At 47.4% G+C, this 544,804-nt stretch overlaps 9 protein-coding genes, 1 long non-coding RNA gene, 1 other non-coding gene and 1 pseudogene across 25 annotated transcripts; 7 read left to right on the plus strand and 5 right to left on the minus strand.

The window, feature by feature from the left end:
• Window positions 1-326, plus strand: part of LOC120839962 — a 686-nt pseudogene extending 360 nt beyond the window's left edge.
• Window positions 327-18,878: 18,552 nt separating this feature from the next.
• LOC8034142 (protein HEXIM1) lies at window positions 18,879-22,409 on the plus strand. The gene has a single exon (XM_002407966.5). The coding sequence runs from the start codon at window positions 21,252-21,254 to the stop codon at window positions 22,083-22,085; it is 834 nt and encodes a 277-aa protein (XP_002408010.2). The 5' UTR covers window positions 18,879-21,251; the 3' UTR covers window positions 22,086-22,409.
• Window positions 22,410-115,709: 93,300 nt separating this feature from the next.
• On the minus strand, window positions 115,710-117,617 carry LOC121838408 (the record flags this gene model as incomplete). The annotated part of the gene is made up of 1 exon (XM_042294655.1): window positions 115,710-117,617. A coding segment is annotated over exon 1 (1,908 nt), but the record flags the coding sequence as incomplete, so codon positions are not given.
• Window positions 117,618-134,873: 17,256 nt separating this feature from the next.
• Window positions 134,874-247,443, plus strand: LOC8031822 (cAMP-regulated phosphoprotein 21). 3 transcript variants are annotated; one of them, XM_040210372.2, is made up of 20 exons: window positions 134,874-135,137; window positions 142,707-142,798; window positions 144,900-144,972; window positions 148,737-149,074; window positions 149,903-150,016; window positions 153,544-153,652; window positions 154,759-154,900; window positions 157,580-157,826; window positions 160,275-160,376; window positions 171,269-171,434; window positions 192,819-192,997; window positions 213,596-213,758; window positions 214,883-215,163; window positions 220,288-220,408; window positions 222,693-222,960; window positions 228,187-228,418; window positions 231,348-231,567; window positions 239,875-240,006; window positions 240,806-241,045; window positions 245,093-247,443. In XM_040210372.2, exons 3-20 carry the CDS (start codon window positions 144,957-144,959, stop codon window positions 245,347-245,349), a joined length of 3,327 nt encoding a protein of 1,108 aa, XP_040066306.2. In that variant the 5' UTR covers window positions 134,874-135,137; window positions 142,707-142,798; window positions 144,900-144,956; the 3' UTR covers window positions 245,350-247,443. The 3 variants fall into 3 exon arrangements, with proteins under 3 accessions (XP_040066306.2, XP_040066308.2, XP_040066307.2); XM_040210374.2 differs by lacking the exon at window positions 239,875-240,006; XM_040210373.3 differs by lacking the exon at window positions 149,903-150,016.
• A 4,071-nt stretch (window positions 247,444-251,514) lies between these two features.
• Trnat-agu lies at window positions 251,515-251,588 on the minus strand. The gene has a single exon. It is a non-coding gene; the product is annotated as a tRNA-Thr (tRNA).
• Window positions 251,589-251,784: 196 nt separating this feature from the next.
• Window positions 251,785-312,658, plus strand: LOC8031820 (bifunctional purine biosynthesis protein ATIC). Of its 2 annotated transcripts, XR_003917328.4 has the most exons (20): window positions 251,793-251,922; window positions 259,940-260,066; window positions 261,222-261,298; window positions 261,808-261,874; window positions 267,358-267,446; window positions 274,215-274,293; window positions 276,600-276,672; window positions 280,504-280,660; window positions 282,761-282,886; window positions 285,531-285,638; window positions 288,890-288,975; window positions 294,486-294,575; window positions 295,315-295,443; window positions 297,173-297,265; window positions 301,907-301,980; window positions 306,682-306,790; window positions 308,357-308,416; window positions 309,027-309,122; window positions 312,129-312,307; window positions 312,405-312,658. XR_003917328.4 is itself a non-coding variant. In XM_029972314.4 (19 exons), the coding sequence occupies exons 1-19, from the start codon at window positions 251,901-251,903 to the stop codon at window positions 312,246-312,248; spliced, it is 1,782 nt and encodes a 593-aa protein (XP_029828174.3). In that variant the 5' UTR covers window positions 251,785-251,900; the 3' UTR covers window positions 312,249-312,658. The 2 variants fall into 2 exon arrangements, 1 of the variants encoding a protein (XP_029828174.3); XM_029972314.4 differs by having other exon boundaries at window positions 251,785-251,922; window positions 312,129-312,658.
• Window positions 312,659-315,704: 3,046 nt separating this feature from the next.
• On the minus strand, window positions 315,705-323,358 carry LOC115313366. 3 transcript variants are annotated; one of them, XM_042291159.1, is made up of 4 exons: window positions 323,320-323,358; window positions 320,687-320,723; window positions 317,372-317,558; window positions 315,705-316,063 (listed from the first exon to the last, which is right to left on the minus strand). In XM_042291159.1, exons 3-4 carry the CDS (start codon window positions 317,550-317,552, stop codon window positions 315,888-315,890), a joined length of 357 nt encoding a protein of 118 aa, XP_042147093.1. In that variant the 5' UTR covers window positions 317,553-317,558; window positions 320,687-320,723; window positions 323,320-323,358; the 3' UTR covers window positions 315,705-315,887. The 3 variants fall into 3 exon arrangements, with proteins under 3 accessions (XP_042147093.1, XP_042147092.1, XP_042147091.1); XM_042291158.1 differs by lacking the exons at window positions 320,687-320,723; window positions 323,320-323,358 and adding an exon at window positions 318,031-318,151 and having other exon boundaries at window positions 317,372-317,624; XM_042291157.1 differs by lacking the exons at window positions 320,687-320,723; window positions 323,320-323,358 and adding an exon at window positions 318,031-318,149.
• Window positions 323,359-331,174: 7,816 nt separating this feature from the next.
• Window positions 331,175-395,137, plus strand: LOC8031815 (CDC42 small effector protein 2). The gene is made up of 5 exons (XM_040210370.2): window positions 331,175-331,484; window positions 390,479-390,591; window positions 390,691-390,783; window positions 391,812-391,915; window positions 394,350-395,137. The coding sequence occupies exons 1-4, from the start codon at window positions 331,472-331,474 to the stop codon at window positions 391,905-391,907; spliced, it is 315 nt and encodes a 104-aa protein (XP_040066304.1). The 5' UTR covers window positions 331,175-331,471; the 3' UTR covers window positions 391,908-391,915; window positions 394,350-395,137.
• LOC8031823 (RNA polymerase-associated protein LEO1) lies at window positions 395,102-431,392 on the minus strand. Its single transcript, XM_029969838.4, has 12 exons — window positions 431,165-431,392; window positions 429,445-430,086; window positions 421,317-421,481; window positions 416,501-416,790; window positions 415,682-415,812; window positions 411,447-411,531; window positions 402,790-402,884; window positions 402,314-402,451; window positions 401,642-401,777; window positions 397,727-397,904; window positions 396,231-396,346; window positions 395,102-395,286 (listed from the first exon to the last, which is right to left on the minus strand). Exons 1-12 carry the CDS (start codon window positions 431,211-431,213, stop codon window positions 395,212-395,214), a joined length of 2,100 nt encoding a protein of 699 aa, XP_029825698.1. The 5' UTR covers window positions 431,214-431,392; the 3' UTR covers window positions 395,102-395,211.
• Window positions 431,393-432,579: 1,187 nt separating this feature from the next.
• LOC121836299 lies at window positions 432,580-441,048 on the plus strand. Of its 6 annotated transcripts, XR_006077868.1 has the most exons (6): window positions 432,589-432,873; window positions 433,387-433,487; window positions 433,661-433,828; window positions 434,080-434,177; window positions 435,841-436,034; window positions 440,743-441,046. XR_006077868.1 is itself a non-coding variant. In XM_042291164.1 (5 exons), exons 1-5 carry the CDS (start codon window positions 432,783-432,785, stop codon window positions 441,013-441,015), a joined length of 834 nt encoding a protein of 277 aa, XP_042147098.1. In that variant the 5' UTR covers window positions 432,587-432,782; the 3' UTR covers window positions 441,016-441,044. The 6 variants fall into 6 exon arrangements, 3 of the variants coding, with proteins under 3 accessions (XP_042147098.1, XP_042147099.1, XP_042147100.1); XR_006077865.1 differs by having other exon boundaries at window positions 432,580-432,873; window positions 433,661-434,177; window positions 440,743-441,047; XM_042291164.1 differs by lacking the exon at window positions 434,080-434,177 and having other exon boundaries at window positions 432,587-432,873; window positions 433,654-433,828; window positions 440,743-441,044.
• A 272-nt stretch (window positions 441,049-441,320) lies between these two features.
• On the plus strand, window positions 441,321-444,118 carry LOC121836315. The gene is made up of 3 exons (XR_006077878.1): window positions 441,321-441,469; window positions 441,671-442,339; window positions 443,433-444,118. It is a non-coding gene; the product is annotated as an uncharacterized LOC121836315 (long non-coding RNA).
• A 3,519-nt stretch (window positions 444,119-447,637) lies between these two features.
• On the minus strand, window positions 447,638-454,468 carry LOC115314204. Of its 5 annotated transcripts, XR_006077876.1 has the most exons (5): window positions 454,145-454,467; window positions 453,533-453,633; window positions 453,192-453,359; window positions 452,843-452,940; window positions 447,638-451,185 (listed from the first exon to the last, which is right to left on the minus strand). XR_006077876.1 is itself a non-coding variant. In XM_042291169.1 (4 exons), the coding sequence occupies exons 1-4, from the start codon at window positions 454,233-454,235 to the stop codon at window positions 450,827-450,829; spliced, it is 726 nt and encodes a 241-aa protein (XP_042147103.1). In that variant the 5' UTR covers window positions 454,236-454,464; the 3' UTR covers window positions 447,638-450,826. The 5 variants fall into 5 exon arrangements, 1 of the variants encoding a protein (XP_042147103.1); XR_006077877.1 differs by having other exon boundaries at window positions 452,843-453,366; window positions 454,145-454,468; XR_006077874.1 differs by having other exon boundaries at window positions 452,843-453,359; window positions 454,145-454,465.
• Between the last annotated feature and the right edge of the window lie 90,336 nt (window positions 454,469-544,804).

The raw sequence follows: 544,804 nt of genomic DNA on the forward strand, positions 1-544,804 counted from the left end.
GGTACAGCATGAAGTTTCTAGACACACCGGAAAAGCAACAAAGCAGATGTTACGAGCTCCTGACCCTGATCGGTTTGGAACTCGCGTACTGATCACACCTTGGTACGAGAACGAGGGAAGTGTGCGTGGCGCCACTTCTTAGAGGGATTTCACTACACGTCATCCATCATAAAAGAAACTTCGTTCAAGGAGACGGAACACTGGGAGAGGTTCAGGACCCTTTTAAAGCTATAAGGTCCCGAAGGTATTGCACTCTTTGGAAAGGTGTGGCTACGCAGACCAACGCGACAAACAGCGTCACGCTGAAAATGTGCGCACAATTGTGAGAGGTGTGTCAGAAGTGCTGACCCTTTAGGTTGTAAATAGCAAAATGTTTTTAAACAAATAAAAGCCAACTGGGCAAAAACAAAAAAGTAGCTGAGTGGGAAAGACGTCTGCTTTACACGCCGTAGGATCGGGTTCGATCCCCCGTGAAACTTTTTTTTTTTCATATGTTTTTCGATGTCTACATTTCTTTTCTTTTTTTACAATTATCACTGAAGAAACAAAACAAAAAAATAATAAACAAATGTTGTGGACGACACGTCGCTGAATAAATGGTATGAGATTTCCTTTTTGACACCTGCGAACTCAATGTAATCACTTTCCACAAAATGCAAGGAGCATATAAATCAGGTAGCGTCCGCTTTCCGAGGTGCCCGTAAATGGTCTACAGGAATTGCAGCCAGCCATTGGTCCCGATCCGGTTGATCTTTCGGAAACTCTGTCGCACAATGCCACTTCTGTTTCGGACGCGGGACATGTGAGCCAGCTCTTCACGCAACATCTTGGGTGTATTCTTTTCGGAGCCGATCAAAATTCACCACGGGCACTCACTACTCATCTCCAACTCCTCAATATACAAAACAACTCATCTTGGAGTACAGAACAACGAGCGGAACATACATAACTGCAAAAGAATCCCACGGCGAACAGTTCCCGTACGCCGCATGTCGTCTGCTACCGGGAAGGACAAAAAAAAAAAAAAAAAAAAGAAAACACACGGTCGGGTGTAGCCACGTGACTTCCGCCACTCGCTCTCTTCTCTCCACTTCATCGACCTCCGTCGGGTTTCGGTTTCGGTTTCGAGCAGTTGCGTCTTTTGGCTTTATTAAAAAAAGACGCTACTCTGTGGCAAAATATTAATTGGGTAGTCCTCCGACATCATAATAAAGTGCCTGGCAAAAAATTAAAAAAAAAAAATTTGGGGGGTGTCAGTGTCCCTGGGTACCGGTCAATGGGTACCGGCGGACGCCCCGCTTCTCTCGCTTCCCGCTACGTGGCGCCGCAACCCGACCACACATCGCTCCCCCAGTGACTGGGGCGAATGGGAGAGGGTAACAGGAAAGGGCATGATTCAGGGAGAAGCGCTCAATTGGCTCAAGTGACAGGAGCGCGAAACACATGTACGACGAAACCGTCCGATCCGACGTCCGACCGCGCAATACGACGGTCGGAGGCGAGGGTTTTCAACGCTCTCCGATGCTACGAAAACCCTCGCCCCCCAAGGTCATTCCGGCAGTCCGCACGTCGGATCTGACGGTTTCGTCGTACATGTGTCTGGCCCTTAAAGGAGGCGTTGTTTATGGTTATGCAGTCATATGTACGGGAGCGCGTGCTTGAAAGCCGATTATACCTGTGCACGCGACCTCCTGTCGAAAACGCCACTGAACGTCGCCACTGAACGTCGCCCCTGGGCAGTGGCGTAGCCAGGATTTTATTTCGGGAGAGGTTCACCGGCATTATTAAACCTCCCCCGCCCCCCGAAATGACGAAGCAGGGTGAACTCGGCGGTACGGACGCTTACTCAAAGATTAGAGAGGCGCTGTTAAGATAAAAAGGGTAAAGCGAAATTGTCAGCTTTGAAAACGAAGCAGGCCTCATTTACAGGAATACGGCCTGGTGGCTCACTGTCCTACTGTAGTTGTAGTTGCGGCCCACCAACTTTAAAACCTTCCTCATAGCACACAACTGCCTCCGCTTTTTGAGGTACCAGTGCATTACCACCGCGTGCCGGCCATACAAAACAAAAGGATAGCCAAACTGTCATAAAAAAATTAAACAGCAACGCAAGAAAACAAAGAAAAATTAGAGCAAGGTTCATGCACAAACACTTAATTGGCAATATTCCAAGCCGCCATTAAAATGGCCGAGACCGCGGAAGTGTAAATTTAGATATTGCGAGTAACAAGTCGGCAACGACACCGCTTTAACATTCCCGCTGAAAGCTGGAAGAGCATTTTAAGCGTTCCGCGTTCCTTTATCTCATGGATTACCTGATCACACAAACGGGAGATATAAAAAGCACCGGCGTACGTTGCAATTACTTTCGTCGCTTCTGCCTACAAAGATCTTAGAAAGCGGGGCAGGTCTCGGCGCGGAAAAGTTCTTGGAGCTCTGTTCAAGCCTGGTTTCAATCCCTGAACTCTCATGTGAGTTGCTCATATGGGCTGCCAAATGCAAGAGGGAGGAACTGGAAATGCCCGTTACGTGTGCGGTACAGACGGTCGCTTCCTGTCCGAAGGCCCTATTCCCAAACGTGTGCGCTACAGGATCTTCACACAGCTTCACCTTACTACAGATAGGGCAACTATTTTAATGGTGGACTTTAACTGTGCCTTGTCTTCGCGTGATAGGTCTAGTGAGGGAGCCTACCGCAAAGCAAGTGCCGACGTATTAACAGAAGTACTTAGCGACAGTAACATTGTAGATGTACAGGAATGCCTAGAAGGAGCACTGGAAGTGCAGTACACCCATTTTCAGAGTAGTAAAACGGTCATGCCCGATTGGATCGGATTTATCTTTCTTTCGATCTAATAGGAGAATGTGAAAATTACTCCGTTAAGCCTGTCTCTTTTTCCGATCACTGTCTCGTCCAGTGTACAATAGGAAGGGCAAAACGGACCGGTTTTACATGGCAGTTGTGGAAATTAAACTCAAAGTTATTGAAAGATGACATGTTTACTGCAGCGGTTACCGACAATATCAAAGAAAGAGAGGGAGACCAAATTGAATTAGGGGGTAAATGGGAATTATGTAAACAAGACATCAAATTGGAAGCAATAGAAAGGTCGCGTCGCTTAAAGTATGAGCAAGGAATTGGAGAAGACTTTAAAAAATAACTTGGAAAAATTGATAGAGCTAGAGAACAAAAAGCCAGGGGTTTTTAAGGACGACATTCAGTAACTAAAGCAACGCCTAGAAGTCATAGACCAGGACCGCTACCGCGGGGCAATCGTGCGGGCAAGGGAGGAACTGGCGGTTGGGGAGATGCCCACAAAACGTATGCTAGGGGGCGAAAAGACGAACGCCCGCCGAAATCAGATACATGAGGTCGAATGCAAAGGTGCTCTATCAGATGAGAAAGAGAACATTGAGCGGGCTTTCTTCGAATATCATCAGGCCTTGTTTTCCTGCCGGGGGGTACAGTGGGAAAAATTCAAAAAGGGATTTATCGGAGCAATGCCGAGACTGGACGACGAGGACAAAGAAAGGCTACAACAGCCCATATCGGACGATGAACTGCAAGCTGCTATTTTGAATTTAAAACCAGGGAAGGCTCCGGGTCCGGACGGGTTAAGCGCGGCCTTTTATAAAGAATTTAAACATGAATTGTCACCCCTTTTAACCTCTGTACGTGTTTAACGAAGCCCTTGACCTTAAAGCGTTGCCCCCATCTTTTGCGGAGGCGCATACCATTTTAATACCAAAAACTGATAACAGGGAAAACCTTAAACAGGTAACATCGTACAGGCAAATTTCATTAACTAATATAGATTATAAAATTTTCATGAAGGTGTTAGGCCACAGATTGCAGTCGGTCATTCAAGAAATAGTTGGCCCTCATCAGACGTCCGGCATAAAAGGACGCGCGATATTTACCAACATACACAAGGCGAGGTGTGTCTTGGAGTGTTGCGACGCCTTGGATGCTCGGGTAGCCGTCCTACAGCTCGACCTCGACAAGGCATTTGACTGTGTGGCGCATGAAATTCTGTTTGCGATTTTGGACCATGTGAATGTGGGTGAAGTAATTCGCGAGGGCGTGGCTCTGGCGTACCGAAATTGTACTACGAGGCTGACTATAAATAAGAGTCTGGGGGTCCCCATTAAAGTACAACGTTCGGTGCGCCAGGGCTGCCCCCTCAGCCCTCTTTTGTAGAGTATCTATAAAGAAGCGCTATGTTTAAGGATTCAGTATTGTGGGGGATTCAAGGTTTTCAACTGGGTAGATCAAAAGTTAGGCTTATGGCCTACGCTGATGACATTGCTGTTTTTTGTACCAACAAAGAAAGTGTCGAACGAGTAGTGAAGGAAATTAAGGAGTATTCTGCAACCACTGGGAGTAATGTAAACTGGGATAAAAGTATTCGATTTTGGCATGGGGATTGGACTTCAAGCCCAAGTTTTTCCGCAAATGTTAGGTGGGAAACAATCCCCGTCAAGTACTTGGGAGTGCCGCTCGAGTGGTATAACAGCAGCGAGGAATATTGGAGTGCGCGAGCGAAAGAAACTCAAGCTCAAGTGGAAAAATCGAAAGGAGCACATCTCTCCATGTTTGCCAGAGTCACAGTGTGCAATTTATTTTTAATGTCGAAAGTATGGTTTGTGATGCAAGCGTTGTATTGTTCACGACTTAACGTTCAGAAACTCCATAGTGTGTTCGCTGTTTTTATTTGGGGGTCACCCTGGGAACGGTGTGCGGGGGACAATTTGTTCGGACGAGTCCGGGACGGGGGACTCGGATTGACCCACCCGTTTCTCCGACAGGTAGGGAATAGGTTTTTGTTTTTTCGCGACACTTCTGACCCATTCCCGAGAACAGTGTGTCAGCTGAGGTTGGCGCGTGCGCTGCCTCAGCTGATAGTGTCGTCCACAAAGTGCGTACCCGGCTCTGTTCGCGGTTATTTTCGAGAAATTGTACGCTCATTTCAGTTTCTGGAGACGGGTTTTTCTATAGATTATTTAAGTACTGTCACACGTAAAAAACTATCTAAAGATATAAGCAGTGATGTGATTGACCTAAGCCATTTTGGAGCACCTTATGGAGCAGCCAAAACAGTGTTTTGGAGCAGCAAATGTGGACTTTGGAGCAGCCAAGACAGTGTTTTGGAGCAGCAAAAGTGGCTTTTGGAGCATATATTCTTAGAAACATTAATATTAGTTTTAAGTGCTGGACAAACGAAGGCTACTTTGTGTTGTGTTGTGATGTGACGTGTTGGGGCGGAACTCGCTGCTTGTGTTTGTGGTGCTGAGACATCCCACAAGTATACAAAGCTGTAAGCGTTGCCAAAAAATTAAAGAAAAAAAAAAACACTTGCTATCGTTTTACTGGTTCCCGACGTGGCCGATTTTTATAAAAAGTAAGCAAACCTAAAACAATGAATTGCAAGCGTCCCGGCTGGTGCCTCTCGTGCAATAATGTTCACATGCACGTGAGGGCAACTTCGGCAGGCTTGCAGTTACACGTGATTCGCCGCGCGAGAGGAGACAACGGCTGGTCGACCGAAACCGAAACCATGCCACCAACTGGTTCCCAAAATAGTATGCAAAATGTAACTGTCCAGCATACGACAATAAAAAGACCAGCGGCGCGTGCTTGCCAGGCCAGCGGGCGAGGTACAGGCTAAACACACAGGAAAATAGAACCTGAGAGTATCGATGCAAGACATTACGAATCAAGGTCAAAAAGTTTTTGGAGCGCTTTGTGCAACGACTGAACTCGAGACAAACAAGCGCGCTGTGCGGGTTCAGCGTGCAGACATTGCCTTCGATGCTTCAGCTCGCTTCTCGTCATCAACTTTCTTTCGCGGCAGATTTTTCACGTACCGGGGTCCCTCTCGAAAGAAAGCCCACCGAGAGAAACCTAGGTAATCAAAACTTCGCGAAGCATTAATTGAGTTAAAGAGGGATTTTTATAGCAACGTATGATTTAAACAAGAGCAGAAATGTCGATGCATTTCAGTTTAGAAAGCGCCATATCTGCAGCGACGTGGGGACGGCAACACCCGACGTCGCGCGACCACGGCGACTGTTGTCGCGCGAGCGCTTCAGCACACAAAGTAACACTCGCCACGCAAAAGCGTGGTTTTGTTTCACAGCATGACGGCATGGCTGGAACCCGGCACACTAACGTCGGAGCATCCGCGCACGCCCACCGTCTATCGCTAAAAAAAAAACAAAAAAAAAACGAAAAAGGCACGAGACGAGATTTTCGAGACGACGAGAGCGCTAAACGCAAGATGACGGGAAAAATCATGCAAGACCGAATAGACGATTGATGCAGGGTACTTTGTGTCGGGCGGCGTCTTGTGCCACCTAGCTCTTGCATGCGCAATTACGGTTCTTAGTTTCGTTTTCGAAAGGCTACCAAAATTGGTCCTTTGGCGCAGGCTTGGCGCAGATTAGCCATATTTCGGTGAAATGTAGCAGGATGTAGCAGGGTTAGCCCCTTGGCGCAGTTTGGCGCAATAGACCCATCAGAGAAAAAAGCGCCACCTGTCGTACGCAACAGCAACTAGTGGCAGCCGCCATGCTGCAGGATAGTGCGCGCCGCTGCATACGCTGCGTTGGCCGTAGACGCTAGTCAATTCCTGACCACGATGCCAACGTACTGCTGCGTACCCCTCTGTAAGCAGAATGGGGTATCTGAACAAGTCTGGCATTAAGGTACGTATTCGGAAATGTACTCGTTATCGGTTGACGGCGGCGTAGCCGCGCAAACGTTTCCCAGCTGAAGTGCAAAAACGGAACACGAACCGTTTTCACGCTACGCTTCCTTGGGTGTTTGAGTCAGGTGTTTTTAATCTCACTTTGTTGCGTTTGGAGGTAGAGTTTTCAAGTTTCAGCTAGCTTGAAGAAATCATGCAAGGCGTCAAATACAAATATAATGTTGCTCGTGGTATCGCTTGTGGACATGACAGCTTCGCGAGCGCCTAGCTTCAGGTATGCACGAGCTCGCGGTGCTTCAAACTTGCGCGTGTAAATTATATGTTAGGTACGCATGAAGCCATACGACCTGAAGCTTTAAGCTGCCTGTAGCGCAGACATCTGTGCAGCACGTGCTTTATGCAAAGCAACATGCACGCGCTTGCAACTTCTGCTTCACTGCAAAATTTGCTGCTCTACATTTCCCAACTCTAAAATCCCCCTCAAGAAAAAGGGACTCGACGTATCGAGTAGGAACTTGTGTCGAATACGTCCTTTACTGGTTAACTTGCGCATTGAAATTTTAGGTCTTAATTCCAAGTAAAAAAACGCGATTGGACGAGCGACGAGTCAAGCGACGGCACAAGCGACGAAAGTCGGCTACGAGCGACGAAAATGTTTCACTGTCGCTTGTCGCGTCGCTTGGTTTGGGATTTCTAGAAAACGGCGCTCATCGCCTTGGTCGATCGCTCGTCGCTTTTATGCGGTGTGCTTCATCGCGCGACTGTCCGAGCAACAGCGAAGCGGGACCCCTGCGCCTGTTTTGTCGCACATCCGGAGAGTACTGGCGACTTCTAACTACAGCCCGTAAATTATAACCGGTTCCTATCATTTTTTGATGACATGTTTGATGTCGTAACTACAAAGATCTTAGTAATTACCGTTTTCTTGCGTAGTTGGCCTTTATAGATGCGGCGACCACGAACCCCTCAACGAGAAAGTTGTAACTTCTGTCGAATTGTCGTTCCGAGTCCGATCGGCTCTTGAAGAAGTGATATACCTCATCATCTTTAACGGCTGGGAGCTGGGAAAGGTCGTTTACCCAACCCGTGATCGGGAAAACGCTACCTGCAGCCATACAGAAGCGAAGGGATCGACGAAAGAAGAACGCTACAGTCAAAACAACCATGCCGGCCGCAACAGGGTCCTTCCCAATGGCGCCGGCCGCCCAATGTTGTTGGACTCGTTCAGCGGATTTTCGCTGTTGCCAGATTTTTTGAAAGGGGTCTATTGGCGCAGCAATCACATCACTGTATAAGAGACAGCGTATTTTGTGTACCCAGGTATAGAGCCATATATTCTGAAGGCCCAGGGCAGGATGTTTTGAAAAGAGTGAAGAGGATGCCAGTTAAACCGGCGGTTAAGACTTTCTTTTTTAAACTTCATACAGGTACGTTATCAGTTAGAACATGTTTAGAAAGAGTAGATAGTTTTGTACCTTGAGGAACAAACTGTTACCTTTGCAAAGTCCCGGAGACAATTGAACATGTTTTTTTTGCATTGCTGGGAGGGGGTCTTCTTTTGGGATGTGCTTCAAAGAACTCTACACAAACATTTTCCTTTAGATCAACATGGAATTCGCTTTTTGGCAATAGATAATGACGAGGGGGTGCCTTTTGATTTGCTAATGCTCCTGGGCCCGTTTTCTCGAACGCGAAACGTGGGTTAAAGTTAACTACTGTCCCTAGAAGGGGGAATTCTGGGTCACGTGACTGGGAGAGCAGGGGCGCCGAGCGAGGAGCAGTACCTACAAGCAAAATGGCCGCGACGTCGCTTAATGAGGGCTAATAGTTCTGCTTGGTTCTGCTGAACATTCATTTCGATCCGGCTGTTATATTAATGACGCACCATCAACCTATTAGCACGTCAAGCAAAGCGGTAGTTCTGAAGGACTACTAAACTAACCGACGGCAGCATTCTGCGAACGCATCACTCTTCAGCAGTTCGGAGTCCAAGACATATGACGGTACATAAGCCTTGCAAGTGTTTTTATGGGGAGTAAAAAAATGTTTTGGGAACGAGTGTTGGTATATATTTATACTAACACGTTTAATTTGTTACACTATGCACGCCAACTCGTGAGCTGCGATTACTTTGCGGAGAAAGGGGGTTATCCTCGATAAAGTCTTCGTTCTGGGTGAACAGCTGCGACATTATACTGTTTTTTTGTTCGCAGTGCGCCGACAGTATGCCGACAGCATCGAGGTTTCTACATATCCCCGGTGGCCAGCAATTCAACGATGACGACAAGCTTAGCTTCTCGTCACCGGTGGATCGGTTGGGCAAACGGAAGAGAGGGTAAACAGTTGAGATAAGCAGGAATCGCAGAAACGTGCGTCGCAAGGAACAAAAACGAAAATACAGCACCGGCGTTGCCAGACTGGAAGGCACACGGGAAAGTTATGCGTTGTTTATGGCGAAAGATATTGAAGGAAATGTTTCTTACATTTTCGAATATTCGACGACAAACTCTATCATAGTAGCTAAACTTTCTTCGTACCATCTGAAGCAAATAAATTGGTCTTCAAGTACAACATTACTATATTTTGACTTAAGATACCATACTAGATCGATAACAACCAGCGGAAAAAGAGAATAAACAAAATGACTGGCTTGTTTCGCCGAAAGATGGCGCACCTTACTGCCTAATCAAGAATAATTATTGTTGTTCTATATCCAGCCGTTTATTACAGTACCTAGGTACTTTCCCCTTCCTAGGCACCGTGGTTTACCAAAATGTGTTTACCATCGCTTCGAGAAAACCGGCCCTGGGCCTTCACAGTCTATGGCTCTCCCGCTCAGCGAGACTCCACAATGACGCCGATGCCCAACCGGCCAGGATGTATTTTTGTTAAAGAGTGGTGGCGTACGTCGAATACGTGAAAACACAAACTACCGTACCTGATTGGTTATCAAGAATTGAACCGTTAGAAATGTTAAAAGAGTTTTGATGTGTTAACGTCAGCCACTGAAGAGGTGACGATTTCATATTTCTTCCGCATTTGTATATACCTGTCATGTAACCATGTGTATGTAATGTAAATATATGTGTTTGTGTGTGTTGGTTTGAAAAATCAGGTAATAAAAAAAAGAAAAGGATCGGTGGCTGAGTGGGCTAAAGCGCACACCCAGCTTTACGCGCGTGGAGCGAAAGCTTGCGCTGCAGAACCCAGGGATGCTGGGTTCGAGCCCCACCCCTGCCCGTTTAGATCTGGATGAGCATCGTACCGCCGTGCATGCGGTCGTGTACCACTACTGCGTGGTGCGCGTTAAAGACCCCAGGCTAGCGGTTGTACCGTACGGGCTAAATCGCTCATCTACAGCTGAGACACCACACGCCCATTGAGGCAGACTAACTTCCGGCTGTATAAACATACACACAAATTTTCTTTTGCGGTCGCCCCCTGTCCGGAGGCCCTGTTCCCAAACGTCCATCGTCTTCTCGGCGGAAGCTGAGAGCTCGTTCGCTTCACTACGACGGTTGAAAGCATACCCGAGAGCGTCCACTTCGAATGAGCGACTGCTCGGTCTAGCGCTTTTGAATGTTCACCGCGACATGGAAGTTCAAGCGGAGGACGTCCTGGATATTCTTTGCCGCGAACGCAGGTGGCTGCGGCTTAGTGTGTAGGCACTTGGCATAAGTGAGAGGATCAAGATAGCCTGTAAATTGCTTTCTGAAATAACTAGTCACAGTTACTTTTTTATTCGCGGTAATTTACGGCGTGCTAAAGAACGCTACTACTTCAATCTGTTCAAGGCAACAAAGGGGTGAACGGACGTCACGTGAAAGAAGTTAAACTCTCTTTTAAATATAAACCGTTCATCTATTTCAATTAATAATATAGTGTGTAACGGTGTTGAAGGAACCGGATGTTCTTTGGCGAACGCTTTTAACGAGCATTTTGTGAATATTGGAAGCGGGATTTACTGTAAAGTCTTGTGTTTTTGGTGATGATACAAACAGCAGCTCGATTTTTTTAGAACCGGTTGTAGAACCTGGAGGTCATTTATGTGATTTTAAAACTTAACAATAGTGGGGCTTGTGACGTGGTAGTTTACAAATTTGGCCTGTTAAATATGTTGTTCATTTATTAGTGGCAGTGCTAACGCATATATTTAATGTTTCTTCGGTTGCTGGTGTTTTTCTTAAACGAATGCAAATAGCCAAAGATACAGTACTACACAAAAAGGGGAGTGTAAACGATATGGGTAATGACAGACCGATTTCTATATTGCCGCCAGTATTTTCTAAACCATTTGAAAAGGAACTTCGTACACGTCGACAAATTTTTCAACTAAGCATAACTTAATAACTGCTTCGCAGTTTGGTTTTTTTAAAGCATAAATTTACCGAGGCTGCCCTACTCGTCCAGGAAGGATTCATCTTGCGAAATCTTGAAGAAAAAAAAAATTGGTCTTGGAGCATTCACGGACTTCACAAAGGCTTTTGATTGCCTCAATTATGAAATTTGACTAGCAAAATTGGATACACATGAGAATCGAGGGTATGCTTTGCAGTTAGTGAATTGTCTTACCTATGGCATCGAATGCAATTAGTTTATATTGATGGATATTCGTCAAGTTTGAAGCGTATACTTACTAGTGTTCCACAGGGATGTATATTAGGTCCTTTCTTTTCAATACCGTTAATGATATTGTGAATATTAACTCTGATGCAACATTTATCAACTATGCTGACGACACTAGTTTGCTTTTTTCAGTTGAAAATTTCGATGTGCTATTAGACATGCCAAATTAGGCGTTATCTGTATTAGCTTTGGAGTCGTATTAATTCACTACAAATCAACGTCGAAAAACAAAAGCAGTGCTTTTTCGCCCAAAACAAAAGCAAGTCACAATTACAAGATATCGTTTTGAACTCCTCCAAAATAGAGATTGTAAACTCTTTTAAGCTATTAAGGTCAATTTTTACCGAGAAGATGTCATGGGATAGTCATCTCAACTACCTTATTTCCAAGCTGTCATAAGTAGTAGGTGTGATAAACCGGTACATGTCACCAGCAAAGGTGAGATTATTAATATACAATTCGATATCTTACTCCCACATTAACTATTGTAATTTACTCTGGGGTACTACAACGTCAATAAATCAAGAACAAATGCATTTGTTACAACAACAAAAAAGCATTAAGGGCTAGAGAAGACGTTCCATTTGACTTCCACACAACTAGTTTATTTAAGAAGTTTTGCGTTATCAATATACATGCTCTATTTAGCTATAAACTTGTCACTAGTCTAAAACTAGAACAAATTAGGGGTACAAAGTTTTTGATAAACCTTGGACAGCTCTCTGAAAATATCAATGTGTGTTCTACCCGTCGTGCGGAATGCTGGGAGGTGGTCACTGCAAGAACGAACTATGGCACACAAAGGCTTAAACATACTACCCCCAAAATACTTAATCTACTTGAAGATAAAAGATTGGAATTCAGTGCATTGTCTCTTAGAGATATTCCCCTAATTTTTCTACAAATGAATCTGTGTATGAACTAAACTTTTGGGGTCTCATAAGTTCTGTCTGCAAGTAGATCACTTTCCTGTTATAGCTGATGTTTCGTTAAATTGTGATAATCAAGACCTGTGATTTTTTTTCTCATTCACTTGTCAAGTCCTTGTCAAGCGGTGCCATACAGCTTTGTTTCTTGATCGCCACCATCAACTTACGATGGATATGAATAATTAATAATTTTAGTCGAAAGCACGTTATTCTGATCAATACAAGCAACGGTTGGAGCTGCGTTAGCGCACCTCCAACCGTTGCTTACAGTGCAGTTTTTAGAATTTATTTAATATTCCTTAAATCACTGACATTGTTTTATATTATCACCATGTGTTCATCTTATTATGTTCGCTTTGGTTTGATTAACTGTGTATTTTAGTGAGGATAGCTTGTTATGCTTGGCCTTGAAATTGCCACTCTTCACCCCACGAGTGTTTCGAAATATCCGTTTTCTCTCTATATCTGAGATCAAGTTCCGCATCCCATCAAATAAACATGAATGAAAGAATATTGCCTATTTTATCTATTTGAGCATTTTTTTTACCCCACAAACTAACTTTTCCCGAAAGCATACAAGCTGGAGATAGTCCGCGCTCCCCCTTTGCTCCATGCCCGAGCAAAACCAACTGCGTGTGCAGGGAGCCACCAGGGGGGGGGTGTTCAACCCCCTAAACCCCCCCTCTGCCTAGGCCACTGGCCCTGGGCGAGGGCGAGTGGGCTCAGAGGAGAAGCTAGTGACCCCAATGTTCTAACGGCAGAACCAATCAAGGCGTGGTCAAACGAGCGCGATACACTTGCAGCCGAAAGCACCCCGAACGCCGCTCCTCGCTTCATTGTCGACGCTATCGCAGACCGGAACCGGCTGACCGGAGACAGAGTGTGTTCTCGTCCGCTCGACGTTCGTCGCCCTCCGAGGGGACGCCGTGGGGCCGTGCCGGTTAACCCTCGGAAACCACAAACAGGGGATCGGATGGTTGGTGCACAAGACTCGGTCACGTCGTCTGTCCGAGAGCAGTCCGAGGTACCGACACGCGCAACAACGCATATTAAAAGGGCGAGTCACTGGGCCTTCCATTAACGACGATAGAAGGCGTGCAGAAAGGTTACGTGACGTTGGGGGTGGGTATCGTCGGCTGCGCTCGTATTTTAGGTGAAACCAAGTAGAGGGAAGTGTGAAACTAGGTTCAAAATTGGTGGGTTGAATAGAAGGTTTAGCGAAAGACGCGGGTGGAAGAAGAATGGGTGCTTCTATATAGGACGATATATCCCAGCCAATCCAGCCTTGCACCACGTGACTACGCGTCGCTGCGTCCCTCCGAAGAAATCACGCGTGGCATTGCTTCCATTTCTCGGCCGATTTGGTGCATCGAAAGCCTCCGTGCCTTGATCCGACAGCGATGAAACGACTTGCCGCGCACCTCTCGGCTTTGATGAGACGCTCGCAGAACCGCTTCCTGCAGCTCGCCAGACCGTGCCAGCGCGCTCACGTGATCGCGCCGTCACGGCTCTTTTCGTTCATTGCGTGTCGCGACTCGCTCGGGATAATACCACGTGACGACAAGCGGCGTGAACGAAGCCTTGCTGTTTACTCGTATTTTATCGTCCACAAACGAAGCACTTTCACATTGGGACACGCTGGTGATCGTGATATTTGTTTCGGCTCGGGAGAGCCGCAGCGCCTCACAAAGGCAAATCGCCCCCAGCGTGAAGGCCCGCGCTGCCGCGCCCAACGATGATCGGATGGTGTTCGACGGACGAATCAAAGTGACTCGTGAGGGCCGATTTGAGCAGCGCCCTCGCGTTAACCCCCGCTGGCAACCACCGAAGCACTCGGAGGGCGGCTGTGAGGAATCACTGCCACCACGAGTACGGCTGGCGCGGGAGGTGTCGGTTTGTTCCACCATTACGCGAGCCGTTGAGCGGCGTGTCGTCGGCATGGGCCTTTCGAAGAGCGAGCTACGACGCTGTTTCCGAACCCAAGTTTGACGGTTCCAGTCATTTCCCCCCCCCCCCCCCCCCCCCCCTTTACGGGGGCGTAAACTCCCCGCGTTTGTTTTTACCAAGGCACCCTTAATTCACAACGACTCCTCTATTCTCAATGCCGCCCCCTCAATTTCAAATCTCGGGGAAACTCCTGGACGGTTCCAAATGCGGCTTCCAGGTCTCCGGCGCCGCTCCTCGAACACGGGAGTCGTTCTGCTCCATTCAAACGGCGAGTGCAGCGTTTCGGTGGGTCCAAAGAGCGCTCGATCCTTTCCTCTCGCGAAGCGTACACGGATATCGGGCGGCGCGGCGAAAGGAGCGTCCGCCAGTGAGCAGCGTCGCCGCTGCACATGTGGCAGCGGCGACGCGACTGCGTCGAGAGCGCTCCGTTGAACGCAGCTGCTCCCGCACGCTGGGTTTCAGCAGCCTCGCTCTCCACACTGGCGAGCACGCTGCCGTTCCAGGTGCTTCCGCAGTGTCGACGATAGAGAGCTCGCCACGGAACTGGACGAGGCGTTCAACCCAACTTCCTTTTAACCCATGTCCATGCGGCGTGGTTAGCATCTAAACGTGCAACTCAGGTCACGCTCACTACGCTGGAAACCAAGACGCGCGTTTTCCGTCCGATTGATCGCGAGATAGTGCGACTGGTGGCCTTTAGTGGCGCAGCTAGAAGTTCTAATATCGGAAATCCCGGAAAGTGGGGCAGGAGGTGGAAAAAAGAAGGGGGGGGGGGGGGGCGATGTCTGTACGCCATATATTGTAGGGTCCTGCATCTTAGGTTCAATCCGATGAAATCTGGACGAAAGAATAAGTGATTGCGAGTAGAAGCCATTCCTACAACATCGAAGAGAACGACTGTTTAAAGAAGTGAATACAAGTCAGTCACCCGCACTCTACACAAGGGGGCGAATAAAGCGTCTCACTCTGCCCCCTTCACCCCGTGAGCTACAAACTTCCCAAGGGGACCGGGCTCTTTCAAGGCCTGTTCCGCTCGACAACAGATTCGACGAGAACGGTTAACATTTCGACAAGACAGACTAGAACCAGGGGCGGATTTAGAGGGGGGGTCCGGATGTCCTGACCCCCCTCTTGATTTCTGTATGTGTAAAATTTAGGGCGTGAAACGAGGAAGAGGGGGAGGGGGTTCCTAAACAAATGGTACACTGAACAACACCTGACCCCCCCTCAGAAAATTCCTGCATCCGCCCCTGACTAGAACATGTTACCTTTGGTAATAAAAATAGGGAGGGCGCAGAATAAACATTGAGCCTTTCTTTTTAGAATGAAGGCTCCGCTGAGAGTAAGTTCCCTTTTCAATGGGTATTAAAAAAAATTTAAAAATGAATCATAGTCCAACACTTCAGTTGGGATGAAATCTCTCTTTCTCCTCCAACTTTTACACCCGATAGTTTATTTGGCCTGCAAATTTAATTTCTGTACAATGGCAACAAAAAAAAAATATTATATGTGTATATACTAGTGCTAACCTCTACACCACTCCACACACAGGTGGAGTGGTGTAGAGGTTAGCACACTCGACCGGACATTGGGAAGCCCAGAGTTCAAATCCTGGCTCCGCCGTTATTTTGGCTTTCGGCGGGTTCCTGAAAACTTTGATTCTTTGGATTAAGTACGGTTTATTCATCCGCATATGTTCGTTTATATCCTCTTCGGAGACCACGTACGATGGTGTGAAGTGCCCGTGCCCGTATATATAACGGGCACCTCACACTATATATATATATGTATATAACGGGGATGGTGGCGGGAAGCCGAAGGCGTGGGTATGACTGAGAAGAAAACCCTCGGTGAAAACAGCAACAAAGGACGGTTTATTCTTCGACGTCTCAGCCGGAGTCCGGCCTTCGTCATATATATATATATCCGCTACCATGTTTATTAAAAAAAAATGATTAATGTCAAGTTTTACGAACCTACCAAACTCCACACTCTAGTACAAGTATCATAAACTACTGGAACAACTCACAAATATATTATGGAAGCCTACACTTGTACTTTAAAGGTGAAAGTTCCCTTCAGCGCCGTTGGAACCAGAGTGAAGTCAAGGTTCACTGCTCTTTCGATGGACAGCTGCACGGGAACCACCTTGACCGTATTCATTCGAATTCAGACCCGCGTTTCTCTTTCTCGGTGCAGCCTTTCATAGTTCGGGATCAGCCCATGACCAAAAACAAAGAACCCGTCAGTGCGCCGAGCCTAGTTTCCGAGCCTATCGCGCTAACCCAGCCGCTCGCCCATGTCACCTAATGTCAGCCGCTGCTCGGGGGCATCTGGCAGAGATGATAAACAAGTGATCTCACCACGAGTACAAGATCCTGGTTCCAAAGCAGCCGCCATCCTACTATTTTGCAATGTTTCCTGGCGACTTTTAGCTCCTGGCATCGCCCGAAAATTGGAACAATGTCGGCGATCAACCCGCCAGCGGCTCAATCAGCTAGCACGGTTGACGAGCAATCTCTATACTTGGTTTCACCTGAATATAAAGCTAGCCCACGCTACGAGCCAATCGGCGCGTTCAGTAGCGGCACCGGAATCAAGGAGTCACGGACTCCTTCCACTGGACGGCCAAAAGTCACTTCCGGTGCACGTAACTCCGGGACTTCGGACTCGGAGTCAAGCTCCGGCCGAAGCACCAAGTCCAGAGACGGTACACGTAGAGCACTATATAGCTCCTACGGAGCAGAGTAGCGCAATCCTTTGAACCCCGTGTCTTGCCGACAACATGGCCGACAGAGCGGCTCGGCGCGAGTCACGTGGTACTCAGGGTTCCAGGAGGCGGCCCGCCCTATGGGAGAATACATGGAGATCGACATAACACGGCTGATTAAAAAACTAACGGCGAGTTAACACTTTTCAAAACTAGTCTGTCGTGAAGTTAGTAAAGCGCTAAACACTTTATCGAAGTTTTAATAATATCGGATGCGTGTGCAAATTTTGAGAAGGCAATTTCCAAGGCAATGGCGTTTGAAGCAGACGATTTTTGCTCGCAGCGGAGATGGGTTGGCCGGAGCGGGTCACGTGAATGGTGTGACGTCGCCGTGTCGTCTGCTGCATGATGCCGCTCCGGCAATTTTTTAAAAAAAGTTACGTCCTTGTATGGCACAAACCTTATCGCATATTATTCTAAAATGTTTCATTATTATGTCAAAAATGATTTCCATTCCGCACATCCCCACAAAACTGAAGAAACAACGATTTTCTCACGTTCTCCATGCATTTCTGACCGCAGTTGGAACCTCCGGGCGTTCGCCGCTAGTCGCCGAGAGACGGCGTTCTAGATTGCGCTACTCTGCTCCGAAGGAGCTATATAGTGCTCTAGGTACACGTAGAGTCAAAGGAGCTAAAGATGACGTCATTTCCTGACTGGTGACAATTTCCGGCGCTAAAAGAGAAAAAAAAAAAATGGCGGGATAAGCTGCTTTGGTTCTGTCGCGGGTGTGCGATTTACTCGCGTTTGTTCATGAAAAGTATTCAAGGTAAGACGAATAACGCGTTCCAATTTCTTTTTGAGGTAAGGCTCTTTCGGAAAATGCGTTTGACCGTATTTTGTTTGGTTTGAACATGCTAATAAACAACGTAAACGTTCATTCGACGCCGTGTCTTGATCGCCGTTGCACGGAAACTCGCTAATATTGACGATAGTCCTGTCCGCGCTCAACAGAGCAAGGCAGGGTATAAACGCTACTTTGGAAGCCGGTTGGACACTCACGCAGAGCATGATACCGATTAATGTTTTGTTTGCGTAGCTAAATCGGGGTGCACGTTGGCTGACGCTCGCTTCGGCCGACAAAACCCTGATCACCGAGCGCGACCGAATTTCCCGCGTGTATACGAATACATTTTATAGGAGTTTCGTTACGAAGGGCAGGACAAACGTATGGCCGTAAAAAAGTATCACGACCGGCGGCGTAAATTCGCCAAGCTCTGTATTTTTCGTGTGCTGACGACGTTTTTTGTCGGCTTTTATAACAGAAGCAACCTTTGCACCGCCAAGCGAAGGGCTCGATCGCGTTGCATCGCTTCGAACAGCAGCGCTGATGTGTACAATCACCCGCTTTTTCTTCAACGACCTTGTAAAGACTTCTTCGATACCGGCGTCAAATAAAAGCGATCGTGCTCGCCATCGTCTGCTTCCAGTTTATTCGGAGACCGTCTGGCACAGCGGAGGAAGCGGAAATTGCGTAGAGGCAGGTTTGGACCCGCGGTTTTTTTTGCCGTTCAGTCGGCGCTCCGAGGGCTCCGACTCGAGGCACTCCTTTCGGAGGCAAGGGAGGTGCTACGGAACGCGCCCAATGGGACAAACCAAATGGGGTGAAAGTCCGACATCGTGGCATACGTGCTCTTTCATCGAGTACAGCAATCCAATGCAGCGAATGTCTCCCCCTCTTAGTACGCGTGTTCGAGCCTTCGACTGTGCTCCAAGATGAAACTAACCGCACGGTGACGAGGCACACCGTGAAATACATATTCGTACCGTTTTCCTTTCCTCCTACTTGTCCGAATATTAAGATTGACCAACATTAAAATACTTATATTTCTCGCTCCGCTCAAGGCCATCCGACGCAAGTGTGGCGCAACTCTTAGCCAAAATGGCGTTATTTTTTATTATTTATGTTTTAGTACTTTGATTTTATCTGCTTTCTCCCTCCATTTTTTTCTGTTTACTTTTTCCTCTTCTTATAATTTTCGCATTCCTTCGTTTCACAATGTAGCAAACCAGCACTAGGAGCTGGTTGACATCATCGTTTTAATAAACGCCTACCTCGCATATAACATTTTGGCGCAAGATGTGGCAGACTTTTGTTCACGGCGTAGTTTGGCGCAGCGATTGCGAGCTTAGCCCGCACTGCAAGCACACGTTCATCCGAACAATTGCTCCCAGTGAGCAGAGACGAGGGAATCCCGAAGCTCGGTCTCGTAGCCTCGCTCGCACTCAAACGGAACGTGCTCTTCCCAAACTGTCGACTCCCACGATCGGCCCAGCCAGCCGGAGAGGTACGCGGGGCGGAGCGCGTGAAGCCTTCCGGACCGGAGGCCAACTCCCCTCAAGAACGGCGCAGCGCGTATTATGGTCGCTCATTTGAGGCCTGCGGTGACCGAACCGAGAGCTGCTCGCGGAGGAACGCGAGGAGACGCCCCGAATCTCCTAATGCTCCCGGCGGAGAATCAATACTGGGCGACATTCAGCCTGACCGGGGAACTGCTCGCACCGTTACCTCGTCCGATGGCCCCGCCCTCGAGCCCGACCAACGCAAAATGCACGAGCGCTGGCGGACCAGACTGCGCCGAAAGTCCAACTCGGCCCACTGGGCGCTCGCTTGACTCGAGCTCGGCGCAGGACTACCGGCGTCCACGAGGCAGTCGGCGTCGGCAGGTTCAAGGGCGCCCGAAAAAGGGAACGCCGAGAGAGAACACTTCAGTTCCCGACGCGAACCCCCGACGCGCAACTGCGACGCACCGACGATAGGCAGCGAAGGACGAGATGCCCGACACGCAAAAGACAATGCGACATCTGGTACGGAGGAGAGGACAAACCTCTCTCTCCGTCTTCACCAACCTTCACTCGGCGATTGGTGGAGAAGGGAAACACAACAAAACAGACGCCGATAGTTTATTCTGGTTTCGGAGAAAAATAGACGCTCTCCCGAGCCGTTTGTTTTTTGTTTCATTGTTCGTTTATTAGCGGGTTCGCTTCCAGGTCGCCGAGGACGACGGCGGCTCCACGCATGGCTTCCTGATACGCAGCGCATGCTGGTGAAAATGAGATGAAACACCATTTCACGCTTCCCTCCTTTACCCTTCGCAACAACAACGACTAAACAAACCCAAATAAAAGATGGCTGGGCACTTTGAGCGTGACCAGAAAAACAGATGACGTGAAAACGACCTTCCCCTCTCCACATCGAGGGAGAACCACTAACACCCGATGACCCGGTCGAGGACCGTTACGACACCCAGAACATCTTCACACAGCACACTCCAGACCTCACACTGGACCACACTCAACCCCGACAAACACTAGCTTAGTTGAAACTAGCTATCGTCTACGTTAGGTACTGCACAAGTGGCGTAATTGTTCTCCCTCCCTCCTTCCCCCTTTACCTTCCCCCTCCGCCACTGCCGCCCAACAACAGCGTCCGGGCCTAACGACGCAGCCCCAGAAACCGCAGTGCAGCACTATCTCCGAGGTTCGAAAGCAAGGTTAGCACCCCGAGTCTGACTGCGAAACGACAAACGCGGCACTTGTAAAGACGGAAGAGCTTATCTGATCGAAAATTCGACCGTCGCCATCGAAGCCTCCGTCTCCGCAAAAATGTCGGCCATGTTGGCGTCGTCCGCCTCGGGAGGGGGTCGTGCGGATGGGCGAACCCGGCGCACCCAGGCGTTCGTATCCAGAGCCGCACCACCGTCCCGAACAACTCGCGGGCGCCGTCCCATTGTCAGAGAAACGGTCCAGACACTTCTTACCGCTCGCTGACTGCGATGGACGACGCAAACGTCGCGAAAATACAACGCAAAACTCGGATCGCGGCCGGCCACCATCGAAGCACTCCGAACGTCCCCGGCGCGCTGCACGACGCTCGGGCACTTTGTGTTCTTGCGCCATTAAAATTTAAGTTAATCGCCTCCTCGCTTCTCGTAAAACCGATAAAAGGGTGTACGTGCGACAGAGATCATAGAGGTAATTCGAATATACGCGAACAAAGACCGAAAAAGAGTCGAAACGGTAGCTTCTCGTATCGGGACTACTTTCTGGAGCGCGCGCAGCGGCGGTGACAAAACCCACCAAACTGGCCGACGAACGGGGAGCGAGCGTATTTCTGCGTTGCATGCCCGTGTGTGCGCATGGTGACGTGATCGTTGTTCGGGCGTCTCTATTTGCTCCATTTTGTCCGCATTTATTTCACATGTCCGCTCGTGTCCGACGACCTCGCCGCTGGACTGGGACACATTCACCGTGAGTTGGGATCGTGTCATGGGCGAAGTGGAAGTGTTGAACCCGAGCCTCGCCGTTGTTGGGGGCGCTCCGTCGACGGGCGAGGAGCAGACAACCGGAAGTGCGCCGGCCGCCGGAAGTGCCCCGAGGAGCGTCGCAGCGCCGCCCAGCGAGGGATCGGGTAACTGCGTTGGCGACCGGGACCAGCTGATCGCCGAGAACCCCGATGAAACCCGGGCCCGTTCGGGCTCGACGGGCAAGAAGAAGAAGAACCGCCGCGGCAAGAGCAAGAAGCGCAAGTGGAAGCCGTACTACAAGCTGTCCTGGGAAGAGCGGCGTGAGCTGGAGGAGCGCGAGTCCCGACGGGCGAACCGGCTGCGCCAGCAGATGTTCGCGCACGGGCAGCCCGTGGCGCCGTACAACACCACGCAGTTCCTGATGGAGGACCACTGCGTGCAGGAGCCTGACTTCGAGAGCCGCAACGGGCACCACCGGCACCGCGAGGACAGCGTGAACAGCGTCGACTCCTCGGACGAGTTCTACAGCTCGCCCGAGGACGAGGACGACTTCCTGCAGAAGCAGTTCTCCGAGGCGTACGACGACGTGCACGCGGAGCGGCTCAGCTCCATGAGCAAGGCGGAGCTGGTGCAGGAGTACCTGCTGCTCGAAGACCGCGTCGAGGACCTGGAGCAGAAGCTGCGTGCGGCCAGGGCGGCCCGCGTCGACGCGCACACGCAGACGGCGCCGGACCCCGAACAGGCCCAGAAGCTGGCCGTCTTCCGCGACGAGATACGCAAGTTGGCCGACGAGAACGCCCTGGTGCGCGCCCAAAACCGGGCGCTGCGCGAGGCCCTCGACCCGGGCCCGTCGTGAGCGCCGCCCCCGTTCCATTGTACATAGGTCCATCGCGAACCCCATCATCATCTCCGCCGCATGAAGTGGGTCAGTCGCATCCTCCCTCGTCGGACTAGTGGTCGGGCTCTCCCCGCCGCCGTGTATTTCGGGGGAATGATGTCATGCGCTTTTATTTCTGCCTCTTGGAAACAACCCCTCTGTTTTTCTTTTTTGTGCGCGCACGAGCAGTTTGCGCCTGGGGAGAAAATAAAAGAAGACAAATGGGCGTCTATTTATAAAGCTGGGACGCGGAGAAGAGCGATATTCTATTACCAATATTAAAGGTTGTATTGTTTTTCCCGAGTGCTTTCCTGTGGTTCCTGCCTGTTCTCTGCCCGGTCTTCCCATATGCGCCGCTTCCTGGGCGCGACCAAATTTCCTCTGCGGCTCGGAAGAAACGAACCCTTCGAAGTAAGTAGCCCTCCCCTGTTGGTCCGTCGCGCGTAGAAAGATGAAAAGAGGAAGAAACATCTCGGCGCGTAGTGGCGCGAGGCCGAGGGATTGCGCAACTTCGTTGTTTACCGGAGTTTCTCCGCGGCGTCCAAGTGTGTTCAGTGGGCGCGTATTGTGTACCACCAAACATTTCAGACCCCCCCTCCACCCCCTACGCAGGAGCGGGCCCCGCGCTCGTGCCTATTGGGGTGGAGTGCGTCGACGTGCGTCGTTGGCGTGGGCCTCGCTTTCTCGGCTCGGTGCGGCCGTTCGTCGAACAATGCGATGGGACGGACAACACCGAGTCCCGCTATCGGTTACGCGACGGGCGCCGTTTTTGTTGCGTGGCGTCCCTGCGTCCATCTGCCCTTGTTTTCCTCTTGTCCATTATCTCGGCATCGCCCATTTCCTGCAAAAACGTAGTGCTTGGCGGGTGCCGAGTGGGATTAATCGTGTTCCCGGAAATTTGACGAAAGAAAGAATCGCCCGACCAGACCCTAACTGCCGGGGAGCCCAGTATATCGTCACCAACTTCTCCGTGCTATAATTTCAAGCAGACAAACTTTTGTCGAATTGCATGTGCCAGTTTGTACTGCGTCGGGGAGTCGTTCTTTGTGGACGCTACCCTCTCACACGTTCGTTATTTCCTCCGCAGATGGTGACCAGCCTGCGCCAGCGGCAGCGTCGATAAAGTGCGCCGTTTGCGCACAGTCTCACTGGTCTCGCCCACCGAGACTACGACACGTTCGATGCTGTGGGCAACCGACGTTGCGCCGCAGAAAGCCACGTTCGGGTTCACGTGTCCGCGTTGAAGCATCTTTGGTCCAAACGTGAACTAGCCCCAAAGGCTACGAGCGGATAGCCTCCAGACGATGGAGGCTACGAGCCAATCCCTGGGTGTCACGCGACTTTCGGGAGGGAATCCGCGCTGCATTGGGTCGTCTAAAGTTTTCGATCCTAAGGCGGCGTTCGTGAGAGGGTTCGTAGCCTTTGCAGTCGGTGCGCGCTCAAAGGTGGGTCGGCGCTTCGTATCGATCGGGAGGGCAGGACGCTGCAGTCGGCCGCATTTCAATCTCCTCGCGGTGGCCACGCGCTTCTTTGGACCGTATCCGCCTTTCCGCCTGGCCCCTTTCGGACAGCCTGGCGCCTTTCACGCGAGCCTTTGCTCCGATTTCTTTGCGTAGGGCCCGAGTTTCAGTTTTCTTTGGTATTTTTAGCGTTTAACTCGGCGTTTGCTCACCGCTCGTTCGATGAACCGTTTCCTGGCTCTCTGGTTACGTCTTGCCCTCAAAATAAAAGGCATTTAGCGCGACACAACTAAAGTAAAAAAAGAAATAACAAACGTTCTCGTTTTTTTTTTTTTTTTTCTTTGTTAGGATCGAAAGGCTGTCATCAAAATTATTGCTGAGGTGCCAACGTGTGCGTGCCAAGGACTCCTTGAGATTACTAAGCCAAATGGTACATTTCGGGGCGCACTCTTGTCTCGTTGGGTTCGAGCGCACTGTGAAGAAGTGCGCGGGCGCAGGAGAGCCAAATGAGCGCGTGCGAGAGATTTCCGACAACTGCGCAGCGCTCGGGAGGAAGCCGTTCGAGCTGCGAATGAAATACCACGTTCATGTCACCGCCGTTCCCCACCCCCCGAAAACAAATCGTACATAATAGCTAGTTTTTATCAAATTTAAAGCAATAACGATAGACAAGGAAAAAAAAAAGAATGCGAACAGTGTTTCCCTTGTCCTGTTCGCCTTCCTTTTTTGTCCAGCTGGTCCCCGAAAATGTTATCTAGAGAGCGCGGTAGCATTCGAGACTTGAAACCGGCAAGGGACGAAGGACCAGACGAACAAAGACACAGCGCCACTATTATTTAACGTGATCGATATTAACGAGGTGCGAAACTAAAGGGGCCATGATACAAGTTTTCAACTTCTTCCTCCTCAGCAAGCGCGTTACGACCAATCACGTGGTCGTAACGCGCTTGAGCACCGGTGCCATGACTCCGAGCCCATGGAACTTGTCCTTCGCAAGTGACGATCAGCTCCGTCAAGGCACTCATTGGCCACGAACGCGCATCGAAATATTCGTCAACGGATTGAGACGTCCTGTCCACCCTTTGTAGCCTCCGTCTTGGTTTCACATATGTTTAACTTTAAAGGGATACTTCAACGAAATTTGAACTATACCCCTCGTGTTCAGAAATGGGCTAAATATGATCCACAATGTCCGTAAATGACAATCGCACGTTTGAATTTTGAGCCTGGTGGCTGCATTTTTCGTTATAAACGGCCCACTCTGGCAAGTGCTCGGAGAGCAGCCAGCGGAGAGCACGTGACATCAGACGCAATCGTGACGTAGTTCGTCTCGGGACGAGCAAAGTTGCGGCGAGGCTGACGTCGAGTGTATGTCCTAGTCGTTCCAGCCACCGAAGCGGCTGCTTTTGTACGAATTTTGAGTGAAAGATTAATTTACTATACTCTTGTAGAGGGACAATAGCGATTTCTGAGATACACAAAAGGGAATCTAGGGTAGAGGGGAGTTCCTCCTTCGGCTCTTCTCTCGTCGTGGCTGGAGGTGAGACAGTTACCGTCAATAGGGAGCCTTCATGCGCGCTTTGCTAAGGTGATGCCACCCTTTGTAATTCCACTCGCCGACGAACCAGCAGCTGTTTTGGTTGTCGGCGATAATCCGTGGGGCTTATAATCCTCCCAACAAGCACCTTATCTCACAAGTTGGGAGCATCGTTGTAGTATCCCTTTAACCTCTTAGAAGCCTGCCTTATCTTCAATCCCGGATCGTTTGTTGACTAGTGCGTACGTCCGAGTGACGCAGCGTCCGTGTCCAATGAGGAAGCCACGGGGTACCCTGACGTGCTTTGGGTACCGCAGATATATCGCTGTGAAAAGCCAAAAAGTCTTCGAAGGAAAGGAGGCACGGAATATTCCGGTGTATTTTCAAATTTTAGTACCGATATGCGGGCTTTGGTTTTTCTGCTCTCTCTCTTTTGTCCCATTAAACGATATGCGATTAGTAAAGTCTAAATCTAAAATCACTTATCCTAGCCAAAATTCATTTCATGACCCCTTTAAGGGAAAGGGGGGGGGGGGGGGGCATTGTTTCCCAAACACTCAGTCACCCCATTTATTTATATATATATATAATATATGTATAGATATATATATTTATTTAGCTCTTTTTTTTTTTTTGCAACAAGAAGTTATGATTAGAATGCAATTCATTGCAGTTACGAGTTGCCGACCGCTCATTCTCCACCCATATGAAGCCCCAGCGGTCCGAACCGAATGTCAAAGTTTTAAAAGTAACCGCTATCTTAATTCTTATTCAAAATTTATAAGCGATTTTCTGAAATATTCAATGGGAAAAGGGCGGCCGTTGGAGCTCTCAAGTACAACCCCCCCTCCCCCTTCGCTCAAGCTTGACCCATAATCAAGGCCCAGCACTCCCACGACCGCTGAGAAGCGGCCAGAAACTCCCAAACCAGCCAAGATGTCCCTTTTTGGGGTGTTTTGCTGGAAGGTAAAGTTTGGGAGGAAATCGGAGTAAGCTTGCCCCCCCCCAACCTGGGGGGAACAAACCGTCGATTGCTTTTTTTTTCGTTCGCGGAGTGGGCGAACATGAGATCACCGGCGGGCATGAGTGGTTGACAGCGTAGACGTACACTGCTGCACAACGCCGTTTACTGGCGCTTGGAAAAGCGGCCGCGCTGTGACGCAGGCGCTGCTGACTCGATTGGCATCGATTGGAGCCTGCTGGGCGGGCTCGATAGCCCGAGCCACTTTGCGTCGTCGCGCTCGTCTCCGAACAACGCGGAGTCGGACCTGCAGGGCCCAGGCGTACAGCGAACCTTCCTCGGAGTCACTGGGATCGAGCTGCTCGGCGATCGCGCTGTTTTCTTTCTTTCTGAACCGAAAGAACCACCCGATTGTGCTTGGCTTCGTTCCGCTTAGGAGAAAATACTCGGCTAGCCGAGGGCCGGATAAGAAAACAACAATGCTACGTGGCGTATTACGCGCAAGGCCAGACGCTCAGAATGACGCCTTTACAGGGCTTTTATCCGCAGAAATCAGGGTGATACTAACATACTCAACTTTCTCGGTGTTGGTTTAAAAATGTGCTCGCTGCAACCTTCCCCCGTGCTTCCTTACCTCGTCGTTCGCAACAAATCATGCGATCGCAATTTGTGACGTCGCGGCGTGATAAGTACGGGTCGTGAAGTCGCGGCAACAAAGCGAGAGAGGACGCCACCCTAAACATCTCGGGAGAGAGAGAGATGTCACGCGTTTCCGCGTAACGTTGCCAAAACATTTTTTGACGTTCGGGAGACGTTTCTCGCAACGTTGGGCAAGCGTTTTTCGACTATACGTTCAGAAGACGTTTCGATGACGTTGGACAAACGTATCTACGTTAAGCAAACGTTGCGTGACCGTTCTTTTTTTTTTTTTTTTGGCGAGTTGTGGACGGTATGTTGTTCGCCGTCAGACAGCCATCGGATCCCGAAGGGGCATCGCTGAAACGATTTGCGGCACTGTTGCGGTGGGGCGTTCTTGCCGAACCCCGAGAAGCGACGGCCGGGGTATCGCAGGGCGCGTGCGCCCCGATAGCGGCGCTGTTCAGCTCGCCTTCCGCGCTGCGTGTGCGTCGGGCACCGACGAGCTTGTTCTCCTCCCGAGTCTTGCAGTCCGACGAGGGAGCCGGTAGCTCGCTGTTTCTCTGGGACATGGCGCGCCTCCAGCCGCCCGTCTCGATGGGTTTCGGACTTTCTCCGGCGATTTCTGAAGCGGCATCGAGGGCACTTGAGCATCTCACAAACCTCATGCGGCAATTGTGAAGGGAGTAAACGGTCCCGTGATTGTGTTTCTCGGTCTCCTTCCTGCTCTTTTCCGAACTGCCTCCAATGCGATGTCCGAACGTATCCTTCGCTCCTTTCTCCCGTAGTGGGCACCGAAGATAGAAATACGAGGCACGGCGTGCGTCTAAAGAACAAAACAAAAGGATTGTCTGAGCAAGTACTTTCGCAGCTGATCTTTTTCTTCTTTTTTTTTTTCTTTTCGAAGTGCCTATGACGACAGTGTCTCGTAACTTATAATGCTAGTTAACTTTTTTTTTTCTTTCTTCAGTGTAATTTTTTGTCACTTTTCGTTTGGAATGAAATGTAATGTGGGAGAAAGGGGAAAAAAATGATGTGGAGTGTAATGCGGAAACTTAATCATTTATTTGTTTATTAAACGGGTTGATTTAACTCTGGGGAGAAGAGAAACACTAAAAGGGTGGAAGGAACAGAACATGGTTAATCTCCACCAGCTCGCTACCCTTATTCTAGATTTATTAGCGCAACTATTTTAACCTTTGCTTTGCTTGGAAGCTAACGACGTTGGAAACTAGTTGCCTAAAACTCGTTACCTCGTTTAATGTTATTCTTTATTGGCACGTTCGTCAAAATAAGCCCGCTTGGTGCTGTTCGGTCTTGACATCGGGCTGTTCTTTTTACCGAAACCGAGACGTAAACGTCTCGCTCACATCACCGTCGCATGCACTCGTTTGTTCGTGGGATTCACCAGGGTGGAAACAGACATCTACCAATTCGTTTTCCATGCGAAGAAGGCACCCCAGTAGCACCAAATGGCACCCTAGTACCATTTACTACAAGTTTACTACATTTACTACAACATGAAACGTTTGGGCACATTCGGGTACGTTATTGAAATACTCGGAAAATAACTCGAGAGAATCGTTTTTCTGGTGACATTGTGTAATTACACAGACAAATCTCCCAGAAACTTTGAACACGGAATACTTAAGCCACGTTCAGAAATAGCCTCCTGGGCCCGTTTGCTCGAAACACTAACCGCGGCTATAGTTAGCCGCAGTACCTAGGAGAGGGATTTTGAGATCACGTGACTGGGCTCGGTAGGGATGCGGGGAAACATGGCGGTGCCCCGGTGAGTGAGCGCCGCTCGCTTTGGAACTAATATGTCGTTGTGGTTGCAATATCGGGCGCGTTAGTCTGCAACGAATGGTGCAGGAGGCTTTCGCTTTGCACTACCTCACTTAAACCGCAAAGCATGGGCAATGACATCGCCGCATTTTTTAGATAGTGTTTCGATTCTGGGTACTCCTAAGCCTAAATGAACGCGATAATTGTCGGCATAGAAACGTCTTTGAAAAGCGGATTGTTGACAGCACACAAAAGCAGACGGCGTCCCAACAGACCTTTGTTCTAAATTATCCAAGCACCGAGGTGCATGCTACGACTGTAGTTGCACGCGTCGCACGTGCTGGCGTCTGCAGTCGTAACCGTTCTAAAGCAAAAAGTATAAACAAATTTTGCCTTGCACGTTAAAGCCTTATTATGATTTTTTGCTTCAAATCTTTTATAAGAGGAAGGCTAGCGCGCGTGAACCGTAGACACTTCCAGCGTTCTCCTCGCGATGCTTGGATAATTCAGAAAAAAGTCTGTCGGGACGCTGTCTGCTTTTGTGTGCTATCAACAACCCGCTTTCCAAAGATGTTGCCATGCCGACAATTATCGCGTTCATTTAGGCTTAGGAATGCCCAGAATCGAAACACTATCTAAAAAATGCGGCGATGTCATTGCCTATGCTTTGCGGTTTAAGTGAGGTAAGGCAAAGCGAAAGCCTCCTGCATTATTTGTTGCTGACTAACGGGCCCGATATTGCAACCACAACGACATATTAGTTCCAAAGCGAGCGGCGCTCACTCACCACCACCATGTTTCCCCGCATCCCTACCGAGCCAGTCACGTGATCTCAAATTCCCTCTCCTAGGTACTGCGGCTAACTTTAGCCGCGGTTAGCGCTTCGAGCAAACGGGCCCTGGTAGCGTTTCCGCCACGACATTGTATCAGTGTTTGGCAGCAATGTTGCCCTAATGGGACGAAACGTGACACATTGAAATTGTTGAACCAAATGCGACCGTCACATAAATTAATCCGCTTTTCGTAGGCCCGCTTCAGACTGGGCAATTTCGCCCAGCAACTTGATGTAGCAACTCCAGCAACATGGGCCGCCCGCGTTCACACGCAGCAACCGAATTGCTCCGACTTGCTATCATCATCATGAGATTTGATTTTTCTTACACTATTTAGACGCACAGCTACGCGCTAAAAAGGTGTTTTTATATCTTTGAATGGTGTTGAGAATACTAACTCATCTTTCTGAAAAGGTTTATTTTCAAAAACAATCCATTTCAAACCAGAACCAAGTTTATAGCTGTCATCATCACCACCACAGGGGTGTCACGTGAAAATATCGCGTCCCTGATTGGCTGCAGCCGTTTCAAACGTCTTCGAATTGCTCCGAGTTGCTCGCTCGTTCGAGTCGGACCCGATCTCAGCAATTCGTGTCGATCTAGGGAAAGCTAGGGAACAACCCGCCAGCAACCCCGGAATTGCTGGAAAAGTTGCCCCGTCTGAAGCGGGCCTTATGAGCCTTTTGAACAAGTGTTTTGTTGGGTAGTTCTCTATTTTTTAGATTAAATTCAGAAGACGTTTGAAACATGCTGGTTACTATAAACATTAGAACTTTCTCTCTGTTTGCATAACAAGAAAACTGTTTCCGCAAGGAAATCAACATTGAATTATTCCAAGTTCTGTTATCCCCATGTTTCTAAATGGTACTTTGTGTATTTACGAACTACGTGTGTCGCACACAATTTCTGAATACACATCAGACATCACACGGGAACTGTGTATGTTACACAGTTCCTGTGCGCTGTCTGTGTGACTTACAGGAAAGTGAAAACATGTTCCTGCGAGGCGCAAATGCCCGTGATGGCACAGGAAGACCAAGAAAGAAGAAAAAGAAGACCTGAAAAGACAGCCACACCGGCAGAAGAAGAAGCGGAGGATCAATAAATAGCTGGTAGTCCCAACGATTGCATGTCTTTTCTCCTATCTCTCCTCACATTTTTTATGCGGGTTCGGCTGGTCCCACAATCTGAAAAGAAATTGTTCTCCCGTCTGCCGGAGGAATAGGCACTACTTTTTTTGTTTTTGTTTAGTGGTAATCCCCGGAGAAGGGGACAAAGGACAAACTCAAATCTCCAGATTGTTTGTTCCCGGTCGGGGTTTTTTATTCTAAATTTGCACATACCGTTCAGAGTTGAATGACGAATTTCACCACCCGGGGTTGGGACCGCACATTACTTATTGAAAAATTATTAATATGACGACGTGCCGGCCGTCACTTCTATATATCCATTTAGTTGTTGTTTTTTGCCATCGAGTGCCCCGGGGTGATAATTTTTTAGTGTAGCCATTGTTGAATCTCCATTGATCTGTATGCTATGATTATAATGCAGTTAAATGCAAAGGTGCAATGCTGGCTGAACGTGGGTGAGAATTGAGGGATAGTTAGGTTGAAAAACACTTGATTTTCGTCTTCAGGATTTTTTCTGTTTAAAAAGAAGGGGATGCAGGTGCATAGTGAATTTGATCGTTCGACTCTGCTGGCGATCCATTCTTTCGATGAGCCAGCTGAGCGAGGATTACACCACACACAAAAAACACCATTCACCAGCAGTGCGAATGGTGATTTTTGTCTGCTGTGTAATCTTAGCTCAGCTGGCCCAGCGAAAGCAATGAACCAACTAGCGCAGCTTAAGCCCGTGACATGGAGATGGCTAATGAATTTGAAAAGACACCAACAACACTGATGGATTGATTGGAAGAGAAAAAAAACAATTTCAAGGCAAGTTTTCAGCTTATATCCGAACCCTAGATATATTCTACATAACATAATATATATATATATATATATATATATATATATATATATATATATATATATATATATATATATATATATTATGTAGAATATATCTAGGGTTCGGAGTTTTCGGTTTAAACCGAAAAAGGTCAGTTTTCAGGTTTGGCGTTTTCGGTTTAAACCGATAAAAGTAAGCCGAGTCCATTCTCTAAAATTTTGTTATAACAGCAAATGGTCAGTTTTTAGGGTCGCCTCGAGATGGGCGGGGGAAGGGTGGGGGGAGGGGGGTGGCGGGAGGGCAGAGGGAAAGAGGGCATTGCAAGGTTCGACACTGTGTGCCCTCTTCGTGATTGCCCTCTTCCTAGGTTCAACGTGCAACAAAAGAGGTCTTGGGTTGTCCTTCGCGGGACATCTGTGTCCTTTTTGTGATCGGGCTTAGTGTGTCAAGTTCCTGGTCCAAAAGAAAGAAGAGTTCGGGTGTGGGCTAGTTTAACGTTGTTAGCTTCATGCAAGATCTGCAGCCAGAGTTTAATGAGTACACGAAATATGTTGTGCTTCAAAGCGTCGCACCGTGTCTCTTTCGGTAGTCACATTTGGTTGATTGGCCAATTTTGGACCAGGCAGCAACCAGTGTCCATTGTGTTAACGTTGATTGGGCATTCTCGAAGCCCAGGGTCATTAACAGGAACGAATGAGCGTGGATTAACGAGGAGAACCTGGGAAAGTACATATGTGTATACTATGATAAGATGACGTAATCATGATATAGAGAAGGTGAACTTCCATGTTTTTTTGGGCACTGATTTGTTTGTACTTTTGTGGTTTTTTTTACAGTTGCACGCACACGTTTGCCAAATAAAGTGTCGATGTTTTTTTTTTGTTTTATCTTCAACATATCTGTGCCGTTATTCCTCGAGGGATCACAAATATCAGAGTTACAAGGAACATCTGATCCGGTGTCCGATAGTTTTCTTTCATATCCACCGAAAAAGAAATGGTAAACTTTTGTAAGCCTAAATAATAAATATACACCGAAAAAAAAAACGAAAATTGAATCTTAAAATAAACACCGAAAAAAGTACGCCGAATTTTGAAAAAATAAAAACCGAAAACGCAGAACCCTAAATATATCCCAGCCAGGCTTTCTTTGCACTGCAAATTTTTGGAAAAGAAAATAGTTGTTTATTACGATAAATCAGCAAGCTAAAAGCGACGAAGGACAGAAAGAGTATACAGACGCGGCGCTCCGTTTGAGCTCTTCTCTGCCCTTCGTCGTTTTTATCGCACTGTCTTGTCGTAACCATACATAACAAACTTGTCCAATATTTTACTGTGCTAGTTCATATTTCACTTACTTTTGCTAGTACATGTTATGGCAGATGTCTCAGAAAGCTCTGTTGGATTATTTTTTTTAGAAAAGTTATTTGTCATTGTTAAGTCAGATGATTGAGTGACATCCACTCTTGGCCCAAGGACAGGGACGCCAAACCGCTTCACAAAATCCGCATCTGGAAAATCCGAGACCGAGGTACAGAAAAGGTGACGAGACACACAGAAGTTTGTTTCCTTCTTTGCGTCCCTTGGTTTCGGGTTTTCAAGATGTAGAAAGTTCACCAGCTTGCCTGCGTGTTCTGTGGTTTTTGTCGAATCCGGTTTGCAGCCAACATCTTAACTGCCACGGTTCCAGTGAATATTTCCTAATAAATGTTTCCATGGTGCTCATTTGCGAATGATCACATTCACGCTATTATTATATTTATTAGGTTTGTTATGGAGCACAAAAAAAAAACCCCGTGAACAAGTGTTTTTTTTTTTCAAATGTCATACATATGTAATATTTGCATTAGGCATTTCGTTTGCCTTCATGAGCTTTTCTTTTTATGTTGATTTGGGTGCCATACGTTTTGTGAGGCCCTACTAAAAGTTCAATTCTCGCTTTCTTTCCAGATGTTTGTGCCACGCTATGCCTCCCGCAAGCCCAAGCGCCTAAATGTTAACAAGGAGCTTGCTGCGAAGGTGACATGGCTTCACCATTGCCAGTGTTTTTGTTCCTGACACGAGGGGGCTAGTCACTGTACAACACTCCAGTGGTTTATAAGGAGACAAACGGCTGACGCATATGCAAGTTTAATTCGGGAGAAAACATCGGTTTTTAGAAAAAAAAAAAAGAGCAGAAAAATGTATATTTCTTAAGGTTCTCATACTTGAATAGCCTTAAGTACACACCTGAGGATTGTTCGTCCCATTGGACGTTCATGCTACAACAAATTTGACAACGATTAAACAAGAAACAAGGTTGCAAGCAAGCTTGAGTAGGCTAAACAGAGCTAATTTACGTGACTCTAGGGTTTCCTAAAGGACGACATAATGCCCGAGTTTCACTAGAGCGACAAACAGAAACGAAAGACAGCTGCAAGCCTAAAAAAAATTGCATCATGCTCGCGATGGTACCTTTGACAGGCGTTTAGTCGTTCGGTGCTCGTAAAGTAAGCACGAGTGACTGCAAGCCTGTTAAGCCTCGCGTGCTGGATGCTCGTCTTTGAGCATCCTCCTTTATTCTATAAAGTCTGTCAAATCACGAAAGATTCTGGTTTGAGGTCTGCCGCTGTCGTTTGTTTCTGCTTGTCGCTCTAGTGGGACTCGGGCATAACACATTTGAACGACATTACATTCCAATATTCTTGTGTTCGTACAGCCTAAACGTTGAAGGAATGTCCCACAAATTATTTTGTTATCGTTGTTTTCTTTTCAGAAGCGTGCCCGCTCACGGCCGAGCATTTCAGCAGAAATGTACCTAATATGTCCAATAAAAGAACCTGAGAAACATCTGTAGAATATTCTGGCATTTTCACCGAATGTTCTGCAGTCCTCCGGGGTGGTTTGTCACGTAGCGTTGCCAACGGCTGCTAATTCTGCTTGTCAGTAACGTTACTGGGGTTACTGAAACATTTTGATATGATATCAAAATGTTTCAGTAACCCCAGACAACACGAGTGCACCCGGGGGCCATCCCTGAGGAATCTCATTTTTATATGGCATACCTGAGGGACGTGTACCAATATGTGCCAGATATTCCGGAGACATCCTTAAAATGTATCCAGCCTACTTTGAGTTTATCCCGGGAATTCCTGGGATAAACTAAAAGTAGCCAGTTGCACATCCTAAGGATGTCCCCAGAATTTCTGGCGTATATTGGTACACGGCCCTCGGATATTGCAATATCACAATGAGATTTTCCCAGGGATGTCCCTTGGATGTACTTGTGTTGTCTGTGGTTACTGCAACATTTTGGTGTAATGTTACTGGAACGTAGAACAGGCGGCAGTTAGCAATGTTTGGCAACGTTAGCTAACTACATTCCACTAACATCGTGTAGGTGAATCCCGGAGAAAAGCTCACCGGAGAAAAGCTCGCCGGAGAAAAGCTCACCGGAGATAAGCTCACCGGAGAAAAGCTCACCGCAAACCCAGCGGATGCGGAGAAAAGCTCACCGATTTTTTTTCTTCTCTTCATATGGAGGCTGTTGGATCATGCGTAACATATATCAATTTATTATCATTAAAATTCGTCAGCTTTATAAGAAAGAAAGTGTCTTTTTGTATTATTTGTTAAGCGTATTGAATAACATTGCTCCTAAATTAATAATTGCGGGCGAGTGTTTTCTGTGGCTTACTCTCTAGGCAACGAAAGCCCAACTCAAAAGCTTAAAGGAAAGTTCGAAAATTTAATAATATCTGCATAAAGCCTAAAAAGCAAAACTGTCAATGGCGAACATCCGAAAGCGCATGCGCAACAACGCGGTACCTGAATTCCTCTTTGAACCTTTTGTTAACCTTTCAAAACAGGATAGAACGGTCAGTAGAATATTGAAGTTTCTTTCTTTCCAGACATGCACGTTTTGTAGCCGTTCGTGCTGGTGTTTCCAGGCGTTCCCTTCGTGTGATAGTGCCCTTCTACGGCGAGTTACCCATGACTTTCAGAGATGCACACTGGCACCGTTGTTACGACGTGACCTATATAAGAAGTAGTCTTCTGTAAGATATCGAATAGGGCGAGTTGGTAAACGTCATACACGATGAAAATCGCTCAAACAATGATGACGGAGTGAAGACAACAAACACGACAGGACGAATCTGTTCTCGCAACTAAAGTTTTGTTAGTGAAATTAACAGAAAGAAAACAGCGTAGCCGATACTGATTACATCAACAAACACTTACTTACCTATTAGGCACTACACAATATTTGGAACTGAAACGGTTCACACACCGCTATTCCTATTAGCTGGCAAGGAACAAACCTCTTTATTTGACAGAACTACCGACGGCACACGGCCAGTTGTCAATAAATTGTTGTCCTTTTTGCCGGTGTATGATGTTCTGATTTTGTACTTGCGGCTTCATTAATATACAGAATGGGTTATTACTAAATTTTGATGAATCAGTAAATATGCCCAATGAACTTAAAGAGTATTACAAAAAATTGACATATTTTTAGTTAAGTGACGAATGCGAATTATGTTAAATGGCAACGTTTAAAGCAAAATCCGCTGAGTAAAAAAAAAAAAAAAAAAATCGGTGAGCTTTTTTTTTGCATTTGCCGGTTTTGCGGTGAGCTTTTCTCCGGTGAGCTTATCTCCGGTGAGCTTTTCTCCGGTGAGCTTTTCTCCGGTGAGCTTTTCTCCACCGCCCCGTGTAGGTAACGTCCAGGTAACGGATGCAGTTACGTAACTACGACATTGTGGTGTAACGTTACCGGATTGCAGAATCCACGGTCGTTAGCAACGTTTCCCAACGTTAGCTGATAACGTTCCAGTAACAGTGTGGGTACGTGTTGTGCCATATGGGCAGATGACGGAGTTACTGCGATATAAAGAGAGGCAGTTCATAGACCACCGCTGTATTCGAGAAGAACAGACCCTTTTGCTCTTTACAAACACGAACTGCGTCTTGAGTCCAAAGCAACTTCCGGTCGCTCCGTCTTTGCAAACCTGTCGAGCTTGATTGCACCAGTGCTAGAAAACATAAATGCTACATGGACAAAAACGTTGGAGATTTAACGAGGGTCTTCGGTTGTAGAATATAACGTCTTGGTGGAGGCAAGTTGGCTTAGGATAATATTCGAAAAACATGTCCCAGATCTTGCGCTTGTGAAGAAAGGTAAAAAACGCAGGCGAGCTGGTGAATGACATCCATAATAGAAACAAAAAGAAAAAATACAAAAAATACAAAAAAATAACGTACAGAACAACGAAGCCTCTAAAGATTTCGTTGTTCTGTCCGTTTTTTTTTTTTTTTTCTTAAATTGTTTTTACGTTTTAGGATTGCTTGGGATGTCTTGCGCTTCTTCCTGTCGCCGTTCACCCGAAGAAGTGGTGGTTAAACGTTTCATCAACATTTCAAGCAGCGGTGTTAAGGTGGGCTTTGTTTAATCTTTTGGTGAACCGGAAGCTGTCTGGAACGGCTGTAGGACTATTCGTGGAAAGACAATTCGTAGCAGGACAACTCGTAGCAGGGCAATTCGTCGCATAGGGCAATTCGTCATAGGGCCATTCTTAATAGGGCAATTCGTCCAGATGACGATTCGTCACCCCATTAAAAGCTTCATATATGCTTAATTTTCACGGTCTATCGAGTATTCTTATTCAAAATGATTAATTACGAACGAAGGTTCTCTCTCATTTGGTACTTTGCTTTATGGCGGAATATTTAAGATTTGGCTTAAATGCTCTACTTTCGCAGTAGACGCTGTCTACTTCTGTGGGTGTACGCCACAGACAAGTCATAAATATGTTTCAGTAATTTTGATAGGATAACCACAATCTGATAGGATAATCACGAAAAGTTTTATTTGCATCGCTTGCTGAACCACTCATATTGTTGGTCTTGAGTGATAAGATTGGCCCGGCGAACACACAGCCTCCCGTGCACTGTCAGCTTAAGGGTGAATAGAATTTTCGAAGGCGGAAGTTTAAAGATGGCGAAAGAGACAGGGATTGATTCTCCAGGATTTCTCGTGCACCTGCTCTCTTTTCTCTGTTTCTCCGTTCGTCCGCGAGAGGGCGAGCGGCGGGCTGGAGTTGCGAACAGAAACCGCCCAAAAGATTGTGAACTATCCAAACAGGGTAGAACGTACAGCATGCATGGTTAGAAGAAAAGCCTCCGACCTTTCCGAAACTCCCAAAGAACATGGACAACAAGGCGGTGTTAAAACTTTTCTAGGAAGGCTTCCGAACTTTAACTGTATACATACACGTTTCATCCCCTTTCCCTCCCCTCCCCTTCCCGAATTCCCGTAATCTGTAGTCATTGAAAAGTTTGTTCTAAACTTTCTTAGGAAAAAAAAAAAAAGATAAACTGAAAAAAAAAATGTTTTTTTTTTTTTATTAGATGCTTTATTGACGAATAGCCCTATTGCCCTGTCACGAATCGTCTTTCGACGAACGGCCCGTAGCCCGTCTGTGACGTCAAAGACTGGAGCACCGCCTGGTGGAGTTTGCCACGAAATCCTCGGGAACGCTCGGGCGCCGCCGGAGCGTGGCCCGAAGGGTGGCCGGCCGGTCAGCCAATCAGCGCGTTGGAGCGAGGCACGTGGCACCGCACCGTTGGAGTGCGCTCCTCCTGCGGAGAGCTGTCACGTGCTTCGCTCCGATTGGCTCCAGGGGGCGCTCTTTGCCAACCCAACTCAGAGACGGCTCTGACCCAGCTGAAAGCGCTCGCTTCGCAGGGAGTGGAGCCTCATACCGTCAAGCTTCGTTTTCGGTCCGTTTCATTTCCATTCAATGTTGCGTTGCAACTTTCCTAGTAAGCGTGGCATCGACGTACAACACACGCTGTAACCTATGAAATTTGATCCTTTCCCAAGGAACAAAGGCAGCGTAGATCAAAGCCTGACCCGTTGCGAGAGCCCTTGCAGCCCGGCACCGCCGGAGCAATATAGAGCAGTGGTTCCCAACCACTGGTGTTTCGCGGACCCCTTGTTGCCCGGCGGAGATGATGGAGGACCCCAGGCGCGGTGGAGGCAAGGGAAAGGTATAGTTGAATTATGATGTTGATTGAATAAATTACTAAAGGGTGTGTGAAGTAGGCTTATCTCATTGGCATACACACGAGCAAACTCACCCGAAAATTAAAACGTTCCTCCTCAATCTGAAAAAAAAAAAAAATATATAGCGGGCTTGACTGATGAGGCGAGGAGGGCTTGGCGGACCCCCGAGATGTCCTCGCGGACCCCCCTTTGAGAACTACTGATCTAGAGTACAAAATAGTTTCTGTACACCGTTTGAATGTTTACAACTGCACAGCACACACGCGTTAGTTGCTTCGGGAAGGCGTCCCAAAGTCAGCTAGAAAACAAGGCCGCTGACAGAATGGGAAGGGTGTGCGTTTGGAACGTCTGGCCTTCCACCGCGCTTTTCACGAGACGCTGAAGCGTCGTTGAAGGTAGCTGGAGGCGGGACGGGAGGACAGAATGAAAACGCCCTTCTCATTTTGTTTCTGGGACTATAGCAAGCCACACCATACAAGCGCCCGCCATACTCATTCTTTGCATCGTGGTTTTTGCTCTGTGTTGAAGGCGTGGGGTCAGGAAATGAATGACGGGCTGGGATAAATTAGATTAAAATTTTACTGATGGCATGTCGTTTAGTGGGCCAAAAGAAAGAAGAAAAGAAAGGCGACAACAGTTTTTCTTTTATAAATATCCGAGGGGACGGTTTCACGGAAGTCGCAAAAAGTGCGCGTACAGCGACTTTGTGATTTTTGTTCCTCGAGAGAAATTTTATTTTCCGCAAGAAAAAAAACTTCGAATATGTTTTTGCGGTTACACAAGTAAACTATACTCTTTAGTAAAACTAAGAAAAAAAAATGTCGACCGGACATGGTCTTCCGTACTTATCTGAAAATGCCCAATACAGACCATCTCAGTCAATCGGAATTCTTTTTTTTTTTTTCTTGAAGTATCTTTACTTTTTACGCGTTGCGCGGCGGCGGATCTAATAGGGAGTTTTCGTAGATCGTTTTCGCCGTCCCGCGAGGCCCTCCGCAACCCGCTACGATAGCGGGAACTTCACAGTCAAGGCTATCGGCGCGCAGGCGCAGTAGCAACGTCTTCGTTGCGGAACGCTTAGCGGAAGGGCCAACGCGGTCTACGAAAACTCCCAATTAGCGCTCCCAGGCGGCGCAGGTTCAGGTTCTGCCGCGCCCCACTTCCCATATCATGTTACCGCCAAGGTTGTGGGCTCATCTGTTTGCAAAGGCTCTCCGGTTGCTTCCTTTACGTCGCGTAGACGGAGACACGGCGGCTGTTCAAACAGGCACCGCGAAGGACGTTACAGGGTGGCGCCTCCCGATCGCTCCGGCCCATGGGCATTTTTGGGTCGGTTGTACGAAAATGTATCAGAAATTTTTCATTCACAACTACCCTCCACCTCTACGCTGTCAATTTGTCGTTTCCTGACCACCCCGTAGCATTTTTACGCTTTTTAATAATATTGAAATTGTAAAGAACGGGTGTGTGCACGCCCCATTTATGGCAACCGCTTTATAACTTAAAAGCCTCGCAAATATTGCATCATGTTTTTTTGCAGACTGTGTTAGTACATATTATAAACGTTAATTTCAGAGAGATTGAAGAATATTAAAGATGGCCTCTTTTTTTTACTATTTTCAAGATAATGCATTTTTAGTGAGCAATTCTCGTAAATTTCTCCCGCTAACCAGAACAACTATATTTCACGCAAATATTAACTGTATAGAGGGAAACAGACTGGAAGGGTTTGAAGACCTTATCTTTTATAGATACGGAGAAAAATATTCTTTAATCCAGAGCGATATTGCGCAATGTGCCGCGTTTGCGATTTTTGTTCTCAAAATAACGACCCTGACACTCGGTGATTAACACTTTTCGTCAGTGCTTCCTATGCCTAATTTGTCAGTGAATATTTCTAGACCCGTAACCAGAACAATTTTTGGGGGGGAAGCCGCCCGAAACGCCAACATCGCGCCATACGCAAAACACGCACGTGACTGAGAGGGTGCTCAGAATTTTTTTTCGCAAATACATTTTTTTTTAAAAACAAGGATAGCTTTTATTTTTTTATTTATTTTTTTTTTTTGGGGGGGGGGGGGGGCATGAACCCAGCAAAATATATTTCTTTCATCACCACCGATACTTTGTTAGATCGGCAGCCGATTAAAGGGGAGCTGAAGAGGTCCTTGAATTTCAACAAACATTAAAAGTTGTAATGTAGACACCTTACATTTTTTTTTTTTTTAATTTCAATCTTAGGAGTAGGAATGTTGTAAAAGCCAAATAAAATGTCGACGTAGTCCCGCTTGTTGCGGCGCGCCGACGGTATGAATGCGCGAGAGCGGAGCAAAAAACGTCATGAGCGGGTGTATACTTTGTCTCACTTTAGCATGGACTAACTGCCGAGGCTGTGCAAGCGCGAGCTGATAGCCTTGACTTCCTTGACTGTAGCACTCGCTGCACGAGTGCTCGTGCAGCGGACGAGGCTTCATTGAAAGCAACTAGCTCGCGCTTCTAGCATGCGCGGCTAACAATAGTCCATGCTAAGGTGAGACAAAGTATAGTTGTCTGGTCTACCGCTCGCGTCAATGACGTCACTACTCCCTGGACAGATAGCAGGCGGCAGAAAGGATCGCCGCATGGGCGGCGGCGGCAATCGCTGCGCATATTTATCAGAATATAATCGGCTTCCGTTTACTTCTGCCCAAGAAAAGAGCGCCAACTGAATTCACGGGACAAAAGACAAAAGAGTCTGTCCCTAAAGCGCGAAACACATGTACGAGTACGACGAAACCTTCCGATCCGACGTGCGGACTGCCGGAATGACCTTGGGGGGCGAGGGTTTTCGTAGCATCGGAGAGCGTTGAAAACCCTCGCCTCCGACCGTCGTATTGCGCGGTCGGACGTCGGATCGGACGGTTTCGTCGTACATGTGTTTCGCGCTTAACTCAGATTTCTTCAAAAGTGCTTCAGCATTCGAACTCTATCGATGAGACTTCGAGATAAGACGATGTTCTCCTTATTTCTACTCAAAAAGAGGCCCCGTGAAACGAGAGCGAACAGCGTAATCTAAACCTTGAGACGAGAGAGAATAAGCATTCTTTATCGGGCCAAGTTGGCCAAGTCCACCACGCTACCTGACACGAGGAAGATAAAATAACGGACAACACGACACACTACTGAGATAGTTACTGTATTTTCCATGATGGCTCCCTGACCAGCTCGCCTGTATAGCTTCTATTTGTTTATTTCCTTTTGGGGTGAAGGGAAAGGGGGTAAGCCAGAACGGGACTTTCCCTTCCTGGGAAGAAAGAACAGGTGCTAAACTTAGCGTTGCCGCAACGCGCGGCGCAAGTGGGGAAGGTGTGCGGCGGTTTTAAAAAAATAACCTTCTTAGTCGTTAATTAGGGAGTTTCACTACAAAGTTCCGGTGACTCCGATAACGATTCCCGACACTCCGCCGACGCCTTTGCGCATGCATCGTATTGGTTTAGCTATTGGTACGATCTACTAAAACTCTCTAATAGGAAAAAGAGATCGGTAGAAATGAGCTAAGCAGTCATTTGCGTGTACAGCGCCAATGCAGGACGCCGAGATTGACGGCACTTTCCGTATTTATTTTCAAGTGTGGGGTTTATTGCTTTTTTTCTTATCTTGAAAACTTGACCAAACGCGGATCTATCATCAGGATGTGATGCACAATTTTCTGGATCGCTTCTTATTTCCGTACTAATTATGCATTTCACTCTCTTTCTCATAACCTGCCTATAGTGCTTAACAACTTCGTTACCGGGCCTATTAGTATTCATTGCTTAACTAAGCACAGAGTGTGTACATTGTATGTAGGTAAATTGTGTTTGTGTGTTTTTCATCTGGGTACTATGTTTTGTATACGTGCAGAGGCACCGGACACATTGGAGGCTTTTTTTCCGGTGTCCTCTGCATAAATATGCTCTTATAAAGTTTAAAAGATCGCGATGACGCGTCGTCCTACTAAACCTGTTGCGGTTCCAATTATTCTTCGAACATTCGCACCACACGCCTCCATTGTGCGGGAGTAGTCCACGCGAGCTACTTGTCTCTCAATGTATTTATTATGTATCCTAAGGACCCGTTTCTTCGTGGTATCTAACTATAGCGGCAGTAAACAGTACAACCTTACAAAAAATTAAACGAGTCTTAATTCAAAGTGTAAGGATTCACTCAATTGAAACTCAATTGAGTGAAACTCAATTGAGTGTTGAGTCTCAGTTGAGACTCAGGTGCTGTTTTTTTTTTCTTGTAAGTTTTTACTGAATCGTTGCATAATATTGGCCTCCAAGTTTCAGTTAAATTTGTATCAACTGCATTTCAATATAATGTTTGGCAATAGTGTTTCAATATAATTTTTGCAACTGAATTTGAATTGAAATTTCGCGACTGTGTCTCAATATAAGCTTTTGCAACTTGCGTCAAAAAAAAAAAAAAATCCTGCGACTTGTTGGATATTTTCATCTTATAATTCCTTAAAGAATGGAACATGGAGGAAACGAAGCACATAAAGGAAACGAACACAAGTATCATAAAGCACCCATAACACACTTTTCATTTTTTAAATAAGAACACTTATTTAAAATTTTTTTACAGAGCAGCATCACGGAAGAAAGCTCTATACCATGAACAAGGCCCGCTCATTACAACCTCTTTTTGAGAGCTAGGCGGCAGCTTCCGTCGCGATTGCCTCGCGAGGACGGAAGAAACCTCTCGGACACGCGTGCTGAGATATTATATAAGGAGACAGCAGCAGCCATCCGGCATTTTGAAAGCGGATTCTCGGGGGAGTGTCCGCACAAGGACAAAAGGAAAACACTGCACTGGGACACCCTCCACTTTACCAGTCATGTGTGGGAGACACAGCAGGTTCGACGGACGTGTTTCACCGGGTCCGCAAATATCCCGTGAAAATCGCGATGAAAAATTTCTTTGTTCGTTTTCATTTTGAGGTGTTGCCCGTAAAAACTTAACTAATAAAAAAGTTTTTTTTGTTTAGTCATGGTCAACCAACGAACTGTGCTCTCTGTCCGTTCCCCGAAACATTGATAATGTTTTTTATACTGCACGAATGCCGAGTTGTTTTGGGCTGAGCTGCGAGCGGAATTGTGCATTGAATTATATGTGGGTTGAAAACAAGCGAAATTCCTAGAGTTCGAGATGTGTCCTTCGGTCAGGGCGTGGGAGATAAGTACTCTGTCAGGACTATGGGCTCTTTGGCGGTCAAGGACGGACCAGAGGGTGGCAAACCAGCCTGGCGTCATTTTGTGAAGGGTTTTGACTATATGACCTCGCTGACAAAGGAGGCAGCCCAGCCAGGACTGGCACTCACAACACACTAATCACACTCGCCTTGACTTTTAACTTAAAACTTTAAAAAGTTTTAAATTCCATTTCTTGCACCAATGAATCTGAGCGACAAAAAACTACTCATGGTTATTTGCGGCTCGGCCCTTGCAGGGTTCCTCAACAGCAGAGGGCGCAAAGCAGCTAATGTCAACTACTCAATGCCAAATCTCGGTTGAATCTCTATGAGGAGACAACGAAATGTCTGTAAAGTAATAAAACTCGAGTGCATGTTCAGCACTGGCGTGGACAAGGGGGGGGGGGGGGGGGGGGGGGGCTGCTCGCTCCCCTGCTTACGGAGTCCGTTTCGCACGGGGCATGGAGCAAAGGGGGAGCGCGGACTACCTCGAACTTATATGCTTTCGGGAAAAGTTAGTTTGTGAGGTAGAACATGCTCAAATAAATAAAATAAGCAATATTTCTTCATTCATGTTTATTTGATGGGATGCGGAACTTGATGTCAAACATATAGAGAAAACGGATATTTCGAAACATTTGTGGGGTGAAGGATGGCAATTTCAGGGCCAAGTATAACAAACTGTCCTCACTAAAATACATAGTTCATTTAAACTAAAGTGGACATAATAAAACGCAGAAGTGGCGATAATATAAAACAATGTCAGTGATGCAAGTGACATTAAATGATTTGCAAAAGCAACTGCACTGTAAGCAACGCTTTCTGACTAACAGAGTACTGGTCAGAATTACGTGCTTTCGACTAGAAATTACCACGAATAAAAAAGTAACTGGTGACTAGTTTTTTCAGAGAGCAATTTAAAGGCTCTCTTGATCATCTCATTTATGCCAAGCGCCTACACATTAAGATGTAGCCGCCCGCGCTCTCGGCAAAGAATATCCAGGATGATCCACCGCTTAAACTTCAATGTCGCGGTGAACATTCAAAAGCGCTAGACCGAGTAGTCTCTTATTCGAAGTGGACGCTCTCAGGAAGGTATGTTTTCAACCGTCGTAGTGATGAGAACGAGCGCTCAGCTTCCGCCGTTGTCACGCGCATAGTTCCTAGGATCTTGTGGTGACGATGGACGTTCGGGAAGAGGTCCTCCGGACAGAGGGCGACCGCCTGTAGCGCACACGTGACGGGCGTTTCTCGTTCCTCCCTCTTGCATTTGGCAGCCAATATGAGCAGCTCACATTGGAGTTCAGGAAACGAAACCAGGCCGGAATGGAGCTCCAAAAACTCTTCAGCGCCGCGAGCTGCCCGCTTTTTAAGATCTTTGCAGGCAGAAGCGACGAAAGTAACTGCAACGTACGCCGGTGCTTTTGAAATCTCGCATCTAACTGCGTGATCAAGTAATCCATGAAAGGAAAGAACACGGATCGCTTAAGTCACCTTCCGTGCTTCCAGCGAGAACGTTAGAGCGGTGACGTTGCCCACTTGTTACTCGCGGCATATGAATTTCGGCTTCCGCTGTCTCGGCCCTTTTAAAGGCGGCTTGGAATATTGCCTAGTGTTTGTGGGTGGATGTTTACACAAATTTTTCAGCGTCGAGATTTTTTTTTGTTTGTTGCTGTTTAATTTTTTTGTGACAGTGGCTGGCACGCGCTGGTAATGCAGCGGTACCTCAAAAAGGGGAGGGACTTGTGTGCTGTGAGCAGTGCGTAAATCGCGGGGGGGTCAGGGGGGTCCCGACCCCCTTGTGCTTAGACTGGGGTACGCCCCTTGCAAGTGCCCCCCCCCCCCCCTCCCCGAGATTTTGCATTCAAACAGCCTTTATTTCGACCTGCTTCAAATTTAATGTCAACAGGCGCCGTTCCGAAATCAACTCGAAGTTCCAAGTCCTCACAGACACAACGAAAACAAAAAGGCGTCCATTTGATCGATTTGAACAGATCACTACAGCCACGAGGTTAGGAAGAATAAGCGATAATGCAAGCGACTCAAAATGCCTCTTCGCCTTCACTGTGTCTTTCAAAAAGGGAGGCAACGTATCTACGACCAGTTTCTGACCTTTACGAGAGCCCCGCGAGCTTTGGGTACCACTTGAGTGCTTACCAGGCGGACTCACTTTTAGGGGCGAAGCTCCTTAGGGTCTAGCCTTGTCCGGCGTCCGTGCTCACATCGATTGCCATCCCATCTGTCTTCTTAAAATAAGAAAAAATGTTTGCGCAGTCGACAGGATTCGAACCTGTGCGGGGAGACCCCAATGGATTTCTAGTCCATCGCCACGACTGCGGGACGGGCAAGGGGCTCTGAGATGTGGTAGCAACTCAAGAGCTGGGGATGTCATGAATGAAACGTTGCATGTAGCCGCTCAACGTCTATACAGGAGAGGGCGCTGCGGTCAAATGCGTATATAATCGCGTTAAACTTTGCGTGCATTGGCTCAGCGTTTATAGACGAGTGGGCGCTGCGGTCAAATGCTCAACTGCGTATATAACCACGTTCCATACCACACATTCTCTTTCTGACATGAACCGTTGATTTAAGAGAGATGCGTTCCCACGGGTTCTAGCGGATCCAAATTGATCCGCTAGAAGAACCACTGGCTCTCCATTTCACCGACCATAAAGCAGTAATAATGAAGTCGAAACGCAACCTGGAACTCAGCACTACTTATGAGCAATAAAAAAATTCAGCACCATCAGCACTATCTATGAACAATAAAATCAGTATCATCAGCACCACCTGAGCTTCGCCCGAATCAACATCGTTCACCACGTGGAGATGCGGTCATTTTTTTGTCGGCTTTTCACCTTTCCTTCGTCGCCTTTTGACTCTCTCTGCCTTCTCGCTCTCCCACTTTCCTTTTCTGAATCTTCTTAGCTTATGGTGAATTCCACTCGTAGATCCTCCTAAAATAGGCACTTGAACTGGGCCCAGTGTGTATGGATTATGGAATGAATGAGGTAGTAAAAATGTCGTTCTTCGTTTGCCGAGTCTTTCCGGCTCTGGGGACACCGATGGAACCGAGCACGGTACGCGGCTGAGTCGCAGGCACTCTCGACGAAAATAAAACGAAGGCGCCCCAGGGTCTGTCGGGTTTCAAATTAAACCGCTAGAAGAGGATTCACTTATGCTCTGTGTCTCTATGGCGGCGGGTGTTTGGCTACAGAAAGGCTTTCCAAATGCAACGCAGCTGTCCCACGCGCCTTCTAAATACTGATAAGCCTCCACGTTTTTTTTTTTTTTTTTTTTTGCCTTTTTTTTGTTGTGCAGACGATTTGCAGTGTGGTACTCAATATTTGACCCTTTCGTCTGCTTCCGCTGCAAAGAGAGGCGCACGGGATGACCGTCTTTCCCCGCCTTTGGATTCATTCGTGCTCTTTCAAGTTTCGGTCCCCGGTACCGTTTTAGTCATGTGACGTCATATCAAACAAGTTGGCCCTACAGTTTGTTTACTTACACGGTTGTGACGAACTTCTGAGCACGAACGTTCATACCTGTTATGTATTCTCTTGTATGGCTCCTGACGCCACCTACATTGTCGCTTTTATCTCCAATAAAAGGCCAGCTCCATAAGAGCAGCCATGCGGCCACGCCAGACGCTTACTTTCGCAACCGACATGTCTTTGTGACATTCCTAGTAGAACACAACATATCATGGTGTCAGGAGTGGCCCCCGTGACCTAAAATCATGGCTGGTGCGTTTATTCAACCTCCGGCGCACTTCGAGCCAGGCGATGACCCCAAAACAGCGTGGGAAGAATGTCGAGAATCCTTCAAGATGTACGAGGCTGCCTGCGAAATTGTGTGCGAATACACAGCTAAGCCTAAACGAGCACGGAAGGCTTCGCTGCTCCATGTCGTCGGCCCACAAGCACGACGCATCGCGACTACGTTTCCCCCGCAATCAGTGGGAGCGACGGCGCAAGACACCGGAGATCCAGTCGCGTACATACTGGACAACTTTGACGAGCTCTACCAACCCTACAAGAACGTCATCCAAGCGGCGGCACTCTTCAACTCGATGGTTCAGGCGCAGGGCCAGACGATTGACGACTTCGTGACCGAGCTTCGTCGTCAGGCACAGAGGTGCGATTTCGCTGACAAATGCGATCGACTCGTATACGCGACCACATAGTTGTCGGAATTCGTGACGCAGCTCTGAGGAAGCGCCTGTTTCGGGAGTGAAATCTCTCGTTGGACAATATGACTTCTGTGTGCAAGACAGCGGAAATTTCTCAGAAGCACGTGAAAGAGCTTACACCGAGAGATCCGGAACCAGAAGGGAATGCCATTCACAAACACAGTCAGGAAACGCCAAGGCAACTTGGGCGTCCACAAGATGTCAAGAGGACTCCCCAAGCTCACCAAGCAACCAAAATGCCTCAACGCAAATGTTTACGCTGCGGGACGACACATTCCCCCCGACAGTGCCCAGCTTACGGGCGGAACTGTCACAGCTGCGGCAAATTTGGTTACTTTGCAGCCGTTTGCAAGCAACAGCGGCGACCGAACGCAACACCTCCTCCACGAGTTGGACTGCTGCAAGAGGATCCACGACAAGACTCTCATGAAGAGTTCTTCCTCGGCAGCATATATGTCTCCAGTCCCGGCGCACACTCGACAAAGTGGGACGAAGCAGTTGACGATGTAAACATAAACTTACTTTCAAGCTTGACACGGGCTCTGATGCAAATATTGTTATGGACGTGACCAAACATTGGTCGAACAAACCAGACTGCAAACGAACGACTGCAAGGGTTGCGACATACAGTGGACAACAACTTCCAATAGACTAGTGAATGTGACCTCCACTGCACGGTGAACAACAAGGAGTGCAACCTGAGGTTCCTTCTTGTTAACAAACCGTTGAAACCAATTTTGGGAGCTTATGCGTGCACAACACTCAAACTAATTTGTTGAGTGAAGCACCTTGAAGAAACCTCACGAGCAACTGGAGCAACACAGCCAAAACAGTATGAAGAGGTACTGAAAGACTTCCCGGACCTATTCACAGGTATAGGTGTTTGAAGGCCAAGTCATCGTCAAACCATACTTTGAGGACATTCTGGTAGCATCCAAGACCCAAGAAGAACATAAGGACCACCTGAGACAGGTCACTACAGGCAGAGAGCACAACCTAAAACTCAACAAAGCCAAGCTCAGGCTAGAACTTTCAGCCATAACATACCCTGGGGCACCAGGTCTCGTCTGAAGGTTTGACTCCAGATCCAGCCAAAATGAGGGCAGTCGAAGCCATCTCAATTCCCACTAACGAAGCCGAACTCAAGAGGTTGTTGGGGATGGTAACCTACCTGAAAAAGTTAATTCCCAACTTCTCCGCCACCATAACATAAAGGGGATATAGCATGGCACTGGACAACCCATCACACAGAAACTTTCAAGTTAATCAAGACCAAACTGGGTGCTGCACCTGTGCTTCGCTACTTTGATCAGGCAAAGCCAATCACAATCTCAACTAATGCCAGTTCCTACGGCATGGGGTCGGTTTTGCTACAAGGGGGCAGACCGATAGCCTATGCGTCAGTAGCCCTAACTTCAGCTCAGCAGCGTTACGCTCATATAGAAGAACTCCTGGCTGTGGTGTTCGCATGTGAACGATTTCACTACTACACATTTGGTCGATCTGTGACGATTGAAACAGACCACGAACCACTAGTGGGATTGTGGAGCAAAGACCCGACCAAAATGTCTCCAAGGCTACAGTTTCGGGCGGACCAGTGAGATCACGAGAGAGAGTCGGGCCTGCCCTCCAAGTGGACGGCCGTGTGGTTAGGAGTCCTGGATTGCATGGACTCCGGACGAAGGGTCGAGTCGCGGCGTACGAGCTCGTCCGACCGGCGATAATTCGACGCTAGCGTTTCCCCTGGCTCGGACAGCCGGCGTCCCCTCCCCCTAGTGGACGTCCGTCTGCCGAGAGCCCTGGCCCCGAACTCTTGCAACGACGGGCAGCGGCGTGAGCTCGGCCCACCGGCGATGACTCCGCTCGCAATTACCCCTTTGGCTCTCAGGTCGGCGGGCGCTGCGGGCACACTGTGTCCACGGCTCGCTTGACCGCAGTGTCTTGTTGGGGACCCCTGGTACTCAATAAACGCTGCTGGATACCGGGATCATCGTTGTTGGCATGGCGTTGGCGAACCCGGCGCGGCGACCGCCCACGCCGGTAGCCGTCGGCCGCGCGGTGGGACGGGCATTGAATTTCCCCTTTGAGCACTTTACCGGTCCCCGGACGCAAAAGGTACGTAATCTGAGCCCTTTTCCCCACAGGTTCTAAACCGGGAAACTTAGGGACCTATTACGAATCCATATCTCAGAGTACTGGTTGTCACTCGCAAGCAATAATAACTAGAAAATTTCTCTTCACGCACTGCTGTTTTGTGATGATTGTGTTTTGTTTCGTATACATTATTATTTTGGAGTAAATTCGTGTAACTCCTCTTATGTTTTATGTTTTCTTGCCGCCGCTGCCAATAGGATGGCATGGTCCTGTCGGGCACTTCTGCCTTTAGCCATGTACCCTGAGACCATTTCTGTACACTTCTGTCTCAAATAAAGGTATAAACAAACAAAATAAACAAACAAACAAGTTTTAATGACCAGAACGTGAGGGCGCAAGCGAGCTGGTGTATATCAAACATTTTAGTGAAAAACCAGAGCTGTGTTTGAGACGTTCTTCTTCTCTTCCTTGTCGTGTGTCAGTACCTCAGTCTCGGGTTTTTCACTAAAATGTTGAACAAGTTTCTTTTTTTCTTACACTGTTTTTCTACGTTTGTCTTGTTTCTCGTGTTTACACCTCATCGTGTCTTTTTTTTTTTTTTAATGTAATTTCTATATAATTATATAACAGCTCCCTTGAGCCAATAAAGATTATTATTAATATTATTGAGTTCGGAACGTTGTTCGAACAGATTAAGTAGTTGTGCACTCTAAATCATTAGCGATATTACAGTAACGCTAGATGTGAACATGTGTGTTTGTTCTTTTTGTTTGTTTTTTCTTAGTGTACAGTTTTGGTTTGTGTGTAAAATAAAAATTCGTATTTCCAATAATCAAAATGGGTGCCATAGCAAAGTGCGTCACCCCCCCCCTTAACACTTTTCTGGATAAACGCCACTGGTCAGCAGCTTTCCCTCGTCGGAAAACAACGTTGGCACGTGCCTCGCTCGGATATAGCCTGGATAGGCTCGCTAGTCGCAGCCTTCGCGTGCCCAGTCCTGTGAGCGCGGAAACTCCACGGCGGGCGCCACCGACAGTGCGTTCGGCGAGGTAGCGCAGTAAGGCCTAGAGGAGCTACAGTCGGCACTAAAACAGATTCGATGGACAGTCGGAGCGGGCAAATAGCTTCACGCGGTGGTGTCACGAAGACGCCGAGAGTGAGCGTCGGGCGACCTACTGGCCAGCCCTTCCAACATTTCGCATTTGCGCGAACGTAGCGCCAAGAGCCTTTCGGCGGACGAGCAATCGCTCGTTCGCGCCAATCGCGTGGTACTCTAAACACAGACAGACAACCTAAACGCGCGAGGTCGCGGTGTATCCGTAACGTTCGATTGGTCTATAGCCTATCGGTGCAGACGCGGAACAAGATGACGAATTCCCTAACGTTGCACTTTCGGCTCTCCTTGATTGGCATCATCGGCTCGAGGCGAAATCGGAGTTGGGGGGGTTCGAGCCTGGCCCCCGTGGCTTTGGAGGGGGTGTGCGGCAGGGCCCTTCCGCCGCTCGCATCCAGGCCACGGCGCTCTTACGAAAGGGGTGAACGACCTGCCCGCGCACAGGCGTCCCCCCTGCTCGGCCGCCGGCCGCGTGACGCCGTCGCACACGCTGCACGCGCCGAGGGAACGCCGGATCGCCGCGCTCGCACGACCGTGGAGTCGGCCGCGCGCTCCGCCGCTTGTGGCCACTCTTTCGATCAGCACCTTCGCGCTGCCGTCTTTGTCCACTGGGCCGTAGGAGGCGTTCTGAGCATGCGCACTAGCTCTCTTCCGCGCAAAGTCAGGCGCCGCGCACGCGTACACAGCCCTATTTTCCGCCGGGGTGATAAGCGCTGGATCGTAGGGGACCAGTCCAGCTGTCGTCCCCGAAGAGGGACCGACTGCTCACCGACCGCAGGGACACGTTCCGTACTGCGACTTGGAAGCTCTCATCCATACCTCGCTAGATTACTTAGGAAACGTAATTTCATTACTGTGAGGACTGCCAACTCTATGGCCTCTCCTCACACGACACGCCGAGGATGTACCCGGACAGGAGTGGTAGCGCGGTGCTGGGCGCAATAAAGATGTCTGATTCTCTCTCTCCAAAGTTAATCGCGGTTAGAACTCACGAACAGAAATATAATTATTTAAAATTACGAGTTCCTCTCAGGCAGTGCTGCCTTTATATTTTATATATCTGCGGAAGCTACGGGACTCGAATGATGTTGATATATGCTAGCATTTTTAGGCTGTAAGATTTATTTGCCTATTACTTCTTTGACCGCTGAGGATTAGTTTTATGACATTTTACGACTTTCACGTTTCGCGCCTTTGTTTCACTTTCTTCGTGGCGGTTTCATTTTAATTCGACCAAAATTGTCAAGGGGCATCTTTGGATCTAAAAAAAAGAAAATAAATATATGTAATAGTTGATGTCTTGCAATAAACGAAATTGCGCTTAAAAGTAAAAAAAATTAAAAAAAAACTCAAAAGTTCTATAGATTTTTTTAACGTGCCGTTTGATGGAGTGCCTAAAAAATCTCGATTTCGTTTTATTAAAAATTTGGACGCTTTTTACACGCTGTTGAGTTCCTTCACACTGCTAATATATATATATATATATATATATATATATATATATATATATATATATATATTAAATGCTACCCCGTTTAATTTCGCCTAAAATTCAGATTGTCGTAGCGACTGAACCGGTAAGGACTGTGATATGAGCGACCATTACTGTGTAGCTTCAAACATAGGCTATCGAAGAAATATTGTTCGTGTCGGTGAGCTATATATAATTATTTAATCTGGCTCCAAACTTGGCAAAAATATAAAATTGTGACTTTTTTGTAGTAGACCTTTTCAAAAAGGCTATTGTTATTCTTTTTAAGTTTTTTTTTTGTGTGTACGTTGCCCATAACGTTAACGTTAAGCGGATATAAATAATGGTCGACGTTTTTTGTAGTATTTTTGAGCCAACCAGTTCAATAGGCTTCTTTCTTCTTCAAATTTCTTAAGAACCTACAATTTTAAAATATTTAAAATGGAATATCTAAAAACAAAAATAGATTTTTTTTCAAATTTGTTGTGGATTGCCCATCAGAGACGGAGTCACTGAATATAAATATTGGTTGACGTTTTTTTGTTGTGTTCTCGGGACAAGTTAAATAAGCCGTCTTTTCACTAGACCTTCGGCTCGGGTATGCTGGCTTCACCGCAACGTTCTTGGTGGCCTCAATATCTAAAAATGTTGCGAAAAATAAAAAAAAAAAACTCTTTTATTCTGATGCAATCTCTATTATATCTTTCTCACAACATCAGGAGTAACCCCAACACATCAGCCCAGCTAAAATGAAGCACTTCGCCTCAATTAACTTGCCTCCAATCACAGACCGTGACAAGTCAGTCTTCATGCTTATAACTCGGGCAGGAGAGTCTGTTTTCTTCTTTTTTTTATTATCAGAATAATCGTTGAAGTGCTACGTGACAACTAAAAATGCATACAATACAGTAAACACTAATGAATCAACTACACGATACAGCAGGTTAGCACACGTGACATGGCTGCGCGCTATTTGCACTCCTCGGATTGAGCTTGAAAAAGCATGATAACCTGATTCTCGAGATGATTGACATCACATTTAAAGCATATTTGGTAGGCCGTTAGAAAGAAAAAAAAAAAACATTCTCCTTAGTTTCGTAGGACGTGCATCCGAGAGATTCGTTTTACATTTTAATGGCTAGAGAAAACTACACAGTAAGTACCAGGCACGTAGCCAGGATTTTGATTTGGGGGGGAAGGGGGGGGGGGGGGGAGGAGAGCAGGTTTCAGCAAAATAGAAGATTTCGGAGGGGAAGGGCCCCCCCCCCCCCCCCCTCTTCCTTCCTCGATACGTGCCTGCTGAGCACCATGCCATCAAGCACATCGTTGCCTCTAAATGAAAGCTATTTGACAGAAATGTAAATAAATTTAAAATATTTACAGGCTGTTCAATCTTAATTCAAACAGATGTACTATACCAAAAATCTGCGAAAGGTACACTAGACAGCTTGATTTGTGTAATATGTAACCTGCGAATCAAGGTTCACGTTTTTGAGCAGGTTTTTCAAGCAGACGAGTAATGCATTTATTTATTTATTTATTTATTAAAAACACCCTCAAGGCAATCGGCATTACAGAGGGGAGTGGGAGTTAGTGGCGTACACTTTGCAGCTCGATCTGAGCTGTATATATATATTTATGGCAGTTCGAAATAAGTGGTCAGGAACAATTGTTGCGATGGATGCCGGAAGGTGGTTCCAGTCCACTGAAGGTTTCGAAATGAATGACTCTCGAAGTGCATTAGTGTTACATTTTAGAATGTCTACTTTATACATATGATCAATGCGTGGCGAAATATAAGACGGATGATTCAGCAGTCGGTTGTGAAGTAATGAGTCAGTACGGCATATCTTATGAAAGAGACATAAGCGAGCGATTTTGCGACGTAGAGTGAGGTTAGGCAACGATAGGCTAGTTTTCATGGAGCTCACGCTTGCGGTGCGATGAAAGCTATTAAGAATAAAACGAGCAGAGCGATTCTGATCTAATTCCAGGGCGTTAGTTAGTTTGGAATGACCGGAGTCCCAGATAGAAGAATCATATTGTAATTTAGAGCGTACAAAAATTTTGTACAGGGTTAGTTTCAGAGATTAAAGGGCAATTAAGTGAAAAGTTTCGTTCTAGATAGTCCAGCATTTGATTAGGGTTATTATTAACATACTCAACATGCATTTGCTAGCAAATATTTGAAGTTATATACACACCTAAGTATTTTTTAAGAAGAGACAGAAAGTAAGGGGACATTTTCGAGAAATTAATTGCAATAAAGTTTTTATCGAACCAGTTCATTATATGCGCCACATCATATTACAATAACTGTACAGCATGCTCGTAATTCAGATGACAAGCACGGTATCGTCTGCATACTGAAAAATTGTGCATTTGGATACTCTGGTTGAATTATCGTTTACATATAGATTGTAAAGTGGTAGTGACAGTTCGGATTCCTAAGGAACACCTGCTTTCGATGCGCGCGGACTCCTAAAATTTCCGACAGACACGATATGCGAACGATCAAAAAAGAAATTTTTATGAAGAACATGAAACAGATCACGGAAGCCAGAATTGTATAGTTTGCTAAGGAGCACTTTATGAGCTGTGACTGACCGTGTTACACTCTTTCAAGACGTCACCCCCCCCCCCCCCCCCCCCGAAAAAAAAAGAAAAAAGAAAAGAAAAGAAGAGCACACGGGAATTGATTTTTCATAAAATGGGGTGCGCATTAGATCGGTAAAGTCCTCAAGGAATATCCGAGAACCTCGACCAGGCACGAAGCCGTATTGGTTATGTTACAGAATATTGGAGCTGTCAGTAAAGTTGACGTCACCATGTATATATGCTTCTCCTGTACCTCCCCATTACATAGCAAAATTGAGACTGGACACTAGTATTCATGCTTTTCTGGCCTACCTCCCTTAAGAAGTGGTTTCCCACTCGCAGTCTTCAGGTTAGGGGGAATAGCGGTAACATAAATTCATTTATCATCCTAAAAAGGACATCTTTGATAACGTCTAGGTTGCGACGTAGGTCACCAACGCGGATGACGTCAATTCCAGGTGCTTCCTTTAACTGAACAAAATGGACCGCAGTGTGCTTAAATCAAAAGGTGGTAAAAATGCCGAGGCAGATATACCCCGAAATTATATACCCTTTGCTGTTTACAAACAAGAACTGCCGCTTGCGTCCCAAGCGACTTCCGGTCGCTCCGTCTTTGCAAGCCTGTCGAGCTTGCTTGTGTCACCAGTGCTAGAAAGCATAAATGCTACACGGACAACAAAGATGGAGATTTAACGAGGGCCTTAGGCTGTACAATATTACATCTTGGAGGAGGCAACTTGGTTCAGAAGAATGCTCGAAACATTTCGACGGATCTCGGCTTCTTCGTTCTTTTGGCGTTCACCTAAATAATTGGTGGTTAGACGTTTCATCGACATTTCAAGCAGGGGTGTTAACTTGTTAAGGCGGGCTTTGTTCATTCTTTTTATGACCCGGAAGTTCTCTGAGACGTTAAAGACTGGAGCACTGCGTGGTGGCATTTGCCAAGAAAAAAGGTCTTTAGAATGGACCAGAATTTTCACGTCGGTCCTGGCATGGACTGACTAATGTATCTCTATGGTCTTTTGCAATCCCTGGAGAAGTGGCAAACATTTCGTTAAAGTCATTGAAAGTGGATTGCAGGTGTGCTCCAAAATGTCTTTGTAGAGAGTCACTTATTAGTTTTCGAGGTGTTTTCCCTCTAAATGTGTTTATTAGCTCCCATGTTTCTTAGGGATTGGACTGTAGAAAATAGATCAAACTGGTCGAGCACCAGCGAAGAAGAGTTTGATCAGCAGAATGGCAAGCCTGCAAACGAGATCGGGGCCTGCGCTCGTGGACGGCGAGCGTGGAGCTCGATTCCTTTTTTGATTACATTTCTTTTAGGCCGAGGCTACATCCACGCGCGGGGACGTAGCCAAGTCGGGGGGAGATAAGGCTCCATTCACGCAAATTTGTTTTAGGGGCGAAGCACCTTAAGGTCTAGCCTTGTCCGTCCGGCGTCCGTGATCACATCGATTGCCATTCCATCTGTCTTCTTAAAAAAATAAAAAATGTTTGCGCAGTCGACAGGATTCGAACCTGTGCGTGGAGACCCCAATGGATTTCTAGTCTATCGCCTTAACCACTCGGCCACGACTGCGGGACGAGTTGGAGGCTCTGAAATGTGGTAGTAACTCAAGAGCTGGGGATGTCATGGATGAAACGTTGCATGTAGCCGCTCAACGTCTATACAGGGGAGGGCACTGCGGTCAAATGCGTATATAATCGCGTTAAACTTTGCATGCATTCGCTCAACGTTTATAGACGAGAGGGCGCTGCGGTCAAATGCTCAAATCCGTATATAACCACGTTCCATACCACACATTCTCTTTCTGACGTGGATGGAAACGATGAGAAAGGGTGAGAAGAACCACTGGCTCTGCATTTCACCGATCATAAAGCTGTAATAATGAAGTAGAAACGCAACCCGGAACTCAGCACTACCTATGAGCATTAAAAAAAAAAATCAGCACCATCAGCACTACCTATGAACAAAATCAGTACCATCAGCACCAGCAGAGTTTGGCCCCAATCAACATCATTCACCACGTGGAGATGCGGTCATTTTTATGTACATATTATGCTTTCTTATAAGTAAATATAGGATATAAAAATAGTGAGGTTACATTTTATTGTTGTTTTAAAGTTAATATGTCACGTGACCTTAGAAATTCTTGGACAATTTATCAATTGTTTACTGTTTTGTAAGATTAATAGCAAATATCATGCGTCATAAAAATTATATCGATAGATATTTTTACAGTTATGTTGTCCAGGAGTCACACACACGTGTGGGCGGGTGCGTGCAACTATGTGGTGCAGGCTTGGTTGGCTTGGTGCGTGTGCGGCCTCCGGGGCTTTTGCTTCTGTATGCATCGCTGATAAAGCGAGGCGGTGAGGCCTCGTCGTGTGTGTGGTTGGCTTGCTTCGAGGCGTTTTAGTGTGAGCTTATGTGCACCGAAAGGGACATGAGCGAGCCCACCACTCCGTATATGTTCTTGACTTGCGTGCACGCTCGCAATTTCACAAAAATTGTGAGAGAAGGGAAAACATGCATTAGTCCTAGTAATAACAAACATACTGAGAGCATACAATCGAGAAAATTATGTAAAATAATCCAGAAACAGTTTCTTTCATGACAAATAAAACAGTAGCCGATGCACAGATGCCACTCGTCCACGAGATCAGCAATGAACACGAAGCCCTTCTTGCGGCAGAACTCCTGCAGGAGCCAGTTCACGTCTCTGTGTCGATCATTCAAAGCCTGGATCTCGGCACTCTGACTACGCTGACACTCCAACGAAGAGAACCTGTTCTCCCGCCTCGGAGGGACGGGAGAAAAGGCGATCTTCATGGTCGGATTGCGTTCGAAGATCTGACTCTGAGCGGCCAGCCGACGGTTCTTGTCAACGCACCCGCTGGCACAAACGCTGGTGTTGTTTGTGCCTAAGTCGAGCAGGGCGTCAGACAGAGTCAGACATATTGGAAAACTAAGCCTCGATCCTAATGCCACTAAACGCCCGCATTTTGACAGCCACTCGTTCATTCGATGGGAATACTGGGACAAGTATTTCACCTTCATATCCCCGGCAACCAAAACTCGAGGCATATCAGGAGCGCGACTGTGCTAATACACAAAGGGCCAAACTTCTTGAACAAGGAAACAAGAAAAAAAAAAAAAAAAAACGCTTCAGAGAAAGTCAAACCCGCTTGCGGAAGACCAGGCAGAAACAGCAGTCCGCGCACGGCAGGAACGCAAGGAGCAAGGGCCGGCGACAGTGTTGCCAGACGGAGAAAAAAGAAAGTCAGCAGATTGATCTCCAAAAAGTCAGTAGACTTGCACAAAAATCAGTAGATTCTACGAAATCTGTGTTTTGCCATGTTTTGCCATTTACATTAAACCATTTTTCGAAGAAATACTATAGAGCAACGAATAACATGGTAATTAACACAAATGAAATACGAAAAAAAAATCAAAAACAAGACCAGTTCTCGAGTAATTCTTTATGAAAAACAAAGTAAAATGGCACCGTGAATATATATATATATATATATATATATATATATATATATATATATATATATATATATAAACGAAATGGTGCAGATGAATGAACCGTACTTAATCCAATGAATTAAAGAATCCAAGTTTCCAGGAACCCGCCGAAAGCCAAAAAACGGCGGAGCCAGGATTTGAACTCTGGGCCTCCCAACTCTGGCACACCCGACGTCCGGTCGGGTGTGCCAGAGTTCAAATCCTGGCTCCGCCGTTTTTTGGCTTTCGGCGGGTTCCTGGAAACTTGGATTCTTTAATTCATTGGATTAAGTACGGTTCATTCATCTGCACCATTTCGTTTATATCCTCCTCGGAGACCACGTACGATGGTGTGAGGTGCCCGTATATATATATATATATATATATATATATATATATATATATTATATATATATATATATATATATATATATATATATATATATATATATATATATATATATATATATATATATATATATAAAATCAGCATTAACTATAAATAGTGTTGCGATTTCGAGAGTTATTCTTTGAAATCGAGACTGAGCCACTTTTGGGATCAACCGATGAGGGCGACAGTGGGGCATCCACCTGTGGCTATTATTGAAACGAAACTAAAACAAGACGTTCCAGCAAGTGCGCGCGTGCATGTCCATCTTATGACCTCCGCAAGCTGTCATCTTTCGCAACACTGTCGGCGCGGAGCACTGTCGAGGCTATGCGTCGTCTGCTGCGGGCTTATTTCTTTTTCGCCTGACTCAAAGCTTGCGTTCGAACGTGGAGAAACGTAATTCGTTAGCTTTTTAAGCCACCGAGGAATAACATTGTATTATTTTCTTGCCAAACCTGCCAAATAAAAGTTAAGAACCGAAATTTGGATGTCGATCCCATGCATTCCGCCGGGCGAATGAATGAAAATGGCGGCCCTCCCCGCTCAGCTGGGAGCAGCCGAGATTGAACACGCATGCGCTCACGTCTGTCGCTCTGCGCCGCAGGCTGATTGGCTCACTCGGTATGGAGACGTTACGGCGGCGAGATCCATAGACTGGCCAAACTCTCCCCATATATGGCCCGGATGTCACCGTCGAACCCAACGTTGGTCGAACCTGCTCTGGGTGAATAGATATGAATATTAAGTCGCTCAAATAGGTTGGGTTTCTGGGCCGTCTAGCCAGTGCTTCGTTTTTAATTCTGGGAGAATGTGAGTTTTCTTTGATGGGCCACCCTGGGAACTGAAGAGGCAATTTAATATGTTTGCTAAAGGAAAGTCACTAGATGTTCTTTTTCAGTGAATCAGTAGACCCGGAACAAAATCAGTAGATCTACTGATAAATCAGTAGACCTGGCAACACTGGCCGGCGAGCACATGGCAAAACAATGGGAGGCAAGACCGGAAGTTCGGAGGCAATACCGTAAGTTGATTCCTGCGTGTTTGGAGAGAAGACGGGAGAACTGCCTCCGTCCGCACAGGAAGTGACGTAGCGCGCCGGAAGTGACGTAGTGCGTGGGTGGCGCCTTATCTCCTCCCGACGTGGCTACATCCCCGCGCGTAGATGTAAACACTCCCAATTTTTATCGCATCGAACGCACGTCGGGAATAAAAGCTCTTCAGTTTTGTGAAGCTGCCGCTGTTCCTGGGTCTTCATATCAACAGGACTTTGTCTCAAAGCCCTTTGTCTGAAAATATCGTCGTTTTGCTGTCCGTCCGATAATCGCATGTACTCGGTTCCTTGCAACCATAAATTCAGCTCTTAATCCTAACATGTTAGGCGCACGACCGAGAACGTACCCATAACTTCTCTGTAGCCGTAATGGCTGCTATAATCGGCGTCCGAAGGGTGCACCCCCCGCATTGGAATTCCGGGGTTATTGACGACGAGGATTTTCGGTGGCGTTCTCCTAAGGCGGGGTCCCACTGCCCATACATCATACAAAAAACAGTCCGCAAACACGAGTCACCCCAATATCCGTGGTTCGAATTCTGCGTGCCAAGTTTTCTCCTTGAACTCATTGCCATGCGGCATTCGAAGCACAGATCTCGAGGTGACTCGACTCCGTATGTAGACTGTCTTTTGCATGATGTATAGGCGGTGTGAACCCGGCTTTAGGAATACATCAAAGGCAGTCTACAACATTCTCTTCCTTGGATGACATACTGTCTGCCGACATAACATGCTTCGAAGATGCTCGACTTGTGTCCGCATCCACCACCATGTCTGCAGACCGTGTCTTTTGTATAGTGGGGGACTGCGGCTTCATCGCCCCATACGGAGGAATATTTGACGTCAAGCTGAATCGATGGGGTACGCTGGAAGCTTCAAGCCAACAACCTCAAAATTGACAGTCTGACGTATTTCCGTCAATGAAAGCACGGCGAAGGATTCCGATCCTAGGAAAACATTATATTGTCACGAATGACAATTGACGAGGCGACGAAAACTGAAGCGTAGTAAACGTTTAATGGGGCGAACTTGTGCCCAAAACAAAATAGAAAGGAAGGCTAGCGTCGCAGGCGTCGATGGCGGCGAAACAGCAGGATCGAACGGGGGCGAGACCGACTCCGGCTCGAACCTCGGCTTTTCGCGCGGGAGCCAAGCTGGCCGCAAGCACGATAACCGCTAGGCCACAGGTACACCGTGGCCACGGGCCCGCTGCCTACTTGGCCAGCTGCGCGGCAAGAGACAGTTTTAGTGGACCGTACGCGATAGCTTTGCGTACTTTAAGAAAATTGCGGGTCTTGAGTGCGCATGTGCAGAACGCAATAGAAGGACTAGCGTATTGCGTACGCACGCAACGCTGGGGATTTTGCGTCGCGGGCTAGCGGGCTTTGCGGGATGCTCTCGAGAAATCTCGGGCCCAACGAGAGCGCCAGTTTCAAGATGGCGGTTATCACGACTGGCGCAGCAGGGGCGACGTAGTGTTCTTAATGTTCTGCGTTACGTGATATTGCGTGGTGTTCAGCTCGGCAATGCTTTCTGGGACCTACCGCCATCAAATCAGATCGCCATGTAGCTGAAGGAGTGCACAGTGAAAATGTTCACCGCTCCGAATGTACGTCGACGCTGCGATCTGCACAACGCTAAGCCTATTCGCACAGTTCATCGCCGACGGACGAACGACTCTAAAAGAAATTGCCGACAAAATAGCTCTTCAGCCACTCCTATAATGAGCTGCACACACCGTAGGTGGAAAGCTTGGACAAAGCATCATGTGATTAACAACATCAAAAGCCTTACTCAGGTCAAAGTAAATAACGTCGAGCTGACCCCCGTTACAAACCACAATAATAATAATAATAATAATAATAATAATAATAATAATAATAATAATAATAATAATAATATTTATTGCAGGTGCTTTAGGTACATCAGTGCATGATAGCGGGACCATCAAAGCCATAAAGGACTAGTCCCTAAAATATTAAATCCAATACACACCTAGATCAATATAAGAAAAGGCCGAGAGCCGGAACGCCTGACAAAAGAGAATTTGTACAGGCAGAGCGCCACGGCAGAATGCACAGAGTTCACGGAAAGTGAAAAGAGCAACATAAAAGTGTATTGGCACATAAATACAACATTACACGCCTGAACAAGAAGCCTTCAGTTGACGCTTCGAAGCTCCTTGAGGTGTGACATCAATTAGCGCAGAGGGAAGGTTATCAAAAATGTGAGGTACATAATCTAGGCGAATGCATTTCCCAAAAGGTGTGTTCATGCGCATCGGTGGCAAATGAACGGTGTCGGATCTCGAAGGGCCCGACATACATTGTGGGGGATTTTAAAAGTGTTATCCCAATAGTGTCTGATTATTACAGTTTGCCAAAATAGTGCTCGAAATGTTGGTAGAGAGAGGTCATTAAACAGGTTATCAGATAGTTGGAGACTCAAGCCATATGCCACGCTTCGCAAAATGCCTCTAAGTAAAGAGTTCACATTGGAGTCCAATCGGTCCGTACACTGTCCGAACACAGTTATCCCATGCCGAAGTAGGCTATACACGAGCCCGTGCACCAAAAGTCTTCTCGTTGACATCGGAAGAAATACGCGCAGGTTGTAGAGGGTGCAGGAAGCGGTTTGTAACGTTTTAAAGATGTAGCGAAGGTGAGAGTTCCATGATAGATCACAATCAAAATGGATTCCTAAATATTTTGTGGTGTTGACATAGTCGATTGGCACGCAGTTGCAAGATATGCAGTTTGACCCGTGCATAAGAAGTGGCTTGTCCAAGAGAATCGATTTCAGCGGACTACAAAAACATATCAGCTGCGTTTTTTTTTTTTTTTTTGCATTGCTCCGAATGACATTTTCCGAAAACCAATCCATCACCCGTATTACACCTAATTGGAGCAAACCAAGGGCATCACGGTAACGTATTTTTCGCCGTTTCGACTTGCCAAGTGCTGTCCCACAAGCGTCCTGTGGCTTGAACAGACCCTTATTTGTATTGTGTCATTTAATACATGTGGAATAAAATAATAATAACAGTAATAATAATTTTATCCCACATGTATTAAATGACGCAATACAAATACGGGTCTGTCCAAGCCACAGGAGGCTTGTGGGACAGCACTTGGCAAGTCGAAACGGCGAAAGTATACAAAGAGTAAGGTCAACTCAAATAAGATAAGAACTACGCAGAAGATATGTAAAACGGAACAACGGAGGGTTACTACAAGCTTAAATTGGTCAGCATTCTTTTCAGTTTTCTCTTTGCTGTGCCCTCAAATTATTGAGGGCACAGAAAATCTGGCAAATTATTGAACATGGAGGGCACATAATACGAGCGAACTTTTTTCCCCTTAGCGCGTGGTACAACGTAGTATAAGAATGCTAATAATAATAATATAGAATATATAGGCGAGTGTTTCAGTCTCATTCGATGTTCGGGCCTGGCCAAAGACTTCTAGGGCGTGTGTGGCAAGATCCAGGAATAATAAGAAGTCGATTAAAAATATTCGCACATAACCACGTGCACGCGTACTACGAACACACACATGCGCAGAAATTACGGAGAAAAAATGCAGACTTATTAGAACAGACTTGATCACACTTCTGGCAGATTTGAAGACTTCCAGAATAGTGACGGGCACTTCCAAGGGGAAAAACAACCGCACATGTACACGTACGCATAGCTCGTCAAGAATAATAATAATAATAATAATAATAATAAAAATAATAATAAAACGTCACTAATAACAATAACATAAACGTACACTCCTGAGCCCCCCCCCCCCCCCCCCCCCCCCCCCGAAAAAAAGAAGAAGTGTTTAGCGTTTCTACTTTAGACGTAAATGAAAGAAATGTCCTCCCATCGATCCGTCAGGCTAATAGACGTCGTATATGTTTGAAAGAGCGAAAAGTCCGCGGGTGACAACCCTGCTAGCGCCATAGGACCGAAGCGCTCAAGTTTCGCCGCTGACTACAGCGCCATTCCAGCCCCTGGCGGGACGCCCGAATCCGAGTGGCTCGTTCTTTTTCGCCTCGCTTCTCCGTCGAAGGCGGTCGGATATAACATTCATTGCGATAGAGACGATATAAAAGCCCGGCTAGCACAAATATTTCGTTGTTGATCGCAGCAACAACCTCGGATATTGTTGTCGTCAATCCTTAAAATTCTACCGCTCCCCTGAAAAGCCGTGCGAGACTCGAACGGCGCCAAGCCTGGACTACGCGTCGGTGCTCCGCCAAAAGTAAGTTTCTCGTTCGTTGGAAGATCAGTTTTGCTAAATACGCGGGAAAAACTAAATGGAATTGGTTTAAGAATAGAAACAGAATGACTGCCGAACGCGGGAAAGTCAGTTGGCAGTGCCTGCGTGACGGAATATTTGATTTTCGTGCGCATCTGTCGCTTCCCTCGAGGTGTTTGACGAGGCTTCGGTCGCGATGTTGGATCCCTTTGGCACGAATATTTCAACTATAATCACTGGCAGGGTGAGAACGGCAGGGAGAAGCTTCAGTTCCTCCAGCACTAGCTTCCAACCTTCGACAGGGTTTCTATCTCGCGACCGTCGAGCGTTCGCGTGCAGCCACATCGCAGCGGAGGGCAACGAATACGTGCGGGAGCTCGGCCGTTCACAAGAGACGCCCTGCCTGCCTTTCTGACATCGTCGGCATACTTCTAGCTAGGGGAGGGGCTTTTGGGTGTTGTGAGTGCAGCTTTCTTCTGCCGTGTGTGTTTCTTAATCGTGCTGTTCCCGTTTTTTGAGCTGTTTATAGCCATCATGTACGACGCTATAATATGCACATGCATCCCCCCCCCCCTCCCAAACAACACACACAAGGAATGCACTTCCAAACTGCCTCAACCAGCCAGCCCCCCCCCCCCCCCCCTTTTTTTTAAAATAAAATGAAAGCCTGATTATGTTTTTACTTGCTAGAGACAAAAATAGTTTATATTATTTTGTGTCGATTTTCCGCTGATCGCACCAGAGATCTTATATTATTGATTTATTTTTCAGTGGGGGCGGTTCAGTTTTGATACCGCCAACATCAGCGAGGATATGCAGCGTGCACTTCGTGAACACCTGCAAGGACAACGCTGAGGCTCATCCTGCAACCAGTTACTAGACAAGGTGCCAGCTGAGGTGTTTAATAAAGACTAATTGCAGGGAACCTACCAACCCTGTAATTGCTCGTGAAAGATTCTTAGTTAATTTAAATTAATTTTCACTCCCTCGCTCGAAGATACAGGTGACCTTTCTTCATCTATTTTGCATTCTCTATATCAAATGAAATCAAGTTTTATTTTTATGTGCCCGGTTCTTAGCCAGTTAAAAGTATCGTTAGTTAATTGGCAACTTCTGTAGTCTCCTTCGTCTTCGAGTTGCACGTTTTGGTTTAGTCTGTACCCCAAGATTCAATATAGCTTGGCTAAAGATGGATAAGCTTAGGTGACAACTGCTTTCTCACGAGCTGGGAGACATCTTTCGTGAGATCTGGAATATGAGCAGCTGATCTGCCGTGCAAGATCTCTGAAATAGTCGGGGTTCTCGGCCCTACAATTTATTGGACAGTCCTTGATCTCGAGATGTGTACAACGTCTGCAAGTGTCCAGCCAGCCACACTTTGAGTCTGCGCCAATGTCACCGTGTTAAGAGCATGAGAAGAATTTTTATATTGTCACAAGGTTGTGTGTTTACCTACCCGTAGTTGTGACAAAACTCAATAACTGTCAACAAAACATTTCTGAAAGCATTGCATTATGCTGCTGTACCATATTTTCCAGACTATAGTCCACAGGGGCAAATTTGGGGTAAAAAAATAGATTTTGCTTAGATTGTACACATACGGTGTCCGCACCTGGTGCTTAGTCGTCACGAATATCCTCTCGTAGACAGCACACCTTGAAGGATGTCTGCTTTCTTAGCTCACAAAGAAGCTAGTATTATACATAAATTATCATTAACATACTCTTTCATTCACAAAATCCGTCTCCTCTCGTCATAATCAACGATATTGAAAAACAAAAATTTCGCATAGTCCGCACAGCCTAAAATTTCAACTTTTAAAAGTATAGCCTGGAAAATATGGTACATTCCTGGAAACCCTCGAAAACATGCCAACATGCCACGAAAGAAACTTTATTCAGTGAAGCAGCAAATAAACACTGACAGGCATAGGTTATTTTTCCAGAAAATAAAAATTGTTCTACTATATGACAACCTATCATGTGTCACTGGTGTTTTCTTTGCTACGCAACATTTTCCTCCAAAAATGTCCCACACATGAAAGTATGAATCAAGCCCCTGCCCAATATTTGAAAATCTTGCATGTGGACTGGACAACTTGAACCTGAAAGAGAAATTAAGTTTTTTTATAAATCCATCCAACTGAACTTTGTCATGACAATTCGACTAAAATTATGTGCAGTCATATGCATAGCAGACATTTATGCAGGAGATTTAGTCTAGGCTAGCCTCTTGGTTTTCAACTGTTTTGCCCCTTTCTGACAGAATCTTGCGGCACATTATTGTTAAAACTCGCAGAAAAAGTACCATTAATCAGCAGGAGCAGGTCCCAGTAACTGCAACCTACTGCCTCAGTGAAGTGGGACAAAAATACCTGGTAATAAATCTACGAGGCCTTTGTTCAGGTCGTGCCCTGGCGGTTTAGTTCCCTACTGCTGAGGCAGGCTGATGCAGGAAGAGTTTTCAACAATACTAATAAAATTACGAGCGTCGGCACAATGCTCGCACCGGTCCGCGACTCCAGCCCAGCGAGGACCTGTACGCGGGGGACTTATCTCTTCCCGGAATTATTACCCTATGCCCGCACGATCCCCGACACGTTAATATTTCTTGGACGTGTGTGAGCCCGAAAAGCTATCCCACTCGTAGCCTCTAGTGCGAGAACGTAGTCTGCCGGTGGTTCAGCGACCGAAAAATAGTATTCCGACGTCGTCTAACAGGACACACGAGAACAGTGGTTCATTGTGATTAGTAATCTTAAAGGCACGATGTTATTACAGCTCAAAATTTAAACAAGGGACGCTCACCTGTAACGTTATCTCGTAGACGCCGCACGGCCGGCACGGCCGTACTTGCGAGGCGGACCCGACTCGTTGGCGGGGAAATCAACCGCTTTCTCGGTGGAAGATGCGTGTTATTGAAGCTTCTCCATCGTTTCTTGACTCACCATGAGAAATAATTCTCGCACGCTTTTTATCCTTTTTTAAATCTTCACTGTACGCTCGAAACGCCTGCGACGCCAATGCAACGCTACGAACACGACCAACGCGACACGACCATGTGTTGTACTGCGGTGGCGCTACCATCGCAATTTCGAAGCGCCCCCTGGTCGGGCGAATCGATTCTATGGGGCCAGTCGACGGCTCGCTCCGGCCTGTCTGCGGTGGACTGCTCCAATAATCCGAGCGTCTCTCGAGCGGTCTTCCTCCGCTTCGTAGCCGTCCTAATAACGGTCCTCCGCCTTGGTTCCCCCGCGTTGACCGTTCGCCTGGAAGGTCCTCCTTGCTCGTCCCAGATGAATGTCCGTCCCCCCCTCGCGGCTCTCCCCAGCTCCTTCCGAGGCGACGTCCGAGGTTCGCGAACACCTCCCGCCCGGAGACGGTGCTGGAAGAGATCGTCCGCCTCGGCCGCCGAGCAACGGTGTTCCGGCGTCGCTGCTCGGCGGCGCCAAGAACGGCCGCTCCGGCAACCGGTTTGGGCGCGCAGACGCAACCGCAACGAGAGAAAAACGGAAGCACAAAGAAAGGGCCGCGAGCAGCGGCACCGAAGCTCCAACGCGGAAAGGTACGGGCCACCAGCATCACAGTGGACCGCTACTAAGTGCCCACGGGGCATCGAGCGCGGGGCGAGCCGAGGCCCCAGAAAGCTTCTTCGCCCCAACGGGTCCGATCTGCTGCTCGTTTTAGTTCGACGAAGGGAATCCCAACCATTCTGTCTAACGCCCGAGCCTGGGGCGAGGACAGAAACGAAGAATCTTTCAAATCGCAGTAAAAGGCCCAGGAGGAGAAACGTCTCGAAGTTCGACCGATTTAATTTCTCTCGCTCTTTATGCACGCACGATGCTGTCGCCACCGACCTTCACGGACACACCCCTTGTTACCAGAACAACAGAATGAACGTCTAAGCCAGGCCCTGAGACCGGCAGGCACTTTCATCTAGGGTGACCACCCGTCCCGCGACTCGCGGGGCTGTCCCGCATGCAGGGCTCGTGTCCCGCGAGAAATACACAAAATCTTCGAAATTGTCCGGCATTTCACACTCTCGTAAAATTCGCTACGCGACTGATGGCGCTGCCGAAGAACGGGGCACAGGCAAGCGCGCAGCTGCTGGTAATCGTTCTGAATCGCGACCGGGCATGACATTTTCTATCCAAGCATTGCGGGAAGCGACTGTCCTTCTCGAAGGATGCGCGGTTGTGCCTACCCCCTTGGAGGCAAAATATTGCCACAGAAAATTACTCGCCGAAAGTTGAAATATAAATTATTGTAATTAACTCATTCTTTGCCAACGCAAGCACGTTGATGTAAAAAGTGTTCTTTTATATATATATATAGAAGACACTTACATGGAGGCAAAAAGCCTGCAACTCACAACGGTCGGAAAAGAACGTAAGATTCATAATGTGTGTAGGAGGTAAAAGTAAGCATCGACAACAAACAATAACCTCAAAAATAGATTTACTCTTTCTTATTTTCATTTAATGCATCAAAGTCTGCTGCAGTCGATTTCTGTTTTCTACTTAGACACATTTAATAACATATTGGGTATAACTGGGAGTGAAAATTATTTGAGCTTAATTGCTCAATACAATTTCCATGCTTATAATATGCTTTCAGACAGCGCAGGATATTAATTAAAAAGCGAGCGTGTTGGTAAGGCCCAATTTTACGCACAAAATAATAAACAAATAGGACGGAGCACAGAATATGACATCTTTCAACTCGCAACACCAAGAATGCATTCTTGTTGTTGCTGTTGAAAAATGTCATATCCTGTGCTTCGTTCTATTTGTTTATTCCTTCGTGTATAAAAAAAAAAATATGTTAAATGGGTTAGCAGTTTCGTGGTGCGCGTGTTGAAAAATTTCCTCTGTCTTTAATATATATATATATATATATATATATTTTAGTTGTGGCATTTGTAATGATACTGCCCTTCTCTAACACCACCCCTCTCAGCGTGTCTCGCATTGTGCTAGCAGGAGGTATGGCCCCGTCTCACAACGGTTATGAACTTGAGACAGATCAAACGTCTTTCACATAAAAAAAAATAGAATCAGGTTCAAGATTTTAATATAGTACAGACATAAACTACACGCACTGCCACCAAGACAGGCATTGTTCACAAAGAAATAAAAGTTCATTCTAAAACACAAACACACAAAATGATTGACTATGGTTAACTTTCCCCATCCCACCTACACACTCACTGTCTTTCCGTTAACCTATCCCAAACACCACCTACCACACACATACAAAAAAAAATAATAATAAAGACGTGGGATTGAACAAGAGTCGAGCGGTATGTTGACGAAAAGGGTGGCCCTTTCCTGCGGAAAATAAGCCCCTCATTTGCCATATCGCTTTGCCGCCGTGCTCATTTGTTCATTCTGCCATTGCGCTGTCGGTCTCCCCAAAAAAAGAAAAAAAAAAAAAGAAAAACGCGCAAGGGGGCACAATATTGCTTCGACACCACTGGCGCCATCCTTCGTGAGGAAGTCGTACCATCATCGGCGTCGTCTGCTCTCGCAGGTCAAGATGCGTGCGTGGCTAACACCTTCCACCTCGAGTAAGAAAACGATAATAATAAAAACAAAATATTGAGTCTTGCCTTATGATAACAAGACTAAGCGTAACCTTACGCCCGCGACAAGGCAAGAGCATGAAAACCTTCAATGTGCAAGTGCGGTAATTTCGCGGCGTGCGCTTCCAAGGAGACGAAACTATATTCTTATTCATCATTGCTTGATAATTCACAAATTTTCTCGCTAAGTGCCAGAAAAACACTTCCGCCCGCGTGGACTCGTGCTTTCATGTAGTCAAACAGTCAAATCAAATCAAATCATTCTATTTTGGCACGAACTGTACAATCGTGACAAGGGCGTTGGAAGAAAAAGCTGCACGTTTGCAGTTTGACAGGTTCCAATGTCCCCATCATGCTAGAGCGGAGGAGGTATAAAATTAATACACATATACACATTCACATACCTATGAGCAAAACCAAATAATCGGTGCTTAAAATACAATATATGCATATATACTAATATAAGTACATGCGGCGAAGATTAAACAAACACTCTGAAGTTTATTCAAAGTAGCTTGCGTCTGAGTCTTTCAAAACCAAACTTTGTTCTGGAATGGGAAACGCGCCTGGGGTGCCACTGACGCGATGGATATTCTGATTGGTTTCTTCCTAATTTTGCAACATCAAGAATAATTCTAACGTTTTCTTTTACCGATCATTTATAAGTTGCAATTACTCTATTTGAATGCACCTCGAATACATACATGATTTTATGTTTTTTTTTAAAAAAAGGGGCAGATGTTGGTGATCCCGAGAAACGTTTTCAATTATCCTGACAGTTTTTTCTTTGCAACAACCACAACTTGCTTATATTTATTTTTGTAGTCGTATTTTATATACATGGGAGTAGCAGAGGGTCAAATGGAATCACAAGTGAATTGTAATTCTATTCGTTGAAGTGAATTGTACACGATATTTTTAATGTTAACTGGAAGTAGATGCCTGTGCTTATTCACTATGACCACAACTCTGGAAAGTTAACACAATTTACATGTACATTCGACGACATATGTTCAGAAAACATTACGCCAAGAGTCTTCATATTCTGAACACACTTTATTGTGCTGAACCCCAAAAGTAAATTTGTAGTCAAACTAACTCGAGACCCAGGACATTGGAAGAAATCTGCCTTTGTTTTTGCCGTGTTAATAACCAGTGAGCTAGTATCTGTCCAAATTTTTAATTTATCTAGAAAATTATTTAAAAAAAAAATGCTGGTCTCATCAACGGACATAATAAATTTGGTCGAAGATTCAATGTTTAAATTATCATTAACGCATATAAGGAAGAACAAAGGGCCCAGGAAGAACAAAGGGCCTGTGGATGGAACACCCGAAAAAATGCTCCGCGTAGTGAATATGTAGTCGCTCATTTGAACATACTGGGACCGCTGCTGTAAATAGGATGTGATAAGTGATAATTCAGTACCTCGAATACCATAACGATATAACTTACGTAGAAGAATTTGATGATATATTCGATCAAATGCTTTACTGAAATCTAAAAATATTCCCAACGTTAGAAACTTCCTCTCAAAATTTTCTAGTATTCTCTCCTTCTGTGCCAATAAAGTTGTTTCTGTATATCTAAACCTTCTGAACCCAAATTAAGATTCAGTCAACAAATGATATTAAAAAAAGTGAAAAGTCGGAAATACAATATTTTTTTTTTTCTATTTGGGTAGAAAACACAGGTAGAACAAAAATGTGGCGGTAATTACTTTTGCCATTTCTACCACCGCCTTTAAATATAACAGAGACTTTAGAAAGCTGATTCTTTTCGAAGAATACACCGAACGACAGAATTATGTAGAACAAACCCGTTATGCAGGGCAGTAAGATATCAATTACAGGTTTTATTGGTTGTATCAAGAGATCCTTGCAGTCATGACTACAGCTATTATTCATGTTCCTAAACACAAAAAGCACTTCGGCTGTATCACTAGGATATGAAGTTAATCGTTTCTTTTTTCCTTGGCGATATTGTTTGTCCCGGTACTGTTATTAGCACTAGTCCCAACTCTCACAAGGAAGAGTCACTCTATTTTTAGATGGGCTGCGCAATAAAGATCTTAATCGTTTCCATACTATTTCAGGATGTTTTAAACAAGAGAGGTCAATAACGAGGTATAATACATATGCTTGGCTCGTCTTAACTGCGCGTTAACGAAGCTTTTTTGAAAAGTTCGCAGCCCATCTGCGAAATATTAGTATCGGTTTATTATCAATTTATTAAAACGCGGCGTGTTTTAATAACCTGGTTGTAAATAAAGTTGTATTTTCAATTTTTATTTATGTATTTACTTATTTTACTTAATGCGCTCACAAACAGCTCGAGGCCTTATTAGTGTGCAAATATTACAAAGAACAAAGGAACAGATACAGACAAACAAACAAGCAAGACGTCATTTAGAAAATATAAAAGGAAATAAATAAAACTACGGAGAACAACGTAGAACAACAGAGCACAGATGTTTGTCAAGCGGCCAACAATGCTCTTCTAAGTGGTGCTCATTGATCCATGGCTTTCTTGACTTTTTACTGGGATGTATTTCTTTCTACATAAACGACGTACAGTAAGCACCTTCTCCTCGTTTCCTGGCTACGCCACTGCCGTACGATTGGTCCGCTGGAACTATTACCAGTATTGCTCATCTCATTAAGCATAACAAACCAGCTATTTATTTTTGCTTAACCAACTACAGTCTGTTGCAGGTTAAGAATGGCAACGCTTTCCACATCTCCTCTCGTCTCCTTCGACTTTAGCAGAGCGAATGCTCGAGACCATCGTGGTTTCGAGCATTCGCACATTTACTGGGGATGTGTTTGTACGATAGCAGGAAGGACGGCCGAATTGCCCCCAGTTTCCTGTACGAGATGCATTGAACTGCTTAAAATATCTACAGCAATAGAGTGCCGTAACTTGCAATGTTTACTTTTTCTGACACTTTGTTCCTTATTCCAGCCTTGAGAATTCGAAAAATACACCGTATAGTGCGAACTGTCATTTTCAAATAAAGAGACACTGCTTCAAACTAAAAAAAAAAAAAAAAAAAAAAACATTTGAATTTTGACAATTGAAGAAAACAGAAGGAACAGCAAGCATTCGAACGGCTGCCCAGTGTGGAACCTATTGGGGGTGGCAGTTTGCTTGCGTGAGAAGGCTTCGGGTATTTTATCTTCATGACAATTTGATTTAGCTAGAATCTCAATTTTAGAGCCTGTAAAGCGTGATAGAATGGACATTTGGGCGAGTTGGTATGAGTTCATCTTGAAAAACAACGCAAAAGGGACAAGGACAAAAAGGAAGGACTTCCTTTTTGTCCTTGTCTCTTTCGCGCTGTTTTTCACTATGTAAAACGTGAATTGTCGAGTAGGGACTAACACATATACCTTAGTGGAGTTTATTGAAATGCTATGATAGGGCCGGATTAATATACGGGCTAAGGGGTCTGCAGCCCTGGGCCCCAGGCTGCCAGGAGGCCCCGTGCTGGCCCCAAAAAATTTGAAAAGAAAAACAAAAAAACATGCTAGTTGAATTCACGTCACGGCGCGGTGGTGGCGCGTCGGTCGCACTTCCGGTCTGGGGCTGCGGGCAGAAGTCCCCATGCCAGACGTGTATTCCTGCGTTGTTTTGAAAAGAACCAGACAAAAACCTACCTTCTCGTCAAAACGCCGCGACTGGGGCCGAACCAAAAGTGTCGAGAAAGGTTTGAAGGTCAGTTTTCACGTGCTCGGTTCGTCCGAGAATCTGGATATGTGCCGTGAAAAGGGAAACGCAGACGCCGTCGGACAACGATTGCTTGGGCGGGAAGCACTTTGGGTTCAATTCGCGGATGCTTTTGGTCATCAGATTTATTTGTTTTGTTCCTACATGAACGCCAGAAAACTGTCAAGTTGTGCGGACCACCTGTGGACTACGTTCAGTGTGTCTTCAAGTTCAAACGGCCGCCTAATTGTTCGAATTGTCGTCTGCTCTTTCAAACGTTTCTGCTTGTCGTCTGCTCTCAATGGTACGTTTACACCTGAAAAGAAATCCGCTGCCGCGGGAGCGGATCCGCTCCCGGCGGCGGCGGCGACGAGCTGGTTGTGTTTACATCTATTTCCTTCGAGCAGTGGCGGCAGCGCCGGCTGCGGCAGCGGTTCCCGTAACGTCTCGTCAAATATGACGAGAAGGCGCGAGAGGTCCCGCCTCGGCTCTCTCTCCCGGGCGTTGCTGCTCCCGGAAGAACGCGTACTCGTGACGTAGGCAGCGTCGCGCTGCGCAAGAATGTCACATCCGGTCAGCGAAACGCCTCGTTCGGCGGCAGAAATAGATCCCGGACCTAAACGGCTCGCCGCCGCGTTTTCCGCCCAGCGTTTCGCCCCAGCGGCAAAAGCTGGGCGGATCCGCTGGCGGATCCGCAAGTGTAAACGTACCATTAGACGACGCCGGTCCGTAGACCAAATGTTGGCCCGGTACTTGCGATAAGAAGTGAGTGCAGGCCTCAAAAGACTCAAATTTGAAGGTTGGTAAGCAGGCTCGATGTAAACAGTAGATACAAGGAGATGTTGGTCATTTGTTACCAGTGCCCAACACCGACTTGTTGTTATGCCTAATTCAGTTGGTCCGATTCTGCTTGCGACTTCAGTATCGTCGTCGACTATCTCAGCTACGGTTCACGCTTTTGCAGAACGAGCGGTGTCGCGACTGAATATTCCGAGCGAAATCTCATCATGCGAATCAGGCTTTAGCGTACAATCTGCGGCGTCCACGCGGAATGAATCGCCACAGGTCACATTATTCACGCGAAGTTTTGCGGTGTAACGAGCCTCGGTAATTTCGCTGATGCCGCTCAAGATTATCAGACATCGTCAGGAAGACGTAGAACCAACAATTCGAACGCGAAAAAGGGCAGGGGGACTCTCACCGACGCCGACAACATCGCATTTCAATGGTTTGTTTACGGGCGACGGCGAGCTTCTTGCCCACAGACCCATCGCGCATGCGCGGCGCCGGTGGCGTCCGCTAGGGGCGCTCCGGGCGCTCCAGTTTGTTTGCAAACATGAGTTGGTGTATACGAAACCGGATGCATCGTGGTGCTGGCTTTCGTCAGCGGCCGCCACTCGCACAAAACTAACTACACCGCACACTATAGACCTTTGTCCGGAAGTGCTCTTTTTAGCCTCGACCGCCAGGAGCAAAAGCGAACAATAATCTCGAACCCAGACGCTCACGGGGAGGGGGGGCTGCGTCGGCCTGCACCGCCGCTTCCCGTTGAAGGCTTCTTCGCTGGTGTGCCGACTGCAGTTTCGCCGGCATCGGTCCTGTTTACCGCGGTATGTGAGTATAGTGCCCGTAATGTGAGAGCCGTGTGTCCATACGCCACTTTGCCGCTGTTGGTTTCCATCTAGCCGAGCCAGAAAACACCTCGCGACGAGTTGACCGCGCCGCGAGTGACGAAGAAGCAAACATGGCGACGGTTTGTGCGATTGCTTTGGTGGCTCCGGTGTTGAGTGTCTTGAACGTCCTCGTGAAAAGATTCCCCTGCCCTTCGAAGTTATCGCAGGCACCACGAGTGGCACGAAAGATGTGGAATCATCGTCTCAACTACAAATAAGCAGGCCTGCACGAGCAACAACGACGCCGAGCAGGCGCTCGGCACATGCAGTTGTGTCGTCAGATGTTCTACAACGCCGAGATATTTTTCATTTATCATTTGGAATGGCTTCAAGAGTGGGAAATTAATCTATTTCGCAGATTGTTAACGCCGAGGTGAGTGCCCTCCGTTGCAGTGCCGTTGTCGCGCAAAGTGCAGAGAAAACCCGGTGGCGATGGCGGCGGTGCTCTTTGATCGCTTTGATCTTGTGCCGTCGGGTTCATGGAGTCCGGAGTAAACGTACGTACGTGCGTCTGCTGGATCGGTGTTTTGGACTGCCACAAAACTCTTTCTCGCGGGCATTTACCTTGTGAAGCTTAGTAGCTCATTACATTTCGTCGTCGACTGCGCTCATTTGACTACGACGGACGAGCCTGCGTGATGTGAATTTCACTGCCTAAGATCCTTGGTGTACTATAACGAGGGCTAATAAAATATCACCGCGAACTTCTGAACAAACGAGTCGAAGTTTCGTCTGTTATCATAACTGATCGCCTGTCACAATATTAATCAGTAGCGTTCCTAGACACCGTCCCCACAGGCACCCTGCTTCGTTGCCCGATAGCTAGTGTCTCCTGGTACCTCGTAGAATTCCAGCTCCGACTTCAAGTAAGTACCATCCTTTAGAACTGGCAATTAATAGTTTCGAACCCAGACGCTCGCAGCGTGTGTGTGTGCGTGTGGGGGGGGGGGGGGGGGGGGTGGACGCGTGCTAAGACACTCGGAGCCCTCGTTTTCGCCGCTTCGCGGCGGCAGACAAGGCGGCACATTACAAAAGAAAGCTAACCCGAGCTGTCTATGGAACTAGACCCATTCGCTAGTCCTTCGATGAAACGTCGTGGTCTCGTTTTCATTCGCTAGAACGGCGTTCGATCAAGTGAACGCCTCCCACTTATTTCGGCTCGGCAGAGTCGCGCTGCCGCAGAAAGGCAAGCAGATCGCGAAAATCGGTCTCAAGCGTGCCACGAATGTAATGTCGTATACAAGAAGCCGACAATCAAGCATTTGAAAGCTACAAGAAAGTGGCAGCGAAATATTTACTACGCAATGAACCCGGACTGAAACGGGGATGTCAAGGGTCAGCAGACACCGAGAACATTTAAGACAAAAAAGGTTTTCTCTTGTTTTCTCGATCGAGATGGGTTCTCGAATGTTCACGACATCTTATCTGTTGAAGAACGGGCCGCGGAGGCTTCTGGTGAAGACATCTTTCACGATGTGCCGATGCATTCGGACAGCCTGCCGCATCCAGCTCCCCAAAGCAACGCCGCCAACGCAGCCCCCCCCTCCTGCCTGCCAGTTCTCTCCGCGTGGTGGCGCGAGCGTAGATAAACATGGCGGCGCCCTGGAATTGGCGCGGACACTGGTCTATATTACCTGGACGTCTAAAGGGATGCGGGAGAAAGTAACCACTTCTGTTCCTGTCTGATGACAGGGCTGTCTGTCACGGGCTCTAACTCCAGCGTCTGCTGAGCGTTGGTTTGAGCGCACACGCCCGCTTGAGTCCCATGACTACGCTGGGCAGGCGACGGAAGCAACAGAAGCTCGGCAGATCCTTTGTCAAATTCGAAAGTGCGCGCAGCTTCTCTTCTCCGCGAGCGACTAGGGTTTGTATCCCTGTTTTTTTTTTTTTTGTTTTTGTTTTTTTTCCCCGCATTTATCGAGTTTCCGGTACGATAAAATACGGCATGTAAATCTTGACACTTCATAGCTCGATATACTCTGACCGGTGGTTGGGGCAGCGAAGAGCAGATATAATTCATGAATGCTCATTTCAACTGTAAATAAAATTTCTTTCTCTCCCTCAAACATTATCAAACTCCACAGCCTTTTTTTTTTTCTCATTCCGATGGAAGCAAGCTTCAAGAACTCGCGCGTTCTAGAAACGTGTTATGAAATGAGCACACAGCAGCATTTAGGATTTACTAGATTGTAAAAAAATAAAATCGCGTGACGCGATTTTTTTTTTTTTTGCGCAGTCTTCTAATTTTTTTTTTTCCGTGCAAGCCGCGACCAGCGCAATACTGGTTCCTAGTCAAGATTCATGAATGCAGCGTTTGTCAAGATTCATGGGTGCAGCTTTTATATTCCTAAGACTGAGTGGAGAAGAAAAATATGTAAGCGAGGTGTGTGTCAGTTGACGGCACTTAAAAAACAAATGGCATTGATAGCACATTCATTGTCAACAGCGCGTGGCCGAACCGTTTTGACATGAGCCGGTAACCGTTATTTTTTTCCGGTTCAGTTCCGGTTCGGGTTCATCGCGATAACAATATAACGGTTCGGGTTCGGGTTCAGTTCCGGAAAAAATACCGGTTCGGTTCCGGTTTTCGGTTCGGTTCCGGTTCGACACCATGGGCAGAACACACACAGGCTCCAGAGCAGTTGCTTGCGGTTACTGCCTCTCAAAAACTTTTGGGGGATAACTCAAGAGTCGGCTCCCTGCAACGACTGTTAGTGGATAGAAAAGAGAAACTCGGGAAATCCAACAATATATATATATATATATACACCAACTCATGTTTACAAACAAACCGGAGCGCCCGGAGCGCCCCTCGCGGACGCCACCGGCGCCGCGCATGCGCGATGGGGGTGTGGGCAAAAAGCTCGCCGTCGCCCATAAACAAACCATTGAAATGCGATGTTGTCGGCGCCGGTGTGAGTCCCCGCGCTCGTTTTTGCTTTGGAACTGTTGATTCTACGTCCTTCTAACGATGTCTGACTACTTGAGCGGCGTCAGCGAAATTAACGAGGCTCGTTACACCGCAAAACTTCGCGTGAATAATCTGGCATGCGGCGATTCATTCCGCGTGGACGCCGCAGAACGTACGCCAAAGCCTGATTCACATGATGAGATTTCGCTCGCAATTTTCAGTAGCGACGTCGCTCGGACTGCAAAAGCGTGAACCGTAGCTGAGATGGTCGACGTCGATACTGAAAATCGCAAGCAGAATCTAACCAAGTGAACCAGGCATAACAAGTCGGTGATGGCCACTGGTAACAATGATCAACATCTCCTTGTATCGACTGTTTACGTCGAGCCTGCTTACCAACCTTCAAACTTAAGTCTTTTAAGGCCTGCACTTAATTCTTATCGCAAGTAGCGGGCCCACGTTTGGTCTACGGGCCGGTGTCCTTTAAAAGAGCAGACGACAAGCAGAAACGTTTGAAAGAGCAGACGACAGTTCGAACGATCAGGCGACCGTTTGAACTTGAAGACGCACTAAACGCAGTCCGCAGGTGGTCCGTACAACTTGACGGTTTTCCGGCGTTCATTTTGAAACCAAACAAATAATTTTGATGGCCAGTAGTATCCGTGAATTTAATCCAAAATGCTTCCCGCCCAAGCAATCGTTGTCCGACGGCGTCTGGTTTTCGCTTTTCACGGCACATATCCGCGTTCTCGGACGAACCGAGCGCATGATAACTGACCTTCAAACCTTTCTCGACTCTCTTGGTACAGCCCCAGTCGCAGCATTTTGACGACAAGGCAGGTTTTTGTCTGGTTCCTTTCAAAACAACGCAGGAATACACGTCTCAAATGGGCACTTCCGCCCACAGCCCCAGACCGGAAGTGCGTCCGACGCGCCACCACCGCGCCGTGACGTAACAGAGATGAGTTGGTGTATAGGCACTTAGAAGCTAACATATTTGTGAGACAGCGAACTCTTCTATTTTAATATATATCCCAATACGTCCTTCTGGCGTTGCGTTCGGTGAAGTGTTTTTCATATTGCGTATCTTGTTAAATGAACACTTCTTTAAGGGTCTAATTTGAGTTACCGAAGGCTAGTTCAAATAAACAAAGCTGTATTTTTCCCCCACTGTTCCTTCAATTGCTTACACGCCAAGGTGGCGGGATAATTAGCGAGTTCTACTTGTAAGTGGGTTTGTAAGGAGGTCGCGGATTTTACAGCTACTGCGTCGGACCCAATTAGATGAAGTCCGAATGCGTAAACGCCGGTGAGGTAACCTTTGAGTGCACATAAAGAAACCATTCTTGGTAGAAATCCCTGAGCCTTACACAACGATGGGAGGCACTCACTTGATCGAATGACGTTTTAGCGAACGCCCACGTTTCATCGAACGACAGTTTAGCGAATAGTCGGACGCCGCGAAGCGGCGTTTTCGGGTGGGCCAAGTGAGTTCATATTGTTGTAATGAGTTGCCGCAGACTGTCGCCGCGAAGCGGCGTAAAGCGCAGCGCGACGAATGGGTTAACGCGCGCCCCCGTTATTTGCTAAAACGAGCATTCGCTCAAATGTCGCCGTTCGCTAAAATGTCATTCGCTCTTGTGATATGGACCCCACAACGATGCAGTGCTGATTTCAAATGTTTTATTTGTAATTTATTTTGATGTTGCAATTTGTCATTTATAATTTCCGAACCGGTTCGCGAACCGGTTCGCGGATCGAATTAATCGAACCGGAACTGAACCGGAACAAAATAAATATACCTGAACCTAAACCGTAACCGAACCCGTATTCTTTTCGGTTCGACACACTGGTTCTGCCAGTGTCAGACGACACTTTTCCTGCCATCGAGTGATATGATCGCTGCTATTTTTTTACTAGCATCTGAAGTATGATCTATTATTGTTAGCTTTGAGTAATACGTCTAAATGACTTGGAATCTTTAAATTACTGCAACTAGAAGAAACAAGACCACTTGCAAAGCTAATTGAAACATCCCTTCAGACAAGACAACATGTAGGGGAGGAGTTTGAAAATATCTCCTTGATCTTCATTAGAATTATGCCTGTGAATGTGCCTAAATGGCATTGGTTACTATATTACAATCGCATTCAGTTTCAATCATTTATTTTATTATTTGAATGCAGATGTATGTTAGTTTTGGAACACGAGAGTTCAGTTATTAGAAGAGGGTGTACGAAGCGGCTTGATCCCCAAATACTTTAACCACCAAAATTACTTTGTTGTCTGCGTTGCTTTTCTTTTCGAGCCAGTAATTAATTTCAAACATGACTAGTTAGAGAAGCTCCAATCAATCGGGGCCATTACTAGAATAAAACACAATCTTGTTGAATTAACCTGAGACTGGGGTAGAGAGGAAACACCAAAACGTAGAAGAGGCAGAACTACACACGACGACGTCTCGATAGACGTCGTCCTGTCTATTCCTTCCTAGTTTCTGCGTCGTCTACGTCTTGTTGTTTCATCTCTACCCCAGACCCAGGTTAATTCAGCATAGTTAATATTCACCCGCTCGCCTGCACCGTTGCGATATTTTCTGAAAAACACGATATTCTCGGGAGAGTTTTCGAGTTGCTTACTCGCAAGACATGTACTAGCTAGGGGCAACGAAATTTACTTTTTTATTTCTTGTAATGGTAATTTTTTTTTCGGGTATCCTTTCAGCTACTGTCTAATCCAATTTATGCCCAAGTAAATATGCCACTTGACATCAAGGTGGTCGTCTGTGCCATCTCTCTAACTCAACATTATGATGAATTTATGCAAGCCGAAAAGACACATACCGTATAAATACCGTTGTATACTTGATCAAAGAAGCTCATAGGAACGCGGAGTCGCCACTTTCAACTTTTCAACGAAAGTTTGCGAGACCCTATGGAGCTGCTCAATGTGAGCGACACTTCTTAACGTTTTCCCCAATCGCTCATTGCTTTGCGTTTTGCACCACTTAATGGGCGACTGACAATTCCCAAAACAGTCTCTAATCCAGAATCACATGTGCTTCATTTCCACCCAGCGAAATCCGAATTTCCTAGTCATCGAATCTACCGATACAGAAACCTCCTAAGATGTATCGTAAAGGTGTATAGGTGGTGATATATGCGCATTGCAGTCATTGTCGTTACCACCACCACCCTCGTCATCATAGTATTATCATCATCATTAGGGCCCCTAATGATGATGATATTTTGGGGCCCTTAGCCCAGGGCCCCAAAGTTCCTTGATCCGGCCCTGAATCAAGGAAAGGTCAAATGCGAGCAATGTAAACAGATATAAATAAATCACTAATATATGCATATGTTCCTTCTTTCTCCACTTTCCCCTGTATTTAGGCCGACTCACTTGTGATTCTCTCTGCACGGCCCAGACTATGTTGCTCGAGCAGAGAGCAGCTTTTCTGCGTCGGCGTTTTAGAGCACAGCTCGCCCGTTTCCGTCTTGAGCGGCGTCGCCGTCGGCGTCGGCCTAACCGGGCGCTGCTTTATGAGACGTTTCCAAACTAAAGTTAGCGGCAAAATTTCCCGCTAAATATAGCGTAAAAGTTTCCCGCTAAACTTAGCGGAAAAATTTCGCCGCTAGATTGAGCGGAAAAATTTCCCCGCTAAATATAGCGGAAAAATAAATTTCCCTGCAACATTTAACGTGAACTTTTTCTGATTTATCTGCAAGGAAATTTATCGAAAATTTTCAAATTTGCCCGCTAAATTGAGCAGAAAAATTTCCCACTAAATGTAGCAGGGAAATTTATTTTTCCGCTAAACTTAACGGGGAAATTTTTCCGCTCAATCTGGCGGGGAAATTTTTCCGCTAAATTTAGCAGGAAAATTTGAAAATGTTGGATACATTTCCTTGCTAACTTTAGCGAGAATAATCCCCCGCGAAATTTAACGGGGAAATTTTCGCTAAATTTAGCGGAAAATTTGGCGCAAACTTCCCGCTAAATGGGAGGGGAGCAGGAGCGGAGGAGGGGAGGGTGAAAGGGGCAAACCCTCCCTTCCATACCCTTCTCTCCTCCTACTCAAGAGCTGCACTCTAATTCGGCATCACCTCTTTCACACCAGTCTAACACCAACAAGGGTGAAAAGCTTGCATTTTAAGGTTAAGATGATAATGCAATTAAATGCGAAGGTGCAAGCGAGCTGGACAAGGGTAACGAAAATAATCCCTGGAGAAGGAGAACAAGAGGGACAGAGGACAAACACAAATCTCCAAACACAGCTAAGTGACTGGTGCGCAACGGAAAAAATCCGCCTGGTTCGGGTATCGAACCCGGGACCTCTCCATTTCCAGTGGAGCGGTCTTCCAACGGAGCTAACCAAGGGTTAGACGTCAGTAGAGCAAACGGGTTTTATCAGCTGCCACCAGTCTAACACCAACAAGGGTGAAAGGCTTGCATTTTAAGGTTATGATTATAATGCAATTAAAAGCAAAGGTGCAAGCGGGTTGGACAAGAATGACGAAAATAATTTCTGGACAAGGGGAACAAGAGGGACAAACACAAATCTCCAAACCAGCCATGGGCACGTTACCAGTAAAAAGTAAGAGTGTTACAGTTACAGTTACCTAGGGGGGAAAGTAACTCTGTTACAGTTACAGTTACCGGCTTCAAAAAAGTAACGTGTTACAGTTATAGTTACTGTAAAAGCAGTAACGCCGTTACTTTCTCGTTGCAGTACAGAAATAGGACACAATAAATCACAAACCAAAACAGTATTGTTTTACTTGTTACACTATAGTGAGAGGAAAGGTAAACTAAGAAATTAGAAAAATTTTAGCCCGAAGGGTGTTTCTTTTTTGCGTCATTCGCGGTTTCAGCATTTTGATGTGCATAATTTTTTTTTTTTTGCAATAATTGTTATAATTGAGAATTAACTTTTTTTCAATATTTGCCATCGGCACGCGTCAGTGAACGTTTCTGTTATTTTTGCACTCCGAAACGAATGAGGACACAGGTGGTCACACAATTACCTTATGGGATATACTCGGAAGCAGACCTAAACATAGCAGGTCAAACAGCTTCGAAAAAATATATGGGGAAAGGAGACAAAGTGAGGCCTTCTGGGTGTACGACGACCACCGCGGCGGCGTCTGTGTCCGAAACGCCAACTGTGGAAGACCAGTCCGCTCGCATAAAAACACATCGCTTCAACTGTAGCACTGCATAGATTCCACAATAAAGTGTCCTTCCATTGGAGTGTTTCTTGAGGCTATCGACGAGAAAGACAATAACACTTGAATCTTGTCTTCGCGTTTACTCGAGCGGCTTTGAAGAGAATGAATAAGGTAAACAAGCGCCGGCTTTCTGCACAATATGGGGACGGCTTCCTTGAAAACTAAGAGGGAAAAGGAAACGGCGAGCGGCTGAGTGTAAAAAAGTGAAAGCCGTTTACAACTCCCTGTAACACCGAATTAGAGCGCAGCTCTTGAGGAGGAGGAGGGAAGGGTACTGGGGGGGTGAAGTGACCTGGGGGGGGGGGTCACGTGACCTTGGCGGGTCACGTGACGATGCCGATGATGTCATCAGTGACGTCACTGATGACGTCATCAGTGACGATGACGATGCGGACTCCGATGACGTCATCAGCGATGATAACGATGACGATGCGGATGTCGGTGACGTCATCAGTGACGTCACTGATGACGTCATCTGTGATGATGACGATGCGGATGCCCCACCCCGAAGTCACGTGACACCCCCAGGTCACGTGACCACCCCAGGGTCACGTGACCCTCGCCGAGGTCACGTGACCTCCCCGATGACGTCATCGTCACTGATGACGTCACCGGCATCCGCATCGTCATCGTCATCATCGCTGATGACGTCATCAGTGACGTCACTGATGACCTCACCGGCATCCGCATCGTCATGTCATCATCACTGATGACGTCATCAGTGACGTCACTCATGACCTCACCGGCATCCGCATCGTCATCGTCATCATCAGTGATGATGACGATGACGATGCGGATGCCGTTTGACGTCATCAGTGACGACGTCATCGGGGAGGTCACGTGACCTCGGCGGGGGTCACGTGACCTGGGGGTGTCACGTGACTGGGGGGTCACGTGACTTCGGGGGGGGGGGGGGGGTCACGTGACCTCGGAGGGTCACGTGACTTCAGAGGGGTCACGTGACTTTGGGTGTGACGTGACCTTGGGGGTCACGTGACCCTGGGGGAGGGGTCACGTGACCTTGGGATGACCTTGGGGGCCACGTGACCTTGGGATGACCTTGGTTACGCCGACGCCGACGGCGACGCCAACGGCGACGCCGCTCAAGCCGGGAACGGGCCCCTAAGTGCTGCGCTCTAAAACGACAGCACGGACATATCCCACAAAGGAAAGGGGAGAAGGGAGAGGGGGGGGCGGGGGTTCGAAAGGCACGACCACCGACACCCGCAGATGGTCCCCACAAGAAAAGAGTGAGCCAAAGTCGGTGAAACACACATTGCTTGCCGCCCCTACCACCGCGGGTGCCCCTTCCTTTATCTCCCGGTTTCGTGCTGCCTCTAATAGCGAGTTCGTTTCACGGCACTCGTGCCCACGCGTGCCCACTTGCAGCGTGGAACGGGTTCGTTTCGGCCGGCACTCCACGAGTGGTTGCACTCTCCGAGTTCGCTTCAGCGCCGACACCCCACGCGTGCATGCACTCGCTGCACCGGGAAAATCGGGAGTGCGCCGAAATGCAATCCCGTCATGCCTCGCTCCGGTGGGGCCGGCGAGGAGCATACCTCGGCGAAGTCACTCACGAACTCGCTCACTCACACTCACTCACGCTCACCGCGTCATGGTGAAGGGCTGTGAATGACTTCGTGAACTCGGACCAAGTCGTGATGTGAAGGGGATGTGACTTCGTGAACGCGGAAGGAGTCGTGATGTGAATGGACGTGACTCCGTGAACGCGAAAGAACCCGTGATGTGAAGGGGATGTGACTTCGCGAAGGCGGCAGGAGTCGTGATGTGAACAGGCGCGTGACTCCGTGAACTCGGAAGAAGCCGTGATGTGAAGTGGTTGTGACTTCGTGAACGCGGAACGAGTCGTGATGCGAAGGGGAGTGACTTCATGAACTCGGAAGGAGCCGTGATGTGACGGGGAGTGACCTCGTGAACTCTGACGCACCCGTGATGCAGTGGTGAAGGACTTCGTGACTCTGGTGTATACGTGATGTGATGGTGAATGAATTCGTGAACTGAATTTGTGATGTGATGGGGACTGAGTTCGTGAACTAGGAGTCAGGACTCAGGAGATGTCGTTATGGATTTGCTTGCGTGTGCGTACTCTTCGCGACTGATAGCCGACTTGACATTTGGTAGTGTCTGCAGCATGTTGGTGCCCTTACACGCACAAACATGCTGTAGCGGTTAGTATAGAGTGCAGAGGGAGCAGAAACTTGGAAGGAACTTCTGTTAGAGGCCAGAACGAGATTCGTAGGGGTGGTCTGGTAACGTTTGGGGAAGCAACTGCGGGGGGCGTTTGCTTTGGATGACTTTGAGAGAGGATGTGACATTTTGCGTGTGCGACTCTGCGCGGCTTAAGAAATCGGAAATGGGGAGGGGTCTGTGTATTGCAGACGAAGCAGCACCAGCGCTTCCCAGATGGGGATTGGGGGGAGGGGGGGGGGGGGGGGGGGATGTTTGGACCGGCTTAGACTCAGCGGCGACTCCAACGAGTTTGGCGGGCCTCCGCTCCTCTGCCCCGATACTGCGGGCGTGCGTACCCGCGTCGCGTAGTACATGTGTAGCTTAGCGAACGTTAGGGGGGCTTTGTCTGTGCGCGGCAGAGGAACCGAAAGGAGGAACCGCCAAGCCGCGCCGCGTAAACGGAACCCCAGGTTCCGTTTACGCGGCGCGGCTTGGCGGTTCCTCCTTTCGGTGTGTGTGTCTGTGTGTGTCATTGTGTGTGGGGGGCCGGGGAAGGTGTCGTTTTGCCATTGTGCTATTCTGCCACGGGAGGGTTTCTCTTCGCGTTGATTGCATCTGCGTGCGTCTGAGCGCCCATGTTTTTGTCTTTTGTAAGCGCGTGCGTGCGCGCACCCCTCAAGGAAACACAAACAAAACCGTCTTCGCGGAGCTTTTACCCGAGTACTGGTGTGACCCTAACTGGACTATACAATGTTTGTTTTCTCGCTCTCGCTTAATAATGCTTACAGATATTCTATGATGCTGGTAATATGCGGCATACGCTGGTTTTTATCCGTCCACACGAAAAAGCGTGCGCCGGATTTGATCCGTTTCGGCCGCTTCCGGATTTTTCAAACGCTATTTAGCATCTAAGATCTCGGGAAGGCTTGACGCTGTTCTAGAAAAATCACGGAAGTTTACGGGCTTCATTCATATGCCAGAGAATTAGAAAAATTTTAAAAATGTGAGGAAGCAGCCGATTGGCATCACGGTTTGTCGCCCACGTTTCCTAACAAGCGCGCGGACATGTCCGTTGCAATAACAGGCGGAGAGGATTTTACGTGCTCTCAGGCGTTTAGGTGGGGGCTTCGCTTGCTGTTGCCGATAATAGTTTTCATCACAGTCGTGCATATTCCTGAGTTCTTGAATTCTAGAAATACGAACAGAGTTCTTCGATTTCCGTTGAACGTGAATATTGACTAAAGAGGTTTTTGTTTCTGTTTATTTGAGCAAAAGTCAGCCACTGGCACGATACTTGTGCGTAAAAGCCGGACCCCATCAGAACATATGCGACTAACACGTGGCAAAACTCAATCCACTAAGCAGCCTAGCCTTACTCCGTGAACAGCGCTTCGAACGCGAAGGCGGAGTACGAGTGTTCAAAGATTCCTGATAAAATGACATAAATCTTTTCCACGGGAGGAGACAGATAGTCCGTCCCCATTTCTGAATTTATCTCTTTTTTTATGCTAGCTAGTTTTGCATACGAATCATATCGGCCAGATTTTGCTGGAGTGCTTTTCATTTGAAATCGAGACCACTCTTCTTACATAAGCGCTTACACATTCGTCTCCTCGTTATTTTCCTGAGCAAGTGACTCATTGAAAGGCCTGCTGAGTTTTTTCAACAGCGTCGGAGCGATACGAATGGCTCTCACTTCGATCGGAAGTGAGAGCCCATCACACAAGACCACAAGCAGACCGCGATTGCGTCGTCATCACCGTCATCCTGCTGTTGCAAGCAGGCTACCAATGAAAAACAAGGTGCGCGGTCGAGGTCGTAGTCAAATTCGAAGTAAGTGTTTATACGACGTGCAAGTAGGGGTACCAAAACGTGTCTTTCGCGCTTGCGAACGTTATCGAGACCCATTGAAAAGAAGTAAATACGAAGAACGGCACAATAATCAGCGGGAAACATAAAGGGCGCGCACAGAACGCGCGAAGACGAGACAGAAAAGCGCGCGCCGTCATTGGTCAAAACGAGGTGTGAATAGCGGTACGCCAGAGCGTCTGAGGGGTAAACAAACACACGAGGTGCGCAAGAGCTGAATAAGCCTGTTATTTTTAAAACATGGAAAACTATTGAACCGGCCGGGCTTGCTGCGTTTTTTTAAACTTTTTCCATGCACGTCGCCGTGCTGTTCTGGGGCACGTATCGTCGGTTCACTCAAAGAGCTTTTACTTTCCCACGCTCTTTAGAGCCCGACATTGCACCTTTTTGTCAGATGAGCCGGCGATGTCCAGTTTTTCTGACAGGCTGTGTGGAAGAGCTGTTTACCCGTCCTCCCATCTTGCATTTCCCACCAGACTTTGTTCCAAAATCACCCTTCTTTTGTAACAAAAACAAAATTAAGTACCTGCCTCTATTCATCTCAAAGACTATGTTTGATGTTCGCTGAAGGCGTCCTCACTGGCTCTGTCTGCTTGAAGAAATCGCCGGTTATCAAGGGGAGCTGAAGGAGCGAAGACGACCTCTGTTTCCCTTCCCTTCGAGATTAGTTAGCTTGCTTCTCCTTGCCAACGTCGTCTTTAATTTCACTAGAAAAACGATAAACGGTAGGGAGCTCTTGTAGACGGTTTTTGTGCTCGTTAACCGTACCCAATAACGATACTATGCATGCACAAAGACGACAAAGGAGTATCAGGTATCCTTACAGGAATTATTGGAACAATACACAAAACTCCATAGTTTCTTAGACGTGTAAACAGGAAGTATAAGCACTTACTTAATTCGTCCCCAACACGCTCGCTTGTGATTAGTGCTTTTGTGTTTCAAGCTTGGGGTAAGCTTTTGTGTTTCAAGCTTGAGGCAACCTGTAGGTACAAAGTTTGACCTTGCCAAGTGTAGGGAAAAGTTCGCTGTTCGGGTTTTTCCTTTTACGTCCTTTGTCGACCCGTTGTGACCTGTTCTTTTTTGTTACGGGTTACGTGTGGAGTCTGTCGGTTTTGGTTTTAAGGAGCCTTTTGGTTTTGGTTTTAAGGAGCATCTCTGTTACGCCCGACGCGCCACCACCGCGCCGTGACGTAACAGAGATGAGTTCATGTATAGGTGAATATGTCGCCGAAATTATGTTCTGGCTATACACGAACCAACGAACTCATCTCTGTTACGTCACGGCGCGGTGGTCGCGCGTCGGGCGCACTTCCGGTCTGGTGCTGAAGGCGGAAGTCCCTATGTGAGACGTGTATTCTAGCGCTGTATTAAAAAAAACCTGACAAAAACTTGCCTTCTCGTCAAAACGCCGCGACTGGGGCTGTACCAAAAGAGTCGAGAAAGGTTTGAAGATCAGTTTTCATGTGCTCGGTTCGTCCGAGAACGTGGATATGTGCCGTGAAAATGGAAAACCAGTCGCCGTCGGACCACGATTGCTTGGGCGGGAAGCAGTTTGGGTTAAATTCACGGATACTTGTTGTCATTAGATTTATTTGTTTTGTTCCGTCATGAAAGCGGGAATACCGCCAAGTTGTTGGGACCGCCTGCATGCGGACGTCCAGTGCGTCTTCAAGATCGAACAGCCGCCTGATCGCTCGAACTGTCGTCTGCTCTTTCAAACGCTTCTGCTCGTCGTCTGCTCTTTTAGACGACACCGGCCCGTGGACCAAATGTTGGCCCGGTACTTGCGATAAGAAGTGAGTGCAGGCCTCAAAATACTTAACTTTGAAAATTGGTAAGCAGGCTTGATGTAAACAGTGGATACAAGGAGATGTTGATTGTTGTTACCAGTGACATCAACGACTAGTTATGCCTCATTCACTTGGTCCGATTCTGTTTGAGATTTTCAGTATGGATGTTGAACATCTCAGCTACGGTTCACGCTGTTGTAACCCGAGCGACGTCATGACTGAAAATTGCGACCGAAATTTCATCATGCGAATCAGGCTTTAGCGTACCCTCTGCGGCGTCCACGCGGAATGAATCGCCGCATGTCACATTATTCACGCGAAGTTTCGTGGTGTAGCGAGCCTTGATAATTTCGCTGAGGCTGCTCAAGTAGTCAGGCATTGCCATGAAGACGTAGAATCAACAATTCCAACGCAGAAATGTGCACGGGGACTCACACCGCCACCGACAACAACGCAATTCAATGGTTTGTTTATCGGCGACGCGGCGAGCTTCTTGCTTACACCCCATCGCGCATGCGCGGCGCCGGTGGCGTCGGCGAGGAGCGCTCCATTTTGTTTGTAAACATGAGTTGGTGTATAAAATATAGTGGAAAAATGATGTGAAATGAGGTGCCACTGAGCACCACGTTTTACATGCTCACGTCTCGTCATGTGAGTATAACGTAAGAAAATTCATTTTTAAGTCTAGATACTTTTAGTCCTTGTCATTCGCAGAGTTTTCTCCGTAGGCAGCAGTCGCCTGCATTACTGGTGTTCTCGCGGAAAGTGGCGCACTAGCTCCCAATCAATCGCACAGCGTGCCATCCTGACTGAAAGCAATGCCAAGGGGTGAAACTGGAAGACCCGGTCCTCTAATAAAACGCTTCGTAGAGATTCCCGCTTCAAGCACTTGCGTCCCATCAAGTTTCCGAGTCTATTATATTCGCGAACACCGCCCGTCGGACTTTAGCAAATGATTGACTCTTTGTCCAACAGATGTTTAGTCGGACTGTGGTAAAGTTTGAAAGTGGGCCAGTCGGTGCATAGTGCACAGTCTTTGTAGCAAGTTCGGAGCCCTCACCGGCCTGGCCGGAGCGGCTTGGTGTGCTGTGGACTTTTGACAAAGACCGTTCATACAAAGAAAAACGGAGCAAGAGGACACAGGGAAAGCAAGTAGAGGACAGACAGCGCTGTGCACGTGTCGCTGTTCTACTTGTGTGTGTGTCCTTTTGCGCCGCGGCTCCTTTCATGTTTAGTCGAACGGAGCTTCGGATCCGTAGTAGTTTAACGAAATACGGAAACATGCCGCCCACGGGTATCGACATAGGTGTAGCGTGCCAAGTACGTTCAGCACATTGCGCTATTGTACTTATATTCAGTGACTGGTGAAGACCGCAGTGCAAGGTCTGCCTGCAGTGCGAGGTTTCTAGCCTCCGGGTCACCACTGCGCATCCGACTGTTGGGGCTGGGATACGTTCTCTGTGCCTCGACTCTCGAGCCATGCGTATTCCGCGCGCCCCGGGAACTTCGTCTTTTATTGATTTTGTATGCATGTTGTTTTCGTGGACCTGCGTCACCAGAAAAGCACAAGCTTGCAAGCGCAGCGAATGCTCGGCGGAAGGGAGCGAGTGCTCGCTGGGGGCTTCGAACTGCAGTCTTAACCAAGTTAAGAATGCAGTAAGCTCCGCTTTTTGCGTGAGCCCACTACAGTATAATTAGGGCTCCGCGTTTTCGAATAAACCTTATTAAATCCGAAGAACACTTGCCGTTTAAACTTTTGCCGATTCGGGTTTATCCGAAAAACCCCGAATATTTGGGGCTGCCAGAAGTAATAATGCCGACAGGTCTTCATATTTCCCCGGAATTTACAACAAGCTTTACGTTTGTCATCTTTTCTAGTTGCAACTTATGAACTTATCCCGTTACCATAGAAACGAGGTAGCTTCTCTTACGACCACAGTCGAAGTCTCGCATATAAAAAGGCTGATTTACTAAATTCGCAAACTGCTGTTTTCTAAATTTAATTCGCACCACCGAAGAAGCCGACAGACTCCGAATTTTGTATACCATTAAAGAAAGCTCCGAAAAACACCCCGAATTCATTGTAAAAAAATTGCAGTGGCTTAGCTCGGCTATGCCAGGATATACGTAGCGTAAGCTTAGGTTCAGCTGGTTATTCTTAGCTTTCCTGGTTGTCGAGGATTAGCTTATCATGCTTACTGCTGCTTCAATGACACAGACGGTTTACGGATCATGTGACTACTTCGGGATCCGATGAGTTAAGCTTCTCCGCTCTTCTTATTGCGGAGGAGGCGCCGTGTAACCGAGCCTTCGGTTGCACGTCAAAAGATCCCCAGATGGTCCAAATTAATCCTCCGCTGGGGCGTGCCAGATGCCCGTCGTTGGTTTGGCCAGCTGTGCGCCGTGTTATGTATCAAGCAACCACGCTGCCGCCCAGAACAACCGGACAGCGCGAGCCATGATCTCGAGCGGGTCCATGCGCGCGGCGCGTGCATCGGGGACTGACACGTGTGACGTCACTGCTCATCGCGCATACGCAGCACGGCTCGCCAGAAGCCACGCGAAACTGCTCAAACTCGGCCAGTGTAGCCTACGCTAAAAAATAAACTCCGAAAAACACGCTCCGATACTATTCAAAAATGAGCTCCGAAAACACAGTACGCTACCTATAATACGAGTGTATGCGCAGCCAAACCCCGGCGTAAAACAACGAGCGCGAGGCGCGCGTGAGTCGCGCGCCTCGCCTCGGTTCAAAGCTGAGAAAAGTGGAGTCGACCGCCATCATTAGTTATCTCGACTGCATTTCGCTCAAAGTAGGTTGAGCGACACGAACACGCTCAGAAGTAAACATATTGCTTTGGGGTGAATGATCTAATGAGTGGTTTAATTAATGATGAGGTGTACTCTGACCAACGGGTTCGAATAAAACACAGATTCCATTGCTTCGGCAAGCTGCAGGTCGCCTCTTTAAGAGGTTTTTCAGGGAAGGCACTTTTTTTTTTATTTATTTGTTTAACTGACATACCCTCAGGGCCATCGGAATCACAGAGGTGAGCGGGAGTTAGGAGACAGCAGAACAAAGCTGTACACTTTGGAGCTCAGTCTGAGCTGTATAGACGCTTTCTGGCAACAGTGCATGGGCACCGCCATAACCGACCTTCAGTGTTTGTTTCCTCTTATTCCGTTCGCTCCACTTCATCATTCCCACAGCAGCACAGGGTATTGCTACTTTAGGTGTTACACTGTCCTTCTCTCTTCCATAGGCCTTTGTGGAGGCTCGTCAACGCCCGCTTCAGTGGCTCGGTATCTCGGTAAGTCAAGAGAAAGTCGGCAATGGCGGCTCAATCTGGCCTACAGGTTATTTACGGCAATTTTAAACATATAGTAAGTGGCAATTGTGGCAACAGATGTGGGAAGGTAGTTCCAGTCCACTGAAATTTTTGGGAATGGATGACTCTTGTTTTGGAATGTCTACTTTATATGTATATATGATGAAATCCGGTGACTAAATATTAGACGCGTGATTCAGCGGTCGGTTGTGAAGTATTGTGTTATTATGGTATCTCTTATGAAAGTGACATTATCGCGCTATTTTACGACGTAAAGTGAGGCAGGCAACGATAGGCTGGTTGCCATAGATCATAATTATTAAGATAAAACACACAGAACAATTTTGTACTGACCGAACGACGGTTTAGCGGGCGAAACCTGGCCCACGACGTTTCATCGAATGACACTTTAGCGAATGGCGGCGTTCATTTGACCGAATAGATAAAATGGAGGCCGCCGCCGTCCTGTTTTCGAGCTTGCCGAACCTTTGGCGATGGACGCTCGAACTTGAGTTCATATTATTTTCCCCAAACTATAGCAAAGCACCCCTTGCTATCGTTCCGAACAGACCGCCTGGTGCGGTCTGTTTGGATGCCCAGTTTGCCGCCCTTATAAATGCCTAAGCGTCGACTCGTGTATGTGATCTCTATTCGCTAAAATGTAATTCGCTAAAACGTGTTCGTTCATATAATATGGACTCGTATTAATGTTTGTAACATATTTCACAAAAATCGTGCACGCAGGTTCGTGTCTGTCTCTTCTTTTTGCCCCCTCGGCGAGCGGTCTTTGGCAAAAATATAAGCGCCTTCTTTTTTTTTCGTAGAAGAAACCATGCGCAACAAAAGTAAAAAAAGAAAAAAAAAAAAGAAAAAAAAAAAAGGACAGGCCAGATTTTGAGGTGGGGTCCCCTCCACAATCTCAACGCCGACAACCAGGCGAAGTTGAGGGAGCCTTCATGTGCGCTTTGCTAGGGTGATGCCACCCTTTGTAATACCGCTCGCAGACAAACCAGCAGCCATTTTGGTTCTGGGCATCCGTGGGGCTTATAACTCTCCCGGAAACAAGCACCTTATCTCACAAGTTCGGAGCAGGGAAGTCAAGGAGCCGCTCGCTCTCCACAGCATGCGCGCACGATGAAGAAAGCGCGAAACAGAACGAAAATAACAGAAACGGGACAACAAAACTAAAAGTCAGAGGGAACTAGCTAAACAAACAAAATGACAAGAGCGGGGTGCGTCGCCCGGCCCAGCCCAATACCCGCCCCCCCCCCCCCCCCCCCCCCCCACACACACACACACACACAGACACACACTGACACACACATCTGGAGCCGTCAGCCCCGCTGCTGGAGCCGTCAGCCCCGCTGCGAAAGAACTTCGAGGATGGCTGAGAGCCGGAGGCAGTGGCGGTGGCCGCGGCTGCAGGGGTCGACGCCGCTTTCCGTGACCTTGGTGACTCGGTGAGTGGCTGTGACTCGGTGAACGGCTGTGACTCGGTGAAGGGCCGTGAAGTCGAACCGGTCGAACGTCTTCATGAGCGGGATCAGTTCACAGACGTGAGGGGAACGACTTGCTGAAATCGATGAGCTCGTGATGGGACGGTGAGCGACTTCGTGAATTCAGAGTTGGCGGTGATGGGATGGGGAATGCTTCATGAACTCTATAGGATTCGTGATGTGACGGTGAAGTACTTCGTGCACTTGACGGATTCGTGAAGTGACGGTGAATGACTTTGTGAGTTCAGAGATTGCGGTGACGTGATGGGGATGAGTTTGTTGTCCGGTTGAACTCCGTGATGTGAATGGCCGTGACTTTTGGACGTCGGTGTACTTTGTGATGTGAAGGGCCGTGAATATTAGACATCGGTGTACTCTGTGATGTGAAGGGCTGTGACGTTTGGATGTCGGTGTACTTTGTGATGTGAAAGGCCGTGACTTTTAGACGTCGGTGTACTCTGTGATGTGAAAGGCTGTGACTTTTGGACGTCGATGTACTTTGTGATGTGAAGGGCTGTGACTTTTGGATGTTGCTCTAATTAGTGATGTGATGGTGAGTGAGTGGGTTCGGAAATGCCGACCTATGGCGAGGAGCGGGAGCAGACGACGAGGGTTCGTCTGCTACGATGTGTCGCAAAACCGAACGGAAAGAAAAAAGTAGATTTTCTGATAGAAATCGCGTCCCGCGGGCAACGAAATCAAACGCGAGCTTGAATTGTGAGCGTCTGCTATTTCACGAAGGAAGCGATTGACAACCCGTAATTTATTTACAGGCTTTAAATCGCTCTGTTGCCGCACAAACGCTGAAATATACCAGTGTGTAAAGAAATGCTCAGAACAAACGCAACAGCGGCCCCCGAGATGTCTATCACCATCCATGTGCGGGTGAAAAATTTAACATTTGCCGACAAAACTCCCCCGGCAAAAACCTCTGACTGCCAAATAAGCATCAGAGAAAGCTAAAGATGGAGACTTTACCCGAGGATTGGGCAACATCACCATGTTTAACATTTACCTACGTCAGCTAACTTGCCCCGTCGTATTTTGTTCGAGAAAGCTCTCGTTCTCAACGCCCTCACCAAGGCTAATATCTAATCCACCTATAATGACGATCCAAATCGAAAGTCCCAGTTTTGCTGGATATTCCAACAGGCTAGTTTTAAGCCGTACCCTTTCAGTGGTTCACGAATAATACCATGCTCAAACGGATCAAGCTTCTGCTCGGACAGCATCATCAGTTTTCTTCAGTGTAAACGGTTATAAGAATTAAAAGATCGCAACCAGCTGCTTTGTTGACAGCTGGTTGCGGAAATTTACGCCGTCTGTAATTATCTCTACGGCAGCCTAGCTACTTGAAGCCTTTCAGCGACCAACGTTCGTAGATAAACGTTGATAGCGACTGCATTCTCGCATTCCCACGCATCACTCCGCAAAGAAAGGCGCTAGTTTCGGTTTGGAGTCGGTACCTTTTCTACAACATAGATGGCGGCAGCGTCAGTCTTCTGCACTCGGTGCATTTGGCGAGTTCGTTTGAGTCCAGTTTTCCGTGCAACACTCTGTGAGTGCAATGCATCCTGGGAGAGAACTCGAACCGTGCCAGTGCGTGTGAAACGAACTCGCTATAAGCTAAACCAGGCATTTCTTTGTTTGTTTAATGCACGGCCACGCTTCTTGTCTCTTAGTTCGTTTGTTTGTTTTTTGTTTTTTTTTTGTCAACGATGAGTTTCGAGAAAAATACTTCAAGATGGAAATTTCACCATGTCCGCGGAAGTAGGTTCTAATTTAAATAGTAAAAAAAGTATCTGTAACGGCCTAAACACTTACAGTTACCCAATAAAAAAGTAGCAGTGTTACAGTTACAAGTTACCAGTACTAAAGATTAACGCGTTATAGGTAAAAGTTACCGATAAAAAGTAACTATAGTTACCGGTAACGCGTTACTAGTAAGTAGTTACTGCCCAAGACTGTTCCAAACACAGCTACGTGACTGGTGTGCGACGGGAAAAAATCCGCCTGGTCCGGGTATCGAACCTGGGACCTCTTTTTTTCCAGCGAAGCGCTCTTCCAACTTAGCTAACCACGGGTTAGACGTCAGTAGAAAAAACGGGTTTTATCAGCTGCCACCAGTCTAACACCAACAAGGGTGAAAGGCTTGCATTTTAAGGTTATGATTATAATGCAATTAAATGCAAAGGTGCAAGCGGGCTAGGCGAGAATGACGAAAATAATTTCTGGAGAAGGGGAACAAGAGGGACAAGCACAAATCTCCAAGCACAGCTACGTGATTGATGCGCGACGGAAAAAATCAGCCTGGTCCGGGTATCGAACCATGGACCTCTCCATTTCCAGTGGAGCGTTCTTCCAACTGAGCTAATTAGGGGTTAGACGTCAGTAGAGCAAACGGGTTTTATAAGCTGTCACCGGTCTAACACTAACAAGGGTGAAAGGCTTGCATTTTAAGGTTATGATTATAATGCAATTAAATGCAAAGGTGCAAGCGGGCTAGACGAGAATTACGAAAACAATTTCTGGAGAAGGGGAACAAGAGGGACAAGCACAAATCTCCAAACACAGCTACGTGATTGACGCGCGACGGAAAAAATCAGCCTGGTCCGGGTATCGAACCATGGACCTCTCCATTTCCAGTGGAGCGTTCTTCCAACTGAGCTAATTAGGGGTTAGACGTCAGTAGAGCAAACGGGTTTTATCAGCTGTCACCGGTCTAACACCAACAAGGGTGAAAGGCTTGCATTTTAAGGTTATGATTATAATGCAATTAAATGCAAAGGTGCAAGCGGGCTAGGCGAGAATTACGAAAATAATTTCTGGAGAAGGGGAACAAGAGGGACAAGCACAAATCTCCAAACTCAGCTACGTGATTGATGCGCGACGGAAAAAATCAGCCTGGTCCGGGTATCGAACCATGGACCTCTCCATTTCCAGTGGAGCGGTCTTCCAACTGAGCTAATTAGGCGTTAGACGTCAGTAGAGCAAACGGGTTTTATCAGCTGTCACCGGTCTAACACCAACAAGGGTGAAAGGCTTGCATTTTAAGGTTATGATTATAATGCAATTAAATGCAAAGGTGCAAGCGGGCTAGGCGAGAATTACGAAAATAATTTCTGGAGAAGGGGAACAAGAGGGACAAGCACAAATCTCCAAACACAGCTACGTGATTGATGCGCGACGGAAAAAATCAGCCTGGTCCGGGTATCGAACCATGGACCTCTCCATTTCCAGTGGAGCGGTCTTCCAACTGAGCTAATTAGGGGTTAGACGTCAGTAGAGCAAACGGGTTTTATCAGCTGCCACCAATCTAACACCAACAAGGGTGAAAGGCTTGCATTTTAAGGTTATGATTATAATGCAATTAAATGCAAAGGTGCAAGCGGGCTAGGCGAGAATGACGAAAATAATTTCTGGAGAAGGGGAACAAGAGGGACAAGCACAAATCTCCAAACACAGCTACGTGATTGACGCGCGACGGAAAAAATCAGCCTGGTCCGGGTATCGAACCATGGACCTCTCCATTTCCAGTGGAGCGGTCTTCCAACTGAGCTAATTAGGGGTTAGACGTCAGTAGAGCAAACGGGTTTTATCAGCTGTCACCGGTCTAACACCAACAAGGGTGAAAGGCTTGCATTTTAAGGTTATGATTATAATGCAATTAAATGCAAAGGTGCAAGCGGGCTAGGCGAGAATGACGAAAATAATTTCTGGAGAAGGGGAACAAGAGGGACAAGCACAAATCTCCAAACACAGCTACGTGATTGACGCGCGACGGAAAAAATCAGCCTGGTCCGGTTATCGAACCATGGACCTCTCCATTTCCAGTGGAGCGTTCTTCCAACTGAGCTAATTAGGGGTTAGACGTCAGTAGAGCAAACGGGTTTTATCAGCTGTCACCGGTCTAACACCAACAAGGGTGAAAGGCTTGCATTTTAAGGTTATGATTATAATGCAATTAAATGCAAAGGTGCAAGCGGGCTAGGCGAGAATTACGAAAATAATTTCTGGAGAAGGGGAACAAGAGGGACAAGCACAAATCTCCAAACACAGCTACGTGATGGATGCGCGACGGAAAAAATCAGCCTGGTCCGGGTATCGAACCATGGACCTCTCCATTTCCAGTGGAGCGTTCGTCCAACTGAGCTAATTAGGGGTTAGACGTCAGTAGAGCAAACGGGTTTTATCAGCTGCCACCGGTCTAACACCAACAAGGGTGAAAGGCTTGCATTTTAAGGTTATGATTATAATGCAATTAAATGCAAAGGTACAAGCGGGCTGGACCAGAATGTCGAAAATAATTTCTGGAGAAGGGGAACAAGAGGGACAAGCACAAATCTCCAAACACAGCTACGTGATTGACGCGCGACGGAAAAAATCAGCCTGGTCCGGGTATCGAACCATGGACCTCTCCATTTCCAGTGGAGCGTTCTTCCAACTGAGCTAATTAGGGGTTAGACGTCAGTAGAGCAAACGGGTTTTATCAGCTGTCACCGGTCTAACACCAAGAAGGGTGAAAGGCTTGCATTTTAAGGTTATGATTATAATGCAATTAAATGCAAAGGTACAAGCGGGCTGGACCAGAATGACGAAAATAATTTCTGGAGAAGGGGAACAAGAGGGACAAGCACAAATCTCCAAACACAGCTACGTGATTGACGCGCGACGGAAAAAATCAGCCTGGTCCGGGTATCGAACCATGGACCTCTCCATTTCCAGTGGAGCGTTCTTCCAACTGAGCTAATTAGGGGTTAGACATCAGTAGAGCAAACGGGTTTTATCAGCTGCCACCGGTCTAACACCAACAAGGGTGAAAGGCTTGCATTTTAAGGTTATGATTATAATGCAATTAAATGCAAAGGTACAAGCGGGCTGGACCAGAATGACGAAAATAATTTCTGGAGAAGGGGAACAAGAGGGACAAGCACAAATCTCCAAACACAGCTACGTGATTGACACGCGACGGAAAAAATCAGCCTGGTCCGGGTATCGAACCATGGACCTCTCCATTTCCAGTGGAGCGTTCTTCCAACTGAGCTAATTAGGGGTTAGACGTCAGTAGAGCAAACGGGTTTTATCAGCTGCCACCGGTCTAACACCAACAAGGGTGAAAGGCTTGCATTTTAAGGTTATGATTATAATGCAATTAAATGCAAAGGTACAAGCGGGCTGGACCAGAATGACGAAAATAATTTCTGGAGAAGGGGAACAAGAGGGACAAGCACAAATCTCCAAACACAGCTACGTGATTGACGCCCGACGGAAAAAATCAGCCTGGTCCGGGTATCGAACCATGGACCTCTCCATTTCCAGTGGAGCGTTCTTCCAACTGAGCTAATTAGGGGTTAGACATCAGTAGAGCAAACGGGTTTTATCAGCTGCCACCGGTCTAACACCAACAAGGGTGAAAGGCTTGCATTTTAAGGTTATGATTATAATGCAATTAAATGCAAAGGTACAAGCGGGCTGGACCAGAATGACGAAAATAATTTCTGGAGAAGGGGAACAAGAGGGACAAGCACAAATCTCCAAACACAGCTACGTGATTGACACGCGACGGAAAAAATCAGCCTGGTCCGGGTATCGAACCATGGACCTCTCCATTTCCAGTGGAGCGTTCTTCCAACTGAGCTAATTAGGGGTTAGACGTCAGTAGAGCAAACGGGTTTTATCAGCTGCCACCGGTCTAACACCAACAAGGGTGAAAGGCTTGCATTTTAAGGTTATGATTATAATGCAATTAAATGCAAAGGTACAAGCGGGCTGGACCAGAATGACGAAAATAATTTCTGGAGAAGGGGAACAAGAGGGACAAGCACAAATCTCCAAACACAGCTACGTGATTGACACGCGACGGAAAAAATCAGCCTGGTCCGGGTATCGAACCATGGACCTCTCCATTTCCAGTGGAGCGTTCTTCCAACTGAGCTAATTAGGGGTTAGACATCAGTAGAGCAAACGGGTTTTATCAGCTGCCACCGGTCTAACACCAACAAGGGTGAAAGGCTTGCATTTTAAGGTTATGATTATAATGCAATTAAATGCAAAGGTACAAGCGGGCTGGACCAGAATGACGAAAATAATTTCTGGAGAAGGGGAACAAGAGGGACAAGCACAAATCTCCAAACACAGCTACGTGATTGACACGCGACGGAAAAAATCAGCCTGGTCCGGGTATCGAACCATGGACCTCTCCATTTCCAGTGGAGCGTTCTTCCAACTGAGCTAATTAGGGGTTAGACGTCAGTAGAGCAAACGGGTTTTATCAGCTGCCACCGGTCTAACACCAACAAGGGTGAAAGGCTTGCATTTTAAGGTTATGATTATAATGCAATTAAATGCAAAGGTGCAAGCGGGCTAGGCGAGAATTACGAAAATAATTTCTGGAGAAGGGGAACAAGAGGGACAAGCACAAATCTCCAAACACAGCTACGTGATTGACGCGCGACGGAAAAAATCAGCCTGGTCCGGGTATCGAACCATGGACCTCTCCATTTCCAGTGGAGCGTTCTTCCAACTGAGCTAATTAGGGGTTAGACGTCAGTAGAGCAAACGGGTTTTATCAGCTGCCACCGGTCTAACACCAACAAGGGTGAAAGGCTTGCATTTTAAGGTTATGATTATAATGCAATTAAATGCAAAGGTACAAGCGGGCTGGACCAGAATGACGAAAATAATTTCTGGAGAAGGGGAACAAGAGGGACAAGCACAAATCTCCAAACACAGCTACGTGATTGACACGCGACGGAAAAAATCAGCCTGGTCAGGGTATCGAACCATGGACCTCTCAATTTCCAGTGGAGCGGTCTTCCAACTGAGCTAATTAGGGGTTAGACGTCAGTAGAGCAAACGGGTTTTATCAGCTGCCACCGGTCTAACACCAACCAGGGTGAAAGGCTTGCATTTTAAGGTTATGATTATAATGCAATTAAATGCAAAGGTACAAGCGGGCTGGACCAGAATGTCGAAAATAATTTCTGGAGAAGGGGAACAAGAGGGACAAGCACAAATCTCCAAACACAGCTATGTGATTGACGCACGACGGAAAAAATTCAGCCTGGTCCGGGTATCGAACCATGGACCTCTGCATTTCCAGTGGAGCGGTCTTCCAACTGAGCTAATTAGGGGTTAGACGTCAGTAGAGCAAACGGGTTTTATCAGCTGCCACCGGTCTAACACCAACAAGGGTGAAAGGCTTGCATTTTAAGGTTATGATTATAATGCAATTAAATGCAAAGGTGCAAGCGGGCAAGGCGAGAATTACGAAAATAATTTCTGGAGAAGGGGAAAAAGAGGGACAAGCACAAATCTCCAAACACAGCTACGTGATTGACGCGCGACGGAAAAAATCAGCCTGGTCCGGGTATCGAACCATGGACCTCTCCATTTCCAGTGGAGCGTTCTTCCAACTGAGCTAATTAGGGGTTAGACGTCAGTAGAGCAAACGGGTTTTATCAGCTGCCACCGGTCTAACACCAACAAGGGTGAAAGGCTTGCATTTTAAGGTTATGATTATAATGCAATTAAATGCAAAGGTACAAGCGGGCTGGACCAGAATGACGAAAATAATTTCTGGAGAAGGGGAACAAGAGGGACAAGCACAAATCTCCAAACACAGCTACGTGATTGACGCGCGACGGAAAAAATCAGCCTGGTCCGGGTATCGAACCATGGACCTCTCCATTTCCAGTGGAGCGTTCTTCCAACTGAGCTAATTAGGGGTTAGACATCAGTAGAGCAAACGGGTTTTATCAGCTGTCACCGGTCTAACACCAACAAGGGTGAAAGGCTTGCATTTTAAGGTTATGATTATAATGCAATTAAATGCAAAGGTACAAGCGGGCTGGACCAGAATGACGAAAATAATTTCTGGAGAAGGGGAACAAGAGGGACAAGCACAAATCTCCAAACACAGCTACGTGATTGACGCGCGACGGAAAAAATCAGCCTGGTCCGGGTATCGAACCATGGACCTCTCCATTTCCAGTGGAGCGTTCTTCCAACTGAGCTAATTAGGGGTTAGACGTCAGTAGAGCAAACGGGTTTTATCAGCTGTCACCGGTCTAACACCAACAAGGGTGAAAGGCTTGCATTTTAAGGTTATGATTATAATGCAATTAAATGCAAAGGTGCAAGCGGGCTAGGCGAGAATTACGAAAATAATTTCTGGAGAAGGGGAACAAGAGAGACAAGCACAAATCTCCAAACACAGCTACGTGATTGACGCGCGACGGAAAAAATCAGCCTGGTCCGGGTATCGAACCATGGACCTCTCCATTTCCAGTGGAGCGGTCTTCCAACTGAGCTAATTAGGGGTTAGACGTCAGTAGAGCAAACGGGTTTTATCAGCTGTCACCGGTCTAACACCAACAAGGGTGAAAGGCTTGCATTTTAAGGTTATGATTATAATGCAATTAAATGCAAAGGTGCAAGCGGGCTAGGCGAGAATTACGAAAATAATTTCTGGAGAAGGGGAACAAGAGGGACAAGCACAAATCTCCAAACACAGCTACGTGATTGACGCGCGACGGAAAAAATCAGCCTGGTCCGGGTATCGAACCATGGACCTCTCCATTTCCAGTGGAGCGTTCTTCCAACTGAGCTAATTAGGGGTTAGACGTCAGTAGAGCAAACGGGTTTTATCAGCTGTCACCGGTCTAACACCAACAAGGGTGAAAGGCTTGCATTTTAAGGTTATGATTATAATGCAATTAAATGCAAAGGTGCAAGCGGGCTAGGCGAGAATTACGAAAATAATTTCTGGAAAAGGGGAACAAGAGGGACAAGCACAAATCTCCAAACACAGCTACGTGATTGACGCGCGACGGAAAAAAAAAGCCTGGTCCGGGTATCGAACCATGGACCTCTCCATTTCCAGTAGAGCGGTCTTCCAACTGAGCTAATTAGGGGTTAGACGTCAGTAGAGCAAACAGGTTTTATCAGCTGTCACCGGTCTAACACCAACAAGGGTGAAAGGCTTGCATTTTAAGGTTATGATTATAATGCAATTAAATGCAAAGGTGCAAGCGGGCTAGGCGAGAATTACGAAAATAATTTCTGGAGAAGGGGAACAAGAAGGACAAGCACAAATCTCCAAACACAGCTACGTGATTGACGCGCGACGGAAAAAATCAGCCTGGTCCGGGTATCGAACCATGGACCTCTCCATTTCCAGTGGAGCGGTCTTCCAACTGAGCTAATTAGGGGTTAGACGTCAGTAGAGCAAACGGGTTTTATCAGCTGTCACCGGTCTAACACCAACAAGGGTGAAAGGCTTGCATTTTAAGGTTATGATTATAATGCAATTAAATGCAAAGGTGCAAGCGGGCTAGGCGAGAATTACGAAAATAATTTCTGGAGAAGGGGAACAAGAGGGACAAGCACAAATCTCCAAACACAGCTACGTGATTGACGCGCGACGGAAAAAATCAGCCTGGTCCGGGTATCGAACCATGGACCTCTCCATTTCCAGTGGAGCGTTCTTCCAACTGAGCTAATTAGGGGTTAAACGTCAGTAGAGCAAACGGGTTTTATCAGCTGTCACCGGTCTAACACCAACAAGGGTGAAAGGCTTGCATTTTAAGGTTATGATTATAATGCAATTAAATGCAAAGGTGCAAGCGGGCTAGGCGAGAATTACGAAAATAATTTCTGGAGAAGGGGAACAAAAAGGACAAGCACAAATCTCCAAACACAGCTACGTGATTGACGCGCGACGGAAAAAATCAGCCTGGTCCGGGTATCGAACCATGGACCTCTCCATTTCCAGTGGAGCGGTCTTCCAACTGAGCTAATTAGGGGTTAGACGTCAGTAGAGCAAACGGGTTTTATCAGCTGTCACCGGTCTAACACCAACAAGGGTGAAAGGCTTGCATTTTAAGGTTATGATTATAATGCAATTAAATGCAAAGGTGCAAGCGGGCTAGGCGAGAATTACGAAAATAATTTCTGGAGAAGGGGAACAAGAGGGACAAGCACAAATCTCCAAACACAGCTACGTGATTGACGCGCGACGGAAAAAATCAGCCTGGTCCGGGTATCGAACCATGGACCTCTCCATTTCCAGTGGAGCGTTCTTCCAACTGAGCTAATTAGGGGTTAGACGTCAGTAGAGCAAACGGGTTTTATCAGCTGTCACCGGTCTAACACCAACAAGGGTGAAAGGCTTGCATTTTAAGGTTATGATTATAATGCAATTAAATGCAAAGGTGCAAGCGGGCTAGGCGAGAATTACGAAAATAATTTCTGGAAAAGGGGAACAAGAGGGACAAGCACAAATCTCCAAACACAGCTACGTGATTGACGCGCGACGGAAAAAAAAAGCCTGGTCCGGGTATCGAACCATGGACCTCTCCATTTCCAGTGGAGCGGTCTTCCAACTGAGCTAATTAGGGGTTAGACGTCAGTAGAGCAAACAGGTTTTATCAGCTGTCACCGGTCTAACACCAACAAGGGTGAAAGGCTTGCATTTTAAGGTTATGATTATAATGCAATTAAATGCAAAGGTGCAAGCGGGCTAGGCGAGAATTACGAAAATAATTTCTGGAGAAGGGGAACAAGAGGGACAAGCACAAATCTCCAAACACAGCTACGTGATTTACGCGCGACGGAAAAAATCAGCCTGGTCCGGGTATCGAACTATGGACCTCTCCATTTCCAGTGGAGCGTTCTTCCAACTGAGCTAATTAGGGGTTAGACGTCAGTAGAGCAAACGGGTTTTATCAGCTGCCACCGGTCTAACACCAACCAGGGTGAAAGGCTTGCATTTTAAGGTTATGATTATAATGCAATTAAATGCAAAGGTACAAGCGGGCTGGACCAGAATGTCGAAAATAATTTCTGGAGAAGGGGAACAAGAGGGACAAGCACAAATCTCCAAACACAGCTATGTGATTGACGCACGACGGAAAAAATTCAGCCTGGTCCGGGTATCGAACCATGGACCTCTGCATTTCCAGTGGAGCGGTCTTCCAACTGAGCTAATTAGGGGTTAGACGTCAGTAGAGCAAACGGGTTTTATCAGCTGCCACCGGTCTAACACCAACAAGGGTGAAAGGCTTGCATTTTAAGGTTATGATTATAATGCAATTAAATGCAAAGGTGCAAGCGGGCTAGGCGAGAATTACGAAAATAATTTCTGGAGAAGGGGAACAAGAGGGACAAGCACAAATCTCCAAACACAGCTACGTGATTTACGCGCGACGGAAAAAATCAGCCTGGTCCGGGTATCGAACTATGGACCTCTCCATTTCCAGTGGAGCGTTCTTCCAACTGAGCTAATTAGGGGTTAGACGTCAGTAGAGCAAACGGGTTTTATCAGCTGCCACCGGTCTAACACCAACCAGGGTGAAAGGCTTGCATTTTAAGGTTATGATTATAATGCAATTAAATGCAAAGGTACAAGCGGGCTGGACCAGAATGTCGAAAATAATTTCTGGAGAAGGGGAACAAGAGGGACAAGCACAAATCTCCAAACACAGCTATGTGATTGACGCACGACGGAAAAAATTCAGCCTGGTCCGGGTATCGAACCATGGACCTCTGCATTTCCAGTGGAGCGGTCTTCCAACTGAGCTAATTAGGGGTTAGACGTCAGTAGAGCAAACGGGTTTTATCAGCTGCCACCGGTCTAACACCAACAAGGGTGAAAGGCTTGCATTTTAAGGTTATGATTATAATGCAATTAAATGCAAAGGTGCAAGCGGGCAAGGCGAGAATTACGAAAATAATTTCTGGAGAAGGGGAAAAAGAGGGACAAGCACAAATCTCCAAACACAGCTACGTGATTGACGCGCGACGGAAAAAATCAGCCTGGTCCGGGTATCGAACCATGGACCTCTCCATTTCCAGTGGAGCGTTCTTCCAACTGAGCTAATTAGGGGTTAGACGTCAGTAGAGCAAACGGGTTTTATCAGCTGCCACCGGTCTAACACCAACAAGGGTGAAAGGCTTGCATTTTAAGGTTATGATTATAATGCAATTAAATGCAAAGGTACAAGCGGGCTGGACCAGAATGACGAAAATAATTTCTGGAGAAGGGGAACAAGAGGGACAAGCACAAATCTCCAAACACAGCTACGTGATTGACGCGCGACGGAAAAAATCAGCCTGGTCCGGGTATCGAACCATGGACCTCTCCATTTCCAGTGGAGCGTTCTTCCAACTGAGCTAATTAGGGGTTAGACATCAGTAGAGCAAACGGGTTTTATCAGCTGTCACCGGTCTAACACCAACAAGGGTGAAAGGCTTGCATTTTAAGGTTATGATTATAATGCAATTAAATGCAAAGGTACAAGCGGGCTGGACCAGAATGACGAAAATAATTTCTGGAGAAGGGGAACAAGAGGGACAAGCACAAATCTCCAAACACAGCTACGTGATTGACGCGCGACGGAAAAAATCAGCCTGGTCCGGGTATCGAACCATGGACCTCTCCATTTCCAGTGGAGCGTTCTTCCAACTGAGCTAATTAGGGGTTAGACGTCAGTAGAGCAAACGGGTTTTATCAGCTGTCACCGGTCTAACACCAACAAGGGTGAAAGGCTTGCATTTTAAGGTTATGATTATAATGCAATTAAATGCAAAGGTGCAAGCGGGCTAGGCGAGAATTACGAAAATAATTTCTGGAGAAGGGGAACAAGAGAGACAAGCACAAATCTCCAAACACAGCTACGTGATTGACGCGCGACGGAAAAAATCAGCCTGGTCCGGGTATCGAACCATGGACCTCTCCATTTCCAGTGGAGCGGTCTTCCAACTGAGCTAATTAGGGGTTAGACGTCAGTAGAGCAAACGGGTTTTATCAGCTGTCACCGGTCTAACACCAACAAGGGTGAAAGGCTTGCATTTTAAGGTTATGATTATAATGCAATTAAATGCAAAGGTGCAAGCGGGCTAGGCGAGAATTACGAAAATAATTTCTGGAGAAGGGGAACAAGAGGGACAAGCACAAATCTCCAAACACAGCTACGTGATTGACGCGCGACGGAAAAAATCAGCCTGGTCCGGGTATCGAACCATGGACCTCTCCATTTCCAGTGGAGCGTTCTTCCAACTGAGCTAATTAGGGGTTAGACGTCAGTAGAGCAAACGGGTTTTATCAGCTGTCACCGGTCTAACACCAACAAGGGTGAAAGGCTTGCATTTTAAGGTTATGATTATAATGCAATTAAATGCAAAGGTGCAAGCGGGCTAGGCGAGAATTACGAAAATAATTTCTGGAAAAGGGGAACAAGAGGGACAAGCACAAATCTCCAAACACAGCTACGTGATTGACGCGCGACGGAAAAAAAAAGCCTGGTCCGGGTATCGAACCATGGACCTCTCCATTTCCAGTAGAGCGGTCTTCCAACTGAGCTAATTAGGGGTTAGACGTCAGTAGAGCAAACAGGTTTTATCAGCTGTCACCGGTCTAACACCAACAAGGGTGAAAGGCTTGCATTTTAAGGTTATGATTATAATGCAATTAAATGCAAAGGTGCAAGCGGGCTAGGCGAGAATTACGAAAATAATTTCTGGAGAAGGGGAACAAGAAGGACAAGCACAAATCTCCAAACACAGCTACGTGATTGACGCGCGACGGAAAAAATCAGCCTGGTCCGGGTATCGAACCATGGACCTCTCCATTTCCAGTGGAGCGGTCTTCCAACTGAGCTAATTAGGGGTTAGACGTCAGTAGAGCAAACGGGTTTTATCAGCTGTCACCGGTCTAACACCAACAAGGGTGAAAGGCTTGCATTTTAAGGTTATGATTATAATGCAATTAAATGCAAAGGTGCAAGCGGGCTAGGCGAGAATTACGAAAATAATTTCTGGAGAAGGGGAACAAGAGGGACAAGCACAAATCTCCAAACACAGCTACGTGATTGACGCGCGACGGAAAAAATCAGCCTGGTCCGGGTATCGAACCATGGACCTCTCCATTTCCAGTGGAGCGTTCTTCCAACTGAGCTAATTAGGGGTTAAACGTCAGTAGAGCAAACGGGTTTTATCAGCTGTCACCGGTCTAACACCAACAAGGGTGAAAGGCTTGCATTTTAAGGTTATGATTATAATGCAATTAAATGCAAAGGTGCAAGCGGGCTAGGCGAGAATTACGAAAATAATTTCTGGAGAAGGGGAACAAAAAGGACAAGCACAAATCTCCAAACACAGCTACGTGATTGACGCGCGACGGAAAAAATCAGCCTGGTCCGGGTATCGAACCATGGACCTCTCCATTTCCAGTGGAGCGGTCTTCCAACTGAGCTAATTAGGGGTTAGACGTCAGTAGAGCAAACGGGTTTTATCAGCTGTCACCGGTCTAACACCAACAAGGGTGAAAGGCTTGCATTTTAAGGTTATGATTATAATGCAATTAAATGCAAAGGTGCAAGCGGGCTAGGCGAGAATTACGAAAATAATTTCTGGAGAAGGGGAACAAGAGGGACAAGCACAAATCTCCAAACACAGCTACGTGATTGACGCGCGACGGAAAAAATCAGCCTGGTCCGGGTATCGAACCATGGACCTCTCCATTTCCAGTGGAGCGTTCTTCCAACTGAGCTAATTAGGGGTTAGACGTCAGTAGAGCAAACGGGTTTTATCAGCTGTCACCGGTCTAACACCAACAAGGGTGAAAGGCTTGCATTTTAAGGTTATGATTATAATGCAATTAAATGCAAAGGTGCAAGCGGGCTAGGCGAGAATTACGAAAATAATTTCTGGAAAAGGGGAACAAGAGGGACAAGCACAAATCTCCAAACACAGCTACGTGATTGACGCGCGACGGAAAAAAAAAGCCTGGTCCGGGTATCGAACCATGGACCTCTCCATTTCCAGTGGAGCGGTCTTCCAACTGAGCTAATTAGGGGTTAGACGTCAGTAGAGCAAACAGGTTTTATCAGCTGTCACCGGTCTAACACCAACAAGGGTGAAAGGCTTGCATTTTAAGGTTATGATTATAATGCAATTAAATGCAAAGGTGCAAGCGGGCTAGGCGAGAATTACGAAAATAATTTCTGGAGAAGGGGAACAAGAGGGACAAGCACAAATCTCCAAACACAGCTACGTGATTTACGCGCGACGGAAAAAATCAGCCTGGTCCGGGTATCGAACTATGGACCTCTCCATTTCCAGTGGAGCGTTCTTCCAACTGAGCTAATTAGGGGTTAGACGTCAGTAGAGCAAACGGGTTTTATCAGCTGTCACCGGTCTAACACCAACAAGGGTGAAAGGCTTGCATTTTAAGGTTATGATTATAATGCAATTAAATGCAAAGGTGCAAGCGGGCTAGGCGAGAATTACGAAAATAATTTCTGGAGAAGGGGAACAAGAGGGACAAGCACAAATCTCCAAACACAGCTACGTGATTGACGCGCGACGGAAAAAAAAAGCCTGGTCCGGGTATCGAACCATGGACCTCTCCATTTCCAGTGGAGCGGTCTTCCAACTGAGCTAATTAGGGGTTAGACGTCAGTAGAGCAAACGGGTTTTATCAGCTGTCACCGGTCTAACACCAACAAGGGTGAAAGGCTTGCATTTTAAGGTTATGATTATAATGCAATTAAATGCAAAGGTGCAAGCGGGCTAGGCGAGAATGACGAAAATAATTTCTGGAGAAGGGGAACAAGAGGGACAAGCACAAATCTCCAAACACAGCTACGTGATTGACGCGCGACGGAAAAAATCAGCCTGGTCCGGGTATCGAACCATGGACCTCTCCATTTCCAGTGGAGCGTTCTTCCAACTGAGCTAATTAGGGGTTAGACGTCAGTAGAGCAAACAGGTTTTATCAGCTGTCACCGGTCTAACACCAACAAGGGTGAAAGGCTTGCATTTTAAGGTTATGATTATAATGCAATTAAATGCAAAGGTGCAAGCGGGCTAGGCGAGAATTACGAAAATAATTTCTGGAAAAGGGGAACAAGAGGGACAAGCACAAATCTCCAAACACAGCTACGTGATTGACGCGCGACGGAAAAAATCAGCCTGGTCCGGGTATCGAACCATGGACCTCTCCATTTCCAGTGGAGCGGTCTTCCAACTGAGCTAATTAGGGGTTAGACGTCAGTAGAGCAAACAGGTTTTATCAGCTGTCACCGGTCTAACACCAACAAGGGTGAAAGGCTTGCATTTTAAGGTTATGATTATAATGCAATTAAATGCAAAGGTGCAAGCGGGCTAGGCGAGAATTACGAAAATAATTTCTGGAAAAGGGGAACAAGAGGGACAAGCACAAATCTCCAAACACAGCTACGTGATTGACGCGCGACGGAAAAAATCAGCCTGGTCCGGGTATCGAACCATGGACCTCTCCATTTCCAGTGGAGCGTTCTTCCAACTGAGCTAATTAGGGGTTAGACGTCAGTAGAGCAAACAGGTTTTATCAGCTGTCACCGGTCTAACACCAACAAGGGTGAAAGGCTTGCATTTTAAGGTTATGATTATAATGCAATTAAATGCAAAGGTGCAAGCGGGCTAGGCGAGAATTACGAAAATAATTTCTGGAAAAGGGGAACAAGAGGGACAAGCACAAATCTCCAAACACAGCTACGTGATTGACGCGCGACGGAAAAAAAAAGCCTGGTCCGGGTATCGAACCATGGACCTCTCCATTTCCAGTGGAGCGGTCTTCCAACTGAGCTAATTAGGGGTTAGACGTCAGTAGAGCAAACGGGTTTTATCAGCTGTCACCGGTCTAACACCAACAAGGGTGAAAGGCTTGCATTTTAAGGTTATGATTATAATGCAATTAAATGCAAAGGTGCAAGCGGACTAGGCGAGAATTACGAAAATAATTTCTGGAAAAGGGGAACAAGAGGGACAAGCACAAATCTCCAAACACAGCTACGTGATTGACGCGCGACGGAAAAAATCAGCCTGGTCCGGGTATCGAACCATGGACCTCTCCATTTCCAGTGGAGCGGTCTTCCAACTGAGCTAATTAGGGGTTAGACGTCAGTAGAGCAAACAGGTTTTATCAGCTGTCACCGGTCTAACACCAACAAGGGTGAAAGGCTTGCATTTTAAGGTTATGATTATAATGCAATTAAATGCAAAGGTGCAAGCGGGCTAGGCGAGAATTACGAAAATAATTTCTGGAAAAGGGGAACAAGAGGGACAAGCACAAATCTCCAAACACAGCTACGTGATTGACGCGCGACGGAAAAAATCAGCCTGGTCCGGGTATCGAACCATGGACCTCTCCATTTCCAGTGGAGCGTTCTTCCAACTGAGCTAATTAGGGGTTAGACGTCAGTAGAGCAAACGGGTTTTATCAGCTGTCACCGGTCTAACACCAACAAGGGTGAAAGGCTTGCATTTTAAGGTTATGATTATAATGCAATTAAATGCAAAGGTGCAAGCGGGCTAGGCGAGAATTACGAAAATAATTTCTGGAGAAGGGGAACAAGAGGGACAAGCACAAATCTCCAAACACAGCTACGTGATTGACGCGCGACGGAAAAAATCAGCCTTGTCCGGGTATCGAACCATGGACCTCTCCACTTCCAGTGGAGCGTTCTTCCAACTGAGCTAATTAGGGGTTAGACGTCAGTAGAGCAAACGGGTTTGATCAGCTGTCACCGGTCTAACACCAACAAGGGTGAAAGGCTTGCATTTTAAGGTTATGATTATAATGCAATTAAATGCAAAGGTGCAAGCGGGCTAGGCGAGAATTACGTAAATAATTTCTGGAGAAGGGGAACAAGAGGGACAAGCACAAATCTCCAAACACAGCTACGTGATTGACGCGCGACGGAAAAAATCAGCCTGGTCCGGGTATCGAACCATGGACCTCTCCATTTCCAGTGGAGCGTTCTTCCAACTGAGCTAATTAGGGGTTAGACGTCAGTAGAGCAAACGGGTTTTATCAGCTGTCACCGGTCTAACACCAACAAGGGTGAAAGGCTTGCATTTTAAGGTTATGATTATAATGCAATTAAATGCAAAGGTGCAAGCGGGCTAGGCGAGAATTACGAAAATAATTTCTGGAGAAGGGGAACAAGAGGGACAAGCACAAATCTCCAAACACAGCTACGTGATTGACGCGCGACGGAAAAAATCAGCCTGGTCCGGGTATCGAACCATGGACCTCTCCATTTCCAGTGGAGCGTTCTTCCAACTGAGCTAATTAGGGGTTAGACGTCAGTAGAGCAAACGGGTTTTATCAGCTGTCACCGGTCTAACACCAACAAGGGTGAAAGGCTTGCATTTTAAGGTTATGATTATAATGCAATTAAATGCAAAGGTGCTAGCGGGCTAGGCGAGAATTACGAAAATAATTTCTGGAGAAGGGGAACAAGAGGGACAAGCACAAATCTCCAAACACAGCTACGTGATTGACGCGCGACGGAAAAAATCAGCCTGGTCCGGGTATCGAACCATGGACCTCTCCACTTCCAGTGGAGCGTTCTTCCAACTGAGCTAATTAGGGGTTAGACGTCAGTAGAGCAAACGGGTTTTATCAGCTGTCACCGGTCTAACACCAACAAGGGTGAAAGGCTTGCATTTTAAGGTTATGATTATAATGCAATTAAATGCAAAGGTGCTAGCGGGCTAGGCGAGAATTACGAAAATAATTTCTGGAGAAGGGGAACAAGAGGGACAAGCACAAATCTCCAAACACAGCTACGTGATTGACGCGCGACGGAAAAAATCAGCCTTGTCCGGGTATCGAACCATGGACCTCTCCACTTCCAGTGGAGCGTTCTTCCAACTGAGCTAATTAGGGGTTAGACGTCAGTAGAGCAAACGGGTTTGATCAGCTGTCACCGGTCTAACACCAACAAGGGTGAAAGGCTTGCATTTTAAGGTTATGATTATAATGCAATTAAATGCAAAGGTTCAAGCGGGCTAGGCGAGAATTACGAAAATAATTTCTGGAGAAGGGGAACAAGAGGGACAAGCACAAATCTCCAAACACAGCTACGTGATTGACGCGCGACGGAAAAAATCAGCCTGGTCCGGGTATCGAAACATGGACCTCTCCATTTCCAGTGGAGCGTTCTTCCAACTGAGCTAATTAGGGGTTAGACGTCAGTAGAGCAAACGGGTTTTATCAGCTGTCACCGGTCTAACACCAACAAGGGTGAAAGGCTTGCATTTTAAGGTTATGATTATAATGCAATTAAATGCAAAGGTGCAAGCGGGCTAGGCGAGAATTACGAAAATAATTTCTGGAGAAGGGGAACAAGAGGGACAAGCACAAATCTCCAAACACAGCTACGTGATTGACGCGCGACGGAAAAAATCAGCCTGGTCCGGGTATCGAACCATGGACCTCTCCATTTCCAGTGGAGCGTTCTTCCAACTGAGCTAATTAGGGGTTAGACGTCAGTAGAGCAAACGGGTTTTATCAGCTGTCACCGGTCTAACACCAACAAGGGTGAAAGGCTTGCATTTTAAGGTTATGATTATAATGCAATTAAATGCAAAGGTGCTAGCGGGCTAGGCGAGAATTACGAAAATAATTTCTGGAGAAGGGGAACAAGAGGGACAAGCACAAATCTCCAAACACAGCTACGTGATTGACGCGCGACGGAAAAAATCAGCCTGGTCCGGGTATCGAACCATGGACCTCTCCATTTCCAGTGGAGCGTTCTTCCAACTGAGCTAATTAGGGGTTAGATGTCAGTAGAGCAAACGGGTTTTATCAGCTGCCACCGGTCTAACACCAACAAGGGTGAAAGGCTTGCATTTTAAGGTTATGATTATAATGCAATTAAATGCAAAGGTGCAAGCGGGCTAGGCGAGAATTACGAAAATAATTTCTGGAGAAGGGGAACAAGAGGGACAAGCACAAATCTCCAAACACAGCTACGTGATTGACGCGCGACGGAAAAATTCAGCCTGGTCCGGGTATCGAACCATGGACCTCTCCATTTCCAGTGGAGCGTTCTTCCAACTGAGCTAATTAGGGGTTAGACGTCAGTAGAGCAAACGGGTTTTATCAGCTGTCACCGGTCTAACACCAACAAGGGTGAAAGGCTTGCATTTTAAGGTTATGATTATAATGCAATTAAATGCAAAGGTGCAAGCGGGCTAGGCGAGAATTACGAAAATAATTTCTGGAGAAGGGGAACAAGAGGGACAAGCACAAATCTCCAAACACAGCTACGTGATTGACGCGCGACGGAAAAAATCAGCCTGGTCCGGGTATCGAACCATGGACCTCTCCATTTCCAGTGGAGCGTTCTTCCAACTGAGCTAATTAGGGGTTAGACGTCAGTAGAGCAAACGGGTTTTATCAGCTGTCACCGGTCTAACACCAACAAGGGTGAAAGGCTTGCATTTTAAGGTTATGATTATAATGCAATTAAATGCAAAGGTGCAAGCGGGCTAGGCGAGAATTACGAAAATAATTTCTGGAGAAGGGGAACAAGAGGGACAAGCACAAATCTCCAAACACAGCTACGTGATTGATGCGCGACGGAAAAAATCAGCCTGGTCCGGGTATCGAACCATGGACCTCTCCATTTCCAGTGGAGCGTTCTTCCAACTGAGCTAATTAGGGGTTAGACGTCAGTAGAGCAAACGGGCTTTATCAGCTGTCACCGGTCTAACACCAACAAGGGTGAAAGGCTTGCATTTTAAGGTTATGATTATAATGCAATTAAATGCAAAGGTGCAAGCGGGCTGGACCAGAATGACGAAAATAATTTCTGGAGAAGGGGAACAAGAGGGACAAGCACAAATTTCCAAACACAGCTACGTGATTGACGCGCGACGGAAAAAAAAAGCCTGGTCCGGGTATCGAACCATGGACCTCTCCATTTCCAGTGGAGCGGTCTTCCAACTGAGCTAATTAGGGATTAGACGTCAGTAGAGCAAACGGGTTTTATCAGCTGTCACCGGTCTAACACCAACAGGGGTGAAAGGCTTGCATTTTAAGGTTATGATTATAATGCAATTAAATGCAAAGGTGCAAGCGGGCTGGACCAGAATGACGAAAATAATCCATAAAGAAGAGGAACAAGAGGGACAAAGAACAAACACAAATCTCCAAACACAGCTAGGTGGCTGGTGCGCGACGAAAAAATTCCGCCTGGTCCGGGTATTGAACCCGGAACCTCTCCATTTCCAGTGGAGCAGTCTACCAACTGAGCTAACTAGGGGTTAGACGTCATATTGAATGGGTTAAAACAGCGCAAAAAGACGCACCCGTAAAATGCAACAGACAGACACAGCGCTGACTTACAACTGAAATTTTTACTTCTGTGCCATTCAGCAAGTAAACTTGAAACGAGACAAACATACAAGCAATCCACCCGATAACACGTCATCCTCCAATCAAGCCGACACATTGCTTCATATATTTACCCGCCTTTCTGATAAAATTCATCTCATCACTAACCAGGGAAAGTGACGGAACGCTTATGCACATGCCTGCGTCATGGTTGGCAATAAAAAAAGCTTCATCAATCTCCCCAGAATACTTAGTTTTATGTCGGGCTAAAATCTTAATTTCATTAAACATTAGAGAGCATGCACACCTGTCACCGTGGACCGCTAGGTTGCCAGACGGGGAGGAGCGTAAGGACAGAGAATGTTCCCTTGCCCGGTCGTTAACACATCTCCGCGTCTGCCCAATGTACACTTTTCCACAGGACAACGGAATAAGGTACACCACCGCACACGCGCAGGCGATAAACGTGTTGCGGTGCTTAACTTGACATTGCGTACCCACGCGGCCACCTCGATTCACGGCTGCACACAGCCGCCCCAACTTAGCTGGAGCCGAACACACAACTGGCACGTTGTACCTACTGGCAACCTTTTTGACACCATGGGACACCTTGTGCATATACGGCAAGACCACAGGTCTTACCGTTGGTTTTTGTCTTGCCTCAGTACTAGCAGGGCCTCTAAACACCTTAATCAAGGATTCCACGACGCCCATGACAACTCCCAAAGGGAAACCAGCATTTGACAACCTCGTGACTTGCAACAAAAAACTGTCACCACACCTATGGTGACATGACTTAAACAGTGCAATGGCTCTTTTCACTGTCTTAGAGTGTGCGGATTCATATACTAAGAGCCCCTTTTTAGACCTAGGCTCATAGGCCCAACACAAATGCGAGGGCTCACATCGAAGATTGAGATCCAAAAATTGTAGGGCACCCTCAGAAGTGGTCTCAGCCTTAAAGTTTAGTCCCGGAGAACAATCCGTAAATACATGTAATATCGAGGCAATCACACTTTCAATGTCTGTGTTATCGTTGCTTTTCAGCACAATCAGGTAGTCATCAACATACCTCAACACTTTGACCACCCTATCGTCCAGCCGCTCAGCAATTGCCCTTTCACACTTAGCCAAATAAATGTCACTGAGTACGGGCGCAACATTCGACCCAATGCATATGCCGCTCTTTTGCAAAAACGTGTTGCCTTCAAATGTAACAAAGGTGGACGCGAGGTAAAAATTCAGTAGTTCAAGGAAAGAGTCACTCGCAATCCCACAGGAACTCGAGAAGGCCACAGCCCCAAACGTATCAATGCACTCCTCCACGGCCTGCATGAGCTCAGAATGGGGAATTGCATAAAACAAATCTTCCACATCAAACGAAACCAGCTGACACGAGCCAGGATTATCTTCCCGTAGATAATTAACCAAGGCTTCCGAATTGCGAACAACAAAAGGGTCATCCAGCATAAGTGACGACAAGTGGCGCTGCAGAATGCTTGACACATGCACCTGCCAAGAACTTTTTTGAGTGACAATGGCTCTTAAAGGCATCAACTCTTTGTGGGTCTTTACCGTGAAGAACGCCTCCAGACTAAGACCTTTAGCTGCTGACACAGACTTTCTCAGCGAATCCAGCCCCATGTTACTACATAACTGCACAGCACGCGCCTTAACCTTTTTCAAATCAACCCCCAACACTGGTCTAAAATTCTTCAACATCGCCTCCCCAGCCTTCTCCAAGAACAACCCCTGAGGCGCCACGACAAAACCCCCTTCTTTATCAGATACCAGCAACTTTAAGCGCGAGTCATTGAAAAACGATACAACAGCCCCAAGATTCATCCTTCTCACCTTTCTCCCAACCCCTTTTAAAAGCCCTTCCGCACACTCCAACACGCAACGTTCCCTGCTCTCCTGGTTCGTTTTTTGAGACACTTGTCGCACCAGGCCCAGCATCTCCGGAGGCCGGACCAACGGCTCGGTAGCAAACCTGGGACCCTTCTCCAAAATGTTCACGATCTTATCAGGAGCAGAGGCACCACCCAGGAACACAATGCTGCCTCCCCCACTCCCCTCCTGATGATGCCTGGATTTCCTTGGCAGCGAAGCACGCAGACGCTCCCATAAAAATTCCGTCGCCATCGCAGACTCCCTTCCGCAGCGTCGAAGCTTCCTCTCCGCAGCACGTTCTTCATTCGAAGTCCGATAGCACCAAACCCTTAGGCCATCCTGAAGCAGCCTGACCTGTCGCCAGGCCTCGGATCGTAGAATCTTACACATGCGCTTGGCATGTCCAGACGATGGCCCCATCAAACCGAAAAGAGCAGCCACTTCAGGCGGGAGGATGCCTTGTCTCACAGCGTATCCGAAGTGTCTTGCCTTGCACGTAGCCGCGGCGATGGCATTGATGTAGAAGATGTCATGATGGGGTGGATCGGGAGAACACATGGCGCAGCAGTAAATATTTCAGTTGTAAGTCAGCGCTGTGTCTGTGTGTTTCCTTTTACTGGTCCTTCGTCTTTTTTGCGCTGTTTTAACCCATTCAATATGCTTCTTCGAGGGTGAGGTTCTTTTTTTTTTCGAAGCAGCTTTTCTCGCAACACCGCGCTCGAAATCCCGTAAACAATCTGATCTCGGAGGAGAGATTTTTTCAGGCCTGCAAAGTTGCACGTCCTTGCTTTCTGCTGCAGGTCTCTAAAAAATTGTTCAAATGGCTCTCCTTGAGCTTGCCGACACGTGCGAAACAAGTAGCGCTCGTACGTTTCGTTACATTTGGGCAGGCAGTAGTCTTCAAAAGTCTTGACTAGTACGTCATAGTCGGCTTTCTCCTCTGCTGTCAAATTCAGTGTGTTAAACATATAGCTTCCTGGCCCGCGATATGTACAGGGTGTCACAAAAGAAAATTTACACGCTCCTTTTTTATCGCAAAAATAAACTAGGCATCGACGAACGCTCATTCTGCGCCCAAAGGTAGAGCTAGAGGTCACAACCAGATGCCAAAGTTTCAGCCCGATCCGATAACTTAATCAAAAGTTATAAGTGATTTTCTGAAACTTTCAATGGGAAAATGGCGGCCGACGGAATTTTCAAACACATGGAGCTCTATGGCACCAGAAACCGAAAACGGGCAAAATTGGGCTCCATTTTCCTATTGAAATTTTCAGAAAATCACTTATAACTTTTGATTAAGTTATCGGATCGGGCTGAAACTTTGGCATCTGGTAGTGACCTCTAGCTCTACCTTTGGGCGGAGAATGAGCGTTCGGCGATGCCTAGTTTATTTTTGCGGTAAAAAAGACCGTGTAAATTTTCATTTGTGACACCCTGTAGAAATATGGCGGCCTTCTGTTGCTTACTGCGAGGCTTCGTGGGTTCCGTTGCTAGGAGGTAAAGCTCAATGCGCTGCTTGAACCTTTGCCACGACTCCGCCGCGTTGTTGCCAAGTTGCAGCGGTTCCGGAGGTCGGAGATCTGCCATGATGCCGTGAGCTTTTACCTTTGGACTTCTGACACCATGTAAAGGTAGTGTTTTCACGATCAGTACCAGCAACAAGAACAACTTCTTTATTTTTGAGCGCGCGCTCCTTTTGTATCTTCGCGTGCACGCAGTGTTGCTCCCGCTAGCATATGGTACAGTCGCCATTCCTCCCCGATGCTCCTGCGGCGGCTACCGTTAGGTCGCGGCGAACAATAGGCGACCGCCGCGACACGGCCGGCTTGCTCGCTTCCTATATCCGGAAATGACAATCACACGTTTGTATTTTGAGCCTGGTGGCTGTATTTTTCGTTATAAACGGCCCACTCTGGCAAGCGCTCGGAGAAGGCCCAGTGGAGACCACGTGACATCCAACGCAATCGTGACGTAGGTCGTCTCGGGGCGAGCAAAGCTACAGCGAGGCTGACGTCGAGAGGATGGCCTAGTCGTTCCAGCCACCGAAGCGGCTGCTTTTGTACGAATTTTGAGTGACGCGTTAATTTTCTATAATCTTGTAGGGGGACAATAGCGACTTCTGCGACACACAAAAGGCATTCTCGGGAAGAGGGGAGTTCCTCCTTCCCCTCTTCTCTCGTCGTGGCTGGAGGCGAGACACTCACCGTCACTAGCTGTCAAGGTTCCTAGACGGGCATTACAAGCGAGGCGTTAGCGACATCCACCAGGTGCTCTTTGCTAATCGTTAAATTCGTTTTTAAATTCCTTTTCGAGACTTTTTTAACAAGATATTGGTATGTTCGATGTGATACTGCTCCTTTGAACACGTATAGACCAAAAAATGAGCGCCGAAATGTCGTTGTAGTATCCCTTTAAAAATGGACAAAGATTGAGGTTTTCGGCACCTCTCAAATCCTTCTCCATCTTCCGAGTAACGTGCGCTGTGATGTGAGTCGAGGACGCGCGGGGTTCCGGCCATCCCCGTCCGGCTCGGCCCCATCCCCCTCCGGCTTCTGGCGGCTGTTCGCGGTAGCAAATAGAGCTGACGGTTTTGTTGACCTCGGATAGATGGCGCCACTAAAACTCCGTATAATAAACGTTTTGTCGATGATACCAGGTTTTGACGCATTTATATTTATGTTGGAACGACAAGATTGATAGAAAAGTTACCTTTTATGGAGCAGGCATCTGCACTACTTCCTATATTTTTACAAGTACCCCATTGACGTCATGCCGCGTGGTTCTCATGGCCGGCGCTCGCGGCTGCAGGTCGGAGAATATTCTAACTTTTGCCTCGCGATTACGCGGCAGAATCGCAACATTTCGAAGGAAGGAGATGTGTTTTCTGTCTTTCGTGACAAGATAAACAGTGTCAAAAGTAGAAGATGCAGATTCTTTCAACGTTTTGAAATCGTTGCACAGCTCCTTTCAAGGGGTACGGAAACCAAATTCTAGAGCCCATCTCTTTGCTTGAACATAAAGAGGGTTAAAATACGACTTCACCAACAGCAATATTCAGTAGGATATCGCAAGAAAACGAATTTTAAACTGAATAAAACGATAACCAAAAACCACCTCGTGGATGTCTGTGAAGCTTCGATGGAATGTCGTGACGACAACATGTCCGTAAGAGCAGCGCCACAACCGGAAGTACGGTCAGTCATAGAGATTACTTATTCCTGAACGTAGCACCGAGGCGCTTTGGTGAAGAAAGCAACAGCAGAGTTGGCCACCGTTCGTTTTACTATCGGGTGATCTTTCCGGCAACACTTCTTTGGGGTGGTTTGGAGATTGTGTACCGGCGATGTAATATTCACGCTACGAAATGTCTGTTTAAACGGGCCCAAATGCCCACCTTTCCTGATCACAAGATAGCCGCCTTCGTCGACCGCAACTGATAACGAACTCGATCGCTAACAAGTCAACACAACTACCATCGTTGCTGAAAGGAGACGGCCCGTACGGCTCCGCAAAGCGGCGCGCGTGTAAACAAATCCCTGCGGCGCTTTTCGGGGATGCGGGAGAGAGCCAACGTCCAGGAAGATAAGCTTTCAAGCAAAAGAGTGGCAGCAAGATCCACGTAAATACCTGTTCGCACTGGGAGCAGAACCGCACTGGCATTGTGTTCTTGGCAACACCTCCTAGAAGACAAGGCCGTAGCGCTCTTCTCGTGACGTCGCAAAGGAAAGCCATCGGGGCGCGCTTCGAAGCGAAGGCAACGCGCTTGGATCGACCGTCGTAACGCGTTTTTAGTCACATACGCGTGTCATATTAGCTAAAATTAAAGCAAAACATAGCAACGGGTCTAGAAAACATTTTATTACACGAGCAAAATATTACACCGCTAAATAATCGGTACGAAATGGCACGAGGTATGCGTAAGACGTCTATAGAAAAATGTGATTGTTTTAAGTCGAAAACATTGACTCATGCAATTACTGATGTAGGAATGCATATTTTTTACAGAAATACTTTGACAAAATGGTAAGACACGCAGTGATTTGGAAACAGCAAAACAGAACAGTTAAAAAATCAGGTGGACGTAGTCAACGCGGACAAGGCAAGACAAGCGTTTCTCACGATCATGTAAGCGACGTTATCGCGTGCAGTCACTGAATTCTTGCATCATACCCCGGCCACATGGCAAAATTAATGTAATTTCGATCGAATGACATTATGGGGTCGACAAATCCGCTTGCGGCGCTCGTATAATCACTCAAGACCGCGAGCTGATTAAATCATATATAACTGAATGAAAATAAATTAACTTTTCCGTGTGGCAGGGGTACTAAACGTACTACTTAGTCTACTAATTTACCTCTCCTATAACTTATTTTGTATATAATAATACTATTACCTTAATAGTTAAGATTCTAGTATAAACGAGGTAAAGGCGGTACAATAACCTTAGTATAAATAAACACAGAACCACAAACAACGCACTTTCAATAATCACACAAACTTGTTATTTACCTTCCAGTAAAAACTAGATTACCGCGCATATTTACAAATGTCGACGCAACTGCATACGAATAACGACGAAGAACAAAATTGCAATCTATCATGCGATTAAAAAAAAAAAAACGATTGCAGCATTTTATTTGCGCCCTACATGACCAAGAAAGCCCGTAAATAAGTTGTTTCTCACCTGTCGATCGTATCCATACGTCTTACAATATCCGTGACGAACACATTTGAACACGAACCCCAAGAAGCCTCTCTCTGTCGAGAGAGGTCTATCGATTAATCGACCAGAGTCTTCGTTGGCTAGTTGTCACACATGTCACTCAAACCGTAGCAGGGCTTGTTTCACGAATCCACGTAAATGCCGTAGTATCAAGCGAACACAAAAAAACTACCCGAGACTACGGTGATGACAGAAATACGACGGGAAACAAGTCTCAAAAGTACCACACACGAGAGCAGCGGCGACTCGACCCATCTCTTGCTGGTGTGCGCTCCCTGCGACAATGACTGGATTTCTTTTCGGTTTCCTTCCCTTCTGAGATGTCTCAGCGTTCCTTTTCAGACAGTCAGCAGCTCACACACAACGTAAATTTACCAGAATCGGAGCCATGTGGCATCGGTAGCATCGCAGCCGGTCCTTTCGAAAAGTGTGGGGTGCTGCGGAACTGCACGTAGTCCCGCGGTTACGGAGATACTCATAAATATAAATTTGGTACTCTCAACCTTGGTAGCGCGTTGTCTATTACGTTTATATTATATATATAATAAATTGTACAAGACTCTGCCTTTAAAACGTATATTAATGTCGGATAAACGCGCATGAACGAACACCACCGCGCCGCTTGTCAAGGAACACTTTTTTCACGTCGATAGCGTTTTTCTCACGTAGTTGCGCCACGGACTTCCTTCCTCCGCCATTGTGACGTAACCTCTCAGAGCGCTATGGTCTTGTCTTCTAGGAGGTGTTGGTTCTTGGTAACCGCTTAGGGAACGGTCTTTGACAACCGATTTTATGAACCGCTGGGTTTCTAGACAATCGCAACTCGATGCTGACGAGACGCTCGGCAGAGAAATATTGGACCGGCATTGAGTCGCTCCCAAAAACTGCTCTAACTCGACATGTGTTGGCGTATCATGTCGAAATAAAATGGACATCTAGAAAAAAAATTATATACGTACCCAAGTTGCTAAGGCAATCCATATGGCGTTTATTTGAGCTCTATAACGCACACAAAAAAAGGAGATTGAATCGAGGAGAGTGTCCCAGTGTCCCTTCTCGACGAGATCGTTCGTCACCGCTGCATCTGAAAACAAGCTAGATACGACGAGGGGAAAGACTGGCCTTCTTACCCCAAATTAGAGGTCAGGGTTCAAACTATTCATACGAGGAGGTTCCACAGAGGTCGCGTGGGCGTATTCCATTCATCAAGCCAGCCGATCGTGTGCAGATGGTCTTGCCCCGGATCGTCGAAGTGTTTTGCTAAGCCTAGCGTCTTTGGTGGTCGCTTGGTCGGTGGGTCCTTGTCGTTGTAGCTTTTTCAGGTATCCGTGGTTCTAGCGTTCGTGTCCGCCGCGGAGTTCAGTTTCAATTACTTTTCTTTTCTTCTTTTCTCTCGTTGGGACGCGCACAGAGAAATGCACGTAGGTCGTCGCGACGACGTAAGCGAGCGATGTTGCCGCGGCGATGTCAATTTGATCATAAAAATTGCGTAAAGCTTTGTAGCTGTCGTAGGCGTGGTCGTAGGATCTCATCGTAGCGTGCGAAAAACTTGCGCTTCGTGAATACGGAACTTTTCTTAGGTTTTGCTGTAAGATCGTTTTGTGAATAAGCTCGGTTACCTGTTGCGGACGACGAAGACAAGACAGACGGGTCGTACAAACACGACTTTAGGCAGAATCGCTTCTCGGCCATCATGACCTGGTGATGTAGCGGCGTGGCGGCATCTTCGTCCTTATTAATGTCAAAGCACCTAAACTGATTCTACGCCATGATCATTGTTCGGTTTCATTTTGTTTTTATTCATTCTCTGTTATTGTTGTTTGTTTTGTTATTTCATGCCCCGGGTGGTTGGCTGACAGGCACTCTAGTGTACGGGCTCTCGCCTTTCTGTCATCGCCTCGCAAGCCACCCGGGGTTACATTGCTCTTGCAAATAAAGATTATTATTATTATTATTATTATCTACCCACCGCTCTCGTCGCGTTGGTCGGCGACCATTCACTCGAAGCCACTCCGCCAGCCCTCGGGTACTTCGACTATGTGAGATTGTAAACCATTGTCTGAAATGGGAAAGAGAAATTTCTCCTCGCCGATGCCCTTTCTCTCTGAAAAGTTTTCTTTCCCCTCACTTCAATGGACCTTTTCCACATACCGACGGCACCAGGCGGTGGCTGCACGAACTAAAAATGGAGGAAGTGACCTACCTGCGCTACCAATCGATAACGGGAGCTAAGCTACCAGTTTCTTCGCACTCTGAGCAGCGGCGCCTGCCCAACGCGAATTGAAAGAGGGGCATCCGTGGCGTCCACCCAAACGTCGTGTTTTCCTTTCCGTTGACGTTCTTTTTTTGTGTAACACAATTATATATATATGCTGCAGTTACGTGTTCTACTCGCTGATATACAGCCTCCTTCCGAATTTTCTCGATTTTTCGTTCCGACTTCCGCCGCTTGGCATCGGGCGCTCGCGCGTGCGCAGAACGCTTCTCGGAAAAGGTCCATTGGATCTGGTGCGACACGTGACCGTTGTCTTGCCATGATCCCGCGCGATTCGGTCGTCTGCTCGAAACCGACGCCATCACTGGGCCAGGCGTAGCGGCGGCTCCGCTGTTCGCGGCCCGGCCGAAGGTTTTTCTATATTTTACCACAACCTCGGCGGCAACGCGATGCCATCATGCTGCACTGCAGATTGCACAAACAGCATTGCGAAAGGAAAGAACGTTTTTTGTCGTCCCGACGGGAAAGGAAAATCTTCAACGGCGAAGACAGCGGCTCCACCGAATCGGTCGGAAAAGTTTCGAGTGCCTCCGAGGGAGACTTTGCGAGGAAAGTCATTGTCAAACTCTGAATCGTATTACCAGTCTCTTTCGGTCTCGCCGATGAAGATCGCGTAGTACGATCATGAGACGAGACAAACACGGAACTATATTACCGGCACGAAGGACTTAGACACGTCTTTTCGCGCGTATTTGATCATAGAAACTGACTCGCTCACTCTTAGCTCGCTTGCATTCAGTCGGCCGAGTTGAGAACGTTGCGTGAGAGACTAGGGCGCCACTCAAAAAAAAGGAAAAAAAAAAGGACTGTAGTGCGTGCATCTGGCGTCAGTGAGAGTCACCAACGATCGAGCACCTCGCGATTTTGTTTGTGCAACATATTTCCGCGATCGGCGCTTCCCAAATGTCAACTAAATATATGCGATGCTGCATTTATTTTTCAGGATCAAAAAATTGGGTTGTGTGTGTGTTTATACAGCCTAGAACTTGGTCTGCCTCACAGGGGCGACGAGTCTCCCAGCTGTAGATGAGAAATTTAGCCAGTGCGGTACAAACCGCTAGCCTGGGGTTTTTAACGTGCGTCACGCAGTAGTGATACACGACCGCACGCCGGTACGATGCTCATCCAGATCGAAACGGGCAGGGGTGGGGCACTTAACGAACGATCAGTTTGTGCCAGTGATATTGGCAAAGACTGGCCTCAAGAAGCTCAAGCCATATACAGATCCTTCCATTTTTTCAGACCGACCTCTTTCGAATGTGAAATAATTTGCCTTGTAGCAATAAATATTTTCTTGTCTTCATCTCTGTATATGTTTTGGTTTTTGTGATTATTAAAACATCAATTATTGACAGTAAAAAAAAATTGCTCTTGCATTTAAAAGGCTTTGCTGAAGGATCTTCCTGTCTTTGTTTTGTAACTCACGCAGTAACGTACGCCCGCAGGTGTGCGGCAAAGCTTATGCGCTTTGAGTGTGAACTCGAGGGTGTACCTTGCGCTTGAGAGCGTCAAAACACTAATATATGTGCTAAATGAGAAGCGTGCTGGCAAGGCAACCGAGCACACGCTATTTTTCAGTTTAACGGAGGGGATACAAGCGAGTGTATTTGATTATTTGACGTGTAGTTTTATGCACGAAGCGCGTAAACAGCAGACGTCGCATTTTCCTCCGCGCGCATGTGCACAGTTGCAGGTAGTATTTGACGCTTATAAAATGTGTATGAAGTAAACCAAGCTGCTGGACTGACAAAACGATCGGTGATGCTAAAAATTACCGAAAAGTCCTGTTTTACACGAATAGTGGTGTCATTTATTTGCCTAACTCCAGCGAGGCCGATTCTTCAAATGCACTTCGTTCAAGATACTAAAACGTTTTAGTAGAGCGTACTTTAAAGGGACCATGAAGGCAGTTTCGAAGTTTTATTCGACGATTGAAATGGATGTCAGGCACGTCTCGGATACTGTTGACCAAGTTCTAGCCCTAACAGAAGTTTGGGTGCCGCACCAATCGAGCAAACAGGCGCGGTAATAACAGCGCCGGGAACGATGCCCGAGACCCCACCGAGGCGGCGGCAGAAAATCAGAGGTCGGCATTTTAGGTAGCCCTCACTCACCCTCACCCTCACAGCCACACTCACCTAAGCCCCTCACTCACCCTCACCCTCATAGCTGCACTCACCTTCAGCCCCTCACTCACCCTCATCCTCACAGTCACACTCACCTTCAGCCCTTCACTCACCCTCACAGTTACACTTACCTTCAGCCCTTCACTCACCCTCACTGAACCTCACGGCCCCCACGCACTCACCGCCCTCACGGCCCTCACGCCCCTCACCGCCCTCAGGCACTCATGGCCCTCACGCCACTCACCGCCCTCACAGCCCTCACGGCCCTCACGCACTCATGGCCCTCACGCCACTCACCGCCCTCACGGTCCTCACGCACTCATAGCCCTCACGCCACTCACCGCCCTCACGCCACTCACCGCCCTCACCGCCCTCACGGCCCTCAGCGCCCTCACGGCCCTCACGCACTCATAGCCCTCATGCCACTCACCGCCCTCACGCCACTCACCGCCCTCACGCCCCTCTCGCACTCACCGCCCTCACGCACTCATGGCCCTCACACCACTCACCGCCCTCACGCCTCTCACGCACTCACCGCCCTCGCGGTCCTCACACCCCTCACGCCCCTCACGCACTCGTGGCCCTCACGCCACTCAGGCCAGCTTCAGATGGGGCAATTTCGCCCAGAAACTTGACGTCGCAACACCAGCAATACGGGCCACCCGCGATCACACGCAGCAACCAATTGCTGAAATTTGCCATCGTCATCATAAAATTTTATTTTTCTTGCACTATCTTTAAGAATACTAATGCACCTTTCTGAAACAGTTTATTTCCAAAAACGATCGATTTCAAACCAGAACCAAGTCTTTCGGTGTCATCATCTCCGGCACGAGGTATCACGTGAAAATTTTGCGCCCCTGATTAGACGCAGCCGCTTCAAACGTCTTCGAATTGCTCCGAGTTGCTTGTTTTATTCGAGCCGGACCCGATCTCAGCAATTCGTGTTGATCCAGGGAAAGCTAGAGAACAACCCGCCATCAACACCAAAATTGCTGAGAAAGATGCTCCGTCTGAAGGGGGCCTCACGCACTCACCGCCCTTACGCACTCATGGCCCCCCCACCCCTCATGCACTCACCGCCCTCACGGCCCTCACGCCTCTCCTGCCACTCACTGCCCTTACGCACACATGGCCCTCACACGCCTCACGCACTCATGGCCCTCACACCCCTCACGCACTCACCGCCCTCACACCCCTCACGCACTCATGGCCCTCACGCCACTCACCGCCCTCACGCCCCTCACGCACTCATGGCCCTCATACCCCTCACCGCTCTTACGGCCCTCACGCACTCACGGCCATCACCGCCCTCACTCACCCTCACCCTCATGAATTTTCCTGGTTCAGAAACTCACTCACCCTCACCTCACCTGTGAAGATGAGGGTGGGTGAGGGTGAGTGAGGGCCCTCATGAGTGAGGTTTGCCGGGGTATGCAGAAAGGTGAACTAAAGTGCGCCGTCGAAGCGTGACGACAACGGGCTCCTCGTCTGGCGATTGGTTGAAACGATAGACGCGCTCTTGGTTTTGATTTCGGTGGTGAGATGTGACGAAAAATTTTTATTTGAACGTTGGATAATCTTTTGAAGTTTTAGTTTGGAATTAATAGGCTTCATACCGTGTATAAAAGCATAATCTGAAGCGATCCCTCCGTTTGTCACTGGTTGAACGCATCCCGCACTGCTACCTCGGGCGCGTAACAAGCATCGAGCAACCATGGACCAAAAAAAGAAAAAAAGGTACGAGCGCCGGGGGTGGCGGACTTTTGGTTTTGGTTTCGTGCGTCGTCTCGCGTTCGCTTTTGCGAACTGGTGTCTCACCAATCATTATGCCGCGTTTGTGTGCAGTACTAGGTTGCGCGAAAGGTCGGCTAAAGACGTGCGGTCGATCGGGCGACGTTAGTTTGCATAAACTGCCGACCGATGCAGCAATGCGCAGCATTTTGTTGCGCGCCGTCGTTTTGCGTAGAGCTGTGGACAGCGGTGTCAGGATTTGTTCGTTTGAGCAGCACCTTCACGTCAGCCGGAGTCTGGGTAAAAGTGGGGTGGGGAGTCGCTCTGAGGCGGCGACCGAGGAGTTGGTGGTAGGTCTGGGGCGCCCTCGTAAAGCGCCAGTCCAGAGTTCTGCGCCCTTAGCAGCATCTCCCGTTCAGTCGGCGTAAAGTCGCTGAACGGGAGCTCAAACTCGTTTGCGAGCGCGGCGTTGTCGTCCATTTCTTCCAGGTTTTCTTCACAGACCGCCGTGCACTAGAGCGATCGACCAACGGGAACCACACTGAGTGTGCACTAAATCCTAGCGATGCCGACAGTGCTCCCTGACGTCACTTCTCTTTCTAGAGGCGAAAAAGGGAAGAAATCTGAATGTTTGTTTTGGTTTCGCAAATTTATTTGCAGGTACAGAAATAAGAGTCACAACGTTCTAGAAAAAATTGTGTGGCATGCCAGGACCCCAATGCTTCCGAAAACACCTTCTTTAAAAAAAAAAATTAAATTGCCTTCGTGGTTCCTTTTGCGAGCCTTGCAGGGGCGCTCAAAGCGACGGCACGAGTTCCCGCTAGCAACGCAGTTCTTGCCCACGAAACTCCATTTAGACACAGGGAGAGGTGCATTCTATCGTGTGCCTGCTCTCAGCTTTTGCTGCAGTAAACTGGTAAACGAAACATATTTTCGCAGTCCATGCCGATATTCCAAAAAAACTTTTTTTTTTTTTGTTTGCGTTTAGCGGAATTGAAGAAAGCTTGTCTTCATTTGCCGATAGAGACGTCTTCCCATACTTTACAACTCCAATAAAGGTGCACAAACGCTAGTTTCTTCATGTCAGAAAACAAAACTCTCTTTATATATGAAAAAAAAAAAATCTAGTCCGTCGTATTTAATAACATGAACGGCCCGGCACCCGGTTGTGCCTGGCACACAGGCGCGCGCAGTCGCGCGCCTTGCGGGCCCCGCTCAGACCTGGCGGCGGGGGGCGTGGGGCGGACAGGGGGCGGAAAGGATTGCCATTGATGGAAAGGAGGAAAACGCGGGGAGAGGAGGAATTAACACGCTGACGCCACCAAGCGGCAAGACTCATAACTACGGTACGCTTGGCCCTCCGAGGCATGATGACGTCAAGACCGCGCCGGATCTCCCGAGATGCATCGCACTCTTCGAAGGCCGATTTTGAAGCGCTCGCCGGAATCCAGGCATTTAGAACGAAAAATACAGCCATCCGCTTGAAATATGACTACGCGATTATCAATTACAGGTTTATCTGATTCCATTTGACTTATCTCTAGGTGTTCCCTGTATTCGCAACTCCAGCGCGCCGCTCGCCCTCCCGCGGACGAACGGAGAACCAGAGGAGCGGGGACGGCAGCGGCGGCGGCGGCGCGGAAGCGGTGGCAGGGACTGTCGGCCTTGATGCGTGAAGCCGTTTTAACGAAAAAAGTGAGCGCGTTGAAAAAGGAATTTCTGTGCTCCGCCTTGCAACAGCCTCGCACGAAGGACCGGGATGTCTAATTTCATTACGGATTTTTTTGTGTATCGCATACGCTGCGGATTTCTGGTCTTGTGCATGGCCGCCAGCTCAATCTGTGCTCAACGTGACGGAAAACGCTCCCAGTAATAATGAAAAACTCTATAGTAAGGTCTACGGAAAGTCTATTCTTTGCCATAAGTAGGAGAAAACTCGTCGCGCAACGGTATGTCGAGCAATACAAATCGGGAATGGGTTCGCATTTCAAGGCCGTTACAAGGAACATGACCATTTATTCCAAGCACTTTAAAAAGACAGAATACCCGTACTTGCTTTCAGGTAATTACAAAGCAAATAAAGAAATGCTCGAAGCATTTCAGGCGCGTCTGTGTTAGCCAGCCGTTCGTGACGAGTGCTCAGAACGCACAGTTTTGGCCAGAGGGACCGCAATGTCGCAAATAACACGGCAAAAAAATGTACGCTATATTAAAATATTTCTTTTTGATAGAGCAATAAATAAAACCCCTAAACACGCCGATTATGTTAATAGGCAGTTTTTGCCTAGCGTACGACAACTTCAGTTGGACGTACAGCGCACTGCCGTTCAACCGGCGCTACCAACTTTCACGATCGGCTTGATAGCCGAATTGTGCAACTTATTAAAATAGCTTAAGTAAGAGTAAATGACTGTAAAAAAAAAGTAATAGGTTTTTTGTTTTTTGGCTTTCCTGCAAAACCACGTTTTTTTCTTTTTTTTTCGGCACTCTTTGATTCGTACTTTAGCTGTTTAATGTCTTATATTGCGTCATCATCAAGCCTCTCGTAAAAGTTGGGGCCATCAGTTTCACGTAAGTGGGCTGCACGGCGACCTGAAGTTTTGTAGTGTCGTATATGTGACAAGGGGTGTATAGAACTACAACATTTTTTTTTATTCATAAGCACGGCAACGCTCCTGGCGCGCACTGAAAATTGTGCTTCAAAGGCGCAGCGGGAGATTGCGGTTGTAATGCTACACCACACGGTAGCCTGCGGTAACAAACTTTCTTTCAATAACCATAGAGCAGTTTGATTAAGTGTTGCAATACACTAAAACCGAGACAGCAGCGAGTTGTGAGGCTGTGACGCAAAGACACCAATACTGTGAACGCGGCTTTTCCGAAGCTTGACGGTCACCGTTCGCGGCTCTCTTTCTAGAGCACTAATGGCCAGGCAAAGCGCAAACATATCTTCATCACCCTCGAAAATATTCTGCCACCAGCAGTAACGTGGCCGGTGCCTAAAACGCGGTCGCCCACCACTAAGTTTCGCAATTTGAGGTTTCTGCAACTTTCAAATAATAGCATGCTCGTTTTCTTAACGTGCATCAGCATCTCCGTCACCTGTACTATGATCCCTCCCTAACCGCTTCGCATTTGTAGACAAATAAATTAATTTTAGCGCGCTGAACAGCGTCAGCGAGCAGGCGCACATGATATCCTGGAGAATCTATCCCCGTCTCTTCCGCCATCTTGGAACTACCGCCCCGCCACCTATAGGGCGTTGGAGTTGCGAATAGTTCAAGTTTCGATTCAGTATCCCTTTCGCATCTAATTCAAGCCCCGACCAGGGCGCCCCTAGCGGCTAACGGGTCCATTGCATCGGGGAGCTTCTGCCAGTCGCTGCGTTGGTTGTGCGTTGTGGTGGGTTAGCGCTGTAATTTCTGAGATGGCTATTCCGCACCAAGAAAGCCGCAACAATTGCTGCGTAGTCGGCTACAACAGTACGTCGAAGATCGCGCACGGCACGTAGTTCTACATCGTCCCTTCGAAGCCGTACGAGGCGGAGTACTGCGCGATCTTGGTGCGACTTGTGCGTCCATACAGGTTAGTGGCGTTTCTTACCTTCCAGTTCGCGCTTTGTTTAAGCTGCTCACGAATAATACAATTAACTTTTTTTTTTTCTATTCTAGCGACGATGGAACAGCATTGACACCGACGGAAAACTCTAAAGCATGCAGCAAATACTTCACCGGAATCGAGAAGCGGAATGCGGTCGCCCACCTAAGCCTACCCTTGGATGTTTCCATCAACCTACAGTGGGAATCGCGGAACGGCGCGAAAAAAAAATCGCCCAGTTATCGTCAAGCTGATTCAGAAATAAACGTACATAATTACCGCAGTCCACTCAACGCCAACTACATTTTTTTGCGGGCGCGCTTAATTTTGTTAGCGGGGTACGGCACTCCGTGACATCCACTTGTCCGTCGAAACGGACCTCCTTAACGTCGTACACGCGGCCAGATTCACGAAGGAGTTTTCCCTTCTTCATATTGGTACCCCGGAAGAAGCTTTCTGGGTTCGTAACCGCCTTAAACACCGTCGTAATCACCCCGGGAACACTGTCCGCTGTGCTGCTCATCGCCATTGCTTCCCCCCGATGATTCTGCACCGGCTACCGAAGAAGCTTTCCGGATTCGTAATCGCCCACTGTCCTCTGTGGTGTTCGTTGCTGTTACTTCCCGATGATTCTGCGCTGACGGCACTGGCTACCGAAGGAACTTTCCGAATTCGTAACTGCCTTAAATTCCTTCGTAATCATGACGGGGACACTGCCCGCTGTGCTGTTCGTCGCCATTGCTCCCCGATGCTCCTGCGGCGGCTACCGCTAGGTCGCGGCGAACAATAGGCGACCGCCGCGACACGGCCTGCTTGCTCGCTTCCTATTGGTGGAGGTAGAGGGTGAAGGCTGAGGGCCGCCTTGTAGGTTTTTCTAATGAGGTCGTTAACTTTGTCGAGCTCTGCTCGTTGTAGGAAAAGGTAGGGTTCTCACAGAGACGGCAATTGAAGCTACCCTCCATCGCGTCAGCTAAGCTCTTGAAGTCGGTCACCTCTAAATAGCACCATCGCTTACACCATTCACACTCTACCAACTCCACTTCTCCCTTACCCTTCCGTCCTTTATGTGTCATCTCCCGCCAAAGTCAGTACAAAGCCCACCCAATCTAAACAAATCCTGACCCTAATAATTTACTCGGCGTCTTCACGAATTCGAATGCGGCCAACCAGAAGCCGGAAATCATACCTTGGCGGTGGTCGCGAGAAACGAAATTAATAAGTGCGTCGGAGTAACTCTCGGTGACTGAAAATATGGTGCACGTGATGTTTCAATCACGTTCATCCAAAGTCATAGTGGAAGAGCACGACTAGCGGAATGGCCGACATAATCCGTACGCCAGGCGCCGAGGGCCGGGAATCTACCGTCCGAGCAGTCACACTCTGTTTAAGCGGAACATTTGTTTCTTACATCTTTCTGCATGATCATTATCGAAGCACCATGTGCTGCACCCTATTTTGAACCATGAAGGGTTACTATATTTAACTCTTACGCGCTTGTTAAAACCCCACATCTATGCTTAAAACTGTTTCTCGCTACCACTGCTAGGGCATTCTTTTCGGCTTCTGGCTGGACAAGGGAGCATGTCAAGCTGGTCAAGCCGTCTTTCTACCTCTTTCTGCGTGCTCTGGTACATGCCCTAGCTCCGCCCGCTCCTCCCAATGACCAAACTCTCCCATCTTGAAATATCGTCACTTCCAGTATGGGCGAAAACATTGCTTTGCCGTCGCCACGCCAATAGAATGCATTTAGAAGATAAGCGTAACCGTCACCCATTCTCGTTTTGTCTCCCCTCTATTTTTTTTTTACTATTTGCAGGTTGAAACGTTTTAATAATTTTTTGTCGCCCATACTGGATCGCGCTTGCCGCTCCCGCAAGTGAAGCCACCGGACCCAACCCCGCTGGGATACGATTTCCCGTTTTGCTAGCCTTTTGCTGCGGTTTTCCAGCGTGCTGTAGACACGTTTTCTACTCGTTCGTCGTCATTCGCCGAGGAACTTTTTGAGACTCTGTGTATTGTTGAGACTTGCCGTCGTGAACACGTGGAAAATTTTACGAAAGCGCAGTGTCGCAGGAAAAAGGCACAACTCGTCGAAAGCAAGGGTCTGGCGGCGTGTTCAAAGCTTCCTTGGCACGCCAAAGTGCCGTGTCTTTGTGCCTTCGCACGCTTGGATACCGGTCAAGAATTGACGCCGCGCAAAAGTTGTGAACGTGTGTCGCGCGTAGATGCCTTTAGATCATTTATATATATCGGCCACGGAGTTCTGGATCGTCCAGCTGTTCCGGTGAGTTGCTATCAATAAAAGGGGGAGATCCGTACGTGTTCTTATGTACTATATTAACCATGGCTATGTCCCAAATATACTCTAATAGATTCCGCGGGAGCACGAATAGGGCGACGTTGTGGAGCCAGGGGGGTTTTCGAAAGCAAAAGTACAAGACGGCGAGAATGAAAATCTTAGAAGCGCGGCCGATATGGTCGTGTGCAATCTGTTGACCAATTACAATTAGGCGAGCCGCGCTCAAACGTCAAGTGCAATTAAGTAGGTTGATAATAAGCCAGCACTGATCAGTGATGAGGAGCTGTTGTGCACGGTATTGTGTAAATCGTCTAAGGACGAAAAAAAGACGTACCTTCCCCCCATCTTCCGTCGCTAGTGGACGCTGGATTAAGCTCGTTCCTAAACCGCGAGGTGAAAAGACGCTGATCCAGAGGCACGAACAGCTTCACGCACATTGCACTCGCTAAACACATACACACGGCGTCGGTTCTTGGTCGGTATCCAAGCGTGCGAAGGCACAAAGACACGGCACAATTCGGCGTGCCAAGGAAGCTTTGAACACGCCGCCAGCCCTTCCTTTCGACGCGTTGTGCCTTTTTCCTGCAACACTGCACTTTCGTAAAATTTTTCACGTGTTCACAACGGCAAGTCTCAACAATACACAGAGTCTTCAAAAAACTTCTTCGTCGAATGACGACGAACGAGTAGAAAACGTGTCTACAGCACGCTGGAAAACCGCAGCAAAGGCTAGCAGAAACGGCAAATCGTATCCCAAGCGAGTGAAGTCCGGTGGCTTCACTGGCGCTGCAGCGAACAAGCGGGGAAGCGCGATCCAGCAATTGTCATAGAGATCAGTGGCTCTGGGCGCTGTCCTCGAGGTGAAGGGAAAGTGGGGACGTGTGACACGACTCATATTTTATTAGAAACGAGTTTAAGTATACTTGCTAGGTGGCGCAAAATACAGCCCAAATAAGTGTTTGGTTGTGGGTATTGATCCATCCATCGCTTAATGAATGACGTCACCGACTGTCACTTTACCGCACTTTACGTGACGTAGTCAGTTTCTGACGTCGGTAATCAGCATGGCTGTAGGTGGGCCGTGAGAGCGAAGACGGCGGTCGCCGTTTTTAAAGTCAAACAAGGTGTAGAAATAAATTTCCGGTACCGATGAATTCGCAACGGTTAGGTCACTAAACTCGTCAAAACTGGAGCGCTGCCGGCTCACCCTGGACCAGGACTTTCGCACGGGTCGTCGGACGCCGGCCTGCTTATTCTTTTCCCGAAGGGACGCGGAGGATCGGACCGCCGCCGCGGCGATTGCTTTTTTACGGCCACTTTCGTGAGTAGTTGGGCTTCTTTTTCCGCCTGCTTGCGGCCAGCCGTGCCCCAAAGAACCCCCTTTGTCGTGCGTTGAATCGGGACGGCCCTGAACAAATCGGCCGACGTTTTTTCATTCATACGCTGGGAAAATCTCTCGGAGCGGTGCCGAGTAGGCCTAGCGCCGTCGCCGTACGACTGCATGCTACCTGTGGCGAGGACCTTCTGTTCGGCTCTTTCACAGGCAGCGTAGAAAAGTGATCGAAGCGGAGGCAGTGATCGGGTTGTGCCCGTTCACCGGGGCTAACCAACTCCGAGGCGGCAGTAACAAGGGGGCTTGAAACGCGGACCACCGCTCTACAGCCTGCAGCTTGAGAAACTCGGATCGAAATCCCCCGGCAAAATAACACGCAAACGACACATGCTCCTTGCCTCGTCCCATAGAAAGCTTATTGGTGTTTCCCCCTCATGAAAAGTGAAAGCTATTTTTAAAAAAAGAACTAATAGAAAAAAAAAAAAAAGCCCGCTTCCGGGGTTTTGCATGCAGAGCAATATGTCAGTGTATCAAAATTGGAACTCCGTTTGACCGTGAAATGTTTGCCTTTTCTCCCTGGCAGTGTACTGCTCGGCAGACACGCGGCGATGTTCTCGTGTACAATGGTGAATCTCGTCCATGCGCATTCTCTGGTGTAACGTGAACAGCGCTCGCTAACCAAAGAACCTTGAACCCATCCTCGCCGAGAAAGGCCGCAAAATGTGGCGAGTTCACACCGTACATTTTGCAGCGTAACTCTCTTTTATCCCGATTAGTCAAATAAGTCAAAGAATCTGCCATAACCTAAGAAAAAGAAAAGAAACAAACAGCAATCGTTAGCGTGGATTATGTGTGTGTCTACATGTTTCAGCCCGGCACACCCTTGTAGCAAAACCTGAGCTCGATTCCTACAACACGTGTGAGGGAATAAAAGGGTTAGAAAGCGCAAACTATAGACAGACAGGAAGCAGCAACAAGGGCAGGTGCTGTGTACCGTCCGTGTCTAGTTCAAACTTTCTAGGTCTTTTACCTAACTACAAACCAACTAGCCCAAAACTATGTTTGAATGCAATGGTGGCCGGGCTGTATGTCTCTTGTGCTTCGTAAACGTTTAAATACTAGGGCCACACCCAGATATATTGCGACTCGCGAGTCACGCATTGCTTATAGTATGTTGTATTCACAGAGATAGTAGTAACTCGGTTTCTTTTGAGAGGAATGAGAGCAAAATGAAGAGGGTAAAGGCTGACAATGTTTTGTTACTTTTTCCGGGGGCCCTGAATTACTGTGTGTTCAGACCGGCTGAAACTGTGTACATTAGCAGTTGCCACTGTCTAAACATGCAGTTTTGCCATAGCAGCTGTCTTTTGCCATAAAGGAGGGATGCTGAAACACATCTTCGGTCCCCCACCACTTTGCGAGTCCAGACACCCTCTTCAAAACGATAGGGAAAGTGTGAAGACGCGTATTGAACTGCGAAGGTGCGGTCAGTTATTTTATATACGAGTGTTCAGACTTAACGATCAGCCATCCAATTGGGCGTTTGGGTTGTAGCTGTGAAGGGAATGCACATTCTTTGATTATGTGTCTGAATTATGCAACTCAGTATGAATTACTGAGTGCAGCACGAAAGGGGGGCACCACTGTGCTTGAGTAGTGCATTTATTTGCCTTGGATTAAATGAGGCACCACTATACTCTGTTTCACCTTGTGTTGTACCGGAGGAAAGGCTACAAGCGCGAGCTCCTTGCTCTATGGCACACCTCGGCGGCACAAGCTCTCGTGCACCAAGGGCAGCTGCCAACGATACGAGCTCGCGCTTCTAGCCTTCGCTGCGGTACAACATAAGGTGAAACGGAGTATGGTGAGCTTCAAAGATTGGAGCCAGAGACATAAAAAAGGCAAAAGGTGTTTCTAAATGCATATTTTGCTGCTGTGTAATCAAAAGTAAATTTTTTTTTTTTTTTTCAATTTCTGTAAAACAAAGAAAAAGGTGCAAATGTAGTTAAAATTAGGTTTTATCTTCCTCCAGTACTAGTCAAACAAAATTGCCCTTTGGGCAATAGGATGAGCTTGGCACCGAATTTATCAGGTAACTCATCTCTTAGCAGAGAGTTCTTGTCCCATGACGAATGTTAGGTGAATCTGGTGCATTTAATATGAAAACACATGCCTATGGTCTGGGACCCTGTAGCTGCCTCAAGATTAGTGTGGTCTCAAGGGCGCTCGCCATCAGTGTTGCCCGGTATTAACTTTGATAGGTACCAAAGGAGCCAGGACCTTGAGTGGGGCACTGTTACCGAAGACATCCTGAGCAGAGATGCAGCAGGAACAACCGTAGCCGACTCACTCGAAGCATGCAGCAATGTTACCGTCCACTTTCTTGCCAAAGCAGCGGCAGTGCTAGTGAACGGACAGGCGGATCGGTGGCCGAGTGGGCTAGCGTACACCAGCTCGGAGCACGTGGAGCGAAAGCTCGCGCTGCAGAACCCAGAGATCCTGGGTTCAATTCCTGCCCCTACCCCTGCCCTTTTCAATCTTGATGAGCATCATACCTATCACTACTGCGTGGTGCATGTCAAAGACGCTAGCGGTTGTACTGCACTGTCTACATTTTTTAATTACACCGGAGACAGCGGATGCCCATTAAGGCTGACTAAGTTCTGGCTGTACGAACATACACACAACATTATTTTTTAGTGAACAGACACTTGGAAGACTGTCGTTGCAGTGTGCGATGAGGGACTCGCACTCTGGATCAATGGTCTCGAAGGAGGTTTTACCTGTTACGTTTCAGGCAATAGACCCTCTTGAAAAGTGCACGCCATCTAGTAGCTACTGGGCCAATTATTTGAGTCTGCTATTGCGCCTACTCCGAGCATGCATTGGACACGAGGGTTATGTCAGCATTGTGCGTGAACTTGACTCGGCTCGTATAAAAAATAAATGATAGATCAGCGTTCGGCCAGGACTCTGGTCCAGTTGAAGAAATGATGGCCGCCAAGATTGCACAATGAGGTTTTGAAAAGGGCCTATTGGGCCCCATAACTACTTGAAAGTAGTTAAATTCACTATTGTACCTCCAGCAAACTGCACTTCTTAGATTGTGCAGTTCAAGAACAACTGGAATTGAACCTGCAACATCATCGGAAGGAGGCAGTTGGTCGAGGGGTCTACTTGGGGGTTTTCATCCTTCAGCTACAAGAGTTCCCTCTTGGACACAAAAAATGGAAGGATATTTCTGCTATTGAAATTTGGGGGAAAATCGGGCTGTTTGACCTGCTTTGCAATTCCTAAATTATACAAAAAAAAAAAAAATTTGTGCACTTCAGTTTTGATTTGATTGTAGGCTGCTAATCATTGATTGCATTGACTGAACATATGTGGAGTATTTCACTGCATTACTTTATTTGGGAATGTTAGGAGGGAAAGCGAAGATTGCAGCTCACTTTTAACGTGTTCCGAAGCACCTTTGTTTATGCCTTGCCAAGCACTTTTGTGATCCGAACTGGGGCCGCACTGCCATTAGTTTGGCTGTAAGCACCTCCCATCATCCCCTTAATTTTTTTTATGTTTAGTTAACATAGCTATTTCATTAATATCTGTTGGGGCATTGTACAAGAGGGAATGCGATGGTTATTATCAGAAAGAATAAAGCGGGTGATGAAGTGCTTCATGAACATTCCTCATAACACAATATAAGAAACAATGGTCAATAGCAGGCAGTGAGGACATTTGTACATCCACAAACAGCTAATAAATAACAGTAATGAAAAACAACCATTTATCTTTGCTTAAGAAGAGTGGTTGTTTGGGCTAGTTGGTTTGACATCTTGTGCAATCTTGTGCACAGCAAGGACGAGGACACAAGGGAGAACAGGACACGAGGCACAACTTTCAACTGATTTTTATTGAATACATGTACCGGTATTTGTAGTCACAAAACAAAAAACAACAACAAACAAAACAACAAAAACAAAGAAACAACCATCACAGAGCATGATTGAAAAAAACACTATCTCGTTCTGAGGAAAACCAGCTCCTTCTCCGATAATGCGATTGAAGGCATAGCAACACGCGTGTCTCCTACATAATCAATGTGTTTGGCTTCTACAACTTCGCGTGTTAAAGTTGACTTGTATTTTCTAATTTTTATCCATCAAACAGTGGTGTACAACGGCATGCCCTGCAATGTAAGTTAAAGCCACCGTTTTGTTTTTGCATGTTGTTACTGTGCTCGTGAAGCCGGTCATTTAGGCAGCGCCCCGTCTGCTCGACGTATTGTCCGCCAGAGGACAACGGAATGCGATAAACCACACCATCTGTACAGTTGACAAATTTCGTTCTGTGCTTCTTTTCACACCCGTGTTTGGTACGCACGCCATGCTTTGATAGTTTGCACAGGTTCATGAGCTTATTGGGCGTAGAAAACACTACCTTTACATTTGATCGCATTGCTACTTTCTTCAAAATCTGCGACACTCCATGAATATACAGTGTCACAACAACTTTTCCTTTTTGTCTTGCCAGCTGGCTCCCATTGTTTTCCTCGAGACAGTGCTGTTGGTGTTACGAGCCCCGTGCGAATAAGCCATTGCTTTAGTTTTATTCAGCGTACTCCAAGCTAGTCGAAAGTAGTATTGGTAACCTGTCTTCCACCAGTGCACTAAAAAAAAGTCCCGTGAGCATATGATCCCCACTGGTTTTGAACAGCAAGCTTTGCGGTTGCTCGCAGCTGGGTGCCCCAAACACATTCTTTTTGCGGTCGTGGAAGGGCTTCTAAGAAAGCGCTGTCTCATGGAAAACAATGGGAGCCAGCCAATAAGACAAAAAGGAAAAGTTGTTGTGATTCCATATATACTTCGAGTGTCGCCCAATTTAAGGTAGTGTTTTCTGCACCCAATAAGCTCATGGACCTGTGCAAACTATCAAAGTTTGGCGTGCGTGCCAAACACGGATGTGAAAAGAAGCACAGAACGAAATTTGTCGACTGTACAGATTGTGGTGTTTATCGCATTCCATTGTCCTCTGGCGGACACTACGTCGGGCAGACGGGGCGCTGCCTGAAGGTTCGGCTTCGCGAGCATAGTAACAATGCGCAAAAACAAAACAGTGGCTTTCTTGACTTACATTGCAGGGCATGCGGATGTGCACCACTGTTTGATGGATGCGTAAAAATTAGAAAATGCAAGTCTATGTTAGCACGCAAAGTTGTAGAAGCCGAACACATTGATTATGTAGGAGACACGTGTGTTGCTAAGCCTTCGATTGCGTTATCGGAGAAGGAACTGGTTATCCTGAGAACGGGATTGTGTTTTTCCTAATCATGCTGTGTGATGGTTGTTTCTTTGTTTTTGTTGTTTTGTTTGTTGTTGTATTTTCTTTTGGGAGGATGGTTCAGACTACAAATACCGGTGCACGTATTCAATAATAATCAATTGAGAGTTGCGCCTCCTTGTGTCCTGTTCTTACCTTGTGTCCTCGTCCTTGCTGCACACAAGATTGCATAAGATATCTTTGCATGCAGATTACAAAAACGCATCTTCCCACATGCTTCAATTTGGCATGCGCCGCTGCGTACAAATGGCACTTTTCTACGCTCGCCGCTCGTTGGTGCCTGATCCCACTACTCCTTTCTAGTATGCGCCACCTTTTCCACCGCTTGGTGGCGGGTATTTCGACGGGTCATTTCTTGCTTCTGTACTTTCTAACTGCATTTGTTTCTTTTCTGATCTAAAATAGTGAACAAAAACTACTTTTATAAATAATTGAAACGGTTCGTGCCACTTATATTTTGTATTTCGACTAAAAAGAAGCTTTTAGTGGCGCTGACCAGTAGTAAGCCCAGGACCAAAGACGTCACATATCGCACGCTCTTTGCACCGCGGGTCTCCCCCGTCGGTGGAGGAGGTTTCCGTGTCGTCCAGTTAAAATATGACGCGCTGATATTTAGTTACTCTCCCTGTGCCCGCTGGCTTCCCCGAACCCTGAGGGATGTGGAAACAGCAAAAAAGGTAGATGCTTAAATATGACTCCAGGGCCCCTTTAAGGACTGTAATTGAGTGAGCTATGTTAACCGTCGTGCCAAGGTGGGCTTTCTCCTCTTTTTAACGCAGAGTGGGTTAAGGGCTGGGATAGGCAAGGAAAGCAGTGCCACGAAAAGTGTCACAAAAACTGCTGCAAAAGTATTGCGTGCCGCCAAATTTAGTGCCGTTACACTCCCCTGAGTTTAGCATGACTCCTGAGCCTCTGAAGAATGTGCCACACAATATGCAGCGTGTTTGGTGCAACTCAAAATGCGCTGGGCATTCTACGGCTCCCTACCTTCCCTGTAGCATTAAGTTACATTGTTCTCTTTCGCTTGACAAGCCAACTCCTAATCTTAACAGCAAAGAATGCCATCTTTGTCTTGTGCCATATTTGTTTTTGTACTGACTCACGCTTGGGTAACTTTCACTCGTGACAGTTGATGTTATATTAGGTGAACCAATGTGCCCATTCTATGCCGTGGTAATGCATTTTGTTTTGTCTACATCGTGTGTGGAGTGAATGATTGCCAGTTTTTTGAGTCCGTGACTAGGGCACAGTGCTTTCGGGGATCAATCCGACGAAAGATCAGCGATAGAATTTCTAAATTTGAATTTATCAGAAACATTCCTATAATCGAGATCACGGCGACAAATAAAAATCGAAGATACTTGACCATAGTCGCGATCGAGTGCTGGGTCAGTGTTCGTAAGGAGAGGCTATCGCAGTCTCTCTTTTGACATTGCACGATTGACGAAGGGCCGACAGCGTCCACTCGGAACGACGTATCAATGTTGCTGTATTTCTGGGCAACGACAGTAGCTCTTCAAAGCTTCTGTGCAGCCACTGTTCAGGTTTTTGGCCTTACATGGATGGGAGGCAGTGGTCTTAGGAGAGCCAAAACTCGCGAATGGAGGCTGTGCTTTCTCCAGGGGCCAATGTGTCCGCTGCACTGTACACTGAGGCTTGTAGTTCTTTGTGTCTGCAATGCAAATGTTCTAAAGAGGCTTATCAGCGGTGAAACGCAGAGTCAGCTGTTTTTAAATTGTTTACTACGAGCCCTAATTCACCTTAGGTAAGTCCCTTTGACACATATAGGGCTGTCTTCTAGCTAGTATGGCTCCCATTTAAAATGGCTTTCTGTTTTTTTGGATGCATTTATGCGAGGGTAATATTTTTCTTTATTCATCCTTATTCCTTATTTGCGGAGAAATGGTAATTTAATGGAAGTAAGAACCGGTGAGTGCCAAAATTACAATAAAGAAAACAAACTCAGAAAAACACCATCTAAATTTCAACAGAAATGAAATCCGAAAATGTAGAAAGTCTGTGACTTGCTGGGGCCTGTATGAAGCCTTAGTTTACCCAACCTAATAAAAAATTTTAATATGTCGATTGGGGAGTACGCAACCACGCATATTACCGGAATAAATGGGGTAAATTTGAGTTGCACTCGAAAATGAAGTGTCTCTTGGAAAAGGAAACACCCCAAGCGTAGCGACCGCCTTGTGACCTCTGTGGCCCCTGCAGGGAGGCGGAGCCGAGGGGGTGTCCCCTGCTGCTGGGGATGGCCTTCCAGAAGGCCCCACTGCCGCCGGGCAAGGCACCACCCCTGCACTGAGGTGAGCCCCCCATATACTGAAAGGCAGTGCAATTCCTCCTCCCCCCATGTTTTCCTCCTTTCCATTCAGGGCAATCCTCCTTGCCCTTCTTCCACGCCACGCCCCCCCCCCCCCCCCCCCCCCATGTTTGTGCGAGGCCCGCAAGGCGTACGCCTGCGTGCCGGGCCATAATTGTTTGCTATTGCACATGGTGGACTAGATAATTTTTTTTTGTTTTCAAATATGAAGACCGTTTTTTTTTTTTTTGATGTGAAGAAGCTAGCATCTGTGTACCTTTGTTGGAGTTGTAAGCACGGGAAGCCGTCTCGATCGGCAAATGTAATAACACGAGCAGAGTTAAAATCGCTCAGGTGTGAAGACAAGCTTTCTCCAATTCCGCTAAACGCGAACAAATAAAAAAAAGCCAATGTAGTTTTTGAGTATTTCGAGCCATGCACTGCAAAAATATATTGAGTTTACCCGTTTGTTGCAGCAAAAGCTGAGAGCAGGTACACGGTAGAATTCACCTCTCTCTGCGTGTAAATGGAGTTTCGTGGGCAAGGACTGCGTTGTGATCGGAAGCTCGTGCTGTCACTTTGAGCATCGGTTGGGCACGCACCCGTAAGGCTCGCAATCCTTAGTGTATATCCTACTGAACCTTTTTAGTATCTTGAATTAAGTGCAATTGCACACTCAGCATCGCTCGAGTTAGGCAAAGAAAAGACACCATAATGCATGCAAAACCTGGACTTTTTGGTAATTTTTAGCATTACTGATCATTTTGCCAAACCAGCAGCTTGGTTTACTTCGTACGCATTTTATAAGCATCGAATATTACCTGCAACTGTGCACATGCGCGCAGAGGAATATACTACGTCTGCTATTTACGTGCCTCGTGCATATTGTCACGAATGACAATTGATGAGACGACGAAAACTGAAACAACAAAGTTTAATGGGGTGAACTTGTGCCCACAACAAAGTAGAAAAAGGCTATCGTCGCAGGCGTCGATAGCGGCGTGACAGCAGGATTGAGCGTTGGAGCGAGACTGACTCCGGCTCGCCACGCGGAGCAGCTTTTGTACCCGCGTGTGCCTTTGGACTATTCGGCCTAGAAAGTTTGGCATGTAGAATATTCATAACTCAATCAGACTAGAAGGTTCTAGAACTTACGAGAACGCCAAGTAGATAGAATAAATAGAAGTACATTCCGTTCCCTGGAATAGAGCCCGGATCCTCCACACGACAGCCAAGCACGGTAACCATTCAGTCACGCACGCGCTCGCTCGGCGACGCGTGTGGCAATGCATTCACTTATTGTTTCACTTCAGTCAAAAAAAAAATACTAGTACGTGCTCGGTTGCCTTGCCAGCGCGTTTCTCATTTATCCCATTTATTAGCGAGGCCCACTTTCATTTTTAGTGTGTTTCGAGATATTGTTTTGACGTTCTCACGCGCAAGGTATGTACTTGAGTTCACTTGCAAAGCATACAAGACTGGCCGCACACCCCTGGGTGTACCTCACTGCGTGAGTTACAAATGAGGATGGAGAGATCCTTCAGCAAAGCCTTCAAAACACAAGAGCAATTTTATTTATTGTCAATAAATGATGTTTCATTAATCACGGAGAGCAAATCGCATACAAAGATGAAAACAAGAAAATATTTATTGCTACGAGGCAAAATATTGTACTGGCCTAGTTGCCCTCCTGTGGAACTGCAAAGACGTCCGCAACAGAATAACTACCGCATATTTCTCACCGTGTACAACCGCCTACACAAAAAAAAATCCCAAGCACAGCAAAACAACCCCTTTTGTTCAGGATGTCGTCATAGATTATACTGTTCTGCTGTGACTGAGGATTCGAAATGACCTTTTTTTCGATCCCGCATAAATCTATACAAAAGCAGCGGTACAAAAAAAAACAGCAATTTTGAAACAAAACATTCAGTGCACATTTGTGAGTGCGTCTCTCGTTGCAATGCTCCTGCTACCAGATTTCCTCGACGCCACTTGCTTTTGTTCTGCTTCGACATTGTTTGTTCTGCTTCCCCAGAATTTGGTCCCAACGGCCGTTCTTTTGAGTGAGTGGTGAGTAGCCTCTTTGTTTCTCTTGTGGACAGGAGGAGCTGCCTATGGCTGCCCTGGACTAGTCCAGCCTGGATTCTTCCAGAGAATCTATGGCCAAGTCTGAAAGTGAGTCTTGCTGGGCCGGGGCCACCCTCATCCTACCAAGTTGGTCTATTTTGTATGCGGTGATGCACAGGCATATAGACGAAAACCCAAGAGATGGTTCGACATATGAAGTGCTGACTCACAACTGGAGTAATCATTTGAAAATATAAATCAACAATATCTGACAGAAATCATGAAAATATTGATCTTTGTGGGTACTTTAGAGGCACTTTTATTTTTTTTCTCAATTGGCACGTCACGCTTTTATTGCATGAGGGGCATACCTTGGGGCATATTTCGCAAACTGCAGATAAAAAGATAGTTTTCATATCTGCATGTTTAGGAAACAGCATCCTATGAAATGACCTTAGCCAAATTTTATGAAAATGCCTGATTTTGGAACACTTGGAAAGAATAAAAACATGGAGGATTTCGCACCATTTGGCATGAAAAGTCAAATTGATTTCATAGATGTTTACCGAACTTTGAAGCCATGCCTCCACTGAAGAAGGGAAATTTGGTTAGTGTTGTAAAATAATTAAAAAAAAAAATGCAGAAAAAAAATATCCTGGAAAGTTTTTATTTTTTTATTTTGCTCGTTTTATTGTCTTCAGACATCCTACTTTCTTGATTAAAAAAAGTGCAAAATTCTGATGAAGAATTGGTAAAAAATGTGTAACTCGCGGTGGCTCAAAGCATGGCAAGTTTATGCGAATATTAGTCATCTTTGAGGCTGTCACTCAGCTGTCACTCAGGACAGCGACACGTTCTATGTTTCTCCGATATGATTTGCGATAGACTACACTAAAACATGCGACATTTGCTTTTGGAATTATCGAAGCACGCGCAAGTTTCAAGATAGGTGGCGCAAAGGCAAGTAGGGAACGCTAGCGAAGGAGCCTTTGTTGCGACGTCCTAAGCCTAACCATGGCAACGGCAACTGTTCCAATGCAATCGGCGCTGCGCTCATGTGTGTCGGCGCTTCAGAAAAGAGGATAAGGTTCTTCGAAAAAGTTTACAAAAAAAAATGATACATTTACAACTCTGTAATGCCGAATTGGAGCGCAGCTCTTGAGATGAGGAGGGGAGGGTACAGAGAGGAGGGTATGCCCCTCCTCCTCCTCTGACCCTCCTCCTCTCCTCCTCTTACCCCTCTCTTGCTTTCTCCTCGTGACGTCAACGGTGATGTCACTCGTGACCCCCCTGACGTCACTCGTGAAGGTCGTGAAGGTCACATGAAGGTTGTGAGCTTCTCATGACCTGCTTTTTGAAGGTCGTAACTTTTGTTGTAACCTTCACAAGCGTCTTTCGTGACGTCACTTGTGACTTCCGTTGTAACCTTCACAGGTGTCTTTCGTGTCGTCACTCGTAACCGTCGTGACGTCACATGTGAGTTATTATGGAAGACGTCACATGTGAGTTATTATGGGACAGTTTCCATAATGCGACGCGTGGTTACGCTGACGGTGACGCCGCTCAATCCGGAAACGGGCGCCTAAGAGCTGCACTCTAAAAAGTGGCATTGGGCTCTGCAAGTTGAGTGATGTGCAACATGGGTGTGCTGATGATACTTCCGAATGACGCAATCTGCCCCACCTGTCACGAGTGCAGATTCTCTACGCGTCCGAGGGTCGGCCGGGAAATGCGAGGGATTTTCACTGTCCCTCGAATTACCCGAGCTGGTTGGTTCTTTCGATGTCTGCCTCAAAACGTGCCGTGTTGGATGGATACACGAGCGCAAAGCAAATCTGCGCACACGTTTTGCCATTCGTCCACTTGAAAGCCGTAAACTTCCGCACTTCTGCGTGAGTCTGGTTCTGCTGACGGCAATCCAGCGCGAGACCTTTGCTAGCAATATAGTTTATGCAGCTGCCACGAAAACCACCAGCTGCGGAATGACCAAAATGCCGGCGTGAAAGGTGCAGCTAATGTAACGGTATTTGATAGCACATTCCATTTTCCGCATTATTTTCTCGGGGCCCAAGGGCATTGTAGAGGAAAGTGTCTGCAATAGATAAACAGATCAAACATGAACGAACGGGCAAAATCTTTCAGCCTTTCCACTCTGATGAAGAAGGAAGACCAGCGGAGCTGTACAATGGAAAGTAATGGCCGGTTGCAAGTCGGCAAGCCAGAGTGGAAAGGCTGCCGCCATCTACGAGCGACGGCGGCAACCAGATACGTGGCTTGCCGCCGCGGCTCATAGATGGCGGTGGGTGTCTAGAGTTCGATGTCTTCATTTCTTTGCGGGGTACACGATCCTGGGGAAACTAGCCCTTAACAGCTCGGCTGTAAAATATGCTATGAACAAATGCTACGGAATATCTGTTAAGATATTAGCGATTGCTGTTTTAAAATCGCTAGTGTTGGTTATAGGAAGTGTAAGTGGAAGAAGGCAATTTCAATCCAGGGAGGCCCGAGAAATGAAAGGCGCGAGAGGAGGCGGGGAATTAGCAACAAACAGTGAGGGACGGTTTTGGTGACTTTGGATGATTCCTGGGCAGCCCGCCCTAGTTCTGTCTCACTTTTATGCGATGGCAGCCGATTCATGAGGAGTACTATGCATCTTTTCAACTTTGGAACTTAGTTTACTCGTTAATAATTGGGGTTGTGTGGATATTTAGACAGCGTGTAGTTGGTCAGCAATTCCAAAGTTGTGACGAGTCGCTCGCTGTAGATGAGCAATTTAGCCAGTGCAGTACAACCGCTAGCCTGGGGTCTTTTAACGTGCACCACGCAGTAGTGATACACGACCGCACGCCGGTACGATGCTCATCCAGATCGAAACGGGCAGGGGTGGGGGATTGAACCCAGGATCCCTGGGTTGTGCAGCGTGAGCTTTCGCTCCACGTGCTCCGAGCCGGTGTGCGCTAGCCTACTCGGTCACCGATCCCCCTATTTCTCTTTTTTCGCGACTTTGGTTCGTCTTTTAAGTTTGTGCACTCAGTTCTCGGTACTTAGGATCTTCCCTTGATAATGATATTTTTTATGTATTACCTTGAGGAGATGTAGAGTGCAGGTATGTATTTGGTATCTCAATATCTTAATTGCGTTCTTGCTAATTTTAACTGACTTTTAAAAAGCTTTAAAAATAGGCTTTGTGAAGTATTTTTTTCTTCTAGATCAGAAATTTTGGCTAGTTTCTAGCACCCTACACTTCATAAAAAGCAAAATAAGCTATTACATCGTGCTTCTTATGAAAATTTAATGTGTCAAAATTTGCACACAAAAAGCCTTTTTCAAGCAGTTGTTTTTCCCTCTGAACACAAAAGGCAAGCTACATTAAATCTAGCGACTGTTTTGAAAAGAGAAGACAAAATTATAAATAGTTAGTTTCATTATTCAAAATAAAATATATATATATATATATATAAAAAGGTTCGGGGCCACATCTTCCTTTAATTCTCAGTCTTTAGCGTGCATCGCACAGTCTCGATTATTTGAAGGCACATTGGTGCGACACTTCCTTCGTATTGAAATTGGCAGGAGTCGGCACTGAATGGAAAATGTTTGAATCTTTGGCACGAGCTGCCACTGCGTCGTGCAGGGTGCATTAGAGGGTTTGGTGCGGTACATTTGCATCCAGCGAGGTCCTACGAAAGACCAGAAAGGGCTGTCGTGCCAGGAACAGTGGTCCGAGTTAGGAAGGGACTCACCGCCCTTCCGGAGCAACGCCTGGAATGCGCCCCCGACCGGTGCATTTACCGCGTTTTCATTTTTGGTTCGCGGCTGGTAAGACGCCAGACACCGGTCAGTGACGCATTCTGGGCACCTTTACCCCACAGTTCCGAGCATCGTGGTCCAGAGCGGATGCGGTGCGGGCGGGGGGGCGTCCCCCCCCGGGAGTGCGGTGGCCCCTCCCCCCGCGGAGGAGGGGCCGCCCCCTCCGCGCCCCGCCCCCGCGGTCGTGCGCCTGGCCAAGCAGCGCGAGGTGGACGAGGAAGAGCGACCGCAGCGGCCGCCTGCCCCGGCTGCGGCCCCCGTCACGATACGGCTGGACCGAGAGCCAGAAGAGCCGCCCAACGGCTCGGGGCCGGTTGAGGCCGTGCCGGAGGACGGCGGGGAGGAGGATGGCGTCTCGTCTCCGGCCTCCACCGCCACTTCTTCGCGGAGCTCGCAGCAGGTGAGCCCCTGGGAGCGCTACGGACCTCGCAATGGGACGCCGGCTCCCGGTTTGGAAGCGGCGAAGAACTTTTGGCATGCCCCATAGCTTGGATCGCCTACGCACGTTCCATCTCTGACCCAAATCCTGGTTAGCATTGCCTTTGATGCAGTAAGCGTCATTGCGGGCATCTTGTAGACCCTGAGATGGGGAACAATAAAAAAAAACGGACGGATCTGGATCCCCCCACTAAAGAGTTGATTAAATCTGACTCACATTGGTTTCCTGGCCCAATGCAGCAGTTTATGGCAGCTTCCTGATTTCAGGACAGTCCGGGTTCGGTGTGTATGCTTGCTCGTTTAAGGAGTGTTAAAATGCACCTTCTCTGTGGTGGTAACTACCCAGTGGTGTCCTTGCTTAGCCGCTCTGTAAGCAACAGACTGTGTTAGGACCCATGTACTGAATACGGGACAAACTATGACTCCATCGCTTAACAATGTTGTAGTCAACATGTTCTTAGTGTGCAAATGAACCACTAATGTCATGACCCTTTCCTACTGGGCGTTTGTATGCCACAACCTCGTAGAGTTCAGGCCAAGATTAAAAAGGGGCATTCGTGGGTGCCTATTATTGGGTCTATGCCCGCTGCACTAGAGGAGCTAACCTGCTAGTGACGCGTCATCTTTGGAATCTGGACGACGGCAACGCGTGCACTTCTGTCTGTCTGAACTGGGGCTCTCTGCTGGCTAACCTTTCCCTTCAGTGCCGGGCTGTCTCTCTGGGCTTGTGGTGGTGCCTCTGGGTAGCCCTCTCTCTCTTTCTCTCTGCCCCCCCCCCCCGTTCCGCCAGCGGCTCAAGGTGCTAGTGCGCAGCCACGCGGTGCGGGACGATGCCTCGCCACCCCTGGACTTTCCCGGCGAGGTCGGCCCGGCAGCACCCAGCCCCCAGATGCTCTCCGTGCAGGTGCGCTCCTTCCCCTCTCGACCCCCGGGGACGGAACCTCCGTGCGCACGACTCCCGTCTCGACGTGGAAGTAAAAATAAAATTATAGATTTTCTAATGGTAATTCAGGGTGGTGGCACTGCCAGCGTCGATTGACACAAAAAACTTCTTTTTTGCTTTTTTATTTGCGTCTCCCTTAAGTAGCAAATTCGGGGTACCACGTCGTATGGGGCGTAAGAAAACACCACCGTGCTTTTGCGTCAAGAATTGGTGTATCTGCCCCGAAGTTGCAATCTTGTAATTGGCCTGTGCGCTGAAACAAGACGTTTCGAGACACTGGCCCGGTGGCTCCTACGTTTTATCAAGCCCCGCTCCTGGCGCTCCCGAACTCGTCTCGATGGTGCAGCGTACGGTTCAATCCCCGGGCGCCCCTCCGCCCCCGTCCACTTGCCCTCCGCTCTCTTTGCCCTCCCTCTCTTCTCTCTCCGCATACTTCTTGCGATTTTGCTCGGCCCAATGCTGCAGGCTCAGTCGCCATGTGCTGGCCACCTTCCTAACTCTTCTTGGTGCACTAACCGACACCCTGGGGAGGTGCTAGAGTACTCGACTGCGAGACTGCTTCTTTCTGTTGGCACGAGACGGACCGGTGCATGTGGCCAGGTCACAAACGCAAAAGGCGCTCAACACGAATGCGTCGACATGGCTTGCCCAAGTTTAACTCGCCTGGGCTAGCGTATGGGAGCACTAGCTATTGTAAAAGTTGGTCCGGGCCATGCGCAGCTTCAGGAGTGGTCCAGTTGCGCCTTTTTGATAAATTCCCGCTTGTTTGCACCTTGCTGCGCCCAAAGGGAAAAATTGCGGCAAACTGTGCCAAACCGAAGGAATCTGCGAACAAATTTATTTTTGGAAGTGTTTTTCTTTTGCATCTGGCAACTGTGGGAATCTAGTGGGGTTTGGCCATTACATTCCAATCCAGGTTTCCGGCTCTGCGGCATTCTTTCGCACCAATTTTCTCGACGTTCCTAACGCTGCACGCTTTTATCAGACTTAGTTGGATTTCAAAACAAACTACTAAAGCTTAACAAGCTCAAGTAAATATCTTTTTCTGCGTGCCTATGTTCAGAACTGTGGCACTATTTATAGAAATGTGCTCGCACATGGTTCCCATTCCGTTAGCGTGCTCAGTCGGGACTGCTTGGTTACAAACAGTTGCATTTTTTTTGTGTCAAATAATGTGATTCCTTGATTGTACTAACCGTTAAAGCATTTGTACATTGGGGAACCAAGAATATTTTGTCTACTAACTTGGATTTTCGGGTAACTAGATCACTATAACAACCGAGGAAAAGCAAAGCAATCAGACATTGATTGTCTAAACAGTGAGAGATTGTTGCAAGTGTCATCGTAAATAAAGTGCTTGTGACACAGCATGTTGTCTTTAGGAGTTATGAGGTCCAGATCAGCTGATTTTTGTGCCACCTGAGAAGACTTTGTATAGTGCTAATTTATCTCTCTCTTATCGAGAGAGGGTTGAATTGCATTTATTCCGCTTAATGTGCCCACAAACAGCTCGAGGCCTTCATAGTGTGCTCATATTACAATCACAAACAAGTAGGACATAGTAGAGAAAGGTAAAGGTAAATAAACGAAACTGGATAAAACAACAGACCATGGCTGTTTGTCAAGTGGCCAACAAGGCTCGTTTAAAAGTTATGAGGGGTGAAAACAAGTCTAAGTCACTCCCAACGTCTTTGTGAAGGAGCTGTAGGCGTGACGTTGGGGACTGTACACCAACTTTCTGCGGTTGAAAAATAAATGAAAATCTTCTACGCTTCTGAGGGACACAAAAAGAAGTCAAACTTAAAAGCAAGGGTGCATCGAGCATGGCATTCATTATCTTATGCAAAATAATGAAGTCTCGCATTAATCTTCTTTTGTACAGGCTATAAGATCAAGAAGATTAAGCAGGTACTCATAATCAAAACAGATGTGCCTCCCATCCATCTGTCATAAACAATACATACAAAAAGACGCTGCACTTTCTCTAAAATACACGATTGCATCGTTCCAATGGTGTTCCATACGACTGAGCAAAACTCCAGTTTGGATAAAACAAGAGCGTGAAATAGATGGATCATGCTAGCGTGAGTACGAAAATTCTGCGTCATTCGGGAAATAAAGTTTAGCACCTGATAAGCGTCACTGGCAATCTTCAAGACGTGCTCTGTAAACAAGAGGCAGGAATCAAACGGCAGTCCCAGGTCACGAATAGTATCTGACCTCGCGATAGCTAAACCTAACATGGTGTACGGGTATTTAGTGCAGCTTGTCTGATGGGTATAGGAAACAACCTTGGTCTTATTGGGGTTAAGTTCCAAATTATTTTGGTGCTTAACCGCAATTGGTACCCTACACCGACTTCTCTATGGTGATAGCACGCTTACATCAACCCTGCTTCATTTGTCCGCTAGCACTAGTGGAAACAAAATATGAATTTGACCAAGTTTATGGCTTGGCACAATCGAAGGGCAATTTGACAGGTACAGTATAACTGGTAACCTCGGGCTTTTAATGGGCGTTGCGCAGCTGATTGCATAAATTTATACCGGCATCACTAATGGGGAACGGCACCGAATTGCTCCAATCTTACACATGTGCTGCTGCAAAGCTACTCCAAAACACAATTTTTTACTTTTACGAAGGTCCTCCAGAACGAGATTTTTCTACTCCAAAATTTGTTCCCAACTCAACACTTGCTTGACCCCCCCTCACAGCTCTCATCCGTGGGGTTGTTCTAAGCAGCCTTCTCGGCTCAACTCAGGCTCATGGGGGCTTTTTTGACCAAGAAGGTCGAGAACCACATTGAATTTTTGAAGCAGTGGGCCCAGTTTTGTCCACTAGTCAGACTTTTGTGAAAAATGTCACGAGCAAGGGGCTCCATGTTTTGAAGATGAGGAAATGCACAAAGGGAGTTATCGGGGATTTCTAACACTCGTTCCTCAGCGTAGGCTTTAGTTGCGCCTAACAAAAGATCTATTCTTTGAAGTGGCTCTAGGTGTTTAATGTGCGTTGCGTACAGGTACTAGTACAGTACGGAGTTAATCCTTTTACGGGTTCTCCTGTCGCAGCTTCCCCTAGGGAATTTCTAGCGATGTTTCGAAGTCCCAAGGAACGGCCATTTGATCTCTAACGCGCCTCGTCAGTCACTAGCTCGACCTTGACCACTCGCAAGGCTCCCACGAAACGTGTCGCTTAATACGTGTCGGGTTTTGACTATATGCACTTTGTGGGTTTTCTACCCGTGCTGTCTTAACAGACCCTTGGGCGAATTACGCCGCTGCTTTTTAATGCATCTACGTCTTATCGTTTGGGCACGGGTCCTCTAGCAGACGAGGTAACGCTCAGCGTCTACCGACGTGAATTGCGGCTTCGTCGTTGGGTGCTTTGCCTGCCGCCGGTTTGTAGCAAGGGTGGCTGGTCGGTCTGTTTGTCGGGGGGGCTTGGTGGGAGGCGGTGCTCCGCCCTGAAGCCCCTTCCTTGGTGCCCAGGGAGGCAAGGGGGGTCCCTCGCCCGGAGGAAAGTCTGGCCGTCTCAGCAAACAGGGAGGCAGCAGCTCCCAGGGGAGCCTGGAGGGCTCCTCTCCCAGCCTTTCCAGGGGTGAGTGGACTCAACGTTTCGGCACTTCTGAAAGTTCCAGCGATTGTTTGTGGCGTGTGCCGGTGTCCGTGTATGCGCGAGTCCTGGTAACGGAACGGGAGTCTATTTTTCCTTCTCGTAATAAAGTCGCCGCCCTTGAGAATTTTTTTTACATTGGCAAGCTCGAAGTGGGGAAATGTATTTGATGTGTAATGGAATTTTCAAAAAGTGGATATTTACACGTATAAGTGTGAAACTAGAATGGCGTCTTGTGTGTTTGGATTGTGTGATATCTATTTCTTATGAAGGTGCACAGATTGTGTTATTGTATATTATTAGTGGTTTTAGGTAATCATGTGTGTGAGTTATGTTTGTAGATATGTTGAGTGTATAGAATTTCAACCTTCAAAAAAATTGAGCGTTTTATTTTGTATCTTTTGCACGTGCACCGAATTGTATATTCATATTGTATTTCTCTCGAAAGGATCTACGACAAGCCACTGGCTATGGATCCTGGTCAATATACATATTTCCACGTATAATTTGCGATAAAAAGAATGAATGCACCCGTGCCAGCGATCGCTAATAATAGTTGAAAAGAAGGACGCGCGTGAATCATCACATACATTGGGTGGCAGACCTCACCCGCGAGCCGCGCACGTTTGCCGCCGTTTCCAGGTTAAGATAAAGACAAGGTGCCACCACAAGTTAAAAAGCCTAGGGAAAGCAGTTGTTGCATTTCACAACAGGGCGTAGCGGTAAATAGAAGTTTGAGCAGTCTCATGGAAGGTGCAGCAAGCATTTCCACTGAATCTAGCCTGTCTTCAGTAGGTCCCGTCGATAGGGTGGTGGTCAGGGGGGTGGGATAGGCGACGTTCCGGCACTTTTCTGCCGCGGGTACTTATTTCCAAAACTGAGAGGGGCAGACGTTTGTCCGGGAGTTTACGGCAAGCGGAATTTGTTGCTACCAAGGTGGACGTCCGTCCAGTCTGGGCGGCACGTCCGACGTGGAGCTGTCGCGAAGGACCCTTTTGCGGCACCCCTGCGAAGGTTGAGTCGGCTGCCGGGGGAACAGGGTTGGGGAGCGGGTTTGAGGGGAATGGCGTGTCACGCACGTCTGCTTCCAGACTCGAGCACGGAGACGTACACGGACTCGACGGGGGTGGACCTGGAGCAGTTCATCGTGGACACGCTGCACAAGAACCACAAGGACCGGGTGATGATGCTGAAGATCGAGCAGGACCTGCTCTCCCTCGTCAGGGACAACAAGTGAGCGGCGGCCCTGCGCAGCATCCTGAACGCGTCTGATCGGCGCATTCCTCACATCCCCGTTCGCGGTCCCTCGTCGTCTGCCCGACGACGTCGCGTTTGCGTCGTGCCTTTGCCTGTTGTTGTCCCGGCGGGGACGGATGCGGCGAACTCGCGTACGGAGACAATTTCCGCGAGTCTGAGTCGGTGCTGTTGGGAGACTTCGAGTTACGAAACTGAAAAAGACTGTCGATAGAATGGCCTTGGCTGCCCTCTCGCTGCACCGACTTGTGTCGGGGTTTGCCGAATGCTCGCTTTCGACGTCGTGAGGTCTAATATGAGCTTCCCACTTTCAAAAGTCAAATTCGTAAACATTGAGTGCTATGTTTCTCGACCGCAATTAATGGCTACGTTGCTTTTTGCTCATAGGTACGGTGTCATAAGTCACATTGTACAAAGGCCCGTGCTCGAAAATTAGTAAGGCGCTTTTCTTTCTTGTCATAAAGGACCCATGAAAGTGTTACTCAGATTGATTGTGCACGTAAAAGAAAATTGTGCGAACTTTCAAGCTGGGATTTTCTCAACTTCATATTTTTTTTTACGAATTTCATTTTTAAAAGCCTTCATTTCATAATTGATCAGCATTTGTACCAGATGGGCTTTCTCTTTTAAGAAAAATTTAGAAAAATATTTTATAAGCTGCTTGTCCTTTGGATATTCCAGTTTTGTAGCGTGGGAAATTCGGTGGTACGAGGAAGAAATGCAGCTATCCCTAATGGACCATTCTGCACGAATTGCAACAATAATTATGTTTAACGCACCTCTCTTTGCATTCTTCAATGGTGGGTTGAGGCATAAAGTTACTACTTGTTGCCATTGTTTCGTAACAATACCATTCGTTTGTGCCACTTTCGGCTGCCTTGACAAGGGGAGAGATATACTTCCAGTTTTCCCATGTTTACCTTGTGTTTGGGCAGGTGCACGACGACACTTAGTTCACTAGCGAGCAATGGCGTGAGAGCTATGCTCTAGAAATACTCCCATGTCGTGCTTTTGAGTTGCCGATGCGCACCGGCATAAACAAAATGTCACAAAATAAGTTCTTTACATTAACTCGGGACGAGGAACGCTACCGACACTGCTGAGCCTGGGTGATCGCAGGACGGTGGTATTAGCGGACGAATCTAGCCTATGTCTGCACGCTGCCAATGGATGGTGCAACGTGACAAACACGAGGATGTGGCCCTGGCGGCACCTTGACCGACCATCTCCGTACAACGATGAGTGCCAAGCGGGTCACTGCGGCACATTTAAGTTCAAGGTGACACGCAAGTCAAAACATTAGAAAATTGTGCATTACAGAGACTCGCGTCACGCTGGAGGAAGCGCAATAAAAACTTTTGGAAGATTGTCTGCTAAAACCAGCGCCAGGATTGGCGACCCCTGCAGGGAAGCTCGAAGCGTATCTTCGGGGCCTCTAGGAGGTAGGTGCCCATCGCTGATGCCGTGCTGTTCGCAGCATCGGCGATGGGCATATACCTGAGTTGTTTTCAGGTATATGGACCAGGCAGCTCGAATAGGTAGATCCTGAAGATGCGCCCGCAATACCATTGGCATATTTATCATTTTTTGAGGAACAAGCGCTCTTGCTGTTCATTCAAAGGGTTAGGAAGGTATGTCGATTCGAGAGGCACTCCAGTTGGTCCTCGGCGGCGAGACTTTTAACTTATTACCTGTTTTGGACGAGCCTAGCTCATCCACCTAGAGCCGTTCCCAGACCGTGTAGGACGAGTGTAGCTCGTCCACGCACCCTCGCTCGCCCCTCGGTTGTCCTCGTTCGAAGCTTTGTTTGCGGCGCTGCCGAGAGATAACAGCACGTGTGCAGTATTTTATTTACTGTACACATCATTAAAAATAATGATCAGTGGTAGAGACGCGTGTGGCCCAGGCTGCGCGTGTAATAAACATTAAAAAGAAGCAGTTTAGAGTCAATAATTGCCTAAAATAAAGAAACTGCCGGGGTTAAGGTATGCACTGCTCACTGCGGGTTTTCAAAAACGAGCCAAAACAATAGCCAACCGGAGGCAACATCTCCCCCCTAAGTTCGGCCTCATTTTGTTTGCATTCATTTCAGAACATCCCGCGTAGGTTTAATTCATGTGCGCTATTATTTCTTCTCTCTTCTCCGGTGCCCGATTCTTTCACCTTGTAGGAAATTGTCCTTTTGGGCCACACATTAGTGTACCCTCCCGAGTTTGACGTGCCTGGCGAGTTTGCTAAATGTGCCAAGTGTCCACAAATGTCCCTCTGGGTTGTGGCTCCTTGGGGAGCGTCGGTGGCCCCCGTGCCGAGACTCCGAGGGTCGCCGACAGCGTGGGAATGTCTTTGGAATGATCACGCACTACGTGCCTTGTGCCCCGCTTTGGTTGCGTGAGGTGAGACGCCCGTCGTTGGAGGTAGGAAGCTGGGGGCAACCGAAGTCCCTCCTTGCAATTCTGCGAATACCTCTGGAGCGAAAGATGAAGACAAAAGAGGAACGTACACGACGGGACAGCGCTTGTCCCGTGGTGTACGTTCCTCTTTTCTCCTTGTCTTTTGCGCCGTTTTTGTTCATCGCGCACAACCACCGCCAAATAGGTCGGCTTTTAACTTTATTTCCCCTCCCGGCGATTGTGATCCCCATCTCGTATTTCTTTGCAGGAGGCAGTCGCTGCGGTTTGCCCAGATGAGCTCGTACCACCGGATGCTGGTGCATCGGGTGGCGGCCTACTTTGGCCTGGACCACAACGTGGACCAGGCCGGCACCGCCGTCATTGTGAACAAGACACGCAACACCCGGCTGCCCGAGATGCGCTTCAGGGACCAGATCCGTGATGACCTGCTCTCCGAGGAGCCCAAAAAGTCGATCCTCAAACGGGACAACGCCTCTTTTGAGGACGGCAAGGAGGCGAGTCCTTCCCCTCCCCTCTTACGCCGCGCTCGAGCTTCAAAGAGTGGGGCCAGCTATCCATGCTTTCTAGTTTAGGGGCTTTCCTGCTCAGTCTAACCGTGGCATTCCTTCATTTAGTCAGAAAAAGAGAGCCACCTACAGATTAGCTTGATTTGAATCGGCTATAAAAGTCGGCAATATACTGGCGGGGACACGGGTTCGCAAATTGGAAAGGCTCGAAATATTTGGAAAAACGGTCGAGTCTGTTTGTGACGGCTTCGTGTCTGCAACCAGTGTCGTCCGCTTAATTTTCTTTTGCTTCGCCTGAGGGTTATCTCGGGTCATTGTGACACCGGTGGCGGTCCACGAATTCCTTCGTGCATTCGGCACTCTGCAACCGGGCTTCTCTTTGTTAGAACGCTTGAGGGAACGGGTGGCATAGGACGTTGAAAATACCAACGAAAGACACATTTCAGACATGGTACACAATTTTAAGAGAAGTCTCGGAGCAGGGAGTGTAGATTCGCACATGTTTTTCTAGAGCTACTGTAGCATGCATATTTTATACTTTGTTACGTCGGAGCTTCGCAGCCCTTGCCGCGCGTCCACTGGCAGACGCACCAGTATCGTGGGCTCATGCCGTAGCTTCCCGGATCTGCATAAAATCAATCCGGCCACCGCCCTCGACCGCGTCGCGCGTGTCGCTTTCTCGGCGGATTAGTTTGGCCACGGACCTTCAACATCGCTTGTGCGGGGCGCCGTGCAGACCCTTTTTTCATTTAGTGAACCTTCTCGACATCTCCTTTCTTTTCTCTCCCGGACTGTTCCCGTACGTCACCTTCCGTGGCCAACCAGACCCGACGAGAAAGCGAGAGACGCGGAAGTTGTGGTGAGACCGACCTTATGCTGAACGGAGAGACTGCGGCACGAGCGCCTTGTCTCGTGATTGTACACACTTGCATGCCAGTGCATGGAAGGCGTCTTCGACCAGCGTGTTTACCGCGTCCAAAAAAGTGGTCCCTCGATTTTCACTCAACGACGTCGTAGACGTGTCGCGCTATTGCCGGCTTGTGATCCCTGCGGTGTTGCACCGGCGGTGTTGGACGTAGCAGATGCCCGGTCTGCTGCGGATCACTCCAACTGGACAGTCTGCGGCAGCTTTGGAAGCCAAGAGTTGGAACTCTGTGACGACGGTTGCGTTTGCTCGTGCTTTTTACCGGGACTTCCAGCACCAACTGTTAGAATCTCGACATGTGGCAACCGTAGGGTTAATATAAAAACCTCAAAGGAAAGGCCTTGCTCATTGGAGCTGCTTGGAAAAGGCAGGGCATAGACGCGGACATTGGCGGTCCCTGTTCGCGGTCCCGATGGTCTCGTATCACTGCCGAAACCTTAATGTACGCCAAGAAGCGGCAAAACATCACCCGTAAGGTCATCATCTCCCTCTTTTCTGGCTTACTTTACGGGGAAACACCAGAATCACACATTGTATAAAAATAAAGTTTACAAGCACTCGAGCAACTTGAACCCGTTGCGGCAAAACAAACGCGCCTATCCTCCGTTTTACGATAACTTGGTGAACTGTGGAGCCTACGGCGGCCGCAATCCAATAAGAGCATCGGAGCGAGGCACATGGCACCAACTCACGGGAGCGTGTGTGTCTCTGCACCAAGGAACCGGCTGTCGTCTGCTGCAAAATCAACCAACTTCAGATGAACGTCCACTGCCGCAACGTTGCCGTCCGCTAGAACAGCAAGCTCTCCGGGAACAGTTCATGAGACGAATATAGGCTCAATTTACCCGCTAATCTGTAGCAGGTGCTGATGCCAGGCAATGTTTGAAGCCGAAGCAGTCGATTATACAACTGCGATCGCCTACGGCCAAGGCGCTACAAGGAGAAACATGTCGGGACCGGAGACTTATCTGGCATCACTCTTTTGGTTCAAATATACTTGAAACTCATAAATTCGTCAATATTTATTCCTGTCTTGTTTTATATATTTTCAGTAAATATGGAAACACTCGAGTTTAATTACCGTCAAAAGAAGACGAAACCAAGCGCTACTTTTTCTCATGGACGGCGCTGTTGCTGTGGCAGTAGTGAGGCCTTTGTGGCCTTGACCATGGAGTGGTTTCCCGTGACTTGCTCCGATGCTCTTATTGGGTCGCGGGTGCTGCAGTCTCCACAGTTCGACAAGTTATCGTGAAACGGAGTATAACCTTCAGTTTGCTTTCTTTCTCCTCTCTTCTGTCGCTCTCGTTCCTCCCCTCGGGATTTTCCCTGCCGGCAACGTGATCCGCCAGCCTTTGCGACGTCGTTCGTTTCCGCTCGAGGTCCGCTTTTGATGGACGGGACGCTAAACACTCTGGTCGAAGTCGCACTCCGGGGACTGTAGTTGCGGCGGGTGCCATGTCGGCCCGGTGTTGGCCCAGCGTGGTGAGTGTGGCGCCCGGCTGCCCCCGCAGAGCCCCGAACGGCAGTCGTCGACGGACTCGAGGAGGAGCAAGTCGATCGAGGAGCGAGAGGAAGAGTACGAGAAAGCCCGGGCACGCATCTTCAACCAGGACGTGAGCTGCACTCCTTGCACTCCGGGGAGGGGGTTTGGGAAGCGCCGATGCGGCTTGTTCTGCGCGTGGTTGCTTTAGCCTTTTCAGGGTTTTCTCGAGAAATTTTCCTGGGCTCCGCACTTGTCCCTTCTGTGTTGTGCATTTCCGAAAAATGCTTTTGAAGGAGTAGTGGAATTGTGTGATGCGAGAGAAATGTGCAGAGCCATAGCTTCCTATATACTGACAAAGCCTGGCAGATTGCCACGAGACGTGGCCGCCAAAAGTGAAAAGGTAGCAGACAAGAGCCATGTAACGGGCGCCCCGGTGCGGCGAGATGCCGAAACACACCTGTCCTGAGCGATGGAATGTCTGCTCGTGCTTCACGCATTCCTCGGGCTATCGCTTCTTTTCTTGGGTTTGAATACCATGTTTCGGGTCCTCGCCGCTGCAAAAGCTGTGCACTGACTACAGGCTCCCCGAGAAATGTTCTGTGCTACCAGATCCTTCCGCTCCAAATCTGCAGCCGGGCACTCCATGGCTCCGTCGTCGAACTGCCAGGCTTTGTGAGTACGGAGGAGGCTATGGTAGAGCGTGCACTTGCTGCTTAACAACGCTCCCTAATCCATTCCCTAAGAAAAACTAGGCAGTAACAAAACATGAAAGCACGAGAGCTTTTATTGAGGGGAGATGCGAGTTAAAAATCAAGTTCATTTGGGAAATTTCACTTTTTTTATTTTTAGGTAATTCTTTATAATTTTCATAGGTACGCAGTTTTTTTTTTTTTTTTTAATTCAGCAAGAAATTAGTAAAATGCTTGTCTAACTTGCAGCGCCTCGAAACACTGCGAGTTTACTCGAATGTCGGCCATCTTAGAGAAAGTTTTGCTCAAAACGACGACCCTTTTCTTTTTTTTTCTTTTTCGGTTTGATTTGTGGCAGACAACGCTAAAAGCTCGATTTTTACGTTTGAAAAAACCGAAGCAAGCGCCAGTTTTAAGAAAGGCGGTGCAAAGGCGAGCGGAGAATGCCAGCTGAGGAACGTTTGCCACGGCATGCTGAGCCTAACCACGGCAATGGCGACTGTTCCGATGCAACCAGTGCTCTGTTCACGTGTGTCACCGCTTTAGAAAAGAAGAGGGGGTTCTTCGAAAACATTTGCGTAAGAGGTGCCAACGGCTCTGCAAGTTCATTGGTGCGCGACACGGGTGTGCTGACGATACTTCTGAGCGAAGCAATCTGCCCATCTTGTCACGAGTGCAGATAGGAAACGCGAGGGATTGTCCCCGTCCTTCCAACTACAGTTAGAGAAAAGCGAGTGCCTCAGGTGGGCTTCTTTCCCTCGACGTTTACGTCAGAACGTGCTGCGCCAGATGGAGATGTAAGCGCAAAACGAATCTAGGACAAGTGAAGCTCGCTCAAGTTTTGCCGTCCATCATCTTGAAAATCGGAAACTTCCACGCTTCGGCGCGATTCTCGGCCCCAGTGCGAGACTTGACCATCGCGAGGAAGTTTATGCCGCTGCCACAAAAACTGCCAGCCAAAATCTCGCTAAGACCGAAATGCTGACGTGGGAGGAGCCGCTAATGCGACGGTGTCGGATGGCACGTGGCGCGAGAGGGGCCTGAAAAGTCGCGGTGTACGGGAAGGGGTGGTTCTAGTGACTCTGGACGATTCCTGGACACTCGTCTTTTGAAATTTGCATTGCATTTTTCTCGTTTTCTAACTTTAGGTTGTCTTCTCAGTTTCCACTCAACTATCTGTACTTAAAGTCTTCCCTATGTAGTGAAATTTGTTATGCATTATCTTGAGGACACGTAGAGTGCAGGTAACTATTTGGAATTACAATATCATAATTATATATTTGCTAATTTTAAATAACCTCTAAAGTGCTTCTAAAAATGAGGCTTTATGACTTCTTCATTTTTTCTTCTAAATTTAAAAATTGCGCAGTTTTGACTAGTTACTTGCACTCTACACTTCATAAGAAGCAAAATTAACTATTGCACCGTGCTAATTTTAAGAAATGAGTGTGCCTAAATTTGTGCTCGAAAATACTTGCTTTATGTAGTTGTTTTTGCCTCTGAACACAAAATTTTAGAAGCTACTTTACAACTAATAAAATCGTTTTGAAAAGAGAAAACCGGTCTTTATGAGTAGCTAAGGTTTTATTATTTTAGAGCGAATATCAAAAAGAAAGTGTCTCCGAGTTGCATCTTTCCTTAACCGTGTAATGTCTGGCTGTTTGAACCACTTGTTCTTTCAAGGGTGGTTTCATTTGAAATCGAACACGCTTGTCAGGGTGGGTCTTTCGATTTTTTTCTAAAAACTATATGCAATTGCCCCATTTCTGGAAAGAACAATACCGCTTTTCAAGATTTTTAAAAAAAATATTTCGCTTCACAAAGAATTATTGAGTGGAGCAGGGTGAAAATCTGTTTTTTACTCCATGATTTTTCTACCCAGTTCTGTACGCTGGTATGAACACGGGAAGGATACAAAACTCACAGTATTTTTTTGTGATCTTGTATGTTATCTCGACTATTTTTTTGTTCAAAGGAATATACTTTTGTAGTTTTGTTTATTGAGATAAAAAATGCCAAACATCGCCTCTTTGACAATCCGGTGACATCTTCAGAGCCTTGTAGCTCATGAGTTATTATATTTGTAACTTATTAAATACTATGCAGGTGTAGCCCTATACATGGGCTATCGACGGGCATAAGTTTTGTTTATTTTATTTTCACTGAATTTTTTAATATAAAATTTGAAATATCGTCGAAAATGAAATTAATTGATATTTTGAACCCACTTTATCCAAAAAGGCCATTTATTATTTCGTTCAATTTTTTTTTATTATTGCTGCCGATCATATGAACTTTCAATTGGCTTGATGAGATTTTCCCTTTTTATTGTTGTATCTTCTCAAGAAGTGATCGAAATCGCTCCCACGCTCTCTGAACGGCCAAACGCAGTTTCCGCAGGTCGGCTTCGCGGCAAAGACTATAGTGCTTCTTTGTGTGTTCAAATGCAGCGGGTAAATTAATTTCGATTGAGAACACTCGTGCTTGGCTACATTGTATTTTATTAATTTTTAATAATGGCAACTGACATTCCTTAGCCTGATATTTAGCGGTGCAGCGGATGTTCCATTATCCGACGTTTAAAGCCAGGGCACAAAGGGCGGAGAAAACGGAACGAGCTCTTCATTTAGCCAGACCGGGGTCATATACCTGTACAATCTTTGCATTAAGCTCGGTGCGACGAAGTGGAGAAACTAAAAGTGTACAGAGACATTAAGTGACTGCTTTCGCTGCCTTCTGTGCATGTGGGAATCCTTGCTTGTTGGCATCAGAGATATCGATCCAGTCTTGAACAAAACCCAACACTTTTATTTTTGACTGAACACACTCGTTCAAACAGAAGGGCCACCGTCTCAGGTTCTCGCTTTGGCTCCAGTTTTCGTTCTGTCTGTCTCGACTTACCACGCTGTTGAACTTCTCGGGTGCATCCGACCGCTGCAATACAAGGTTGAGCTCGCCCCCGCGCTCGATCGTCTCCACAGGCAAGCCGATGCCGTTGTCAAAAAGTTCCAATATTGCGTTGCTCGTGAACTGGACAATCTAAAGCACAACGACATATTGTTTTATAAGTGCATCCTAAATATATTAGCGTTAATTAATAAAAGTGACTATTTTTCGACAATTGGTGTTTGTGTTCTGTAAAAAAATTGTCTTCGTTTCATGTAAACTCAGTCCGTTTTCCTCACTTTTTTTCTACAAACCACTTTTCCTTCTTAAAGAGGGGCATGTGATATTACATATTTTTGATATACACGCTGTCAATAAAGAACAGGCGATTACATGGTCATTTGATCGCACGCGACATGACACATCATAGATTGGCGCCCGTGCCGGATGCTTCCTGGGTGTAACGAAGATGGGCCTATAGCGCGAAGCGCCGGGCGTGCTGTACGTGCCTTACAAGCTGTGTATAGCACAAACAGGTATATGACCCCGGTCTGGCTACATGAAGAGCTCGTTCCGTTTTCTCCGCCCTTTGTGCCCTGGCTTTAAACATCGGATAATGGAACATCCGCTGCACCGCTAAATATCAGACTAAGGAATGTCAGTTGCCATCATTAAAAATTAATAAAATACAATGTAGCCAAGCACGAGTGTTCTCAATCGAAATTAATTTACCCGCTGCATTTGAACACACAAATAAGCAGTATAGTCTTTGCAGCGAAGCCGACCTGCGGAAACTGCGTTTGGCTGTTCTGAGAACGTGGGAGCGATTTCGATCACTTCTTGAGAAGATACAACAATAAAAAGGGAAAATCTCATCAAGCCAATTGAAATTTCATATGATTGGCAGCAATAATAATAAAAAAAATTGAACAAAATAATAAATGGCCTTTTTGGATAAGGTGGGTTCAAAATATCAATTAATTTCATTTTCGACGATATTTCAAATTTTATATAAAAAATTCAGTGAAAATAAAATAAACTAAACTTATTCCTATCGATATTCCATGTATAGGGCTACACTTCCATAGTATTTGGTAAGCGACAAATATAATAACTCATGAGTTACAAGGCTCTGAAGTTGTCACCGCATTGTCACGTGGGAGCGATTTCGATCACTTCTTGAGAAGATACAACGAGAAAAGGGGGAAACCGCATCAAGCCAATTGAAAGTTCATATGATCGGCAGCAATAATAAAAAAATTTAACGAAATAAAAAATGGCCTTTTTTTGATAAAGTGAGTTCAAAATATTGGTTAATTTCATTTTCGACGATATTTCAAATTTTATATAAAAAATTCAGTGAAAATAAAATAAACAAAACTTATGCCCGTCGATAGCCCATTCATAGGGCTACACCCGCATAGTATTTAATAAGTTACAAATATAATCACTCATGAGCTACAAGGCTCTGAACATGTCACCGGATTGTCAAAGAGACGATGTTTGGCATTTTTTACCTCAATAAACTAAACTACAAAAGTATTTTTCTTTGAACTACAAAATAGTCCAAATAACATACAAGAGCACAAAAAATTACCGAGTTTTGTATGCTTCCCGTATTCATACTAGCGTACAGAACTGGGTAGAAAAATCACGGAGTAAAAACAGATTTTCACCCTGCTCCACTCAATAACTTTTTGTGAAGCAAAATATTTTTTTTTTTTAAATTTTGAAAAGCGGTTTTGTTCTTTCCAGAAATGGGGCAATTACATATATTTAAAAAAAAAAATCGAAAGACCCACTCGACAAGCGTGTTCGATTTAAAATAAAACCACCCTCACGTTTTTTTTTTTTTTTTTTTTTTTGTAGTGCAAATGTCTTCTTGCAACAGTAGATTTTCTTTGCAGCACCTCCGCTTTTCTTAGTAGATGGAGAGCATGGGATGAAATTTCACGTAGTAGCTTCTAGAAATGTCGCCCCACACTACTGTGACCAAATTTCCTCGCCTAAGCTCGTCCACTTCCTTTTGCATTGCTTGGCTATGTCCCAATCGTATGCCTGGAATGAAGTCTGGAAAAGCTTGCCTGCTAGCCCCGATGCTATAGGTGCATATATGGGATGTTTGAGAGAAACTCAACCGAGCAGTTAGATCTCTTTCGGGGAGCTCATTTCGACGGAAAGTTTGGCAGGCCCCGAGGCCACTACTAACACGTTGAGATGCAGGGAGCGCAGCATTGTTACGCAGCCAGGTGCGTGGCTCGCACGACTCGCCACTCCACCCTCGAGTCGAAGGCATTTTTCTTCCACACCGAAGAAACGCCGGCGGGACCGGTAGTGTCGTGACTGGCATTGTGCCGGAATCGCCGAAAAGGGAAACAGTTGGACAGCCGAGATTTATCCGTAATGTCCGAGTCCCACTAAAGTGATAGACGGGAACAGCCGACAAGGCTCACAGTCGCTCACGCTTGCTTACGAGCATGGAGAGACCGAGAGCCTATCGAGGTACCTGCATACGTATCCTGCACCGGTTTCTCGGTGTCGGTTGTGCGTCTGTCACTCTGGTGCCGTGCTTTTCGGCCACTGATGAGCCCTTATGGATCGGCAGTAGTGATGGATTACTCCATCCACTGGGAGGCAGTCTCAAACGATTACAATGACAAAAGGATGAATGAGGGACACTAAATGCGTTTCAAACCAACTTGGAACTTCTGAAATGAAGAATGATCGACCCCACTCGCTTGGCACGCTCGGTTCGGTTTATTTAGCGTCGGGACAAGGGAGGTCGAAGTGAATAATGTCTTACTCGATTTCAGCTTTGAATCCAATGGGGCCATTTGGCAACTTTGAATATTTTCCGAGTATTTCGAAGTTTGGAGCTCTGCAAAATGTACCTTAATTCTGAATTAATAAAGCTAACGAAAACAGTATGCAGTACATACTCTATAGACCTTTTTCACTAGGGCGCCGCCATCTTGAAATACGTCACTTCCAGTATGGGCGAAAAATTTTGTCTCCCCTCTATTTGTTTTACTATTTGCAGGTTGAAACGTTTTAATATTTTTTCGTCGCTCATACCAGATATGCCTACTTGGTGGTCGGGGGCGAGAGTAAGCAGGAAAGGTCTATACTAGTTCACTCACCGAGGCTGGAACAAAAGTAGCAATGAAAATAAGTTCAACGAGTCTACTTTCTCAAATCTATTGTGGATTGCATTTTTAATAGCTAACACCAAACTGTCTGTGTGAATGAGTCTCGGCTTTTTTTTTTACCTAAAAAAGATGTGTCTTTTGTGGCCACGCTTCTCGTTCATTGCTTGGGATCTTGACCTTGATTCACTGTTGTAGGCGATTCACATTGTGGACGATTCCAATTATGGACGGTGTTTCAGGGGCAACGTAAGTGTCCATGTTAATGAGACGTGACTGTATTGATATACGAGTGATTATGCGGGGCCAGCTGGTAACTGATCATGGTAAAGAACCCTTCAGATTTTGTTGTGTTCCTTTTTATTTCCTAGTTTTAAGGTTTTTTTTTTTTTATCATATCACTAACATATTGACAGTTGCAAACTCTTCGCTTCGCTTCAAAAATATTCGATTTGGTTAGAAATTATTTGAACAAAGAAACTATTTGCTTTATATCCACTTTGAAGTGAAATATCACTACTCACACATTCCTGGGATGGTCATCATCGATAAAAGGAAAGTTTTATTGTTTGGCTCGACCGACGGTCAAAGCCTTCGGGGACCCCGACGGTTCCGCAAACTCTTGTACGAGAACGGCGCTCTAGTGGGACACGGGGAGCACTGCGATGGAACCCGCAGCAGCAGGTGCGGAGCTGGCGTGGCTAAGGCGAGCTGTGCTCTCCCTCCCCCCCCCCCCCCTCTCTCTCTCTCTCTCTCTCTCTGCTGCCCGTCTTCGGGGGCTTGCGGGTGCACTGCAGGAGGGCGTGGGCGACTCCCCTCCGAGCCGGAGCAGCCAGGAGGAGCTCCGGTGGAGCGGGGGGGACACCCGCCCCTGGAGCAGCACCGACTCGGACTCGTCGGAGCGCAGGCGCCACCTGCTCCAGGGAGCCAGGCTGGCGGTGCCCTCGGGGCCAGACCCCCAGGTCCTCTCTCTATCTGCTTGGCTTTTCTCTTCCCTTCTCTTTCTTTGGGGGGGGGGAGAGAGACTGCACAAGGCACGACGTCGTCCAATCGCCTCTCGAGTATGGCCAATGCGTGCGGGCAAACCTTGCTCAGTTAGTTGCCGTCGGTGAAAATGGGAGCCTCGCGGAGCGACGCGACGGCACCTGAGCATTCGCGTTTTTACGGGTGTCGCTAACTTTGGGGAGTAGGTTATGCGTTTGATTTGTTCTGGGAAATTTTACCTCGCAGTTTCCTTTCTTTAGTTATTACCCTCGAGTGTATGTTTTAAGTGTATCTTTAAGTGTTTTATGTGGTTGCTCCCAATTTTTACGAATATTGTTTTTCCTAGCTCAATTAAGAACCTTACCAGGTGACCAGATTGTTTGCTGTGTACGGTTGTTAGAGTTCCCACTGGCGTGTCTCGAAAGGCGGCACATTACTCGGCTCGCCGAAACAACCGGAATGAAGTGGAGTCGTTGTGGTTAAACAGCAGAGATAGGTAAGGGACACTCGTTGGGGTGGCGTTGCAGGTCATTTTCTGCCCTTTAATCGCAGCAAATGTTGTCTACCCGAAGTTGATGGGAGCTGTGCCCTGCATTGCAAAGTGTCTCGTTTAGGCTGCACCCTTAAAGACGGGAAGCTGCTGTTCTCCATAAACAGGGTGTTTGATTTTAAAGGGCAATCGCAGTTAAAAAAAAAAAAAAAAAAAGACTGATATCGCTTTAGTGGCACGAAATATGATCACAGCCCAAAATTTTACAATAAAGTGAAGCCGCCTCCACTAAAACCGATTTTAAAGATGCGACCAGCTGCTCTTTAGTTGGCGGCAAGTGGATTAGCTTTTAGTCGAGGAACACTCGCGCAGCACCCTTGTCACGTCACATCGTGGTGGAGCAGCTGTTGATTGGTTGTACTGCATGCCGCAGTGCCATGGTGAAGTCACATCGCGGCCATATGGCTGATGATCAGTGTTGCCATCCCTCTAGCAGATAGTTTCGATTTTGTTGTAGACGCCTGAAACCAAACTTTGACCCCTGATATTTATAAAACTGCAGTATGCACAATATTGAGAAGAAAAAAATCATACCTTGTAATTCAGGGACATTGCTTTAGCTAAAAACAGTTATAATCCCAAATTAAAAAAAATATTGATCGGAATTGCTCTTTAATTCAAACAGATTTAAAAAAAAACAAAAAAAAAAACACAAAAGATACATTAACCCCTTCGCTACCACGCCCGTCGCACACTACCGGGCCGTCCGTACCGCATGTTTTTCCCCTAAAACAGGGCCACACTAGGCGTGACTGTTTGGCTTGTATAATAAGCTTTTACAGTAAAACTCAGTGCAGAAAACAAAGGAACATGTTTATTTACTTGGTTAAGTGGTTCGTTCAAATCTTTAAATCGATAGGCCCTTGCGGATTCTTTCTCGTATAGAAGATCTTGAAGCACTCCATCCTCGGTCGCTTAGGCGTTGCACAACCAGTGCGTTCTTGTCGTGATACGGACTGAGAACTGCTGTCGGAACTGCTCCCGTTGTTCACAGAAGGCTCCGAAAACTCACTATCCTCGCCACACGTCCGGTCATCATAGCTGTTGAAGAGGATATCTATGTTTTCATCGTCAGAAAGACCACACCATACACTGGACGCTGCCATCTTCTCCAAGCGGGCAGACTACAGACAAAAGAACAAGCTCAAACGAACAGAACGACCTTTGCCATCTGTTGGCAATGTATCTAACTACACTACCCCAAGTCTACATAGCTCGCCATGTATGAATGGCTGTTTAAAACAGAAATTCATGCAGACCGGCAAATCGCCGGCCTTGGCAATATGGCCCCTGATGGCATGCCCGGCGATTCGCCGGCTTGTTAGCGAATGGGTTAGCGTGCTCTGTGCAGGAGACTTATACGGCCAGGGAGACTTATTACAGGGGGCTAATCATTGCAGTAAGTCAAATAATGAACTAAAATATGGTATTTAGCTTTTTAAGTAATGAAAATAAACATATGGTTTCAGTTAGGAACTTGGTCAGCATCATCTAAAACCTAACTCAGTCAATTTGAGAAGGATTTGGAGGGTGTGGTAAGCACGGGGGTGTGCTAAACTTTCCACTCCTGCAACGAGTGCAACCCCGGCAATCCGAAAACGCAATTGATAACATTTTATCTGTGTTTTTGGAACACCAAGTGTAGCGCATGCCTCGGCCAACCTCATTCATGAGGGCCCCCCTCACCCTCATGTTTGCAGGTGAGGGTGAGTGAGTTTCTGAACCAGGAAAATTCATGAGTGAGGGCCGTGAGTGTGTGAGTGGCGTGAAGGCCATGACTGCGTGAGGTTCAGTGAGGGTGAGTGAGGAGCTGAAGGTGAGTGTGGCTGTGAGGGTGAGTGAGGGGCTGAAGGTGAGTGTGGCTGTGAGGGTAAGTGAGGGCGGCCTAAAATGCCGACCTCTGGCGTAGCATCTGTTGCCCAAGTGGAAAGTTTAGCACACCCTCGCGCTTACCACGTGCTCCACATCCTTTTAAAATTGACGGAGGTTTTAGATGATGCTCATCGAGCTTCTAATTGAAACTATAAGTCTATTTTCGTTAATAAAAAAGTTGATGAACAAATTTGGGTTGATTACGCAACTTATTGCGACGATTAACCCTTCGTGTTATGCCCCCCCTGCCATATAACTCGCTCACATAGTAAACCTTTTGCGGCTTCGTTTAAATAAATTTGTCGGAATTCAAGTCTGACATCCCGTATGTACAGGGTGTTTCACGAAAGGTGGACAAATTTGATATTGTGAAAACTATGCGTCGCAACAAAAATAGACTTGCGTCGTTTTGGTCCTGGGCCAGGGGCCTATTTAGGAAAATTATTAAAGTCTGAGATAATTAGACTTAATTATTTTTGTGTAATTAACTTTTTTAATATTGTGTTTAAGGGCATGGTTTCATTTAAAAAATTGCTCAGCATCATCCAAAAACACTAAATCAACAAATTGCAGAACAATAGAAGGCATGCAAAGCATTTTACGGCTTTCTGAAAAACGGCACAAACTCAACGGGTTTTTAAGTTTCGGTTTGCTATCGGAGTGCATCTCGGCCCCGACGGCACCGTGCCCCGTGGAGATATAGTGAAACCAGCCTCTGCTGCGTCGTGACGCAGCAGAGGCTGGTGAAACACCCTGTATTGTTTTTGCATTACCTATTGTCAAATGAGGCTTCCGAACAGCAATGCCTTCTCTTGTGCACTCGTTTGCACGCCAGCCCGTAAGTGTGAATCTTTGCGGGATTCGGGGGTCGCTGACGGGTCCGGTGGCCGTGCAGGGGGAGCCCTTGGCTGGAGCGCCCAAGGCCTACTCGCTGCTCACCAAGGGGGGCCTGGCGGCGCCCCCCGTGACCAAGGCCAGCAGCTTCGGGGGGGTGTCCCTCCTCCACAGGGACTCGAGCCTCACGGAAGCCCGCAACGCCGCCCTCAGGGTTGCCAAGGCCGGTGAGTGCTCGCGTCTGCCGCGCCTCCTCTCCTCGTCGGTTGTTTCTTCCGCCATTTGCACTCGGTAGCCGCTTTTACACGAATGAGACTAATTCACATCGATTCTAGTTGTAGCATACAGCGCGGTCGTGTAGACGGCGTAACACGCTAGGGAAGCACATCTCGTTCGTTTTGCGAGGTGGTGGTGGACCGAGACGGCGAATGCGCATTCGTTCGGCCACGTAAAGGGAGGTCGCATCACGTTTCGGAACGGGGAGGATTATGGGGAGGCTCTTGCTCCGGGAGCGAGCGAACGGCCGAGAACGGTGATAGGGAGCGGAGATCGGTCCTGCACTGTCACCCGCAGTTTTCTCCCGATAAACGCGAGCTTCTATTGCCATAATAAGCGAGCGGAATACAGCCGAGTCGCTCAGCAAGGGCGGGTGCTAGGGAGCCCCCACAGGCTCTGGTGGAAGCGTGAATGACGCCGAGAGCCACGAGCACCGGTACCGCAGAAGGAGCGGCTGATCACTAGAGTCACTGTATCCGCGCAGGGAAACGCGCTTTACCGGTTCGTTTCATCGAGCATTGTACATCTCTTGAACTTGAGTTTGAGGGCTGCTTCCTTTAGATGCAGAAATATTTGTTTCAGATTCTGTAGGTGGTCTTGGTCTTTACCAGAATATTGTTGAAATGCATGACGACATGGGTCCTGTCCTGCACCAGGTTTTCCACCTCTTTTTGGAAGATCGCAGAACACATTCCGAGCAGTAGTCTGGTCTGTGGTTTGTTCAACCTTCTTATGCCGATGAGGCATGACACTCGTACAAAAAACGGAACGCAAAAGCGTCTTTAATACAGTGTAGACCGCATATAACGTATGTCTCGGGAGTCGCGAAAATCCGCACTATAAGCGGTACCGCGCTATAACCAAAACATCAATTTTTCAGGCCAAAATACATGCCATGAAACAACTTACCTTTGTAAAAGTATTTATTTTTATGTTAGATGAAAAATAAAGCTTAGTTTGAGGAAAGTCTTTATTTCACCAGGCTAGTACAGTTCTGTCTCAAGTGTGTCACACATTTTGAAAGAAATGAGCGGCTTTTGCCTGGCGCAGCCTTTTAACAGCGTCGCGGGTTGCGGACGGACGTTGCGAGCGTTCAGGATTGCTAACCCTAATCACTTTTCTCCGGAGATGAAAACGCGTGAAAATTCGTATCCTTCATACGGTACGCGCCAATAATACCTTGAACTTGAGCACACGCATGAAATGCGCCAAATAAGAAATCCGGGCGATGTTCGAGGACACAAATGCTTAGAAATCACCACTGTAGTCGAAGTAAACAAACACGACGACACGGGCGTTTCTGCCGTCTTGAGAGCGCCGCCACGACATCGCCACACGAGTAGGTGGATCTTCCCTTCTAGTACTACGTGCTGGGTTATCACAGCGACACACAACGAAAATTCACAGTCAAGGATAGCGCTTTTACGCGGAACGATGAGATGAACGCCGTCTACGACGACGATCACAACCGACGCCATGTTTACGGATAGAAGCAGCCGGCCCAGCCGGCCCGCGACCGGAGAGGAGGAGGAGGAGGAGGAGAAGCGTTGTAAGAGAGGTTGGGGGGGAAAGGAGAGAGCATGCAACGCGCGCGAACACTTCTCCTCGACCTGCGATTGGTCTGTCGTTTCTTTGTTTCCAACGCAGCGGAGGGACGCACGCACGTGAACGACACGTGCGTGCGTCCCTCCGTCGCTAAGGCAACTGAAGCCTCTCTCTTCGCTTCTGCCCGCTTTTTCGAGCAACATCCTTGCCCCGCTAGTGCAGCGTGCGGATCGCGCCGTCAGCGCCGTTATCTACTGTCGCACAGGGAAGCGAGCTCGCTGCTCCGGTCGTCGGCACGGTCGGCGGGCTCTGCCAAAAACCGCACTATAACCGGTATTTCCCTTCGCGCGCCTGCATTTTAAGCGGTATGTAATTACATGGAGTTCTATGGGAGGCGAACCGGTGGTTTAAAAAAACCGCGTTATACCCGGTCCTGCACTATAAGCGGTTACGTTGTAAGTGGTCTATACTGTATGTAGTTGAGTGATGAAAGAATGAGGTTAGAGAAAAGACAGCCCGGTAGGAGTGGTCTGCGAGAACCATGCTTCTCGGTTCGACTCGCCCTTGGTGCCGTTTCCCCTTGACTGCTTCTTGTCCAGTGGGCCGTTTTGCCCCGGCACCGCCCCTTGCAATCGCGTTGGCCGCCTTTATTATCATGCTTCGTGGCGATCCGCTCGTCTTGAGCCGGGAGGCGTGCTCGGTCGCCCACTTTGTTGATAGTGGTGACGGCGACCAACGACGGTGACAATTGTTCTAAAACAACCGACGTGCGCGCGTATGGTCATGATGCGGCGCTCAGTCCCGAAAAGACCCACTATTACGATAGACCTTTCGGAATAGTACAGTGTAGACCGCATATAACGTAAGTCGCGGGAGTCGCGAAAATCCACACTATAAGTGGTTCCGCGCTATAACCAAAACATAGATTTTTCAGGCCAAAATACATGCCTTGAGACAACTTACCTTTATAAAACAATTTATTTTATGTTAGATGAAAAATAAAGCTTAGTTTGAGGAAAGTCTAGTTCAATGGACTAGTACACTTCTCTCTCAAGTGTGTCACACATTTTGAATGAAATGAGTGACTTTTGCCTGGCGCAGCCTTTTAACGGCGTCGCGGGTTGCGGACGGACGTTGCAAGCGTTCAGGATTGCTAACCCTAATCACTTTTCTCCGGTAATGAAAACGCGTGAAAATTCGCATCCTTTATACGGTACGCGCCAGTAATACCTTCAACTTGAGCACACGCATGAAATGCTCAAATAAGAAATCCGGGTGATGTTCGAGGACACAAATGCTTAGAAAGCACCACTGTAGTCGAGGTAAACAAACAACGACACGGGCGTTTCTCCTGCCTTGAGAGTGCCGCCACGACATCGCCGCACGAGTAGGTGGCACTTCCCTTCTAGTATGTGCTGGGTTATCACAGCGACACACAGCGAAAATTCACAGTCAAGGATAGCGCTTTTACGCAGAACGATGGGCTTCCACCACGTCGTCTACGTCGACGATCATCACCGACGCACTGTTTGCGGATAGAAGAAGCCGGCTCGCGACCGGCATGCAATGCGCGCGACCAGTTCTCGACCTGCGATTGGTCTGTTGTTGCGGTTGTTTCCAACGCAGCGGGGGGAAGTTGGGCTGGTTGGGCTCGTTCCAACGCCTTTCGTCGTGAACGACACGTGCGTGCGTCCCTCCGCCGCTATGGCAACTGAAGCCTCTTTTTTTGCTTCTCCCCGCTTCTTCGAGCAACCTCCTTGCCCCCGCAAGTGCCGCTTGCAGCTAGCGCCGTTATCTAGTGTCGCACAGGGAAGCCTGCTCGCTGCGCCAGTCGGTCGGCGCAGTCGGCGGGCTGTTCCAGAAACCGCACTATAACCGGTATTTCTCTTCGTGCGCCTGCATTTTAAGCGGCATGTAATTACATGGAGTTCTTTATGAGGCGAACCGGGGGTTGAAAAAATCCGCGTTATACCCGGTCCTGCACTATAAGCGGTTACGTTGTAAGTGGTCTATACTGTATTGATGGTGACAAGCTTTCGGGACTTCAGTTGCAACCATTCGTATACATCCTTTGGGTCAAGTTTGATGAACTTATTGCCTCCCGAAATTCTGGTCTATAGAATTTCTAATCTAGGAACCGGGTACTTTACAAGAATGGATCCAGGATTCACGATGACCTTGAAATCCTAGCAGATTCTTGCGTTGCTTCGATACAGGTACAATGGGTGCTCAGTCCAACGTTCTTACGGGACGTACGATTCTGTCACGTTGGACTCGTCGCAGTTCCTTAGCTACCTTGTCCCGTAGCACGAACGGAATGGTGCGAGCTTTGAGGAACTTGAGATTCACTCTTTTTTTAATCTTTGCTTTCGAACATTTAAGCGTGCCTAATCCTTTGGAAAAAACTTCCTCGGCTTTTCCAGCTATAAGTAAATTTCTTCTCATAGGTCGAGCTGCAATGTGGAGTCGCTCCATTGAGTAAGGCGTAGTGATGCAAAACTATCGGTAGTACTATCCAGACTTGTACGTAATCCGTTACAAGTAACGAGATTACTTGTAATCCCTTACATTTATCAGTAATTTAGTAACGGAATAATTACAAATTTTCTCGAGTAATTTTAAAGTAATTCCCTTACATTTTTTACGTAACGGATTCCTTGTAATCCGTTACATTTTTTCCAGAACCAACCCCCCCCCCCCCCCCTCCTAAATAACGGTTCTTTTTTTTTTTCATTTTTGTAAAGTTGAGCGCCGTGACCAGCGCAAATGGAGGCTTGGCACTCTCCAGTTCCGCAAAGCCTTTTCTTTGCAACAACAAGCCCCTGATTTTTTTTTTCATTCAGACCCTAACAACAGTGTAAAAAAAATCCAAATAAACATTTCTACAAAAAAAAAAAAAAAGGGTGGGGGGTTAAGTTATATCCGATTTTTTTAGACCCTTTGTTTTTCCTTGCGATCGAAGACAGGGTGAGGAGGACACCAATTGATTGTGCGCCTCTTCGAGAAGCTCGAGGCGGTAAGTGCACTGAAGATAATTAACAATGTCCTTCTCGGTTATAGTAACTACGACCATTTTCATAATGTCACAACACGAGACAACGCTTCGTCTACCCTAAAATCCACTAAAAGAGATGTGATAACATTTGAAGGTGTTATTGCCACAAGCATCTTTGTTCGTTGCTGCACACTTATCCTCTTCTCTCAGAAAACAGGATGCTTTTTTTTTTCTGCATCTTCCACATTATTTGACCCTTTTTAAAAGCTACTTACTTTTTTGTAGCCCAACTTCTATGGTTGGATCACTTTATCTGTGAATTCCAGCGAGGTCATCTGCATCTCAGTCACCCTTTTTTGAGTCAGCTTTTTGCGAGCACTTGGGAAATGGTAATAGTCTTCCTTTCCTCTTTTTGTTTAGCCCCAGCAGGACGCATCTTATCTCAAGCAGATACTTTTACTAGTAAAACATAAGGTGGCTGATGTAGACTTCATATATTGGGCTTGAGGAGAAAGTGAAACTTGTGAGTGGGGTCATAGCGCGGCTTACTGAGTACTCTACCCTTTGCTGCCCGTGGCATCAGTGGACGTCTACCTGAAGAGCACCGGAGTAAACTGCAGTCGGTTCGTGCTTCGTGCGTTTTTGAACGGCACCAGTAACGGTATACACGGCAAACGCGCGTTTACATTTCCTTGTTTTAACCGACGTTCTAATCAATTGCTGTTATGACTGTCCTTCTTTTTCTTTCATCACTTATATACTGGAAACATTTTTTTATTCACCAACGTCGAACTGTTCAAAACCAAAGAAAGAAGAATATCGAGTCAAACCTTATTTATTATTTAATTATCACCTTACTGCTACAACTATGTTTTGCTATTGTCTGGCAATATATGTTGGCATAGTAAGATCAGCATAAATCAATTTTTATTATACTCTTGGCTAGATCTATGATTACTTCCCCAGTTTCGCGATTTAGACAATTGAGAATTTTAGTAGATCGGTCCAATGACTCTGATAACGATATCCGATACTTCACCGCCGTCTTTGCGCATGCATCATATTGTTATCGGGTACCGTTATCGGAGGTATCGGAACGATCTATTAAATCTCTCGAATAGCAGGCAACGGCTGCAACGACGAAGCTTTGCTCTACATTCGAGGTAAATAGTACTTCCATTGCTTCGCTGAAAAAGCTCAATGCAGAGCATGAAGCATTCGTGAGGAACAACATGGCACCCCCATCCAGCGCCTCAGTTCAAATGGTGTTCAGCATAGCAGTCGACATATTGAGTAAGAAATAACGCAAAACGTCTGACGAGACTTTCGAGAGCCATTTATTGACCTTGAGTATTTTGAGCAACAGCTGTTGCTCAAAATACTCAAGGTCAATAAATGGAACAGGTTGCAACAATAGGAACTTGAATAACCCTCTTCCCTTTATTTCTTACTTCAGAAAAATAATCTTAAAGTAATGCCACGAAAGTAACGGATTACTTTTTGGGGTAACGGTCAGTTACTTTTATGGAGGGTAATTGTAATTGTAATAAATTACAATTTAGCCTTGAGTAATTGTAAATGTAATTCCTTACTATTTTTCAGTAACGTGTACAAGTCTGGTACTATCTATACTATCAATAGTGGAAGCCAAATTTAGCTATCGATGGTAAAAAAAACTATCGATAGTGCTATCGATAGTAGACTATCTAAAACTATTGATACTGCTATCGATAGTATTGTAGTGATAGTTTATAGTGGAATATCGAGAAACTATCGACGGCCACCTGTTGTAAAGCTATCGATGGGGTTTTATTAGGTGACGAAGAGGGTCGAGAAAATGTTGGTGTAGTTCGGAAAAAAATGCAACTGTAATTACGGACTTCTGCATAATTACGGAGGAACAATCTAAAACCTATTAGAAAACAATCACAAAACGATAGAAATCCTCTTTAGAAACTATTGCCAATAATCTATTAAAATATATATTCTATACTATTCAAAAACTATGAATAAGACATCAACTTGATAGGTTGTCGAAGCTTTTTGTTTTGTTTTAGTTTGCTTTTTGGGGTGTGCCCTTTGCTTTTTTTGCACTGAATCAGAAAATTGGATATCCCTGTTGCCCCTGATAAGAAAACTATATTTGTGTTGCATAAATCTGGATCCCTGCTGGAATATGATGCTAGCGATGGTTATCTAATGCGCAAGTATGGGGACATGACTTTACAAGAATGAAAATATAAGTGTGGCGTTTTTTTCGAAACAAACAGGTTACGAGAAAGAAAAACAATATTGCCTTTCGAATTCATAAGTCTTGTTCACTGAAATAATGCCTCATTGAAAACAATATCTTTCTTTGCTTGGATCACAAGAAATGTTTGTTTTTATCATTCATTTTTAATCCAGTTAATGTCATGTTCCCAAACTCACTGCATTTGAAGAATGAAAAAAACTAAAAGCATCAGTAACTATGTTGGTTGTTTTTGGTATAAGCTTTTTTATCTTATCTAGTAATGTTCGATTTGAAGTCTGCACAGTAGAATCTGTTACATTTATTGATCCAAAAATACTTATCTGTAGATCATGTGATGGCATCTGTATTTTTAAGGCTGCGGTACCACGGCGGCCATCTTGAACAAAACATTAGTTGAACCACCAGGGCGGCGTTGGCTGTCCGTATGAGCAAATGCTGCAAAACCTGCGCGCCAATTTCGAAACCCTTTTTCCCGTCGCTTGCGACCTTGAGTTTCCTTCTCCACTCTTACGCCCCTCCTTTCACGTGTTCACCCTCTGGCGCGTCGCGCCCACGTTCATTGTTGGGAGGACAATGTACCGGATAATCCCCAACTTGAGGCCCCCTGCCAAAATTGTCCGGCTGCCAAGTGATTTGAGCGAGATGGGGTTTTGAAGCGGTATGGAAAAGTGGGACCGTCAATTTTGAACTATGCCTTTTCGATACTGCATTAGTTGTGTACGGGGCTGGCCAAGGCACGGGCGCGAGGACGTAACTGTATACAATGCTTGGGTTGCAGGAGCACTCGCGCGTAGAAATGGTAGGACGCGCTTTCTGAAATCACACGCCTACATTCCGCAGCGTTGCAATCCTACGAGTAAAACAGAGTACATCTTCGGACAGTGCGTGAGTTGATGCCGGCCGTACGAAAGACACACCTCGCGCTTCCTGTCACTACTGCCTCTGCTTGCACGCGCTGCCGATTGGCGGTCCTTTCTTTATTTTGTTTCGTCGCTCTTTTGAAAATACTGAAACTAATATTTTCTCAGACCCTGCTCATCGTACCTCTGCACTACAGTTGTGTAAACACGTTGTGATGTAATTTGAGATATGGGACGGAGTGTCTACATTCTTATTTCGTGTGTAATGCCGGCATAATATTCCTTTGCTGCCAGAGGGTCAAAATAATGGTAGGGTCGGCAGCAAAAACTATTTCAATGACCGAATTATGATCAAACACCAGTAAGAACATAAAAAAGAAATCACATGGGGACAATAAAAATATTGCTACAAGAGGATGGTGCGTGGGGCACAAAAAATATTCGGAGTGACGTTGAGGGCACGCGACAAGCCAGATCTTTCCTGATGGCAGCCGTAAAAGTTGATCTGGTGCCTCGTTTTGATCGGCTTTGCACGGAAACTCGTAAACTACCAACTATCTTGTCAGTGGTGAACATAGTGAGCATGAACTGGATGATTTTTTTGTTGTTGTTTTTGTTTCTGTAGTGAGAGTATGGAAATATGAGACGTCCGCTGACGCTTGCGTCGGCTAGCGGAACCTCAATCGCCGATCGCGGCCGATGTCATGGGCGTATACAAATACATCAAGTCGTCTGGGCGGGAGCAGTTGAAGCGCCGCACTTTTTTGGCCAGTCAGTAGAGACTCCGCGAATTCTGACTCGAGGTTACTCTGTGCGGAGGGAGCCGCTACTGAGCGCGACCAATCGGAAACCAAGGATGGCTGAAATTTCCTAATTGCCATGAGATTTGCAAATTCGTTCTTCCCGCCGTAGTAAATTCGTCCGAATCGCTATTCGATTTCCTAATCGATTATTTGGATGAAAAGATATATTTCAAAATTCGTACGTGGCTCACCAAATGGCAATAAAATTGGTATAGGATTTCAAACCTATATAGTGTCGCCCTAATTTACAAACTTGTTTCACTTGAAATTAGAGTACACGCGCAAGCGAGCTGGTGGAAGCCTATACTAAAAAGGCCAGAAACAAGAGAAACAAAAAATAAATAAATAAGAGCGGGATAAGCGCAACAGTCTCAAATCACAGCTGAAAATGATTACTTGGTAAGTGTAAATGTCCAGACATTGTATTAGTAAAATGTATATATATATATATATATATATATATATAAAAAGTCAAAAATGCGTACTGTCGGAGTTATTAATTCGAAGTTCATTCCGACGTTTCGAGCGGGGACCGTTCTTCATTAGGTGATGAAGAGTCGTCCCCGCTCGAAACGTCGTAGTAAAGTTCGAATTAGTAACTCTGACAGTACGCATTTTTGCCTTTGTATATATATATATATATATATATATATATATATATATATATATATATATATATATAGAGAGAGAGAGAGAGAGAGAGAGAGAGAGAGAGATAGATAGATAGATATTTTTCACTATTTGCTGACGGCCGAAACTAACTATGCAACACAACAAGTAAAACCACAGAGCTGCCCCGCCTCATATCACCCTCAGTTGGAGCTCGACTGACACATTGCGCCGATCAAGCATCACCAACAGCTCAACACCTAAACGCCACGGCGTTCACTATCTTTGTTTGGGTGATTCCACCCACTAATGTAACAACTCATACAATGCGCCGTGATAAAGTGCTTTTTGTCTTTGTGTATGTGTTTTTGTGACATCTAACCTCTGTTTGCGCTCTGACTAAGAATGAAACCATGTATACTAAAACGGGATACGGTCCATTCGTCACATGCGCACTCGTCACAGGACGATTGGTCACAGGACGATTCGTCACACAGGAACATTCGTCATAGGATGACTCGTCACGCGGCCAACCGGTCCTACAATAGTTCGTCCCCCCAAAATGTGTCGTTCAATTTGGTTCCAGCGGACGAAGTGGCTCACCTCATATTTTAGTATGTCTGTGGCTTCTGAAAGGCAAAGAATTTGTAACAAACGTTTTATCTTCTGGTTCGGTCCCGAACATTGAATGTTGGTTTGGCCTGACAAAGTGGGTCACCTCTTATCTTAGCATATGTCTTTCACTTCTCAAGGTCAAAGAATTTGTAACAGACGTTTAGCTTCTGGGTCCGTCCCGAACGGTGAATGCGGAGGTCATATAAGAGCGACTATTTTTGAACTCGGACTACATTCAAAAAGATGGAGGTGATCGCAAAAGAGAGAGGTGGAGCCATGCAGGTGCACGAGGGGTGCTCGTACATATGCAGCAGAAAGAATTCCGATACTTACTGGTTTTCTCGAAGAGGTGTATGCAAGGCAAAGTAAAAACTGATTTGGCTGCCAGTCGGATTATTGCTCGTGCCAGCAACTTAGATCAGCCTGCTGAAAAGTCGCAATATTATGAAAGGAAAAGCGGATGAGTATTGTAAGATTAGTTTTTCTAACCACTAGTTTATGTCACATTGGGAAGTCGTGAAACTCCTCATCGGAGAATGTGGGCAGTTGTTCAAATTTACAATTTTCTATCGTCCCCTGCCCGATCGATGTGACCAGTTGCCCGCATTACGAGTCATCCTGTGACGAATGTTCCTATGTGACGAATCGTCCTATGACAAATCGTCCTGCGACGAGTGCGCATGTGACGAATCGTCCTCATCCCTACTAAAACATCGGTAGTGGTCTCTATTTTTAGCGACGCTCGCACACGTCTTGCCTTTGACGCAGTGGCATTCTCATCTCCCATACACGGACATTTGGACAAAATAGGTTGGTCGGCCTTCACTCATTAGCTGCGGAACGTTTTGACCGTGACGTATGTATAATTCAAAGAAGCACCGACAGGCGGGTGCCCCTTTGAAAACAAATCATGTTCGCGTAGAGATATTTAGCGGCTATAGTATAGCCCGTGGGTATTTATTTCTAGGCCAACTCGTCGGCGTCAGTCGGTACAGGCGCTGGAGGCGTGATGAAAATGCTGGCAGATGTCGGCTTGACGAGCCCCACACTCTCCCCTTACAGCAGATGGCAAATAAACCAACAACAATATTTGTCGACGGGCAATTGATTGAAGAGGCCAATCGGTAGTAGGATGACTCGACAAAGGGTAATTCATCAAAAATTCCAACTCGTTGACAATTGTTTGTGAGGCCATTCAGTTTCCACATTGCACTCATCTTCTGTATTAGAACACATACACATGTTAGACATTTTAATATAAGCAAGTTTCGGGCACCGGATATTTTTTTGAAAAGCTGTTTCACCGAATTTCGCATCTCCCGGTTCGTCGAATTTTGATATGAAATCATAATATAACTATTATACTTGTCACTTCTTCAATTAGAAATGGTTACAGATAATTATAAAATAAAAGTAGGCTTTCGCAAAAATTATGTCGATTATAGGCTATGCCAACGTAGCCGAACAGTAAAAAAAAAAAATGTTATGAGGGTGTTTTTGTTAGGGGTCAAAAAAGACAAAGGCGATTCTTCAAATGAGCACTGGTCACACAGGCCGACTGGTAACATAATTAAAATAAAAGCACCGACTTCACAGAACAGGAAAAAACAATTTCACTAGACGTTTCGCCTCCATGAATAAACGCCTCCATGAATCATGAATAACCAACTCGCCCAAGCTGAAGTTCTGACCAGTTTCGCCTCCCTTGCGGGAGGCATCTTCAGTAGTCACACAACAATGCCTGTGTAAGCTTCGTGGAGAGGGCCGCGTTTTTTGTTACACACGGATGTGTGTGTCCCTGCGAACAAACCACGATTCTAGGATTTTCGGGACCCCCATCTGTTCTCCCTCGCCAAGGTCGTCGCGGCCGGGAAGTCAAAATAATGCCCTATTGTCTACACATAGTACACCAGTTCAGACTTCAGTCGGGTCGCGTGGGATGCGCACGTGACGTCACGCTTGTGTTTACAAAGCAAATGAAAAGTTCAACCTCAAGTCAACGCTATTTATCAAATATGTCCGTACTTCGTGGAGAGGGCCGCGGTTTTTCTTACACACGGATGTGTCTCTGAGAACAAACACGATTTTAGGAGATTTTCGGGACCCCCATCTTTGCCATAGGGTGACTCGTTTATCGGACTGTTCGTCGCAGCGAGAGTACAGAGAAGGATAATAATTCATACCCTATATCGTGCAGAAGAGAAGAATATAAAAAAAAAGAAAACGAAGCGAAAATTTCGATTTCCTTTCTTGTGGACAGGGCATTGTAGGTGAACGTGGCTTCCTTGTTTGATTCGCCAAAGTAGCAACAAAGCGACATTTTACGATCGAGCGAGCACCGTCGGAAACACTGCCCAAAATAATTTTATAGGGAGTTTCACGGCTTTCCACTGCGACATAAGCACGTGGATAGAAAAACAAATATTGACAACAATAATTGTCGAATATTTTTGGCACGCTCACACCTGGTTTTTCTTCATAATTTGATGACTCATATGTTGATTTTGTTTGCGGAACCGTACTTCTGACCGGCAATTTTATTGCGTACGCGAAGCTTTTGCGTGCGATCCACTACAGTTAATTATTTTGAGGTGTCCAAGTTGAAGCGGTGCGTGTTATTTTTCGATCTCTGTCCGAATGATACAAAGTTACACGTTTTCACCCTGTGAGTGAAGCGAGTTGGTCAGTGCTAGCATCGAAGGCTAACTTCGAACTCTAATTTGGAAATAATGTCTCTGTTGCCGCATCGCAGACAAAGATATATATGCTCTTATCACTGTAGCAAAATAACGTGGCAGGATTTGTGCTCTTGTTATGATCGTGTACCATTGTAGTCGACGTCATCCCAGCACGGCGTAATTCGGTTCAGCCCTGCAAACCACACTTGGGAAAAAAATGAAAGTTTGCACCTTGTTTGTTCAATTTTTTTGTTATACTGCAGAAACACATTGCGCCCCGTGTTTTTGAAGGCACGGTAGACGGTGGTGACGGTGAGGTGACCGACCCCCATGTCAGCCGGCGTCTCGCTCGACCTCCTCGGAGGACAGGTCGTTTTTACTGGTGACTGGTGCATACGTGGAGCAACTCCGCGCGCATTGCGTTCTTCATCTCAGAGAACGCAATACATGACTCAGCTCTATCTCGTCATCGCTCCAAAATGACAAGTGGAATTCGCAACTGTAGTCGGTGACAGGTCAAGAACGAAGTGGGAGCTCCTCCCACCCTGTTCCACTTCAGCGGAGCGAACGGGGGAGAGGAGGTCGCCCCCTCTCCAGCGTTCGCAAATGGCAAATATTAGTTTATTAGGCCACTAACTGTCAATTTACGCTCGTTCCTTTACGTCCGCCGCAGCCGATAATGTTATCCCCGGGAATACCAAAAGTATAATTTCTTTCAGCAAAAAAAAAAAACAAAACAAAACAAAACAGAATAATAAAACGCCCGGTATATCACAGCTTTGACAACGCTTCACGTGTGTGAGGTTCGATGACCGACAGAGAACCACCGCTGGCCGTGCTCCCGAAGCGGGGAAGTGCAATCTATGGAGACCGATCATATTATCAGAAAGGTGCAGACTAGGGAGCCTTCATGTGCGCGAAGCGCACATGGAGGCACTCTAATGCGGACAATCCAGGAAAAGTATTCTTGCAACTATGAGGTTCCAGTTGTACTTACACATGCATTATCGTCAAATTTGACGGAGTTCCTTCCAACACTAAAGAGTTGTCAAGAGTGAAGATTATAAAGGAGAATATCAGCAGGAATCTATTGTCTGTTTATTGAAAACAAAACAAGCATCAGAAAAACGCATTTGGGCGGCCGGGGAGGCCAGAAGCACGGACTGCGCGCACCCAGCGTGGAACCAGCGAATGAGAGGGCACTCCTAGCAATCTGTTTTCAGAGCCACGGTATGCCGGCTGCCGGCCAAATGTCCACTTTAATTCTATTATGGCTTTCGAAACGTAAATACACGCTCGGGAATTTTCAACAATATCACGCGAGCGCCGACCGGCCTGTAGATCAGCGCATCGTCACGGCGCGAAGTAGCGATATCAATGACAGTACGCGCGTGCGCAGAAGAAACGCGCCGAAGTCGGCGTCGGCTGCTAAGCTGTTTCCCCAATCACGACCCACCCCTGGCGCGACGCCCACCGCTTGCTCCACCCCATAAGCAGGGGACCTAGTAATCAAAGCGACACACACGGTACGCAAACACGAACAGCAGGCAGTAGGAAGGACACCGACACGAGCTTAGTCAGCGAACGAAAAGACAGACACAAACTTCACTCTAGGCAAACAGAGCAGGGGTAGTTACAAGGATGAGATGCGTGCGCAGACGGAGGTAAGCAGTGCACAATAAATACGCGAAAACTCGCAGCAACCGAAGAACTGCGCAGCAAACACGTACGTGCACACGCACCAGAAGCACGTGCGTCACGCTGCGTATCTACGCAGAACTGGCGATTTTGGCATTTCGGTAATTTGAAACTTCGATATCGATTCCGTGAACAATTTATTCAGCAAACTGAACCGGTGGAGCCTCGCATAAAAAAAAAAATCGTTTAACAATATGAAAGCGACTGAAATTCTTCCTAAAAGCTATATTAGCAGAAAGTACCGTGTTATAAAGGACCTCACGAGTTTCGACCAAGTTTTCCAGCACGTTATTTTGCAAGAAACGGAAGAAGCCAAGTGTACAACCAGTTTCCGAAGCTGGCAACCACAGCTGGAATCAGCGCCATCCTCGGCAGTTTCCTGAACCTCGCGTAGTCACATTTCAGCCACCGCCACATAGAGGGCGCAACCAGACATCCAATTTGTGTTTTCTGTGTGTTTTATGATTCTTTTTAATAAATAGGCTCGATTAGTGAAAATGTGCGCTAATAATCAGGACCTGGAACAGTAATCTCCATTTAATACTAAAAATATTGGCCTAAATGTCTGCCAAAAGGGGTCAAAATACTCGTTTTTGACTATCAACAAATACGTGATTTCACCTATATTCAAACTTTTTTTATGGAAAATCAAAAGTGAAATTTAGAAAAAGGGCCTCGCTTTGCAAAGCGGAATATGTCTTTCTTTGCGGGCCTACAATTTTATTCATGTGTGCCAATCCCTAAGCGCTGTACCACTGTACTACCAAATGAAGTTTGCCAAAATTAACGGTTTTTGTCACTTTTCACGTGAGCATTCCGAAAAAAGTTTAAGCCATATTACAATGAAATTTAGCGTAACTCTTTCGACCATAATTACAAACTGATGTAAAAAGTTTCAAATAAAATGACCGAGTAGGCGCCCAAAACTTCGCGACTGAAGTGCTTCCGCAAAGTCAATTTTTCTAAAGTAAATATCTGTCAAAATAAAATAAAAAACGAAAAAAGGGCCTCCGTTGACAATGAACGCACTCTTCTTCTATAACATTCTAAAATTAGAAAGAAATTGCTCCAATAGTGCACCCTGTACCACTGTACTACGAAACCATGTTTTGCCGAAAAGGTCAATGTTCGCGGGTGCCCTCTGAATTAGCTTTTTGCACTAGGAAAACAAATCCTACATTAGATAAAAGATAATGTTGTACACTACAAGATGATAAATAACACATAATTTTAGCAAGCTTGAACACGCCACGATCGCATTTCGAAAACGTGCTGAAAGCGTCATATGTCATGGCCGCCGTGGGACCGCAGCCTTAAGTTGTATTTTATACCAACGGGTAAATATTTTCCCGGCCGCCGTTATAAAACTTTGCCAAAATAGAACCGAACAAAAGTGACAACATAGGACGGCATACAAGCCTTTCGTCAACAGCTAATTTCCGATTTTCGGGGATTCACTATAAATGGTCATAGGAGAAAAACAAATTATGATCCCCAGCAGAGTGCTTATTTTCACCTGCCAGTGGTCAATGCTATGAAAAGAAATCTGTGTGAACTGAATGGTAAAAGAAACAAAATCATGGTACAAACTTGTGATAATTCTTATGCTAAATGTCTTCAGCAAATGTTTTCAATAGCTCTAAGACAGAAAATATACTGAATACTGTGAAACCTGTTTAGAACGAACTCACGTACAGCGAATTATTGTTGATATCGAACTCACGGAACATTTAAATAAAAATTATTGTAAAAAGTATGTTTCATAACGAACAACATATTGGCTGTATCAAACTTTTTGGGGAAGGGACAGGTTAGAAGACAAACGTCTTCTAGCCCGACCCTTCCCCAAAAAAGAAGTAGGAAAGAAAGAAAATTCCAGAAGCTCAAGTTGTAAACAAAATTGAGCAAAGAGAAGCAATTCAGAGGGGGAGAAAGCTGCCATTGGCCGCTGCGCGCGTCAGTTTCAACGACCGCCGCCAGATGGCGCTGCGTGTCCGTGCCGGCTAAAGCCCCTTGATAAAAGCATTTTTTACAAGTACCGCCAACCATTGTTGTGGAAGCGCGCGAGACACATGCCATGAGCGGGTGCTCTGCCGCCATTCGCTTCCAAGGCCCGCCCATTTCAGTGCTGCGCCACCATTTGCTTCCAAGGGCCGCTCGAGACATGGGCCTCGTGCACTTGCGCATTTGACGCTACTTGCAAGACAAGCGCGAACACATCGAGGGGCTTTAGTGCCGGCGGGGTGGAGACACCAATAAAGCCAATGGAGCGCCACAATATGGTGCCTGAAGTCAGTATTAGCTCCACATTGGGTGTGGGTCCTTTAGAGTGTGTGTGACAAAGTCGAGGTGCAAAAACGTTGTGTTTAGTGAAAGTTCTGGAAAGATAGAAGCAATATGACGCCGGTGAAAGCATCGCAAAGTTTGCCACAAAATGCCAGGCGTCTCCACCCTGTCAGCGAAGCGGCCGGCAAATGGAGGCACCCTAGTGTTACCAGCGCGCCGATAAAACTAACTGTTGCTGCCCCATGCCAATACGGGCCCCGCGCCGAGTAAAACGGATGTGTTGGCACGCGCTCGGAGGCTTCTGCTCGTCTCGCCTCTGACCAACATGCCGTCACCTCCATCATCCACATCGTCGGCGGTGCTTCTGCTCGTCTCACCAATGACAAACATGGCATCGCTTCTAGCATTTACATCATCGGCGGTGCTTCTGCTCGTCTCGCCGACGACGAACATGGCGCCGCCTCTAGCATTCACATCATCGGCGGTGCTTCTGCTCGTCTCACCACCGACGAACATGGCGCCGCCTCTAGCATTCAGATCATCGGTGGTGCTTCTGCTCGTCTTGACGCCGACGAACATGGCGCCACCTCTAGCATCGACATCATCCGTGGTGCTTCTGCTCGTCTTGACGCCGACGAACATGGCGCCGCCGCTGGCATTCGTATCATCGGCAGTGCTGCTGCTCGTCTCGCCGACGACGAACATGGCGCCGCCTCTAGCATTCACATCATCGGCGGTGCTTCTGCTCGTCTCGCCGACGACGAACATGGCGCCGCCTCTAGCATTCACATCATCGGCGGTGCTTCTGTTCGTCTTGACGCCGACGAACATGGCGCCGCCTCTAGCATTCTCATCATCGACGGTGCTTTTGCTCGTCTTGACACCGACAAACATGGCGCCGCCTCTAGCATCCACATCATTGGTGGTGCTTCTACTCGTCTTGTAGCCGACGAACATGGCGCCGCCTCTAGCATTCACATCATCGGCGGTGCTTCTGTTCGTCTTGACGCCGACGAACATGGCGCCGCCTCTAGCATTCTCATCATCGACGGTGCTTTTGCTCGTCTTGACACCGACAAACATGGCGCCGCCTCTAGCATCCACATCATTGGTGGTGCTTCTACTCGTCTTGTAGCCGACGAACATGGCGCCGCCTCTAGCATTCACATCATCGGCGGTGCTTCTGTTCGTCTTGACGCCGACGAACATGGCGCCGCCTCTAGCATTCTCATCATCGACGGTGCTTTTGCTCGTCTTGACACCGACAAACATGGCGCCGCCTCTAGCATCCACATCATTGGTGGTGCTTCTACTCGTCTTGTAGCCGACGAACATGGCGCCGCCTCTAGCATTCACATCATCGGCGGTGCTTCTGTTCGTCTTGACGCCGACGAACATGGCGCCGCCTCTAGCATTCTCATCATCGACGGTGCTTTTGCTCGTCTTGACACCGACAAACATGGCGCCGCCTCTAGCATCCACATCATTGGTGGTGCTTCTGCTCGTCTTGTAGCCGACGAACATGGCGCCGCCTCTAGCATCCACATCATCGGCGGTACTTCTGCTCGTCTTGACGCCGACGAACATGGCGCCGCCTCTAGCATTCACATCATCGGCGGTGCTTCTGCTTTAGGCCGCTTTATCTTGCAGCGTGGTCCAAATGTAGCAACGGCATATCTTGGGGGCGATGAGAAGTCATCAGTCCGAACTCGTCGTTCTGTCACGCGGAGAAATGACATCACACACCAGACGCAAACCACACGCTGAACGTGGAAACGAACTTGAATACCCCTGCGCCTATGTGTAGTGAGAATATGAAGGCTCTTCAGAGTTTCTGATGTTCCGTGCAACGAAAAGTTTAATCAAATAATAAATTGCATCGGATACCACATCGACATGCAAAGGAGAAAGCAAGACGGACTTCATCGCATCTGTGAGCGACCATCGCGACGGGTGTCTCGATGGACGGAAATTTCAGTGAGAGAAACTTCGCCAAAAATAGGGAAATTTTAGGCGTCCAATGAAGAAAGGAGAAACATGGAATGCCCGTCACGTCTGTGCTACCTGCAGTCGCCCTCTATCCGGAGGCCCTATTCCTAAATGTCTGTTGTCTCCTCAAGATCCTAGCGACTCTGTGCGTAACAACGGAGGAAGCTGAGCGCTCGTTCTCTTCACCGCGACGGTTGAAAACATACCTGAGAGCGTCCACTTCGAGTGAGCGACTGCTCGGTCTAGAGCTTTTGAATGTTCAGCGCGACATTGAAGTTCAAGCGGTGGAGATCCTGGATATTCGTTGCCGTGAATGCAGGCGGCTGCATTATAATATGTGGGCGCTTAGCATAAATGGAATGATCAAGAGAGCATGTAAATTGCTTCCTGAAATAACTAGTCACAATTACCTTTTTATTCACGGTAATCTCTAGTCGAAAGCATGTAATTCTGATCAATACAAAAGGTGTGCGTGAGCGCAGCGCTACCCGTTGCTTACAGTGCAGTTGTTTTTACAATTATTTAATATCCTTTACATCGCTGACATTGTTTTATATTATCACCATGTGTGCGTTTTATAATGTCCACTTTAGTTTGATTTAACGATGTATTTCAGTGAGGATAGTTTGTTATACTATGCCTTGAAATTGCCACCCTTAACCTCACAAGTGTTTCGAAATATCCGTTCTGTGCACATCTGATATCAAGTTCCGCTATCCATCAAATAAGCATGACAGGAGAAATATTGACTATATGTTATTTATTTGAGCATTTTCTACCTCACAAACATTCCTCCCGAAAGCATATAATTTGGAGGTAGCCCGCGCTCCCCCTTTGCTCCGTGCCCCGTGCAAGACCGACTGCGTGAGCAGGGTAGCGAGCAAGCCGGGGGGGGGTTGGTTCCGACCCCCAAACCCCCCCTCTGCCTACGCCACTGAGTGGAGGCTATACTTGTATGCTGCTATAGTGATGGCGCGGCGCTGGATCCTCGCTGCCATGAGCAAAAAAATCTTCTTGTCCAAGCTGAAGATGCCTAACGGTGGCTGATGATCGGTATAAAGCGCGAATTCTCGGCCGTACAGGTAACTGTGAAAGTGACTGAGGCCAAAAATTATCGCCAGTGCCTCCTTTTCGCCGTGAGCGTAGTCGCGCTCTGCTCCGGTGAGAGTTTGCGAAGCAAAGGCAATAGGTTTCTCCAAACCGCCTGGCGTGACATGGAAAATCACTGCGCCGATGCCACACGCTGACGAGTTGCAGCCGAGTGTAACAGGCTTGCTGGCATCGTAGTACGTGAGCACCCTACTATCCATGAGACGCTGCTTGGCTTTCGTGAACGCTTGGGAGCATTCTTCCGTCCACATCCACCTCTTGTCCATCTTGAATGAGTCGTACAATTGGGCAGCGACTGTAGCCAGGTCCTCTATGATCTTTGCATAGAAGTTAATCAGCCCTAGTTCGGTCACATTGCTCGGCTGGGGCGCCTGCACGATTGCTTTCATTTTTGTCTCTGTCGTATAAATACCGTCCGCTGCTGCTTTATGTCCAGGGTAGACAACCAAGTTCTCAAAGAACTGGCATTTCTGTTCTTTCGGCATGATGTTGTAGCGTGCCAGCCACTCCGAAACACTTTCCACAGTTTTTTCACACTTTTCGACGTCTTTGCCTACGATGATCACGTTGTCAATATGGCTGCCCACTTTCGGGGTGCCTTTTGGAACTTCATCCATTAGAGACTGGAAGATCACCGGAGCGTTTGAAAGTCCGAACAAAAGCCTCTGAAGCTGGCACAGTCCAAGGTGTGCATTCACTTTCAAGAATGGTTTTGAGTCCTCGATGAGCGGTACTTGTTGCTAGGCCTGTGACAAATCGAGTATGTAGAAAGCCTTTCCGCCTGCTAGCATGGAGTACAGGTCCTCTGGCAAAGGCAGGGGATAGTTGTCTGTCTTGAGAACAGGATTAATGGTAATCTTGTAAGAATCGCAATTTGAAATTTTCAAAGCAATTGGTAATTTTCAAAGCGTTCCAAGTACAAACGTATGTTGTCCACCTTAGGGTTGAACTCCGTCATGGTTCCTAACCTCTGCCCGTGGCTAGCTTGAGACATGGTGAACATACGTCACTTATCTGGGATGCCGCTGTCTTGCCTCTTCCTCGTTGTTCTTAAGCTTGTAGCTCCGCCTCGTCGTTGGTAGATCCCGCAGCTCCGACGATTATTCCGGTGTCATTCTGCGGTGACACCTGTCGGCGCTCCCTTAAATGCTGCTAGTCACCAAGGGCTTCGTGACGCCTTGGCCGCTGTCTTGTCCGTTGCACGCATTGCCGTTATCGTCTGCGGTGGTTACCTTTTTAGTCGGTTATCAAGTGTGTCACTGTCCCATCCTATGCTCGTCGCCAGATGTTCTATTTTAATCGAATGAACACGTCGGTGCTGAGGATGCAAAAGCAAATCTTCATGGCCAGGCATTCTCTTCTTTGGGAATGTTCTCTGGCGATTGCTCACGGAATCACTACGTAACAATGTGTATACAGTTTCTCCCTGCTAACGCATCACATTCGGTTCATTGGAAAACATGTTAACTAGATTCTTACCGAAGCTCACGTTTCTAGTGCTGCAAATTTTCTTTCGGTGTGTCTCCTTCCGGTTGCCAGAAGTTCTTCCTTTGGATGCAAATGGTCCATTGGCTCTTAGGTAAATTCAGAAAACAGATGGAGTGTCCCATTTTGGCCACGATTCTGTTCCTGTCCCTATAGTCCGTCGCAACTTAAAAAGGTAGGTCGAGGGAAAGGAAGACTGGGGAGGAGGAAGCAGACGGAATGCTGGAGAGGAGAGGGGGAAACATCCTCTTCTCTCCAGCGTTCTACCTGCTTCCTCCTCCCCGGTCTTCCTTTTCCTCGCCCTACCTTCTTGAGTTGCACCGGACTATAGACGAGGCGCGGAAGGCGTTGAGATTCTGGGTCCCCGGTAGAAACGGACCCCTCACCCGAGCACCCCCTCTATTGCAGACTCGTTCAACGTGAGTTCGTTGCCCACGGTGGTGCAGGCGCCACCCGCGGCAGCGTCCCCCTCCTCTCCCCCTGAGGAGCCTCACGGGCCAAGCCCCGCCGCCCCCGCCGGCCACGCGACACCCAAGCCACACCAGCAGCAGCAGCAGCAGCCCCACTTCTTCGTCACCAGCTGCCAGGTGAGTGTGTGCCACTGCCTAGCTTATCCTTCGCCTTCCTTGTTTCTAGCCTCGGTTGGTCCAAAAGATGGCAGGCAGCTCCCAAGTATGACCATGGGTCTGGTTGGATCGCGGGAACCTTTTCTTCCACTTTGTGCCCGTCGAGGTTGCTCCAGCATGCTTGTCTGTTACATTATTGCCCCGTGCGAACGGGTCGTTCAAGCAACGGCTTCTTTTCGCTTGTAGAGGCTGCCAGTCTGCCCGACAGCAGTCTGTTGCGCACATTAGGCATTGCACAAAACAAATTGTTTATGAACTGGCGCTCAAGCTGCCGGTTGGCCACTGTAACGTTTCGGCCGGGATGGCCGGAGTGACGACACCTTCGTTCTGGCAGGCGACATTATTTCAGTCCCATCTCGAGCAAAAAGCGCTCCCACGGCTGGTGGAGTGGCATTTTATCGAGTTCGCACCGAAAACTGGGCATGCGCTTCGTCCCACTTATCATGCCGATAAGATACGTTACAACTTCTACCCCCTTCGAGGGCAGAGCCTCGGAATAATGGCAACCAAGAAACAGTTCTCGCAATGACTGCGGTGTCCCAGGTTAGAAGTGTTCATGAAGGGTGCTGCACGAGCCGTCAGCTGCACACTTCAGCACAGGCGACTCCTGGAACCTTGACCGACTTGTCCAGGGCAGGCGACGAAGCCTCGAAGCCAAGGGACTTTTCTCCAGGGAAGGCTGTTGGAAAAACCGCAAGGTGCAGAAGCTCTCGACGACTTGGACCCAGTTGCTCCTTCTGACATTGGTCCACGGGTCCAGGGCTGTCTTCAGTAAGAGTCCAAGTCAAGGGACAGCAGTTCAGGGGGAAGATGACAGTAGAGCCACCGGGCGCTCCTGAAGCCGAGGTCGTCGACTGCGAGTAAGCTAGACAGTTGAACGAACGACAGCCGGAAAACCCGGGCGACGGCCAGGAGACGCCAAATCGAGATTCCAAGTTGTCGAGTGAAAAAACACTGCACCAACCATAATACCGCACTGCCACAATTTATTTAGTTTCCCGACTTGGGATTAACCCCATCCCGAAGGTGTGTTAGTCTACCCCCCAAAAGTGTTTCTTATTTACAATTCTTATATAAAAGTCAAGTGACAAACTTATTTACAGAGGAAGAAAAGAAATGAAATGTATTTAGACCGCTCTGCTCAAACTGTCAGCGTTTGAGTGGAGCTTTCTTTTCTTGTGTTTCACTTGAAAAGAATAGGATTGTAATGTCAGGCTCCAACGCAAGAGTCTACCATTTTTGGGAGCCATCTGACTCAGCCAAGTTAGTGGTTTATGATCGGTGACAAAAACAAATTCTGCACCGTCAAGGTAACATTTCAGCTTCTCTACAGCCCACACCATGCAGGCAGATTCTTTCTCTACCGTGCTGTATGTCTGTTCCCGTGTCGTCAGCTTCCGGCTAGCGAACAGAATTGGGTGTTCGTCCCCCTTGCTATCAATTTGGCTCAGCACGACGCCCAACCCCCTTTCGCTTGCATCGCACTGTACCAAGACAGTCTCGAAAAGTCGGGACTGGGCAGCACAGGAGGGCTAATTAACGCCTTTCAATTTCTCAAAGGCTTTGTGCCGTATCTCGTCCCATACAATCCGGGCAGGCTCTTTCTTTTTGAGAGCATCTTTTAACGGACTAGCTAACTCGGAAAACTGAGGGATGTACTGCTTATAGTAATCTACTAAACCAATGAAAGACATTAAGTCTTTCTTTGTGTCCGGTAAAGGAAACTCATGGCTGGCCAAGAGTTTCAGCTCTTGCGGACGCCTCTTTCCTTGACCAACCACGTGGCCCAAGTAGCTCACCTCGGAACGCGCCAACTTGCACTTTCTCACCTTCACTGTCAAACCCGCGCTTCGCATTCGAGAAAGGACGTCGCGCAAATGCTGTTTATGATCTTCCCAATTGTTTGAAAAAACTACAATGTCATCAAGGTACGATAGCGCAAACGTTTCTGCCCCCGAAAGCACCTTGTTCATAAGACGGAAAAAAATGAACGGAGCGTTTTTAAACCGAAGCTAAGCACAAGCGGTCTGTATGTTCCGAACGGGGTTACAAAAGCAGCGATGTCGCTAGCCCTGTTTGTTAGCGGAACCTGCCAATAGCCGCAAACAAGGTCAAAAGTAGAAATGTACTTTGCCGAGCTGACTCTCTCGATGCAGGCTTCCATGTTCGGAATAGGGAACACCTTAGTGACCGTTACAAAATTTAGCTGTCTGTAGTCAACACACGGTCTAGGATCCTTCCCCGGGCACTCCACAAGAATCATAGGCGAGGCGTAGTCAGGCTCACACGGCTCAACAAGTCCAAGATCTCGCACTTGCTTGACTGCCTCCCTCTTGAGACATTCCTGTCGAGGCGAGAAACGATACGGCTTACCCGTGGCCGGCAACTCTGAACAGAGTTCTATATTGTAGGTGATCAAATCAGTCCTACCAGGCTCAGTAGAAAATACATCTGAGTAATCAGAGATAATTTTCTCGAGGTCGACGCATTGCTGTTTCGTTATCTGCGCCTGACTAACCGTAATATCCAAAATTTCTTTTACTGTGAAATCATTGCGCAAAGTCACTGGAACAGGAACTTTTGGCGCAACTTTTTTGAGCGCGTTTAGAAGGATGTTCGCGACATGCACTCGTTCGATGTAAGGTTTCATCAGGTTGCAATGGAAGATCCGCACTCCTTTACGGCGACCCGGTAGTCGAACCACGTAGTTAGTGTCTGACAATTTTTGTTCTGCCGCAGCGGGTACTTCCCATTGAAGTTCCAATTTATTTGCTTTCGCAAAACGTAAAAGCGAAACCTTGTCGCCCTCATCGAACGAACGCATGCGACTGTTTTTGTCGTAGTACTTCTTTGCCCGTGCTTGCACCTCCATCATGTTAGCCTTCACTAATCCTTGCGTGTTGTAGAGGCGGTTCAGCAGCGTTAGAATGTACTCTACCACCGTGGGATTTTCGAAGTCCCCCTCCCACCTTTCTCTGAGTAGGCGCAACGGTGAACGCAATGCACGGCCGTACACCAATTCTGCCGGCGAAAACCCGGTTGATTCGTGAACGGCGGAACGAAGGGCGAACAGCATGGCAGGCACTGCCGCAACCCACTCTTTTCCATGCTCGTGGCATAAGGCCCGCAGTATTCGCTTCATAACAGAGTGCACACGTTCCACTCTGTTACTCTGAGGGTGGCTGACAGAAGTGTGGCTAATTTTTACGCCACATTTTTCAAAAAAGCCAGAGGTTAGTGCACTCGTGAAAACGCTTCCCAAGTCGCACTGAATTTCACTGGGAAAACCAACCCTCGAAAAAACAGTGAGTAACGCATCCACGACTTCCGTAGAAGTCTGCTCTCGTAGTGGCACCGCCTCCGGGAACTTACTTGCTGGGCAAAAAAACGTAAGCAAGTATCGATAGCCTAATTTGGTTACCGGAAGAGGTCCCACCACATCAATTACTTGCCTTTTAAAAGGCTCAGTTAAAATAGGGACACAGGTTAAAGGGGCCTTTACCTTCTCGTTTAGTCTTCCCGTTCGCTGACAAATGTCGCACGAACGGACGAACTGCTCAGCTTCTTTGAAGCATCCAGGCCAATAGTACTCAGCTAAAAGCCGCGCTTTAGTTTTCTTGATTCCTAGGTGACAGGACCAGCTTTTAGCGTGAGCAAGCTCCAAGATTTGAGCCCTGTACTTAACTGGGACGAGAAGCTGGTCGTACTCTCGCCAACCTTTGGCAGTGTAACTGCGATAGAGGACCCTATTGTTAAGAAAGAACGACGCTTTCTTTGATGGCATTGAAATCCTCTTTCTGCATTCTTCCAGCGAGTCATCTGCAGCTTGCTCCGATATCAAGGTTATCGTGTCCACCTTTGACAGCTCTTTGAAATTAACGCTTGCAGGGGAAACAAGACTAGGTCCGGCGATCACAGGTTCGCCTTCGACTTCGGCCAGTACAGGAGGGTTTTCAGGCTCTGGAACAACTGACATGTTATCCCTCGTCATTGAGCGGGTCACTACAAGTACCGGATTCATAGCTAACTCTTTTTCAGAGTCACTCAAACTCTTTGCCATTTTGTTAGAAAGAATGTAAGGGCACGTAGGAAGTACGCCATCAGAAACTGCGGCGGTCGTTTCTATTTCCCCAAATGGACCCTTCACCTTGACTTTGGCAACTGGAAGACTGGTAGCCTTACTCACAAGTGCCTGGCGAATCCAAACGCAGTCGCCCGTTAAGTCGCTTGGCTCGACCAGTGAGGAATGAACTAGATCGTGAGTGGCACCTGTGTCCCTCAAAACTTTACAGGACTGGCCGTTCACCATCATGTCATACAGATAGGGTTTTAGAAGCTTGTCTTCTGCTCCCAGTGCCAAATTCATTTTCGAAACCTTCAGAACACGGCATCCCACAGCAAGATGCCCAGGCTGATTGCATCGGTAACACACAATGGGCTTTCGTGCTTCGAAGGCCTTGGTTGATTTCTTATCTGGGCTTTTCTTTTCGATCTCGTCTTGCGCTGCCTCTCCGCCTACGTCGGGCTTTGTAGCTTTGTTTTGCTGGACCGAGCGACAAGCTGAACGATTTTGATTTCGACTAAATGACTTGCTTTCTGCAGCTGCATTTTCGTGCCCGTAGTAGTATTCGTCAGCATAATCAGCGGCCCTTTGTACGGAGACAACGTCTGGTCTGTCCTGAATCCACAATTTCATTCCACTTGGAATGGAATTAAAAAAACTGCTCGAGACCGATATGCTCCAGAATCTTTTCGCGGTCCTCGTACGCGTTAACCACACAAAGCCAGTTCTCTAGGAAACTGCGCAAACGGTACGCAAATTCACTGTAACTTTCCTCGGGACGCTTCGTAGCTTCTCGGAACTTTACTCGGAACGCCTCTGGGGAAAGCCTGAACTTTCTCAAAAGGCTTTCTTTCACTTTGAAGTAATCCTGCGCACTGTCTGGGTCGAGTCGGGCCACAACGTCTGCCACCTCTCTGGGCAAAACACTGAGAAGTCGCTGTGCCCAGTCCGAATCCGCCAACCCCAGCTTGGTACAAGTGCGTTCAAAATTATTGAGGAATAAACCCAGGTCACCACCGACACGAAAAGGCTGCAAAAAAGCTCTGATGTCTAAAGTTTCCACTTTTCTGGCCTCGTCAGACGACTTTTGCAATTTTGCCTCCATCATCCGGAGTTGCACTTCCTCACGTCTTTGCTTCCTCTTGACCTCATCCCAACATTCTTTCATTTCGTCGAGGTCGGCCCCAGAAGTCTTAATAGCTTTGATGACTTCCGCTTTTCTCGTGGACTTCATTACCGTTACACCCAGCTCTTCCGCTAGGTTTAGTAATGGAGGCTTCGTAATCTTATCGAAGTCCATTGCAGCTTTGCTTGAGAAACAAACGAAAATGGAGCAGTGCGGTATTTTGCTTTTCCGGAATCCGGTCAAAACCTTACAAAGTTACACTCGGAAAAACGACCAGCACTTACCGACTGAAGCCGCAGGCCCCCGGCGCCGCTCATCCCACCGCTGCCACCAGCTGTAACGTTTTGGCCGGGATGGCCGGAGTGACGACACCTTCGTTCTGGCAGGCGACTTTATTTCAGTCCCATCTCGAGCAAAAAGCGCTCCCACGGCTGGTGGAGTGGCATTTTATCGAGTTCGCACCGAAAACTGGGCATGTGCCCCGTCCCACTTGTCGTGCCGATAAGATACGTTGCACCACAGTGTAACGGCAACTGGCTTCCCGTTGCTGCTGGTCCTAAAGTCCCTTGATAAAATTCACGCTTTCAAGTACCGCCAACCATTGTTGTAGGAACGCGCGAGAAACGTGCCACGAGCGGGTGCTCCGCCGCCATTCGCTTCCAAGAGCCGCTCATTTCAGTGCTGCGCCGCCATTTGCTTCCAAGGACCGCTCGAGACACAAGCCTCGTGCACTGGCGCATTTGACGCTACTTGCAAGACAAACACAAACACATCGAGGGGCTTTAGCTGGTCCCGGCGCTCTCGTTTTGCAGCCACATCCCACGCTCCTCCTTTATATAGCCGCACTCGACATAAGGCCTGCAAGCGAGAGCCTTTGCATTGTGCGTAGTCTGCTCCTTTGCCGCCCATTTCACACCGAGGAAAATCCCCGCTCCAAGGGCAGTCGCAGACTGCTCTAAACTTTTTCCTCTCTGTTGCCCACTGCTCCAGCCTGTGCATCCGATCTCCATGCAGTTGAATGTCACCTATGCTCAAAATACGTGGAACGACGTTTCGCTGGCTTTGTTTTTGTAGCAAAGCGGTTATACGCTAGGGTCGGTGGAAAAATGTGTTTTCACATGTCGACAGAAAACTCTCCATTGGTCGTGGCAAGTATGAATAAATGAAAACAAAAGAGGGGTCAAGTATGAATAAATAAAAAGAAAAAGAGGGGGCAACTAGCGCGAGTCAGCCTTCTTTGGCATTATTAGATAGTGAAGTCCTGATCCCTTGTTATCATCTTTAGGCATAGTCCTCGGAATTGTCCTAGGCGTCGTCTTCGAAGTTGTCCTAGAAGTCGTCCTTGAGGTCGTTTGGACGTCGTTTTCAAGGTCGTCCTAGAAGCTGTCCTCGAGGTCGTCCTCTTAGAAGTGGTCCGAGAGGTCGTCCTAGGAGTCGTCCGAGAGGTCGTCCTCCAGGCGTCGTCCTTGGGGTCGTCCTAGACGTCGTCCTTGAGGTCGTCCTAGACGTCGTCCTTGAGGTCGTCCTAGAAGTCATCCTTGAGGTCGTCCTAGATGTCGTTCTTTAAGCGTTGTCCTTGAGGTCGTCCTAGAAGTTGTCCTCTAGGCATCCTCCTAGATGTCGTGAATATAACAGCTTTGCTGGTCCTCTATTTTCACGTGAAGTGGAAGGGCTCTACAATTTTTCTTTTCTTTTCTTTTCCACGAGCCTTTGTTGGAGAAATTGCTCTTCTGAAACGCTGTAAAGGTGTATTCACACGGTGCATCTTGTTGGCTGGTCTTGTGTCTCAAAACTGGGTTTCGGGAAACAAATGATCCGTGTGAATGCAACCGAAAAAGTGGCGCACCTCCAAAAAAAATTGCACATGCTCCTCGCTTGTGGAGCAATACAGTCGAACCCGGTTATAATGAAGTGAACGCGAATCGGAAACATGTTTGTTATATCCGAAATCCTTCACTCCTAGGAGTCGCAAAAAAATCACGATTTTTTTAATGCACAGGACAACTGATGGCGTGCAGCATATAACACAGGCCTTAATAACAACAACTGTCCTACTTCTGTAGATATTCACTGTAAGGCAGCTATAATAAAGCCGCAGTTCTGTTTATCGCAAATGCAGCCATGCTTGCACGTGTTATCGCCTGGAGGTTTGTTTCGCCTTTCGACAATTTGCGCAATGCGGGAAAGCGAGGAGCAGCTCAGAAGGGGGGTGCATACCGTAAAATCCCGCATATAATACAAGGTTTTTTTGTTTGTTTTTTTTTCAAATTTTGCCATGTAAAATTTGCGGCTTGTATTATAGGTGGGTCCCAACAATTTTCAGCTTGATGAGGTGCAATCTAACGCAGTTTGACATAGTTTCGGTTTCAAAGCAATATGGCGTTCAAAGCAGCTATCATCATCATTAAAATCAGATTGTCCGAGGCGCCACCATCCGTCCACAGGCAGGCCTGGTTAGGCTGGGCAATGGCGTCGGCGTGAAAATAATACTCGGACGCCTTGAAAAGAAAAGTAATTTTGGTTGCGGAAGACATTGGCAATGGTGCTGCCAAACGACAATTCGCCGTAAATGAAGGCAGCATCCGTAAATGGAGACTACAAAAGCAAGCTCTGTTCGCGTGCAACGGGACGAGAAGCTTTAGAGGCCCAAGGAATGGCGTGTTCGCTGACGTCGAGGCAAGTCTCAGTGACTTTGTAGAAGAGCAACGTAAACGGCACCTCGCCATAAACATTGAGCTGCTGCAAGAGAAGGCGAGAGAACTTTGGGCGAGCCGACATTAGGTTACTCGTTTTATGCACCGCGCTAAGTTTTCACTGTACCGGCGCACGCTTGTCGCTCGCTCTTTCAAGAAGTGTGGGATTTCAAATGCGCACGACGGCACTGAAGTCTTCGGAGGAAGCATCGGACAGGGAGTCTGATGGAAGTGGTGACAATGACTAAGGTTGAATTACGACGCAAATAAATGTTTTTCTTACGACTTCCTGAGTCATATTTTATGCGGAAAATTTTTGAGGTCCTTAAATTGTTTCGTATTATACGTGGAAAAACTTTTTTTTTTTCACGGTCCTTATATTATATTTTGTAGTATACACTGCTTTGTACTATACGCGGGTTTTTACGGTACATTCGGCCGTCGCGGCTTCGGGGAGCAGCGTCATGAATACAGCAGTCTCTTGTGGCACGTTTTTCAACTGACTGAGGAAAAGAGAGCTTACGACCAAAGAAACTTAAGGCAAGACACTGGTTCTAAAATCGACTTCTCTTGTTTATTAATGGATTATAATGAAAATTAGTGTGCATATGTGTTTTGGCTTCCTCTTTTCAAATATACAATTAGTTCTGCAATATCTCAATTACTTTTTGAGTTACGAAGAAAATAATGAAGCCTAATTAGGTCATTTCTTACGACTCATTAAGGAACTTTCTAATACAAATTTTTTTGCATAAGTGATATGGATTTGTAGCTAAAGACCTGTCATGCAAGATGATGCTATTTATATTTTTGTAAAGATAGATCATTGTATAAAACTAGTCTAATTAGGTCAAGTAGACTATTTACAAAGCTTAACGAGGTCACATTATCACTAATAATAAAATTTCGGGCCCATACTGTCATACAAAAATAGCATCACCCTGCAGTTCACTTCTTTCTGAATTCAACGGTATAAAGTTTATAGAAATCCTCGAAGAATAATCTCATGAAAACAACCGTAAGGCTAGGCATGTAGACAAAAAATGCGAAGCTGAGAAAATTGCAGTTGAAGTTTTGACACTCATTGCATAAAATTGAGTAAGATATCCCATGCAATAATGTTCAGCAATATGAAGCATAGTTCTATCTGAACAAATTGAGATGAAAAATTCTGCAATCCGTTCACAAGAACCTTTAGAAATAATATAAAACTGGGCACCTTGCTAGCAGGCCAATGAGAGATCGCAATTGGGGCTTTCGGAACCCGCGGAATGCGGACGTTCCCCGATGTTGTCGCGATAACGAATGGCATGGGGACGTGGGGAAAATAAGCGGCTTTCCAACAAGACCAAGATGGCCGCGATCCAACGAGCGATAACGAAACGCGCGGGGCGCGAAGTTCCACTTGTTTTCATTGAACTCTCTGTGTTAGGGCTCTGCGGGGACATCGTAAATATCATTTTTTTCATGTTTAGACATTGATTTCGACATTGAAACTTTGCAGGCAGGTACCTTAGACTACAATTAATCCAAATATGTGAATTTTGAAAAACGTGAAATTTCGCGTTTTTTGACCATTTTAAGACCCGCGTCTCCCCTTAACAGGTGACTAAGGCTCTAAGAGGCAGTACAACAAACGGGAATCAGCTGCTTCACGAGCTTGTTTTACAGGCACATACCTGGTCTTAGAGCACCCAGGTTTGCACAAAAAAACGAGAAAATGTTTTTTTGTGATTTTTATTAAGGATTTTGACAATGGCAGCTGTAACAAACATTCACTATGACAGGCATGCCGAGCGCCTTCACGCACTTTCCCAAATTTTCTATGGAGAGATGCGGCGTCCCGCAGTTTTATTTTAAATTTTTAACCGAGCTTAAACCTGGAAACCACGAAGTTAGCTCGTGCGAGAGAAGAAAAAAACGTTTAGCGTTTCCATTCTCGTGAAGAAGGAAGACCAGCGGAGCTGTACTCGATACACTGTGTGCTTCTTCTTCGTCGTTGTCTGTTTTTCGCGCTGTTTTCTACGATGAATTCCCACCAACGCGCCCAACTATCCATTCTTCTATTATACCTGGAAAGGTTGCCGCCATCTACGAGCAACGGCGGCAACCAGACTGGTTGCGTGCTTGCCGCCGTCGCTTATAGATGGCGGTAGCTGTCCAGATAGGTTTGTGTCGACATACACGGATACGATCCTGGGGAACCTAGCCCTTAACAGCTCCGCTGTAAAAAGCGCAGACGAGGGAGAGCCCCGCTCCAAGGTCGCCGATGCGGTAACAAGAGCGCGAACGAGATGAGCGGGTCGGAGGGGGGGGGGGGGGGCAGCGGAGAGGATGGAGAATATAGAGAAAGCGCCATCTGTTGTAGAGCTGAGAAGGTATTTTGGATCAGCTTTGATCAGACGGCACAGTTTGGCGAAGCTTGCCACCCAGTCCCGTGGCTCGTAAGTTAGGTAAAGGTGATTTCAATTATTGCTGTGTTGATATTTATCTTTCGATAAATGTGTTAGGGGAAGCGCACATATGCATGCACGTATCACGGGCCGCACCTCTCGAATGGCATGGGCGACCACTGTAACCGTTTCGTGCCGACCCCGAAAGATGGCGCAGCGGCCGCGGGCGGGAGCGGCGACGCGAAGGGAGGAAGGGGGTCGTCGGGCGGAACGGGAGGCTTAGCGACAGGAGCGATACCGCTGCGCGCGGGTACGTGAGAGAATAAAGTGTTTGAGAGATTTCTTGCGTGTGAACACGACCGAAGCAACCAGTGACGAGGTACGTCACAAGTGGGGGCTCGTCCTTCGGACCCGGACCTTCAACAAGCGCGAAACCGACGTAAACAGTCCGCTACTCGGTTTGGCCACTTTAGCTCTTCGGGTTCTTTGTGCCCACCCTCACGCCCGCACTATGGATCAAGCGACCCCGTCCAGCGTGGCTGCGCAGTTGCTCAGCCTGACTGACGGGACTCCCCTAGACCGCGAAAGAATGGCAGCGACCGTCCGCGACCTGCTCCTGAACACGCCGATGGAAGTGCGGCAACCGGCGACGGATCCCGCGCAGCCGACGCCGTGGAAGTGCGGAAATATCCAGTTGCCAAAGTTTAACGGATACGAAGACCACCAGAACCCCAGTGAGTTCCTCGAGAAATTCGAAAATTTCTGCCTGGTCGCGGGAATCGGAGGCGACAAGCGTGTTCGCCAGGTGCTTCCCGCTGCATTGGAGGGCACTGCCAAGCTTTGGTGGCGGTTCTCCGGCGGCTTTGAAGACTGGGACACATTTACCAGAGAGTTCCATACAGAGTTCGCCTCCGTCGACTACAAACATCGGTTAAAAGAGGAGCTCGAACATCGGACCCAGCACCCGCAGGAGAACCTGAGCCACTTCATTCATGTCATCGCGGAGTATTTTGACAGGATAGGCGAAACCGTGTCGGACGCGGACAAGGTTGCGAGGGTCCGCAGGCAAATGCATCCCAAATTCCAGGACTTGTGTGAGGGCATGACCTTCGCGAACCTGCGCGAAATGGCCAAGGCTGCGGGCGGCGTTATGGAACGTGCGTGGCACCGGCTGAAGTATGTGCCGCCACCAGCGAGAACGGACCAGGTGGCCAGGGATCTCGCGTTCGTCGAGCACCATTCAGTCGCCTCAAACCCCGGCTACGCACTGAGTGCCAGCGTCGGCCCCTCTTCTGCCGCTGCCACCCTGGCCCAGGGCCACCCACCAGCTCCAGCAACACAGAATGCCGGCATCGGTCCCCAGCCATGGTGGCCCCTGCACCCAGCGGCAGTGCAGGCATCCCACTGCAAGACTCAGCAGCTGGCCACAGCCCCGGCCCCTTTCTCACCCGTACCACACCAGCTACCACCGTGGACCTTCCAGCAGTCCCAGGCACCGACAGTCGTGGCCCCATACCAGCCCACGTCCCAACCAACACCGCAGTGGATCCAGCCGTGGGCCTCGGCGCACACTAGTATGGAGCACCAGCAGTGCCAGCGCTGTGGAGGCACGGGGCATGCGGCACGGAACTGCGCCACAGGAAGATCACGCAACCAGCCCCGCTGTTACCGCTGCAGCCGGCGAGGACATCTTCAGGCCAACTGCCCGGGAAACGGGCGTACGTAGAGGCTGCCCCGGCCAGCGTCTACGAGACTGCCCTACAAGTGGCAGCAACAGCCGGAGGGAAGGAGCCCCTACTGGAGCTCTCAATAGGAGACAGGGTTTTTCACGCCCTCTTAGATACAGGATCCAGCGTCAGTTTGTTCGGAGACCCAGCTGTGGCTGCTGCCCGAGCAACGGGTGCAGGACTCAGAGAGGAAGCCCACTCCCTCCGGTTGGCGACGGGATGGTCCAGCACCAGCCAGTCCATCAGGTGCCGGATTCGTTGGTCCGGTGGATGCCGAAAACAACGCTTCATCCATATGCCGGGCCTATGCCGCGACGTGATACTTGGTCGAGATTTCCTAACAGCCTCCGGTATCTCTATCCATGTGGCCCAAGGGGGCTGGACCTTGGGTACAGAGATACAACAGCTGATACCATTCGCCAAGACATCTGGGAAACTCCACTTGCCCCAAGCTCATGAGGTGTATTCCTTGGAGGGTCTTTTCACCGTGCCCGAACAGGTTGCTGCCCTGGCTGAAGAACACAGTGAGCCCAGCGGGCACCCTGTTTGGCCCACAGAAATCGATCCACGTATAGCAGCAGTGCTGAGGGACCATGATCAGCTCTTCACTGCACGACCTGGATGTACCCCACTGACTCAGCATAGCATCAACACTGGGAACAGTCCCCCTGTCCGCTGTAAAATGAGACCAGTCAATGCTGAGAAAAGGGCAATCATCGACGAATGCATCAGAGAGCTGCTTGAAGAGGACTTGGTGGAGCCAAGCACAAGCTCTTGGGCCAGCGCCCCTGTTCTCGTGGCCAAGAAAACGGGTGGCTACCGCTTAGCCATCGATTACAGGCCACTAAATGCCAAGACCGACGTCCCAGCCTACCCCATGCCACGCACAGACTGGGTCCTTGCCCAACTGGGAAGGGCCAACTGGTTTACCAGCCTGGACCTGTCCCAGGGGTTCTTCCAGATCCCAGTAGCTGAGCAAGATATTCCCAAGACAGCTTTTCTCTGCCACCAGGGCACGTTTCAATTCAAACGAATGCCTTTCGGTGTGGCAGGAGGCCCAGCTACGTTTCAGGCCCTAATGGACAAGGTCCTCGAGGGAATAAAACACAAGCACTGCATGGCGTTTCTTGACGACGTCTTGGTCTACTCTGAAACCCTCGAGGACCACATCAAGCACCTGCAGGACGTGCTGCACCGCATCGCCCGAGCAGGGCTCACTATCAACCCAAGGAAGGTGCAAGTATGCAAACGGTCCCTCAAGTTCCTCGGCCATGTGATTTCCCCGGGCAGATGTCAGCCAGATCCCGATAAGGTACGAGCGGTTGAGGCCTACTCCGATCCAACATCTGTCAAGCAGCTGCAGGCATTTCTGGGATTAGTGGGCTATTACCGCACCTTTATCCCCAGATTCTCCGACATTGCGAAACCACTGACAATGCTGCTTAGGAAAGATGCCCCCTGGACATGGGAGCAGCCACAACAGACAGCCTTCCGGTCCCTTAAGGCTCAACTAGCAGAGAAAGCTGTAGTTTCTCTGCCCGACCTTAACCGCCCTTTTGTCATCGAGACGGATGCCAGCGGCATCGGCATCGCCGCAGTCCTCCTGCAAGAACACGACGGTCAACTCAGGCCAATCTCCTTCATCAGCAGAACTCTGAATGACGCCGAACGCAACTACACTGTTCAAGAGTGGGAATGCCTAGCAGTGGTCTGGGCTCTGGACAGGTTTCGGCCATACGTGGAATTCACCCATTTCGAAATCCACTGCGATCACGCATCCCTCGCTTGGATGTTCAGTACAGAACAGACATCCAGCAGGGTCAGAAGATGGGTCCTGCGATTGCAAGGGTTCAATTGCACTATCAAGCATCGAAGAGGGAAGGCCAACATCCCGGCGGATGCATTAAGCCGTTGCCCGCTGCCCACAGCAGACGTTGCTGCACCATCCGTCGCAGACGACTGGTTCCCGATCCAGGTGGACGAGCCGAGTCCCTCTATACATTTCGAGGAACTGGCAACCCTGGAGGCCAACGACATATCACTACTCCGAGACCCAGACAGGCTGGCAACAGAGCAACTTAAAGACGACCGCTTGAGAGCAATAATCGACTTTCTAAAAACGGACTCGCTCCCGTCCGAGGCCAAGGAAGCACGCATGGTACGAGACCTGGCAGAGAGCAGCGAAATAGACACCACGGGCCTCCTGATGTACACGGGGCGGGATGCCAAAGTCCCCTGGCTACCACTGCACCTGAGGACGTTGCTTCTCCAGATGGAGCATGACCATCCACTGAGCGCCCATGCGGGCTACTTCAAAACACTCCGACGCGTTCAGGGGAGATTCTATTGGCTCGGGATGCAGTCCGACATATCCCGCTATGTCCGGTCGTGCAAGTCTTGCCAAGCCTTTAAGCCACGCCGACAGAAGCCCAAGGGTCTCATGGATAGTTCGTGGGCAGCAAACCCCATGGAGCACCTAAGTGTCGACCTGATTGGACCTCTCCCCACCACAGCACGCCAGAACAAGCACATACTGGTTGTTCTCGACAAGTTCACCAAGTTTATTGAACTCTACCCCCTTCGTGCACCAACATCCCGAGCCATTGTGGAGAGGATGGTGGACGTCTTCTGCCACCACGGTGTTCCTCTGACCATTTCAAGCGACAATGGCAAGCCATTTGTCAGCAAGTTATGGAAGGGCGTGATGACAGCTTGGGGCATCAAGGACCGCCACACCGTACCCTACAGACCAGCAGGTCAGACCGTCGAGCGGCATAATGCTACAGTGAAGCAGGGAATCGTGGCATACTGCACCACCCACCGGGACTGGGACAAGCGCCTGCCAGAGGTAGCATTCGCCATGAGAACCTCCGAGAGCGTGGTGACTGGCTATACACCTGCCTTCCTGTGCTATGGCCGTGAGCTCCACACTCCCTGGGAGTTCAGACCCTTGCAGGAACATCCGGAGGCCCGGCTTCCCACTTCCCATGCATACGCCGCAGAGCTCAGCCAGCACCTCAGAGATGCACTTGCCTTTGCAAGGGAACACCAGACCAAAGCACAGGAGACTCAGCGGCACCAATACGATGCCGCACGACAGCCTTGCAACTTTGCTGTGGGTGACTTGGTGCTCCGTGATTTACACACCCTAAGCAATGCAAGCCGTGGAATCGCGGCCAAACTTTCCCCCAGACGTTCCGGACCTTTTGTGGTTGCGGCTAGGCTCGGGCGCAATGTTTATAAACTGCAACATCCGACCACGGGCCGAGCATGTGGTCTGGCCAACGCGGACCAACTTGTGCGATACCAGGACTCTTGGAACTCTACTTGCACGGATTAAGGGGGGGAGACTGTTAGGGGAAGCGCACATATGCATGCACGTATCACGGGCCGCACCTCTCGAATGGCATGGGCGACCACTGTAACCGTTTCGTGCCGACCCCGAAAGATGGCGCAGCGGCCGCGGGCGGGAGCGGCGACGCGAAGGGAGGAAGGGGGTCGTCGGGCGGAACGGGAGGCTTAGCGACAGGAGCGATACCGCTGCGCGCGGGTACGTGAGAGAATAAAGTGTTTGAGAGATTTCTTGCGTGTGAACACGACCGAAGCAACCAGTGACGAGGTACGTCACAAATGAATTGTATATTCCTAATGCTACACTCGGAAAATCTGTGAACTTGAAACGCATCCAGACAAAAGCAAACAAAACAGCGTACGGCAAGTTTCAGGTTTAATTGCAGACAGAAGTAGGTGTCGATGCTTGACTGCGCACGGCGAGTCAGACGTTTTAATGATTTGTGCTGCGATTGTGTCCAGCTGGGAAAAAATTCTAGAGCCCTTCCACTCCACGTGAAGATGGAGGAGCAGCGAAGCTGTTATTTTTATGACGTCTAGGACGATGCCTAGAGGACGTTGTCTAAGACAACCTCAAGGACGACTTCTAGGACAACGCCTAGAGGACGACACTTAGGACAACCTCTCGGACATCTCCTAGGATGACCCCGAGGACAACTACTGGGACAACTTCTAGGACGACCTTTCGGACGACTTATAGAACAAGTTCTAGGACGACCTCGAGGACGATGCCTACGGGACAACCTCAAGGACAACTTCTAGAACGACCTCGAGGGCGATGCCTAGGGCGACCTCTCGGACGACCTCAAGGACGACTTCTAAGATGACTTCGAGGACGATGCCTAGAGATACTGTATTTGCACGAATATAACGCGACCATGAATATAACGCAAGGGCAGGTTTTGATGCCCTCAAAAAGGAAAAAAAAAATATTATTACAATTATAATGCGAACCGAGGCTGCGTCAATTTCTCGCACTCGGGGACGTAGCAGATGTGAAAGGTCAATGGAAATAGTAGAAATGTCAGTTTATGTTTTGACTGCACTCATCTTCACTGCTCAGGTCCTTCCGTTTACAATCCACTTGACGACTACGCAGATAAGCGGCAGCACGGCACCTGCTTGTCTGGTAGTTCCTTTTTCTTCCGTGCGAGCTCGCCGGCAGCCCACAATCCAAACAAGGCACGGAGCAGAAGCACCAACACAGAAACACCAGATCACTCAGGAGCAGAAACTAAACAATGCGCAGGCAGAAAAAAGACTGCTGAATCCGATACACGATCACACTTCTTGATGATGACGATGACAACCCAACCGAGTTCTGGTCCTTCTGCATAAACAAATGCTTTGTGTTGCACGATTGTGTAAATGCGGTTGGTGGTCTTGGCTTGGCTTAGCTTGTGTTGACTTGACTTGGCCCGGCTTGGCTTGGCTCGAATTGGCCAGTGCCCTCATTCCCGCATGGCGCGCGCGTGAGCGCTGACTTTCTGCTTTCTACAGCGTGCGCGCGTTGTACAAACACAAGAGCGATAAAAATGTTTTTTTTCTTATGTTTTCTGTTTGCCCCTTCACGTGGCCCGTAGCTAATAAGTTCCCTTCCACATCCCCACTTCTTTTCCCACCGGATATTTTGCATTAGGCCGGAGGGATGGCTTTCTCCTCTGGCTTCCTCCAGAATCGTGCGCCTCGGGGCTGAACTCAATTCCAAATATAACGCGAGGTGCGTTTTGGAGCACGTAATTTAGAAAAAAAACTCTCGTTATATTCGTGCAAATACGATAACAAGGAATCAGGACCTCACTACCTAATAATGCCAAGGAAGGCTGACTCACGCTGGTTTCCCCCTCTTTTTATTTTTATTTATTGATACTTGCCACGACCAATGGGGAGTTTTCTGTCAACATCCGCGGACACATTTTTTCCCAGATTCTAGTGCATAACAGCTTCGGTGTAAAAAGGTTGTGTCCGACGGATGTGCCAACAAAGTATGCTCGGAACGCATCAACCGCCGATCCAGCTGCTCCAGCAGACACTGACTTGGTGGCAGGACCGCCGTCGTTGTCGCTCTCGCTTGTAGGCTCTGCTTCCACATCGGCAGCGCAGTGGGCCGGTGCTTCGTTTGTCATATCCTCCGTTGCAGTAATCTCGTCGTCAGTAGTAAAAATTCACAGGGTCCCTTACATTATTCCTAATACAACTTGAAGGCGGAAGCCCAAGCGCAGATATAAACGTGATGGCAAACCTCCAAAGACAGCACGCTCTCTGAACACACGCTTTTGGCGGCATTTCATTGGCTCACTCGGATCGTGGCGTTGGCTGTGGTCCCGGTGATAGCGAACCTCTGAAGGCGGCGCGCTCTCTGACGACGCACTTTTGGCACCATTTCAAGCAGTTATCAAGCAATAACAGCACCTTCCTCTTCTGCTTGACCGTGTCCCTGTCGAACTCAATCAACCAATCACGGTTTCTTGTTGTCGATGTACTTGACGGGGAAGGATAGCACGTCTGAGAAGCCACGGGGTTTCTTGGCCTTCCCGATAACGAGCAGCTCCCGCTTGTCGAATCCGTTGGCATTGGCAAAGACCAACAGCATGGCGCATTCTTCGTTGAGCTTGGCACCGATGCATTTGTCGCTTTTAGCTGCAAGCGTCTTCGCAGACAACAGCTGATGAAACAACCCGGTCTCGACTGCATTGTAAATATCTCTATCTGCATAGGTGTCAAAATTCTCTGGAGGTTCCCCCCAATCCATGCTTGAAGGTATGCGTCGCTGACGGAAGCAGCATTCTTGCAGACAATGCCGTGGCAATTCTTAAATCTTTGCGGCCAGCCGGTTCCAGGATTGATATCATTGTGTTTCGAGGCAAACCTCAGGTCCTGAGCTTTCCCCAGAAGAATTGGTCCGCTAAACAGCTTTCACGCGGGCGTCGAGGGACCACTCATAGAGTAGCTCTTCCGGATCTTGTTCCTATCTCCACTGGCAGCATCGTGGTTGAGGACTCTGTCAATCCTGTCGCCATTTTTGACAATTGTTTACAGCGTTGATGGTGCGATCTCATACTTCCGGGCAATGTTGGACTTCTTTACATTCTGTCGGACCTCTTCAAGGGTCGCACGCTTCACTTTCAAGAAAAGGACCTTGCGTTTTACGGCCGGTGGACGGGGATCCGACGTGGCCAAGCAGCTCCGTGGACGGTCAGGGTCAGTAGTCAAAAGATGCAATGAAGCGGGCCGGGTTGATGTCAAGAAAAGCTAGTTGAGTCTGTTGTCGACTTAAAAAAGGCAACTGAACATTCCGTGTCGCACGATGGAAGGGAAAGACACTCCACACAAAAAGTCTCGAGGTACACCTAAGCACTTCTTATGAGTTGTGAATGCAAACGCATGCAAGCGGCTTGTCTGCTCTCTTATTTTGTCTGCTGCATACTTTTCGTCGCTGGTCAGCGCGCATGCTCTCTTGGGCTTGCTCACCTTGGACACTCATTATTAACAGCGCGCTGACGGACACGCAGCGCCATGAAGATGTATTTTTTTCAAAACTGTAACCCCCCTGCAATAACGCCTCCGGGCAATGCGGGGTAATCTTTGAATAAAGGAATAAAGGGTGAGCGGTCGTTGAAACTGACACGCAGCGGCCAATGGGAGCCTCGTCGAAGGTTCCGTTGTCAGGCTTTTCACGTGGTTTCATAGCTGGGAGCTGGTTGCACTTGGAGAAAGGATTTGAGGGGCCGTTTGAAGCCGATGACGTAGGCTCGCTCCGTATGACAGTTAACGCTTTCGCAAAAAAACTAGTGGCCTCTCATTTCCTTTGCTCCAATTTCAGTGTTAGTTCGCAGAATTCTGACCATACCGGATTACTTTTGGATTCAATGCGACTGAACCCGGATTCCGTTCCTTTTCCTTCCCGTGTGCGTTTTGTTCTTTGCCCGCCTTGTTTTTCTGCCTGTTGCACCCGACGCCCAACTTTGCGAGATGGGTGGTCGCTGGGATGTGCGTTGCAGCGAATCCGAACCTGGCGAGCACAGAGCGCTGTGAATTTTATGCGGGAAGTAGCCTGGCGCCAAAGGACGCTGCAATTTAGGACGAAACATTTTTTTAGAAATTTATGCTGAAGCGTTTGTACATTAGTTTCTGCCTATTCTCGTGAAATTATTTCGCGGGTTTATCAAACTTTTTTTATTAAATCTGCAGCACCGCTTCGAGTTTGTTCGTTAAAAGTGGGCTGAAATTACATTGAAAGTATACCAGGAGGAGCGTGACATGAAAATTTGTTCGCTATATCCGATATTTCTTTGTTCCCGGTTTCGTTATAAGTATGTTCGACTGTATTTCGCTGAAACCTCACCGAGGCATGTCGGTCACCTGAAGGAGAAATGCGGGCGCTGCCAATGGCCACTCCACTTCGCTATGATGTCTGACCTTTGAGGCGGAGTGAGCTTTTGGAGGAGCGTGATTTTTGGCCCATTTTGTATCCGAGCCAAAGCCGAAAAGAGAAAAGCAAACATGGCAGCGAGCGAAAAGCGGTGCGTACGTGCGATATGTGTTAGCAGTAGGGGTTGGTGGCACGGTGCAGATTCATCAACAGTCACGACGACTGCAAGCACCGCATGTAAACACGATGACTGGGGATAAACTTCTTTTAATGGTACAAAAATGTCCGAAATAGTTCGAGATCATCCGCCTGTTCTTCGACGTTCGCGGTCTTTCCCGGGTTTGGCAGGACTAGTAAACCCGGTGAGCTGAATGTGACGAAGTTTATGGAGGCTGTCGCTTCGCACTGTGCATACTTCATATCCTCTTGATGTGAAACTCTCAATATTTGCGGTGCAGATGACAAGGTTTGGCGAAATTCTCGTGAGCCAATACGTTGCAGGTTTTGCGTGTCAAACTCCACGTTTGAACAGGCTGATTTCGCAAAACCTCGGTTTCGCTTAACCGTGGCATGTTAAAAAGATGCATCGTGCGAATAAGCCTTAAATCCCCATGTTGCGTACAACTGAGAAAAAAAGGGAGGGCACCCCATTGCAGTCGATTCTCTATTGGTGGTTCATGCGCGGAAGAGTGTCAGACTTTATGCCGCAAGCATTCCTTCTCACTTCTCGATAAAAATCTGGGCACATATTAGTGCCACGTCGGAATCCCTTGGGAGGGTTCCCCTGTCCCGGCAAGTCCCCCCGCGCTGAGAGGGCATGTCTCCCATCCGCAGGTTCCCTGGAGCGGGAGCCCCGGAGCGAGGGAAGGGGCCCTGCCCCTGGGGCCGCTCCAGGTGCCCCCCGGGGCCCTGTGGCCCCTGGCCCCCACCCTGGGCATGGACCCCTCCTCCATGGGCGGCCCCCACGGGCCGGGCCTGCTCCTCAACCAGGGCACAGGTGGGTCCGGGCTTTCTCTCTTCCCGTCTGTGCATTCCGCTTTGTGCAGTTGCGCTCCTGAGCACCGGGTCCTAAATAAGCGAGCACGGTTGACTCTCCACAATTTCAAGTTTGTAGGGGCTTCGGCCCATGTCCTGCAAAGGCCGCGTCAACTTAAAAAAACAAGCTCGAATATTTTTTTTTTTTTTAATTTTGTGTTTGCATGCAAGAAAAATTACATTTTCGTCCCTTTTGTTTTTAATTGCGCAGTAACTGTGATCGCGAAACAAACTTTAGAATTACTCCGCGTTCGATAGTTTAACCTTTGGATTAATGTGCGAGTATTGTTTGTATCATTCCGTGTACAACTGACGGCACTACACTCGCTCGTCGAATGAGCTAGCTGAATTACCGAAAGTCTGCTGCACGTGCCTGTTTTTCGGCGTAAGTGCGCGCATTACGTGCAAAGAAACCTCTTAAACACGGGTCCTGTCGGAGGCCAAACAGACTCGGGCCATCTGGGTTCGAGTGGCACGTGCACATACTCTGCTCGTGCCACATTGCACCCTCTTGAAAGAAGCATGTTTGAGGTGCGAGAAAGGATTTGAAGGTCGGCTTTTCTCCAGTGGCCCATAATTTTTTTTTTTCTCCTTCCACGAAAGAGGGGGGACAACGGCGAGAGCAGAACCACCGGAACGTAAAACATCGCATTAAAATATGACGAAGCGCACCATAGCTGGCCGCAGGTCAAGAATGCCGTAGATTCTCGTCGCACTTAAGTTGCACGAGCACCAAAAAGTTACCTTAGCTGGAAAGCTCGTGCTGGAGGCAGAGCTCCGACCGCATTCTTAACTTGTTACTGACTATTGAAAATGATACACGTGCGGGCTGCAAGTGCAGATGCGGCTCCTGCAGTTTTGGTTCGACTATATCTTGGGTCGAAGTTGCGGTATCTCGTTTCAACGAGTACGGAGGCGCCGTCGTGTTTGCGACTCGCCGACGCTCAGAAAGGGACGACGTTAGGATGGGTCTCGTCGGGAGGGTGGAACGGTCGACCGCCGAATGTTGCCTCAACGCCGAGGGCTGTTGCACTCTCGGCGGCACGAGTGATACTCACTCGGCCCCGTCCTCCCTCCTCCCTGCAGTGTCCCAAGGCCTGTCGATGGTGTCTCCGGAGGCGGTGTTTCGCTCCCGGGGGGCCCTCTTGCTGAGCCCCCTGGGTCCCCCCCAGGGGGCCCACCCTGGGGTGCCCTACCAGCTGGCGCCCCCCCGGACGGGGCCCATGGTGGGCCCCCAGCAAACGTCGCCCCAGCTGGTGTACCTGCCCTGCATGCCACCCCCGCAGCCGGCCTCGGTCCACCACCACCAACAGCATCACCAGCAGCATCAGCAGCAGCACGAGCTCCGAGAAGGCAGCTTGGACTCCGTGCGTACTCCCCGTCACTCTCCCTTCTAAGGCCGTGCTCCGGGTCGTCGTTGCTAGGGGCTGCCGTTGCTAGGGGCCGCCGTTGCTAGGGCCCGCCGTTGCTGGGGCCCGCCGTTGCTAGGGGCCGCCGTTGCTGGGGGCCGCCGTTGCTGGGGGCCGCCGTTGCTAGGGGCCGCCGTTGTTAGGACCCGCCGTTGCTAGGGCCCGCCGTTGCTAGGGCCCGCCGTTGCTAGGGCCCGCCGTTGTTAGGGTCCGCCGTTGTTAGGGCCCGCCGTTGTTAGGGTCGCCGTTGCTAGGGGCTGTTGTTGCTAGGGGCTGCCGTTGCTAGGGGCCGCCGTCGCTAGGGGCCGCCGTCGCTAGGGGCCGCCGTCGCTAGGGCCCACCGTCGCTAGGGCCCGCCGTCGCTAGTGCCCGCCGTCGCTAGTGCCCGCCGTCGCTAGGGCCCGCCGTTGCTAGGGGCCGCCGTTGCTAGGGGCCGCCGTTGCTAGGGGCCGCCGTTGCTAGGGGCCGCCTTTGCAGGGGGCCGCCGTTGCTAGGGCCTGCTGTTAGGGCCTGCCATTGCTAGAAGCCGTCGTTGCTAGGGGCCGCCGTTGCTAAGGGCCGCCCTTGCTAGAAGCCGCCGTTGCTAGGGGTTGCCGTTGTTAGGGCCGCCGTTGCTAAGGGCCGCCTTTGCTAGAAGCCACTGTTGCTAGGGGCCGCCGTTGCTAGGGGCCGCCGTTGCTAGGGGCCTGCGTTGCTAGGGCCGCTGTTGCTAGGGCCGCCGTTGCTAAGGGCTGCCGTTGCTAGGGGTCGCCGTTACTAGGGGCCGCCGTTGCTAGGGGCCGCAGTTGATAAAGGTCGCCGTTGCTAGGGTCCACCGTTGCAAGGGGTCGTCGTTGCTAGGGCCCGCCGTTGCTAGGGCCCGCCATTGCTACGGGCTGGGAGAGGAGGACATCCCCGGGGAAGGGACGAGGTCCCTCAGGCAGGGCTGCCGTCGGAGCAAACCAATTAGAAGTGATTTTTTAAAAAGTCATGAAACGCTTTTCCAACTTTTTCCTGTTTAGCTTTCCTCCCCAACTCATAAATCTCTCATTCTATGAAACAGTTCAAGACGGAAAGGGGGTAGTCACCTCTTGTTCAGACTCTCATTTGTGTACCCGGACACAGCCATTGTCCCCCTAGAAGATTAGCCCATCGCTCAAAATTCAGACAAAAGTTGCTTTCCCCACTTCATTCACCTTGAAGCTGACAGCGCTCTGGAAATGTGCTCGTTGGGCAAGCCACACTCTTGCCACATGATCACGCTCTCTCACGGATACCCACGCGCAGAGAATGAGATCGGGTGATGAAAGGGAGGCGGCTGATTGGTCTGGCAAGCATGTAGCTTAGGGGTGAAGGGAATAAGTGAGATCCGGTGTTGTGTGACGTGCGTTTGGGCCCGGTGAAGGGGTGTCCAAACAGGACACTACAAAACGGACGACTCCGACAAATCGTGAAAATCGAAGCGGACGCTTCTATTTTTACGATTTGTCGGAGTCGTGAAAATTTTTGCTGGAGTCGTGAAAATTTTTGCTGGAGTCGTGAAAATTTTTACGATCACGACTTCTCTCCTCGCCTCCTCCACTTTTCTCTGACGTCACATGCTACCTGCGTCTGGCTCACCTCGCCAACGCCCTCGCGTACTGCCGTCGCCTCGGCTCGAAGGCCAAGGAGGTCCGGCTTCAATCCTGCGTCGAAGGGTGCGTTTCGCCCGCCTCGGATCTGCTTTCTTTGTCGAGATTCACTTTCGTCGTGATGGCGTCCGACGCGGTTCCGTATTGTGAGCGGAGGCCTTGAGCGATTGACCGACAGCCAACAGAGCTTGTGAGTGGCTCTCCGGACCCACGTGATGAGCAGAGCAAGGCCGCCGTGGAGGAAGCGAGGGGGAGATTTGACGGGGGAAGTTTCTCCCCGGGAGCTTTGACGGAGAGAAATTTCCCCCCGACGGCCGGAAGTGGAGCGCGGCACGATTTGCCGGAGTCGTGAGTTTTGTCGTATCCTGTTTGGACAGGCCTTCACGCGCTGTGGGGACCGCGTATGTATCACAATGAAAAGGCACAGAGCTTACGAAGGGAAGGAGGTACGAAATAGCCTTTCAAATTTTCGTACCGAAAGTCAGGCTTTTGACTTTCTACCTTTTTTTCTTTTGGCCTACTGAACAATGTGGTATTAGTAAAATCCCAATATAAACTGATTTATTCCAGCCGAAATTTCCTTTCATGGGCCCTTTAATGCCCGACGAGCAGCCAGAAAGGGGTAAGCTCTCCTCCTTTCGGACCGCGTGGTGTGCTTTGGAGTGGCACCTCCTGGATTGTCTATGCCAGGAGGCCAAAGTCGACGTTTGGATACGACAATGAGGGGCTTAGAGAGATAATCCCATTCACCAGGCAAAAGTGACCCCCCCCCGCTGGCTGCGGCCATGCTGTACAATTTTGACCACCAGACACATGACCGTACCAAATCCTGAGGAATTTACGCAAAACTGAGCAGAGATTTGTATTGAGATTGTTGTAAAAAACGTGATGAACTATTTTTCGATACTGAGGGCCCCAGAGATCAGTGTCTAGCTCCGATGAAAACCCAAAATACAGCACCGCGGCTGACGGCATTGCAAAGCTGCCCGAATTTTTAGTTGTAAAAGCACATTTTGGACTTAAAACAAATGAAACACAACTTATCTCGTCGGTACTGTTATTAAAGATCAAACAGCAATTATCTCGGTGCAGTACTTTGTTAAAATCTAGATAAGGTCGCATGTCTAGTGGTCAAAAATGTGCAATATGGCGGCGGCCGGGTGGGAGTCACTTTCAGCTGCCAGTTTATCGCTCTTCGCACCTCTACCTCGTTGGGCTACTACTGGTATTCAACCACCGAGAAGGGGAGTCCTGGCCGAACGTGTCGACTCTGTTCCAGTGCTGGCCTTCGGTGGGTGGCATATCCAGCATTACGGCCTCCTTGTCTGGCAGGTTTTGTTCGCAAGACCCGCTAAGTGGTCCTCTGCAAGGCAAAAGATTGTGCAGCTTCTCGAATGATTTTAAGGGATATTAGAGCCATTAAAATATTGTTCCACTCCTCGCATTTCTAAAAAGGTTTTGTGTATCGTATGCAAAGAGGGGCGTGCAGTTTCCCGAGTCGGGTACCGACGCCTCTACGTAAAAGTCTTCCGCTAGGTCTTTTTCTGGCCCGCTTCCACGGTTCACATGTAGGCCTGCTGCGAATCCTTGGTGCAATCCAATACTCTCGTCGGTGCTCGTGTCCCGGTGCTTGGATGCAAAGGTGCGGCAACACGAAGGGACGAAAGTATGGAGCCGTTCAAATGGGTCCTTGTCTGCGACCGCATTAATCGTTCCCAGCACTTGGCAGCCAAACACTGGGGAGGCAGGTTGGAAAAGTTTAGCCCGAGTCACCGTCGGTTCTAGATTTCCGACCGTCCTTTCCATCGTTTGGCATTGGCCATACCCTCCCCGTTATATTCCCGGCCTGGAGATAACCTGGTCCTGGCAGTACAAAGAGAAATGAAGGTGGCTCTAGCAGCGTGCACAACCTCCTATCTTGTGACTTATCGTGGTACTTCGTAGTATGTACGTAAGTGACCATCCTCTTTGGAGCCCTGAGAGACTCTGTGCACTCAAAGGGCAACTCTAGCGGGCGACTTGAGGCACAGTCAACGGCGCAGTCGAGGCTACGGTGCTTACAAAGCCGACATAAGCTAACAACATTGCTACTTTTCTATTATTTTTACTTCTCCGGCCAAGTGTAACGGGTGACGTCGGCAGCTTCTCCTTTCAATGTCGGCCTATTGCTTTGGCTCAGAGGTGTTCAAGTGATTGGCATAATGCGCCTGTAGCCGTCTCCCGTGTCCCAAGTTCCAACCGCCGTCAATATCACGCCGTCTCGCCGGCCGTGATTATTGTCTTTCGGAGTTTCGTTCACACTAGTGCACAGACGGATGCCGCAGATGTGCAGACGTTGTGAGGTATCGTATACACCAAATTGTGCTGAAGACTGCAGTGCAGACGACACTTGCACCATGCGCACACCCGCCCCAATGGTAGCCTGTTGTCGTCCGTCGTCACATAGAGGATCACGTGACTGCTCGTCCCCAGTGGTAGCTGTGTTTCTGGCAGCCCGGGGCAATGTCGCTTGATGGTGCCTGAGTTTCAGTTTTGGTTTCTGCTCATGTTTAAACTAAGATTTTACAAGACATAGCTTATTTTTTGCAAAGCAAATAACGTACTGCCTTTTGCAGTGCAAGACTGAGCCATGGATTGAGTTGGTGTTACGTACAAAGCAACCTCACCCTTCGCACTAATATGTATATATATTTTACATTGTGCCCCAGGTTAACCTCTCTGCCGTCTTATTCTGTCTGTAACCCTCCATTTTGTCTTATTCTGTCAGTGCTATTCACTCTTGTTCACTACCTGAACGCCTTTATTGCCCAGTATTATCGGTTGGCAACAAGGTAGGCCCCCCCCCCCCCCTCCTCCTGCCTTGTTGCCAACCGATAATATACCCATCGTAAATTGAACTTGCTTTGACCTGACCCTCGCATCTAAAGAAGGCTGTGTATTCTTGTGTCTCATCTATTCTTACTACAAAAGATAATAAGTAGTATGCTTGCACAATCACATTTTCGTTTTCAAGTGACAGGCTTGCTCCAGAAATGTCAGTGCCGCTCAAAAGCAATATTTTGCCTGCTCCAAGCTCTCCGAGATTTCAAATTGTTTTGGGCCAGCTCCTAAGTGAAGCGAAGGTGCGAGCCATTTCTCGATGCATAGTCATGTGCCGAGCACTCCCCGCTATGTGCATTACCCTTTACCAGGTTTTTAGGCTTGGCTGCCTGAGAAGGGCCTGCGCTTGAGGGCAAGATGGCAGGCCCTGTTCCAAACGTAGCTCACTCAGTGGCTCCAGGTTGCACGTGGGAAGGCTGCTGCCGCGCTTTTGCCACGTTTTCACAGCTTAGAGTAGGCTCGTACCTTTTATCCTCTATGCACGAAAGGTCGTTCCTTCCTCGTTTTTGTTTGAATTGAAGCCACGTGCGTGCCTCTGAGGCAGACGATTGCGTGCCGCCTAATTGAGTGGGGCCTCCTCCCCCGTGTGCAGGGCCCAGTGTACTACGTGCAGCCTGCGGCACCCTTGGGCGGAGGTGCCTCCGGCCCCGCTCACGGATACGTCTCTTCGGTGGCCGAGGTGACCGCCCAGCCGGCCCACCACAACCCACAGGGTGCGTCCGCTTTTTCGTGTGGGAAGCAATTCAGCCCCCGTTTGCTCTCACTACTGCAGGAGTGCACAGCATGCGGCCCACAGACATGACACTGTGAGATGTGCTCGAGACGGCAGCCAGTGCAATGATGCCAGATATTGAAAACCTGCCTGCCAGATATTGAAAACCCACGCAGTTCACAATAAAATTTTTTTGACCGGCGTCATTTTTGAGTTGTGCACCCCCGCACTTCTGTTGTTGACCGTTGTCCAGACGATGAAGGATTTTGAGCTCGTTTGATAGAGACAACCGCTTCCGTTTTGCACAAACTACCGTCCTGCCGTTGTTACCCAAAACTAAAATGGCCGAACGAAACCGACAAAAAAAACCAAAAACAGACGCACTATGTAGTTTGTTTTCGTCTACCGCACCGCCACTTTGCCTCGGCGGCACTGTAAATGCCAGCGATGATACGCCGTCCCTGCAGAGGCGGCGGACATTAGCTACGCCAGCACTTCAGAGCAGAAAACTTCGTTGAACTGATTGCAAAAATAATCCTGGGTCCACCGATCAATTTCGTTGAACTGAAATATTCTCTATTTCGAAATTCCTTTTTCGTTCAGCTGAAACATTTTTGCATAGAGTGCCTAGGAAAACCACCGTTCTTTTTTTAGTTTTTTTTTTAAGTTTGTTATTCTGAAATATTCGTTAAACTGACTTGCGCTCAATTGAGAGTTTACTGTACATGCAATCATTTACACTTTCTGACACTGTTTGTGCAAGCACAACATCGGCACTTTTTTGGAGGGGGTTTGGATTATTTGATTGATGTGCCAAAAGAGACGAAGGGCATCTCGAAAATTAAGTGAGGCGACAAGAACTATGCTGTGACACTGAATTAGTACCTACCTGCGCATCCAGATAATCAAAATAAAGTGAAGGCCAAGTACAGTCTAATCTCAATACAACAGACCTGGTTACAGCAGACATTTGGATATAACTAGGGTTCCGCGTTTTCGGTTTTTATTTTTTCGAAATTCGGCGTACTTTTTTCGGTGTTTATTTTGAAATTCAGTTTTCGGCTTTTTTCGGTGTATATTTATTCCCAAAACAGTTTACCGTTGTGTTTCGGTAAATATAAAAGAAACACCATAGGACACCAGATGAGATGATCCTTGTAGCTGTGATATTTGCGATTACTCAAAGGATAACGACACATATACATACGTGGTCTTCGCCACAACTTCCGTCTGGACACAGCTCAAAATCGTGGAATTCGCAAGTATAATCTTCAGTGCGCTTATTTTTTCTTCCCATTCTGACAACGTCACTGTCTGAGGTGATGACCGTACAAAAACCAGCGGTATGGCAAAAAAAAAAAGATCCATCGTATTTATGGTTTTAATCGTAGGGAAGTTTGAGAGAGCGTGTTAAGAAAGGTATTGACGGCTTTCCTCGATGTCCCCTGAAGTGCATGAAGCGAAAAACCTTATACTAACCCACATCCAAACTTTTTTTTTTTTAGGACCGGGAACTTGACACACTAAGCCCGATCACAGAAAGGACACAGATGTCCCGCGAAAGCCCATCCACGACCTCTTTTATTGCATGTTGAACCTCAAAAGGGGGCAATCACGAAGATGTCACAGATTGTCGAACCTCGCAAAGCCCTCTCTCTGTCTCTCCCTCCCCCACCTACCTCGACGCGGCCCTAAAATACTGACCTTTTTCAGTTAAAACCGAATCCTAGAAAACGGATTAGACATGCTTTTATCGGTTTAAACAGAGAACGCCGAACCTACAAACTGACCTTTTTCGGTTAAAACCAAATTTTTGAAGATGGATTCGGCATACTTTTATCAGTGTTTATCGGTTTAAACCGAAAACTCTGAACCCTAGATATAACATACCGATTTGTGAAGTTCGGTTGGTTTTCCCCCATGTACTATTGACTCAACTTCATATCTGCATCAAGCATACTCCTCTTACAACAGACCGAAATCTTGGTCAAAATCAAGGTCCGTTATAACGAGCTTAGACTGCAATATCGGGATGTTGGCATACCTGGAACAAGTCCTGCGTTCCTTTGAACAGTTACTGTTGCTTAGATTTGTTTCCTTATTTTTACACTGCTGCTCCGAAACATAGGCTCGGGCTAAAAATGTTGGGAAGTTATTATTAAACCCTACGCTGTCACCGTCGCAAACGGTCGAAGGCCTCGTCTCTCGAAACTTGTCGGGTAGACTCGGTGGAAAAACCGGGAGGTGCGGCGCTCCCCTCGGCTCACGTTTTGCCCGCCGTGCAGGCCTGGTGGCAGGTGGCGCCCCGTTCCCGGTTCTGGGCTACTACTCCCCGCTGCAGCCTCCGCAGCAGGCCCCGCCCCAGCTGAACAACGGGGCAGGGGACGGCGGCATGGCGGCCTTTCTCGGGGGCGGGGCCTACGGGGGCGTGCCCCAGGAGGCCCCGCCCACCCCACCACCCCTGGCCCAGCAGGGCCCGCCTGCCCAGCAGCACCTCGTGCCCATGTACCTGGTGGCCGCGAGCCCCTCCGCACCCACCGCTCAGGCCCCCAGGTGAGAATTGCCCCGGGCATTTCCTGGTCCTGGCTGCCACGCTTTTCACCACCGGCGGCCGCTCGGATGTTTGGTTTGTCGGCCATTTCTTCCGTGTGTCTCTTTTAACGCTTAACCTGCTAAGTTGTGCTCCTCGTCGAGCCTCGGAGGAGCTTGCGAAGCTACGAGAGTGGCCGTCGAACCGATCTAGGGAAGCAGTATTAATGGGAGTGTTACCCTCGAAGAATCCAGATCAGTCGGATGATTGTGCCAATAACCGTAGAACTTTATTGCCGTGTTATGCCGAGCGTAAGGCCAACGATGGATGGGTATTTTCAGCCCCGGACGGAATTTAGAAGCGTAAATACACGTATCATTTTTTCCCAGAGGATTGCCCTCTCCAAAATATGGCTCGTCTTGTTTTTACAGCAGAGCTGTTAAAGAGGTACTCCGCCGATTTCTTCATGGTCCCCGATTTGCTTGAAATTTTGCTAAACTCGCCAAACAACATCGCCAAAATAGTATCCCAAATATTAGGTCAAAATAATTTTTTTTCACAAAGTTATTCAATTTACAATTTTGGTCCTCACCGTGTTTTTCAAACTGAAAGTCTCTACTGGCAACAATGAAAAAGTGACGTCATTGGAAGTGCAGGGGTTCACTCTTTGGACTGTAGAATTTGTTCCCAACTGATTTGAAGCAGTTTTATGGTGTCAAATGAATGCCTTGGAAACTCGCTCCAGTCCCCGCGCTCCAGCACGGAACAAATAATTGGCATATTCTATTTTTTAGACTGCTCGCCCGACTGGCAAGCTGAACTTCCACTGACGTCACGGCCCTGAAAAGGGCGGGTATATTTGAATGTCTGTTTTTGCATCATTTTCATTTGCCGATTTCGCAATAACTATTATGAATTTCACGATATTAAATAGCATTCCAGAAAGGGTAAAGGCCTGGGAGTCAGAAAATATAGTTAGTTGAGGTAGCTCAAAAATCGGCGGAGTACCCCTTTAAGGGCTAGTTTTCCCAGGATCGTGTCCACCAGCAAAGAAATGACACCGAACTCTGCACAGCTATTGCCATCTATGAGCAATGGCTGTAACCAGACAACTATTTGCCGCCGTTGCTCACAGATGGCGGCAACCTTTTTTCAGAGGAAACGAGTGGTGATGTGCGCAGCAGCGCGAATGGTTCCGCAACCGCCGCAAAGCCGCTATCGCCTAAAGTTCCACTGCGTCGAGCGCTTCAGGTTCCCTTGCGAAAGAAGAGCAGATCGCTCGCCTGGAAAGCCACCGCCGAGAACAGAAGCTAGAGCTCCGCTGCTCTTCCTTCACCAGAGTGGAAAGGCTGGAAGTTTTATTTAGCTCAAACATCTGTAGGGGAAAAACACGCAAATATCACCCAGTCACTCAAATTACAGTGTAGACCGCATATAACGTATGTCGCGGGAGTCGTGAAAATCCACACTATAAGCGGTACCGCGCTATAACCAAAACATAAATTTTTCAGGCCAAAATACATGCCACGAGACAACTTACCTTTGTAAAAGAATTTATTTTATGTTAGATGAAAAATGAAGCTTAGTTTGAGGAAAGTCTTTATTTCACCAGACTAGTACAGTTCTGTCTCAAGTGTGTCACACATTTTGAAAGAAATGAGCGGCTTTTGCCTGGCGCAGCCTTTTAACGGCGTTGCGGGCTGCGGACGGACGTTGCAAGCGTTCAGGCTTGCTAACCCTGATCACTTTTCTCCGGAGATAAAAACGCGTGAAAATTCGCATCCTTCATACGGTACGCTCCAGTAATACAGTATAGACCACTTACAACGTAACCGCTTATAGTGCAGGACCGGGTATAACGCAGCTTTTTTAAACCACCGGTTCGCCTCCCATAGAACTCCATGTAATTACATACCGCTTAACATGAAGGCGCGCGAAGGAAATACCGGTTATAGTGCGGTTTCTCGAACAGCCCGCCGACCACGCGGACACTAGATAACGGCGCTAGCCGCGAGCGGCACTCGCGGGGCAAGGAGGTTGCTCGAAAAAGCGGGGAAAAGCGAAAAGGGAGGCTTCAGTTGCCAAAGCGACGGAGGGACGCATGCACGTGTCGTTCACGCGCGTGCGTGCGTGCGTCCCTCCGCTGTGTTGGAAACTGCCGCAACGAGAGACCAATCGCAGGTTGAGGAGAAGTGTTCGCGCGCGTTGCATGCCGGTCGCGGGCCAGCTGCTTCTATCCACGAGCATGGCGTCGGTTGTGATCGTCGTCGTAGACGGCGTGGTGGAAGTTCATCGTTCTGCGTAAAAGCGCTATCCTTGACTGTAAATTTTCGTTGTGTGTCGCTATGATAACCCAGCACGTACTAGAAGAGAAGATCCACCTATTCGTGCGGCAATGTTGTGGCGGCACTCTCAAGACGGCAGAAACGCCCGTGTCGTCGTGTTTGTTTACTTCGACTACAGTGGTGCTTTCTAAGCATTTGTGTTTGCGAACATCGCCCGGATTTCTTATTTGGAGCATTTCGTGCCTGTGCTCAAGTTGAAGGTATTACTGGCGCATACCGTATAAAGGATGCGAATTTTCACGCGTTTTCATCGCCGGAGAAAAGTTATTAGGGTTAGCATTCCCGAACGCTCGCAACGTCCGTCCGCAGCCCGCGACGCCGTTAAAAGGCTGCGACAGGCAAAAGTCACTCATTTCTTTCAAAATGTGTGACATACTTGAGAGAGAAGTGTACTAGTCTGGTGAAATAAAGACTTTCCTCAAACTAAGCTTTATTTTGCATCTAACATAGAAATAAATTCTTTTACAAAGTTAAGTTGTCTGATGGCATGTATTTTGGCCTGAAAAATTGATGTTTTGGTTATAGCGCGGTACCGCTTATAGTGCGGATTTTCGCGACTCCCGCGACATACGTTATATGCGGTCTACACTGTACCTTCAACTTGAGCACACGCATGAAATGCGCCAAATAAGAAATCCGGGCGATGTTCGAGGACACAAATGCTTAGAAAGCACCACTGTAGTCGAAGTAAACAAACACGACGACACGGGCGTTTCTGCTGTCTTGAGAGTGCCGCCACGACATCGCCGCACAAGTAGGTAGATCTTCCCTTCTAGTATGTGCTGGGTTATCATAACGACACACAACGAAAATTCACAGCCAAGGATAGTGCTTTTACGCGGAACGATGAGCTTCCACCACGCCGTCTATGACGACGATCACAACCGACGCCATGTTTGCGGATAGAAGAAGCCAGCCCACAATCGGCATGCAACGCGCGCAAACACTTTTCCTCGACCTGCGATTGGTCTGTCGTTGCGGTTGTTTTCCAACGCAGCGGAGGGACGCACGCACGTGAACAACACGTGCGTGCGTCCTTCCGTCGCTATGGCAACTGAAGCCTCTCTCTTCGCTTCTCCCCGCTTCGAGCAACCTCCTTGCCCCGCGAGTGCCGCTTGCGGCTCGCGCCGTCAGCGCCGTTATCTTGTGTCGCACAGGGAAGCGTGCTCACTGCTCCGGTTGTCGAAGCGGTCAGCGGGCTGTTCCAGAAACCGCACTATAACCGGTATTTCCCTTCGCGCGCCTGCATTTTAAGCGGTATGTAATTACATAGAGTTCTATGGGAAGCGAACCGGTGGTTTAAAAAAGCCGCGTTATACCCGGTCCTGCACTGTAAGCGGTTACGTTGTAAGTGGTCTATACTGTACCGTGTTTGCACGATTCTGATGCACAGGCAGATTTAGGTTCGAGAGATTCAAAAAGTGAATTGCTGTCGATTCTACTGTGCAGGTGAATTAGCGAAGTTTGAACAGATACTTCATAGAACAGATTTTAAGAAACGCGCGTCAATGCAAAAATAAATGCCGTGCACTAGTCGCCGTTGTCAGAGTCCGATGATTATTCTTCGCTGTCCACAAAGGTGATCCCTGCTTTTGTCTAAAGCGCGACCGTCTCCTCTGGGAGTGTAGTCTTCCAAACGCATTGCAAGCTCGTCCGGTCGCTGGGATTGCGAGGCCACGCAGCGCTGCTTTGTTATCGTTTCCCGCCAGCGTGATGGCCTTTCGTTTCAATAAAGATTCCTAGTGGAATTTCTTTTGTTTTTCCATCCTAAAACGGTAAACACAGGTCCGTAGACGCGAGAGAATACGCGGGATACGGATACCAAAATGGCGAATGTCCACAAACGGTCACGATGGCGATGAGGCTAGCCACCTTATACCAGACATTGCATTTTTCATTTGAATTTCGGTTTTTGGTTTTGATTGTAACGCGCGCATAGTTTTGGGCACCGATTTCGGCGGAAAAAGGTGTGCGTTAGAATCATGCAAACTCGGTAGTGCTCCCAGTTTGGAAAGGGATGGGCTAGGTTTCTATGCTGAGTGGCTTAGAGGAAATGTTGGATCGTGCTCTGAACAAAATGAATCTCTCTTTATTTTACCGCCATTGCACGTGCCCCCAGGAAACAAAAATACTTACTGAAGACAACCTTTTTGGATTGATTTCTTTCTCGCCATTTTATTGCATTTAAATGCGATGCACCGAGGGGAGAGGAGGAGACGAGAGGGGAGGTCGGGACGCCAAGCTCTGGCTCCAATGATTAGTGCGTAGTCCTAACGCTAGCCGCTTTTGTCTCATCAAACGCATTAGAACAAAGAACGCCAGCATTCGGCATTTGGCTCTTGTATTTTCGCACATTCGACGAGTGCAGTGGAGACAAAGGCTTTAGGCCTACTTACTATTCACTAGAATTACATTCCGACGTTCCTGCACGGTCTCGTCATCTCCTCTCCCTCGGTTTCTCGGCGCATTAAATACGCCAAAGTGTTGCAAAAGCACGCAGTAATAGAGAATTCTATAGTCCCAAACATAAAGGAAAGATAACAAAACCTGGGCACTTGTGCAGCCGACGTTCCGTTCACCACGAATGTGAGCGAAGCCGAAGCTACAAACGCGTTGCCTCGGACGGTACTTTGACCGTTCGAGAAGCTCTATGGGGACTGACGGAGTGAGTGGGGCGCGTCTTTGAAACGCCTGCACCACCTGCTCTGTGCCCTGCCGTGCTTTTACCACAACCTCGAGCCTTACTGTTGTCTAAGTTGGGAAGCTTGCACCAGAGACGGGAGAACCCAAGCTCTTCCCTTTGTTCTTACCAGCGGCTGTAGTAGATCCCGCTAGAGTCCGACCGGCACCGGTAACGATCGGACGCTCATGCCCACCTCGCCTTCACCTCTTGCCTGCCTGCAGCCTGTCGCTGCGCTACGTGGCGCTGCGCCCCCAGACCCCTCCGGGCGTCCTCCCTGCCACCATGCTGCCGGTCACCAGCCACCACCCGGTGCACCACCACCAGCAGCAACAGCAGCAGCAACAGCAGCCTCACCAGCAGCCCCAGGGCGGCCCCCCGATGGGCTACACGCTGTGCTCGGGGGGTTCCCACCAGCAGCAACAGATGGCACCGCTGGGGCTCGCTGCCTTCCAGGTGAGCAGCGGCGATGCCGGAGGTCCCGCTACATTGCCGCCTTAACCTTCCGAGTGACGGGCCTTTTTTGTGTGCACGTCCAATGCAAATTTTGCTCCCTGTTGTTGTAGCATGCTTCGTAAAAAATATTAATTAGAAAAATATTTGCTAGTTCGTTGGCAAAAAGTTTATTGATAATGAGAAACCTGGAGACCAGGATCAGAAGGGACAACACTGTCTCATAACCAGCGCAGAAATGATTATTGATTAATGATTTATCTGCTTCTGGTATTGATGTTGGAAGCATCATGAGATTGCTAGAACTTTATCTAATGTCAACAGCAAGATCGAGCGAGGGTGCGAGACTGACTCCGGCTCGCCACACGGGGCTTGTGGAACAATCGGCATCGAAGGTTTCGCGCACAGAACATTGTAACTTGGAATAAGTAACAGGGTTCTCGAATTTACCAGAACGCGACATTGCAGAAACAACAGAAAGGTGTGTCTGCGGCCAGGCATCGAACCTCGGCTTTTACAGCGGAGCTGTTAAGGGCTAGGTTCCCCAGGATCGTGTCCGGTATCAAACGCCCGTCGACACAAACCTACCTGGACAGCTACCGCCATCTATAAGCGACGGTGGCAAGCACACAACCAGTCTGTTTGCCGCTGTCGCTCGTAGATGGCGGCAATGTTTCCAGCTATCTAGAGTTCCTGTATAGGCTCCCTACGGGAGCCAGAGTTGCGCGTTCATCCCCACAGCGCCATCTTTCCTGCACAGCATGTTGATCCTGCTCCTCACGTGATTGAATTCGGCGAATAGCGGCGTGGCGCGCTCAAAAGCAGGTACATACGGCAGGGCGCATGCAACGTCTGCCTTCCTGCACGGCACCTGATCCGGCTCCTCACGTGATCGGATCGTGGCGAATAGCGGCGCTGCGGAACGTGGAAAACAGACGTGCAACTCTGGCTCCCGTAGGAAGCCTATACAGGAACTCCACAGCTATCGTAGAAGAATGGATAGTTGGGCACGTTGGCGGGAATTCATCGTAGGAAACAGCGCGAAAAACAGACGACGACAAAGAAGAAACACGCGTAACGAGTGCAGCGCTCGTCCCGTGTGTTTCTTCGTCCTCGTCTGTTTTGCGCGCTGTTTCCTATGCTCTTATCAGTTTCGGTTCGGACTTACTATGGGTCGGCCGCGCGCCCTTTCGGGGAAAGAAGACGCTGCGGAAGGAGCGGCGACGTACGCAGCAGTGCGAATGGGGCTGCAACCGCCCCAAAGCCATTGTCGCCTCGACTTTCACTGCGCCGAGCGCTTCAGTTTCCCTTGCCAAAGAAGAGCACATCACTCGCCTGGAAAGCCTCCGCCGAGAACAGAACCAGCGACGTAAATGGTGCCGGCGGGCCAACGCCACAGACGATGATCGTGCCGCGGAGGTCAAGCACAAACACGAGGCTTGGCGACGACTGCACTCCACGCCGGCTAAACAGTTCCCGGGCGCGACGGGGCGAGGGTCCGGAGGGATTTCGTGGATTACCCGTTTGGTGCAACGTGCGCCGCATGCGCTTCATGGGATTCTGGTTTGCAGGAGACGTATCCACGATCTGCGGCGTGTCGGACGAGAAGAAACGGGAAACGGGCACGTGCGCGTTGCGGCAGTGTATTGAGTACAGCTCCGCTGGTCCTCCTTCTTCACGAGAGTGGAAAGGCTGAACATTTTTTTGTGTGGGAGGCAAGCTCGATAACTTTTAGGCCACGGGCGCACTGCCTACTTGGCCAGCTGCGCTCGCGGCAATATGCCTCCTCCATTTGGGACCCCAATCTGACATACAGTAAAACCTCGTTATAACAAAGTTGAAGGAGCGGTCGTAATTCTTTCGTTATAACCATTAGTTTGTTATAGCCAATGTCCATTTCTTCCCACTATTAGCAAGCAAGGGGAATTATAATTGCTTTGTTATATCCATTAGTTTGTTATATCCCATTTTGTTATGACGAGGTTTTACTGTATTAACACATGCAGTTGAAGCAATTCAAAACAGATGTTTGTTCCATACTATCATCTCCAGCGTAACATGTATGAAATGTAGTTTGAACCTGCCTAACCTCACATCACGTAGATCTTGTTTGTGTTTATTTCACAAAATTTATCATAGTCCTCCTTTGCGTAAAAGCTACTAATATCTCCCATTCTGCTTGTCACCACGTCTAGATCAACAAGTTCTTCTACAACAACACAAGATAGGCACACCATCGTGTAAAACTACAATTTTTCACAATTCATACCCAAACTATGCCTCCCTGGAACCACTGTCCAGCGTCGGTGATAACTGTATTTAATGGCGTCGCTTATATATTCGCCTTAATGATGTCAATTTAGTAACATATAATTCTTGCATTCTTAAAACTTGCTTTTTTTTGTTTCTTTTTTTGTTTCTCCCATTCTTTTTTGAAATGCCCCCATGGCCTTGAGGGCATTTGAAATGAATAGATAAATTTGCTTCCTGTAACTGAAGAAAGTCGAGCAAGAATTGACGGGATGACACAAGTGCTGCAATTGGCTGTAACTGGTGTCCTTGCCGATGGAACGCCCAGTCGAAAGTTGTCGTGGGACTCGCGTTTAAACTGGGCACTGCTCAGGCTTATCCGTGGGAAGTCCAGCACCACGTTGTCTGGGAGGTGTTTGGCGAGTGTGGTGGGGAGGGCGAGCACAATCTTGGGAACAAATGGGCCAATGCCAAACAGCAGGCTCGAAGCTGCGGTGTGCGAGACACGCAAGCCTCGCGTTCCACTCCTGCCAGAACGCTACTTTTGGTGGGGCACGCTACGCACAACGTCGTTTGTGCCGTCAATGCTTAAAATGCGTACCGAGCTCTTCTGCGCCACGACAACGTTAATTGGAAGGGCAAGACTCGCGTAGTTGTGCTTCAACGCCCGGGTGTTGCGCAGGTGCTGCGCCCGGGCCCGCCCCTGGGGGCCGGGGTGGGGGGCGGGGTGCGGGGGGGCCCCCTGGTGCTGCCCGCCCAGCTGCCCCCCGGCCAGGGGCCCACCCTGATGGCGGTGGCTCCCAAGCCGGTCAGCCTGCTGGGCCACCACCACCACCACCACACCCCCTTCACGGTGGCAGACACGGCGGACGTCCATAGGGCACCCTCGGAGGCACCCTTTGGTGAGTTGCGCAACTCTGCGCTCTCGGCTTCTTTCTTCGCCCGGAATATAGGGTGCTTTGTGTGGGGACCCGGCACTGACCTTGCTCGCTCGTGCTGATCTTGATCAGATCGTAGCGAGGCCGCGAGAGACGGCGTCGGCAATAGAACGCAGCTGCTGGATACTTTTGGTGGCATCCCAGTCCCTTCCTCTGTGTAGTAGGGTAGGAACTGCATATCAGTGGGTGCTTCGGTTGCATTGGACATCTAAGCGAGGCGACTCTCTGTGTTTCTGCTGAAGAGCATTTGGCAAAGAAGGCATTGTGAAGGCACCAATTGCTCGCGGCAACGATTCTCCTTTTCATCGCATGTATGAACATATTTGAAGGGCCTCTCACAGTTGACATTTTTTAGAATGCAGCTCTTAGGCGCCCGTTTCCGGGTTGAGCGGCGTTGCTGTCAACGTTGGCGTAACCGCGCGTTGCATTATGGGACATTTCCCCCTCTAAATTTTTCCCCGCTAAATTTAGTGGGGAAATTTTTCTGCTAAAGTTAGCGGGGAAATTTCCCCACTAAACTTAGCGTGAAAATTTCCCCTCTAACTTTGGCGGGTTAAGTGTGCCCGCTAAATCGTGGAAAATGATGCCACAACTTCGTGTCACGTCACCCGTGAACAAATTCAGTGGCAGGAGGAGGGGTGGAAGGATGAAGGGGGAAGAGAAGGGGGGGGAGAAAAGGGAGGAGAGGAGCAGGGGAGAGGGGGAGGAGGAGAGGAGGGTACAGAGGAAGAGGAGGGCCATACCCTCCCCTCCCCCTCCTCAAAAGCTGTAGTCTAGTTTTACATTACAGTGATTTGTAAACATCTTGCAGTTTTTGTGATTTCAACAATGGGAAACAATCTGTTTGTGTTGTTCCCTAAGCAGATCTATGGCTAAATTACCCCAGCATGCAGGAAAACGCCGGAAACATAATGTGTGTCCCCCAAAAAAATTTACGGGACTTTTTGAAACAAAGAATAACCTATGCGTCATTGAACCCTCATTCCCTGCCCAAAGGTAGCCCTAGATGTCCGAACCAGATGCCAGAGTTTCAGAATTAACCATTCTCTTATTCAAAAGTTATAACCGATTTTGTGAAATTTTTAATGCGAAAATGACGGCCGATACCTCTTGTATTACATGCAGCTGAATGGCGCCATTTACCTAAAACGGGCTCCATTTTCTCGTTGAAATTTTCAGAAAATTGCCTATAACTTTTTACTGAGTTAATGGTTAGTTCCGAAACTTTGGCATCTGGTTGGGACTGCTAGCGCTACATTTGCCAGAAAATGAGCGCTCGGCCATGTGTAGTTCATTTTTGCGGCGAAAAATACGCCGTAAATTTTTTTCGTGGACACACTGTAGGTTTACATTTTGCACGTTCTGGCGTCTGCAGCAGTAACTGCTCTAAAGGAAGAGCTTAAATCAAATGGTACCTCACACGAGCACTCTTCAACGCCTTATTTTGGTTACTTCGGATCTTCTATACGCGGGAGGCAAGCACATATGGTGCGTAGACCTACATACGGTCCTCCATGACGCGCGCTCTTCTCTAGCGAAAATTCAGTATGGTGTACCGCAGGGATTAATTTTAGGGCCTTCACTTTTCCTCCTTTATGTTAACGACATAATAAACATCCCAGGAACACCGGACATAACTTTATATGCAGATGACAGAAATGTATTTTTTGCCGGTAATTGCTTATATACTTCAGACACACAGACAGACACTTGGTTGGACCAACTTCACTTGTGGTTAGTTGCAAGTCAGCTAGAACTAAATACGTCGAAAACTAAGTATATCATTTTTAGAGCAAAAACAAACCCATTACTAACAGAATTAATATATCCTTTCAAAACTCCATTATGGAACGTGTAGAATCTTATAAATTTCTTGGTGTTCGTTTCCACGAAAATTTGTATTTGCCCAAGTAAACGATCTCCGAAAGGAGATTTCTAGATCCATTGGTTTACTTTTTAGGTGCAGACAACTTCTTCCAAACTGGTTGAAACGACAAATCTATACATCTATGATTCACTCGAGGCTTTATTACTGTTTATTGGTGTGGGGGACAACCACGGGAAATAATATTAAGCAATAACTTACATTACAAAAACGTGCGGTTTGGCTAATTGATAATTTGCCCCGTTTCAATCAACTTCCGATAGTTTCAATAAACATCAAATACTTCCAGTAGATAACCTTTTTTGTCTAAAGGTGGCGATTTCAATTCATACCCAAACTAACATTGATCCTGACATCTTTCACGAGACATACCTACCCAAGCAAACAAATTGCAACCTGAGGCACCAGCAGTTTCCAAAACCAAAAATGAGAACTAATTATGGTACTCAAAAATTATCCTACCAGATTACAGATATCCTAAACAAACATTATTGTGTGTATGAGATGGCCCAGGAAATCTCCATGTTTCATTTAAAAAAATACATAAGGGAATATTTTAATGTTGCTTGTGTACATACCGTACCTAGTGACTTGTGTTATTAATCAGTGTTTTTTATTTATTTATTTTTCTTACGCTGAAAAGTTTTTGGGTGGATGAAATAAGTTTTTTCTTGACTTGTGCTGTGAGCTGGCTTTTTATTTCATATTTCTCTTTCGATTTGTGCCCTGCTGTTGAGTGTTGTTACAGGGGTTGGGACCCAGTCAGGTGATTGTACAGTGTAGATCGCATATAATGTATGTCGTGGGAGTCGCGAAAATCCGCACTATATGCGGTACTGCGCTATAACCAAAACATAAATTTTTCAGGCCAAAATACATGCCATGAGACAACTTACCTTTGTAAAAGAATTTATTTTATGTTAGATGAAAAGTAAAGCTTAGTTTGAGGAAAGTCTTTATTTCACCAGACTAGTACACTTCTCTCTCAAGTGTGTCACACATTTTGAAAGAAATGAGTGACTTTTGCCTGGCGCAGCCTTTTAACGGTGTCGCGGGTTGCGGACGGACGTTGCGAGCGTTCAGGATTGCTAACCCTAATCACTTTTCTCCGGTGATGAAAACGCGTGAAAATTTGCATCTCTTATAGGGTATGCGCCAGTAATACCTTCAACTTTAGCACAGGCATGAAATGCTCCAAATAAGAAATCCGGGCAATGTTCGAAAACTCAAATGCTTAGAAAGCACCACTGTAGTCGAAATAAACAAACACAACGACACGGGCGTTTCTGTCGTCTTGAGAGTGCCGCCACAACGTCGCCGCACAAGTGGGTGGATCTTCCCTTCTAATACGTGCTGGGTTATCATAGCGACACACAACAAAAATTCACAGTCAAGGATAGCACTTTTACGCGGAACGATGAGCTTCTACCACACCGTCTACGTCAACGATCTCCAACGACGCCATGTTTGCGGATAGAAGAAGAGCCGGCCCGCGACCGGCATGCAACACACGCGCACACTTCTCCTCGATCTGCGATTGGTCTGTCGTTGCGGTTGTTTCCAACCATAGAGATCATTTTCCAACGCAGCGGAGGTATAGTTAGCAGGGATGCACGCACGTGAACGATACGTGCGTGCGTCCCTCTGCCGCTATGGCAACTGAAGCCTCTCTCTTCGCTCGTCCCCACTTCTTTGAGCAACCTCCTTGCCCCGCGAGTGCCGCTTGCGGCTCGCGCCATTATCTAGTGTCTCACAGGGAAGCGTGCTCGCTCCGCCGGTCGGTCGGCGAGCTGTTCCAGAAACCGCACTATAACCGGTATTTCCCTTCGCGCGCCTGCATTTTAAGCGGTATTTAATTACATGGAGTTCTATGGGAGGCGAACCAGTGGTTTTAAAAAAGCCGCGTTATACCCGGTCCTGCACTATAAGCGGTTACGTTGTAAGTGGTCTATACTGTATTCGCCTTTTGTACCAACCCGCTTGACAATTGTGTTAAAAATAAAATAAACAAACAAACATCCCCAGCATTCTCCTCAATGCTTGGGTAATTTAGCGATAGGTCTATTGGAAGTTTGAGATAGCTGTATTTGAGAAGGGAAAAACAACCATGAAAGCAAATGTGGCACGTCGCTCGTGCGAGAGAAAACTGGGTATTCCGGCTGAGAATTTGCCTTCGAGCGGAGCTGTGCTTTGGGGCAATACAACCAAAGCCCGAGACCTTGTGCTGGGATGTAACAACTTCAAAGCCAACAATGGTGGGTTACTGTTTAAGGGGGCCCTGCAACGACTTTTTGACTGGTTTTTAATTTGCACCGAACCTGAGCACACTGAACGTAGTAACTTAACCCATTAAGTGCCAAATTTTTTTTTCCAAAAGTAACCTAAAAGTGCCATATTTTATTTTTTTGTTTTCAATTGTTATTCCTCTAGTATTACACATAAAATTTGAGAAGTTTATTACGCAAAAATCAGCGGGGGCGAAAAAAATATTTGCCAACTAATACAAGTGCTGCCATCTATGATCAGTGCCCCAAAACTACTCGGATGAGCCGAGCTCGTCCGTGGAATTGAGGGCGACCGAAAAGACCACTGGACGAGCTGAGCTTGTCCACGGCATTTTTAGCCAGAAAGTGGCCAACGAGCTCAGCTCGTCCAAGGCACTTAGGGAGTTAATGAAACTTTTCTTCTCTCAAATGTTGCTTTATTTTAAAAATTATAGGCAAATTAAAATTACAAAAACAAGCAACAAATAACCTCCTTCATGACCTCCTTGATCGTGACTTGAGTGGCCGTGAAATAGAGGAGGGGTAGTGAGCTCAGCAAGCGCTCACGGCTGCCGCATTCCGTGTCGACGGCTCAAGAGGGCGCCACTAAAGCACGTGTTGGATAGGCTCTATGAAGCGGGCGGCCAGGGCGGCTCGTATTAGATTTGCTGCGCGATTAAACACTGATTCAGCATGACACTTCATTGGCCACAAACGACAGCAAACACGGGGTAAAGATCAGTTCAGAATGGGAGCCACTTCGCGCTGCCATACCGCCAAGCGGCCAAACCGCAAGCCAAAGCTGGTTGCCAAAGGCCTTTGGAACACTCGGAACCGGTCGGATCCTCGAGCCCATACGACCGCAGTGCTGTCGCGTACATCCGAGGCCTTTCTATGCTCGACGCTCGTTGGCGCCTGATCCCACTACCCCTTTCTAGTATGCGCCGACTTTTCCACCGCTTGGTGGCGGGTATTTCGACGGGTCATTTCTTGTTTCCGTAGTTTATAAACTGCGTTTGTTTCTTTTCTGATATAAAGTTCTGAACAAAAACTACTTTCATAAAAAATTAAAACGATTTGCACCACTTATGTTTCGTATTTTGATTAAAAAAAAAGCTTTTAGCAGCTCTGACCAGTCGTAACGTAGGAGCTGGCCAGAACCAACGTCACAATGTCGTCACATGCCGCGCGCGTTCGGTACCACTGGGCGCCCTCGTAGGTGAAGGAGGCTTCCGCGTTGTCCGGTGAAAATATGGCACACTGATATTTAGTTACTCTCTCCGTGCCCGTTGGGTTGCCTGAACCACAAGAGACGTGTAAACCGCAAAGAAGGTAGACGCTTAAATAGGATTGCAGGGCCCCTTAAGGGGCAATGCAACAATGTTTGCACTTTGTGCAAATCCCGCATAGGGCGAGTCCCTGGCATTAATGACCAATGAAATCCTGTTCGTTTTTCACCACACAGGAGAGAGGTTGCAGAAAAAATTTAAGAAGAACGAGCAGCGTTCACCTTTTCAACTTGCGTCCAGAACAAGCAGCCACGTGATCTGCAGCTGATTATTTGTGGCCCATCTTGATCATAGCCATGTGCTTGGTTCGGCAAAGCACAGGACACACGCCTAGTTCCAGCCGTTAATATGATTCGGCTATTGTCATCATTGCGGCGATTAAATATGGGCCACTACCCGAATGCTTGTTGAGCTATCGATTATCACGAGCCCAAATCGAGTGCTCACGCAATGCTCTGGTTCAATCTATGAACGGCATTCAAATAATGTCACTAGTGGGGTACTGTGACCCCTTAGCTGCATCATCAAGCTTTGCAAAGGATAGATTAAGAAAAGCTGGCTTTTGTCCTTGAAATTCCACCGCAACAAAGGAGTTTCATGCTCAGTGGTGCTGCGTGTGAGTATCCTTGGCTCCCACTGGAGCCAGTAAGCCCGTGTTAAGTGAAACGCATTCTAAACGAATATCTTAGAGGGACACTGACATCCCCCAAAAAATGTTGTTCATGTTTTTCCAGGCAATCTGTTATGGTGTCAGAAGGTTACCCAATCAATATTTTGCTATTGCATCACATATATTTTGAATAAAGTCAAAAAATGAAATTGCTAAGAACCGAAACTGCACTGGGGGGGGAAGAAGAAATATAGAAAAGAAGAAAGTTACCAAAAGTCACGTAACTGTGCAACTGTTTTTTTTTTTTTTTTCAGTCAACGTATTTGCAGTTTATAAGAAGCCACAAAAAATGGGCATAGTTTTAAGGAGTTTTAGAATAACATACTCAATTTTACCACGCGCTAGTGCTAAATTTAGCACTTGCGTTAGCGCATGCTACGCGAGAGATTTTTAGAATAGCATTTTTCTGCCGCGATGGAAAACCCAAAGCATCTTGCGTTTGCAACAATACCAAGATACAGTCACAATTTTTATTTCACGCACGAAATGCTGTAACTCGAGAAAAAACTCATTTTTTGGTCCAAGGTAACATTTTAGATTTGTTTAAACATGAGAATGCGATGCGAGCGATCGACCGGTCGTGTCCGCTTGCCTCGCCTCAGCAAGAGAGGTCTCGTGTACTGACCTTCGCACACCGTACCCTTGCCGAGAAATGCTCGTGGGTCGCACGTGGATAAAAACGAAGGAAAGGCTCGGCATGCTGCGGCTCAGCGTCTGCGCAGACAAGCACCACCAGAGCTTCGCCCCAATCAACATCATTCACCACGTGGAGATGCGGTTGCTTTTTTGTCATTTTCTTTTGCCCTACACGAGCACCAGCAAGATTGATGTGAGCACAGACGCCGGACGGACAAGGCTAGACCCTAAGGAGTCCCTAAAACGATATGTCGATCCTAAACAGGCTCTTGTGTTCATTTGATCAGCTTTCGATGGAGCATGCTGGGAGCATGTGCTCTCACCGTACATGATAGTTGCCAGCAAGTGTTACGTCACTCCCAGTCACCTGCGCGACTCGGAGTGACCTAACGACTCAACTATATTTTGAACTGGGTGGCAGCTTGCTCCAGTTGTTTTCTGGTACAGGGACGAGACATGGCTCTCGTGTATCAGGTATAGTTTGAAATGATGGTCGGTGTACACTTTATTCCCATAATTGTCGGTGCAGAGGAACATTATTTGTAAATGCCCATTGAAAAGATGCGAAGCAATACTAGGGATCTTGAAAACTGCGAGAAAGACTGTGCCGCCAGAAAGTTAAAACTTCAATCCAATGAATTCTGTGGTTGAACGAGTCTCGGGCTCAAAGTATGACTTCTTTGTATCGTGGTTCGACGGTGTTAGTAAAGATGGAGAGCATTTGGAGGTTGCAAGTTTTCTTAGTACTTGGGTGTGCATTATGTCGCCACATAATTTTAACGAGGAAAACGAGGACGCTGCAGCGTTTGGTCTCCAGAGGCGATCGCACTCAATAATAGGCTCGTTCGACTCGCCCACACCTCCCGCGCCATCTATAGTCGGCGTAGGCTGCCTAGTTTGTGTTACAATTGCAGCCTATATTTCTGTTCTGCACTACACTTTTCTGTACTAGCGTAGGCAGGTGCACGGAAATTGAACGAACCCTATATTTTTTAGAGTGCAGCTCTTAGGCGCCCGATTCCGGCTTGAGCTACGTTGCCGTCAGCGTACCCGCGCGGTGCATTATGGGAAACGTCCCATAATGCACCGCGGTGACGTTTCGGCACCGCGCCGAAACGTCACGTGACGACACGCATTTTGCGCATGAAGAAGGAGGAGAGGGTGCGGATGAGGAGGAGGGGCATACCCTCAACTCCTCTTCCTCGAGGGCTGTGCTCTAAATCGGCGTTACAGGAAGTTGTAAACGTCTTTCATGTTGTTTGTTTGTATTGAATGCGACTCGTGCGTACTGGATCGTGTGCACAAAAGTAGCGAGTTAGAATAGCGTATGCAAAGAAGATGGTCGTTGCCAGTTCAAAGCACAAATTTGGGCTCAGCTCGTGCACAGTGGCGAGGACACCATTTCTTTCCGTACGCAATTCCAAAACTTGCCGACAGAGTTTCCTGGCTTCCTCGCACGCGAACGAGGGAACCAGGATATGGGAAGCGTTTGGCAGCTGCCCGTCCCTGAGCGAGGTCGTGGCGCAGGTGGGGGCCCCCTGGACGAGGCGGCGCTGCAGTGTCCCCCGGCACGGGGGGCCCGCCACCCCCTTCCGGTGCAAGTGGCGCAGCCCACGGGCGTGGCCGCCCTCTACCATCGGGGGCTCTCCCTGCTGCCCGGTGAGCCACTCGCCGCGGCGCCCGCGACGTCTCTTCCACTGGCGCGTTCTCCCTCGCACATCCGAAGCGGTCCCCGAACTGCAACAATTAGTGTTGCGGCGTCGCACCGTCAAGTGTTGCGATCCCAGCGGACAATTGTAGAAATGCTGCCAACGTCTGGCGTCCGTTGCGGTTTCCGTCGACTGTCCGGATGCAAAGCGACCTTTGGTTGAACGGGCGTCTGCCGCATCCATCCCATGCCACCGCCAGGATCGCAACGGCCCTGCTCGTCTAAGACGTTGTCGGGCGAAAATCGAGGGGCCACTCTCGAGCGTGTTGTAAACGTGGCAGTCGGAGACGGGCTCCTGGCACCGTGCCTCCTCTTCCCCCCTTTGTCCTCTTTTCCGAGTGCGCACCAGTGGCACCAGATGGAGCCGCACAAGCCGCGACTTCATTTGCGAGGAAGCTGCGCCATTTGTGCCGGATGGGACGCGCCATGCCTCCCTCAGACTAAACCATGCGCTGAGACCGGCTTTCCGAGATGAAAGGAGAGTGCTTCTCATTTGTGTTATTCGCTCGTTCGGAAGCGACTTATTTTTTGTCACGGGTCGTACGCTCGTGCACGTGCCGTTTCTGTTCCAATTGGGGCATGAACCATTTGGCGTGAGTACGGTCCCGCACACTCGTTGCCATTGAGCCCAACAGCGGGGGGGCATTCGCAACCTGCCGCAGCCGTACTTGGAAGCGGCTGCAAGAGGTTGTCGCGGCTCGGCCTCACAAATTTGAACTCGTCCGGATGCTCGCCTGCCCGTCTGCACAGACCTCCGCCTGCTGGGCCACCCTCTGCAGCAGCAGCCGCCTGTCCCGGCGGGCCCCCCGTTCCCCCTGCGCCCACAGCAACTGGTGCAGCTGGCACCGAGGCTCTGCTCGCCCCCCTCCCCGGGACCCCCTAGTCAGGGAGGGCGGGGCCCCAGGGGGGGCAGGAGGCGAGGTGCAGGGGCCCCCAGGGGCGGCGCTCCCACTCCCCCGAGGGGTGACGGCGGTTCTCCGGCAGCGCCAGGTGGGTTCTCACTCTCCCGTGGGGAATGAATTCCACTCGCGATAACCGCCTTGCGGATCTTTTTGTATATTTCATTTGAAAGAAATTGACGCTTTACTGAGTTGGACAGCTGTCTAACATAATTCTAGTTATATTTTTTAGAGCCCAGCTTTTAGGCACCTGTTTCCGGCTTAAGCGGCGTCGCTGTCAGCGTAACCGCACGTTGCGTTATAGAACATTTCCTATAATGACGTCACGAGTGACGTCACGACCTTCACAGTGTAGGTCACAACCTTCATGTGACCTTCACTCGTGAAGGTCATGGCCTTCACGCGGGGAGGGGAGGAAGAGGGGAGGAAAAGGAGGGACGGAGGGAGGATGGAGGAGAAGGAGGAAAGGGTACAGAGGAGGAGGAGGGGCATACCAGAGCCGTATCTGGGGAGAGTTTGGTCAGTCTATGATCTCGCCGCCGTAACGCTCTCCTCCCGAGTGAGCCAATCAGCACGCGGCGCTGAGCGAGAGGCATGAGCGCATGCGCGTGAACTCCCGGCTGCTTGCAGCTGAGTGGGGAGGGGCGCTATTTTCATTCATTCTCCCGGCGGAATGCATGGGATCGGCATCTAAATCTCGATTATTTCCTTTTATATCGCTGGCTCTGACAAGAAAAGGACATTCTGTTATTCCTCGGTGGGTTAAAAAGCTAATAAATGAAGATTTTTTGGCGTATGGCCACAAACTTTTATTCAGGCGAAAAAGAAGTCGGCCTGTAGCAGACGACGCGTAGCCTCAGCAATGCTCTTCTCCGACCAGTCTCCGACAGCGTTGCTGAAAAATGGTGGTCGTCTTCTCTCTGCTCCCTTCTTTCTCTCTCGCTCCTTCGGCGCTCTCCTCCCTTTCATTTACTTTTCTCCTCTCCGGCGCCTTCGTTGCCACACCCACTGGCCAAACTCTCCCAATATACGGCTCTGGGGCACACCCTTCTCTCCATACCCTCCGCTCCTCCTCCTCAAGAGCTGCGCTCTAATGCGGCATTACAGGGAGTTGTAAACGTCTTTCATTTTTTCTTTTTATTTGTGCGATTGGTCGAAGTTGGCTGTTTTGACACTTCTGTGTTAACACTAGATGAGTAAATTACAAATATGTAAGTTTTGCACTTGAGACCACCTTCAAAATTTACGATGGAATCGACCGACGTAAGAATTATTGTGGTCAGTCAATCTGTTCTGTATCTACAACAAATTAACGGAATCGAGGTGTCGATGTTTGTTTTCCTCTCTTACTTATGCGGGTTTTGTTAGGAGGTTTTTTTTGTGTGTGTTCTATTTATTGTCTCTGCCACGGGACGGTGCTGCTTGTTCATAGCAAACGTTGCCAATGCGGATGAAAAAAGAATTGTGAGGCCAAGCTTGGTATGCTTGCGCTTCTCGGTTTGGGATTACAGTCAAACCCGTTTATAACGAACAGCAGGAAACGCCACGATCAGTTTTATATAGCAAGTAATTCGATGTAGCAAAAACTATTCATAATGAACTTTCATGATGCGTTCGTTGTAAGGCGAGAACTTCTTTTTCTTTCTCATCTCTTCGCTTCCGCCTTGTAACAACGCGCTGGAAAGTGGTTTTTTTTTTCTTTTTTTTTTTTCAGCTTATCTCCTCTTTTGAATCGCTTCTTTTCGTGGGCAACGGTTTTGGGATGAAAAGTTTTTTTGTTGTTGTTTTTGCTGTGCGTGCATGCAGAGTATTTTTTTTTTTGCTTTCTCCCCCTTCTGATTAGCTTCTCTTCGCTCAATTTTATTCGCAACTTGAGCCTTTAGAATTTTCTTTCTTTCCTACTTTTTTTTTTTTTCTTGTGAAAGGAACAGGCTAGAAGACGAATATTTGCGTGTTTTTGGAAGCCTTTCCGGGGGGAAAAAGTTTGATATTGCCAAAAGGTTGTTTGTTATACAAAGCACTCTGTACATGCATTTTTATTTAAATTTTTTGTGAGTCCGATATTGACAATAATTCGCTGTACATGGGTTCGTTCTAAACGGGTTTTACTGTATAAGGTTCTTCAAGCGGGGGAGCTAGACATTTTAACCCTGGGGAGCGGAGACAAGGAGGAGAGCACAACACAAATGTCCAAACATAGCTAACGTTTATTCCACGCTTCGCAACCTTAAGGGGGCACACTCCCTAGGGGGGTCAACTTTGAACCCTTGTTTTAAAATTAACGAAATTTACAGGGTAGGCTGGTGGTCATGCTAGAGGGTGTATGACAAAATTTCAGGTCTGTCGGTTAAATGAGAAGGAAATAAGAGTAGCTTCTATCAGCAACACGCCTACGTTGTTTAGTTAATCTATCGTCAGAAAACTATTGCGATATTAAAGATTTTTATTTGCTAGATATGTAGCAGAATGCCTAGAGGGTGCGGCTATGGAACATTGTTTCTAAAAAGTAATTCATTTCTATAAATTTTCTCTTCTGCAAAATTGGTCAACTGTTTGGTCTTCTGTGCCTTCGCCAAAATGTCAACATTTTTTACAAAAGACATCCGTAAAGTGACAAAAAAGTTCCATAGCCGCACTCCTTATTAAATTTCAGTCAGGATAAGGGAAGAATGCGCTTTCCCTGTTTTGCCATTATCAAACGATAGATTGACTAAAATGGAATTTATACCAAAAAGTGGAACGGAGAAAAATGTGTTCAAAGTGCTCCAAACCCTACCTTTTCTATAGCTTTGGTGGGCGGAAAATAATTTATAAAAAATTAACTATACAGTGAAAATTAATGAAACTTTTTGGGAATACTCTCTAGATGTTGGTGGATGTAAAGATGTCATTTTTCAAAATCAACTTTTTTTGCAGAAATTTTTTTTTCTGGGCAGTGTCTCCCCTTAAACAGGTGCATACATAAAGAAGGGAATCCGAAAGGTTAAAAAGCAACTCGTCGACTTGGAGACATTTGAACAAAGCGAAACGACCTTGAAACTCGGGCAAACGGGCTACAATCAAACAAAGTAAAACGAGTTCAAACTCTGACACCCGGGCAAAGGGGGCAAAGTCTCACAAGCGACAAAGAATTTAACCTTTTAGGGGGCAATTCTCGCAATAGACAAAGAATAGAAGCTTTTCTGGGATACTACGTAGGTGACCTCAATATACCACAATCCCTAAAAAAAAAAAAAAAAAAAAACTTTCGGCCTTTCCACTTTGGTGAGGAAGGAAGACGAGCGAAGCTGTATTATGGTGGGGATAAAGTAATGACCGGCCGCGAGTCGGCAAGCCAGAATGGAAAGGCTTAGAAGGTTGCCGCAATCTATGAGTGACAGCGGCAACCAGACAACTGGCAAGCCGGTTGTCTGGTTGCCATTGTTGCTCATAGATGGCTGTAGTAGTCCAGAGTTCTGTGTCATCAGGTCATTTGAGGACGGACATGATCCTAGGGGAACTAGCCCTTAACAGCTTCGCTGTAAAAATACTGGTTTAGCTTGTTTGCACCTTTGCTTTAATTTCATGGGGGAACTAAGTTGACTTCCACCGTAGGGTCGTTGACACAAAGTCCGCTCGTGGACGCAACAGAGACACCTGATTGGCCCCCCTCGTGTTACTTCCTTTTAGCAGCTAACCAGTGGATGCATCGGTTGCCAATGAATGGTTTTTGTCCTTTCTATTGGCAGAGCTTGTGGAAACTACTAGTGTGTGGAGCGCTTTGGCGGGTCAAACGGGCCATTTGCGGAAAACCGTATGCTCGGCATCAACTGTTTCACTACGTTATCGAGGCCAGCGTAGCTTTTACAACCCAGACGCCCCATGCCACTGCGAGAGCACCTGGCTTGATCTTGCATCTCATTCGCACATGCTCTTGTACAAAGGAAATGGCAAACGTAGCCCACGCGCATATGCAAGTAGGCCCGACGGCATCTGAGCACCATGGAAGCTTTTACACTGTAGCGTAAGATGGCCAATGCCAAGTATGATGGAGCGTGAACAGTCTCGCTTGCTTAAACTCTCTCGTCTCTGGGAACCGTGGACGTGCGGCAGGTCGCGCCTGGACCTCCGAGTCGAGCTTGCCCGCTCGTGTGTGCAGGGGCCCCCCAGCAGGTGCTGGAGGTGACCGGACTGCGGGAAGGGCTGGACCCCTCGGAGCTGGAGCGGCAGTTGGAGCCCCTGCTGGCCCTGGGGGCCCGGCTGCAGCCGCTGGGGCCTCCTCGGGGGGTGCAGCAGGCCCCCCAGCGCATCCTGGCGGTGTTCGAGTCTCCCGCCGCCGCCCAGGGGGCACTGGCCACCCTGCGCAGCCCCCTGTTTCAGCTGCGGCCCCTGCACGGCCCCCAGCCCCCCAGCTAACCTCGCTCCCGCCCCACCGGCCCCCGAGCCCCTTCCCCCATCCCCCCGGAGGGGAAAGGCGGGGCCTCCCCCCGTCGCCCCCTCCGTCTTGACGACGGCCCTTCTCATTTTTCCGCTGCCGAGGGGTCACGTTTGGGCGGGACTGCGGGATCTCGCGCTTGACGTGTTCGGGTTTTCTTTCTTTAAGAAGGGGTGCGAAGGGTCACACTCTCTGCTCCCTCCTTTTTCTCTTTCCTGTGCATAACGAAAGGCTAGAAACCTCCTCGACGTTTGTGAATCTGGGCACGGCTTTTGGCAGTTCGCGCGGCACAGATCTGTTTTTAGTTGGAGTTGGAGCTTTTTTTCTTTCCCAACAATGTTTCGGCTTCCGCAGCACAACGGCCCTCGGCGAGAGCGGGCCAGCGAGACGCGCCGTTGTCGTCTGTGCTCTTTCTCTGGTGGTTGGCACAATCGGGCGACTGAGCATAAAACGCAGCTCGACGGACGCTTCCTCCGAGCACTCTGTGATGGAGTCCTCGAGACGCCTTCCTTTCCGCAGCCACTTTTTGGGTGGAGGGGACAGTCCCGCGAACGTGTCCTCGTGACCCCGCAGTCCCGCTCGAGGGGGCAACCCGCCCCTGAAATCCCGGGGGCCCCGCTGCACTCGCGGTGCACGTGGGGCGCCCTCCCTGTCCCCTCGGTCTGGGAGTGCAACGGCGTTTCGTGTCAAGTGGTCGGTGCAGTGCCAAACGCGGCGAGTGATTGTGGAAGGTGCAGCGGCGGCCGTCCCGCCGGTCGAAAGACTCGCGAGGCTGCAGTGCCAAGACCCACGAAAGGCAGGATGGGACACTTTTGTGCGAGAATGCGCCACTTGTGTTTGTTTGTTTGTGTCCACCCTTGGTTCTTTCTGACCCGAGGGAAAAGACTAAGTTAATTTGTTGAACAGAACTTTAGAAAACAAAGAAGCGCGCCTATTTATTGCAGTTGGATGCTCGTTGAAAAGTGATTGTCGGCTTGGAAACGTGATGCAGAAGTGCGTGACTGCGTGCCAAGACGGGATTTGCGGGCAGCGAAGGAGTTGGGAGTGTTTTGTGGAAGGCAGTTTGGCAGAAGGAAGTCAAAGGGGAGATTCTTGCCTGTTTGTGCAAGGGTGAAAAGATTTTTTTTTTTTTTTAGTTCTCGTTGGATTTAGTACGAAGTTTCCCTAATGGTATAGGGCGTACGAAAGTAGCTTTCTTGAGAGGCGCATCACCGTTGCGTTTCGTCGCAGGTGTCGGAGCAAACGAAAACCGACGACGACTGCGGTGGTGGCGAGTAGGCCTCACTCGTGTTCTCTGGTCACGACGTTGTCGTCCTTGTTAAGACCTTTCGGTCACTCGTCGGAGCGAGAACGGCCGTCGAGGGACTTTCTCGCTACGACGAAGGAAGGGGGGGACTCTGTTCACGTTTGCTTTCGGCCATGCCTGGCGTTTTTACACATTCCGAGACGTGCAGCAGGCTAGCAGCAGCTTCGCCGGAGAAGCAATGGCCGACGAGGCGAGGTCACACGAGTGCGCTAATCGTGCCCAACCCCCCGGACTCGTCCCGATATGCAAGAAAAACACAAAAAAAGTGCCACCTTCCAAGGCCCCCCCCAGCCTCCCCCCCACCCCCCTTCGAGCTCACTGCTGAGACACGGCCCACGCTGCTGCTACGGAAACGCTTCTTCAGACCTCTTCGTACAAAGACGGAGGCCGGCGCCCCCTGCCGGGCCAGATGCAAGCCAAGCTCAAACACGAGGTTCCCTCCGTGGCCCCGCCGGGGCGGGGGTCCGACCCCGACCGCTCCTAGTCCGGACCCCCGCCCGCCCCCAAGTGGGCCCCACCCGACAATGGCGCCTCCCGGCGTCGCCGAGGAAGGACGGATACTTCTCTGGAGGAAGGACTCTCTCAAAATCGGACCCGCAGAAAAGTAAAAGCGGCGAAAGAAAAAAAGAAAAAAAAAAGATGCGGTAGAATTTTTCTAGGTGTTTTTTTACGTTTTTTTTACATTGCCAGAATTGTTTTGTGGTGTTACGTCCCATGCTGCAATCACTCATGTTAGGAAGACGAAAAAAAATAAACCTGTTGGAATTTATTATTTGTTGCGTTAGAGTCTTTTGTTAGTCGGGGCTGTGCGAAAGTGTGCCACTTTGGGGTATGCGCTATTCTCAGAAGAGCCTTTTGGCTGCTGCCACGTGCAGTAGTGAAAAATCTGCATTTGAATGTTAGTAGACCTGCTCCTTCCCAGCTGTTTTTCACGAGCTAATGCCAGTATGTATTAAAGGCAGAGTATTGTTTTGTTTGTGATACTTTTGACAGAATTAATAGCAGTAAATTTATACTGAATGTAATGCAGATCTAGAATGTGTTGCACCAAAGGTACTAGTAATTGAAAGCATATAGTATAAACATAAAATTTTAAACATGTTTACAGTTGCAGTGGCATGACCTACAGCTGACTTGTTTGGCCTGCTAAAAAGTGGGAGATTATTGAATGTATGAGAGATAAAAATCTAGGTTTTCGTTGTGCTGGCAGCGCAGAAAAACGCTGTACCCCAACTCCCTCATGGACTAGTGGAGCTCGCATGCCAGTCGTAGGCTCTGCAGGTACACAGAGACTGAAAACATGCCTAATGCCCACTGATTACGCATGAAATCCTGCAAACTTGAAGCTCTTCTCTGCTGGGGGTGACTGGATACTTTGTGTGTGGCGTGCAAATATTAAAAATTCAAGTGGAGTGTCAAAACTCTAAAAAGAGGATATAAGCGAAAACATGCGTCTAGTATCAGCAATTCATATCTGGACATTCGGACGATTGCACACTCCCGTCAAATGCTAGCAAGAACTTAATCTGATTATCATAAAATACCGAGTGAGCACCCATCCCACTTTCAGTGAAAACTGCATTACCCTAGGCACGGGCGCTTGTCCGATTACACCAGGTTCTCAATGTATAATTTGCAGAATTTCTAAGTTTGGGCGCTTCCACGGTGTTTTACGGTAGTTTAACATGATTGTGTTTTATCGTGTTAAGGCGGAAGAATATTGCATTGCGGTGAGTCCGGGTGAAATAATTTATGCAACATATTACTTCGTTGTTGCCTCACCTTCGGAGGCGATTAGGTGTTTTTAAGGCATACTTTTGTGCAGCATCGTGCCTAGTCTTGTGGGAGACGCAGGTTCCTAGCTCTGGCGTTACCGTTCATGCCCTTTATGTGGCTCAATCGCAGAAAAAAAGTGCCGCCTTTGCCATACTAGCATGGCAAAGGCGGTATAACACAGAATGGGGTCTGTTAGCGTGGACATGGTCTGAAAGGTCAGCAAAAGTGGACGGCCAAAGATTGCTGCATGCATCACCGCACACGACACTTGAAGAGGATTGCAGACTTATTCGCTTGGTTGGGGACACTGGAGCACTTTCTGAAGGCTCTGTGCACACAGCTGGCCTTGCAGCTCTTTGTCATGCACGGTAAGTGAGTGAGCGCTAGTGCCATCCTCTGCAGTGGCCGTTTGAGTGCAACCTTCTCTGAGCCTGCTGCAGTGTGAGATGCAGTAGACTGAGCGTGCAGAAAAGCACTGTAGACAGCCTAAATTACAGGGAGTTTGAGCACACTTCGAAAGCTCTGCACACTGCTGGCCTTGCAGCTCTTTGTCATGCACGGTAAGCGAGTGCTAGTGCCATCTTCTGCAGTGGCCATGTGAATGCGACCTTCTCGGAGCCTGCTGCAGTGTGAGGCGCGGTAGATGGCGCGTGCAAAAAACCACTGTAGAGAGCCTAGATTATTTCCAGCTGCTCGACCGGGGACACGTTGGCAATACGAGCTGCAAGGAGGCGTTAAAAGCACATTGATCGTCTGCAAGCCTCTCCGCTTTCCCATCTGCTTTCCTACATTACCGTGTGATTATGCAGCATAGACCCCTTTCAAAAAGTCTGGCAAGTGAAAAAAAAAAGCTAAATCTGTTTGAGAACTGTGGTCAGTCGATGCCATCTTGAAGGGTGTTCTTGGTTTGTTTGCATCACCCATGCATAAGTTATGTGGTGTATGAGGAGGTTGTGGGCAAGATACAAACTGGTCAGCTTTCTTTACATAATGCCAAACAAAATGGAACAGCCCGCTGTAACTTGTCGAACTGGAGCACCATTCATATGCAGCAGTATGCCTCTTCGCCACACAATTAAGTGATGCCTTTTGTCACTCGTTGCTTTGTAGAGAATGGATAGTAGCCACATCATCCATATACTTCATACGCATAGTTTGTCTTCCCAAGATCTGACACGATGTGACCATATTTAGGCACCAAAGTGCGGAAATTGGGCTGTAGATTTTATCAGAACGTTAGAGCCAAGACAGCTGATGTGCAATGTACCTGGATTGTTGACGCAGTTGCCGAGGGCCCTCCACTGGCTCCTCTTTTAGACGCAGCTTGAGTAGGTCAGCTAGCTTTTTATTCAAGTTTGACTATGGCTACTCGGGATGAAACAACGACCTTTGAACTGGCAATACCAATTGTTACAAGGCAATTTCTAAGTACAGCTTTAAAATCATGGTCATCCAAAATTGAAGCTAATGTTAAATGTCGACTAGCAGCTGCTGCCAAGATCTTCATTAATTATGTGTATTTTCTTGCTTGGCGTTCATTAAAACCAACATTTCAGTCATTGAGCTTTTTTGTCGAGGTGCATAAAAAATGATGAGCTTTTATCCAGTGACATAATTAGCGAACTTTTGGCTAGAAGTCTATTTTGGCAAATGGTATCAGTGTACAACCCCGACTTTGAGAGATATCTCGTACTAGCTGTCAGCAATCGCATTATGGTTTCTTTTAACACCAAACGTGACTATGGCTGCGGCCTAACCATATCTGGCCAGGTGCCAGCAATGGAAGTCGACAGGCTGACTAATGCCGACTGCCAGACAAATGCTTGCGCGGCGTTCGTGTTGTATATTTCGTTTGATTTACCTGCACCAGTTGCACCGGTGCAAAAAAGTAGGGCGGTGTGCTTGCTGTCGTATCTTAACCCACATACTGGAAGTACACTGCCCTGCACTTTTCTGCACCGATGCAGGTAAATCGAATGAAGCATGTCTGAGCGCACCCCTGACACCCTAACACCAGGGGTGCTATGTTGCGCTTTTTGGACTCCCAGGAGACTAGGGAGAAGGAAGTGACGTCAACGACACAGCAAACGCAGATTGGGTGTTGATTTCGTTTTCTTCTGTCAACATCGAATCTGCGTTTGCTGTGTCGTTGACGTCGCTTCCTTCTCCCGTAGTCTCCTGGGAGTCCAAAAAGTGCAACAGAACACCCCAGGGTCGATAGGTTTCAAGTCCAAAAGGGGTTCATGAGTGAGACTTCATTTAGCAAGATTTTGCCCAGACGAGAGAGCAAATTAATAGCTTTGTTCGATTTACCTGCACCTTCCTATACACCGGTGCAGGTAAATCGAATGAAACTATATAGTGTCTGGGGCTGGTACAAGTACAAAAAATATGCCAAGGTATAGTTTTTATCCCGTACAACGCCACATGCATCAGCTAAAACGTTCTTCAACCAGGAAATGATATGAACAGGGGTCACATAAAGGTCATGCGGCATCTTTCTTGGCTCGGGGCATTGGAAGTCTGAGTACGTTTCCTGGGATGACTAGCACATCTACCCCCCCCCCCCCCTTTTCCCTTTCCCTTTCCCCAACGCCATATCGGGTCATGAATACTTCATTGGGCCCATCGGATAAGGACTGATAGCTACGTCACCAGTTCAATCCCATCCGTTTTCTTTTTGTTTTATCTCTGTCGCGAAGAAACGCGCACAGAATAACATCTTGTTCGCCGCTGGCCGCCCGCTGGTCACTGCTCCTTCGAGCGTCGGCGCATGCACGATTCGCTGTATTAATCAGTAGACGGCCGCCGTAAAGGAGATAGCGAGCGTCTGGAGAGTCCCTCCTGTCACGCCAGTCTGGGATGACACTGCGATAAGATTAGCCACTCGGGGGACCGGTTTTTCAGCTCCTACTTTCCGTCGCAGGTTTAAACAGCAAAAATTTCCGCAAACGGACATTAAAAAAAAAAGATAAAAAAAAAAAACTATATACGAGAAGATCTTATGTTCTTTACATACAAACTATGCAAAATTTATTGAGAAAACAAAAAGTGGGTACATCACAGGCACCGGTGGGATTCGAACCCACGATCTCCTGTTTACTAGACAGGCGCTTTAACCAACTAAGCCACGGCGCCAGAATGGCGTTTGCCTTGGAGATAACGGACAGATGCGTTCGTCGAGAGAAAGTGTCTACAAATGTGTATTTGTACGTTTAGTGCTTCCATCCTATCAAAAAAAAAATTGTTTAAAAAAGTACTATAACTTTTATTTACTTCACGCAACCAGCGTGCACGAGGGATATATGTCATTAAAAAGCTTCACCCTCTTTCCACTTTCCTCTCTCTCCCGAACAACCGCCCAAACCAAATCGCATTTTTCCCCCTCCCAAGTGTCGTCGTGTCGTGTGTCGTCTTATCCCGACCGATTAAGTTAGTTGAACAAGAACCATGGCTGCAACGGGCGAACTCGGTGAGGGGAACCTTGCTGTTTTTTCTCAATCCGCGTTATTTGGCATCTGTAACATTTCGCTTGCTCGCAGAAACTGAGAACTTTGCATTTGAACTTCGCACGCGCGCACGCAGCACTGGGTATTATCACACTTTTTTTTTTTTTTTTTCGCCGTCACGCCTTCCCCTTGAGGTTTGCCAACCTGAAAATTAATCGAAAATGGCATTCCATTTACCTGTTGATACGCTACGACTGTAAAGAGATGGAGGCTTTCGGGAAGCAACCCGGTGGTGAGCAGTTTCGATGTGACTCTCCTCCACGCGCTCGTCGCTTTTCAGCGGTTGCGATGGTCTCCACTGCCTTCGAGAACCTTCATAGCGAGAGGACTGCACTATTCGGTGCGGGCGTGCCCTGCGTGCAGTGGGTGCGGACGAGGAAGAGCGAAAAGCGCGCACATTTCAAGTTGCTGTAGTGCCCTTGGAAGAGCGGCCGATATCTCGTCGAGTGACCTTGAATTTGTTGATCCGCGGCTTTTACAACTTCCGAGATGGTGGGATGAATTAAAAGACTCATACACGTGTCTTAATTCACCACATGAATTGAGTGAAAAAATTATGCTCTGTCGGCCTTTTACTATTTTGCCGAAATCAAATTTTGGCTATGCCACTGGGACTCTTCAACCCGACTCTGTGCCCATTGACTCCAGGGTGCCTCAGGGTACTGTCTTGGGGCCCTCAGGTTACTTTGCATTAATTTTGAAAGACATGTTAAAATTGGATAAATCACCGACGATTGTGTTTTGCACAATGTGTACTAGTTTCCTGGAAAAAATAAATGTCAAAACAACATTGAATAGCTAGAAAAAATGCATAGTTTTTGTAGCTTTATATTAAATGCGTAGCATATTTATTAGACTCCATCGAAATCAAAACTGTATGATGGCAATGCCAAGATGCTTTGAGCGGAGGTCGTTTTACCTCTGTCGTCTGCTTTCACTGCTTGGTTCTCGTAGGGAACCAAGCAGTGCTTACATACCGTTTGTTAAGATCAACTAAATCATTGCGGTTCTTTGGTATCGCAACAAAATGAAAGATGAACAAGCCCGCGACAACATCTTAGTGGTGTGCAATTTCTCTCATTTGCGAGATAAAAACGCCATCACACAAAGCTGCTCTCATGCGACACTTGTAGTTAAAGTCCACGGTCTGGGAACAGATTCATAAACTAAAAATTGCTGCCAAAGTCACCTCAGCAAAAGAAAAAAACAAATGAATGCTCGGAAACCGTCTGTTTCGGTGGCATATTCCCTTAGTTTTTTTGTATTTGTTAATCAAAAAGAATATCAAAACCCTATATGAATTTTAAGCATATCTGCCAATTTTAAAGTCAATAACTAGAATTCTTTGTTTTCGGATGAAAAACACTCGCCAAAAACATTTTCGTGAATTTGGGTTTTTAAAATTTTCATTTAACGCTACTGTATGTCATTGAAGACCCATACAGAGGTGAGCATTTGTGATAACAAGCTCAACAGTGATTTAAAACATTAAACAAAAAACAAAAAAAGAAAGGTGGCATTGGTACGACGTTCAATACGACAAGTAGCACTAGACAAAACTGGTGAATTTTATTGTGGAAAGAAGTATAGATAAATACAATGCTCAAGCATAGAAGTGAAATCCTCGGCAAAAGACTGCTCTGGCATACTATTTAGGATTGTTTCTGATAACTTATTCCATTCGTCGATACCGCCGAGAAGAAAGAACTTTTAAATGTGTGGTTGTTGGCTGAATACGGTGTGATTGTCTTCCATTCTGATGTTAGCCTGAGACTGAGGCAGGAAAAGAGGAAGTTTCAAAGTAGAAGAAAAAGGAACAGTCAAGGATACGTCTCTAACACAGCTACACTGTTCCTTTTTCTTCTACTTTGAAACTTCCTCTTTTCCTGCCTCAGTCTCAGGCTAACATCAGAATGGTTAATTTCCACCAGCTCGCCTGCGCACTCACTACAATATCAGTGATTGTCTTGTTGTGGTTGGTTTACCTTGCATGTAAGCTGGGGGAAGGGGCTTAAGGTGTTTTTCTTGTGCTGTATTCATATGATGTTTGTACAGTGCGTACAAAACCTTTACTTCAATCTTTCAGGGAGTCAAATGCTGCATTGTGACAGACTCCAGATTTCACTGTCCCAATGCAAAAAATGAGCACGCAGTGTCAATGATCCTGAGAAAATTCCAGCCAGTTTCCTTTCCAGTCTCCGAACGTTGACAAAATGCGTCTTGACGTTTATCTCGTCAAGGTTTAGGTCCTTGTACTTCTGGGTCATGCCAAAAGTCATTTGTTCCTCTTAGGGGATGAAGGGTTGTGCTTCTGTAGCAGTGAAAGCTATGAACCATAGAGGTTTCAAAGAAGGGGAAAAGGGGAGTTGAAGCTTCTGTACTGCGCCTTTTACCGCTCCACCATGTGCAGCCATAGGGTAAGCGTGGTGGAATAGGCTGGGATGTAAACAAGTTTCCTTGAAACTATCTCCAGATGTTTAGTAATTTTAGAGTATCGATGTTTATTGAAGCAGCACTTATTTGCAAGTTTTGTTGGGCAGATTAGTACTGCCAATGGCAACTGTGCTAATGCCAAATCCAGCTGAAAAATTACTTTTTGTTACAAGCACGTTTTTTTAATCACACTTTACATTGAGATATTATTTATTTTTAGACTGTATGAAATACAGGAAAATTAAAATTTTGGAGACTTGCAGATCCAAGTAAAATAAACTGAATTTTCAACAAGAAATAAACTCCGAAAAACACCCTCCAAATTCGGCAAAAAATAAACTCCAAAAGCATGGAACCCTAGTCATAACGCACATTATCGAATTTTATTACGGTAGCGTGTTGATATGCACAAAAACCCATTCTCACGCCTGGCAAATACTATTTTATGCAAAGACTTAAAGGGGCGGTGCAACGATTTTATGATTAAAAGAATTTGCATCTCGTCATTTTTACGTTGTTTATCGTGTCCTGGAGGATAGGGAAAATATCTCCTTCATTAAAAAATTTGCGATTCCTCTGAATAATTGCAAAGCCAAATTCAAGCTTTTTCCCCCACCTGCAGCCGCTAGTGGCAGCCAAAGGAACTACGTTGAGAAGCTTACGTGACCTCGCTCGGCTCTAAGCTGCAGCATAACGCCTGCTAATGTCAGCAGAGAGAGGGAGAGAAAGCGTCCTCCGAGAGAGCACACGGGAAGCTACACAACACCCCGACTTACGTCACTAGGGGGGACCAGGTGTAACCCTGAAGACTGGGAGTGAGTTGAGGGGTGCCAGAAATGCCAATATTTATCTTTTTTTTACATAACAACTAAGACACGCAGCGAAATCGGTTTTCTGTCCTTTACTTCACAAGTTTCAGAGGGCAACTTCCACAAATTTTAGACCGAAGTCCGGACATCATTGCACCCGCCTTTAATTTTCGTAAATCACCTACCACGCAAAAAAAAGTTTGTCGGTGCAAGCAAGTTGGGCAAAGTATCAATATTGCACAAACGAGTTTAAAGTTTTGTTCAGCATCAGTTTAAATTTGCACATGCACACATCCATAGGAATTGATTGTAGGTTCCCTATCGATAATATATTAAAAATATGACAAGCCTACCTGAACTACTTTACTCCGCGCGCCTTCACCACATACCTTGCTGAAGTATAATCGGGTCGTATCTCGCCTTCATGCCTTTGAGAGTTTTTGACATAATAATGAGTTTGTTTCCATGTTTAATGGTGGAGCAAAGGGTAAAAGCCTCAGTCGAGGCTTGACGAGCCCCTTAACACTATACATTAACTTTCCAGCAAAAAACGAAATAGAATAAAAATATTGTTATGAAATGTGTGCACTGTTATTCCAAACAAGAAATCAGAAAAACACGGGAAGAGTACACCTTATCTGACAGCACTAGCACGCACAAAGCATACACAACAAGTTGGGATGAGTCTCTGAAGTCGCTAGTGCAGAAAAAACGAATGCAAGGCCTTGTAGAAGACGGTGTCTAAGCAAAGTTATTTTTCTATAAGGGAGTTTAACAGTTGAGTTATAGTATATTGTGGAATTGGAATCCCATATTCAGTATGACAAGGTATGACCCTCCCTTACTCCATGTGTGTAATTAAGTAGACGGGTTGATTTGGTGTCAATACCGGAAGGTTTGAGAGGGATTTATAGTGCTTTCTTAATTTTAGTTTTAAACTCTGGCATAATCTATTCGTAGAGGTTATGCATTTTTAGCACCTTAAATTTCTCAGACTATCTGTATGAAAATTATAAGGTACATTAGATATTTTTATAACTTTTTTCTGCAACAGAAATTTTTGCAAATTCGTAAATGTTGTATTACCCCAGACGAGGTTGCAATAGTTGAGGTAAGAAAACGAAAATAAAGAATTGTACATAATATTTTCTCATTGACTGGGAATGTTTTACCGTTACAAAATGTCAGTTTTGTAGTGCTTGACAAATAAGTGATTACCGTAGAATACCGTGCATCCGCCCATCATACCACACTAAGCACCCATACCCAAATTTGTAAGATCTGAGAAAATGTGCTGAGTACATTGATACATAAAATTCATGACCGGACAAGCACCCATCCCCCATTGTTTCGCGATTATCTCCAACTTTTGAGTGGGCGCTTGCCCGGTATTTTACGGTTATGTGGCTGTCCCACGACACATGTTCAAAAGAAATGACTCCAAGACTTTTAAAATTACTAATGATTTCAAGTGAGGTAGAGTCAAGCATGGTAATTCTGTTTAAAGTTGTTTATCCAAAAAATAATAGCTTTAGTTTTATCAGTATTAATTTTTAAGCAATTGTCTCTTGCCCATGCTCCTAGTTTGGTCAAAGTTGCATTAGCAATCGTAACAAGATCACAAATTTTAGGTGAACAAAATAAGCTACTGTGATCAGCATATACAACGAATTTTGCAGAGCCTATGTTTACAATGTCATTTATGTACATATTTTTAATATGTACATAATATGTACATAATATGTACATAAATGACATTGTAAACATAGGTAGGAACCAAGAATACTTCCCCAATGGACACCTGGGTGAATAGATTTGGCATTAGAAGAATATTGGATATGATTTCGCAAGTAGGATTTTAAAAGCTAGCTTTAAAGGTAACCCACGGATACCATGAAATTCGAGTTTTGAAGTAAAATATTGATTGATAGAATCAGAAGCTTATGTCAAATAAGAGAATACTCCTAAAACAAACCTTTCCCTTGAAACTTTTTAAAATATATTCTTTTTGTTCTAATAGTGCTAACTCAGTTGACCGGCATTTCTTAAAACCAAATTGTGTGGATGTCAGCAAATAACATTTATCAGAGAGCTGTAGTAAACAAGCCAGTATGATTTTTTCCAAGCCTTACGAGTATAACAAGAGGATAGAAAGTCTATAGTTGCTGAGGATCTTCTTTTTCTGTATCGTCTCAGGAAACACGCCTGTTGTCGAAGACAGATTAAAAATGTCACATAAACAAAAATTAGGTCAAAAATGAAAGAAAAAAAAAAAGAATTGCTACAATCATATGTTTTCATTTCCTAACAGAGGAAAATTCCCTGTAGACTTGTAATCCATGCAGTCCTTGTTCAACTGGGTTACGGTGGCCTGATCAGAACCAGCAGCAATTGCCCCAATCCTTTTTCTCAGGGGGACTTATCAAATAAAATTACTTCAAATTTTAATTTTTTTTTTTGGGGGGGGGGGGGGTGATTTGTGACTGTGGTCACAAGTAGTTTTTACCTTAAAATCACTTTTACCTGGCTACAAAAGTTTACCAATTTACGGAGATTATTCATTGTTTCATTTAAACATGGACCCTGATCCGCACTTTGACGACCTTGCGGAGGACAATATTTATTTATTTTGCACGGGGCCATTACAGAGGGGAGTGGGAAGTTAGAAATACAAAAATGAAACACAATAGAAACAACATAGATATTCAAACAGTAGGGAAAAAAACAAATTGTGAGCCATTCCACTCTGTGAAGGCGATTGGCCAGCGAAGCTGTAGAGCACCGTCACAAATGATTAATCAAGAGACACACAAAAACACTTCACCAAATGTTTATTTACAGTATATATACTTCATTTTGAAATGGTAGTGATGATTGCTTGGTGATCACTATGATATACACTAATGGGTTCCAGTACAACTTTGGTGAGATTTTTTGCTAAGGTTAAATCTATGCATATAATGCTTTACATATACAAGAGCTGCTGCTTTTAAATATGTAAAGCAGCGACGTCACCCGGCTCAAGCAGGAGAAGGCCCATTGTTCTTCTCGCTTATCAATCGTTTCAAAGTCTTTCCTTATCAAAATACATATCGAGGTGATGGGGCATATATGCATTTCCATACAATGAAGCACTTTTAGATGCATTTTCTGACTTTTGTTTTTGTGCACAGATAACAAAAATGCATGGAACCCTAGTCATGCACAGCTTCGCTATAAAAGAGTGTAGTCAACAATTGATGTTAGTGATGCAGGTAAATGATTCCAATCACTGGAAGTTTTAGGAATGAAGGAGGCAAAAAAAGAATATGTGGCAAAACAGGCACCGACTTGGTGACGATGATCAGTGTGTGTGGAAACAAACGATGGTGGGATTATTAGCTGCGCATTGAGTTGAGGAATATAGTGGTAGATCTTAGGAAAAAGACAAATGCGAAATTCTGCGATGATGCGCTCAGACTTGGAAGTAGTACCTAAGCCATTTTTCATTGATCAGTCGTTTTACAATAGCTTGTCATCTTTTGACGAGGCTTGGAAATTTTCGGTATCTACCACTGGCTAAGTTTAGTACTTCATAAATAGACCAAGTCAAGCTTCAGCCAAATGCTTGAATCGAGCTGGTGAAAGAAAGCACAGTTTTCTGTGATTATATATATGCTTCCAACCTGTCACACTCAACTAGAAGGTTTTTACTGTCAAAAATGCACCTTGCATTTATATCTAACACTGATTTTATGCAAGAAATCTAGGTGTTTCGCTTGCTAAACGATAAAACCGGCCTCCTTTCGTCTGTTGTTTTGCCTGATCAGCATGCCCCCTATAGTTTGCTTGAATCATCAGCACGGTAACCCTAGGGGATTTTGGGTCTGTAACATGTAGGTGATATATACAGTATCACGTGACATCACGGTGTCATGTGAAACCTTTATGTGATGCTGTGACGTGACGCGACATTTCATAGTTTCACATCCCACATGATCCGAAACTATAAATTGGTCAGTGTAGGGTGACAAAAGTGGATTCCTCTCACAAATTTTAGCTTTTGTTGGTCAAAGTAGATAGTAGCTGCCAGATGTTCTTGGTAGCTATAGTCCGACCATTTGCTAGCACACTTATTTCTGCTCCACACAGTGCAAAGGCGTCAGAAAAAGGGCCTATCCCCCCACGCCCTGCCCCCAGATATCTTTACTGTAAACAGTTCGGGGGAAGGGGAGAAAAATCCCCCTTGCCCCTCCCGTCGCCCATCATTTTCCAAACATTTCTGACGCAGTATGCGGGGGAATGTTCGAAGAAAGCTCAAGCACTTTTAAAAAGGTTAGGAGCGATCTTATATAGTTCCTCGTCTCCTGAATTCAGTAATTGCACTGAAATTGGATAGTGTCTAGCATAAACTTCCTTTATTTAGGAAAAACATGCAGCAATTGAAGTCCAGGGTGTGCAGCAAACACCTCTTCCTCCTGTTATCTGTCAGAGGTGACATTGTTGGCATCTCCCAGCCAGATGAAAGCCAAGTATCGCACCTGACCCTACCAGTGACATCCCTTTTGTTCCTTTCCTGCATGCACTTGGTGGGCAGCAGCTGGGACTATCACAAAACCTTAATCTGCAAATCGGTGTCACGTCAAAGAATCCCCCGGTGGTTGAAATTAGTGCCCAGTTCCCCGCTGGGGTGTGCCAGATGCCCACTGTCAGTTTGGCATATAAAACCCCTAAATTTGATTCTGTGTTCCCCATGCAGCTATCCTCAGTGTGTCCAACAAGGCGGGACTGCTGGACCTGGCCAAGAAACTACAGCAGGCCGGGCTGAGACTGGTGGCTTCGGGTGGCACTGCCAAGGCCATCAGGGAAATCGGCTTGCCCGTCAAGTTAGTGGTTTTCTGCTTGTGCTCTGGCAGCACGCTCTGGCCTTTTGACTGCTGTGGAAGAACTTCCAGTGCGTCCGTCAATCAACGGCACCACTGTTAACCTTAGTGTCCTAGAATGCAGGGTAGTGGCGTAGATTACGACAGGTGTCTACACCGGCATATCAACAGTAAGATTGCACACGTGCACGGCGATAGGTGCAAAAATGTGAAATTTAGGTGCTGCTTGGTAGTTTGGGTTGTGAAAGAAATCACAAAGGATGAATTAGGGTTCGAAATGCAGCTCGCAGGCAGTGCTTGTTTCCTCTAAACATTTGTCCTGCCTTTGCAAATTTCTTTTAGCCTTGACTTTGGAATGCTGCGAAGAAATCCTGTCTTCTGATCCCTCATGTCTGTGCAGTGTGTTTTGCAGCCAGACCAGTAGCTGTTCTATCACTATCTCGCCAACGGTATTCAGACTTTAGCTCTATGCGTCCACCATCTGCACAACCATAAAAACGCGTCAAATTTGAAAGATAATCCAATTAAATGTGGAATTAGGATATCATGATTGGGTCGTAGATGCCATGGACATTTAATATATTCTAACAAATAGAATAGCGGACGAATTTGAAGCTGAAATTAAAGGTTTAATCGCCTATAAACATGCGTAGAAAATTGCCCCATATCCTGTTACGGCAGAAGACTGACCTGAAGTGGCGTGTCACCGCTGTTTTTTTTACATGCGGTATGTTTAGGAATGTTCTGAACCACAGCACATGATGACAGCTGAGAATGGTCTGGAGCTTTCCAGACAAACATTAATTGAGAAAAGGAAAGAACCAGGCCAAGCAGGGTTCGAACCCTGTACCTCCACCTGGTGGCCGCGTGCGTTGCCAATCCCATCACGCACGCGGCAATATAATGCAACAAAAAGAACACAGTTGCCAATGGCTGAAAATGCCCGACACACTCTTGGCTAAACTCAGCGGACTGTTCTGACGACTGCAGTGCTGCACACGTTGTCTACGCGTGCGACTTCAGAACTATATTGCCGTGCCACGCCGGTCCCAGCACTACCCCGTATTCTAGTACACAGTAGTTAAGCGGGTGGGAGTTGTGGGACCCATCCTGGAACGGCGTGTACCACTGCCTTTCTGCCCTTTCTTTCGACCGCAGGGATGTGTCCGAGATCACAGGGGCTCCCGAGATGCTGGGCGGCCGTGTTAAGACTCTGCACCCTGCAGTTCACGGAGGTACGCGCTGGCCGTGCCGCGAAATGCCGCCCCCATGTGGGGCAAAGAACGCCGGGTTGAGCTGATGATCTTTGCAGGCTTTCTAGAATACCAAAGTTTTTCCGAAAACAAAAGCTCTATATTGGACAAAGGGTATATGAAATGGGCTTGCATCCATTCAGTTGGAAAAACTTGATTTGTTGCTAAGACTGCAAAATGGGTTAGCAGCACTGGAGAAGAAACAGCAGTGCTATCTCTGCCTGATATAGTACCATCCACTTGTGGATCTGAGAGATTTTTCATTTGGGTGGCTAGGATGCACGCTTGTCTCCGTTCTTTATACGTGGTAAGTGGAAAGGCTTCCCGTATTATTCGGGGAGTGCAGCAAAGACTGCGTGTGCTTAAGAAGCTTATAAAATTCAATAACCTTTTGGTATTCACCAGTTTTGAAGGTTTGGAATTGCGGCGAACAAATCTATCGGGGCAGTAGTCTATAAAGTGTTTTTTTATCGTCTTCCCTCTCCTTCCAGGCATTCTGGCCCGCAAGATTGACAGCGATCTCGCCGACATGAACAGGCAGGGCTACGAGTTTGTGAGGTGAGCGGGACCCCTGCCACATTTCAAATGCAGGGGGGAACCTTCATTGCAAAGATTACAGAGGGGCTGCTCACTTTCCCTTAGTGTGGCATCACTCCATGTGACTGATTTGAGTCTCTTTTTAAGCATAGTTAAGCAGTGCACAAGACAAACAGAGCACAACGCTGATTTACAACTGTCCTTTATTTGCGACGATACCATGGACACCAGCCCAAAAAGTTGTAAGTTAGTGCTGTGGTTTGTTTTTCTTGTCAATGTTTTAGGCATTATTTGTTTTGCTATGGCTGATCAGTGAACTACAGTCAACTTCCTTGGAATGTGAGGATCACGCTCTCATTGTTTCGGACCTAGAACTCCAGTGGTAGAAATGATACAATGCTGTCTGACTGGTTACCAGGGTCATCATGCGCACTGAAACCTCTTTGGCAGCCACCTCCATACAGGCAGTGTTTGGTGCGCACTATGGGGTCGTGGCAGACACGTCCATGTCCAGCATTTTCTTGCCACCAGCACCTTTGGAAATCATTTTATTGCCTTGCTTCAAGGCAAATCTTTCTCATTTCATGAGGTTCCAGAAATGAGAAACGGCCATAAAATGCTGCACTCAAAGCTGTTATATTATGCAGTTTCTCGTTTGCAAAATTGTTTCAACATTAGGGACCTGGTGAGTGCTGGTGGTGGTGGGTTAGGATGTAGCACCACTTGGTTAGCTAATAACACATACTGTTCAGCTTGGATCGGCCTAATTTGTAGCAGCATCAAGCAGTCTTCTTGCTGGTGTAAAAGTGGTTTCGCAGCGATGCTACTCTGGCTGCCAGGTGCTTGTTTCCAATATGCGAATTATTAGTGTGAGAAAGTTGGAAAAACAAAGATAGCAGCAACGTTAAAGGGACAATGAAGACAATTTTATTTAATTTTTTAAATGGTGTTTTTATGCTTCTTGGGAACATAGCATGCTGCCCAATTTTTTTCTAGACATTTGTGACACGTATTACTGTGCCTACGAAAGAAGTAAAGAAACCGAAACTGAACAATCTCCATTCTCGTTTCTGGGCCTCCAAAAACGGAGGTGAGCTGAGGAGTGACGTCAAGTGTGAATAGTCGGTATCGGTAGTATTTAGGAGATCAAGACCCTGGTTACTGCGGTGGGTTATAGCAGTGCGGTGGCGCGGTCGTTTCGTCAAATCTGTGAACATGAACGGCAATGCCACTCTCACGAGCGAGTTCGAGCTTCCGTTCAGTGACCCAACACCAACGGAACTGGAGTATGTGTGTGGCGGCCTCCGCCATCACCCGAGGGAGACCGGCCAGCTGGTAACGAGCGGCCCGCATGCCGAAGTGCCCATAGTTGCTCGTTGGCCGTTTCGCGTCCAGCGTAGCAAAGAAAAAAAAGGTGATCCGATTGTCGTGTTGTTTGTCCGATTAAAAAATACCGCATCTCCACATGGTGAATGATGTTGATTGGGGCGAAGCTCGGGTGGTGCTGATGATACTGATTTTGGTCATAGGTAGTGCTGATGGTGCCGTTTTCATTCATGTCAGTAGGAGAATGTGGGGTTTTCTGCTTTTTCTTTTTTTAAGAAGACAGATGGGATGGCAATTCGGAACCCCCTACTCCTTTTTTTACTTCTTTTTCTTGATACTGATTTTGGCCATAGGTATACTTCGTTTCAGCTTCGGTCCAGACGCAGCCAAAGCTACAAGCGCGAGCTCCGGGCTTTCAGCATCCCTGGCAAGCACGTGCACTCGTGCAGTGCAAGCACTGTTCTGGGCCACATGCTCGCGCTTGTAGCATCGGCTGCGTCTGGACCGAAGCTGAAACGAAGTATAGTGCTAATGGTGCTGTTTTCATTCATGTCAATAGAAGAATGTGTGGTTTTCTTTTTCTTTTTTTAAGAAGACAGATGGGATGGCATCTCAGTGCCCCCTATTTTTTTTCTTCTTTTTTTTTTTCTTCTTTTTTTTCTTTTTTTTTTTATCTTTATTCATTTTTCTTTTTTCTTGCTCTCGCTGCTGAACTTACGAGCAAGAGCTCGTGAGCTCCTGCTCGTGAGCTCTCAAGGCACGCCGGACGGCTAGCCCCTAAGGAGCTTCGCCCCTAAAAAACAATTATGCTGCTTTATTTACGGTTTAGTAATCATTTCCGGTCCGATTTATACTTTTCATGGTTATTCTAGCGGAAATTAGAACAGTATTTCTAGAAATCGCGAACCAAAACGCGATTGAGGGCATGTCTCTCGTTTCATCCAATCGCTGACGCGTCTCTTGTGACGTGGCGCTCCTTGGCCCCGCATTGGTCACGTGAGCTCCGCTTCTGCTGGCTTCTCCCGCAACTCTCGGGGCGTCACCCCAGTCGATCCCGGTGCAATTATTACCGCGACTGTTTAATTGATCTGCGCGGCACACAAGCGCCGGTTCCGGCTGAAATTTGGGCAACGTGGCCCGAGACGTGCCTGGAACCCAGTTCAGTCGTCAAAAAAATGTCTGAAATTGCCTTCATTGTCCCTTTGAACTGGAACACCACTCATTGAGGTAAAGGTGTTCTTGCTTGCGACACAAGTACTATACTTCTGTGGCCATTGTTTTTCATGGTGATGTCTTTTGTGCTGTAGGCCGGGCACAATTGTTTTGTCTGTGAGACAGGCCTTATTGGAAACTTGCAAGTCTTACTCGATGACCAATGGGGCTTTTGGTCTTCTGGGATACCGCATGGGATATCTCCTGCACAAAAATGATGTCTCCTCAGAAGAAACGAGGCAGCCTCTGCTGGGGGGGTCACTAGCTGCGACTTGCATCAACATTGCGCCAAAAGTTAAATTTACTTTTTCGGTATACTAAAAGCTGGGGTCCTATTGCATTGCTGGATTGTGTGAGTTTCCAGTATTTCCGATTATGGTTTCGAATCACATACTGTTTGATTTGTTTTTGTTTCAAACATGAACTTTGTATTATGTTGCAAATAAAACGATTCTATTCTAATTTGGCAGGTTAGTGAGCTCTACTAAGTATGCTTTAAACTGCACATTTGTGTACTGTGGTGGAGAAACACCTCCAGCACCCACATAACAAAACATCAAATTTTGTATCCAAACTTATATTGTACCATATTTCAGTGGAACACTATATTTGGCTTGCTTCTCATTCCATATGTAAATTAAACATTCACAGATGTTCATGCCACGTCCTTCATTAATTGGCATAAGTTACAACTGCACTGGGCTTTTCTAGATCAAAAGAATGGTTCTTGTCACAGCATTGTTTTTGCTATTGTTCGTGCTTTTAATCACAACTGAACAGCTATTAGTTTTTGATAGAACAAAACCGCTGTACAATAAATGCTAATGCCTAGTGAAGGCATTATTTTTTAGTTGGACAGGTCAATGCACAAACCTTAACATATTACTTGCTTTGGAATGAATGAGTAAAGTGAATACTTTTTTGCAGCTTCAAAACAAACTTTTATCTGCTCCGTTAGGTGGAAGAGGGTTGTAATTACTGATTCACTTCCCAGCCGGTGTCAAAAGGATTGGTGCTGCTGTCTGATGGTGCTGTGCGGACAAAAGCAAACTTCTAAATCTCCTCTTCGTACCAGGCTGTCCTTTAGGACCAGAGTAAGCCATTGCGGCCAGTAAATTGTGACGGCCTGGAGCTGAGTCTGTTGGTTTGACATGCTTCCTTGAATGCCAGCTGAACGTGAAAACCAACTCCTTCGCTTTTCCTCTACGTTCAGCTGGTATTCAAGGAAGCGGCCAGTAAAGTCTGCCGTTCGACCGAAATGTTTGCTTGCTCCATGTGTGCTATGGCAGTCTCTAGCACGGTGGAAGCTGTACGGGTGTGGACATTGCACACACTGCAACTGACTAAAGTCCTCTCGTCGCCTCAGTTGCAAGCAGTGACTCTCCGATGAACGGCTAGTGGTAGCCTGTTGCGGGCCCGGTTTCCTATGCATCTCTATGGAAGACACGCTTGTTTTTAAAGTCTCTTTCTGTGTGCGCTGCGTCATGTAGAACTTGGCACTTGCACGACGCAGAACTTGGCGCTTTTACTATGCCTGTTGCTTAGACAGAGCATTGTCATTGACCCTAGTTCTGTGCCTTAACGGAGGCAAGAGCACTTTTAGGAATGCGTCGAAGTGGAGATATTGCCGCGCGCCAAGTAGGCAGCGCGGCCGTAGCCTAACGGTTATCGCGCTTGCCTCCCACGCGAATGGCCAGGATTCGATTCCTGGCCGTGGCTACGCATTTTTGTTTACACTGTAATGTGATGTTCTAGTGAATTCGAGAACCGTCTAGCTGATTCAAAGTTGGAATGTTCTACACGTCGAAGTTTCTACGCCGATTATTCCAGAAGACCACTCATGTACATAAGGGGCTCCGCATGGCGAGCCACAGTCAGTTTCGCCCCAGCGTTCGACTCTGCTGTCTCGCCGACTTCGACACCCTCGACGCTCTCTTATTATCTTTTGTACCCTTCAATTTTTGGCACAAGTTCGCCACATTAAAAGTTTATTTCTTCCTTTTTATTTCCTGTTTTTTTGGTCACCACCCGTGACAATATCTCTGGCGCGGTGTTCGAGCCAGCGTTTGATGAGGTCGGAGCAATTGTGCCAAGCGGAAAGCGCACGCGCCGAAGTGCCATGACGAGGCACTTTTTTAGAGCGCAGCTCTTAGGGGCCCGTTCCCAGCCTGAGCGGCGTCGGCGTAACCGCACCCCTCCCCCTCCTCCTCCCCTCATTGTGTAGTATGGTCCGGGCGGGTCACGTGACCTCGGGGGAGGGGGTCACATGACCCGTTTCCAGCCTGTGCGGCGTCGGCGTCGCCCCTCCCCCTCCTTCTCGTCCCCCTCCGCTCCTCTTCCTCCCCCCTCCTCCCCCCCAAGGTCACGTGACCCCGGGGGGTGACTCCCCTCCCCCCGCCGAAGTCACGTGACGGCCCGCCCAAGGTCATGTGATCCCGTTCCCTCGAGGTCACGTGACCCCCCGGACCTCTGCCCTCCTTCTCCTCCCCCCCCTCCTCCTCCCCTCATTGTCTAGTATGGTCCGGGGGGGTCACGTGACCCCCCGCTGAAGTCATGTGACTTATTTTCAGGAAACAAGCTACACAAGTACTCGGAAGAGAGGGAGGGGGAGCAGGAGGGGAGAAGGACTAGCAGGCATGATCACGAGGGAGGAGGAGGAATATACCCTCCACTCCTCCTCCTCAAGAGCTGCGCTCCAATTCGGCGTTACAGGAAGTTGTAAACGGCTTTCACTTTTTTTTTTCTCAGTTGCACCGTATGGTTGGTGGAAATGCCGTCTGAGTAGGCTGCTGGGGCGTACGCCAATGGGACTTCATCTGGTCGATCGCGTTGCAGCGTTTGCCGTGCTGCGTGTCCACACTGTATATCTTGCACCGTGCCTCGGAGTGAGGCTGAGTCAGTTTGAGGCACGGCCCCAGTATTTTCCTGGCCTGTGGGGTTGATGTGTGTATGTGCTGTGTGCCCAGCGTGGTGGTGTGCAACCTGTACCCCTTTGTGGAGGCCATCTCCAAGCCAAACACGACTGTGGCAGAGGCTGTCGAGCAGGTGGACATTGGTGAGTGACACTCCTGGGCCGAGGACCAACTTCTGGGAGATTGCAGTGCAAGCGGGGGAGGCTGCACTTTTCTAAAGTGCAGCCTCGCAGGCATGAGGCCGCAGTTTATAGAGAAAAAACTTTAATGATGGAGCTAGGTAGAAGTTACGTTTGTGATAGCCGAGCATCCGATTAGCATTGTTAGTCACGTAATTAACATGCAGCTGCCAGGAAAGATTGGTGCTTATGATAATGCCCAGATACGTGTTTGAATCTATAAGCTGTAAGGGTGTGTGATAAAGGTTATAAGTAGCAGAGAATTTAGCCTTACATGTGATACATATCTTTTTGCATTTGGTAATAACATGCTACATTGACCAGAGTTCACACCGCCGCAAAATTGAATCTAGACCATGTTACAGTTTTTGTGAGTTTGAATTGCTTGATATAACAAGGTAAATGGCACAGCCATCACCTGAGCATTTGATTGAAGAAGAAACGCAAGTGTTGAAGTACTATAAATGACTTATTAGAGCGCAGCTCTTAGGGGCCCGTTTCCGGGTTGAGCGGCGTCGGCGTAACCGCGCGGTGCATCATGGGAAATGTCCCATAATGCACCGCGCGAGCCCCCCACCGGGGTCACGTGACCTCGTGGGGGGGGGGGCACGTGACCCCCCCGAGCTCACGTGACCCCGGTGCATCATGGGAAATGTCCCATAATGCACCGCGCGAGCCCCCCACCGGGGGTCACGTGACCTCGGGGGCACGTGACCCCCCCGAGGTCACGTGACCCCCCGAAGTCACGTGACTCCCCTGAGGTCACGTGACCCCCGCCGATGTCGCGTGACCCCCCAATGACGTCATCGTCACTGATGACGTCACCGGCATCTACATCGTCATCGTCATCATCACTGATGGCGTCACCGGCATCCACATCGTCATCGTCATCATCACTGATGACGTCACCGGCATCCACATCGTCATCGTCATCATCACTGATGACGTCACCGGCATCCGCATCGTCATCATCACTGATGACGTTACCGACATCCGCATCGTCATCGTCATCATCACTGATGACGTCATCAGTGACGTCACTGATGTCGTCACCGGCATCCACATCGTCATCGTCATCGTCACTGATGACGTCACCAGCATCCGCATCGTCATCGTCATCATCACTGATGACGTCACCGGCATCCACATCGTCATTGTCATCATCACTGATGACGTCACCGGCATCCGCATCGTCATCGTCATCATCACTGATGACGTCACCGGCATCCGCATCGTCATCGTCATCATCACTGATGACGTTACCGACATCCGCATCGTCATCGTAATCATCACTGATGACGTCATCAGTGACGTCACTGATGTCGTCACCTGCATCCACATCGTCATCGTCATCATCACTGGTGAAGTCATCAGTGACGTCACTAATGACGTCATCGGTACCCGCATCGTCATCGTCACTGATGACGTCATCAGTGACGTCAGTGATGACATCATCGGCATTTGGGGGTCACGTGACCCCCCTGGTTAGTTGAACCCCCCCCCCCCCCCAGTGCCCTTCCCTCCTCCTCCTCAAGAGCTGCGCTCTAATTCGGCGTTACAGGGAGTTGTAAGCGGCTTTCACTTTTTTTTTTGCGGGCTCAATATTTCACGATTTAGGTCAAAGCTGAGGTTTTGGAATAATTCGCGGGTTCTAATTTTTGCGATGCGGGGGGATCTCAATATAGATTCCAATCTGTTTACATTTAACCAGAGTTGTTCACAGGACCTATTTTTCACAAATTGTAGGCAATTCGTGAAATTCACGAAAATTGGGTCCTTGCAAAAATTGGGTCGCTTGCAGTAATTAATATAAAGTAAAAGAAAAGTAAGGGACCTAAGACGGACCCTCGAGGTACACCAAAAGAGACGGATACTAGAGAGGAGCTAGCGCCATTACACATTACAAATTGAGAGCAATTGGTTAAAAAGGAAACAATTAAACACATTAGAGTCAATGTAAAGTTTGCTTTGCTTAAAGGAACCATGAAGGCAATTTAATTTTTTTTTTAAAAGGTGTTTTCGGAAGCCATTGGGGTCCTGGCATGCCACACAATTTTTTCTAAAACGTTGTAACTCTTATTTCTGTACCTGTAAATTAAATTTGCGAAACCGAAACAAACATTCAGATTTCTTCCCTTTTTCGCCTCTGGAAAGAGAAGTGACGTCAGGGAGCACTGTCGGTATCGGTAGGATTTACTGCACACTCAGTGTGGTTCCCGTGGTTCGCTCTAGTGCACGGCGGTCTGTGAAGAAAACCTGGAAGAAATGGACGACAACGCCACGCTCGCAAACGAGTTTGAGCTCCCGTTCAACGACTTCACGCCGACTGAACGGGAGATGCTGCTAAGGACGCAGAATTCTGGATTGGCGACTGATGCAGCAATGCTGCGCATTGCTGCATTGGTCGGCAGTTTATGCAAACTAACGTCGCCTGATCGACCGCACGTCTTTAGCCGACCTTTCGCGCAACCTACTACTGCACATAAACGCGGCATGATTGGTGAGACACCAGTTCGCAAGGCGAACACGAGACGACGCACGAAACCAAAACCAAAAGTCCGCCGCCCCCGGCGCTCGTACCTCTTCTTCTTTTTTTTTTGTCCATGGTTGCTCGATGCTTGTTACGCGCCCGAGGTAGCAGTGCGGGATGCGTTCAACCAGTGACAAATGGAGGGATCGCTTCAGATTATGCTTTTATACACGGTATGAAACCTATTAATTCCCAACTACAACTTCAAAATATTATCCAACGTTCAAATAAACTTTTTTCATCACATCTCACCACCGAAATCGAAACCAGGAGCGCGTCTATCGTCTGAACCAATCGCCAGACGAGGAGCCCGTTGTCGTCACGCTTCGGCGCACTTTAGTTCACCTTTCTGCCGCCGCCTCGGTGGGGTCTCAGGCATCGTTCCCTGCGCTATTATTACCGCTCCTGTTTGCTCGATTGGTGCGGCACTCAAACTTCTGTTCGGGCTAGAACTTGGTCAACGGTATCTGGGACTTGCCCTGACATCGATTTCAATCGTCGAATAAAACTTCGAAACTGCCTTCATGGTCCCTTTAAGCGATAGAAGTTTATGTGACACCTTGTCGAAAGCTTTGGAAAAATCTAAAAAGATGCAATCCACTTGAGATCCCTGATCAAGAGCGGTATGAAAATTGTTGGTGATAGGGAGGAGTTCCGTTTCACGAGAAAAATATTTTCTAAAGCCAAGTTGGGCTGGTGAAAAGAACGAACATGTTTCCAGGAAGTTAACGAGTTGCGTATAAATGACATGTTCAAATACTTTACAGAAAATGCTGGTTCGTGAGATAGGCCTAAAATTAATGGGAGAGTGCTTATTACCAGATTTGTGCGAGGGAATTACACCAATTTTCCAGTCGCTAGGTAGAAACGAAATGTTGTGAGATTATTGAAAGGTGTGTGGAAGAATTAGGGAAGAGTTCAGTAAACCAGACGCACTATCAAAGTTTGAATGAAATGCGAACGCTGGAGCGCGTGGTTTTCGACACTTGCTGCGCTTCCTGGAGGAAACTGATAAAACTGCAGGGTGAGGTGCGCCGAGAGGGTGCGCATCCTGCTCCGACGTGTTTGAACCTCTGCCTGCACCACACAAGCTTCGTTGCTGCGCCTGTAGTGCGCTGAAAGTTTTGTCGCTGTTCGGATTTCATTCGAACCCGATAGTATGTTTGTTTGTTTTTCCTATTACATTGTAATTTGTAAAAAGATGTACAATTATCAAATATAAAAATGAAATAAAACGTTGACTCAATCTACTAGCTTTCTGTGTTTGTAAATTTGTTAAATCAGCATTTCTTTGCTATATGGTACTATGCTATGTTGATTGATAAGATTTTTACGTGTTTTTTTCTTTCTATTATATTTTTTCAGGGTGTCTAGCGACCGGGAAAACCGGGAATTGTCAGGGAAATTTTAATTACCGGGAAAAATCAGGGAATTGTCAGGGATATTGTCAAAAAATGAGCCTTGTCAGGGAAAATGAGCCGGAAACGCCATCGAGTTCCCTGAGCAAAGGCTCGACGACTTGGGGGCAGGAAAACAAGGAATAAATTCAGCTTAGAGCGGAGCGCGGGCTCTGCTCACCCGATGTAGACTATGCTACCCGATGCAAAGGGAAGAGCCGACAAATCCAGTCCAAGCCTTGGATTGGATTGAATTGGATTGAGGGCGCAACACTAGGCTAGGTTCAGCTAGAGCTACTAGATTTAGTAACAAATGGGAAGTCGCAGCCTGTATTTTAATCCAAACCTTAAGCCGAAAGTGTGCATCTGGCGGCCATGTGGCTATTTGGTTATTGACAAATGGTTGAGTGTCGTGTTTTCATTGTGTTTCCGGAAGTGGCCTCTTCGCTGACGATGTCAGGGGCAAGAAGATGCTCGTTTCTCTGTGGTGGACGAACCCAAATACTATTTCGGAATATGGAAGTTGTATTCAGCCTGTGCAAAATGATTGTCATAGTGCTCAACGCTCAATGCCTTGTGTTATAATGTCCTTATATATTTAATCACCTCTACAGTGGTCAGGGAATTTCACCTGAAATTGTCAGGGAAAACCTGGAGAAGTCAGGGAATTTCAAAACAATAATTTGCTAGACACCCTGTTTTTTGTGCGTGTTAACTGAGCAATGTGCAAGGGTGGTGGTGCCTCATCGGGTAAATAATTGTTTACCTTTTGCCCCCGCCCACCCACGACTCAAAAAATCCAAAATAAAACTGTTATTAAAAAAAATATATAATAATATTGCTGCATACGTCAGGTGCATGCCTGCTTCACGCTCCCCTTGCCCGGATTTGCGACCAGCCGTTGACAACATGGCGATTTTAAAACTGAATTAGAGTAACAATGTGGGCAAGTTGGTTCTTGCTTGCAGGAGAAATGTGTAGCATACAAAAGATGTGAAGACAAGGGCACGAGATTACATGGAACGAGCACCGACTCAACAATGTTCGTTGTGAGTCGGTGCTTGTCCCATTTGCTTCATTTGTCCCCTTGTCTTTTGCATACTCTACATTCCTCCCGTAAGACTCTTGAATGTCCTAGAGACCGAAAAGCGAGAATGTTTCGTCCCTAGAAGACTGCTGAGAGGAGAGAAAAAGTTGTGAGAAGCTAAGGTCAGTTGCACCTCGATTCCTAATGCATGATGTCTGGTTCCCTCTTGTTTTAGTTACAGGCACAAGTTTGCCCGATTAAACAGATGTCTTCAGTTTCACATTTGTCTGCTTTTTCTTATTTGGAACCTTATGCAAACGTTTTGAATATTTATACTTGCCTGAGGGGTTGCCAGGATTAGCTTGACAGCAATTTCTTTTCTAACATGTTCCAATAGTGTGAGGGCAATAAAAATGTGATCATGTACAAGCACTAACCTCCTTGACAAGCACTAACCTCTTGAGGAGGGACACTACCAAGAAAAAAACAATTTCTGCAAAAGACGTTGATTTTGGAAAATCCACCAACACCTAGAAAGTATTCCCAGAAAGTTAGTTTACACATTAGTTCATTGCATTAGTTTACACTGCATAGTTAATTTTTTATAAATTATTTTCGGTCCACAGATGCTGAAGAAAACGTAGAGGTTGGAGCTCTCAACACATTCTTCTCCGTTCCACTTTGTGGCATATATTTCACTTGAGGAAAACTATTGTTTGTTAATGGGACAAAAATTGTTTTTCCTAGTTGAAATTTTATGGGCAATGCAACTATGGAATTCTTCTTTTTATTTTATAGATGTCTTTTATAAATGACGTTAAAATTTTGTCGACGACATAAAAGGCAAAAAATATATTTGATTTTTCACTGATGTTAGCATGAAATAAATTTTTGAAAATATTTTCACAGTTGCTCTCTCCAGGCATTCTGCTGCAGATCTAGTGAAGAAAAATGTTGGGTAGTATTACATTAGTTTCCTAACGATAGTTTTCCTGCTAAAAACAACTAATTTCTTTTACAATTGATGTACACATATGTAACTTTGCACTGCATTCTGTCTCGCAACTGCCAGTATATACTGTAAATTTGATCCATATTAAGGCAAAGGTTCAAAAGTCGACCCTCTTGGGCAGTGTCCCCCCTTAAAGGCCGACGACCAGACTCCATATTCTGCAAGGCAGAAGATCTTCCTCAGCATGGGGGAGGAGGGGACGGGCAACGGTGGATGGGGCAGAAGGGGGGGAGGAGGAAGCGGGAAAAAAGTGGAAAGTGCGAACTGGTCGTCGGTCTTTAACCATTTTGGACGAGCCTAGCTCGCAACGTGGAATTGTCCCGACACAGTTGAGAACAAGGATGCCTCATCCACTTTTCCCTGTTCACGCACTCAACTGTCTTAGACAAACCAGGCTCACTTGTGGCGTAGCTTGGATCTGTGCCAACGGATGGCAGCACTGAATTTTTTTGTTTTGCTTCTATTCAGTTTGTGACTAAAAATTATGATTTGGAAGGCTACCAATTTGACTTTGAAGACAACTATTAAGCAGTTGAGGGTCAGAAATTTCCAGACTGAAAACGGTTAATAGGTTAATGTAACATTGCGGGAATTCAAAAAAATTTCTTCGAAGAGCAGCTTTTTTAGTTATGCGGGTGGCGGCATTATCTCAATTGCCAATTGTCAAGCGAGTCGCCGAGTAATCTTTTCCCAAATGGAGTTAAAATAATGGCAAGAGCAGTACAAAGAAGCGGGAATAGAAATAAGGGTCTTCTGGTATTCCCAGGTGGCGTCACTCTTCTGCGGGCCGCTGCCAAGAACCATGAACGGGTGACCATCATCTGCGATCCCGACGATTACGATGTGTAAGTTACCATTGCCATTTTTGCTACACTACTGTTGTAGCCGGCAAGGGTTTGTGAACATGCATGCTGCGCAGGAGCTTCAACGTCGGTTCTCTTCTCGCTTAGCCAGACTTCTTAAAAAGACACTGAAAAGGAACATTTTTTTAAACAACGTAAAAACATTGCAGATATTCAAAAATAAATTTTCTACAAAAATATTTTTTCTGAAATTATTTACAGCGCTAGACTTTTCTTAGTTGACAGCTTTCGAACGCATGCACCAAAAACAGGTGCATGACGTCATCACCATGTCACCACATGTGCATGCCAAGGGCAGTGTTCTCACATTGGCTACCTCTTCTTACCTCTCTTGAGCGTGCCTCAGCACTCTTCCTTTCCGCTTTTCTCTCTCGCACATGATTTTGCCATACGGAAGAGAGGTAAGGGCAGGATGGAGAACATGTAGTGACGTGGTGGTGAAGGTATGTACCCGTTTTTGGTGCGTGCGTTTCAAATCTGTCAACTAAGACAAGTCTAGCGCTGTAAATAATTTTTAAAAAACGCTTTTCTTCCTAAAGATTTATTTAGTAAATTGTGTAATTTTTCAAGGCTGTTTAAAAAAATTTTGTTTTTCTTTTCAGTCTCTTTTTAAAAGCCCCACACTCGCTTGTTTCTAACAATGCATATCGGTTATTTTTGGAAATGGGAGCAAATATTGGATAAAGTCAAGTGGCTTCAGAGTCGATAAAGCATCATTTTGTTATACAAATTTGACAAGACCAAATTCGGGGAATGTACTTTGGAGCTGGGAGCTGTATATACTTTCCTCGAAAAGTATCATAAAAAAAGTACATATGACGGCATTAAGAAGGTGAACACCATACCTGGTTTCTTGCCTGTTTTACGGCTTCCTAAAGCTATATTAACCCTCAACGTCTCAAATGGTACGTGGCTTGGGGTCTAAACTTTGCGTTCTAGCCCTCTTATGGAACAGAGCTTGTTCCAAAACTTACAGAAGCATCAAAAACAAGAAGAGGGCTGTTCACCATCATATCGCTCACGGGTGTACTTTAAGTAAAGTAGAAGTATGTGCTCGGAATATGTATTTCAAATAAAGTACAAGTATCCTAAACCCCCTTGAAGTAGTACTTTATGTATGATGTACTTAAAGTACTTCCCAACAAGTGTCTCTAATGCATCTTGCAATCCAGCTCCATCTCCATGCAAGTGGAGCAGCGTGAGGAATGTCCTGCACAAGCAGTTCCTATTTTCTGCCTTGCACTACCCTGGGGCCTGATCTGGACACTTGGCAGAAAAGTCGGCGAGAAATTTGGCGGTTATGATTGGCCGGCGCCAAGGTCAAGTGTGGCGTTGGCCAATCGTTGCCACCAGATTTCTCACCATCGTTTTCGCCAAGCGTCCAGCTTAGGGCCCCTGGATAACTGCTTAAAGTCGTGCTAAATGCAAGTCAAAGAAAATGCTCGTAGGAAGAATGTCGTTGGAACTGTCTGAGAACAGCAAGACTCGGAGCACCGCCACTGGTGCGTTGGTGGTTCAACAAGTTTTCCCATTGGTTTTTCTCTGATGCTAGACTGGCAGTACTCATACTGGTTCGCAAACCTGCACTGGTTCCCAGCAACCAATGGTCCTTATTGATTTGAGGATTGCTCAACTCACGACAGATGGCCACTGAAGGGAGTTGAAATTGTCAAACATCTTTGCAGCTGTCATTGAGTTCTCGCGAGTCACTTTCGCTGGTTTGAAGTTACAAGTACATTTTTACTGGTCTTCTTTGGAGAAGAAAGTGGTCAGTGTTGAGTTGCCATTTTTGCATATCACTGCAAGACCGCTTTTGTCTGGACTTGTCTGTGGGGTGCCAGATAAATAGAGTTATAATGTACGCTAAAGGTTCAACTGGTGCTAGTGTCTAAGCGATTTCCGGGAGGCAAATTGAGGCAGACGGCAACTAGTCTACTTTTGCGGTGTTCCTGTGCATTCCTGTGGGAAAACGTGTGTGCATTTTGTCTCTTTACCGGAAAACAACAGGGATCATTTTGGTTATTTGGGTCATACCGAATAGTATACTATGTACCTTGATTAACATTGTAAAAGTAAAATTGCTTTAGTTAACACATTTCTCTTTATCAATAAATGATCTTTAATTTCGCTACATTTCAGTCCCAAACATGTGTTCCACAGCAGGTGTGTAAAAACAAGCGACGGTTCTAAGCAAAATAACAATTTCAAGGAATGTAGAGTGTACCAGGGTCTATCACCTCCCGAAGTGATAGACCCTGGTACTGAGTGGTTGCGCTCTCTGCTCGCAGGGTTGCCAAGGAGATGCTGTCGTCGCCGACCAGGCAGACGTCCCTAGAGACCAGGAGGCGTCTGGCCGTCAAGGTGAGCGGCATCGGGGCTCCGAACAGGTTCTTTTCCCAGTGGGGCATCAAGCTTAAATTCTCATTTGTTCGGGTTCATATTTATGGTCTTGGATTCCTCCCCAATACTGCTTTACGGGACGAAAAAAAGGAAAGAAAACGAAAAGAATGGTGTTCTTTCTTTCATATTTTTATGTTGGCTGTGCTGCTATGGAATGAGTGGTTCTGGCACACTGAAATGCTATTTACGGGTTTTAGGGGAAAGGAAAGCAAGCTTGATGGAGTAGAACCCCATTGATACATTTTTCTGGGGATTGCAGTAAAAAAAAGTGAAAGCCATTTACAACTCCCTGTAACGCCGAATTAGAACACGGCTCTTGAGGAGGAGGATGGAAGGGTACTGAGGGGAAGGTATACCCCTCCTCCTCACCTCCTTATCCTCCTCCTCCCCTCATTCTTGAATCTCCTCCGGGGGGGGGGGGGGGGGGGGGGGGTTACGTGACCTCGGGGGAAGGGGGTCACGTGACCTGGGGGTCCCGTGACCTCCAAGATCACGTGGCGTCGGAGAGGGGGGGGGGGGGGTCACATAACCCAGGGGGGGGGGGGAGGGGTTGGCGTGGTGCATTATGGGACATTTCCCATAATGCACCGCGCAATTACGCTGACGGCGACGCCGCTCAAGCCGGAAACAGGCGCCTAAGAGCTGCGCTCTAAAATGTGATCTGGTAAAATGTAATAACTGATAACATTCTTAGGAGGCCCTTCCATTCTCTTCCTTTGCGATGTGCATACACTGCTAAAGAATGTGCTCTCTGTTGGTTGGTTTTAGTTTCATATTTATTTACAGAGGCATTGGGAAGTCAAATGAAACCGTTCCCCGTGCCGTGTTTTGCTTCCCCTAGAAGTCCTGTCATAGGTGTCTCCTTGGGACTGTGCACCCGGGTTATAATCCTGGCCGAGCTGCCCACAATCTGACTGAGGCTTGTTGTGGAGAAGGTGCCATGTAGCGGAGATTTGGGTTTCACATTAAAAGATCCCAGATCGTCGAAATTGATCTTCAGTTTTTCGTTTGGCCATGCCAGATTCCTTTCGTTGGTTTGGCACGAGAAACCCTCCTATTTGGCATTGACTTTGGCCACAGCATGACCGTGACACAAAAAAGGCCCACTAAACAACAGAATAATTATTCCTGCATAAAAAATTTAAAAAGTATGCAATATTCTTTTAAACTATTGGAAGATTTTTAATTCTACTACGCGATTCAAAGGTCCGACCGAATACACCAGGATGATGCCATTTCAAATCCTGCAGAAAAGTAAAATCTTGCCTCGAGTTTTCTAAAAAAATATATATGTGCAAGGCAAGTGCTTCACTATAGGACAAAACTGAAAACCGTTTCTGCATCCTGTTTTTAGTTCTATCATTTTTTTTTTATTTCAAGGGACCAAAGGAGGATTTTGGGATCTAAGCGATTGTCACAGGTTGCATATTCGGGAGCTTCACCAAGCTTGGATACATTTTGTGCAACAAAGAAACTTCTTCCATGGTTTCATGAACTTTAATAAAAGCTCGAAGTGTTCATAGAAATGTTTTGTTTTTATTTACACTTTTAAAAATACAAAAGCTAGCCCCATTTGATAATTTAACTGGTTTGTGGGATAATAATTTGTGGTACATTGAATATTGTAGCGTAAGTTTTATATCAAATGAAAACTTAAATAACTGCCTTTTCAAGAACAATGTCACCATAGTCAAATAAACTTATCGAGAAACACCTTTAAATGAGACAAACTGTAAAAGTACAAACTTCAGTGTCAGTCTTCTAAAACTAATTTTTAGTTTTTCGTACTAAGAGCCCTCAGAATGAACTAATACATTCAAATACTGTAAACGACTAAATTTTCGGGGAAACCTAATTTTTGCGAATTGCCTACAATTCGTGAAAAATACGTCCTGTGGACAATTCGGGCAATATGTGAATACTACGGAAGCTACACTCGTTTGCGAAAATTAGAACCCGCGAATAATTCCAAATTTTCAGCTTTGGCCCGATTCGCGAAAATTTGAGCCCGCGAAAATTAAGTCGTTTACAGTGGACGTTAGATTTGAAGTTCTATTTTAAAATGCAAAGCTTGGTTGTCATCATCTGTGTGCCTATTAATTAATTCTCGACACTTTGTCAAAGTAGTTGTTGGCTTTGATCTAACGCTCAAGAAATAAAGCCGATGCTTACATGGGATGTTACGTTTAATATATTGTCATGAATGACAAGGGATCAGGCGACGAAAACTGAAGTAAACTAAACGTTTAATGGGGTGAACTTGTGCCCAAATACAAAATGGAAAAAAAGGCTAGTGTCGCAAGCGTGGATGGTGGCAAAACAGCAGGATCAAACGCTGGCGCGGGACTGACTCGACAGGGTCGCGGGTGACCTCTTATCTAGAGTGCGTCACTATCTTGAAGAGAGCATCGCGCGCTTGGGGCGAGAATGAACACACATTTTCTAGAACAACAAAGCAGGAATAAATTATAGAAATTACGTCCGGGGCAAGAATAAACGAGAACTTTCTAGAAGTCCGTGACCGAGTGTTGCTTTCTCAGCCCTGCGCGCAGCATTATGAGGGTTTTCCTACGCATGTCAATAGTATTAATTTTTTTAAAATTGGAATTTGCAATTCAAAGAAGTTTTTAAAGTGTCTTGTGAGAATTAAAAGCTTATAGAATATAGAAATTGTGGTAAAAGTTGTTGCACAACAGCTGCGACTTGTAAGTGAACGTGCCTTAAGCCCTGTGAAGAGGTTGGCTCGTTTAAACCTACTGATATACGTTTATTTTTTTTTGACAAGAAGATTGCAAGTTCACAACATTTATTGCGACCAAAAAGTGCCATTAAAGGGAGGTCTTGGTCTTGGAACATTTCGCTGTTCTTCCTCATTCAATTTATGTTAAATTCTCATGCCTACAGTAATTTATTGTACTAAGCACAAACATGAACCAATTGTTTTCCTACCTATTATATTTTAAGGAAATTTCAGCTTTAGTGCCTACATTCCTGCCCAACGTTTTCCAATATCCACATCAAAGACTATGGCACAAAGTTTGCATGTTCTACAATTTGTAATGAGTGCAACAAGACCATTCTTACAACTTTAGCAGCATTCTAGACAATGTTAACGCATGTTAACGTGCTAACACAGCTTCGCATTTTAAAACAGGACTTCAAATAGATTGTCTCTTTGAATGCACGGAATAGCCTGTTTGAGTGCACAGATTTATATGTCTGATCCATACATATGACATTCGATTTGTAATGGATGTCTTAGACCATTCTAAAAAACTCTTTGTTCGAAAAAAAAAAAATTAAATGTTGCCTTTTTGAGAAACCTGATGTTGAACTTTGTACTTTTAGAGTTTCCTTTCATATTCAAAGGTGTTTTTCGCTAAGATAACTTTATTTGTCTGTAATGATATTGTACTTGTTTAACAAGATTTATCTCAGCTTTTATATTTTTATATAATTTCTCATAAAATTGATTGCAACAAAAGTTGTCATCATCCATACATGGTAAATTATCGTCAGAGAGGCATGGTTCTCGATTTTTTCCAGAAATAAATAAGAATAATACTATAGTTTTTATTTTTTGGTTTTCCAGAAGCCAAAAACTTCAATTAATAAAAATGGGACGCATAAACGGTTTTCAGTTTCATCCTAGTAAAGCGTTAGGAGGCACGACCTTGTTTTCCAACACAGTGTGAATTGAAATGGCACAGCATTATTTCAAACAATATTCGAAAGTCTGAGAATATTGGAAAGCGTCGGCCGGAGTTCCCGATTGGCAACGCGTGCCCGCAGGCGTTCCTGCACACGGCCCAGTACGACGCGGCCATCTCGGACTACTTCCGCAAGCAGTACCTGGCGGGCGTGGCACACCTGCCGCTGCGGTACGGCACCAACCCGCACCAGACGCCCGCCCAGCTTTGCACGTCCCTGCCCCGCCTGCCCCTCTCCGGTGAGCCCACTCTGCCCCGATAGTATGGCACGCACAACGCGTCTCCAGCCGGTTTGTTTAGCGTCCCATCTCGTCTCCGCCTCGAAAGTGGTTCCAAAGAGGCAACGAACGGCGTTGCAAAAGTGGACGTCGTGATCCTGGCGGTCGATCGTAGATATGCCGGCGAAAAGCACAAGCGACTGCGAATGTCACCGTCATCGCAGCTTCTCAACTCCCGTCTGCCGAAGCTTTAGTGAAGCATCGAACCAGAGAGCGACCCGCGGCAAAACGGTCGTTTGCCACGTCCCCCATCGTTGCCCCAACGCGGCCGGCAACGGCGTGGCACTCGACCGGCGTCGTTGGGTGGAAGTGGAAGGACCTCCGTTTTTAGATGCGGTAAACGTGCCTGTCGAAGATGCGTTGCAGGCACCGTGGGCGACCGGCGTGCAGCCGACAGAGGGGGGTCTAGAAGCTGGTTCACACTCGTGCGTTTGACTGCAATGAAAACCGCTACAACCACCTGCGACGGCTTACGACGCGTGCCGGTGCCATCTGTCCAGTCACTCCGGAACACGTTGGATCTGCTTATATTTGGCTCGTCCTTGTTTCACAGTGATCCATACAAGCAGACACATAGCCTATATTGTTAGTTTTACATTTTAAGATAAGAGGGCCACACCATCTTGGCACTTTGATAGGCCTCGGTGGCTCCGAGGCGAGAGCGCCGGCCTACGGATCCCCAGGTGGCGAGTTCGAATCCCGACCGAGGTGCCCGCAATATGACGGAGGCTTATTGCGGAGAAGGCGCCGTGTAACAGAGCTTTCGGTTGCACGTCAAAAGATCCCCAGGTGGTCGAAATTACTCCTCAGTCCTCCGCTGGGGCGTGCCAGATGCCCGTCGTAGGTTTGGCACGTAAAACCCCCAAATTTGACTTTTGGCACTTTGATAGAAAAATTGGGTGGGGTGCGTGGGTCACCCGTGACTCGCGCATCCCTGGGTGTCATTTGCTTTTCCTAGGATGGGTTGAGGGTCTTTGGTGGGTCACTGCAACTCTGCCTAGCACCGACGTTCATTGTAAGCATTGTATTCGAGTGTAAAAGCTTTTTTTTTTGCATTCATTTTTGTAAATGTTACCACTCCTGCACAATGCCGGAGGACGGGATATTCGAGGCCACACAGTTGGCTCATGCGACGCGACCCACTGGTGACCTGCAACGCAGTGAACGTGTTAAAAGGCACCACGATGATCCTGCTGAATGTTCAAATCTCAAGTAGCAGGCTTTTGATTCGTTTTCTTTACCTACGGACCCAACGCTCATGTGGATGGTATTTTTTTGTATTATTCCAGCACATACAGATTGGGATATAAAAATGACTGCATCTCCACGTGGTGAATCATGTTGATTGGGACGGAGCTTTGGTGGTGCTGATGATACTGATTTTGTTCATAGGTAGTGCTGATGGTGCTGAATTTTTTTATTGCTCATAGGTAGTGCTGAGTTCCGGGTTGCGTTTCGACTTTATTATTACTGCTTTATGGTCGGTGAAATGGAGAGCCAGTGGTTCTTCTAGCGGATCAATTTGGATCCGCTAGAAGCCGTGGGAACGCATCTCCACCGCTTAAATCAACGGTCCATGTCAGAAAGAGAATGTGTGGCATGGAACGGGGTTATATACGCATTTGAGCATTTGACCGCAGCGCCCTCTCGTCTATAAACGTTAAGCTAATGCATGCAAAGTTTAACGCGATTATATACTCATTTGACCGCAGCGCCCTCTCCTGTGTAGACGTTGAGTGGCTACATGCAACGTTTCATCCATGACATCCCCAGCTCTTGAGTTACTACCACATCTCGGAGCCCCCATCTCCTCCCGCAGTCGTGGCCGAGTGGTTAAGGCGATGTACTAGAAATCCATTGGGGTCTCCCCGCACAGGTTCGAACCCTGTCGACTGCGCAAGCATTTTTTCTTTTAAGAAGACAGATGGGATGGCAATGTGAGGACGGACGCCGGACAAGGCTAGACCCTAAGGAGCTTCGCCCCTAAAAGGGATTTGGAGCACCAGTTGCCTTTGTCCTTTGGGTCCTGCTCAGTGGGAGGATGTTCTTTCCCCGCTGCAGTGGTGAATGGGTCCCCCGGCTTCATCAACCTGTGTGACGCCCTCAACGCGTGGCAGTTGGTGAAGGAGCTCAAGGCCGCCCTGGGCATCCCTGCCGCCACCTCCTTCAAGCACGTCAGCCCTGCCGGTGCGTCCACTGCACCTGTAGGGCTCGGACATCACGAGCATTGCCCGCATCTATTTTGTGGACCTCACCAGAAACTAGACATTTCTTTCTAAAAGCTGGTGTATGGCAGGGTTGTTTTTTTTTTTTGTTTTTTTTTTTCCATTAAAATAACTGACCTTGGGAGGGTTATGACAGGTGCAAATCGGAAAGAAAAACACGTTATAAACGAGTGATATTGAAATTTTCTGTTGTTTTATTACCTTTAAGTCTGTATATTCACTATATAAAATAATGAGGACAAGTTAAGGCTCGTTCACACTCTTGCGACCGAGTGCGACCGAGTACGACTGAGAGAGACGAGTTCTCTTAAAACTTGCTAAATGTTTTTAAAATGAGGGAACAAACTGGCATTGTGGCGCCATCTATGCGGTGACCCTGGAACTGCATTTCACAAGAGCGAAGGTTTTGCGGGATTTCCGAGGTCAAATGTGCGTAATACCCATAGAAAGGCTCGTTTATAACATTGACAAAAGTTTTTCGAGCCAAGAAAGAAAGGATAATGCGCGAGAAATAAAAAAAAAAATATGCCGGACCGCCGAGTTTACACTGCTTCCCAATAGATGGCACCAGTGTGTTTTCTGGTTTAAGAAGTTGTAAGAAACCTAGGTTTAAGAGGTCGCAAGAGTGTGAACGGGCCTTTATGATTGAGAAATTCGTTAAATACGCATTTCAAGAACTCCCTGCAACCCAAAACGGCACGAGTTTGGACCACTTTCGTGTGCGCGGTTCTTTGATTTGTGACGTCGCCCGCCATCACTTTTACGTTGAGAAGTAGGCCTAGGTGCTTCATCTTCATAGCGGTCTTCTGCAGTATTAATTTCTCGCAAAAGCTTATTAACAAAAAATTGTTTTTCTTCCCGCGAAAAAGTGTCATTACGCATCTATAGTAACATTCGAGTGCATTTTTCTTTGTGCAATTTTAGAACATCTTCATATTTGTGCGCGAGAGTTTTTGTTTTTAATATTGTCATAGGGCATCAAAATTTGGCATACATATGCTTTATAATATGTAGAATGGAAGTATATAGGTTCGGATAGTATGTTTATTTTTGACATTTGTGAAAAAATTGAGAAACCTTTGTCACCCCTTTAAAATTATATTTTTGCAATTTTCATTGATATTAAAATAAAATAGGTCTCGGGCACATAATTTTTGTTGTTCATTGCGCTCTGTGCTTTAAAAGGAGCAAATTAAGCTACTTTACTAGGTTCTTTCAGGTGCGTTGCTATGCCCCACGTGTGTGCAAGAACATTGTTTTTTCTGCATGTGCATAGCATTCAGAACAGAAAAAATTAGTTATATAAAAAATAACACCAGATTTGTAAAAATAAGTTCAAGCACTATAAACTGAAAATTTAATTCGGTTATTGTATATAATAAAGTAGGTTTTCTCCTGGCGCCCTTAAATTTGCTCATGGTCCACTAGTGCTGCAGCTGGCTGCTTTGCGCCTGTTACCGCCAAGAGCCGTTTGGTCTAGGTGGCAGGGAGGGTAGGACGTAAAACATACCGCGTACCATAAACAAAAAAGAATATCTTTGTACTAATATCTTGCGAGTTTGCCGAGGTACCCCGTTTGAAATATTTTGAGCAAACAAAATTTTGGACAAAATGTAAGGGCGCAAACGAGCTGGTGTACATTGCACATGGTTGAAAAAACCCCGAGACTGCGGGTAAATGACACAACACTACAAAGTCTCTAAATTTGGATCAGTATAAAATAGTCCATAGACGTTAAGTATTGTTACCGAGGCTGCTGTACCTTATTTATTCGAATAAAAATGGACTCCAAATAGGGGAAAATAACAAAATGATGTTCATATATGGGTCAGCGGTAACTTCTTAAAATGGAAGGGAAGGAAATTTGGACAAACGCTCGTTGCGTAGTGTCTCTAGTCACCTTAGCTAAAGCTGGCCCGTCGACCGTGCTGTTCACGTCCTGGTCCAGACTTCAAGAGCAGTGAACCAGGTGCCTCTACGCAGTGATGCTTGCACCGCACTACTCACGAGGGTTTAATGTACAAATTAAACCCTCGTGAGAATTAAGTAGTTTAAGGTATCTCGCTGACATTATACATTGAACATAATAGAGCAGGTTTCTTAGGGGTGGCACGACGGTAAGGTAGCTACGTAAAATACATTACTATGTAATGGCACATATAATCAGTAGAAAACAAATCGGTGGCGTCTAAAGCACTAATAATAAACGAGCCATCACAGTGGCGGGAACCTTTCCGACGGCTTTATACTGTTTTCTGTTCTTGCAGTTTACCGCACAGATTTCTCTTTTGAGCCCTAACGACCAGTGGCACATAAGTGGGAATTTTTTGGGGGGGTGGGTTGGAAAGCCCATGACGGAGTATAGGCTCAGCAGTGGGGCTGCGTGGGAAGACGACCCCAAAATGCCCTCCTGCCTATGCCACTGGTTGTGACGGTGTAAGGTTTGTCGTACCAGATGGCAGCCAAGGTGTGAGCAAGACGGGCATCGTTGACGCGAGAGCGAAAGTGTACGTTGTCAAGGGACCTCGACTGCGGCGTTGTGGCTTTCCTGCGGTGTGTGCGGAGGTGGATCCTCCCCCGCCTGAATGCCGCCCATGTGCACGCAGGTGCGGCGGTGGGCAATCCCTTGACGCGGGACGAGGCGAAGCTGTGCATGGTGGACGACCTGTTCGACAGCCTCACCCCCATCGCCACTGCATACGCCAGGGCCAGGGGTGAGCACGCTCCTTCTGCTTTCTTGCGCATTGCTAAAGCGAGGGGATGTGCGAGCGTTTAATCCTTTAGCTACAAATCTTCTTATAGCCGCATCCCACTAGAGTGACAAACGACAACAAGCGACAGACGACACGGACACGCGACCTCTTCGTCAGAGTCCGCCACCTACCTGGCGACGCAGAATGCGGGGACGACAATGAAACTTGTTTCCTAGTGGGACTGGAGTTGCCTACGAAACACTTCAAAATGCACAGACAAACAGCAAAACAAGCCACACCAAATTCCCTTTGGCAACACGACCGCCAGTGAGCTCGTCATGAGCATTACGAGCTGTCGAGGGAAAGGAGGGACGGGAACGAGTAGGAAGCCCAGGCGGCCACCAGGGCCTTCTCTTAAGGCCGAGTGGCTCGACGGGAGGAAGGTTGGGAAGAGAGCAGTCTTGGGTAGTAACGCGTTACTGTAACTTCGTTACTTTTTTGGTAACTTTTAACTGTAACGAGCTACTTTTTAAGAATGTAACTTGTAACTGTAGGTCTATTACTTTTTCTGAGGTAACGATGAAAGTAACGACGTTACTTTTGTCGTTGCTTTTCAGTTCTTTGTGAATAATATATCATTAAACGAGTATAATCTAGCTATTCCTTGCACTTTCCAAATTGTCTGTTCCGACATTTTGAGTGCCAGTTGGCCTTGCACAAACTCGCGAGTCACTATCTGAATATGGCCACATGTAGATTTGATGGAAAAAAAAAAAAGAAGAAGAATGTAGTTATTTTTACGCACTTGCTTGTACTTTGTGACTGAACACTTACATCTTAGTATATTGAAGCACTATCTCTGCTGCAATTTTTCTTTTCTGCGCACGCTTTTTCATCGGGTGAATCAACTGTGAAACAACAATACACGCGGAGGGAACTTCGTATGTTTCGTATCTTGATTAGCGCCACAACTCCGCACTGCGCGTGTTTCGTATTTTGATTTGTGCCACTACTCCGGCGTGGTTTCAACGGTGGAGGCAAAATTTACTGCTGTTGCGCAGGGCTTGTTTCTGGTTTGCCGGGTACGAACTGAAATATATCGAAGGAATCCATGAACCCAGTGCAACCATCAACGAGCCAGCAATGTGCTAGTGCTACCAAGGATAGGGATGTTGATGAGAAGAGAACAAAGAACTATAGCATGGCCGGCGTACAGAGAGTATTTTTCTGTGGTGAAGGTGGTTGCTAACTATTTGACCGCAGTATGCAAACTTCGCAACAAGGAGTACTCCGACAATAAGTCTTTGTGTTCAAATCTGAGAAAGCACATCCAGTTTAATTTGGTCTTTATTTTTTATTAATATTGACTAATTTTCCAGCTAAATTATTAAGTTTGAATTTACTGATATGGTGGAAGCCCGACTGATTGGTGTCTATGTTTTTTTTCTTGCAAACACTAGTTTTTCCTTAATTTTTGTGTTAAGTTTCTTTCAAACACTAGTTTTTCCTTAATTTCTGTGTTATAAAAAGTAACTGAAAAGTAACGTCGTTACTTTTTCAAAGTAACTAACTGTAACGAGTTATTCTTTTGTTGTGGTAACTGTAAAGGTAACTTCGCTACTTTTTTTCTGAAAGTAACTGTAACTGTAACGAATTACTTTTTAAAAGTAACTTACCCATGACTGGAAGAGAGGCAGCAAGAGGTACAAGAGGGCGAGGAGGGTAAGTTTGTCTCCGAAAGATGTTCCTCGGTGGGACCGCTATGCTTCGAGTCGGACGACAAACGAGCTTTTCAGTCGTCGATCATTTGTCAGGAGTATTTTTTGTTACGGTGGGACAGCATCGGCAACGCGGAGCTTTGCAGTGTCTCTGGACAAAAATTGGTGTTTGTTGCTCTAGTGGGACGAGGATATTAGGTTTACGTTTGAATCAATTCAGATGCATCGAGATATGTTCACACCTTGTCCTAACAGCTTTTGTCCTATGATCCACCCAAAAACTCAGCGCCTCAAAGTAGCGAGTTTATATTTTTGCTCAGAACTATAATCTAGAGTTCAAAAATGGAATTGTTATCTGTCAAAATTACTCATATGTCCTCCATTTCCAATGATAAATTGCAGTTTTAACGAATTGGACAGTTTGTTTGACAGAAGAGCAGTTTGTCTTTTAACCTTCCCAATGCAACCACTTAAATGTGCCTCTAGGTTGGCATCATCGTGCTCTGTCAAGGCACCCATTTTGGTGAATTTGTCTGCAGTGGCAAGGAAGGCCTAGGACATGCCATAGTAAACATTTAGAATACCAACATTTGAAACTTTTGTGCACTGGGTGGTGAACAAGCAGTTTAGGACAATGGTTGTGGTTAAGAACTCCTTTATTTGGTAAGGCAACATGGCAGTTAGAAATGTTAAATGAGTCTCGTAGAATGAGGGCAGTAGCATGGAACGGTGTCGAGGCTGAGCGGACCATAAAATGGGGTGCAGAGAGGTCTGCTGGCTGCGGAGGTTTTTTCTTGTTTTTCCACTTGTTCGTGTAGCACTTGAGGGAGCGTGACTGGACAGGGTGCGCATTAAAAAATGACAATCCTGCCTCGGCAGCAGTCCCCAGCTGGTGCACATTAGGAGTTTAAATTGCCGCAGGGAGGGAGCAGCGGAGGAGGAGGGAACCTCTTTAGCCTCGTTCGAGGGGTCGCAGCAGAAAACTATGCTTGAAACCAGACACTTGCCCCTTGCTTCGTGAACAGGAAGAGCATTTCCCAACCGCTGGGAAGGAATAGTTTCTTCCCAGTGGAAATCATTCCCTTTAACTGGGAAGCTTTGTGGGAATGTAAACAAGTTTAGAAGGAAGAGCCCAATTAAAGGAGGCAAAGTGTTCCTTGGAATTAGGAGAAATCGCATCGCAATATGAAAAGATTCGACAGAGATGCCCCTCTTGGAAAGATATAAAACACATTCTATAATGCAAAGAGGCTTGAGTCACTTAATATCTTGAAACTATCGTGTGCCGTAGTTCCTTGCGGTTAAATGTGCTAGTGCTCTCACCTTGAAATCGCTTTCTTGGGGATCTTGGCCCAGGTTCCTCGGTTGCAAACTGCCCAGCTCATTTGAGGTGTATGGTTTTAGGAGGTATAGGAGATGGCATGGGCAAATCGGAGCCACGTGTAATCTCGCTCCCCCATGTTGATCGGGGGAAGAGGCTCACAAAAGTAACGGCTCAAAAGACCATTTGGGTTAGTGGCGCGAGTGACACCGGGGCACTTTTTTTTCCCGCAGGAGCCGACCGAATGTCTTCCTTTGGAGACTTCCTGGCCCTGTCTGACGAGTGCGACGCTGTCACCGCCAAGATTGTCTCCCGAGAGGTTCGTTTTATGGGGCCTCCCGTTGCCTCGCAGCGAGGGAGTGTGCTTTTTGTTCGAGTAAAACGGGAGCGAAAATGAATGGACATGTTGGTCATGTTTCGGAAATGTCAAAAGATAAGCCATTCTTTTTTTTATCGAAGATCCAGCTGGGCATTTTACCTCTACACAGGATTCCTCACAAATTTGAACACACTATCGCCCGTTGATAGCATCTGGTTAACACTGGGGTGCCGAGCAAGTGTACGGACTTCTTGCTCCTTGGACGAGTGTCGTTACAACTGCCTTGTGCTCGTATTGTTGCAAAAACTCCGTAGCTCTTATGCTGGGAGGGATCATATGATGTCACGTGATCACATAATCACTATGTTATGTGATCACATATTAGAGGTGCGTAAATAGTGATATTTTAGTTCTAATCGACTTCGAATCGAATCGTGACCAAAAAAGTTGAATGTTGAATCAGTACAAATACCCAAAGTTTTATTCGCAATGTTCATGAGGTAAAAATGATGCCAAAATCTCCGCTGTCACCACGCTGGTTCTTGACGAAATGCGTTAGCATTTAGCGCAGGAATTCTGACTCGGCGAAGAATGAAAATTTCAACCTCGCAACAATTCGCATACTGTTGTCTTCGGAGAGCCAGTCTGTTCTCTCGGGCGTCTGCGTTTCAGGATGCAGCTGCCACAGTTTCTCTCAATCGCCACCTATGGTCCGCATATTGTTCGCTCTGCATTGTCGAAATGTAGATCTTGCACTGAAATATGACAAGCAGTAAACTTCTGGAACCTTTGGACTTTGTGTGCGCCACTTAGGTGTGTGTAGTTGCAATAATTTTATCACACGAGCGCAATTTCAAAGTGGCCGCAAGGACGGCCCAGCCCGTGCACGCACACTTCAGGGAGATTTTGGAGCTGGACGACGGTACATGCGAGGGTGAACTGCACCTCATGTTGTCTCGCCTGTCCCCTGAAAGAGCGAAGGAAAGTGAACGAGCAGAGCGAAAGAGCACGGCTAGCCTCACGAAACGCGTCCCATCCAGTCCAAACCACGAATCTCCAAATGAAAGATGGCTGCATGCACCGCGGCAATAAATGCAAACACGTTTAAAAATGCAAAACAAAGCTGCATAGATGGGGGAAAAAAAATCTCTATGTGTTTATTATCCCACAGGGCACGCATAAAGAGGCTAGCACGAGCAATAATGGTCTTAACCTTTTGAGTGCCGCTCCCAAGTATACTCGGGCGCACTCCCTGGCACAACCCCTGCCGTGCCCAAGTATACTCGTTTTGATTTTCGAATTTATTCCCTGCCGCTTTCACCTTACCTCAGGGTGACAATATTTTTTTGCTCGAAGTGGCATCTATGGAAAACCCATGCCCTTAGGTGCCGACTACAGTATTTACCTGAAAATAAGTCGACCCGAGAATAAAAAAGAAAAAATAATTCAAATAAAGGTTGACCTTTTTCTTTTTCTTTTTTTATTTAGGAACGGGAAAGTTTGAGCAAAAGAAAGAAACAAACCTTTATTTACAGCACTCTCAGCTAAATCACAGGGCGATGCCAAAAACGTAATCACCCTCGGAACTTCCGGACATGCCATCGTTGTCAGAGGCTTCATCAGTTTGGTAGACATACATAAAATTGAAAGAATAAAACGCAGAGGACAAGCACAGGACAACCACTTTCTTTCATTTAGCAACAACATTTATTTTGGGCAAAGACATTGCACCCTGAGCGAGACCCCGACAATATAGGTTGATAAGTGGGAAGGCTAACAGGGAGATGGAAAGGGAGATATGGGGAACGGAAAGGAAACCTGGGAGATGGAAAGGTGATAAAGAGGAAGGGAAACTGGGTGATGCAAGGTGCCAATTTGCCAATTCGCAACAATACCTCACTGACATTGTTGTTAAATGACAAGAAGAAGAAACGAAAGAAGGTGGAGGCGGGGGGTGTAGCGACGAAAGACCAAATTCAAAGATGTAACGCCGCGAGCCGCCGCAAACAACGAACAAAAATAACCACCATACTTTTTTTTTTTCGTGCACATTTGCGAGGGAGAGGAATGGAGGGCAAGGTGCATTGCGCATTGCATCCCTCTTCCTCGTCTTCCCCCTTGCCCAGCGAGGGGAACGCTACAGGCGCGATGAAAGCCCCTTGCCGAGGGATGTGCGCGAGAGTGGCGGCCACGATGGGGGAGGGGGGGGGGGGGGGGGCTGCTGTTTTGGTTGTTATTGTGCACCAAAAGCTTTTTGAAACAAGAAGCGGCGCGGCCCTACAGCGACGCCGGCTGGGTGATTCGATAGTGTCATGCCCTCGGTAGGGTCGCAAAATTTGGTCGCGAATGTAGGTCGAAATTTTTTGGTCACGATTTTAGGTCAACTTGTAATTTTTGACATTTCCGAAAAAGAAAAAAAAAAAAAAAAGTAGACTTATATTCAAATAAATACGGTGCACTTTAAGAAGGTTTTACTGTATTTGACTGTTTTTGGATGCCCTGTTTCATAAGCTCCTGTTTGTCGCAACGCTAGGCATTACCAAAATTTTGTGGAAATTTCAACTGGAGCTTAAGTTGCCACACTTTCGTGTATCGAATTATCATTGTACCACACTATTTTACAATGACCTTTTATTTATAGATACTGCCGGCTGCCAATTGAATTCAATATATCCGGGTTTGACTGTATTTGCAGCGCTGCTTCTAGTAAATTGGGTTAAATTTGTGTTGAAAGCGGGGTATTGAACCGAACTCGAACCGAAAACCGGAAAAAACCGTTATTTTCGCTCAAACTGGAGTTGAATTGGAACAAAAGAATATTTTTCGCTCCGGAGCGGAACCGATATGTTTTCCACATGGTTTTCGGTTCATATGCGAAGTCAGGTTGCGTGAAAAGTGTGGCGAAAAACGCAGTAGCCCAAAAATGTAAAGAAAAAAAATCTTATTTTCGCGCAAACCGGGAAAAGACGTACGCTTGAGAGTACATATCCAATGTGTTATGTCCCTGATCCGAAAGCTAGGACTGAAGAAACCAGTGCTTGATTGTCGAACGCGGTGGATGTCCACGCCGCATATGCTTCACTGGAGGGTTACTCTCAAAAGAAGAAAGCTTCGGAGCGACTGAAGACGTATGGGCGGAAATTCGAAATGCTCGCAGTATCGCTTCGCCCGGCAGAAGCGGCGACAAAGACGTTGCAGAAGGAACAGATCACTGATTTCTACTGAGCATGGCTGACATATTCCATGGACACTTCCAAGATATCCTCGCCGTTAGCAAAGGCCTTCGTCCAGTCAATGAAAAAGAGGGAGCAACAACTTCTTGACACAGATGTCTTCTTTGCAGCACTGTACAGTGTAGACCGCATATAACGTTTGTCGTGGGAGTCGCGAAAATCCGCACTATAAGCGGTACCGCGCTATAACCAAAACATCAATTGTTCAGCCCAAAATACATGCCATGAAACAACTTACCTTCGTAAAAGAATTGATGTTAGATGAAAAATAAAGCTTAGTTTGAGGAAAGTCTTTATTTCACCAGGCTAGTACACTTCTCTCTCAAGTGTCGCACATTTTGAAAGAAATGAGCAGCTTTTGCCTGGCGCAGCCTTTTAACGGCGTCACGGGTTGCGGACGGACGTTGCGAGTGTTCAAGATTGCTAACCCTAATCACTTTTCTCCGGAGATGAAAACGCGTGAAAATTTGCATCCTTCATACGGTACGCGCCAGTAATACCTTCAACTTGAGCACACGCATGAAGTGCGCCAAATAAGAAATTTGGGCGATGTTCGAAAACACAAATGCTTAGAAGGCACCACTGTAGTCGAAGTAAACAAACACGACGACACGGGCGTTTCTGCAGTCTTGAGAGTGCCGCCACGACATTGCCGCACGAGTACGTGGATCTTCCCTTCTAGTACGTGCTGGGTTATCATAGCGACACACAACGAAAATTCACAGTCAAGGATAGCGCTTTTACGCGGAACGATGAGCTTCCACTACGCCGTCGACGTCGACGATCACAACCGACGCCATGTTCGTGGATAGAAGCCGGCCCGCGACCGGCATGCAACGCACGCGAACGGCTGGTTGGGCTCGCCAACGCTTTGCGCCGTGAACAACACGTGCATGTGTTCCTCCGTTGCTATGGCAATTGAAGCCTCTCTCTTCGCTTCTCCCCGCTTCTTCGAGCAACCTCGATCCTTGCCATCCTTGCCCCCGCGAGTGCCGCTTGCGGCTAGCGCCGTTATCTGGTGTCGCACAGGGAAGCGTGCTCGCTGCGCCGGTCGGTCGGCGAAGCGTGCTCGCTGCTCCAGAAACCGCACTATAACCGGTATTTCCCTTCGCACGCCTGCATTTTAAGCGGTATGTAATTACATGGAGTTCTATGGGAGGCGAACCGGTGGTCTAAAAAAGCCGCGTTATACCCGGTCCTGCACTATAAGCGGTTACGTTGTAAGTGGTCTATACCGTACATGGATTCCCGCTACCGCCTCCTTGTCCCCCCTGAGCAAAAGTACTGGGCCACGTTGCATTTGACAAGGACTTGGAGGCGGATCACAAATCTGCAGTGCGAGCAAGATTCTACCCTGTCTTCTAAAACTGTGGCGGCTTCAGAAGATCCGGAAGACGCCCCGGAAATGCTCCTCAAGGAAAGAAAGCTTGAGGCTGGCGTGCACATTCGCGGTACCTGTAGTTCACTTAGTAGCTCTTGTCCTGTATACTTCTTGCTCTTGTCTTCTTTGCGTTATTTTATATGTTTAACTAAGCTGAACCACTTGATATAGCATGGCTCCTGGAATTGCTAGACAAGGAACCGCGGCTTTCAAGGCGCGCTAACGTGTTACAGTTTTGGAAGGAATGACGGGAACGCCATCCAGAACTCTGCGGGTTGGAGCAAGTAGCCCTGGGAGTGCCTGCTACCCAGGTCAGCTTGGAGCGAGCCTTTTCTGCTTTGAAGTTCATTCTATCGTGTCAGAGGTGTCGTCTTTCCCCGGATATGCTTGACGACGTCCTGTTTCGGTCGGTTGCCTGACATTGAACTGCGCTTTTACCTACGTCCCGAAATATCCCAGCACTAGCGCGTTCGTTCCACACAGTAATGTGGGCCTTTGGTTTTTATATGTACCACTTGTATAAAATATGCATAGTTCATCTTTTGCTGTCCTCAAATGTTTTTGTAGCATATGAGTACGAACCGGTTCAAACCGGTTTGAACCTTTATTTTTTCACTCCGGAGTTGAACCGTAGCTGAACCGCTTTTCCTGAACCGGAACGAAAAACATTTTGGTTGGACACCCTGGTTGAGAGTATAGCAGCAGGAGTGCACAAAAGATATTAGTTGGCTATATATTTTATATTTCTTATTCCCACATGTGTTGTAAGTTCAAGTGGTTAAATTCTCTAGAAGTGCTGGCATGTATTAGGCTGGCACTTAACCCAGTTTCCAGCTGGGCTCGACCTATACGTTTCCCTGGCTGTGTGCCCACTCCCTGCATCCCTCCCGCCCCAGGTGTCGGACGGCGTCATTGCCCCTTCCTACAGTGCCGAGGCCCTGGAGATTCTCCGCAAGAAGAAAGGTGGAAACTACTGCGTCCTCCAGGTGACCTTGAGAAAGATTGTCTTCTCCAATAACCTTTTAGTAACCTGGGGAGCCAGGAAGTGACTCGGTGGTACTGGTTCGTGATCGCTCTTGTCCGCCCGAGCCCCATGCAAGCGGTGCCCAGACGCCGGTCAGCTCCGCTAGGCGTTTTCTGCCGACAGTATGGTTCCCCAACTGCCGCGCGCTTCGCTCCTTCCAGTTCCGAGCTTTAAATGCAGAATGCCCCTGCGGAGAGCTGCGCTCAAAATGTATGGAATGATTGTTCGGTACTTTTTGTTTGTGTGTCCCCCTAGTGCCTGTTGGCAGACTGGGCAACCCTTGCACCACCGAACCTATGCTATGCTAGTTGCTCTACGCACAAGGCTGGCGTGCATGTTATCGGTGGCACCCTGGAAACCTGGTGCCCCCAAATTCCAACACTCTAAGTTCTGCCGCTTTCTTCTATTCTGGGCACGACACTCGAATCCTTCAGGTTCATGTCGAGGCCGCCTACTTCTGTGGAAGTCAGTTTTTGGAAGGCACCCATTTCGGGCCACACGTGCCTCTTTGTGGATTTAGAAGAGTCCCTAGACACTAAATAGAACTCCCGCAATGTGAACTGATAGGAGTCGCCGCGTTGCAAAGAACCCGACCACTTTGCGAAATGCGTGCGGACGGCATTGGAAGCTGCGTGTGCCTCTTTGCCTTGCAAGGCGGTCAGGACGACCCTCATGGACCCGTTGCGTGTCTGCATTGGCAGATGGACCCGACGTACGAGCCGACCCTGATGGAGTCACGCACCCTGTTTGGCCTGACCCTGGAACAGCGTCGCAACGATGCCAAGATCGACCCCTCCCTCTTCACCCAGATCGTCTCCAAGAACAAGGACGTGCGTGCTCTTTTTCTTTCCAGGGACGGAGGGAGCATGTTTAGGGGGCTGTCACCACGCAGGTGTCTTTGCATGGATACTGGTGAACCTTGTGGGAACCTTCTAAATTAATCTGTTTGCAGCTGAATAAAATATAGTGTCGCATACCGTAAAATGCCGTAAGGACGCCCTCCCCCAGAGATCACCCATCCCATTTTTCGGGCTAAATATCTGTAACATACAAATTCAGAAACGTCACCCACCCCCAGTTTCTGTCGGATGTCACGCCATGTCCAACGGGAATCGCATACACCGCACGATCTGCGGTACCAGTACGTCTGATAAGCGAGTTCGTAGCGGGCTCCCGCATTTTTGTCCGCTGACTGCGCGTGTGACATCGGTTCTTGCGACACGAGAGTTGTTCCCGCGTGTATATTGCATCATAAAATGTGAACGTCCGTAATCTGCGGTATTCATTCTAGTGAGATCAAAGCTCCCGGCGGGTTCCTGTGGGTCCTTTGCACCATGGAAAGCGAAGCTGCTGCGTTTTCAACCTGCAGTATCCTCTCCCGTGTCACGGGAGTTTGTAGCGAATTCCAACGTGTTTCTTGCATCATGAAACTTGAATTTGCTGTGTTCGCAATCTGCGGTATCGGTTCCCGTGTCACGTGGTTTGCAGCGGGCACCCCTGTGTTTATCGCTAATTTTTTATAAAGATTTTTGTCGCCCCCACCCCCCCCCCCATGTCTCACCATTTATCTCTTTATTCTGGGTGGCCGTTCTCGCACGATTTTGCGGTAGACTGCACTGCGGGGGTGCGGCATTTGTTATTAGTTGTTTCAAGTGCAATTGGTAGAGATTTATATGCCTAGCTAGAAAATACTAGTAGACTGATTTAAAGATTTTGAGTCATATTTAATTGAAACTGGTAATGGTTTTTCTTTTCTAGCTAGCTCGGTCCTCAATGTTTTTTTTCATAAAAAGGCAGAGATGGTCCCCAATTGTGCAGATACCTTTTTGATGTTAGCTTCTAAAATTAGGCAAAACGTTTTGTACGAGAACTTTTGTAGAGCCCAAAATATTTTAAGTTTTTGGGTTGAACAGTGCATGTTTCACAACAGTTGCAAGCCAAATGTATTATGCCTCAACGCAATTTGTATTTTAAATGTGCGAAGCAGTTTATATTAAGCCCGCAATCTCTCAAGTAACCAATTTCTTTCCATTTCTGGATCAAATTTTTACAAAGGGATGATTAGATGACAGATGTGTATGTTTGAAAAAATCCCAATGAAGAATGCCTTCTACCTAGTTTATAGGTACAGGCTGTTGGATTTCAGTACTGATCTGGGCTGTCCTGGGTGGTTCTTTTGGACGAACAGGAAGACAGCTTGATTGGGCAGATATGCAAAGTGCCATTTTACAATAACAATCCCGTATTTGTAAGGTCGTGCAATTTTCATCTTAGATCAAGCAACTGTGCCCACTGACATTTTTAATGGTTTGTCTTTACCATCCGATTATGTCTCTACGGTAAGTTGCAGCTTGCAACATCAAGTAGCTTGCTTGCATATTATCTGGTTTACTTGGAAGTCGATCTTCTCTGGCAGGTCCTATGGCAGGCATGGTCGCGAACGAGGGTGTTAGGAGTGATGGATTGCTTGCCCGTCCTTCCAGAGGCCCTCTGCGCCAATGCGTGGCTCGCAGCCTCTCTTCGCGCATTTAAGCGACCTGGCTTCTCTGCCCTCTGCAGCTGCCGGAGTCTGCGGTGAGGGACCTGATTGTGGCCACCATTGCACTCAAGTACACCCAGTCCAACTCGGTCTGCTACGCCAAGGACGGACAGGTGACGTCTTCTTGGTTTGCTTTGACCACTCAAAACGGCGCAATTCGGCCCTCAGTGTCGAACATTTGTAGAACGGCCGTCAGACTGTAACAGGTGCCACTTTAGCTGGCGGTAGCGACTGGGGATAGCTACATTGATATTGTGTAAATGTGCGCTTAGAAGACTTTGTGTTCCTTATTCTCGCCCGCAAATCTTTGCATTTTATGCCGGCTAGGAACAAGTGAGAGTGCAGCTTGCTGGCACGTATTGCGATTGAAAAATAGCCTGCTAATGCATTTTGAACATGGCTTTCTAAACTGAAACCCTAAACTGAACAAACCCAGAAAAAGGCATATAAAGAGGCACAATTTTTATCGCCTTGGGATATGGAAAATTGTGATGCTGTTGCGACCCAGAATTGGCACATTCAGATGCAGTAATTTTTACTACTTGAAACTGTGTCTCTTTTTTCTTTTTTTTTTCACAGCAAAAAGGAGTGGTACCTAGGGTATTTTTCTGAGCCCTTTGTGAGATCTATTGCAGATAGCAACAGGTGTAAATTCTAGATTCATTTATAGACTAGGCTTTTCTCATATTTAAATGTCACTAAGGAAAATGTAATGAGAAAAACAATGCTCAAGGACAAAGACACAAAAGAGAAACTCATAGGGCACGCATAAGCGCTGTTTTTCTCATTTTTTCTACCCTCTACAAACTCTCCCAGCTTAGTACCCTGTTAGATGAGGGGAGGCCTCCGAAATAAGAAGTTTGCAGAAATGTTTGGTGGAGTTGGCAGACCGTTTTGGATGGTGCCATAAACGGGCGCTTAAATTGGGTACCCTTTTGCAGGCAAAAACTATATTTAATTTGAAAAGGTAGGATGGGGACGTTATGCCCTAAAAATGTGCCTGTTCCAAATACACCATTTCAAAGCACCCCTGAGGAAAGTTGCATTTGACTCTTCACTAGGTTAATTTTTCTTAATTTTCTACTATTCTATACTATTATCTTATCTGTTATCTACTATTAAGGAAATTTATTTGGCATTCCATTTGTTACTTCGATGATGTGGCAGATCTAGCCCAGCCACCTGTTAGGCCGTCTGCCAGTAGGAAAACGATGGAATAGATCTTCTACCAACCTCCCTCGAGCAACATTGGCAGTTGCCATATTTTGAGCATCGCTGGCAGCTTGGGAACGGTGACGCAGCCCTTGCATCCGGTACATCCGGATAATTCTCGCAGCAGCTCCTAGGTGGCACGCGCTCTTGTGAAGGGTCTATTGCCAAAGAACTTGTCATTTTCCCAATTACTGGCTCGAGCTAGGTATATCTGGAAAGAAACGTACACCACCAAATTTTAATGAACGACCTTGTTAGCTCCATGGAGCTGCAGTGAGCTAGATTGAGCTCCCCCTGCATCTATTTCATGCCCTTGATGGGTTATCTAAGGCCCATAGCTTGTATGATGAAGCCTTTTCCCTCTTTATTGGATCAGTGCAAAGGAAGGAAAATGAAATGTCTGACTTTAATTTGAACATATTTTTATAAAAAGGAGAGTTGGGCAAGTGCCATCTTTGTGTATTTATTAGGCTTGGAGGAGATTAGATCAGGGGATAATTGTCATGGTAAGTTGGCTAATTAACTTTTTCATTATTGGTTTTAGGGTATCGATGGCAATTACTATTGAAAACCACACCGATTAAAGGGGCCCTGCAATCATAATTAAGCGTCTACCTTTTTTGCGGTTTCCACGTCTCTTGGGGTTCGGGCAAGCCAGCGGGCACAAGGAGAGTAACTAAATATCAGTGCGTCATATTTTAACCGGACGACGCGGAAACCTCCTCCACCGACGGGGGCAACTCGCTGTACCGAAAGCATGCGATATGTGACGTCTTTGGTCCTGGGCTTACTACTGGTCAGAGCCACTAAAAACTTCTTTTTAGTCGAAATACGAAATATAAGTGGCGCAAACCGTTTCAATTATTTATAGAAGTAGTTTTTGTTCAGTATTTTAGATCATAAAAGAAACAAATGCAGTTTATAAACTACGGAAACAAGAAATGACCCGTCGACATACCCGCCACCAAGCGGTGGAAAAGGCGGCGCATACTAGAAAGTGGTAGTGAAATCAGGCGCCGACACGGAAAGGTCCCGGATGCACGCGGCGGCGCTGCGGTCGTAGGGACTGGAGGATCCAACTGGCTCCGAGCTTTCCAAAGGCCTTCGGCAAGCAGCTTTGTCTGGCGGTTTGGCCTTTTCGCGGTATGGCAGCGCGAAGTGGCTTCCATTCTGGACTGATCTTTACCCCATGTTTGCTGTCGTTTGTGGCCAATGAAGTGTCATGCCGAATTAGTGTTCAGTCGCGCAGCAAGTGCTATATGAGCCGCTCTGGCTGCCCGCTGCATACAGCCTATCCAGAACATGCTTTAGTGGCGCCCTCTCGCGCCGTCGACACGCAGTGCGGCAGCCCGTGAGCGCTTGCTAAGCTCACTACCCCTCCTCTAGTTCATGGCCACTCAAGCAACCACTTTTTCATTTTCAAGTGATGAGCAAACAGATGTAGGCATCTACTCCAAAAGCATTGGAGGCTACTCCAAACCAATATCTTGCCCGCTACAAAACCTGCTACAAAAAGTCAAATGCCGCTTCCATCGCTGAATGTCTGCCAAGGCACGGTGAATACGCGGTGAAGAGGACACTCGTTTGACTCTCGCCTCTTTTTTTTTTAAAATCTGTTTGAATTAAAATGCGACATCCTGTATACCGTATTTGCTCGCATAATCAACACACTTTTTTTCCTGAAATATTGACATATTTGGGGGGGGGGGGGGGGGGGGGGGGGGGGGCGTTCATTACACGGCGTAAAATTTTTGCATTTACGCACTTCGTGCAAATGTCATATATATTAGGTGCCAATATGACACGGCAAGGTACTGTGGCACGCCTCCAGTGATGGAGGCGCACAATGGCTGGTCGGTGGTGCGCCACAATAACCATGCTTTATAAAATGCAAACCTTTTTAGGGTGCTTTAGGGGTGCCTTTTGCCAAAGGAAAAGCGCTTTACGAAGCTCACTCAGCACGAGAAGCAGCACAACCACGACTGTTCTTAGGCGATATATATTGCTAGTATCCGGCAAGCACGCTCAGGTATAATCTGCGACTATGCGGTACAAGTCCAACCGCCAAAGCACGCTCACGTGGATCAAGTTTTGTTCACCAAGACAGGAACTCGTACGAAGTCTAACCGCCGAAGCCGGCTCGCACAGGTCAAGTTTTATTCACAGAGAGGCTACCAGACACTCTCAGCCTACAGCGCAACGTGCATCTTGCTGTGCCGTTCTGCTGCGGATTAAATAAACTCATTTACCCGGAGTATGTGGAATTAGGCCTAACCACTATCACGATTTCACTGTCCGAAAGCGGACCACAAACGACGGCTTGTTTGTTGACAATGCATCCGATAGGCGAAGAATATCAGGGGCTTGGCAATGCCTCGACCCAAGCTTCGTCAAGTGTGCGCAAGGTTTCGCGGTTGATCACTCCCATAACTACGGCAACTACACACTTGCGGCCGTAACGTGAGCCACTGTGAGTGTGACGTGAGCGGCCTGGCCTAGCTTGACTTGGTTTGGCCGCTTGGCGGCAAAAGAAAACTGGCTTGGTGGCTTGCTAAATTGGACGCAATTCGAGGCTCGCGGATCCGAAAATTGGAGGTGCGTTGATTACGGGAGGGGAAAAAAAAGAAAGTCAAAATATTGATGCCCGTTGTGGGGGGTGCGTTTATTATGCGAGTAAATATGGTACTCTCTAACTGCTAATTTGCAAAACTGAATTATGCAGGCATCATCGGGGAACTTATTGTTGCAAGGGTAAAGGGTACCATCTAAAAGAACTTTTTGTTCTCTTCATATTTCTTCAGACTTTTGTTTTGGAAATGAAAATTTGCTTCTAGATTTGTTAGAGTTGAGAACCATACAAACATGAAAGAATGCTTCATGTGTGGATCCATATTTCAGCTCATAAAGAGGCTCAATGATTGTTCTCTTTTGCCTGGTGTGCAATCGGGCTAAAACAGTTAGGGAAAAACTGGAAGGGAATTTCGCAAATGCAATTCTAGATGCATCAGGTAGAGAGCTTTGTAATCCAAAGAGAAATATGGGATCACAAGGTGGGGGATCGGTGGCCGAGTGGGCTGAAGCGCACACCCAGCTCGACGCGCGTGGAGCGAAAGCTCGCGCTGCCGAACCCAGGGATCCTGGGTTCGAGCCCCACCCCTGCCCGTTTCGATCTGGATGAGCATCGTACCGGCGTGCGGTCGTGTATCACTACTGCGTGGTGCACGTTAAAGACCCCAGGCTAGCGGTTGTACCGCACTGGCTAAATTGCTCATCTACAGTGTAAACCAGTGTCGCCCCTACTGGCAGACCAACCTTACGCTGTATAAATCACTCAAACGTCCAATTTGACTTTTTTTGATTTTGGGATCACAAGGAATGAATGAGGCCCCGGTTGAAATGCAGGGCTTTTAGTGCACATCCCATCACAAGTTGAGACGAAAGCCTCGTTTGTGACAGTGTGCTTAGGTGTGTGCGGGGGATGTGCGCACCGCCGCAAGTGTAAGCTAAGGCAGTGTCTCTGAGCTGCGCGATTGGGTGTGCAGGTGATCGGCATCGGTGCTGGCCAGCAGTCACGTATCCACTGCACTCGCCTCGCTGGAGACAAGGCCAACAACTGGTAAGGGACTTCTCCCTTTGTCATCTTTTGGGTGTCAGCCCCAAAAACGTCGCTTATGACATTTCGACTGCTGTAGAAAGAGTCAGAAAAATAGGCACTGGAGCCTACCAAGTTGAAATTCTTGGTCGAAAATGTATTTTTGAGGCCTTCTTGGAAGCCTCGCTTTGTTTCTCCGAGAATGGAATCCCTTAAATTTGAGTCGGGTGGAGTGCAGAGAAGAGTGGCAGCAGAGATGATGCTACCGGCACCCTAGCTTCGTCTAATCAAAGTACTAAGTGGCACAAATTGCTGCCCGAGATTATTGAACAAAAATCGCCGGGAACTGCGCTGATCAAGTTGCTAAATCCAACGACCGACAAATAGTCGTGTGCAAGCAGTGTCGAGACCGGCGGTTATAACGAAGTTGATGGGATTCTGAAATCACTTCGCTATATGCGCTTCTTCGTTTTGTCTAAACTTAATAAAAATAATGCGCAAAAAAAAAAAAAAAAAAAAAAAAAAAAGATAATGCGGTTTGTTATGGGAAGCTTTGACCATAGAAATCGGTCGAAGCTTCCCCGCACGTGCTGTCTGCTAGATCAGAACCGCTTCCTGCCAACAGCGAGAAACTCCTATCGAAAGAAAATCCTGCAAGCTATGTACAGACTGCGTCCAGAGCCCTAACGACAGCCACAACAGCCGCCGTGGAGGACGCCAACTGTGAATGGCACTCGTTACGTCGATGCGCACTTCGTCGAGGATGGTGGCTCGCATTTGTTTAGAGGAGATTGCCTTCGTCTTCCCCGTTGAGGTGCCTGGCGGTGCCGAGACTCGGCATCGTTAAGTGTCGACGAGTTGCCGAATCGGTACACAAGACCTCCGCGCAGAGAGCGACCACACCGACCAGCGACGCCGACACGGAACACGAAGCAAACCAAGCGCGCACGGCACAGAGCTTCCGCTCAGGATCGTGTTTTGTTGGCCTAGAGAGCCTAGATTTAAGAAAGGGGGCAACCGCTCGATGGGGGTCACGTGGTTTCTGGGCCGCATTTACAAAACGAGCTGCAGCCTGCAATATGTCAAAAGCCTTCACCGTCTGCAAACGTGTCCACCTCTCCACCCGGTTTCTTCGCCACGCTGGCCACGGGACAACCAAATGCAGGTGCACTTGAGCTCATCTGCCCAGGAGGTGACCGCTATTAAATTGGAGTTGCTCCCTCTCTCAAATCTAAGTTTTTTTCCATCATCGCTACCGGTATGTCATAGGTACGTTGTCGTTGGCGCTCCGAACGCCCCTTCTGGCACGCCACGACGGCTCCTCCGCGTGCGATGTGGACAAGCCGCCTCCCAGATAAGGAGTGCCTGATAATGCAGAGGCTGCCGCTGGCGGCCTTTGCAACACGTCTGTGGCTCGTTCGGGTGGCTGCTTGGCAGCAAAGTGCGGTGGTCTGCGATTTCATAAAGTTTGAGAACTTGATTATTTTTTATTAATTGTTGATTTCTCTCGGCTGTATCCGTGGGAGCAGCTGAATTTCCTTCGCTAAAAACGCACAAGCACACTGAAAAAGTGCAAATGGGAATGGGAAATGGTGATCGCTTCGCTATTTCATTATAACCGACTTGGTTATAAATGGTTGCGACGGTAGTGGATTTTGAGTTTGGAGCAAGTGGCAGTGGTTTTGGCCAAATGTTTTTTAATCGGATATCGAATAGTTTCTCCAAGCTTTTCACCACTGTTGCGCCATGCTTGAATGAAAACCAAGATAAACTCGGGAAGGTTGTTCCCTAGCTTCCTTGTGTCCCTTTATGGGCTAATTTTGATCTAACTATATTCATGGACTGCGACCTCAGAAAGTCCTATGCATCGAGATGCCAAGTAAACGACATATCTGACATAAAATTAATCCTATAGAGATGCCCAGCTATACCTAATTAAGTGGATTTACAAATCTTGCTGCAAATTATCTTTCTTCAATTTTGAATTTGAGAAAAGAATAACAAATGATGAATGGTGCTGTCAGTTCATCTCTGCCCAACTCCTAAAAAAAAGCCACAATTTAATTTTTTTTAAATTCAACTGCAATGCAGATATCAACGTTTTTAAATAGACCAGGCGTGCGCCTGCACCAGCCTGCTTTCAGAGTCTGCTTTTTTCCCTTGCACGCGATTGTAATCTTCTTACTTTTCCAAGTGTCGATCGCGGAGGGTTATTTCGTTAAGTGTGCTTCTTACTGAGCACCGGTGCACTGCGGAGAAGCGACACCTGCGGAGCTCGCTCTCGCGGACTTTGCTTCTCCGCAGTGCACCCGTGTCCGTGCAAGAAGCGCACTCAAAGGGGCTAATTTTTTCCCCCCTCTCGAGATCAAGGGCCCTAAACTTGTCAAACACAAAGCTGGGGCCCAAAGTCGACGGAGCGCGCTGATTGGCTTATCACGACGATGACTTGGCACTTTTTTTGCAGACGTCCAATCGGCGCGCTCCGCAAACTTTCGGCTCCAACTTTGTACTGACAAGTTCAGGGCCCCAACACTTAGAAAATTATGAATATCGCAGTTCATTTTGAAGTGAATAATGAATGGTGCATTATTCGAGACTACTATTCAGAATTTTGAATATTCGCGGAAACAAATTAAAGAAAGCAGGCTGTATGCACGACAGCGATGCGATTATTATAGAAGGTTGCTTTCTTTCTAGTGCCACGTTCAAATTGCTAGACTAAAGCTTTTTTGTAGCAATCACCGGTATAGTAGAGATGTAAATGTAATGAAGCAAGGTAAAAGTGCAGAGAGCGGCACAGTTCGCAAAGGCATCAAATTGCTAGTTACTGGTTTTCTGTTCTAAATAAATTATTGCAATAACTTCTTGTACGGTGGAATATGTTACTCTCGGGGTGACTACTTGGGGGTAAACTAGGGAGCTTGTTGCTGTCTTGTGCGAGCGAAGCACAAAATGGTGTTAATGTCACGTGGCATACTCTTTTAATGCTGATACAGTAAACTTCCGTTAGTTCGACCTCGGTTAATTCGACTTTTCGTTTAATTTAATCGTGTTCAAAAGTCCCGGCGTGCACCCATACATTTCTATGGGAGGAAAAGTTTGATAGTTCAAACTCGGGAAGACTCTGCATCAGATAATTCGACCGGAGCGAATGACACGAGCCAGCGCAACCAATGTGGCATGGAGTAGCGCGGAGAACATAGCACGTGGTCAAGCGCGGAGACAGCGCACGCTCTCAAAGCACTTTTCTGTAGCATAGTGTGCGGTCCATCTTGCGCGCCGGAAAGCGCGGGTTCTCGTTCCCTTTCTTTTTTTTTTTCTGTTGCCGACGGTCTGGCTGCTTAACGCCAAACTCTTAAAACTTTTTTTTTTGTAGTGTGTGATTTTTTGGGGAATGTGACGTTTAGTTACGCTGCTCTCTGGAGCATGCTTTTGGAAGCACGTTTTAAGCGCAGACGGCAGCAGACCATCCGTGAGTACTTTGGTCAATAAAAGGAAGTTTACTGTTTTTCTCTCCTTTTTTTTTTTTTTAATTCAATCATTCGGATAATTTGATCAAATTTCAAGGTCCCGTCAAGGTTGAATTAACGAAGGTTTAATGTACAGGCATATGGGGCACTGTTATAGTGGAGGTAGTACTAATACAGTGAAGATATTTTTTGAAAAAACTCCGTACTAAATAGTTTTAATGCATTCTCAGTGTAAAGATAAAGATAATCTTCATTGCTATTTTTGCAAGCATGTGCTCCTGATGAAGTTCCAACTAATTAAAAGGAAATAGGGTGCCACCTCTTGAGAACAGCAAGCAGTGGTATCTGCATCTGAACCCCCATTTCACATTTGCAGATTTTAAGAGGGACTGAGCAATGCGTCGAAATTTCACGATGTAAAACTGAACTTCGAAATATGGCGTCAATAGAAATTTCTGCAGGCATTAATTTTTCTGGCTCACTTTACAGCTGCGCTGCTTTATATACTGCTTGTTAAATATGGTTCCTACCTGAGACATTGTATCTTAATAGTGGGAATTGTGCGGTTCTAAACTGTAGATGTCGCCATTTCAAAATGATGTTATGCAATATTACGTATGTGGTGTTCAGTCTAATATTTCAAACAGTAGAAGAGGGTGCAGGTGGTTTCGCAGAACACCGACCAAGTCGTCCTTGCGGAAAGTATGTATCACATACAAATATGTTCGTGGCATATTTGCATTTGAAAAAGGGGCCTATTTAGGAAAATTGGTAATGTTCAGCACAGTCGGGTTATTACTAGTTACTTTTGAGTGATTGACTTTTTAGTTAATGTATATATTTCATAAGCAGTATCGTGCAAAAGTTGTGAGCAACTTTGAGAAATGTTTTGTGGGGGCCAACGAAACCCACAAATACACAATGTATAGCATTGGCAACTCGGAATGGGTGTTGCTTTCCCATCATAAATTTCTGAAAATCTCTCGTAACTTTCGAATTGGAAAACGGCAAGCTCAGAAACTTGGGCATCTGGTTCGAACAGCTAGCACTTTATTTATATGGAGGCTAAGTGTTTGGCGATGCATAGTTTAGGTTCTTTTGCAGTGGCAAAAACATGACACTTGTTGTTTGGTGCCGTTATTTTTTTCCATTTATGCATTTTATGAGTTCAGTAAGGAGCGCTTGGCTAAATGCTGCGCGTTTCTGCCACTTCACTCCCACCACTTTCGTCCGACACCCTTTTATCGCCCCAAAGGTGGCTGCGTCAACACCCCAACCTGAAGGCGATGGTGTTCAAGAAGGGGGTCAAGCGGGCCGAGATCTCCAACATCATCGACGTCTACGTCGGAGGCGTCTTCGGTCAGGTGCTGGCCCGCCCTTGTTTCTCTTCCGTCGTTTCTTAACCTTTTGGGGTCATGCGAGTTTTCCGCTTGTAGGCCCCTCTAGTCAAATTAATGTAAGCGAAAGAAGATAGAATCAATGAGCGACTTCAGATTCAACTTTTTAATATACTACAATCAATTTATTCAGCTTGAAATAACTCTGCATTGTCCTGAATGTTTTCGTTCGAATTATTGAACTATACTAGCGGTATTTGTGCAGCATTGGATAATTTTCAAAGCAAATGACGGGGTGCAAGCCAGGGTATCAAGTCCAGGTTTTACAGTAGAAAACATTTTCATGTCTTTGCCTTTTAACCTCCCTGTCACTCCAGACTGCACAGTCTGTAAAACGCGGACGGAGTAAAGGCTGCCGCCTTGAACACCCAAAAGCGTGCGCAAAATGCCCGTCTGCACATCTAGCAATAAAAAAAATGTGTCTCACCTCTTGCGGCACTTGTTGGAGAGACAAGAAACTAAGTATGCATAGTGTACATACCCAATAAGAGATGGCACAAGTTGAAATTGTCGGAGCCGCCTCGGTGGCTCCGAGGCGAGAGCGCCAGCCTACGGATCCCCATGTGGCGGGTTCGAATCCCGGCCGAGGTGCCCGCAATCTGACGGAGGCTTATTGCGGAGAAGGCGCCATGGTAACCGAGCTTTCGGTTGCATGTCAAAAGATCCCCAGGTGGTCTAAATTAATCCTCAGTCCTCCGCTGGGGCATGCCAGATGCCCGTCGTTGGTTTGGCACGTAAAAACCCAAATTTTTTTTTTTTAAGTTGAAATTGGTGGGAGGCACCCCACGCTTGACCACAAAGGATAAATGAACCTGTCGGTGCAGCACTTGTCCAGAAGGGGAATATTTATTTGTCGGGAGATACCTGCCAGATGACCCCAAAGGGTTAAGGTTTATTCGCACGACAGATCTTTACTTCCAGAGAAAGCGGAGTATGTCACAAAGCTGCAAGGATGAAATGACATGACAAGGAGGCGGTGGAGAATATTGAAGTGACCATTCGCGCGGCAGAACGTTGTGCCCTTCAGTCGGCGGAGTCTTTCTTCTTGTGAACGTGTTTGTGGTCTCTGCGAACGAAAGGCAGGGACAAAAGAAAGGCACCCCAAAGCTCGATTCTGCTGGCCGTAATCCTTCCCCAAAAGGACGGGGGACCCATCATTTCGGGACGAGGGATATTTTTTGTGCCGGTCGCAGATTCTCCGCAACTCACCGCGGGTTTCGGAGAATTGGAGAACATCTGCGACGCGATGCGTGTGACCTAAAAACTTGACGACGTTTAATCCCCTCCTCGGATAAAAACTTTGTCGTGCGAATACATTGTAAGTCTCGCGCATACCTCAAGGACGTTCGGTGTATTGTCTCTTTAACGAATGTCGGGCAGCTTTTATTGCTCTAGCAGGCATTTTCCCAGCCCAATTGTTTGTCTCTCTGTGGCTGGCCCCGTGCTGTGTCCTTGTAGTCTCGTTTCTCTCGGGCCTTTGCAAGGGGACGGCTGTGTGCCCTGCTTATTGTGTCCCGATTCTGTCTTTGGCAGGACATGCCGCTGGAGCAGTACCACAACTCTGTTGAGAACCCGCTGCCACAGCTGACCGAGGTGGGTGGAAACCATTCATTTGTGTCCATAAAGCCCATTCATTTTAACGCGGAATAAGTTTTGGGCAAAAACAAGATGTCGAAGCTAGGTGCAAAAGCATCACGAAAATGACGTCGCCGGTTCGTGCGACTAATCGTGCGTGACTATTGATGTAATTATTCGTACGACGTATGACATCGTTAGTCACGTGACCCAATGGCGTCATTTTCGTATATAGCGTCGCCTCTGCAACGGGGCTGCCTCGAGGTGGCGCTTCACTTCCATTGGCCAGCAAAAACGATTCTGTAACCATAGCAACAACCCTTGGCACGCATAGCGTGCACCACCTTTTTTAGGTCTTGGCACACTCTGCATATACTTCCTTATTTTTAATCTGTGGGTGCTGGAGATTTGTTGCAATATGTTTCAATTCAATGGTGATGCATACTACCTTCTACTGTAGACAGAACCTCGATAGAGTTTTTAGTTTTTGTAATGAAGCCTGCGTAATCTGGACACTCAGTTGTAAGTGGATGGAATGCAAACAACACCTCTGGTTCTTTTTTGAAGAGCATCTGCCAGAGACAGGTACTCGCTTTGGCTAATGCGTGACTCGCCTGCCCCTCCCCAGGCAGAGAAGAAGGACTGGATCTCCAAGATCTCCGGGGTGGCCCTGAGCTCGGACGCCTTCTTCCCGTTCAGGGACAACATTGACCGGGCTCGCCAGGTGACTTGCCCGTCTTACACGCACTCCGTTGATTGTCTGCACGCCTCTTAGCACTGTGTGTGCACATTGAGAGTGAACCAAATCTTGCAGCTTCGAGGCTGTTCCAAACATTCCCTCCACATTCGTGATCAAATATATCCGAAAGTAGTCCTCTCAACCTGATGAACGGAAAATTTCCTCGAAGGAGAGTTCGTGTTCAGACCTGCCCTGTAAAATTTAGGTGCATACAAACACACGAGAGCTTTTTCATATTAAATGGCAACTGGTCAATTGAGAAGAAAAAATACATTATTATTGTTTTTAAAGAAACAGAAGAAAGAATAAAACTAATTGCTAGATTGCGCTATAACGAATATTTTAGCTGACTATATACCAGCGGGCAACGGCGTAAACGTTTGGGCACATTGTGCGTGCCTCTGGGGGGTGTCGTTCTGCCTCGTGACGGCCGTATGAGTATTTCACCACTATAGAGGGAAATGTAGTCATTGCAGTATGACTAGCATTCTGCAATCTTTTTATTGAGCATTCTGTCGTGACAATTACTAAAACAATATGGCCCCTTTGCAAGATTTTTGAAGGGAAAGAAGGTAGGGCAAAAGGCAAACTGGCTCCGGTCAGAATATCGGTTTTATTTTCTCTTCACTCGAGAGGCCAAGGCGGGACAAAAAGCAACACGTAGCTGCTTGGCAAGGTCTGTGTGCCCCTTCATTTGGTTTCTGAAGATTGTGACGCTAGTAGTCCTGTGAGGTTCTCAATTCTCTTTCAAGTTCTCTTTCTTTTTTCTTGTATTGTTCAGTTAACATTTCCTGCATTTAACTGCCCGTCTATCCAAGTGAACTTCGAAGTGACCCGTTTGAATCAATCTACGACGTTTTTATGCTACAAATGGCCCGGTTGTCAGTCGTATTATGAAGAGTGGGCATTTCACAGATCGGCTTTGTTTCTCTTGGATTCTGTGGTATGGTGTAAGAAGTTGAGTTTCAGGTAAGAGCAAATAAGGGCAGATAAGAGTTGCAAATAAGGACAAAGTGAGTACTTAGGATTAAAGAAAATGCAAGTACCATTGACTCATGTTATGTAAAAACTGCATGATCGTTTAGTCTGTTTGGGCATTTAGAAATGAAGGAATAGCTTCTGCTTTTCGCTTAAAAGGACACTAAAATTTGAAAAAAAAAGGGATTACAAAAGAAAAAAGTTTTTAGCGCAATATACGAGGTGTGATCAAAAAGTTTGGGACTGATTTTGTAGCGTAAAAAGAGAGGGCAGCACAGTGATGCACACGCAGCAGTCGAAGGAAGGGGCTTTCGTGTTTTGTTATACCAAAGGGCGTTGCTCTGAGAACATTTGGCGCTGCACCACGCAAGTTTTTGTGACCACGGGCACAATCGCGATTTCACTGTGCGCTGCAAACCAGAGCGAGAGCGGACATCAATCTTGCGTCAAACCGGGCATGTCTAAAACCCACCTCTGAAATGATCTAAAAGGCTCATATGCCAAAAGGCAATGAGGTGTGCGAGGTGTTTTGAGTGTCGCTCGCACCTCAAGAATGGCAGAACGTCACTGAAGTCAAGGAGAGGTCGGATGAGGTGGGCCCTTGCGCTTTTCGTCTTCCAGCGATGTTCTGTTGTTCCTGAAGCGCGAGTGCCACTTAAAACACATTGTAAAATTCACTGCTTTTTGACACAAGCCTGCTAGATTATTTCAGAGCTCTCCGTTTTATATTTTCCAAGTTTGATGCAGAATTGATGTTCACTGTCGCTCTGGTTTGCAGTCTATTGTGAAATCGCCATTGTGCCCGTGCACATGGTCACAAAAACTCGTGTAACATGTTTTTGTGACGATGGTATGACGTGACGTGAAGGTTCCTTCCTTTGACTGCTGCGTGCTCATCACTGTGCTGCCCTCTCTTTTTACGCTCCAAATCAGTCCCGGAACTTTTTGATCACACCTCGTATACACCACGATAGTCCATTTAAGTGGAGATTGCGACCTGCGCTAGGCTCTGCCCGCAGAGCGATGGCCCCGTCCATTACTACTGGGTTGGCTTGGCTGCTCGGCCGAACCGATGTGCAAGCCTAGTGTTTCCTTGTCAAGACGTCTGGTGCGTCTATTCTGCTTTCTGACACCGCCTGTTAGTCATGCGAGCAGATGCGGGGCAGCGTATTGCATCGTTGGCCGTTAGAACAGACTTGCACAATCTGGAACGATTGCAAGACACACCCATGAAAGTGTCACGTTAGCATTCGCCATCGCCTACATTCGTCTGCTATTCCGCCACCGCATTTACCACCGTCTGCAACACCCACAAGACATGAACATGAAAGGGGCATTCTAGCGTTCCATAATGCAAAAGCCACAGTCCAATACAAACGTCTGTCAGCACCTGTTGAAGTGCGTTAAAAAGCGACCGAAAGGACAAGGAACAATCAGCAAAATAAATATGCAGTCCTTTTGGCTTTTAGGATGTTGAGGGAAACTCGTGATTCTTATTTTTTTACGCCCCGTATCGGCATCATATTTTGTTTTTGGTGTGGGGGAGAGGGGGGTGGGGGGCCTGGGCTACTTCCCACCTAATTTGCATCCAGCAACGTAAATATTGCTACAAAATGTGTTTGTTCTTTTTTTCCCTGGAGAGGATTTCGTAAGATTTGCGTCTCATTTATTTCATTTCAGTGTTGTTTTAAGTTTAGCCGATCGCCTCTACCGAGCTAGATCATCTTGTTCGATGTCGTCGCCGAACCCTACGTCGTGCTGGCAGGCCTATTTTGTTTGTTACAAACTATCTGTCTGAAAATGTTGAAGAACATTGGGTTATATATTAAGACCACGGGACACAAAAACAGTTTCTTAAATGTTTTGGAATAGCCTTCAGTGGTCCTGCAGAGCAGCCTAAACCAACCGCTTCGCTGAATGTGCATGATGCCACCGTCCGTGTGTTCTCTGCACGGTGTCTCCATTGGGAGCTCAAAATGTGGCGTTTGTGACGACGTCTTCCTTTGTTTGCAGAGTGGAGTGCAGTACATAGTGAGTCCCGGCGGCTCGACCAACGACCAGGGAGTGATTGAGGCGTGCGACGAGTACGGCATCACCCTGATCCACTCGGGCCTCCGGCTCTTCCATCACTGAGGCCAACCCCCCGGTGGTGCCAAAGCTGGGACCAGCAGGCAACTGGCAACTGGCGTCTGGTACTAATTTGTTGCCTAGAATTCTATCACTTATTTTTTTATAAAAGTTTTACGGAGACTCGTGCGTGCGAGCAGCCACTTTTGGGCTTTTCCACAGATCAACTGATGCGAAGTGGTCGCCTGAAGAAATGGATGTCTAGGATTTTGTAGCGGTGCTTCCGTCACGACGACATGTGTTACAAGAGGCGGACTCAACATGGTTCAACCCTTGCCAAATGTCAATTGTGTGCAATTTTTCGTATATGTCTAAATGAGCCGTTCAGAAAGTCTTTTCTCATGGGGCATGTCGTAAACGTGCATTCTGTTATTCTGCTTGCCTGGTTAATAAAGCATACTTTTTCAGTAGTAAAATGGAGCATTTGTCTATTCAGAAATAGTGAGCAGCTTTTTTTGTGTGCCACAAAAGACATGTGAATGTTGAAAAAAAGGAAGATATTGGTATCATCGGTATACAGATAAGTCTACACAACCTCGTACAACCTATTCCCTTGTGACTTTCTTAGTGCTTCACCTAGGTGTTTGCATAAGTACACAAAAAGGGGGCCAGAAATATCGTGATTATATTGCAATTTTTTTTTTTTTTTTTTTTTTTTGCTAGTGGCCAGTGTAGTTATTCACTTTTACCCCTAAGCTAGTTTGAAAATATTTTCAAAACCTGAAAGCATTCTTGTAGGTATTACATCATTTTATAGGTTTATTGACATGTTCATGGTTGTGCATCCAGCACATCAAGGGAAAACTCTTTCAGAGCAAGTGTCCAGGTGCTTGAGGCAACTTGCCTAAATGGAATGATGCCTTATATAACACAGTGCTCTCGTAAGAGACGTGCAGGAATAGTATGGAAATGCCAAAGAAACATTTATTTCAACCCCATTTGAATTAGTCGTGCTTCTTGACAGTATCGTATGCTTCTCTTTTCTTTTAGTGGTATAATATAGTGTTCTGCATTTTCGAGTAAGTTCGATAACCTAAAAAAAAAAAAAAAAACGCTCGCCGGTAAAATTAGATTTATCTGAAAAACTGAATTTCAAGGTCATGCTGGCAAAATAAATATGAAAAAAATGACCGCATCTCCACGTGGTGAATGATGTTGATTGGGGCAAAGCTCTGGTGGTGCTGATGATACTGATTTTTTTAGCATTTGACCGCAACGCCCTCTCGTCTATAAACGTTGAGCCAATGCATGCAAAGTTTAGCGCGATTATATACGCATTTGACCGCAGCGCCCTCTCCTGTGTAGACGTTGAGCGGCTACATGCAACGTTTCATCCATGACATCCTCAGCTCTTGAGTTACTACCCCATCTCGGAGCCCCCTACTCGTCCCGCAGTCGTGGCCGAGTGGTTAAGGCGATGTACTAGAAATCCATTGGGGTCTCCCCGCACAGGTTCGAATCCTGTCGACTGCGCAAACATTTTTTTTTTTTTTTAAAGAAGACATGGGATGGCAATCGATACGAGGACGGACGCCGGACAAGGCTAGACCCTAAGGAGCTTCGCCCCTAAAAAGACTTACGAATAAAGTTTGTCAGAGCACAGGGTTAGAGGCTCTGAGAAAAGGTCTGTTTTTTTTTGTTTTTTTTCTTCCTCTTGAACTATTGACAAAAGCTAGTTTCTCATTCATCTTGTCGACATTCACTAAGTACAATGGGCTAATGGACTTTGGACCACAACAAGGGCCACTGTTCCCTGTTCCTGTTTGAACCACACTAGTTGCGAGTCTCGGAGGGAAGAGGGATAGTGTTTTTATAATGGTGAAAGATGGGAATTATATGCGTGAATGCGTGTTTTTTTTTCGCTGCCTCGGTGGCACCAAGGAAAAGCACCGGCCTACGGATACCTAGTTGGTGGGTTCGAGTCCCGGCCAAGGTGGCCACAAACTGTGGAGGCTTATTGCAGAAAAGGTGTCATGGTAACCGAGCTTTCGGTTGCACGTCAAGATCCCCAGGTGGTCTAAATCCTCAGTCCTCCGCTGGGGCGTGCCAGATGCCCTTCGTTGGTTTGGCACGTACACCCCCTAATTTGCATTTACATTCAGGAGTTTGGCTATTTCAAAGTACCGACGTTTATTGAAGTAGGACTTGTTTTCAAGACTTATGGGACAGTGAATACTGCCAACAGCAAGGGCGCCAATGCCAAATGCAGAAATACCTTCCAATACCAGTGATTTTTCTATGAATTTAGTGTACTTTGGTGTCCTACATTATTTTTATTTAAAAAAAATCGAGAATATATTAAAATAAACTCCGATAAACCCCGAACTTCCAGCGATAAATTCCTAAAAACACCCTCCGAATTTCACAAAAAAAAACAAAAAAAAAACTCCGAAAATGGAATTCTAGGTATAATATGGGGTATATATAGGGTTCGGAGTTTTCGGTTTAAACCGATAAAAACCAATAAAAGTACACCGAATTCATTTTCAGAAATTCGGTTTTAACCGAAAAAGGTAAGTTGTAGGTTCGCCATTTTCGACTTAAACCAATAAAAACCGATAAAAGTACGTCAAATGCGTTTTCTAAAATTCAGTTTTAACCGGAAAAGGTCACTTTGACCTTCCAGTCGCACTGCAGAGCCGTGTCGAAAAAGTGGAACGACAGTGCCGAACCAAACGTGTCCGAATGTATGGGATACACGAATGCCATCATGACGTTATGGTTTAATGTGCGCATCATCGATCGGAACGTGAAGTCCGAAATGCCCCATGACTTCGCCATGTACGAGCCTGTTTTCAAACTCGTAAGGAAGACTGGATGCAAGCTCCGCATGTTCTGTTGTGCTTCAAATCTCGCACCGTGTCTCTTGGTGGTCACAACTGGTTGATTAACCGATTTTCGCTTAGGCAGCGCTTCATCTCCTCAGCCCGCCGGTGTCCAGTGTTAGCGTTGAGAGGGCATTCTCGAAGCTCAGGGTCATATTAACAAAAAAGAAAAAGTGTGGATCAACGAAGAAAACCTGGAAAAGTACATGTGTGTGTACTATAATAAGATCGCGTAATCTCGATGTACCGAAGGTAAAGTTACATGTTTTTTTGGGCATAGGATTCATATCTGACTTGTTTTTACTTCCATCTTTTTTGTTTCTTTTACAGTTGCACACATTTGCCAAATAAAGTGTCGATTTCTTTTTCAATGTATCTGTGCAGTTAATCTTTGAGTGATCACAAATATCTAAGCTACAAGGATCATCTGATCAGGTGTCCATTAGTGTTGATTTTAAATCACCGAAAGAAGCCGATAAACTTTTTTGGGCATAAATATACACCGAAAAAAACAGAAAATTGAATTTTAAAATAAACACCGAAAAAAGTACGCCGAATTTTGAAATAATAGAAACCGAAAACGCGGAACCCTAGGTATATAGTAAAGGCGCAACTTCTACGAAGAAACCATACTAGATTGTTTTTCCTGGAAGTTGTTTAATTATTGTTTCGAAAGACTAGGATGAGGTCATTTTGTACCAACACCCCCTACATAAAATTTGTCGTAGACATTACTCGTGAAACCATTTCCTTGGCGCATTGCTGACCTTGAAGTTCATTTTGAAGTTCAGTTTGATGTTAAACTTGAAGTTCATCTGTACTAGTGCTCCTTCGTTGTCCTCGGGGTGTCCTCGTCGGCGACTTGGGAAGGGGACAAGCTGCTTTCTTCCAGAGGCACGCACGTGTGCGTCGACTCATTGCAGTGGAGCCCCGGCTTGCACTCTGCTGTGGGTGGCACGCCGAAAGGCAGCAGCTCCAGGCACCTCTCTCCAGCTCCTGGATCGTTGGATATAGGAAAGGGCCTTCGAGACCACTCGTACTTGCCAACTTAACGTCTGCACCTTGCTAGTTTGATCGATTGCAAATGGGCCCTCTCTCGGACAAATTTTAGTGAGTGTTGGTGTACATGCCGGGATTTTGGTGAGCTTGAGATTGACCTTTCGTTGAGGGCTTATTTGTGGGACAGTTGGTACACAAGCACTGCACCAGCCGGTGCGGGGCAATACATCTTCGTCTAAATGTGCTACTTTTTCAATTGTAGTTGGGTGGCAGAGCAGGTATCATGGACACCACCAATACAGTTACTGCAGCATTGTTTGAACAGCTTTTTTTTTTTGCCTCTACTGTTTTATACGTGGCTTCCACAAGACGTCATTACCCTGTGCTGGTGGCCCCCCCCCCCCATTTTGGGTTGCCGAGAAAAACAAATTGGATGGTGCAAAATGCAAGCTGCAGGATGTCGGCAGCAAGGCTGCCAGAATGTCGGCTCATGAGGCATCGGTGCAAGTTTGCATCGCATTATGTGTGAGCGAAGCACGAGCATGTTGCCCTGGGCAAAGTTTGCACCGCACGAGTGCGCACGCTTGGCAGGAATGCTGAAAGCTCCGAGCTCCCGCTTAAAGTAAAGGCGAGCATAAAAAATTTGTCTGTGGAAGAATCTTCGACTGCACACTCTCCTTCCTGGTGGCAGATATTTGCCTCTAAGTTATGTCAGTCTTGGGCAGTTTGTATTCGGTAACACACAGACAGCTGGAAACACGACAACTGACGGCCTCTTCTTAAAACTTGTTCACACACTTCTCGTCTCTCTCGGTCGTACTCGGTTGCAACCGAGTATGACCGAGAGAGACGAGATCTGTTACAACTTCTTAAAATTTCTTAGGACGAAGGAACACATTGACACTCTGGCGCCATCTAGGCGGTGACCCTGGAACTGTATTTCACAAGAGCGAAGGTTTCGCGGGATTTCCAAGGTCAAATGTGCGTAACGCCTATAAGAAAGGCTCGTTTATAACGTTGACAAAAGTTTTTCGAGCAAAGAAAGAAAGGATAATGCGCGAGAGAAATAGAAAATATACTGGACTGCCAAGTTTACACTGCTACCCAATATATGGCACCAGTGCGTCCTCCGGTTGCAAGAGGTTTTAAGGAACCCAGTTTTAATAGGTCGCAAGAGTGTGAATGGGCCTTAAGTCAAGTTGGTGTCGAGCAGAGCTCGAAGTTGCACAATTGGCTGGCACCATTGACGGGTGATTGACAACCATGCTGGACGACATGGTGAGAATGCGTAGTGAAAGGCCTCACCCAGCTGAAGAATGCAGCTGTCGCAGCAGCCGCAGAGGCTTCCCTTGGTGCTCACCCTTCCCTCGCAGTTCTCTGCCGTGATCTCTTTGCACTTGACGTTCTTGCAGAAGTCGGGCAGGCAGACAAAGGCCGAGGCTGCAGCTGCCAGGGCAACCAGCAGAATGAGGCTTTTCGTCTGCATGGCTTCCTGGGACCAGCCCCAGTGATGCGTCAGATTGACTGCATCCTCTTGATAAAGAACTCTCTGGCGTTACTGATTGTTTCACAAAGAAAATTTGAGTGAGGTGTCAAGAAATGAACCCCCTCATTCACAACAGGGGTGAGGGTGCTCATATTGACCTGAATTTGGCTGTGTACATATTCACTGTCGTGCATTCACCAATGGAGGGACTAAAGCACTGTTCAATGGCAGGGAAGGTATGGACAGACTACCATTTGTCAAACATACTTGGTATCTTACTGCTGGGACGGTATGAAATGAAAATGGCTTCTTTGACTTCTTTTCATTAGTTTCAATTGGCATTCAGTTCTTGCAGTTTTGCTCTAAAAAAAAGGGCACTTTGGTTCAGGTGGAACCTCGATTTCCCTGTACAACTCTACAATGGAGAGTGCGCAACTTGTAGTAAAATTTGCAAGACATTGCAGAATGGTATACTCACTGTGGTATATCTTGTTTGGATGCTAAATGCAGCCTGTCTGGCAGAAGTTTCAGAACTGAGCTATACATAACTGTGGGAACGCTTTCTAATCTCTCTCCATCGTCACTAAGATTACTCTGCATAGAGCCATTGTCCTCTATCCAAAGCGATAATGTGCGAACAATGCTCATTGTTCATTGATTGGGCTCTAGTTGAAATTCCCAGAAAGGGATTTGCTCTCATTGTAGACAGGGTAAAGGTAGGGCCACATTTTGTCGTAACTCGCAAGTCGTCCAGGTTACGGATGCAGTCGGAGTAATGCACTCATATCAGGTACAAAAAGCGACTCGGCCGGCTATAACTTACCGACAAATCACTGCAGTCCACCTGTTGTCTGAAGGTGTGCAAAGGTGTTATCATTATCATTCAGGCTAGCTCTATAAGGGTCTGGAAGATTTTGTGCCTGTATATAGCAATCTCAAATTTTAATGAAACGTGTATTTTGGTGGTATATTTTGCCTCATGAAATTCCAAGGAGCAGCTCCCCTCCTGGGAGCCATTAAATCAACAGCCTTATGGGTCCCTATCATTTCGTCAACTCTTTTCGTGGAATTAAGTTTCGTGGACATGCTTTTCATAGACACATGTTTCGTCGACGTGATCGTTTCATCAATACCCGTTACTTCAGAAAGTTTTGGGAAATTTGTATGGCGGCGCATGCGTGGTGGATCCGTCGTGCTCGTCGCTCTCCTCCAAGAGCAACATTCGTTTCTCCGACTCATTTCCACTTTAGCAAAGCGAACGCTGCAACCTCCTCTCGAGCGTTCGCTTTGCTAAATTGGAAAGAGGGGTGGAACTATCAGAGTGGTTTATAAGCCATGACTGCGAGGAGCTGCCAAAAGCGTACATCGTCTGCAAACATCTTTGCCTTTCTGCCCGCCTTCCTCCTTGCCACGCGAAAACGCAGGTACGCACTTGTGACCAATCGCCGAAAGAGGCATCCACTAAAGGTACTAAGTAAGCTATGCTCTAGAGTTACTCCAGCCATCTTGGTGCTTAAAATCATGGTGGCCAGTCATCTGAAGCTTTATCTGAAATCGCAGGAAACACTTTTACGGCCTCCAGAAGAGTTAAAACAGTTTGCGACAGAGCAAAATGACATCACCCGAGCTTCCTAACACCGCATCTAAAGCTGAGGAAATCACATTTTTTAATTGTGGTGAATGACGGTTGCGTCTCCTCTGCACTAAGCACAAAGATGGCGGCGCCCACTAGCAGATCGGGGAACGGAGTGCCGATACTCTAAGCGTAGCTCATTTAGTGACTCTAGCGTCTACCGTAGGCGCATTCCCACTGCGAAAAAACCCACATGGAGGGGAGGTTTTTATTTTCCTATTGAAAAAAAATTGCACGTCAAGGAGGACAACACCGGGAGAGGACCCGTTTTTATTTTATTTTTGATCCACAAGCAGTCTTGGGCAGCAACTAATAATGTGTTGCCGCTGACTAGTTACTTTTTTCAGTAACATGTAACTAACTTGTCTTAGTGAAAATAACTTGTAATAACAGGGTTAGTATTTTTCAAAAGTCAGTAAAGAGTAACGTTTTTGCAGTTACTTCTCAGATTTATGACCAAAAATATTGCAAACACGACCACGAACTCAACTTGCAAGAGTCCCGAAGTCCTGGTACGGGAAGGGCACAGCAAAAACTGCTGCAGAACCACGATTGCATATACAGAGATCTAGACGCGTGCTGTTGTTTTCGTGTATTGGTAGCACTTATTTTAAAGTTATTCGTGGATCATCAACAGGTATCTATGTTAAAATTAAAAAAAACTAATGTCGCCTGTAATTTTGCTAAAGAAACAATAGATTCTTATCATAAATTGCATTTACTTGGATACTGTCTTAAATTATGGTCTTGTTAAAGGAGCTATTCATGCTAAAAATTTAAATAAAAAGTATCAAACATGTCAACATTAAGAAATTCTTAGTTTGTTAAAGTAATCAGATTCACTACCGCGTGAACAACACAATGTTTTATAAAAAAAGAAAACTGAATTTAAAGGCATATTAAAGAAACACTGACAAGGTATTTATGTTCGCCAAGGTTTTCATTTGTACATGACATATGACATAGAACACAATTTGCAGCTCAAAATTTGTTTTCTTTCCACCCGAAAACCGCCGATCGGGAACTGGCCGGTGTGATCCGAACTCACTCTCTTCTCTGTGGTTACGTGCCGTTTTCTATGGAATAGACACAACCACCAGATATAAACATAGCTTTGGGTCATCAAATGCGCACACTCAATATTCAGAATAGAAAAGGAATATGATACCAATGTTTTGTGGCTTCTTAAAAACCGCAAATACATTAATTGAAGGAAAATAAAATAGTTGCACAACCACGACTTTCAGCAACCCTCTCCTTCCCTGTATTTCTTCTTTCTCCTCAGTCCAGTTTGTCTCGAACAGTTTTTTTTTTTTGTTTTTTTTGTTTTTTTTTTAGTTTATTAAAAATATATGTAACGCTGTAGCAAAATATTGATTAGGTAGTCTTTGGACGTCATAATGGATCAACTGGCAAAAAATAAACAAATTTTGGGGGGCGTCAGGGTCCCTTCGACGCAGTATTTCCCACTGTAAGAAAATGTAGTCAGAATGGAACTCACTTGTTTGGTGGGGCTCCTAGGACACCCAGGAACAATTCTGGCAAGTGACGATGTAAAAAAATGAAAGATGTTTACAATCCTCTGTAATGCCAAATTAGAGCACAGCTCCTAAGGGAGGAGGAAAGGAGGGTACGCCCCTCCTCCCCTCCTTTTTTAGCGGGTAAGTTTCGCCAAATTTCCCACTAAATATAGCGGAAAAATTCCTCACTACATTTAGGTGGGATATCTTTCCGCTAAATTTAGTGTGGAAATTTTTCCACTACATTTAACAGAAAGATTTTTCCGATAAATTTAGGCACCTTGCGACGTCATTATGGGAAACGTCCCATAATGCAACGCGCGGTTACGCCGACGGCGACGCCGCTCAAGCCGGAAACGGGCGCCTAAGAGCTGCACTCTAAGATATTACACGCCGCAAGAGTTCTACGATGTTGCATATTTGCAATGGTGGGCAGTGACTTATGAAGTGAGCGACAGAAACCATGTTATTTAACAAATTTATTATAAAGAAATAGAGCATGACTCAGCAAAAATAATGCAGGAACACAAGAAGCTGTCTTGTTAGTTGTGAAACTGTACAAAACAGTTGTGATCCTTGTTTATGCAAAGGTTCACTTGGCACTTGAAGCAGAAGACAAAAGGGCAACCGCCTGAATAGGCCTTGTAGTGGTTGCGCCTGTCATTCCATATGAGCCATTGCTCAATCCCATCAGTTCTTACGTCTTGAGGAATTGCCATGGCATGCCTGCTTTTTGGCTGGCGGGAGCTTTTCTTCGGACAGTCTTCCAGCCGGACGCTTCAGCTACAGGACCAAGCTCGTTGCTAGTTCGGCTAGAAACTCTCTCAACAGCATCGAGCACTGACCTCGTTGCCGAGTTATTCTTTCGTGCACAAACCATACGTTGGCCGCAGCCATCTTGACGGTGTGCCAGATGTAAAGGTACCATCTCTAGAACCTCATCGCAAACTGGTAACTAGAAGATCCATGCCACCCAATGACTTGTAATAGTCACCAATGACTGCTGGGCACTCCACAAAAATGTGATCTTTTGTCTTTTTGTCCCACCTTTTTAGTGATTGATGGCTCTACACCAATGCAGTTGGAGAGTAGTGTGACCGTTCTGTTGTCAAACCATTTGACTGCAATCATTGACTTGTTTCCACATGATGCCACGGAAGAATCAAACACTCCCCAACCATTCTTTTTCGTTGAATTTTCATCCATCAGCTTGCAAGACTGCAGTCTGTTCTCACGGACTGTGCCAATGTATGATATCTTTCTGCTAGTGAGTCCCACCACAAGGTGAGGGCCAGTGAAATAGTTGTCTGCCACAATTAGATTATCATCTCGATCGGGAAGGCTTGTACACAGCTGCAGTACGACACCAGCTCCCAGTTCCGGCTGGTACCCTTCCTGGTAGCAATAAATGAAATGAAATGCCTTTGGAACGCCCCAGGTATGCATCAAAGTCGTAGCAGAGGCCCGATTCTCCCGCACAAGCTTAAATTTTTAGATCCCACTTGCTTTTCGGCTTGTGAGGGAGATATTGCCCGCGGAAGGGGATCAGGATTTCATCCACCGCTGACTTCTCTTGTGGAATATGTATCAAGTTTTGCAGAACGAACAGCCATGGCCGTGCTGTCCAGCAACTGTCTTCTTTCGCCTGGTCAGTTGCTGCATCGTTGTCAGTGAAGTGCAGATGACTCGTGGTCTTTTCAAACTTGTTACGAGACATGACCTCAGCAACAAGTTGGTATTGACTGCCAGTTTCCCAATACGCATGAACTCTGTGCATGTCGACGAGTCCCATTCTGAAGAACATTCCCAACACCGACCCAAGCTCCTCAGCAGGCAGATTCAAAGAAGTTCCATGTTTCTGCAGGTAGTATTTGCTCGTCTCTTCCACGACTTCCCTCATCATGTTCCGGGAGACGAACATATCAAAGTAATGCTTTGCTGTTAGAGGATCAGCAGGAGGCAACAGAAACTCGTCCTGGTAATCGACTGGTTGCTGGTCAAAGGCCGTCTTTCTCAATATGTAACGCCTTTTAGCGTATTGAGATCTCAAATTGTTGGGAGCAACATCAGTTCCACCCGTAGCTTGGTCCCCATGTGGCTTACAGCCGCCATCGTCCTCTTCACTGCAGCCCTTGTTCTCTTCACTCCTGCTGTCTTGTATATAAAAGCCAGCTTCGTCTCCACTAATACTTTCGTCACAGAAGAAGTAGTCGCTTTCATTTGTATCGATGTATTCAATCAGGCTCTTCTTACAAAGAGGCTTTGGTCCAGTTGTTGGAGCCGCAAAAAGGAATGACAATGTGAAGATTGGTAATGCCTGTGCAAACGCAACCGAAAAAGAAAATCGTCACATTGCAGGCAGTTTAAGATTTTAAGGAATACTACTACATATCCATGTCCAAAAAACAAAAAACAAAAAATCTGTTTTAGATATGCAGCACCGAGACTGGTTTGAACTAACTGCTCAGCGCCGTGGCAAAAATATTCAGCAAAAGCTATCCACTATTTTATAGAATTATGCATGTTCAGTTAGTCTATTATGTCTCTGCTAAAATCTGCAATGTTTCATGAGTGAAACTTTAAAATTGCTGTTCTTAAAGATATTTTATCATACCTTCGTACTCGAAGACTCGGCCACCGTGAGCGCCGCCATTTTCAGACTAGTCTTCAGAAAATGGCCCCTAAGCGGAGATTACACGAAGCTCGCATATCGAGAAACACTAAATATAGAAAGTGTGGACAACTTTTATTCGCTGGAGTGCGAGCGCGGCCACCGGACGGCAATCTTGCTTGCAGTTTTTTTCCGTTTTGCTAGCGTTGCAGAGGCCGGCGGCAGCGTGCTAAGGATACGTTTTCTACTCGTTCGTCGTCATTTGCCGAAGATGTTCTTTAAGATCCTCTGTGAGCCGTGATACGTGCCGTTGAAAACACTTGAAATTTTTTACGAAAGCCCAGTGCCACAGGAAAAAGGCACAACTCTTCGAAAGCAAGTTTCGCCGGTCTCGCGGCGTGTTCAAAGCTTCCTTGGCACGCTGTCTCTGTGCCTTCGCACGCTTGGATACCGATCAAGAAGCGACGCCTTGCGGTATATGAGCTTGATCCAGCACCCAGTAGCAACGGACAAGGGGTGGGGGAGGGAGGTATGTTTTTTTTTCGTCGTTAGACTATTTACAGAATACCGCGCACAACAGCTCTTAATCACTGATCAGTACTGGCTCATTATCAAATTACTTTATTGCACTTGACGTTTAAGTGCAGCTTGCCCATATGGGCCGTGCTTCAAAGATTTTCATTCTCGCTGTCTTGTACTTTTGCCTCCGAAAACCCTCCTTGCTCCACAGCGTTGTTCTATTCGTGCTCCCATGTGATCCATTAGAGTAGATTTCGAACATAGCCATGGTTAGGGCAGTCTTGGGTAATATGCGTTACTAGCGTGTTACTGTAACTTCGTTACTTTTTTTGGTAACTTGTAACTGTAACGAGTTACTTTTGAACAATGTAACTTGTAACTGTAGTCCTATTACTTTTTCTGAGGTAACGATGAAAGTAATGACGTTACTTTTGTCATTACTTTTCAGTTCTTTATTAATAATATATCATTGAACGAGTATAATCTAGCTATTTAATTCTTGCACGTTCCAGATTGTCTGTTCCGACATTTCGAGTGTCCGTTGGCCTTGCACAAACTTGGGAATACATTCTTTCTCGTAGATTTGATGGAAAAAAGAAGAAAAGAAGGATCTAGTTATCTATACGCACGTGCTTGTACTTTTTGACTGAACACTTACATCTTAGTAATTTAAAACACTATCTCTGATGCGTTTTTTTTTTTTTTCTGCGCACGCTTTTTAATTAGATGAATCAACCGTGAAATAACAATACACGCGAAGGGCACTTCGTATGTTCGTGTGTTGATTTGCGCCCCCACTCCGGCGTGGTGTCAACTGTGGAGGCAAAATTTACTGTTGTTGCGCGGGGTTTGTTTCTGGCTTGCCGTGTACGTACTGAAATATGTCCAAGGACTCCATGAACCCAGCGCAACCGTCAACGCAAGCAATGTGCTAGTGCCACCAAGGATAGGGATATGATGAGAACAAAGAACAAGCATGAACGGCGTACAGACGGTATTTTGCTGTGGTGAAGGGGTTTACTAACAATTTGACCGCAGTATGCAAACTTTGCAACAAGGAGCACTCCGACAACAAGTCTTCTTGTTCAAATCTAAGAAAACACATTTAGTTGAATTTTGGACTTATTCTTTTTATAATATTGACTAATTTTCCAGCTAAACTATAAAGTTTGAATTTACTGCTATTGTGGAAGCCTGACTGATTCGTGTCTATATTTTTGTTCTTTCAGACACCAGTTTTTCATCACTTTTTTTGTGTTATCAAAAAGTAACTGAAAAGTAATTTCGTTACTTTTTGAAAGTAACTAACTGTAATGAGTTACTCTTTTGTAGCGGTAACTGTAACGGTAACTTCGCTATTTTTTCTGAAAGTAACTGTAACTGTAACGAATTACTTTTTAAAAGTAACTTACCCAAGACTGGGTTAGGGTGCCATAAACCTCAGAGTTAAAAACGGGACATGAAGAAGGAGGGTAGCGGGAGGGAAAGGGGCCGAGCGCAAAGCGTGACAGAAAGAAAAAAAGCTCTGCTACTATTCAGTTTGCCGTGAAAATGCACACTTTTGTGGGACTCTCTTTGAGTAGTTGATTACACGAGCACATTTCTTACCTATTCTGAAAAACCTAAGCTAGCCAATTATGTGACAAAGAAAAGTGCCCCGTACACACGTCTGTGCGAACAGAACTTGGAGTTACAGGAAAAGCTAAAAATCACACTTTACTTGAGAGAACATTTTTATTCGATGTGGACCCTGTTAATACGGACCCCGTTAGTATGGATACCCCGCTATATGGACACCACTTCCGGAGACAAACTGGGAAAACGCATTAATTTTTGTCACGGGACAACTCACGTTATGAACGATTTTTCACGGAAACGGAGGTGTGCATATATATTAACGAGACAACACTGTGCACTGTCACGTGTAATCATTTTCTGTTTGTCAACTCGCCCGATACCGATATCGCAATTGCACGTTCCCACGAAAAATAATGGGACGGTAGAAATTGACCTCTAAAACAGGACTCTCCCGGCCAAAACTGATCACCCTGGCCACGGTAAATGGCAGGCACAAAGCCAGGATTTTGTTTCGGGGGGTAGGGGGGGGGGGGGGGGGCGCCCATGACAAAATGTTGAATGAGGGGGAGAGCTAGGGGAGAGGAGGTCCCAGCAAAATAGAAGATTTCCGGTGGGGGGGGAAGGGTGCCGGCCCCCTCCCTCCCTGGCTATACGTGCCTGGTTAATGGTACATAAGAGCACGTACAGATCCCGTCCCCCCTTTATTGATAGCAACTCACCGGAACAGCTGGACGATCCAGAACACTGTGGCCGACGTGCGACACACCTTCAAAACTTTGGTGCGGCGTCGATTCTTGATCGGTATCCAAGCGTGCGAAGGCACTAAGATGCAGCACTCGGTGTGCCAAGGAAGCTTTGATTAGGCCGCGAGACCGGCGACACTTGCTTTCGACGAGTTGTACTTTTACATACGGCTTCACACACATTGCACTCGCAAAACACATCTACACGGCGTCCATTCTTGATCGGCATCCAAGCGTGCGAAGGCACAGAGACACAGCACTTCGGCGTGCCAAGGGAGCTTTGAACATGTCGCGAGACCGGTGAAACTTGCTTTCGACGAGTTGTGCCTTTTTCCTGCGGCACTGCGCTTTTGTAAAAAATTCTAAATGTTCTCAACGGCAAGTATCACGGCTCACACAGGATCTTAAAGAACATCTTCGGCAAATGATGACGAACGAGTAGAAAACGTGTCGTCAGCACGCTGGAAAACCGCAGCAAAGGCTAGCAAAAACGGCAAATCGTATCCCAAGCGAGTGAGGCCCGGTGGCTTCACTTGCGGGAGCGGCAAGCGCGATCCAGCAATTGTCATTGAGATCAGTGACAGTAGCCATGAATTCGATGAGGTTTTCGAACTTTTCGAAAGCGCTTTACCCTAGTGTGAGATCGAGTAAATTTTGGAACACGGCCATGGTCTGAGATAGACCCTCTCTTCCAATAACTCTCTGCCAACCAACGTTGCTGCCAACGTTGCTCTTCAATCTAGGCACTCTACGTTAGCGTAGTGGCCTCGAGATCGACCTAAAGGTGGCGCTATGGTCGCGCTATCATCATCATCAAAGCGGGGGTAGGAGAACGGCTGCCCCATAGGCTCTCCACGTTCGCGCGCGTGACGGCGTATATTCTTGCGTTTATTTTGTCGCATACTATCGGTGGGAAAACAATTTTAGCGGGCGGAAAAGGATGCGGTACTGTTCGGTGCTTCAGTGAAGATCGAATCCTGTTGCAAGCGTGCAGCCTAAATTTATATAATCGCTTCTGTGGGTGCGTCGTCTGCTCCAGTCAGACGTTGGAAAGCATGGATAACCACGACTGATGCCTGTCTCCGGCTGAACTGGAATATTTATGTTAAATATTTGTTGTTTTTTTTAATGGATGTGTTGGCTCTTCAACGCGGCAATAAAGAAAAAAAAAAGTAAATTCCAACCCAGATAAGATAATACTGGTACTGTGGGCAGTGAAATCGCAGCTTCTATGTTTTTTTTTTTTTTTTTTAACTTCTAGCTTTTGCAGTAATATAAATATTTAAAATGAAGATAAGTTAGCGCTGTATTAAAAATTACCATGCTATCGAGTTCCTCTGCCCTTTTACTGTGCCATAGTGTGGGTAAGTTTTGTGGAGTCTGAACACATCGACTGCGTTTCGATGAGGAGAGTGTGTCTCTTCTAGTGATCTGCAAACTGCACGGTTGGCAGGACAACTGAAACAAGTGAAACAAACTGTTCCAATATATCTGCCGTGACTGTAATAAACGGGTGTGACCGAGCAACGCAGCAATGTTCCTGTTATTAAATGCTTTTCTCGGTAGTGTGGTTTCATCCGCTTCAATTTTCTCGATGAGGGCCGCGGGTGTCAAGAGGCTAATACTATAAATCTCTGGCTAAATAATCTTGTGTTCAAGCACAGTAGAATCTGCAAACCCAGCAAACGACGCGCACCACGACACAGACAGCATCGGCCGCAGTGATACTCTTTTACTGATAAAAGCTAGCGAGGCTTCACGAGACTTTCCGATCACCCTCCGCCCTCACCTAACGTAAGACTGGGCAGTTGGCATCGATTAACTTTCACATTATTCAAGTAATGCTTTGATTGCAATTTTTTTTCTGTCGGTTAATTGGAGTCCTGTGCTGGAGAAAGTCAACAAGGAGTAAAAATGCCTGCTTTAATAGTTTCGACGTCTTTATTTCTTTTGTGACACTGGCTTGCACGGTAAACCACTTCAGCGTGCTTGACATTTCACCGAGGGTGATTATACTGTTTAAATAATAAGTTATAAAATATTGCATTTTGAAAGGCTTCCCGTGTTCATATTTATTTAGGACTCACAACGTAAAGTTTAGAATGGGAATGCAATATGCCACTTATGACATAGTAAAAGCAGTAAAAAATATGTAGTTTTAACGTCTTTCACGCAATATGACCGGCGAAAAATCAACATACGGATTTATTCCGTATGTTGATTAGTCTACTAAAGGATAGCGATCAGTCGGGTTACTTTTCTAATCAAACCACAGGCCCACTCAACATTCAATGCTTTATGAAAGCCACGGTTTGTGCGAGATAACAAAAATACGTGGGAACAGCGATTGTATACAAACCAACACACTAAGATTATGGAAGCTTCCGACTTAATAATAATCGCCTTGCTGAATTTCTACACGTGGGAAACGATACAACACAACCTTTAGTAAGAAGAAACGGCAACAAAAACATAAAGCATTTAATAAGGAATGTCAAGCTCAGCCTGAAACGGGCTTGCGTCGTCGAGATCCATGTTTCTGAGCGTGCGCCCGTAGCAGACGACGCACGGCGATATCTCCGCTTTCGCGCGTTTCCAATTTCGGCCGCACGGTGGCGACACGGTTCGATCTCGAGCTCTGATCAGCCGAATGCAGCTAACGGAGTTCCCGGTCGGGCCGATTGGGGCGCCGCGTCGCTGGCTTCTCTCTCGTACGTCCACCCAAAGAGCAGATTCGTTGGTCTAGCCAACAGTCTCACGCCAGACTGTTTCGCCGCTGTACTTTTGAGCGCTGGCGTCGTGAATAGGATCTTCGCTACCAAAACCGAAGCACTCTGGGCTCTTCCGACCAATCACCAACCTTCAGTGTGAGGGCAAACGACCGTTTTTGTCTTCTCTTTTTGCTTGAGCTCGTCACTCCAAGCTTTCAAACGGTTCCGCGCGTGTTGAAATCGAAAGTGTAGATTTTACGGAGTACGGAGCTGCGCGTCTGCGCTCAGAAAATGATTAGAGGGATTAGAGACGTCTCTAGTTTGACAGAGATTCTGCCGAGTGGGTTGCGTGCCTCATGACGGCGTATTACGGAGTCTACTGCGCGGCCAAGTGGAGTAACAGTTCTTCAAAAGAACTCGGAGTGCTTATTCTTCCGGTTTCCAACAAACGGCGGGTGAGCCTTTATATCAAACTTTTTTGTCAACGTTCGAAACTGGAAGCATTGAAATATATGATCTCTCAATCTTTCCATTACAGCATCGAAATGGATTGCGTATGCAAAGCGCCAGGACTTCGGAGCCTGCCGGTGAGCAAGCTGCGTCCGTGTCGTCTGTGCAGCAAGCACGCCGGTGCAACCGCGTTTGCAAAATGTAGGAAGATTCGTTTGCGGAAAAACACGTGCCTCACCGTTCTTTTTACGAATCTGTTGCTGCAAGGACTGGTTCCTCCAAGTGAGTTGCTGTCAGAGTCTTTAGTTAATTTGACAGCTTCTAGGATAGAGTACCTAAAAGCGCCCACAGTCAGTCACTCCAGAAGATTTTTTTTCTTCTTCTTTGCGTTGCCAATTAGCGAGTTTGTTTATGGTTTATTTATCGTTTATTCTTATGGAGCTTGCCTCCAACCCTGCGTTAACTAAATTAAAATGCAAGCCTGCTTTATATCTGAGTTGATTAGTTTGTTTGGGTATTCAGCATTTTTGTTTGTAGGAGTTGTTTATAGACGCATTTAGATAATTCGATTATAAGTGCTGTTCTGTTAGTTTGTACATTAAAGTAGTTAATTTGGTTTTTACATATTTGATAACGTTTACTGCCTACTACAGTTCTTGGTTCCGCTTAAGGGGCGGTGGACTGCCGACGGAGTTTGTAAATACGTGCTTGGAATACTGCAACTAATTTGAATGGTGTTCAATAAAATATACATTTCAATGAACGTGCTGTTTTTGTTTTATTGCACTGGTAATTAATATCTCGCGAAGCGCATTTGTTGCGAAGTGAAGCGCGCGCGTCTCGTCTGCTCGACCGGTGCCGCGCTGGCCGCTCGCAGCGGGCCAGCGGCCAGCGCGACACCGATCGAGCAAACGAGGAAAACAAACCGAAAAAAAAAAGAATAATAAAACAAGGAGCGGGAGGGAGAGAGAGTGAAAGAGGGGGAGGAGGAGAACCGGAGGGCGCCTGCCGCGCCTGCGCACGCCAACGACATTGGTGGCGCCATCTGGCGGTCTCCCAATATTTTATCTGATTTCATTTTATTCACGATACCAGAGGCACTCCTCCTACAAATGCCCGCCCTGTTTTAAAAAAGTTTTGGCCCATTTGACTGACTGACTGATTTACTTTTTTCAGTCTCACGCCCTACTTTCTGCCACTTGCGACTTGTGGCGCTAGTTTCTCCTTACCACGGTGGAGGCTACAGCTGCACTCGGCTGCTCTGATCTCGAGCAGAGCCGTCTCGAGGTGCTCCTAGCGGCTCCAATGAGACGCACAACCAAGGAGGTTAGGGCGGTTAGGTGGTTAGGTCTTCGCTAGTCCACAGACGCAACGCTGTCTAGGGCGCGTCAGCGTCTCCGACAGCGCGTCTTGTATCGTCACATGTATACCGCGACGCTAGGGCCGTGTTCCAAAAAGTATTCGATGTTACTCTAGGGTAAGGGTTTTGCACCTAGACGTTCCAAAACCTACCCGCGCCCAGCGCTTTTCAATCTGTGTTGTCACGTGACACGACCCGCCAGAGTCACTCGGATTCATTTGGGTAAGATTTGGAATACAGCCTTACGAGAACGAAACGCGCCAACTGCGGCGCGCCAAATGATCAGTGGCCAAAACCAACTTCGTTGCTCAAAATGCACGCGTCCGACGCTTTGCGGCGTACTCTCGTCAAGCTTTAGTATTCTTGCCGCTTGGTGCGGGTCGGGGGACGACTAACGATGACGTACAATGCGCTGCTTGCAGCGCTTGCTGCTCGCCACATTTTTGCTCAGACTGCGGTGCGGTGGCGCGGTGTGAAGCACATGTACGTCATGCAACGTCATTTCCGTTTCAAAACGATCTAAAAAAAAAAAAAGAAAAAGCCGCAGAAGTTTTTTGTTTGTTTGTTTGCAGTGAAACGGGCAGTGGATGTGGGCTGTGTCGGTCGAAAACTTTTCGGCGACTTTTGATTGAACACCGAGGCGACATCGGCTTCGCGACGATCATTGCCGGATGCGTGTCGGCCTCCGAGTGTGGTCAGAGTGAAGTGCTTCTCCGACGTGCGACCGAGACCCTCGCTTGAACACGCGGCGCCGCCCGATATGGAAATCTGCGGCTGGTGCGGCGACAAAACGGATGCACCTTGAAGGTAAATTGCACTGCTTTTCGTTTTTACGTCCGATGAACGACTTTGGTGCGGCAGCCTTCGGCGACACCTCAGTGCTGTCGGAAACGAGGGTAGCCGTTCTTTTTTTGCCTTTTCCTGTCATGACCTCATCGGCGGCCGCGGCAACAACGGAACGCTATTACAGTGCAGCCCTGTCATCGAGGGGCTTCTCACGACATCGCGCACGTATGGCTTTTTCCGTCAGTCAAAGGGTCGTCGGTAGAATCGTGCTCCGCGTCGTTGCTCGGGCCAACCGGGGACTCCTCGCTGGCCGCGTCACACGTTTCATGGATTCATCCTTTGCCTCCACCGCGCGGTATTTTGGAGATTCTCCGAAAGCCTGCCAACTTGTTCGAGCCAGTAAGAATTCGAGAAATGGGCGTCGAGAAGGCAGCGCTGTGACGTAAGGCTCCGAGCAAAGGCATTGGCAAAGGGCGCCCGGGACTGACGTTCTTCCGAGGTTCGCGAAGTTAGGAGCTTCACCAGCGGTGTGCCGTCTTTGCACCAGTTGGTGTCGCCGGCACCGCGCTGAAAATGCGACCGTCTTCGAAACCCCAGATAGCCAGGCTTTTTGGTGGCGTATTTGCCGCCGAAGCGAGTCTCGATTGCGGCTGTGATTCGGAGCCCGGGAACTGCTGCGTTCCCCCCTGCCGCTGCGAGTGAGCGTGATTTCTGTCTGCCCGTTTCGGCCTATTTTTATTTTTGTGGGCTCTTTCGCGCGCCGCGCACGTTTTTCGAACCAGTCGGACGGATCACAAATGGCGAGCAACTGCGGCGCCGTGCAACTGCTCACAATGGGCACTGCGCCGAACGCCCGTTGAGAGATTTCTTTCTCGGGGATTCGCGATTCCTCGTGGCTTTCCCGGGACCAGTCGCAAGGAGAAAAGCGAGCGGGGAAACCAAAACAAACAGGTTGTGTGTGTGACGTGCCCCCAACCTTGTTCACACGTAACTCAGTCAAGGAAGGTTCCAATCAGTCGAGATAAAGGTGAACTAGTTTCTCGCTCGCTTTGTCACTGCTCTATTTTATTCAGCCTAGTGCAACGCGAGCGATGAATACGATAGCAAAAGAGGAAAAAGGAGTAGCGTTCAGCCACTTGGCTGTGTCTCCTCCTGTCAGTCCCATCGGTCTTGGCCGCGCTTCCATTGCGACCGACTCGACCGAGCTCCCCTTTTGGCCGTCACGGACTCGCTCAACCTCCGTCCAGGACCCCATTGAGAACATTATTGGCCCGCACGCAAAGGCGCGCTAGGCGAGGGCCAAAAGACTACATTTCCTCCTTCCCTTGTTACGTTTTGATGCGTGTGATAGGAACTGTTGCACCACAATCCATGCATATGGTGGTGTTGCAGGTTGGGCTCCTCTTTCCACTTTAGTAGTGCGAACGCTGGAGAGAAGGCTGCCTCCTTTCCACCGTTCGCTCCGCTGAAGTGGAAAGGGGTGGGAGGAGCTTCCACTTCGTTCTTCACCTGTCACTGACAGTATTATGCTGCTTGGAACGAGTCTCCAACTATACTTCGTTTCACCTTATGTTGTACCGCAGCGAAGGCTAGAAGCGCGAGCTCATAGCGTTGGCAGCGGAGAGCTTGTGCCGCCGAGATGTGCCCTAGAGCAAGGAGGTCGCGCTTGTAGCCTTTCCTGCGGTACATCATAAGGTGAAACAGAGTATTCACCTTTCCATAAAAGCGTTTGAGGGCGTGTTCATTTCTGTGTTCGTGTGTTATGCACGTGCACGTGCACTTTCTCTTTTGACCGATATGGCGCGCGAGCGCTGGCTGGACTGTCATTTATCACGTGTGGACTGTGATATTTGTAAACAGTGGAAACGTCTATAGTGTGCTTACCGCGTCCGAAAAAGTGCTCCCTCTATTTCCGCACGATGGCGTCATGCTGTCGCCAGGCGCGATCCTGGCGGCGTCCCAACAGCTTCAGTGTAAATGGCCGACGCCTATTCTGCTGCAGGTCGCTTTTCAGTGTTGCAATCCACGGAAGTATCGGCAGACAGAAGTTGGGACGCCGTCACGACAGCGACACTAGCGTTCGGTGGTGCCAACGTTACTAAAACACTCAGTTGGGAAACTGCCATAGAGACTGCTCTGAAAAGGTGTCCCCAATCTGTCCACCAGAACCGAGCTAATGGCGAACACAACGCCGCCATTTCTCCCGCAGCGGCCACTCGAGGAACTGCACGTGACGTCTATTTTGGCTTTAATCGGCCATTTTGGGCCGAAACAGATACAGCGGAAGAGGTTACAGGGGTGCCACCCCCGTCTCCCCAGCGGACGCGCCGCGTCGTACCACCGAAGTTAAAATGCACCTAGGTCGGGACCACGACCGGTCGGGACGCGCTACCTGAAAGCACCGCTGAGGCATGGTTGTATAAAAACAATATTAATTGTGCCGCAAAGCCTTGCAAACTAAAGATTTTAAAAACATCACGCGTCCTTCATTTTGTATTAAACTCCAATAAATTTCGTACAAAGAGAGTCTTTTCTGTTCGTTTTTACACAAAAACATGCTTTCTAAAAGCTCAAGGTGACCACAGTACAGACAAATGATAAAGAGTGGCGCTGTTGTCGTATTTAGCTCGGTCTCGGTGGACGCCAGCGGCCCGGGTTTCGACGGTGAGTTTCCCAACTGAGTGTTTTAGTCACAGTTTATCATATACAGTTTGCCCACTGTAGAATAAGCCTGTGGTAATCGGGAGACATGGTGTTGAGAGTATTTTTGCATGCAGTGCCCCTCACCACATATCGCGAACTAAACCACTTTTTATGCTTCTGTTTTGTTGTTTTGCTTTCCAAGATGGCGGCGCCCATGGTATTTTGGTTTTCGTTCCTCGCGTTCTCGCGTTGCGTATTGCTTTATTTAAAGCGCCAGTCACAGGACACCATTTCCAGGCGATCACATTCAGACAAGAAAGTCTTTTTTTCACGTAGGGGACTGTTTATTGGATCGATGCATGGTACAATGCAAACGAAAAGAGTCACAAACATAGCGTACATAATACAGCCATAGAACAAAGTTTGCACGGATGCCGGTCAATTTACAAACATGAAACAAGGCCGACACTTTTTTTTTTTTTTTGCGGAGTATTGGCATGTTATGACAAAAATATTGTGGATGGCAGCTTTTATGGCAAGTGTGAAACGCGATGATCGAACACACAGCTTAGTGCAACACATTTTGACAGGTCACAAGGACATCAAGAGCCATGAAAAATAGAGCACATCAAATCATATATGTACTGCACAAGTAAACAATACAATAAAAACTCAAAACTGCATGCACACAGCATTATCTACAGCAATTAAGAAATTCTACAGAATTGAAAGCATCTGACTGTTCTCCGTGTCATAAGTTCTGTTGCTTATATAAAGCACAGGTTTTATAGAGCGCTCGGAGCTCTTTTACTGATCAAAGTAATTTGCGCATATGAGATAGAGAATTTCGAGCAACATCCACATGTGTTTCGTTTTTTTTTTTTTTTTTTGATGTGAACATTTAATTTTTCCCGAACACCGATTGACAAGGAGACGTAGTGCCGTTTTCAACGCAGCAATTCACCGAGGATTTTTTTTTGTTTTTTTTTTGTTTCTAACATGATTTGAACTAGGGTTTGTACCTACCAGAACGATCACATATGTTTGCACTAGTTGGATGCCCTTATTTCAAGGGCACTACTTGAGAACACATTAAAATGAACGCGATCAGTAAATTCTATATCGAAACTCGCGACGCCGAAGTACGCTCAGCGATTTCTCCAGTTTCGTTTGGGCTGCATCAGTTTCCAGCCTCTCTCTACATGTGCAAAGCCGCGGTTACTTTGTTGTTCATGATTCCGAATAGAAAGACGATTCGGCGCTAGCTTCATTCATGCAAGGAGGAAAATCAGCACCTCACTAATATACACACGCTTATAATTCACCACTATACGAGTCTGTCGACGAGTTCCTCAGCGATATTTGCCACGGAAACGACGACTTTCAGAATGCGAAGTATAACAAAAATCATAATAGACAACTTACAAGCTTCTCAGCGGGTCCGTTATCATCAGCTTCGAATTTAAAGGCCGAAAATGCAAGTGTACTCCACAATCTCCGCAGCAGCCTGGCGGCAGCTCGTCGCCCGTCTAGCCCGGCCGCCCGGCGCCTCGACTCCTCTCATTGGTCGTAACCCTAGGTAACCGTGTAACGGTTTTCGGTCAAGCATTCTTTTATTCCTTCCCGAAAAAAATCGGATCTCTTATACTTTTTTAAAATTAGTATTACTGGTTTAATTTGTTTTATAACAATTACTTTTACACGGCGTTTTGGAACAAGAAATCAGAAACATAAAAAGTGTTTAGTTCGCGATATCTGGTGAGGGGCGCTGCCTAACGCCCGATTACCGGACCGGGCCTTGAGTGGGATCACTGTATGCTTATTCACTGTGGTTTTAGTAACGTTGGGTTGTGCTCACTAATCTCTGACAATTGCTGGATCGCGTTTGCCCGCTCTGCGAATGCGGTCACTGGCGGCCATCTTTTTGGTAGAGTTATATCACCTCTAGCCAAGGTACAGCTGCTGCAGCCACTATAATACATCCATGACAGACAGCGTTGTGGCAGTTGTGGTGGCAGGCTGCCATCAAAATATCGTGGGTTATATTTCGTGTTTCATTGCAATTGTTTGACGAAACATATTTTTGAAACTCGGCGTGAACGATAGCCCGATCTGTGAGGACCCGGGGAAAGTTTCACGAAATTGCAGCACCGGAGAAAAGCAGCACAGCACGCATCGAAAGTCGCATCGAAAGCAGACGACGGTAAGGAGTCTGCTTTCGATGCGAGCTGCTCTGCTTTCCCCCGGTGCTGCGCTTTCGTAGAACTTTCACCGGGTCCTCAAAGATGAGGCTACCGTTCACGCCGGGTTTCAAGAATCTGCTTCGTCGAACAACTTCATTCAAGCACGAAATATCACCCACGGTACAGTGTACTAGATCTACGGCTATTTTATGGCAGCCTGCCGCCATTGCGCTGTCCGCCATATTGCTATGATGGCTAGAGATAATATAGCTCTACCAAAAAGAGGGCAGACCGTGGCCGCATTCCCGTCCATAGGCGGAGCTGGTCAAACGCGATCCAGCAAATATACATAGAGATCAGTGGTTGTGCTACTTGCAGCTTCTCGTTAGCATTTCTACGTCCAACCGCCAGGATCGCGACATGCAACAGCGTGACACTCCAGCTTCTGTGACGTCACTGTTACCACTACTTGACCACTTCTGATGTATGGGCAGCATAGGACGCTAAACAGACCAGTTGTACTGGGGAACCGACTTGAAAGTTTTGTTCAACATTGATTTTCTTTGATTTGACATGGCCAGATATGGATAAAACAGCTTTTCAGCATATTTGGGTAGCAGTTATAATACAGTACTTCAGTTACCGTTACTTTATGATTTATTTCTAATTGTAATTCAGCATTTTTGACTACATGTAATCCTACTCATAATTAATTACTTCATACCTCAGTAATTGCCCGATTTCAATTAAAATTAGTTACATTTCCCATAATTTTGTCACCTCGGAAATTCGTTCGTAAAGGCCCGTTCACACACTTGCAACCGAGTACGACCGAGAGAGACAAGACCTATTGAAACCTCTTAAAATTTCTTAGGACGAGAGAACACACTGGGCACGCTGGCGCCATCTATGCGGTGACCCTGGAACTGCATTTCACAAGAGCGAAGGTTTTGCGGGATTTCCGAGGTCAAATATGCGTAATACCTATAAGAAAAGACCGTTTATAACGTTGACAAAAGTTTATCGAGCCAAGAAAGAAATGATGATGCGGGAGAGAAATATAAAATATGCGGGACCGCCAAGTTTACACTGCTACCCAATAGATGGCATTAGTGTGTCCTCTCCTCGTTATATATATTAAGAGGAACCAAGGCCCTCGGTCTTAAGACGTCGCAAGTGCCTGAACAGGACTTAAAACGACTGAGGCGCAAATAGATGGAGCTTCATTGCCCTCCCTCTCGCTAAATCGGGGGGAGGGCGTTGGAAAGCGCCGACACTGCGCGCACTGCTCTCAGCAACTGTCGAAGCAACCACCACACGGAGCGAGAGTGCCTTTTCTTGGCAGGATGGAGCAAAACGATCAAAATGATGCATCACCACTCATGTCGGCTTAAGGCCTCTACTAAATTCTTTCAGTTTCCAGCAACATTCACTTGTTTTGAACTGCCCGGATAAAAAGGACGCCGCCTTCCCACTGGTGGTTTGCAAAGCGGGATGCAATACCAATTCACGCGCAGTTGATGATGAAACTGATTTGAACGCGTGTGTCTCTATGTTGCAAAGCTTTGTAGCACGATTCCCCCGGTGGCAATTCCCCCGTCCCAAACGCCGCGTCTTGCCTCCACCCCCGTGTCCGGTTCCCCCTTTGGTAACCATCGTTATTGCCTCTGCTATGTCGTGAGAACCGCTGCTTCCCAAGTCAGTGTCCGCATTTATTGCACATCTCCAGGTAGCTTCTTTTCTCTCTCTTTTTTTTTTAATATATATTCTTTTTTTTTGTTTAAGTTACACTGTTCGCAGACGACTGCATGGTTTTTTGAAGAACTGGCTACAGTCGAGGACCAGGAAATTTTCAACCAGTAGTTAGGAGAAATCTTGTGGAGTAAGCAATGGGGTATGGTAAATAATTTTTGTAAGACTGTCTCGCATAATTACCAGCAAGAAAAAATGTGTTGCTTTCGCGAATTCATACGGGGCATTGAAGAATTTAAGTATTTGGGAATTATTTCGGCTTAGTCTCTGCGCTGGAATAGTCATGTGGAGTACATCAGTCTTTTATGCTGGCAGAGTTTGGCCAGTTAAGTTTCGCATCTGGAAATGTGCGTGCTCAGCATGCGCATGCGCTCGCTTTCCGTGGTTGAGTGCGTGATATAATCTCCTGTTTTGTGTGTGTTGTGCTTTTTCTCTCCCGTGAAGATCGAAAGGTTCACAGCATTCTGGGATGAGGGCGATTCGTCACATGCGCACTCGTCACAGGACGATTCGTCACATAAGAACATTCGTCAAAGGATGACTCGTCATGCGGGCAACTGGTCACATCGATCGGGCAGGGGACGATAGTAAAGTGTAAATTTCAACAAGTGCCCACATTCCCTGATGAGGTGTTTCACGACTTCCCACTGTCACATAAACTAATGGTTAAAAAAGCTAATCGTACAATACTCATCCGCCTTTTCTTGCATTATATTACGAGTCTTGAGCAGGTTGATCTCAGTTGCTAGCTTGAACGAGCAATAATCCGGCTGGCAGCCAGATCAGTTTTTACTTTTGCCTTGCATACACCTATTCGACAAAACCAATACGTATCGGAATTCTTTCTGCTGAATGTGTACGAGTACCCCTCGTGCAGCATCATGGCTCTACCTCTCTCTGTTGCGATCACCTCCATTATTTTGAATGCAGTCCGAGTTCAAAAAATAGTCTTATATGGCCTCCGCATTCACCGTTCGGGACGGACCCAGAAGCTAAAACGTCTGTTACAAATTCTTTGACCTTGGGAAGCGAAAGACACAGGAGACCCACTTTGTCAGGCCGAAACAACATTCAATGTTCGGGACCGAACCAGAAGCTAACACGTCTGTTACAAATTCTTCGCCTTTCAGAAGCCAAAGACATACTAAGATATGAGGTGACCACTTTGTCAGCCCGAACCACATTGAACAATACATTTTTTGGGGGACGAACTATTGTGGGACCGGTTGGCTGCTTTACGAGTCATCCTATGACGAATGTTCCAGTGTGACGAATCGCCCTGTGACGAGTGTGCATGTGACGAATGGACCGTATCCCCAGCATTCTTATAATTAAATAAACGAGTAAATAAATTAATTTGCATCCGTCTTCTATTCGCCTTCTCTCCTTTTTTTGTGTTTCCTGTGTCAAACTCTCTGCCCTCAACATTCTAGATTGCAACGTTATTATCGTTCCCAGATGTCATAGAACGTTTTCTTTTTTTCTAGGTATTTAGTGTCCAAATTTTCTGCCATTCCATTGTGTCCTTGAAGCCCTTGCTTTCCCAGGTTTCTGTGTTGTGGTTGAGAATCGGTATGCGTCCGTCCTTCAACCCGTAGCGAGACTTGGAGGAGGCACCGGGGGAACCGATAAGGGGATAAGGGCATTCTGAAAGCCGGGCATTTTGAGGACGGGGCAGATAACCCGGGGAATCGGCAGCTAGGGTTTTGACACGAGGATATCGGGATTGGATTATGTAGTGCACCACCCGTTGAAAACACGACTGGTTCGTATCATATTCATAACTCGGAACGTACCCGCAAAGAAGTTAGTGAAACAATATTGTGGTGACTCCAAAATGCCGTACTATCCTATTACTGGACGAAGAGCGTGTTGGTGCGGGTCAAGGTCAAAGAATAAACCATGTATAGGGCGTCTTCGTCCTACATGTTTATTCTTTCTTCAATCTTGACTCTATCCTAAATGGCCAGATAATGAACGGACAAATATTGTTCACTGCGGTTAAATGCTGTCGCATCACCATTACTGACGTAGGGTAGCTTGCAAAGTAGAAGAATTGACGAGCCGTTGCATTACTTTGTGAAAGTAATGCATAATTGCAATGTATATTATACTCTTGTGCACCTACATTTCTGGTCGCAGTGGAACAACATTTTGAGAAGAAAAAATAGTTGTAATGAAATTCCATCTCAAAAGCTGTCTAGCCCGAGTATGCTTGCCAGGAACGTCGTCGCAAATGGCCCCTCACTCACCTGACCAAGAAGGCACCTGGCCGCCTTCTTGTTTAGGTGAGGGCATTCCGGTAACAGGTTGTGAGTGAAGTTGAACACCCTCCCAGTTTACTCTTAACTCCTAAGGCAGGGGTCCACAACTAAAATCGTAACGTTTCGATTGCAACTGCAACAATACTTAAAAAGCTAGCTGGTGGTGATTTATGGTAATAAAACCCGAGACTCAGGAACACAGAAGGGGTTGTCCGTTTTTCGAACCTTTTTTTCTTTTTCTGAGTTTTGGATTTATTATTGTGTTTACGAGGCTTGCCTGTGCTCCCCCCCCCCCCCTTTTTTTTTTCTCTCTCTCTTCTCGTTTTTTATTGGTGGTGTTGATTTCGAACGCGCTTGCATTTCGAACTCGGCGAGGGGGTATTGCGAGAGCAGCTGTCGCAAAGATGTGTTGCGAGAAAGCTCAATGACCGTGTCCTGTTCCCTCGGCGGGAGGTCCTTGTTCAGCCCGTCTTGAAATGGATGCTTAGCTGATGCGGGCGCTTGATTTTCTGGGAGCTCTGCCTCGGACGTGCCGCCAAAATGACTCGGCTGGAGGAACTCTAATCCTTCATCTCCAGCTTCCAAACACCTCTCGATCGCTGCCTCGATCTTGTCGTACACGTTGAAGACCGTGGCAGCTTTTGCCTGGACGGGTTCAGCTATGTCACTCAAACAGGCGAGAGTGGCCAACTGCGGGTAGTTGAGTGTCTTCTCGTGCAAGTCTGACGAGGCGCTCGAAGAAATATGCGCACTTCGAAGCACTCTTCACCTGGAGGGCCGGGGCACTTGTGAAGTCCCGTCTCGTCGCGGAGCACTGCAAACGGGAGCGAGTTCAAAGGGCGGTCTTTTATGAAACGCGCAGTTTTAAGCTCGGCTTCTGCCGGCACTGGAGACCGAAGCACTGGCATGTCTTCGCAGCGGCGCCCTTGTGCAGCGCAGTGGACCCATGCCCCTGAAAGCCCGATTTCCCGGGCCCTGGCGACGATCCCTTTGTGCTCTCCGGACCATAGTGTTATTACAATATACGCTATAGGGGCTCAGCTCACGCCAGTGTCTACGAGACTTTTGGTTGCAAATTGAAGCAGACAGCATGCAGTCTACTTTTCCGGTCTTCAGTGTATTCCTATGGGAAACCGTACGTGATATTTTTATCATTGCCAGGGAATAATAAAAATCAGTCTAGTTTCTTTGTTTGTAACGGGTACTATGTGACTTTATTCGCATTATAAAATTTTAATTTATTTAGTTAATGGGCTTTTTTTTTTTTTTTTACTGAGCGATGTTTAAGTTAGCGAAAATTGAGGGCCAGGTCTATGTTGTACAGCCTGATATGTCAGTACAAGCTAGCAATTCAAGCAAAAAGAACAATCGTATTTATTTCAGAGAACAGCACTCGGTTACTGCTTTATTTTGATTATTCATGCACAGTTTGGTACGAATCCAGTACGTGTTCTTCGTTCTATAAGTCCATGCTTCGTTCTTGTCGTCTATTTTGATTTGGCATATATTAGCATCCTTTTGGTGTTTTGATAAGCTGATTCACTCTGTGTTCTTCATAGCATTGACTATATGCGTAAATACGTGCCCTATAATAGCAGTCTGCAACGTAAACACGTATTATACGTGTGTATTGGGCTATTTTAGCGCAGTGCTTGACGCCATGAATTCTAAAGAAAAACGCTCTAACTCGCACATATTTTTTTTACATGCGATTGTAAAGCGTTCCGGACTTTTTATTCTGTCACAACGCTAAGAAATACTTGCTTTCATAATCGAGCGCGAAGAGAAAACACATTTGCGTTTTCCCATGGGAACGCATTACCGGAAGTCAAATTTAGACTGTCCGCCGTCTGCTTCGAAATGCAACAGCACACTAGCGCCAGCTGAGCCTCTAGCATTTATTGTAATAACTCTCTGCTCGGGAAATTCGTTTTCACAGTGCAGCGAAGCGCTGCTCAGGTGTCGTCAGCTACTTATCGTCTGCCATGAGCAAGGCTCCTTTCACCACACGCTTAGCGCGAGGTCAGCGCCACGCTTGTAGCGCTCCGCTGCATGTGTGAAGAAGCGTTTATTCCAACCAACGCGGTTTGCCCACTCGGTATCGTGTTCTTGGAAAACACGGGCTTCAAAACGTGTAGCCACTGCCGTGTGATTCCCGAAGAAAAGAAAAACTTGTTCCACTTGCCCGTTAAATCTTACAAATGTTGCCATTGCAAGTGGTGTCCGAACTTTGCGGCTCCTTCTCGGAGCAGCGTTGTATCGTTGAATTTCCCCGAAGACTCGGGCGCAGTCGTGTGGGCGTTTCGCATTGAGAAGATATTACTCGTAAAGCGCGGTCCAAGTCGACACGTATCCCGGATTCGTATGCGGAACCCGTAAAAAATACATGTTCCGGCGCACGAAATACGGAGAGGGATTGTCTTGGTCGGATGCATGTATGGATGGATAGATGCTAATGGTTATACCCTTTGTAACAGGTGGCAGCTTGCGCCACCTAGCCTAACATTTTGACGGCCACCACACGGAAAACATGGGCGTATTCGGAATACGGGCAAAGGAGGGAGAGGACACGTAGCGCGACGGAGGCTGGCGGAGGTACTTTGCGGCCACGGGTGTAATGCGGCCGCTAGAGGTACCTCCGCTGTCGAGGAAATAGCGCGTCATCTGGATGGATGGATGGTAATGGCTATACCCTTTGTAACGGGCGGCAGCTTGGGCCACCTAGCCTAATGTTCAAATCAAATCAACTAAAAAAAGTTGATTTGATTTGAACATTTCGTCATGCCTTCTTTTTCTTTTTTTAATTTGTATGAATTTTGTTATAACAGACCCCCCCTCTCTTTTAAATTGAATTTATTGCTTATTTTTATCTGTATTTTTATTTTTTATCCTTCCTTAGATCTCTTCCACCAATTTAGCTTCCGTCCGTGCGCAGTCAAAGCTACGTGTGGCCGGAGCCAATCACACCGCGGCAATAGGTCACGCGATTTCGCCAGCACTTTTGTATCACTTCGCTGCGCCGCCGGTCGTCCGCGCCGCCCGCGCTCGCCGAGTATTTCGTCTGCTACGGGTTTAAAAAGTGTCCTTTCACGTTCTGAAATTGAGTCACAGGGGATAGCAGTAAGTGGGCTGGCCGCAGGCGTCTGTGTCCGAGCTTTCCACCTGTTCGGCATTTCGGCATGTTTCGAGATGCAAGTACACATTGCAAGGTGCCCGATGACCCGACCGTTGATGTTTTTTTGTTTGTTTTTTTTTGTATTGTCTGGATATACCGAGGCTCGAGGCGCAGTCCTTTCCACCTGCTTCTCGGCGTTCAATGTGGTCGGCAGGTAAAGGGGTGCCCTGATTTCGCCACATATCAGTGAATTGTGGTGGCCCGGACGCTTTTCTTGTTTACAACGCATTCGAAGTACGACGCGGCCGGAGTCTCCTGCCGAATTTGAAAGTAGACATTCATCACGACCTCTCGCACCTGACGCCCAAACGTGCCTTTACGAAAGGACGTTTTGAAGCGACTCGGTGACGAAAGTACGAAAGCAGCGAAGCTCATAATTCGGCCATTACGGGAACGAAATCACACAGAAAAACCGAGCGCTGCAGCCGTGTTGCCAGCGGATGTACGTGTTTTCACCAAAGCACATGTATTTACATATATTAAAAAAATATATATATTTAATTTCTTTCCTTGCAAATCATTCTCAGCAGTACACATCTGAAATGTTGCGCAATGTTTACGCACAAAACAGTTATTAAAAAAAAAAAAAAGTACTTTTGCGGACTATTTTTTGGTACGTAAGACTGCTCTTCTCGAAGTTGCGAACCGTCCCCCAGCCTTTGGCTGCGCTCGGACGAAAGCTGAAACGAAGTTCAGTTTTCTTTCCCTATCCATTCGTCCATCCATGTCCAGAAAACCCAGTGCCCCCTCCAAATCCGTAGTCATCCCCCGCAAGAGGGTGGGACGAAGCCCCATTATATGTTCTGATCTATAGTTTGCCTTTCGCGGTTGCATAGGTCGCACAGAGTGTCTACTTCTTGGAATTTAGCCCTATACGTTTTCGTTCGTAGCACCCCCGTTCTAGCTTCAAACACCAAAGAGCTCCCCACTGAATTATCATACAGCTGTTCCTTCTTTATTTATTGTTTTTTGTGTCCTGTATATTGTTGAAGCTGATTTCCCCTGCATTCTCTCTTCCCAGAATTTCCTCTCTGTTTCCTTTACTCCCTTTTCTTCTGATATGCTCTGATCGGCCCCATCTCGTAGAATGTACTTAAATCTCAGCTTGCGGGTTCGGTTTGTCCACTTAGTGTTTAGACTCTTCATATATAGATACTTGTTCACTTTCGCTGCCCACCGTGTATCCTCAATTTCAGATAGCCTTTGTTCAAATTTTACTTTGCTGATCGCCTCTCTGCTCTCGAAAGATACCCAGCCCATATCCCCCTGTACTTCCTCATTTGGTGTATTCCCATGTGCCCCCAATGCCAACCTACCCACAGTCCTTTGCTGTATCTCTAAACCTGCCTGGATTTCTGACCTCATACACAATACCGCGTTCCCAAATGACAGTCCTGGCACCGTGACTCCCTTCCGTACCACCCCTAACGCCCCGTGGCGTAGCAATATCGGCAACGTCGATCGGTTTCAGGCGCGAATCTCGGTGCCGATCGAGCGGAACGACATGGTCGCGAGACAGCGAAAGTACCTTCACTGCTCGGCACTTCACAGCTTGGCACGAAACTGACAAGGGGACGGAAAAGTTTCTTCTCCCTGTCGTCGAAACGAAAAGAGTGACGGCAGGGCACGACGGTAAGTTTGTCCCACGAAGCCTCAATGCGCGACAATAGGGAGTTTTAGTAGACCGTGTTTCCCGCTCCGCTAGCCCTCCGCTACGACGAAACCGCCACTGCGCCTGCGCGCCGATGGCCTTGGCTGTAGAGTTCCGGGTAGCGGAGGGGCTTAGCGGAGCGGGAAACACGGTCTACTAAAACTCGCTAATAGTAGGACGAGGCAATCATATTGCTTACCCGATTTCCGACGCGACTGATCGCAAACTACGACACTCGACACGAGCACCACATCTCACGGACGATTAAATCCTTATTTGAAGGCGACGTTTGAGTAGGCAACCTTCGTTTCCTGACGCCAGCAGAGCGGACGGAGTCCGGCGGGGCAGCAGGGTGATGGCACCACTCGAGCACGTGGTGAGCGCAGCACGTTCAGGCCGCCCACAGGAACCAGCACGAGTTTGCGAGTGCACGCCGACCTCGATCCGGTATCGACGTGAACGTCGTCACGACGCTCGGCTCGACCGGGGACGTTGAACAGCCTTTCGCAAAACGGGCCAATTCTCTCGTCGTCACGCCGAAACTATCGCGCACAAAAGCGACACTTCCGATGGGTGAGACGTGGCTCGGCGTTGGCGGCGTTGTCGGCGTCAGAGACGATCAACGGCGGAAAGGAAGCGCGCTCCGTGATTGGACACTCTCTCAATAGGGACGTCACACTTTTGACCATCATGTAGGTGAGAGAAGCTGCTTCTGTTAGAATTTTGAGTGACGAGTTATCTTCTCTAATCTTCTGGGAGGAGCGACGCCTGTGCAAATTCGGGAGGCACAAAAGAGGGTCCCGGTAAGAGGGGAGCTCCTTCTTCCCCTCTTCTCTGGTGGTCATCGGAGCGCTCTTTGAAGGACGTCACCTGCAACCCATGCATATGGGACGCGTAAAAGTGGAGATATTTTAACTCCAAATACTGGTGCCGGAACCCATAAACACGGAGCGGTGACGTCGGAACCGGAATCCCCGCTCGGGCAACATTACGGAGGTCGGACTGCTTGTGCTTGCTTCGTGAATGCCTGCGCAGTTCTGCGGGCTTTACGCGCACATTGTGCCTCTCCGATCAAAGGGAGGGTTGTCGCTGCAGTACCCGCCTGTCTTCCTTCGTGTTCGGATTGCGCCCTCCGCGCCGTTGCCTGCGCTGAGTATATCCGGTTCGGCTTTCCTGTCCAGCGGAAGGAGCTCTGAGCTTTGACGAGCGCGCAGTGTCGGGAAGCTTGGCAGGCAGCCCGTCGTTTCCTCCCGGTGGCGGTCGCCCTTTCGCCTCTCTCCACGGATACACGAGTGCACGAAACCAGCCGTTTTCTCAAGAGGCCAAAACGTCAGCGACATGTTCTTTAAATCTGTCTAATCTCTCGGGTAAACTTCATTCAGCGATGCTTTCTCTCACCTCCCGTTTACTATCAGAGGGAGAGTCTAATCAGAAACACATCTATTCAACTGCGAACTGCAGACTACTCTATACAATACTGTTACTTTTGTGGAGTTTCAACGTAACGTTTAATGCATGTCGAGACGTGGTTACAAATTGGTTACGAGCGGATCGCCGTGGTCCGCAAACTGCCAACGCCACCAAGCGCCCGCCATAGCCGCAGTGGCGCTACTAGTCAGACTATAATACTTGGATTTTAACTTGTCACATTGCGTAGCATACAGTAATATTCGACATCTTCGCGGCTGCCATACTGAACGTCCAGTCTTCGTGGACGTTCAGACCTGGTTGGATATCTTCCATCTCGATAGATGCACGCTGGACATTCAGGCTTGGACGGATCTTCCATCGCGGTAGATATCCAGACTCGTTAAACATCCCGTCTCTTTTGGACGTCTCGGTGGATATTCCGTTTCGGCTGTCACGTGAGAATTGGGTCTTTCGACCAGATGGATCTTCCGTCTCGGTGGATATTTCGGCCGTAAGCGCCGCTGTCCGCGAGGCTTCTTTGTCCCGTTTCCTCCTCTTTATCGGAACGTTTCTTCCCTGGACGTTGGGGAATCCCGTTCTCTTTAACGTACAACCCGATAAACGCCGACGCTTTGCCGACGTCAGAAACATAAACCGAAAAGCACCGAACGCACGGGGAAATTAAACCCCGAAAAAACACTCCCGAATTCAAAGAAAAAAGCCCGTTTATAAATTATCAACCGTACAAGGTTGCTGTTTCACATCGTTTCTTTCCAAGAAGCGTTTTAGTCTGTTTAGAGACGTTCCTGTAGCAAAAACTAAACTGCAATACTAAAAAAAAAAAAAAAAAAAAAAAAAAAAAAAAAACTGTGGCCGTCGACTGATCCCAAAAGACCATCTTCGTACTTGGAGGAACGCTTTTGTACCCAATCTGACGCGCGACATGAACGCGCTGATTTGATGATGGCCAGCAAAAGCAAATGGTTTGAAATCTGCCCCATCCCCCCTTTCCTTTTTTCTGTCTTCGTTTTTTTTCTCTTTTTTTTCAGGTCAGTTGCTTATTTTCAGGTTCACCTCAAGGCACTCGTTTCCATGTGGTTGCACAAGCTCCCGCTAGCAAAGCTCTAGTTTATGCTCGATTAAAATTTCCTTTCTTTTTTTTAGTAAAATTCACGTCTGTTGCCTAAAAAGACCACTGGATCAGGGCTTATGGCAAACTTCGAGTACACAATGTTAACAACCGAGCTGAGAGAATATTCTGGAATGACAACTCACACTAGGGAACTTTCCTGGCTGGCTCGTTCCCGTAGTAAGGAGCGAGGATACAAGTTTGTATGAGTTAAAAACGCCCGAATTTTCTCGAAAGAATAAGCGTGCGCACCTTTGGTGCGGATACTGCTGCGAGATGACCTTGACCTTGTTAAGTAATAGCAATGGTTACCTCTTCCCAGTTTGCCAATTTCCATACGTTTATTGACTCCCGCGTCTCCTCTTGCTCCAATTCCTTCAACGTAGTTCATGTTAACATTCGCAGCATCCGGAAATACTGGGATGAACTTAGGGCTGTTGTTGATGAACTTCGTGATAAAATTGGCGCCCTTGTTTTCACAGAAATAAATGTAAGCTTTGACTTTTTGCCGCAGTTTAAATTGTCTGTTTTCCAGAAATTGTTTTGCACCCGTTAGAATACCCCAGGAGGGGGAATCAGCATATTTGTGAAAGATTTCCGGTCTACAACTCGGGTTTACGTAGTGTTTACGCAGTCGGAAAACCTGACTGTTAATATTTCTAATTCCAACCACACAGTTTGCCTTTTAGCACTCTACATACCCCCCCCCCCCCCCTCATCTAACTGTATCAACTTTTTGGAAGAGCTGAGAGGAAACTTAGACGGATTAACTAATGAAACCCACTTGTGCTTGGTAGGGGATATTATAATATTGACACTCTTAAAGAATCAAAATGAGTCGTTTTGTATTTCTACTTGCCCAGCGTGGAATACCACCGACTATTCAAAGTGGAGCGAGACAGGAAGTGCTGAGTAGCCATCTTGTATCCTCATGTCTCGACCGCAGTAACGTTCGAAGCTCCCATGCTTCTGTCCATTCAGCAGTAATTCTGCAAAGGCCACTTGTTTGTCACGTGTCAGTGTGTCTTTACCTCTAGAGCAGTTCACGAGATTGCAGGAACCTGTCGACTAGAGACTTGACCAGACTTGACAGGCTGCTTAAGGATCATGACTGGGAAGGTTTTTGTATGCTCAGCGAAATTTACACTTTTATCGCAACCATCCCCACATCGAGCAAGGGCACTTTGACAACTCCGTCTTTGTTCAAATCCGCTTTTCTTCCTTCTCTCACTGAGCTTGTTCTTCCTTGTTCGGATTCAAGCCATTTGCGTCTGTTGGTGGCTTCTAACCCATATCAACATTATTTTAAATTCTGGTGTTATTCCGCGCGACTAAAAACAAAGGTGGCTTACCAGACAGAGTTTCTTCGTACAGATCGATTTCGATCCTTTTTTATAGTATATCCCAGATTCTCGAGAAACAACTTTTTGTTATTATGACTGGCTTCCTTGAAAATCATTCCATAATTTCGCTAAGTCAATACGTGTTCGTTGTTGGTCGCGGCACCATTGATCTTCTTGAAAATTTCTGACACTTTGCATTACTCTTTTGAGAACAGTGTGTAGCACTCTTCATTGATGCAGCCAAGGCATTGGATACTGTGAACCACGACATCCTTTTATATAAATTGTACAGGGTGGGCTTTCGAGGGCTGTTTCATTCATTGCTCAAAAATGTTCTTTCGAATCGTACCGAAGTTGTTCCTCTGGGCAAGTCTCGCAGCTCCCAAATGTGCTTGACATCTGGGGTCCCACGGGGCTCTATTCCATCACCGTTGCTACTGTTTAACATCTACTCTACCAACTGCTATCACAAGCTCCACGGTACTGCAGTACGCTGACGACGCTGTTTTATGTTATGGACATCCGGTATACCAACGTGCGGTTGAAATACTTCAGGCAGACGCGACGAAACTGATGGACTAGTTTTCGGCAAAAAAGAGTTGCGAGTGAATGCTTCCGTAACTAAACTTGCAAGTTTCTGGAATCCTCTGAAAGGCACGAGCCTTTACTTTTTCTTTGTGACTCCCATTATCTATACGCACCAATGGACGCCTTCGCAAATTCAGCGCCATCTAGTGGATGAAATATCAGTCCAAATCGTTGTATGCTCATGGCGGATAAAATCTGGTACCTATTCTCCAACGGTAGACGTAGGAAAGTTACGGTGTTTTTCGCTGAACAGTCATTTCTCTATTTGCTTCAGTTTCGATGGTGTCAAGAAACTATGTACGAGGCGCTTATAGTTGAGGAAACTTCTTGATAAAATTAACATTTCATTGTCATGAGCTGTCTGGGGCGTGCCGAAACCGAGCTTTCCAAGAACTCACATGACAGCCTCAAATGCGTAGCGCATAGAAGCTCAGAAGTCCCGTTACGGTGACATCGAACAACAATAGAGCGAACTAACGTCTGGATGTTCAGGCTCTACATCGGTTTCTCTCTTCATATTCTTTCTTCACCAGCTATCAAAAGGGCCACCATTCGCATATACAGATTAGAGCCGCTAAATGAGCTACGCTAATCTGTTCCCCGATATTGTTGTGGGCGCCGCCATCTTGGTGCTTGTGCAGAGCAGACACAACTGCCGATTTTCGTGATTCAAAAGTACGACTTCCTCAGCATTAAATTCGGTGTTAGGAAACCCATGTAATATTGCTTGGCTCTGTCGCGAACTGTTTAAACATTTTTGTAGGGGACGGAAAAGCGTTTCCTGTGATTTTAGATAAAGCTTCAGGTAACTGGCGACCGTGATTTTAAGCTATGTGATGGGCAAGTGTCGAGATGGGCTAAGCTACCCTGAAGCGTAGCTTATTTAGTGGCACTAGTACAGATGATAGACACTTAGATGATGATAGCTATCGATGTGGCCAGCCTGAATTTCGGAAAGGGTCTTGTGTGAGCCCGTCCAATATGTTAGCTCCATGCATAAAGTACCTAGGTATTTACTTTGATTGCGATTTATCTTGCAGCTCACGAAGTAAGTGGGGCGGATGTAATTTTAAACTCACTCTCCCGGAAGTGTTTCTAGATGACGGTTTGTAGGAATAAAAGAGAAGAACGATATGCTATATACTACGGCATGCGTAATGTTTCTTCTTATAGATAAGGGTACCAAACACTTTATATTATACAGCAGACAAGAAGCTAGCAGTTCTGAGCCGTTGGCATAGGTACGACATATATGTGTGCTCCAAGATAATTCGCAAACAAAGCAAATACCTAAGTACTTTATGGAGCGAACATATAATGGACGGGTTCACAGTAGACGCTTTGTGAAATTCAGCGAGACGTTGCCTGTTCTGTCTCTGTCTTCCTTCGCGTTTTCCTTTTCCTGCCCCAGTCTCAGGTTTACCATCATCATCATCATGTTAGGTAGGGACTTGGTCTGAGGATGCGGGTGTGTGTGTGTGGGGGGGGGGGGGGGGGGGGGGATTGGTTGGGTTTGAGGACGCCGATAACAAACGCTCAAAGTCAACTGTTTGTACTAAATGGATAGGACAACATCAGCGACGTCTGAGACATAGTCATCAGCCAGAGCACACGGAAATATTTCAATAGGAATTTTGCCGGAAATATTTCAATAGGAATTTTGCCGGAAAGCCAAGTTTCAGTTAACACGCTAATTTGGCTATCCCTGGAATCAAGCGCGGCCATACAGCTTTCCATAACTGCCACGTAATTTCACTCGGTTATAAGCGTCTGACTGAGGAAGGACTCAACTTCGCGGGAGCTTCACGGAAAAATCACGTAAAAGCTCGAAGAAAGAGAAACGAACCGAAAATCGCCTGAGCACAAATCGACTTCCTTTTTTGAAAATGGCGCTGCAGATTTTCGCGTGTTTCGAATTTCGTGAACCTCTCGGTTGGGTGACGACATAGTACGCGAGCTCCAGGAAGAAGCGCAACCTTGGCTGAAGAGAATCGTTGGATAAACATTGTTCGCAACTCGGCCTAGGAGGTATACTTTGACGATTTGTCAGGCTGTATGCTTTCCGAGATGCTTTATTGTCCAAAGGTTGAGGCGAAACCACCCGAGCGGCAGGGAAACACCCGCGGCGAGCGATACAAGAAACCTAATACATCCACTCCGTATACCACGGGGTTTATCGACCTGGAATTCCGGAGAAAGTGCGAACGTCCTTCCGGGACATTTCCGGTGCGCCGTGTTTCTTCATCGATGTATTTGCCACCTTGATTGAAATGAAATGTCTTATTGGAAAAAATCGGCGACGATTTCTGCCCCCCCCCCCCCCTTTTTTTTTCTAGTTTCCCTTAATATTTTGTTCACTAGTCGGTTCTTTTTTAGTTTGCGGGTGGTGTGTTGCTTCTGACGTCTTCCAAAATGCACGGACGACTATTGGTGATGTCTCGGTGGCGCCCTCGGGATTATCAGCTGAGAAGTTGAATTGTGTTGTGCGTAGACAGCACGGGTTGGGAGTCATCGCTTTCTCAATATCTCCACGGTCATAGTCGCCGGTGTGACGTTATTTCCGTCGAGATACGTGACAGTGAGCCAGTCGCGGAAGGCCGTCCACAGCGAACGTTTTCGGTCACGCACGTCGCCAGTTGCGATCCGAATCTGAGAGATTCGTGTGTCGTGCTTGTTGGCTTGCGCCGTGTTCCTTTGACAACCGAAGCACCTCCTTGCCCTTCTCATTCTGGCAGTGGCTACAGATGCGGCTGCTGTAGAGCACAACTGCACGGGCCGGAAGCCCGGTAGAGACACTGCTCGGGCCCAGCCCAAACCCAAAAATTAATTTTTTTTCTTCTTTATTATGAACTTGAGTTGTGGCTTGAGCCCGACAGATTATAAACAGGAGCCCGAAAAAGTTTGCAGGGTTTAACCTAAAAACTGTCCAAGCATAAAGCGCGCACTCTCCCACTATGCTGGTGGTGTCGTTCGTACGTTTTCTTTTATCCACTCAAAGACTTTCCAAATGCAAAACGTCTTTTTTAACGGCGCCGTATTGACTGTGTTTTTGGCTCGTTTGTTTTCATTGAAGCTAAACGATCAGTGAGCACACGGCTGCCTAGGCACGGCCCGAAAAGTGTTTTGTTCGAGCCCGGCCCGGGCCCGAGCAAATGCGTGCTTCGCGGCCCCAGCGCCGGAGCTGGGGCCTCGGGGCTGGCCCGGACCCGTGCAGCGCACCCTTTGGAACGTCGGTGCGTATGGCACGTGCTTTGCTCGCTTTCCGAAGCGCCGAACACGCGCATGCTGTGGATGTGTGAATCTGGGAATAGCGGCCGGAAAGTCTTTCCCGGTCGTAGCTGGGACATGCCGGCGCGCTTTGGCCCGCGTGATCGAGCGAACCCAGTTGCTCGCTTCGCGTGTGCTGCGCCGAGGGGCACACGTGCCTGACAGCGCGCACCGCGGACGGGCCGAAATAGCTGCTCCGATGACAGACCGAAATAAGCGGACGGAGAGGACCCCCCTTTGCTCTATGATGATGATGACGAGAGCCCCGGCGCTTTGCGACCGCGTGTGTCCTAAGGGCCTCCCCCCCAACGTCATCGCTAGTGGACCTCGTCTGCCTCCAGCGCGTCTCGCATCGTCTCAGAAGGACGCTAGCAGGTTTCTCTGGTCCAGCGTAGGTCTGCCGCTCACCAGCGATGACTTCGTGTGCGGCCTCTCTCTTCCCCTACAGAACAACTGCTTTTCTGCTCTTCGGAGCAACATCAACAGCTTTTCATCATCTGGCTCTCTACTTTTTCTTTGGACCCTCGTGGAATATTGACCCACTTTTCAATAAAAACACTTTGTAACGCCACCGGGATGCTTTTTTCTAGCTTTTCAATTGAAAATCTACAGCTGTCCAAAAAATAAGCTTTTACACCTCACCCTTTGATTCAACGAAACAAAAAAAAAAAAAAGAAAAAAAAAAAGAAAGAAACGATTTTTTAATGAAAAAATGATCGTGTACATGCGAGTCATCATGTTCAATTTCAGGATCGTTGGAACTGATTGAGGCCCCCATTAGGGGGAGGGGGAAAAGGAGGGTGAGGAGATATATTGGCACGATTACAATGACAAAAAAAAGTAAACGAGGAAAGGTAAATGCTTCCAAACCTACTTTGAGGCTCTGAAATAGGGAACTATCAACCCCACTCACTCAGCACACATGATTTGGTCTATTGAACGTTTCCTAGGAGAGCCAACAGCGATAAAAGGAAACGTCTTATTGCTCAGCATTACTGACTGTGCTTCGGGAACCCGGTCCGCGCTGCCCGATTTCAGAACCATTGCCATAGAGTATCTCAACACGAGCTGAAATGGAACGAGAAGTGAAAACCTTCTCTGTTCCATACTTTATTTCTCAGTACTCGTACGTGATTAAGACACAGACTTTACATATGTGGAAGGCAATGAACGGTTCTATACGTAGTATTATATTAAAAACAAAAATAAACATGGTCGACTAACAAAAAAATCCGCAGTTTAGGTTACAGTTGTTCGCGGAGGCATGTTTGGGGATTTTTACAAAGATTGGAGGATCCAATAATAAATAGTAGTTATAATGTCGTCTTACCTACTTGCATATATATCACACTAAAAAAATATAGACGCTCTCTTTTGAATACTTTGGGATTGAGAGTGATTCAAAGACGCCACACACGACAATCGTCAAAACCTCGTCGTTCTTTCCCGCTTCTTTGAGATTTTTTTTTCTCAGAAACTAAACATGTCGGGACATTAAAATAAAAAGGATTGTTATTCTTTGAACATGCGCCACGAAATATAAAAATTTGAAGCAAAATAAAAGATACGACTGCCACTCGTTGCCTGAATCCAAATGAAACCGCCCATATATATATATATATATTTTTTTTTCCCCCGCAGATTGTTTTAGGCTGGGTCCCTAAGGGGAAGAAGCGCACAAATGAAAATCAAGGTTAAGCCGGATGGCCCCAACAGGAAGATGGACAAAACCCATTGAAAACTTTGGGAGCTTTGAACCCATTAACTAGGGGCCATAAAAGAGGAAAGGCAATACTGAACGAGGACACATGGAGGACAATGGGGACACGACCATCCGAGCGAGGGAAAACTTAGCGGATGTTAAAATAGTCGTTGACAAAAATAAAACCCAAAAATTCGCGGGTTAATCGAACACAGCGAACACCCTGAAGCACTCGCAACTCCTGAATCACGGCCGTGTAACCGTGTTGAATGTTTTATATACCCTACATTTTAGAGGTGATCATTTGGCCGGTGGCCACCTCAGCATTTATTAAGGTTCTAAGTATCTTACCCCATTCTGGGAAGTCTGTCAAAGCGAAAACAGAGTTTTCACGTTCATGGACTCTATCTCTTACTAGGAAGCATCGATAGAAACAATAATTATTCGGCGCAGTCGTTGAAACAACCTCCACAAAAGCGGCTACTGGAAGATATTTTATCGCTTTTCTACATAGTACCACTTAGGACGAGGCTTGTCACGGTAGTGCTCCCCTTTAAAGTATTTCTTTGATATCTTTTATCACACGCACACGCCGAGTTTCACTTGTCGATGAAGCGTCTTCTACTTTCTTACAGCTTCCACGCTTTATTTTATTTTTTTAATACAGTCGTTTTTCTTTTTGCTTTTCCCCTGCCAAACAACAACTCGCTTTCCCGGGACAATTCATGCCCCTGCATTTCTTTTTTTTTTTTTTTACTTACTTTTTTTATGCATACTTTTTTTATGCACTTTTTTTGAACTTTTTCATGTTTTGGCGAGATATTACGCCATCTCTAGTCAGAATCAATTCTTCCTTTGCGAAAAGAACAACTTTCTCCCCAAATGGCACCTTTTTTTCTAAGGAAGTAATTTGCTCCCGCAAAACATTCGATGATGCACTTCCTGCTATCAATCATTTATTAATTTGCGGTCGCACACGTTTATGGGCCGCCTCGCCAAAAATGTCGATCCGCAGCCCATAACATTCGCATCCGATCCGCGATTCGCCAAATCTCGTTCCTATTTCTCCGCATCCGCCAGTTTACTGCGGATATTCGCGGATGGTCCACGGCCAATCTGCGGATATGCCGGGCTGATTCTGTCGTCTGGCTGCGCATGCGCGAAAGGGTCATCGGAGGAAGGGAGTTTGCGCTGAAGGCGGAGCTTCGTTGGCAGAGAGTACGTTGCGACGGACCTATTTTGTGGCCAATTGTAGCAATGATTACACCTTGTTTCCCCGTCCTAAAGCATACCAAAACGTCAGAAACAAAAACGAAAGCAAAAAAAAAGAAAGGTGTTGAGGCAGGTGTCTCAAACACATGGCCCGCGACTCGTTTGGGACGAGGCCCACAGGCATCCCGCTGCTGCTAGTCCCGTTCTCATGTCCGAGTATGTGCGAATGGCTCGTACTATAAGAGGCCCATGTTCCTTTATTTGCTCTTTCGTTTTCCGTTTCCTTCCCATCTGTTTCTCATGGACGACGATGCCACTGCTAACTAGAAGCACGGGTTTCTCGCTGGAGGACGCACCTCCGATGCATAACGGTTTCCGTAGCAGGAGGAACTGTCAAAGCTTACGAGCTCGAGTTTCTAACCTTCGCTGCTGCATGTCCTAAGTTAAAATGATGATTAGGCGGTCAGAAAATAACGCTCAAATGCGACTCTTAATTCCTCTAATGCTCCTATAAAAATCGACAGGATAGCAAAAATTGTCGCACGAAAAGTTTTTTTTCTTTTTTTTTATGACGTTGAGTTTGATTAATTTCCGAGCGAGTCGAACGACAGGGAAACGACGGTACGTCCTCTTGTTCGGTTGAAAAAGGTCAGCACGACCTCGGAGTTTCGCCATTTTACTTTTTCTTGCACCATCAGGTATTTATCCAAGGTAGTAGTCACATAACCTATTCAAAACTACTAAAGATGTCACTGGCAAAACGGTGAGTTTACCAGCAGCACAGAGTGCGAAGTCGATATTTTAGGATTTTTGGTAAACAATACTGATCCGGAACGTAGACCCCCGGAGCTATTTCTCTTTCCCCCTCCCTACGTTGGCCGTTGGCTTTTTGGGAGTGAGCAATTTGGCCTCCAAGCTCCAATGAATTCGGGACTCCTGCGTTAATGCGGAAATAAATAAAATGAAACGACTTGCCGCGTGTAAAACTTCCGCTTTTGGGCCACTGACAACCCAACATACATACGGTCCCTCACGATCCCGAGACATTGCTTTCAAAATGTATATTAGAAACTGCTTAATTTCGGCGAAATTATTAATAATGATCGAAGGAATATAAAGTCCCCGCTTGGGATTCGTAGATGTTGAACGGGTGTCTTATTGCAGCGTTTTGCTGCCCGGAAGTGTCGAGTTGTAACACGATAACGTCTGGTGGAATCTTGACGTTCGCCTGGCCAGGGGCGGATTCCTGACCGCTTCTGGTCAAGACGAGCCGAGAGACGTCGTGGGACCGAGTGCTCGAGCCAAGAGGTCAGATATTAAAGAGCCGTACTCGATCGTTGCATCTCCTGACCCATATTTAGGCCGTAGATTTTCCGCTTTTAAACGAAAAAACACCGATAAACATCCGTTGGTAACAAAAGTGCAAAATCGATAATCGCCGATAAACACCGTCGGCGTCAAAGGTACAAAGCCGGTAAAAACCGGAAAACGCCGATCTTTTTTTTTTTTTTTTTTTTTTTTTAATGTTTGCTTCGGCTGGGTTTGCTTTTGTCGAAACCCTCCCCTCTCAGGAAAGTCGTTTGTTTTTCGTGAGATATTTCTAACGCTAATCACCGTTTATACTGTGCCGTGCTAAACATATCGCGAAAATACGCATATATTTTAAAGATGAACAAACGCCGAAAGCCCGATTTTTCTTATCAGTAAACACCCGAAAATTTACGGCCTACCCATAGTGGTTCGTTGCATGCTTTGACTGCAAGCGTGGCGGGGAAGCGAGCGTCGTTTTTCTGGAGCGATGCGTCCGACCGCGTCGCACGTGCTCGCGACTGGTCCTCGGTGGCTGCTTCAGCCGTTGCGCGGCGAGCCAGCGGGCATCGGCGAAGGCCCGTTTGGCACGCTCTGATCTGGTCTCCCGACGGACGGGCAGACCGCTCTTTCCGCCTTCTTCCGACCAAGATGTTGGCCACCTTGACTCGCCTTTTTGCTTCTCGGAGGGGTGCAAGACCAGATGAAGGTCAGTGGGTTTCCCAGCGGTCGGATAAACCTCGGGAGGAAGCCGTCTTCTTTCTCCCCGGGATCTCGACAGTGGCTTCTGGATCTTTCCTCTTTTCTGTCTTCGCTAGCGACGAAGGAGAGCGAAGGGTGCCCGCCTTCGGATGCCGCGGCTTCGAGCTATCTCGGAACAAAGCGGACGTGTCTGAGGATGTTGGGTGAACTTGGAGCCGCGGCTGGAGGAGCATGCGCTCTTGGTGTCCTTCCTCGAGCGCGGTGCCTGCCTTCTTTTTCTCCGTGGGAAGCCTAGTGAAGAAAATCGCCCGTTTCCTGCTTGGCAGGTGCAGTGGTAACGCACAGTGTGTTTGTTGTGCGTTGTTTCGCGGGCATTTTTCGCCGATAAACTCGGTACGCATTGTATGCCTGGACGGCGCGAACACCAGCGTTTCTGAAAGAAAGGGCTGCCAAAGCTACGCGGAGAGCGAGTCGTCCGCTTCTTGCGCAGGGAATCGCTAAAGCGGGAAACACATGTACGACGAAACCTTCCGATCAGACGTGCGGACTGCCGGAATGACCTTCGGGGGAGAGGGTTTTCGTAGCATCGGAGAGCGTTGAAAACCCTCGCCTCCGACCGTCGTATTGCGCGGTCGGACGTCGGATCGGACGGTTTCGTCGTACATGTGTTTCGCGCTTAACGTCAGAACGACGCCCAGTTCTCATTGGCCTTGACCGTAAAGGCCCGTTCACACTCTTGCGACCTCTTAATGCGTTCCTTAAAACCCCTTATGATGATGATGATGATGCTTGTGGCTATCCCCTTTGAAACGAACGGGTGGTCACGTATGTCGTGTCCAAGCCATATGTGGCTTTCACTTTCCACTCTTTTCTCTACTTTTCCACCAATTTTCTAGTCTTCGCTCGGTGACGTCGACAGTCCATCTATCTGTCCATGGATGGAAGTCAATGGTTGGATTAGAGGATACACTGGCGCCATCTATTGGGTAGCAGTGTAAACTTGGCGGTCCCGCATATTTTCTTTTTCTCTCGAGCATTTCCCTTTCTTTCTTGGCTCGAAAAACGCTTGTCAACGTTATAAACGAGTCTTTTTTACAGGTATTACGCACATTTGACCTCGGAAATCCCCGCAAACCTTCGCTCTTGTGAAATGCAGTTCCAGGGTCACCGCCTAGATGGCGCCAGCGTGCCAGTGTGTTCTCTCGTCCTAAGAACTTTTCAGAGGTCTTAACAAGTCTCGGTCTCTCTCGGTCGTACTCGGTTGCAAGAGTGTGAACGGGCCTTAAGGATAGCAGACCTCGATGCTAAATGCCTCGAGCTCCCCACTATTTTTGAGAGCGCAGCTCTTAGGCGCCCGTTTGCAGCTTGAGCGACGTCGCCATCGCCGTCGGCGTAACCGCGCGGTACATTGTGGGGAATGTCCTATAACCCTCGTGACGTCACATGAGCCTCGTGACGTCACGTGACCCTTGTGACGTCACGATACCCTGGTGACGTCACGTGACCCTCGGGACGTCACTCGTGACGCCACGAGTCCCGCGCGTTGCATTATGGGACATTTCCCATAATGCACCGTGCGGGGAGGAGGAGAGGGGAGGAGCTTGAAGGATGAGGTGAAGGAGGGAGAAGGGGAGGAGGAGTAGCAGGCAAGATGAAAAGGTGTGGAGGGGCATAGCCTCCTCCTTACCTTCCCCTCCTCCTCATCAAGAGCTGCGCTCTAATTTGGCGTTACAAGGTGTTGTAAACGTCTTTCATTTCTTCACTCTGCCAATAAGGGCTCAGCGTTCTGCCATCATCGCAACCCCTGTGCAAGAAGCGAACAAACTTTCGGTCCTCATTGGCGACGTGAGCGACCAAAGACGTATCTGGGGTCGACCTTCCGCGATCGGCGAAACGTTCACCATAAGTGTGATGAATTTCACGTTTGTTGGTGGAGGTAAGACAAATGCCAGTCTGTCAATTTTGACGGTGTTGTATGCAATGACTCCGAGCTTCCACCGTGCTTTTTACACACACCGTCGAAATTGTCGCTGCCAATTGAGAATCCTGGTCGTGACGTCACAGATAGGAACCGAAACCCGCATAGAGAGTATTGGCTTCCAACAGCTCGATCGAGGTCAGGTGGTCTAAGGGGCGCATTTGCAACGCGAGCACCGATCGAGGAGGCGGCAAAAGCCTGGATCGTCTGAAAACGCCTCCGCCTTTCCGCCTGCTTTCCTTCTCGCCACGCAAAAACGCAGCGCATCCGCAGGACGCGTCCGCCCTTGAATTGCAAACGCTCCGAGATGGACCCTCTCTCGAGGCTCTGTATACCTGTGGGCAGAGCCGTGGACACGGAGGGCAGAACCGCGCAGCAGACGCAGATACAGTGCTGGACATGCTCTCATTGGCCAACCAGAAACCGAATCCCCTGGCGGCACACGTTTAATTAATGCCTAAGAGCTAAATGTGGTATCTCTTCAAGGTTGAAGATATGGTGCGCGGGATCTTTCGATTATGATCATGAAAACGGTGGAAGATACGAATGTGACGCTCGAACTCTGTTTTGTTTGGACGGCAGATAACTGGCAGGAAAAAGCGGTGGCTGGCTTCCGGAGTCGTTTCAATGAAATCCCTGTGTAAGGCCGCGGTAAATAAGCGTGCATGTTGCGGCTGCTTCGCCGGCGGGTGTGTGTTCTCTTAATATTTGTTTTTGCTCCTGACGCATTCTGCTCGAGTGTTAAAGAGCGCGTGGCGTATATGATGTGGCTGCCGCGCCGGCGGTGGGGTGTTCTTTTATTATTTGTTTTTGCTCCCGACGCGTTCGCTCAGTGTTCGGAGCGCGCGTGTTACCCGATCCGGGCAGTCGGCGCTCAGGCGCCGGCCAGGCGGCGAACAATGCACGGGCCGATTAGACGAGGAATTGGGTTTTGGCGGTTAGAGAACTGACGTTGTATTATATTTACTTTCGAGCGTTTATTGGACAGGTGTATACCACGTGGTCTTCTTCTGTTTTAAAATTATTGGTCGGTTCTGGCCAGAGGGAGAGGGGGACCTTTCCTACAAAGGCCCGTGTCGGGCGAGAGAAAGGGGATTTTGGCGTATGAGCTGGACGCGCACACAGACTTGGAGGTGCGCAGCAATATGACGCCGGGTCCCTGACTTGTTGTAACGAGGTACAGAGTCAGTAATAATTCGGACAAATAAACACCTTGGAAAACGTCCACCATTTAACGGCTCCTGGATTCGGCGGCAGCAACAGAAGACGCCGAAGATCATCATCATCAACTTTTACTGGCGCAGCCGACAGGATGGTCTTCAGGCGTCACAACAGCAAGCCGTCGGCCTGCAGGGACAGCTGAAGGCGAGGCACCAGAACCGCAAGGGGTGCCGTTCTTCGCCTGCTGTCGTTATACCTGCGGCAGGCCCCAAGCTCTGAAGGACTCGCCGGAGGAACGCACCGTCCGCTCCGGGGGAACCAGGAACCGTAGCAGTCGAAGCTTCAGAATCACAAGGGGAGCTGCTCTTCTGCTGTCAACGCCAACGGCCTGCAGGGACAGTCGAGGGCGGGGCACCAGAACCGCAAGGGGTGCCGTTCTTCGCCTGCTGTCGTCATACCTGCGACTACGGCCAAGCAAGCTCTCAGGGACTCTCGCCGGAAGGACACGCCGTCGGCTCCGGGTGAGTGGGATTTCTTGCGTACTGCTTAGGTTGACGTGGTTCCACGGGAGTTGGTTAGATTAATGGGGCGCACCAGGGGCAGGTTGGCGACTTCGGACATGGTTGACGCTCAAGGGGAAAATGGTCAGGGCACATCTGACGCTCAAAGGGAAAATGGGCAGGGCACACCTGACGTCCAAAGGGGAAATGGTAATGACACGCCAGCCGGTAATGTGGAGGAGCCAGAGGCGATCACAATGCGCCGGCTCGAGCTCGAATTTGAGCTTAGAAGGCTGCAGGTGGAGTCCGAGGAGCGAATTGCTTTACGTAGAATTCAGCTCGAAAGCGAGGGCTCTATTCGGTCGAGCACTGGGTCGAGGGTCGGTAGCCAGGGTCCCGTAGACCCTCTGGTACAATGTGCTAAAGTACTGAAGGGTCATAGGCTGCCGTGCGACGCGGACGTCCCCATCTGGTTCGACGAGGTCGAAAAAATGTTCTTGACATACCGGGTGCCGGACGAGGCCCGCGTGCACTTAATAATGCCTGCGCTCACGGAGAGGGTCAGATATCTTCTCCGGAATTTGGAGCTCGAAGACTGCGCGGACTACGAACGGGTAAAAAGAGCCGTGCTTGACGAGCTCCAGCTAGCACCACCAGAGTACCGCGAGCGGTTTGACAGCACTTCTAAGCGCAGGGACGAGAACTGGACGCAGTTCGCGTCGCGGGTAAGGACGTACTTGAGTTACTACTTACGCGCGAGGGAGGCGGAAAGTAAAGAAACGATGCTTGAGTTGCTAGTCGCTGACCGGCTGAAGGCAAGTCTCAGCCCGGACAGACTAGAGTACGTTCTGCTGCGCGAGGGGGAGACATGGCTGAGAGCGCACGAGATCGCGAAAGTTTTGCAAACATATGATCAGGCGAAGGGCACGAAACGCGATGCCAAGGGCGGGAAGTCAAGGCGTGAAGACAGCGAACTCGCACCAAACCAGACTCATAATGGTAAGACTGGACACGCGCCCCGGTGTTTTCTCTGCCACGAGCCAAACCATCTTGCTAAAGACTGCCCGCGCCGATCTAAATATGAGGGTTCGAAAAAACAAGAGACAAAACCGAAATCCTTTGCCCACAATGTAAGGTTACAGCGAGATGACAACGAACGGGCGGAAAACGATGAGCCGAGAGGTTTGGTCGCAAGACTGGCAGGAGAGGTAGACGAGGTCCCAACATCTAAACTTCAACGCGTCAAGCTGCTCTGCGCGGACGTTCCGACCGATGCAATTCTCGCTACAGGCTGTGAAATCACTGTGGTCAGGGAAAGTCTGCTACCCACAGACGTAAAAGAGCCTTCAGGAACCGTAAAGCTCGTGTCCGCGTTCGGGCAGACAATCGTCGCAAAGCTTGCCCGCGTAGCGATTAGACTCCGATCAGATGTCACAGGCGCGGATGGTAGACCGGTGCACGTGGTGTGTGCACTAACAGACCAGCTCGCTCCGGAGGTAGATTGTCTACTCACAAGAGAGGACTGGAAGCTTCTGGGAGAGGATGGGCACTTCGGGCGAGGTGACACCGCATCTGTCACCCTGGGGGTCCCAATCGTACGGAACGAGGGCACCACTACTGAAGAAGGGGAAGGCGTGACGACCTTCGCTTGCAGCGCTGCGGATCGTGAGGAGCAGAACGGCGCATACGAGGTGGCCGATGTTGGAGAGGCGATGGCTCACCGAGTTGTGTTTCGCGATGAGCAACGGGGGGACCAAAGTCTAAAGAAAGCGTACGAGGACGCGCGGAAAGGAAAAGGGGGCATGTTCCTCTCGAATGAACTACTCTATCACAGAGACTCGATCGCAGGAACGAGAGTGGACCAGCTGGTGTTGCCGAGATCGAAACGAGAGGAAGTGCTGCAGCTGGCTCACGAGTCTCTGTGGGGCGGCCATCTGGGACCGAAAAAGACAAAAGCTCGCATTAAATACAGCTTTTACTGGCCTGGAGTCGAGCGTGACGTTGCAGAACACTGCAAGACATGTCATGGATGTCAGATTCGTTCTGAGAGAAGACGGGGGGACCGAGTGCCCATTACTCCATTGACAAGACCAGATCATCCTTTCCAGGTCGTCAATGTCGACGTCATTGGTCCCATGGACACTCCGACGGGAAGGGGCCACAAGTACGCTTTGTGCGTGGTGGATCTTTGTACACGCTGGCCGGAGGTCGTTTGCCTACGCTCTCTGACAGCGAGGGCCACGTGTGACGCCCTTCTCGAAATTTTTTCTCGCACCGGCGTGCCCGAGGTCATCTGCTCAGACCAAGGGACGAACTTTACAGCAGAGCTGACACAGTTAATGCTTGAAAAGTTAGGGTGCGCTCCGCGGTTTTCCACCCCAGAACACCCAGAAAGCAACGGAGCGGTGGAACGGTGGAACCGCGTGCTGAAAAATATGCTGTTTCACGTCATGGAGAGGGATTCCAGAAACTGGGACAAGTTAGTTCCGTTCGTCTTATGGGCTTACTGTGAAGTACCCCACGACACGACAGGGGTCCCTCCCTTCCGAATGCTTTATGGCAGAAACCCGACCGGACCGCTTGCGATACTCCAGCGCACTTGGGCAGGCGACGTAAGCGTGCCCGACACGTTAAGAGAAGAACCTGCGAAGTACTTACGACAGCTGCGCGAACAGCTAGAGGTGGCCGCTGAGGTCGCCGGGCTAACAGCTAGTGTGCAGCAGAAAAACTACGCAGAAAGGTACAACCGTACTGCACGCGCCAAGGAATTCAAAGTCGGGGATCAGGTACTACTTTTCGACACAGACCGAGCAAGTAAGATGGCGCCCAGGTGGATAGGACCATTAGCTGTTATTGGGCGCGAAAGACAGAACTCTTACCGAGTCGAGAGGGAAGGAAAAAAGACGACGGTAGTGCATGCTAACCGACTCAGACCTTACTACGCTAGGGTTGGACACGTCGGTGTCATTTTTCACGAAGATGAAGACTTCGGCGAGGTGGACTATGCGCCCCGAAAGGGACCAGCCTCCTCTGGCGGCACAAATCTCGCCTCCGAGAGGCTGGCCCATCTGGACGAGAACGCCAGGGAGGCGGTTGCAAAAGTGTTCTCGAAACATGAAGCATTGTTTGACGGGACACCAGGTAGAGCGAGCGTGGGAGAACACCGGATTGAGCTGGAGGAAGGCTTCCACCCTAAGAAAGCGTATCCTTACCGGGTACCGGAACTACTAAGGGGGGAGGTGAGTCGACAGACTACCGAACTCTTAGAGTTAGGGCTCATCTATCCCGTAGAAAGTGACTTCGCGCATCCGGTGGTTTGCGTCTCCAAAAAGGATGGGACCGTCCGCCTGTGCGTGGACTACCGCAAACTGAACGCCGCGACTCGTTCCGATGCGTTCCCCATGACGAACGCGCAGGAAGTCCTCTACAAGGTTGGGCACGCCCAATTCATAACGGTAGTGGACCTTCGGCGCGGTTATTGGCAGGTGCCCATGTCACCCGAAAGCCAGCACCTCACGGCGTTCGTCACGCACGAGGGGCAATACGCGTGGCGGGTGATGCCGTTCGGGCTCAAGAACGCCGCCGCCACCTTCCAACGAATGGTGAACACGCTGCTGTCCTCGCACCGAGACTACGCCACCGCGTACTTAGACGACATCGCCATATTTTCTCGCACATGGGACGAACACGTGAGACATGTGGACATCATTTTCAGTTTGTTGCAGGCAGCGGGCCTGAAAGTAAGCGCCGAGAAGTGCCAAATCGCACAAGGTTCAATCCGGTTCCTGGGGCACATGGTCGGTTCTGGGTGTCATGGTCCTGACCCAGAAAAAGTGGCGGCAATCCGGGGTTTGGAAAGGCCGCGAACTAAGAAAGAACTCAGAAGTGTGCTCGGACTCTGTGAATACTACCGCGAGTATGTCAATAACTACTCCGCTATAGCTATTCCGCTCACTACACTAACGAGGCGCGGAGTGCCTGACCCGATCCCGTGGCCGCAGGAGGCAGAAGACGCGTTCATTAAACTGAAAGATTCCCTCTGCAACGCGGTAGCACTGTACACACCAGAACCTCGCGAGCCATACTGGCTCTTCACCGACGCGTCCGCCACGGCAGCCGGCGCATGCCTTGCACAAGTCGGGAAGGATGGGGCCGAGAAACCAATACGCCTCGCAAGTGGGCTCAATTTCGTCTTCTGCGCATGAGAAAGGAAGTAGCGGTGACGTCAGAACGCCGAGCCCTGATTGGCTGATCGCGACCCCCCTATCTGAGCGTCGTCTGCTCCTTTGCAACGTCGTCTGCTCGCAACGTCGTCTGCGTCTGTCTTACCTTTCCTGCGACTTTCGGAAGTGCTGGTCTTTACGAGCGAGCTCGACTTCGCCTTTCAGCGAAGGCAGACGAAATAACTCCAGCGGTACGTTGTTTGTCTAACAACTAGCAGACGTGCATCAAGGAGGGAAGTCAAAGGACTCACTGGCGAGGTATCCCGAGGCGCCGAGGTTTGTTTGCTAAGAACCGAGAGTGAGCGTGTTGGCGTCCGCAAGTTCCCTCCCAAATCCTTTTTTCCTCCTTTCGTGTGCGGCGAAACCCCCCACTCTTTAACGGCGTCTGCGGGTTGGCGCAGTTAACGTCGTCTGCTTTACGTCTGCTAGTCAAAGCGATGGCTGCTTACCTTTGCTGCGTCTGTCGGAGATTCACCGCTTTTTCACCGGCGAGTGTCACCGTTGCTTCGGGAAACAAGCAGATAACAAGAGGAAGAAATTGACCTCTTAAATCTAAAATTGAGGTCAGCCATCAAAGTATTGTACGGGAAGGGTTCACAAGGGTCGTGCGGGCATATTCCATTGAGCACGGCGGCCGGTCTTGGGCAGACGGTCGCCGAGTCGCGAAGTGCCTGCTAGGCCTAACTGCGGAGCTCGCTTCGTCGGTGTCGGTGGAACCGTGGCCGATGGAGCTTTTCCCGGGTGTTTGTGGATCCAGCGTTCTCGTTCGTCGTGGTCTGTTTCAAGTACTTTTTACTTTTTTCTGGCTGTTTGAAGCCCGGACGCGTGAGAAGCGCACGTAGAAAAATAAACGTCCGGGCGTCGTCGCGACCGCGACGCTGTCGGCCATACTGATTTGATCGTAAGAAGTGCCTAAGACAGCTTCGGAGCTGTCCTAGGATTTCGTCGTAACCTGCGCAAAACTTACAAAATTTTGTTTCGAGAATACGAATTTGTTCTTAAGTTTTGTCTTACGCACATTTTTGGCGTAAGACCGCGTCGTGAATCTGGCCTCTGCACTTTCGAAAGTCGCATTAAAGGAAAGACAGACGCAGACGACATTGCGAGCAGACGACGTTGCAAAGGAGCAGACGACGCTCAGATAGGGGGGCTCGATCAGCCAATCAGGGCTCGGCGTTCTGACGTCACCGCTACCCCCTGCGCAAGAAGCAGACGAACTTGCCCTCCGCATAGCTTTCGCCAGCCATCGCTTCACCCCGACCCAGACCCGCTGGTCGACCATACAGCGCGAGGCTTTCGCCATAATATGGGCGCTAAAAAAGTTTGACTACTGGTTGTTTGGAGCCCGCATTCATGTTGTGTCTGACCATAATCCCCTAAGCTACCTCACCTGTAGCACGCCGCATGGCGCAAAGCTCGCGAGATGGGCGCTCGCCTTGCAGAGGTATGATGTGTCCGTAACTCACCGGAAGGGTGCGTGTCACGGCAATGCCGATGCGCTGTCCCGACTTCGGAACTGTAATTGGGGCACTAGCGATAATCCTGGAGCCACGTCGCCTAAGGTGTGCGCGAACGTTCCCACTTGCCCGTAGAGCGAGGAGGTGATTTATCCGCCTTAGAGCTGGAAGCATGGCGGTGAAACTAGCTGCTGGGGCTTGTTCTGCAAGTGATGTGTTCATTTATTTTCTTGCTAGGAGCGTTTTGTTTACACATTTTAAAAACGTTCCAAGGCATGATTGTCAAAACACTTTCGTTCAAACCGCTTTGTTTGCTTTTTATTCTTTGCGTAGCGCCGGTACTAAGAGAAGACTAGGTTTTGTTTCCTTTTGTACTCACGCGTCCCTTTTGTGAATTTTACTGTGTACAGTTCTAGAAGCCCTGTAACAGTTTTAAGAGGGGAGGTGTAAGGCCGCGGTAAATAAGCGTGCATGTTGCGGCTGCTTCGCCGGCGGGTGTGTGTTCTCTTAATAGGGAGTTTTCGTAGACCGCGCTGCCCCCTCCGCTAAGCGTTCCGCAACGAAGAAGTTGGTACTGCGCCTGCGCGCCGATAGCCTCGACTGTGGAGTTCCCGCTATTGTAGCGGGTTGCGGAGGGCCTTGCGGGACGCCGAAAACGATCTACGAAAACTCCCTAATATTTGTTTTTGCTCCTGACGCATTCTGCTCGAGTGTTAAAGAGCGCGTGGCGTATATGATGTGGCTGCCGCGCCGGCGGTGGGGTGTTCTTTTATTATTTGTTTTTGCTCCCGACGCGTTCGCTCAGTGTTCGGAGCGCGCGTGTTACCCGATCCGGGCAGTCGGCGCTCAGGCGCCGGCCAGGCGGCGAACAATGCACGGGCCGATTAGACGAGGAATTGGGTTTTGGCGGTTAGAGAACTGACGTTGTATTATATTTACTTTCGAGCGTTTATTGGACAGGTGTATACCACGTGGTCTTCTTCTGTTTTAAAATTATTGGTCGGTTCTGGCCAGAGGGAGAGGGGGACCTTTCCTACAAAGGCCCGTGTCGGGCGAGAGAAAGGGGATTTTGGCGTATGAGCTGGACGCGCACACAGACTTGGAGGTGCGCAGCAATATGATGCCGGGTCCCTGACTTGTTGTAACGAGGTACAGAGTCAGTAATAATTCGGACAAATAAACACCTTGGAAAACGTCCACCATTTAACGGCTCCTGGATTCGGCGGCAGCAACAGAAGACGCCGAAGATCATCAACTTTTACTCCCTGCTTAATCACCCGGTCGACGCGAAACGTCGATCGGGGGAATTGAAAGTGGGTTCTGTGCCTTCTTGGCGTCGGCAATCACGGGATTCTAGAAGGTGCAACCAACGAACCTTATTGGCGAGGAGATCGAACTATAGGGGCGCTCTGGCCCGTTTGTTGTCCCCACATCTCGGTGTTTACCCAACAGACCGCCTGCGGACATGCCCACAGGCCTTGTGGGCCTGGTTACCAGGAAACGGAGTCTCGTTTCTTCTTAGTGCTGGATCTCTCCCATAAGCAGAGAATGCGAGCTTGACCCACTTCGGGCTTTTGTGCTGAGCTGGGCATGCTTCATTGTTCATGCGGGCCTTGGTGGCTGGTACAGAACGATAGTGGATTCCAAGAACCCCAGTCACAAGCTTGTGACGTCAGAACAGAAAGGATGTTATCTTGTTGATTACAGCAAAGCACAACGACAAGGAACAACAGCATAACAAAACAGTAACGCGCGGCGTGCGCTGCCGGGATGATTACAGCACAGGCGACCGAAGAACATGCACTCCAGCCGAACGCTGACGCGGCGTTCGGTTAATTCAGCCGAGCGCTGAGTTATTGTTGAAATAAATGTAAGGGCGCAAACGAGCTGGTGCAGATTAAGCATGACAAAAAAAAAAAAAAAAAAAAAAAAAAAAACGAGACTGCAGGACACACTCAAGAATTTCACACAACTGAAATTTTATTTGCAAAACTAATTAAATAGGGGGAAAAAAACGAACGAAAAGGGGAAAGGGAAAACCCCAAGAACAGCTCTTTCCGCAAATGTACATTCCAAACAGTTAGCGGGACGATGGCGGCCTCCCCAAGGCAGCATGTCATTGTTATTTGTTGTCCCCATCCGTGTAGTTGTAAAGTTCGCCGCTTGGGGCGCCACGGTCTGATCCCCTCCCCAATTGTGATTTCTGGGTGAAGGACATTCCCAGCTGCAGAGTTCGGCTGACGTGTTCAGCGATAAACGTTGCTGTCACACTGTTTAGTTGTTTTTCCCGTTGCCCATCTGCCTTTGTAGTGATAGACGCGTACTCACGTTAGAATTAAAACGAGGCCGTTTATACGTTGTTGTACTCGTTATTCCTCAAAAGCAACGAAATCCCGTTACTCGTTACCTGGCTTTACAAGTAACTAAGCACGTTACTCGTTCCTTTTCTAGAAAAGCAACTAAATAACTAACCTGTTACCGAAAATAGTAACTAGGTAAAAGTAATTAGTTGTTATTAGTAACGCGTCATGTACGTGTCTGAGTGAGGACTATACACCAAATTCAATCTAAAGAAAAAGAAATCTTTTTTTTTTTTTTTTTTTTTTTTTTCCGGTTGAAGTTTACTTTTGCGGATCCGGAAAATACGGTAGTTCGGATCTCCGCTCGTTGGCGTCGCCGGTTCCGCCGAGGTGGCTGTTTGACGTTCCATCGGGGATCGGGCATGACGGCTGTCGACGAGAGCAAAAGGGGCCGCCCATTGCACCGGCCTTACGTAATATCGGCAGCCTTGGCCGGTTGCGCCAGGGGCCTCGGGGCGGCGAGCCAGGTTCGTTGGCGGCCGTGATTGTCGGTCTGATCGCTCGTTATTCGCTCGCGGTCGAGAGAGAGAGACCGCCTTCCGGGAGATGTGCCTGCGGTCGCTTCTGCCGGGGCGTTGCGCGTCGGCTGCCGGCACGGGCCGTTCGTCGCCCTGGCAAGGTGGACAGACGGTCAAGTTTGCCGCCGGAGTGGGGAAATCGGGTAGCATTCTCGAGCCCTCGGTGTCCGGTTAGTGAACCGCGGCACGCGACGAAATCTGCCCAAATCTGGGGAAAATGCCTCGTGAGCCCGTACAACTGGGAACGTCGCGTTAGAACATACCCGTCGCTCGATTGAAGTGGAGCGCTCAAGTCACGCACTGATGAGGCCAAGAAAAAGGGTTTACATAAGAGCAATCCGCCAGGGAGTACTACTGCGCGGTGCACGGTAAACACCCCGGGTTAGCGGATGTACCACACTGGTTGAATTGCTCATCTACAGCTGAGACATTACACGCCCATTGAGGCAGACTAACTTCCGGCTGTATAAACATACGCACAACGATTTGTTGTTTCCGAGAACAGTGAGAAAGTGCTCGGCTCATTTTTGTCGGTGGGGGCTTCGCGAGTGTATCGTATGGATAGGCCTTTGCAACGTGCGTATACGGTGCTTCACGCGGCCGACCGTATGACGTGGAACCATTGGCGGTGGAGAACTCGGGAGGCCGCATTGGCGGAGAGGCGACTCAGCGAATCCCGGAACGATAAAAGCGAGAAAATGGAATGGCAGGGCAGCGGGATGGACGGCGCTGCTGACCTACGTCGTGGAGCGCAAGTGGCCAGATCTCGGCGGTGTCTCGGCGTCTCCAAGTGGTCTCCAAGTGGAGCTTGCGGACTTTCGGATCCCCTCCCTCTTTTCTGGACTCCTCGGCGAGAATGTTTGCGAGGGGAAGATGCCCTCGGCCCGACCGGACTCGATCGTTCGTGCCTGGCATGCGCGACGCTCTGATGCGCCCAGGATGCGTGGCGCGTCTCGGGACGACATTCATCACGCACGGTCCGATATCTGGGCCGGTTTCCGACCCGGCGACGGGAAGAGTCCTCGGTACGGCTCTCTGGTCGCGGACCGGCCGCGTCCTTCACGACCAGACGAGGGCGCTCTCTCGGTCGAGGGAATCGGACGTTTGCCGCCGCCTGTTTTGTCCATGGGTCGCGTAACTGCGAGACAGTGTTAGCGCGATCGCCATTTTCTTTAGTTTCCTCCGACAACTGGAAAGCTGGAGCTTTCGAGTTGGACATAGAGCCGATGACAGGTCGTCGGCTCTATCTGTGCAGGAATGTACGAGGCACGCCCAGAAAGTAAATGCCGCTTTGAGAGAAGGAGGCTACGTAACATCGTTTGGGAACTTATTTCTATAGTTCCCTTCGATGTCCCCTTCGATGATAAGTAGTCCCTGTCGATGATAAGGCTTCTTTTTTTTTTTTATCTCATTCCTTTTTTTTTTTTTTTTTTTTTTTTTTGTGACTCCGAGGGAACTGCCTAGGGATCCCTGGGTGTTACGGGTTCGAATCCCGGCCGAGGTTCCTGCAATCTGACGGAGGGAGAAGGCGTCGTGTAACCGACGGTTGCTCGTCCTACCCCGGCTGGGATGTGCCAGGTGCGTTGGTTCCCCCCCTGACTTTAAAATCGCTTCTTCGTGCGAGTCTGTGTCTCGGGCCAACATTTGTGGCATCCATTACGAAATATGTTTGGGTCCCTGAAAATCACGAAACATTACGCGTAAACATATCTATATTCGACGGAATATTGTAGGGTTTTTACAACGTTAGGCTTTTTTTTTTTTTTTTTTTTTTTTTTTTTTTATGTCCTTGAGGCGCGGAAGGAAGACGACGTCCGTGTCTGGGCGAGTTCGTCGGAAAATGACAGTCCGCGACTCGGTCCGAAGGCTTCGTTCGTTGCCACCACGACGAAGGCTTGTGGGTCCGAATTTATTGTTTTTCGACCTTATCGCAACCCACCTTGTAAAAAAACAAAAAAAAAGTGTTTTTTGTTGTTGTTGTTGTTTTTGTGTTAACTTATGCTTTTATACTTTCCCATTCGATCAGCATCGCAGCATCGTATTCAGGCAGGGTTTCGTATTTCTGGGATGCGTCGTTTACTTATCAGGGGCAACAAGGAAGTTTTCGTTTTCCTGATTGATCTGCAAACTACCAGAAAGCAATCTAAGCACAGGAGAAAACGTCGACAACCTATCGAGAAAAATGTGAATATTCCACTATCCCTATCTTTTAATCGTAATTTTTTTTTTAGATAGTAAAGAACCGATAGCTTTTTTTATAGTTAATCGTCGATAGTTTCTAAGCAAGATTTATACCGTTTTCCGATGGTTTTCCAATCGGTTTTAGATTGTTTCACAATAATTATGTTAACGACATTTCCGAAATGGACTCTTGACGTTCTTGGTCACATAACAAGATACTATCAATAGCTTTGCGATAGTTGACTGTTAAAAGGTTTACGATTGTCGACTCTCGGTGACACACTTTTGATAGTTTAACAGTAGTCGACTATCGATAGTACTGCCGATGCTTTACGATAGTCGACTATCGCTAGTTTCATTTTACTATGGATGGCATGTATAGTACCATCGATAGCCTTGCATGACTCGCCTGCAGTCGTCATCCTTTTATCGAGACGTCCTTCCGCGGCTGGTGCATAGATCGGGACTCATGTCTGACGTGTGACGCTGTTTCGGGCAGGCGGCTCGCTCAGGTCCTTCGGCTTCTCTGGCCGCTTCCTTCTTCCTCGGAAGCCTGGATTGAGTGCTTCGTGGCCGCGATGCGATACCATTCGCTTCAATTTTCTTTCTTTCCAAACGCGCGTAGGGAGTTTGGCGGCCATAGTTGAGAGCGTGGCTGCTGAGGCGAGTTGACGGCGAGCCTCCTCGGTGCTTTTGGAGCGTCGGTCAGGTGTGTGCGCGATCCGGGAAAGAAGCTGCCCGCTTTTTTTCCTCAAACGGCTCGACAATATCGCGACTTCAACGACCTATAGGTGGCGCCACTCATTTTCCAAAATGGCGGTTATAGTGAGGGTCGGAGATGCGTGCGGCTGTTGAGCCTGTCTAGTGTGCTGGCTTTACTGAGCGACACAAATTATTGACGAAATTAATCCCTGGAGAAGGGGAACAAGAGGGACAAAGGGCAAACATAAATCTCCAAAACACAGCTAGGTGACTGGTGAGCGACCGAAAAAATCCGCCTGGTCCGGGTGTCGAACCCGGGACCTCTCCATTACAAGTGGAGCGCTCTACCAACTGAGCTAACCAGGGGTTAGACGTCAGTAGAGCAAACGGGTTTTATCAGCCGCCACCAGTCTAACACCAACAAGGGTGAAGCTTGCAAATTTAAAGTTATAATTATGATGCAATTAAATGCAAAGGTGCAAGCGAGCTGGACAAGAATGACGAACTTTGTCCCCCTTATTCCCCTTCTCCAGGGATTAATTTCGTCATTCTTGTCCAGCTCGCTTGCACCTTTGCATTGAATTGCATCATAATTATAAATTATTTCTGGTAATACGAGGAAGCTAGGGTGTCATGAGCGCAAGTCACCTCTTTACCCTGAAAACAAGAACGGTCTTTAGCGTAGTATTTACGCGAGGATGCGCGTTTGAATTCCGGAGCGAAACCGAAACTAACCTTTATTTTGGATTTAATTTCTCGATTCTTTCGTAACTCGAGTTGTGTCTCACATCGTAATTATTTAGTTAGACAAGTAGTTCGCAGAAACTTTATTTTGTGACATACATGTTCGATCCAGGCTGATATTTGTAGTTGTTGAAAAAATCAGTGCCTATATTTGTGCGTTCTTGCTGCCTTTTCTCGCTCAGATAATTGTCGTGTGAAATAATTAACTGCGGGCCTTTTAATGGGTTTTTGGGTATTTATATAATTAATTGGTTTAGCATTATTCCCAGCACAAGAATAAGAGAAATCATTATTTTACAATGTGTCCCCAAAACGTATAAATTAATAAACGCTGTTCTCACTGCAACAACCCAGAGACGGAATTCGAGTCAGACAGCTGAAGTGTGTGTGTGTTTTTTTTTTCATAGGAACGCGTGACGCTTAGGACTTCATATTACATTCAATGTTTGACTGTTTCTCTACCTCGATAGCGATGTCAGAGTTTTTCATATGCTAAAAAGAAAACAAAATTATACCTTTCTGGAAAGACTATTATTGTTAAATAGCGTATTCTCGCGATCTTGGCGTTAATTGGGGGCATACATTGCCGCGATTGGTATTGATGATAATATTAAAATTCAGAAATTTTAATACGTAATTTTTCAAGCTCTAATATAATTTGTTGCTTATGACCTAATTTCAAACACGCGAACAAATATGACAATGAAAAGTGTGCTAATTATCATCACTGGTGCCTATTCCAGCATTTTTAATCATCAAGTAATAAAATAGTCTAAAATCAATGAAAACATTCTAGCTAATGTGAGAAATCCCTGTAAAATTACATTAATTGTGGTTAATGTATATTTTGCTATAAAAGTCGCGACTTTTGACAATCGCCGAAACGTCCAAAATCACCACCAATATCCTTCTAAAGCAAATGCCCTTAAGTTAAGAAAAATATATTTTTTTAATTATTAATTTTTTCATAATATTTAGTTAGTTTCATTTTTACGCTCCGTTGTTTTGCCAATCTCAGCCTTTCCAGTTCGAAGGAACGCCTACCTGCTTGCACGTATGCTCACTGCAGCACGTTGCGTTGGCGTTGGAAGCCGGTGAAACGGTAGTGAGTCTTAGTATTGCGTATACGAGCGAACGCAAGCGCTGTGTGTTTGCGTTAGCTTTGGGTCTTCCACACTGCGCGTGCGCGGATCCCAAAACTGCGGTCTTGGATGGCGCATGGAGATGAGGCTCACGCACAACGTGGGGCACGCAACTCTCACGCAAACGCACACCGCTTGCATTTGCTTCTATGCGGAATACTAAAACTCTCCATTGAGGTACAATCCCCTACCGGCTGCAGCACTACGTTGGGAGAATGGAGAGTGTTGTTTGCGTTCGGAAATGACATTCCGCGAGCCATGATCGCGAGCAGTTCCGCCGTGCCCGCTGAGCAGGAGAACCGGGGGACCCTCACTAGAGCGCTTCCGCCGCGGGAGGGCGAGCGTCGAGCTGGAGACGCGAATATCTTGGGATTTGTCTGGAGTCTGATTACGCTTGGGCTCTCGGTGAGGCTCGGGAGTAGTGGCCAGGTGTCCCCCCCTAGAAGACCTGCGACCTCGTAGGGATCCGTCTCGAAGCGACATGAGGCTGAACGAGAGTACGCGTCCGTCGTGAGGAAGTGAGCGGCGCCCAGCGGCTGCGTGGACCCACTGGTCTTGGCCGCGCGGGATGCCTCGACGTCTGGCTTGCCGGGGACCGGCTGGCTGAGGCAGGTCCACGTGACGCCACGAACGGCGTCGTGACTGCACGCTTCGGACACGCTCGAACCGACGGCTGCGCGAGGTCCGTCGCTGCTCTCGCGCGGACACGGGGAAGGAGACTCCACGCCGTTTCGTTCGCCCATCGGCGGCCGACCGGATTCCGAGCATGCAGCACCGTCCGCGCCACTATTCTTTCGTCTGCGAGCGACTACAGTCCCCGGATCAGACGTGCGCTTCTCTCGGCTATGGCCTGCTGCAGCGCCCGCAAGACCAGAAAAGAGCGAATAGGTTCAACGTTGGAGTGGAACACATTATGCGACGACTTGATTTTATCGGAAACTACTGGTTCAGTCGTCGCTACACTGCTGGGTTGTTGCGGTAGTCTTACGCGAATGTTCCAACCTTTTTCCGTTGTCGCTTAGAATGAGTACCATTCGGAAGTTCCGCGTTGTATTTCATCGGCGAGTTTCAGAAGATCGTTCCGATTCCTTCGATAACGATGTCCGACGCTCTGCAGGCGCCCTTGCGCATGCATCGTTATCCTTATCGCAGGTATCGGCGGGTTCCTAGCTCCGTTGAGTGCGCTTCTCAGCACGCACTTGTGCACCGCGGGGAAGCTACACTCGTCAGGTACACGTCGCTGCGTATGTCGCTTCGCCCAGAGCAGGGGTCTCAAACTCATTCGTGTGCAGGGGTCGAATATACAGCCCCCGAGAGATCAACTGAGGGCGAGGGGGGTGACTAGATTTTGGTATTTTGCGTATAAGAAAAAGCAGTGACATTTGACGTAGTCAAAACAGCCGACTCTCTCAGTCACACCCCGGAGTCTTTTTAGAGCAGCTTTTTCTACACTCGCCGTTCTACACTGTCGTTTTCAATGTATTTCCGTCAGAAGTTACGGCGGAGCATGGGGGCGGCCATTGTAAAATTTGGAGCCAACGTTGCTTTTGCTGTTCGCTCCTTTCAGGCTGACAGTGACAGTAAAAAGATGGCCACGTCGCATTTTAGATAGCGTCGGCTGCCTTCACCGTGGAGCCGGTGTTGTTTTTGTTGTTTTCTTTTTGTTTTGACGGCGTAGAGGTGACAAGCTGGCGACAGGGATACTCTTAATGCGGCACCGTGCTTCCCGAACTCGTGTATCGAAGACGCGACTGAAAGCGTTTTTGCGGTGTTGCCGCAAGACGGAGAAGTCCCTCTGTAATCATCGTACGAGCTTTGACGGCGGACGGGATGGGACTGTCCTTCCAGAAACACAGTCACGAACCAAAAGTCTCCCGACGACAATAGTGCGTGGGGTTTGGCGATCCGTGTAGCATCCGTGGCTGCGTTTCGTTCGGATGGCACCAACTTGGCGATACGACGTCCAGCTGGAAAGTTTGTCGTGTGCGGTGTGACGGTGGGCGACGTGAACACGTCAACGTGGAGTGCGCCTCGATTGTTGAGGACATCCACCTCGGTCATCGTCGTCAGATTGTCGACCGCTTAGACTCTTTTGGATGCCAATCCGTGAATCCTATCGAATTTGGTTTCAAAGTATGGAAAATTCGCTACGCGTAATGTGAGTATCGTTTGCTGCAATTTGACCTGATTTGCCGCTTTTACTCCGTCGCCGTGTTTTAAGTTGAAACTGCGTTTGTTTCCCGGCGCACACCTCTCAGTGTCTCCTAAAAACGGTCGGGCGTGTAGATTTCCCGGGCGAACTATACGAAGGCACTGAACGCACTGACTGGTATATCTTGTCGCGATATGCTGTAGTGAGTACTCGCATCTCTTGATCATCTATCAAGATTACGCCTATTTTTTTCTCTTTTGTAGCGTGAGCTACACTGGCCGAGATTGAGCAGTTTCGCGTGGCTCCTGGGGAGCCGTGCTGCGCATGCGCGAGGAGCAGTGACGTCTCACGGCGTAGAGCTGACACGCCGGAGCCGCCGCCGCGCGCGCCTCGCCGGTCTGCGCATTCCAGAGGAGTGACGTCATAGCCGCGGCAGACGCACTGGCGCCGCCACGTGCCCAGCTGTGCGCCTCCGTTGCGCAGTAGCCAAGTCTGACGCTGCACCGGTGCCGCTTGATAGCACTTCTCATTATGTGCGCATGCGCAGAGCTATCAGGAGGGTATACTAGGAGGGCAACTCCGCTTAATTTCAAAAATTTTGAGATAGTGGCCGATTTTGCTTTTTGAAGCACTCAAAAACAATCCCCAATCCTTTGTTTCACGAAAAATAAAATATTTTTCGTGTAATTTTACTCTAGCCATGATCACAAACCGAAACCGAAACGGTGGCAAAGCCGGACAACATTGTATATTCGGCATCACTAAGCATGTACACCCACGTGATATACAAGGGGAAGAAGAAGCTCCGCTCTTATCAGGATCCTCCTTTGTGCCTCCTGGATTAGCAGAGGCGTCGCTATTCTCCTCCCAGAAGATTATAGAAGATTAACCTGCCACTCAAAATTCTTACAAAAGCAGCTTCCCTCTCCTCCTTTTACTTGGTGTTCAAAAGTATGCGATGTAACACAAGCCGCGCTCAACGAGGCGATCGGCTTATAAGTAGTATCAATAGTCGAGCGCCGGGCCGGCCGAGCGCGTCACTCACGTCTTTCACGGCGCTGGCGCCACCCGTGCTCTCCCCGGGAAAGAAAACAAAATTGAAAAAAAAAACACAAAAACAAAGAAGCTGTACATGCTTGATGACGTCGCGGACGTGCCGGGAGAAGTAATTTGGAGGAAGCGGAAATGCAGCCGGGCAGTGTTGTCTGGCCCGCACGTCTCAACCAAAACCAGCGGATTCGTGCTTGTCAAACTTTGACAGCGATTTTAATGAACTTCTAGGCGGAATTCCGTCGTAATATTTGCCATGGGGGTTTTGTAGATGATAACAAGGAGAACTGTGTAGTTTTGTATACTGGAAAAGAAGCGGAGTTGCCCTTTAATGCGTATACCGTGTGTGTGTCATTGAAGCAGCAGTAAGCATGATAATCAAGCTAATCCTAGGCAATCAGGAAAGCTAAGAATAACCAGCTGAACCTAAGCTCACGCTACGTATATCCTGGCGTAGCCGAGCTAAGCCACTGCAATTTTTTTTCTGGCGCGTGATAAGAGTCAATGGTAACTACACGTTGCTGATGCGATTAGAATTCTGTGCGAGTTTCGGTCGCGGGAGGTCACTGCCCTAAGGGGCGTGGGCCGGACGTCTCCTCTGTGCAAGTGCGACCGCTAACCTGCCATCTTTTGTACGATGCTCATCCAGATAGAAACTTAGCGGGGGCGGGGACGAGTACGAGACTCCTGGGTTCCGATTCCGAGCTGCGCTAGCACCGACGCTAGCGGTAATAGGGAGTTGTAGTAGATCGTTTTTCTCCTCCGCTACGGTATCCGCAAAGAGAACGCCGCAGCTGCGCATGCGCGCCGCCAGCCTTGTCTGCATAGTTCAAGGTCTTGTGGCGAATTTTGGAGCGCTATGCGTGTGCTTAGCGGGCCGCGGAAACGGTCTACTAAAACTTCCCAATACTCTTTATTTCGATCCAGGAGGGTTGAGTTGCGCACTCTGCCACTGTCTCCCGGACCCTCCGTAAGCATATATATCGGTACCCGGACGATACTTATGTTGAGCACGAGCGAGCTGTTTGGCGGCTTCCGCGTGATCACGTGTCAAGACAGACCAAACAGATAAGCTCGAAAATGAACTCGGTCAAAGCATACATTTCTCTAAACAGCTGCCGAAATTTTAGGAATTATGGTTTCTATTTTTATGAGCAAGTATTCTTAAACCTGCCTGACGCGTTAGGTAATAGCGTAGATTTCTTCAACATGTATAGAGACAAAGAATGGTTTATCTAGAAGGAACTGTCATGCTGTCTAGCCACCTGGCATGTCCGCCATCACGATTTGCCGCGTTCCCTTTCCCTAATAAATTTTGCGGTCGGCTACCGCGTCGCGTGGCCTGGGATGGGGACCCCGACGGCGGTTGTCCTTCCGGAAGTCGTAGACACAACAGTGCCTTGGGACTCTTGGAGTGGACTTGGCCGCGTGTATGATTGCGGGTTAATAAACAGTTCTTCACGCCTCCATACGTACCGTAGTGGCGTTAACATTTTTTTTTTTCCTGTCGTTTCTGGACCTTTTGGCAGATGGCGCCACGCGACTGTCGGGCGTCTTTGTCACCCCCAGCCCCAGGTCGGTCCTGATGACTCCATTTCAAGACATCCGGCCTCCATTCTTTTCCGTTCAATCAGATACCTTTTGAATGAATGGCGTCTTTGTCGTTTTCATCGGAGCCCGTCGCTGAGCGTGTTGGTGGATTTATTCCAATTTTTTGCAGGAACGGAGCTACGGCTTGAAATTTCTCGACGTAAAATCAAAATTTGAACCTTTATGCGGAGGCGCCGATTTTTCCGGTTTGTTTTACAGCCATTTATGGTCATTAAGCTCCTGTGGCATACCTGCCAGTCTTTGAGGATTCAGTGGTCGTGCAATGTAAAAAATTGAGGTCCCACGCTTCGAACTCTTTGGCATACTGAGAGATCACAGAGCTTGCGCAGAAAAAAGGCCGGGTGTTCATATTGTCCGCGGAAAAACAAGCAACTACCTCTTTTTTTTTTTTTTTTTTTTTTAAAGGAAGTTTTTTTGTTTTTTTAGAAACGAAGCGTCTCTGCAAACGGACGAGCGAAGTTCCTCCCTTGTACTTTGCTTATGCGTTTGCTCATCCGACAAGCGTTCGCGATAAGGACAACCTAAAGTCACTATATATCTCGGAAAAGTAGCGCCATTGCCTTCCCTACCTGCTAGCCAGACACAAACGGATACTAACATACAGACGACCAAAACCTCGCAAGGCGATTGGCTGTCTACGTTGCCATGGAAATCGCCATCTCGGTCCATTGAAATCTTCGCAGCTTCCAGAGGGTCTTACTAAACCAGGCGTGCCAAGATCACGATGGAGCATCATCGTACTGGAAGCGTTCCTCGCCAATATAAACGTCTTTGGCACTGTGTATACAATCAACTTATCAATCATACCTATCTTCACGGATCTCTTACAATTAGATTATTCATCTGGCGTATTTCAAAGCAGTAAACATATTTTTCAGTGCCTCCAAGCACCGACACAGCATGTGGTGGTGGTACGAAGATGTACGCTTGTTCCGCCGGTGTGTGGATAGCCAAAATCTCGGTATAGACGCTTTGCAGCAGCTGTGCATGGGCGCCGCCATAACTGACCTTCAGTTTTTGTTTCCCCTTATTACGTTTACTTCACCTCATTATTACCATAGCAGTCCAGGTTATTGCCATTTTAGATTGTATTCTGTCTTTCTCCCCAGCATTGGCCTTTGTGGAGGCTCGTCCACACCAATTTCAGTGGCTCGGTATCTCGGTAAAACAAGAGAAGGTCAGCAATGGCGGCTGTATTCTGGCGCGTGTGTAAAGCGTCTATACAAGAAACGTCTCGCTAAAGCTACCCTCACCAGCGAATTTAGATCGGCTCACCAAGAACGGAGGGGTCAAGGAGAATTTGCTCATTTCGCGGACCAAGATGGCGACCGTACGGGGACTTTAGGCCCCGGCAGACAGGCGTGCAGAGCACGCGCCAAGGGCAGCGGCCTGGGTCGTTTCGCCACGGGCGTGCACGCAGCGCTGGCGGCTCGCGCAAAGAACGCAGGGACCTCCGCGGCTCCGATACAGCAGGCACTGCGAGCTTCGTCTTGCCACTGGCTGCGTCTCCAGGAAGGCCAGGTGGGTGAGGGCCAGAGGGGCCGCTGCGCTCTTCCTCCACACTCGGGTTGGTCTCGGGCCTCCGGCGCCCTCGTCCCTTCGGTCGTAATGCGCTACAAAAGGGTTAATTTCCATCGCTTCATTAGGAAAGGAGGGATGGCGTCGAGGCAGAGGGTTTGTGCAGCCCTTGGCTACAAGCGCTTGAGACACGCGCTGGTTTAGGATTTCTTCTTGTCGAGCTGCTAGACCGACGCTGCCGAGCACGTGCTCACGGTGTTTGCCCATTCCGGTGAACCTTCTTGGCTGGAGTCATTCGAGTAAGGGAGGGTAATTTATATCGCACAATTTAATCGCGCTTCCTCCGACCGAAACTAAAGCTGTCGCATTTTCACTTCTTTTTAGTAGCGCTAGTTGCAAAGTTTGCCTCGCAATTGCAATTGTTTCTCGCGATGATTTCGTAGCGATCGAACCGATTTCTGAGAAAGGGAAAGAAGCTCAAGGCGCCTGCCTCGTTCGGCTCACCGCAGCGCGTGGGGACCACTTTTTGGGGCATTTTAGTTTCGCTACGAATTCCCGTGGCAAGAAACGGAAGAAAATAGTAAAAAATAAAAAAAAGCTTGCCAGTTGTTGTCGAGAAAAGCAAGTTCCAAAGTACTCCGAGCTGGAGGGCTATGTTGCGCTTTTTGCACTCCCAGGAGACTTGGAAGAGGGAAGTGACGTCAACGACACAGCAAACGCAGATTGGGTGTTGATTTCGTTTTCTTCTGTCAACATCCAATCTGCGTTTGCTGTGTCGTTGACGTCACTTCCCTCTCCCTAGTCTCCTGGGAGTCCAAAAAGCGCAACATAGCACCCCTGGGCTCCCCCTTTCGCGATTAATAACGCTTCCGGTCTGACGGAGACGCGCCTCGACGGAGTCCGATATCGAATTTAATTACCTTTCGAGCCCTGGCCATTTCAGTTTATTTATTTATTTATTTCCAATACTACTAACCCCATTCGGGGTTGTTGTAGGGTGGTACAGTTTGAAATATTACGAGCAGAAAAAAAAATATTCAACACACAATTTGCAGGTAAATGTTCAAAGCAAATATAGAAGTCGAGAATGAAAAATTAGTAAACAACTTCAATACAATAGATGCATTGCAGTTTTAAAAACAGCATAAAATATTACTTTATGACGAAAAGTGGGCATCTACGTAATCGAGGAAGATTTCAATAGAAGAGGAATGAACAGCATTTTGTGGCAGGTGGTTCCATTCGTTAATGGTTCGGGGAAAAAGAGAATTTAAAGCAGTTATTATGAGCGACGTCTTCCTCGTAAAGCCTGCCATGGCTGTACCGTGTTAATCGTTTGCTCGTATGTATAAGATCATTTTCTTTTGGTAGGTTGAAATGATCGTTGGCTAATTCGTATAGAAATTGAAGTCTAGCTGTTTTTGCTCTTTTTTCCAAAGAGGAGAGACCCGGTTGCCTGCAAAGTTCAGAGGGAGAGACGTGCCTACTCTACTTCTTGCAAATAAACCTCGCGGCCATTCTCTGAACTCTTTCTATCTTATTGATGCCGGAGACTGTGTGGGGAAACCAGACGACGTTGGCGTACTCGAGCATGGGACGTATTAAAGTTTTGTAGGCTAGTAATTTAGTGGCAGGAGATGCAAATTTTAAGACTCGTTTAAGGAAACTCAGTTTGTTTAGAGCTTTATTAGTTGTGGAGTGAATGTGTGAGTCCCAACGCAAATTTTGACTGATATTGAGGCCGAGGTATCTGTATTCACCGACTTGTTCCAATAGGTTATTGCTTATCTGGCAAGGAAAGGAGTATTGTTGTCTTTTATTGATTATGGTCATAAATACAGTTTTATTCGAATTTATTTCCATCTGCCAGTCGTGGCACCAATTTATGATGTGTTGAAGCGCATTATTTAGGTTATTCTGGTCATTTGGGTTATTGATTTGTGAATAAAGTATGCAATCATCAGCAAAGAGGCGAATTTTTACGTTCACATCTTTGACCGAGTCATTTATGTATATTAGGAACAAAAAAGGTGCCAGTACTGATCCCTGTGGGACTCCCGATGAAACTTTGCCTTTGAATGATGAGTGCGCATTAAGTGCTACGTATTGGTAGGTGATCTGAAAGGTAGTCTTCAATCCACCTGAGAATTTTTCCTGCTCCTAGTATAGATTCTAGCTCAAACAATAGCTTTGGATGAGATACCTTGTCAAAGGCTTTTGACAGATCGATGACTATGGCGTCAACCTGTCTATTGTTCATGACAGTGGAAAAATCGTGAATGCTTTCAACAAGTTGCGTCACTGTTGAAAGGTGACGTCTGAAACCGTGCTGATATGGAGTAAGTATTTGGTTATTCTCGATGTGGGTGGAGACATGCTTCAGAACAATGTGTTGGAGCAATTTACAGCGAGTTGAGGTAAGGGAGATGGGCCTGTAGTTCGCGAATTCGTTTTTGTTTCCAGTTGTTACGAACTTCCTTTGGAGCTGTGTAACTATGATTGTACCCCATTTAAAGCCTAATTACTTCGAGTGCGAATAACTGTGCCAGAAGTCGCCGATGAACCAGTAGCCATTCAGAAGGCTGTCAAAGGTATCCGAGTTGCCGCCGCCGGAAGCCCGTTTGTCTTCGGCCTTCCAGACTCGCAGGCTGGAGTCGGAACATTCGTCGGACCGGGGCATTTCACTCGCAAGTTCTCGCACCGTTCCTCGAATATTTCTGCCCCCACGGGCGATACGGAAGCATCGCGAGGTTGCCGGGGCGGATGATAACTGGGCGCGTGGCACGCTGCCTCACCCGCGCCTCGGCCTTCGTTCGTGCTCGGCGGGGGTCTTCTGGCTCCCTCCCGCGTCTCGGGAGCCGTCCTCGGGCAATCCCCCGCGCTGGGACAGACGCTTTTACTTCTCTTCCGTCACCGGAACGAAATCTCCGCTGGCGGCAACGCCGCCAACGGTTTGATATCTTGATCGGGGGAATTTCTGGTTGGTACCAATTAAACGAAGTAATATTAAAAAAAGAAAACACCTTGATTCTTTGCGCGAAGCTGAGCGACGCAGAATGCTTTGGGTAAAACACGTCTCTTTGGCTTTCTTTTTTGCACTGTTTGAACTTTATATGTTCGTCGCTGACTTGGGGATTTTACGCCTCTTTCGTGCGTAACTTTCGGAGGCTTTCGCGAGGAAGGCTGAGCCACATGCAACACCTTTTGAGTGCCTCGACTTTATGCTACCTCGGAACTGTCGTTCGAGGTATACCGGCCAATCGATCTTCAAGCGCAGAACATCGAGCGGAAGGGATACAAGTGCGAAACAATCGCGCAACAAACGGTGCAGGCATCTTCGTTTTCGTCGTCTGCTTCACGGAGGAGGTATGACGTGAGCCACGTAGCTTTCCCAAGCCAGCTTCCCGTGGTTACGATAATGATGCAATTGATACAAAGGTGCATGCAAGCCAACTGGCATAGCCTCCTCTATAATAATCCCTGGAGAAGGGGGACAAAGGACAAACACAAATCTCCAAACACAGCTAGCTAGGTGATGGTAACCTTTGTTCTTTGTCCCCCTTTTTCCAGGGATTATTATCGTCACTCCCGTGGTCTCGTGTCGCTCGCCCATTTCTCATCCGCCTCGGCAATCCTTCTTTCAAATATGAACCACACGTGACCATTGAACGGTACATGGTTGCGTATAGACCGACACGCGGGTTTGACGTCACGGAGCTGCGGCGGCGCTGCGATCGCGCCGGAGCCAGGGGGTGTGGGCAAAAGCGCGCACGTTTCGCGTAGGCGTCATAGCATTTCAGCATGCCGCGAAGCTGTGTTGCCATTAATTGCGCCAAAATGTACAAGAAAAGCAGCAGAGTGAGTTTCCACAAGTTCCCGGCAGACTCTGAAAGGCATAGAAGGTGGATAATATCCGTGGATCGAAAAGTATGGTCGCCTCGCGCGAACGACCGTTTGTGCGGCAAACACTTTCTTGAAGGCAAGTGCGGCTTCCATTTCAATCTCCGTCCCGAGGCTTGCTTATGTGCAGGGAAACCGTCCTCTGATCGAGACCAACCGGATTTTGTTCCCATGCATGGTGTTCGCGCACAAAGCACCGGCCAAGCGCTCGTCGGAGGCTCGTTACGCCCGTGCTACCCAGCAGAAGGGGAACGGCGACAGAACGGCAGTGTTGTAGGCGTTACCGAAAAAAAGTAACGAAATACGTTACTCGTTACTTGCAAATAAAAGGTACGCGTTACTGAGCTACGTTACCTAAAAATAAAAGGAACGCGTTACCGCTACCGATAAAAAGTAACGCACGTTACTTCTGATTCTGCGTTACTTTTTTTAAATTATGATTTAACACATTTTACGGTTTTGATGATACAGGTAATATATCAAGAAACATTATGTTCATGCAGAAACTGAACTTAATTACTTTATCTCTTTTTACGGTTTCACCTAAATACTTACGAGAAAAAACGCACAGAAAATCATGGGACGCCTAAAACACGTAAAAAATTGAAGTGTAATTTCTTTAAGACTAAGGAAGTAGTAACGAGTAATGTAACTACGTTACTTGAAATAGTAACATAAGTACGTTACCCGTTACTGTGTTGAAAACGTAACGAGTGGGTTACTACGTTACTGAAAAAAGTAACGCGTTACCAACAACGCCGTTACTTGTAACCTGTTACCGCCAAGACTGCAGAACGGACAAAGCGTTACTGCTTGTCATGCCTTGTGGTCATGAGGGGCAGGGAAAATATCATACCTTGACTTGGAGACGCTGTGTGTACTTAATCAATTAATGAATACACACACTTCCGCGGACCCACAGGCTGTTGATCCCGCCGGCAGTGCGGAAACCAAGTCGAAGTAATCGTAGACCTCGAGAGACGTGTACGCCTGCACCGTGTCGGCCGTGAACTGGCTTGGCGAAAAAACTAAATAAACGACGACGTGAGCCATCGACGTCGGTGGCAGCAACTTTACGTCGGAAGTCCAGCAGGTCTTGTTTATACGGCGTACGGATCCTCGTAGTCAACGCCGTCCACTCACAGTTTGTTTCGCTACCGCTGCCGTTCACGCTCGGGCAACGAGCTCAAATAGTCGGGCATAGCATACGACATACGTTGTGAGGAAATACGACGGACAAATAAAAACACAAGCGTCCCTACAACGTCAACAACGAGCGCACGCCATAGAGCGCAATGGCGAAAACACGGAGAGCCGGGCTGCTTTTGCCCACATAGCTACCGCGCATGCGCGGCCTTCCGGCCGTGTTGGTAAACAGAGCCGCTCCGCGTGTCGGTCTTAGACCAGGTTCTGCCCTGGTCCTGTTCATAAATCGCAGCAACTGACCGCGCTTGCTGTTTTTTATTTGATCGCGTAACAACAATAAATTTGAGCATGATGTTTTTTGTTGTTTTTTTAACTCGATTATTGTCGTGCAAGTAGATACCAGTGTTCTAACAATGTGCCTAATTTCGTTCGGCTTGAGAAGTGTGTTTTGCACCCAAAGAAATTTAATAACGAATTTTGACAGCCTTTATTATTTTAGTTATTTCAAAATGCTGTGACCCTCAATGAGGTCATCGTAGGAGTGAAAAAACACACACAAAAAACTCATATACATTCAAAAAGATAAACAATTAAGATGTACACGCCTTATGAAATAAAACTAAGAGAGCGGTGAAAAAAATGCAATATAGTAGAAAAAGATTATAAAAACAGTCAGATACTCTTCACTAGTAGACTCGCAGGCGCCATGCTAAGGAACCTACAGTACTTCTAATGCAAATCTATCAAATTCGAGATAACGAATTTTGTGCACGCCCATGTGAAAGGGTTTGTGGACGCTCCACTTGGATGAAGTCCAGTCATTGTTGCAACAAAGGGCCGGAATTCATCGTTTGAGCAGCTCGGGAATTCTCGGAAATCTAAAATTCTCGGAAATCACACTAAAAATCCCTGAAAAAAAAAAAAAAAAAAAAGTGTGACATTTTTTTTTTTTTTTTTTTTTTATGCTGATAATTCGGTTTCGAGCAGTTAAGTTTGTTTGCGTTATTAAAAGTATACGTGACTTTAGCAAACTCTGACACCCTATTAAAACGCGTGGCAGAAAAATAATGAAAAAATTGGGGTGTTGGAAAGGGGGTTGGGGGTGGGGGGTTTGTGTCAGTTTGTCGAGTTCCTTTTCTCAGATTGTCCTTTTTTTTCATTTTTACATGTTTCGCTAGGTTGATTTCCAACTTGGTCAGTTCAATAACAGTATGCAGTGTTCAGATTGATTCATATATATATGCTGTTTTAAATATTGTAAACGACTTGCTGGTAATTATTACAAGGACCTAATTTTCGCAAACTTTACAACTCGAACAATATCGCGAAAATAGAACCCACAAATATGTTTCACTATAACTAAAACAAAAAAAAAAAAAAAAAAAAAAAAAAAAAACTGCATTACATCTTCATTGCGAAATTTCGTGCACGCAAAACATTCCCGAAATTCATATTTTGCCGATTTCGCGAAATATTGAGTCTGCGAACATGAAGTACTTTGCGGTGTACTTGAAATACTGGCCATCCCTTTGTCAAGCAGCCTGCAGGGACCTTCCCGACGTTGGGTGAAGTGCGCGTGGTCAGTCGACCGTTGAGCACCGTTGGGTCAGAACCCTTTAGAGTCGGCTGGCTGAAATCCGAGGGAGTGCGCTGCCTGGCGGTGGCCCAGCGGGACACCTGACGTGAACACGGACGCCGCAGGGAGGGCAAAGTGTGCTCGGAAGTCCCCCGGGGCTGCCAAGTGCTCTTTGGAAATGTGAGCCTCGGACACGCAGCTTTCGTTTCCCGACTGATGCGGGGATTGATGAGGCGGCCAGGCGGCTCTCGTATGCCACTTGAATGTCACTCGACCCGATGTATGGATATCACGACGGTCAGTTTCGGGACTTGCGTGGCACTAGAGCTAGGGTGCCTACGTGTTTCCGCCGCGGAGCGGAAACATGTAGGCACCCTAACTAGAGCTCTGCGTGCGCTCGGTGCTGACGCTGCAGTGTGTGCGTGCAGGTTCGCCCCGACACCGCCGCGACCCCGCACGTGCCGACTCCACGCTTCCACGGACTGTCCCCGGCGACGGGTGAGCGTCGATCCGTATCGAAGCACTTTACGACTATACTTCGTTTCTCCGCAAAGGGATACTGACACCCCCCAAAATGTATTTTTAATGTTTTGCCAGGCGATTCATTATAGTGTCAGAAGTCTACCCAATCAATATTTTGCTAAAGCGTCACGAGCATTTTTAATAATGTCAGAAAACGCAAATGCTCGAAACCGAAACTGGACTGGGGAGAAAGAAGAAATATAGAGGAGGAGAGAGTTACCGGAAGTCACGTGGCTGTGCAACTTCTTTTCCTTCTATCAACGTATTTGCAGTTTCTTAGAATCCACAAAAAATGGGTATCATACTTTTGTCTATTTTTATTATTGAGCGTGTGTTTTCGACGACCCACGACTTTGATTACCTTTAAAGTTGTTTCTAAACCATAGAAAACGGCACGTGACCACGGAGAAGAGAGTGAGTGCGACTCAAACAGGCCAGTTCTCGATCGGCGGTTTTCGGGCGGAAAGAAAACGAATTTCGAGCCACAAATTGTTTTCTGGGTAGTTGGGCTCTCGTATGTCATGTACAATTAAAAACCTTGGTGAGCGTAAATACCCTGTCAGTGTCCCTTTAAATCCAGACGCAGCTGACGAACGAGTTGATATGGGACCGATCAAACAGTGTCAAAAGCGGAAATCACTGGGCCTTTCCTGTACTGTCGTGAGCAAAAGTCTGGATAACACGGGAGCGCCGACCGGATTCCATCGCCGCGCTCCCTGACGGCGCGGCGCCTGGTGTCGAGACCCGCGCAATACGCACGCGCGTCCTTTCTTATCTGCTGGCCCACTCGTTCGCTCGCTTCAACGCGATGCGCTCCTGAGCGATTAAATGGGCGCTAGGTGCCGCCCCGGGAACCAAGATTCCTAGGGTGCCTACATGTCTGTCTGTCTCAGGGTGAAGACATCCATTGTTGCCCTGAATGTGCCAGCGCGTGACGCTCTCGCGCACTTGGTGCGTGACTTGGGCGGTAAAATGGCGTCTATGCATTAGCCAAAGCTACGCGCTCGAGCTGAGCGACACCGGATTGCGCGCACTTCAACATGCATAAAACAACGATTGGGCGGAAAAATGGCTGAGATGTCACCACTCAAGCAAAAGAGCGCGTGTGTATGAAGGCACTCTACAAGATTCCGAGAGCCTTGCTCACCGCTCTGGACGAACTCGCGTGCTCCGCGGCACGCGCCGTTGTCTTCGTAGTGTTTGCATTCTACTGCTACATCATTGAAGACTGAAAGTGATTGCACATATTACAGAGGAGCTGTTAGATTTGCCATAGTCTAATCCTTCTTTCAGATATATTCTTATTTATTTAGTTATTTACCCTCAAGGTGCAAAGGACATCACTGAGGGGAGTGAACTAAAAAAACAGATGACAATGAAATCAGCTAAGGGCACAGTTGCTAAGAGTTTGCTCCAAAAGAACATCAGTAATTGCAGGGATGGAAGCGGGAAGCCATTCGGTGTTTGAGGTATGAATGACTCACCAGCTGTCAGCAGTAACAAGGCTGAGGAGTCTTGGGTATGCCTTCACTACAGAAGTGCTTTCGAACACAATTAGCCCTTTGCAGTTGATGGACAGTGCACGGGTCAGCCTGCGAGACTAGCCGACCATTTAGATGTCAGCATTCTTGATCATTGTGTGGCATCTGTGACATGTTAATAGTAACATCCTGGTGGTTGATGGAGGAACAAGTTAATGTCGTGCATTCAAGCAGATGACACAAAGCCTGGGCATTCTAGATATTAGCCTAGTGCAATGCACAGATCGGATGCAAGTGCAGCATTGTATGTCTGTTTCAGAAGTTTGATCAGTTGGTCGGCACGCACTCAGTACACAAGCCTCTAGATGTGGTGAATTTTATCGAGGTCTTTTCTCGGGTCGGCGTTACGTGCAGAGCGGTAATTTATTTGGTCGCCATTTTGAAACTGGAACGAATGCAGAAATAACTGTACGGTGAGGAACAGATTCCTGTCTGTCGTAGACATACAAATTGAAGCGCTACATCTATACCAGCATGAGCGTGGCAAAAGTTAGACTGACATTTGAGCCACGAGATGGCCGCAAATTTCAGAAAATGTCCGTTGAGAAGGATTCCCCACTCGGATGATGTCCACGATGAGCTCCCGCCAATCCGTGGGCCACATTATTGATCGAGCCCTTTCTTTCTGTGAATATTGAGGGTTGGTGCTCTTGTGTGGGCGGTTCACGGAAAAGAGTGTCTTTTATTTTCTCTCTGGCGTGCAGCTAAGCTGGAGGATAAGAAGCGTCGTGCCTGCGAGCATCTGCAGTGTGGCAGGAGGATGGGCGACATCTGGGTGCAGTGCTTTGCCTGCTGCGTCACCGAGCAACCAGCTCCGGTGAGCAGACAATCTCCCGTGCCGCGCCTCTGGCTGGGGCGGTGGTGGTCCGCCACTGTCGTGCCAACGGTCTCTCGTCCTTTCTTCCCCGGGAAACAGAAGCGGCGGCGGCGGATAGACCGGTCCATGATAGGGAATCCGACCAACTTCCAGCACACGGCCCACGTGGGCTCTGGGGACATGAGCGTCCATGTGAGCCACTCTCTTTTTTCTCTCTGCCTGCTCTGGGGCTTGATCCACCCGAGGGACACTCGGAGCTTTCAAATGGGCTTGGCCTTGGTTGTACCCAGTAACAAATAACTGCTAACTGGTAACTAGGGCCCTTTTCTGCACTTTAGGTAGGAACCTAGGTACTTTTCTTTCTTAATGGCGGCAATCGTAACTTGGGTACAATTTCTGGCAACTTGTAACTACAAGGAGTTACTTTTCCCTAGCAAGTCGAGAAAGGGCTTGGAGACCTATGCAAGAGGGTTAATTTAGAGGTGCGCAAACAGTGGTTCAAATGGAAGAGTGCAGCGTCATCCCTAGCTGCAAAACTGCAGAAGGAGCTAATATGTTATGGGTTTCCCAGCACTGTGGAGCCTACACATAATGCAACGCTATTTGATTCAAACAACTATTTGCACATCCCTGGTTTCATCTCAAGGAAACTACTATCAAAATGGTATTTGTAGGACATACATGAAGCATCTTCGTGCAAAGAATGTTGGTTCGAGGTAAGTGAACCTAACAGAGATCGGTATCGCCATCGAAGATGACTAACAAAAAGCATCTTTCGAATTGATTTTCTTGGGCGCCATCCCTAGAGCTCATGAACATTGTTCAAGTCTAATAGGGTAGAGGTCTCGCTTCTTATATCCCCCAAATTAATCAACTAAGGCCTTGGCGTCTCCCGTAATTCTTCCCAGTAAAATGTTGCTAGGACATCAGTTGTGCAGTTATTGAAATGAAATTGTTTCTTGTTCGTTCATATAAAAAGAGACTTGAGGATTGAAAAGGTACCTTGGAACTAACTGTATGTGCATCTAGGTAAACCTTGAAATAACCTTCTAGAAACGTATGTCAGGTGTATTTTAGTGCGAGTAACTATAACTCTGTCTCAGGTAGATCTTTAATCTTTAGAGTAGCTTCGTCAACCCTGGTCTCAGTTGCAAAAAGAGCCTGTTGTCTGGTCAGATGCCTTACGGTTGCCGTCTGTCTTGCCCGTTTGGGCGGCGCAGCTGAATGCCCTGCAGAACCAGATGGCCTCGAAAGGGGGCTACGAGTACGCCCTCCCTGTGAATGTGTCCATTCCTGTCGTGGATGTCCAGCAATGACACGAAAGGTGGGTGTGGTCTCTCCCTCTTCCCACATTCACCAGCAGGGGCCAGCGTAGTAGGGTCTTGTGAGGTTTCCGAGCATTGATAACCCAAATCTGCCGATGAATAACGGCCTTTCACACAGCACTGTTTCATTACGTTACGAAAGCTTACGTTGGCTCATGTTGAGAGTCACCGAGACATCTGTGCTTCATATGAAGCGCAGCAACCAGTTCAAGGAGTCAACCTGGACGTGACATTCGAAGCACGGATGTTGCGGCGACTTATATGTAAGAAAACACTCCTGTGTGAATGGGCCTTAATCCATATTAAATCAAGAAATTGAACGAGCAATCCCCGAGAAATAAATTGCCACCACGCGATTAATGCTGAAAAAACCTGCCTGGTCCGGGCATTGGTCTTGGGACCTCTTCCAAGACTAGGGGAGCGCTCTGCCGACTGAGTTAACCAGGAGCTAGCCATTGCAAATGGACATTAACAGATGCCGCCAGTCTCAATCGTAACCACCGCGAGGGTGGGGAAAATGTTGAACAGCACGTTTGGCCTTCAGGCGCTGCTCACAATGCAAGCCAATAAGCTTCAGCTCGCTAACGGGCACTCGAAAATGTTCCCTAACCGCAGAAACGTCGTATCAAGCCGCCAAATTTGCTCTTCAAACTTTAGCGTGCATTCTGGCATGTCAGTGTATAGCTGTTTGTGGAAAACCCTTTTCTCTTGTTTAGGAGATGGCAACAAACAAAAGAAGCTACCTTCTTTTTTCCTTATTTGCTCTTTTTCTAGTTTTGGTCGTAATGGATAAGTGACTTGGGGACGAATTTCATACATGTTTTTGTTCAAAGTGGCGACGCAGGCGAGATGGTTCATGATACAGCTGGAAAGAGTGCACAAGTAACAGACAAGGAAGGTGCAGATGGGACGAGCGCTGGACTTGAACTGATTATTTAGTAAAAGGAAAACCATCAAACAAACCATCCACATCACTATCACTTAGAGATGTGCTTTAAAAAGGCTACTTTCATTTTTATGTTAACAAACCCTAGTTTGACTGTCGCACACCGCGCCTTTCTTTCCTATCTCAAACACTTCCACTTCTCTTGCAGTTTTATCAACCCCTTTCCCCAGAATTGTGATGAAGTCAAAGTTCGGCTTACATTTGCAAGATATGGCTGCATAATCCTTCGTGAGTATGCAGCCAAATCGCAGTATTTTGGGTGAAGGTGGCACATTTTCTTTCACTCGTGCCAAGATAAACAGTAGGAAAAATACAAGCTGCAAAATCTTTCTACGTTAAACTCATTGCACTACCCTCTTTAAAAGAGAGCTCCGGCGTCGATTTGAACATTTTTAACCAAGCACATTTTCTGATTGAGCACAAGAAACTAAACCTAAAGCAACAAATAAATTTCTAAAGAAAATATTTGAATAATTTTTGAGCCGTAGAATTACGATATAACCGAGACTGAAACTAACCTGCAACTTTACTGGTCCGCCATCTCGTGGCAACGTCACATGTTGCATAAACATTGGAAAATGGGCAGCTTGAGCCTGTTTTGTTCAGCATCAGAGGCAGTGAGAAGGCCATCCCGATTGATGGACTACGATTCATCAAGCTCGTCCGAGTCAAGCGACGACCAGCGGGTGTTTTAAGATTTTCGGAGCGAGATTTCAGATGACTCGCCGTTCACATTTGATCTGCCAGCATTGCCTTCGAGGAGACCTTCCGCGAGGTCCACATTCGCGGGGACCCAGATTACCCCTTCGAAGCAGAATGGCAGGAAGGGTTTTATTTGCTAGCAAGGTGCAAACAGTTTCCTAGCACGAAGCGAACGCTAGGGGCCAATGTTCTGGTTGGACTGCTCAGACCCACTTCCGTCGCGGACTTCTCGGTCAGAAATCAATAAGATGTCGCTCTGCCACATTTCTTCGCAATGTTATTGCACCCCGCAGCCAATTTCCAATTCTCCCCACCCTCCATTGCATGCCACAAACAGCCTAGACCAAACTTGATTTGAAAAACCACAGACGCTCGCTTTTGTTAGTTGAGCGGCAGCAAATGATTCGGAAGTGTATGCGTAAACTTCAAAATTCCTTTTCTCGAAAGAAAATTAATATTCCGATCAAATATTTCGTTGACATACTCGCAACCGGCATGCGGCGAAAATTTTATAAATAATCGACGACTGTCAATATTTTGCGGGGGCTCTCCCAAACCCAGCAGACGCTTTGCCTCGAGCGTGAGCTTTCTGCCTGAACTTGGTCACACATGAAGCCAAAGCCCGGTGGAAGGCAACCAGCACGTGCCGGAACTGGGTTCTTGTCACCGACTGTACGTGGCGTAGAGTTGTGTGTTGTCATTCTAGTGGTAGGCAACCAGGCCAGTTGGGATCCTACCTTGTCCACTCTGTGGGAAGGCAAACAATGACTCGTGGCTTTTTGCAGCTGCTCATGCAGCCTTCCGAGTGCCACGGTGGAAAGGACGCCCTGCCTGCTGGAGTGTGGACGCCCGTGATGCCGAGCCGGTGGATCAACGCCCTCGCCCTGCCAGTCACTGTGCGCCGCCCGGCCGTCTCATCGGCTCCTCGTCATTTGCCAAGCGTCTCCCCCGCATGCGCGGACGCCTTTTGTCCGAATGCACCGGGACATCTCAAATGGACTGGGACGGCCGTCGCTCCTGCCGCCTTTGTGTTCTCGCACCCCGCCCCCTGGCACTGGCGGAGCGGCGATGCGTCCAAATCGGTTGTGCCGACGGACTGACGAACTCGAGCCCTTTGCGCTTTCCTTTTAAAAAAATCCTTTTACAGATTAGACGAGCACCTTTGTACATAAGGTTGTGTTTGCGGGGTGGAAATGCGAATGCTAGGACAGCTTAGGATAGCAGTCAGTCTCGCTCGGAGGCTGTAGCGTTGCTTGCAATCGGCCGTTGTCCGGTCGCAATTTTACCGTCGTCGACTCCCAACTAGAATGTCGTGCAAGCCGTTCGTGCGAGTATTGCCCACGCGTATCCTCCCCGGAAAGGAAGTGGACACGTGAAACCGACCTGGATCGAAGAAGCTGCATTGCCACAGGAGCGGATGGCCTGGCCAGGATGTGAGGTACAAATCGGTGGGAATGACTAAAGGCATTTTGTGCCGTGTGAGAGTGGTAGTGTTGTTCTATTTAAAGAGTACCTCTTGGGGAACAAACGAGCTGCGTAAAGAGTAATAAACTGCTTTTTATTAAGTGAAGTATGTACATGTGGACTGTGGCCTCCTTCGTCGCACTTTTATATACAAGAGACGTTGCGGCGTACTCGCCGGTCTGCTCAGTCATCGTCTTCGTCGCTTTCTTCAATGGCCTTCTTGGTCTTCTTGCTCTCGGCCTTTTTGTCAAAGTAGTCCTGAGAAAAGAGTAACATCTTTTGTTTTCCCCGGCCACAAGGTAGTACTATGCTTGAGATCTGGAAGGCTGCAGCTACGTCACTGGGAGCTGCCGCTTATTGAACGAGGGCTGCACAATGATGCTTGGGTGTTTTCATAGTTCTCATTTGTACGTAATTATGTCGTAAGTTTTTAAAAGACAGCATGATGTTTGCTACATTAAAATGATATACTTCTTGGCCAAACAAAGCACATAAAAATATTTCCGTATACAATACCAATTATATATATTGTAATATGATATGTATACTTCGTTTCAGCTCAAGTCCAGACGCAGCCAATGCTGCGAGCGCGAGAATAATGTGAGGTGGGTGGCCCTGAACAGTACTTGCATTGCACAAGTGTGTGCTTAGCAGGGACGCTCCAAGCTCGTGCTTGTAGCATCGGCTGCATCTGTACTCGAGCTGAAATGAAGTACAGTTAGTAATAATGCAAAATATTAACTATGTTGTTCGTTGAGGGTCAATGGCTGCAACCTGGAACAAACGAGCTAATTAAATGCTTAAATAATATTATTGGATCTTCGGAATCTGCATGGAACGTACCGTAAGTATCCCTAAATAGTGGGAGAAAAAGAAATGCTCCTAGGGTATGTGGAAATGGATATTTCTGGACGAACAACATCTGCCGCTTGCCAGTATGGCTACAGCCTCTACATACGCTGCCCCTTGGAATATCATCCACCAATCTCGGGAAATGCTTTTCCACCCCCAGAAATGCTCCAACCGGCTTCCGCAGAGCAAAACAATATTGCTCCAGCCTTCAGACACTGTGCCTAAGGCTCGGCAAGCGGCATTTTGGAGTCGTCGCCAACCCTGCCCGCTCTGTACTCTGGGCAGCAGAAGGGTGGCGTCCGCGAGACAATCGGGGGAATGGAGTGTGGCCCAACCGAGGCCTCACCCACCAGGTCACTGTCGTCGTCGTCCTCCATTGCGTTGCCCTTGGCCTTCTCCAGGCGGCGGGCACGGCCGTCGTCCGGGTTGGACACCTCGTCGTCCGACGAGTAGACGGATGGTCGCTCTGCGGTGGCACGAAGGAAAAACATAGATTTAGTTCGACGCAATGCCTTTCTCTCAGCCATTTGCACTTTTCAACAGCCTGCCTCTCTACGTTGTTCCAAGTAAGTTTTCCACGCTTTTCAAACTCCAGTTTCCAGGAGGCCTTGAGCAGCCGCCACAGAAACCCCGGTGTCGGCAATGATGCAAAGAGCGAGGCACAAGCCTGCAGAACTTGCAAACAGTAATGTACAGACTAGGGCGTGTTCGGCACATAGATGGCCATCAATGGGCGGCTCTCCTCATACAGGACACTGGAAGAGCATTAGCCGCATTGGAAATGAACCAAAATCGTCACCGCTATCTCTGAACTGGACCAGAACTGAACCAGAAAAGGTAACCGGTTCAGCCCAGTCTTGCTTTACACCGCGACTTGACACCTAACGTCGCCGTCCCACGCCCAAGCATTGACTCGGGCTGACGAGAATCTAAGCTTTGATGCTTTGGGGAAAAGTAGTGGGTCGTACTACGGTGATTTGAGCTAGTTGGTACATAATTGAATAGGGCCAGCTGACCCTATTCAATTATGTACGATTACAAATTTCTCATTTGTAATCGTACAGCTGACCCTACTCAATAGTGGGTCATGTTCAGTCAAAGGTGAGTATAGCCCAATTCTAACAACGTCCGGAAATGTGCACGTGCTTGGACATTCCAGCACGTGTCTATGATGGGCATTGGCGGTAGATAATCAGGACCCGATCACGTGGCTACTTATTTTAATTTAAAGTTAAGGAAGTTAATTTAAAGTTAAGGAAGTTAACTCTGCTTATTTATATCAATATATATATATTTTTTACAGCGGATTCTGACGAGCCTACCCTACCAATCTGGCCCTGTAGCTGGGGACTCTGCTATTATATGTTCAGTATTCAAATCGGTGAAATTACGTTTTGGCACAATGTTGGCGCTAATTCTCATTTTTGGCGAAATGTAGGTGCAACAATCGCATCACTGTGTTTCCCTCTTGCAACTGAACAGCTCTCGTGAAAACTACCTGGGCGACATCTTGGGCAGCAAAAGCGGGCCCTTATCTCATTCGAGCAAATTGCAAAACCTCACAATACTGCGCGAATAGAAACAGGACAACGACATTTGTTTGCATTGTAATACAACGGGCCAGCGATAATGCTCTCCATTACACCGGCAGTTTGGAAGGTATTATTTCATTATTAAACCCAACGATTGCTCGTTAGTCCCGATAGTGTCACGTGGCATTTGTGCAACCTTTTTGTACAACACACACAGCAGCTCCTTTCATGGCTCGCATTATGCGCTTGGAAGCAACGGCGAATAAAACTTGGGCATGGCACGACACTGGCAAAGCCTCGTGGCACGTACATACCCTTGAGAGCGGGGCCACCCCTGCGGTACTTGTTCTTGATGGCGGACAGGGAGATGGCGGCGTCGTCCTCGTCGGGCTCCAGGTACGAAGAGCTCAAGCCCCGCGAGTGGGCCTTCTCCCGGATGCGCCGCTGCTTGCTCTCCCGCCGGATGGACGCCCGCAACCGGTCCTCCTCCCGCTGCACGCAAAGGGAGAAACGCGCCACTCAAAGACTGTGCGCGCTCGTCGAGGCAGCAACATTATTTCCGGGCTTTTCACAAGCGGAACCGGCACAAGACGGTCGCGCGCTTGCCACACGGCTGATTCTGGGCCCCGTCTGAAATGAGGAAAAGAAATTTCGCCTTCCGCCATGGTAACCCTGGAGCGAGGGGACAAAAAAAAGGACGGACAGACACGAAATTCGGAGTTTCGTGTTTGTCCATCTTTTTTTCTGTCCCCTCACTCCAGGGTTACTACGTCTATCCTTAACCAGCTCGTCTGCCTACTTGCTTTAACTTTAATTTTGCCCTTCGATTGCAAGCGCCAATCAAACGCGCGGAGATCTTTGCTTGCGATGTAGTTTACATGGCATGTTGCATAAATAAAAGGTCTGTACTGTGGGTTGCAACGCGTATCTAGCCTCTTCGCCGGTCGCGGACTTTTCACCGAACGCCGAGGGGATCTTATCATCATTTAGTGGCAGCGTGTGATGTAGTATGAAGTTGCCCGAGAGGGGTAATTAAGCAAAGATGACTGTACTTCCCAGTCAACAAGGTTTGCTTATATCGTGCCATAGCTAACTAGCCGCATTTACGTCGAAGCCACATTGATTCAAACACTACAATTACTAAGAGTGGGCTATTTTTTGGTGTTTATAAAATATAGCAAATCGAGCCAAAAAGAGGGGGCTGGTTATCTTTCGGGGGTGAAGCGTCACTCCGGATATTACGGTAGATAAAAACAGCTTTCTTTCGAAGACTCCTAACCATGTCTGCCAGCTGGCTGGGGAAAAAGACAATCGAGCGCTCCTATGGTAGCGATCTGTTCTTGGTCCGTCAACTACGAGATGCAACCTCTCGGATGTGTCCACAGACGTGTCAGAGTTCAACATTTTTCGAGCGGTTGGTGCAAAACCTCTCGGTGCCAGGTATGTGGAACATTTGAGTTGCACCTACATATGACAGCCTTGCAAACCTCACCGTTCACAAGTTCTAACCCCAATTTCTGCCACACCTTCAAACGAAAAACCTTCTAAAATGGTAACCCCCACTCCTGGAGTGGCAAAGCTCAAAGCTCAGTAAAGGCCCGTTAACACGCTTTCGACTCCTTAAGGCCCATACACACACTTGCGACCTTTTAGAACCGGGTGCCTTGGAACCTCAAACTCTTACAACGAGAGGACACACTGGCGCCATCTATTCGGTAGCAGTGTAAACTTGGCCAGTCCGGTGTATTTTCTATTTCTCTCGCGTATTATCCTTTCTTTCTTGGCTCGAAAAACTTTTGTCAATGTTATAAACTCGCTCTTGTGAAATGCAGTTCCAGGGTCACCACATAGATGGCACCAGAGTGCCAGTGTGTTCTCTGGTCCTAAGAGATTTTAAGAGGTTTCAACAGGTCTCGTCTCTCTTGGTCGTACTCGGTTGCAAAAGTGTGAACGGGCCTTTAGAACCAAGTGCCTTAAAACCTCTTAAAATCCCTTGCGACGAGAGAACGCACTGACACGCTGGCACCATCTATGCTGACACCCTGGAACTGCATTTCACTACAGCAAAGGTGTGAGGTCAAATGTTTGTTTATACATCAACTCATGCTTACAAACAAACCGGAGCGCCCCTGGCGGATGCCACTGGCGCCGCGCATGCGCGATGGGGGTGTGGGCAAGAAGCTCGCCGTCGCCCATAAACAAACCGTTGAAATGCGATGTTATCGGCATCGGTGTGAGTCCCCCTGCCCTTTTTCGCATTTGAATTGTTGATCCTACATCTTCCTGGCAATGTCTGACTACTTGAGCGGCCTCAGCGAAACTAACGAGGCTCGTTACACCGCAAAACTTTGCGTGAATAATGTGACATGCGGCGATTCATTTCGCATGGACGACACAGTATGTACGCTAAAGCCTGATTTGCATGATGACATTTCGCTCTCAATGTTCGGTTGCGACGTAGCTCGGGCTGCAAAAGCGTGAACCGTAGCTGAGAAGGTCAATGTCGATACTGAAAATCTCAAGCAGAATCGGACCAAGTGAATCGGGCATAACAAGTCGGTGATGGCCACTGGTATCAATGATGAACATATCCTTGTATCTACTGTTTACATCCAGCCTGCTTACCAACCTTCAAACTTAAGTCTTTCGAGGCCTGCACTTACTTCTTATCGCAAGTACCGGGCCAACATTTGGTCTACAAGCCGGTGTCATCTAAAAGAGCAGACGACAGATGGAACGATCAGGCGGCCGTTTGAACTTGAAGACACACTGACCGTGGTCCGTACAACTTGACGCTTTTCCGGCGTTGCTTTTGAAACAAAATAAATAAATCTGATGGCCAGAAGTATCTGTGAATTCAACCCAAAATGCTTCCCGTCCAAGCAATCGTGGTACGATGGCGTCTGGTTTTCCCTTTTCACAGCACATATCCACGTTCTCAGACGAACCGAGCGCATGAAAATTGACGTTCAAACCTTTCTCGACCCTTTTGGTACAGCCCCAGTCGCGGAATTTTGACAAGAAGGTAGATTTTTGTCTGGTTCCTTTCAGAACAACGCAGGAACACACGTCTCACATGGGGCCTTCCGCCCACAGCCCCAGACCGGAAGTGCGCCCTACGCGCCACCACTGCGCCGTGACGTAACAGAGATGAGTTTGAGTATAACGTTGACGAAAGTGCTTTATGCCAAGCAAGAAAGAATGAAGTGGGAAAAGAAGAGAAATATACGGGACCGCCAAGTGTTCCACCGCTACACGATAGGTGGCACCAGTGCGTCCTCTCGTCGCAAGAGATTTCAAGAGGTTTCAAGGCACTCGGTTCTCAGAAGCCGCAGACGAGAGAAATAGGGCGGTGAAATAGTCGCTCTACTTCGCCACTTTATTTCGATGGTAAGATAGAGAAATAGCGTGGATCCCAACAAAACGTACCAAGCATAAGCAAAGCAAAACAAATATAAGTCCAAAATGCAGAAATTTCATATTTTCCCTTCCCACATACTTCCGGATTGCCCATATAATACTAGGATCCCCGCAAGGAAGTTGCCACGATTGTTGTCCAAAAACCTTGGGCGCTTCAGACAGCTAATTACTACTCAACACGGGAAAGCACCGTATGCAAGGTGTCCTTTAGGCATATTTGTTTTAAAAGGACTGTGAAAGCTACAAGAGTGCAGTCTTTGCAGGTCAAGTTACACACTCAGGGGGGGGGGGGGGGGGGGGGGACATACTATGGGGAGATAATCGTTGCGATAAGGAAGATAACCAAAATTTGTTAAGGAACGTTTTAATTATTGATGATATTGTTTTAATCAGGAACTTGCTGAGCAACATCAAAAGCCACTATATAAGCCATTTTAGAAAGAGTTGGGGCATGTGAGAAACGTGGTGTGCTAAAGTTGTGCTGGCGGTGCCAAGACTCAGCACTAGCCTCGCTTCCCATGTGCCCCAAACCTGGCTAAAATTCAATCGTTTAGTAATTTTTGACAACACTCAGCAAGTTTCTGACTCAAACCATATCTTCAATAATTAAAGTTAATTAACAAACTTTCGTTAATTAACCGACTTATTGCGACGAATTATGCCCCCCGGCCGTATAACTCACCTGCACAAACCGTGTTAGTGTAGCTTTTGCGGCGTTTGTACAAAAATCTGTAAAGCCTCGAAGAAAGCACCGACTGCTGATCCGGAAAAGGTGATCTTCCGGATCCCAGGCGGGCGTTCCAGCTCACCTTGATCATCTCGCTCCGGTGCGCCTCGGGGTCCTTGCCCACCTGTGGCAGCACCCGGATCTTCTGGGTCTTTTGGCTGCGCCCAGCCAGGGACAGGGTCATCTTGCGATGGGTGAAGCTGTCCGTCGAGTGGGGCCTGCACGGGGACACGCCCGGTTGGATCACACTCCCCAGAAGCCCGAGCCAAACGCTCCCCAACGCGTGCACCCAAGCCGAGTCCAGGAGGGGCGCTTGGGCCGTCCGTCGAGAAAGACCGGCGTTCCTCCACGCTCCAGAGTGCAACTTCTCGGTCCCGCCTCTCAAGAGGGAGAAATCTAGCAGTTCCCGCGAAGCAGCCTTGAGGCCTAAAGCCTCGGAAGCCAAGGAGTTTAGGCTACACTCTCCTTCCCTCCTTTGCCAGAGCCTCACCGGTAGTGTCGCAAGTTTGTTCCCGGTTTAGTACCGTTAAAACACCCGGAATTTAATGTTGTCACCTGCCACCTGTACATCACCCCCAGAGGAAGACTGTAGCCCCTATCTTGATGGTAAAGGCTACATCTAATCAAACGAGAACCGCATCCAGCGTTATGCCGCAAGCGCGCACAATCGGCGTGTGGCAGCACAAGAACAGGAAGGGTCGCGAGGCGGAGCGGCGAAGAATGGGGCGGCCAGGGAGCCCCCGGAGGGACGCACCTGAAGCTGAGCTTGGTGCGGAAGACGGCCTGACCCTGCAGGCCGGTGCCCTGGCGGATGAACAGGTGGTTGTGGTCGCCCTGCATCAGCGACTGCTTGTGCACGTCGAAGATCTCCGAGCCCAGGTGCAGCGACATGCTGGGACAATGGAGAACGCCAGCGAGAGGCTAGTAACGACCTGACGGGTCAATCAGAAGCGTGTCGCCACGGCACTCGTTGCCTCTAAGCATTTGCCATTGCTGACCAAACCAATCACATGCAGCAAATACCCTTTTTTCTCTGCCTGTCTGGTCTAGCCTGTGAGAGCATACCCACAAAGACGACGAGCGCCGCGGCACTTTTGGTGCTGCTTGCTCGGCTCCGTCAGATCCTAGCGGCGAACTTGGAGCGAAACGGAGCTTTGAAGCAAACGCAACACCACAGACAATGCCGAGATCCGCAAAAGGCATCCCCTTGAAATCCACCCGTCCACCTACCTCCCGTCCGACCATTTAATGATCCGTGCGTTGCTCTGCCGTACGGGATTGCCCAGCTTGTCGTAGATGTAGCGCCAGCGCACGGTGTTCTCCACCTGTGTGGCGAAAGGAGCACACACCAAGGTTAACTCCGCGCATTTGTACCACCCGAGTTGTGTCGTGGAACATTCCTTTCATCAAGCAAATGTGCGTCGTGGACAGAGTGATACTATTCATAAACACTTTTATGGCCTGGAGCCACGTTGAGTGCTTTGAGGCCCGAATCAATCTAAAAGAAGCGGAAAAATGTGGCTACTCTACCGACAGTTTGTTTTCCTTTCGCATACCGCCGGTCTTCTTTTGGTATTCATTTGTTCCTTTTCAGTGTCCCACAAACAACTTGACAGTTCCCTGGTGGTGCAATTGTGAATTACTACTACTCGACAAAAGAAGGAAAAATAATAACATTTTCAACACCGAGGAAAAAATTTGGAAAATAATAGCATGAACACACTTTTTCTAGACTATCATCAAAAAGACAGAGATTAATAGTTGCCGAAATCTGTTTAAAATAATTATGTAGATGAAAAGTGACTAGTGGACTTTTCTTTCTGTTATGCAGCTTTTGAAGATTATTTCATAATGCATGTTTTATTACAGCCCCATACGATGCCTACAAGCCGTCTCTCGCCTTGGAAGAGGCTTCCAGTCGCTTCGTTTTGGCATGCCCTTTTTTCATAAATATAAACATTTTAACCAAACTTATACCGTAATATCCCGAGTCATCGCCCACCCTCCTACCGCCTGAAATTCATTAAAAAAGTGGGGTGGGCCATGTCTCGGTGGGTGATCACAAACACTTGAAAAAAAGCGGAAAAAACCGCCTATTTTTCTCTGCGTATCTAGCGCTGATGCACAAGAGATACATCAAACTCAAAACTCTATTTAGTTTCGTTGTTTTATAGAAAAAAATGCTCACGAAAGAATATTTTATTATAGCGAAGTCCGTTGCTTGCATACGCGCTAGAAACACCGCCGATCTGCATATAGCGCGAACGTTTGCTCCGTGAAAGAATGTCACCACTATGTTCTCTTAGTTAGTAAAAAAAAAAAAAAAAAAAGTCTACGAGAAAAAAGAAAAACCGACCAGGCGCAACGAGCGAGCGAGCGGGCGGACCAAAGAAGCGACCAAGAGCAATGCTGGGAAAGCGGGAAAGCCGGCGGTCGCGTTGGCAAATACTTTGGCGCCGGGCCGAGTCGGGCGCGTTGTCAATTGCAAGCTCTTGCGCAACTTTCTTGTTTGGTGCGTACATACGTGCGTCCGTGCACGGCGGGCTATCAATGCACGGTTGGGACGCTCCGCAAGCGTCTGTGTAGGGCGTTCCAGCAAAGCTTTATTTACGCGTTGGCTTTGCCTAAAATATTGCACAACCGCGGTCGCGACGGGCGGGAAGAAGGAGCGGGTTCGCGGTGACCTTCGGCGGAGACATTGACCTAACACTCCGCGGTTACATTAACAAACTCTTATTTTGTTATCTCCATCGTTTCCTTTTCGCACGATACACGACCACTTTGGGGTCGCTCACGGAGGAAATGCGTAAACAAAAAGAAGTGTCTTTCCCTCCTTCGTTTTACTTTGTCACGGACGTCCTCCAACTGTAAGGTCCGCTGCCGCGTCATTCGGGTAGGATGAGTGTTCGCGGATCGCTGAGTCCGCGCTGGGGTATTTGAAGGGGTGGGCGATGACTCTGTGTTTTTTCGGAAATCGATATTGGCCCAAAAAACGGGGTGGGCGATGGCTCGGGGATGGGCGATGACTCGGGATATTACGGTATATACCGGGTGTCCCAAGTAGCGGCCAGGCTTTTTAAATTGACCGCAAAATTCGGTTTCTTAACCTATCGCGCTACAATCTTGTGCAGCGTTGCCCACAGATGGTGCATTTTTTTTTGTAAAATTTGCAAAGATAGAACTTACCTGAGGAAAAAGTGAAGAAAGAAAACTTTAAGCCTTTCCACTCTGGTGAAGAAAGACCAGCAAAGCTGTACTATGGTCAGACAACCTCAAGGACGACTTCTTGGACGACCTCAAGGACAACGCCTAAAGACAATATCCAGGACGACCTCAAGGACAATGTCTAGGACGACCTCAAGGACAATGTCTAGGACGACCTCAAGGACGACGCCTAGGACAACCTCGGGGACGACGTATGGGACGACGTCTAGGACTATTTCGAAGACAACGTCTAGGACGACCCCGGGGACGACGTCTAGGACGACTTCAAAGACTATTTCGAAGACAATGTCTAGGACGACCTCAAGAACAAATTCTGGGACGACCTCGAGGATGACGTCTAGAAGGACCTCGAGAATGACTTCTAGGAGAACCTCGAGGACAACCTCGAGGACGACCTCAAGGGCAACTTTTAGGATGACCTCGAGGACAACCTTTCGGAGAGCCTCAAAGACGACCTGAAGGACGACGTTTAGGACGACCTCAATGATGACTTCTAGGACGAATTCGAGGACGACATCTAGGACGACGCCTAGAGAAATTCAGCCTTTTCACTCTGGTGAAAACCAGAGTGGAAAGGCTGGAAAGGTTGTCGCCATCTATAAGCAGGGCTGGCAAGCCGATTGTCTGGTTGCCGCCGTCGCTCACAGATGGCGGTAACTGTCCAAAGTTTTGTGTCAACATTTCTTTGCGGGGGACACGATCCTGGGGAAACAGCCCGTTACAGCTCCGCTGTAAAAAAGGCTAAGCTCCTCTGGAAACGCAGCGAAGCCACCGGTCTTCAAACAATACGGCGCCGTTTCTCATGGGAGACAAGAGATGGCGCAAGCGGTCGTGACGCCAACTACCGCCAACGAACGAGCATACTGCGCCGAGAGCCGGCGTCTTTAGCAGACAATCGTTTTGACTCAAAAGCGGCGTGCGTTCGGCAGGCGGCGACAGTCACAGAGACAAAAACAGGCGCGCTGACAACAAGGAACTGCAAAGCAGACTACATAATTACCACGAAAAAAACAGTTAAAATAACCCGACAAACCATGTTTTTAATTGATTATGTGTCCATTCAATGTGTTCTATTAGTAAGGATGATAAAATAATGCATTGGCAACTGATATCAAAAAAGCTTGCACCGCTTTTGAGTTGAAAACATTGTCTGCTAAAGACGCCGGCTATCGACGCCGTGTGCTCGTTCGTTGGCGGCAGTTGGCGTCGCGACCACTAGCGCCATCTCTTGTCTCCCGTGCGAAACGGCGCCGTATTGTTTGAAGCAATTATTACTAGATTCTCTTCTGTTCTCAAACTATGGAGCTCCGCCTGACGCCTATCTGTTGCGCTCCGCTTGGGGGTGCGCGCGAAGGAGGTTGCCCGGCAAGGTGCGAAACCCCACGGCCGACCCGGCATAGCAACACGTGAAACACGTTGCAAGCAGTGTGCGGCAGTGTTTCCGTTTGGTTACGTTTGTGCTCGTAGCCGCGTGTGTGGTGTTTGTGCATCCTGCTGCAACTGCATCAACCATGCCACGCTCTTTCGTACCACGGTGTAAAAGCGGGTACGCCTCTGTGCGATCTGCGGGACAGAAGAGACATTTTTTCAAGCCACCCAGCGACGCTGAACGCCTTGAACTCTGGTCAAAAAGTTTTCGAGCTCGTCTTCCATTTGCGATCTTCACTTCCACGATGATGACATCTAGAAGGTCTTCGAGCACAACGTTTGTGGTGATGTGGTAGCGGTACCGTGCGACAAATGGGCACTGAAGCACGACGCCGGGCCTCGCCTGTTCCCGAATTGTCCCAAGTATCTTTTTAAACCGACACAAAAACGCAAAGCACCTACTCGCAGACTGTCCCCGGCAAAAAGAAAGCGTTGAAAAGAACAAGGTGAGCGGTCGACTGCAGCAGTTCAAGGCAAACCGAATGCTCTACTTGTTAGTGTGGAGGACACATCGAAGACCTCTGGAGAGGCTCGTCGATCAAACAGAGCTAGCTTGAGCAATGAGAATAAGGCTAGGCTACTGGAAATGAAATTTCCATGTGTTACTCCTGACCAAATGAGTGATGAGCACAGCTACTTCAGAGGTTCACCAGACGACAGTGTTGCGTATTACCTATCTGGGTATGTTGTAAACAAAGTGAGCAAGCGCACAGAGTGCCAGTTGTGCCTGCATGACATTAGTTCAGCAGCTCCTGTCGTCGGTTCTGACGCATACTTGACCATTTGTCGGAGCTTCAAAGAAGGCAGCCTGAAGCACCCCAGCATCAAGGCGTGCTGGGGTGCTTCAGAGTTGTATATGAATCAGTTTCAACTTCTCTTGATGAGGAAGGTCTGTGTGGGGACTTGTTTTGGAAGGTCCTGAACGAGCTGGATGAGTGCAATCTAACGCGGCTGGGTTGTGATCAGCACAAGCCTACGTTCATGTGCCAAGTGTTGTATTTTTTCATTGTCACGCGGATGCATTTTTACGCTAGGGATGTCAACCACTGCCTTTGAATTCTCGAGAAAGTCGCCATTGCCAGCAAAAAAGCTCGTCTATAATGAAACCGTGTTCAACAATTGCATTGTGTGTGCATCTTTGTGCCTTGCACTAAGTGCTTTTCGTGCCACCGAGAGAATAAAGTTTCTTCGCTTTGCTTATTTTTCGTTTTCAGTAACGAGTGTGCGCAAAGAGCGCCGGTGATACTTTCCGGGCAGCTTCGCCACTGCTGCTTTCTCCTGTTCATTCCGCTCATTTAGAGCCTCTCCCCAACGTCTGAAGAGGTCCCTAATGACTAAAAATCGGAGGCGCATTGCATGACACAATTTCAAGGCAAAGAATGCTATAATTTTAGACAAACCCCCGATATTGAGTAAAAGACGAAGGACAACGGTGTGACACATCGAGTGTCACACAGAGTTGAGACTCTGTGTTGTGTTGTCCTTTGTCCTTTCCCCAGTCTCGGAGGCAGGGGCGGATGCAGAAATTTCCTGAGGGGGGGGGGGTCAGGTGTTGGTCAGCGTACCATATGTTTAGGAACCCCCTCTCCCTCGTTTCACGCCCTAAATTTTACACATGCACAAATCAAGAGGGGGATCAGGACATCCGGACCCCCCTTCTAAATCTGCCCCTGCTCAGAGGTTTGTCTAAAATTATGTTAAACCTTCACCAGCCCGCTTGCCCCCTAACTTTTTCGTAAATAATTCTATTTGCTGCACAAACCGCCAGCGTGTCGCGCTACGAAGCGCAGGGCACCGGGCTAACGGTGGCCGCCGCGCCATCTGGCGAGCGGAAATGAAAATGGGCCACGCATCGACAACCGCCGCCGGGGGAGTTTGACAACTGAATTGATCTAGTAACGTTGGTTTGAAGACCGGTGGCTTCGCTGCGTTTCCATAGGAGCTAAGCCTTTTTCTTTCTTTACTTTTTCTTCAGGTAAATTCACTCTTTACAAATTTTACAAAAAAAAATGCACCATCTGTGGGCAACGCTGCACAAAGTCGTAGCGCGATAGGTTAAGAAACCGAATTTTCCGGTCGATTTAAAGAGCCTGGCCGCTACTTGAGAAACCTGGCAGTTGCATTCTACATAATCTACAGTACATGCATGCCAAATTTGGTTGTGGTAGGAAGATATCAAGAACAAAAATTCTTGTGCACAAACTGTGAGGATGCTTCAAAATTACATAAAAAAGAAAAACGCGTCTGAATGTTACCATAAATGAGTAGTGATATTTTTTCGCGAAGAGAAAAGGAATATCTCATTAATAATTTTCCACGAGAAATTAAAGTTAGAATGCTGCGATGGAAAGGAGACGGCTAGGCCCAATTGTCAACGTAAATGTGATAATGGGAGACACCACGATTTGAAAAACCACGCACCAAAAAACGGCTCAAATTTATGCCGTTCTGCATTACCGGAAAGTCTTCAAATACACATTTGACAAATTTTGCAATTACAACCGTTACTTTTTTTTTTTTGGACATGCAATATGAAGATTTAAAAGATAATAAAACACCATAAAACCCAAAATGTTTTGTAAAATATTTCCGTTTTTCGATCCGCATGTCCCCTTAAAGGGCAACTCTGGCCAAAACTCAAAATGAATTAAATTACTGGTATCGCTTTAGTGACACAAAATACGACCCCAGCCAAAATATTACGGCCGTGGGACGCCGCATTCTCAACTAATGCCGATAATAAAAATGCGACCCGCCGCGAGCCGCTGCTCCTTAGCGGGCGGGCAGCGGGTTGCCGATTGCTCAAGCAACATTGGACCGTGACGTCATAGTCATTCTTTTTTTTTTTTTTCAGTTCCGGGTGGGCGCGCGGCGCACCTGTTTCGCGCGTTTTTTTGTGCCGCTACCACCGCTACTTCGGCTTGTGATTACGTTGCTTTTATCTGTAGCCCGTGTAGCTTCGGTATAGCCTTTTGTTTATTTGCTTGTGAGGACTCCAAAACTCGTTTTAGCGAGCAACTCAGTGCGCCCAAGACTGCCCAGCTCTTCCTCGAAAGATGCCGAGTACAACTTGTAGCGCCGTGGGCTGCTCAAACAAGCCGCTGCGCAACCCGGAGGTGCTTTTTCACAAGTTTCCAACGGATCGGAAATTGGAGAAGCTGTGGGTGAACGCTGTTCGACGAGTGGACTTTGGAAAGCCTTGGACACCGACCCCCAGATCGAAGCTCTGCTCCGATCATTTTTCGCCGGAGAGTTACGAACGAAACCTACGGGTGTTGGTTGCTGGTGGCTTATAATGAAAAGGAAAACAGAATGTTCTGCTTTGTGCCACTGCTTGTTTACTACGCTATCTCGTGAGTAATACAAAGGTCCGTAACGACTACTAGCGAACAGCCGGCGCGTGAAGCTTATGCGGTATAAACATTCGCCTTCCAATCGTTCGAACCCTTTACGCAGCAGTATTAATTAACACTGGGCTTGTGGATACCACAAAGGACTTTCAAAAAATCCCGAAAGTTCGGATTTGTAAGTTACAACTCTAATTTACCCGAGTTCGGCTGGAGGTAAATATAATATTTAAAAATGCAAAAAAAAAAAAAAAAAAAAAAAAAAAACACTTGCTTTAGTCAAAAAGTTACGAAGGAAAACTTTAAGATCCTACGTATTCCAATAAAAAAAATTGTTATTGCAGGGGGGGGGGGGGGGAATGTGGAAGGGAAAGAAGGTGTTCTCACCTTGCTAACGTTCTCTGTTTTCCTCTATCACCCACAAAAACTTTTGCTAGCTTTGAGAAGAAAATGACTGCCCAAAAAACTTCCTTTTCTTTTTTTAGTGCGGCAAGTTATTTTATTTTTACAAATTAGATTCACTACCTAGCAGTGGCGTCATGAGGGTCAGCGGCACCCGAAGCCGCCGCAACCCCCCCCTCCCCTCCCCTCCCCTCCCTCCCCCCCCCCCCCCCGCCCTCGCGTGGCCTGCCGTGGCCTGCCGCGACCCCCCCCCCTCCCCCCCCCTCCACCCGTACACCCCTCCCCTCCCCCCCCCCTTGTGACGCCACTGCTACCTAGACGAACTTACGTGGTGAATTAGTGTCATAGCTTAAAAATTCAGCTTTTACGCGCCTGAGGAAAAAAGAACGAAAAAACAGACGTCTACAGCTTAGCACACGTCTGTTCAAGCGTCGCGGCCCGCGCCGGAGAGCGTCAAAGTCTTGTGTCTGGGACTGACCCGCAGCGCGAAAGCAAGAGGGCCCCCTGTACTGTACGTCACTGGCAGCGCGGCGTAGATCAACGCCGCTCCTTCCACGGACTCCCGATGACAATTTAGGCTTAGCGACGAATACGTGAGATACGTGAGACCGCACGCACGCCGATAGCTGTCGAGTACGCACCGAACGAGCTCACTCGTTTTCCAGTCGCTAGCTTTTGGGTATACAAGCGACGAATACGGCACGGCATAGCGCACGCACGGCGGCAGCCGCCGAGCACGGCACCGAACGAGTTGACGGGTGTTCCAGTCGCTAGCTTTTGGGTATACTCACTAGCTCTTGCTACATGTGCTGGATAACTACCACGTATGCAGAATTAAAACAAAATCAGCTTACCTTCTATTTTTAGACGGCTAGCGCAACAGAGGTTGCCGTAGGTGTCGCTTGGCCTGTGTGCTCGTTGAACGAGAACGACCATGACGTCACGTCCACATAGCGACTGATTTCCAATGTTGCCGGAACCTCGAGCGGCTAGTTTCGGTTTTGTCGGCCGCGCCCTAAACACAACTTTGAGACGTCGATATCTTTAAAACTACGCACAATAACGAGAAAAAAATTACACCTTTCAATTCAGGGACGCTGACTGCACTAAAAACAGTCATAATCCCAAAATCGAAAGTAAGGACCGGAGTTGCCCTTTAAAGAAAAAAACATCCTTGCCATGTGCCCCCTAAAAAAAAAAAAAAAAAAAAAAAAAGAGGCATTGTTTAAAGTTAACCGATGTTAGCAGAATAGCATATTTCATAATGCCTAGTGCAGCAGCAAACAAGGCACACATTTGAGAACTGGCGTTTTGCTCGGGGCTGCTAAATCTAGCTGAATTAGAGCATCCCCGACACCCGAACCCACACAAATGAGGCGAGCTCGACCATTTCGCGGCGTTCCCAAGTACTATAATGCGTCGCTGCACACAAGTGACGTGAGCAGGCAGACAAACGGTGGGTGACCGGCGGATGTGAGGGCGTACCTTCAGCTTGAGCCGTGCCCGTCCTTCCTCGTCCAAGACCTCGTCTTCGTCCACTTCGTCCTCGTACCACTGCGGGTCGTACGGCCTGGGGAGGGCACGCGGAGTCAAGGCGGGGCCAGGGATTGGCCCCAACCCGGACCAATGTTTAGGTACAGTGGCTTAAAGGGGGTAGTGTAGTTACCGCGTATTCTCCACCGTGCATTGTGAACGGCCACTTCTTGGAAGACGATGTAGGTGGCGCTTCGATCCGCAGCTCCGTTGGGTGCCTCCATCGGCCGGCACATAGAGGCACCCTAACACGCTTCGTAACTAATATAAATACCTCAAAAACAACTATTTGTTTCCAGTAAACTTCCAACGACATGATTTGTGTTCGTAGGTGAATAAAAATGTGAAACTAGCAGACGACGGTTTAGTCGACAACTGCGAATCTGCCGGAGGTGGCCGGAGCCAAGCTGGCCAAGCGGCCAAGCCGGAGCCATAACCGGAACGACGGTGCTGCAAGCGCCAGCGCCACCCGCGGCCGTCTTTTAACGCTGTGCCGCTTCTCCGGTTTCGTTCGTTACACTACCCCCTTTAAGCCACTGTAGTTTAGGCAACAGAGTCGCTGGGCGGAGCTGTCGCCAGAAAGACAGCAGCAGTCGTTCGTCCACACCACCGTCGCACGACTCGAGAATTTCGCAGGTCCGTTTACCCGACGTTCGGCGCACCGAATGGGCACTTAACGGAAGAATATACTTTTTGCTCTTTTAATTGGACTAGGCCAGCAAAATCGTTATTTTGTTTCACTACCCTCAGGGCCTCGGCGCCCTGAGGGGAGGGGCAAAGGGGAGGGGCAAAAACAAAAACCAGCAATATATAGGATAAGGGCAACACTACTACAAAAGTGGAGTGAAAACATTTAAACATTCGAGGCTTACACCAACAAGTATGGTTGGCTATGGCACCTCTGAATGAATCGATCAATGGTACTGACACAAGGTGGTTCCATTCGGACAAAGTTCTTGGTATAGAAGCGTTGATGTGGGCAGTGGCATGACAGCGCTGAACTCGGATTTCGAACGGTCAATGATTAATAGTACAGCCTGGGCAATCGAGGCACGTGATGCTCATTAAAGCGCGAAACACATGTACGACGAAACCGTCCGATCCGACGTCCGACCGCGCAATACGACGGTCGGAGGCGAGGGTTTTCAACGCTCTCCGATGCTACGAAAACCCTCTCCCCCCAAGGTCATTCCCGCAGTCTGCACGTCGGATCGGAAGGTTTCGTCGTACATGTGTTTCGCGCTTAATACTGGGCAGGCGAGGTACATGTACATTTTGCTGTAATGCTATTACCCACTGGTTTGGCACAATGATGGAAGTCCATATTTGAGAGGAGACCAGGGTTCTAAAAAAACGCAAAACATTCCCAAATTGTGCATTTTTTCTAGTTTTGAAGTCTCCACAAAATAAAAGAGCTGATTTCAGTTTCTAACTTTTCAGAAAATAGCAGGTTATAAGTGATGAAGAGCTGAATCCAAACATGCAAGAAACTTCAAAAGTAACTTTTCCAGCTTCATTTAATAAATTAACGCGTATACTCCGTTTCACTTAAGTCAGGACGCAGCTGACGCTACAAGCTAATAAAACCGGTCATACCGCATCAAAAGTGCACCAACATATGTCTTTGTCATGTTTCTGTACGTGCATTATCATCGCTGAACCAATCGTGTACGAGGAAGGCCCAGTGAGTTGCGCCTTTGATGCTGTTGGATTGGTCCCATCAGCTCGTGGCGGCGGCCGCGTCCGGACTCAAGCTGAAACCAAGCACAGCAGACGGCTGGTGTGGCATGTTTGTGGCGCTGCATTCGGTGCACGGGCACGCGTTTCCCGCGGAGCGTGGACCCTGCTGCCGGCGCTATCTACAGCACATTTGGTCAACCCAGTACGTCTTATAGTTTGTTGGCCATTTTAATAATCATTCCTATTCGTAACTCCAACGCTTTATAGGTGGCGGGGCGGTAGTTCCAAGATGGCGGAAGAGACTGGGATAGATTCTCTAGGATATCCCGTGCGTCTGCTCGCTGACGCTGTTCAGTGCGTTAAAAAAGATTTATTTGTCTAAAAATGCGAAGCGGTTAGGAAGTACAAAACGAGCGTGTTAGTAACGGTAATTAGAAGTGAGGAAGATACATGTATCTATGTATCTTCCTCATGTCTAATTACGGTTAGGAAGGGATCATATAACAGGTGACGGAGTTGCTGATGCACGTTAGAAAAACGAGCGTGCAGTTATTTAGAAGTTGCAGAAACCTCAAATTATGAAGCTTTATGGTGAGCGAGCGCGTTTTAGGCACCGGCCACGTTACTGTTTGTGGCAGAATATTTTTTGAAGGTGATGAAGATGTGTTTGCGCTTTGCCTGGCCGTTAGTGCTCTAAAAAGAGAGCCGCGAACGGTGACCGTCAAGCTTCGGAAGAGCAGCAATGCACAGTATTGGTGTCTTCGCGTCACAGCCTGTCAAAACGCTGCTCACCGTCTCAGTCTTAGTGTATTGCAACACGTAATCAAACTGCTCTATGGTTATTGATAGAAAGCTTGTTACCGCAGGTTACCGTGTGGTGTAGCATTACAACCGCAAGCTCACGCTGCGCCTTTGAAGCACAATTTTCAGTGCGCGCCAGGAGAGTTGCCGTGCTCATCATTATAAAAAAAAATGTCATAGTCCTTACACCCCTTGTTACATATACGACACTCCAAAACTTCAGTTCGCTGTGCAGCCCACTGACGTCAAACTGACGGCCCCAACGTTTACGAGAGGCTTGATGACGGCGCAATATGAGATATTAAACAGCTAAAGTATGCAGCAAAGAGTACAGAAAAAACAAACAAAAAGACACCCTAGGTTTTGCAGTAAGGCCAAGAAAACCCCGATTAATTTTTTTTACACTCATTTACACTAACTTAAGCTATTTGAATAAGTTGTACAATTCGGCTACCAAGCCGCTCGTGAAAGCTGGTAGCACCAGTTGAACGTCAGTGCGCTGTACGTCCAACTAGAGTTTAAGGGTGTTGTACGCTATGCAAAAACTGCCTATTAACATAATCGGCGTGTTTAGAAGTTTTAATTATTGCTCTATCAGAAATAAATATTTTAATATACCGTACATTTTTCGTACCACATTGCGCTCCCTCTGGCCAAAACTGCCCGTTCTAAGCTCTCGTCCCAAACGGCTGGCTAACACAGACGCGCTTAAAATGCTTCGAGAATTTCTTTATTTGCTTTGTAATTTCCTGAAAGGAAGTATGGGCATTCTGTCTTTTTAAAGTGCTTGGAATTAATGGTCATGTTCCTTTTAACCACCTTAAAAGGCGAACCCAATCGAGATTTGTATTGCTCGACATGGACTTTCAGTAGACTGTATTATGGAGTTCTTCATTATTAGCGGGAGCTTTTTCCGTCACGTTGAGCACATATTGAGCTGGCGGCCATACACAAGACCAGAAATCCGAAGCGTATGCGATACACGAAAAGTCCCTAATTAAATTGGAAATCGCGGTCCTTCGTGCAAGGCTGTTGCAAGGCGGAGCACAAGAATTCATTTTTTAACGCGCTCACTTTTTTCGTTAAAACTGCTTCACGCATCAAGGCCGACCGTCCCTGCCACCATTTCCGCGCCGCCGTCGCCGCTGCCGTCCCTGCTCCTCTGGTTCTCCGTTTGTCCGTGGGAGGGCGAGCGGCGCGCTGGAGTTGCGAATAGCAATAATTAACTGGTGGGCCTTCTAGGCCACCGGTTCTTGAGCTGGGCTCCCTTCCCCAGAATACCCTCCAGGGCCCCCCAGCTCACAAGTTTTCTCGACCGATCCCGTCGCGAAGTACGGAAATCTTCCAATCTCAGCACCGCTTTAAAAAATCCGAGCCACTCGTCAAATCGCAACAATGTGGCTAACACTTCCTAGCATGGGCATTACTGTCTACCATGTCTGTAGGCTTATACGCCGCATTATTAGGTTAATTCCGAGTCCAGAGCAGGTTCCTTGGCTCTCGGTTGACAGGTACTTGTTTCTTGAGGTAAAAAGGTTTGAAAAGCCCCGCTTTAGGCGATGCTCAAGATGAGTGCATTGTTTTCCCAATACCAAAAAACGAGCAGAGCTTCCCTTCTGTCCACAAAAAATCCTGAAACGCCACTGCCGGGACAGAGGACGACAAGAACCGCGTGAAGGAACCTGGTCACCCGCAAGCCCCCTCACCGTGTGTCGACACTCAGGAAGTTTGGCAGCTTGACAAAGTGCACCTCGCTGCCCAGGTTGGTCACGATGCGGGGAATCTCCACGTCAATGCGCGTCTCTGGCACCGGCACCTCCTCCTCCTCCTCTTCACCCTACGCAGGGGGAGAGAGGTTACGTCACGTGGCAAATTTAGCGGGAAAATTATACGTGCTCCGTCTCCAACTTTACATCTGTGACATTACACGTATCCTTAAAGGGGGGGTGCTACAATTCTCGGACTTTGGCCAATTAACCGAGAGGAATAATATCTGTGTCACCTATAAAACGAAGAACAGAAAACCATATTTTCTTGCGAGCGCTAGTTTTTATTTTAAAAAATGAAACAAATCGAAGGTCAAAGTGCTTCTCAACTCTCACGTCGTCTTTCGAGCAACGTACTCTGGGGACCACCTGATTTCCCGGTGGGTTCTCCCCCCCACATCCCCCCGCCGCCTCCTACGCGATTGACGAATTTTTACAAATTAGCATCGCTGAAAGTTGCGGCGAGCAATCGGCACAAAGGAGGGCTCGCCACTGGGCAGACGGCGAGTGTAGCAGCAGAGGGGGACAGGTTTTGGTGACTTCCACGCGTCCCCCAGAGACGTATCACCGTAGTCCCCATAACCGCCACACGTGGCTGGAGATGGGCAAACAATGCGCTTTTCTTTTGCAATTATGCGGCGGAATAGCAGTTTTTTGGGGCAAGGCGGTGAATTTTTTGTGACTTGTGTCTCGAGAAACAATATAAAAAAAATATAAACTGCAAAAAACGTCGAAATGCGGCCTTGCAGGGCAACCCACCCGTGGAGCGTCCTCCGCGTCCTTGCGTGCCCCGTCCTCTTCTTCGTCGTCGCCCATCCTGCGTACGCGGTCGGTGCCGTCCTCCTCCTCTTTCTGCTCCGCTTCGTGGTCCGAGTCGTCGTCGTCCAGAACGCGGGCCGCCCGCTTCCGGGGGCTGCCCTCCTCGTCCGAGCTGAGGTCCCCCAGGTCCTCGCCAAACAGGGCTTCCACGTCCGGCCCACCCTCTTCGTCCTCCTCCCCGCCGGAGACGCGAGCCTTCTTGCGGCCGCTCGCCTCCTCCGCGTCAGACCCTGAACGGAGCGGCGGAAAGAGGGCAGGCACTTGACTGGGAGAAGTTTTCTACCCAGTTTGTTCACATTAGATGGCGCCAAATCCCCCCGGGCTGGTTTAGAAACGCTGCGTCCAAAATGCGCCGTCACCGTCGAGAAAGAGAGCTGCCACCGACGTACCGAGTTGCCAGAGAAGGTTGTCTCCACGGTTTCCACGACAATATATGGTGGCAGCCACCCCTCCCAATTCAAAGGGGAAAACCCAGAGGCGTCGAGCCGTCACAAGTATGTAAAAGCTGTCGGTACCTCTCTAGTAAAGTTGTTTCAGAGTGTGCGTCTCTCTACCTCGTGGTGGACAAAGAAAGGCAGCTCGATTTCAACGAGGAAGGAAACCATGTCGCCAAAGTTTGTGCTGCAAAATGGTTGCCCTCCGACCCCCCAAAAAATCCTCGATGAACACGCCACTGCTTCGTCGGCAAAGGTGATGCGAGGAGTCGTGCACTAAGCAGCACGCTGTTTTTGCTGCCTCAGCTCCGGAAGAGGCTGAGGCACCAAACAGCTACCGTGTAAAAATGGTTTTACAGCGGTAGCTGTTACAGGCCCGTCTCCCCCGGTTTCGCGACGGCATGAGTGTAAACAAAAAGTTTCCTCGCTAAATTTGGCAGAAAAACCTATGCACCAGATCACTTTCCCCGCTAAATTTAGCAGAACAAATTTAGGCCACAACACCTATCCACCAGTTCAGTTTCCCTGCTAAATATGGCGGAAAATTTAACGTCATGTGCCCTGACGTCACGGGAACTACAGACGAATTCATGTTCCACGCTAAATTCAGCAGAAAAATGTCATGTGACCTAAAAATTTACTTCACGTGACCCTGCACCATTCAGTTTCTCCGTTAAATTTGGTGGGAAAATTGATTGCACGGGACCTACAGACAAATTCAGGTTCTCCGCTAAATTTAGAGGAAAGATTGACGTCACGTGACCTATGCAATAATTCAGTTTCCCTGCTAAATTTGGCGGGAAAATTGATTGCACGGGACCTACAGACAAATTCAGGTTCCCCGGTAAATTTAGAGGAAAGATTGACGTCACGTGGCCTATGCAATAATTCAGTTTCCCCACTAAATTTGGCGGGAAAATTGATTGCACGGGACCTACAGACAAATTCAGGTTCCCCGCTAAATTTAGAGGAAAGATTGACGTCACGTGACCTATGCAATAATTCAGTTTCCTCGCTAAATTTGGTGGGAAAATTGATTGCACGGGACCTACAGACAAATTCAGGTTCCCCGCTAAATTTAGAGGAAAGATTGACGTCACGTGACCTATGCAATAATTCAGTTTCCCCGCTAAATTTGGTGGGAAAATTGATTGCACGGGACCTACAGACAAATTCAGGTTCCCCGCTAAATTTAGAGGAAAGATTGACGTCACGTGACCTATGCAATAATTCAGTTTCCCCGCTAAATTTGGCGGGAGAATTGATTGCACGGGACCTACAGACAAATTCAGGTTCCCCGCTAAATTTAGAGGAAAGATTGACGTCACGTGACCTATGCAATAATTCAGTTTCCCCGCTAAATTTGGTGGGAAAATTGATTGCACGAGACCTACAGACAAATTCAGGTTCCCCGCTAAATTTAGAGGAAAGATTGACGTCACGTGACCTATGCAATAATTCAGTTTCCCCGCTAAATTTGGTGGAAAAATTGATTGCACGGGACCTACAGACAAATTCAGGTTCCCCGCTAAATTTAGAGGAAAGATTGACGTCACGTGACCTATGCAAGAATTCAGTTTCCCCGCTAAATTTGGCGGGAAAATTGATTGCACGAGACCTACAGACAAATTCAGGTTCCCCGCTAAATTTAGAGGAAAGATTGACATCACGTGACCTATGCAATAATTCAGTTTCCCCGCTAAATTTGGTGGGAAAATTGATTGCACGGGACCTACAGACAAATTCAGGTTCCCCGCTAAATTTAGAGGAAAGATTGATGTCACGTGACCTATGCAATAATTCAGTTTCCCCGCTAAATTTGGTGGGAAAATTGATTGCACGGGACCTACAGACAAATTAAGGTTCCCCGCTAAATTTAGAGGAAAGATTGACGTCACGTGACCTATGCAATAATTCAGTTTCCCCGCTAAATTTGGCGGGAAAATTGACGTTGCGTGACCTAGTCACCAATTCAGTTTCCCCGCTAAATTTGGCAAGAAAGTTGATGTCACATGACTTTCCGTCACGGGACCTACAGACAAATTCAGGTTCCCCGCTAAATTTAGCGAAAAGATTGACGTCACATGACCTATGCACCAATTCAGTTTCCCCGCTAAATTTGGTGGGAAAATTGATGTCACGTCACCTTACGTACGGGACCTGCAGACAAATTCATGTTTCCAGCTAAATTTAGCGGAAAAAATATATGTCACGTGACCAAGGCATCAATTCAGTTTCCCCTCTAAATCCAGCACAAACAATGACGTTACGTGACCTATGCACCAATTCAGTTTCCCCGCTAAATTTGGCGGGAAAATTGATGTGACGTGACCTTACGTCACAGGATCTCCAGACGAAATCAGGTTCCCCGCTAAATTTAGAGGAAAACTTGACGTCACATGACCTAAACACCAATTCAGTTTCCCTGCTAAATTCGGCAGATAAGTTGACGTCACGTGACCTATGCATTAATTCAGTTTCCCCGCTATATTTGGCGGAAAAATTTGCCGCATGATTGTCCCCCAGTTTTTTTTCCGTAAAGTGCTGATTAAAGTCTCCCAAGAAAAATATAGGCAATTATGACGAGAACGCCATTTCGTACAACGGGGTATTTCGCAAATTCGACGACAGGCCAGATTGTAACAAACATTTTTATACCACCTGCATAACATTTATTTTCACTCTGAAATAAATGTACAAGAAAGGTCCGCAATTTATGAACGAGAGTTTGCTCTTTATTCGCTAAAAGCAAACTAGCAAAGCGCCGAGAGCATCTAGGCTCGAGCTTTGTGGCTAATGAAAATTGTGAAAAAAGGCGCTCTTTCGAGCAAAGATGAACATTGAATTCGCTGCACATCATTACAGTCTGTCCTTTACAGCGTAGTGCACGTGCGGACATCTTTGTCAGAGATGCGCCTAGTAGGCCCGCAAAGTTCCTCTATTTTGAGCCGAGATTAGGGAGAGCTCGAGGATCGCCCCAGTATAACTCACATTCCATTGAAATTCATTTACGAGCTAACGGGAGGTTTTTTTCGAAGTCGCTCAACATGTGACACGCACGTCACCAAATGCCAAATGTCACGACAAAAAGAGCGCAGCAATTTCCTTTGCGAGGGAGCTACAAATTTACGTGTGTGGAGCTCAGAAAGTTAGCTAGGACAACAGACACTTTAGAAAGAATTTGGAAACAACGTCTCGTCTTTTGTTTCACCGACATAACGGCTGAAAATTGGCAGACTATGTGTTCAGTAAGGCTGTCTGCTGGCAAAAGTAGATTCTGGCACAAAGTATGCTATGCTGCCAACATAGAGAGCGAGGCATCTATGGTGCTTGAGGGCATATGTTGCAATATTGTGACAGTTGCATCGATCACTTAAATGGAGACAACGGTTCATGGAAAGCAGATCCCTGGTACGTTACAAATGTACAACAGTTGTCCAAGAAAGGCCTCTCTCACGGGGACTCAATAATCCATGGGGGTCCGTAAATAGACGGTGTCATCATTCGAACCACCAGTCATAATCGGGGAGATGACACCTCAATGTGCAGTGCCTAGAGCCACTGCACGTACCTGCTTTCTGTTTACAAACAAGAGCGTGTTTGCTTACGCAAGCTGTGGGCACTGCGCATGCGCAGAAACCAGCTTTGCGAGAGGAGGCATCTGCGCGTGCATCGAGCCGTCGGCAACGTTGCGGTCTGACGTGGAGGTTCGCGTCGGTCTATACGCTTCCAAAGTAAGCAGAGCAAAGCAAACTTGAGCACCACCAATTCTGTGTGGATCCACGCAGAATTGGAAAAAAAAAAACCCATCCTACTCGCTTCTTGAACAATATACGACATGAAAACCATTTTTAATATCACATACACACTCCAGGTTACTCGAAAAATGTGCAAAACGTCCAATTTGCTTCGACCAATCGAGACCGTTCCTTTCCAACAGCTTGCGGGTCGTCCGCGACGTTGGGTTCAGATTTCGAAACGTCCATTCTTCCGATGTCTAGCGTCCAGCCGGAACTTAGCGTGTTGACCACCCCAACGATTCGCTCCGTCAACAAGGTGCGCAACTTAGACGGTTGCATTACACTGCCCCCTTGGGGTCACGTGCGGCAGCACTATGGTCGCCAACAGAACTCCGGGGAGCAGTTTCAGTCGTCCCGCCTCCCGCACGAACTCCGATAACGCATTCCGTGAGTGACGAGCATGCACGTGTAGCCAAAGCACAAAGAAAGGCAGCAAGTGCACGCTAGGCCTTTTGAAAGAGATGCTGCTCTCACCCCGTCGGTGCTTAGTGGCGCAAGTGGCCCCGAGGGAAGAAAACTCACCTTCGGACGGGGCCTCGCTGCCTTCGGACCTGCTCCTCTTGCGGGACGCCTGGCCCTCAGAGGCCTGGCCCTCAGAAGCCTGGCCCTCAGAAGCCTGGCCCTCGGATGCCTGGCCCTCGGATGCCTGGCCCTCGGATGCCTGGCCCTCGGACTCCGAACCAGATCCTGCGCGGGGTTTTGGGCCAGCCTCGCTCAACGCTCAAACAAACGGGGAAAAAACGTGGATGCCAACTATGATGAGGGCAGAAAGAATGAGCGACGTCTTGGCAGATCAAACAGAACCCCGGGGGAAGAAAAAACCTTCCCTGCCTTGGATGCTTAGCATGATTCAGGTTCAACTGCTGTCGCCAAATACCGGCCAGCTCTGAGTAAAGGTTCGGGGATGTCCTCATGAAAGCACTGCCTAGGTGCATGGTGACAGAATGTCCACTTGCCCACATGCTGGTTCACTCTGCTTCCGGCAAAGTGTGACACTGCTGTTGCTAAATCACAACCGACGAAATAATAAAAATATGAAAACAGATAGAAGCAACACGAATCTATTACTACAAGCAATGGCGTCACGGATGCAGCTTTTCTGGAAGTCGGTTAGCTTTTAGACCCGAGAACTGAAATAGACTTAAACAACTTAAGCACATTTTTTGCAGTTGTCCTAGGAAAACGGGTGAGCTTATTTTTACCCGTTTTGAGATGAGCATAAAATCTGAAAAAAGGCTGGCCCAACCAAAGACTAAATTTGACGTTTTATGTGCCAAACCAACAACGGGCATTAGGCACGCCCCAGCAAAGGACCGAGGATTAATTTCAACCACCTGGAGATCTTTTGACGTCCAACCGAAAGCTCGGTTACCTGTCTCCTTCTACGCAATGAGTCTCCGTCAGATTGCGGGCACCTCGACCAGGATTCGAACCCTCCACCTGGGAATCTATGGGCTGGTGCTTTGCCTCGAAGCCACCGAGGAGGCTCAACCCCGACTGTACATTGTTTCACCTCAACAAGAGCAATGGGTGCAGGATTTGGTTGCAAGCACATATTTAAGAAAACAAGCTAGCTGGTTGAATGCTAGCAAAAAATATTGCCCTCTGTAGCGCATGCTCCCAGGAAGACAGACAAGACACCCTTTCCAGAAATGTGCCGGTTACTGGAGGATCTCGAGCATGGTAGTCACAAAGGAAACTGTCAGGCTTGCCAGTTCACAAATAGTACAAATTCCACTTAACTGAATCTGCATGTAATTTCGAGACTTGCAAGCTGCACAGTGTCAGAAGTTCTGCAGTGATGCAGGGCTTATCAGTGAGCACTCAACTTTTGAGAGAAGGGAATAAAAGATCAAAAGCAAAAGGTTCTGGGAGGCAGGGCGTTTTCCGAGAAAGGAACAGCAGAGACAGAGGAGAGGAAACTCCTGGGACCAATTGGCAAGCTTGTGATGCCATGCTACAATGGAAAAAATTGGGCCATTTACGAGAAACAGAAGCAAGTGAGAGTAAGCGACTTTGCCGAGTGAATGAGAAGGAGTACTCCCGAGAGACCTTCCACTATGTACGCTGCCACGTGATGACGCTGACTACCCTCTAACTCAAGTCTTCGTGGTCCATAGTTATACATAGGTTGCACACAGCGGCATATGCAGGATTTCCTTCCGGGGTGGTGGAAAAGGAGAAGGGGTAATAAAAAAAGTTTGCACCACCCCCCCCCCCCCCCCAAACAAAAACAAAAATTGAATTTTTTTTTTTTTTTGCAAAACTTTTGCAAAAAGGTTTGGTTGAGAGCCACAGCCCACCAGTAAGCTGGGAAGCCAAACGGCCAAAACTTGGAGGTTACATGAGTAATCTGTGAATCGCATATCTCATCTTAAGACTGGGTTCTCTCGTAACTGGTTGTGCCAATTACTCGGAAAATAATTTTGTTTCCATTTTCGTATGTTCGTGACTTTTTGCTCTGGCATTGTAAAACTTAGTGTTGTTCTTGTTTGTCAAACTTTCGGACTGCTAATATGTGTTATGCGAAGACAGTTGGAAAGAAAGTTGAAGCACACGAAGCAATTTTCGATAAATTCGAATCTGTGTGTACCTATGTGAAGTGTCTTCCGTTTGGTGTAGAATTAGTGTATATTAGTGAGTTAGTTCTTTAGCGAAGTTCAAAATATTTTTTTTTTTTATGTGGAGTAAGGTTCTCTTTTTGAGTGTGACTAACAGTTTGGGATTTGTGAGACCTGGAAGGTTATGTAAGGAGAAGCTGGCAGTCTGGATTTGTGAAGTATAGTGTAGTGCGTACTGCCAACAGCACAATTTTTTCTTGGCTTTGAATTTTAGGAAAATAATGAAACGGGTTGATGTTGCTGAATCAAATACAACAGTTCTGGAATAGGCAAAATATTGAGAAACATTAACAGCTTTAAAAATGCTTATCGTTGCGTGTGCTTTGATATTTTTGTTTTGCTCAATGGATGTTTTTTTTTCGTCTATATCGAACGCCGGTGCACAGTCTTACGGAAGTAGTGAAGTCTTCAAGAAAAGTGTGATGTGAAGTGAGTTGTGGAAAATGGCATTTCTGTTGCGTGGCCCATGACAACATAACTGTTTCGCATAGAAGCAAACTCAGTGAAAGAATTTAAACTAATGAAATTCTCGTGTTTGGGGGGTAATTTCAAGGTTCTGCGGCCCCATGCCATGATGAGAAGAAAGAAGTGGACTGCAGAAGAGAGAGCTGGAGGATAGAAGAAAAAGAGGAGAGGATGGCCAGCGAGACCTGAGACTTGGTCGGAGGAGGGGCTCCACAAGGAGCTAAAGCCATTTACCTGCCTGGCTCTTGTCAAGCTGCAACGGCAACTCTTTTTACTTCACAAGCCCAGGATTCGAGGTGACTACGGTGAGCTGCACCTCTTCGAGGTTCGTCCACCCAACAAACTCTCAGGGGCATTTGACGTGAGGGACTGAGGGACGCCTCTTTGCCTGTCATTACAGTGCATAGTTGAAGTTATTTTTGTATTTATTTGCTCGTAATTAACCTGGTGACTTGCCATTTGTTTGTGTTTGTATTTTGTAAATAGAACGTAGCAACTGCTCTGCCACTTGACCTTCCCTTCATTCCTCTTGCGACCAAATTCGGGCGAACAGAGACAGCGTGTTAATTAAACACATCTTCGTCATTGACCCTAGTTTCAAACCTCAAAGGCGGCAACAACAGCTTTATGAATGCGTTGAAGTAGAAACGTGTCTAGTGCACTGTCTAAGCCAGCATTCGTCAAGCTAAAAGCAAACGTGCTGAGCGGAAAGCGCGTGCATTAGGGTGCCCGGCAATAATACACTTTTACACTTTTCTATTTTTTTTTATTTTTTCCCCAGTAGCACATGATTGACGAAGGTGCTGTCAGCACAGGCTACTTAAAGGGGCACTGACACCCCAAAGGTCGTATTTATTTTTATTGTCTAAAACGATGCAAGTTGCAGTCATAAACACGCAAAAAAATACCGCATCGCGAAAAAAAATTTTCCCGCGCGCGCGCACCTTTTTATTTTTGGCGTTTGATTTTCCCGCCTCTCGCCTCCTCGCTTCTTTTGATCGGTGACGTCAAGAATCATGAAATTTAGAAGCTTTGTAGGCAACATCTCTATAACATTTAATTACGGCAATCCTAAAACATGTTTTTTAACGCAATTGTGAACGCAGTACGGTCCTTCTTTTTGAAATACCAAAAATCGGGAGTTCGTTGTGGTGCCGTCTCCTGGATTTGTATCCTCCAACGGAAAACAGGCGACACCACTCAAAACCGGTCCGCCGGAACGCCGCCGCCCGCTCCTTTCCTCCTCGCTTTGGGTCGCCATGGCAACAGCAGGGAGTGGTGAAAGAAAGGGGACTCTCAGGTCTCCGCAATTTTTGACGTCAAGGCACCGGCGCTGATCGCGCGGGAACTTCGAATTCGGCATTTGGAAATTGTTTTTTTACTTCACAAATACTGAATTCCGAAATTTCAAATTTTGAGGGCAATGTCCCGGCATCGTTTTCAATCGTTTCGTATAATAAAAAAAAATATGATTTTGATGTGTCAGTGCCCCTTTAAGCACGTGCCAATAGGACTTTATCTGGTTGATCGCATCACAGTGTTTGCCGTGCTGTTTGGCCCCACCTAAGGAGTATCTTACACCGCGCTCAGCTCTTGGCATAAGACGCCACTAGCGACACAAACGTGTGCAGACAAGTACCAGATTTTTAACCAAGGTACCTAGTTTCTGCTGTATGAATTAGAGCACTGCACAGGCCGGAATCGCTAGGCCCGGCCCGAGCCCGACAGTTTATAAACATGAGCCCGAAACAGTTTGTGGGCTTTAGTCTAAAAACTCTCTCACTATGCTGGTGGAGTCCACACGTTTTCTTTTATTCACTCAGAAGCTTTCCAAGTGCAAGATGTATTTCTTTTTTTTTAATGGCGCCATAATGACCTTGCACTTCGCGTGTTTGTTTTCATTGAACCTAAAAGATCGACAAGCACACTTTTTGTTATCAACAATTTAGAATTTGTGGCACACAACTGCCCAGGCCCGGCCCTGAGAAAGTTTTTTTGTTCAAGCCTGAGCCTGGCTCGGGCTGTGCAGCAGTGCTGCGGAGTTGCCACTCCGGAAATGGAATGATTTTGGAATCATTCCGAATTTTTGCGACCCCGGAATGGAATGGGAATGGGATGGCGGAAACGTTGAGGGGAATGGAATGGGAATGGAATTAGATGCCTTTTGCCCGGAATGGAATGGGAATGGAATAGGCCCGGTTCTTCTTTTTTTTTTTAGTGTTTACGTCTAGTGAACTTGAGCCAGTCAGCGAGCCAGTTTCTCAGAAATAAAATGAGCGGGCGGAAAACAGCTAGCCCGCTTCGAGCTCTAACAGACTTATACGCAAAAAATGCAATACAAAAAGAAGCGTCAAAGCAAAGAGCAGAGGGGGAGGGAGGGGGAGGGGGTTGGGGTTGGGACTGGCGGTGGCGCTTTTCGCGCAGGCGACAGGCTTTACTGGCGTTACATGAGAGCGAGCGAAAAAAGAAACCAAGCACTAAGCAAAAGAAACGAAGGCATGGAGGATACACGCACGCACAGACTGAGATGTGGGAGCGGGGGACGACTCATACCTCACAGAGCCCTGATAACTCGCTGACTCGCGCGCCGCCGAAAGGTGGTCAGTTATTGTTTTCTTATAGTTCGAGGAGTGTTGTTTAGTAGGCGGCCTGTTGCCTTCCATGTTCATCTGCGCGCACTCCTTTGAAATGCGAAATCTGGGTTTGCTTTTCATTTTTTCCTCTTGCACTTCGCTCCGACGTTTGTCTTTTTATACTGCCTTTTTACGTGCAGGTCCGCCTTTTACTTGGTCTTTGTACCGATGCTTCTTTTCTGTGTTATATGTTTTACATTCAAGTGGGTTAGGGTTAGAAGCAAGCTAGCGGATTCCCGCTCATTTCCTTTGACTTTATTTAGTCTCTGCACACTGTGTTTCACCTTGTGATGGACCGCTGCGGATGCTACGAGTCACCCCAGGCAATCCAGCACCGTGAGGGGGACTACACGCACGGCGCGTTGTTGCGCCCCAGGGTCATGCGACACTAAGAACAGAAGGCACTGGATTGGTTTCGATGGCTCTCTTGCTGTCTGTTGCGGTCCATCGTAAGGTGAAGTAGATTGTCGCCACCGCTCTTTTTGCGTGACCGAACTGACTAGACCTGCAGAAAGAAAGTTTCGTGACATGGTATATACAGTCTCTCGTGCTGTGCCGTAGAAGTTGCACTTTGTCAGAGGATCTGTTCTTGCCACTGTAGATGGAGTCGCCTCCAGCAGCGTACTAGCCGTATAGCTGTGCAGGTACTTGAAGAATACAGTAATCTAGCTTATTTCTGCGCCACGCAAGAACTGGACATTTTTATGGTCTTATCAAACAAACACGCTCGCCGCGTACGTCCTAGAAGACAAATGCAAAAAATTTTGCCAAAACAATTAGTGGATTTAAGTTTTGCTGTTTGTTGCGAGCCACGTGGTCGAAAGACCGACGTATTAAACAAGCTTCGAGATATCAAGAGCCTTTCTCGACGTTTGCATACAATGTAAACAAACAGTTTGTGCCTCCAGCGCTCCGCTTAGTAAAATCGGTGCTTTTTTGAGGCATTTTGCATTTTATTGCAATTGTCTATGTGTTTGATAATGTCAACTTTACGGTGCTTATGCCGGCAACACAATGTAGCTGTCAAGTACTAACTTTTACGTTTAGGAGTTAGAGGAATGGAATGGAACGATTCAGCCATTCCAGGAGTGGGAATGGGCCCAGTGTCCCCATTCCTAGGAATTGAAAGGAATTGAATTATCGCAAACTCTAATTCCCCAGAATGGAATTGGAATGGGGGTGCCCATTCCGCAACACTGCTGTGCAGTGCTCTAGTGTGAATTTAAAACCATGTGAGAGGCTTCTACCAATAACTTTGATCCAGTACGTGAAGAATTTTCCGGCGTCGGTACAATAGTTCTATAAGCAGGAAGTATCAATATGCCACTGACGAAAGACTTTGTCGCAAAGGGCTGTTCTGTCAGCAAAACAAATTTCATTATGCGGTTCAAGGCTTATAAAATTCTGGAATCTCGCAATTATTTGATGAGCGGCTTTAGGAACCGTGATTGAAAGTTCTAAGTAGTGAAGTTGTTTCGACTTTGCGAATCGCTGGTAAACAACAAAAGAGTCACCGTGTTGCATTCACTGGCAAATGTAGGGTTGTTAAAATAACAGCGTGACGAAGCGAAAGGCAAAGGGCGTCCACCTTACGAACGAGCAAAGCCGGTGCAAAGGCTCGAACAAACGTAAACACGCTTGAAAAGTGACGTTGCTCACCGCTAACAAAATGCGTCTCACAAATTCGGCAATGTGCAGCTGCATCATCAATGTCAGCTCTTTTGAGCTTCACTTTCTCGATAGCTACTCTGTCGCTGGGCATGTCGATGAAGTGATTGCCGGGGAATATGTTAAAAACCACCGTCTTTCTTGTTCCTCGATTGCTCCAGCCAAACGCGGCGCAGTTTACGATGGCTCTCACAGTAAATGGCCATCGACTCAACCACCAGCATGGTGGTTGTTGGTATTCGACGTCATCGTGCGATGTAGGTGCAACCCATGTACGAGCGGAGTACCGTACTGATTTACAATTTATTTTTGTTTTGCTGTAGATATCAGTCACTTGTAGGACTGCACGTATGTCCGCCTCCTCGACAGCCACCCCCCATGTAGCCAAATGCGCTTGTACCAGCTGTGTGATAGCCTCTCTATGTCCTGCTGGGTCCACCTTTTTGGGAATGCTTCCAACCCACACCTGCTTCCAGCTTACTAATGTGAGCAAAACGGCGTCCTTGTGGGAGTTTCTTCATTGCACCCAAAAACAGGTGATAACCACTGGGGGCCCAATGAGGCCATACCCATGCACAACCAGGCACCTGCTGGTTGTGCATGGGTTGTCCATGTGCAAAAAAAATGGCCAAACCTGATCAGATGCTGACCAATCACGACAATCGCTGCACACAAATGCAGCGATTGTTGCCACTAAACACGAGACTGGGGTATGAAATAGAAACTTAGATGCAGAAGAGACAGAAAACAAGAAAGAGAATGTCTCTTGAGACATTCTCTTCTTTTGTTTCTTCTATGTTTAAGTTTCAATTTCACACCCCAGTCTCAGGTTAAGTTGCAACATGGTAAACATCCACGAGCTCGCCTGTACTCTAACCGTTTTTGCAGTGATTTACCGGCGCCTGATCGAGTTTGGCTGCCTCTCTGACATGTCGTACGAAGAGTCATACGTTTGGTTGCACATAGGTTTGGTTATCACTCCAAAGAAGTGGTTCCAGCAGGGCATGAAAAGGCTGCCACACAGTGGTACGAGGGCATTCGACAGGTGGACATGACAACTGCTATCTGCATCAAAAACATTTATTGTAAATCAAAATGGTACGCCCCTCGTATATGTGGCTACAAAGTAACATCATTTTGCACTATTTCACTGCAAAATTTCACTTCCACAATGCAAAATTAGCGGAACAGAAGGGACATATTTAGAGGAGAAACCACTAGAATGTCGAACGAAACGAGACAAATGCGAGTCATGCAAGTCACCTGGCGAGCCTTCCCTGCGGTCGTCGGCCCCGTCCGCAGAGCGTGCGGAGTGCGCAGAGTGCACGGAGCGCTCGTCGGGACTGGCTACGGCCTCCTCGTCCCCCGACGCCTCTGCGTCGGACCGTTCGGCCCCACTCTCGCGGCCGTCCTCCGACCGGTTGTCCTCTTCGTCGGACCGGTGGACCTCGCTGCCGGAGCCGTCATTGTCGGACCCGTCGCTCCGCCGCTCTGACCGCGCGGGCGTCCGGGCCGTGCCACCGTCTTCCTCGTCACCTGACTGGTCGTCAAAGTGCCGGGATTCGTTGTCAGACGCCTGTGCATTGTCACCGCCGTCGTCATTATCTCCCTGCCGGTCATCGGCCGACTGGGCCCCGCCGTTCTCGTCGTCGGAGTCCCGCTGCTGTCGGTCATCGCCCGACTCATCGCCGGAGCCGCCTCCGCTGCGGGCCCGGCTGCTCGCTCCGCTGGCCACGCTCCGTGCTGGCGACGACTGATAGCTCTTCTCAGAGCGATCGTCGTTGCCATCGTCCTCAGCCACGTGCTCCTCGTTGTCCGAGTGGTCGCTTCGCTCGCCGTCCGTGTGCTGCGGCGTCGCGGGCGTCTGCGACCGGTCGCTTGATGCAGGCGACAAGCTGCGGGAGCCTGGAACAAGGACAATGCCAACGTCAACGTTGCCCACCACGGAAGAGGTTTGCACTTTGTTAGCTGGCATCACGTTTGCAGCAGCAAGATGTGAGGTTCCGCTGAAAGAGAAACAGTTGCTTCGGCCACCGGCATGCTGTGAGCCGTTGGGCTTGGTGCAAGTTCGGACCTGAGATTATAATGAAGTTTCCCCGAGCGAAGCGAGGGCCAATCGTGTGAAGTGTGGTCCGTTTAACAGCCTAGTTCGCCGACCATTTCGATTAGCTAAGCTTCCAAAAAGGGCTTCCAGCGTGCCGACGGCCGAAGCGACCGTTTCACGCTCAGCATCAACCACAGCTCCCTCGGCGCACCGTCAGTCTATGCGAAGCGCAAGTTTGTCTGCTTTTGCAGGGGTTGTGTTGACGTCAGAAAGACGCCGAGCTCCGACTAGTTCCAAATGAAGGATAGTGGGTAGACCTCATAGCAAGCTGCCTTGAGGTATACCCAGTCTCCTTTCAATCAGAGCCAATCAGAGGTTGGCGTCTTTCTGACGTCACCGTAACTCCTGCGCAAGAAGCAGACCACTTGCTCCCGGCCGCGGAGGATTCCGATGAGCAAGTCGTCTGCTTCTCGCGCAGGAGTTGCGGTGACGTCAGAACGACGCTGAGCCCTGATTGGCTTTGAGAGGATAGTGGGCAGTCCTCAACGCTGGATGCCTCCAAGTCTACCCACTATTTGCTTCAAACCAATAAGAGTTCGGCGTTCTGACATCATCGCAACACCTATGCAAGAAGCAGACGAACTTCCACTCCACACACGTCAGCGACCACCAGCGACAGCCTCGGATCTGGTTCTACGCCCGACGCGATAGACGAGCTGCCGATCACGTCCAGTTCGCGCGTGGGGCACGTACGAAGTGAACTTCGCGTCAACTTCGGGACGGCATAATGAGACCTGGAAGCGTCGTGAAATGAAGCCGTTGCAAACTACAGGGGAGCTTCAAATCGAGTCAGATGCTCACACAACCCAACTTCAGACTCGTAACATTCACCGAAGAAAAGAAAGCACTTAATTGCATTATAATGAAAAACACTATCACCTGGGCTTGACGCTCCTCTTGATTCGTCACTTCCAAAGAGGCCGTCCATGCTTTTTTCTTCCGTCACCCCTCACTGATTATGGCAATTAACCGCTCAACCCACTGGGAAACTCTTGTCGAACCTGACTGATGCGCCGATGCGCGATGAGTTTGTTAGCGTCGATGCGATCAACGCGGGATGCGATCGTATGGATGAAACGTTGGATGCGGTTGGGGATGAAACAGCGATGAAGATTATTGAGGATTGAGGATATGTAGGAGACGCCACCTGTCATACAACTTTTAATTATCTACATTTAGTACCGTTACACGCTTTATTTACTTCTACTTTTATATGTGTACTTATTGTCACAAATCAACTCGAGAAAAAATGTCCGTTTTTTTTTTATTTGTGTCAGTCTCAGGCTTCTTTGCGAATAGCACAAACGAACGTAGGTGTCGCTGTCATAAAAGCGTCCCTTGAGCGTTCCAACTTCCAGCTGTCTAAACTTCCGTGGACTGCCACACTGGAGAGCGACCTGCAGCAGAACAGGCGTCTGCGATATAGAGCACAGCCGTTGAAACGCCACCAGGATCGCGGCTGAAGCAACCATGAATAAACGAAAGAAACACAGAAGAGGACGAAACCAACGAAACTCTTGTGTATGTTGTGGACGCGGTAAACAGACCTTATAATGTACGCTAGGGGTTCAGCTGAGGCTAATGTTTGTGTGACTTCTGTGCTTTTGTGACTCAAATTGAAGTAGTCAGCAACGAGTCTACTTTTGCGGTGCTCCTGTGCATTCTATGGGAAAACGCACGTGCATTTAGTATCTTCGCCTGAAAATAACACGGAACAATTTGGTTATTTGGGTCGTAACGAATAGTATGTACCTTTATTAACACGTATTCTCCTTCATCGGTGAACGATGTTTAACTTCGCTACATTTCAGTCCCAAGCATCTGTTCCGCCGCAGGTCTGTAAAAACAAGCGACGATTCGAAGCTTATATATTACTGATATTGACCCCGTCGTGCATCTTTACGAGTGGATAAAAACATTCAAAACTCGAAGAATAAAGTGGCGTGCCCTTCCATTTCTTTTGACCGTACATCCACGGGCGCGAGACACATGGACGGCAGATTCGTCCGATCGGACGTCCGATCCGACAGTCCGAACGCCGCTCCGAATCGCCGCACGCGACAGTTTGAGACACACGCTTCCGACGTGCTTCCGACACAAGCGTTTCGGGGCAGTAAAACTGGAAACGCCGATTGGCTGAAAAAAAATGACGTCACTTCCGGTTTTGTTATTTTGTTGATTTTTAGATAACGTTTTAAAGTGAAAATATATAAAAAGGTACTTTTCTTGTTTTTGTTTGTTTTTACTTTTTTTTTTTTTTTTTTTTCCTTGCTTGATTTTTTAATTTTGGCTGGTACGGTTCCGTTCTGTTCCGCCTTGGCGCCCTCGGCCGCGGGGGCAATGTTTTTGTTTTCGTTCTACGTTCAGGTGTTGGGTGGCGACGTATTAACCGTCGATAACCAGCTGAAGCAGCTCAAGTTCTCGAGTGGAACGAGGTTGACCGTGCGCAGTGGCAGCCGTTGACAACAAAAACAATGTATGCACTCAGCTTCGCCGGATGAGTGCCGGCGTCGATCGCGAACCGCCAGAGCCGCCAAATACCTCTCGTACATCTCCAAGAACACCAAGAACAGGAGGTATTCATAAAGGTGAGTGTTCACCGCACTTTAGTGCTTCAGTTCCGTTTGGAGTCGTTTGACATAATTTAGTCCGGTGCGTCCGGGAACAAAGGCGCTACCAGAAATGGCGGGAATGGTCGGTCGGTGCTGAATGCTGATGCCATCCAAGCGGATTTGAATTGGGTTTCGTGCGCTCAACGTGTCGACTTGTTTCTTGAGCTGCCTTTACCAACCGCTCGCCCGAAATCGTTCGGTAGAACATGCGGACGTGACGGCTAGCAGAGCCCTCCGCAAAGGCTTAGGAGCGCGCTCACAATTTTGGAAGCTTCCGTATGACCGCAAGTGCTCAATAAGTCGCTATAGCAATGATTGCATGCCATCGACACAGACTTCGATCCAGTTTTTCAACGAGACAGGAAGGCCCAACGAAGCAAGCGTAGAATCTGATGCTTCGCCTGTCACTGTCTGCGCGGGAACACGCCGAGAGGCGCTTAAACGAGCTGCCAGGGCGTAATTAAAAAAAAAAAAAAAAATCTAACGCAGGTCTGAACCACGCGAGGATCGTCTCGAAGCATGGTAGCCTCAACAGACGCTTGCCGCCACACGCGAGGAGAAAGCAGGAGGCCCGAAGTTTGAATGTGAAGGTAAAACGTGCTTTAATAATAATGATCTTTATCTGCACGTTCCTTTGTATGACTAAGGTGATCGTGCTGAGACACAATATAGCAGCGATTGCTCTCGAACAAAGGACAGGACAGCAGAAAGGCAATGAGAGGCAGGGAGATAACTGACCTCTCTGTTGTAAAACATTTTTCAGAGGAGGTGCGAAGAGCTGGCCCTCACTTTTTCAAGGCAGCCGCAGAACACTACGAGCCCCGAATCACTGCCGCGGCTGACTCACGCGGATGCTGTGCTGCACCCTGCACTGCACATGGTTCGAAGCACACTTCAGGGGACCAGTGCATGCCCCTGATGCATCGTCGCGGTATGTTTTGTACTGCTTTTCCTAGCGGTGCACTGAGCAGTCCAATCTTGAAGGGAGCACGCGAGTGCGTAGCCAGTGCTCCATGCAGCGAGGACCGCAAGCACCCGCGGAAGCTTGGAGCACACGCAGTGACGCCAGCAGCCGTGCACGCTGGCGTCGTCTGCTACTGTACCGTCCTTTCGTTCGGTGCGCAGAAAAAAAAAGGAGTGACCGCTCTGTTAAAAGTCTGATGGTGAAGGCATCCTTTACAGAAGCACTGTATGGCTCTCTGCACGCTAGAATGGGGGCTGTCGTTGATGCTCGCAGAGGCGTCGCCCACAACTAAGCAGACGACCAAAGTCCTGAGCAGGTGACTAATCGTTTCATTGTTCTTTGGTAGGGAAAGGTAGATAATGTGCTTCTACTCCCAGCTTTGTTTTTTTTTTTTTTTTTTATCACCATTTAGTATGTTACCATCAAAACAGCATCCTGGTGTTCACATAAATATGTGTTAACAATACCTATCGTCAAATATGTGACTCAAAGAGCCAACTGCGGCCGAGGATATCTTTTAAGTGTTCTTTTTCTCACAAAGATCCCTGGCATCTGGCATTGACTTTTTAGCCACGTACCTTGAGTCCACAAAAACAATGTACTTCAGCTAAATGGTATTCACACAAAATACATCCTGACAAGCTGCTTTCACTCTCGAGCCTCGAAGAAATTTTGCAGTTTGATTTGAACTATGTTGTAGGTTAAGGAGGTAGGGTCAGGGAAAAGAAGGTGGGAGAGGAGGAAGCGGGCACAATGCTGGTCAAACCCTCTCCCTTCGCCGGCGCTGCATCCATCTCGTCCTCTCCCACCTTCCTTTTTCTTCCCCTACCTTCTTGAGTTGTCACCGACCATATAAAAGGCATGCATTGATATCACTTGTTCGTTTTGTGGCCATGGCGCCAGCAAGGTTTGAGAAACGTATCCTGCTTCACAGGAATTCAGCACTCAACATGGAGAAACTATTGGCAGTGCTGCTGTAATGTCTTTGTCCTCGTCTTTTGCAGCCATCTAAAAAAGAGAAATATAATACTAGGAACACAGAGCAACGTCACGCGCCAGTACATAGTGTACTACGAAGGGCAGGTAAATTGACTGCGGAACACGATTTTCTCAATGTCCTCACGGTTCTTTCGGCCAAGTACATACAGATAAGACGATTACCATTAGAAATGTTGAACGCCAATCCGAAATGTTTTTTGGTGGTGTGCCGAGCAAAAGGACATTGCTGCAACAGAAAACATGTGCCATCCTCCGCCTTTGGTGCTTCTGTGTCTGCGCCGAGCTTCCGCAGCCACCAACAGTCAACGCTGCATGGACTGCCCGCCATGCTTTCATGCGTTCCATGTATGATTGGCACGGCATGTGGATGTGTCATGCAAGTGACATCAGCGCTGTTGGCAGTGCCATGCTGGTTGAGCTTTGCTAGGCTCTGACCATTGACAAGCTGTTTTATGCAATAATCGCTCTTGGAAGTCCCCAAACTGTTTTTAGCAATTCAAGTGTCAGATTTTTTTTAGCTATGGTTATACAGGTTTTCTTTTTTAACATTTACAGATTTCAAAGAAAAAGTGAAAGTTATGACAGTTATAAGTTATACGGCCAGGCGGACATTAGATTCATGGAAGAATGCAGCTAAAAGTCCGTGTAGATCATGTGTATCATGCTTCTCTACAGCGCAGCTACATACTTGCGTAGGACAACCCCCATGAAGTGGGGTGGGGGGGCTGCATGCGTGTGTTGGGAGCCCCTCTTGGTTTTACAACTCTACCCTGATGTAAAATTTTAGATTTTAATGCGAACAAGTTGATAACAAAAAAGAACTTGGTCAACATTGATCTTACAACTAGAGATGTAAAAGGAACAAAAATAGAGAACAGCAAAATGTGGAAGAAGACATCTCGCTTCTTTCATTTTCATTTGACTAAGTGACATTGGTCGGCGACTGTAAGACTTTTAATCATAATAGTTATACACCACAGGTCCCGGGGATCATGGCATCGATGAGCTCGCTTTCGCCTTGTCCAAGGTAGCAGCGGAACACTACGGGCAGGCCCGGAGTCACCGCACCGGCTGGCTCACGGGCGTCGTCCTGTACTCTGCACGGCACTGCGTGTGGCTTAATCGGCCAAGCAGAGGGTCACTGCATGACCTTTATGAGGCGTCGCTAGCCATTGTAAGTATATTTTGGACGCTCGTGTCAGGGGATGTACTTTTGTGTTCTACAACAGAACATGTTTGGTGGCAGTTCAGTCTTGCCTATTCAGCCATTTCGAAACATAATTTTGTGGCGACCTGGCTTAGGTTTTCTGGCTCGGCCGTCTTTTGCACCAGTGTCTAGGCTCGGCGTAAGCCTCTTTGTTCTTTATTGTCAAGGCTAGTGTAATTTCTGCTACGCCGTCGAAGCAACTTCTGCATGCGAACAAGATGCAAGACGAAGCTACATGCTCGTGCTCAGTGCATGACCACATGTGAAAACTAATAGCGAGTTTGTTTCGCTGCACTCGTGCCCATGCGCAGCCACTCGCAACATGAAGTGAGTTTGTTTCGCCGCCGGCACTCCACACGTGCATGCACTCGCTGCACCCTGAGAATTAAGTGTGTACCTGAATGCACTCCCGTCATGCATCACTTAGGCAGGGAACAAGAGCAGATGACTGGTTTGTCCACCATGCGGGACAGTAGAACTGCAGAAAAAGTGAATTTCTGCTAAAAAAATGACGTCCCACGAGCAACAAAATCGGACACGAGCTTGAATTGTGTGTCTGCTATTCTATAAAGCAAGCAATCCACAACCTGTGCTTAATTTGCAAGTTTTCAGTCATTTTGTTGCCGTACAGACGTCCAAATACACCGGTGGATAAAGAAAGGTTCAGAACGAACATCAGCCACTGCGAGATATCTCTCACCATGTGTGCGGGGCTAAAGAGTTGGGACGTTAGTTGACAAAGCTTGCCCGGCAGAAACCTGCGACGCGTCCAATCGGGAGCCGAGAAAGCTAAACTGTTTTTACCCGAGGCTTGGATAAAATCACAGTGTTTAATAAGGAGCCATGGAATTTATTTTGGGTGGGATAAATTAATTTAGATTCGTATTTTGCTAATACAGTTGAACCTTTCAAAAACGAAATTCTCGCGGCAACGAAGAAATCTGGCGGCCCCAGCGAACGTCCATAGGGTTCAATGCATTTGCACCCTCTCAACAGCAAAGAGTTTTTAAAAAGCAGTCCCGCATTAACGAAAGTTTGAGGTAGTGATCTGCCATAGAGTTATTCAATGTGTCTACCAAGTTGGCATTTTCAAATTCCCTGAGTTTTTCAGGTTTCCCCTGAGTACTTTTGTGAAATTCCCTGAGTGACACAGAACTTTGTTTTAGGTCAAGATGGGCGGACACCATGTCGCTAGATGCTGTCACTCTCTAAAAAGCATGTCATAAAATAAAATAACAACACAATACAGTTTTGATGATAGCGAGTAACTTTTATTAGATTTAAAAAGAAAACAGAACGAAGTGGTTAGTAAAATTGATAGCGAATAAAGTATAAAAAAAGGTAAACTGAGGTTTACGTGACCCCCCCAGGTCTGGTCATGTGACCTCGGGGGGGGGGGGGGGTGTCGAGACCTGACGGTGACGCCGCTCAAGCCGGAAACGGGAGCAATAACGGGGAAAGGAAAGGGTAAACAAACATAAGGCGTTCAAAGTGTGATTGCTCAACCCTTGTTGTCAAAACACTCCACCTGACAAAATCTTTTTTTTTTTTTTTTGGGGGGGTAAGGAGTCACACAGTGACAGCGGTGTTTGGGAAAATGAGCGCACGCGACCGTTCCAACAGCGGGCACTCCCTGCCCTCCCCACGCGCGCAGGTGCCCTTCCCCTTGCTTTTGCCATCCTCCACTTCTTTTGTTTTTATTGGTTGCTTTTTTTAATTTTTATACAATTGCTTTTTCGCTGCGCATCCCCGCGTGCGCATTCCCGGGTGCGCGTATGCTGGCTTGGCGGTCTGCCAGCCCCGCAACCCGAGCTATGTGCTCCCGGCCGGCGCAATCCGACCTATAGGGAGAAGCGAAGAACCGCCTTCGTCTTCGTTCCCTACATCGAGTGTCCCCTCCATGGGAGTTATGGGCATTCGATACAGAAAAACAATGCAATTTTCTAGGGGATGTTTGGACTGTTTCATATAAACAATAATTCGAAATACGGGTGTGATATAACCGGGTTCGACAGTATGTTTGGCCGTCTCCCTTAATTTCCAGATACCTTCGTTCGTTTGGCACGTATATCCCCGATGCTAGAAAGCGCCGACGTCGTGTTCGCGCTGAGAGTGTCCGACAGTGCACATAAATACACGTGCGAAGCCGTTTTTGCACCATTTTTTTTTTTTCCCCATAGAAATGCATTACCGGAAGTCAATTTTCGACTGGTTGCTGTCTGCTTCAACTTGCGTCGGCACACTAGCGCCACTTGAACCTCTAGCGTACATTATAATAACCCTATGTGATCTGCAACATTTTTTCGTCACATGAGCCAGTTTGGAACCCAGAATTACGAAAAGTGGAGCAGTACACTCGTCCGGCAAGTTGGGCACATGCGTTTCCAACAAGCATCAGCGCGGCCATTGCTGTTTACATTCGGTCAAAAAATAATAACAATAGCAACTAGATTCTTTTTTTTTTTTGGTTGGTGAAAACAGCGTTTTGCAAGCCCATCTGTTGGCAACTACCAAGGTATGTGACGTTTCACGTGACGACACCGCCCGCTGCTATTTCGCCGACACCGCAGTTGCTGACGAGCTAATGCTCTTCAGCAACTGACGGATTAGCTCCTCCCGCATCGAATACGCGGCAAAGAAGTTTGTCACATCGCGGCAATTTCAGGCGATCGATTAATTAGTTCTATCCAATTTTTACTAAGAATTGTTTACAAATGTAAAATTGCTCGCTGAAAAGCGCATCACACATTATGCGCAATTGGGACCGAAAAATTAAACATACAAACGGTAGGAATTCATAGCAGGTGTATACCTAATTTTTTGGGATGCTAATTGTCACCGACTTACTAAATTTAAGGCTTCGGTCGCGAGGGGGTCTCGCATGCTTCACATCGATCGAGTGAACAAGCAGGGATTTCATTGAGACGACTCTGGAAGCCAGCCACCGTCAATGCCAGTTGTTTTGAGGAAATGTTTGTTTACTGGTTTAAAAAGACCAAAAATGAATCAACTTGGGACTAATAAGAAATCAGCACTTACAAAACACATCGGAACCACCAAGATACACGGAGTCGCTTTCACTGAAGTGTTTACTACACAGGTTAGAGATTCCCGAATTTCGCTTTCCTATTTTCAATTTAATGAGACATTTCTTTCTCAGCTTTATTTTGTCTGAATAATAATAAAATAAATACACCCTATTCGCCATGCTAGCTAGATGTTGTAGTGGGGTAAAGCGCTGGATATTCTATTTTAATCGTCCATCTTTTTGTACTGGGGTGGAGAACAGTACATCACCATCCCAGCATTTCGACACCTTAGTGCCAAAAGTGTTTGTTAGCATGACTACGCGTGGCACGGTTTCAAGTATAACTTCACCAAATAAAAACAATGCGCGAAATGGGCTTTGCTGCGCGATACAGCGCATAACGCTGACTGTCGAGCCGAAGGTTCCAAGATCTGTGCAGTCTGTCCCAGTGTGCCCTACCCGTGACGTCAAAAACGACGATGATGATAGCTAGTTAGCGCATGCCGCCAAAGAGTTGTAAACTGCGGACGTTCCGTCCGGAGTTGTCTGTCTTGGATCCTGCTCATTCCGTATCATGTAGGGGAGAGTATGCCATCCTGCTGGCCTACTGTCGCACACTGCCAGTGTTAAACTTTCAGAACTCTATGAGCCGAGAAATTGATGGAGAGGGGGAGACGAGAGTGCAGGGACATCAGAACGCAGAGGCACCTAAACCTAGGTGTTTTTGTCTTCACTGCACTTGTCAAAGACGTTCGAGTGCGAGAGCCAAACGCCGGGGGCGGCCTTTGGCATTTGCATCCCAATACGTTCGACGAGTGCAGTGGAGACAAAGGCAGCCTTTGTTTCTGCTGCACTTGTCGAACACATTCGAATGCAGAACGCCGGTATCCAGCTTTGGGCTCTCGCATTCGAACGTCTTTGACGAGTGCAGTAAAGACAAAGGCACCTAGCTTTAGGTGTACCCACTAATCATTCGAACCAGAGCTCGGGTGTCCTGACATCCACACCTGCTCTCGTCCTCACTTTTCCCTCAGTTTCTTGGCAGATTTTAGGGGAAACTGTGTGGGGGGGGGGGGGGAAGGGGGGGGGGGGACGGCCCCCCCCTGAAGCCTTCGAGGTTAACTTTTTTTAGAAAAAAATGGACTTATGCCGGCTTTTGTTAGGAAGAAATTAAGTTTTTGACAACGTGACTAGTACACCCGGTTGGAAAACTGCTATAGGAGCCTCCTTTGAAAAAGTGGCTTCAATCCATATGAGAGAATCAAACTAAATGCAATCGCAATGCCACTGTTTCTCCCGCGGTGGCCACTCCGTGAACTACACTGCTGCACTGACTGGTTCCGTAGATTCTCGGAAGGGCCACTGGTGTCATCTCGCAGGGCCATCTTGGAGTAGCTATGCAAGGCAACTTTCATGTTTTGACTTGTTGCTAAAGAGTGGCACTGTTATCATATTTAGTTTGGTCTCGGTGGACGCCAGCAGTCCAGGTTCCAAGGTTGAGTTTCCTAGCTGAGTGTTTTAGTAACGTTGGTTTTTGGTGGCATAACAAATATTAGGTAAACAAAACAGATCTTGCCCTGCATGTTAGGGTCAGATATTAGTTACTGTTCACCTGATCGACCCCTTTGTTCTCTGCATTCATCATAGGTTTCAAATCGTCCTGATTCATGGGCCAAGCCTTTCAAGACTGCACTCTTAGGCCCAGTCCTTTTTGGTGGATCGGATCTTGCCATCTTCCCCTCTCGTGGCTTCCTGTTGTACTTAAATAAATTGTCATATTTTTTTCTTATGGTGGTGCATACGTTTTGCCACACTTCACAAAAACAGTGTGGTGAATCCATGCCGCAGATTACTGTGAAACGTGCAGGAAGGGTAAACTCCGAAAAGGTTTATGGAAAGAAGATAGACATCCCCCATTAATTTTTTCTGGACACTCTAAGCGTGCTATCTACGCAGTATTTCTGCCTATTATGGCATCGGCTTTTGACCATTCACGCTTGCAAGGAAAGGCTATCAGCAAGAAGGGTTACGAAGTCTGTGTTCTGTTTGCATTTAATTACTGAAACAAGATTTATAGACTTTACCAAGTGTATTTTAACATAACTAAATGTTTAAACTTTAGATCTTTATTTTAAACTTTACCATTATTTTAAGAAGTTTTTGCTAGGGTAAATGTTTTCCATAAGTTTTTTTTTTTTTTTTTCTTTTATATATCGGATAAAGGGATTACATTTGTTCTCCGAGTTTTTATAGAAGCCCCATCGCTATCACCATCACTATTTTGATTTTTCCAAGATGGCCGTTTTTGTTTCGCGAACGTTCTGCGAGGAGAGTTCGGCGACTTGCGTGACTTACGAACAGAACTGCCTAATTGGTATGTTAATTTTGGTAGCTACTTATCGCGGAATATCGTGGGTATCTTGTATTTGTACAAGAACTAGTATATAAGGTTCAGATTGTTCGTACAGAACGTTAGCTCGGCGGGTCTAGTCTCTTCTAAATTGCTTGGTTGCCTTTTGTCCAAGTTTATTTCCCTCCCAAACCCATCACACACTGGTTCATTTTCTGTTTCCAGTACCTACAATTGAGTAAATTGTTTTAGAGGAGGGGATGCCCAGTTTCAGCAGCTTCAATGTGCGAGGAACACTCCAGCCCCCTCAACAAAGCTGGAGGTGCGGATAGAGTTGAGATTTTAACTGACTAATGAATGCTGCATCGGATGTTATGCAGTAGTAAGTCATGACATTTTTGTATTTATGTCGTGCATCGGCCGTAAAGCGAAACTTACGTTGCGTAGGTTACATAGGACGTAACTAACTTTTATTTTGGGTTCTGTTTGTCATAGCTTTAATTTTCATATTAGGTTACGTCGGACCAAACTTTATTTTTCATATTGGGTACCTTAGATGTAACTCGAAATCTTGGGGTAAGGTTACGCTAGACACTGCGTTGAAAGATGCACTTTTATTTTTTTGAAAAGTATTCTTCAACTTACGGCAGTGGCGAATAGCACTTGTGTTGATGAGATGTTTTGATTCCGCATGTCCGGAAAGTTGCCGGGGCAGCTGTCGACTATCTATATAGGACGGTAATGTTGCAGGTACAAAAGTGAATAATACACCGTGTTGAATATTTATTTATTGGTCTTTTTCGGCAGTGCCGCTTGTGCCTGGACAATGGAAGATGATGCCAAGGCCAAAAGAAAGCTACTCTGCATCTGCACTCTGAATAATGTGATGTCTCGGTAGCTACACATGCTTTGTTAAAGTGAAGTTTATTTCGCCACTTGCTAGGCATCATTGAGGTGATTTGGCTGTGTGCCTTTATTTTATGCTAATAGAATGTACTGCACTTACAACTGCTTGTTGTAGGTGCAGCCTACAACAATCGGTTGCAAAGGAGCACCGTTTAGTGAATCCATTCGATTAACATAAGCAAGTCTGGAAGATGCTAAAGACTAGAGCATGATGCACTGAGGCATATTGACCTATGCTTGAGCACCCACTCTCCTCTCTTGGGCTGTAAACCAGGCAAAATGTAAAATTATTCTTGCGAAAACAGCAGGGATGTGGCATGCATAAAAACTTGTCGATCATGCTCTGAATATGCTGGCCGCCCAAGCGAGCGACTCACTGACTGACTGGCTCGGCTTTGCCATCAGCCAAGGCAGGACAAGCAAATGCTAGAGCAAGCAGTCAAGTTCGGTGAATTTTGTTTTTCTAAAAACAAATTTGCTAAAAGGAGATTCGTTGCCATTTCCTCTAAACGGAGTGTCTTCTTGAAAGAATTCAATAAAAAAGGGGGTTTCAAAACTTGTGCTTGGAAAAATAGATGCCTCTGCTCGGGCCGTACACATCAACTTTCTTAGATCTGTCGGTTGACAAGCTCCATAAAAGAGCAGCAGTAAAAAAAAAAAAAAAAAATTGAGACGTTTACAATTCTTTGTAACATGAAATTAGAGCGCAGCGCTTGAGTAGGAGGAGGGGAGGTTATGCCTCTCCTATCCCTCCATACCCTCTCCTCCCCCTCCCATTTAGCAGGCAATTTTCGCTAAATTTCCTGCTAAATTTAGCAAGAATTTCCCCGCTAAATTTAGCGGTTTAAGTTTCCTCTCTAAATCTTGTGGGGAAATTGATGTCACACAACCTCAACACCAATTCAGTTTCCCCGCTATATTTAGCGGGGAAACTGAATTGGTGTTGAGGAAACAACCCTGCTAAATGGCACATGACTTCATGCCACGTCACTCACAAACAAATTCAGTTCCTCAGCTAGATTTAGCAGAAAAATTGACATTGCGTGACCTCAACACAAATTCAATTTCTCACTAAATTCAGCAAGGTGATCATGCAGACGGCGACGCAATGAAGCGTGGAAATGGGCACCTAAGAGCTGCACTCTAAACCAGTTTTTCTCTGTTGCCGGTGCACAAGCAGGTAAGGGCGGATAGCATTCCTAGTGCCAATTCCTTTGCGGTCAACGAAAAACGCTTTTTGAACAACGCTCTTTCTGTTTTAAGTATTGTGCAGGCCTTAAGTTTACTATAAGAACAACAACAACAAAAAAAAAATCACTTTCCACTGCAGGTAATGTGCATCCAACATTCCACTGGATCTGTCCAAAGGGCAGGCTGATACTGCGGCAGACGCCACTGAGCGGACACACTGCAAAAAGGCGTCGGGCGTTTTCCGAAGTTTGTCAACTGACCTAGATCTGAGAACGTTGGTACATGTATTGCTACCGTTGCCAAGCAGGACTGGAGATTGTTAGAGTGTGAACAATGTTCACACTTTGGTCAATGCAAGCACATCTTTTTATTTTAGTAATATTGACTAACAAGATTGCAGCAATCAAACAAGTTAACACCGAAATGTTAAAAGCAATAAAGAAATTAAAGCCCGGCTGTTCTGCGAGTGCAGATTTTATATCTTGCTTTATTTTAAGGGCTGCACTGATTTGTTTGCCCCTTCATTAAAGGGGCCCTGCAACCATATTTAAGCGTCTACCTTTTTTGCGGTTTGCACGTCTCTTGGCGTTCAGGCAAGCCAGCGGGCACGGAGAAAGTAACTAAATGTCAGTGCGTCATATTTTAACCGGCCGACGCAGAAACCTCCTTTACCTACGGGGGCGACCCGCATTGCTGAAAGCGCGCGAAATGCGACGTCTTTGGTCCTGGGCTTACTAGTGGTCGGAGCCGCTAAAAGCTAAAAGAACCGTTTCAATTATTTGTGAAAGTAGTTTTTGTTCAGTATTTTAGACCAGAAAAGAAACAAATGCAGTTTATAAAGTACGGAAACAAGAAACGACCCTTTGACATACCCGCCACCCAAGCGGTGGAAAAGGCGGCGCATACTAGAAAGGTGTAGTGGGATCAGGCAATGACGAGGGCAAGCGTAGAAAGATCTCGGGTGTATGCGGCGGCGCTGCAGTCGAAAATCCGACCGGTTCCGAGCATTTCAAAGGCCTTCGGCGAGCAGCTTTGGCTTGCGGTTTGGCCCTTTGGCGGTATGGCAGTGCGAAGTGGCTCCCGTTCTGAACTGATCTTTACCCCGTGTTTGCTGTCGTTTGTGACCAATGAAGTGTCATGCCGAATTAGTGTTTAATCGTGCAGCAAATGCAATGCGAGCCCCCCTGGCTGCCCGCTTCATACAGCCTTTCCAGAACATGCTATATGGCGCCCTCTCGAGCTGTTGACACGGAGCGCTCGCTGAGCTCACTTAGCTCTCTTCTAGTTCATGGCCACTCGAGCGACCAAGGACGTCATGAAAAAGGTTATGTTTTGCTTGTTCTTGTAATTTTAATTTGCCTATAACTTTTAAAATAAAGCGAAATTCGAGAAAAGAAAAGTTTAATTAAGTTGCACTGACTACGTTCAGTGCGCTCAGGTTCGGTGCAAATGAAAAACCAGTCAAAAAGCCCTTGCAGGGCCCCTTTAAAGCATGCATTTCATCTCCGAGAAGTTGTGATTTTTCATTGTTGTGGAAGAGGTCTCATAGCACCAGTGAAGGACGATGGTGATATATCTAGGGTAGACAGTCACTGCCTGGGTCTTTAATATAAGCTTTGAAAGAGTCTATAGTCAGTTGCAACCTAAGAACGAAGGGCGAGGGTAAGACGGGTTGGGGAGGAGGAAGCAGGCGGAACACTAAAGAGAGAAGGAGGTTTCCCCCTCTCTTCTCCAGCGTTCCGTCTGCTTCCTCCTCCCCGGCCCATCTTACCCTCGCCCTTAGGTTGCAACGGACTATAGATAGTTGTACACAGACATGGGTCTCTTTACTCCAGTTAAAAACAGCACCATTCAATGGAATTTTTTTAGGTTGTCAGTAGAAATGTTTTTGTAAACTTGAATACAAGGCACCATCCGTTTTTCTCACTGAAGCAAGTTGATATTTTTTCTTTCTATTTATAACTAGCTTTTGACAAGATCAATTACAAATTGCTTTTGTAAAAACCTTTATTGTATGGTGTAGCACTGCCACTTTTAAAATGGTTTAATGACTAAGTCCCTCACAAGATGAGAATGGCTATGAGAAGCCTCAGTTGCCCTGCCTCCAGCAAGAGAGCTTCCTACCTTCGGCAACGCGTAGAGGCGGGACATTTGTAAGACACACCCAGCCATTCGCATTCCATTCAGCAATGCTTAGGCATCTTGCAAACCTCAAGAATGCACGCACAGCCAAAGCATGAGGAAAGGCGATGAGTGCTCGCTGGAGGCTGAGCTATAAGACATGCCCTGCATTTCTCATCTTCCCTGCGATTATTAACACCGAGATGTTCGGGTGATATCCTATTTCGCTCGCAACATCACGGGCGGTTTGATACTTCAACCCTATGTTCCAGGTGAGAAAAAAAAAAGTGCCTTTCATGGAAGGCTTGTCAAAATAATAGGCGCCAGAGAGTAACGGCTATCTGCGTTCAGTCCTTATTTAGAACCCTATGTTCTTGTTCTGTGGCCGCATTGAAAAGTACTGCAAGAGAGCCCAAGTGTGCTCCTGATCTCGCCCCACCAGTCTCCTCCTGCACAATAAATTGACTGCTACGGTCACCAAATGTCAATAGATGCACATTCGAACGCAGCAACTGAAGCCAGCTACAAACACAGTATCTTTCAAAGTATCTTTGAAAGATATCTTTGTATCAAAGCTACAGACACAGTATCTTTCCAAACAGACTGCAGGTCACCCCTCACTTGGGCGAGGGGGGTGACTCGTGTGGTCTGCTTCTGCGGTCTCCAAAAATATTTTCGTAAACAACTCCCACATCTACCTACAGTAAAATAAGCAATATTCAAAACTTAAAAAAAAAAAAAAAAAAGCCGTTTACGACTCCCTGTAACGCCGGATTAGAGCGCAGCTCTTGAGGAGGAGGATGAAAGGATACGGAGGGATGGGTGACGCCCTGAGGGCCCCCTCGCTTTCGCGCTGCGGGACAGTCCCAGACACGAAGCTTTGAGGTTCTCCGGCGCGGGCTGCGGCACCCCAACACATGTGTGCTGGGCTGTACATGTCTGTTTTTTCGTTCTTTTTTTTTTCCTCGGGCGCTTAAAAGCCGAAGTCCAAAGTCTACTCGTCGAACAGCGTTCACCCACACCTTCTCCAGTTTTTGGTCCGTTGGAAACTAGTGAAAAAGCACCTCCGTGTTGCACAGCGGGTTGTTTGAGCAGCCCACAGCGCTACAAGTTGTACTTGGCATCTTTTGAGGAACAGCTGGGCAGTCTTGGGCGCACCAAGTTGCTCGCTAAAACGAGTCTTGGAGTCCTCACAAGCAGATAAACAAAAGGCTATAGCGAAGCTACATGGGCTACAGATAAAATCAACGGCTAAACACGCCAATCACAAGCCGAAGTACCGGTGGTAGCGGCTCGAAGAAACGCACTCCGCGCAACGCCCGGGCCGGAGGAAAAGAGAACGATACTGACGTCACGGTGCAATGTTGCTTTAGCGATCGCCAACCCGCTGGCCGCCCGCTAAGAAGCAGCGGCTTGCGGCAGGTCACATTTTTATTATCGGCATTAGTTGAGAATGCGGCGTCCCACGGACGTAATATTTTGGCTGAGGTCGTATTTTGTGTCTACAACGATACCAGTAATTTATTTCATTTTGAGTTTTGACCGGAGTTGCCCTTTAAGTTGGTCAGAGTATCTGACTGCAAAGGGTTAATAATCCATTTTTAATCGACATAGAGGCGAACTAACTAGCCACTCGGCGCTTTGACGTAGCGCGTCGTCTGCTCGATCCTACCAGCACCGCTACAGGAAGGCGTCCGCGAGATGAAACCACCAAAACATCTCGTCGCCAATGGTGACACAGTGGTCGAGTCTAACATGTGAGCTAGGGCCGGCTCACGTGCTTTGGGTACCACGGATGTGTCGCACTGAAAATGCGGAAAGCTTTTGAGGGAAAGGAAGTACAAAATAGTCCGTCATGTTTTCGAATTTTCGTACCGAAAAGCAGACTTTTGACTCTCGGCCCACTGAACAATATGTTACAGTTGAACCCCGTTGTCACAGGGTTCTTTATGGTTAATAATTGACAAAATACAATGTCCTTCGTTTTTCATGAAAACTTGTATTTACAAAAAAAAATCAAAGGGTTCATATGCTTATACAAAAAAAAGAAAACTTAGTTAAAGAAAGGAAAACGCATCAGTCACCATGTCTTTGAGTCCCTGTGCAGCAGTGTGTCTTGTGCTGTCGTTGTCGGCCCACGGTTGTGGCTGGAAGTCAGGAGCGGGAGCGGTTGGCTTCCGTCGGCGGCCCCAGAGTTACCGCACCAAGCGCTCCCGCTGTAGGAAGCCGGGGGCAGCGTAGGTTTCTATTCGCTGCCCTCGCTGGAACAGGCTGCTGGTCAGACAGTAGGAGGCCGCCGATTGCCCTGGCCGATCGTGTCGTTCCGCTCTCTGCACAATCTCCCGGCCAGTCCTTTTCACGCCCTCTGAGCACGCACTCCAAAATCTCTCTTCTTCGTTTCTCCCTCCAGGCCGATCCATGGGTTGACTTGCACTTCTTTTCCACATTAAGTCACATCATCACACCCGTAATAACCAAACCGCGGGGGAAGGAAACGTTTTTCGTTCTCGCAAGAATTTCGCTGCTGCAGAAATGGACAACTAAGCACACCTATTACTTTTCATGATGCTGTCCTTGGATTTCAGAATCGTAGAAAGCGAGAAGCAAAGGATACTGAACTCCTCTGTAATATCAGACTTCTTTCTGGCTTTGGCAGTGATCGCAGAGTTCTCCTGAAGTGCAAAAAACTTAAACTTTTTAATGGGAGGCGGCATCTTTCCGACAGGCCAAACGAAAGGTAGTAAACAAGGCGCGAGCGATCTCGGCGTGCACGCGGCGGACGGCGAAATAGCAGCAGGCGGTGTCGTCACGTACCTAGGTAGTTGCCAACAGATGGGCTAGCAAAACGCTGTTTTCACCAACCCCCAAAAAAAAGCATCTAGTTGCCATTGTCATCATTATTTGACCGAATGTAAACAGCAATGGCCGCGCCGATGCTTGTCGGAAACGTATGTGCCCAACTTGTCGGACGAGTGTACTGCTCCATTTTTCACAATTCTCGGTTCCAAACTGGCTCATTTGACGAAAAAATGTTGCAGATCGCGTAGGGTTATTGTAATGTACGCTAGAGGTTCAAGTGGTGCTAGTGTGCCGACGCAAGTTGAAGCAGACAGCAACCAGTCGAAAATTGACTTCCGGTAATGCATTTCTATGGGGAAAAAAAAACGGTGCAAAAACGGCTTCGCACGTGTATTTATGTGCACTGTCGGACACTCTCAGCGCGAACACAACGTCGGCGCTTTCTAGCATCGGGGATATACGTGCCAAACGAACGAAGGTATCTGGAAATTAAGGGAGACGGCCAAACATACTGTCGAACCCGGTTATATCACACCCGTATTTCGAATTATTGTTTATATGAAACAGTCCAAACATCCCCTAGAAAATTGCATTGTTTTTCTGTATCGAATGTCCATAACTCCCATGGAGGGGACACTCGATGTAGCGAACGAAGGCCGTTCTTCGCTTCTCCCTATAGGTTGGATTGCGCCGGCAGGGAGCACACAGCTCGGGTTGCAAGGCTGGCAGACCGCCAACCCAGCATACGCGCACGCGGGGATGCGCAGCGAAAAAGCAATTGTATAAAAAATAAAAAAAGCAACCAATAAAAACAAAAGAAGGGGAGGATGGCAAAAGCAAGGGGAAGGGCACCTGCGCGCGTGGGGAGGGCAGGGAGTGCCCGCTGTTGGAACGGTCGCGTGCAAACACCGCTGTCACTGTGCGACTCCTTAGCCCCAAAATAAAAAAAAAAAAAGAAAAAAAGATTTTGTTAGGTGGAGTGTTTTGACAACAAGGGTTGAGCAATCGCACTTTGAACGCCTTATGTTTGTTTACCCTTTCCTTTCCCTGTTATTGCTCCCGTTTCCGGCATGAGCGGCGTCGCCGTCAGGTCTCGACACCCCCCCCCGAGGTCACATGACCAGACCTGGGGGGGTCACGTAAACCTCAGTTTACCTTTTTTTATACTTTATTCGCTATCAATTTTACTAACCACTTCGTTCTGTTTTCTTTTTAAATCTAATAAAAGTTACTCGCTATCATCAAAACTGTATTGTGTTGTTATTTTATTTTATGACATGCTTTTTAGAGAGTGACAGCATGTGGCGACATGGTGTCCGCCCATCTTGACCTAAAACAAAGTTCTGTGTCACTCAGGGAATTTCACAAAAGTACTCAGAGGAAACCTGAAAAACTCAGGGAATTTGAAAATGCCAACTTGGTAGACACATTGAATAACTCTATGGCAGATCACTACCTCAAACTTTCGTTAATGCGGGACTGCTTTTTAAAACTCTTTGCTGTTGAGAGGGTGCAAATGCATTGAACCCTATGGACGTTCGCTGGGGCCGCCAGATTTCTTCGTTGCCGCGAGAATTTCGTTCTTGAAAGGTTCAACTGTATTAGCAAAATACGAATCTAAATTAATTTATCCCACCCAAAATAAATTCCATGGCTCCTTTTTAAACACTGTGATTTTATCCAAGCCTCGGGTAAAAACAGTTTAGCTTTCTCGGCTCCCGACTGGACGCGTCGCAGGTTTCTGCCGGGCAAGCTTTGTCAACTAACGTCCCAACTCTTTAGCCCCGCACGGATGGTGAGAGATATCTCGCGGTGGCTGATGTTCGTTCTGAACCTTTCTTTATCCACCGGTGTATATAGACGTCTGTACAGCAACAAAATGACTGAAAACTTGCAAGTTAAGTACAGGTTGTGGATTGCTTGCTTTATAGAATAGCAGACACACAATTCAAGCTCGTGTCCGATTTTGTTGCTCGTGGGACGTCATTTTTTTAGCAGAAAGTTCACTTTTTCTGCAGTTCTACTGTCCCGCATGGTGGACAAACCAGTCATCTGCTCTTGTTCCCTGCCTAAGTGATGCATGACGGGAGTGCATTCAGGTACACACTTAATTCTCAGGGCGCAGCGAGCGCATGCACGTGTGGAGTGCCGGCGGCGAAACAAACTCACTTCATGTTGCAAGTGGGTGCGCATGGGCACGATTCCAGCGAAACAAACTCTCTATTAGTTTTCACATGTGGTCATGCACTGTGCACGAGCATGTAGCTTCGTCTTGCATCTTGTTCGCATGCAGAAGTTGCTTCGACGGCGTAGCAGAAATTACACTAGCCTTGACAATAAAGAACTAAGAGGCTTACGCCGAGCCTAGACACTGGTGCAAAAGACGGCCGAGCCAGAAAACCTAAGCCAAGTCGCCACAAAATTATGTTTCGAAATGGCTGAATTGGCAAGACTGAACCGCCACCAAACATGTTCTGTTGTAGAACACAAAAGTACATCCCCTGACACGAGCGTCCAAAATATACTTACAATGGCTAGCGACGCCTCATAAAGGTCATGCAGTGACCCTCTGCTTGGCTGGTTAAGCCACACGCAGTGCCGTGCAGAGTACAGGACGACGCCCGTGAGCCAGCCGGTGCGGTGACTCCGGGCCTGCCCGTAGTGTTCCGCTGCTACCTTGGACAAGGCGAAAGCGAGCTCATCGATGCCATGATCCCCGGGACCTGTGGTGTATAACTATTGTGATTAAAAGTCTTACAGTCGCCGACCAATGTCACTTAGTGAAATGAAAATGAAAGAAGCGAGATGTCTTCTTCCACATTTTGCTGTTCTCTATTTTTGTTCCTTTTACATCTCGAGTTGTAAGATCAATGTTGACCAAGTTCTTTTTTGTTATCAACTTGTTCGCATTAAAATCTAAAATTTTACAACAGGGTAGAGTTGTAAAACCAAGAGGGGCTACCCAACACACGCATGCAGCCCCCCCACCCCACTTCATGGGGGTGGTCCTATGCAAGTATGTAGCTGCGCTGCAGAGAAGCATGATACACATGATCTACACGGACTTTTAGCTGCATTCTTCCATGAATCTAATGTCCGCCTGGCCGTATAACTTATAACTGTCATAACTTTCACTTTTTCTTTGAAATCTGTAAATGTTAAAAAAGAAAACCTGTATAACCATAGCTAAAAAAAATCTGACACTTGAATTGCTAAAAACAGTTTGGGGACTTCCAAGAGCGATTATTGCATAAAACAGCTTGTCAATGGTCAGAGCCTAGCAAAGCTCAACCAGCATGGCACTGCCAACAGCGCTGATGTCACTTGCATGACACATCCACATGCCGTGCCAATCATACATGGAACGCATGAAAGCATGGCGGGCAGTCCATGCAGCGTTGACTGTTGGTGGCTGCGGAAGCTCGGCGCAGACACAGAAGCACCAAAGGCGGAGGATGGCACATGTTTTCTGTTGCAGCAATGTCCTTTTGCTCGGCACACCACCAAAAAACATTTCGGATTGGCGTTCAACATTTCTAATGGTAATCGTCTTATCTGTATGTACTTGGCCGAAAGAACCGTGAGGACATTGAGAAAATCGTGTTCCGCAGTCAATTTACCTGCCCTTCGTAGTACACTATGTACTGGCGCGTGACGTTGCTCTGTGTTCCTAGTATTATATTTCTCTTTTTTAGATGGCTGCAAAAGACGAGGACAAAGACATTACAGCAGCACTGCCAATAGTTTCTCCATGTTGAGTGCTGAATTCCTGTGAAGCAGGATACGTTTCTCAAACCTTGCTGGCGCCATGGCCACAAAACGAACAAGTGATATCAATGCATGCCTTTTATATGGTCGGTGACAACTCAAGAAGGTAGGGGAAGAAAAAGGAAGGTGGGAGAGGAGGAGATGGATGCAACGCCGGCGAAGGGAGAGGGTTTGACCAGCATTGTGCCCACTTCCTCCTCTCCCACCTTCTTTTCCCTGACCCTACCTCCTTAACCTGCAACATAGTTCAAATCAAACTGCAAAATTTCTTCGAGGCTCGAGAGTGAAAGCAGCTTGTCAGGATGTATTTTGTGTGAATACCATTTAGCTGAAGCACATTGTTTTTGTGGACTCAAGGTATGTGGCTAAAAAGTCAATGCCAGGGATCTTTGTGAGAAAAAGAACACTTAAAAGATATCCTCGGCCGCAGTTGGCTCTTTAGGTCACATATTTGACGATAGGTATTGTTAACACATATTTATGTGAACACCAGGATGCTGTTTTGATAATAACATACTAAATGGTGATAAAAAAAAAAAAAAAAAACAAAGCTGGGAGTAGAAGCACATTATCTACCTTTCCCTACCAAAGAACAATGAAACGATTAGTCACCTGCTCAGGACTTTGGTCGTCTGCTTAGTTGTGGGCGACGCCTCTGCGAGCATCAACGACAGCCCCCATTCTAGCGTGCAGAGAGCCATACAGTGCTTCTGTAAAGGATGCCTTCACCATCAGACTTTTAACAGAGCGGTCACTCCTTTTTTTTTCTGCGCACCGAACGAAAGGACGGTACAGTAGCAGACGACGCCAGCGTGCACGGCTGCTGGCGTCACTGCGTGTGCTCCAAGCTTCCGCGGGTGCTTGCGGTCCTCGCTGCATGGAGCACTGGCTACGCACTCGCGTGCTCCCTTCAAGATTGGACTGCTCAGTGCACCGCTAGGAAAAGCAGTACAAAACATACCGCGACGATGCATCAGGGGCATGCACTGGTCCCCTGAAGTGTGCTTCGAACCATGTGCAGTGCAGGGTGCAGCACAGCATCCGCGTGAGTCAGCCGCGGCAGTGATTCGGGGCTCGTAGTGTTCTGCGGCTGCCTTGAAAAAGTGAGGGCCAGCTCTTCGCACCTCCTCTGAAAACTGTTTTACAACAGAGAGGTCAGTTATCTCCCTGCCTCTCATTGCCTTTCTGCTGTCCTGTCCTTTGTTCGAGAGCAATCGCTGCTATATTGTGTCTCAGCGCGATCACCTTAGTCATACAAAGGAACGTGCAGATAAAGATCATTATTATTAAAGCACGTTTTACCTTCACATTCAAACTTCGGGCCTCCTGCTTTCTCCTCGCGTGTGGCGGCAAGCGTCTGTTGAGGCTACCATGCTTCGAGACGATCCTCGCGTGGTTCAGACCTGCGTTAGATTTTTTTTTTTTTTTAATTACGCCCTGGCAGCTCGTTTAAGCGCCTCTCGGCGTGTTCCCGCGCAGACAGTGACAGGCGAAGCATCAGATTCTACGCTTGCTTCGTTGGGCCTTCCTGTCTCGTTGAAAAACTGGATCGAAGTCTGTGTCGATGGCATGCAATCATTGCTATAGCGACTTATTGAGCACTTGCGGTCATACGGAAGCTTCCAAAATTGTGAGCGCGCTCCTAAGCCTTTGCGGAGGGCTCTGCTAGCCGTCACGTCCGCATGTTCTACCGAACGATTTCGGGCGAGCGGTTGGTAAAGGCAGCTCAAGAAACAAATCGACACGTTGAGCGCACGAAACCCAATTCAAATCCGCTTGGATGGCATCAGCATTCAGCACCGACCGACCATTCCCGCCATTTCTGGTAGCGCCTTTGTTCCCGGACGCACCGGACTAAATTATGTCAAACGACTCCAAACGGAACTGAAGCACTAAAGTGCGGTGAACACTCACCTTTATGAATACCTCCTGTTCTTGGTGTTCTTGGAGATGTACGAGAGGTATTTGGCGGCTCTGGCGGTTCGCGATCGACGCCGGCACTCATCCGGCGAAGCTGAGTGCATACATTGTTTTTGTTGTCAACGGCTGCCACTGCGCACGGTCAACCTCGTTCCACTCGAGAACTTGAGCTTGAGCTGCTTCAGCTGGTTATCGACGGTTAATACGTCGCCACCCAACACCTGAACGTAGAACGAAAACAAAAACATTGCCCCCGCGGCCAAGGGCGCCAAGGCGGAACAGAACGGAACCGTACCAGCCAAAATTAAAGAATCAAGCAAGGAAAATAAAAAAAAAAAAGTAAAAACAAACAAAAACAAGAAAAGTACCTTTTAATATATTTTTACTTTAAAACGTTATCTAAAAATCAACAAAATAACAAAACCGGAAGTGACGTCATTTTTTTTCAGCCAATCGGCGTTTCCAGTTTTACTGCCCCGAAACGCTTGTCTTCCGACCTTGCATGCGACACGACAAGCCGTCAGTGTTGCCAGATGGTCCCACCAAAAAAACGCCAAACGACTGGGAGGTATAGTCCAAATATAGCCAAAGCCGTAAAAAAAATATAGCCCAAAATAGCCAAGACTAAAAACAATGGGTTTTAAGCCTTATATTGGTGATTTCTCAATCTTTGTTTCAACCCTCAGATGCGCCTCCTTTTGAGTACATTATATTACTTGTGAATTTGTCAAGAAAAGCTTCGATAGAATGAAAATCCGTACAAAACTGGACCTTCCTTCGTAGGTTTTTAGAAGTACAAAACACACAGACAGCTTGATTGTGAAGCCCGGGAGGTATAATCATACAGTAAAAGAACAAAATACAGACGCAGAACAATCAGAGCACTATGTATTTCAAACCAGAACCCCAATATCTGAGGTCCTTACCCATATCCCACCCGTCTCTTTTTCTTTGTGAAGAATAATGGTGTCACCCATTCATGTTCACGCTATTTTTAATTGTGTGTCCTTTCTTGGGGTGGACAACGACTGGAAGGTAGTCAATTATTTTGCGGTAAAACTGCGGACATCTCATTTTTACAAACTTGGGGTCCTAAAAATTCTCACAATGGGCTCCAAAGCAGCATTTGGAGAGTTCAGTCTACGTCCGGGCAGAGCCATATGCGTCCGGGTTGAAGGCATGCTACCGGGCCTGTGGTAATAGTGCAATCTGTTTGGCTTGCTCCACTGCACTGTAGGGAGACCGCATGATGCAAGCATTGCTTCACTGCGCATTGTGAAAACCCCGAAGTTTGTAGAAGTTTGAAGCCTTTCTTTTTCCTCTCTCCCCTCTCGACTAGCCAAAAGAGAAACAATTTTTTTTCGAAACTGATTAAAAGTTCGAAAATTAACTAGCCGAACCTCAAAGTTCGGCGTCGAACCCGAGGTTCGACAAAAGTTCGCCGCATTCTTAGAAATAGCCCAAAATAGCCACATAGCCAAACATAAAATTTTGACGCCAACTAGAAAAAAATGTAGCCCAATTTGGCTATATATAGCCCAATCTGGCAACACTGCAATCCGTTCGGCTCCGCCCAGGAGATCCAAGCACTCCAACGGAGGTTCGCGTTCATAGATCTCTGGTCCCAGATTGACGGTTTAGCTAGCACGAGCGAAGTTAGGAGCTCGTTGTCGCTGGCGCGTGCATTCTCTGCCGCGGCCATCTATTTCGAATGGGTCAGCGGGATCTCCACGCGTCCGGCTTCCCGTCGCCCGTCCCGTTTTCTTATTCGTCCCGCCAGACCCAGTACGTCATCATGACGTTCGCGCTAGCTGTGCTGTCATTGGCTGGACGCATCCGACAATCCGTCCGCCGTGCGAAACTATCTGGCGCGTTGGACGAACGTCGGATCCCCGATCCGACGTCTGAAGCGACCAAATTTTTCGGATCAGGCAGTCGTACTGCCGGATCGGACGTCGGATCGGATGCATTTTTCGCGCATGTGTCTCGCGCTTTAATGCAGTCCAGGGTGTAAGATAGACAGGTGGGGAAACGAGAGCCAAATGAGCCACCGAATTGTGTCCCCCTCGGTTTTCTTAGGTGGTTAAACGTTTTTTTATTGATGAAAGGGTTATGTCAAGGCATAGAGCGCGCGGCCGCAGGAGAAAGGAGAGGAGGAGAGCGCCGAGCGGTGACCAATATGGTAGCGCAGAGCAGAAAGGGCAGACCTAGACAGCGAGCGCTTGGGTCATGAGCGGCCGCTCCCCGAACCACGCTTGTTTTTGTGTTTTCGTCACCGTCGTTTTTGTACTCCGGGAGAAACGGGTGCGGCGATTCGAAAGGGCGCAGGGAGAAACGGGAAAGGGTGGACGTTGAGTTTCTCCTCTCCACGATAGCGACAAGAAAAGAGAGAGAGAGAAAAAAAAAGATTGTTTTTGCGTTTGGCCGCTCGATCTTTTGTGGCGCTAGCGGGCAAGGTTCTCTCCGCTCCCGTTTCTCCGCCCCTCCTTTCCCATTTACGGCGGCCGTCTTTTCACGCGACGCGCCAGGCTATGGTCAAGGCTTCTTGATAATTATCATCTAGCCTTGTCGGTTTTCTCTTTGTCTGTGGCGCCATCTATGTGGAGCACCGCGAACTCTCACTCCGGGTGGGCAACCGGTGGCGACCGGCTAAACTGACGGAGATGGTTTCTCGTGGATTTTAAATGGAGGGTTGCCAAGCTCTCGGTTTATTTTGCGCACTCTCCCATAGAGTTCCATGCAAATCCGATTCCAATTTTTTTTTTCCGTTCGCCGCAGCACCATCTGTCGCAGGGGTACCCGCAAGCAGACGTGGTCACGGCGCTGTGGTAGGCGAGAGCGCGTCCGGAAGACAGGTATGGTGTACTAGAAGACTGGGCAGTGTAGCCTAGAGTTCCTGTATAGGCTCCGTAGGTAGCATATACAGGAACTCTAGTGTAGCCGTGTAGCGAGCGCCGGCGGAGGGGGGGCTCTTTCAGCGATGACCGGATCGGTGGCCGCGAGAGGGCGCAACGTGTAGTAGGCGTGCTGGGCGTGCTGCCGGAGTGCGGAGCGCAGGCAGCGGTAGCGCTTGGCTGGCTTGGCGTTCCGCACATGTTCGATTGTTTCGTATTGTTTGGCTAACCCTTTACGGTATTCTTTATTTCTGCTGTTTCACATATTATTTATCACACTAATTCGTTGCCAAATGCTTTGCCCGAGACGTGCATCTTCGGGCAGGACGCCACAGTACACATCGCGACACTGCTAGCGCGAACAAGACATTGGCGCTTTCTCGGATTTACTTCGAAAGACTATTAGTGAGGACGAACTTTTATCACCTGCATTATAGACCCGAATGAGCTTTTTCCTCAGCAATTAGAACTTTGCTGAGATCCTTTGGTTTCTCATAGAAAAACCGGCGATCGCTTGTTCGCGCTAACAATGTTGCATTCTGAATAGCTGCGGGAAATCCATCCCCCAGGGAAACGTTGGGGAAGTCTCTTGAAAGAGACGTCCCAAACGTGTGTAATCCCCTGGATAACGAAGGATAAGCATGCTGATGGCATGATACCTAAACAAATGTGTGCTTATGTGACCCTATAATTTCGCTGTCACTGTAGCTGTGATCAATGAATTCCGTGGTTGAAGCTCACTACCCTAATGAATTGTTTCAATGTTTGGGAAAACAAAATGGGGCTTACAAAACGGATTATATCGTCTACTTCCGTAGGCTGCATGGAGGTGCCACTGCCGACTCTCGCAACTACTTCCGCGGGCTTTCGAAGAAATTTCCAGCACTAGCCTTTATCGTATTTGCTGTTACTACGTGGGGTCTTCAAACAGGACTGTGCGAATAGTTAGAAAAATGTATCCACTCACCAGCTCTGGTAGTAACCACAGTGGATATATTCTTATGTATCCACTGAGCACCAGCTATATTGATATGTGTGGGCACCAGGGCACACAGATAAATTTTTAATTATACACTGGGCGCCAGCGCACAGATGAGATTAATGAGGTACACCCAAGGATTCCGGAGGCGATGGTACTTGCTTTTCCCAAGAGCTCGGGAGAGGGAGGCTACCGAGCTCCCCCGTAGTCGGCGCCTATGGCGTTTTGTACCTCTGCGTTCTCCAACGTGAGGTCATGATCTTGATGAGCTTCGACATCTCCAGGATAAATGACTCAGTATCTTCCGCTGGGCCATAAGACCCTTCAATTTTCTTGCGGTAAAAAAAAAAAAAGAGGCCTCTTAGCACCTCCTCATTGAAGAGACGGAGTGCTGGGCCAACCGTCATACTTTTAAAGCCGTTAGGAAAAAAAAAAATAATAATTTGCTCATGTGAGGCCATAACTTTTAACGTCATATTTTCACAGTCACTTCTCCAAGCCTTTCTAATGCAGTCAGCGTGCACAGGACCCTTCGGTGTGTCCAAACCAGTGTCTATAAAACCGATTTGGTAGATACTTTAGAGTGCAAAAAGTCCGAAAAAAAAATGTAGAGGACGACTGTCATGACTGCCTGCGTTACATGAAGCAGAGTCTTTCTGTCACTCCTTTTAATGTTGCGGGACGACGACTGACGCCGATTGAACTCGAGAGGGTCACGAAAAAGGCAATGGGCTTCTTTGCAGGACCGGTAGCCACTGTTGCAACCCGGCACGGGCCCCAGGAATTGAGGTTAGGGAGGGTGTTCGGAGGGGCATTGAGAGTCGTTGCGAATTAAAGGGGAGCTTTCGGAAAAACAAGGGGGGAGTACACCCCCGCTGAGGGGTGTAGGGAAATCACTGCCCCGACACAAAACACGTCCCGTACGTTTTTCCGTCATTGCACGCGTTGTCTACATCCCACTGAACGGCACCGATCACAATCCATTTCACTCAACCATAAAAAAAAAAAAAAAAAAAACTGCAGAAAAACAAGGTGACGACGCGAACCACGCGACCACGCGATCACAAGCAGTACGACCACACGGCAATCCGGAGGCTCCCTACGGGAGCCAGAGTTGCGCATCTGTTTTCCCCGCGCCGCCACGCCGCTATTCGCCGAGATCCATCACGTGAGGAGCAAAGCATCCGTTGGCGTGCAAGAAAGCCACCTTGACGGTCGCTCCGCCGACGTTTCTCTTGCCCCGGCGTATGTTTCCCTGCTTTCCGCCTCCTTTTCCTCCTCTCCTGTTTTCCATGCGCGGCGGCGCGCGCGGCGCCGCTATTCGCCAAATTTAGTCACGTGAGGAGCAAAGCATCCAGCTCGTGCGGGAAAACCGGCGCTACAGCCACGCCAGCCACGCGCCGAGGCTGAATGCGCAACTCTGCTACCGTAGCTCCCCAATTACGCGCAGCGCCCCCTGGCCTCCTCGCGCGCCGTCATCGCTGCGCCGACCTCCTCCCTCCGTTGCTCCTCGGCGCGGACGACACACTGCCCAGTTCTAGTACACGTTATGCTGGCTGGATCATCCGTGTGGCGCTTTAGCGTTCGATTTTGCACGTGCCTCGTTCGAATACAAGCAGCTGTCAGCATCTGTAGATGCGCGGTAACAAAACGCCTAAAGAAAGTTAAAAAAAAAAAAAAAAAGACCGGAATTTTGCAGCTCGCGGCCGCAGCGTTCCATTAAACATTCCTTTCATCTTCGTTTTCTTTCATAGCTTCCTCGAGCGCGTATATTTCACTTTACGGGATAGCGAAGCCGAAGCTATTCGCAAAAGCGCGTCCTCCAGAACGATGCTCGCACTGCACGAGAGCGCGTGCCTGGCAGGGTCGCTGAAAGCTCGCAGGTCTAGAGTGCCTTCATGTGCGCTTTGCTTAGGGTGGTGGCATCTCGCCATTTTGTCACACACTTTTATTTTTATTTTTTGTTCAGAAGCGCGTGAAAGAGCGTGTCCCTGCACGCGCTGGTGGCGCTGACTGTGCTATGGCGACATTTTGTTTTCGTCGATTTCTTTGTATTTTTCCCGTGAGCGCGTGCTGTCGGCATGTGGTACTACAAAGGGTGGCATCACCCTAAACAGAAGGACATTGAGGCACCCTACGCAGGTCGATCCTTTAGCCTCTGCTACGCTGGCACTTAGAATGGAACGGAATAGAAAAAACTCTAGTGAGGAAGTGTATTTGATGCATGTTTGAAACGCGAGCCAAATATTATATTTTGCTCGCCTGGAGCGCTGCTCAAAACTTGAGAGCTACGAGCCTATGGCTAGGGAGCAGGGTGTAAGATAGACAGGTGGGGAAACGAGAGCCAAATGAGCGACCGGATTGTGTCCCCCTCGGTTTTCTCTTTTTCTGTGGCGCCATCTATGCGGAGCACCGCGAACTCACACTCCGGTTGGGCGACTTTTGGCGACCGGCTAAGCTGACGGAGATGGTTTCTCGTGGATTTTCAATGGAGGACTGTCGTGCTCTCGTTTTATTTTCTGCACTCTCCCATAGAGTTCCATTCAAATCCGATTCCGATTTTTTTTCCTCTCGCCGCAGCGCCATCTGTCGCAAATCGAAGGTACCCTCAAGCAGACGAGTACACAATCCGGTCACGGCGCAACGGTAGACTTCTATGGGCCGTTTCCCAACCTGTCTATCTTACACCCTGGTAGGGAGGCTCAAGTGAGGGTGGGTGCAACTCCTAGATCGGGGATCACGGGACATGGACGCCATTTAATTGATAAATTTTGCTGGGAGTCTACGGGGCAAAGGGCCGTTTTCTTTCCTAACTCAGGTCATAAAGGCCCATTAAAGGGATACTGAATCGAAACTTAAAATATACAGGAAACACCTAGAGATAAGTCCAAATATAATCAGATAAACCTGTAATTGATAATTGCATATTCATATTTCAAGCGGATGGCTATATTTTTCGTTCTAAATGCTTGGATTTCGGCGAGCGCTTCAAAATCAGCCGTCGAAGAGTGCGATGCATCTCGGAAGATCCGGCGCGGTCTTGACGTCATTATGCCTCGGAGGGCCAAGCGCACCGTAGTTATGAGTCTTGCCACTTGGTGGCGTCAGCGTGTTACAATCTCGCATAGTCGAAGTACCCGAGGGCTGTAGTAGCATATTGCGGAGCCGGCCGAGCGGTTTCGAGTGAATGGTCGCCGAACGCGACGAGAGCGGTGGGTAGATGACATTAATAAGGACGAAGATGCCACCACGCCGCTACATCACCAGGCCATGATGGCCGATAAGCGATTCTGCCAAGAGTCACATTTGTACGACCCGTTTGTCTTGTCTTCGTCGTCCGCAACAGGTAACATAGCTTATTCACAAAACGATCTTACAGCAAAACCTAAGAAAAGTGCCGTATTCACGAGGCGAAATTATCGCAAGTTTTTCGCACGATGAGATCCTACGACCACGTCTACGACATCTACAAAGCTTTACGCACTTTTTATGATCAAATTTACATCGCCGGCTACATCGCTCGCTTACGTCGTCGCAACGACCAACGTGCATTTCTATGTGCTCTCTGCGCGCGTCCCAACGAGAGAAAAGAAAAAAAAAGTAATTAAAACTGAACGCCGCGGCGGAGACAAACGCTAGAACCACGGATACCTGAAAAAGCTACAACGACAAGGACCCACCGACCAAGCGACCACTACAGACGCTAGGCTTAGCAAAACACTTCGACGATCCGGGGCAAGACCATATACACGAACTCAACTCTCCTACGTCACGCCGCGGTGGTGGCGCGCCGGACGCACTTCCGGTCTGGGGCGGTGGGCAGAAGTCGCCGTGCCAGACATGCATTCCCGTGTTCCTTTGGAAGAAACGAGACAACAAACCTGCCTTCTAGTCAAAATGCTGCGACGGGGGTTGTACCAAGAGAGTCTGGAAAGGTTTGAAGATCAGCTTTTATGTGTTTTTGCCCCCTCCGTTCGTCCGAGAACGTGGATAGTAGCCGTGAGAAGGGCAAACCAGATGCTGTCGAACTACGATTGCGTGTGCGGGCAACACTTTGTGGTCGCCAGATGTATGTGCTTTGTTCCAACATAAACGAGAGAAAATCGCCAAGTTGTCCGAACCACCCACGGGCTCAGTGCGTCTTCAAATTCACACGGCCGCCTTATCGTTCGAACTTTCGTCTGCTCTTTCAAACGTCTGCTTTTTGTCGTCTGCTCGTTCAAACAAAAGCGGTCCGTAGACCAAACTTTGACCCGGTGATTGCAATAAGAAGTAATTGCAGGCCTCAAAAGACTTAAGTAGGCTCGGTGTAAACAGTAGATACAAGATGTTGATCATTGGTACCGGTGGACATCACCGACTTGTTACGCTTGGTCTGTTCCCGCTTCCGATTTTCAGTATCGACGTCGATCATCGCCGCTACCTTCTACACTTTCGCAACACGAGCGACGCCGCTACCGAAAATAGCTAGAAGAATCTCATCATGGTTTTGGCGTCCATTTTGCGGCGTTCATGCGAATGAATCGCTGCACGCCAAATTATTTACGGAAAGTTTAGCGGCGTAACGAGCCTTGATAATTTCGCTTAGGCGATTAAAGTGGTAAGACATTGCGATGAGGACGTAGAATCGACAATTCCAATGCGAAAAAGAGTATGCAGACTCACACAGACGCCGACAACGTGACATTCGAGTGGTTTGTTGACGCGGGACGCGGTGCTTCTTGCCCATACCCCACTACGCATGCGTTCGAGCTGTCGTCTGCTCTTTCGAAATTGGCTGCTTTTTGTCATCAGCTCGTTCAAACGACAGCGCACCGTAAACCAAACGTTGACCCGGTAATTGCGATGAGAACTATAGTGCAGGCCTCAAAACACTTTTGAAGGTTGGTTGGGGTAAGTAGGCTAAGCGTAAACAGATACAAGAAGATGTTGACCATTATTGTTACCAGTGGCCATCACCGACTTGTAATGCCCGATTGATTCTACTTGCGGTTTTCAGTATCGACGTCCACCATCTCAGCTACGGTCCACGCTTTTGCTGTCCAATCAACGTCGCGTCTGAAAACAGCGTGCAGAATCTCATCGTGGGAGTCGGGCTTTAGCGCCTATTCTGCGGCGTCCACGTGAAATGAATTACCGCACGTCACATTATTCACGCAAAGTTTTGCCTCGTTAGTTTTGCTGAAGCCGCTCAAGTAGTCAGACATTGTAAGGAGGACGTAGAATCAACAATTTCAACGTGAAAAAGAGCACGGGGACTCCCACCGACGCCGACAACGCAATTCAATGGTTTGTTTATGGGCGACGGCGGGCTTCTTGCCCACCATCCACCGCGCATGCGCGGCGCCGGTGGCGTCCGCTAGGGGCGCTCCGGTTTGTTTGTAAACATGAGTTGGTGTATATCTGCACCCTCCTCGAACGAAAAGTTTGAACCCTGATCTCTAATTTGGGGTAAGAAGGCCAGTCTTTCCCCTCGTCGTATCCAGCTTGTTTTCAGATGCAGCGGTGACCTACATTTCGTCGAGGAGGGACACTCTCCTCGATTCAATCTCCTTTTTGTGTGTGTGTGTGTTATAGAGCTCAAATAAATGCCATATGAATTGCCTTCGCAACTTGGGTACGTACACTTTTTTTAGGTGTCCATTTTATTTCGACATGATACGCCAACAGATGTCGAGTTAGATGAGTTTTGGGGAGCGACTCAATGCCGGTCCAATCTTTCTCTGCCGAGCGTCTCGTCAGCATCGAGTCGCGATTGTCTAGAGGCCCAGCGGTTCATAATATCGGTTGTAAAAGACCGTTCCCGAAGCGGTTACCAAGAACGTAATGCCAGTGCGGTTCTGCTCCCAGTGCGAACAGGTATTTACGTGGATCTTGCTGCCACTCTTTTGCTTCGAAACGTATCTTCCTGGACGTTGGCTCCCTCCCGCATCCCCGAAAAGCGCCGCAGGGATTTCTTTGTATGCGCGCCGCTTTGCAGAGCCGTACGGGCCGTCGCCTTTCAGAAACGACGGTAGTTGTGTTGGCTTATTAGCGATCCAGTTCGTTATCAGTTGCGGTCGACGAAGGCGGCTATCTCGTCAGGGCCGTACCCAGAAAAAATTTGGGGGGGGGGGGGGGGGGGGGGGGGGGGTTGGTCCCGGTTTGGTACCCGGTAGCCGACCGGCGCCACTGCGCGTGCGCAGAGGTGGAGATTAAAATCGGCTGGCTGCAGGTGCACCGACCAGGGCCGTACACAGAAAAAAATTTCGGGGGGGAGGGGTGTCAGAACCCCCTAACCCCCCCCCCCCCCCCCCCCCCCTGATTACGGCCCTGTATCTCGTGATCAGGAAAGGTGGGCGTGCGGGCCCGTTTAAACAGACATTTCGTAGCGTGAATATTGCGACGCACGTACACAATCTCCAAAACCACCCAAAAGAAGCGTTGCCGGAAAGACCTCCCGATACTAAAACGAACGGTGGCCAACTTTGCTGTTGCTTTCTTCACCAAAGCGCTTCGGTACTACGTTCAGGCCTAAGTAATGCCTATGAGTGACCCACGACCAACTCTATCGTGGAGTGACCGTACTTCCCGTTTCATTGTCTCCGATTTGCTTGAAATTTTGTTAAACTAACCAACAAACATTGCTAAAATAGTATCCCAAATATTAGGTCAAAATATTGTTTTTTCGCGAAGTTATCGAATTTACAGTTTTGGTCTTCAAAACGTTTTTCAAACTGAAAGTCTCTACTGGCAACAACAACAAAGTGACGTCAGTGGAAGGCAGGGGTTAACTTTTTGGACCACAGAAGTTGTTCCCAACGGATTTGAAGCAGTTTCTTGGTGTCAAAAGAGTGCTTTGGAAGCTCACTCCCGTATCCGCGCTCCAGCACGGAACAAATGATTGGCATATTCTATTTTTAGACTACTTGCTCGACTGGCAAGCCTGCCTGCCACTGACGTCACGGCACTGAAAAGTGCGCGAATATTTGAATATTGGTTTTTGCACCATTTTCATTTGCCGATTTCACAATACCTATTACGAATTTCGCGATGCTAACTAGCATACCGGAAAGGCTAAAGGCCGGGGAGTCAGAAAATATAGTTAGTTGAGGTAGCTCAAGAAATCGGTGGAGTACCCCCCCGTTCACACTTGCGACAGTCGCTGGAGCGACCAGCGACTAGCGACTGGTTTTAGGTCGCGGAGCGACCAAAACAGGTCGGTAGCGACCGATTTTGGGCAGTCGCTCCCTGAGCGATTTCTCAAGTCGCAAAACCGAGTCGCTGGACGGTGGAGCCAATCAGAGTCTCGTCGTCTCGTCGGAAGTGATGTGTGCGTTTGTTTACATCCGGCACTGCTACCCGGCCGCGGGAAATAGCGACGCGCGCACGGCGACGGTCACTGGCATGAAGTTCTGCGCGGAAGCGGCACCCCAACCACAAGGATCGGGGCAAAAAGCTGCAGGCCTAAAACGAGATCGGCGACATTTTCGGCGTGGCAGGTACGTACAATATCACGGTTGAGGGAGCGCACATATAGCCGTCGTTTTACGTTCCGAAGCACCATTACGTTTTCTTGTTATTTCCTGCCGGCACCTTTAATCAGAAAAACCTTTCAGCCGGCTCGAAAAGGTGTTGATTAGTTGGCAGCGAGCCTGGCAACTCGTCGGTCACTCAATCAGGTGTGAACACTGGTGGTCGCCAGTCGCTTGTCGCTAGTCGCTTCAGCGACTGTCTCAAGTCGCAAGTGTGAACGGGCCTTTACGGGCATGTTGTCGTCACGACATTCCATCGAAGCTTCACAGACACCCACGAGGTGGTTTCTGGTTATTGTTTTATTCGGTTTAAAATTCGTTTTCTCGCGTTGTCCTGCGGAATTTTGGTATCGGTGAAGTCCTATTTTAACCCTCTTTATGTTCAAGCAAAGAGATGGGCTCTAGAATTTGGTTTCCGTACTCCTTTAAGGTGCTTGAATAATTTACGCACGGTATAAATGATTACTTTTCCATAGCCACCAGTCTTGTTGCGATAGGTTAAGTATTTTTTTAACGCGAAAAATGGTAAATTCCGCCATCTTGGACGTTGCTGCTTGTTTGGGGGCGCGGAGTTGCCCTCAGGCGGAGTTGCCCTCAGGCGGCACCATTAAGGGGCAACTCCGCTTCATTTTCGGTTTTGAAAAAAACAATGCAGTCCTCTTCAGTATCGCCTAGGAAGACCACACGTCAAATATTACGACGCAGTTCTGTCTAAATGTTTCTTAAAGGGGCCCTGCAATCATATTTAAGCCTCTACCTTTTTTGCGGTTTCCACGTCCCTCAGGGTTCGGGCAAGCCAGCGGGCACGGAGAGAGTAACTAAATATCAATGCGTCATATTTTAACCGGACGGCGCGGAAACCTTTTCCACCGACGAGGGCGACCCGCGGTACCGAAAGCGCGCAAAATGTGACGTCTTTGGTCCTGGGCTTACTACTGGTCAGAGCCGCTAAAAGCTTCTTTTTAGTCGAAATACAAAATATAAGTGGCGCGAACCGTTTCAATTATTTATAAAAGTAGTTTTTGTTCAGTATTTTAGATCAGAAAAGAAACGAATGCAGTTCATAAAGTATGGAAACAAAAAATGACCCGCAGACATACCGGCCACCAAGCGGTGGAAAAGGCGGCGCATACTAGAAAAGAGTAGTGTGATCAGGTGCCGACACGGAAAGGTCCCGGATGTACGCGGCGGTGCTGCGGTCGTATGGACAGGGAGATCCTACCGGCTCCGAGCGTTCCGAAGGCCTTCGGTGAGAAGCTTTGTCTTGCGGTTTGTCCGTTTTGCGGTATGGCAGCGCAAAGTGGATCCCATTCTGAACTGATCTTTACCCCGTTTTTGCTGTCGTTTGTGGCCAATGAAGTGTCATGCCAAATTAGTATTTAATCTCGCAGCAAATGCAATGACAGCCGCTCTGGCTGCCCGCTGCATACACTTTATCCAAAGCAAGCTTTAGTGGCGCCCTCTCGCGCCGTCGACACAGAGTGCGGCAGCCGTGAGCGCTCGATAAGCTCACAACCCCTTGTCTAGTTCACGGCCACTTTGAAGCAACCAAGGACGTCACAAGGGAGGTTATTTTTTGCTTGTTTTTGTAATTTTAATTTGCCTATAACTTTTAAAATAAAAGAAATTTCGTGAAAAGAAAAGTTTCATTAAGTTAGTACGTTCGGTGCGCTCAGGTTCGGTGCAAAATAAAAACCAGTACAAAAGTTGTTGCAGGGCCCCTTTAAACGGTCCGGCAAACTTTGCAACTCGCCAAGTTGCCGAAACCGGCTAAGCCGAGCGGGCGAATTCAGGCGCAACCAACAGCGCAGTCAAGGCTACGGCATAGGCGGAGCCAACATTGAGCTAAACGTCATCATCATGGCCCCCTTTTGCTTGTTTTACTTCTCCGATCGAGCGTAGCGCATGACGTCACCAACGTTGCCTCTCGGCGCTCAGCGGTGTCTATGTGATTGGCGTGCGCGCCTGCGCAGCGCGATTCTTGGGAGCCGACCAACCGCCCGCCGTGGTCCCATAGAGTAATATAGTAAACGTAAAGAGAGGACACAGGAGCCGATTCGCGGCCCAGATAGTGCGTTTAATACCCTCCGCTACGTGGCGCTTTTCTGCAATTTGGTTAAAATTAACGAAAACTGTTTCTGTGAAAAGTATTTATTTTTTAAATGGCAATGCTTTAAAATTGTTTGAAGTACTTAAAACGACTAAATAGTTTAAATCAAATACGTCACAAAAACCACGTGATGAATGGCGCCTGCCATGGCCTGCCTGCCTGCCACTGCCTGCACGCCGTCGCCTCTGCATCATTCTGCATGGCCTCTGCTCGTCCCTGCGTCGTTCGTCTGTGCCGTGCGTGCCGTCCATCTGTGCTTTCTGCTGCATCATGTTCGGTCGACTTTGCATCAATCAAGGTGACGCATGACCGCCCGCGTGCTCGCATGCTCGGCGTGAATTCGTGGAGCCGATCGGTTCGAGCTTCTCGCGCTCTTGTTTCTGCTGGGCTGCCTGGCTGCACTTGAACGTGTGTGCATGTTGATTTTCGATGAGATTGTTTAAAAAAAAGAATTTAATTTACGACCCTGCACACGACATTGTCCATGGGTTTACAGTACGGTGTTGAACCTCTAACATTGCAGATAGAGCCTTGGTTAATTGTTATCCTGTCTGAAATTTCCAGGAGGTGCGTTTAGCCCCTTCCATACACTGTTGTGCACACTCCAACAACGTCTTCTGTTTAACGCAGTCTCCTCATTTCTTTCATTCGGGAGCTTAAAACTGTTGGCTTCACAGTAAAGGCTGTGGTCTGTGGTTAGGGGGCTTCAAACGTAAGCTTGGTGTGTGTGTTGATAAGCCATTTTTTGAAGTTGACAACGAACACGTTTACTTTGTCTTTGATGTTCCGCACCTTCCCAAAACAACCAAGAGCAATCTCCACGCCCACAAACTTTGCATTGGAAATGAGGTCATTGAGTGGTCTTCTATTGTTGAACTTTATTGTTCTATCCATGAGATGAGCTTGCAATTGGCTCCGAAACTTACTGAGAGGCACATTTTTTCAATAACCTTTCTGTAACATGGAAGAAAATTGTGCCCCACAGGTACTGAGTGCCTCACTCTTTCTTGCAATCATATCCCTTGTTTATGCCAAGGAACTTCCTGAGGCAGCCATGGCTACAGCCTATTTCTGTGATAGGATGTGCATACGTTTTGATTGTCTAAATAGCTAAAAAATTCAAGAAGACAGGGCAGAAGTTGCGTCATGCCATTCTGAAGGGAGAATCTGAAATACTTGATTTTCTCCACCTGTAACTCGGATAGATTTCAGCATGGCAGTTTCAAAGTAGGAGGCAGCCATAAGCCATCATTGGGTGGCAAGTTACTATAAAAAGTGTCCACATGCTCTGGGATGAGCTTTCAAGCAGCCATGACTTTAAGTTCTTAGTTACACGACGCCTGCAGCAAGACACACTTGAGAACGTTTTTGGAGCTATATACGACAAATGCTGGGCTGCATGCAACACAAACCCAAATGTGCATCAGTTCACCTCAGGACTAAAACACCTCTCGATAAAGAAACTGTTCAAACTGTTGGACAATGAAAACGTAGAGGATGTCAAGGCTGACCTCCTAAAGGAGTTGCAAATATCTTCGCCCCATGAAAGTTTAATTTCAGACATTGTGGAATGTCTTCCAATTGATAACTTCCCGCCACTAGAGGATATTTCTGAGCTGGCATCAGACATCAGTGGTCTAACATAATTGATGACTCGTCCACTTTTTTATTACGTTTGGGGCTATTTGATCAAGCTTTTGCTTGAACAGACAACTTACAGCTGTGGCTGTTCTCAGCTGCTATCGGATGAGTCTAATAACTTGACCAGGCCTCACCAGTACTGTCTTGTTCCTAAAGCATACCACGTGCCTGGAAAATTCTTCGGGAACTTAGTAGTACCATCACAGGCTGCCTTTCATTTCATTCAGCAACTAGAAAATCACTTTCTTCCCATAATAGAGAGTGTGACACATGTTCGAGGAGTGTGTGCCGCCTTGTATAGCACACTTTGAGGTCTGGGTGGTTTTAGCCTTTGCCCAGAAGAGTACCACAAAGGGTTTTTAAAATTGTTTTGCAGAATACGCTTGTGTTGACATGTTTGATTTCTTAACCGGACTTTGGACAAAGTTCGGTTGCACTCTTCAGTGGCTAGTAAGCAACGAGACAGGTTTAACTGTTAATAGTGTATTAACAGAGGCGGTTGCCAAACCGAAAACAAAAAGTGCTTGCTCTCCAAATAATTGTTTCCCCTTTTACCAGCGAATGTGTATCACGGCTCCCTAACAAAAATATTTGTCCACTTTCTACAAAATTTCGATAGAAAATTGTGTATAGAGGCTAAAAATATTTGAAAGAAAATGTATCCACTTTTGTATCCACTGTCTATAGTTTATTAGCCGCTTTTTTCTGAAGCCATATTTTTTTTTCTGAACAATTTCGGGGAATGTTTAGGGTCGTTGAATCTTGTCAGATTTCGAATGGGGTTCTCATTGTTTGGTAATGGCTCGCCCGCAGTGAGTTTGAGGGTATGCAATTTTTTTTTTTTTTTTTATGTTTGCCGAAAATCGAGAATTTGTACTATCCGGCGTGTGCTTCGCACTGTTATTATACTCTTATGACTGGTAATGATAGCGATGTCATTTTTTAGTTTTGCACTTACTTTCCGTACCCGAGTCGGCGTGAAAGTGAATGTATCATACAGCACATTTTCCGTGGAAAGGTTTTGTTAACTTCGTTCCGCTAAGAATCTATTACGAAGTGTACGATATGCTGAAGTCCTTCATATTCATTTATTTTTGTGAGTGTCGATCTCTTTCGTATAAAACATACAGAGCTTCTGAAGTAAATCATGTATACATGAATGTGGTCCAATAAAATGTGTTCGAACCACTTACTGTTGTTGACCCCAAAATGCTCCACCAGTCAGGAGTCAATGCGGCGATTGTGTAACTTCAATCCTTTACAATAGAAAAAGAACAAGAAATATATATACTTCTGCTTTGTGAAGTAAGTTGAACTATTGTTTGACACATTTTGCATGGACTCTATCGTAAAAAATAAAGCAAAAATGCGTCAGTATTAAAAAAAAAAAAAAAAAAAAAAAACTGCGGTTTCGGGAGTCCCGAGAGCCGAGCGAGGCGGGGAGGAAAGAGAGCGAGGGATACCGGAGAACCAGAGCAGAAATGCCCAAACCGAAACCGAAACTAACTTGACCAAAAACGGAATCAGATTATGCTTAGTACCGCCCGCTAGGAGCGCTACCTGTCACTGGTCTATCTGGGCCGCTGGGGCCTATGGTAGTGTCCGCTCTTTACCTGGTGTATATTACTCTATGGTGGTCGCGCCGTTACCGCCGTCTTCCGCGTCACAACCACCGTCGTCGTCTCACCGTTTGTGATTATTGCCTCTCGGAGTTTCGTCCACACTATGGACACCACGTGCGCAGAGTCGCAGACTTATGCCGCAGTTGTGCAGACGTCGTCGAATGCCGTAGACACCAAAACGTGGCGAAGAGTGCGGTGCAGACGACACTCGCGCCTGCCGCACGCCCGCCCCTATCCCGCCCGTCGTTGGGTCGAGGATCACGTGACATCTCGTACACGTAATAGCCAGGTACTTGGCGGCCCGAGGCCAATGTTGCCGGACGGAGCCGAAGTTTCGGTTTCGATTTCCGCTCGTGTTTAAAATTAGATTTCAAAATATATATCCCATTTTTCGCGAAGCAAACGACGTAGTGCCTTTTAGTAGGGCTTTTTAATTCAAAATCACTCGTTATCCCGAAATCTTCGGAATTGAGCGGAGTGGCTCTTTAAATTGCAAACGCTCTCTAGGTTTTGAGTCGCGCCCACCCTCACTTGAGCCTCCCTACCTATGGGCCGTTTCCCCACCTGTCTTTCTTACACCCTGATGCAGTCTCTGTTAGTTTCCAGGTGTCCTTCGTTCGTTTGGCACGTACATCCCTCATGCTGAAAAGCGCCGACGTCGTGTGCGCGCTAACAGTGTCCGACAGTGCATAAAAATTCATGTACGAGGCAGTTTTAGACCCGTTTTTTAATGCAATGAATTTGAAAGAAAAGCGCCGTAACTAACCAATTATTTCGTCGGCCTGACTGAAAAGTGTTCCAAGCTACCTATATTTATAGTACGTAGAAATTATTCGGGATATTTGCTCTTATGATCGAGCGCAGAGAGATAACACACTCACTTTTTCCCCTAGAAATGCATTAGCGCTAGGGTGACCAGACCGGGACAGTCCCGTTTTTGAGGTCCGCTTCTGCCGTCCCGTCTTTTTGTCCCAATAAAGAACCATGTCCCGTTTTCGCAGGAGAGCATAATTTTGAAATTGGCACCAAGCAAGTTGAAGCAAACCGAAACTATGACTACTCTTTACAAGTATAGTTTTCAAAAATTACCGTAGGTACTTAAAACAATATTTACCCAGAGAGTAAAATTTAAAACTGCTCTTGCTCACAAACACATTCCAAATGGGTGCACGGAACGCGTGCATTATAATAACTCTATGCATGGAACTGAAATGTGAGAGTGACTGTTCCAGGGCCTCCTAGTGCAATAGGGTAAAGTTTCATATGGGACCAGTTTTTTTAATTAAATCTGTTCTCCCAATCTTAATCCCCCCCTCCCTCCCTCAATCCCTCCCCGCTGGGATGTCCCGTTTTCTACCTTGAGGAACAATTTTCGACTGGTTGCGGTCTGCTTCAGCACACTAGCGCCAGTAGCGCCAGTTGAACCTCTAGCGTACATTATGATAACTCTATGGCCGCCGCGGCTGCCGCGAACGTGGTTTTAATTTTCAACGAGAGATGGCGCTAGTTTGCCACTCTCCAAAAACAAAAACCAAAACAAGAAGAAAAAATGGCAGACAAACACAAACTTCAGGTTAGTTTACAACATGGCCACAGGTGAGTCCCTCGCGGGCCTCTTGGATCGGCATAAAGACAAAATAGGACAGCTGGACGTGCTGAAAATTCTCCCGTCACTGTGCCACAAGAGTCTGTTCACTGCCGAAGAAGAGCTCTGCCTGCGCGCCGAAAACAACCCTTCGAGGCGCACCGAGACGTTTATCAACCTGATCGCCCAAAAGGGACTCGGGGCCTTCCAGGAGTTGTGCGTGTGTTTGGAGAACGCCTCGCCGCAACTCCTCACGGTTCTGCTGCTGGAAAACAACAACGGCGGTGAGTTACTACTCGTTTCCACCCATCGCGGACCGTCCGCGACTGACACGGACCGTCAAACCTTCGACGATCATTATTCAACGAGCGCGCGCAACTTTATTGTTGGTCAACTGTCTCGGCGTGGGACCGTTTCTCCGCACGCACCTGTTCGGCGGTCAACGCTCGTCCTCGTAGCGTCGCCGCGCGTCTCTCATTGTGAATCCCGTAACGGAAAGGCGTCTATTCAGACGGACGGACTTTTCCGAAGGCGTTGCTGCTCTCCGTTTTCTTTTTTTCTTTTCTGGGACCTCGTGCTTTCTATTCCCGGTTCGTAGAAGAGGATCGCTTCGGTGCGCGGTCGTTATACGTCCCGCGACGGCTTGGGAGCGCGACGAGAAAATAAAATAGGGGAGATAAAATAAACGAATAACAAGGAGCGCACCGCCACGGTTGAGCGCGCCGAGCGGACGACTCTGGCGGCCGTAATCATGGTCCTGGAGTCATCTAAATACATGCAGAAATTCAGCGTCCCGAGATCAGATATCCAGCGTCGAGCTACCTGCGGCTGCTTGAGGGCCGAGCGGGGATTATCCTAAACACCGACCTGCAAGAGGGCGTAATCGGACCGCGAGGGTGCAAATTCATTTCGGCGGACGCGCCTCCTTGTAGCAGACGCTATCGCGTCGAGCGAAATATTTGCTTCGATTCGAAGGCTTCGGAAACTGTTGAAAGCGCGAGAATGAACGGCTGGCGAAAGGCACCCGGAAAAGAAACAATCAAGCGATATTTCATCGAGAGCGTTGCTGGATCTTTAGCGCCCTGCCAAGCTGTCTTTCTTCAATGGCACAGCTGTGGCTGAAGCAACGCTTCCTCGGGCGCGCGTCCATTGCATCCGGCCGCAGAGTGGTGAACCGGAATGTTCATCGGTTCGGTTCAGGTACACGGCTTTCGGTTCAGTTCCGGGGAGCAAAAATAACGGTTCGAACTGGTTCGAACCGCTAAATTGAGAATATATTTTCCTCGTTGTTTTGGCAATAGGCAATATTTCAAGCGTGAAACAAGTAACTATATAGCTTTTTTTCATTCGTACAAACCACTTTCATTTTCAGGCACCAAAAAAGAGAAATTCCGTTATTTAATTTCAACGACACAGTCAAAGAAAGGCTAGATTAACATACAAGACGCCGTGTTTGTACGAATCAACATCTATTTGTTTACCTCAGTGGCACATATTTTACCTGAAGCTTATGTCTGGTAGGTCGTCCGAGAGAGCCGTGATTGGTACAACTTTGCGTCGCAGTATTAGACGTTGAATCCTAGTTGCGCTCTTGAACTTAGGAGTTAATTACAGTGCATATAAAAGCATGGAATGGCCTCGTGCTCGCCATATATACACCAACTCAACTCTCCTACGTCACGCCGCGGTGGTGGCGCGCCGGACGCACTTCCGGTCTGGGGCGGTGGGCAGAAGTCGCCGTGCCAGACTTGCATTCCTGTGTTCCCTTGGAAGAAACGAGACAAAAAAACTGCCTTCTCGTCAAAATGCTGCGACGCGGATTGTACCAAGAGAGTCTGGAAAGGTTTGAAGATCAGTTTTCATGTGTTTTTGCCCCCTCCGTTCGTCCGAGAACGTGGATAGTAGCCGTGAAAAGGGCTAACCAGACGCTGTCGAACTACGATTGCGTGTGCGGGCAACACTTTGTGGTCGCCAGATGTATTTGCTTTGTTCCAACATAAACGAGAGAAAACCGCCAAGTTGTCCGAACCACCCACGGGTTCAGTGCGTCTTCAAATTCACACGGCCGCCTGATCGTTCGAACTTCGTCTGCTCTTTCAAACGTCTGCTTTTTGTCGTCTGCTCGTTCAAACAAAAGCGGGCCATAGACCAAACTTTGACCCGGTGATTGCAATAAGAAGTAAATGCAGGGCTCAAAAGACTTAAGCAGGCTCGGTGTAAACAGTAGATACAAGATGCTGATCATTGGTACCAATGGCCATCACCGACTTGTTACGCTTGGTCTGTTCCCGCTTCCGATTTTCAGTATCGACGTCGATCATCGCCGCTACTTTCTACACTTTTGCAACACGAGCGACGTCGCTACCGAAAATAGCTGGAAGAATCTCATTATGGTTTTGGCGTCCCTTCTGCGGCGTCCATGCGAATGAATCGCCGCACGTCAAATTATTTACGGAAAGTTTAGCGGCGTAACGAGCCTTCATAATTTCGCTTAGGCGATTAAAGTGGTAAGACATTGCGGTGAGGACGTAGAATCGACAATTCCAACGCGAAAAAGAGTATGCAGACTCACACAGACGCCGACAACGTGACATTCGAGCGGTTTGTTGACGCGAGACGCGGTGCTTCGCGTACCCCATTACGCATGCGTTCGAACTGTCGTCTGCTCTTTCAAACTTGACTGCTTTTTGTCGTCAGCTCGTTCAAACGACAGCGGCCCATAAACCAAACGTCGACCCGGTAATTGCGATAAGAACTAAGTGCGGGCCTCAAAACACTTTTGAAGGTTGGTTAGGGTAAGTAGGCTAAGTGTAAACAGATACAAGATGTTGATCATTATTGTTACCAGTGGCCATCACCGACTTGTAATGCCCGATTCTACTTGCGGTTTTCAGTATCGACGTCCACCATCTCAGCTACGGTCCACGCTTTTGCAGTCCGAGCAACGTCACTCTGAAAACAGCGAGCAGAATCTCATCGTGGGAGTCAGGCTTTAGCGCCCATTCTGCCGCGTCCACGTGAAATGAATCGCCGCACGTCACATTATTCACGCAAAGTTTTGCCTCGATAGTTTTGCTGAAGTCGCTCAAGTAGTCAGACATTCTTAGGAGGACGTAGAATCAACAATTCCAACGCGAAAAAGAGCACGGGGACTCCCACCGACGCCGACAACAACGCAATTCAATGGCTTGTTTATGGGCGACGGCGGGCTTCTTGCCCACCATCCACCGCGCATGCGCGGCGCCGGTGGCGTCCGCTAGGGGCGCTCCGGTTTGTTTGTAAACATGAGTTGGTGTGAAATCTTGTTTATGGAGTATATTTCACAATATATCTGATCAGGACGCAAATGAGCTAAAAGCAATATTCTTTCCAAAAATGTCACGAGAGTTTGAGGACAGGCCCATTCTGGCTTTTGTTCACCCTTTTAGAGCGCAGCGGCGCCCGGTTCCGGCTTGAGCGGCGTCGCCGTTGGCGTAATTGCGCGTTGCATTATGGGACGTTTACCATAATGACATTACATATGACGTCACGTGTGACGTTGCGGAGGTCACGAGGGAGGACTAGGAGGGAATTTTTTCCGCTTAGTGGAAAATAGGGAGTTTTCGTAGACCGCGTTGCCCCCTCCGCTAAGCGTTCCGCAACGAAGAAGTTGCTACTGCGCCTGCGCGCCGATAGCCTTGACTGTGGAGTTCCCGCTATCGTAGCGGATTGCGGAGGGCCTTGCGGGACGGCGAAAACGTTCTACGAAAACTCCCTAATATTCCCCGCTAGATTTAGCGGGAAAAACTCCCCGCTAAATTCAGCAGAAAAAATTCGTTTGTTAAAACAGAAGTTCGGGCGAGTTGGTAGTTCATGACGCACGAGGACACAGCGCACCCGTAACAAACACTCAACGTTCACAGTCACACCAAAAGAAAGGGACACTTACACAGCGCTGACTTCAACTCTTTTTATATTCCCGCCTTTTCTCTTCTTTCACGTCTATTGCATAACCTAGGCCTCATCTTTTTCTTTCTTTGCTAAAGGTTAACTGTAAAAGTTTTAAGCCAGAAATTGAAAATTAAAAATTAAATGGAAAAATTAAATGAAAAATTAAAATTGAAATTACTGTAGATCAGTGATGCAAAGCTAAGTAATCCAGCTCTTTTTGTGACAGCGCTATAGATGGATTACTAATACACCTGCCGTTTTGTCTGGCAATGTTCTCCGCTTCTATTATTTCCCTTGTGAGCTGGTCTCGACTCCTTCGAGACCAGCTCACAAGGGAAATAATAGAAGCGGAGAACATTGCCAGACAAAACGGCAGGTGTATTAGTAATCCATCTATAGCGCTGTCACAAAAAGAGCTGGATTACTTAGCTTTGCATCACTGATCTACACTAATTTCAATTTTAATTTTTCATTTAATTTCTCCATTTAATTTTTAATTTTCAATTTCTGGCTTAAAACTTTTACAGTTAACCTTTAGCAAAGAAAGAAAAAGATGAGGCCTAGGTTATGCAATATACGTGAAAGAAGAGAAAAGGCGGGAATATAAAAAGAGTTGAAGTCAGCGCTGTGTAAGTGTCCCTTTCTTTTGGTGTGACTGTGAACGTTGAGTGTTTGTTACGGGTGCGCTGTGTCCTCGTGCGTCATGAACTACCAACTCGCCCGAACTTCTGTTTTAACAAACGAATTTTTTCTGCTGAATTTAGCGGGGAAATTTTTACGCTAAATGGGAGGGGAGCACGGAAGGAGGAGGAGGGGCATACCCTCCCTTCCGTACCCTCCCCTTCTCCACCTCAAGAGTTGCGCTCTAATTCGGCATTGCAGCTGAGTTGTAAACGTCTCATTTTTTTGCTTGGCAACAAACTCAGTGGCGCCATCTTTTGGGTAGTCCAGGCACTTCCGGTTCACGTATATTTCCAAATTTTCTATTCCTCATTCTTTCATCGTAAGAGTGAATTAAGTCCAACAGTGCTGTGAGTGGCCATTTTCAGAAGATAGCCTGTATATTTGATTTCTCAAATACTGCGAAACCCGCCGTCTAGCTTGGGGGCTCTAGTGAGGGTGGGCGCAACTCAAAACCTGGAGATCGTTTGCAATTTAATGGCGGCGCCTGAGGGAGAGGATTCGAGAAAGGATATGCGCCAATGTTGCCTGCACGAGAGCAGACGCCCGCTCTCTTGCAACTCTGTTGCTCCATGCGCCTTTCCTCCTCTCGCCTCTTATTGCAAGCAACGAACGGTTTGGCGCAGCCTCTCTCGCTTCCTTCTCGCTCCGAGAAGGCAGGGTTGCCAGACCAGCAGCAACGTCCAAGATGGCGAAATTTACCATTTTTCGCGTTAAAAAAATACTTAGCCTATCGGAACGAAAACTGGTGGCTATAGAAAGGTAATCAATTATACCTTGTGTAAATTATTCAAGCACCTTGATGGGCTCTTATGACCTGAGTTAGAAAAGAAAACGACCCTTTGCCCCATAGACTCCCAGCAAAATTTAGCAATTAAATGGCGTCCATGTCCCGTGATCCCCGATCTAGCAGTTGCACCCACCCTCACTTGAGCCTCCCTATTCGCGACTCCAGCAAAACGGACGCCGCCAAGCGGGAAAACCGGGAACCAGCCGGTCCAGGTCGCCCCGCGCCTCTCCGCGTCTCCGGCGGCTTTCGCGGACACGTGTTGTCGGCGCGGTGGCGTACAATCTAAATTGACGAAGATACGAATATTTCTCAAGTTTGCCAGAGTGTTCATTAGTTTGGTGAAGCTTCAGTAGATTGTTTCCTTCCATCACGTGTTTGAAAGCCCGTTTACTCCACAACTCACGGTTGCGTGCTTTGGATTTCTTTCCTGTCTTGAATCACATTCAAAGTGACGACTATTTGGTAACTGATAAGTGGTTTCTTTATAAGGATGTAGAACGGTGGACTAAGGACGACAGACGAGGTTTTTCACTGGAGGGAACACCAATGTTGCACATCAAGTGAATGGGAAGGTTCGATAGCTGCTTTTCTTGAGTTTGGTTGTGCTCGATTAGCTTCAAGTTTGAGCGACCCGCGCCCGCCGGTGCGTTGGCTATTCATCTTGGCTGCTTCTCGCCGAAAAAGCCTCTGGACCACACTGAAGGAGTTGGGCTAATTTCGCAATTACTTGATTCAGGAAAACCTGCTCGCTGCATTTGCTTTCAAAATGTGGGGGATGCGTCTCGCAAAGTTAGAAGCTGTCACGGCATTAGGATCTCTCGCGCCTCCAATATTTATGTTATACCTCCGTCGAAGCCAGCAGCAATGTACGTCTACATTGCTCAGGTTGACCGGTCACAAAACATACTAATTTTATCCGTTCAGAATTCGAAGTCAAGTTCAATGCAGAGAGGTTCTGAGTGAATCTCCGATGAGGACTCTCCTCAGTTTGTCCACATTCGTCTCCGTGCTACCGGCTAGAACCATTTGGTTAAGTTTAAGTAGTATCCCTCTGTCTGTCAAATATACTTTTATTCAGCAGGCCACCTGATAGCTAATCAACTAAGTTCATATTTCAACCCGAAGAATATACTAATATCGCTTTAGTGGGACCATAGTACGTAATTTAATACACAACCCGCTCGTCAAAATGACTTCTCGATTGTTACTAAAACCTGAATTGAAATACGAGTATCAGCTGCTTAGTGGGGTGGCAGTGGGTTTACATGCTCCTTGGCTCAAGAAGCGCTTGCTTAATTTTCGTAATTTCCTGCAGCCTGTGTTGACCGAGCATACGACTGGAGCTGTTTCTTAAACGCAGATACGCACAAAAGCTCGATTTCTCGAACAGATAAGTCGCATGGTCGAGGTATGCGAGTTAGCTGAAGATTACTCTCGGTAGAACGATTCTGTAGCCATCGCCGCTTTAATCAGATGATCAAAACTAATTAGAGTCTATTATCGTTTCTCCGGAGCCCATAGTTTCGGTTTTGAACGAAGCCTCCGAAACGAAAGTTTGACATGAAAAGAACAAAAAACACCGGCAAAACTAAACTACACTCTAAAAATGGTCACGCATAGCAAGCGTGACGCAAAGCGATTTTTTGCACGCTTGTTCTAAGCGTGGTGTTTTTCAACGCTTAGAGTTCACGCTCCCTAAGCGTGAACTGCGCACAGGTTTAGCGCTTGCAGGCATGACGCAAATGGATTTTTTACACGCTTGCCCTAAGCGTGCTGTTTTTTAACGCTTCGAATTCACGCTTCCTAAGCAAGAACTGTGCTATGGTTTTACGCTTGGCAGGCGTGAGGGGGCCCTTGTGCTTACACGCTTATTACGGCGTGCGTTTTCTCCACGCTTAGATAATGGCGCCTCCTAGGCGTGTGTGAAATGTGCATCGCGGTGGAGACCTCTGGCCGTGGGCATTGGGCTTTCCCGCATTTAGTATATCGTCCCAATAACTAAGTTTATTGGGACGATATACTAAATGCAAGAAAGCCCAATGTCAATGGCCAGAGGTTTCAACCACGACGCACACTCCACGCGCCTAGAAGGCGTCATTATTTAAGAGTGGAGAAAACGCGCGCCATAATGAGCGTAGGAACACAGGGGCCCCCATGCACCATATTGTTATCGGATATCGTTATAGGGGCTCAAAAACGATCTACTAAATCTCTCTAAGTACTCCTTTAGGCAAATTGAGTAGTGCAAGAAAGATCGACGTGCTGCTTTTATGTATAATTACGCACATATACGAATGGCAGTTGTGAATCATGTTACGCCTGGTACATTGCGCTAGGTAGTTGCAAGCTGTTCACAGCTGTGCAACTTGTATAAAGATTTTAGGAAATTTATCCTTGACGTCTAAAAACCCAAAGAGACAGAGAGAGATCTCGTTAGGCTCCAGTTACAAGAAGGAACAGTCCAAAAGGAACTAAATAGAAAGAGGCAAACAAATTTCAGCTTCGGGGATAAACTCTTTATTAGAAAATCTATTTTTGTTTGTACAAATAAGCCGTTAAAAAGTATAAAGCCCACCAACTGCTAAGAACTGCAACTACTATGAGTATCATGAACCAACTATGAACGAATGTCATTATTTTGACTTTTTAGCAGGTTTGAATCAGGATATATTTTTCAGTAAATGTTAGTAACAATATCAATATACAATTCGTTACCATATGGTTTGCAGCTACGCGGTGATAATTGTGTCGTGTCATACTTCTTCACGGTTCATTTTCTACAATAATTGGTGTATTAGAAAAATTGTGCTTGGTGGCAAGTCTGTGATTTTGTAAAAGAAATTAACCACAGAATATGAAGGAGGTCTTTCCTTCTAAGATCGGTTCGTAACGAGACACAAACAGTTTAGACAACGTCAACACTTTGCTAACAAAGGTCAAACGGGCAAAAATATCAAATGATTTCAAATGAGCAAAGTGTTAACTTCGTTGGGAAAGTCAACACTTGCTAACAAAAATTGAATTGGCGTTATTTAATGACTAGATTTAGTTTTGGCGCATTCGACGACGTGGCATTGCCATTTTTTTCTAGATACCTTAGATTTTTCATTATTAAAGGCACTTTCGTTCAATTGACTAGAGCTATTATATTTTGACGTACATAACTCCCCTCCAACCATTCCTCAAAAACAAATATGAAAAAAAAAAAAAGAATAAAAAATTTTTGCGAGAAAGTGCATTTTTGAGAGTAGATCACGCAATCCTTTCTGGGCCCCTCTACCTCAGACCTTCTTGCTGGTTTCCCTACACTCTGTACAAAAACAAGCAGCTGCCCAAATGCTTCTGGGTATGTTACGTTCTTTAAGTAGTAAACACAGAGGCATAGCACCAGCGCTTTCTCGAGAGACGTGTCTGGTTGCAGGTCGATTTCGTTTCGTGGTTCGTTGCCGCAGATTGGCCGTCTCGTTTCGCCCCCCACAATGCAGGGTCCAAGAATATCCGTCGGTGCAACCTGTTAACAATAAGATTAAGATATTATGGCCTAAATAAACTTAGTATTACAAAAATGAGTATAAACACTTGAACTTTAAAGGGGCACTGACACCCCAAAGGTCGTATTCTTTTTTATTGTCTAAAACGATGCAAATTGTAGTCATAAACACGCAAAAAAAACCGCAACGCGAAAAAAAATTTCCCCGCGCGCGCGGCTTTTTATTTTTGGTGTTTATATTTCCCGCGCTCACCTCCTTGCTTCTTTTGATCGGTGACGTCAAAAATCAAGAAATTTAGAAGCTTTGTAGGCGACATCTCTATAACATTTAATAACGGCAATCGGAAAACATATTTTTTAACGCAATTGCGAACGCACTACGGCCTTTCTTTTTGAAATACCGAAAATAGGATTTCGGTGTGATGTCGCTTCCTGGATTTGTATGCTCCTTCGGAAAACTTGGCGGCGCTCGAGCAGAGGATTATCGGCGAGTCGGGGACGAAACCGGTTTTTTTCCCGCGCCGGCACCCTTCTATCCCGCCTGCTCGCCTCCTCCTCGCTTCGGGCCGCGGTAGCAACGGCGCTTAGCTTCACAGCGTGGAGCGGAGGTCCAAAAGAAAGTCGAGTCGCAGGAGACCGCAAAATTTGACTCACTGCACTGGCGCGGATCGCGCGGGAACTTCAAATTCGGCATTTGGAAATTGTTTTTTTTAATTCAGGAATACCGAATTCCCAAGTTTCAAATTTTGAGGGTAATGTCCAGGCATCGTTTTCAATCGTTTCGGATAGTAAAATAAAATATGATTTTGATGTGTCAGTGCCCCTTTAACATTGTCCACGTTGCACTAACTGAAGTGCTCATAACAGGCTGTTCTTAGTTCGTGAAGCTGTGTAACATAAAGTGCGCTTTGAGCGTGCTTAAAGTATTTACTTTATTGCGAAAGTGCTCTACTCGCCGCTGAAATCAGTGTTTTTTTGTTGTTTTTTGCGAGCGTCACGAAAAAGCGTTACGCCGACGCGTTACGGTTACGCCGATGGCGACGCCGCTCAAGCTAACTTGATATTTCTGCACAGCTTTATCTAAAAAAAACGATTGGCTTGAGGCCGATCAAAACCAAAATGAAACATGCCTGCAAGCACCGGAACATGCAAAGATTCACGCGGCTGCCTCTGATGCTACTGTGATTCTTTCCGTCTCCTTCACCGCTGCGACCCTTTTCCTCCTACAATGCAACGTTGTGTACCCTTTCTCTTCTTTCCTGTTGCCACCCTTTTCCCTTGCCACATTGCCACGTACCCATTCACTCCTTCACCCATATTCTGAGTGTTTGTCGATTCCAAACCGTGAATTTTCAACACGGGAGACCGACGCAGAGGCGGGACTTCAGGCAAAATATGCTTTCGAAGTTTTTGCGACAGCAATGCAACACTTGGAATAACAAGCTCACATATGTACTGCAGTGTCTACAGCCGAGAGCAAACTCAGCCGACTACCTCAACTACACCCCAGCATCCACGGTTCACCGCTTTACCTTTCCGAATAAACAACATTTGTCTCAATGCCGCGCTCAATCACAAGCAGCAAAAATTGTTTCCTAGATGTGACAGTTATGCTGAAGAGCACATCGCTTTGACAAAAGCGATATGGTAAAGATTGTGCTACTTGATACTTGCGCTTTCGCAACAAAACAAGAAAAAACAAAACAAAAAAATAGCGGATCAAGAGAGTAATGGGGGACAAACGAAAACAGGGTTCTTACCCAAATATTGCAGTCTTCCTTGAATAGCTGGCGAATGGCCGCAGTGAAGGCACCAGCCAAATGGGAAGCCCTTTCCTTGGCTGGCATTCAGATCCGTCTCCCGCAGGAATTCGGGGCACTCGCACTCGCTGTGTTTGCAGCGACCCCGCTGCACTCCACGCACGTCAAGTGCGGTAAACATGGCACACTGTGCCCGAACTCATGCGCCGTTTAGTCTCGCCAGTCGCAGTCAGTCAAGCTGGTCCAGCCCCAGCCACAGACAAAGCGTGTGGGGAACTGACTGAGAGAGACAGCCCGCAACGGAAACAGCGCAACGGCTTTCTCGCTTTTCCCGCCAAAAAAGAGGACGCATGCGCTCTCTGTGCTTCCAGAAAAGAGAAGCTCACGTCAACTAAAAATCAACAAAAAACCACGCGCAAGTGCTTCTTCGGGAGGGTCAATCCATTCGGATATATATTAGCGTGACGATGAATGAAGGCGCACGCGTTTTTCCAAAAATCTAAGCGTGTGTTTTGCGGTCGTCACGCTAACGCTGTTGATCACGTCCGAAACAAAAGGCCGAGAGGGATTCCTCGGACTGCTCTAACGCTTGGACACAGAAAACAAACGCTTATTCTCGATCACGTGGTGCTTAAAACGTCATTCCCGTGGTATCGACGGCGGTTCCACGCTTGAAACTCGCGGTTAGCGTGAGGTTCAGCGTGATAGTTTTTAGAGTGTATGCTCGGCAAGTTTATGCGCACCGGCTACACTTAACCGTATCAGTTCAAATACCTATAAAATTGGGCATTAAACAAAAGAAAATCTGTTAAATTGAATGCGCCACCCGTTCAGGCGGCCCGGCCGAGCCGACGCGACCTGGACCCAGCCGCCATGTTTGTTTGGCGGTGGCGCCCCCTATAGGTCGCTGGAGTCGCGAATAGGGGGCTATGTGCACACTGGCGCCACCAAGTTTCAACTCACGCGAGATAGAGCGGATAAAAACTCCGAGCGGCAGTCACGAGGCTTGTTTTCCTGACCATCATTGTTTACACTCAGCATTGTGATGCGGGCGGATAATCATGCAGAAAAGTCTGATCAAAATTGTACTCTAATCTGCACGCACCTTCGTATGATCAAGTCTGGCCTAAAATAGCGCGTACCCAAGGGAACACTTTCGGCATAGCTTCGCGTTTGAGGTTTGTTCTCAACAAGATACTGGGCAATTCACTTTAGCACCACCCTCGCTAATTAGTGATTTCTTTCGTTAAATAGAACAAAGTAGTATTTCCTACTATACTAGACATTGCAGCAACTTAACTGGTCACTTTCTGACAATCTGCGTGCGCAATCTTCATAGTTCGCCACGCGCCCCCGTGTACTTTGTTTTAGTCCAGCCCACAGACACATAAAGTTGTTGTTCATCACATAAAAGAGGCAATAACAAACTTCTACGAGTTCGAGAAGTTAAATATGTGTAAGGAACCCACAGCTATATAAATCAGCTTAAAATTACTTATAAAAACGCCCGTCACTTTCCGGCGTTTCTATCCTCGATAAAAACGCCGGGAAAGATTTGCAGAGCCTATTTCAGATAATACGGGGGTGCATTTAAATATGATGTAAATTTTTAAGATGATCGGCTTTTATTTATGTTGTCAAATCTTCAGGCAGGAGTTAAATATATTTTTATTATCATCAATAAATTTGACTGTGTAAAGTTCACATAACCACTTGAGACCGACACGGGAGGACGATACTCGAACATACGCCAGCTGCTGAGTCTGCGGAAATGTGCTTTTTTCTTCATCGTTTGGCAGTGTGAAATACCGGGTCGCGGGGCATGCCAAAAAGGACTGTGTGCTCAAGTGATAGATCTGTTGGCAAATACACGAAGTGTGCAGAAAGAGAGATAATAAATGGTCCTCTTCTGAATAATTTCATACACAAGGTCTTACTGCAAAAATAAATACATAGAGCTTCAGTCAATGATATTCCTAATTACACATAAATAGCGCGAAGAACAGACAATATATTTCTCATATAAATCACATCTGGACATCGGCTTGCACGATTCGGAAACTTCGCAAAATACCGTCTCAGGAGTATGTTATATTCGGTTTTACGTGCATTTCTTTGTTTTGGGCCCTCACTTTACAACTATGTGCTTTATCAGCCATGCGCGCACTAACGTTTTATTAGGCTGCCGCAAATCATCGCGAGACTGCTATATATATTGCAGAACTTTACAGTTTGGACACTCCTTTTTGCTAGTCTTGAGAACATCGCATTTCATCAGACAACTGATCTGTTTAACATGGTTTGCACGTGGCATCATCGCACTGTATGCTGGTTGTCATTGCGATTTCTTCTTGCTGATAAAATCAAATCCGGTTGTGCACATTGCATGCTGCGGAAGGTTCGCGCTCAGTGCAAGTATTCCAGAAACATAAATTATTCTTGCTTGGTGCAGTGTTGTGAGGAACGGCGCGCGCGTCTGGCACCAGGAAAACACACTTTCTGGCAGGAGTGTTTTTGCAAACAAAGTAGCCTCCTGGACCACGCTGTCTGGTCTGTGGCGAAGATGCGGAGTTAAGGGAACCTTTACAACTCAGTATGTTTTTAACCGCCCCCCCCCCCCCCTTTTTTTTTTCCCCCTTTTCTTTTTTCGATGCTCCTCCAGATAAAACTTTTTTATTCCTGAGGGACCCGCACCTCCATTTGGGGGTGTTAATTTGAAAATTATATTTGTGTCACTCGCTAACAGTAATCCTCCATTTCTTTTCACACAACAACTGTGAAGTTTAAACAATTTAAGTATGGAGGAAGCTTGGGGGATAATTGAGAACGACACTCCAGTGAGCGGCTGCCAACGTTCGGCTGTCCCACTGAGGCCACTAGGATCTTTTTTTCAGGTGTCCCTCCCGTACGCACTTGTAGTTCTATTTATCGTGGGATTAACGAGTCACATTTAGTCCTTTCAATGCTTTTATTCTTGAGGGCAACTTTCTGAGGCAGTTCAGCAACAACGAAAACATGTTTGGGTGCCTCAATGATGTGTACACGTAGAATGGGTCGTGCAACAATTTAACAACATTAGTTTTCCTCTCAGGTCAATGGCGGACGCCGGAGAAAATAAAGAAACAGCTTTCCCCCCCTCGACTAGAACAAGCGGCCACGTGATCTGACGCTAATTGTTTATACGTCAGTGTTCATCACAGTCATGCGGTGGGGTTGGCAAATATTAAAGCGTGGGTTGAGCAATTAAAACATTGTTAGAGTTTAGCTATTCCCACCTTTGATTGAGCACGAGCTATTATTATCCGAATGCTTGGAGATGGTCATGAACCCGAGCACTGGACTGGGGCTCATGACATTCGAGTACGCAACGGTGTCATGTGACTTGCGGTGAGAAGTCGTGATGTCTTCTGACGTGCCGGTGTCAACAACGCTAAGAAATCTAGTGACGTTCTCAATTTAAGTGGACCTGACGCAGTGAGTCACGCAACTACGCCACGTGGCGTGACACTACTTGACAGCATGACGTCATGCGAGCACGTGACACGTGAATAATCATAGTGGCAAATTTTTATACTGCCACGAAAAACTACAATTTCTAGTACATCGCAATTCGGTATGTGACAATTTGGTCACTAGATAGATGTACAGCTGCCAGTTTTTATTTCTCAAAACTTAATTTTGTAATAAAAAAAAAAAAAAAAAAATTCCGTGATCCGTTTTTGACCGGTTACCGTTATATTTTTCCGGTTTAGCTCCGGCACAGTTCCAAGATGGCGGCGACGATTTCGGTTCGGTTCAGTTCCAATTCGGCTCATAACGGTTCGGTTCCGGCTCCGGTTCGACACTGCATCAGAGTCTTTTCGTGGTTCTGAAGCTGCGGATTGCGGGCGCGTACTCGTTAGACCTGTTGCTAAATTGCTCAGTCATCAAGAAGAATGCCGGGAATGTAGGTACACGCGCCGCACGCGCTCTCTTTCCCCATATAAAAGATTCAAAGTAAATAACCAAGATAAAGCGTTGACGAACGCGCGTGCAAGATGCCATTCGTTTTCGGATTTTGCTTCTGAGCATTAGTTGGTTTTCGTAGATGGTTTTCGCTCTCCGCAACCTGCTACGATGTCCGGAACTCTACAGTCAAGGCCATCGGCGCGCAGGCGCAGTAGCGGTTTCTTCGTTGCCGAGGGCTTAGCGGAGGGGGAAACGCGGCCTGCGAAAGCTAGTTGCAGAAAAAATATGGTAAGGGTGCAGGCGAGCTGGTGAAGGTCGTCACCACCAACACAAAAGGACGAAGTGTAAGAATGTGGAAAGCCTTACAGGTCGACGCGATTTCAAACCTCTCCTGTTCATTTTCTCAATGGCATCCCTCTTCAACCCACGGTTATGTATAAATACCTCGGCGTACTTCTCGCTTCATACCTCTCCTGGGAAAACCGTATAAATTCAGTTGTGAGTTCCGCTAACAAAAGCTTGGGTTTCCTTCGTCGCAATTTCAGATCCGCCCCTTCTCAACTAAAACGGCTCCTCTATCTTGCCCTAGTCCGGTCTAAATTAGAATACGCATCTTCAATCTGGCACCCTCATCATGCTACATTAACAGACTATTGAATCTGTTCAAAACCGTGCTGCGCGTTTTATTCACTCTGATTACTTTAGTTTTTCCAATGTCTCCCTCATTAAATCAAATCTCTCTCTCCCATTGCTTTTCACCCGTCGAGAAATATCCCGTCTCTGCCTTCTGCACAAAGGTTTTTATTCGCCACTTTTAAATCGGTCCCTTCTTTCCCCAGCGACTTATCTTTCCTCCAGACTCGATCACTGCAATAAAATAGCCCGGCCAAAGTGTTTTTTCTCAGCACATCAGCACGCCCGTCTTCCTGATGCAATGTTGAACTGGAATAATCTCCCCGAAGACATCGTCACCATTCAGGATCCCATCAGATTCCGAGAAGCAGTATCAACCATTGTACTTAACACCCACTGCCCTCTCTAACGCCTTATGGCCCTGAGGGTATTGTAAATAAATAAAAATAAATAAAATAAGACAGCATTCATCCTCCTTCCAACTTGAACAATAGGATCTCTCCCCTTCCATTCTAAACAAAGTCACCACTTCTGATTCAAAAGACGCCCTCTCCGCCTATTACCCCCAAAGAACACCGAAGCAACCTTCAAACCAGCACGCGTCGAAAAAAAAAAGGGGGGGGGGGGGGTGTTTGGTTATTTTGGACAATCACAATGGGAAATTCCCGTTTCACACTTAAAAAAAAAAAAGAACGAAAAAACATTACATTTTTTAAAAAGGTTTTTTTAATTGGTTCCGAAGTGTAGCGAAGCCTGAATTACGCAGTTGCCTAGAGATTTTATCCACGCAGTTTCCCTTACTGCTCTCTTTACATCGTTCCTCTCTGTGTGTACGATTTCAGTCTCCGACCAGAGCGCTGTGCAGTTGTTATATTCATGAATATGTTTCGAGATTTCCGAGTTTTGTGCATTGTTCTTTACATTTTTCTTATGTTTGCTTGATCTGTCATTGATGCAGCCTGACGCCTGTCCTACATACTTAAACCTACATTCCAATGGTACAAACACAATTCTCGCAACATACCTATTCTTCCCGATGGGCCTTTTTGCACTTACTCACACCTGTTTGAAATGGCATCAATTTAAAAATAAAATCGTAAGGGTGCAGGCGAGCTGGTGAATATTAACCATGTTGAATTAACCTGAGACTGGGGTAGAGAGGAAGCATCAAAGCGTAGAAGGGACAGAAAATAGACAGGACGACGTCTCAAACTCAGCTAACTGGTTTATGTAGTCCACTTTCTTATATAGTCTCAATCTCAAGGTCATTCCCACCCACACAAAACACCAAAAGGACGAAATCTATACAGTTCAAGCGCCAGAATCTTCCCCACACAACGCAAGAACGTTGACAACCTTTACAGGTCGACGCGATAAGGCAACATCCATTGACCTTCAAACTTGAACAAAAGAAATTTCAGAGAAGTCAATGCGGTTAAGAGGGAGTTGCAAACGAAGTCCTTAAAGTTGTTAGAAACAGATAAGTCCGGACGGTTTGCAGTCTTACCTATGCTAGTATTCAAGAAAAAAACAGAAACGGCCATGGAGGGATACGGTCCATTCGTCACATGCACACTCGTCACAGGGTGATTGGTCACGGGACGATTCGTCACACTGGAACATTCGTCATGTCCCGTCCCGAAGTGTTCGCTTTGTTGTGCATTTCTGTTTGAAAAAAATGGGCGTTTCTATCTCTGTTTACCGGGCACGTATTGGGCGGTTCTTTGGGTCCCATGCCTCCGGGGATGGGAGAAGTCAAATGTTGTTAATTAGACTGGACCTCGTTTTCCCGAGACCCCGGAGTGTGTTTGCTGTCGTCTGCATATGCTCTCTGCTTATCCTTTCTGGAGATGTGGAGCAGAATCCCGGCCCTGACAAAATGGAAAAACTTCAAGCTTCCCTTGACAAGCTCCTTGCAAACACGGAATCTTATCAGAAAGATAACTCGGAAAGGCTTCAGTCGATATCTAATGGTGTGGCGACTTTAACTGCAAGGGTTGCCCAGCTTGAATCGAAGGTGGAAGAAATAGGACGCAGCCACGACGATATAATCTCAATGAAAAACGACATAGTTTCACTGAAAACCAACTTGTGTGAATTGTCTTCAACTTGTCAGGATATGGGTTACATCGCAGAACAGGTTGATGGACTTGATAATCGCTTACGAAGAAATAATCTAATTTTCAAGGGTATTCCAGAGGTACATGGCGAGACTTGGAGTCAGACCGAGCAGATTGTAACAGATTTCATTCAAACCAACCTGAAAATGAACGCTGGTGTAATCGAGCGGGCTCACCGTGTAGGCAGAAAGCGTAACGAATACAGCCGCATGATTGTCGTTAAATTTCAAAATTTCAAGAAAAAACAGGAAATTCTGAATTGTGCACCTTTATTAAAAAACCTGACGTCCATGAAGGTGTGGATAGAAGAAGACTTCTCTCCTCGCGTAAGAGAGGCTAGAAGAAAGCTTCGTGAATACGGAAAGCCGTTCCGTTCAGCTGAAACACGTGTACGTCTTAGTTTCGACAAGCTTTTTATTGGTGACCAGGCATATTATTACGACCCCGTATCTGATAGAATTATCGAATTGAATCGGGATTCTGTACCGAGTAAGGGCACAGGGCAAAAACCGTATCAAACTTCTGCGCCGAATACAAGCACAGGGCAGGAATGACGGTGCGAGATGAGGCCCAGCACAGATATGGATGCGTCTTTTCTTGTTGTTAACTTTAGAAGTATTTTCTCGAAACAAGATGATTTAAACAACTTGATCGCGGTATGCAACCCTTGTGTTATTCTCGGGACGGAAACCTGGCTTTCGAGTGACATAGACAACAACGCACTCTCTATAAATAAGGATTACACTATCTATAGAAAAGACAGGAACCAATCAAGAGGCGGTGGAGTCCTTGTTGCTATCAAAAACTGTTTTTCCACCACTCCAATCTTGTTTGATACAGATATTGAAATTGTTTTTGTTCGTGTGAAGTTCACATTTTCCTATGCCTTAATAGGTGCTTGTTACAGACCGCCTGATGAACATGTCTCGTTCAACGATGAAATGAGTAAAGCCCTTGATTATGTCACTCTTCAATTCCCTCAGTGTCCAGTTTTTCTTGGAGGCGATTTTAATTTCCCAGGTATTGACTGGACTGCGTACGAACCAAAAGATGGCTGCAGAAATGTCTCACAGTGCCAAATATTTCTGGATTTGTGTAAGTCGAGCTACCTGGAACAAGTAGTACACATGCCGACTCGTGAGAATTCCATCCTTGACTTATTTCTGACTTCTGCTCCTGAAAAGGTTAAATCCGTTTTCTTGCTTGAAGAGCTTAGCGACCACAAAGTGGTTTTAGTAATGGTAGACATTTCAATACGTGACAAACCGGATGACGATAAAGTGATCTATGATTATGCGAAAGCAAACACAGCTGAGATTTTTACAGCCTTAGAGGCTTTTCTTGGGCAGTTTGAAAGGGACTATAGGTGCCGATCTATTGATGAGAACTGGACCCTAATTAAGGAAACCTTACTGAAATTACAAAACTTGCATGTACCGAAAATTAAGATTCCGTCTAATGTAAAAAAACCGTGGTTTTCTAAGTCTTTAAACAGCCTCCTCAATACAAAAAACGTCTCTTTGCCAAAGCGAAAAAAATCAATAATACAGACTCGTGGAACCGTTACTATAATCAGGCACAGGTATGTAAAATAGAAGTGAAAAGAGCGAAAGAAGACTTTTTTGGAGTAAAGCTTAGAGATATGTTGAAATCAAATCCAAGAAAATTTTGGAGTACTATTGGGCCTCAGAGGGCCACGGGAACCCCTAAGGGGCTTATTAATGACGAAGGTAACCCTATGTCTGATTCTGAATGTGCCAACTCTTTGAACGCATTCTTTGGAGAAGTATTCACCAGTGAGGTTTTCCCACTGCCAACCTGTGATCCCGATGTCAACATTCCTTTTCTAGACAAATTTAACGTTACTTCTCTTGGTATAAGCAAACTCATCGACAATCTTCCTCATTACTCTTCTCCAGGTAATGACAATATCACTGCCAAATTGCTTAAGCTAACTGCTCCGTACTCTAGTAGTCTCCTGAGTTTGTTGTATCAACATAGTATTGACTTCGGAGTCATTCCTAAAGATTGGAAGCATGCTAAAGTGCTGCCTATATTTAAGTCCGGTGACAAAAATTCTCCTAACAACTACCGTCCTATATCACTGACCAGTATCCCCTGTAAGCTTTTAGAACATATATTATATAGTAACATTATGAGTCACCTTTCAGACAACGACCTCCTCTTTTGCAATCAACACGGTTTTCGAAAACATAAATCATGTGTAACGCAGTTATTTGAATTGGTTAATGATGTTCATGAAGCTATTCATTCTAGGGTTCAAACAGATGCTGTGTTTATAGATTTCTCTAAGGCTTTTGACAGGGTTCCTCACCAGCGGTTACTGAAAAAGTTGGGCAGTCTAAATCTTCACCCTATGTACACCAATTGGATCCTTAATTTTCTCTCGCACCGAACACAATCAGTAACCATTAACAAAGAAACCTCTAATACAATAAATGTAATATCTGGAGTTCCTCAGGGCTCAGTTCTTGGACCGCTTCTTTTTCTTGTTTATATCAATGACCTCCCGACAAACATAACCTCTAAAATTCGACTGTTTGCTGACGATTGCGTTATTTATAGGCAAATACGTAACTCGGACGATGCTTCGCAATTGCAGCGGGATCTTGATTCCATCACAGCTTGGTGTACGGATTGGCAAATGTGTTTAACGTATCAAAAAGCAAAGTCATGACGTTCTCGACCAAGAAAAGCAATATTACTTTTGATTATACACTCGCCAACACAAATCTTGAAAGGGTAACAAAGTATAAGTACCTTGGCGTTATTTTAACTGAAAAACTGGATTGGAAGGAACATATAGACTTTATTGTTGGTAGGGCAAACCAATTGCTGGGTTACTTGAAACACGCTAGTGTGATTTGGAACCCTTGGCAAATAAATCTTACACAGAAGTTAGAGTCCGTACAAAACAAAGCTGCGCGTTTTATTTATAAAGACTATTCACACTCATCCAGTGTAACTGCCCTGAAATCGAGAGCAGGCTTGCAATCACTGAGTAGCAGACGTAAACAGGCGAGGCTTTTATTTTTACATAAAATCTACTACTTCAACCAGGAACTCAAGAAACTACTTTTGCTCCCTCCGTACCATATTTCTCCTAGCATTGATCATCCCTTCAAGATAAGATTATCACCTAGTCACACCAAGCAATTTTCGGAATCGACTTTGCAATTAGCCATTAAGGACTGGAACAGTCTACCTGAATCGGTTGCGGGTCTAGCGGACGTCGCTCTTTTCAGAGACGCCTGTGAAACTTTGTTCAATGACTAATATATATATATATTTTTTTTTGCGTACTGTGCGTGTACGCCACCTGCATGTTTTACCTTTATTGGTATATGCGCTTGTGTTACCTCTGACTGTCGTCTGCTTGGTTAGTTGAACCATACTGTATGCTTTTTTTTCTTTTTTTTTTTAAGTACGTGCTGATCTTTCGCTTTTCTCTCATTCGCGTGTATTTTGTATTAGAATAGAGTCAGCTTGTCTCCTCCCCCCTCATGTAATGCCTTCGGGCGATTTGTGGTCAATAAATGAAATGAAATGAAATAGGATGACTCGTAAAGCAGCCAACCGGTCCCACAATAGTTCGTCCCCCAAAAAATGTATTGTTCAATCTGGTTCGGGCTGACAAAGTGGTCACCTCATATCTTAGTATGTCTTTGGCTTCTGAAAGGCGAAGAATTTGTATAAGACGTGTTAGCTTCTGGTTGGGTCCGGAACATTGAATGTTGTTTCGGCCTGACAAAGTGGATCACCTCTTATCTTAGCCTGTCTTTCGTTTCCCAAGGTCAAAGAATTTGTAACAGACGTTTTAGCTTCTGGGTCCGTCCCGAACGGTGAATGCAGAGGCCATATAAGAGCGACTATTTTTGAACTCGGACTACATTCAAAATAATGGAGGTGATCGCAACAGAGACAGGTGGAGCCATGATGCTGCACTCGTACGCATTGAGCAGAAAGAATTCCGATACTTATTGATTTTCTCGAATAGGTGTATGCAAGGCAAAAGTAAAAACTGATTTGGCTGCCAGTCGGATTATTGATCGTTCAATCCAGCAACTGAGATCGACCTGCTGAAGACTCGGAATATAATGAAAGTAAAAGCGGGGGAATATTGTAAGAATATTAGTTTTCCTAACCACTGGTTTATGTGACAGTGGGAAGGCGTGAAACTCCTCATCAGGGAATATGGGCAGTTGTTGAAATTTGCGATTTACTATCGTCCCCAGCCCGATCGATGTGGCCAGTTGCCCGCATGACCAGTCATCCTGTCACGAATGTTCCCATGGGACGAATCGTCCTGTGACGAGTGCGCATGTGACGAATCGTCCTCATCCCGGCAATGGATACCTTGTTTTCGGAATGGGTAGGGAACAGTAAAGGTTCGTCCCTTGGTTGAATCGATGATGACTGCCCGGCGGTGTCTTGCGGGGCCAATCGTTTGATGAGCCTTGTTCGGTGCGTGATCAGAAGAGCGCGACAGATGCGGGAGGACTTCGTCTAAACCGTTTATTTAGACGTGACGAGCTATTGTACACAGTCTATACAAAGCAAAGGAAAATCGCCGTCCTCCAAATTAGTCCAAGTCCAAGCCAGAAAAGGGCTTCTCTCTCCCCCGTCACGGACTTTTGAAGACGCTGACCCCCTCACTCTCGGGCGAGGATCAACCAATCATTTCAAAGCTTTGCTGGAGCCACGTGATATCCACCGTCCAATAGTTGGCAAGGGCGTCGATACACATTCGTTATTTTGCCAACGGACTACAGCCGACAGCTCCGTAACTTCGTCCGTGCATCCCGTTGCAGACATAGCGGCGCCTCTCCGGAACCCCCAGGTTGAAACCCAAGGAGCCCCGTAGAATGCGCAAGCCTCCAGATTCAAAATAAAAAACAACATCTCTTCCCGAGGGGTCATCCCGAAGGGGGAGACACAGGAAGACGCTCTCCAGGGGGGCCGCGGCGGCAGAAAGGCCCACGCTGTCTCCCGTTAGAAAAATAAAAACTACACAAAACGACCGGGGAGGGAGCATCATACACGCCGCCGGACAAGACGACCGTCGCCCGGCCGATCGAGAAACCAGCCGTCTTTCCCAGAACCCTTACAGGAACATTGGAAAGTTGAAAAGAAACATTTGTGCAGTACTGAATGAGGATGAATTGAAGCATGTAGCAAAATGTATCACAAGTGCAATGAATTCAACATTAGGCATCAAGTTTTTCCTAAAAGACCATAAGCCTGAAATGCCTCTTCGTGCGGTCATCAATGAGAGTGGGACATGGCAGAAAGTGGTATCAAAGTTTCTACAAAAGGGGTTGGGTTATGCATGCGTAGAAAATTTATTATCAGTTAGACATTCAAATGAATTGATTGACAGTTTTGAGACTCATCATGGGAGGCGTTGTTCAGTGTTATCGATGGACAGTAAGGACTTGTATTATTCCTTAGAAAATACCCGGTTAATGCAGAGAGTGAAGGAGGCATTGGAGCTGAATCTCGTTAAGTTCCAATCGGGCTCAGGTATATCGGTAGAAAGCTTCTTAACAATTTCGGAGTTTTATCTGAAGTCAACGGTTGGAGTACGAAGGAAGAAAGTGTATACAAAAAGAAGGTGTGTGTATAGGGTCATCAGTCGCACCGATTTTAGCACAAGTTTACTTAAACTCTTTGGATCTTGCAGTGCACGATAATCTACAGCGATTATTCTCGGGTACGGCAATAGTGAGAAGATATGTAGATGGCATCTTAATATGGAATCCCGGACAAAAGCTCACCGGACAAAAGCTCACCGGACAAAAACTCACCCATTCTTTCACAGACCCGGACAAAAACTCACCCATATTCTCACAGACCCGGACAAAAGCTCACCACGAGAATATTTCATGTTGGTCTTAACACGAGTGCGGACAACTTAAGTGCATGCGTGCGACACAAAAAGGCAACGATAAATTAAATCTGACAGGCGCATGGATTTTAATAGAAACAAGTTTATTTATCGATTGGTTAGAAACGAATGCAGTCCCCCACTAGCTCCTCAGTCTAGGTAGATCTCGATGTACATGCAAGCCCTCGCAAATATTTCTTAGACGATTCTGCAGGTGCAGAGTAATTTTTCGCACCCGCTTTACTGTGGGCGCACCTCTACGGGCTTTTGTCAATGCCGTGGCAACGATCGCCTGATTTGGCTGTAGGCATTCAATCAGCCTCAAGACGCTTGGATGGGCGTGGCCGACGAGCTTCTGGAACCCGGTACTCTATCTTTCGCACGTGTTCATCCGGTCTTCATCTTGAAGAGTGGTGTCGTACATATTCCACCGTACCGGGGGAAACTCCGGTCGCCGTCGGCGCAGAGCAGGCGAAGGGAAGAATTCGCTCTGGGTGCCGCCGCAGATGGAACAGAAGCATAACGGAAGCGGCCGTTGACATACATGCAATCAAAGTAGTCCAGCAGGTAGCCGATGTCACCGGTAGACCTTTCCCTGGTGGTTAGTGCTTGTGGAACAAGCTGTGGTGGAAGGAACCCGAGCCTATCTAAAATCCCGCACAATTTTCTAAATTGGTCATCTGTCTTGTACTTTTCCAAAAGGCCGAACTCCCGTTCTTTCAAAGTATTTTTTAAAAAAATCGCAACTCAAGGGTGGATGAGGTACAAGTTCTCCTAAAAATGGTCCAATGTCCATTGCGTCCGCACTTTATTTCAGCCCGTGTTTCGCCCGGCTAGGAAAAAAAAAAAAAGAAATCGTGGTGAGCTTTTGCCCGGGTCTGTCAAAAAACGGGTGAGCTTTTGTCCGGGTCTATCAAAAAACGGGTGAGCTTTTGTCCGGTGAGCTTTTGGCCGGTTACCCTTAATATGCACGTTTACGGAAGGTCTAACAGAAACCATAGAAAGTGTGATAAGGTCAACGGCTCCAGAATTTAAATTTACAGTGGAAAAACCGGAAGATGATGTTCTGCAGTTTCTCGATTTACGTATTCACGTGAATCGAGGGTTATGTTGGGAATATGGTAAAGAAAACTCGAAACTGGTTTTGCCAAGAATGAGTTGTCATTCGAAGACCGTAAAGGCGGGGATTGTAAAGTCATTGGTCAGGAACGCGTTAGGAAGGTCATGTGTCCATCATATCACTGAATCAATAGAAAGACAGTGGAAAAAGTTGATTAGTGTAGGTTATGTTAATAGTTCTATAGAAAGGCAATTAGAATTGTTTATTAAAAGCAGGAGAGAAACCGAAGAGAAATCGAGGAACCGCTTTGCTGTAATCCCATATTATCATGACATCTCTCACAACCTGAAGGCATGTGCGAGGCAGTTTGGAGTAGACACGGTCTTTAGTTCAGATTTTAGATTAAGCAAACTGACGCCTTTTCAAACAGGTTTTTAGGTGAGTGCAAGAAGGCTCATCGGGAAAAGTCGGTATGTTGCGAGACTGGTGTTGTGTATGAGGGTAACCGGACAAAAGCTCACCGGACAAAAGCTCACCGGACAGAAGCTCACCGGGCAAAAGCTCACCGGACAAAAGCTCACCCGTTTTTTGACAGACCCGGACAAAAGCTCACCCGTTTTTTTGACAGATCCGGGCAAAAGCTCACCTCAATTTCTTCTTTTTTTTTTTTCCTACCCGGGCGAAACACGGGCTGAAATAAAGTGCGGACGCAATGGACATTGGACCATTTTTAGGAGAACTTGTACCTCATCCACCATTGAGTTGCGAATTTTTAAGAATACTTTGAAAGAACGGGAGTTTTGCCTTTTGGAAAAGTACAAGACAGATGACCAATTTAGAAAATTGTGCGGGATTTTAGATTGGCTCGGGTTCCTTCCACCACAGCTTGTTCCACAAGAACTAACCACCAGGGAAAAGTCTACCGGTGACATTGGCTACCTGCTGGACTATTTTGATTGCAAGTATGTCAACGGCCGCTTCCGTTGTGCTTCTGTTCCATCTGCGGCGGCACCCAGAGCGAATTGTTCCCCTCGCCTGACTCTGCGCCGACGGCGACCGGAGTTTCCGCCGGTACGGTGGAATATGTACGACGCCACTCTTCAAGATAAAGACCGGACGAACAACGCCTGCGAAAGATAGAGTACCATGTTCCAGAAGCTCGTCGGCCACGCCCATCCAAGCGTCTTGAGGCTGATTGAATGCCTAAAGCAAAATCAGGCGCTCGTTGAAACGGCATTGGCAAAAGCCCGGAGAGGTGAGCCCACAGTAAAGCGGGGTGCGAAAAATTACTCTGCACCTGCAGAATCGTCTTAGAAATATTTGCGAGGGCTTACATGTACATCGAGATCTGCCAAGACTGCTGGAGCTAGTGGGGGACTGCATTCGCTTTTAACCAATCGGTAAATAAACTTGTTTCTATTAAAATAAACAAACCATGCGCCTGTCAGATTTAATTTATCTTTGTCTTTTTGTGTCGCACGCATGCACCTAAGTTGTCCGCACTCGTGTTAAGACCAACATGAAATTTTCTTCTGGTGAGGTTTTGTCCGGGTCTGTAAAAAAATAGGTGAGCTTTTGTCCGGGTCTGTGAAAAAATGGGTGAGCTTTTGTCCGGTGAGCTTTTGTCCGGTGAGCTTCTGTCCGGTGAGCCTTTGTCCGGTGAGCTTTTGTCCGGGATTCGTGTATGAGATACCATTGGAGTGTGGATTTAAGTCTGTAGGACTGACGTCACGCTGCATAAATGATAGATTAAACGAACATAAAAGAAATGTAAAGAACAATGCAAAAAACTCGGAAATAGCAAAACGTATTCATGAATGTAACAACTGCACGGCGCTTTGGTCGGAGACGGAAATAATACACAAAGAAAGGAACGATGTAAATAGAGACAGTGCGGATAAAGTCTCTAGGCAACTGCATAAAGCGCGATCCAAACCAACGCTTCTTTTTGCGCCTGTAGGTCGTGCGGCTGCGGATGTGACGTATTTTCGTGACGTCGCGCCGCTCTTCGCTCCTTCCGGGCGCGCACAAGAAAGTTGGATGATTTCAACTTCTTCTCAACGCGCACAAAAACGCGCGGTGACGTAGTAGGACGCTCCTGTGTCCCGGCCAATCGGTTGAGGGCAAGCTAGTTCCGGCTCCGCGTTTCTCGCCGTCCGGCTGCCCTCTCCTTCTCCCCCCCCCTTTTATTCTCTTCCAACATGACAACGCGATCTCTCTCTCTCTCTCTTTCTCTCGCCGTCTGGCCGGCCAGTCTGTCGGAGTTGCACCTTGCTTGTGCGCTCGTGCCTGCGTGCGCGCGTGCGCGCTCGCCCGAAGTTTCGCCCGTCCAAACCAAAGCGCACGGTTCTGACTCAGAAAGCGCGCCCGGAAACAGCAAAAACGCCACGAAATGCGTCACATCCGCAGCCGCACGACCTACAGGCGCAAAAAGAAGCGTTGGTTTGGATCGCGCTTAAGTCAGGCTTCGCTACAGTTTGGAAGCAATTCAAAATGCTTTCAAAAAATGTAATCTTTATCTTTCTTTTTTTTTATTAGGTTGTTTGAAGTGGTGACATGCTTTTTTTTTTTGCTTTGTGTGGTTCTTAAATGTATTGGCCCACCTACCGTTTCAATGTGTGCGTGTGTGGTTTTTTTTATGTTGAGAGGGCGAGTTATGATTCAGAGGTATGAACTGTAGCCATTCTGATGTTAGCCTGAGACTGAGGCCGGAAAAGCGGAAGTTTCAAAGTAGAAGAAAAAGGAACAGTCGAGGATACGTCTCTAACACAGCTAAAGACACAATCTTCACCACAGAACCTTCGCGACCTCCAAAGCCAAAAGATAACAAAGAACTCATCTCTTTCCACCACAATAATCAAACGACCTTGGCAATCCTACAAAGCCCCCTCACCAACACAACCTAGTTCCTCTCTCCCGGAAGACAATCGACCTTCGCGTACAAAGCACACCCTCCTCCTCTCCTCCCCGGCCCACAATCCCGAAACAACCCGGCAACAAAAGATACCAATCCACCTGATCCAAACCGAAGACACAAAGGAGGAAACCACTTACACCCTTTCACAATCAACAAGCACTTAACAAAACTCTCAAATCCGCAAGAAGGTTTGGCACTGCTGCTAAGCTGTAACGACACTTGACTAATGCAAATGCCCATTGATTTCATTCTTATTGTTTCCTTTACAACCCTTTTGATGTCGTTTACTTCCCTGTGTATTATTTCTGTTTCGGACCAGCGTGGTATGCAATTATTACATTCTTGAACATGTTTGGCTATTTCCGAATCAGTCGCGTTGTTTTTGACATTTCTTTTGTGTTCAGTCAATCTATCATTTATACACCTCGACGTTTGACCCACATACTTAAAACCACATTCCAGGGGAATTTCGTATGCCACTCCATTATTACACGGAATAGACTTTTCTCGATGCATTTTTGTGCATTCCCTTACACTCTTGTGGAAGGGCGTGAGCTTACTCAACTTATAGTCGGAACTAAAAACCAGATCAACATCGAACTTTTTTGCACAACCCTTCAAGTTGTGAGAAATTTTGTGATAGTACGGAATTACAGTAGTTCTATGTTTTGGCCTTTGCTTTGGTTCTCCTCTACATTTGTGTGCGAATTTTGCGGATAACTGCTTCCCTACGAATTCATCCTGATAACCAGCACTGTTTAGCCTTCTCCACTGCCTTTTCACTGATTCAGCCAAGAAATGAGTACATGATCTGTCCATTGCATTTGTGATTAAAGACTTGACAATACCTGCTTTGACTGTTTTTGAATGGCAACTGTTTTTTGATAGCAGCGGTTTTGCGTTTTCTTTTCCATATTCCCAACATAGCCCTTTTTCATTGTGAATCATAAGCTCTAAAAACTGCAGTTTACCATTCATGGGTCGTTCGACTGTAAACCTCAGTTCCGGGGCAGCCTATCTGATCAATGCTTCCAGAGTGTCAGATAATCCCTCCCGAAAAGAACAGATCAAAATGTCATCGACATATCTTTTCACAAAACAGGATTCCGACGTCAGTTCTTGCAACTTATCAGATACAATGCAATCCAAAGAATTTAGGTAAATTTCCGCTAACGCCGGTGCTACACTCGACCCAATGCATACTCCCTCTTTCTGTAAATACTTTTTTCCTTGATACTCTACTATTGTTGACTGCAAGTAATAATCAAGAACGGCAAGAAAACTGTCCACCGATATGCCTGACCGCGATTGGAACCTTACCAAATTCATTTCAAGCACCCCTTTTACCCTTTCCAACAAACGACTCTTCTCTAATGAGTAATAAAGATCCTTGATGTCCATTGACAACATATCTTCTTCCTTTCCATGATGACCTTCGAGTACCGTGATCAACTCACTCGAATTTCTCAGTGACAAAGACTTATCTAGAATTGCATGATTTAAACCTTTTTGAAGAAACACGGAAACTAACTTCTGCCAAGTGCCATTCTCATTGATCACCACTCTAAGTGGCATCTCCGGTTTATGATCTTTAATGAAGAACTTTACGCTCAACGCTGATTTCGACAGATTTACCATGGTCTTTGCTACGTCCTTAAATTCGTCTTCCTCTAAAATTGAAACTATATTTTTCTTTAACTTTCCGATGTTTCCACCCCATTCTTGAAACAAGGATTCCATCGCTTCATCTGTTTTCGTTTGAAACGACGATTTTGAAAGAACCGCGAATCTACCGGATTTATCCGTTTGTAGCAATTGTAATGACCGATCCTCTAACTCTTTTCTAACCGAGCTGACGACACGAAAATTCCTTTTCTCATTTGGGTATCCAATCCCCATTACGTTTTCCATTCTGCCAACAGCCTATTCAATAAACGCCGCTCTTTCTTCATGCCTTACTATTCTCGCAACCGACTGTATAGAAGAAAATACATCCACCCTTGACTCACTACAATATGTATGAACTGTGTTTGGAATAATAGGGGAAGAGATTCTTTTGTTCAAGTTTGAAGGTCAATGGATGTTGCCTTATCGCGTCGACCTGTAAAGGTTGTCAACGTTCTTGCATTGTGTGGTGAAGACTGTGGCGCTTGAACTGTATAGACTTCGTCCTTTTGGTGTTTTGCTTTGGTGGAAATGACCTTGAGATTGAGACTATATAAGAAAGTGGACTAAATAAACCAGTTAGCTGAGTTTGAGACGTCGTCCTGTCTATTTTCTGTCCCTTCTACGTTTTGATGCTTCTGCTCTACCCCAGTCTCAGGTTAATTCAACATGACGTCAATTTGCTTAACCTAAAATCTGAACTAAAACCTTGTCCACTCCGAAAAAACGGTTAAAGTGCAGGCGAGCCGATGTAAGTTATACATGATGATTGAAAACCTGAGACTGAGTTTGAGACGTTGTCTGTCCCTTTTTTTTTTTCTACTTCGCGATTTTCTGTTTGTCAAACCACAGACTCAGGTTTTCAATCATCATGTATCCACTCCGAACTTCCTCGCACATACCTTCAAGTTGTGAGAAATCTCATGAGAATATGGGATTACTGCAAAGCGGTTCCTTGATTTCTGTTTTCTTCCTCTCCTGCCTTTGATAAACAATTCCAATTGTCGTTTGATAAAACTGTCATCACATCCTGCACTAATCATCCTTTTCCACTGCCTCTTTACCGATTCAGTGATGGACACAAGACTTTCCTAACGCGCTCCTGACCAATCACTTTGCAATCCCCGCCTTTACGGTCTTCGAATGACAACTCATTCTTGGCAAAACCGGTTTCGAATTTCCTTTTCCATATTCCCAACATAACCCGTGATTCACGTGAATACGTAAATCTAGAGACTGTAAAGCATGTTCCTCCGGTTTTTCCACTTTAAACTTTAATTCTGGAGCCGTCGACCTTATGTCCTTATCGCATCTTCTATGCTTTCTGATAGACCTTCCCTAAACGTACACACCAGTATGTCATCAACATATATTCTTAGTATTGCCATATTCGGAGACATCTCCTGTAGATTATCGTGCATTGGACGATTCAAAGAGTTTAGGTAAATTTCGGCTAAGATCGCTGTGACTGATGAGCCTATACAAACACCTTCTTTTTGTATATACTTCCTTCCTTCGTACTCGACTACCGTGTGCGATGTGTTCGGAGCAGTGGTAAACCATTCGCGAAACCAAAAGCCGCTCTCAAAAAGAGCAAATTCGAAACTCGGCTCATTGTTGCACGGCTGAATATATACATTGAGCGCACACACATACACGCCACGGTACGTACAAACATCGATACAACAGCACGCTATCCCGATAACTACTTGCGAGCTCTGCGTTTCCCTCTTTTATGCTCGACTTTTTATAGGTACGGATTTTCTCGGTGGTGGCCACCGAGAAAATCCGTGACAATATTCTCAGCATGTTTTTTTTTTTTTTTTTTTTCAGCAATGTCATATATTTGAGTACTTTGTTCGGCTCAGGGTACGAATCTCTTAGTATGAAGTAAAGATGCCGTGATTACTTGAAAGTCCATAAAACAAGCCGCTCCATTGCGGTTCTGAGCCATGTGTTATCTTCTCCGCACGGCGCGTCGGAGCCAATATTCCTGGTGTAGTATTTGTTTTTCTATTCGTGCTGTTCGCGTGTGGCTGCGATTGTTGTCTCGAAGTAATCTCTGTGGATGGGGTCTTCACTCAGCTGAAAGCGAAGCTTCACGGGCAGAGAATCGCTTTTCTATCAACTCTCGAATGCAGTCAAAGCCGCGACTTGCGGCAGGGGTTAAATGTACGGAGTTACGCCGTGGTGAGCTCGAAAACGTCTAGTGTTCATCCCAGCGCGCCACCTGGAGGACAGTTTCTCCAGGAATCATAGTATATTTAAGCAACAGAATAAAAAAGAGCTCTTTTTTTTTTTACGATTTTATTTATTCATATTTTTTGCCCTGCAAGTACTTTTTTTGCTGCTTTTTAATTTGCACCGAACCTGAGCGCACTGAACATAGTAACTTAATGAAAGTTGGGGGGGGGATCGGTGGCCGAGTGGTCTAGCGCACACCAGCTCGGAGCACGTGGAGCGAAAGCTCGCGCTGCAGAACCCAGGGATCCTGGGTTCGAGCCCCACCCCTGCCCGTTTCGATCTGGATGAGCATCGTACCGGCGTGCGGTCGTGTATCACTACTGCGTGATGCACGTTAAAGACCCCAGGCTAGCGGCTGTACTGCAGTGGCTAAATTTCTCATCTACAGCTGGGAGACTCGTCGCCCCTGTGAGGCAGACCAAGTTCTAGGCTGTATAAACACACACACAACCCAATTCTTCTTAATGAAAGTTTTCTTTTCTCGATTTTCGCTTTATCTTAAAAGTTATAGGCAACTTAAAATTGCAAAAACAAGCAAAAAATAACCCCCTTCATGACGTGCTTGGTTGCTTGAGTGACCGTGAACTAGAGGAGGGGTAGTGAGCTCAGTGAGCGCTCATGGTTGCCGCACTCCGTGTCGACGGCTCGAGGGCGCCACTTAACGTGTTCTAAATAGGCTGTATGAAGCGGCCAGCCAGGGCGGCTCGCATTGCATTTGCTGCGCGATTAAACACTAAATCGGCATGACCTTTTATTAACCAAACGACAGCAAACACGGGGATAAAGATCAGTTCAGAACGGGAGCCACTTCGCGCTGCCATACCGCCAAACGACCAAACCGCAAGGCAAACCTGCTCGCCGAAGGCCTTCGGAACGATCGGAACCGGTCGGATCCTCGAGCCCGCGACCGCAGCGCCGCCGCGTACATCCGGGACCTTTCTACGCTCGCCTTTCGTCGGCGCCTGATCCCAGTACTCCTTTCTAGTATGCGCCGTCTTTTCCACTGCTTGGTGGCGGGTATGTTGACGGGTCATTTCTTGTTTCCGTACTTTATAAACTGCTTTTGTTTCTTTTATGACCTAAAATACTGAACAAAAACTACTTTTATAAATGAGTGAAACGGCTAAAAAGAAGCCGAAGACTTCACATTTCGCGCGCTTTCGGTACCGCGGGTCGCCCCCGTTGGTGGAGGAGGTTTCCGCGTCGTCCGGTTAAAAGCTACTCTCTCCGTGCCCGCTGGCTTGCCCGAACCACAAGAGACGTGGAAACCGCAAAAAAAGGTATACGCTTAAATATGATTGTAGGGCCCCTTGAATGCTAAAATTCCAAACTGTAAATACGATACCCTCCGTCATATTTCCATACTGTCCAGTCCTGGAGGGCAACCCCGTGTTCCGAAATTCACTCATTCTTACTCGGGTAAAGGTTTTGTGTTTTGGCGTTCCAAAATCTACCCGCGTCCAGCGCTTTTTAATCTGTGTTATCACGTGATACGACCCGCCGGTGTAACTCGGATTCATAGGGCGTGCACGTTGTCCGCGCTTTTGTAAAAGTAAGTGTATCCGCTCGGCTGTCTGCAGTCTGTCCGAGGCGCCTATATACCAAAAAGGTCAGTAAGTAGTTTTGATCTAATTTCATCGTTTGTCTCTTTATCTGGCTCAGGAATACTAAACAGAATTAAATTGTTTTTCCGGCTTCTGTGCTCATGGCTGACCTGATGTAGCTCGCTGAGAATTAACCGTTCTTTGTAGTTCGTTAAAACTGCTTTGTATTCCATTAATAGTTTCCCCGTTTTTCTCTACTTTGACTAATCCGTTTTCAAGACAATCAATCGGATCCGCCCATGTCATCTAGGCTAAGGTGCTCTGGAGCTGGTTTTATTTCACCTTGCTCTCTTTGATATCGTTGGCCATGCTTTTTTGCCCTTGGAGGATTTCTGCCACCCTCAACTGTAGATCTGTTGGGCCTCGATTTGGCTTGATGTCACCAGATAGCATTAGTAACGTCTTTGCATAACATGATGAAGCTTAAAAACAAACCACTTTACGGCACATTATCAGCAAAGTGAGTAACAGTCTGTGGTCGCTTTTGTACCATAGTGACGTTCATTAACCTGAACAAAGAACAAGAGTGGCATTTTTGACGTGTTCTTCGGGCGGTGGCCGCTGTGCCCACTGGAGAACCAAGTGGTGGGTGTCGACCTTATATCGGAATAGTGGTATCCCATAGTTCCCGGTTCATGGCTTTTTTATTGGTCAAGCTTGAGGTCTGCGCATAACGTCGGCTCCTTCTTGATTCTTGTGATGCTGTGGTTTCCGATGCTCATATAGTGACGGGACTTCCTGCGTTGGCAGGTCAAGCGCGTGCGTCAGAATGAAGAACATGAACGGCATTTTTGACGTGTGAATTAGTTTTAAATGTGATAGACCTGAACGGCAAATACGCTTACCTATCGTGAACGGCAAATACGGTTACGCCGACGGAGGCGGGGCCAGAAAATCTTGATTGGTCGATGACGTCACAGCCATGTGTGGCGTCATACGTGGCGCCACGCGTGTGACATCTCACGTGGCTGTGACGTCATGACTTTACCGACCCGCTAAATGTGGCGGGAAAATTTTCCTCTAAATTTCGCGGACAAATTTTACGCTAAATTTAGCGGCAAATTTTCCCGCCAAATGTAGGGCGAAAACTTGGCGGGAAAATTTTACGCTAAATGTAGCGGACAATTTTTTGCCAAATTTACTAATGATCGACCAGTTCAATCGCGCGGGAATTTCAAACCTACAACGCTCATAAGTAACGTTACGGACTAGGCGACGCACACACGCTTGCACAGCTTGGGAACGAGCGCGGGTTTATATGAGAAGGATTTGCGAACGAAGCCCGATAACGCTATCGCGTTCCACTGTTAATAGAGAGTTTTAGTAGATCGTTCCCATGACTCCGATAACGATATCCCGGTACTTCGCCGCCGCCTCCCTTGTGCATGCATAGTATTGTTATCGGGGCTACCGGAGGTATCGGAACGATCTACTAAAACTCCCTAATGATGAAGCTTAAGCGTCCTCCAAGTTTTAATGCGAAAGCTTTAACTGGCTCATGGAGCGATCTGACGTTATCAGCTTTGAAACCATGCAAAACGGCACCTTAATGAAATCACGCGCAAAGCTAGCCAACGGCACCTTTTACACTTCGGTCTCATTGGCTGGCGCTCCTCGACGAGGCTCCCATTGGTTGCTGCGCGTCAGTTTGTGTGGTGTCATCCTGACTGGGTTATCACACTGTTGTGTTATCAGTGATCACCGCGTTCGCTCGCCTCTTACCGGTTGTACGGCGCATGGAATCAACCAATGGGTTCGTTCTGCTGGGAACTACGTTGTTGTCTGTTCCTTCCTCGCGCCGCAAGGCACACGACAGTTTGAACGATCGCTCACCCGATGGCGCTGCGTGTCTGCGAGGCAACGGCTCCACCGTTCCACGCCCAAGATCAGCGCGTTGTACGCCGCAGATTAAAGAAGGGAGCGAAGAGCGGCGTGGCGTGCTTTCGAATTCACAACTCATAAGTGCTTAGGTGTACTTCGAGCCCTCTTATTATGTTTATATACATAATAGAGTAAGAGAGAAACATTTGAATTGCAGTATAATGCTACAACACAAGTTTGTTGGTCGCAGTGCTGGGAAGTACTCTAAGTACATTGTACTTAATGTATCACTTCAATGAAGTCTAGAAATATACTTAAAGTGGGTTCTTTGAGTATGTACTTACTCTTTACTTAAATTACATTGTCTGAGAATGTACTTGTACTTTGCTTGAAGTACATTCTCTGAGCATGTACTCGTAGTTTACACATTATTTTTTTTCTGGTACTATCCGTCGAAAGTATGACCCCCGACCTCGAAGTACATTCGCCAAATTTGGCATTTTTAAACTTGCATTACAAAAAGATGCTCTGTGGGGCCACACGAGTGATCTTCCACATAAGTAATTTATTTTGCCGCTCTCAGAAGGCAATAAATATGTGTGTTATTTTTAAACGCTGAGAGAGGCACAGGGACGAGCCCATTGATCTGGGCAGTGCCTTCCTGCGCTCGGTGAAAGTAAGCTCTTTCAAATACCACACGCTCGCGTCCTTGGCTTTCCCAGTTCTAACACAACTTCTGAGGTCGAATATAAGAGTTCCCCGGACTCTAACAAAGAAATGCTTTTACTTTTGAGGCGTCGTCTGGTCACTTTTTTTCCATAAGTTGATTGTGTTAAATTGTTCGCCAGCGAGATTAATACAACTCTGTGGACAATTGACTTTGCTAAATTTTCGCCATAATTTTTAGAAACAACTGATGCACCCCTGATTACACTTGGGAGGGCTCGAAGAAAGACAAAAAAAAATGTTTTGGAGGAAAAACTTTTTTTTCTTCATACCTTTTCTTTTATAATAAGCAAAAAAAAAATTAAAACGAGTCCCATCTCATATTAAGTAGTCAAACCCGTTTATAACGAACAGCAGGAAACGCCACGATCAGTTCGATATAGCAAGTAGTTCGATATACCAAAAACCAGAGATGGGCAGTATCTCAAATACAAGTATTTGAAATACGTATTTCAAATGCTTTGTGTATTTTGCATTTGTATTTAATTACAAATTGGGTATTGCATTTGACGTGCGTATTTAAATACTAAAACGTGGGTATTTCAAATACAATTGTAATTAAATACAATTTTGTGGGCGAAAATACATCCCTCAAATCTATTGTCTCTGTCCAGAGCAGGAAGAAAACTACGTTCTGCACCGAATGCAGTGTCTCTCAATCAAGCACAAGCGTTTAGTGACTTTGTGATTACGTGCATGCTAGTCCAGGGCAAGAATAGTGACGAAATCGACGTTCACAGGCAGACTGACTAAATAAGTACCTGTGACAACTTGTGATGCTTTCCAGCCTGATTTCCATTCATATTTTGCTTGGAACATTCTAAATGTGCGGGTCGTCTAGATTTTCGTAACTGGTGCGAGCTGCAAGAATAAAAAAATTTCTAGCTAGTGCTGCGCGTCTTGGTCATCTCGGTTCTTCGTCGGTCTATACCAAAATGTAATCGACAAAAAAAAGCTGCTTGAAGCTCTGTACTTTTTTCGCCTATTACGTCCAAGCTGATTACAATTTTTTGTGATTATATTTCTATTACGTTACTAGAGCCTCGCACACTAACTCCCGAGTCTGCTATGCAAAATTAAAATGAGATACCCAGAAACCCGTTGCAGGTTCCCTGAAGTCGCTGACGCAAATTTTGAGGAATGTATTTGGAAAAGTATTTGGAGGAGACCAAATACATTTGGTTGTATTTGTATCTTGTATTAAAATGCTTCTTTGGAAATGTAATTAGGTTTGTAATTAAGTACATTTTTGACGAAGTATTTCGTATTTGTATTTCGATACATATTTGCATGTATTTTGCCCATCCCTGCCAAAAACACTTTAGAACGAACTTCCACTATGCTTTCGTTATACAGGGGTCATATCGCCAAAAGTAATCAAATATAAACTCATACCACTTGCCACTCAAAAAATCCTTTTGTTAAACTTTTTATGAGTGTGTGCTGAGCTTTTTTTTTTTTTTTTTTTTAGTTTATCCCCTTTGTGAACCGCTTCTCTTCGTAAACAACCACTTTGCGCAAAACTTTTTTTTTTTTGTGTGTGTGCCTTTTTTGGGGTTGTTCTTTGCTCATCTTTGTTCGCGGCTTGAGGTTTTGAAACTTTTTTTCTTCCCTACTCTTTTAGTTTGGGGGGGGGGGAGGGGAGGGGAGGGGGTACTGGTTAGAAGACGATTGTTTGCGCGTTTTTGGAAGCCTTCACCCGGGAGGAAAAAGTTCGATATAGCCAATATGCTGTTCGTTATAAAAAGTACTTTAAGCAAATGTCTGTGCCATGTTCCACATGATAAAACTCATAATAATCACTACGTGATAAGAAAAAATAATCATATCGCAACTTGTTTCGTCAGTGGAGGATTAAGAGGAAAAAAAAAAAAAAAGAACGGTGCAGTGACGGCCCTGACCAAAAATTGATACTGATTGATTATCAGGAATAGTTCATAGGGAAGTTGAGCTACTTTTACCTACTAAAAATATTTAAAACCTTACAAGTCTGAAGAAATTGAGAAGCTGCTTACGGATCGTCCAATCAGCTCGCCCCTTTGGGGCTATTCTCAGTGCGGAAAGACTGCCGGGGTAGCGTTTCGCCTGAGTTTTTTCCGGTCGCGACAACCGCTTTCAAAATCTCGGTTTTCAAAGGGCGACTAGAAGATAGACAAGTAACTACTTCGCTCGTGAAAAGCAACACGTTTCGAACCTCGCGGAGCCAAGAACTCGGAGTTGCTCCCAGTTAGCCTTTTTTGTCCCGGGCTCTTCTGTTTCGGGCGATTTTCTTCTCGCGGGAAGCGGTGCATTTTGTATCCTTTTCTTGGGATGTTCGGGCACCCAACAGCACCGCAGCACCCCATTTTTAATGCGAAAGCATTAACTGTCCCATGGAGCGAGCCGACAAGCCGGGATCTGAGGCATCCCAGCTTTGCAACCACGCGGCAAGCCACGCAAAACGGCAGTGAAATGAAGCCGCCGCACGTCAGTTTCAATTAGCGCCTCCCCATTGCGCTTCCTGTCCGCGAGGCTCCACCGCTCTATACTCCGTTCCACCTTCAGTCTGAGCGCAGTGGACGCCACAGGCCATCCCAGCCGATCCAGCGCCGGGAGAAAATCGCGTGACCTGCCGGTCAGGCAGTGGGACACAGGGAGCTCAAGGTCACATGACACTCTCCCCACGCTGGATTGGCTGGGATTACTCCTAGCGTCCGCTGCGCTCGGACTGAAGGTGAAACGGAGTATAGAGCACTATATAGCTTCTTCGGAGCAGAGTAGCGTAGAGTGCCTTCATAAACACGCGCGCTTTTGCTTGAGTAGTGACATCTCAACCATTTTTTCGCCCACTCGTTTTTTTATGAATTTTGAACTGCACGCTATCCGGTGTCACTTCGCTCGAGCGCGTAGGTTTGGCTAATGCACAGACGCCATTTTACCGACCAAGTCACGCACCGAGTGCGCGAAAGCGTTACGCGCTGGCACATTCAGGGCAACAATGGATGTCCTCACCCTGAGACAGACAGACATGTAGGCACCCTAGAGTAGCGCAATCTAGAACGCCGTCTCTCGGCGACTAGCGGCGAACGCCCGGAGGTTCCAACTGCGGTCAGAAATGCATGGAGAACGTGAGAAAATCGTTGTTTCTTCAGTTTTGTGGGGATGTGAGGAATGGAAATCATTTTTGACATAATAATGAAACATTTTAGAATAATATGCGATAAGTTTTGTGCCATACAAGGACGTAACTTTTTTTTTAAAAATTGCCTGAGCGGCATCATGCAGCAGACGACACGGCGACGTCACACCATTCACGTGACCCGCTCCGGCCAACCCGAAAAGCCCATCTCCGCTGCGAGCAAAAATCGTCTGCTTCAAACGCCATTGCCTTGGAAATCGCCTTCTCAAATTGTGCACACTCATCCGATATTATTAAAACTTTGATAAAGTGTTTAGCGCTTTACTAACTTCACGACGGACTAGTTTTGAAAAGTGTGAACTCGCCGTTCATTTTTTAATCAGCCGTGTTGAGTCGATCTCCATGTATTCTCCCATAGGGCGGGCCGCCTCCTGGAACCCGGAGTACCACGTGACTCGCGCCGAGCCGCTCTGTCGGCCATGTTGTCGGCAAAACACGGGGTTCAAAGGATTGCGCTACTCTGCTCCGTAGGAGCTATATAGTGCTCTACACCGCTCCACGCCCAAGGTCAGCGCGGCGAAAAGAGCTCGCGCGCTCGGCCGTCGACGGAAGTAGGCCGCAGACGAAAGAAGGGAACGGAAGAACGGCATGCATGCTTTCGCATGCACAACTCATAAGAAGTGCTTAGCTGCACATCGAGCCTTTTTCATCCTTCTGTCATCTCATGAGCTCGGAATAATTATTTTTTCCCGCCGACACCGGGATTGGCCAGGACCTACCGTAAACTAATCAACCGAGAGTTCTGTCTTTTTTGTTTTTTCCCCTACTTCCTATCGCGCTTTGCGGAGTGTTGCCCTACTAAAACTCGGGTTTAAAACCGGAGTAAAATAAGGTGATGTCCCTCTCATACTCCATCACTGAGAGGTCGGGGTAAAATGAGGGTTTCTGCTTTATTTGCTCCCATGTGCCGGAGTAAAGTCTTTGGGCTTGGGAGTTTAAGGGGCATCTTAGCCTTCAAATTTCTTATCCGGGTAAATTTTCGTTTACAGTGCCTTATCCGCGGGAGATCAGCAAATTATGTGAATTGGTTTCAAATTTGTAGACCTGAACGGCAAATACAGCAACCGAGGCTCTTATTATGTTTATACTTTATGCTCATAGTACAGTAAGAGAGAAACAATAGACCAATGTCACCAAGCGAACTGTGCAGGCGCGCGCATTCCGGGAGTGGTGCCGCCGCCATGCTACTTGTAGTCATCCCTTCCCGGCTACATACGGCTGCGCGTACGTACTACATCATAGATTATAATTTGGCACGCCTCGGTATCACCTTGATTGTCTTGCATGTTTTTACTTCATAAGTTTGTGTTGTTTGTGATGCCTTACTTTCCTCAGCAAGTGCAGAAAAGCAGTTTCAGTCGTCTTATCGCTTTAGAATCGCCTTGTCGTCTGCTTCGTCATCGTCTGCTTCTTCGTCTTCGTAATCCCACTGTGGCCGCGGAAAAAAACAAAACAAAAAAACAACGGCGCCACTACTCGAGCATTCTGACTCCTCGGACGTCTCAATTACCTTGCAAACAAGTGAAAATCTAGTGCAATAGCAAAGAACAAGGAAATTCGAGGCACCATTGGCTCGGTGTAGCACCACGGAAGAGCATCAAATGTGATGAAAAACTGAGCTTGATGGTGGTCAGTCTTGTGCATAACGTTTAATCAGCCATCAAGTAAGAGGAGCTAAATAGACTTTCTCGGTCAGCGATAGTTTTCTAAAAGTTGTTTCATTCTGGTTGACAGCCTGTGCGACAGAGTACAGATGAACAGCGGGAGAAGCCTGCACACATAGAACTGATCTACAGAAAGGCCATGCCACGCCTGACTCGCCGTAATAATTGGCATCTATCAAAAAGAAGCAACCATTCCAGATACCTGAAAGCTTGGGGTGGAGATGATTTTTCGGGCACAGTTTCTATTCAGTTTTATTTTGTTTGCGCAAGATCCGAACGCTAACAGTCGCTCGACGGGGGAAGCTTTTTTTCTGCGGTCTCGACTGGTGCTAGTGAAGAATGGATCAGTAACACCAGCCTAGTAGACCACCACAAAATGAATGAGGTTCGTTTGTTACATTTTTGGCGGTAAGTACGTGTTGCACTTCTAGATTGGATTATGTAATCTTTTCGCGTTGGTATGAAAAAAAAATATGAAGGCTGCTTTTGAAAAAAAGTTGTTTTATATCAAGTGGTGCATATCGGGAATCGCTGCTCTTTTTTAGTGATCGTCCTGATCTTTTGAAGCACAGTTGTGCTTGAAACATGTCGTTGCAATAACAGTTATAACCACCAAAATACACCGAGTAAGAAGTTTATTAAAAACGGCCTCCGCAAAGCAGTGCGGAGGTCCTATTTGAGATGGACCAACGAATAGGCCGCTACGGAGCAAATGGCCAGAGAGATTCCAGCTTACGGAACATTTCGGCACGCTCTATGTCTCGTGCCCTGCAATCTTACATATTTTAGCTGACGTGCAATAATTGGATATAAATTATGAAGTAAAGTGTGAAACAAATCGTAAAACACTATTTTTCCTGCCGCTCTGTCCGGCTCTGTCGACTTTTCTTTGCCATGCTTCTTTCTTGCGGGAAGACATAATATCCGAAGCCTTTTTGCCTGGTGCTGTTATTATAGCTCCGTGGCGTACAACATGTGAAGCCACCGATTGAAAACCATGAGTTAACACCTGGCTAAAAGTCTCGTGCTAACCCGAAAATTTCCAAACGCCGGGCGTACAATGCGCGCCGACGCGGCCGGAGAGCTGGGGAGAACTACAGGTAGCAGAATGCACCGCGGCAGCGGTGGCGTCACGCAACTCCTCGTGAGATCGGTCTATTGAGTTGCAGTAAACCTCCAAAAAATCGTTAATTGGTCGCCAGAGGCGCGTCTGCGGGAAGTGGAGAGTTAGACCAGAAAATATGTGCCAATTGGAATTTAAGTGGGATGGACGACTCTAGCGACCTGACGAAACATCATCGCAGCAGTTCCTAAGCAGTTTAATAAATAAGTGTTTATGCGGTACAAGACGGCGCAAAATGCTATCGCATTTCCGGGACAACCTGCGCAGCGAGTGCGGAATAAAGTTTTTATTCCTAGAGTATTTAGGTTGCCCCGAGGGTATTCCTGGAATGGGCCGTTTGATGAGAAGAGAGCCATAGACTGGTTTCACACATAAAGGATTCAACAAAGACATTAAGCAAAGCGCATGCTGCTTGGTTATATAAATTACCATCCGTGAATGGGTCGTAATATAAACCAGTAAAAAAAAAAAAAACTATGTGCAATGAAAAAAAAAAAAAAGCCCAGTTTTGACGATTTATACACCGTTCGCCCTCCACTGGGACGGCAGCCAATGGGGAGTTTTCGTAGTCCGCGTTTTCTCCTCCGCTAAGCCCTCCGCAACGAAGAAGCCGCTGCTGCGCATGCGCGCCGATAGCCTTCACTGTAGAGTTCCGGGTATCGGAGCGGGCTGCGGAGGGCGTTGCGGGGCGGTGAAAGCGATCTACGAAAACTCGCTAATGCCTCAAGCTCGAGTGCTCGAGGTCGCTGCTTCGAAGCGTTCTGCCGCAGAACGAGCACTCGCGCCAGAAATGCACGTCTCAAAGCCACGGAGCGCGGGCTTGCTCGCGCTTGTAGCTTTGGCTGCAGATAATAGTGGCAAGATGAGCTATTTGTTGGCCTTGGACGTGTTGCCCGACCAGTTGACTTTCGGCGAGTTGGGCACCGTGTGTGATTCTGTACTTGCCTTTCTGTGAGAGCTGCGGTGCTTCTAAGCTTGGCAAAACTGTTCCTGGGAGGGTGTTAAGACCGCTAGCAGCCGAAGGGTGTCGTTGTAACAGCCTTAAGCCGCGGTTACGAAAGGCAGTCTTTCTTGTCGGCAGCCATGTTGGATGCCTGCTTGAGGCATGTTTTCTATGAATTGCGGGGGTGGAAAAGCTCCTCGTAGCGATGCGAGTGAGTGGACGCGTGCGTGCCCTTTCCCCCGCAGGTGCTGACACCGGCGCGGCGGCGAGCCTCGCGGGGCGGTCCCCGCCTTCCCCGGCGGCGGGTGGCGGCTCCCTCCGGGGCCCGGCCAGGAGCCCCGACTCCGGGACACGTGGCCGGAGGGGCAGCCTGGCCTCCAGGAGGTCGCTGCTGGCGGCCCTGCAGGCTCAGCACAGGTCGGGACCCACTGCCTTCCTCGCCGGGACGCTTCCTTCCAAATGCTTCCCGAACATTTTATCGCAAATTGCCCCAGAATTGTGTTGCGACGTGAAACGTTGTTGGTGTAGCGTTCCTCCAGGCATATCTTCTCGAGCTCTGTCTCCAGGATTGTCCACTCTATTGCCTCCGCCCACTCCACTCCACCCCGTCGAATCCTCTCCAACGAAATTTACCGGGGAAATTCCCCGCTAAATTTAGCGGGAAATGACGTAGCGTGGCTCGGTGTCACGTGACCTAGACACAACTTCAGCTTCCCGCTACATTTGGCGGGGAAAGTCGCGGTTCACTTAATCTGAAAACCTAGCCTAAAACCATTTCAGGTTAATAATTGGGAATGTACTTCGGAGGGACATATTTCTCACTGTCGGGGAAGGAACAGTCTGTGGAGTTACTCCAGAGAAGAATATACCCCTGCCAAACTGAAGAGAGAAAAAAAAAGGGCTATCCTGAGGGTTACACACTTGTGACTGCTTAGGACTGCGAGCAGCCTGGTCTGCTGAGCAGCCTGCATGGTCGCAAGCAGTCGCAACGGATCTAAAACCAGGTTTTTAGCTTCTCCGGTCGTCAGTAGTCGCAAGTGGGAAGCAGCCTTTAGGTTTTTCGACTGGACATTTAGGTGCAGCGAGTGAAGAAGGCGGTGACTTAAAGGGAAGCTACGGAGCTTCTTGGAGGAAATGAGTTAGAAGTGAATTCTAGTGTATTTTTACCCCGTGAACCCGAATACCCAAACCATTTGCTGCGTAAGTATTGTTAAACGCGAGAAAAACGCGAAAGACAGTCGCTGTCCGTGACGTCATTGACGGCTCTTTTGGCTGCCCAAGGCTAGGGGGGCGGGGCTTCAGCCCTATTTTGAAATTGCTCTTGTGGCTCTCCGGCGCGTCGCATTGAAATATAATTTTGATATCTGTTATTCTAAAGGCCAAATGAACGCAATTCATGCGTTTTTTCTCAAATGTAGAAGTGCCCCATCTTCCCTTTAATTGTGGTACCCGTACGCCCCGCTCCGGTGCTCCCGCTTGTGCGAGTGGCACAGAAAATAACGACTCGTGCGATCTCCCACTTCTCGGTATAGACGCCATCTCTTTCAACAGCGTCAGCGATATATTGCTTCCTGCGCTATGCGCCTCAGCAGAGCCGCCACACGCCGCCACATTAATAATAATAATTAGGAGGCAGTTCGTGCGTTGTCAGTAACACTTAATTCCGACCTCAGAGTTTTTATATTTCCAAGTCAACGGTGCAATGCGTTTGCAATAATCATTACATAAAAAAAAAAAAAAAAAACTTTTAACAATTATTACACACATGCGACCTGCGACATCTCTTAATTTCTGAAAAATGCCCTCGCCTTCAAAGTCACCAAAAACGAAGAAGCGAGGAGGAGCCCGGGTTTGAGGAAATTGGACGCGGACATTAAACAATCTCTTTCGCACGCCCGAAAAAGAAAATGAATGACCTTATATTGGGGGTTATGTGAGGCGTTTCTGACGAGACAGGAAGAATAAAAAGAAGCATCGACAATGTGGGCGTCAGTGGTCCTCTCACGACAGATGAGTTGGGCCTGACGGCAGGGAATCGGCTCTGGAGCGAGAGCGTTCTCTCTTGCAGGGAATCGGCCCTCGAGCAGCAGAGTCCGAGCCCCGGGAGAAGGCTGTCGGACCCGGGACCGGCGGACATTGCCAAGGGCAAGGAGCCCAAAGACGGCGACAGCACGAGCTGTCTGCCCCCGGACACGTTCACGGAGCCTGTGGAGGAGCAGGTAAGGCGCATTCGAGGCCACCCATTCGCGCTCCGATCGACTGCCCTGCCAAGCGCTTACCAAGAGAGAACGCTGCTCTGCCCAGAATTCAGAGTGTCTCCAACCGCTGGATAGGGGTCGCGTGTTTGATCAGCACTACCTAGAGTCAAGGCCGGAGGCCTCCTCCCGTGACGTCACTGCATGGAGGCAATCGAGTCGGGCCGGCCACCTCAGGGAAGCGCTGATACGAAGACATCGCGCATTAGTATACCGTCGTGCAGACTAAAACCTTTTATCGACTCAAATATGTTTCATTATCTATCGGGTAGTTTAGAAATAACAGATGGTTTAGTAAACACATATTGTTGTACGGGCAGCAATCGGGCCCCGCGGAACAGCTCCGACATGTAAACATTGCGAGTGGATTTACACTCGTAGCTACGAATTTTTAATACCGCTGGCACGTTTTATTTTCTAGAATGATAGTTACACGCAGCAGTTAAGCTGGAAAGGTGTGTACGGGCACACTATTAAGGCGCATAAACCTTAAGGCGTGGTGTGAGAACAATACGTGTTCAACGATGCTTCGCGAAAGGTGGGTTTGCTTTGAACACTTTAAGAATATAAATGTCGCTCGGAAGGACGGATGTTTTATGAAGAATAAATCTCTTAAAATGGCATGACATCAAACCATGGCAAAACAGTTCATGGTAGCAAAGTAATGCATACGAAACCGAACGCTTACGGGAAGTATGGCCTACAAGAGCAATGTAATACATAGAAAACCAAACGCTCACGGAAAGTATTGCCTGCAAGAGCAATAACGGGGTGTTGAGGTTCTGTTTCTTCCGAGTAAAAACAGCATAAAAGTTACTTCAATTGTGGGAAGAAAAATGACGCCGAATAAAAGCAGGGAAGCATTATCTTTAAAAGAGTTGATATCTACCTCAATCTTCCATGCTTTTTTTTTAAATTTTTTTAGTAAAGCTATACGCATGGCGTCGTGCATCTCGACCGGAAATGGCCATACGCACGACTCGGAGAGCTCATGCCATTCAGGTCACCCTTTTCGGACGGCGCGTGCGTCACTGCATCATCATCGTATGCTTTCAGTGGCTTTCTAGAATACAGGCTGACGCACTGGGAAACAACCTGCGTATAACTAGACCCAAGTTTGAATTGCGAGATTGAATATCTGTTTTGATGCACTAAATAAGAAAACAATACGCACAATATTCACTTCTAACTTTTAAACTTTTTTCTCCTGCATAGAACTGCCTGTTTTGTTTTTTCGCCTTTAAAATGTTTCCGTTAACGTGTCCTGTCTGCCGATCTGCCGATAGGGGGCAGGGGCTTTGTCGAGCTGCACATTTTGCAGCTTTTTTCCCTGTCTCCGTCACCCATATGTACAAATGGGAGTAAATAAATGAATTGAATTGAATATACTGCGAGGAATGGTCGCTTCTAACTTTGTCAGGAGCGTTTGAAACACAAGGCATCCGCCAGATGGAATCTTGCTGTAGGCAACGACGTCTCGATTATTCCGATACGAAGAAAATAAATCTAGCTCAAGTATCTAAAAATACCCTTAAAAACAAAAACATTTTTTTTATCGGTTTGGTCTACACAAGCATGTCAAAAAACTAATATTACGCGAAAAAATAAAAAAAAATTATAGAGCAATATTGACGGCGCTAGCCCCGATTTAGTCGGTATTCAGCTCCTTTCCACTTGTTTTCTCTGGCACTTCGGGCGCCTGGAGGATAAAGTCTCTTTATGACCTTAGTGGAGGAGAGGTGGTTCGGCTGAGGACCAACATTTCAATTGGTCCTGGTTCGGCCAGAGTGACCTTAGTGGAGGAGAGGTGGATCGGCTTGGCCATCACATTGAGGTGCAGAGAGTGTATGACCATGTCGTTCAGGGGCAAAGAGTGTATGACTATTCCGTAACGTCATGGACTTTGCGCCCAGAATTTAAAATAAATCTCGCGCCGTTCATATTGCCCTAAAAATGTTTTTTTCGCGAAAATAATTTTTTAACAAGTGTGTGCCAACCAGACTGTTAAAAAAAAATCTCTTTAGTTCTTTTTTTTTTTTTAATAGAACTATTAATTAAAGGAAAAAAGGCTACTGACTCTTTTTCTACCCGATTTGTCTCAGGATACTCTAGCTTCTGGAACTTCCAGCACAGCTGCACAACTGCTGGTCCGCTTTCTCTCTCTGTCTCTCGATTCTTCCAGCGTGCGTTACGGAGCCTTCGAGTAAACCACGCGATTCTTTCCCCTTTTTATTTGATAGATAAAAAAAAAATATACTGTTTAAAAAAAAGTGTACTTATATTTATTCTTCAATCTTGGGTCCGTTTCGTCCAGTGAAGTGTCCGGGTGGGGTGGGTGTCCTTGCATCGCTTGGAAGGGATGAATGTTGCGTGTAGCGTAGAGTCTTTGTTCACAAAGCCAGGGTCGTCACCTGGTGATACAGATGCTGAGTATGAGAGGAACGAGTTTGACTGACTTCGGCCTCTCGCGAGCCTGGAGCGCGCGCGCGCAGTCAAAGCACGGCGGCAAGCGACGGTCGCGTGCCTTCGAAAGAGACCTCCCGCCATTCTCACCCGGCCAGTGGCCATACTAGCAGCGCGTATATTTTCCGGTCCGCACTCGGTGAATAATACAATCCGTAGGAGCAAATTTAGACCAAAAAAAAAAAAAAAAAGTGTTTCCTTCGATCAGGGCTCTCAAACTCATTACAGCGTGGGAGCCAGACAGCCCACCCCGGAAAGGACGAGGGCCAACGGGGGCGATGAATCTCGATGAATCTTTGGACAAGAACAAACATGCAGCAGTCCTGTTTTACGTTGCAAAGCAGCCGACAGTCCCAGCAACACCCCAAGAGGTTTCTAGGGAAGGAACCTCGTGTTTATTTTTGTAAGCTCGTCGTTTTGCCATATTGAGCTTTCATAGTATATGACTACTTTGGGCCCGCACCTGATGTTATAAGATGATTTAAAACAAGAACGTATACTGGCTTTTTTCGATAGAACGAGAGCGAGCACAACGTCTTTATACCTTTCGCACAATTCACTCTGCTCAACGGGCATAGAAAACATCTCTTCATACTGCAGTTTTTGCTGTCCTCGCAATTTTGATTGTGGCATTGTAAGAAAATTCTCGTATTTTAAAGTTATTTTCTAACAGCTAGAAGCCCGAGCTTTGTGACTTTATCTTTGGCAGTTGCTTCTGCTGAGAGCTTGTGCAGCCGAGGTGCCTCCTTGAGCAAAGAGCTCGCCCTTGCAACCTAGTTTTGGTATTATCATTCCGGTTGATTAACACGAGAAAGGGCTGAGAAGCAATCGTTTAAACAAAGTAACACCCAGTGAAAAAAAAAAAAAAAAAAGTGCAAATACTTCGAACAAGTTATACGAGCAGAGCTTCTTTTCGAGCGGAAACGAATCGACGATATAAAAAACTATTATTTATGGCGCACGTGGCACATGAGGCACGGGAACGGGGGCTCGCAGTCGCGCGATGCTTGCGGGCCGGGTCCCAGAGTCGCGGGCCTCGTGTTTGAGACTCTATCCTTAGATAATCCGCACTTGGTGCGTAGTCCGCACGTAAAATAATTCTCTCATACAATACACTTCGAAAATGTACGCTTTAGTAGCGCATACAGACGCTCGTACCATTCAGAATACATAATTAACATAATCTCTCATTCTCATAATTTATGACGTCTCGTCATAATGGACGACCTTGAAGAACATCCTCGTATATACGTTTTTCACAGGGCCGCCGCCATCTTGAATTGTCGTCACTTCCAGTATGGGCGAAAACATTGTTTTGACGTCGCCACGCTAATAGAAATCATTTAGGACAAAAACGTAACCGTCACACATTCTTGTTTTGCCTCCCCTCTATTTTTTTACTATTTGCAGGTTGAAACGTTCTGATATTGTTTCGTCGCCCACACAGGATATGCCTACTTGGCGGTCGGGGGCGAGAGTTAGCGGAAAAGGTCTATAGCATAGCACCGCGTAATGGACCTTTTTCCAGTAAGCGTCTGCGCACGCGCGCACCCTTTCCACTTGACCTTGACCGCCCTTTCGCCATTTTCGGGGGGCACTGTTTTCTTGCGACACTAATCTGTTCCTATGGGGGAAGGCTAGTCCGGTTGCCCTCCATTTGTAGTAGGCGGCGAAACCGTCATGGGGCACTCCTTACTGGAAAAAGGTCCATTTTTTAAAACTTTTAAACGTGCGTAGTTCGCGGACTGTAGTACAGAAAAAAAAAATGGTAGTAGCGCTGGTAGTAGTGTAGTCGCATAAAGTCGTACCATCATCATTACGACTAGTTGGTAGAGAACAAAATTGAGCCTCTGGACACCCCCATTTTGCTGTTGGTGCGTGTTCCTTGCGGTCGCTCGATCTTCAGACCTGGCTGAGTGTCCGGTCGACGACGCGCGGATCCAGATTTACGAACGACTCCAAGAAGTCACGATGCTTGCTGGGAAAAGGAAAACGAAGTGGACTGTGCGTGTCCAAAGTCCAGACGACGGCCCTCGTTTAAAGTCGGCTCTCCCGCCGTGCCTGAGAGCGTGCGATGAAGCGAGCTGAAGAGACCGAGTTTCGCCGCGTGCTTGGAAAGCAACGTGGAGTGCAACTATGCTGCCAGACCTTCGGTCTATCTATTTGAGACACCGGGTGCTACTCTCTTGCCGGTGACACAAACCTACGGCCTCGGTAACCGATCTTCGCGTCTCGGCAGTGCGTGAAACGTCGAATAGCCTGAAGTCACTTCTAAGACATCATAGAGTCAGCAGATCCGTTTCTTTGTACAATCAGGTGATACAATCTGTCTGTGAAGCCAACATGATTGGAGCATGCTCGGGGTGCAGATGTGTTCGTGTCCGCAGCGTCTCCTCTGTATGATGTATGGCCAGTGGGACTGCGGCTTAAGGGAACTCATCTGGACTTGCCCCAATTCCCGCGGGTTTCTGACGATCCAGATGCTTGCATCTTTGTGTATTAATTACCTCTGCCCAACTGTGTACAAGTAGAAGGACGGAAGGTAGGCTAACCATGCGACATCAGGGCCGGCCCCCGACTCTGATTTTCTCTTTACCCGCGAAAGCAGAGTTGGCCGATGCTGTCTTCGCCGCACGTCACCGATGGCCATACGCCGGCAGGGATTGCCTCGCTCGTTCCAAATGGTCCGTCCGTCACCACGGAGATGCGTATTGCACGGTGCCGATCGTACAGGTTTAGGTGTAAAGATCAAATTACGCTTCGAGCGCGTGAACGTTAAATTGTTCATTCTAAATGGCACCATCTGGACATATTCTTCGATAGCAGATCTGCGTGCCAGATTTGCGGGTTTAAAATAATGTTTAGTTTTCATACTCACAGTAAAACTTTGAACAGATCTCGAAGGAGTCTTGGAACACGTCTCGAATGTGGCTTGCACCCTGGATGCTGAAAACTGCCGTGATTCGTACGAGATACCGGATGACGTGGCACCGTTTTCTGTCCTGTTGGAGGGAGATGATTCTTTGGGGCCGGATGACCTAGACGACTCCACACCAAGGTCTTGCGAGTTTCGTTGCATCGGTGCATTATTCCCCGATTTCATCCATGTAAAAACGCTATCCGTCCATGCATCCCGAGCCTAACGGGTCAGGAGTTGAGGACAGATAGCGTCTCATGAGGATGTACGCCTTGTAGCATATACTTGATCATGACAGCGCACCCTGACCGCAAGATATACACTCGACTACTCTCGACTCGGGAGGCCCGAATATTTCTGTTTAAAATTGACACGTGCTCAAAAGAAGGAAACAATGAGCATTTTTTCTCCTTTCGAACCGGGCACGCAGCCTAGAAAGCACGTGCAACGGAACTTTGAAACATTCATGATGTGAGACTTGCGCATAGGCTCCCGTTACTGAATTCACTGTAGTCTTTGCTTCGAACTTCATTTTCACTTGCTTCGGAGCCTGTACTGACTGCGGGAAATCTGATGGTCACCGTCGGACCGATAACCCACGGAGGTTAAAATGGCCGCCCACTTAGAAGTCAGTAGATCTGTCAGCTAGGAAAGGGCTTGTATACAGAGAGCCACTCAGCAGAGGCGTTTACTTCCCTGCGGAACGCTGGCCGAGCCAGTCGGTGTAGGACGTGAATGGCAGTTGTGCTGCTCAAACATGAGGGCGCGCCATGCGCGGGGCGAAGCGAAGGCCCTCTACGTGCGTACATCGCGTCACTCCGCGATCGAGACGAAGAACGCCAGCCAAGGAGGACGTCGATTTCGCCGTTCCGTCTCCAGTCGCGTCGAGGGAACACCCGATCCGGCCCGGTGTCACGCAGCCGGCTCGTGTCAAAAGGAAGCGTTCGACGAGGAGGGCTTGTGCGTATTTGGCTCCCGCGGCGGTTTCCCCGGGGGTGGAACGCTTGAGGCCTTGCAGACCCGGCGTCCGGGCGTTGACGAAACCCCAGACCCGCGCCGCCCGCTTCGCCCGCTGGGGTCCTCAGGAACGGCCTCTTGGAAGAGTGCGTCTGGCCAGCAGGGGCGGCAACCGGTGACGACTGACGCGCATCTTGCGCTGGGCTGCACGCTCGCTACCCACCGCCGACGTGTCGGTCGTTCGACTGTCAGCGGGCCTTCGGTGGGACGTCGATGGACGACGATAGCCCGCTACCCGAGAGTGCCGATTCCACGTCCGTTTCGTCTACTTATCTGCGATATCGCTGCTTGATGGCTGTTTGGTAGTAAGGTCTTTCTTCTGATGGCTTCTCGTGCTCGCCGGAGGTTCGAGTGAACCGAACATCTTCCGCTGTCCCGACGTCTCGGAGCATCTTCGAGTGGTCAAGCAAGCTCGAGTCATGTAAACGGATTCTGTCCGTCCGGAATCGTAGGTTCGACGGCTGCTCTCCACCATCTGCGCCCTCGCACGTTTGTCTCGAAGGCCGTGACCGAGAAACAAGTGCCGCTTAGGGTCATTGTAAGTGCCTTATTCATCGCTGTGGTTACTACGCCCAATACTGGCTGAAAGCCTACGGCGGCTCAAGCGTTTCCTTGGCTCCTGACCTGAAGGCGTCTCAAGCCTGCTTTCGGGGGTCCGGCCAGGCGAGGTGACCCATCCCCCCAGTCCCCATGCAACGCGCGACATCTCTGATCCGAGTTTCCTTCCGCCACCGTGGTTCTGCTGAAAAGAAGACGTGCGCGCAAGGACCAGGACGGGGACCGTGACCTCCGGGTCGCCCTGTGGATTCTCGGGTCGTTCGGGGCCCCCGACGCTGCGGAGGCCATGGCCGCGTCCGGCCGCAGGCGGTCTCGCGAGACCAGGAGTTCGACTCACGACCGCAGGAAGCGTAGCGGCAACAGTCGGGACCGCCGCAAGCACAGGTCGCCGTCCAGGGAGCACTCCGGGAGCAAGTCCCACCGCCGGTCACGCTCCAGGCTCCAGGTACGCCTCACGCGACGCTCTCCCCCCGCCGAGATGTCTGCGTGCTCCCGAAATTCCCCCTGACAGTGATTATGGCACAATGAAAAGTCTAGACACATGGGCCACATCGTTTAATCTCATAATTAATAACAAGAAAACTAAGGCGACCCTGTTTTGCTCCGAAAATAGGAACCCTGAACTTACGAGTGATATTATCTTAGACTCTTCGCCTATCGAAGTGGTAAGCACGTTTAAGACTTTGGGGTAGTTTTTCTCGAAATACGTGTCTTGGACTAAACACGTTAACTACATTATTTCTAAGCTCTCTCGTATGACTGGATTGCTACATAGGCATCGTCATGATCTTCCAAAAGAAGTTGCTTTTGTGTAACTCTTTACTTTTATCTGCAGTTTATTTTGGGGCTTGACAACAAAAAGCAATCTGCGAAAGCTATTTCTATGGAAGAAAAGAGTGCTACGAATTGTGCGTGACGCCTTATGATTGTCCATAGTACTGATCAACTTTTTAAAGCTTCGTGTAAAAAAGATATCTGATCACTATGATTTCAGACGGTATAAAGCAGTCGTGGCCAGGCTGCGGCAGCGGCTCGCGAACCGCATGCGACTCTCCCTGTTGTGGCTCACGGCCCCCTTCCCCTGTGCCCCCCCCCCCCCGCCCCCCCCCCCCCCCCCCCCGCACTTCCCCAAAAAGAGGAATGGAATGGCTCTTAAATCGAAAGACAGGTTGCGGTTTGGTAGTCTTGTGCTACTGCTATGTTACGTACACTTGGACTGCTTTTGACTCGGATAGTTTGAAAGTAGTTCGAGTTTCGTTTATTGCTCTAGACAAAACATCCCCCCCCCCTCCCCTCCCGGCGCCTCTTGAAAGTTTCGTGGTTTTGTTTGCAGCTCTTAGGCCGGGCCAGCCTGGCCACCCCTGGTATGAAGTATAAACAGGAATATCGAAACATAAACAGTTTTTTTTTATTGTCATTAGCATCACTTTGGGAAGAAAGCTGTAACGAGATAAACAGTCTTTTTATTGTCATTAGCATTACTTTGGAAAGAAAGCTATAACATATTCCATCCGTCACTCGGATGTTTGGGCAGTACAAACATCACGAACAGATTATGGCCTCCAAGTGGTAAAAATAATCTTGCCAACATTTTTGAACACCGTTATGGGCTCTAATTTTGATGTAGAATCTTGCAACATATGTGCACTTAATAAAGGCGGACCAGCAGAAATATTCTTCCGCCTGGCGGAAAGTCCACCTCGCCCTCTTTCTTTCTTGTATTGTAGCACGGCGAGGCGAGGGGAAAGGTCCCCTTTTGCGCCGGCTTCTTCTAAGAGGATAAGCCGAGAAAATCCCCATTCTGAGGGACGGGCGATGGGTACGGTGGGTTGCCGGGTGCGGCAGCAGCGACCTCGTGAGTTAGAGGTAGCTTCAGCTCCTATCGCGTAATCTGCCCTATTTTTTGGCGCTCACCAAGCCTAGCCCCTCGGGTGTAGGTTTTACGGAGCTGCAAGGCTGCGCCCGCGCAGTCACCGAATTTCAGCTGTCGAAGGTATTTGGTTTAGCCCGTGGCAAAGTAAACGCATGCTTGAGAGCTGCGATGCGTTCCCGCATCCATTGAAAGAACGTTTCAAAAATATTTTCGGCTGATCAAGGAGCTCAAAACACATGCGCGAGAAGGGGTGACTCAAATATGTAAGAATGACTTACATTTTCACAAAACATTCCGTCTTCAAAAAAGACGGCTTATCACGCTCAAACCTGCCTCGAATTGGGATCGATGGAAAAGAAAACGATGTACCAGGCGTGGGCATCTTCTAGAAGGTCTCTGTTTTCTAGCAGCGAGCACGAATTATTGGAGAACTTTAGCAGACTATGTTTTCAGGCCACGCTATATTTAGCGGGAGCTCGCGCTGCCACTTCGATGCATTCTCTGAAGCGCGCGCCTGAAGTTGCAGCGGGCCTTTGAAAACGATTTACTAAAATGCCCTGTTGTGTGTCTAACTCGCAGAACATGATGGCCAGCAAAATGTATGAAATTCATATTTACACATTCCCAACAACCACCTGAGGTGAGAGGGCATCAAGGGTGGATGTCAATTTTAGAAAGTTTTAGTGGGTCGCTTTTAGCCACTTCGATAACCGTAAGGTCCGTACCCTACAACGAGATGTAAGCTAGACTCGCTGTGAACATTCTTTATCGAGTGCGGCTATGGAGTCGAAAAGACAATATTAAAACAGTTTTTGGCGAGTCTAGCGTGCCGTGTTATGGTTCAACGTTGCTTGTATTGCTACCATAGCCCGGGCCGCCACTTCGAAGTATTTGTGGTGTCTCAAAAAAACTAAAGGAAAAGCAGACACTTTTTTTTTAACTTGACACAGAATTGTATTTATTATTGTAAAAAAAAAAACTTGTAGGTACCCTGCGCCACGCAGTTAGCACAAACAATTTATCGCCGGTGTTTCCCACTTTTTTTTCCTTGTTAGAAGGGAATCATGTATAGGAAACTGTTACTGCGAGTATCCAACCTAAGCTGTAGATTTTAGTGCGAGCCAATACGTTGCTGGGGAAAATAGCAAAAAGCGCCGCTGTCGTGTTTGCGCTAACAGTGTGGCGTAATGTACGCATACTGCTGCACAATCAACGCCAACGGAGTGAATCAGCAAATTCAGTGGCCCCCAAAAAAGTGGTGTTATTTTGTTTTATTTTTATGGTTTAAAAGTTGTTATTTTTAAACAAGCAATTCGGTAAAGAGTGCTTCCGTTGGGCACCAACTTACGAGGCATCAATTTGTTCTTATACACTAAATTCTGCATGGCCCTTGCGTAAAAATGTCAATATTGTGTTCGTGCTAGCTGTGTCACGCACAGTAAGAAGACCAGTTCATTGCTCGAACATTTAAACAAGGCCTTTCTTACGCTTTCTTACGCCAAATAGACGTTTTGTGAGTACGCTCTATTACTGGTGGTTCATAAAATAATCTACGTTGTTTATTTAGAGGAAGGAAGTGGTGGTGAGGGGAGGGGGAATTGAATACAAAAGACGACTCAGGGAACCTCGAACTTTGTAAATATTTCGCTCAGCCTATAATCCTGAGCTAATTAAATCACTTTTGCTTTGTCCGTTTTAGAACTTGTTAACAGTCGCGCTAAAGGCCAAGATGAGCGAAAAGTCAGATGCCCCTGTTTATTTGAGCAAGAGGCTCATATATGCGAGACAGAACTGAAAAAGCGTACGAGTGTAACCGTAGCAGTTTCCGACCAAGCCTGAACCTCAATTTTTCTGAGGGTAGCGGACATTTCGTCGAACGCCATTTCAGCGAAACCCGTCTCATCGAATTAACGGACATTACAACGAACGCCGTTTTATCGAACGCCGTTTCATCAAATTTCTCTGTTATGGCTCTGTACCGAGTTTCGGGGCATAACAATGCTTTATAAATGTTTCACCTTGCATTTGTTAAGACTAAGGTAGTCACTTGTGAAATTGTTTTGAAGGTGGTGTCAAATTACTAGAAATAAAAAAAACATTGGCATAAAAAGAAATAAAAACAATTGGGTAGGCGACTTACTGAAAAGGTTTACTCATGTACATACATGCCTGTAACCACGACGCTGCAAATAAAGGACAGACAATACACTTTTAAGTGCCCGTGCTTTCTGTTTTTGTCTCTGTTTTAATTGTTTCATGTGACATGGAGAGGGCTCATTGTTTCATGGAGGCTTTCTTCTCGAAGCAGGATATGTTCACGATGGAACTTATCTTGTCACTGCACCCAGTGATATAAAAACAGAAACAAAAGAAAAAAAAAAAAAAGTTGTGTACAAAAATTAAAGTAAATTCCAAAATATTACAGACTGTAACGTTGTTCGATGAAAAGGCGTTCGATGAAAAGGCGTTCGATGAAACGGCTTCGATGAAACGGCGTTCAAGAAAACGTCGTTCGATGAAACGGTCTTCGATGAAACGGCTTCGATGAAACGGCATTCGATGAAACGGCGTTTGATGAAATGTCCGGACGCACTTGTAGCGGTGTGCGTGCATTACGTGGCACTTTTAACCCGAACGCAACATCGGCGCTTTTTACTATTTCTGCCCAGCAACATGTATTGTGTAGCACTGAGCTCTGCCACTTAGGTTGGATAGTTGCATTGAGTTTTGTAAACATCATTTATTTCTATAAAACAAAATTAGAAAGAGCGGCAATAGTTTGTTCGTGCTAACTGTGTGGCAGTATACTTAAAATGTGTTTGCAAAAACAAATTACAAACGCGTATCATATTTTAAAAAATCGGCTACATTTGATTAATTTTTTATATTTTTAATGCCTTTAAAAACACTTTAAAGTGGAAGCACGTGCTATAGCACCGATTTAAGCAACGCTGAACTATAACACCAGAAGCTTCGATAGCCGCACTCGATCAAGAATGCACCCAGAAAGGTTATTGGGCAGGAGATCGAACTATAGGGGGCGCTCTGACCCGTTTGTTTTCCCCACGCTTGGTGTTTACTCAACACAAGGCCTGTGCACATGCCGACAGGCCTTATGGGCATGGCCATGTCATCTTCTACAATAGAGCGCGGGGCGCAGTTTAATGTAAAAAAATACTAACAATCGACGAAGCGACGTTAAGTGCCGGATCTATCCTCGGAGAATGCGAGCTTGACCCACTTCGGCTTTTGTGCTGAGCTGGGATCGTGCATGCTGCATTGTTCATGCAGGCCGAGTGGAAACGAAAGAGCCCCTCCTCCCCTTCGCCGGAGAACACGAACTCCAGCCGAACGCTGACGCCGCGTTCGGTTATGTCGGCCGAACGCTGCGTCATTGTATTTGTTGTCCCCATCCGTGTAGTTGTTAGGTTAACCGCTTGGGGCGTCACGGTCTGTCCTCCTCCCCAATAGCTTATATATTGTTGTAGGGTGCGGTTATCCAAGAGCTACAGACGATCCACTAAAACTTTTTAGTATTGACACACACCATTGCTGCCTTCTCACCTCATGTGGTTGCTGGGATGCGTAAATATAAATGTCACCTACACTCGTTGGCCATCATATAGTGTGAGTTACGCACACAATATTTGTGCTTGCTGCTAGAAAACAGAGACCTTCTAGAAGATGCCCGCGCCTGGTACATCGTTTTCTTTTCCATCGATCCCAATTCGAGGCAGGTTTGAGCGTGATAAGCCGTCTTTTTTGAAGATGGAATGTTTTGTGAAGATGTAAGTCATCCTTACATATTTGAGTCACCCCTTCTCGCGCATGTGTTTTGAGCTCCTTGATCAACCAAAAATATTTATGAAACGTTCTTTCAATGGGTGCGGGAACGCATCGCAGCTCTCAAGTATGCGTTTACTTTGCCGAGGCTAAACCAAAGACCTTCGACAGCTGAAATTCGGTGACTGCGCGGGTGCAGCCTTGCAGCTCCGTAAAACCTACACCCGAGGGGCTAGGCTTGGTGAGTGCCAAAAAAATGGGGCAGATTACGCGATAGGAGCTGAAGCTACCCGTAAGTCACGAGGTCGCTGCTGCCGCACCCATCGCCCGTCGCTCAGAATGGGGATTTTCTCGGCTTATCCTCTCAGAAGAAGCCGGCGCAAAAGGGGACTTTTCCCCTCGCCTCGCCGTGTTACAATACAAGAAAGAAAGAGGGCGAGGAGGACTTTCCGCCAGGCGGAAGAATATTTCTGCTGGTCCGCGGTCGATGATGAGCTAGCAGAATATTGCTTTCGTATTTTTGTTTGTTTTTGTTGTTAATTTTATTATATAAATTCTTGCGTACGATTTCGCCAATGCTGTGTACCTGGGGGGGGGGGGGGGGGGGGGGGAGGGGGAGGGGGGCGGGGGGCGGGGGGGGGGGGAGGGGGAGGGGGGCGGGGGGCGGGGCGGGGCGGGGGGCAGGGGCAGGGCGGCTGAGGACAAGTCAAGTTGCCTGTACAGCTTTTTTGTCCTCGGCTCCCACCATACTTGCATGGTGAACAAAGCTATTATTATTACTTAATCGTTAGGTACGTGCCACCCGACGGACGTCATATTACTCCTCTATTCTTCGAAGTTCACATATCAGCAAGCGCTGTGGCCGATTTTTAACGCGATAGCATTTAGGAGCTCGTGTCGCGAAACCTTCGGCGTCGGTGTCGGCGTCGGCGGGACCAAAAAATCTATAACGCAGCGCGTGCAGCCTCGTGTGAAGCCACACGTGGCTGTGACGTAATGACCCAGTCGGCCCGCTAAATTTATGGTGAAAACCTTCCGTTAAATTTAGCAGGAAATTTTTCCGCCAAATTTGACGGGACAATTTCAGTGAAAACACGTGACGCTACGGACTAGGCCACGCACACACGCTTGCACGGGGCCGGATAAGGCTGTGGCGTTCAACTTAAGCGACCCGGTCTTTTATTTCTTTTTTTTCTTTTGAGATATTAAAAGGGCATTGAGAGGCATGGCCACACGGCGTTAAAACTATGTGTACTCAATGTATTCAAAGAGGCGGGTCATCGAGGCACGCATTCAATATTAAAAACAGAAAAGTATATGAACCTCATTTTTGTGGCCTTAAAAAAGCTGCAAATACGTTGCCCGAAGAAAAAAAATGTTGGACAACTTACAGGAAGCACGTGTACTACGTCATTCTCAATATGGCGACGTACCGCGGGCTGGACGACGCGATGGCGGCGCACGACGGACCGACGTTGCCGGGACGCTACTTCGAAACTGTCGTTCGAGGTATACGGGCTAATCGATCTTCAAGCGCAGAACATCGAGCGGAATTCGAGAGTGCGAAATATTCGCACAACAAACGGTGCACGCAAATTCGTCGTAGTCGTCTACTTCACACACCGGAGGAACGGAGAAGGGAGGAAAAAAAAACGCGGTCGGGTGTAGCCACGTGACTTCCGGCCATGAGCTTCAGTGCTCCTGCTTCAAGCTCAAGCAGTTGAGGTTTTTTTTTTTCCTTTTTTTTGCTTTATTAGAAATATAGGTAGCAAAATATTGATTGGTTAGTCTCCTTACACCATGCTCAATCGTCTGGCAAACGTCTTTAGGATAAACAGACACTCGCCGTTGCTGTGGTTCCGTGCTGCCGCGGATGCCAGCGGCGCCATGCACGCGCCTCCGCGTGCAGCGCGGTCGGTGCACTTGCTCGCTCCGGTGGCGGGACGAGGCTGTGTCGCGCTCTCGAATCGGGGCCAGCGGCCGGCCCAGATCGGCGTCGTCTGCCTGTCCGGGCTCGGGCGGGAGACTTCCTCCAGGCCCCAGGGCAAGATCTTCGAGCCGAGTGCGTGTGGTTCGGCCTCGCCCCTCGATCGCGCCCCGTTCTTGTCCGCTTCGAACGGCTCCGCGGGCAAGAGCGCGAAAGTCGGCCGCCTCCCGATTGTACCGTACCCCGTCGAAGCGAGCGGGGGCCGAAAGAACTTCCCTCGCGACGCGATCCGTGGCCGAGCAACTCTTTTCCGCCGGTAAAATACCCCCGCGGGAAAGGGGCGGTCGAAAGAAGCGCAGTGCACGCCACATCACTTGGTCGGTCGTGCCATATGGAATGTCACGAACCAAGTTACGACCATCGAAACGCTCCTTAGAGTTCCTCGGCCGGCGTCGCAAATCGGGAAGGATGGCAAATTCAGATCCCATTGATGCCGCTCTTGTTAAGACTCTTTCCGCGTTCGTCCTTCTGCGACGTCGCTCGCTATCATCAGTCAGCGAGCCTATGCCTCTCAACGGAAATATAGACACGTAAATGAAGTCGACGGTTGTGCCAAAACAGCAGTGATCTTCCCTTCCGTTTGCTTTCCGTACAGAAATGCCGTATATATGACCCTCTATGGCCATATCAAGAATTGGGCAAGTAAGGTCGTATGTAGCTCTTCTTATATACCCGATTCTTTGTATGGCCAGTGCGCGCCGCTCCTTTCGCTGCGCGTACACGCACATCGGATGGCGAGCTGATTCGCCGGGGGTAAGGGCACCACTTGACGGACAGTGGCTCCCACTACGAGCTGGAAGATTGTACGGAATGTGGCCACGATGTCGCTGCCGCCGAGGCGTTGCAAAGACCGACTAGAGGCGGTTGTTTCAGCTCGTATCGCGGGCCACGTATGACCCGGTCGAGTCCATGACCCAGTCGAGGCCATGACCCGGCGCCTTTACTTAGAGCAAGTTGTCCGCTTCTTGCACAGGGGTTGCCATGATGTCAGACCGCCGAGCGTCGTATTGGCAGATTAAATATATATGTATATATATCTAGCGGGTGGACCTTGAGGCACCTCGCATTGATGTCTACCCTCTATCCTTTCAACCAAAGCCAAACACAACTCAGCGTCGTTCTGAAGTCACCCGCAAATCCTGCGCGACAAGCGGACGACTTGCTCTCCGTATAAATGCCGTGACGATCGGCGAGCGTCGATCGAGCGTCATTTATGGGCCTCAGCCTTTACAAAAATATTTATCCACCTTATACAGAATTTCCATAGAAAATAGTTTATAGAGGCTGCAGATATTCTAAAGAAAATGTATCCACTGTCTATAGCTTCATGGCCACTTTTTTTTTTTTTCTGTAGATTTTCCGTATAACTTAGAGCGTTTGGAATTGTGTACGAAACAGAGATTTTCGCAACGTTTCTATGTCCTTTCTAACAACAATAAATCGTTTTTTTCGCGAATAAACACGAATGAAATCCTGAATATAAATTTAGGTTTCTCGCGATACATTCGTGGAAACGTGCACTCACCCCTTGCCTCGTGCACGTGCGCAGACATACGCATATACACACGCCACGGAGCGCTCGTAACACTAGGAATTCAATAGTGGTGGCTGCTCACTTGAACGTGAACCATCCCACAAGATAAGAAGATTACGAGAGTGTTGCTTTTTTTTTTTCTTTTTGCGCATAATTTGTACGTTTGCTTTGTAAGGGTTAGTTAACTGCATCTCCAACAACAAAGCATTGCAAAAGGCGATAATTATATTGGACACAGTCGAAAAGAAACAGCCAACACTACTCCGCTCCAACTGGGTGTGAGGTCGCTTCTCCGCACTGCATCTTATTATTGTATCGATTGTGGTATATTGAGATCCTATAGAAATAGGGTGACAGAAAGTTTGTTGGCACTTGGTGATTTTTATCGTCTGTACTATATGTATAAACCGGTTGAAAGAAAGTGTACACAAAGTCTATCGAAAATGCTCGATACGACGTGGATAGGAAGTTGAAATAGTCTTTAAAATGCCGTGTTAACGCAATTATTTCCAAGGCGCAAGCGAGCTGGACAAGAATGACGATAGTGATCCCTGGAGAAGGGGAACAAAAGGATGCCTGAAATATTTTTTGTAAGGGAGGCTTGGCCCTCGTACAGCCTTCCCTCCCGAGACGGAGCATTGTTACGTATGGCCGGGGGTCAATCGACGCACGAGGATGCCGCAGCTAGGGAGCCTTCATGTGCGCTTTGCTTCATGTGCGAAGCGCCCACGAAGGCACCCTAGCCGCAGCCAGCCGAGTTCCGAGCGAGGATCCGGAGCGACGGCGTCACCTAATCGAGGGAGAGGTCAAGCACAATGGACACAAGCAGGTCTTGGCCGGAGAGGGAGCGGTCCCGTTCGGGATAGCCCTCCACTTTAGAAGACCGTCGATCAGCGGAACACCCGTCCGCCTTTCCTGCTGCCTCACCCGCGGATTAGTGCATTGGTGGTCGAAGCTGGATCCGGTACCAACCGCTCTATCTTCAGTCCGGACATCGCCTGCAACGATGACCGACTCCAGGCCCTACCGGACCTTTCCACCTAGGGAGCCTTCATGAAGGCACTCTATTTCCACCGAGAGTACCTAGGCCGCACCCCGGATTAGTGGATTGGTGGTCCGGGCTGCGTCCCCTGCCAGCCGCTAATCTTAACTCCGCATATCGCGGGCTACAATGACGACTCTATCATGGCCGGGATTTCCACTCGGAGTGCCTCGGCAGCCACTCTAAAAAAAAAAGCCCGTGCGTCTACTTTCCCGCGCAACACCCGGAGAGCCAATCACCGCAACTTACGGAGGCAGCTCAGCGAATGACACTGCTGAAACATATGTTTAGACCACAAAACGCAGTCTGAGTTTTGACATTAAGCAATGCAAAACGTCTCGCTTGCATTGCTTAATGTCACAACTCAGACTGCGTTTTTTGGTCTAAACATATGTTTCAGTAGTGTCATTCGCTGAGCTGCCTCCGTAAGTTGCAGTGATTGGCTCGCCGAGTGTTGTGCGGGAAAGTAGACGCACAAACCTTTTTTAGAGTGAGGAAAGACTGAGGGCGGGCCTGGGAATCTGACGTCACCGCCATTGGTCAAGGAGCTAGGGGCGTGTGGAAAAGGAGCTCTTATAAAAGGGGCAGCGGACCGTTGCTAGATATCTGGGGGAGGAAGTGGCCGAGTGGCCGAGTGGGCTCACGCGTCTCAGCTCGGAGCGTGGAGCGAAAGCTTGCGCTGGGAACCTCCTGGGTTCGATTCCCCACCGCCCCTGCCCGTTTCGATCTGGATGAGTTTCGTACCGGCACGCGTTCGTGTGATCACTACTGCGTGATGCACGTTAAAAACCCCAGGTTAGGGTTGTACCGCACTGGCGAAATGTCTCATCTACAGCTAAGAGACTGGCCCCCTTGAGGCGTACCACCATCGAGGCTGTAGAAACATACATGCAATGCAATTTTTTTTGCTAGATATCTTCTAATTTTGAACTAACAGTACATCGTGTAAATAAAGAGTGTACATTTTGATTGATCTCGCGGCTCCTCGTCGCTCCCGCTGAGTGAAGCCCGGTGCCTGGCTCGAGTCGCCCCTCGACCAGCACGGACACCGCTCGGTCCCAACAGCATCGGATGGTGGGATTGGAGCTGGCTCCGCGCGCCGAGTTCGCGAGGACTGCTCGCTCCGCGTGCCTAGCAGTGGCGAGGACTGCTCGCTCCGCAGCAGTCCTCGCGACTCTGCATCCGATTTCTTTGCGCGCGGTTCTCTGAGCGCAGTCCTGACCCGTTCCTTTGGACCTCTGGGGAAGCTCGGATCGGCGTCGCATCCCCGGTCCTTAGCCGGGAGCCCCTCTGCCCGGTCCGGGGCCACGCGTCTCTCGTCTCCCATCGCGTGAGCAGACCGAGAAGGAACGTTGGCCGAGCGAGGACCCGGCACTGCGCCAGAGACGCCCGTCAACGCGCTGTCTGCAGGAAAGCGGACCCAAGATCGACATCGACTAACTTGCCCCTAGACGGCAGTTTTGAATTTTCGAAACACACAGACACACACACAACGACAAGAAATCTCTGATCCGTCGCGGTGCGTCGTGCGATTCAAAAAGAAACAGGCAGGCACGCGTCATCGGAAGTCCTCAGAGGCCCGATATGCCCTCTGGGGGTGTAACTCGGAACAAGATGCTCCGTGGATTCCGAGATAGGTTCGCTCAGCGGGACTCCCCGAGGCCAGGATTCGTCTGCCCTACATTCAGCGTAGGTCAATGGCGCTTCTACTCCGTCTGACAAGACACAGAAAAGCCACCCTTTGCCCCTCGTTAGCGTCGCATAACGAAGACTATTACGACAAGCGAGCGATGTGGGAAGGAGCGAGCCCTAATTTTGGGAGCAATGGAGGCTTTCACTAGAGGACTCCTTAATTCCACATTGTCTGGCATGGGTCGGTCGCTCTCCCTGTGCTGCCGGTTCCATCTTCGCGCCCTGCTTTTTTTCTTTCTTGTTTCGTTTGTTTGGGCGTTCGGCGATCGTGAATTGAGTATTTCGGTCGCGTCAGTCTCGCCGGAGCACGATCGAGGAGCCGCGTGACTCCGAAGGCTCACCTCGAGTCCCGTGCCCGGGAAGGGCCGGCGTCCATCTTCGCGGTTTGTAGCCGAGTCACGTGTGCGTGGAAACGGGCCGTTTTCGACGCCTCTCTGATCGCGTCTGGGTCACCCCGGTAGAGGTCTGGACTCCCTTCGCTTTGCGCTTCGATCCTCCGTTGATGCACGTGGCTGTGTCTGGGCATTGCAGCTGCTCGCTCGCACTCCTTTTTCACGAGTCAGATTTACGGGACGCGTTTCACAAAGTCGCCTTCCGTCGCTCTTCCGTCGAGGCAGTGCTTCGTCGGCGTTGTTTTGGACTCTATTAGAGCGTGGCGCGCTTCTCTGCCGACGACGCGAGTAGAGAAGCTGCAGCGAAGGAACACGTGGGTCGCTCCGGCCCCCTCCGCAGTTCGCTCAGGTGGTTCCGGCCAGACCGCCTCGACCGTCTCTTAGCGACGTCAATTTGGGCAAGTAGAAAAGAAGCGCTCGCTCGGGGCGAAAATCGAGCGCAAAAGGACCGTCTTGACTGAAACGACGGAACTGAGGAAATCCGACCGATGGTCCATCGTGTAGCCATCTACCCCGCTGGCGCAGCCGACGAGGACGCGGAGTAATTCGAGGGAGCTAGAAGCACACGGGGAAACATATACTTCACCAGGGTGCATTAACGCCGGAGCCATAAATACTTGAGGGGTGAAACCGCTCCCAAACAATGAAAAGTGTCTCGCCGTAACACTACGCCTTTTATCTATCATCTTGATAACGTTTCTTTAGAATGTGTGATTTCATATAAATACCTCGGTGGGCATATTACTTCTAACCTCTCCTGGGATATTCATATTAACCACATCATTGCTAATGCCAATTCTATGTTAGGCAACCTAAAACGTAACTTTTCTCTAGCGCCAGTTTCTCTCAAACTAATACTATTCAAATCTTTGGTTCGCTCAAATTTAGAGTATGCAGCTTCATTCTGGGATCCTCGTCAGACGACGCTCACTTCTCATCTCGAGTCAGTTCAGAACCGCGGCGCTCGTTTCATACTTAACAATTATCACAGGTCAGCAAGTGTATCATCCATGATATCTCTCCTTGCCACTGCTTTCTTTGCGCCGTAAGTGTTCTCGTCTATGTCTTTTCTATAAAATATACAATTCTAACCCCATTCTTTAAGAGAAGCCCTTCCTCGACCCGCCTTACGTTTCTCCACGCATTGATCATCAGTACAAAGTCGGCATTCCTCATTCTCGAACCTCAGCCTATCACGATTCTTTCATTCCTCATCATCAGAGTGGATCGAACCACCGTCCGGCGTCATTAATATTATTACCCTCGTTAGATGTGTTTAAAAGTGCTGTTTCTAATTATTTTTGCGAAAGTGACCCGTGACCTATTCCATGTCTTCTATTACTGTTTTTTTTTTGTTTTTTTTTTTCACTCCCTCCCCTCTGTAAAGCCCCCAGGGCCTTGAGGGTATGTAAATAAATAAAATAAATAAATCCTCCGAACGACTTCTCTGGCGTCTGTCCGCGCCTCTGTTTACTCTCGATTGTCTCCTCGCGTTTTAGTGGTATACGAGCGGTGCTCCACTTAGAGCAAAAAGTACTTATCCCGCTCCATTCGTTCAAAAAAAAAAAAAAAAAATTGTGTGTGATGGGCGCCCACGTTGCACCATGAATGCATATTTCTCTCTCGGTACTCAGGCCCCTGTGGTGGCGGATTGTTGCGGCTTTTCAAAACTTTCCGACGTGGCATCGAATGGATTCGTCCGCCTCATGGAACACTGGCAGTAGTCGGAAGTTCCGCGATATCTCTTTTACTCGAGGTGTCTTCGGTCGTGTGAGTTCGCTCTGTTCAGCGCGCTCCTCACTATTGATGGAACGAACTTATTTTCCGTAGCGAGATTCAGACCAGATTCGGAAAGGTTCGGATAACTGACCGAATCTTCTAGCGATTCGGACGGTTCGGATAGATTCGGAACGTGGCCAGACCACGCTGCACCCATCGGAAAAAGATACGAATAGTCTGCTTACTTTGCTTACTCAAAGATACGATACGTGTATCATGGCGACACATTCGGCTTCCATATTATACGTTCGAAATCCGTATCATACGAAAGGTTCGAGTGAACGAAACAAGTACTCACTCAACGGTCCCAAGGCGCGAAGACCCCGAGAATCGATCTCGCCAACGGCGGAGATTAAAGCTCGTAGCTACGCGCCATGTGCATGCAACAAAAGGACGGGCTGCCCGTTTCTCTTCACTAACGCCGCAAATAAACTCCTACTGATTTATGTTCGCCAACTATGCAGGAGCGACGACGAGTGGCGACCGAACCTCCGAATCTTCCGAATATTCGTCCCGAAAAGTTTTTTTTTTTATTTATTTATTTTTTTATTTAAAGAATACTGCGGCTCACATCTGTGAGCCATAGCAGGGGTGGTTACATAATGGCATGATGTGATGTACTTATGAGCACTTTCACGTGGCGGAAGCGATTGCTTCAACAAAAATACCAAGTGATGGGAGGGTGACTATTTCATTCGTCAAAGAATTCCATTCACTGATTGCCCGAGGAAAAAAAGAATATTTGAAGACATCGTGCTTAAGAGGATATTGTTTAATGGCCCTAGTATGGTTCAGTCTAGCTGATCCGCTTGATGAAAATTGTATGTATCTATCACTATTGACATTAAAGATTCCATTAATAAAAGAATATAAATTTCGCAGTCTGTCTATTTTAGCTCTAACCTCCAATGGCGGGATGTTAGCTTGCTCTAGTAAGCTCGAGGCAGACACATTATATCTGAACTTATTAAATATAAACCTTCCAGCCAGTCTTTGTACGCTTTCAAGTTTACTAATTCCTTCTGCCGTGTGCGGATACCATACTGTGTGCGCGTACTCTAGAATAGGTCGTACAATTGATTGGTAAGCAGTCTTCTTTGTTTCGTTATCCGCAAATTTTAAGGTGCGTCTTAGTGTGTATAATTTTGCCCTGGCCTTATTCGTTATGTCATCGATATGCTGGTTCCAAAGAAGTTTACTGGTTATTGTCACTCCAAGATACTTATAGTGGTCAACAAATTTAATGGGAATCGCATCTATTGAATTGCAATATTTCAAGGGATTCTTTTTCCAAGTAATTGTCATTGCAACGGTTTTATCGTTGTTTATTTTCATTTGCCATTTGTCTGACCATTCCTTAATTTTTAATAAAGCCTCATTAAGTGCTACCTGATCTTGGGGTGATTTTATTTCAGAGTAAATGACACAATCATCCGCGAATAATTTAACCGGAACTTGAACATCCTTAACGATGTCATTGATATAAATTAAAAATAAAAGTGGCCCCAGCACGGAACCCTGTGGTACCCCTGATGTTACTGGCAGAAGTGAGGAAGTCCCATCCTCAAGACATACATATTGCGATCTATTGGAGAGATAAGAGGTCATCCACGTAATTAACTGATCGTTTTTAAAAATAGCCGATAGCTTCAGAAGAAGTTTAGGATGCGATACGCGATCGAACGCCTTTGAGAGGTCAAGAAAAATTAAGTCAGTCTGCCCCCTGTCATTTATTCTATTCGCAAGTTCATGAACTAGCTCAATTAGCTGTGTACTCGTCGATAATGATTTCCTAAAACCATGTTGGAACGGGGTAAGAATATTGTGATTATCAAGATATTGAATCATATGTGAAAACATTATATGTTCTAGAAGTTTACTACACGTACTAGTTAAAGATACCGGTCTATAGTTTGATGGATTGTTTCTGTCTCCAGATTTGTGAATTGGAATAATTTTCCCAACTTTCCATTGCATTGGTAGTACACCGTAACGCAGTGACACCTTAAAGATTATGAATAGATACTTCGAAATCCACTCTGCGTAACGTCTCAAAAACTCATTATGAATGGCATCATGCACCAGGACATTTCTTTGGGTCAACGTTATTTAATAAATGAAAAATTCCCTCCTCGGTGACTACTACGTCGATAATGCCTGGAGACGTGTCGGGGGCTATTTCAGGGAGATGTCCGTCATCCACAGTATATATCGATTCGAAAAATGTGTTGAATTCGTTTGAACTTACTGTTGTTATCACTGTATCCCTCTTTGAAATCGAGACATATCTCCAAAATTTTTGCGGGGCATTTGAAAGAAATGATCTCAGCGTTACGTTATAAAAATATTGTTTTGACTCAGCTATCATTTTTTTTAGATTGGCACTTAAGGTGGAAATTGCTTCATTAGGAGCATGTACAGCACTGTGTCGCTTATTTTTTTTTACTCGGGCAATCTTACGCTTCAGGTGAAGAATATCTCTACTAATCCATGGATTTTTCACATTTGTTTTCTTATTTCTGAAAGGCACGTATCGCTTGATACAGGTGTTAACAATGCTCACAAAGTACAACCATATTTGATCTACATCCGCGCCACAAGTATCCACAAAATTAGTAAACCTTTCAAGTGACAATTCCAAATGGTCCAGTATGGAAACATCATCAGCTTTTTGGTAATCCGGTACTCTAACAAATTTGGTATTGTGATTATTCATAATTTTCACCGGTATAATCACTTCAATCATTTTGTGATCTGAAATACCCTCATGTATTTTACACGTATAATAAAGATCGCTCAACTTATCATTTAAAAACACAAGGTCAAGGATTGAATGGGAGCAACCCTGGCTTCGAGTGTACTCATGAACAACTTGTGTTAAGTTGTGAGAAAAGGCAACCTCCAAAAGAGCATCTCCATGTAAACGGTCAACAGTTCCAACCGTCATCTCGGACCAGTCTATGTTGGGTAGGTTGAAGTCCCCTGCTAGTATAAAATTTCCCCTGAAGTTTGTATAATTATTTAGCTTATCACTAAGAAGTGGAATGAGGTTTAATGGGGAATTTGGTGGCCTGTAGAATGCGCAAATTACATATGATACACCGTGTACAACGACCTTACACAACAAAGATTCCAAGTCAGACATGTCACACAGTTGTTTACAAGATATCTCCTGTCGGAAAAATATTGCCACTCCACCTCCTCTTGAGGATCTGTCCTTTCTCAACACGTTGTAATCAGGGGGGCATATTTCCGAATTTAATATATTAGCATTTAACCATGTTTCCGTGACTATCATTACATCAGGAGAATGCACCAGTAGTATCTGCTCTATATCCTCGACTTTGTTAGCTACACTCCTAGCATTTAAATTAATCAATTTGAACTCGCGACATTTCTTTCTCTGACGTCAATTTCTGTCATCCCCCGGTGTCCCTGTAATCTTCACCCTGCGCATCTGATCCATATCCCAAATATATGTTTCGTTATTAATGACCAGCTTATCGTACCGTAAGGACACCTTGTCCTCAGGTCTCCTCGAATCCTTCACCGTCATCCACAGCTGCTTTCTGATCATTTGTACCCTTCTGGAAAAATCATCTGATATAGAAATTGAAGTTCCCTTTAGCTTCCGCGCGTTTTTCAGAATATCAAGCTTCTGATTGAAATCATACAGCCTTAGGATGATAGGGCGGGATTTGTTAGGTGCTTTCCTACCAAGTCTGTGAATCCGTTCCACACTGGTCGCTGTAACTCCCAGCTTATCTTCAAATATTTCCCTTAATACAGATTCTTTAAGTGATACCTCAGTTTCACCCTCTCGCTCATGTACACCGTAGACGATTATATTGTTTCTCCTGCTGCGGTTTTCCAGATCGTCAACCTTATCTGTCAGCCTTCCTATTTGCTGTTTCAACTCCTTAACTTCGGTGGTACATTTTACCATTTTTTCTGCACTTTTCGAAAATGCCTCCATTTTTCCTTCAATTGCAACCAACCGTTTACCAGTATCAGATATGTGCCTACCTAGAGATTCTTTGATCGATGCGAGATCACGTGTGGATTGTTCTTGATTAGCTAAGATTTCTCTCAGCTGTTCCGAAACCGTTGGTCCCGGATTCGACTCTACATCTCCACTCAGCAACAACACCATGAGGCAAAAAGAATCAAAACACTCTGCGACCGAATGACACAACACCTGCGGGCAAGGCAGCACCACCAAAAACACACAATCGCTCTTAAATGATGATACATTTCTACGTACCTGCACGATAAAAACGAAGAGGTTGATTCGTGGCTGCATCGCTCGGGTGCTGCCGTGCCCACTGAAGCGCATATCGAGGGGGGCGTTGTTCCAGAATCTCGCTGATACCGATGACCATTCGGCGTATGTCGGTGACATAGGGTTTAGTTCAAAAAACACAGTGTTGTTCCCGTTGGTGGTTTCCGCGTCGCCTGATACGCCGTTGCTGTAGTGACCGCGACGAGTCGTCTCTGCATCCAAGCAGGGGTCCATTACGGGCCATTCGATGGTCCCTCTTCCATCGCGGTGGATGGTGCTGGCGTGAAAAGCAAGAGCCTGCACGATAAAAACGAAGAGGTTGATTCGTGGCTGCATCGCTCGGGTGCTGCCGTGCCCACTGAGTTGGGAAACTTCCGAATCAGTTCAAATCCGAACCTCCGGTGATTCGCCGCATCACTGCTTCTCACAGCGGGGAAGTGCGGAGAGGCGACGCCCGCGGTGTGCTCTCATCGAGCCCCCGCTCTCTTTGTCGCATGTGCAGGCCCCTGCTTGGCGGCAAAGCGCTTTCCCAGGCACGAATGCCGCATACGCGCGCGTTGTTTGCCATCACCGAATTTCAGAAACAAAAGAGAGAAGAGTGATTCCCCTAGCCCATTTCCCCTACTGGACTCGATGGAACGAAAAGAGCGACGAATTTTAGCCGGCGGCGGTCGCTTTGCCCGTGTCGGCGGATATCAGCGGCATCGCGCGCCAAGCGCGGTGTTCGTCGGTTGCTCGCCGCATATTCGCTCCGTGGCGTTCAGCCTTAGGACACATTCACACTGGCGGCATGGGACCCTCTCCGCGGTTCCTTCGAGCACCGCGACATGATGCAAGATTTCAATCGCCTTTCTCCCACGTGTTCCTTGGCCGCCTTCCCAACCACTCGGTTTTTGGCCACAGCCGTGGACGGGCAGATGACACCGGGGTTCCTCGGGGTAGCCAGTGCCGTGCCGCGTCTGTTGCCCTCGACACTCCCCAGAAGTGGTCCCTCGACTTCCGGCTGACGGCGTCTCACGCCGTTGCCTCTCGTGATCAGACACACCGGCTCGGGGGACGCAATTTGTGTGCACTTTGGGACCACTGGATAGGACACACGCCGGGCCAAGACGCGCTCCAGGCGCCGCCCACTTAGGTCGTGCTGCTGACTGCGCGGCTTTCGCCCGCGCCATCTTTGTTTGCCATTGCGCTGTCGTGGGCCGATCCCACCGTGGCCCGTTGCAGGGGCGCTGCAACGATTTTATGACAAAAAAAATTTGCATCTCGCCATTTTGACGTTGTTTATCGTGTCCCGGAGGATACAGAAAACACCTCCTTCATTAAAAATGTCGCGATTCCGCCGCATAATCGCAAAGCGAAAGTCGAGCTTTTTCCCCCACCTGCAGCCCCAAGTGGCAGCCGAAGGAACTACGGCGGAAAGATTACGTGACCTCGCTCGGCTCTAAGCTGCAGCATAACGCCCGCTAATGTCAGCAGAAAGAAGGAGAGGAAGCGTCCTCCGAGAGAGCACACGGGAAGCTACACGGCACCCCGAATTACGTCACTAGGAGGGGGACCAGGTGTGACCCTGAGTTGAGGGGTGCCCGAAATGCCAGCCCTTTTTGTACGCAACAACTAGGACACGCAGGCGAAATCGGTTTTCTGTTCTTCAGAAGTGTCAGAGGGCAACTTCCAGAAACATTTGACCCAAGTCCAGAAGGATCACGCTTGTTGGTGGATGATCGACTTGGGAATAAAGCTGCTTGCTTTCACCTCGCATAAAAGTAGGATGCGAAACTCTGATGTCGCTCGTATTTGACAAAAAACCCGAATTCCTCGCGTCTCACGACCTCGCCTCATACTGCTCTTCTCTGTCCATCATCCAGCTGACAACCAATCTCGCCTTTGTCTCGCAAGTTCCGTCAAATGCGCCAGTGCACAAGGCCCTGTCTCGAGCGGTCATTGCGCGGTTATGTCCTTCTTTTTTTTAATTATTATTGAGTTAATACGTTATGAGTTATTAACTTATTAGTAAAGATTTTTTGTTATTACAAAAATAGCCTAGGCATCACTGACCAGTCCTTCCCCGCCCAAATGTATCGCTAGAGGTTTGAAGCAGATGCCAAAGTTTCACCAGCAATCGTTTCCTGATTCTGCAGTTACGAGATTTTCTGAAATTTTCAGTGGGAAGGTGGCAGTTGATGGAGGGAGTTCTATGGCGCCAGTCACCGAAAACTATTTCCCATTGGAAGTTCCAGAAACTCTCTCGTAACTTTTGAAGAAGAGAGCGGTTAATGCTGAAACTTTGGCATCTGGTTCGAACCACTAGGGCTACGTTTTGGCGGAAAACGAGCGTTCTGTAATGCCTAATTCATTTTTGCCGTAAAAAAAAAAAAAAAAAAAAAAAAAAAAAAGAAGGATGGAAAGGCGGGGGGGGGGGGGGGGGGTATTTTCTGTAATCTGTGCAACCATTTTTTTTTTTCTTTTCCAATCAACGTATTTGCAGTTTCTTGAAAGCCACAAAATAGGGTTGTTACGCTTTTCTATTTTT

Source organism: Ixodes scapularis, unplaced genomic scaffold, assembly GCF_016920785.2.
Source record: "Ixodes scapularis isolate PalLabHiFi unplaced genomic scaffold, ASM1692078v2 PGA_scaffold0__279_contigs__length_252992795, whole genome shotgun sequence".
Lineage (NCBI taxonomy): Eukaryota > Metazoa > Arthropoda > Arachnida > Ixodida > Ixodidae > Ixodes > Ixodes scapularis.

Excerpts from the sequence above, each read along its gene's own strand:
- LOC8034142 (XM_002407966.5), top strand. The coding sequence starts at position 21,252 with ATGGGCGAAGTGGAAGTGTTGAACCCGAGCCTCGCCGTTGTTGGGGGC.
- LOC8031822 (XM_040210372.2), top strand. Across the intron at positions 150,017-153,543 it reads CCCAGATGCTCTCCGTGCAG|GGAGGCAAGGGGGGTCCCTC; the intron begins GTGCGCTCCTTC and ends CTTGGTGCCCAG. Across the intron at positions 153,653-154,758 it reads CTCTCCCAGCCTTTCCAGGG|ACTCGAGCACGGAGACGTAC; the intron begins GTGAGTGGACTC and ends GTCTGCTTCCAG.
- LOC8031820 (XM_029972314.4), top strand. The coding sequence starts at position 251,901 with ATGGCTGCAACGGGCGAACTCG. Across the intron at positions 261,299-261,807 it reads GCACCCTGCAGTTCACGGAG|GCATTCTGGCCCGCAAGATT; the intron begins GTACGCGCTGGC and ends CTCTCCTTCCAG. Across the intron at positions 306,791-308,356 it reads TCGGAGGCGTCTTCGGTCAG|GACATGCCGCTGGAGCAGTA; the intron begins GTGCTGGCCCGC and ends TGTCTTTGGCAG.
- LOC115313366 (XM_042291159.1), bottom strand. The coding sequence starts at position 317,552 with ATGCAGACGAAAAGCCTCATTCTGCTGGTTGCCCTGGCAGCTGCAGCC. Across the intron at positions 316,064-317,371 it reads CAGCTGCATTCTTCAGCTGG|GAGCTGGAGAGAGGTGCCTG; the intron begins GTGAGGCCTTTC and ends CCAACGATCCAG.
- LOC8031815 (XM_040210370.2), top strand. Across the intron at positions 390,592-390,690 it reads TCACCGAGCAACCAGCTCCG|AAGCGGCGGCGGCGGATAGA; the intron begins GTGAGCAGACAA and ends CCCGGGAAACAG. Across the intron at positions 390,784-391,811 it reads CTGGGGACATGAGCGTCCAT|CTGAATGCCCTGCAGAACCA; the intron begins GTGAGCCACTCT and ends TGGGCGGCGCAG.
- LOC8031823 (XM_029969838.4), bottom strand. The coding sequence starts at position 431,213 with ATGGACGGCCTCTTTGGAAGTGACGAATCAAGAGGAGCGTCAAGCCCA. Across the intron at positions 415,813-416,500 it reads ACGCGGAGGACGCTCCACGG|GGTGAAGAGGAGGAGGAGGA; the intron begins GTGGGTTGCCCT and ends CCCCCTGCGTAG. Across the intron at positions 401,778-402,313 it reads CGCACCAAGCTCAGCTTCAG|GCCCCACTCGACGGACAGCT; the intron begins GTGCGTCCCTCC and ends GTCCCCGTGCAG.
- LOC121836299 (XM_042291164.1), top strand. The coding sequence starts at position 432,783 with ATGAGTGCCGGCGTCGATCGCGAACCGCCAGAGCCGCCAAATACCTCT. Across the intron at positions 433,829-435,840 it reads GCCCCTGATGCATCGTCGCG|GTCCCGGGGATCATGGCATC; the intron begins GTATGTTTTGTA and ends TATACACCACAG. Across the intron at positions 436,035-440,742 it reads ATGAGGCGTCGCTAGCCATT|GTTTCAAATCGTCCTGATTC; the intron begins GTAAGTATATTT and ends CATTCATCATAG.
- LOC115314204 (XM_042291169.1), bottom strand. The coding sequence starts at position 454,235 with ATGAGTGCCGGCGTCGATCGCGAACCGCCAGAGCCGCCAAATACCTCT. Across the intron at positions 453,634-454,144 it reads AACAGGAGGTATTCATAAAG|GTCTGAACCACGCGAGGATC; the intron begins GTGAGTGTTCAC and ends AATCTAACGCAG. Across the intron at positions 451,186-453,191 it reads GCCCCTGATGCATCGTCGCG|GTCCCGGGGATCATGGCATC; the intron begins GTATGTTTTGTA and ends TATACACCACAG.